The sequence below is a fragment of the Sander vitreus genome, chromosome 15, assembly GCF_031162955.1.
Source record: "Sander vitreus isolate 19-12246 chromosome 15, sanVit1, whole genome shotgun sequence".
Classification (NCBI taxonomy): domain Eukaryota; kingdom Metazoa; phylum Chordata; class Actinopteri; order Perciformes; family Percidae; genus Sander; species Sander vitreus.
This window is the reverse complement of record NC_135869.1, coordinates 19,131,741-19,608,961: the sequence shown is the minus strand read 5'-3', so window position 1 is coordinate 19,608,961 and position 477,221 is coordinate 19,131,741. Positions and strand designations below refer to the sequence as shown.

Below are 477,221 nucleotides of genomic sequence, written 5' to 3'. Positions count from 1 at the left end.
AACCCCTTTTTAGCCACAACCAATAGCTTATTCAGATGGTTCAGCTGCCACCGTGTTTCTTTTACCCTCATAGCAATTTGTCTAATTAAAAGGGTATTCCCTTTAGACTTGCTGACACAAACCCCCCTTCATTTACAACCACACCTCAGTGTGGGACACAGATGTTTGTATAAAAAAGTCATAAATGCAGCATGTGAAAATGTATTCAAACATACATCTTTGCTTTCAGTGGAGATGAAGAGGATGTTCAAGACCATGGATCAATTCCAGCACTTCCACACACATACACACACACACACACACACACACACACACACACACACACACACACACACACACACACAAGGTCAAAGCGGAAGAGAAGTCTTACCTTGAGATTTTAAAGGCATTCAATCGCTTTCAACACAACCTGCACTCAAGGCGCTAACATGCCTAAAAAAACAGCGACAGAGAGATACATTTGTTTAATGGGTAACGCACAACTGTTACCATCTACTTTCAGACCAGCCTCAGTTGTTTCACTGTGAATTAACAAGATGTTATGTATAAATAACATCTTATTCTAATGTTGTGAAATGGTGTCTTGCATGAAACTGCCACAACTTCACATTTGAGTGGAATATAAGGGTGGACGAGTGGTAGATGATAAACGGAAAAAAAAACAGGTCCATACACACCTGTATAAGAAGTCACATTACAGCTCCTTAAGAAAACAGTTCACGAGGACACTGGGCACAAACTTCCTTTAAATTATCTGATAAGCAATGTTATACAGGCCTTCAGTGATCTATCCCTGGAATAAAGAGGAGATTTGGTGTGATTAGGTGACACAGAGATGAAAGTCTAGGTGATCGATGCCTTGTGTGGCTATGATGCTGTGGCCTGCTACTGGAAGGGGGCCAAGAAGAGAGGAGAGGATTGGGTAGCTCTGTACAGTTTACAGCAGGCTATATAGATAATGAGCCACAGTTGCCCCACAGATGCATCAGCTGCCTACCTAGACCTACATGAGTCCACACAGCTGTGGCAGACAACATGATCCAAACACTGGGAGGATTTTAAATCTAAAACAGCCACAAAAATGTGCTTTAACAGGGAAGTACAGTGGGTCATACTGTAGCATCCTGACAGCTTTGTTCCATGTGGTTGCTCTTCGTGCTTTTCTGTTATTAACACTAATAAACCAAAATATTTAAAGCTACGGCTTCTGTGGCTCCATCCGCCCCTTTGTCCTCTTCACATCATGGCTTTAGCTCGCTGGTTTATGTCTTGAACTGTAATACACCCATGGACCTAACAGCTGATACGCAAATCAAATCGACAAAAAAAAAAAAAAAGCAAACGCACCTTAAATCGTATCGTAGTTATCGCATCTTCATGTGCAGGCCATTGGTTTTGGTTCGCTCTGCATCCAGGCTTCGAATCTGCGTAATGCGATGAGGGTTACGCGTGCAGCCCGGAGCCTGTGGAGGGAAGGAGCACGGCGGGCTGCCGACGGGCTGACTGGCCTGTGCACCCAGCGAGAGTCCAAGAGCAGACCTGACAGACTGTCAGTGACCAAACCTGATCCCCGGCGCGGCTTTTTACGCCACAAATGCACGAGCGCTGGGCGTGAATTGTTTTGGTGAATGGGTGATGGTCAATGCCACACCCCCCTCCCCTCTTCACCATTTAACTGATATTTACACCCAAAGAAGCATCCCATCGTCGGCACTCTGGTGATACATATTTTATTGTGTTGCAGCAGGAGAGTGTGAATTGCGTCATGGCGTTGCAGCATGCCTATAAGACGCGGATTCCCCTCCGCAAATGAAACAGCACTAACAACCTTGTCTCCCTTTAATAAAGGCCACTAGACAAGTGAAGGTCAAAACAAAACCAATACAATTATCCTTTGCTAGATGGTGCCATTTTAACAAATGAATAACACTATACAGTAAGACTGCAGACACCCCTGGATCAGATCCACCAGGTGTACAGTATTACTGGTGGCTAGTAGATACATCTGATTATATTTGCTTGAACAGGCTGCCACCTACAGGGCTGAGGTGATTCCGTCAGGGGAAGCTGTCCATGTTGAGTGCTGCATCCCCACTGAGAGCGCAGAGGCGTCAGTCTGCACAGCCACCTGACACCACCTGTAAGAAATGATTTGATCCAGATTGATCTACAAATGTTGATCGATGCATCTGAGAAGATTCTCAGCAGCAACATGAGAGCAGAACCATCTGAGTGGTGAAGGGGTCCATCTAGTGGACACTGATGCATGCTTCAGCCCCAGCTATGCCTACAGTAAAACTGATATGTTTATCTGCTGACCATAAATCAAGAAAATATCCCCCCTTTTCTTCTTTTTTCGTTCTCTTTATTCCCTCTTCACATAAAGCACCTTGCGTGTGGACCTTAACATGCTATAAATAAAGCTTGCCTCACTTTCCTCAATTCAAAAGGTTTCCTATCAGCACCCGAAAATACAGATGAGTAGTAATTAATATGTTTATAGAAGACAGTATGTTTTCTTATTACATTTAACTGATCATTTGTTTTCAGCATGTGATAGTGGTGCAGACACTTGATGTGTTGGCTTTGTGAGTCATATTTGATGAGTTGGCATTTAAATATATCCTTTTTTGTCACTATTTATTTTGCACTCTCTACCTTTATTATTAAATAACATTGTATGACAACCACAATGTGTATATTATCACTAAAAATGTACATTTTTCCTTGAATCGTCATCAGTTTCTTGTTACAGCAAATGTGGTTAACATATGAGTCTTTTATTTGAGCAGTATTACACCTGCTTACATTAATACAAGCCAGGTATAACTTGAAAGGTTTGAAGGAATGTAAATAAAAAATAATTTCCATTCATAAACGTTGTGTCCTGTCCCGCATTAAAGCCAGCTGTTGAGTTTATGGTTTGTCAAAACAGTTTCACCTAATTTATAGCAGTTATCTGACTGCAAAGTGTGCATGCAAACCATATCTGCTGCATAGCAAAGCACCTGAATACTTGCAGGACTCTGCTCATAGTGGGGGTTGGCATTGGTAACTGGGATGTGGATTAGCAGCACCACCTTCAGGCCATAGGGAGCACATAGTTCAACTAAGCCCACTTTTTATCCTCTCCTTACACCTTGTAAAAAGGCAATGATCACATCTCAATTTAGCTTGTTACAAAAATTACAACAATTACAGAAATGATTGATTATTGAAGAAATGTATTACATGTCAAAGGTAATCCCTGACCTTGGAAACTGCAGCTGATTTTATTTTTTTCAATTTAATGACAACTGGGCAAAGTCCATCTGTTGATGAAGACCATGTCATATGATCAAACACAGAAGCTACTACATGAACCTTGCAAGGAGATTGTTTTTGCAACTGCTGTCTCCAGGGTCAAGAATGCACCTTGATCCTATACAAACCAACACAGATGAGAAGACTTTGAAGTGCTCAGAAAAAAATGAAAATTGACCGTTTATAATTCCATGACAACCGGGCAAATCCCAACCCGTTGAAGATCATGTATGTGGTTGAAAGCCCCAGAACACAAATGGACCTTCTGACTTTTGTTTGTTGTTTTGTTTCTGTAATGTTATACCTTTCTTCTATAAGAGAGGGATGTCTTGATATAACAAGTCATACCAAAATGAAGATAAGAGGATAATGAGGCTGTCTACACCTTTATATATCATAACTGTCTCAGTGTCTTTGTCACTGACGTGCAGTCAAGGTGTAAAAAAAGGGACAGAAATAAAGAAACTAGGCCAATTGTCACTTATATAACAGGGGATTTGCCTTTTGTAAGGTTTCAGTAGATCCCTGTACCTCTCAAAAGTTATTTAACAGTATGATTCACATTAAAGCACTCAGGACCCCTGCTGCTAAACTCAAAGGCCAGACAGCCCATCTCCACTCTGAAGCTTTATGAAGTTCATAAAACCCACTCCTCAGTAGATCACTGCAGATGGTGGGTCAGGCTAATAGCTGAAAAAGTAGTACAGACCGCCACTTCACTTGGACTCCTTTGAACTGAACGGGATGCAGATTGAACAGGGGGGCAACCATATGCATGTTTCTGTGTGTATTTGAAAAGACTCAATCTCTCTCTATGTGTGTGTTTGTGTGTGCATATGTGTTTATGTGTGTGTCCCCGTCCTTATCCTGTCACAGCAGGGGAGAGACATGAAAGCCTTTCTACAGTGTTTGGTAATTGCAAAGACCTCCGTTCTGCCTAAACAGCATAAAAGACGACAACCTCATCAGGACACGGTCAAATCCAGACATTAACGTATACTGTACAGATGTGCACACACCTTTAGGGCAGTTGAACAATCAATAGTCTTTACTGTGTAAAAGTACACAGAAGTGTGTGTGTTTCTTTTCCACACAGGCCTTTCTTTGTTGTGTACAACCTTTTGATCTAAATGTAAAAAGGGGGCTTAGGTAGGCCAATGTGTTCGAGAGGGGAGGTTATGCTAAAAGGGTTAGAGGGGGGTGAGTTGCCACCTTTTCATGTTACCTCTCCTCGGTTCAGCTTTCTAACGAATGTCAACGCTGATAACAAAGCCTAATTTGCATATCATAATCCTCATCTCTCGAACTTCTGATCAGGTGTACTTGGAAGCATGGCTGTGTTCTTTCAAAAAGCGAAACAGATAGAGCGCAAGAGAGGGAAAAACTCAGTTCACTTTGAAAGCTGTTTGAAGTTCTCTGCCAGAGTTCAAATAACATTAAAACATGTGCATGACATTGAGTGGCTGATTTGTATTAAAAAGAAGAAAGGCAAAGGGATGGAGGAATGAAAGGAGGTCAGAGAGGGGAGACTGGGGGAACTTTCTGGAGCTAGGAAGGCCAAAATCCTTTGGATATCATGTCACTACACATACAGATAAGCGGGGCCCTTTTGTATTCAATCTTTGAACTTAGACATTATGTGCTGAGTACTCTGATCCCAACAAAATTATATCATTCTTTCCTCAAATTTAGTTTTCATGTTGTCATCAAAAAATATTTTTATGACTATTACTGAACAGCAAGGAATAGCAATAAATGTCTTGATTTTCATCATCACAAAAGCAACTTCTATCCTTTGTATCCCATTCAGGCTTCACACTAACAAACAGCTTAGCAAAACTTCTCCATGGCAGAGCAAAAGACAGAGGCGTGGATTTGTGGCAATGCTTGCTGCAGAGGTCAAGGTGTGTGTCTGAGTGTGTGTGTGTGTGTGTGTGTGAGTGTTATTAGCAACTCTGCATGTCATAGCAACAGATCCAAAGGTCACAGACCACCCCAACTGTGTGTTCACACACTTCATCATCTACCACCACACTGATCAATAGCGGCTGGGCTGTTCATCGGGGCACAGAGGGTTTGGATGGCTACCAATACACTATGTTTCTGCCTTCTTTCTGTCAGATACTCCTTCTTGGCTTGAACACACTGTTCTCAGCAGCCTATGGTTTCTGAATCCCAGTTGTGAAGACCAGACGTCCTTTCCCATGAGTGAAGAGGGCCTCCAGCAGAGCTGCTTCAGCTCCTCCACATTCTCATAGTCCTCCATTTGGCCAGAGTTGTAAAGCTGGGCCCTGGGAGTCGCCCGCCTCCACTCTGATCCACTCAGCCCAGCTCTGCAGCAGAGGCTATCCTGCCAGCTCCTTTATCCCAGCTACCGCACACCCAGGGCGGGCAAAGCCAGACTGACAGTCCCCCGCTGCCTCCGGAGCCTCCGTCTCATTTCCCCCTGTAGCCGCCCACCACCCCTCTCAGCTTTTCAATCTTCGAAGCAATTAGAAGGAGATCCCTTTCTTTTGTCGTCTATCCGTGGAAAGAAGAAAAGCGAGAGAATGAGAAAAAAAGAAGAAGGAGGGCCAAGTTGTTGGTGGTGGTGGAGCTCAGGCCTAGCTAGGAGCCACTTGTGAAGCCCTGGGTATTAGGACTCACATGGTTTGTTTGGAAAGGCTTCTCCAGGGGCCAAAGTGGGATTACGTTGCAGATTGTAAGTTCCCATGGAAGGGGCCTATACCAGCGAGGGCTTTAGTGGGTGGGTTTCAGGTTGGGGGCCATAGAAGAGGTCTTTATGAGTTTGGGGTCTGTCTGAATGGAAAGGGCCAACTCCCAGCATGCTAGCCCTCCATATTAGATGGACACAGAGAGGCTATTGAAGTTACCCAGACATCCCCCTTTATTTCTTTCCTTTTCTCTCCCTCTCTCTCTACTCTTGAAGGCTTAGCTGTTTGCCAGTCAAGAAAAGAGTAAAAGACTGTTCTGGAGGCTGAAATAAATCTTGTGTACATTTTTATGATGAAAATACCATCTGTGGTTTTGAGCAAACATCATATGATATGACTGTTAAATGCTTCAGTTAAGTTTCAACGACAGTGTCTGACATTGAAGCCATCTCAGCAGAACATTCACAACAACATCTCAGCAGAAATAATCTAATAGGACCCTATAAGAGAAGGAAACAAGAACAGACGTATGAAGAGAGAGAGAGGATGAGAAGGACCCGAGGGACTCTGGTGAGGCCTTTCAAGTTGCATCATAATGCTATTTTTCTAATGTGTGATCAGATGCTGGAGAGCATCATTTAAAATTGTCAAGGACATAGCAGAACTCCAGCAGAGTCATAACATTATACATTTTGTTTGAAAAAAAACGTGATTCCTCAGCTTGAGTGCTCAAGCTCCGTGTTTAGTAAAAAGAAAATGAAGACTGGATTTTTCATTTCTATGTTAAAGGATGTATCCAACTTAAAATGCACAAGCATGTCTGGGCCCATATTCTGATTTGGTGGTTTATTTTTGTTGATATTTCAAGATATAACAAAGTCAATGTCAACATAATGTCGCCACCAACAGAAGTATTTAACCAATATGTAATTCAGTCTGAGGATGTGTTTTGAGTCAGTGTGGAAACTCCCGATACTCTCTCCTCGCTAATGTTATTGCTCTTATTTCTTAAAACAACGCTATGCCTGGCACATCAGCTCTTCAAAATCAACATTTAAAAAATCAACATGTTTTTGTGAACTCACCAGGATGCATAGCATACATCCCCCAAAAATCTCTCAATTTATCCACTCTCATTTAACTTAAGGGGAAAAAATAGCATGTCTTCTGTGAAAGATAACTCTACCTTCTAGTGTTTTCTAGTGTTTAGCTTTTGGTACTACACATTAGTCATGTTTCCATCTAATTGGCAGCGCAAATTTTAAGCGAACTTTTAAAATGTTCCCAAAACAGAAAAAAATAGAAAATGCAAATTAGAAGCGTTTCCATCAACTGGTTTAGAGTGAATAAACTAGACTACGCAAAGCGTAGTTTCGTCACAAGTTGACGTTACGCACGGTTGTAGATTGCAAACCGGCTTGCTAAATCAAAGAGTTTAGAAGCTAAGTTATTTGGCTTAATGGAGAGAGGTAGCATTGTACAAGTTGGCCACCTGTGCAGAATACAGGGTTGTGGCAGAGACATTTGGTGTCAGCGAGACAACCATTCACTGCTGTGTATACATGGTGTGCAGGGCCATACGATTCAAGCTGTTGAACCAATATGTCAATTTACGCGACGTGGCTGAGGCACAGGCTAAAGCGCACCGCTACTCCACAACGCACCTTGGGCCACAATTGTACAGAGCACTGGATGGGACCCACATCCCGATCCTTCCCCCATCCGATGGATACCGGGACTATAGTCATGTGAGTTACACGTTCGCTCAAGTCACATTTTAGTCGGCAAAGCTGTTTCCATCTCCCATTTTGTGCATTAACTCTTTTTCAAAAAAGGCAAAAACCACCTTAAGTGAGCATAAACACTTTTTTGCTAATTTTTCCATTTCCATCCACATTTTCTAATGCATTACTTCAAAATGCGCATAAAAATACGTTGATGGAAACATCACTATTGTTGCTTGGAAACAATAGTCCCCTGGAAACAATTTGATATGTGATGTGCAATTGAGTACAGAAAAAAGAATGAATAATGGGTCAAATCTAAGGCCACAGGCTACAGTTTGCTAATCAAAAAGCTGAAAGATCAAAACATACTAGATGGTGATCTGACACAATGATATTCATAACCTGATTTTGCTCATGATCTACTGCACCACATATTGAGCCTTTAGCTTCTTCAGTGTAATCATAATCATAGAGCAAAAGAAAAAAAACTTTTGAAGTTATGATGAGGACAATTCACTTAATCTGACTTAATGCTTTTAGATTTTGTAAGAGATGCTCTTGTTCAGGCTAAGTATGTGTGTGTGTGTGTGTGTGTGTGTGTGTGTGTGTGTGTGTGTGTGTGTGTGTGTGTGTGTGTGTGTGTGTGTGTGCGTGTGTGTGCACCAAGAAACCCACCACTAGAACTTGGACTGGACGAATTGAAGCAGCAACTTATGAATCAGCATCATCGCTCTCCAGCTGTCTCCCACCCCTAACCCTCCTCTCCCTCCTGCCCTTCAATCTCTCCTGTCACCTATAGATCACCCTTCAACCCCCCTCCAGTACTCCATCAGTCTCTGTATGCAGACCAAACAGCCCCTCGCTCCCCTTCTACTCTCCCCCAACCCCCTTCAGCCATCTCCCTTTGAGGTGTGCCGCCGCAATGCATAAATACATAAATCTGGTGTCAGTGTATGCATTAGTGTGTGTGTGGTGGGGGATGTCGACATATAGACGATGGGCCGGCAACCCCACAGGCAGACCCCTTTCATGTGGCATCAGATCACAGACGCTCAGTGTTTACACACCAGACCCATCCAGACCCCCCCTCTCTGCCCCACCCGTGTCCCCCAGAACCTGTCACCCTGGCAGGGAAAGCTCGGGTACAAAGGCTGGGAGTCAACCTGGAGGTGGTGGTGCCAGACTGGCTCTCTGATCTGACCGACTGCCACAGACCTGATGGGAGATACAGCCAGAGGTTGGAGGTCAAAGAAGCCATAAAAAAGCCAGCTGACCTCCTCTAGTTTGGCTCCATCTCAGCTGTCCTCCCCCAAACAGACACTTGATTTAATGTTGTATAATTACAGGGATTGTAATGTAAAGTCATTGAACTTAACACAGGTACTGAGCTCAATCTGACAGAAGTCACGCCATCGAAAAGGCATCATTATTCATGCGCCAGCGTGGGATTTTAATGGGTGAGAGTCAACTTTCACAAAACACTTTTATATCATTACCATCTTGAGATTACACATTTCTCAGAAACTAGTGGTAATGGATGGTTAACGGAAGGATATGAGCGCAATGATGATTTTGGTTATAGTTTTAAAGATGTATCTCTCAATCAGTGCACAAAATCTCCCATCACGACAGCATGAAGATAACATCTCCACACATTCCATAAAACAGCTGAATTCAGCTTAAATTTGTGCCGTAACAACCATGAATCATTTTCTTCCCTCCTGAAACAAAAAAAAGGTAAGAGGAAAGGAGGTGAAAGGAAAAGAGCAGAAAACAACAAAGCTAAAGGAAGCATCCTGTGTTAAATTGGGTGTGACTACGAACGATTCGGAGACCCTGAAAAGGATGGGAAAATACAACCACACACACGCAACACACACACACACACACACACACACACACACACACACACACACACACACACAACAAAAACAAATTAACATCTAAAATGCTCCGGTTCGTTTCAACTGTTCACTTCAAACCGTCATCAGGCCTCTAATGGGGGCCAAGTTCAAAGCTCCACTAGACTCCCGCTGCTTTGCTGAGATGGAGGAACAACGCATTCGGCTCCCTCTCCCTCCCTGTGTTTGTTTATCCTTTGCTTTGCTCTCTCTTCCCTTCCTGCTCCCATCTCTCTTTCATTGCTTCCCTCCTTTATTTTTCATCCCGCCTCTCCTTGAGAAGACCCCTCACTTTATTTAGCCTACGCTTCAACTTTTATCTCTTTTTCTTTGCCTGCTTCTTGCTTCTCTTATTTTATTTTCAATATTTGATTCTAAGGTACATTCGGTTCTCTGCAGCCCTTTTGTTCGGCCGTTTTTGTGTCTCAATCCCGCTTTCATCACATATGCCAGTCTTTCAAATTTGACAGACATTGATCAGTACGCAGGAGCAGGGATGCTGTTCTAGTGCAAGTTTGTTCAGAAACCCTGGATCCAAACAGAGCCTTGAACAGCACACTCTCAAAAGACAACCACTGGTCTGAGCTAGACAGTTGCTCAGCACTGCCCTGCAGATATCTGCCAGGATCAAAAACCCTTGCCGTCTCTTTCTCTCCCTCTCCCCCCTTTTTTCTGTCGAAGATGGCACTTCCACAAATGTTTAACTCCAGCTATCTACTCATTAAGAGGTCTTCAAAGCCTTCCATTGATGTAAAAGCACCCATTTGAATTTGTAATCACCCTTTGCTGTACGAATGCTGCGCTCAGCGTAATTTCCCCCGGATTTTCTGATAGCCGGCTCAAAGAACTAACAACTCGTTTTCTCCTCCCTGAGTAGCGGGAGAGAGAAAGAAAAAGACTTTATCAAACTTTTGGAAGCAGAGAGGTGTGTATTTGTGAAGGCCTTGGGTTTGTTTATATATGCTGACAAAGAAAGTAAGAATATATAGAAATTCACTCTGCTGAAAACGCTCACAAGAAGATAAGAGCGGCGAGAAAACCCCATTAGAGCAGGATAAGGTTTGTTTGAAGATTAAAGTTCTGTCGTCATCATATAACAGGCTTTTTTTCTTGAAAGGCCTAGAAATTGGTTTGTCTATAGTGAGTGCCTTTAACTGATATTGCTTTTAATGGTAGGTATTTTTTTTAACATTCCACCGCACAAACTTAAAGGTGTCTGAGGCTGTGAGAAAACACACTTTGCCCACATGATACATTTTAAAAGAATGTCAGGCAATACATTCTGTAGCGACCTGCATGCATATTTAGCTCAAACACCCTGTGTGTTGAGGATGATGGAGAGCCAAACTCTGTCACGCCATCATGGCACCAAGAAGAAGAAAATACTGAAAATAAAAGGCAGAAAAAGAAGAAGAAATCCATCAGATCCTTGAGGCAGAAGAACATACCTTTACTTTTCCTCACAGGAAGGAAGTGTTTGAAATCTAATACATAAACATTATTCCCCCGGCTCGCCAGTTTTCCCTTCACCTGCGGAAAAAACAGGCTCTTCTTCTGAGCCACTTTGGGGAACTTTTCCACAACACAGTCCTCCTTCAGTAGGTTCAATATGAGGGCTGTCTGGGATTTAGCTCCTGCCATGTTTCATCAAACACGTCTTGTCTTCAGCCTTCGCAGGCCTGTCTGTCAGTCAAACAGCTCCTCATAAATAACACTATCCTCAGGTTTCTGCTGCTGTCTACTGAAATGTTGATATTGAATGAGCAAGTTATAATTTGCTGTTGAATTCTAAAGACAACTGCTAATGCTAATACAATACCACTTACATATATTACTGCTGATACTCACGCAATGCTAATACAAAACTAACATTAAAGGAAAAATATGGTTAATTACTGAAATACATTGTTTTCTTCTTTTCAGTTAGGGTAACATTGTAATCATCAAGTAAGTGCTAAGGTCTCAGGACAACAACCACGAGCAGTTAGGGTTAACTAAGCTAGTAGGATTTGGGAGAGAAAAAAGGGGAACTGTAATAATAGGAAGGATATAGTACGGATTGAAAATTATATTAAGCTTTGATTGTAGTAAGTTTATTCTAACTCATAATAATGCTAATAACTGTGTACACACATATATTAATGCTAATGTTAACAATAATTGGAATTCTAGTTTTGATTCTAATTTTAATACTTAAACACCAGTACTTAAAATAATGCTTAAAATATGCCTAATACAAATACAAATATGAACATTATCTAATGCTAACACCAGTGTAAATACTGATGTTCTGTTGGTTAATCTGTAAGAGATGGACAAAAACTAAAGAGAGAGAGAGAGTGTGTGTGTGTGTGTGTGTGTGTGTGTGTGTGTGTGTGTGTGTGTGTGTGTGTGTGTGTGTGTGTGTGTGTGTGTGTTTGTGTGAACTGATGGCAGATATGTCAGCAGGACAATTGACTCCAACCTAATTCCTTCCTGATGGCCTTTTCTTCAGGCGCAGATGGAGACTAGGGGCTCTTGACCTTTGACCCGCACCACTAAATCACATCAGTCAATGGCTGTAAGGGCCACAGGGCCCCAGGACTTCACCAGGCAGATGGGCAGCTGCCCACACATAACACACACACACATTTGTGCACTACTCTTACACATACACTGACACAACCAGACAAGTATACAGCCATGTTTTCACATCATATGACACACATAAAGACACACGCACACAGGTCAATACACCTTTCTTACAGTCTTGCTTTCATATACTTGCAGGGACACACAGATCAACGTGTACACACACACACACACACACACACACACACACACACACACACACACACACACACACAAAATATTCTTTTATATCGGTGTCTAAAGTGTTCTCTGTCATCTGTGTCCTTTAAGTCAGCCACATCACCATCACAAACTTTCTCAAGCTCTCTCCTACACTTTGTTTTAAACTCTTCTCTTCTCTGTGATGTGGGATCTCTGTTTCTGCTGAATAAAACACAGACTAGGAGAAAGAGAGAATGAAGTGTCGCCAGCTATGGGGGAAAAAAAAAACTAAGAAAGAGAGAGGTAGACAGCCAAAAAAAAGACAGAACAAGAAAAAGAAAGTCAAGACCATGCAGTTAAATCTGTTTCTACCTTTTCTTTGCCTCAACACAGCCCACCCTGCTGGTCTTTGTCACAAAATTATTTCTTAACCGAAGAGGGCATGTCATTTACAGTGAGTTTTGGTTATAAGCATGTTTTCTGCAGTAAATATGCCAATCTTATGTATGATAATCAGTACAAATTTCATTGTCTCAGGAGTTTCATACCTGCTGTCACAGAGTATCTTGAGGAGCCTTACCCAGTGACAAAGATACATACCTAAAGATATACCTTTGAAACTCAACTTTGAACAACTTTTTTGCATGAGAAGCAGGCGAGCAGAGTTGAAATGTGGGCTGGGTTCCAGCACACCAACGTGATGCTTGCCCACGCTGCGTTCCTACGGAGGACCTCCTCACTTTGTTGTCCTCACAGCAGGCACGTGCATTCCTGGCATAGCTGTCCAAAGTTTCAAGAGCAGCTTACTATCTCTCCGTCTGCCGGTCTCTGTCTCTCTCTGCTCAGACCTCCATTGCATTGTTGCCTAGAGACGAAAGCGAGCAAGAATGGGGACAACGGAGAGAGAGGAAGAGGGGGGCCTTACCAGAGAAGGATGAAAGAGGAGAGAGATCAGAGGGGAGGACAGGCCGGCAGGGGAGTGATGAAGTTTGTTTGGGATACTTTGGATTTTTACAGCCATTGTGTGGTGCCAATATCCTCTCCTTACTCCCCGGCTCCCAGCTAAATCAAAAGGGGTTTCTGCAGGAGCTAGTTTAAATTTTTTTCAACACAAGAAAAGAAAATGCTGAATTTTAGATAACTTTCACTTTCTGGTATGCCAACGTGTATGCTACGGAGTACGTTGACATTATTCTGATCAGTAAGATGTGGAGCTAAGATATTAGATCATAAACATATGGGTGATGAGCATGGAGGTTGTGAACACATTTCTTGTAAATCACATAAAGTATTCTAAACTCAAGCATCATTTTATAATATTTTTTTGAGGAGCATTCAGCCATATCTCTTGGCCTTTATGGCATCGGTGACCATGCGACATTTGCTGTCTGTGAATAGCGTTGGCGGGGAAGGTGTCAGAATCACTTAATGGGAGTCAGTGGACAGCCGCAGGAGGATCAAGGAGGCCTTTCACATCCAACGTCTTTTTAGAAGACCCATCACTTTGCATTCAGCCATTACGACAAAACATCATAAATCTCCACAGACATTTTCTTTTGCTGTGCTATGTTGTGTTACAAGGCATTCTGGGATTTGTTGGAATTAGGAGAAACATAATGACGGTTGAAAAAGAACAAAAACGTAAAGTTAAGTATACAAAATATCACCTGGAAGGCAATGGACAGTTCAACAACACATATGGACATCATTCATCATACAATAAGGCTTAATCCTTAGGATAACATCAGACAACCAAGCATTCCAGTGAAAGAAAGGTTACTAAGAAATATACTATATGGCCAGATGTTTTGCTGTTAGCATATTTTTTACTCCGAGGCAGCGAGTCATGATGTAAAACATACGCTCTACTGGCACGCAGCAGTGGAAGGGAGTTGTTGTGAAAGCCTGTCATTTTGAAAACTAATCCATAACAAACTTCTAAAACGTATGTTCCATGGTTACAAAATACACACACACACACACACACACACACACACACACACACACACACACGTTTACCACTTCTCCATCTGAACCCACGTGTGTACTGTATGTGTGTGTGTGTGAGGGAGAGAGACACAGATTTTCCTTTTGGAATCTCAACATTCCTATTTCCTTCTTGCCTCTCTTTGTGCAGCCATCCTGGCTTATTTATCTTTCCCTCCTATCCCAAACAAGGGAACGCTCCCCATGGCTCTGATCTCACCTGCCACCCTGATGTGTGCACACACCGACCCCTGTGAACCCTCATGCTCTCTGTTTCTGTCTCTCTCTTCCTCATTAAACCTCCTGAACCCTCTTCTGCATCTTTGTTTTCCCTCTATTTTTGTGCTTTGATTTGCTTTGGGGCAGTAAGGAGGTTTGGTTAAATGCCCTGTTCCCTCCATGACGTCATCAGCTGTTGTTCTCTGTCACAGCGCCTGAGGTTTGCCTTTGAAGCCAAAGGCTGCTCGTGAAGACGCATCTGATGGCTTTTGCCCTCTCTTTCATTCACTCGCTTTCATCCCTCTGTGCAGCAACAGACATCAAGAGAGATTCTTAACAAGCATGTTATTTAGACAGTGATGTCATGGCCATGGGGATGTTGTGTTATGTCTGAGACTGAGCGGGAGAAAACACAGGATTTAGAGTGTTAAACCTGGCTTTAACATCCAATATATAATGACAGCAGATGGTTATATCACAGACTGCTCAGTTCAGATATGCTACTCTTTGGATAATTTCCTTTGTTTGGCTGATGAGATCATTGTTAAAACCGCTGATAAAAGCAAAACATCATGGGCTGCTCTGACTAGAGTAACTCTCAGAAGCACTGTGGTCTTTGCATGGCAGCCGCCCATGTCCAGATCACAGTCCTTGATAGAGGGCCGGCTGGATCAGCAGTGTGCCCACCCTGAATAAGGCCTCTATTGTTGGCTGCAGGTGTGTGTGCATATCAGTGGTACTTGGCAGAGGGGAAGGGAGCAAAGCGAGGAAGGTAAGTGAACACCTTGAGTCAGCATGTGCAGGTGGGGGGTCAGGAGGGCCGCGATCGTTGGCTGGAGAAAACCTTCAGAAAACAACTGGAGATGGGAAAATGGAAGCATATTGCTGATGTGTAAAGAGGGTAAAAATTTAATGAGCATGGCGGTTATCGGAAGCAAGTGGAGCATTAGTGAAGTGTTACCCAAGAACCAGAGAAAAGGGTGTGTAGATTTGGCCATTGTTTCAATCAGGTATTATAACAAGCCTGGGAGATCTGGGAACATGGTGACATTGTGAAAAGAAATGCAACTTGATTGTTTAGATGATCAAACAGGTCATATACAGAGCAACAGTTAAGAAGGATTATCTAAAATACTTCTTTCAATTGAGGTAAAACCGAAAGTAAGCCACAATGTTGGCAATAATCTGTCAGCAAAACAGTATGTGCACAATGACAAGTATGACGATGATGATGATGATGATGATGATGATACTGAACCAGATTGCAGACTGCTTGACCCTTTAAACCCTTTACAGGCATAGGTCTGTTGTAAGATAACAATCTGCAAGAGTAGTACCTGAAAACAGGAAATAAAAAGGGACTGAGCAGTCATATTTTGAAAGATACTTGCTGTTAAGCAGAATGTGATTGTAATGTGCCCAAAGGTTGCAGGAACAAATACGATTAAAAAATAAAGAAGAAAGGATAAGTAAGATGATATGTTTGCAGAGAAAATAGGGCCAGATAGCTCTGTGTAAGTTATGCCAAAATGTGTTGACAAGTGTTCTGCTGAAACTTGGTATGGGCTGGCCTAAAGGAGGAGGTGGTGGTGATGGTGGTTGGGAGAGGGAGACTAATTTGAGAAGATGAGAGGTGACAGTCATCCTATCTGGCCAAACAGGTCTGGCACTGCTGCAGACACACACACACACACACACACACACACACACACACACACACACACACACACACACACACACACAAACACACACACACACACACACACACACACACACACACACACACACACACACACGGGTAATTAAAGTGTTGGGTGACAGAGTGTCGCTTCCTTTGGCATCTCAAAGTTGGAGCTGCCATCGGACACTCTCTGGTTTTGCTTGTCTTTTCAATTCTATGTTTTCCAGGCACAGTGTCTGGTTTGCTGGTTTGGCTGTCGGGCTGGTTGACTGACAGCCGGACTAAATGTTTGTCTGGCTGCCTGACTGTTCAGCCAACGGAGTGACAAGCTGGCTGGCTCTTCTTTCTGTCTATCTGGCTGCCTATTTTTCTGCATCCACTGCTATGCGGTTCCCGTTTGCTTGTCTGAGCATCTGTCTGGATGATTGCTGTGATTACTGTTATTCACATATATCCATCTCACCTCAATCAATAATTTAGAAAGCTATGGGCAGAATGTATGCTTCCTTAAAGGCTTAAGAATTTGTAGATTTTTTAATGGTGGAGGTTGTGCCAAGCCCCAACCTGAGCCAAGCCCTCGAGCCAGTATATTCTCACATTTCAGGCACCAGTAATGGGCAAAGGTGAGACAAGAGGTAGATTCACTACAAAGAGTTGTGTGTGTGTGCGTGTGTGTGTGTGTGTGTGTGTGTGTGTGTGTGTGTGTGTGTGTGTGTGCGTGTGTGTGTGTGTGTGTGTGTGTGTGTGTGTGTGTGTGTGTGTGTGTGTGTGTGTGTGTGTTCGGTTTGTAATCCAGCACTGCCAGATAGCTCCAGGGAGAAGGACATTCTCTGTTGTTGTTTCCCCTTTCCTGCATTCCTGCCTCCCCTTGACGTGTGGCACCAGAAAAGGTGAAGGAGGAGGAGGAGGAGGCTGAGGGAGGAAGAGATGTAACAGGTTGTTTCATGCCAAATTGATCGCCTCTGCGCTCCCTCCCAGAAATGAATCACATTCATTCGAGCAGGCACCTACTCTCATCAAGACTGAAAAAACACACCGGCGTGTGCACACAGACTTGGTCGGCGCTGTCTCCTTTGAGCCACCTTCCAACCACACTGCTCCGCTGTCAGGACTCAGAGCAAACAAGAGTCTGCCCTGCTCTGAAGTAAGAGCAACACTCTATTTTTGAGTACAGTGGATGATGATGAGGCCACACACAAGCTTTGTGCCAAGCGCTCAGGGCTGGGGAAGCCAAGAATATACAAAATAAAAGCAGAGCGTGACAGCAGGAAAAGAAGGTATGCTCAGGTATTGTTTGGAGTCGAGCCTACTGTGAGTGCAGTAGATTCAGAAGTTTGTTACAAAGAGCAAAGTAACTCCTGAGGGAAGCTCTACATCAGCCTGCCTGCACTGAATTATAATATCAGCCTCTTAAAGTATGTAAATACACTACATAAGCTGCAAATACTATTCAAATTGTGTGCTGTGTAAAACTGTGCAGATACTATGTAACCGATGTGAGTAGATACTGTAGGTGAAATAATATCAGCAATCTTGTTCACAATATCTCATCATTTATAAGGGCCGTATTCGGGATTAAAAAATACTGAGGTCATTCATCCAAATTGTTAAGGCTCAGAATTGCTCATGCTCACCCCGCTGTCCTCATATTTATCAACATGAATCCCAAGAAGGAAACATTTTTCTTTTTCTTTTTTTCATTTTTCTTTTTCTTCCTCGGTCCTCGGCTCAAGGGGAAGTTGTTCTGGCCTTCCTTTGTGAAGGCCGTCTAGAACCTCTTATTTCTGCCCCGAGGAGCGAGGATCGAGGAGGGATCACCAAAGAGCTAATAAGCGAGATACAGGAGAGCAGCCTTCCCGGAAGCCGTGCAGCTGAAAGCCGTTGCTAACTCCACCCATACAGCTGATGAATTCATGTGACGCTTCAGAAGAAAAGGACGTCTCATCCTTCTAAAAACACATTTCCTCGTGTCCCTCTCCCCACATGATTTCCTGGCGTCTCTCCTGTGCTTCCTCGGTGGGACGGACAAAGACGCGAGGAAGGGAGGCAAGTGGAGGAGCCGGGGATGCAATTTAAGAGAAGTGAGAAGGATCCGTATACTGCTGCACTAATCAGGGAAATGGGGAGGAGGTGAGTAAGTGCGTGGAGATGGTCAGGTGATAGGAAAGGCGGGTAAGGGCAGGGCAGGAGGTTGGTGAGTGACTGGATCTGCAATGACAGGGAGAGTAGTATGTTGCATAGAAAACAGAGCTACTGCAACTTAATGAAACACACAAATAGACAAAACACAAGCAAATTAAGGAAGCATCTTCATTAATTTGACAACACATGTGCATCATTTAGCAAAAGCGCTGCAAATACACAATACAACCAAATACATAAACGCGCTGCAAATACAGAAACGATGCAAAAAGAAGAGCACACAATCCCCGAAAACAAATGCAACAAAAAAAACGCTGCATCCAGCTTACACAACGGAGGTTCTCCAGGCCTCTAGGGGGAGCGCTAAGTGGCTTGATTTTCGACCCCACTGAGAGAGAGAGAGAGAGACGGGGCACGTTCAATCTCAGAACCCTAACCCTAACCCTGAAATGGTGTGCAACTGCTTTGATATCATACAGTAGACTGTAAATATGAAGTCTATGTTTGAGATATGTTTTCTCTCGTTTGGTGGGTGTGTCTCTAGTTTATTGGCTCAGGTCACAGGTGATACTCAATCAGCAGAGAGGTGTCTGTAAACTCATGGTAATAAAAAGGCAGAGCGCTCTCTCTCAGTGGGGTCGAAAATCAAGCTGTTCCACTTAGCGCTCCCCCTAGAGGCCTGGAGAACCTCCGTTGTGTAAGCTGGATGCAGCGTTTTTTTTGTTGCATTTATTTTCGGGGATTGTGTGCTGTTCTTTTTGCATTGTTTCTGTATTTGCAGCGCGTTTGTATATTTGGTTGCGTTGTGTGTATTTGCAGTGCGTTTGCTAAATGCTGCGTATGTGTTATTATGTATGTGTTATGTGTTAAATTTATGAAGATGTTTTCTTAATTTGCTTGGGATTTGTCTATTTGTGTGTGTTTCATTAAGTTGCAGTGTGTTTGCCCCTGTCGGCCACCGTACAGAGCAGGTAACTGAATGAATCTGGCTTAAGTCCTGACACAAATTCCCCTAAGAATGGTCTGACTAGACTTTTTTTTGTTTTTCTCTCATGCCTCCACGGTGAGCGAAGAATCCAAAAATTGAGAATAATCGAGTAATAGCGGGCTGTATGGATTTATCAATAATTTTCTCAGTTTTTGGATTCTCCGTTCACCACGGATGCATGAGAAAAATATTTTTTTCTTTAAGAATTCAAGGTAACACAGGGTGAGTAATTAATACAAATGATCATTTTGAGGGTGAAGTATTGCATCAAAGTTTGCAGTTTTGCATTATTCTCTTCAATCAAGAATTAAAGTGTGATGCTTTGCTGAAAGCTAGATGATTGTGGGGGTGAGCATTGGTGGGGAGCCATCTCTTTGTGTTATTGTTCTGAATCAGACGAGACCTGTGCATGTGTCCCAAACACACACACACACACACACACACACACACACACACACACACACACACACACACACACACACACACACACACACACACATCATCACAGCTCTTGCCCAGCCATCGAGGTTTTAGGCAAGCTCTGTTAACATGATGTCACACTTTAAAACAACCCCCATCTCAATCCTCTGCTCTCCTCCACCCCCCCCCATCTTATTCTCTCTTTCCATCCTTCTTGCTCTTTTAAGCATCATTGCTTTGCTGTCAGGAGAGAAATGTGATCAGAAGCTCGCAAGAAGTGATGATGGCAAAGACCTCTCACTCACTCACACACACACTCTCGCACACACACACACACACACACACACACACACACACACACACACACACGCACACACAATTACAGTAATTAAGTCACACACATTAGACAGCTTGAGAGAGCCACAGCTTGATGCCTATCTGAAGCCACTCGAGAAGCTGGAGGATGTAATATGTGTACTTTTATGTTTGTTCATGTATGTGTGTGTGCAGTACGCTCTTGTGCATCTCCTCCGTTAGCTAATTAATGCAGAGCGTGTTGCAGGGGGTCATCAGACCTGTGTGACGCGTCCTCGACATGATTGATTGTGACTGTCAGGGCTCTCAGCTGGGTGTCTCCCTGCATCGGGCCCCGAATAAAGGATTACACAAGCCCTTGGTAACCTTGGCTGGCTTTGTGTGCCTGGGTCCTGCATCAAAGACCCGGCGGGAGACATTAGCATTTTTAATGAGCGGGCCGGGCCCCGTGCTGGCGCAGGAGGCCTGATCACTTTCATCAGAACGACAGAGCGGAGATGGGAGGGTGGCACAAATGGAGGCCAGTGCAAGAAACTACATACATGCAGGCAGCCAGACACATGGCCACATACAAATATAATACATGTCACAACACACATACACACACGCACACACACACACACACACACACACACACACACACACACACACACACACACACACACACACACAGTACTCTCTTTAAAAATTGTGCACCAGCAGCGGCATCTTTCTTTCTCATCTTCAATGCACAATTTTCGTCTTTTTTCCCTTTCTGAAAGAGATGAACAAAGACATAAAGCTTCACATCTCTGTATGACTCAGTCCTCTCTCCCTCCTCTCTTTCTTGGAACCATGCTAATAAAGCCCCTTCCAGCTGACGTAAAAGCAGAATGAAGCCCATTTAGTTTTAAGAAATGATCCATGTTCAATTAAACCTCTGAGTGGCCTTCAGAAAAGTTCTAAAAAAGAAAAAGACAGAGGGTGAGATAGCCTGCTCTGCACGCGCTTGATTCTTTAACCCACTTTTTTTTTTAAGTGGGGGAGCCGTCTAAAACAAACACATGCCTCTCCATTCTTTGGGCACAAATAAAACTAGAAGGAGGAAAGCATCATGAAAAAAGTGAGAAAACTCGGCCGTGAAGAAAAAAAATATCACAAAGAAAAGAAGGGCTGTATCAACTTGAATGGAGGATATATAAAAACTGAGCAGCACACACAAAACAACCCTACAACTATATTTTTGTTAATTTTCTCCTGACAGCAGCACAAGAACCTGTAGGAAATGATGAATAAATGCATGCCTCCTACCTTCTCTCTGGCTGAATATTGAGAAAGTAGCAACAGGGGCAAACATATGCCATTTGCGCCGTGTGACAAGCACATTAAATCTTCATCACAGGAAAAAGCCTCTTTATTGGCAGCTGTAGTTTTAACACGATGCCAGGAAGAGCCAGAGGACAAAACAATGGAGGAAAATAAGAGAAGTAAAAAGAGAATCATCAACAAAAGCCACAAAACTAATAATAACTGCAGAAGCTACAAGGAAACAGGAAGTAGAATATGAATAAGAGGAATAGTAGATCAAATTCAAATCCAGTTAGGTAACATCATCAGTCTATCAGTCTTTGATGTTTCCTTTTTGCGCTCTGCAGTGTGCTATCATCTCAGACTCCTTGCCAGCACATGACAGCTTGGAATAAACCCTAAACTGCAGAAACAGTTGCTCCAATGCCTGAGATGCAAATTCGCCACAATAGCAAAGATAGCGGCTAAATCTCTGCCCATGAATAGCCTGGCGAGAGACTTCCAAGCCTTAATATCCCTTTAGAAGTCTATTATCTCTGCTTGGCAACTTGCATCTCAACACAACCCACAATCCCAAACACACAGAACTTTAAAGTAAATTACAATCCTTGCATCTGGCACTTTTAAATAAGTAAACCTTATCTACAGCTCAACCCAGTAAAACAAAGAAGCCTGTTTATGTCTTTATGAGTTTTTTTTCTTCTTTTTTTGTGTGTATTTTCTGCACATATACACACCTCCCCCAGGCTTTCCTTTGAGGATGACGTTTAGATATATGGACATCGTTTGATGTGACTCATCAAAGCAGAGATCGGGGTGTGACAGGAGCGTCTCCTGATGTTTCCCTCACTCTCCCGCTGTCAGCCGAGCGGACACACAGCCAGGAGCCGGGAGGTGACCACTGGAAACTTTTTATTTGATCAACTGATAGGCACATACAGGTCTTCTCTCTCAGCTCAGTTCAAAACAGAAATCAAGGATACGGACGTGGCGGGATGCATATGCAGAGAAAGGTTCCCTGATGGGCTCCACTCTGTGAATGGAACATAAAGGTGCAAAGGACATGAAGGTGTGTCAAAGCTGTGTGTATGTAGTGGTCTTTTCACAACATCTGCACTGGTCTGCGCTCTCTCCTGAGAGAAGATAGAGAGAGATGAAATGAGAACAAACAAGTGCAGGAGAAGAGAGGCAGCTCTCAGCAGTATCCTGCCTTTTGGACTTAAAAGAGCAGGAAAGAGACTGCTCGGCATTTCTCACCTGCTAGCTCTAACAGATAAGGAGAGACGCACCAAAAGGAACGTAAGGGACAGAAAGAGAGAGAAAAATAAACTGACAAGTCTGTGCAAGATGATAACAGTTCTAAAAAAAAAAAATCCAGACCCATTAATCTGTCAAGAATCCATCATGGTAATTACCAGCAATGTTTGTGTTCAATCAGTGTGAGGAATCAAAGATGTTGTTTAGAGATTTTTTACATTTTTGAACATTTTAACAAGACTCCTTTACAGAACAATCAGGTGTTCTTGCATTTCAAGCAGCGCCAATGGTATGAAACGGTACACACTTCCTGTCTCCTACAGGGGGGTGGCCTCGTCTGAACATGTAGTGAACGTTGTGTGGATGGATGAAAAGTTATATATATATATTTTTTTTTAAGATTCTTTTTTGTGCATTTTTAGGCCTTTGTTTGACAGGACAGCTGAAGACATGAACGAGGAGAGAAAGGGGGGAATGACATGCAGCAAAGGGTCACAGGTTGGAATTGAACCCGGCCCGCTGTGTTGAGGAGTAAACCTCTATATATGGGCGTCTGCTCTACCAACTGAGCTATCCGGGCACAGTGAAAAGTTATATTTGAATAAAAAAAAAAAAATTAAGATTTTTTTTTGGGGGGCTGTTTTCCCTTTATTTCAGAGTGACAGTGGATAGACAGGAAAGGTGGGAGAGAAATGGGGGATCACACACAGTAAAGGGCCGCAGGTCAGATTCGAACCCGGGCCGCTGCAAAGGGCTTAGCCTACATGGGGCGCACACTCTTACTCTTACTTCTTAATATGTTCTAGTTTATTTAGTTTTTTTAGGGCGTTCATGAACATTAGCTGACGATAGCTTCTCTGTGTTGCCAGATCTTGTGAGAGTTTGATCCTGAGACAGAAACAGGTCTCAAACAAAGTTAATTTTCTCTTGATGTGTCCGTCTGAAAAATGCCATTTTAGTGTCATTCTGGAGATATGTGGCTTGTGAAAAATGGGTCCAATATATACTTTGGTGACTATGGGCAGAGCGCAATGGAGAGCATCTTCATGTACGCCTCTAGCACACGGCGCGACTGGTAGATTATCAAGCATTGACTTGAATGGCTGCGACTGCATAACGCAGCGCAGACGTGCCCAGTGGAAAATAGGTAAGAGTCTACAGCCATACTAGCATCTGTGTGACACTGTAGGCACAGAGGTGATTGGCGTTAAATGCTAACACCAGCATGTTTACATGCTCACAGTAGTTGTGTTTCCATTCAATTGTCAAGCAAATTTTAAACAAACTTTTGAAATGTTGCAAAAATAAATGCGAATAAGGCGTGCTTCCATCAAATGGTTTGGAGCGAAAAAACTAGGCTATGCAAAGCGTAGTTTTATCAGACGCTTTATGCAACAAGAACAATCTTACCTACCATCTATAAGAAAAATGAAGAGAGGTCTTAATTGTTTTTTCATACCAGCTAGTATTGGCCATGTTTCATGTTGTCTGGAGACGAAGACAAATTAATGCAATAATTCTAATGCATGCAGCAAGACGCTGACAGCAGAAGCAGTTAAATGTTCGCTACATCAGAACCTATTCAGCAAACGTGTTTCCATATCCCATTTAGCGCATCAACTCTTTTTTCCACAAAAGGCAAATACCACCTCAAGCGAACATAAAAACTGTTTTGCACAATTGAGGATTTTTTATAGAATTTTCCAGACAGCTTTTCTAACGCAAAACTTCAAAATGTGCTTAAAAAATGTTCATGGAAACACAGCTACTGACAATGCTAACATGCTGATCTAAAAAGGTATAGTGTTATCAAGGTGTACCATCTTAGCTTAGCCTCTTAACATGCTAACATTCGCTAATTACAGCTGAACACAAAATACAGCTGAGGCTAAGGGGAATAAGGGGAACCAAGCTGCTGGATGAATAGAAAGCTTGACCTGCTAGTGGTGATAGATGAAAAGTCAAGGGATAACTACATTTGGTGGAATGCATGCTCTGGGGAGCATGAATGTCTGTACAAAATGGCATGGCAATCCATCCAATAGTTCAGTCTGGACCAAAGTGGTGGACTAACATTACCATCCGTAGAGGCATGCTACTGGCATGGTCAAAAAAGCTAATAGGGTTAAATGAATATACACTACCTTACTTCAATCCATTTTGGAAATTGTTTACTACATGCCAAACATTAGATGAACTGTCTTTCTCCGAAGGGAAACATTGAGCTAAGTGACATCATGTTCAGACCACTTGTCTGTTTTGCCACATCAATCCCTGCTTTAATAAACAGTGACGCATGCCTTCGCCCGCTGCTATGCAGTTAATGTGGCTGGTGTGATGGTTTGTAATGGCAGCAGCGATAGGGTGCAAGGGCAACTTTAGCTAGTTGAGCTAAAGTGGTGAAATGACTGCAGAGTCTACAGCTGCAGTTCAAAGCCTATCAGCATTTGAATCTTAACAAGAAGGAAAAAAAGCCCCTGTGCATAGGGAGAGAGGGCAAAGCCTGGCTTAGATCTTCAACCTTTGTGTGCACACACTCGCGCAAAGTCACGGCTCAGGCAAACACATACACTGACATCAAAACACAAACATTAAAGGGCACACAGACAATCACATCAAGGCACACAGCAAGAGCCACAAGAGTGCTGACAAACAAATGTACAAAAAGCAGACAAGCTCATACGCACACATCAAGAAATCACCAAATACACACACACACACACACACACACACACACATGTGGCATTAATCCTGTGTCCCTGGCTGGCCAGCTGTGGGAGGTCACACAGACATGATAGTTCTGCTATCAGGCCAGCATTAAGGCCTGCCGCTTTAAACACAGCCTTTTGAAGTCACACCAAAGTCAGACACTAGGATCTCTCATCTCCCATCTCCCTTTTAACACTGCAGTGCCGACATTTCATTCTGCCCTCCTTTTCATGCTCCCGGCTTTGAATTTTGCCTTTTAAAAGGACTAATTTTAACTTCTTCAAGGCTGGAAAAACTGGCAAAGGCGTGTCGTTAAGACTCTTCCGCCTGACGTGCTTCTTTTTCAGCCAAGTAACGAGCATTCAAAGGTAGCCAGGGTCCACCAAAGTAAAACCGTGCCTCTGATGTTCAGTGTCAGCAGGCTGATAAATGGAGCATTGCGCCTTTGACAGGTTTTGCACATCAACTTTTATCTTGAGGGGATCAGGTTTCAATTATTGTGAAAATGATCATGATACTAAAGCCCATGAGAAATTATTCTCACACGTCTAACAAATGTGAAACTGTGTATTACTTTAATGAAGGATTCCTTTTCTTCACCATTTGCTCCATCATTCATCTTTATCATACAATCATCACAAACTTGTAAAACATAAAAACTTGCACAAACCTTGTTGGTGAAGATGAAGATGGCCATCAGCTAAGACCTGTGGCTACGATCCCGACTAAATAGACAAGTAAGACCATCTCTGCGTTCATCTCTATCTCTACATCAGAGGGGGCACTGAGGCAAGCATGGAGGAAATTGAACACAGACTGTGACTTCTCCACTGGGCATCCTGCTAGCCGTCGGACGGTGAGCTGGGTGGCCTCTGTGGCTGCGTCGGTCTCGGTTTCCAGCACAATGTTTGGCTCTGTGGTGTCCTTTCGGCAAGACTTGGCTGGATCCTGGAGTGCCCGTGTCATTCAACAAGGTAGCTCTTTTTCTGTGTGCCGATCTGACAGCCACATTCTGCTTTATCATGAATCATGCACAAGTTGAAGGAGCTGATGGGATAGCATTTCACTGGAATTGTACCTCATATGATTTCATGTGACAAATAACTAATTGATTGGTTGACATAAAGGTCATGGTATGATGTTTGAACAAAAGAGTAATGCTGTTAGTGATGCGACAGCCAGGCCCTCCTCCACAGCGCTGCGGATGACGGTCTGGCTACTCCAAACTTCCAAATTCCAGGACGGGAGAAAAAAATGCTCTGGTTTATTGGCATTTCTTTAAACCAATCACAATTGTCTTGGCCGGTGCTAAGCGCCGGACGGAGCCGCGGTGCTGCTGCAAAATAGCCTCGGGAAGGAAGTTGTTTTGGTGGAACATGTGTACGCTCAAAAGTTGTTTTAGTCGTGCAACAGAAAACTCAGATTGTACAGATAGTCTAGCTAGCTGGATTTACCATGCAGAGATCTGAGGAGCAGTTAACCATAGTCCTCAGAAATCGACCGGAGTTTAAAATTCCAACACAAAGAAAGCGGAAGGTAACGGACATCCGGCCAAAAAGAGTGACATCCAGTGGAATTACCGGCAGCACCGGAGCAATTCCGGAAGTGGAAAGTCGTGGATATAGACAAGTGATGAGTGACCTGGCGACCTAGTTTGTGTCGCCACTAGCGATCTGACTCTTGAACAACCCCCCATGTGTATGAGGGGAGAGTTAGATACATTCCACAAGCTTTTTTAGTCTGATAAATAAACAATCCTGTAACATGCCACAATCCTATAAACACAAGCAAAATTGTAATCAGTTGAACATCCTTGTCTAATTCGAAAGCCCACTTTGGTAAAAGGTGCCGTGTTTCATTAACACCTAAAATAAATGATGACAGACTGAGTTGAGGCGCTGAAAAGTGGTCATCACAGACCATGGTGAGAACCCCCTACCGTTTGCTTTTGGTTTGGAACATCTAACTTGTTTTGGTGTGTAGCTGACCCAGTCTAATTTTTCTGTTTACTCCACTCAGTGTTTCGCAGTTGAACAGATCAAACGCGCTGCTAAGCTGTGGGTTTGTTTACTCCGGCTCTGACCCACGCCCAGCCAGGGACGCGCAAGCACTGCAGCTCTTTTTCCACATTTAGCATTTTTTGCTTTTCATCTGGATCACAGCCTTCTCCTCCCTCCCCTTCCTCATTCCAACTTCTGATGACTCCCCCTGCCCTCTTTGCCCCTGAAAAGTTTTGGTCAGCAGACACCCAAGGTTTTTGTATGTCTCATCTAAATTTAATCCATCGATTAACCCTTGTGCTTCTTCTCTCCTGCACCTGTGAAGCCTTCATCCATGGTCACACTCCACATGACTTCTTTCATCACATTTATAACGTTCTTTTTTTTTTACTTACACCCTCTCCTTGATTTCCCCTTGCTTTCTCACACGTCCCCTGTTATCCTTTCTAATTCTCTCCTTTGAAACAATTCTCCTCCCTTTGTGCGCTCTCCCAGTCACGCACAAGTATACGCACTCCTATGCAAGCAAATGCACTCACATGCATGCTCACACGTATGCTGATGCAGGCTGTGTGTGATGTGAAGCCAGGTCCGTTCCTTTCCCAGGCAGACCAGCAGGAGTGGACCCCAGCTCATACACATATCCACCTCCCTTCCCAGCTCTTTCCTTCTCCTTCCTCCCTTTCTTATTTCTTTCCAACAAGGTAAATGCTGAGGACGGAGAGATGACATCATTCAGGGGGCGCCCAGGAGGATGTAGAACTGTAAGAACCAGCAGTGATGATTGTGTAAGGCCATGTGGTAATCAAGTAATGATTTTGACCACGGCCTTCACTGTCCTCCCTCATTAAAGCTTACCAGCATGGGTCTTTTCCAGCTGTAGTCTAATGCTAGGATACAGGATTAAGGTTGGTTCCCATGGTTTCTACAGCTTAAGAGACAGAGAGGTTGTTTTTTTTTTCATTTGATTATCGGGGAATTTGGAGAATTTTAACTCCCTGTACACCTTTCTGGTCTTACCCAGGGTTTTATATCAAGAATACTGATGTTAAAATGTGTGAGCTAGACTCATGTTGGCTATCTAAGTAGGATATTATACCTTGTGACTCATGTTCCAGTGTTTTATTTATGTTTTTCACTACTTGTTTCTTTTGATCTTTTGTTGTTGTTCATATTTCATTGCTTATTCATTCCAAAAATAGTTAAATGTTAAAGTTCATTCTTGACCTTAAAATATTAGTTTGACAATAGAAACCTTATCTAAAGGTGGTCATAACAGGTGGAGGTCATGTAGGCTATGGGGTGGGGGATGACAACTGAGCAAACTATACTCCATCCATAAAGACAGACCTTAAGGTTGGACGGAGTATGGGCTTATCTGCTAATGTAAGCTACCGACCGTTACCTTGAAACCATCCAGCAAATAGACAGTACCATAGGGTGATTTAACGTCACCGCTCATTTTACACACAGTTTAACAACAAAACAAAACGCAGAGTGAACATTACTAGCTACATTTTTCATGTTGGTTTTGAGTGGTATGCACCCCCACTAACCTGGAAAACGGTTTTAAATCAGTAACGTTAATACAGCGTGTTGGAGGAATACATACAGTCTCCTGCAGCGGCGAGTCAGAGGCAGAGGGACCGTCACAGCAGCGTGGCTAACGTTAGCTTCTTGTCTCATCTGGGGTCTGATAAACAGTAAATTCATCAACTTCAGTGTCCACAATGCTATTTTCCAATAAACTGTAGCTGTTATATTTCACGGGCGTGAGTACAGATTTCATGTCGCGGCTTTCGTCACTGTTAATCACTTATTGAGTGAAGTAGTACTCGCCCTGTTGTCTATTTGGATGCCATGACTTCGCGAGTGATGACGTCCTGTCACTGTTCCAGTTGCTCTGCTCACCCTAGGGGGAGAGAGAGCGGATGACAGTTCGCTTGAGTTCAGTAGAGCAGACGGCGCTACGACTTTATGACTTTTCATGCGCGGTGTACATAGCGGAAACCCTGTTGTGCGTCTGCCCTATTTCTGATACCGTGGCGCTGGAAATTTTACGTGGGGTGCTCAGTGGGTGCTCGGTATTCTCCGTGGGTGCTCGAGCCCACGGAGTTCTTTAAAGTTGTTGTTGTTTAAAGTGTAGCCTAGTCTTGCATTGCCAGACTTTCCTCCACAGCGCTTTACAGGAGGGTTCTGTTTGGCTAGTCCACACAGTATTCTTTCGCAGGATGCGATATTACAAATCCCACTATGGCCACGCCAAGACCCGCCCTTCAATAGCATTTATTGGCCAGGCGTCCATGCTTACACAAGGTAATGTAACCCCATTTGTACAGGTCCTATCCCCTGACCAATCAGCTATCCTAACCTTAACCACTCAAGGTAAGAAATGGACCAACAGATCCTGTTGCTCTGGACGGAGACCAGTGAAGTATATTAGAAGCACTTTTCCAGTGATGGCTGAGCGTTACAGCGCAGCCTCCAACTGAGCTTGAAGACATGACGTGAGCAACCAGTCTGAAAGTTATAAATCTTCTGGTAGCTGTGCCAAGAGAAATCTCAATCATTCCGAATCTTGCAGAGACAGAGAGTGTAGGTATATGTAAGGAGATAACATAGGCAGGGGCTAATTATTGCTAACTTAAATGCTAGTTAACATTAGTAATTAAACTTAAACAGCTAATGTAAGTCGAAACTGCCTGCGAGCTTCTCCTGTACAATACGGCTATGCAACAGTAAGTCGCGTGGTTATGACACAATCGTTAGCCTATTTTTACAAAAACGTCTGCTACGGGGCCATAACGTGAGATACAAGTTAATGGAGCCTTTTATACATTGTCGTGTTTCTTTAGAAATAAACAATGGACAAATAGAGTCTTTAAACGCTTCAGATGTAAAGTTATTTGCTGTCAAAGGTAGGTAAAATACCTAACCCCAACCAATCGAGCTGCTTCGTAGGGCGGGTCTTGGCGTGGCCATAGTGGGATTCGTAATTTCGCTTCCGGGATGGGAGAGAAACGTGCTCAGGTTTATTGGCATTTCTTTAAACCAATTACAATCTTCTTGGGCGGTGCAGTTAACCATAGTCCTCATAAATCCACCGGAGTTTAAAATTACAACACAAAGAAAGTGGAAGGCAACGGACATCCGGTGGAATTTCTGGCTGCACCGGAGCAATCCCTGAAGTGGAAGGTCGTGGATATAGACTAGACTATTTAAAGTGTGACGCATAGCCATGAGATAAAAATTACAGATACTTTGCTTAAGTAAAATTACTAATAGTAGGCTACACTACAAGACCAAGGTCAAGTAAAAGTCTTGCATTGAAAATGTTATTAAGTAAAAGTATGTAAGTATCATCAGGAAAATGTACTTAAAGTATTAAGTAAAAGTATTCAATGCAAAACTAGTTACTAAAGCTGTCAGATTAATGTAGTGGAGTAAAAATGTTTCTCTCTGAAATGTAGTGGAGTAGAAGTAGCAAGTGGCATGAAAAGAAAAGACTTAAAGTAAAGTACAAGTACCATAAATGTATACTTAAGTACAGTACTTGAGTAAATGTGCTAAGTTACATTCCACCACTGGGGTTAAGTTTGTAAAAATGTAAATCATACTTTGTGTGAATTATGTGCAGCCAAATTCCTTAAATGAAAAAATATAGCTGAGAATAGAATATAGTCAATGTGGATATCATAGTAACCTATAGCGATAACTGGTAATGCTTTATTTTGCGGGCCTGTAATTTCCTGATCATTTCCCAAGATGTTTCCTGTAAAGAAGTATAGTAATTATAGGGAAAATAGGAATTTCCTTGAAAGAACTTATCCAGTTAAACCAAAGTAAATTTGCATTAATCTTTCAATCTTTTCAAGTGTTGGAAGTTTTAGTGTCCATGTAACTGAATTGTATTCTTGCCTAGACACATTTAATTGCACTAAAAGGCTCCAGTTTACACTAGCTACTCATCAGAATTAATGAATTAGAAGTGACTAAATTTGCCCTATATTTAGTACCAAATGACATAGTTCTTTCTGGTCAACTTCCAAATTAGAGTAGAAGTCAAGAGACTATGAACCTGCAAAATAAAGCATTTATGAGATCATCTCAATAAAATTGTAATTGTTATGGGTAATTTTGCCACAGATTATATCACATAAAATCATTTCCCTTGCGTTGTGGCCTTATAGTGTTTTTGGGGTTGTGTGCACATGTAAAACAGCCCAGAGGCCATGGAGTTATGTGGGTGTTGCTTGTATTTAGAATGAAGGGGGGGCTGTGGTTTGGTGTTCACGTAGTTCACAGTCTAACTTTACTACATACTGTAGTGAATTCACAGAGTCCAGAGGCATCATGCTACTATGCTCCCACACAGTTACAACCAACAAGTAACCTGATCTTGGACGTTGGAGATATACTGTAGACTAATACAAAGGAAATATGATAGATTTGTAATACAAGAATGTGTCCTGCAATTCTGTGCATACTTTAGTGAAGAAAACAGCTTGCCTTAATAACAAAGTGTGAGGCTGATTTGTTGTGATCCTGCTGTGTTTATCCTTTTCTGGTTCACATCGTGGGGGCATGAGAGCATCCATATTGTTTAATAATCAGTGGTATGTTTAGATTGTAGATGCAGGTTGGAGCAAAGAGAAGCCAGACCCATCATCTCTGCATGCAGTGCCCCAAACAAGAACCACATGTCCGAGTCCTGGTTCTTTAACTTTTTCTCTCTCTTTCTCTCTCATACCCTACTTCCCTCTCTCTGCCCCATCCCCATGCTAACAGACTCTCCCCAACCCCTCACTCTGGGAAACAACGTGGAAGCTCAAAGATTCAAAAACACATGCGGTTAGCCATAAAACTTCACATGCACTCTGTGTACCCTAACCCCCCTCCAACCCCACACTCCCATCCCCTCCAACCAATCAGCCAACCGACACACACATTGACCTACAAGGAGAAGAAAAGTCATACAGAAGAGGAGACGTGGAAACAATGGGACGAGAGGAAGCAACATCAGGCAACAATCTGAGCTGTCTGTGGTGGGGAGCAAAAACAAAGAAGTTTGGGGGGTTGGTGGTGGGACAATGGCGACAGTCAGAAAGAAGGTGACTGCAGGCTACCATTCCTGCACGGGCCCAGAACAATGCCTATCCTGTGGCTTGGTGCGGCTGCACTGTGCACTAGGTGAAATTTAAGACAAACATAAACACCAAAGGAGGACAATGGTGCTCACTCTTTTTACAAAAGATGCTTTTCCTACAGCTGCAGGGAGGATGCACACAGAATCCCCCGGCGCGGCCTAACCAGCTATCATACCTCAAGCTATACTCAGCTATCATACCTCAAGTCCTCAGCGCCCATTTAGCAGCACAGCATCCGATACCGCCGCGCTACACTGGTGGCAGATTGGGTTTCTGGCCCTCAACGTCAAAACCCCTGTCTTCTACATTTCCCAAAGCATTTGTGAGATACATAATCTCTTAAGATTCTTACCATGTGATTAGGAAGGGAAATATAATGCCTTTTCTTTCTGTCAGCCCTTTTGGGGGAAAAAAACTACTTTGGAAGATTTGTTTCAGACTTCAAATGATTTGGTCACATATGTTGGTCATTAAATTACCAGGCGCTTGTCTCCTAAAAACAGGAGCAATGCAATGTATTGTTCCAAGCTTATAGACATATGATATCTTCTCTAATGGTATTCTGTATTACCCCACTCTCCTATAATTTAAGTGATGCCTATATTCCACTATTTCAGTAATACTGCATTTGTCTGTAAGCTACAATAATAACCCTGTTAATTTCTTTTTGATGGATAAGTTCCACTTCTTCTTGGCCAAGCAGCTGTCATCTACACATGTCAGCAGATTGGCATTGGTTGATACTGAGTCTTGCATTGGTTAGAAGAGGGTATCAGGCAGCATAAAGTCACATGATTGGTCCTATGGATTGGTCACATGGTAGGGGGATCAGCTACCACAGTGGCGCCTGGCCAGGTTCCAGACGAGGCCCCCTGGTTGACCACAGTCCCATGGCTGTCTGGGTCGATGCCTGTGTGGAACAACTTGCATGGCTGATCCAGGTTCCAAATGAAGGGGTTCAAGACTCAAAATTGGGGGTCTCACTCTCTTGTATCCGTCTATGGTGGAATGATTGGAGTGTATTTCAATGAGGTTGAGGTTCGCGGTGACAGACAGTGAGCAGTTTTTTTCCCATGGCCTCCATGCTCAGCTGTGCTCTGGTTTGATGTCTCTACACTAACCTACATTGTGTTTTCATCTATATTTTCTTTTTTTGTGATCAAATCCTTCATATTTCAGACTATTTCCTCCTACTGATAAAGGCATCTCTACTGCTTTGTAACGGATTCTCTTTGAAGGGGGTCAAGGCCACGTCTGTTGTACTACAACAACCCATTTTGGAAAGTGTCTAGCAGAGTAATGACTGCATATGGACGTCAAAGCCTTGCCTCCACCAATCAAAGCGCATCTGTGTGATCTTAGTTTGACTTCCTGTTAAGGTTCCTGTGCGCCGTTGTTCACAGTCAGAGCCTTTGATCTCGCCTCATGTGGGCGGGACAGGTAGCAGACGTTGGATATCATCGGGGGAAACAATAGCAGGCAGAGATGTGGACATGAGGGTGGGGTGAGGGTGAGGTGGCAGGTTGGCACAAAGTCGTGCCAATTCACTAGCTGACTTATTAAAGTGGTAAACATTCAGTGTCCCAGATGGCTGATGGATGTAACATTAAATTAAAAAACATTGTGTCATTATGGGGATGTCGGGGTGTTTACTTAGACCTAAAAATCTGACTGAAAAGACTGAAACCCAACTCAATTTACTTGCTTTTTCCAGAGTTTTCAAGTTTGCTCATTTGGCATTAAATTGACTAATTTCTCGTTACATTAAGGCTGAATTACCAATGAGCAATGTGTGAAACTGCCCTGTGGCCCCAGACCTCCAGCAGCCCCAAAAGCCCCAGGTTTACTGGGTGTAAGTTGGTAAGTTCATTATATCAACTGGGGCCTGCATACATACAAATTATGTTTATATATATATATATTACATATGGTGCATTTTCCTAAATAATCTTGTGTTTTGTAAAATTACCACAAACTAAGTGACAAACAGAAAACCTAGAGCATCATAGTATTGTTCCAGTATAGTATGGTTTTCCATACACATGCTGACTTGGCTTGGCCTGGCTCAGCGCATCAGCCCAGCAGCCCGCTTGGAGGCAGGTCGGGCGAGTTTTGGACCTATTCCCAGAAGCTCCATCTCGGGCACGGCTAGTGACGAAAACTAGTAATGGAAACGCAAATCAGCACGGCATGGTTTGGCTTGGCATGGCCAAAAGAGCCAATGGAAAAAACCCATATGAGTACTGGTTCGTTTCAAGGTCTCTGTGAATAATAGAGATGTACTTGATGGGAACTTGGAAACAACAGGAGCCTAGTCTATATCACGGCATTTCTTTTCCGGGATTGTTCAGGTGACATTCCACCTTCCGCTTTCTTTGTGTTGGCATTTTAAACTCTGGTCAATTTATGAGGACTATGGTTAACTGCTCCTCAGATCTCTGCATGGTAAATCAAGACAGCTAGCTAGACTATCTGTCCAATCTGAGTTTTCTGTTGCATGACTAAAACATCCTTTGAACGTATACATGTTCCACCAAAACAAGTTCCTTCCCGAGGCTATTTTGCAGCGGCACCATTGCTCCGTCCGGTGCTTAGCACCACCCAAGACGATTGTGATTGGTTTAAAGAAATGCCAATAAACCAGAGCACGTTTTTCTCCCATCCCGGAATGCTGTATGGACTAGCCAGACCCTCCTCCACAGCGCTGTGGAGGAGGGTCTGGCTAGTCTGGCAATGCAAGACTAACAGGAGCCTAACAGCAATTATTTTGCCCAGGGCCTCCAAACAGCTTAATCTGGCCATGCATCCTGTGATTTAGTATTTAACTTTAGCCATTTGATAAGAGGTGGCCCTGAAAACTGAGCAAACTTCATACGCTGATTAAGACTGTGAGATGCGATTAAATACTCTGGGAAAAGCTGTAAGGGGATCTTGAGTTAAGGTTATTTTGTCAGACTAATATTGCGTATCATCTTTTACTTTTTTGCCAAAGAAAAGCAGAGATGTGGGCGGTAAATCAGATGCACAGAACCATTACATTACATTACATTTCATTTAGTTGACGCATTCAACCATGAAGGTGCAAACTCAGAACAGCAAGAATCACTTTGAAGAAGTACACTAGCTTTAAATAAGCCAAACTACAAAGTGCCACATGTAAGTGCAACTTTGTTTTGTTTTTTATAACCATCATCTTCTTAGCCAAGGTGCAGTCGGAAGAGAACCAGCTAAATAATGTTCTGTAAACCTATGGCTTAAGATTGCAGTCATACAAATAATACACATACACAAATAAACAGTTTTCAGCGACCCTCAAATGCCCCCAAATCTTAATACCCACCTATGTGTTTGAATAGCAGTCTAGAGTCTACCTAGCCCAGTGCACTGTTCAAAGAGATGACCCCATCTAAAATAGCCCTCTATACAAAGATGGCTTCACAAGGCCTTCTGACAGTGGAGCGCCACTGAGTGAGACCCTCTTAGTTCTAAAGAGTCCAAAGGATGGCCTTCAAGTGTATGCACTGACCTTTGCTGATGAAAGGGCTGAAAATGGTATTTTAACAATATCATGATGCCCTTTTAATATGAATGGCAGCATAAGTAACACTCTTAGCCAATGAAACTAAAAAGGAAAGAGGGTGGCAAAGGAGTGTGGTGTGCAAAATGTGTGTGAAGCTATAAGCTATTACATGTTAAAATGAATTAAGGTATCATGTAAGGTAGCCTGGTGTACACTGTGATATAGAGCTTGCTTTACATCTTACACAACTGCAGGTCTCAGCTGACAAAAAGCTTGACAAAAGCTGGATAGAATTAATTTTATGATCTGTTTGATATTAAAGTATAATGCTACTTTTCTTCTATTGCCAACAAATCCAATGAAAACACCAAAACAAAAAGTAACTGATTGCTGTCTGTGTATATATCTATATGTCCCAATAACCTACATTGTTGTCATAAAACTGTTCTAAAAACACATCTATGTGCCATGCCATTGCTACTTGTGTATTAATCCACATAAAAAAATAGTCCCCAACAAATGACTTATAAAGATTTACATCTCCAGTAGGAACCAATGGCCTTTTGTGTGAGAGGCACAGACAGGGTAAATAAGCAAGATAGTATTGAGAGTGAGATGAACTAACACATTTATTTTAATGAGATTTGCCGACAATAAGAAAAAATTTGAAAAACACCTGCCTTTAAAGGGTAGATGTTAAAATTTTCAGACTATAAATGATCAATGATCTAAGAACATCAACCAAATGACTCCCATGTTTTGTTACTTTTTTGTCTCTAGTTTCATTAATGAGATAATGCCACATAAATGTAGATTTTCATTAAACCTACAACTCAATTCATAGGAGTCTTGTACTGATAGTGTGACCTTGCATGTATGTTGTTGGTACGTTTTTTATCATTCCTCCTGTTCATACTGGCCATTAAAAGCCCCCTTCCCAATGCACTTCCAATGTAAGTGATGGGAGACAAAATCCAGTCCTGATTTTGTGCAATATATATTCCACTTTTTTCCTGAAGCCAATAGGAGGCTTCAGCAGTTTAAGTTAGATAAATCAAGTGGGTATCATCCAAAGTTTAGTATAAAATTCCCTCTTTGGGTTTCCTTTTTGAGCTGCAAAAAGTGGAATTTTGTACTAAAATGTCTGTAACTTTGGAAGATACCCACTTGATTTTTCATTTTATTTTTATTCATTATTATATTACATTTTTGCATAAAAAAAGACTGTAGATTTTGTCCATCACTTGCATTACAGATGCACTAGGAAGGGTTATTTGGCCAGTATGAACAGAAGGATTACAGCAAGCAAAACCTGTTAAAATGTTCATATAGGCAACTGATTGTTTTAAGACAAAATGTGAACCTGTCCTTTAAAGGCAGAATCTAATCTTAAAACATGTTACTCCTCAGACTCCCTGATGATCTATAGCTGTAACTTACATTCATGTTTGTTTTCAACCACCCTGTGAGTTATCATCTATTTTCTGGGACCCTGAATGAGTCTGAGCAAAAGACTACATTACACTCATACACAGTTCATGCAGGGCCACAGGAGGCCGAACACTTAACCATACAAACAGCTGGGTAAAATGTACTTATGGCACGCATTTACCAGAAGTCTCATTAACACATACTTAGATACTCTTCCCCTACACTGAAACACACAGAGGCTCTGGTGGCCAAATTAATGCTGCATGTTTTACATTTCCAACAGGGAGTAAATTAAGCGCTGATAATGGATGCAAATCTGGCAGAGATTTCTCACCGGATCCAATGAGCTGCACCCTCAGCAGCGAGGTGTGTGTGGTGAAGTTTGTCACACACACACACACACACACACACACACACACACACACACACACACACACATCTTCACCTTACCCCCCATCCCAACACACACAAAACCATAGGAAGCCAATTGCTAATTTGAAAAATAGAACATTTTAATAAAGGCTACATCTCTTCATAATTACAATAATTAAAGTACCGAGGCATCTTTTATAACTGAGCTCTATAGAACGCATAATTTACAGTTTACAAGTGGAGCCAAGGAAGCCATGAAAAATATTATAAAACATAAACATGATGAAACGGATACTAAAAGGCATAAAAATATATTTTCAACATAAGGCCCCTTGTAAAAACCAAGGGAGTAATAGGACCCTGAAAATTGGGTAAAACACGGCAAGAATCCATGTAGGCACAGCTACTGTACTCAATTAACACACTATGGAAATAGCGTATATCACCACCGTTATCATCTGCAGCTCATAGTGCAGGTTTCAAATACACAGAGTAACCCTACTCAAAAGCAACTCAGTCACACAATCACATAGGTAAGCACGTTGGGGAGCACATTATAGAGCTTTTTGTTGGTAAATATTAATATTGGTGTAAACACATTTTGGGGACTCTAGGACCTGTTCAGGGCAGTTTCCTCATAGTAAATACATAGGCTATTTGTGCGATGCCTGCGCCACTGAAACAAAGGCACTAAGACGCGACAGATCAAGGCTAGCTGGGCAGAGTCCAAGAGTTGGGAATTAAACGTTAATAGCATTTTTTGTTCCTTTTTTCATAGTACACTCAGAGCAGATGGGGACACAGCCACAAATAGCACTGCAGTAGTAAATATATTATCAAGCTTTTAAGTGATACAGAGCCATTCTCAAAGCTTCAGCAGTAAGCTCTACAGCCGAAAGATCAGAGATGATGTCCCACTAAATCTCCAGGAACCAAAGTGGATTTTTTGAAGAGGTATTTTTGAAGTTTACAGTTCAATACGAGGGGCAGAAAATGCATAAAACCCATTTCCTTTGCTTGAGAAGGGGGGTGGGGGGCTTCACGGATGTGGAAAATTGGAGAAGTTACTCCAACTCCAAGCAGCTTGTCCATGGAGGAATAATAGGGTTAGGGCAGGGATATTTCCAATAAATAGCAATATAAATCTTTACACAGCAATACGAGCATCACAATACAATGCAATGTACATGTATATCTGCATATACATATTAGCGGTGTGCTAGCAAGTGCCCATGGGCAGATGCAAGCACAGGCAGGGTCAGGTAGGCTGTCAGTCTTTTGAACCCACCGGCCCGCTTCTTTGAGGAGTGGTCATTCACCTAGAGTCTCTAGAGTTTTCTCTTCTGCAAACACAAAGATGTTTCAGTCCAGCAACAAACAGTCTTTCACTTTCTTCACTTCAAGGCGGGCTGTCCATACGATAGTCCGGTAATAGCGATAACTTGTCCTCCTTCCTTTTTCCTGTCCATCGTTCATCCAGTCCATCTGCCCAAACCTCGTTGACATTCCTTCAACAACATTTCCAGTCATGCAGTCTTAGCTTAAAAGACATACTTTGTGTGTGTGTGTGTGTGTGTGTGTGTGTGTGTGCGAGTGAGTGAGTGAGTGAGCATATGCAGGGAGTACATCCATGGAGGTGTGAAACGTCTGTATAATCCACAACATGGGAAGGTCTCACTCCATCCTCTCCACCTTGCCCAGGATCTTGCCCTCATAGGTGGGCAGTAAGGAGCCGTCGTCTGACACCTCCTCAAACACCGCACCACACTCAAACTCATCACTGGCCTTCTTGAAGTAGTACCTGCAACAGAGAGAGACGAGAGGGAGTTAACACCCAAAAACTTTATCATACACAACAAGCATGATTCAAGACACACAAACACCCCCCGCCCTAAAAGTTAAAACAGCTTGTTGCCACCCCTTTTGACCTTTTTTAACATGAAGCCTCATTTCCGCCATCCATGAAAAGCCACTCGGTACACAATCAACCAAGCCTGCTGAGCTACAGACTGACTTCTCAGGGTGGGGTGGAACCTGCTGCTGAAAAGTCAAAAATAAGAGGCTCGCTCTCTTCATCCCTCCCTCCATTCCTTCTCTTTTTTACTTCTCCCTTTCCTTTTTCTCCATCGTGATGCCGTGAGCTTTGCCCTGGCTAACAGGGGCCAATTAGGCCAACGTGCAAATGAAGGGGTCCTTTGACAAAGGCTGAAATTTTGGGTGCCTGCAAGTCTGCCTGTCATTACCCCCCCCCCCACACACACATACACACGCACACACACTCCTACACACCCACATGTTAGAGGACACACATGCACGGGCTTTCACTCGCTCCTCATCCCTGTTTCATTATTACAGGGACAAAGAAAAGAACGGAGACAGGAGGAGGAGAAAGAGCTAGCTGTACGCTGTGTCCTTCATTACCCCCGTTGATAGCATGAGCTCTCGCTGAGCTATAGGAAGGGCAGCAGACTGACAACTTTCTGTGTGTGTGTGTGTGTGTGTGTGTGTGTGTGTGTGTGTGTGTGTGTGTGTGTGTGTAAGAAAAAACTAAAATCTAAGGAGGGGCTTCTTGTCAGCCATGACTTCACTGGGCCATTAATGATGTACACACCCCCCCATCCTCATTTTAGAGGAAGAGAAACCAGCAGGGGTGGGTTGGTTGGGGGGAAGGGGGGGGGGGGTGTCTCAGAATTCACTCATTAACTATGTAATGGAAAAATGCCTCGATTTGCTCCTTGTGTGGGGTGACTGGAATGTGGATATGTTTGTGAGCATTTTGTTTTTAATGAGACGGAAGGCTGACAAAGTGGAAACATGCAATACTAAAACAAGAGCTATAGTCTTAAAAAAAAAAAAAAAAACATAATCGCAAAGGTCTGAGTACACGTGCGCCAATCAGCACGAGGGTGGTCGCTAATAAAAAGCAGCTACATTTGAAATACAGGAAGGCTTCAACTAAACGGAATACAAGAGGTCTCTCTAAGGGAAATAAAAACGAGTAAATAAGACAAAGTAGATAAATAAGAGGACGTGAATTAGAGCACAAGACACGCCTGATAAGTGTATCCTCCTATCCTTTCTGAAGGAGGTAGGGGAAAAAGTGGAGTCGTGCTACTCTTAAATAAAATCTTCAAAGAGCAATGATCTTTTTTTGCTGAGAGAGAGACAGAGAGAGCCTGAATTTCCACTGGAACATGTTTTATGTGGCTAGATCTGTTTTTTTCCCCCCCCTTCTCTCTCGGTTTGCACTGACATCTGGCACCAATATCGTCTGGCAGGGCCCTGCAGTACTGTTCTTTGTTGAACCGCTGCCATGATGAAATGACCCAACTCCACACATTCTCTGGCTGCTATTAAAGCGCCGTGCAGCTCTCTCCAAAAAATGTGGATGGTATGACACAGGAACTGAGACAGCGAGCCAGAGAGAAAAGAAGAGAGGTGGTGGGGGTGGGAAGTGCTTGTCACATTTGTTGATCCAAAAATGCTGCACACATCTGGACAGGAAGAAGTTTCTTTTGCTTTTTGTCCTCAAGAAATGGTTTGATACTTGTAATTATTAACACAATACTCAAGCCATGCTTATCCTGGAGACCACGGCAGCCTAAACAATAAATGTTTGATCGTTTTCCCCTAATGCCAACTGGAAAGGAGCAATCAAAGTAAAAAATCTCTCTCAGCAAACACACATCGAAGCTGTGCGGCCTCAGTCAGGGCCCTGAAGTACAGCAAACAAGCAAATCTGGCATTTAACAATCTGCCTTTCAAAAATATCCATAAAATGATTACAACATGTGTAAAACATTGTGCACGTTCAACGCAAGAACATTCACATGCACACACACCAGGGCAGAAAAAACGAGGCGCTGATAGCATCAGTGAAGAATTTGCACGCTGGCCATTTGTGTGAGTCTTTGTTGGTTGAAATGAAAGGGGCCGGGGCTTCAAAGCCATGTGTATTAAGTGTGCCTTAGCATGGAAATCAATACCAGATGGGACCCAAATCGCTGTAGTTCAAACTCTTCCACTAACCCCCGCACCACCCTCCCTCCCTCCCTCCCTCTTATCCTTTCCTTTTCAACACACATGCACGCACGCACGCACGCACCTAATAAACGTGGAGAAAATATATCAGGTCTTAAGGTCACACAGGCACTGACCACAATTCAAAAGGTATAAATGTACCACTCAACAGTGTAGCATGTAGCCTTTCAGCTAGCTAACATTAGCCTTTCTTGCTTCAGTTTGTGACTATCTTTAGCCTGGTTAGAGTGACAAGGTCTTAAATGTCACTAAGGTTATGATGAGATGACACTAAAGATCATGGATTGCAAATTCAGCCGTAAAGCTCCCATACCACTGAAGATATCTGAAATCACTCCTCAGAGGAGCTGAACACTGTCTGCAAGAGGGTTTGTGTTTATACTCCCAAAGGCAACAGTTTGTTCTCAATGATTGTTTTACATCAAGGCCAATGAATGGACAGTGTTTTATTGCCGGGAATCACAATGAAGAAGAACCGGTGGCAAAAGTTCATTTTACATCTCTCTCGTAAAACTTTAACCGGTACCTGTGTACTCCAATTTCCATCTACACACCTGTAGTTGCCCTTCTTGCGGAGCTGCTCCTTAAAGTGGCCCAGGGTGAGACTGTGGCTCTTCATGTTCCTGCGGTAGGGGATCTCCTCACCGCAGAAGAAATATGTCACCACTGTCTCGCCTCCGAAACCCTTTTTACACTCCTTCATCCTGAAAGTAGACAAAAAGTGAGAGAGTTAGAATGAGTCACACTCATGATGCTTAACAAGATAATGCTCAAAAGAGAAATGAGAAACGAAGCGAGGCTTCTGGAGAACTTTAACAGCAATCGACTACAATACCAGAGCAGAACTACAGTAACAGCACCCTGACTGAAGAATAACACTAGTGAGTGAGTGACCTAGTGCCATCAATAAGTGTGTAGTTATGTGTTGAGTGTGCACGGAGAAGGGGCACAGTATTATCAATTCCCCTTCAGCTATGTCCAAGGCTTAGTAGGCCCACTTCAGAGGAGCTCACTTTGCAAAGCTCTGCTCGCCCCAGCCAACGGCCAGCTCACTGAAGGACAGCCAATAAAAATGATACATATATATGAAAGGGATGTCTCAGTCAGGTGGTGCAGTGACTACACACAAATATACAATATTCATGCAAACAGAGGCAGAGCCAGGCATCTGTGTACAAAGCTTAAAACAAGCCTTGCAAAGGGGGTTCTCTTTTGAGTGACTGTATGTGGATGAGTGTACGTGTGGGATGTGTATGTTTGCACATGACTACTCGTCTGTCTCCCTACATGTGCGGTGAGCAGTGCGGGTGACAAGCAGGAAGAGTTAAAAGGGTAGAAGTACACTGCAAGGTGGAGGTTATGGCTGAGAGGAGGAGGAAGAGGAGCAGAGAAGAGGAGAGGAGAGGGAGGGCAGGACGCTAGAGGCATCGTACTCTTCTGATTGGAGACCGGGGCTGGTGGTGAGGAGGCCAGCAGGGCTGGGATTGGCTAGAGACAGAGGGACGGACCCTTCACCCTGGACAGGCACTAGGTGGCTCTTCTCTTGCTGGAGACTGGACACTGAATGCCTGGGAAGAGATATGGCATAAACTTTATTACTTGGATCAAAAATACTCACTGATGTTTCCTGCAGTGAAAATCCAAGACATCAATATATATATTCCAACAACTGCTCTCTAGTTTCTTGGTACCTTTGCTTGGTGGTCTTGGTGGAGACCTCCTCCAGTCTGCGGCAGGCCTCCTCCAGCTGGGCCAAAGTATTAGGAGGGGGCAGGGGAGGCATGGCTGGGTCCTGGATGAATGGTTGGGCTGGCTGGTGGCTACGTAGGTGGCCACAGCTTCCACCACCACCCCACGTGTGCGTCTGCGTAGAGGAGCCTCCAAAGGATTTCTTGGTGCTCTGGTTACTGCAAGGAAGAATAGAAATAAGACTACATGCATTAACAACGTGCAATGGTGAGACATACATTATGATATTTTAGACCATTTAAAAACCAAAGCACTCCAAGTTATAGCAACTGCTTACCTGTGAGACTTGTGCCTGCCTTGCCGTTTACTTTCCAGGATCCACTGCAGCACATTCTGGGCAGGATCTGCCGTGTCACTGGGCAGCTGTAAGTCCTCCATACACCTTTCTGCTACTCCATCCTCAGCCCCTGAACGACACATGCGCCTGGACAGAGAGCTGGAACGCCTGGGAGGAAGAGAGAGAGACAGAGAATTAGTATTGTTCATTTTTTATACAATGAACACAAGAAAAACATAAATTAACAAGACATGAATATCAAAGAGGTGCTTGGAACTGACCCCACACTGCTGTCTGCTGAGACGGACCCACACATCTCCCTGCCCAGGCTGCGGCTGCGCTGGTAAGGCTGGCAAGGTTGGCACTCAGCACTGCTGGAGCACAGGCCATGCACCCTGAGGGCTGCCTCCCTTTCAATCTGCTCCTTAGTCTTAGGACTGGCATGGTGGTGGATGTAGTGGTGGTGGATGTGTTTTGTGCTCTGCCTGCTTACGAAGGTCCTGTTAGTTCCCAAGGCCAGAGTGATAGCCCCTTGGTCAGGACTAGAGACAGAAGAACTGGAGGGCCCTGTCCTAACCAGGGCCTTGATTCCAAAGCCTGCCCGCATGATGGGCCTGTGCTCTGGGGAGCTGGAGCGAGGTGAGTGGCGGATGACAGCAGGGGACTGGCAGCCGGGGGTCTTCAGGACGCGAGACAGGTGTTTGTCCAGAATTGCCTGGGGGTCCTCGTCAGAGGAGCCAGGGAGGAGGGTCAAGGAGTGGGGAGAGAGCTGGGGAGCACTTCCTATGATCTCTGTGTCTTCTTTTTCCTCCTCCTGGTAACAAGGCATACAAAATCATCAACTGAGGAATATATATATATATATAAAAAGAAAGGAAAACACCTTACAGTTGACTCCTCAAGTAAAAAAAAACAAAAAAAAAAACAATCTTATACAAACCTCCTGAATCTGCTGCAGCTTCTCCTCCAGAGAGTTGAGGGTGTCCTGCTTTCTCTTCAGGCTCTCCAGACGGGAGATGAGCTGAGCTGCAAACTGTGACGGCTCCATTGGAACCATCTCCTTGGGTGGACGGCAAGTACGCTTTAGGGACAAGGAGATACGTTAGCCATTGTATCATGTTTCAACATGTGTCAACATTCATGACCAAACCCTCCCCAACTTCTACAAAGATATTCATACTCCTTTCCCCTCATCGGTCTACATTTATGCATCGTTCTCCACTAGGGCCTGCTCCACCATTGGTGGTACTGATCAGGGCACTCTCATAGGCACCCAGGGCTACGGGGTTGTTTCAAGGGGTGGCAAGCCTGGTGTATGGTCATGCTGGGCTAGGCCTCGGCTGGTTCCCTCTGTCATCATCAGCAGGCCTCTTTAAAGTCAGCTCACTTCAAAGGCTTCCTCGTCAAATATCAAACACTCAGTGGGGGAAGAATAGGGTGGTGGAGGGAGGGATGGAGGGATAGATAGATGGGAAGCAGTGGCTTTACATCTAGGAATAAAAGCCACATATCGACAGGGGGTGGAAGAGAACTCCAGGGAGGAAAGGATGAGGGATTAAAAAAAAACGGGAGAAGTTGAGATGCAGAGATGTGTGCTCGCAGGGGGAGAGAAAGAGAAAATGAAGAGAGGGACGGATTGAAGGAAAGAGATAAAGGTGCCAAAAAGGATGGGAGATCAGAAAGGTTGAGGTAATGTATCCCCCCTCCTTTGTCACACACTGGGCACATTTGAGTTACAGTATAGTGACAGAATGAGAATGTGTGGGTGTGTGTGCGCGCGCACACACACATCTTAAATTATTTGCATTTTTGCACAGGGGCTTTCTTGATTTTTCTTCCTCTTTTTGTTTCTCCCATCCCTTTGTTGTAGGGATGAAGGGGAGAAAAGAGCGAGAGAAAGAGACACTGTCTGATGGAGCCTGGGGCTGGTGCACCATGGGAATGGAAGCCATCGCCAAAAATCTGACGGAAAACCAAAACAAGAATAAAAGCGAAAATAAAGCGAAAAGGGGGACAGTTAGAGAAGAGTGACGTGAACCAATCTGTGGATTTTTTCCTCATCCAAGCAACACTTGCTGCATGTCTCATAATGTTGAGAAAAAGAAGGGGGGTTACATCAAGTTTATTTCAACAAGCTGCTTCTGTTACTACGACTTCTGCGAGATGTTTCCTGTTCTTCTGTCAAACTGAAGTTAGCCTTTCTTAAGCCTTAAGCTACAAACTCCCCTCTGACCCACTGAGAGCTCACATGACACGCTCAAACTCTTCCCTAAGATCCCTCACTTTTAGGGGGGGGGGTCCTGGTTGAATGTGTGTATGTGTAGTGGGGTGGGGGTGCTGTGGAGAAAAAAAAAGGGGGGCCAGCTCTGTTGGAAGTTGTCACTTCCCTGTGCGTTTGCCCCATTCATCCTTGGATCAAAGCGCTGTGTGTGCGTGCATGTGTGTGTGAATGTGTCTGAGTATCTTTGTGTTTTTGTTGGAGCCAGGCTGATTTCAGAGCCCTCGGGATAAAGCGGCAGAGATCTTCCTCATTTCTCCCTATTCTCCATATTTACAGCATCGGTAGGGAAGAAAAACCCTGGTGTGTTCCGAGCGCTGCGGCAATAAACAGCTTAGAGACCCCCCTCTGCTCCTGCAGACTTCAAGGAACCCTAATGGGGGTGTAGGTGACACCAAAGGTAGCGAGGGGGGGCTCGTGTTTGTATGTGAATGTGCGCTTATGTCAGAGTGTGTGTGTGTGGGAGGCTGGGTCTTTGACGTTACTCTTCAGATCTTTGCTGGTGTTGTTCAATTGAGAATGCCGAATACAGTTTGTGCGGTACTATTCATAGAACCAAGAGAGACCCGGAACAGAGGGTGGTATGGAAATTACACTGTGGGACCCAGGTTCAAAAAGACTTTGGAGCATGTGTATGTGTGGTTATGTGTGCATGTCTGTGTGTGTGTACTTACAGGGAAAGCAGGCAGAGAGACTTGGCTGTTCATCCTCATGTTGCGCTGCATCTCCCTCTGTATCTGTTTCTTTGAGCCCAGTTTATACGGAGGGATGCCATCTCTGAGGGTGTACAGACAGATCACAAAGGTCATTTCCCCAATAAGATACATGCATACGACATACATTAAGACCAAACAGCCATTCAGGAAGAAGCTCATTAGCTAACAGGGAATACATCTAATCAATTCATTATGCCATCCATTTTGTTTTTCATCTTTTAGACTAGAAGAAAAAAAAAGTACTCAGAGGTAAATCATATCAGCATTTCCGGTCTTGTTTGTGTATCGGAGCAAACTGGGTTACATGGTTGTGAGTGAGGTGGTAGGAGTTTTTGCTTGCCCTAGAAATGACACTAATTTTCATCTCTGGCTTCAGCACAGAACTGGGAATCCTGCAGGCTATTTCCTTTCAACACTACACACACTTACAACAACAAAAAAACCTCTGCAGTCACAGTGCACTCTGCTCTACAGGCCAGAAGTAGTGTCAGCATTAGCATTCCCCTACTGACTTTTCTGTTGAGCTGAGGACACAGTTAGCATTAGCAACTCATTATATTTATTCAAAGAGTTACTGCAGGACAGGACCCAAGGGTGTAACTAACCTGGTTAAATCTATCTGAGGGACTGAATGGCTGACTGGCTAAAAAATTAAATCAAAACAACAAAAGCTCAAGCTTCAAACCGAAGCACTTGACAGTGTAAAACAGTGTCTTTTCTCCATGCTAAAACAGCAGTTTCCTGGTGACCTAGCCTAACCGAGGAGCACTTTTCCACGTTTGCTTTGAAATGCCACAGTCATGCGCATAAGCAACCACCCCCCACCCCTCCTCCCAATCTTCATTTGGCAAGCGCAGCCAGCCTCTGATCTCCGCACATCAAAAGGCTGGTTTGTAAGATAAGGTAATGTTTGAAGTCTGCGCAGCTGCATTCCCCAGCGTCCAAGCAAATCCATAAATAAGATATAAGCAAAAATCCCCCCTCCACCACTCTCTTTCTCTTCCCACCCAACCGCCTCCTCCCCGTTGCCTTTTCCCTTTTTTTTCTATTCTTTTCTTTATCTGTAAATGAGATTCAAATGTTTATGGGTCCTTTTAACTGACCTAAAGAGCGGCAGATATTCTGATCAAGGCCAGAGTGGGCAGGAATTTAGGTGTGTGGGGGTTGTGTCCCTGTGGCCAGGGCTTTATAACTGCACTGGGCAAAGTACAGCAGAATAGGACTATATGGGCCTCGGCCTCTTTGAAGCACGGCTGTCTAGAGATATGCCAGAGCAGAAGACCCTGTTATAAAAAAGAAAAGAAAAAGTTTTTCTTTATAGCTGCCATATTTATGTGTAGCCCAGGCCACTGGTTGCACTGAACATCAGTGTCTCAGTCTGTAAGTGTCTTTAGCTTGGTCATGGTTAACCTTGCTGCTTCACTGACATCATCCATATACTGTAGGCCTTGACGCAGCCCATGTGAGATGAGGTAAAGAAGAACTTGCACCAAGATTGTTCTGCTTTCCGCCCAAAACCCAGCTGACCTGAGCGCTCTTGGCCTTGAGCTGTGCACCATGCAATGACTTCATAGTACCCCGTCACTTGAGAGACACGTGATTACGCCAAGTAATCCGTATGAAGAACGAGGCCTGAGGCACGTACACAGATAAGCACAAACCACATGTGGACAGAGGCATAACACGCAATATTTGTATGCTGAAACGACTAGCCAATTCCATGATTAGTCAACCCATAGGTGGTTAATCAACAACAGTTTTGAAAATTGACTAATCATTTACGACATTTAGCAAGGAAAAGTGCCAAACATTTGCTCATTTTCGGGTTGTTGAAAAAGGAAGTTTTTGCTGCTTTTCTACATTTCGTTGTACATTTTATATTTTTATGTTTTGGATTGTTGGTCAGACAAAACATTTTAGCATGGAATCTCACAACTTGTGACATTTTATAGACTGAATTATTAAAGGAGTTAATTGAATACAGTAATAACTAGATACAGAAACGTACCACTAGTTGCTACACTACTTTGTGAAACTCTTACCAACAGTGTCAACTGATGCACTAAATGTAAAGCCTCTATACTCATGCCCATGTATCAACTCACAAAGTCTCTCTTCGTTTACAGAATAATGTTAAAATATATAAACGAAAACAGTGTCGTTTTTTTTTTAAATGCAAGGATGGAACCTAACTCATGCCTTATCCTGGCTGCTCCAGGGTATCTTTAAGTGTTTTCAAGGGGCCATAATTCTCACACACACACACACACACACACACACACACACACACACACACAGACAGACAGACAGACACACAGACAGACAGACAGAGTTAATAGTCACTTACACACTGCTGTCAGTCATAGACATGGCATCATCGGTCAAGGCGTCACTGGACACCTCGCTGTCATTGGTGCTGCTGACGGGGGCAAAAGAGCCCACATGACAGGGGTTGAGTGAGTCTCCTCTCTTGTATGATCTGGAGAGGTTACAACAACAGAAATCAGATTAATCCTAATACAACACTATGAAACAGTATCCAACAGGTGGGTGACATTCCATTTGTATTTCACTTATGTTAAGGATCAAGAGAGGTTGTATCTTCTGAGGTTTTAATGACATTAAGAGGAAGTAGTGATTCATGTGTTCAATAGTTGCTACCAATAACAACTAATGCATGGATGTGACCGGCTACTCTGGCGGCTGGCAGTCTCCAGCCTTCAAATACAAGTTCATCTCCACTGGGAAAGCTGTGGTTTTCTCTTCACGCAGCATTTATGCCCACAATTTCTCTCTTTCCATTTCTCTCATTCACACTCACTCTTTCCTCAGCATTCATCTCCCGCTGTGCATGCATTCTTGCCATGGTACAGGAGGAGAAAAGGGGGGGAGTGACCAAAAGAGGGGGGAAAAAGTATAAAAAGTATAGAGCGGAAGCATGAGAGTGTGTCAGAGAAGGAAAGAAAGGGGAGAGGGAAAAAAAAAGGGGGCTCTTCATGTGGGAGAGACCCAGCAGGACTAAAGCTGTAGGCCCCCCAGCTCCAGGCTGACCTTCAGAGGGGCTTGCAAAGAGTCAGGTATTTAACACAGCTGGCCTTGCATTCTTCCCTCCCTGCCTCTCTCTCTCTCACCCCTCATTTATCCTTTCTCCTCCCTCCCTTTCTTTCATGAGGTGCACTCCCCCTCCCACTACCCCTTACTCTCTCTCTGTGTCCTTCCTTTCCGCTCTCTTTCCCCTCACTTTCGCTCCAAAAGCATGCCTTGTAGTCCCCATCCCTGAGTTTTCAAAAGGTAAAAAAGTGGAGAAGGCAGGGGCAAAGCAGCAAAAGAGGAAATCAGAGGAGAATTGACGCAAACGAGAAAAGAGGGAAGGAGAGATTGAGAGGGTTTGGGTGGTGGGGAGGTGGATGTTGATTCTGTACTGTAGCTGCTGCCGTTCAGGGTTTGTTTTTAATAAGTCAGATGAGAAGAGGTGAGGAGAGGGAAGCCGAAAAGGGAGAAATAGGTTCCACGTTTTGAATCTGTAAGGTGACAATGGGGCTTCATGTCAAAAGAGGACTATTCTTTCACTTTAAGCAACAAGCATCCCACTGTAGGAAAGTCCCCTCCACTCCTATCATCACACACAAGCTGTCAATCCATGTGGCCCAAAGCAGGTAGCTGTCAGTTTACTTAGCCTACATGTCATACTCATAAAAAGGTAAGATCTGAGCAACTTCTATTCATCTATCAGAAGATGTCTCCATGTTGGGACTTCTATTTAAAACAACATTAATTCTATAGGTCCATAAAAGTCCTCAAGAAGAGCATATTGGGATGCTTTTTTTTTATGTGAACTTTGATTTTACTCTTTTACTAAAAAAAGGGCAGGCAGAGCTCGAAAGGACATAAGCATCAAAATGAAGCTACAAAAAAACATCCATTTCAAAGTGCCGTCTAAATATCTGCTATAGATTTATTTCTCTACCAAAGGCGTGAGGGCAGTGTGGTACAGAAGGAGGCATAGCATAACAATGTCATCATCTATTATTTGGTGGCTGGGGCTAGAGCCAGCCACGCTCTGTGAACTTTTCCCGTGGAAGATGATCCCTCATTCTGCTGAACTATTTCAAAGCCCCGGAAATCCAGGCGAGCGCCATCAGAGGGCTGCTGCTGCTGCTGGAGATGGTGAGAGGGGCCACAGAGCCAGGGAGTGAAAGACAGACTGAGTTTTCTACACATTTAAAAAGGAAACCCTGAAGTAATTGAGGGGAAAACATGTGTTGCACTTTTACGCATGATAATAAGGTGTCTAGTTGCTTGTAATGGGAATTTAACTAATGTGCAGCATGGCTTCTTAGCTAAACAGTTTAAAAAGCTGTTGCAACCATACCTGTATCCTCGTTCCATCACCTCCACCGCCCTCATGGACACGGTGGTCCTCTGCGCCTTCGCCGACAATCCAACCAGCGCTTTGGCTTTGAAATCACAATTCCACTCCTCCTCTTCATTGAGCGTGGGCAGGTATCCACATACAACTTTCAGGTCACCCAATCCGTTCGCGCTGACGTGATTCGGGTTTTCTCCCCCAGTCCTCACGTACTCGAGGTAAATGTCAGAGGTCAGAAACATCTGGTACGCGTTCTCCTCCATGTTGGTTTGGATCTCCGTCTGCGCCTGGTCGAACATCGCAGAGTCTATGTGTTGCTTCTTGACATTATCCCGTATGAAGGTTTTAGTCGCTGGCTTGAGCTGTTTGGCGACAATGCTGTTGTTTTCGATGTAGCGCTTGTAAATTGCTTTGGCGACTCTCTGCGTTTTGGTATCCTTGAGGTCCATTTGCCTGAAGCCATTGCAGGCAAACCAAAAGTCTAAAGTATCGACACATTTCTCTCGCTCCAGGAATGTCCTAAAAAGAAGAGCACCGTCCTGGTCCCCGAGGAGAGAGTGCAAAGACTTTGTCCACCGGGAAAGCGGTGAGTCCGGGGAGGCACTCCCCTCTGGCTCCCCAAGACCATCTTCGTTCCTCCTCGCCGAGGATCCCGGAGAGCCGAGCAAAACCGATTTGGGGGGTTCCAGGGGTTTCATCATTGCGAGTTTGCCGGGGTAGCAGGGCGCCTCGCCCTCCTCCCCCGGCACCGGGGGTCGAGGAGCATCTTCTCGGAAACTACTGGCGATATGGTCCATAAGCGCCCGGCTCATGGCTCTGAAGGCAGCAGGAGAGAGCCTGTGTGTTGTTCGCCTCCTCTGAGCTTCTACTGTAATCTCCTCACTCTCTTATGTCAGCGGGGGAGCTTCTCTCTGGCTGCCCGTCTTCTCTCTGAAACACAAAGTATTGATCTAATCAAAACCAGATCCGCGTCAACTTCAAAAGGGAGAGAGACGCAGTAAGAGTCTTTTCAGACCCTCACTGACTTCTATAGAAAAATACAGCCTAGTTCACAGAAGAAAAAAAATGTGAGAAAACGCTGCAGCAGCAGCATTACATAAACAGCATTTCTTCATATCTCAAACTGGAATGTGATTTCTACCGATGCGCTATAGGTTAAATTTACAAGAATTTAACAGTGATGTACAGTCGAGCAGAAACCACCTGAGCGATGCCTTAACTGAATCTACATTATCTTCCCTTTTCACCAAAAGTAGCCTAGTAATCACACGTAGCCTGTGTCAAGCGGGGCTAATAAACTGATCACCATTAATAATTAGCCTAGTCATTATCCTTCCATCGGACACGGCTTTATTAAAGCGTCCAGATCCATCACACCTGATGTCAGGGGTTGTAGTCTGACTGCCTGACTGCTTGCTGCAGAATGTAAGTACATGTCTTTCTACCATCCCTGCCACTTTCTCATTTCTGGGGCAGTCATTTCTACGTCTTAACATCTCATCACAGCCGACTAAATCACGTCAAATTGAGCCTCCCCGCGAGTACCTGTAGGACATTGATGTGGGACGAACTCGGAGAGATCGAAAAACGTGACCAAAATAGTTAATGGAGTTTACTGGCTGCAGCTGGCTTCTGTGTTTGGTGTACTACATACTGCAGCTTTAACATGCTCAAATGTTTCAAACGTCGAGCGATCTCTTGTTCCATTATCGCAGAGATTTATGAGAAGTTTGTCACAGATGATCGCTTTTTACACCGCAAAGCATCACTGTTACGGTGTATCAGCGGCTGATGTGCAACATTGATTGCATATGTCACTTGTATCACTGACAAACGGTTACATTGCTCAAGTGTTTAACTTGTCAGAGACAGTAGAGAAGCAGCTCCGGACACTGACTCTAAATCTTCCTATGCTAAATCTTTCAGGCTACTTTTCGAAAAAAAATAAGCAACCCTTCAAAATTACATTCAAAGCGACTGCGTACATTACAACCCCACTCGCTGTCACGTAGTCTTTCAAAGGTTCTTAAATGTTGCATTTAAGGCTAAAGTAACCAAGTACACCAAAGTCTCAGATCTTGTGGGGGAGGAATTCCACAAAAGAAACGAGCTAGTCTACTACTAAATGTTCTACTTTAAACTTTAATATGGATCTAACAATATCGAAACGAACATTAAATGAATGATGCATAAACGATCCGACGCGTTTTATTGGGGGTCTTTTTAACGTAAGAAAAGCGGTTAATTTCCCCCTGAACATTACTTCAAAGGCGAGTCAATAGCACATCAAAGGGAACTCCAATGGGGGCCAGTTTGAGGAGGCACATACTCTTGTAACTTACCATCGATCCACTAGTTCTCTCCTTAAATTAAACTCCAGTTGTTGTTGTTGTTGTTTTATCCACAAAAAAGTGCGTATAATCCACAGTACTCGTCTCCGCAACGCGTCCACATACAGTCCGTTCAGGTTTGAGTCGGTTTACGGAGGAAAAAAAAGGCACCCGAAAGAGAAAAAAATACCGCTTTTCTCCCTCCTCCTTCTCTCTTCCCTATGGTTTCAGGCTGCCATGCTGCACGGTAGGTCTCTCCTGTAGGCGACTCCAACACCAACTGAGCCGACAGGCTGGAGCAGCGCACTTCAAAGTAAGGAACCTACTGCCGGGTCCCGACAGCTGCATAAAAAACAATTGCAGCTTGATGCCTTCGAAAAAAAAAAGAAAAAAAAAAGTGTCGGAGCTGCCCAGATACGTTGCTATCACTCTGGGTGAAACATATTTTAAGAGTTGGTCGGTTTATTTTCCTGCCCCGCGAGCTTTTTGCCACGTTTTACCAAACTTTTCCCACATCACCCTAGTTGAAGCTACATAGTAAGGACCTTATCAAAGACAAGCAATCTTGAGCCAACTCCCCGAGGCTTTGGAGCGTAAGAAGTAACTGATCTGCCGCCCCAATAGCATTATCGCTACAATCCTTCTGTTGCTACATAAACCTTAAAGACGCAGAGATCCTTTCTTTTCAAGACCCGCATAGTTTTTGAGATTTACCTATTGGAGACCTGGGGATGCCCAATGCGCGCATCGAATGGCACGTTCACATCCTCACATACATTTTTGGTTACATTACAAGAAGACAATTAGTCCAAGAGAATAATGAAACTATGATGTTTAATCCCCTTAAGACTCTATTTGGAATGCATAGAGACACAGATGTGTCCCTCCTGCATGACTCAAAGACTTGCTGAAGAAAACTTCAGCAGGACTCAGAGGTCTTCTACATTACGCTTAACCCCAGGCATTTAAAATAAGAGACTTCAATTATCCACATATGCCATTCACATACAACATGTTGCAATAGGAAATCAAATCATAATGCTGTGCATCACTCCACAGCTCCTACCAGTGGCAATAAGGGCACATGGTGCTGTGCATGCATGACCACCAGATTAAAACATCTATTCACCGAGGATAAGTTCCCTGAAGGATGTTATCATATCATAACATTTAAGCATCAGAAGAATTACTCCCCTCTGCAGCTCTGACAGTACAGCTTTCTGCTTTGTGCATACCACTTAACTGCAGCAGATAACACAAAAAGGAGTGAAAAGTCCATAAACAGATCAGACATTCAATATACATCCTTTCACTGGTCTGACTGAGAGGAGCTGTTAAGATACAGGCAGTAGTGGACATTTTGGACAATACATTTTCTTTATCCGTCCTGGACTAGCTACAGACAGTGATGTTACTAGTGTTTATAGAACAGAGTCAATTGTGTTTTGGATAGGGCTAGTGTTCAAATGAGCCACCACAGGAGACCCTTTGTACAGATGGCTTTATTCTTGAAAGGGACAGTAGGTGTCTGTTTCCCTTGTTATCTCAGTGGACATTCAAAAAGTACAGTACAAAGACGGCAAGCACTTTGATCAGCCTGTTTGCTAAAGGTGCTGTGAAACCTTCTCCCTTGATGCCTGGCTTCCTATCAAGGTTAATAAAACAGGAAATTGCTCTTGAAGAGGCCATGATGACTAAGGTATTAATCGTCACTCAAAGGCCACTTTATCGCCTTCAAATTCTGCAAGCTCACATCCTGGACAAAAACATCCCCAATATGTCTGCATTAAACGTACTGTCCCAGCAAAACTTAAACAGCAGTAATCGCAAACCAGGAGTAACTGTACCCCTGGGGTTACTTCTGCTGTTGCTTGCAGGTATGTGGAGCAATTGTGTAGTAGCACGACTATTTGAAATAAAATGGAAATTACAAATTACATTTTTAAAAATCCACTTATTGAGTTAGTTGTAACACCTGAACGCCACGTGTTGAGAGTGCGTGAAAACAAATTAGCAAGCAAGCAGTTAAGTTGAAACAGAAAAGTGATGATAAATGGTTGAGATAGATAAAAATGGTAAAACATATAAAATAAATGTCGGTGTGGAGTACATCTGACAAATAAAAAGGTTGGGGCCTACTGATGTAGGCTACAGTATATCTGACATCTGAGACCATGTCAGATGTGAGACATTAATGACTCTGAGTTAAAACAAAGTCCAAACAAACATCATTGCTTATCTCATAAAAGCTCATCTACACAGTCTGGGTCTTTCTGTAGGTGTACAAGTCATCTGGCTAATATACAGACCATGACAATGTCAGCCTTTGTTAACTCTGGAGGGCTGAGGCTGACCTCTGACAGTAAACACACCAGGGTGGAAACCATCACCATGGCGATGGTGTGGACCCCCTGCTAGTACCAGGGGCCAGTTGAGCCCTCATGTCCTGCCTTGTCAACCCCCTCTATGGTTCATGGGAGGTCCCCATAGGTCGGGGTCTTCCCTGCTGCCCCTCAGGAGCTGACCCCAGGTCTGTGACTGGCCTGAGACCAGGGGTGTCCTTGGCTCCTGGCCCTATAAAAAGACCCTTGAAAGAGGGTTTCAGGGGGAGAGGTTACGAGGTGCAACGGTCTCTCTGTTTGGGAAGATATTATTACAGAGACAGGTCAAATTCAGCCTGACTACAAAGAGCCCTATAAATAGAGACGGAAGGGCACGCATAAATCACTTGTGGGTCCAATCAATTCTTGAATCTTGACTGCTTCTTCTTCTTTTTTTTGCATGTGCACAAAATACACAAAGCATCTTAATTGTCTATGGTATCTCAAGTCAGATTGAATGGAAAACGCTTCCTATATAAGAGAAGTTTTTACGACTGTGTAATATGGTCTCCTGAGGAGCCTTGGCCTGTTGTAACTACTACTGGCCACCTCAGTTGCAGTCATAAACACTCACAGTGTGTGTGTGTGTGTGTGTGTGTGTGTGTGTGTGTGTGTGTGTGTGCGTGCGTGCGTATGTGTGTATCTACCGGTGCCGTCCTCTCTGTGCTGCAGCTCTGTGATCAGTAACTGCTCTCAATTACAGTATTGTGTGCTGTTCCATTCGGCTTGGGGTTAAACTCTTTGCAGACCCCTTTGAAGTACTCATCCCTTTATCTCAAGCCAGAGCCAAGAATTTGGGGGAGGACAATGGAAAATGAAACCAAGAGGGAAGCTTATGGCAATTATCAACCAGGGCCATGAGGAGGAAGTCAGCTCACACAGACACAGAGAGAGGGAGAGAGAGCAGATAAAGAGAGCAGGAGACAGCCGTTGTAGGACAGGGGGTTACTGTTTCAAGTTTATTTGGTGTGTACACACCCCGGGCAACAACCGACTGCCGAGAGAGGAAATGGAGGCTACCTCTTTAAAGTAGGTGACAACAGGGGGACAATGGCCTCTGAAGGGAGCAAGGAGCTGATGAGAGGAGCGGTGGTGGTGGTGGTGGTGGTGGGGGGTCAAAACACAACATAATCGAGGACCAAAGAGTGGCAGAAGAGGATGGAGGAGAATGGAGGGAGAAGTGCTGTTGTCAGCAGAATCAAATGGCACGCAGAGAGCTGGGGAAGATACAATTAAAGTGTGGAGTCAAGACAGGCTTTGAAGTTGGACATGGTGCATAATACCCTTAAAAGTTAAGGAAGGGCAACAATTTGCCAGCTTGTTATGGGGCTGTTTTGAAAGAGGAAGAGGAGAAAAAAAAAAAAGAGTGCGGGTGGTAAGGGGGGGTTGTTTTTTGAAAGGGTTCAGTTTAAGGGGAATAAAGTTGGATTTCAAGCGCCAATTGGCCCCAGAAGGATCTTTTTTTGTTTGTTGCAAAACAGAGAATGTAAAGTGCGAGTGGGAGTCGGCGCCTACCTTTGCATTTCGATGATTGGGATGAGTGTGTGAAGGATGGAAGAAGGGAAAGAGAGATGTGTCTGAGAGTGGAACAGGGAGCGAGACAGGTGAAAGAGAAAAGACTATGAAGAAAGAATGAGACATGAAATAGGTAGGGAACTGGTAGCGAAGGAAGGCAGAAAAGAAATAAAAGAGAGGCAAGAAGAGAGAGGGGGGCTGTTGAAGGTTATTTATTGGTTTTTTTTCCCTCGTTTTAATCCCATTTTGCGCATGACTTTTAAGTCTACCAATGTATAGAAACAATGTCGGATGCACTGTCTAATCCCGTTTGGGCCATGAAGCTCACTCCACACTGACAGTAATGACTTTCATTTCCTCTGCTGCTCGCACTGAAGCACCATGCAGACACTTCACAGGCTGGACGCCACTGTTCTGCCATGCTTGACAGGACAGCGATCCGTCTCCGAATCAGTCTTTAACCTAACCCTGTGGGCTCCTTCACTCATCCTTAATCCATCACTTTAACCCCGTCTTCCTCTTTCCTGACTCCGGAGCGCAGAGGGTTCCCAGACTGGTAAGGTGATTAACTTGCTCGTCCATTCAACAAATGCCAGATTTTTATCTCTTTCCCCCTTTTCCTGTTCCTCCATGACACATCAACAGGGTGAGCACCATGGCAACAGCTATATGCTCTGAAGAGGGCAGACAGCTCAAACACTGTCTCGCTTGACAACAAGATCCAATAGTGTTCAATATCACATTTAAACACACACTATGTCCACACACATGCAGATCAATATGACATGTTTCTTGTCAGATGTGTGGCATTAAACGCTGAATTCCCAAATCAAGAGAAGAATATGAATTTTCTTGTGTGTGCAATTTGAGCACTTTTTAAAGTGTTTGTTTATGCCAGCAGGTAAAGATTCTCCAAAATGCATCATGTGACAATCAGATCCTTGAAATTACATAGCAGCCATACTGTACATCAGCATTTACACCACATTTTTCAGGGCAGTATCTACCTTGGGGGTTCAATAACCTCAGGAGAAATCTACATTCTGTGATCAAACAGATGAGTTTCAGAGTCAACTGTTTTAAGGCAAAACATTGATCAAACAAATAGCACACTCTCTAGCACACCTGCATATGTGTCTATGTAGAGAAGGCTTGCAAACAGCATTTAGATCATAATGTTGAGAAAGTAAACGTGCAAAGAAAAAACTGAAAAGTGAAATTTATGAATGAATTGTGAAATTCTGTAATTTTTTAAAAGTTCTTTGGTGCATTTAAACTGAATGGAAAGTATGTAAAGTCAATTAAAAGACACAACTGGGCACAAATGAATGCAAATTCACTCTGGGTAGCACAAATGAAAGAAAAATGTGCACCCATCCCAAATGACTGCACTTCATAAACGTACAGAGACAAAAGGAAAAGTGCAAAAGACTGCAAAACAGTCCAGCTGTTAGGTTTGTGTCATAATACATTATTCCCTTCCACAGTAATAGATCTTTCAATTATGCACTTTGGAGAATATGTTTTAAAAGTTAATGGAACGTTAAAAGAAGGTCAAAAAGAATAATAAAAACATGCATTTTCAACTTTTTCTGCATTAGTGTGTCTACTTAACTATTACCAGTTCAGGTGCAAGAATGTGTAAAGAATAATAAAAGAGGCTGAGAGAGATAAATGTAAAGAGCGAGACAGAGATACCAGATTTTCAGACAGAGGTATAGGGCAAGCGATACAGACAAACCTCCCACACGGTCTTTAGTGCATGGTCTTCTGTCCCTTTGCTCAACCCACACTATCAGCCCAGATGGCAAATTCATGCCACAATCCAACAAACACGACCTGCTGTGCCTTCTTCACTAAAGCTGCATAGCCTCTAACCCACTTGTTCTTAATTCACACAGCTGCATATCATTTTCACAGCTCTTGTTGCACTTGAGTGACAGGGCCCATGGAAAAAAGGAAAAATCACTGCCATAACTGCCGTATCAACAAAGAGAGAGTGATACAAGCTACGAGAGAGACAAAGGCAGAAAACATGGTGGAAGACATCAGTGTGTGTGAGAAGTGTTGGCGATAAACAGGTTTATTTATGCAAGCAGCATACAGCAGCAAAACACAGGCCTCCTAGGCTCTGACTCAGAATACAGAGCTATAAAAAGCTCCAGTGACACGCACACGCAAACACACACGCACAATGACTTTGTCAATCACACGCTGATGTACAGTCAATCCCAGAGGCCTGTCATAGCGCTCAGAATAAAGCGTGCACACACATATTGTCATGTGTAGATCTAGTAAAAGGCAGAGAAGACCTCTCAGATATATTGGAATAAAATATTTCAAAACAAAAACTGATTTATGGTTCCTCTGTACCACATTTGCCATTGCTCTACATTTCTGATTCAGTGCCATGAGGCAGTTTTTTTATTTATTTATTTTTAATCTTGAATGCATTTTGAGAGTGTGCAATGATTTTTAAATGGGCCTTTGTGCACTCATGTCATGAAAACTATTCTTTAGACAATGCAACATTTAAACCTCCAGCTGAAGCAAACACATGAAAACCATCTAAATTATAGTACTGAAGTGAGAATATGGTGGAAACCTTAGTGGCCTGACCACCCTTTACTGTTGTCCCACAAAAGTCCACCGTCTGATGTGGAGATAACTGAGAGGAAGCGAGGGCTTTGATCCTTAATGGGGCCATGTCGGCTGCTTGGTAATGACAATCATTGCTTGTATTTACACAAGCACAATTATGGAGGTTATTTTGGTGGTAGACAATCAATTAGAGTGAAACTATGTCACAGTAATAACACAGATTGAAGGAAAGGTTATAGCTGGAGCCTGTTTCGGTGTAAAGGGCTGAGTACACATTAGCCTTTAAATCTACAGTATCAGCAGCTCCATTTAAAGTTATTAATAAAGACTCAGTATGCTTTAAATGAAGTGTTTGTTGGATCACCTTACAGCATCTGAAACATTCTTTCCGACAGTAGAATTGGTTGGGGAAGCGTCCGAAAATATCGGTAAAGGGCGAAGTATGAGTAAAACAAACTTGTTCATATGATGTGTCGTCTGAGGGCTCAAGTGTTCACATCTGTTTGAAATGGTCATACTTGAAGGTGTAGGACAAAAAGCCTGGCGTCATCAAGAGAGCGGTGAGACGTGATGATTTGTACAAATGCGGATAAGAGCACACATTTCAAGCTGCCTCTCCTTGAAGGCGTTCTAGGTGTTGCACTCGTATGACATTTGATAGCAGTAGTTGTGTAAATAGAAGTCAAATCCTGCCTACTTTCTCACCTCCACACACCTGGAAAATTGCTGCGCAAGGTACGCATAATTGTTGGAGGATGTAGGTCCCCCTAACCCTTGTAAGGGGACCATAGTATGCTTCAAACCTTCAAAAACATCAGGAATTTGTTTAACGAAGACCAGTGGTTCACCGTTGGCCCTACTTGGACCGATGGTCGCCTTGGTGTGTCAGGCTTAGTGTGGCCATTCAGTAAAGGATTAAACACTTTTGCCTTCAGACACAATCAGTTTTGGTCATTCTAGTTTGTCTGAAGTATACTGAGGCCATTACTCACACATGGATGTAACCACACATACAGTGCATGTAAAATGTCACACATACTTCCTTACATGTACACAAATGACCATGCATTATGATGCTGTGTTGCAATAGTTCTGAATCCTCTGTGCACTACTTCCAGAAACAACATACTGTACAAAGGCTTTGTGCTGAAAGACTAAATTCCTGTTTCTCAGATGTCGGTCTGACAGTCCTCTCTCCTTTCGTCTCTCTTTTTTTGTTTCTTCTCTCTCTTTGCCTGGGCAGTAGAATCAGCACATCAAATAAATACAGAGATGGGTATAGGGTTTCGCTTGGAGACAGCAGAACAGGTCACGGACAATGGGAACACTTGGAAGTGCGCGAACTGCGGGTGTAAAAAGAAAGCATTTCCAATGCAAATAAGTTTAGAGGCCTCTTTGAAATCAAATCTGATTTTGGAATTTAATAACACCTCCAAATTGTTTTCCAGGGAAAAACTGGATTCTTTTGAAATGATCAGTATTCAAAGCCATGCATTCCTCACCTACCAGAGAGACAAAAAAAAACAATGGATGGAGGCTCATTATGAAGCCCATCCTTGGTCCACTAAATGTCATTATCATCATAAAACCTCCACACTATTGAGACATAGGAGAAGACTTGGAGACATGGTGGCCATATCCTGGACTCCACCGTCTGAGTAATTCAGCTGGGGTTTGAGTGGAGCCGTTGGTAAAACACAAAGTGGTGGCGGAGGCAGAAACATTGGGCCCAAGGACTGTAGCGGTTGGCCTGAGTTTCAAACAATTGACTCGCAGCGCTCTTTATCTGAACCAACCACAAACCCCCAACTACTCTTTACAGTTCAAACAGGGGCTTTGAGCAGAAAGCCAATGCATAATAGTGATGGGGGAGATGGGAATTCAAGGTCTATGACTTCAGTGTTAAGTTACAGAGCTAATCTTGGTTAACATGCATGTTGTGGTCATATAAAAACAAGGGCAACAGCAGGACTTCCCCAATTGAGGGACTAATTATGAGGTATCTGAAGAAGATTAAAAAACATGCTCAGAATAAAAAAAAATATCATGACAACAGAAAATGATGCAATTGTTTTTTTAATTAAAAATGATGGATTTTGGTATCAAATGCCTACAATATCCATAACAATAAAAAAAATATAAACTTGAACAACGTAATCAGAATTATATATATATATATATATATACACTCCCCAATAAGATGAAGCAAAACTTAAATCTGACAATGAATAAATAGTTCATATGTAATAAAACTATGAGAGACAACAGCACATCAAAAGATGATTGGTCCAGTTGCATGACAGGTGTGTAAAATACTTGTAACAGTCACTAATGCTCACATCTGATTGGACGTCTTAATCCTTCATATCCCGGCATGGGGTCAGGCTGTGGTTCTCCCATAGTTACCTGTGCAGAAAGAGTTGGGTTATTCCAGCGTTAAACCAATAAACCAACATATTACATGAATATTAAAGAACACCATCATGAAATTTAAACTACCTCTCTGATTGACTGTTTCTTTGAGACTCTCAACATCTCAGTCACTTTAATTTGTGAGGCAGAGAGAGCACAATGAAATAACTGGTAATTTACTGTGATGTGAATGGCAGTCCTGAGAGATGTTTGCAGAGATGTGAGCGGCAGCGTCGTTTGACGAGGCCTCTTATCCTTGCATATATAAGATGATTTTCATAAAGACATAAATGGCTCTTACAGTATGATGGATGGAAGGCAAATCAAAGCCCTCAGGACTGGAAGCTGTCATAGTCAAAGACAAGACTTCTAATGTAACTGCACCATTAATAGTGTGTTACAAAGTGTACTGCAAATGAGTGATTCTGGGTGTTCGTACTTTACTATACTCACAACCTGAAACACTGGTATAAAAATAAAGGCACATACTATACATGCATTGTACTGTTCAAAAGTATAAACTTGAACTATGTACAGGCACGTAAGCACACACCATTCCAAACAATCATGCTAACCTCCTGCTGCGACAGGCATCCAGGTCTTCCTGTAGCAAAGAGGCTCTCTTCTGAAGGAAGTTAACCTGCAGCACAGACACACAATGCAATATTTGGCAACAGAGTTATCTTAAACAAAAATGTACTCTGATTAGTTGTTTAATCAGAATGAGGGAAGTAGGAAACCAGTGCATCAGAATACAGACACTTGAGGTGTAGAAGGTATAATGGCTTTGGGTCAATTGTGCTTTTGGGTGGAGGGGGTTAGCTAAGTGGAAGAAAGGCTTGGTTGTTGAGTCCAGGGGTCAGGACAGCAAGGGTTGGGGGTCAGAAGATTAGGGCAGCGGGGTTAAGGCACATGGGGACAGAGGTAAGATTATAAGCCAGGTTAGTTGAGGTTAGGACGTTATGAGAGGAGGCTGCGCCATTCTTTTGTTTGGCTACAAAGTGTGAGTATATTTATGTAGTGTCTTTGGCTGAAGTGAAAATAAACCCCATCTACATTTACATGGCATCTAGAGCCTGGCAGAATAATCATTGCTCCGAAAGAATCCGTATTGTTCTGGGACTACCAAACTGGAGCCGAGGGTACATTCCTTTCTGTGGGGGAGACCTCAGGAAAGTTCTAGCATTTCATTTGGCACTTCACAGTGGTGAAGTATATGCAAAACCCCAACAAAATGTGGTAAGATGCCTCCAGAGACTTGGAAACTCTCCCCACCTTTTTTGTACCCCCATGTAAAAATAATGCACTTTAACGTGCAAAGCCCAAGACGTTGTCAATGACAGGAGAGACCACTCTGGTCATGAATTACATCTTATAAACATATCCGATCACAGAGCTGTGGTCTGCACACTGAAATGGGATCTTGGTAGACCTTTTTAAACAAAGCAGGGGTTTATGATGAGCCACTTTTTTTTTTTACAAAAAGTTGTACTGTGTGGTTGTATCATCATTACAGAAATCCCTCTTTTGTTTACAATGTAAAAGCTGAGAAAGTGAAAGCCCTTTGATATTCAGTGTCAAAATGGGCCCAATGATATTAGTACGAGACACAGCTCAGAGACATGCAATGAAATTAAATCTAATGAGAGACAAGGAGAGATTAAGGGTTATAAAGAGGATTGGTACTCCAACATGCATATTCATACAGGATGTGTGGGTTATGTTTCTGACAGTTTCAATTTATTAATAGTAAGGGAAAGTGAAAGACAAAAGGATAGAAATCAACTTTAAAAAAGAATGAAGATACAGAACCTTACTTTGACAATCTGTCCAATATACAGTATGTTGTGTTTAAAAGGGTATGGATTAATGAAAGAGAAAAAAAAACATTCTTGAAACTAAAGCCAACAGATTATATATATATATATATATATGTCAGCATAGTTGTTCCGGGCCCTGCCTGTCTCTAATCTGTATCTGGCAAACAGTCAGTTCTCACCTGAGCTTTCAGAGAGGTGATGGTGTCCTCCAGTTCCTGTCTGAGCTCTGCTGGCATCAAACCTTTGATCTTCTCCTCGTACTCCTGACGCACCACAGTCACCTGAGAGGACAGAGGCAGGGCAGTCAAACAGTGTCGGTTAACTTAGAACACTCGAAAAAATAAATCCATATTACACATTCGTTATTCAATCATCAAATACAAAATACAAATGCATTATCCATGCACATACACAAACACTGTATTTATTTACAATTTGTTGGTATATTTGGATTAAAAAAAACATTGACACAATCAAAAAAGACAAAATCAAGTAAATGATTTATACTCATTTATATAGACACTTTCGGACACAGCGCCCAAGTGAACAGCTCCCTTGGAGGATGCGCACACGCGCACACGCACGCACGCACGCACGCACGCACGCACGCACACACACACACACACACACACACACACACACACACAGTGGGTATCCCCTCTTTATTCATGGCTCAGAGTATTCCCTCGCTCTTCACAGCTCCTTCACATCTCCACAGGGGGTCCGCAGACTGGCATGACTCGCTCTGCACAACACCCCCTACTGGCTGCTGATGACTACAGCCAGAGCTGACACAATGCATTTATGGGCCTTGCACAGCTGGGTTTGGAAGAGGACACGGCAGTGGTGGAGGGCAGAACACATCAAACGGAGCAGCAGCTCAACAGCTAGCTCACTAGCTCCACTGGGGAGGACTGGAGGAAGTCTGTCTGGGGCTAAATTACACTCCACTAAACCAGAGTCTGATTATAGAAGTTGAAAAGGGTTTGGTTAGTTCAACTCCCCCCTTTATACACACACACACACACACACACACACACACACACACACACACACACACACACACACACACACACACACACACACACACACACACACACACCACTTTTACAGTACTATAAAAGCATTTACAGCATTTTGAAAAAAGTTGCAGAATGAATTAATCCAAAGCTTGATAATAAGTTTAGCAGAGCTGGAGGAATCAACGGGGGCTGTGAAAAGCAACATTTTTCACCCACATATTTCAAGGTGTAACCAGGGGAGTCTGAGCATTTCAACTGTCCATAATGTCTTCGACAGAGCCAAAGTCCAGCTAACATTAAGAATATCCCAACGCTCCCCACCTCTCCACTCATCAGTCCAGTCTTTCATGTGAAGAGAGCGTGAATGAGGTGAGGGGGAGGGGGAAAAGATTGGTTTTCTTAAAATAATTTTCCTGTTGTGGATTTAACTGATTGTTCTGGCTTTGGCTAATTAATCTTCCTGGGCACAATGAAAGGGATTGGGAAGCACTTCAAAGCAACCCCCAGTATAAATGATCCCAACATGAAGCAGCTCACTTTGTCTCGGCACAGTGTGCAGTAGATTAGACTGCCACAACTTTGCCAATTTTTTCAAGCTCCTTCTGCCCTATTCATTTTGAAGTTTACAAAAATATGTCTTTTTCTCTGTGTGTATGAGAATGAAGTCAAGAATAATTTGAGAGTGACCTTTTTAAACAAGTGGCAAAAAGAAAACAGGTTTTCAGAAGCTTTAATTTGGATGTCCGGGAGTTTAAAAAAAATGCAAATTTTTCAAAAAAGTCTATCTATCTATAGCAGCTTCTGTAGTCATAACAAAATGGCAAGCCAAGACAAAACACACTCAACTACCTCAGACCAAAGCAATAAACAATGGTTGAATAAACACATCCCTTACCAACCACTCTGAATATAAGTCTAGATTCTTCAAAAGCCACGCTCCTTAATTTTGCATTCTTGGTTCATGTATGGTGCTGTCACCACAGCAATGAGAGATCCCAGCAATGAGAGATCTGCTCTGCCTAAATTACAAGCTCCTTTGTGGCAATGCTGTCTCCATTTTCCTTCCCATACATTAGAATGGACACGGCAGCAACAGCGTATTCACCGGGACTCACAGGGAGCAACGGGGCTGACTCTATATTGTATGTACAGTCACAAGGGTGATCAAACCAGCCATGAATGTTTGCTTTTGTAACAATGACAGCAAGAAGTCCAAACTAACTAATGTATTATGTGATACATTAAGGTTGTGTATCTGGCATCTGTCCTATGACTTCGTGGTCAACTGCACCTAATGGCTGCTGTGACAGACAGAAAAGCATTCTAAAATATCCCTTAACATTATTTAAAGTTGTATTGTTCTTATCATAAAATAAGCATTGCTTAACCCGAAAGCGTATGATACAGAGTTCTGCTCTTGCTGCACAGTAGCAGACCAAAGCATTTGTAATCACATTTTATTTCACACTTTCCACAGCACGTCTAACTAAAGCTTAGCCATAGTTTACTATGCAATGTGTGTGGGTGGAGGCAGCAGTCTTTTTATAACGGCATCTCTGTTGTGGAAACATGTGCTTGGCTAACGGATACAGAAAAAGCCGACAAGGATAAGGTAAAGAACCGATTCAAATTTGTGACTTCACTGTGTCTCTTAAAATTCAAAACAGGAGCATCTTTCAAACTCCCCAAAGATGCCTGACTAGTTCCTTCAGCTTTGCATCCTCTTGCCTCTTTCAAGGTCCCTCCGCTCACTTTTTCTTAACGCAAACACACATTTTTCTCTTCTTTCAACATCTTTTTACAGCAAAGGCATGTTTGTTTTTCTGACAGGTGGCGGGAGGCAAGTGACGGAAAAGAAAAGCCTCCTCACCATTAGGACAGATGTCGGATGCCTTTGAACAATACTGTTGATCAAACCCTTCCATGAGGTTTTGGTCATTGACAGACTCCAGATGAGAGTGAGCGGGAAAAGGAAAGAGAGGAAGGGAAACACGGGGAAAAAAAGTGTGCCACTGTTTCCCAAAGCAATGAAAAAGGACTGACTTTCAGGAGAAAAATCAGGTTTCATCTCTACAGCTCTTTTAAAAATCTGATTTTGTTTGTTCCTGATGAAGCATGATTCTCTAGTTTTGAAGACTGCGAAGAGCGGCAGTCGTTTTCCCCTCCCAGTCATCTTAAAATGACAACATTTCATCTATATATAGTCTTTAGATTGCGGTTTTGACTTTCTCTTGCGTTTGGTACTGTCACATGGCGTGGTTTCTGACAGCTGCCAGCAGAAAGAAACAAGCCCTCAACACTTTCAACGTTCAAATAAAGTTTGTCACATCATTGGGAAGCTTGATGTATGCTAATGACGTTGGGGTGTGTGTGTGTGTGTGTGTGTGTGTGTGTGTGTGTGTGTGTGTGTGTGTGTGTGCAGGCTTGCGTGGGACAGGCTGAGAGGGTGAGTAGCTGCTGAAAAGACATTTTTGATATACCCTCTTGTTCCAAAGTGACAAAAACCTTGTCAGGAACAAGGGGGTACATCAAAAATGATGCCACTCACAAAGTTTGCACCTCGACATCCACTGAGTTGGCACTCAGAGAGTTCACCATTTGAATTTAAAAACGCTTTGCTGCAAGAGGGAAAAAAGAAACAGCTTCACAAAAGTAAAAAATAAAAAATAAAAAGAAGGCAGGAGGAGATTAGAAGTGGCTACATATCTTATTGAAGTTGTTAGAACCATGGGATGGATTGGTAGCTGGCTGCTAATGTAATGTGCCTCAACAAAAACAGCACACAGGAAAACAAACAGAACTTAAGTTCAACTCCTCTGCATTTTTATGTCTGTATCAATACTGAACACTGAACTACAGAAATGATTTAATTATTTTACCAAGCTTCCATGTTGCAGGAGAACACATCTCTGAAACTTGAACAATTCACCGTGCCCATTGCTACTGTCTCATTATGTATTTATACAAAGAGCTGTAGTGATACTGATCCGCCATTTTAGAGTGGGGGAGCCAGCGAGGGCCCTGCGAGTGTGAGGCAAGTAACATCTGTGTGAAGTCTGGGCAGAAAGGCTGTTTTTGCATGTGAGGGAATCGGATTACAAAGACAAGTCTTGGCAGATAAACTAGGGCAATATCAGCGTGAGGAGAGCCAGAGTGGAGGTTTATTATCATACACAAAGAAACAATGAACCGGTGTGCACACAACAATGCAGATGCACATATGATGTAAACTAATGCAAACAGTCACACACAATCCAAATGAAAACTATACGGTTGAAAAGCTATTTACCTACTGACATGCAACATGCTCGCTCCAACACACATACACTTGACCTGAGGTGAGAGCAGGTTAGGAGGCACGCACGCACACACACACAAACAGACACAGACACAGACACAGACACACACACACACACACACACACACACGTTTAGCTCTGTGCAAAGACACTGTAAACCTACTAGTCTCAGCCAAGGAACGGTGACAATGGGAGAAAATAAGGGTGCAGTGACAGGAGAGGAACAATGTTGGGGACTCAAACAACTGAAAAGGTACAACAACATCGACAGGAGGACTGATCATTGAAGGCTAAAAAACATTGGGTAGATATGGCTCACTTCCTGGAACAAACTGTGACTTCCTGTGACCAAACTGATGTGCGGGGAAAGCTACTGGATCTATTAATTGATCACAAATAAATAATGTGAATAGTTGCGTATTAATCTTATTAAAAACCTCTTACTATAACCATCCTTCCAAATCCTGCCTCAACTGTTGTATCTGTTGAGGAATCGCTTTTAGCTCCGAGTTGGTTGATACACGGAGATTCCTTTATTGTTATCTGACTATGGCACACTTCCTGTTTGTGTTTTTGCTGCCACCTTTGTCACAGCTAAACAATCTGCGATGAACAAGTGACATGTGTTTGTGGCATTGTGCTATTAGGAACCGCCATAGTAGTACGTAAGTATGTAAAATTGGTACCAAATGCTGAGTTTGGCATATTGCCAGATTTAAATCAATCTAAAATCTGTTTTTAACTAGTGTCAGCATCAAAACATTTCAGTCATACAAGACTAAGCTCTATAGCCCACAAGCAATAAGTGGGTTTTGAGTGATTTCATGTGCTAAAAAAACATAAATAATAAAATGAAATTACATTAATAAAATGACCACAATATTCTTGTTTTTAAGCAAAACGTAATGACACTTTGCACAGTTGAATAGTGTGAAAATCTGAATATGTGTTACTCTTCAAAGCAGTGGGCCAACATTTGATTGAGCCAACATCATCTACTGGAAGTATACTTTGCCTCAATGCCCTGGAGTGTTAAACACCTTTCTACAAACACAGACAGACACTGAGTATCCTGAAAAATACTGACTTCTCTCTTGCTTATTGTCACTTGCTTAATAACTATAAGCGGTTATAATATGTAAACAATATGCCATAGTGGCTGCTAGGGAACTTGACCATGTGTTTGACATGCGCATGCATGCGCGCAAGCACACACATGCGCACACACACACACACACACACACACACACACACACACACACACACACACACACACACACACACACACACACAGAAAGAAATACCAGAGAGGTTCATTTCTTTAAACACTCTTTGCATTTGCAGCACACCTAAGCTCTGCTGTGAATTGTTTTATCTGTGGTAAAACTTTTGACCAATACAACAATTGATTGTGTCTTCAGTGATGGATCACACAGTAAATAACACTAACCAAACACATAAATGCAAAGCTGAAGAAGAGTAACCCAAACCCTTGTCCAGACGAAATGATCTGACAATACAGCAGGCTACAGGTTCAGGGGTCAGCTCCTCCAAGTTATAGAAAAAACAATGTGCAGTGCCTCTGGGACTGGCTCAGTGACCAACAGCTCTTAAAAACCACTGACCCCTTCCTGCAGATTTATGACGGCCAGACACTGAGGTGTGTGACGAGTGTGTGAAGTGTGTACAAGGGTCAGTGGGTGGATCAGAGGGGACACAAGAGGATGAATGCCTTTGGTGTACATACCAGGGTACAAAGAAGAGCCTCCTGTGTGAGTGTAGTCATTAGGGCTTTCTTCTCTGTGTGTGTCAAGGTCAAAACAGAGCCTTGATTACAGAGCATTCTGGAGAGCAATGGGGAGTGTGTGTGCACACAGAGGCTTCCCTCTGAACACAGGCGGTGGTGGCATTCCTGGCCCTAGGCGCTGGCTCTTGAAGCCAAATCTCAAGGAATTTGGGAAATGTGTGAGGGGGCATATCTGTGGCTCTGAACAGGAGAATGAGAGGGAATCCATTTGTCTGTCTTTTGTGGACCCCTGGAGGGTCTAGTAAGGATGGCAACTTATGGGTGAGGGGCTAGGGACAGCAGGTGATGGGGGGACCAGAGATGGGTGTTGAAGGGCTCAATAAAGGGATTCAATTCCAAAGAAGGATCTCATGATTATTAAGAAGTCAAATAGAGGTTTTGCGCTGGCAGGAAGCAAAGAGAAGTGTGACTAAAAGGCAGAGGGCAGCGAGAGTGATGCAACAGTAATGGTGAGGAGCAAATGAGTTTGAGTAAGAGAGACGGCCTGCCGCTCTTGTGAATGCCTGACAAGCATGAAAAACAGATAATGAGAGATTGAGGGAAAAAGAGGGACTGTGTTACCTTCTCTTCAGTCTCAAGCTCTTTGCTAAGCAGCTTCTTCTCTGAGCAATGTAGCTGCCTCTGTAGACTTTCCACCTTTGCCTGTAGAGCCTGGGGGAAGGGAGAGACAGTCAGTGTTGTTGGCTGACTGACGAAAAAAAGAAAATCAACTCCTGATCTGTGTGATGTAATGTGTAACTGACGCAAAGTGATATACACTAATTTACAGATACATTTGAGCTGGAAAGAGACACCTGAATGAGAGGCTGCGACTGAGAAAACAAGACCGATCCAGACCGAGAGAGCCAATGAGATAATATTCAGGACAGAGGGACAGTGAGGAAAGATGCAGCCTGTGATTAGTCTTTGCATGTTAAAAGGCTAACAATAAAGTCATGACAGTAATTACTGGCAAGCTGGCCTCATTAAGCCCATACTCATTTCTAGACAAGGGCATGCAGAAAGAGAGACTTGCTCACTCAGGGAATTAGCAAACTTCCAAGGCTTTTGTAAAGTTACATTCCTTTAGGGATCATTATTTCTTTGGCAGTAATAAGATATATACTGTATCATTTAGTGGATAAGAACCTCTCTCACATGTAATCCAAATACCTGAGTTGATCAAATTTCCCCATAGGGTGCCAATAAAGAATTTAATCTATTTTGCTTTCTAAGATTCAGGCATGAAAGAAAGAAAGAAAATGCACTGTATGTGTGTGTATGACATTTTCCCCTTTCTGCCTGTAAGTGATAGCAATGGAAAGAAAGGCGCAGTTCCTGCATCCAACGCAGAACCAGATGTTTTTAGCGCACATGTGGTCACTTCGTCTTTGATTAGTCTGCATGAAAAGCAGAGAGAGTGACATGTGCACAAATGCATGCATGCACAAACACACACACCTGAACATAAAAGCACACACACACACACACACACACACACACACACACACACACACACACACACACCAACAAGTGCATGGGGGCACTGGCTAGCATCAATATCCTCAGTGTTTCTCCCCAGTGGAGTTGAGTGAGCGAGCCAGGTGTTGCCTTGTCGGTTCTCAGAGCTGATGGAAACACAGTCCAGGTGATAGGCATGACCAGCCTGATCTACAACCCACTACACTGACATAAATCACACACAGACTGTTAGGCTTCAGGGCCTGGTTGAACTTCTGGTTAACTCTCTGAGAACTACTGACAGAAAAGGAAGTTGAAACCTTTTTTGTCAGATTGTTAGATACAGTAGATCTCACAGTCGCTGGAATTAATGGAAAATTCACCTTATATTTTCATTTATTGACATTTAATAATTTTCTTTTAATAAGATTGTGCTACAGTGTGAACCCGCACCTGAACTGCACTGATGTAGTCAAATCAGCTTTATAATGTACCTCCTTCTTTTGCAGTGGCTAATTTAAGCCTTGGACGGATAGATTCCTAGATCAACACACTTTACTAGATTATTATGATTCAGGAGCATATTCAGGTCAGTATTAGCACTACAGCATGAAAGGCAGCTGGTTTTACAGCGCCTTGATCCTATTAATCAGGGTATTTCTTAGCCACTCACTATTCCATCACAGCCCACATCTCAATCCATTGCAACGCCTTGCCTTCGATTTCATCATTTAATTTTGTTTATTGGTGAATCAAAAGGCTTGACGACACTAGAAAAGCCTTTTTTAGTGGAGTTGACACAATTCATAAAATTTTTCTGATAGGGACCAAGGCATGGGAGTGTGAGGTTTCTTCATTTTTCTTTTTCTTCATCTGAATTGAAATTTTAAGGATATAGAGTGTCAGAATGTGTGATGTGATTTTGGGCAATGTAAATACAATTGATTGAGAATTGTATGTCTTACCTAGTAGGTATTTGCATGCACATACAGAGTTTCAATTCCTACCATCCTTCCTCCAACACTTCCCCACTGTGACCCAAACCTCAACCACATCAATCTTTTAAAGACAGCAGTACGGCTGACAAAGAAGACCCTGACAAACCAACCCCACCCCTCCCCTTTCAGATTCTATGCACTGTGACACAGCATTTCTGGACCAGGTCTTCTGGGAAGTTAGGCTGACTTTGTGGGCCTCACTGGTGACGTGTTTGTCTATTTCATGTGGGTTCTGTATCTGATGACTCTGAGGGCAGAGGTTCAACACTTGTCACTTCATTAATAGAATCATATGGGATGATTCTGCTGATGAATAAAAGCGTTGTGAGTCAGAAAGAGCCTTCAGAAATATTTAGTCTTCATCGTTGTCAGACATAATGGTCTTATTAGACTGTATTGAGGATTGTGTTTAGGCATAGAGCAAAACTAACTCTTGAAGCCACAAATATTAATTCAAAATAAACTACTACTGAAAAGAGAATAACAAAGCAATGAAGTGGATACTGTAGACACCTGTGAACACATGCACAGCCCACATGATGCAGTTTGAATACCATTGTCTGACTTAGACTTTAATCCAGTGCAAGCTCTATAGTATTTAGTGTGTGCAAGTGCGTGAATGAGTGTCTCCAGATGCTCAGGGCGATATGTTTTTTATCAGCCATGTAGACTGGGATCATTGTGAACAGGCCGGAAAGAAGGGGAAATCAGATTTCCTTAGGGAGAGATGGAGGTGGTAAGGAGGTGGGGAGAAGGTACATAAAAGAGAATAAAAGTAAACAAAATGCAAAGCAAAAAGCCTAGGAAGATAAGACAGGATATCAGGAGGATAAGAAGAGAAATCTCAGAAAGGTGAGAATGAGAGACAGCAAGATACTGAGGAAGAGGGGAGCAGCATGAAGTAGAAAAACACGTGGCCAGAGTGAGGAGATGGGGCAGCGGTGTACCTCTGCTGCACAGTCCCACAGTTGGGAGTTTGAAGGCCTCTCTCACCTCTCCATCAGCAATGTGCCTCTGCCTTTCATTCCAAACTTTGGCTCAAAGGATTAGCGAGGCACACGCGCACGCAGCACCAACAAACGCACCGCTCACAGCGATCCATGCAGGTACAGGCATGCATTAATATTAACAGCAAAAGTTCTAAAAATGTGGGTGCTACACTCAGTCAAATGAGTGTGCAATTCCAGTGTGGTACGCACACAAACATACACACACAGGCGCACAGATACACCAATGCCTGAGTCATCTTTCCTGGGTGGTCCTCCTGCGCAGATAAGGCAAGCATGTTTCCCTAGGGTGAAGTAAAAGCAACAGAGGGCAGGAAAAAAAAAAAAGCAAAGAAGAAAGAAGGGAGGTATTAGTGGGAGGAGGAAAAAAGGCCAGGGGCCTCTTTAAACTTGGTGTTTTGTTAGGAGCAGAGCTGCTCTTCATGTGCGGCGGGGCCTTCTATTTGCAGCGTGCTGTCAGAAGTTTCTCCCAAAGTCTGGATTAAAGAGATCCTCTAATGACACTGAGGCTGGAGGACTTCAGACAGCAGCGAAAACCTCACACTGAACCGCCTCCAGCCAAGGACACACACACACACACACACACACACACACACACACACACACACACAGACAAGCAAAAGGGTAAGAACAAACACATACACAAGGGGCACATAGACATAAGCAAAGACAGTATGTGGACTGCGCCCACACACGCAAACCAGTTTTAGGAGAACAAGGCACGTAGGTATGTATGTCTACTGATCTAATAGTAAATAATAAAGGAGGCGCTAACCTCAAGGAGAGGTGGATGGCCAGAGAGATGAGCACAGACTCTCTTTTATCTGCACTTTTATCAAAGGATTGTGGGAAAGGTAAAGCAGTGAGTGTAAGAGAGACGCTGTAGCAGGAGAGAGGTCTTCCTCCTGAGGTGTTAGAGAAGTGAAACTTTTGCTTAGCTGTCTGTCTTTCTGTGTGTGTGTAGGAATATAAAGATGTGGTTTAGCAAGTGGACCAGGAAAGCCCCTCTAAAACATATCACTGGTATTGGTATAAATGAACTTGCTTTCAGTGCTTTGATGCTTTTTCAGCACTTTTCCCAGAGTTGATTTTGAACTGAAGTGGGAAGATACTGTGACGACGGCAGCAGCAAACTCTCCTGAACAGCAAATAGAACAGTTATCTCGTCTATTGCAATATGTCAGCACAGTTATGGAGGCGCCTTTCCTAGTACTGATGAAAATAGTAAGACAATTGCCGTGGTAATGAAGACATGTTGCAACTGAGCTATGCCCACAGGGGAAACACAATGCTCTCCATCTTTTCGTCTCGGTCTCTTTCAGCTGCTGTGAGCTACAGTAGAAAGAGAATAAGAAACAACACTGAAATATGCACTATATGCCCTTTGTGTGTATTTGTGTGTGTGTGTGGGCCCAAATACATATATTCTGTCAATCAAATAGTATATCATTTAATGGATGTAAAGTGAAGCAAAAGTTTTTACAATTGCAGACTGAAAACTCTAAAAAAATAAAATAAAACACAGATTCTGGTTGTCAGTGATGTCACACAAGTTGCTACAAATATTAGCAGGCAACTATATGTCTCTATATATATATTGAACTGAGAGTATTTTACTAAATTAGCTGAAGACCCATTGCCTGCTGTCTGCATTATAGTGTAATTTACACCCCAAAAATCAAAAATGATATTAAGATATTTAAACATGTGAATGTGAAAGAGTCACTTGGAGGGCTGAAGCCAACTCTGCAGCTCTATGCAGTTTCTAGCCGCCCTTACATAAACTGAGTTTCACTGCTCTCATTAAGTCCCAATATTAAACTGTTGGGTGAGTGGGTGACAAATACTGTAAGTCATAGCAACTTGATAAGACAATAGTTTGCCAGGCTTGTGTTTCTTTGAAATTGTGTTGAATTGAATTGTATTTCTGCCCCCTGGTGACCACACAGCTTTAACTACGAATTCGGTGGCTGATGTTTGGGTTAATCACGGTCGGCAATCGCCTTAACTGGCCGACCCGATGAAGGTATAATGTGCGGGTTATTCAGTCTCAAACAACTAGTCTGATACTGGTTATGACACAGACTTTTGTAAAAAAAATAATGTACCTCATCTGTCAGAACTCCACAGTCTGGATGTGAGACTGCTGTGTGGAGTTTGCGCACTACATTTTTAACATATAAACGGTTCTACAGGATCTGCTAGACAGATTTCTTGACATAATAGCTTAAATAGTGAAATCCCTTGCATACATTAGAGTGTTATACACAAGTTTATAAGTGAGGTGCCACCGCAGTAATGGCAGCTTGTCTACTTCCGTTTACATCCCAATTTGTCAGCACGTGGGATTCTTCAAACGGGGAAGCACAAGACATTAGGCCGTCATGGTTTCTTTGTACTTAGCATTAGGCCTGTGGTTTAATGAGTAATTTCCGTTTGTTGTCTGAGAATGGACTATGGTCTCTATGAGCTGTTCCATTTCCCACGTTCCCTAGTTGCATCCTGGAATGTTATCTCTCTCCTACTTCCACCTCCTCTGATATGTGGATCAAACACTGCCGGGAATCTGCCCACAGCCGGAAAAGTCATCAATCAGCCAACACCAGGCACACATGTAGAGTTGTACACACACACACACACACACACACACACACACACACACACACACACACACACACACACACAGGCAGATGGGTGCTTACATAGATACATAAAACGAGTCACAGAGTGAGTGAGTGAGTGAGTGAGTGAGTGAGTGAGTGAGTGAGAGAGCCTTCACATAATAGATTTACAGATCCAAGATGAGACATTTCTAGTGCCAATATAAAAGGAAAAAGCAGGGCTGAACTGGAAGTTGGAGTGCAGCCTTACTGACAGCACTAGTCTCTTCACTCCTTTTAGGATTTAAGAGCACAATGGCCACATAAGCCCCTTACGGACTATACCCAGGATTCTACAAAAGTAGTTATCATAGCTATATCAAGCTATAACTGAGCAACACACTGGCTTTGTGAATTATAGTACACTAGGCTAAAAACAATATGAAATTATCAACTTATTAAGGCTAATATGTTGGTAAATAATTGTCTACTTACAAATTTTGACAAAAACGGAGTAACATGGACATGCCACTGGAAACCTCTTTCTCATCACCTCATCACCTTTTAACCTAAGTTTAGTCAGCTAACAGCTGAGTTATGTAAATCTCCTTGCCTTGCTAATGTTTGATGTTTTCACCAGTTACTATTTTTGCTTTGTCTCTCTGCCATTTCACACACTGGATAGTTAGTGTGCAGTAACTGGGAGCAGTCACCCCTAACTTTATACACAGAGGTGCCGTTTTGGTTTATTGGACAAGGATAAGGTTAAAACAGTCTGCACAGACTGAGGTGTTGATTCTCAGTGACACTGGTTGTACTACCCGTCCATATTAATGGGAGTCATTAGATTTAATGTTAGTATTGGAAACATTTCTTAACACTTTTAAGTAAAAATGAACTGTGAAAGTAGTATTCATGCCCACACACAGAAAAAGAAAGCGGCAGAAACACAGATGGCTCAAACTTCAGTGCACAAATGTTCAAGTTCAAGGTTGACACGAAGAACATGGAGATGCGTTGAAGGACGTGGACAGACACACACACACACACACACACACACACACACACACACACACGAAGAGAAAAAGCTCTTTGCCTCAGAGGGTATCCAGCACACCTGTTCTTGATCCACTGCTGCCATTCCTTCCCACAGGCAAAGTCATCCTTTCAACCCTCTCAGAAACTAATGCATATATAACTACAGACAAACTGCAGCTGCTACAACTACACACACACACACACACACACACACACGCTTTGCCACTTGTTACTGGCATGCATGCATAAAAACAAAAGCACCTGGATCACATGGATTCCATCTAAATTTGACAATGAAATGTAAACCCCACACTGTCAAATGTACAAAGAACAGTGCACCTCATATATTCACTCTCATCCTCAAACAGAGTGAGACAATGGTCACTGTTGCATTATGTAATGTGTCTGCTGTCACTTCACCCAGAGGACACTAACAGGACCTTCCCTTTGACTTGCACTTGAAGTTACTGCTGGATGGGCCTGGATCAAAAGTGTGTATTCCTGTGTGTGTGAAAACACTGGGCATATGTGGGTGTACGTTAGAAAATGCAACACTATTGAAAGATGTAGAGACAGGGGCACTAATTCAAAGATATGTTTGTGTGCGAGTTTGAGGGACAGAAAGATACAGATAAAGACTTAGTGAGGAGACAATGGGAGAGAGATGGTATATGTAGGCCCATGTATAAGAATGAGACATGAACACTAAGTTATGTGTGTGTGTGTGTGTGTGTGTGTGTGTGTGCGTGTGTGCGTGCGTGCGTGCGTGCGTGCGTGCGTGCGTGCACGTGTGCGAATGCATGGTAGCATTCGGCAGGCAGAAAGACAGGAAGCACTGCTGTGGGGAGCAGGAACAGCGGTGCTGATCAAAGCCCATGCGGGTGACACTATGGGCGGAGTGCCATTGTTTATTCACCAGCCATCTCTTCCTTTTGGCAGGGCGAGGTGAGCATGTGTGCTTGTGTATGTGTGTGTGGAGACAGAGAGTTTGAGACAGAAAGAGTTCGCAGATACAGAGTTGGAAATATAGGGTGTGCGAGAGAGAGAAGAGACAAGGCCTCTGTGTGTGTGTGTGTGTGTGTCTTTGTACCTTTCTCTTGGCAGGCTAATGTGGGCTTGAGTTCTGTCAGATTTGGCAGCTGCACATTTCAGGCACACACTCATACATACACTCTCACACACAGGCAGTGCACACGGCCACAGAAGCACACATCATGTATTCAAGTAATCCCAATAACCTTACTATTAAACTTCACATTCACCTCAACCCCCTGCGTCTCATAAAGAAAAAAAAAACATCTACAATATGAGACACTTTATACCACACGTAGGGAAACAGATGACATCAGGAAGTGAATAATCCTCTGACCCAAACGCTGGCTATGTACCAATGCACTACACTGGCTTCCTCTATATTGGTTCCCATTCCCCTTAACTGATATGAATAGACTGGACAGATGAAAGCAAATACAACGCTTTCATCTTGTTTTCACCTTCCACAGTCCTTTGACACTGGCCTGGTTCCGGTGCATTAAAACTTCCCACTCCTGCCTTGCCCACTGTTATGAGATAATTGGTAACCTAAATACAACTAATACAACTCCATATGAGAGATCACTCATAGGAAACAAAGGCAGGAAGTAAGGTGAAACATTGGAAGGGCAAACTTCATAACATTAGCTTCTCTTTATTTATTATCCACTGTGTGACACAGCAACTTAAATGGATGGATGAATGGATGTGTTTGTTTAATCCACACAAGCATTTTGTTGAATCTCACAACCATTCACAGTTTACAGTACAAAAAGCCCATTCACATAGAAAAAAGTTACACATAGTTATTATAAGAAAATCTCTAACTGAGCTTTAAGTTCACATCAGAGGGCCAAAACAGCAAAGCTACTTGGTGCCCAACAGTGTGTCTTCTCATTAATCTGGACAGGGGCATCGCACTAAACAGCCTGCGCACTTCACATCTGCAACAGTTATAGTCTATTTCCTATTCAAACTGAGAAGGGCCAGCAATGCAAGACACACACACAAGCGCTCATACCTATATGTGCACACACACCACACACAAATGCTATCTAAACGTCACTTATACAAAAAACCCACATAATAAGCATACTTAACTGTACTACCGTTGTTCTAAAAAATGGGGTTTACGAGATACAAAGGTCTCTGCAGTTAACACCCACATTTAAGAAGTCACAAGTGCAGTAGAGCCACAGATGGAGCTAGAAACAGCAGAACGGGGCTGGCGAGGAAAAAAAAGGGACATCTGATCCGGTGCAGCATGCATTCAGAACAAATGTTTTGGGATTATCCCAATTCAAATGCGCGGCTAACTTTGATGTTATTTTCTTCCCCTCCCATTGTCTGAAGCCCCTCGCTCTCTTCATAATCCGAGCCCTTTGAAGTGAGCAGCATGGAAACAATGTCAGCAGGCGACACACTCCCTCGATGGCCCACTGACAGCTCTCCACCATTTCTTTGTTTTCTCTCTCTCCCCCTTTCTTCCCTTGTCCTTCTGTTTGCTGTCTCAATCCTCAAACTTCCTCCATCCTTTTGTTGGTTCTCCCTCGCTCTCTTTCCCTACATTGTGTACCATCTCATCCATCTCCTCTCCCTCTTCTTTCAAGTTTTCACCAAATATTTATTAATTTTCTGTCTCTTTATTTCCTGTTTGACCAATCTTACCTTCCTCTCCCTCATTGATTCTCTTCTTCCCTTAATGTCTGGCTTTAATAAGCAATTCAACTATTAATTGGAGTCCCATTAGCGGGTGGTTAATACAGGGGGGATCATAATAATGAGGACACAGATAATGGAAACAGAAAGCCTTTGTCTGCTCTCAACACAGATGCCATGGCCTGTGTCTTGTAAGACAGCCTACAACTGAGGAGATGGTGTGTGTGTGTGTGTGTGTGTTTGTTGTGTCACGGTAGTTAGATTAAAAGCAACAGAGACACAATGTGAGCAGGTGTGGTCAGAGTCATCCACCATAACAAAGACAAACATTTCATGGAAATGATGGTAAATGAAGATTAATTATTGTGTATGTAACTTCATCATAGAATGTTTATGTAGTTGTTGTCCTCCATTTAGACTGCAAGCAAAGATTGTGAATAGGTAACGACTCCCTTCAGTGAAACAGGAATACAAAAATGATTCAATAAATTGTTCATATTGGGCGTACTTAAACATAAAAAAGTCAGCAGCTCATCTTCTACAGTTCTTTGTGTGTGTGTAGTTCCACTGAAAATGATTGTCTGAAGCTTTTTTGATTATCTGAACACAGGATGACAGTGAATGTGTTTATAAATGAGTGAGACAAGGGTTCTGAAAAGATCTGCCTGGGTTAAGACTGACTGGTTTGGACCACAGAACCAGCACCAGCCTTTACTATCAATTGCATATGGAATGCATTTGATATTTTAGGCATTCTAGGTGTGCAGCAGCCGGCAGGGCTGGGGAAAGCCATTTTAGAGTAAACTGGCCGCTTTAGGAGAAAACTCTGAGCAAGGGGGGCCTGGGCCATAGGGCCTAGAAGGAGAGGAGAGCTAAAAGGAGGCTCACAGATCTGCCGCCTTACTATATGAGGCAGCTGCAAACCACAAACAGACAAGGTTGTGTTTGGCAAAATGTCCTGATCCCAGACACAACAACTCTTTATTTAGTGAGCCACACCCAATCAACTACCACTGTGTCCCTGTCTGGTTGCTAGGGCAAGAGGAAGAATAAAAGATCCTGAGAGTCCAAAAGAGAAATCGGCACAGAGGAGGATGAAGAGCAGGTAAAAGATCGGAAGAAATTAACAAAATATTGTTTTATCTACATTAAACAATGTGTTGCACTGTATGTAAGACAGTCACAGGCATGACAACTGTGTTCTATAGCTTACTTCAGTTTCTCTGAGCTACCTATGGCATGTTTACTGTTTACTTATATAGTAGCTCCTTTCGCACAGCTTGTTCCAGGCGGGAATGATGCGCCTTTAAGAAGACGAAATGGGGGGACAGAGTTGTTAAGCCAGCAGGGGAGTTAGTCGCAGAGCCCACACAAAGACGTCTGTTTGGAAGGTGAAGCTGGCATAGCGGGAATACATACAGTATGATGCACAAGTCGACCACAGGCAGATAAAAAAGTGACAAAGCAGCATTCCGAGTAGCCGAAGATATTAATAACTTACAGAAACATTGCAAGCAATAGTCCACCTTCCCTTCCACTTGCTCTCTCCCTCTCTCAAACACATACAAACGCGAGAGCTGCAGCCGTTTTATAATGCATAAAGTTGGCAGTTTTTGGGTCCGGTCGGGTTCGGGAGGTTGATTACCGGTGTATATTGGCTCACACACACTAGACACAGACGCTGTTGTTACACGTCATGCCTCTTTTGCCCCCGGAAGTCCGGCATGCTATGTGAAATCACACACACATTATGCCGCCTTTGCTTGGTTCTGTGTGAATAAACAAAGCCTGCATAACTGCAGACCTTCTTTGCGGCACTATTGCGGAATCGTTAAAGGGGCTAGTAGTGTCTCAATTACTAAGCAGTGGCACATCAAAGTCAAACGGACAATGAGACATTTTTCCTATTTTCCCATTCCTAATCTCTTAATTGTATCAACTAATATTGTTCTACATGTGAAGTTTAATTAGAACAGCTTTAAAGAAATGAAGTGAGAAATAGTGTGAATGCTTAAAAAAGGAGTTTAACTGTGAAAGAGAATGACAGTAATGATATAGAGAGGCTCTGACTAAAGAAGTGGGGTACAGCAGACAGATTTACAAGGTTCAGCCAGACACAGAGCACACAAGCCACTTAAAGACACTATGGAGTTTGCAGCTAGCCATATAAATGACAGAGCCCATACATACAAACCGTGACCGTGCTTTAACAAAAAAAAAAAGCGACCCTTGTCTACTCCATAAAAGTCAAATCCAGACAAGGCTTTTTTAAAGATGTAGTTTACAGACCCCCCCCGTTCTCTAAGTCTAAAGGTTTGCCTTTGCAGATGAACACTACTAAGACCGCTGACAGAGGAAAGGAAGTATATAAGACTGCTAGGGCATTAAGGAGATAGGAAGATAAGAGATAAACTGATAAAAAGGCAGACACCTTGAAGACAGACCAAAGCTGGTGAAGATGCTGCCAGCCGTCCAGTTTTTTTATCCCTTCAATTATAGTTGATAGTGTATTTACATGTTCTGAAGTAAAAAGAGTTAAGTAAAAAGAAAAGTAAGCAATACATAGGTTACGTACCAAACAACTCATGCAAACTCAGGTTTTTGTGGGAGTTGGGTTACAATGCCCCAGTCAATAATTTCTAGCTGGTGTGCTCAGATTTACACTCTGAGCCCCTTAAAGTGCTTTATGATAGTATGATACATGATGAACAAGAAGTTTTACAGGAGCAAACAGGCAAAGAGGCAGGGCATTGGCTCTCTGCTCTTCTTTTTTTAAATAACTCTCTGATCAGATGTTAAAATATAAGTCAAAACTATTCTTCAACATTTTACCCAATATGGAAAAAGTTTATACTCACACATTCCACCTTATTGTGACTGATTTTGTGCTTTTCCCAACTTGTAAAAAGTCTTTCATTGTTCCCAAAATTGTGACATGCTGTCTGATTCATTACTGTAAATCAGCATAGATTGTGATCAGGGTCCAAAATTTACGTTGTTGTCCACCAGCCAAATGGCTAGTGAATGTTAAAATTTTACAAGCCACTCAATCGATTACCACTGTTTTTTGACTACTGAGTGAAGCAAATCTACCAGCCACTAACACATATTTTACCAGCATTTAGTTAGTAAATGGTGCTAATTTTGGACCCTGATTGTGATCAATAAATCATTGTCAACCACTGAGCTGAATCAGACAGAGAAGCACCAATTCTCTTTTTAACCCTAAAATTGCAATAAATTCTTTTAATGTCCTTGGGGGGTGGACATTGGGGGGGCTTTATTTCAGGTAAAGTGACCCGGCTCTAATATGCTGCCGCAAACTCCGGTAATGCAGTAATATTGCTCTGCCCCTCACACCTACTGATAGTCATTTTGTGTCTCATTTCATCAATGTTTATAGATGCAATTATTAAGTGTGATTAAGTCGTCTAAGTGCACGACACTGACCTTGTTGGCCCTATCAGCGTGGTGAGTTATTGTCCTTCTCTCCTCATCCCATCGAATGTTGGACTCCTCCAACTGCTTGGCCATTGCCTGCTGCAGACGAACAGCCTCTTCCTTTGAGTCACAGACAGATGTCTGTAGCTCCGCAATTAGCTATAGGTGAGAAGAGGAGAGACAGGGGAAAAAAATTATTCTTAATTTGACAGAAAATCAGCAGATGGACAACTGATCACACAGTGACCCACTGGTCAGTGAGTATATAAAAAGACATGTTGACATACTGGGGAATGGACCCATCTGCTCTTGGGAAAGTTTTTTCCAGTGCATAGGTGCATAAGTTATATGTACTTTTGACAGTGACACAGTAAAAAAATTTCAAAGTGCAGAGAAAACCTGTTGCAAAATGCAAAACATGTTCACTCAACAAAATGCTGATTTGCTTCATTTCACTCATCTGACAAAATGACTTGTATCAGATAGAAAATGTGCTTCACGTTCGTCATGGATTTGGATGGCAGTAACAATCACCTTGAAACACTGCTTTTTCCCAGAGTCTCATGTTTTGTGTCTTTTTTGAGACGAGACAGAAGACACAGTGAAAGCAGGGAGAAGAGAAGAGGGAAGTAAAAAAAATAAAAAATAGACAGGATGGAAAAAACAACTTCCTTTTTGAAGAGCGGAGTGACTTTGTGTTGGTGAACTTGCAGTGCACACCAAGATGAAAAGGAACTGCCTTGGCTTTGAAATCCTCCAGTCAAAATTAACATTCTATTTAAGCTACTGTCAGGGAAAGGCAGAGGAAAGATGAGAGAGAGTAAAACGAGAGAGGGAGAGGAACGGAACGAAAGAGAAAAAGAGAGACAGAGGCTGTGGTGGGGAGCAGTGCTGCTGCTAGCTTTGGGCTAGACAGATAATTGTTTACCGTGTTCAAACTGTTGGAATCTGCACACTGTGTGGGAGTATGGGAGTTAGAGTGGTGCGGGTCAACCACAGATAGAGAGAGAGAGAAAGAGAGAGATAGAGAGAGTGAGAGAGAGAGAGCGAGAGAGAGAGCGAGAGAGAGAGAGAGAGAGATTAGGCTTATTTTGTCAGCAGGAAAGCCACATGAAAGCAACAAATGACACATTATTATGGGAACATCATTTCTGGGCGTAATCATTATTTTACAATATGGATTCCCTGCAGCTGCTGGTCTTTAGCTCCCAGGCGGTGGTGGCACTCTAAACTAGTGAACTCAGCTGTCTGTCTTGTTATTCCTGTATATATATATGTATATATATATATATATATATATATATATATATATACACATACGTATGTATATATACACATACACACACACACAGTATATATACAATACAGCACCTTTTTTTCCTGTCTGATAGACAGCCAGGCCTTCTGTAATTGGTCTGGTGAGACTTGTCTATTTCCCCAGCCTGCTAGCAAGCTCTGTTCATGGCTAAAGGCAGGATTACCTCTCCATGAGCCTGAGGTAAAAAAATAAAAAATGAGCAGGTCTTGTGTTAATTCACTTGTTTGCGAAAATAAAATGCTTGTGAGTGTGAAAACCTGGTGGCGGATGTTGAAATAGTGTAGCCTGGTTCCAGACCTCCTAATTGCTGCACACACCTATGATCTGTTAAGCAACTGAAATAGTGAGGTGAGAACAAAATAGAAAGTGCAAGAAAAATGTTTAGTCTTCAGAAATGAACAGCTATTTACTGCATTGGCATGCACAAATGAGCTGAAATAATAAGTCAATGAATCAATTAGTTAATCGACAGAATATCGACTATTAATTTAAAACTATTTTTAGACCAGCTCCACTATGTTCACCAGCTAGTTTGTTAAAGCGTAACTCTCGCCAAAATGCAACCTAGGGTCTTTTTGTGAATATACCCGAGTCAAACTTTCATTTAAAAGCATAATTAGGACGGAAACGCCACTTTTAAGATTCACTGTATTCTTGTTTTCGGTCAAATGGCCTTTTGAATGGGAGTGCTAGGGGCACTACTATGATCGCATCAAAATCACTATTTTTAAAACACTAAGAAGGCTCGACACAACAGTCTACACATGAACTCGAGCATTGAGAACATTGTTTGCGTACACAGAGTTTATTAAAGAGAAGTTTTGAACAACTTACTTTAGCTGTTGTTGTTTACGCTCTCCGATCTCCGAATGTGAATGAACGGACTCCATAGGAGGAAATGTCATTCATATATGAGGCTCCTTTTTTAACTACAAGGTCAATAATGTTTTTCACTAACAACAAAACAACAAATTATCCGTGCATTTATATGGAACTAAGCTTTAGGAGCTTTCCTTCTTTACTCTCCCTCCCTGTTACGTTGCAATCGGAGATCGACACTTTTTGAATGGCAAGATGGCGGCGAGCGGAAAAACCAACAGCTAAAGTGAGTTGTTCAAAACCGTTTTTTTTTTAGTAAACTCTGTGTACACAAACAATGTTCTCAATGCTCGAGTTCATGTGTAGAGACCCTGGTGATACTTCGAGCAAAGTTTCATGTTGTGTCGAGCCTTCTTAGTGTTTTAAAAATAGTGATTTTGATGCGATCATAGTAGTGCCCCTAGCACTCCCATTCAAAAGGCCATTTGACCGAAAACGAGAATACAGTGAATCTTAAAAGTGGCGTTTCCGTCCTAAATATGCTTTTAAACGAAAGTTTGACTCGGGTATATTCACATAAAGACCCTAGGTTGCCTTTTGGCGAGAGTTACAACTTAACTTGGACTGCTATTTTGAGTTGGGCAGGTGGCTTACAGAGCTTTTTCACTGAAAACAACTCTAAGGAGAGTAGCGAGAGTGAAAGAAGAACAGTAAATTTGTGGGCGTAAAACCAGAACAAAGCGCTGATGAACAGTAAAATGCTGTGTAGAGCGGAGGAAAGCTGTACAGTCGGGTGATGATTCTCTGTGGGTTCATCCCTACATTTGAATAAATATTGCAACACGTCCTATTTGGTTAATACATGCGGTACATTAAATGAGGTACATTTGCATATGGAGTGAACTTCAACCTCTTTCTTCCAGAACATGGTACTTCTCATGTACTGTGCCTCCCATGGCAAACTCCCTCCACCACCTACCTACACCCACAGTGGGACGGTCAGGGATAAAGTAATGATCTCCCGCCAGTACCACAGCTACCACCCACTGTAGCCAGATCATTAAGTGAGGGAAGGGAGCATAGCCCTGTTCAGTTCACAGGTCACCCAGGAGGACCACTCACAGCTAGATGCTTAACACACAGGATTGGAGAGACACTAATTAGGATAGTCTGTGTAAATGTGTGTGCGCGTGCGTGTGCAAATGAGAAAGGCAGAGAAAGACAGACAAAAGCAGAGACTTAACGTGCAAGAGAGGGATGTGTGTGTGTGTGTGTGTGTGTGCATGCACGTAATACCCTTATGTGCTGCGTCTCCAGTCCCCTCAGGATAATGTATGTTTTTAATTGGGTTATTGGCCATGCAGTTGAGCTCAAGAGCGATGCCCCCTGTCAGACACTGAGGGGTTAACAACTTGGGTTAGCCTTTGAGGTTCAAAGGCCTCTTGTTTACATTTGACTGAGTTGCCCCAAGGGGTAGGCAACACCAACCACCCGTCCCAACTTTACCTTTTAAAACAAAGCCGCCCAAGCCCATGACAAATACCCTGCATTAATCAAGCATATTAATGTTTGCACAAAAACCCACACCTTCAGCATAACCCTGTGTATAACTACACACTTCAACAAAGGTGTTGACTTCTGCGCACCAAGACTTTTCTTTATTGTCAGAGAGAGAGAGTGCTGTTTGTTGATCCTGTGCCAGTTTTGTGTTCCCAAAACAGAGGATTAATCATTTGTTGCTTTGTCTGCGGTGGCGTACCACAACGCCAAAGCAGGCAAACATGGCTGAACTTTCGCACAGCATCCGACTTCTTTTGAAGTCGAGCATTGTGTAACCTAATAAGCTACCGTTTTCTCACAACATCTGCTTGTCAACCCCGCTTTCAACTCTGTGCCTTTGCCAGCCAACCCAAAATGGGGGGATTTAAAGAGGAGAAGAAAGAAAGAAAAAACATCTCCCCCCCTCCCCTTTGAATCTCCTCTTTGTGTAACGAGGTGCAATTACGGCCAAATGATTGTGATATTTTACCCTGCTACATAATCAAGAAGAAAACTCTTTTCTTTTGTAATGTAAACACTACTTAGGGTGTTTTTGATCTTTTAAACTGGTGAGGTAAAAGCTGCCTGAACTTTCTGAGACATTTTGCAGAATGACAGAGTGTGTCCTGGGAAGTTATATTCCTGGTTGGAGAGAAGAATTACCTCAGTTTTAAATGGGGCTCAGTCTGAGGAGACAAGCAGTAATGTTAAACATATGGGCCTCGGTTGGAAGTGTGGACAGACGATGCCATGACATGAGGAAGAGAAACAGGTATGGAGCAAAGAGCTATTAAAGGCACGGGAGAGAGAATGGAGAGGAAGAGGATACTGGTGCAAGTAAACAGACAGGGGGCAAATAATTGTGTGAAATATAAGTAGGGACTTTAACTGATCTTTTAATCTTGATTTATACTTCTGCTTCTTGCAGAGGCTACATCATGGGTTCAAGTCCCCATACAGACCAAAGTATGGTGGTGGACTGGTAGCTGGAGAGGTGCCAGTTCACCTCCTGGGCACTGCCAAGGTGCTCTTGAGCAAGGTGCCAAACCCACAACTGCACGGGGCACATGTCCATCCACAGCTGGATCCACCATATTGATTAGTGCAGCTTTAAGGGCAAACATTTGTATTATCAAAACATCCATAACCTGTCCTGCATTCACACAATTCTGTCTGAGCTGCGAAGGAAAGCTTTTACCTCTAACACCTCTGGACACAGAGATGAAATACAGAACAGTAACGGTAAAGAGAAAAGCCAGACAGCAGAGCTTTAAATATTTGTTATGTAATACAAACAATGTTTTAGGTGTACATTTATTTGCTGAACTCTGCACAAACCTCATGGCAGATATGGGATGTGTGTGTGATGTGCACAAGTGTGTCTGGGCAAATCAACTGAAGGGTAAAGGGCAGGGTGGCTTGCTGTGTGTTTAAGAGAGTGTGTGTGTGTGTGTGTGTGTGTGTGTGTGTGTGTGTGTGTGTCTGTATTTTCATATGTGCTTCCTCATCTCTTCCATCAGTTTGTCCAATCTTTCAAGGGGTTCAGTGGAAAAAGAGGAATATAAAATGAAAGAGGGGAAAAAAAGAAGGGTAAAAGAAAAAACTGAATACCTGGGCAGACTTGGCGAGCTTCTGACTGTACTCCTTCTCAATCTGCTTCAACCTGCTGTTGGTCTGCAATAAAAAGGGAGAGGAGAGTGTGAGAAAGAGATATGCAGACAGAGACCGAGAGAGAGACACAAAGATAGAGAGTTTTGAAATTGAATCTTCTGTTAGGAAATGCATGCACACACTACCCTCCCAACCGCGCGCGCACAGACACGCACAGACACAGACACAGACACACACACATATTGACCTCTGCCTCTTGGCAGTGTGCCCCCGCTGTGCAGGCCTGTGGCCCCTTGGCACAGCGCCAGTCCCAGTGCTCATGTGTGCCAGCAGGTAGTGACGGGCATGGCGCACAGTGGGCACCACGGGCACCACTCCCCTTTGATCACCTGCCAACAAATCATCACTTAACAAGAAGGGGGGAGGGGGGGGGGAAGCGGGGAATTAAAACGTTGCTGCCAATTAGCTATAGGGAGAAAAAAAGAGATGATCGGGAGAGGCTGGGAGACACAAAACGGGGGAGACAGAATAGGAGTGAATGGAGATTGTTGCTGTTAGGAGTTTATTGAGCGGCGCTCGTCTCTTTGTTTACGGTCGTTTCTCTATGGGAAGCTAGCCAGCTGGAAACAAAGACTGCAAGTGTCTAATACAAGCTCTGCCTCCATTTAGCTAGCTGTGTTGTGATGCCATAGTTTCAATATGAGGCTAAACAGTGAAGTGAGATAATTAGGTGTGAAGTGTTGGAATTCAATAGGGATGTAGATAGCTGCCTGTACGCACAGTGACAAGGTCTATACAAGTACTGCAGAGAGAAGGCTTGAACTATTGGGGGATATAGGTCATTATTTGAAAGGCAGGCAAGTCTTTTAAGGGTATGCTGATCAACTTAAAACTCCCTGCTCTATATTCCCCAGTGAGCATCCCGCAATGCCATTGATGAGTCAGTGGTAAGCAACAAAGTATAACGCACCTATATTTAAGCGTGTTTAATTCTTGAAAGCTTCCTGATTACGAAGGAAATATAAAAACACCTACGAAAACACAAGCCAACAATGCAGTAACCCTGATTTACACACACACACACACACACACACACACACACACACACACACTTATTCAAACACACCCGCTTGACTCTCTTGTCCTGACAGCCACTGACAGACGGACAACTCACTAACAAACACTGTTTCATTGAACGCACCCCTCGCAGCCATCAACACCTGAGCTGCATTTGGACTCTGCACCCCTTCCAAACACTTCCTGACAAACACCGCCACCCTGCTCTGAGCGGACACACCTGTCACCACGGAAACACAGAGCCATCACCAAGGATACCGGCCTGTCTTCCTGTGCCAGGGATCTGAGTGGCAGCCCGCTCATCCCTAGGGGCCCTATAGCAGCTGATGAGAGAGGGGGAGACAAAGAAGGGTGTAGAAAAGGCAAGAGAAAGAACTGTGTGTGGGAGAGGGGGTGCAAATGGAGTCCTTCAATTTCTTTCTTTACAGCCAACACATTTGTTGTCTCCCTTTAATGGTGCCAGACTGCTCCATCTTGGCTACAGTTTAGATGACACTGTGGTAGTTACTGTATTATTAGATTTAGTTTTACCGTAACTCTCAAGCAACCTACATTTGCTAGAAAAACATCATCACAAAGAACAAAAAACATGATTTTCTTGAAAATAATAGGAAAGGATGAGACTTAAATGTGTCTCAGTAGTGAAAAAAGTTATATATCAGGATCAACTTTGTAATTGACTGTGATGTAATGAGGTGTGTGTGTGTGTGACTCTGTACTGTATATGACACATGTGAGTGTATTCATGGAAACATATGGCCATATTGACATGCAAACGGGCTCAGATGTTTCATAAAAACATAAAGAGATTGCTACTAGCCTATTCATTTTTTCCCTGAAGTCACTCAGGGGAATTTAGCAGGAAGCATTGTACAACATCATACAGCTCAACCATCTAAACGTACATTAAAAATGGCTGGAAATAGATGAAGATCTGGATAGTACAGTAAGTCTGTGACAAATACAAAGGAAAAATCAGAGCTAAATTAAAAGCCCAGCCATGTGTGTGTGTGTGTAAGCAGTTTCAAAGAGAGTACCTGTGCCCTGCCAAAGGCATTTTTGTGCTGAAGGCACTTTGAGGCTGTATCAGGCTCTTCAATCGCCTCTTAATCCTAGCTGTGTGGAGTGCGGCTGCTTTGAAGTGTGTGTGTGTGTGTGTGTGTGTGTGTGTGTGCACGTGTGTGTTAAAGAGACTAGAAGTGGATCTGAAGGCAAGGCATGCACCGCTTACCAGAACTTAATTAATAATCTGCAGTGGGAACCAGGCCAAACACGCACACATACATACATACATAGACACATACTGACACGTGCACACTAAAAAAGGACTGGTGGGAGTTTAGGAAAACGGGTGACAACTTTTTCACACACACACACACACACACACACACACACTTATTCAAACACAGACAATGGACAAACAGGACACGTGAAGGCCAAACACACATCCAGAGTTTAATCTTTTGGAAGTGACATTTGCTCAAGGTTTGCAGTCCCATTGTTTGGAATGGAGGAATAAACCACAGTAAACAGTTCTCAATAGAGTAATCCTGCCAACATATCATAACTTCTGTGTGTGTGTGTGTGTGTGTTAACGTTTTCAGTATTTTCAGAATCTGTTCAATGCAGTCTATAGTCCTGGACAAAATATTGCCTCCATATGACATTTTTCTTCGATATGTTTCCAATCATCTCACATTGCTTAAGAGCAATTATGGTTTTCAGCATCGTTCTAAAGCTGAACTCTGACAGAAGATATAAAACTGATGCAAGGGTGATGTCACACCACACATAAAAAGGACAACAGATTGACAGGTGATTGGGTAAAAGGGCAGGAATGTTTTTAAAGTGACGAGTCACAAAACATCCTCTTTTTTATGCCTGTTGCTAGTTTCACCCTGCACACAACATGATGTAATATTGCACAGTAGGGAACTGATTTGTGGGATACATTTCTCAACAAAAAAACATGATTTCAAAGAGATGCTCTCCCTTTTAGTGGCAGCAGTATTTGTAAGCATTCAAAACGATCCTCTGTTCACTATATGTCTCTCATAACAATTTGAGTTCAATCTGCCAGCGAGGGAGAGCCTGGAGATGTTATTTGCTCGTTTGTCTGTAATCATTGGTGTCTTGCTGTGCATGTGTGTGTGAGAGTGAAAGTTGGTGCTGTAATGACAAGATACTTTATTTCCATTTCACAGTTTACCATCACTGCCTGTCAGTAGTGATTCTCTTAATCCCTGCTGCTCACTTTCAGAGCTGCATCACACGCAGTACAGAAATAATGCATCACAGGCTCACACAGGCAGGCAACCACAGATGAACATACATTAAAACACACAGACACACAACATACCCAATGTTCAGTGATTACACACTCAACCAGCCAGTTCTTGGTATCTGAAAACCAATTAAATCCATTACCATCAGTGTGAGCGTATTTAACATCTAACACACATCATAAGGTCAGGAAAACAAGTTAGTTTGAGGCTGTGAATGCTTAATGGCTGGAGTCGCTTGCAGAATCACAGAATGCTTCAACATAAGCAGGTGAACTGATTTTAAAACCACAGAAAAAGTATATCATTCATGCTTTCTGTGTACAGATGTGTGTAAACTATGTTATAGGCAAAGGTAATGATGACTGTTAAGTAATGACAGCAACAATTTTGCGAAAGCGGTGTTACGTTTATTTTCAATTGGTCATTGAACTTTGTTGGAACTGTGTTGAAATTATGTCTTTCTGCCAAGGTAGACCTCACAACTATCTATTTATGTCTCCATCCCTACTTTGATCAATAAGTCTGCCTGGTGTTCAGATGTAGGATGTTGCCGAGTTGAATTAGGAACTTAACCCCCCCCCCCCCAAAAAAAACAGAGCCCAATATCATGGTGTCCCACTTAAAACTCCACTTCAAACCAAAGTGTAATCTATAGCGTGCAACAAGATGGGAGCTGCCTGACGCCATGTTTTAATACGATTGAGAAAGTGTGTCGCTTCCCTCCCTCCTCTTGGATCACTTCAAAAAGTGAGCAAGGGAGCTGTGTGATGTTTTTTTGGGACGGCAAAGCCTTTACTTTGACTCTTTCATCTGCTGGGTGACTCTCTCGCTCTCTATTCGCCGTCGGGCCCGATGGTGCACTGAGGAAACGAGGAGCTCAGATAGGTCCGGGCATGCGTACACGCACACAAACACACAACATATGTTCCTACACCAACGCTTTAATGTGTTTGTGAAGCAGCTGTGATGTAAACATATACCAACAGCAGACACATAGATCCAATAATCTAAATGCCCTACACTAAACATCCTAAAATGTACCACTTTCTCCCCTTAAATGAGTTCCATGGCTTTGCCTCCCCCATCTATTTGTCTCCCATTTATTCTTTAGTTAGTGTACTGTGAATGTACTTTGATCATCCCTCAGCCTATGTTTTCTCCTCCTTGTCTAATCCATGACCGACTAAATAATGTGATTTGGTGTATCTTCAAATGGCAGAGAACCAACTTAATAAGTCAGCAGTGACAGTGGGCAAGAGAGAATAACAAGCCGTCAATATGACAACAACAACAATGACAACAACCTCGTACCACCATCTTCTGGCTGAGAGAGAGAACGGTACACTCGCCGAGGCTGAAAGTACAAAGGATCAAAGCTAGTGTAAATGGACTGATATGGATGTTTTATGAAATGTTAATGGGTGTACTAGAAAGATTGTGTTAATCCCTGGTTTAACTTCCTGCATTCTGAGTTTAAACTTAAGACTTCTCTGTAGTTTTACGAGGGCATACAGATTCCAATCTAGTTTGTTGACACTGTTGTCATCACTGCTTGTGGACATTCTCCTTGTGTCAATGAAAACGAATAAAAAACAAACACATAGGTAGAGATGAAGAATGACAAAGTCATTACTGGTGTAAACCTATTAAGAACATAGATCCACACAAACTGATGCAAAGAAGCACAGAGCAAACAAGACTGGCACCGTGTTCAGTGAAAATTTGGGAAATCAGCTGTGTGCACGTTTTGCACTAAAACATCTTGGGTGGTCTGTTCACAAATGCACAGCTCTAAATATGGATGTGAATGCAACACGAACACATTGAAGACACATTAAGATCCAATCAGTCAAACCACATGTAATGATGGTCAGGGGAACATGTGTCCACACATGGAAAACCGTGTGAAAGCAGATGCTTCTCCAGCCACATGAAAAGATCGCCTAGTCAGCTTTGTGCATAGCACAACAAACAAAAGTTATATACAGACGATTTTCCTTTGCCAAACAACTTAAATGAGGGTTTGAAGTCTGTGCCTGAGCTGAGGTACCACACTGCCTGAGCTGAGGTACCAAACTGCCACTGCAATCCTTTCTCCAGCTGTATAACTGATCACAAACAAGTTTTTCTTCTTTTTTCTTTAAAGTGCTCATATTGTGCTTTTTGGCTTTTCCCCTTTCCTTTAACGTGTTATATATATTTTTGTGCACATTATAGGTTTACAAAGTGAAAAAGCCCAAAGTCCACCCCAAAGGGACTTACCATCTTCCAGAGAAAACACTGTTCACAAACTGATCCAAACAGCTCTATTGTAGTCCAGCCTTTACTTCCGTGACAAACGTGCGTCACTTTGTAACACACGTTATAATGCTCGCCTAGCTGCTAGCGTGGCACTCCCTCATACTCTGCAACTGACTAGCTAGCAGTACTTACTGCGCATGTGCGACTCCCAACAAATATGGTACAGAAGTGAGATGCCTCACTCTGCAGCTAAAACAGAGAGCTCAACACACAGGGTGAAAGGAGGAGCTGCAGCAATGTGCAGTACAACAAATATATGGTGTTTTCTGAAAATTAAACCACATAAACCTATTCTGGTACAACCTCTAAATACAATTATGAACCTGAAAATGAGCATAATATGAGCACTTTAAGCGACGGTCACAGTTTTTCCACAGATGAAATTAAATGAATGAGTTGGTAGACAAAATCTGAAAAAGAAAGTTCTAGTTCCAGCTCAAGCTAGGGGACTTAATATCGCATACATTGTGTAAGCCAACCTAACCTATAGAGGAAGAACCCCTCAAGTTTGTGGATGTGCATAGACTGCTTCCTTGATCCCAAAAACAAAAATCCTGTGGGAAAAAGAGACTAATTGCTAAACAGAGGTTTTCATACCTCAGCTTTCTGATGTTCAACCTGTGTTCATGTGTGTGCATGCGTACCAGAGAAAGAGTGAGTACTGTCACGCCTTTTATGCCAAGGGAGTCACATGGGACATACCCAGAGGGACACTGGTGCTGTGACACAGGGAGTAGGGATTGGCTAATGTATGCCCAAAAGCTGCTTTTTCATTGGCTGATGTTTGCCTCCAGGTGGTTTTGTCACACTTGGTTAGTGTTTGATGAAATGTCCTGTCCCTTTGATCTGAAGTGAAAGTAGGCATGCATGCATTTACACACACACACACACACACACACACACACACACACACACACACACACACACACACACGCACACACACACACACACACACTCATTTTCTACTACTTGCCAGAGGGATCATCAGAAAGTGTCCTCTGTCACTGAGTGTATTTTTTGAATACACACTTTTTATGCACATGTATGGTGACATACCAATTTATATAGCGCTTTTCCAGTCTTAACGACTACTCAAAGCGCTTTTACATATTACAGGTACCATTCACACACATTCATACACTGCGGCCGAGGCTGCCATACAAGGTGTCACCTGCTCATCAGAGAGCAATTTGGGGTTCAGTGTCTTGCCAAAGGACACTTCGACATGGGACTGCAGCGGGGATCTAACTACCAACCTGCCAATTGGTAGGCAACCGCTCTATCACCTGAGCCAGTGAGTACAGTGTACACCCTCTCTCTTACACTCACTCACACACCTGGTTCCACACAAACCTATCAGTCAAAATGTGTCTAATCTCTAGCAGTTCAAAAAGCCATGCTCTCCAGACTAAGAGAAAATATTAGTTCAAGGTTCCAGACGTTTCCTATCAATCCTGATCTTTTGTCTCACAGTATCTCAGATCTCTAGTATTGACAAGCAAGGAGTACGATAAAGCTGTGTGAGGTGAAGAGGTCCAACACAAAGACCTTTTCAACACTAACCAAACTTTAAGCTCATAAAAGTACTGCATATCAAGCACTAATTGCAAATATGACCTGTGTTTTATATGCTAGGGATCATACAGAAAAGTGTGTGTGCATGTGTGGTAAGAAACCATATTCCTACACTTCCTTAAAGCCCAGCCCTGGTTTCTGGTAACTCTTTATAGAGAGATGGATGATGGAGGTGTGGAGGAGAATAAGAACGTTAGATAAGGAGGTGGTGTGTGTGAGAGGCAGGATTCGTGCTAACTGTAGCCCAGAGATGAGGCTTCTATCAGGCAGAGGCAGCTTCACAGGCCCCTCAGTGGAGAACAGAGATTGGGAGGTCTGGGGTTGTGTGCTTTCAGTCTCACTCACTCACTCACATTTACACAAACACACGCACACACACCCACACGCACACACACACACTTACAAAGATAAACTTCAATAGCAAACAGACTAAAACCCCCCACACCTTCTACTCAGCCTACCTCCATCACTTTTCCTTCTCTCCTCCTTTCTTTTTGGTGCAGCTCAAATGTATGGAACTATCTGACCGTCTGTTTCTCATTATTTCATTCCAACAGCTGACTGTCTACTCCCAAAACATCCCCCTGTATCCCTCTCTGTCTCTCCCTTAAACGAATGTGTCTTTGATGGGAATCCATTTTTCCAATTTCTCTGGCCCTTTTTTGCAGGATCTAGGAGATGTGTTCAAGGAGGAAAAGCTGGTTTGCCCAGGCTCTGCTTCCAAGAGGATGGTGGACTGCAGAGGACAGCATTTCTGCCTGCATCAAAAGAATGAGAAATGTTTAGCTTACAAAACAGGGCGAATGAGTCAATATGGATCTGAGAGCTGGCTGACTTCAATCCTGTGTATAAAAAAAAAAAAAAAGAGGGTGCAACAAAGTAGTGAAACTTTTCCCTGCCCACTCTGAAGTCAAACTTGGAGACAGATTAGAAAGTAGAAAAAAAAGGGGAAAAGTAAGATGTTCAACCTTTGGTGAGTTTTCTTTTTAGAAGCATGCACTTTCAGCTGACTAAAAAGGATGGAGAAATCATTAATCTCTTTCATAAAAAGTGAAACTAGCACATTGCTTATAGTGTTATCAGTCTAAGTTAAACATTTAGCATCACTGCCTTGAATCCACTCCAGATTCCCCAACAACCGTGGGTCATTTTTTCCAAGTATACAAAAAGTGTGAAGAGAGAGAGAGGAATTAAAGTGAGCCAAAAAGATAAAATAGCTTTTAGCTGCAAAACAGTCATCACATATCCAAAAAGGAAAAAAAGGGGACTGATAGAAAATAGCCTGATTTCTTCAAATGAGGATTACACTGTAATAAGCACACTCTTTTCCTCGGCTCTCTCTCCCTTCAGTACCCCTGGTTCTGTGTGCCATATGGAGCCAAAACGGCCGGGTGGGTGCTTTGGAGGTCCCTGCATTCCGGGCTAATGCTGCGCAGCTGGCGTGGGATGGTGTCTAATGAAAAATGCTCTCTTTGATGGGACCTGCCGAGGGATTAGGTTCTGATCAACACTACCTTAGGTCAGCTTCCTGCTAGACCAGCACAAGATTATGGGTGATTTCCCAGCTGTGGGTCCAGTTTCTGTAGTGGCGAGGGAAGAGAATATGAGACAGAAAGCAAGGAAGAAAGAGAGAGGGAACCTCAGAAGTTCTAATTGAAGTACTTCCTGGCTCACTAAGATAGCAAAAAGCAACGCTGGATAATAGCTCTACTGAAATGCTCTGGTTTCCACTCTGTGACTGACCCTTAAGTCCAATGCCCTAACTAGTGTGTTCATGTCAAAACAGTATATCCCATGATGGTAAGAGGGTCAACCAAAACACTTAATTTCTACAAATACACAAGTACATGTGTAGATGCTGACAGCACTGTTACCTTACTCAGCTTTCATGGATGTAGTAAAATGTCATACTAGTAACGAGCTGGCTTTTATGTGGTGGCTCTGTGAGTCGGTGGGTGCATCTGGACAGAGGAGACGCACACCCTGGGGAGAGGACATATGGACAGGTTTAACCCCAACTTGGATGTGCGAACATTTAGATGTACTGATCTGTACAACTGCACCCACATTACAGCAGCAGACCTTTGCTACAGTGATGAACCTGAGCAAGCCTTCCTCCCCTGGGGGCCTGCTGTGGCTCAGCAGTTAGAGCGGGTCATGCCGGTTCGATCCCTGGCCCCTTCCTGTCTACATGTCTGACAAGACACTGAACTTGCCTTGCATGGTAGCTTGCTGCCATTGTCGTGAGAGACTGAAAGAGGGAATTGTAAAAAGCTTTGGATAAAAGTGCTATACAACTAGTCCCAGACACACACACACACACACACACACACACACACACACACAGTCAACACTGATGAAAAATAATATCTTGATAAAGACAACATTGTTCACATGTCCTCTAACAAACATCTATGGGGGAAGGACACATTCACAGAGGCAGACATACAGAGAGACAGTGGGAGATACGTAGAAAACATACAAAACATAGTTTGCCTGAACAAGAATATTACTAAAACATCTTCTAGATCTACTAGAAGCAACCACAGGCTGAAAGTCCACCACGACTCTAGCAACAGCTTCTACTGTATGCATGGGTTAACACAGCCAATCTCCCTCTGCCCATCTTTTCCTCCCTAATTCAGTGTTTAGTGGGTCTTTCAGACATGAGTGTTCTCCACTTTTCTTAGTTTCTGCTAGTGAACGAATAAGGGTGTCACTTTTTATGCAACCTTTTTTAAACAGAAATTCATCCACACAGACAATAGCGAGTGATGTAACGTGATTTATGCAGACAGCATCCTCTTTGGAAACTGGCCATTTCCCATCTTTTCCCTCCTACCCTTCACCCACCTTCTCTTGAGCAGCATCCTTCTCCCGCTGGTGGCTTCCCTCAAGGTCACCACGGATACGATCCATGTCAGAGCGGAGCCGCTCCAGGGATGCCTCTTTGTCCAGGAATGCCCTTTGTGTTTCCTCCTCCCGGAGTAATGCCATCTCAGCCAACTGTTGCTTGTGCTGTGCATGGGCTCCCTGGATTTCCTCACGTAGACTCGACAACTGGGCTTCCAAATCTGAAATAGTCTAGAAAGAGATGGAAACGTGTATTTAGTATTTAAACGACGTACAGTGGATTTAGGTAAGTGATGTTAACTAATGTCCTGCAGATACCACATGGCTCTGAGATGCTCTTAGGTCAAGAGTTCATATTCCAGATGATAGAATAGATAGAAAAAGTGAGAGGCAATTGTCTTTATTGGTACACAGAAATGGGTTTCTGTTACACTTTGATGTATTGTATGATGAAAGCTACTTTGATCATTTTAGCTTAAGTGAACTGTACTACTTAATATCTGTTTTTGTTTACTGTGTATTCCTCCAGATGGATTTATGTCTAAATATGTTTATTTAATGTACCAATGAAGAGAACGTATCAGAACATCCACCTATATGCCTCTCTGCACTCATGCATTTCTGGCACTGACAAATGGCTTATCAATGGGTCTGGCTCGATCATGGGCGGAGATGTTTTCTGACGAATATGTGAGCGACAAAGAGAAGCAGAAATATATTCTGTGTCCTGCAGGGTGAAAATATGGAAACAACACATTTGTCAACTCCAAAACATCAACAATGTACAAAGTATAATGGTGCCACAATGAGAGATGTTGAGAGTAAAGAGATGCTGCAGAAAGATTGAGACAGAGTATCCAAGTATGAATGAGTACCTGTACAGTTTAACTAAGTGTAGGAAAGTTTTACAAACATACTTAAATGTTTCTATTTTCCTCTGTGTGTTTATGTAGGGGCTGCTGCGATGGCATGAGCCCTCTCTCTTGACCTTTCTCTTTTTGGAACTGCTCAGCCTGGACTTTACCCAGTAGAGCCCTTTAAAAGTGCTGCCAGTGAGCGTCAACATTACATAGTAGGAATGCTAATAAGCCCAACCCCATAGCTTCTGAAACACAAAAAATAAGACTGGTCTGAGACATGCAATGAACCTACATCTCAAAAGTTTGGGAAATGCCCAAAGGAAAAAGATAAGCTTACGTTTTAGACAAAAATGCATCACTTAGCCATCATTGTTACATTTGGATAATACAAGTTTACTGTCCTCAAATAGCCAATTTGTAGTACATACCCAAACATATTACATTTATCAGCATATGATCATTTCCTCCAATTTACAACAAACAATGAGCAAAAAAAATCATTGTAGCGAAGTGTAAGTTACTCTAAAATGCATTGCAGTTTCACACTTCCTTACCTATATTGCACGTATTTCCCAGCTATTGCACATCCTCATTACTCTTCTTGGTTTACTTGGTTTATTGTTTACTTACTTTGGTTCACTTTGCCCTGCCGCCTGCCCCCCCCCTCAAAAGCCTGGGCATCCCAGGACAACGCCATGCTAAGGCAATCAGACAGAAAGTGTCTGAAGTCTTTTTTAGCGGGCACTGGGGAGAATCAAAGCGACTTCAAAGGAGTGTCACAAAAACAGGCAGATGCTGTGGCTCTGTGTTATACTCCCTCCAACACTGGCACATACAGACTGATCCACTTGTGCACACACACATACACAAACAGCCACACATGGCATAGCTGTCATAGACATACAATGGCATGAAGCACATTCACGGAGTATGAGGTAAAAAAAACAAAAACGCACGCAATCCTCTATCTCTATGTCCAACTCCTCCTGTCTCTCAACATTACCCGTCTCACTGCTCAGCTTGGGCCTTCAAGGGCAAGCAGCTATTAGATCTGAGCCCTAGAGTCTTTAATGTATAATTCTCTCTTTAACAAATGTGGATGATTTGCCTTCCAAAAAAAATCTTTTAATAAGTTAAGAGTATAATCTCCCAGAACAGAGGCATTGGCAATGACACTTTAGAAACTTAAGAGGCCAAAAGAGCATGTCTCCTTTGGAAGTGTGTGAGCAAAGTCACAGCCATGTTAGCATGTGGATGTGGAGCTTTGGGATGAAGTAGCTCTTGGTGACAATAGGTGTGTCAAAATTTTGGGTCAAATCATGTCATCTAAGAAGACAAAAGACTGGGAGAACAACAGAACTCTGGTTAACAAACGACACATATTAAAGTGCTCATATTATGCTTTTTGGCTTTTCCCCCTTTCCTTTATTGTGTTATATATCTGTTTGTGCATGTTATAGGTTTACAAAGTGAAAAAGCCTAAAACCCACCCCAAAGGGACTTACCATCTTCCAGAGAAAACACTGTTCACAAACTGATCCAAACAGCTCTATTGTAGTCCAGCCTTTACTTCCGTGACAAACGTGCGTCACTTTGTAACACACGTTATAATGCTCGCCTAGCTGCTAGCGTGGCACTCCCTCATACTCTGCAACTGACTAGCTAGCAGTACTTACTGCACATGTGCGACTCCCAACAAAGATGGTACATAAGTGAGATGCCTCACTCTGCAGCTAAAACAGAGAGCTCAACACACAGGGTGAAAAGAGGAGCTGCAGCAATGTGCAGTACAACAAAAATATGGTGTTTTCTGAAAATTAAACCACATAAACCTATTCTGGTACAACCTCTAAATACAATTATGAACCTGAAAATGAGCATAATATGAGCACTTTAATCAAGAGAAAATGACACAAAGTCATGTGTAGATGAGAAGCCATGAGACTTCATCAGCTACTGTACTGTAGGTCTATATATCTAAAAAATGGTCTCCAGAAGAAGCTAATCTGCCACAACAACACAATTGCTCTTTAATGTGATTTGTTGCACAGACATAATGGCATGACATTTTAACCCATTTACTACTCTCCCTGCAAACTTTATTATGACAATTGTTTAAGCAGCATCATCATTTTATGGACTGAACAGCCAGGATGTGCTGGTAATAAAGCTGGAGTTGTTCTAACTGTGTTTGATTACAACCATAACAAAGCTGCCACTCCTGTCACTGCTTCATAATATGCCAGCCTCCCTTGTAGGAAGAATACCAATTATGTTTTTGGTGAAGAGTGTCCATGTTTTATATATATATTAAAAAAAAAGGTCTTCGTTTTGCAGTTGCTTCTGACAAAACCGATAAAACAAAACAAAAATAAATAGGAAAAAATGGGTTAACAGTTCAGTACATCTTTAACATTAATTTTAATAGGTTCATTATTCTTCTGGTATGCTAATTTGGGAAATGCTTGTGGTTTACGGTCAGATATTAAAGATGTAAAAACACAAGAGGAAAGTCATATGTTTTCCCATCAAAAAAAGTATTAAATGCAGGTGACATAACTATAAACAGGCAAAACCTTTCTCACAGCGGATACTATGACTTGGCAAACATAGGTGTAACTAATAACATTTATAATAGCTGTATTCCATCTAGGCATGCCAGTGCCAGTGCCCTGGTATTGTGCATGTTGGCTTACTGACATGTCTTAAAGGCACGCCTAAACGGAGCAGACCCATAATTAATCTTATTACGGTAGGTACACCTGTGCTTTTCCTGCTATGACAAACTCAAATGATTGCTGTGAGTAATAAAGTTAGCATTACCATGACAGGTGGAAAACCTTTAGCTTAAACTCTGTTGACCTGAGCTATAAACCTAACTTAAGTCTAGACTTGTTCTACTCTGAGAAGTTTTCATTTTAGGTTCACAAAACATTTTTCTTACCTTTCATTTTCATTTTAGGTTCACAAAACATTTCCTTACCTTAAACTTTATCTGGCCCTCACACTGACCCTAATTTGACAATTTAACAGAAACAAATGCTGTCATGGAAGTAAAACTGTGTGCTGGAACAGGGGAATATGTAGTCATGCTGTAAGCTCATCTTAAAGCACAGTATGTATATATGTCAAGTGATCAATGTTTTAATATTGTGTCAGCAATATAACGGACAAATAATTACCTATAAAATAACCACGTTAAACATAAACATTCCACGTCAAACATAAATAATGTATTAATGTTCAAAATCAGATTTAATGCATGTATCATTGAGTGATATTTGACTGAACTAGAAACTGAGGTAACAAAGAAAAAAAGGTAAGAATGTGGTAATGAATGTTTTACTGTTGTTGAAATCCCAGATGTGATGCATGTAGCCATATTAAAATGGCTTCATGGCTTTAAAGAGAGCATGCTGTAACACTCAACACATCACAACGAGCATCAGTAGTCACTGATGACTTTGCCAATGACAGATCCTTCTGAAAGAAAATAATCAGCTGGGTTCTAACATAAATACTTAGATGTACAGTACATGGGAAGATGTGATGAAATCATTCAAAGAATCACAAACACAGTGACAAGCCCGCTCAGTGGGATCTGCTACTGGAAATCACTGAATAACAAGACAAGATCCACTTGACAATACCAGATCTCAGGGGCCGAGCATTTGGTAAGTGACAATACACAAGGGCTGAGACAATCAATGTGCACGCTGGTCTAGCTGTCTGCCTTCTTCTCTTCATCGGACATGCTCTAAGCTTTGACTCAGTCTGTCATCACCCTCTTCATTTGACGCATCTTAATCACATACTTGGGATTGAAATGCTTTGAAAAATTGACAGCATCATTATTTAGTCCATCATGGCCCAGAAGAAAGACCTCACAAGACTCTCGCTCTCTCCTATTTTGTTTGAAGTCCAGATGGCGTGTAAGTTTCCTTTAGAAAAGACTACATTAGTTGTAGATAAAATAATACCTATAAAATGAGTTTTGAAGAGGAGCTGTTGGGAAAAATGTGAATGATGAGTTTTGCGTAGAACAAACAATTCTGTTGTTTGGCTTCAAATGAATTTATAATGCTTGTCCTAGTTTGTAAAGCCAAACTTTTACTAATATTCTACAATTGAAAGCCTCACAAACACAAAATTGAATATATTTAGAACAAAAGCAACAGTGAAATATGTCAAATAAAATTTTATAATACAATCTTTACATGCTCCAAAAATGAGGGATGTGCGTGATTAGTCGTTGCTATCCTCGCTAGTTGACACCAGAAATACTAGTTGGTTAAACTTAACAACAAATTCATATTTAATTAAATGTGCACATTTAAGTTACATATTGACATCGTTTGCACAGAAATGTTTTTACTGCTTTTCTGTCTTTGTTTTTATGTAATGCACCTTTGAGTAAAAGTGCCTCAAGTTAAAGCGCTGTACAAAATAAATGTATGATTATTATTATAAAGTTTAAACGTCTGTTTAAACGTCAGGGAAATTAATTGTTAGGAACATCCCTACCAAAAATGCTTAATTTTGTAGAGAATATAAAATAAGTCCTACAAAAGTTTTAAGGTAAGTTTTTGAGTCAATTTTGAGTGGAACATTTCTTGTTTAGTATGACTTCAGTGTGATATATAGTTTTCCTGTACTATGTTAAAGGTCCCATGGCATGACAATTTCACTTTATGAGGTTTTTTAACATTAATATGCGTTCCCCCAGCCTGCCTATGGTCCCCCCCCAGTGGCTAGAAATTGCAATAGGTGTAAACCGAGCCCTGGGTATCCTGCTCTGCCTTTGAGAAAATGAAAGCTCAGATGGGCCGATCTGGAATCTTCTCTTTATGATAAGGGAAAAGGTTACCTCCCCTTTCTCTGCTTTGCCTGCCCAGAGAATTTGGCCCGCCCATGAGAAAGAGAGAGACATCATGGCTTGCAAACGAGCGAAGCATGGCAGTTGTTCCCACACCCCCACCCTCCACCTTGCCCCCCCCCCTCTCTCCTCCTCAATAGCATTTAAAGCTACAGACACAACTAAGAAAAGCTCATTGTGGGACTGGCTCTAGTGGCTGTAATTCTGCACCAAGGCTGAATTTCGGGAAAGAGACTTCAGATACAGTATTAGGGGACCACTAAGGCCTATAGAAAAGCATCCAAAAAGCAGCATGTCATAGGACCTTTAAACATATTTTAACACAAGAGAGGCATAAAGAAAAAAGGCCACTACATCAGGATTTGGGGTGTGTTCGGGCGTGTTAGAGGGTGTCCTGCTGATGGATCTCAAAACAGTCTACAAAACTCCTTGGTCCACTGTGGGGCATTGATCAGCTGACCGAACAACACAGAACTGGCTGCGGGCAAACACGTTTCACCAGCAAGACGTTTCATCACCCTGGACAGACAACCAAATGAAATCTTCATTTCATACTTTGGTATTAAAAAAAATAAATTGTATTCTTTTAAAAGAACATTCAGGTCCACAAGGCTGGGAATTGTGTGTTAATCCCCAGAGTCAGTGGGATGCCAACCACACACCAGGCCTTGAATCCAGCGGCTTAATTCTGATTCTTTCATCAGGGATATCATGACAAATAGAAGCCCCAAGTACACAATAGATGGGTCATATAGTCTTCATAATATGTTGCGGCTACACGGCGGGTGAAGCCAGAGTTTCATCTGGTGGGATGAGGACAACGTGTCCCAGTGTGAGTTTTTTTGTTTAAGTTTTTTTTAGCTCTTTCCTCCAATTGCTGCCTCGACTCATTGGCTCCCCTTCTGAAACGCAAGTCAAGAGTCAGGAATGCTATTTATTAGTGTCCCGCCACATCAAGGGGATGAGTGGGTATTACTCATCCTATGAGTGTGTGACTGACATTTGCTGTTCACTTAGCCAACTTCCGAGCTGCAACTGTCCTTGCACTGATTCCAGGAAGACTGAGAGAAAGTGTGAGAGTAAAAAATAATGAGGCCTGGGTTTAATCGCTACAGCAGGCATTTGAGTTGCCTGTTACTGACATGTCACTTGATGATGATATATTGTCCATCTGACCCATGTGGTGGGAGTGTGTTGTTTGAAAAGTCCTAGCCTCCCAGAAGCACAAGAGAAATGAAAGAAGAAAAGAAAAGAAGCTGTATTATTAGTAGTACTCTATGTTTTCTGTATTGCATCAACAAAATGTTCTTTTTCGAAATTCAATTCATATTTTCACAGCTCTCACAGCCCTGTGTTATGCGTTTAGAAAGGGTGCCAGTGAGGGCCACGTTGCTATCGGTGTGACAGTACCGTACCGAGAGTTCCTAAGGGGTAAACAACTTTAGTAATGCAACAGTGTTTAATAATAAGTGGATTTGCTCAATGTAAAAAGAAGCTCATCTTTAATACATGTCTGCTGCTGGTGTGTCAGCTTCTTCATTCGTCATTTTAACAGTACATCCATGGAACAGGGCTCACACAGTAAGTCAAACCAGCTCACATCCCCACCACTTTCAGAAACCTCCCAATGCTGTCCTCCATCTTTCTAAGGCCTGAGTGAAAATCTTGATTTCTGCCGCTTTAACATCTGACATTCCGAAGGCGTCTGATCCCTACTCAAAATGCTGCACGAGCAAACAGGAACTGAGAATATGAGATGAGCACTGGGGAAGTTTGTTTGTTTTCTGTCACCTCCTAAGATTTGACAAACTACATGTCATTTTGACACGAGTAAATCACCATGTTATCAGCAGAAGTGTCCTGTTGTGACGGCATCTCCAGAAAACCAAATAACACACTAGCTGGTGCCATCGGTGCAGTGAAAGACATTTTCCAAAAATATTAGACAAGGGAACATTAGAGTGGGAATGAAAAGGAAAATCACGACTTTTCCCTTATGTTACACAGTTTCTAGCCTTTTAAAGAAATGGTAGACGCCAACCAGTATAGTAGTATACTGGGGGTATAGGATGGCTTCTATTGGTTTATTAAATAATTGCCTTATTGTGTAACAGAGGTTACAAATGAAGGAATATTTTTGACATTTAAGCTAGCAACAGGGGGCAATTTTGTTCACACCTAAAATGTAACATTAACAAAAAATGAAACACAGAAGACAAATTAGTTACAATTTAACAACTTGGGGAGTCTCTTAAGTCGTCAAATATTGTTGCATTTTACAAGAAAAATAGGCTTTTACCTTTGATACAGTGTTGGTAAACACCTTTTCAAAGAAAAAAATCCAATTGTTGTTATTAGTGGTAAATGTAATAATCTCTTAAATTCCCCTTTGCCATAAATTATTGTACCTAAACCTAAAATAGTTTTTTCTCCGCCAGTCATTTTGTGTGGGCACTTTTTGTCCACAAATACAACATATGTCTTGCTGGATCCCCGTCTCCAGCTAACGGCCAATAAAAAAAATTCTCTGCATGCTGACAATGTCCATTTCATGAGGAAGCCTGAAGAGTCAAACACATCCCCAGTTGGGGGCTGGTTTGTCAAATGGCTTCCCACAGAGCTTCAAGCTAGCTCAGGCTGGAGAGAGGCGAAGACAGAGCGAGGGGTATGATGATGAAGACCTGCTGGTTTGGCTAAATGGTAACAGAACAGACTCAGTGTCAGAGATGTCCATTAATATAGACCCACATGTCATACACTCATAGTGGCCGTCAATGCTGAAATAAGAGAATAGCCAGCGTTTTCCGGAGGGAGATGGCTACCTGCGGTGAGAGGAGAATGCCATGCAGAGATGCACTACGGTGGGAGTACAGGGCGCTTGATGTTGGTCCACAACCATACAGCGGAAAATAAAAAAAGAAATTCGACCCAGGGTTTTGGAATAAAATCTTGGCGCTCAACAAAACAGATTTCTTCTCCTTCATCTAGCTACCTGTGGTTTCTGGATTTCACGTCTTTACACTTCTATCAAGAAACCCTGCTGCGATAAAAAATAATAAAAACTTTAAAACAGCGTTAGAAGTTGCGACTGTGTAATTTTTTTGTTTTGTTTGTTCCTTCTTTTTTTAAACTTTTTCTTACGCATAACATTTTTTTCAAATAGCAATATCTAAATGTTTCCGTACACTCACACCAGATACACGGCAATCTATAAAATGATTCACACCAAATATCAATATCTGTCTTGCTTCAAGTCAAAAACAAAAAAACAAGTGTCTTGACCCGCTGTGCTTTTGAAACCCCAGGAAGACGTCAATGGGCAAAATACAAAATGGTTGTCCACGGGAGAGCGGTGGGTCAGCATGTGTATATGTGTGTGCAAACGTGGATCAGTGGAGACCCCCTACCTGGGCATCGCGCTTCCTCCACTCCTGGGTGTGCTGTTGATGCTGTTGCAGGGTTGCCCTGGCCTGCCTCTCCAGGCTGCTCACCTCCCACTGGCGCTCCTGGACCAGGCTGTCCTTTTCCGCGCTGTGCTGCTGCTGTTGCCGCGTCCTCTCTTGCTCGTGCTGCATGCGCTGCTCAGCCATCTGATTGGACAAGCAGGCAAAGAGAGACTTCATCAGCCAACACACACTCAGAGCAATCCTGTCGTCATGACAACTTGTCCATCCACCGATCCATTCATCCTTTCTTCGTCCTATTCCTTAAACCCCTTCCCTCCACCTAGAACACCCATGTGCCCTACCAATATGGCGAAATTGGTAGTAAGGTGGGAAAAAAGCGGAAAAAGTTTCTCCGCTACCTCACATTGTCAGAGGATGACATGATGTGATGTGTTTACATCTGGCTTGCTCTCCCGCCCTCCCACCTCTACTGCCAATTGTACATAGCGGCCCTTAATGTCCCCTGCTCTCTTCAAATCTGTCCCCCTCGCCCTATTCTTCCACCGGCATATAAAAGAGCAGCTAGTTTGGGCTATGCATGCAAGTTGGTAGGGGTTAGCCATCTGGCTGCAGTAACTACCCAATGCCCCATGCTATGCGCCTGACAGCATGCGAAAATCGGCTTAGGCGATGACTATGATGATCATTATAATCGCAACTCAGGAAAAAAAAACTTAAGAGGGAGACGAGGACAGCAGAAACCTTGAGGAGAACCGCCAAGATGCTAAAAGATTCTTGATACTGCTTTTACCTGTAATTATATTCTCAGGATTAATTTAACCAATTTCAAATCCATTCATGACATTAATCAATCAATCAATATCAGTTTCCATGTTTTCACAATTAATGGGATTATGCTCAAGCAGCAATTAACCAGGCTGCTATCATTGGAGTTCATGCTGCTAATAAAGGATATATGAAGTCAGAGTATAGCAAGGAAGTCAAGGAGCTGTATGAACCAAACAACATGAAGGCTTGCTTATTCTATAAACATACAGTAGACTTTAGTCTCACTGGAGTTACAACCAGCGACCCGCAATAAAGTAGAGGAAAATAAAACACTTCTAATGGGACACAAAAACCCAATTTTTCAGGGCTTAATCATCCTGGCAGCTGAAGCAAGTCTGTATCCCAGCATGACTGTGAGCAGAGTCACCTGCTGAGAGGTGAGCATTGGCAGCAGAGCTCCCAGCCCAAGCCCCCAAGCCTTTCCCAGGCTCTGTTCCCTTCCCACTCCCCCATGGCGGGGGGACGAGTGACCCCCACACCATCCCGCCGTGCAGCCCCAGCCGGAGCCTTGAAAGGACAGCAGGGGCCTGGGGCCCATTCGCATCCCTGCTTTGAAGCTAATCCCCTGCACATTGTGCTTGACGGCACCCTACCTGGCCTGCCAGAGAAGCGGAGATCCACGGCCTCTATGCCCGGTGCCTTCTCTATCCCCGGCCCTATCTTCGGACGTTGCGTGCTATTCAGAGCAGGTGATGAATGAGGGGCTATCTACAGGAAGCCGGATCCCATCCCCAGCACTGAGAGGAAGTCTACAATGGACACTTTATTTTGGCAGCCAAGAATTTACCCCTCAGGTTTGGAGAGAGCTTTGCTAAATGCCCTCTAAAACGGGGAGTGGGAAGAATTATAGCTGGATACAAATATAATTTATCTGTGTGGCACACACACACACAAACCATTTTTCTAGTTCATCATAAAATACCACAAAGCTCCATTAGACAAACACTATGCAGAATGTGGGCAGCATCTTCCACATGCTGCCACTGATGATGCTGATGTTGGTCTACGGTGCATTCCATACACAGACAAATTTGCACCGCCTTCATTTTCCATAATAGATAGACACAAATGAGATCCACAGCCACAATACGTTGTCCCACAGGGATAGTCAGATGCATACAGCAGCACAAGTTACAGCTGACAGACTGATAAGAAAGCAATTGCTTCAAGAACTCCCCAGCAGGACATACTGCAACAGAAATTGGGGAAGGACGTCGTGGTTTACTGTTCGCTCCTGTTTAGAGTCTTGGGCCATGGGGGGTTTTGGAGGAAAGAGGGTATCTGAGGTGAAACGAAGATGAAGAAATGGGCAAGATAGATCCATTGTGAGAAAAACAGCTACAGAAAAAGACGGAGAGGAGACCCAGCAAGGAGCCTGGTTGTGACATCACGTAGCGCCAGCGTGCAGCGGAGGATGCTGGGTGCTGCGGTTCTTAAAGGGACCGGCTTGGTGTTTACAAGAGAAGACTGAGTCGGTTATGGCACAGCTTGGTGCCACAGATACAGAGTGAGTTGGGTGTTACTGCACAGCACGACTCCTGTCAGCCTGGCCTGACATGGCTCTGTGTGTGTATGTGCAGGACAGTGATGTAATGGGCTTCTTTCAGCCCCGCCGGAGGGGGGGGGGGTGTAGAGGAGAGTTGAACAGAAGCCCTATCTGGTCTCAGCAGGGGAGGCTGGGGTGGGTGTGGGAGGGGAGGGAGAGAGTGAAGAAAGACAAACCCCTTATTCCTCACTGTAGCTTTTGATTTGAAGATAGCCAGTGAGGGGCCGTGGTAAAGTACGTCCACAAGCGTGCATGTCTACAAACTGGACTCTTTTATTATCTGTTGTCCCAGTCTACATCTGAAGAATGAAGCTGTTTCGGTTTCCCTTAACTCTCAAGGCCAAGTCTCTAAACCAGCCATCTGACCTCACTACATCACTCCAATGTCAAGAGGCAGAGCTCTGTCAAGACAATGACGTTCAGCTGCCAGGAGGGTCGGCTGGAAAACAACTCCTTCATACATAGTTCCCTTTTTAAAGTCGCATTGAAGTTGCCCTTGAGGGAATGTTCTTTTGTGTGCATCTGAATGGACAAACTTGACCCCTGCAATCTTGTGACACCAATCTCTCTGGAGTGGAGGCACAATTCACACACGCATGCAGGCGTGGCTGATTGGGTACACACAAAGTACTCGTGGTCATGCTTGTGTGTGCGCAAAAACACAGTATGCAGAATGTACACACAACATAAAACGATTGTGCTCACAGTAACTCATGAATAATCACACCTCTTCAAGTGCATACAAAAACATTTCCTTTCTTTCTTTCTTTCTATCTCTACCCTTCTAACTGTGTAGCTAATGTCATCAGCACTCACATCAACATCATCCCAAAGACAGGCCCTTCATCTTTATAGGTTTTTATCTTCAAGACAAAAGCCTGCCTGATGTGCTGCTAACCCTATGTAGCTGGCTTCAACTGTCAACTGCACCCCCACTCTCAGTAGCAGCAGATGATAATCGTCACTTCAATATTTTCTGCAACACTTTGATTACTTACCTGTTTTTTTCCATGAGATGGAATTTATGATTTGTCAGAACAATATACTGTTGTTGGCACTCAAGACACCGATAAATTCTCAGTTACTGGATCAATTATAGAGGAATGAAAATGTCTTTTGGATATACAATCTGTTTAACGGTTTATGCGGCATTGTCTGCTTTCTATGACAGCAATAACTAAAAACATGCATTTTCCACTTTCCACAGTTAAACGTTTTTGGTGGATACATCATAAACCCAATTTAATCTTTTGAAAGTGTGACCCCCCCCCATAAGCATCATTATAATTACAAACACAAGTGTCCAGTCACGGAGCAAATCAATAACGGACAACCATTTCTCCACACCTTGGAAATAACACTGGCCTTCTATCCTTCATTTCTAACTGTCTACAGCAAATTACATGTGGTGTGAACTCCATCTGGCCTGGAAATGAGTGTTAGCATGCTTATTAAGGGACAGGTTGAGTGCTAGTTTGATGGCTGGAAATCAATCATGTTGTGGATACAGATGGAATATAGAGACGCTACACCAGTTTGTGCTGCACCCTCTTAATTCTTCTTTATTTAAAGGAAGATATCGGGATATATGAATGTACCGCTGCATGATGATGATGAGTAAAATAACATTCCTGATTATTCTGCCTGATGTTGTACTCGTGATTACACCGAGTTGGGAAGCCATTTAAAGGCATTCGTATCTTATATACAATTGTAATATGAATGTGGGAATTCACTAGTACACAAAAAACATTTGTTTGAGCAAATACTCCACTATAGTTGCACACAGGTTACACAAAGAAAGAAACACAAAAAGGTAACTGAAGATAACACTCTCTAAACACTGCCTAAAGTGGTAAGATTAGATTTTAGATTAAGGTACACATCCTTTATGGCTAAAATATTCAGTCACATTGCCAAAGATTAAAATCACCACTAGCAGGCTGGTGAGATTAAAGTGAAATGTAAGCAATAGAAATATAGATTATGCTTCCTGTTGCCTCCAATGACACTTGCTGCCTCCGATAATATCCATTTCTGTGATTTAATTGAATCCAATGCTCTACAAGATATGTCCTCCTATCAGCAAGCTGGATTTCAATGAGTCGTGAAAATGGTTTCTAGACTCCTAATCGAAGAAGAGTGACAGAGATGCGAAGATAAAGGGACCAAGCGCCTGCTATGCAGATTGCATTAGTTTTCAAGTGGCAACGTTTAAGATATGTAATGCGCCGCAATCCAAACTTAATCTAAAGTGTCTCCCTTATCATGAGAAATTAATCAGGTGGAACAGATGGGGAGCAATAACAAGACTATTGCAAATGGATGTCAGTCCACTTGGCTGGCTCCAGTTGCCCAAGTGTTCACCGATAATAGAGAAAAGATAACAATGTGGTGATGATGAGAGAAGCAAGAGGAGAATTCTTTCCCCTGGCTTCATCATGAGCAGAGAAGCAAGGCAACCGTTCATACATGCAGATACAGGTATAGACAAACACACTGTAGACAGATGGACAGAAAATAACAGACTCTTACAGACCTGCTGCTCATATTTCTGTCTGAGTGCATCAAGTTGCTGGGAGAACTCTTTGGCCTGGTTCTCCCTGAGAGACTTGGAGCGGATCAGGTCCTCTTCGACCTTCTGCATCTGGAGCCATGAGAAGAAGAAAAAACGCAAAAGACTGAAGATAATTCAACATTTAAATACATAAATTATAAAATGTGTGTGTAAAACATTTAGGCTGGGTCCACGATCTGGAATACATTTATGTTGCTGAAAAGCATACATAATATGCGACTCAAAATCTCATATTTCAGAAGATTGGACATACATCTTTGTTCAACATTCTGCTATATTGCAGCATAAGTACAATAAACCTAACGCATGCGGAACTTGCAAGATACCACCATGCATCTGCAGCAGAGTGATGCCACTGTTACATCTTTCTTTTAATTTGAAATTAATGAATTGCCATTGGGAAAAATATGTTCATCCCTTTATGTGTGATCTTATTGTAATGATATTGTAATAACAGCACATCAATATATTAACCTATTCATCAAAGTATGATGTTATAATTAACATTAAATATGTACTACCAGTAGTTCACATCAAAATTCACATATTCAGGCACCCAGATAGCTCAGTTGGTGGAGCGGGCGCCCATATATAGAGGTTTACTCCTCGACGTGGCGGGCCAGGGTTCGACTCCGACCTGCGGCCCTTTGCTGCATGTCATTCCCCCTCTCTCTCCCCTTTCATGTCTTCAGCTGTCCTATCACAATAAAGGCCTAAAATGTCCAAAAAAGAATCTTTAAAAAAAATTCACATATTCACAGTTGCAAGAAAAAAGACGCAGTGAGAAAGTCACAAGCTTCTGCCTCTTTGAGGACTTTAAACAATAAGGGATATAATATCTATGCTATTCATCTTAACTTCCTTGCAGCCAACCACTTTCATATTTACTGTTAAGGTGACGACAACCAAATCAATTGTAAATGTAATTTACTGAAACTCCTCTGAATCAGGGCTATGCTGTGTGTAACGCTCAGGAAATGCTAAATGTGTTTTGATTAATCCATTTAAAATGCTGAAGCCTCCTTTGAACTATGCACGCAACAGAGATTTGATTCCGCGTGGTGCTTCTTTTTTTCCCCCATCCAAAATAGGGCAGACTCTTTCCTTTAAGTGCAGCCTAAAAGTGGGATGCTGATTTTAAAATGAGAGAAAGACAGATACAGGAAGAGAGCGATACAGATAATCCATTAAGATACAACACCGTCTGCAGACAGAGAGAGGGAGAAGATGATGAGAGGAAAGATGGAAGGATGAAAAGAGAGAGTAAAACACTTCTACGACATTAAAGCCTTTGCAGGAGAGCGTGATGGAGCGATGCATAAGTGGGGTGGGGAGAGAGAGAGAGAGAGGATGACAGGGATGCAGAAGAGACTGCTCCTCTCTTAGCTTTGATGTGGGCTGGGGATAAAGTCAGATTGGAGATTGGGATGCCATGGGAAAAGAGGGCTCGAGCATGAGATGGAAGGATGAGAACAGGAAAAAGGAGTAAGAAGAAGAAGAAGAGGGAAAATACGGCAAAACAGACATTTTCCAAGCAACGAGAGAAGAAGATATCACTTCTCACAATAGTAATAAAAAAACACATGGAGTCTTGTATTCAAGAAGCAGGAACAACCAAGAAAGCAAACCAAAGTTCTCTGTCTGTCACGTTTTAGTTAGTGTGCTTTTTTCCTAAAGGGTCTTGAATATGTTTTTTCACTTGAAAGGCAAAAGATATCTGAGGTTTAGGTTTCTGCCTTCTTTAGGTTTCGTATGCAAGCAGCACAAACATTTTAAATTCACTCTGGGGAAAAGTTTGCTCTATGTGCCCACAAACATGACAAAGTATAGACTTGACTCCCACCCAACTCTCTCGTTTTCTTACACTACACCATACCAATATGCCGAAAAACAAGACTTGCTAAAAACTTGCTAATCTCCCGAACATGTCGCCCTTCATTCAGGACCACACTCAGTGCTGCCTCGTCAATACAGCGCACACACCAGCCAGGCAGTTCAGTTAGCACAGCGGGATGTAAATGCAACTCTATATGAGTATGATAAACTGTAAACAGCAGCGACAAAACTGATGGCAGTGACTGGGTCCGTGTCTATATCTGTAGCAGGCTATTGGATTGAGAAATTATCCCCGGGGCAACAGTAGGCCTCATCAACACACACACACACACACACACACACAGCAAGAAAGCTTAACAAAAACGCCTATAGCCAAACTGTCTTGTAAGACAGCATCTGAAGTTTACAGCGGAGTGTGTATTGATTGGAGAACTCTCCCAATAAGCAGCAGCCCACGCGGTGTGAAGTGCTGTTGTGAGGCTGGCCTGTTGTACTAATTAGTCTGGCTGCTTAATAGGAGTGACCCCATTCTTCATCGAAACCCCACCATCCCACATCACGGCCACTGAGAGGAAGTGAGGTCAACGTGCGATAGCAGAGTAATAAATGCAGCTGCTTAATGAGTAGGATAATAAATCATGTTGTTCATTTGGGATGACGAAATGAGTGAAAATGATAATGTTCTTTTTTTTGTCTTTCAGTATAGAAACAGTTGAAGGGGAAGTGAAGGGGAGGAATTTAAGCGCAGCCAGCATTGCATCTGTGGTCAGGCTGTGTCTCTGCAAATACAAAATGTGTGTGTGTGCATTGTCTTGGTTACCGCCTGTGAAACAGCAAACATGAGAGAGTAGGAACACAACAGGAAAATGTACAAATGTGCATGAATATTAGAGACTGAACTTGAAGTACAGCATGTATACATATAATAGAATGTGTAGTACAGGTGTGGATACTGCTTTGTGTGAGCTAATATACGGCGCCTTGTTTGCCTTGAATGTGTGTATCAGACCTGGAGTTTCATTTCAGCATAGGTCTTCTCAGAGCTCAGCTCCACCTGTTTCTTGAACTGCTCCAGTGCCGTATCTGCCTGCTGGATCTGCTGCCTTTGGCTCTCCCTGGCTCTGTCCAGCTGGCTCTCCATCTCCCTTTAAACCAAACCAAACACATATACACACAGAAATGAATATCTGTAGAAATGCTTTGTCAAGAAAGCAAGTGACCTTTATTATTTTTATAGAACTTTCAAAACAGTAGTTAAAAAGTGCTTTCGAGAAGGAAGAAAAGAGAGACAACAGAACGATGGATGAAGAAAAGCATTTTCCTTTTTTTACCCTTTTATTAGAAAGAGCAGAGTGAAGAGTGATGGGAAAGTCACTTTAGAATACAATTCTTCAGTATCTATCACCTTAAATGTGTGTGTGTGTGTGTGTGTGTGTGTGTGTGTGTGTGTGTGTGTGTGTGTGTGTGTGTGTGTGTGTGTGTGTGTGTGTGTGTGTCTTCCATGCCGGTACGCTGCTGCTATTGCTGGCAAATGTCAGGTCACAGAGCTGCGGGCTGAATGGATTGACAGGCATACTGAGAGGGACAGCCTCATACTGAGAGCTGTCAGCGCCCAGCCAAGCGGCCCAGCCACGACATCATATACAGCAATACCAAGCAGCTGTCAAGTCAAACCCACGAAGGGTGTGTGGGGACAGGAGTGTGTTTTCGGGGTGGATGGAAAAAGGGTGAAAGAACGACCGAAGTGAAGGGAGCGTATGAGGGTGTTATTATTGTAAACCACCTGAGAATTTACAGGTTGAAATATACAGTTAGACAGCGAGCACATACTAATGTCCTGAACCTAATTTCACCAATAGAGGTTTACAAAATGTGTACGTCAAAAAATAGTATCCATAAAACTAAGATTTGAGGTCCAACTACCTAATTTACTAAGATGATTTTTAGCTGACTAAAAAGTACAAATAAATGTCTGGCTCTATAATGCCCTTTTATATTCATAACTGATGAGCAAACTCTGTAGTCACGCACAATGACACACATGATTTGTGTTTGACTTGGACCCAGACCTGACTATGAGCAATCATGTCAACATGTGTTCACATCCCACATATTTTATCAGCTCCAAGTGTTTGTCATATAATATTCATATTGGATTTTGGCAGACTCCTAAATCCATTAAACGACCTTCCTTAAAGAGAACGTGTGGTCAAAATCCCATCAAAAATCTGTATAATACTGTAGTTAAAAGTTTACTGTAAATCATTTTGTATTTTTTTAAATAAATAATATATGCCTGAACGACATAGAACATTATCTAAGACATTTAACAAATACATATATACTCATCTACTTTTTTTATTTTTTATTATCCTGTACCCGTACATATAGTCTGGATAGAACTATGTACAATAAATATTTGTATGTTCCCCCACAGACTAGCATCCAACCAAAATCTAATCAAATACAATGAATGTCTTTTCATAAATAATGAAAGACTATTATTTTTTTTTTAAATCCTCGCTGGGAGCTACATTGAGGATAACTTTTTGAAACTGGAGTGGTTTGATAAGAAAAATGCATGTTTTAGATTGCTATAAATCACAAAATCATTAAGAAATCCTGTAAAATAACTTAAATAAACTTGTAGCACTCCGGTCCCTGACATATTCATGTCTGGTATATGGTAATAATTTTACAGGTGAACCTTATTGAAACTTTAGCACAAAGTGAAGACTTTTTTCTTGACAGCAAAGAAGACACAACTTCTATGCAGCTTCTAGTTTACTACAGCAGCTACTGAAAGTTTCCAAGACCCTTCTTCTGATTAATGCACAGAGATGACAATGTTAGGGAGAGAACATAACTAGCTTTTTACAGTGTGTGGTGTGTACAGTACTATGCCCATGTGTGGCTGTGCGCTTGTCTCCTGCTCCCTTGTAAATTAACGCTCATTGTGTGTATAATTATTCTCCGTGGACGGACAGGCAGGAGGAAGAATTAATTTTTGGCCAGTGGGTGGGACATTAAACCAATTATAAGAACAAATATGACGAAAGTACAACAGGCACATAACGGGTGGTGGGGGAGGACTGTTCTTCACACATTTATCTGTATTTCACATAGCAGCACTGTCAAGTGTGTGCATTAAAATTCATTCAAGGATATGGTCCATTAACACAACTGTGTCGCACCTAAACTATATCTAGAGAAAACTATAGTCTTTGCCTGAACACACACATTTACAAAGTTAGCCTTTTGTTAAGTGATTTATCCCTTACCATAATCAAAGCAACAACTTTATAAAGATAAAATTGAACAAAAAAAAACAGAGAAAGACAGAGGAGATTAAAAACAGCAAAACAAGAAAAAAGGCAAAGAACAGAAGCACAGGATTGAAAAAGGAATGTGCAAGCTTTCTCTCCTCTTTATAGTGTTCTGTCTCTTTGTAATTTTGGTCTCTCTCATGTCGGACATCAAACGACAAAGAAATTGTTTTTTTTTTCTCTCCCAATTTTGTGTACTCTGTAATTATTAATCAGTCTCGTTGCATGACTGCCTTCCGGGCGCAGACAGACACAAAAGGAAATGTGGAGAGACTAAGATGGAAAAAGAAAGAGAGGAAAAAGAGAGGAAGATGGAAAAGAGGATGTCACAGAAATAGTTTTTTTGAAACTTCCAAGGCTGAGCAGAACTGAATTGGGTGTGTGTCTAGCTCGAGAGACGACGGAGATTGTGTGTGTGTGTGCGCGCACATGCGTACATATGTGCCTTTGTTCATGAGCCACAGTCACAAACTCTGTGTGTGACTGACAACTCTACTCAAGGAATGCACTATGACTAAGTTGGAATTGGCTGCTGGACCTATATCTCTGAGGATACACCGGAAAAGTCAGTGCAGCTAACTTCAAGTATGTGACACATTGAAACATATTATGCTCTATAGCTGGAGAGAGCAGGTGAGGTGTGTGTGTGTGTGTGTTTCCCTGTGTGTGTGGTCACTAGAGCGGTAGACAGTGTGTCACCATCAATAACAGAGCAATGAGGGTGAGATGAGAGGACAGAGAAAAAGAGTCAGGGAGGCCTGGCAGGGAGAAACAGAGGGTAAGGAAGGAGAGGGGTGCCAGCGCCAGGGCGGCCCGTCAGCTTTAAATGGATCTCTGGTCAGAAAAGTGGAAGGAGAGGAGGCTCAAATTAAAGATGTGCCTTCTCTAAAGAGGAAGTCCTCTCATCCCTCAATCCTAACGGCTGTTTAAAGGGGAGGACGACAGGGAGGAGAGGAGAGAGGAGTGTTTGTGCTAGAAAGGGTGAAAGAGCTTCCGCCATCCAGCCGCCTGGCAGACAGGAGGGGTGCAGAGGGTGCCGGTGTTTTCCGGGCTGCCCTAACCACACAACGCCACGTGACGCCTGTGTGAGTGTGCACCACGTGCTGGATATACAGAGACAAGGAACTTACTGTATGTAAACATTTACATACATGTACACGTAATACAAGAGTACACATTAAAGTCAATGCAAACAGACGCAAGTCTAATTGCTTATGCAAATATTCTTTTCATGTAAGCAGAGTATTTAAGAATTGTATGGACTGTGATGTGGGTGGAGCCGCTCATGGAAAAGACTGACAAACAGACTAGAATGCACGCTTGCATGCGGATGCCTCTGGTCTCTAGTATAAAAAGACAGAGGGAGAGTGTGTGTGTACACGTGGTGTGTGTGCAAGTGCATGTGAGCGCCCGCGCATCTGCGTCTGTGAGCTCATCCAAACGGAATGATAACGAATCCACAGACGCATCAAAGGGGCCTGAAAAAAAAGAAATGAGGGAGCACATAAAAAGAGAGAAAATGCAAAACAAAAAAATAAAACCAACTTGGTTTTCATCCCAAGAGAAAGAGAAAGGGAGAGAGAAAAAAGAAAATATTAAAGACGGAGGGAGGATATAGTAGAAAACACAGAATCATTGAGCTTGAAGGCTTTAAAACTGCCTACAAATGTGGCCCGTTTATAAACAGGATTTCATATCAAGATTTGAAATAAAATGGCCACATAGGTTAAAAAAAGAAAGAGGCATCGTTATTATTACCCATCTCCCAGAGTTGTATCAGTGCACACCAGTCACCTGGCTGCTTGCAAGGAACAGTTGCCGCACTAGTATTGCTACCAGCCTTTCTTAAAATAAGTCAGCATTACACAATTGATAAATCTCTTAAAAATACATTCCTGTGCTTTGTGCTACATTTTCAGTATTTATACCAGTCCCATAGATTTAGAGCTCAAACGATTATCAATTAGTTGATCAACAGAAAATTAATCGGCAACTATTTTGATAATCAAATAATTGCTTAAGCCATGTTTTAAGTATGCCACAAATTCACTGGCTACAGCTTCTGTTTCGGTTCCAAATGTGAATATTTTCTGATTTTCTTAGTCTTCTGTGACAGTAAACAAAATATTTTCCAGGAGTTTTGAACTGTTTGTCGGTCAAAAAAGACAAAAGGAAAGACATATGAAGACGTCACCTTGAACTCTGGGCAGCCGAAATAGACTTTTTTTCACCGTTTTCTGACATTTTTGGGATCAAATTATCAATCGATTAATCAAGACAATAATTGGTGGATTAATAATGAAATTAATCATTAGCTACAGCTCAACATAGATTCATTTCAAAGAAAAGGTCAAGAATAGTGTTAGCCGCAGATCACTGGACGTGGCAGAAGGGAAGTGGCTTAGTGCCGTGCTGAAGTGTTGGAGGACATGACAGATGACATTTCAACTCATCTATAAACAGTCTCATATGACGCTCATGCTCTTTCTACACTGGGGAAGAAAGCAGTGACTTTCCCTCATGCTGTTCAGTGTGGGCGTCGGTTCTATTTCTAGAATGCACGCGTTTTCGGCGCGGCTCGAGCTGAGCCTGAGACGTGCGTGTCACGCAGGCAGTGTGTAAGCTCTAACCTGTTAACATGGGAGCCGGAATATAAACGGACACGCCACGCAGCTGACACGCTCACGCGATGCAGCCAGTGTGTAGCCGGCCTAAGGAGAGAGAGGGATGAAGAGGGATCTGGTGCAGCCCAGGCTGACAGAACCACTATGTGGGCGGATAAACATGTCGGTAGGACAGAAGAAAAAGACATAATACACATCTGTCTCGTACTTCAAAACTGCTCTGGATTTTAGTTTGTTTCAAGTTATTTAATATTTCTACACAACTCATTCTTTACGAAAAGAGAAGATCTTACTCATGACATGGTTTGGAAACAGGGATTTTCTTCTCTTCGCTGTGCATTCAGATGCTATTTGGCTTCATTAATTATGCAGCCTACAGCATAATATGCTAAATCAACTAGGCACGAGTCCCTAAAGTAAACATACTGTATTTGCATATGTCAAATATTATGCAATGGAAAATGAAGTTGGAGGCTTTTTAACGAAAGAATGAAAGCCCTAAAGAAAACCTATCATGATTGAGTTGTTTCAGCACAGAAATTAACTGTAATAATTCATAGTGTCAGTGCATATTTGTAAGTAGCTTTATGTAAAAATGTGATAATCACGTAGGCATTTAACATCATTACACCATAATATGGAAGTGTCACAATATCAATCAGGCGCACATATTTAGTGATACGAGACACTATGATTAACAGATATGACAAATTATAGCTGAATAACTAAATTCCAGGATAACTATTATGTCATTTTCCTGAGTAGAAACTTATTATCTGCCCATTTAATTCAATATTCACAGAGACTAAACACTGCCTAGACTTGCTCCATTAGACAATCCTGCAGTGATAGCAGATGGTAAGCTTAGCCCTACTCCCCTATTCACTTGGAGCCCTAATACTTAAACAAACAGCTTTTATAGTTGATTATTTGACTTTCTTGATTTTTATGGGGTTTTCATTTACCTATACTTATTAATTCAATTATTATTAAAACAAGCAAGAGTATCTGAAGATGTAACTGTCCTTTACCTCTGACAACCTTGGCTATGGGAGTTAAAGAGCTCGTTCTAATTTCCCTTTTGTCAGGTCTGTGGTATCGAACTGGCGCTTAACCCATCCCTATCCTCCGCTTTCAATGCAGTTGCCATGGGAGTAAATATTGAGCCCCGGTGAAGCTTTTTAATATTCAGGATCCATACCTCCACCTGCTCCTGCACCTCAACACTAACTGGGGTTGCAGGCTGCACAGCCTCTGCTCAGCTACCTCTGGTCCCTCTCCGGACCACCACCACCCCTGCTTCCCTTCATCCCTCCTGTCATGGGAGACGAATGCTGAGAAAGATAAGACCACTTCAAAGCCACACAAAGATGTAGGGTATGCATGTGCATACACACAAACACAAAATAACATTAAAGACCATACTGGATGCATCCTACACCTTTAAGAGTACTAGGGCACTTTATCATGCAAGCATGTGGGCATGCATGCACAAACACTAGGAAAGAAATAATGACACACAGACCTAACAGACAGGCACACTCACATAATACCCCACTAAAGTAAAATGTTTCCTTGTCTCAAGAGCTGAACTACTTATTAAATCAAACAGTAGCCTGATGGTGGGCTGTATGAACACACAAAACACATGAAATTTAAACAATAGCAGAAAAGCAAGAAACTATAATTAGGGATGAACAGGATTATGACTGAAGGAATGAGTTGGTGTAAATTCTACACACCATGACACATCCCAGCCTTGACAGCATGAGTGCGAGCACAGGTTTGGACAGCCAGTGTGTAGCCTCTCATGAAGGCAAGCACGCTTTCCCTGCAGCTGCCTAACGCAGACGCTGCCTCTGCCACTCCAAACTGTAAACGATCAAACTGAGCAGAAGTTGCTGCTGAGACACAGTCAAGAGTTGCTACAACCCTGCACCACACCTTAGCAGGCACATGGTTTTGATGAAGCCAGTTGGGTGCCAAGCGGCAGGAAGGAGGGCTGGAATGGTACGAGGGAGAGCATAGAAAAAAAAAATATGATAACGGCTTCATGGGGAAAGAAATACCATAATCTAGATATAAACCAGCTGTTTTCTTTTCTACTTTAAACATTCAGGTGATTTTCTGATGTTTTTAAATTGTGATTTGGAGGTCACTGTTGCAAAAGCAGGCAAGCTGTTCCCCAGATGAGCTTCCTCTCCCTCTTTATTCCCCCTCTGTGGTGCATCTCTCCATCTCTATGCTAATGCCCTGTAATGATCTGAGGCACGTTGGGATGAAAGAAAAGGAGAGAAACTTGTTCTCTGCACAGCTTTGTAATGCTTTTTCTGTTGTTGTTGCTATAGTAACACAGACCTGAACCTCAAATTGACGCAGCAATGCTTATTTGCATGGCAGGACAGGGTGATTTTTCTTTTCATAATGGAAAGAAAGAGTGGGTGTAAGCCATGGAAAGAAAGGGGTGTGGATAACAGCTATATATGCTGCATACGAACAAACATAAACATAACTGACAACACATTTATCATCAGCTGTAGAAGAAATCAAATATTAAAATAAAAATAGTTATTAATATATCTATGCTGATATACTTTTATCAGTAGATTGTGTGGATCAACAAACACATACCAGTAATAACAAAGAGCACATACAGTACCACACATTATCTGGCACACGGAGGGTATATTGAGCAGTTGTACTTGTTTAATTTCATCATCCATCCTCCCATCTTCTCTCTCACACACACACACACACACACACACACACACACACACACACACACACACACACACACACACACACACACACACACACAGCATGCGGTCTTGCTCTGACTTTGAAGTTCTCCTGGATCGCCTTTAAAGGCCATCCGTGTTGCCACGACAGCAGGCAGGTAGACTCAGACTGCTTTTGTGTGTGTGTGTGTGTGTGTGTGTGTGTGTGTGTGTGTGTGTGTGTGTGTGTGTGTTTAGCCTGAGTACTTAATTAGCTAAAAGCCTGATGGGCCACTTTCCTATTCTCAGTGTTTAACACTAAACGAGGGAATGACTGGCTCGTTACTGATACTAACAACAAGGATAATTTATGCACAAACAGATCTGTCTGCTGTGTTTAAGCTTGTCCTCTGTTGCCGGGCTGACAATGACAAGCGCAAACAATAGGCAGGCACAACCATCAATGTCCCTTTGCGATCTTTACGCTGAATACTAAACTGCAAAATTTGTTTTCATGTTGTTTTGCACTGACATAAACACAAAGGAACAGTAATAATAACCATGTCCTACAGCTTAATACAATTTCTTATTCACTAAAATGAGTTATCCTTGGCCACTTAAAAAGTGTTTGGCTAAGACACAAAGTGCTTTGGGTTATTGATTAGGACCAAAGGAAAAAAAGCAAATACAGACAAGCTCAACCTATTATTGCCTCTGGTTGCTATTATATATTGTGCCAAACAGTTGAAAACCTATCAAGAGAGCTGATGGCACTGTGACTGGCCTTGGCTGTGTGTATGGCTGGAGCTGGAGCTGAGGTTGTTGAATGGGCGTTGTGTTTAATTGTGTAGAACACATTCCAGTTTCCCCTGGGAAACTGTAATCTGCTTGTGACCAAGAAATGTGGTCCTGCATTAGATTAAGTACCCAGTGGAATGTAATGCCTGGCTGACTGGTTGGTTGGTTGCTTGGAGTCTGTGGAAGTCTGGGGGCTGTCAGCAGAGTGTGTGTAGTTCTGAAGGGAAGGGAGTGATAGAGCTAGAGGGTGAGAGTAGGAAGCCGAGGTGGAGGTAAAGACTGATGGGGAAACTGAAGTAGGTCTCCACTTTTAGGGCAGTTAATAGGGGTGGGACGATATGCTTTTGTCCCGATTCAATTCTTTTTGCGATAATGGGTGCCGATCGATTTGTATTGCGATTTTCATTTGTTGTGATTCTAGAAGTATTGCGATTTGATAGTATTGAGTATTGCGATTTTCTTTTCCTTCTTTAACAAAAACAAAAGTTCAATAATACGCTTCTAGAGACAGTTACATCATGAGACATTTCTAAAAACTAACTGTTTTCTAAGAAGAATGCACATCACATGTCAGTCAGTCAGTCAGTCAGTATTTGTAAAGAAGTACATAACATGTATTTTCTGCATTGCTTTGGGTCTGTTTTGCTAGAAACGGATATGATGTAGGCGCAATCAGCGTTAAAAAAAAAAATTGATTCTAGGGAAAAGAATTGATTTAAAAAATCGTCGCAAAAAAATCATGACACATACAATTTGCGATCCCCCCCACACCCCTAGCAGTTAATGTTAATAACTATCGAAAAAATATATAATGCTGAATTATTATTATCTGAAGCATTACTTTGACACACTAATAATTTTAATTCCCGTATAATAGTTCTGTAATATTCCAAAAGGGGCTTAAACGGTATCTGGTACCATTTTTCACGGTAGAAATATGCTCCAATATGTTCACCAGCTAGTGGCTAACTGTGTCTGTTTGTTGTTTGGTGCTGGAAAGGTAGTGTACAGTAGATTCATCAGAGCTTTTTCACTCAAAACAGATGATTGGATTGATGAGCACAATGAGAGTAAAGTTGTGGGCTGCACAACCAAAACAAAGTGCTGAAAGGCACTAAAAGGCTCTGTAGGGCTGAGGGGAACTGCAGAGTTGGGCAATAATTGTCTCAATGTTTATCAATAACAGTGAACCCTCCACATCACACATACGAAAATATTGATTAGTGCAGCTTTAACTAGGGTTGGGTACCGAAACCCGGTGCTTATACGGCACCGGTGCCTTAACAACCGGTATCTACCGGACCGAATAGTAACGCGGATTTCGGTGCCTCATTTCAGTGCTACTGAAATGCCAGGGCTGCCCTCTGATGCTCTGAAACGGACATTAGAGGCAACAAAAGCATTGCTGCATGTGACGCTATTTAACATAATACGCTTGGCAGCAGGTAACGTTAGCCTACCGTTAGCTAACAGCTGGATTAAACACGGTTAAAATGTTGACAGCTAACGTTAAACGGTGTGACTGTATTTCACTGTAGAGGATTCCAACACTGAGACATAACAGTCCGCAGCTGCCGTTGTCGGAAAAACAACACAGACGGTGCGTTCACTTGAAACCACCTCGCCAGCCTCATGGTGCATTCAAAGTTATTGTAAAATACCCTTTTTCCATCTAGTGGTTGTTTTTATCGTTTACCAGCAATTTACTGGTGAAATAAGTTATTGTTATTACATTTTTAATAAATCATTTAATTTTGACCATATGGCCTTAGCAATAAACAAGCCGTTCTTAAATGTCGCCGACTGTCGTTTTGTGCTACTTTTTTCTTTTTTAAATATATACATATTTAAATATATATATATTTTTTAAATCTTTCTAATGGCGTTTTTCCATTACATGGTACCTGCTCGACTCGCCTCAACTCTACTCTACTCGCCTCACTGTGCGTCCGTTTTCCATTGCAGATTTTAGTACTGCCTCAGCGTGGCTGGTCGCCCCAGTAAACTGCCGTGACCTAACGCGACACACACACACAGAACGTGGAAGGTGTGTTGTTGATGCCACAGCCAGAAGACACATTTTGTTTCAAATGAAGCTGGAGGCAGCAAAAATAAACACAGCTGGCTAAACTATTTAAAAATGGCGGGTTTGTTCAGGACACCCCCCTCTGTCGCTTTCACGTCACCTTTTGGTATCGGCTCAGCTCGCTTGGAACCTCGACTGAGGTGGTACTAAAAAAAGTACCTGTTAGCAGGTACCAGGGACTTTTTTTCGTAATGGAAAACCGAAAAAGGTGAGTAGAGTCGAGGAGAGTCGAGCAGGTACCACGTAATGGAAAAGCGCCATAAAAGTATCGGTTCAGGCACCGTTTAGGCACCGGCACCGTTTTAAAAGTATCGTTTTAGCACCGGTATTGGAAAAAACCCAAATGATACCCAACCCTAACTTTTACACCTTTTGCATACTATAATTAAAAAAAAATATTTCTACAGTACGTCATGATTTTTCTATCTTATTAAATCTGTATTAAACTGACTCTTTTTTTCTTTATTATGTTACTTTTTTAGTAACATGGTATTTTATTTATCAGTTTATTCGTGTAGAGACAGTTTGATTTATACTGCAGGATTAAGTTTGCTAGTTTTCTTCAAGACAACATAAATTCTTACCACATGTAAAGCTTCTCATCACAGTTACCAGGCTCTCAACTCCACCGGTACTACTACGGTAGTTATAAAAAAAGATCAAAGAGAGTGTGCAAGGGTTGGCTTGTTAAAGCCAAACTCCACCTTAAATCAGAATTGTTCTTATGATCAAAGACTAAAGTCAGTAGACATAAACAACTCTCTAATAAAGGTTGAAGCCACAAAGTCAAGGCTCAAATGTGTGATACTAATAATTGCAAAATAAATGCTCCACTAGCATTATGTATGTTGAAAATGTCATGACCAAAGAGGGGCAATTTCAGTACAAACAGTAATAAAGCACAACATTTGTCCATAAACCTGTCAAATAATCCCGGGCACTATTGCTGTTTTGACGATATTCTTCCTAACTTCTATTCTTTGCACACACATACACACATAAACACACACCTTGCCCTAAATTCTATTATATCTGTACGATTCAGCCCGCAATCTACATCAACGGCACACACATGCACACCCAGACAGGCTGACATGCTGAAGGTGTGCCTAAGACCATTATGTCAAAAGGGAAGGAGGACCACACACAGACACACTAATACACAGATGATTTTAGAGCTCGCTAATGTCATTATTGTGTAAATACTAACATAATGGATAAAATGTACAGTCAAGTGTATACGAGCAAAGCCATTTGTATTCAGACTTGGGCTACATGAACCCTAATGTTGAGTGGAGTATTCCATTTTTTACTGGTTGCTGCATCTGTCCCATCACTAACACTGGATAAATGTTTAACCATAGAAAATATAGCAATTTTGGATACTAACTCTCTTATCAGTACAAAATTAAAATGTTTTGCTGTTCCGTTTTAACACTGACATTGTACAATTTCAAAAACTTTAACTGTGATACTCAAATGTATTACTAAAACTAATAACACTTTTAGTTTGGCCTTTGTCACTGTACCTGAGTGCATCTTCCAGTTTGGCTATCTTCCTCTTAGCCTCTGTTCTGTCTTTCTCTGCTTCACTTTGGATTGCCAAAACCTGTGGGAGTGAGAGAGAGTAAAAGAGAGAGAGAGAAAGAGAGTGAGAGACAGAGGTGTAGGTGAGTGCAAAAGCAGACAGCATCAAACATCACTCAACAAAACTCTCCTGCCTTTGACCTTGTACATCTGGTCTTGTCTCTTCTCTCTATCACCCATCACCATCAAAAGTACCATCTGAGCCTATCTGCCTGCATTAAGGGCCTCTCACTCTGGATCTGTGGCAGCCATATGGGCCCTTATGTCCAGATACCTTACCCTGGCCTCCTTCACATCTCTCATTTACCACTCCTGAGGAGTGGAAAAAATAACTTTCCATTTTTTTTTATTGTTTACATCTCCTGTCACCATCCAGAAGATAGAAGGTGGAAAAAAGATACAGGATTACAAAGACAAAGGTACAAAGGTAAAAAAAAGCATAATGTATTTGAGGAAAACCCAAATAATGACTTTCTTTCAGAGAAGCTTAATTTAAATTCCCCCTGACCCTGAATAAAGTGCACAGAGGCTGGCTAAGTTCTTGCAGGTGTATCAGCCAGAGGGGCCCGTCACTGGGTATGCCAGCCTACCATGAGCACACACATTATAACTGTGGCACTTTGAGGATGACCCAGGTGCAGCAGGTCTTTAAAATCTGACTCTCACCTTAGAAGTCTGGCTTGGATCAGTCTGGTCCAGCTCAGATCATTAACAATGGTCTCTTCACTCTATGGTTTACAGCTGCTCTATGGCTTTGAAGAGGGTCTCTCAAAAGTAAAGGCAATTAAGTGCCGGCCAGCGTACACTGACAGTGCATACCTCAGACAGTAAAAATGTCCCTTGTCCTGTTTTGCAGAGTGACTGGGCAACTTTATTCAGATTTTCTTATAACTCCCATTCTCAACCTTCTTTGCTTTATAACTCTGATGCTAAATTATACATTTCCCATCCTCCTCTTTCTTCTCTGCCCAGTCCTTCATCTTCCTGTTAATCATGGCTCTGATTTTACGAGACTAGACATAAAATCTAAAAGTAAGGAGAACCAAAAAGGAACATGTGACTCCAGGCTTTGATCTCCACTTGACCGTAATAACTTTGTCCAGGGCTGTTTTAATGCAACGACAGAAGCTATGGAGCTCAGTGGATCGGTTTACTGAAGTACACACTACCTTTTTCTCACAGTTGATCTGCACTTCATCTTTTTCCTGGTGAAACTTCATCTCTTGATCCTGAAAGGAAGCAGAGTTGAAATGATACTGGCGATCCTGTGACAAACCACACAAAGACAAGCCCATTCTAATCTAAAGCATTGTCCTAGCTGGTGACAGTGACAGGGACAAATAGAAAAGATAGATGGCATTTTTGCTTAGGCGTGTGCACTGCGCATATACACATTAAAATATGCACACACCCTTGCCACCACAAAAATCATACCCTGACTTGTTGGTGTCTCCGATGTTCACTGTCCAGGAGCTGCTGTTTGAGTAGAGCTTCAGTTTTCTCTAAGTCCTCTATTACCTCAGAGGACTGGAAGAGAGAAGCAGAGAGGAAATTGGTATAAAAGAAATGCAGTTAAATTTGGTACAATTTTGTATTTTTCATCAATTAACTGTAAATCTAGCAGGCTGAGAGGGAGAGTCACGTGGAGGTGTTCTGGTAATGTGGACCTTAGCAGCAGACAGAGCATGCTCCTGATGTAAGTGGCTCATATCAGTCTCATGTTTGGCTTCGAGCCTCTGCACCGTCTGCTCATGCTGCTCCTTCTGCTGCTCCTTCTCCTTCTGCAGAATCATATTTCTGTGGCAGAGCATGACAGGGTGGTTAACACATACACTGACCTACTCCTATTCCAATTAAATAATTACATGAGTCACTTTACCTCCCTGTTGCTATAATTTTGTCTTAGCACATTCAAGTATTTCTCAGGCACCTTACACGCATCTTAATAACATATTATTTTATCACGTTAAGACCTAAAGCAGATACTTTATGAAGACTTGGCACATAGTTTAACCCCCCCCCCCTTTATCAGTCCCTATTTTACAGACCGTCTGTTGGCCTCCTGCAGTTCGGCGCCGATGGATGCAATTTGAATCTCCAACTGGGCTTTCTCCTGTGTCACCTTCTGGCGCAGCGCGTTGCCCTTCTCCACCTCCAGCGACTGCCGTTTTACCCGTAGCTCCAGCTCACGCACCGTTTCCTCCTGAACCCCAAGCATACACAGAAACCACTGAACCAAACAGTTTGAACCACTAAGGGCACTAGCCTGAGAAAATGTCATTGGTCAGAGGACCACATGCATCCATAGTGAAATCAAACACAGAAATGTGGTTGCTAATATGGAAGAATGTGGCTAACAATGTAGCTGACCATCTCTCTGATTCTTTAAAATGCACATTTATAAATTATTTTGTAAACTATTTGAAGTTAAAGACTTGTAATGTATAGATAGTTACTGCTTACTAAGTTATATTTAGTACTTATTATCAGGTCTAAAGCTAAGGTTGGACTTAAAATAGACTGATTTGCACTGGTATTCTCCACAGATCTGAGTCATCAAAACCAAAAACATCTTCTCTATACAAACTGTAACAAAGGTCAAACCACCAAAAACCCTTTCAATGCTACACAGTGTCTTTGGAAAGTTAGTAAAGCTAACTCCAAGATAATGTTTCACCTTGTTGCCCAAATACTGACAGCTGGAGCAACACAGGTACAACAAGGTAATTTCCCCTTTTGGTAACCCTGCCACTCTTATTTAAACATGTCAAATGTCAATGTGCCTATATATTCATCATATTAATAAACTCCAACTGTAACAGGATTATTTGAGCCTCAGTTTCTGGCCACATGTGGTGCTGTGGAGCAATGTTTTGATTAGTGGGTCCCTGTTTTGTTTGTATCTCGTGCCCTTTCTTACTTTGAAAATACACCGACAGCGAGGCGCATACCAGAGTGACCTTCAGTGCAATGTGAGACAGTTTTAATGTACAATGAAACTACAATGTTTAGCTTTCACTTGTGTTACAGAAATGTGTACAATCTAACTAATCTCTAACTGTGTTATGGCTGAAACTAGATCGTTCCACTGTACCAACACTGTTGCGTTATTTCATTGGCAAATGTCAAATGCTCAATCAGGATTCAGATTTTCAATAAAGACAATGATCAAAGGCCAGCTGATGCATACAGCTTCTTCTGGCACAGATTTGATGAAAAGAAATGTCCCCTCTCTGCATACTGTCCTACAGCATGTGCATGTGTGTCTTTGTGTGTCTGTGTGTGCTTATGACAGCATGGAATGCAGTGTGGGTAGGCTGATAAAGGCGATGACGGGGCGCAGATTAAAGATGGAGCGTGCTAGTCAATCTAGACGATGACAGAGGCTGGCGATGACAGGAGGTGGAATGAGGGGAGAGGAGGGAGCGGTGTGTTTGAAAAGAGTACGAGAGTAGCGCCCGGCGAGGCTGGTAAGAGAGATTTTTGTCTTTGCGTTAGTAGCGTAGGGCTCTTAGAAAAAGGAACAAGGGGTCTGTGTTGTGCTGGGACGCGTGCTGACACTTAGTATGAAGAGGTGCTTCTTCTCATCTCCTGCCAAAGAGCTGAGGCTGGACTGGGCACAGCTGGACACACTCAGAGGGAGCAAATTATGTCCCCTAATTAGGTGTTTTAGAAGGAGAATTACAAGGTGTGAAGAGCAGACCACATAAGGTACATTATGAGCTCTGCTCCCCTTCAGAGATTTAGAAGTGATAAAGTCTTTGAAGATGAAAAAAACAAACATGTGATTTATAACATAAAAAGTTATACAGAGTGATTGATGACGTTTTACAGTTTTTTTTTTTGTTTTTTTTTTAAATCAGAGCTGAGGCCAGCAACTGTAAAACAGCCTGCATCACTCATCTCCCGGGACTTGTCAGACTGTGTGTATGCATGGACGTTGCGTTTTAAACTCTAGTGTGTGCAACACGTGGAGGAGAGAGTCTGACAGAAGACAGAAGATTGGGACACAGAGCATAGCGTGGACTTGTGGGACAGATGTCAAACAAATACTCCTGCAAGTTTGTTTACTCCTGTTTTAATATATAAATATTACTGGGGATGCAGAGATATGGCTGTCTAAGGCTGATAGCACTTTAAGACACTTTAAAGTTCAATTATGTTACACAAACTCCTAGCAACAGAAGATGACAAAATACTAGCTCAACAATCATCAAACTATCAACAGTAGAAAGAAAGGCATATTTCTGCTAGTTCATCTCTAACCACAAGACCATATTCATCATATCTCCATTATCAGTCATTTAGATATGGATATGAATGGACTACAGTCAAGAGTTTGAATGGTGCAATACCTAGGCAGATACTGGCTTGTCTTTCTTTTCAAACACCCACTTAGTCACTCTATCTGCTCTGCCCTGTGTATAGATAACATCCAAAAATAACATCTGACATATCTATAAGCCCCTTGTGAAATCTTTGATCTGCTGTTGGATAGAAATCCAACCAGGTAGCATTGGGCAGATGAACATTCATCATTTCACTGTTATTAAACAGGATCCAGTACGCTGTTTTAGAATGAACACAAATCATCAATCTGAGTGAAATTTTCACATTGTGTCCTAAGAATTAACTTTTTATTAGCAGCTACTTGTCCCCCTGAGAAGAGGAGTAGTGGCCTGACACAAATGGGTATATAGTATTAAGTGTACAAACCACATGCACAAAGCTACTGGGTCAAAGTCGTGGAGGACTGAATATTCTACAAGCACACAATGTCTCAGGTCTTCTAACTTCTTGTTATACTCGTATAACTATCAGCAACAAGTCAACAGAGCAAGACAGACCTTTTCACTATAAAAGAACACAAGACAACATTGACTCTAAATATTTAAGCTTAGAGACACCAACCATGAAACTAGGGAGCTGTAATAATTTACCTGAGATAAAGTCCACTTTGAACTTCCTACACAAGGTGTGTGTGTGTGTGTGTGTGTGTGTGTGTGTGTGTGTGTGTCTGTGTGTGTGTGTGTGTGTGTGTGTGTGTGTGTGTGTGTGTGTGTGTGTGTGTGTAGGTCGGCCCAAACTCACAGCAGGAGAGCAGCTAATTTACAACCACAGAGGGCTCTTTTCATTCTCTCTGGCCTTAATTATTAAAAGAGGGGCCTTAGCACCAGCCCTGCACTGTCCGGTGTTTGATGCCTCCTAAATGTGGGCCTGCTGATAGATTAAGGCCAGAAGAAATATGCGTGTATGTGTGATATGTATGAAAGACCACGAACGCTGATACTGATAACAATACTATTTATGAAGCACTGTATTCAATTGGCCTCGAGTGTTGATGAGCCCCATTAATGTAATGTGCACAATCCTGCTTAAAACCAAAGTCTTTTCATATGACATCAAATAAAGTGTAGCTTTGGGAGGTGTGTGTGTATGCATTGTGTGCACGCACAACCATTGCCATGCGGGAGTTTTAATACACAAGTGGATCAAAGACCTTTATATAGATGAAGTCGGCAAGATGTGAGAGTCATTCCCTCATCCCTTCATTTCAGCCATGGAGTGGCGTGGGTCTCGTTTTTTAATAATTAAAGATACAACCAATGTATACACTTTCCTATCGTAAGCTAAACAATGCAAGAGTTTTATGCAAAAGGCAAAAATGTCTATCATGTCATCCAGAATCCTGTTTGTTCCAGTAAATGTCTGGTGTTGTGTGTCAGAATGTGTCAGAACACTTGAATTCCCTGCCTCTGGTAAAGAGGATGCTTGGTCTAAAGCTGCTCATTCCTTTTGGTATAGTCTATATCCACGACCTTCCACTTCAGGGATTTCAGGGATTTCGCCATATGTCCTTCTTTTCGTCCGTCTGTTACCTTATGCTTTCTTTGTGTTGCAATTTTAAACTCTGGTGGATTTATGAGGACTATGGTTAACTGCTCCTCAGATCTCTGCAGGGTAAATCCTGACAGCTAGCTAGACTATCTGTACAATCTGAGATTTATTTTGCACGACTAAAACAACTTTTCAACGAACACATGTTCCACCAAAACAAGTTCCTTCCCGAGGCTATTTTGCAGCGGCACCACGGTTCCGTGTGGCCCATGACGATTGTGATTGGTTAAAGACAAGCCAATGAACCAGAGCACGTTTCTCTCCCATCACGGATTGCTGTGTGGACTCGCCAGACCGTCCTCTGAAGCGCTGTGGAGGAAGGTCTGGCAATACGAAACTACTATTTCGGTATAAAGTCATGATCCCAGATGGATGGAAAAAAACACAAGAGTACTAACCCAAGTTAAATCATGTTACATAAGGTCTAGGTAAAACTGTTATTTGATACGATTTGGAGTCAACCACAAAGTTGTCTTGTACAGATACGCTGGCTGTCAATGATACCTGCTGACAAAACTAAAGTTTCCTTCAGCCTGTTCCTGTACTCACAGTTGCCTGTGACCGAGCATTATACTCAGCCTCCATCTTAGCCAGCCTTTGGTTGGTGTCCTCCAGCAGCTCCTGGATGTTCTCAGTGTGTTTCTTCTGCAACTCAAACTTCTCCTGCTCCATCTCTGTCACAGCAGCATGCAGCTGGAAGTACACAGAACAATTACATGAATCAGCCACAGATCTTTGTCCCTGTATTTCCAGGACTACTTGCTTTAATTCTTTGATCATTTCTTCTTTCATTAAATCTATTTCTTTAGGCATGTAATATCTTGCTTAGTTAAGGGGAATAAACATAATTTATATGACTAAGTAGTTTAGTTTATATGACTAAAAAATTGTGAGAGAGGAGTGGAAATTTCATTAGGATCTTATTGAGCTCCAACAGATCGGTTATCTCGAGCTATCAGGAGTGAAAACACAATTTACCCAGGGCAGAGAGCATTCATTTTTCAGCACTTAAAAAAAAAAAAAAAAAAAACACACTAACTTAAGCACAGCATGAAAGAATAAAGATTTTTTTTCTAACAGTGCAAGAGAGCCTGTCTGCTTCCAGCAAAGTCTGCTAGTCTCATGCTATCAAACAGTCTTCCTCTGGCTCAGGGCTGCTTACAGGGGTTGGGCTGCAGAATATCCAAACCCTTCAACTTGTCCTCATACCTTCTTCTCCCACTCGTTTTTCAGGGAGTCGGTGCTCTGATCCGACATCTTCTTCAGCTCAGCAATCTGCTTCTCTTTGCTCTCGCAGATGACCTGGGATTCCCTCAGCACACTTTGAACTGTGGAAGAGCACATACACAAACACACAAAGAGCTGTCAGGCCCTGCCTCAGGGTATGTGCACAGATGGACACACACACACACACACACACAGATGCGTTGTCAGTATATCAATGTCAATAAAGATATTGCTTCTATCAAATGGCCAGTAGTGCTTCTCTTTGCCAAGTTTATATGTTTCTCATCAAATCCTTTCAGAGACAGACGAAAGAACGGAGAGGCGAGGAGTGAGATGGGAACAGGGAAGAGGAAATTAAGCATGAAGAAAAAGGCACACATAGTGCAATTCAAATGTACATTGAGCAGCACAGCTGGAGAACGTCACCCTACACCAGCGCAGTCTCTTGTAGAATTGTATCTTTTCGGGCCTTTTACACCGAGTGTTCAGAGACACTAGTATAAACATCCTTCCAGTTAACCCTGCAATCCTGTGACCTTTCACCTTTCCTCTCCAGCTTACGGGTCATCTCTTCCGATTCCTTCTGCTTGGCCCGATAAATGCTCTTCATTTCCTCAATCTCGCCATTCTTTCGGTCCAGAATCTAAGAAAGGGAGAGGGAGGTTGTTTTTTTTTAACACATGCCAGAGAATATTCAGCTTTTTTACAGCTGAGAAAATGGCTAACTTGCTTACATTATGAAGGTTCTTGTTAAAGTGCCTTGTCTGTCTGAAGCGTTTTACTTTCACCAGTAGCTATTAAAGCTATAAACCGAAAGCTATAAATAGACACATTTTCCATGCAAAGTTTTGAATTTTTACTCAAGATCCTCAGTCGCATTTAAATTTAAAAGGTACCAATCGTGAACCAAATATAAACAGAAGGGAACACAACCACCAAAAACAGCATTGGAACCTGCAATCACTCTTAAAGGTGTCTGACCACTAGTTGTCTGGAGAAATGTTTTTACGTGTGTGTCCCTGCTTTGTTGGTTCAAGTGCACACACACACAAGGATGCATATTCACGCTAGTGAATTCCTGGAAATGGTTTCACATTTTGACATTGATCTACAGGTAGGTGTAACACACCAAGAAACACAGTGATGCGCCAACAAGACAGGGAAGAAGTAGTAAGTAAACATAAATGTAAACAATGCAGGATTCACAGCCTCAAGGATATACAAAATGTGTTTAGGTAAAAAAAATTGTGTAAACTGAAACTTTTGTTTGTTTACAAGGAAACCCACAGGGCACCTTAAAATTGAGTAGCAGGTCTATTCAAAAAGGCACTAATAGTACAACTAACTACAGACGCTTTCCGACCGGAGGGATTTTTGCAGTTCCTAGAACATAAAATTCCTAGAACCCTTTTTTTCTCGTGTTCCGACTGGACCAATTTGGGGATTTTTAAGTCCCTCTGGCCGCAGTTCCTGTAACTCTTTCAGCTCCTACTTCAGGGCAGGGTCTTTTTTCCCTTTTCAGCATATGAACCTAGGTGAACGAGGGTCGGGTTTCCGGTACAGACAGACCAACAACGGGACAATTTTAACAATTTTCGCTATCTTATTCATCACTAATTTCACTTCTCACAACGTTTTAGGCGAGAAATTAACTGTTTAGATTTCAAATACAGGCAGTTTTGCGAAAATTGATGCCAAATTGACAATTTGCTTCAAAGTTTTCGTAGTTGAGAAGCTCCATGAAGTGAAGCGACAGCCAGCAGCCGCCTGCCCCGGCCGCTAGCTCGTTGCTCGGCCAGTCATGCTCAGAGACCCCGCTGTAAGCTGGAGGTCTCTCAGACCGGTCTCGCCGGTTTGCCGTTGACGGTTCGTTTGTTTAAATATCACAACACACGTTCATCATAAGATTAACGGGAACCTGTGGTTAACTGTCTTTTCGGAGTTAAACTCCACAAGTGTGTCCCGCGGCTTGCCGGCCATCACACACAGTCACACACGTCAACAGCGCAGCAGGCAGAGGCGGGGGAGAGAGAGATACCCGTTTCTATTCGGGAGACTTGTTTAAATTATGACAAATATGCTATATACATTAGATTTAGTATTTAGTTCATAGTTTTCTTGGTGTATTTGTTTTCTGATTTTAACGCTATAAAGACCGTTGCTGTGCTTGCATCACTCCCTTACCCCTCCTACCAGTGAATCCCTATGTCCACTTCGCAGTGCGAATGCAATTGGAAAAAACGGTTTTGGGGGAGAGTAGTTAGTAGATCTATTTAGAAGTGAATTTTTCCTATAACTACGTTCCTGTAACTACTTGGTTGGAAAGCGGCTAATAACTACATATATAATAATCAATGTTTTCAAGGATTATTTACGTCAGTGATGTTTGTAAACACTGCAACAAAACAGCCTTTTATTCTCAATCATGATCATTTGACTTAGATTTAAAATGTTATTAAAAGGAAGATGGAACATTGTGTATACATAATTCACTGTATGACCTGACAGGACCTCATCTTCCACATGCCTATCTAATCCTAGGAGGGCTACAGGCTAACTGAGTAAAATGCCATCTGAGTGAACCACCTGTGCTGAGGTGTGATGAAGTAACTGCATCTGCTTGCTGCTGCCATCTGTGAGCAATTAGTTAAATAAGGCCATGGAGAGCTGAAGCTCCAGTATAAAAAGGACAGTCTAGTACTCTCCATATTGAGAAAGAAGGTGTATATATTGTGTCTACTGCCTGGTGTGGTAGAAGGTACATTTTCTAACAGGTTGTAAACAAATTCCAAGGGTGGTTTTCTGCCCAGTTACTTGTACTCTATAAGCATGACGAATCCGCAGTCACCTTACCAAATTCTACTCTCACAATGAAATCAAATAGTTTACTTAAAATGTACAATGAAACAATTAACAAGACAGAACAAGACAGACTAGTCCAACAATAAATGATGCTCTGATTTTCTGTCTGAAATGGCAGAAAGTAAGAGTGGTTATTTTTCCGTCAAGAACCGTCCCAAAGCCCATAAGACTTTATCTTTCTAGCATTTTGTTCTATCCAAGTGCACTTAGTCGCCAAGCCTGTCATCCTCGCTGTGTGAATGGGACAGGGGAGATGAAAGGAGGATGGGGTGGATGGGGCAAAGTTCAACCAACATTTAGGGATACCCAATGTTTTCCATTTTGCCACCCCAGAGAGATTGTTGTCTTTTTTAGGGGTCCACTGAGCAAGGCGGTGACACAGTGTTAGGTCTAGAGAGAGTGCACTAGAAGGTGGGAAATGACAGCTTTTAGTAAGCCCATTTTAGGCTTTTATACGACATCCTAATGTAGGGGGAATCTAGCCTGGCTGTCCATGACTTTAACCAATATCACCAGTGAATGGTGTGAACATACCTACAAAATCTGAAGTTAGAACCTGAGTATCCTCCCTGTATGTACAGAGAAACTAATTCCACAACAAAAACAGTAATGTAATTAAATCCAAATGGTATTCAAAGAAAATACAGTATATTATTCACCATCTATTGTCTTCTGGTGTACACTGTGGTCTAGTGTTAAAGCTTTAGTGCCTAACTGTTTTATATTAATAAACGTCCACGTTACATTTAAGCCACTGCCAAAAGAGTTAATACAAAGCTAATTAAGACTATCAGCTTCACAAAACTCTCTCTGTATTTCTCAATATGGCTATGTTTAGAAACTGGTGTCATCCAGCGACTTTCGCGCGCAGAAAATCGAGTGAAGAGTTCATCATTTTTTTTTATCCTCCGTGTCCTCCTTGGCTACTAGCAACTGCGTGGAGGAGGGGTGGAGGTGGTGCGAGATCACGGAAGGCTTGAACTACGCACTACAGCTTTAATCTCAGATAATTTGCATGTTTAGAATGACAACATAAAGATGTGCTTTTTCACCTGAAGTTATTAGGCTACATATTTTAGAACTGTACACAGTACTGATCCACAACCATTAGCATATGACACTCGTGCCTGTTCCCTCATTGACCTCTCCACAATGACCAGTAGCCTTTCGGCAGACCATACATTATTCATAAGGAGACTAATTAAAACTAAACCTAGCTTGCCCACCTTCCATCAGGCTCGTCAGAGTGCACCCCTGAATTACTCCCCTTTGAAGCCATTAGAGGGAATACTGGGTAAAATTCTGAGGAAATTAAATCGGACATAACTCGCAATCAGTATGAAATTAAAGAGCGGGAGAGAGAGCTAGCTGTCATCCTGTCTCTTGTCAACCATAAAGAAGCAACGGGCAGCTTAAAGTGGAGGAAAACTGAAGTGTTGTTCTTTCTTTTATTAAAAGCTTCTGTGGCACCAAAGGAAAGTCATACCAAGGACATGACAGATCCCAGGTGCTTGATCTGCAGCCTAACTGATGGGCACTAAGTGTGAAATAAACCAGCTTTACCGTGATTTTCACCAGCTGACAAAGAGCTTTGAAAAGCTGATTATTTGTGGTATGGGGTGATGAGAAGAGGAGCGACTTGTTCCTTTCCTTTTCATTAGCCACCAAATGGAATCAAGAGTCAATTATCGGCATCGTAACGCAAGTTAACAGACATGCCTGTCCAGTGTCCCCAGGAGAAATTATTAACTTGTTTGAAACTCTTTTTATGTATTCATAATATAAGTGGAACTATGAGGATTCTACATACAATTTCTTATAAATTGGATATTCTACCAGAACTGGCTCAGTTTGGGTTTTATACACTTGAAACTTGAATTATTTCATGCCAATGGTAAACAAAGAAAAGCAGTAGAAAAGCATCCCAGAATGGGATTCAGCCATGGTCAGACTACGCCCTTCCCTTGCAGACTCTGACTGGGCAGCTTACTCCAGAAGAAAAGTGTTTGTAAAGACACAGTCAAACTATAACCAATGTAATGTTGGGTCATGCACTAAAGACTACAGCATATAACACTATAGGAGCTTGGTTGTGCTTCATACAGCATCTGTGGTAGACTAATTGAATCCATATAAGACTAGGTCTGCTGGTTTACTCTGGATTTACAAGCATTCATGATTGTAAGAGATACAATTTATTTTGATGTGACGCTAAATAGTTTTGTTTTATGCTCGAAAACTGCAACCATTAGAAATCCTCAAATTAGTGACATCAATATGCCTTTTCTCATACGCTACAAAGTGAAGCCAGAAATGACAGTATATTGTGCTGGTGAAATTCTGGTGCTGGCAGAGTGTTTACAACCTTTCAGTTTTGATTCTTACTTTCTCAACATCTGCATCGTGTCTCTGCTGCATCTTCAGTTTCTCCTCCTGGTGCTTCGACTCCAGAACTTTGATCTTCATATCAATCTGAAAACACATAGAAGACCAAAGGTCATAAATGTAAAACAATGGATTTCTGGAGAACTTTTAACTCTCTAGTAAATTGGTTTGTATGTCTATATATGAAATAAAGTTGGTAATCAAAAAGATATCTGCTTGAGGGCTGAAATATAAGTTATTACTACCAGGCAGCACAACTAACATGTTTTGTTCTCTGGAGTAAAACACTGAGATCTGTGTCCTAACCTTTTTTTAGACATGCTTTAAGGTGGAAAAAAACAGACAGAGTGACAGGATAACAGAGATCAATCTGAATGAAAGAAGATAGTGTGTCCCGTCTTGCACACAAAGGCAGCTGATGATGAAATAAACCATATTAACATTTAAAACAATGTATCCGTGTGCAGAGCTTCAAAAAACAGTGTGAAGCGGAGATGTACTCAACTGTGTGCGTTTCTGTGTGTGTACGTTTGCAATAAAATCTCTAGTAAGCACAACCAAGTGAAAGCCTGTGTGTTTGTGTGTTTCTGTACTTTTGCATACACACAGCAGTCAGAGTTCAGCGTGGTCATGTGCATGTTGGAACACATCTCCTAAAGCTATACGACTTCACAGTCTGCATCAAATAAAACCCATCATTTGTCAGATTAGTCATTCGTTATTAATGGAAAATAATTATCACAACTGGCATGAAATTATTTTTTTCCATGTAAACTAAAAAAATGTATCCTCACAGATTTGAATGGCAGTCCTTATTTTCTGGCCTTTGGGTGGTGCTAAAGAGACTGTAGCATAGCATATCAATAATCTTTAACATAACATAACACACATCCATTTTAAAACCCCTTCAAAAGTCACTATTTTAGTATCTTTCTCAATTTACGTATATATATTTACCTGCTGTATTTTGCAATCCGATTTTTTTAATTTTCTTTTTTTTAATTTATTTTTTATTGTTATCATTTGGTCTTTTGTAAATCACATTTGCTTATTAAAATAATGTGTTTTCCTCAGCATTTTCTAACAACTCTTTCTAGTTCATTTACTACAAATTACACACACGATGTCTCTGCAGACATACACACAACACATGACAACCTTTGACAGAAAGATGACTCGCCATTCACTTTGATGTCACTACTCGAGCTTAGTCACTGTCTGTTCTGGTTTGTTAATCAACCCTGGAGCAGGGTGACAATGTTCTTCCTTTGAAAATGTGTGGTTGTGTGTGTGAACATCCCGAGGCTAGCTCTTGTTTGTTCTAGACATCAAAACAATTAAGAATATTCCCACGACACTGCTTGGCACAGTCAAACCACATTAGACCTTCTCTTTGTGGCTGTGATGATGGCCGGAATATGATTCAATTACAGTATGGTTAAGTGTATAAATTAGGGCTGGGCGATATGGAGAAAATCAAATATCACAATATTTTTGACCAAATACCTCGATATCGATACCACAACAATATTGTAGTGGTGGCTATTGGTGCTTTCCCAAAATATTTACACAGAGAGATTTTTGATAAATAATCATCAGTAAAGTGGATATAATGACTAAGTGGGTAAAGGCAAATAATATAACAGTTACAACAGTCTGGTAAATTCAGAAAATGACATAACTTTACTGTAATGCAGCCTTTAAAACCAGGAAAAGACAACACTTATGCCATATTACGATATCCAAAATCTAAGACGATATATATAATATCGATATATTGCCCAGCTCTAGTATACATATTGATACAATACAATACAGACATCAACAGAACACTGGATGTTATAGAACAAATACGTATCCATGGGTCGGGGCTAAAATGGTGGAATCTATAAATCCCAAAGATTAGATTTTGTTCCAGATGTCAGCACTTTACTTTGTATGATCATTCTGAGCAAAATAAAAGCCCAGCTAAGACGCATCAAATTGCCTTCTTAATGCCTCTCCTTATTATTGCATGTATACACTGTATCCTTGACAATGCTCTGTTAAGCGTTCTCTCTTTGTACTGTCTTTTGTCGTGATTTACCACCATTTCTTGTGCAATTTAGGGGACCACAGGAGACCTGTCAGAGTAGAAAGGGAAAAGCAAAAGAAAGTGGGAGAAAGAGAGATGGCAGTGATTGAAAAGCAGAGGAGAAAGTGGAGACCTGATTCTGCCGGCGCCCCCCCAAAAAAACTAAAAAAACACATGTGGGGGTGTCACTTTCTCATCTTCTCTTCAAATGCTCTTTGGAGAAAGTTTGTCAAACCAGATCAGGGGCGTTTGAAACTTGTTTATAAAGTCGTCAGTGAAGGAAGGAGGAGGAGGAATGTCGTACACCTAAGGCGTCTGTGATGCTTTCAATCACCCCGACTGGGTGGTACAGCTTTTTTTCCCCCTCTTCTCTTCTTCAGAGATGTAGCGAGCGCTGTAAGATGCCATGTTTTTTTGACACTTCACTCTTGAAAGGATGAGAGGGTAGGAGGTAAATAAAGGGGTGGTGGTGGTGGTATATAAGAGAGGGAATTCGAGGAGAAGACGGAAACAGTTGCTTTTTCTGCTCTCAAATCCGGCGCGGGGGTCAAGGCCTTTTTCCTCAGAGGGACGTGTTCACAAATCGTCTGCTAACTGTTTGGGCTACACAAAGCAAGGTTGCGTTTGTGCATCTCCTTCTTCTTGCTTGAGATGTACAATGTCCTCGTGCGTCTTTCATCCTCAGTAAACACAGATGCTCAAGGATAGTCGGTATGCAGCGTTCTGCTATCTACTGAGGAGCAGCTACTGTAGATGTCACTTCCACAATAAGTTAAGTCTGTCCAGATAGGAAACAAACAAAAACTTTGGCTACAATTGAATCTCTGACATGTGAAAACCTCATAGTTTTAGAGAAGGGTAGTTCCAAACACAGAGTAAGTAAACAGATTATTATTATTGTTAGTAACTTTATCGTTATGGAACCATGTTGGTCCCTCATGTCTCTCAGCCCGAAGCAGTCTGGTCCCATTCAAACTACTAAGCTTGCACTTCTTTGTTGTCAGATAAGAAAGGCTATGGCCCTCTAAATCACAGGCTGTGAGCTCAAACTCCATCCCAGAGAATCCTTAGATTAGAGAGACTGCATCATTTTGGCAACAGAGAGCAATGGGATCTGGTCCCCAGTCAGGGGCTTGTGACTATGAGAGTGTGACTGCTTGACACAAATACACTCATCTAACGCACTGTGCCTACTCCCAACAATTCCTCAGGTCAGGTACCAAGGGGTTAGTTTAAAGACAGCATGCACACTCACACATGCAAACTTTAAAAGAAAGATGGGGTGCTGCAATCAGAATCTTCTTCTGTAAGCCACTACTACTAGCCTACTTCATCGGTCACCATTTAATTGAATTTCCAAACAAAGACCCAGCCCTCATAATGCTGAGCACTTCTAGGGTGAGCTGAAGGATTAGCAGGACTCTGTTGCTTTTGCCAGACATTTTCCACAACTCACCCATAAGCAAACACACTGTATAAGCTAAGTGACTCAAAGCAATGACTGACGTTTCTCAGCTTTGACTCATTGTTCCATAGGAAAAGAGCAGTCAGCACCCGTATCAATGCAGTCGGTAGCTTAGCTGGAGGAGGAGTTTGGAGAGAAAGCTGAGATGTTCGTTAAGCTGCCGCCAGCTTAATGACATGTGGCGTGTATAACGCTTTAAACCTGGGTAAATTTTCAACTAGGCTTTCGGGAAGTTATGTCACTGTGATTTAATAGACTGGGCCTGGACAGAATGGCAGGGTTGAACAAGGCTTTAATGGTTCTGCAGGAAAGCTTAGGTGGTTATTTAGGATGATACGGTTATTGTGGGATTGGTGACTCGAGTGACTCTAGAAAAACACTGTGTGCGGGTGTGTGCGTTTGTGGTCACAGCTGTATCCTTTGTGGTTCCGAGTTCCTTAAATCCACCGAACACTCTTTAAACTGCTAATGGTGGCGCAAGACACATGATCAGTAGGGGCATCTTAAATAATAAAAAACGAAAAGAAAAAGGGGCTTGACAAAAGCATGTCATAAACCCTAGGAAAAAGTCAAGGGATTACCAGAAACAGTAAGATACATCGTCTGGGAACCACGTCTGTACCAATTTATTTTGCCAATCCGTCCAGTTGATATTGAGATATTTTGCAGGATTAAGTGAAAACTTGGATGACGTTAGAGTAAAAAAGTCAATATGATTCATCCTCTGTGAACAATGAATTTCTGTACACAATTTCATGGCAATCAGTCAAGTAGTTGCTGAGATAATGGCCATCAGTAGCACCATGCCACTAACACGGCTAAAAAGCACAACAGTCTGTTGGCAGTGACTTCTATAAGCCTTGGAGGAATAGAAGGTAAGGCCACGACACACACTATCTTTTAATAGTCTCTCTTTGAATGCATGGACACATTTTTCATACATTCTTTTATTTCCTCATGTTTTCCCTACAGTTTATTTTCATTCTATTAAAAAAAGTTACCTTTATATGATAGAAAACAACAGAAACGTAATAGATTGGCTACAGTATGCAAACAACACAAACCTAAGCACCGTGGGGAAAAAACCCTAGCTCTGCACCATTTCCTCCCATTCCCAATGTGTCCCTCCCAGTGTTTCTCTGTGACTTTCCTGAACTGGTTCCCATATTGAGAGCATTCTGGCCTCAGTGGAAATGACAGGCCTGTTCAGTTTCCTACAGCCTCTCTTATAAAACTTTATGCTCTTAGGCCACCTACAAACTGAATCTGAATTGTATTATTTCCACTATACTTACTACTTGCATACAAGAGGGGGACAAAATATTCTTAATTCTCAAATATAAAAAATACCATTAACTACAGCCACAAAAATGACCATACAACAACATACAAGTCTCTGACCCTCTAATAAACTGAACATTATAAGCGTCACACAATTTATTGCAGTGCTTTTGAATTGGATTGAATTACTGTAGTTTATGGTGTGACTGATGAACTGCTTTCTCTGTGTATATCAAAGTAAAGTTGGTGTGGAGGATTAATATGGTCTTCTGAGATGTGACACATTTATATTCCCACCACACACAGAGCTGAATGTAGTCAGTCAGCCAGTCTGAGGAAGGATCAAAAAGCATTGGACTATGCTTTAATGTCTTTGTATTGGTGATTGGTGTTGCTACATTCAATATCAACCCATGGTAGATCAACTGACTGGGCGGATGTGTATGGGGAAGTGTGTGCATCCATGCATGTGAATTACAAACAGATTTTTTTTTGTTATGACAGGTCAATAACAAAGACCATTGTTGTCCATCACGTCTCATATCCTTATTGTTTCTATCCACCCTTTCTCCCTCCATTCTCTGCCCTCTCCTGGGAAGCCCATCTAACTGAGTGGAGCGCTTTCCCCAACCAGACATGAAAAGCCACGGCTATTACAGCCAAGTCATGCTTAGTTTTATATTTAACAGTGCGGGTAAAGGCCGATGGTGGGGAGGGGCAGAGGGGACTTCAAAGCATGCCTTCAGAATGGGATTTTCAGCTTAAATCCACATAAGGAAAAAACTGTCATCCCTGGGAGCCAGCATTATTTTTGTCTTCTAAGAGGAAAGCTCGCCAGGGCTATTTCAACAATACAAACTATGCACGAAGATGTATGTACATGGCTATAGGGGCCATAAAGCAGTCAGGGGAGCTTTAACTTCTGTAAGTGTTCAACACTTGCTTCTATACAAATGCCGTGAGCATACTGAATAGTGAGCACTGTAGCAAGGGTTTAGGCTTACTGGAATGGACATAAAGGGCAGTATCTAAAATATCACGTACTGCCTTTTGATATCCAAAGAGAAGCATTGAAATAATTCTGATATTTATCACAACTTTCAGGTACTGCTGGACTATACTAAGGGCTCTTACTGTGGTGTATACCTCCTTGCTCTGTAGAAGGTGTGGGCCCTGATCATCGGCCAAGGTGTTGTTCCTCCCAAAGCTTGACTTGAAAATCTACAGAGATAAAGAGGAGCGAGATTAGGTGATGAGGTGACTGAGGAGTTCAAAGAGATAACGTTTGTCTATAGAACGATACAAAAAAAACACAAGAGACCCATTGACAACTTACCGGAGACAAGGGAATGGGGTTCTCTCGCAAATACCTGGGGTTTTCAATCTGAAAGAGTAAATAGAAAAACTTTAACCTCTCTTTTCTTTCTTCTTCTCCTAACAAAGCCTTACCACTACACCAATCTAACCGCCACCCTCAGTTTGTCATAAACAATGTGGGGAACACATCAAAAGCTCTGTGCTGTGGCTGGAGTCTCTTCCGTCAACTCTTGTCTGTTTAGAAAGACAGAATGCGTCGGGCTACTTCAAGGCATTGTGTGTGTGGCCGGCTCTGTTTCCGCTCTCAGTCCCTCTTTGCTGTCCTAACACAGCCCTTTTGTCAACACTCAGGACCACTAATCTGTAAGCTATCCCTGGTCCGTTTACCATCACATGGAGACATATGTGTATACATCCTTGCCAAACACTGACAGGGCATGTCCTTTGATTATAATATGAAACACAAGAGATGGAAGAAAGAGTGAGCTGCTAAACTACTTGAACGCACAAGGGTCACAGTCCAAATGACTCTGCAGCATTACAACAATACAGCTCACTAACTGTGATACGAACTGCAAAAAACCCATTGTGTTGACAACCTGCTATTTGCCTTCCCACTATTTGACGTTGGTTTATGACCTCATTATTTTCCTGTGAACTCACACCATCATACCATTTCATAGTGTTTTTCTCTCATGCACTTAGGCTGTCTATAGAGGCTGCTACAGTAACTAATGGCAAGTTCACGGCCTTTTAAAGCAGTGGAGCTGACTTTGGAGATGACAGCAATGACGCCCAGTAAACAGTTCTGTTGCTAATCTCTTCAACATGGGGATGAAGGAGGAGAACAAGAAGGAAGAAGAGGAGGGTAGTGTGGATCTCCGATTGGTAAAATAAATAAAAAAAGGATTTAATGCACAACCCCGACGGAGCCAATCCAGAATGAATGGAAGATGAGAGAACAGAACCTGAAAGAGCCTCAAAGCTTGGGACTAAAATAGTTAGAGCTACTATTGTACAAGTCACAATCTGTTGCTTCAGGGTGAGCCAGTGACGGGGGAAACAGATGAAAGCAGCTTTGCCTTTTGACTTGATGAGTTGTGATGCAGGTAAAACAGGTCAGACATTTTGTTAGCTGACGTACTGTAAGCTCTCAACAAAAGGAGACATCCAGCTTGACTACAATCACATTTACTGTAAACTGTAATACATGCACACACAGAGAGACACATGCACGAGATTACCCAATATAGTCTCCATAGAGCAGCATCAATGGTGCGTGCCATGATGTGTGATGAACTGCTACTTATATTTGGCACTGGCTTAAAAAATAATCCATATTTACCAAATGATGAATCAATCAATGTCCTTCTAAACTAGAGCCTGGGCTGAAAAGAAGAAAGGATGGGATTTCTTTTTATACCCACAGACAGCCAGTCATCAGATTTGATTGAGCATGGCCCACAGGGCAAGGAAGACGTGTAGACTAAATGCTGTGGTGTAATGCTGGCACAGTGTGATACTAAACTTGGATTTGGTGCACACGTATGTCTGTACACACTCTTATTCTGCGTGCCCACACACATGCTCCAGTGTGCTCATGTTTGTCCAGCCTCACAGCTGGCACAGCGTCCTGTGTCATTGGAAGCTGACATGGATGGATGGACCGACGCAGAAGAGGAACAACACTCCACATCACAAGGCCTTGCTCTCCAGCCAAACAAACACACGGTGATTGATGGCTTCCTAGTTTCGGACTAGCGTTGAGCAAGCTGTCAGCACACCCATTTAACCACAGACAACAGGACCGCCAAGTGGTAGGAATTACCATGGAATTCTATGTAACAAAATTGGCCAAGTTTTTATGCAATTTTCTCTTGTTTGCATGCCTTTTTTCCTTTTCACCACGGGTCAGTGTATGCTGCACTTAAGTCAGTGCCTGTAACACCCAACTCCTATTAGATAACAACTCTAACAAGCAAACAAGCCACAGACTAACTGAAGATGAAACAGATGGTGGTTCAGCTGACTCAGGTTTTGTGTTTCTTAAAGAAACTCTTATCCGAGTCTGAAGCAATCTGCTGTCTACTGTCCAATATAGCCATCATGCTGACTCCACAGACTTTATTACATTAGAGGTGAAATGAACAAACGGATATGGACTGCTTCAGAACATCTAAAGCAAGGCTAAAGATGTTCTAGCTAGATAGATAGATGACGCTCGGATGTGCTGAAATTTCGTAGGAGCTGGGCGCTTTGAAGCAGTGCATCTATAAAACTTCTGTAAAGAAGAAGAAGACATACTTTATTAATCCCCGAGGGGAAATTCAATTTGAAGGGGGTTTCTCTGTGTGTGTGTGTGTGTGTGTGTGTGTGTGTGTGTATAGGAACATCTGTTGATTTGAAAGATGCAGGCTTGGGGGAGCGTTGCCAAGCAATGCCTCTTATCAGCGTCTCAACACAGACAAGTGCAGAGCAGGGCAGTGCACGGCCCGTCTGCTGATAGATACCTCAGATTACCCTAGTATTGAAAGAGAGAGGAAGAGTAACATGGAAAGATGTGGAGAAAGGTAGATGGACACACAGACAGAGGGAGAGAGTGAAAGAAAAGATTGTAGAACAGAGAGAAACAGATAGAGAAAGAGAAGAAAAAAAACGAAAAAGAGGCGCTGTTCTGTAGAAAACATCACTGTGTGAGTAATGTGGGAGAGAGGACTGAGGCGACGAGAGAAAATAAAAAGAGAGACTCTAGGTCATGCAGGTGAGGAGATAGGAAATAAATAAGGGAATAAAAGACATGAGGGCAGAGTGCTTATCAAACCCTGGCCTGGTGCACTCCAGACAGAGCAGATAAGAGAGGCATACACATCTTCAAATGCTCAGTTTACACAACTCTTCTCCCACTCCTCATCCCACCCTCACGTCCTACAATAGCAATGAGCTGCCTAAGGAAGTGGTTTCAAGAGGACATAGGTGAAAGGGCTTTTACAACCTTTTGTTTAAGCAGTGTGTAGGCAATACGCCTCTTCAACATTGCGTGGAAGTCTGGGACGGTGCCTAAGGAGTGGCAGACCGGGGTGGTGGTTCCCCTTTTTAAAAAGGGGGACCAGAGGGTGTGTGCCAATTACAGGGGTATCACACTTCTCAGCCTCCCCGGTAAAGTCTACTCCAAGGTGCTGGAAAGGAGGGTTCGGTCGATAGTCGAATCTCAGGTTGAAGAGGAACAATGCGGATTCCGTCCTGGTCGTGGAACAACGGACCAGATCTTTACTCTCACAAGGATCCTGGAGGGAGCCTGGGAGTATGCCCAACCAGTCTACATGTGTTTTGTGGATCTGGAGAAGGCGTATGACCGGGTGCCCCGGGAGATACTGTGGGAGGTGCTGCGGGAGTACGAGGTGAGGGGGTCCCTTCTCAGGGCCATCCAATCTCTGTACGACCAAAGCGAGAGCTGTGTCCGGGTTCTCGGCAGTAAGTCGGACTCATTTCAGGTGAGAGTTGGCCTCCGCCAGGGCTGCGCTGTCACCAATCCTGTTTGTAGTATTTATGGACAGGATATCGAGGCGTAGTCGGGGTGGAGAGGGGTTGCAGTTCGGTGGGCTGGGGATCTCATCGCTGCTTTTTGCAGATGATGTGGTCCTGATGGCATCATCGGCCTGTGACCTTCAGCACTCACTGGATCGGTTCGCAGCCGAGTGTGAAGCGGCTGGGATGAGGATCAGCACCTCTAAATCGGAGGCCATGGTTCTCAGCAGGAAACCGATGGAGTGCCTTCTCCAGGTAGGGAATGAGTCCTTACCCCAAGTGAAGGAGTTCAAGTACCTTGGGGTCTTGTTCGCGAGTGAGGGGACAATGGAGCGGGAGATTGGTCGGAGAATCGGCACAGCAGGTGCGGTATTACATTCAATTTATCGCACCGTTGTGATCGAAAGAGAGCTGAGCCAGAAGGCAAAGCTCTCAATCTACCGGTCAGTTTTTGTTCCTACCCTCACCTATGGTCATGAAGGCTGGGTCATGACCGAAAGAACAAGATCCAGGGTACAAGCGGCAGAAATGGGTTTCCTCAGGAGGGTAGCTGGCGTCTCCCTTAGAGATAGGGTGAGAAGCTCAGTTATCCGTGAGGAGCTCGGAGTAGAGCCGCTGCTCCTTTGCGTCGAAAGGAGCCAGTTGAGGTGGTTCGGACATCTGGTAAGGATGCCCCCTGGGCGCCTCCCTAGGGAGGTGTTCCAGGCACGTCCAGCTGGGAGGAGGCCTCGGGGGAGACCCAGGACTAGGTGGAGGGATTATATCTCTAACCTGGCCTGGGAACGCCTCGGGATCCCCCAGTCGGAGCTGGTTAATGTGGCCCGGGAAAGGGAAGTTTGGGGTCCCCTGCTGGAGCTGCTACCCCCGCGACCCGACCCCGGATAAGCGGATGAAGATGGATGGATGGATAGGCAATACGGCTCAGCATCATTGCCCTGTTGATTTAGGTGTACTCGTGAGCTTCAGATTCACTGCCACTGTGAATAAGCTGCAGCATAATGACAGTTGCATGTAACCATGAAGCTCAAGGCATGCCCCTGGACTCACCCCCAGGTTCCAGCTGTTGAGACGAGCCTCCAGGTCACTGTCATCTGGAGACATATCTGCCTTCAGCCCCACATCCACCTGAGGAGAAAAGAGGGTGAGTGTAAGAGTGTGTAAACGGCAAAAACAGGAGGAACAACATGGAAATTGTTATAAATTAGAGGAGGGAATTGAAATGATTTGATTGGCAGTTTGGCCTGAGGAAGCAAACATCAGACAGTGATGGAGGTTATAATTTTGACACAATATAATTCCTCTCTTGGCAACAACAAAAGGGTTCTTTAAAAGCTTACAGATAGACAGTACAGCGATGTGTTCTCCTCCCACATGAACAGCTTTCTACTCCCTCGTTATCTCCAGCTCTCCACCCTTTGCTCCCTCACTCTCCGCCCTCTAACATACAGCACTCCAGATGTTTGGCAGTTCCATTTCTCGTCATGCAGAAAATTCCACAAGAGGGGCATAGGCAGCTAAACTGCCTGTCATCCTTGTTTTCCCCAGCCTTTTGTTACAACAGGCCTCCGGATTTGTTTTATACAGTATAATTTGAATGCTTCCAGGGCTCTGTTGATACAAGATCAGTTTACTCAAGTAGAGGTTGGGCAGCAAGGTTGAAATGGTGGAAATATCTAATAAAGTTAAGAGAGTGATAGGAAAAGGAGAGATTTTGCTGAATTTGATTAGGATCTGGTGGAGTGTGGACCTTGGGTGTACCTCAGCGGAACTGCACAGACAGAGAAATTGCTGAATGAATAGCTCAGGATTAAATGTCCCTTCTGATTAAAAAGGCATTAAGGTCCCAGAGCCTCACCTTCAAACAAAGTAAACATTTAATTTCAATATCTAGGAATGCTGAGTATGCGGGTCACAGTCTCTGTATCGCATCAGAAATTCAACACATTGTGTTAAACACTGATAATGATATGAATGGCCTCAAATGGTTTTGGCCACAGATGTACTCGCAGTTGTGCCAATGAACTGTACATTGGCTTTCACCATGAACGTGTACAGTAGATTCATGATGGTTTGATGACACATTAAAGGCCCTGAAAATATATTTCACGAACAGCTTCTTACTATGAGAGCGGTCCTACATTTTCTGCCAAAGTTAGAACAGATTTTATTAATTTAAATGCAGATTTCTGTTTGTGCTGTGCTCTTCTCGATCGGTTTGAAGAGTTGTGATCATTTTGGGTGAGGCAATGAATTGTTCTGAGTTGTGTTGATGAGGACGTACAACTTTCCCCTAGATAATTCAACCCAAATACACTCAGTTGCCAGTTTGTTAGGTACACCCAGCTAAAACTAGTGCAGTACGAAGCCCCGGACTGGCGGACGCTCCGGAAGATTTGTTTCGTGGTGTTAACACTGTGTCAGTGACGGTTGTGTGTTCGCTGCCCTCTCCTGTGTACAATTGTTTGTTTCACTGTGGCTCGGCGCTTTCGCTGTGCTGTGTGACGTTAATGTCCTTAAACTGATAACGTGCGACTCCTTTACTAACGGGAGCGTGTTCGCTCTGTGTTCATGTTTACGGTAGCTGTATTACTTACCAGTGTAATGCATTTACCTACACGTCATCTTGTGTCAGTGTCAGTGTGTCAGACGGCAGGGTGCTCCCTTTTCTCTCCTGTCTATGATTGTTTGTTCACTGTGGCTAAGCACTTTCGCTGTGCTAAGTGACGTTGATACTTTATCTGATAGTCGTGTAACTTCAGTTACTACCGTGAGCGTGTTTGCTCTGTGTTTTTAATTACTGTCACTATAACCACTGTCATGTACCGTGCCCCGGTAACTGAGACGTGGTGCGTTTTAACACGCTGCGTTGCTTTATTCTGGTTTTACCACTCAAACCGTTAACAACAAAAGCCAGAGGGGTACGGTGGCTGGGTATGGACATTACGTGTATGCCACATTTCTGGATAGCACTCCTAGAGCCTCACCAATACATTACCACCACTAGTTTATCATATTGTGTCGGTGAAGGGAGTGTCCTCGCTTCCTTCTCCTTTATACAATTGTTTATTTCACTGCGGCTGGGTGCTTTCGCTTGACAGCCCTGCTGTGTGACGTTTATACCTTAAATGATAATGTGTAACTCCATTGCTAACGTGAGCATGTTCTGCGTTGTTTACGGTAGCTGTCTTAAAGTACCAGTGTAACATATTCACCTACACGTCGTATTGTGTCAGTGACCAGTGTGCTCGCTGCCCTCTCCTGTATACAATTGCTTGTTTCACTGTGGCTGAGCGCTTTCGCTGCATGTGCTGGGTGACATTAATGGCCTTATCTGATTACAGTGTAACATCAATTACTAACCTGAGTGCGTTCGCTCAGTGTTATTTATTTCTGTAACTGTAACCACCAGTTTAATACATTGTGTCAGTGAAGGGAGTGTCCTTGCTTCCCTCTCCTGTATACGACAGGATATATTGTTTTTGTTTCAATACGGGTGGGCGCTTTCGCGGTGCTGAGTGACATTGATGTCCTTTTCTGATAAACGTGTAACATCAATTACTAACGTGAGCGTGTTCGCTCTGTGTTAATAATTACTGTAACTGTAATTCTCCAGTTTAACGTATTGTGTCGGTGAAGGGAGTGTCCTCGCTCCCCTCTCGCTGTACCGTTGTTCGTCAGCCTCTGTGACGAGAGTGCTCTCGCTCAGGCTACCTTTGTGGGTCGCTGTCAAGAGCGGATATTGACAGCTATGGTGCCAGTGAATCAAGTGTCTTCGCTTCCCTTTCACGGCATACTGTTTATGGTTTTACTCTGCTATTTAAAGCTACAGGTCATGTACGGCACTATACGTGTTTTTGGTTTTGTCATCGCAGTGCTCTCACTCTGACTGCCTTTGACCATCATTCGGGCTGGATCGCATGCCAGCTATTGGGCCGACTTTTGCTTCCCTCATAGTTTCCCCTAACGAGACTCTGAGGTGCCCTGAGGTGCCCTCGACTTCTGTGTGAGGTGTGCAATACTGCGGCACGTATGGGCCGTTTTGGTAACTCCCTCTCTCACCTCATGCTTGCCCTCTCGGCTGCTTTACAGGTGCTTGAGTGGACTGTCCAGGCTGGTCAGACCAGGCGGCAGTTCACTGGTCTTCGCGGGGACATGCCACCTACTGGCTGGCCAAGGGGATCTTCATCTGCTCGCTTGCTCTCTCCGCAACCTCGGGCCATGGAGCCTACTCATCCCCCTCCCCAAGGCCTTCAGAGGCCAGGAATTGTAGCCTTGGGGCCGCTGTTGGACGTTTCTCCCAGCAGCGGCTCTCCTGCTGGGCAGCCTGTGCTTTGGATCCTTGGGTTGTTTCCACCTTAGCCCAAGGGTACAAGCCGGCCCCAAACCTTCAGCCGGGAGTTGTCCTCCCCCTGTCCAAGGGTGCGATTGAACCGGTAAATCTACTCGATTTATTTTCTGGTCCAGTGGAAATGTGTTGTGCTTCCCCCTGTTCTGGATCTCAGGGGACTCAACAACATTTTGAAAGTGTTGCCGTTCCACATGTTGAGCACAGCAGATGTTCTTCGTGCTATTGCCAAGAAGGACTGGTTCACGTCCATCCATTTGACGGATGCTTATTTTCCTGTTCCTATTGTGCCTCACCAAATGCAGTGTCTTCATTCTGCCTTCCTGGGCAGTCATTGTAAGCTCAGGGTCCTCCCGTTTGGACTCTCCCTCTCTCCACGGGTATTCACCAGGTGTGTTGCGGCAGCCCTCTCACCCCTGCAGTAGCAGGGCGTGAAGGTCCTGCTGTATCTGGACGACTGGTTGATTTGTGCACCGTCCAGGCTTCGGGCGGCCCAGGACACGTCTCGCCTTCTTTCGCACGCGGCCCTACTGGGTCTCACGGTGAACCTCAAAAGAGTTCTCTGAATCCTTTTCAGCGCATAACCTTCATCGGTATGGCTCTGAACAGTATCACAATGAAGGCCTGTCCATCGCTTCAGCCTGTCAGAGACACTATCCTGACTGCCAGAGCACTGTCTACCCGTCTGCTGTACGGGAACAGGTGATAATGTTTTTCTGGGTGGTGTACGGCTCGTACTTATACCCAGTGCATTGTTCTGTGGCTGCCATCCTTGAATTCCTGCAGACCCTCCTGGACGGTGGACGGTCTCCTTTTACCCTAAGAGTCTATGGAGCTGCCATTTTGTCGCAGCATGTTGCGGTTGACAATAACGCTGTGGGGAGCCACAGGTTGTATCCCGCTTCTTAAATGGGGCTCTGTGGTTGCGTCCCTCGAGCGCGCCAAGGGCTCCTGCAGGGGTCCTTCCTTGGTGCTGGATGCCCTATGCTCGCCTCCCTTTGAACCTTGGCACAGGCAGAGCTGGGGTAATTGTCAGCCTAGGAAGCGTTTCTCCTTGCCATTACTTCTGTGGAACGTAATGGCGAGCTACATGCCTTGTTCATGAGTGATTCCTGTTTGAGGTGGTACTTGGATGGCTCTGGTGTCACTTTGTGACTTAATACGGCATTCCTCCCTAATGTGCTAACACGCTCACGCCTCAATCAGCCCATCCACCTGGCAAGCTTTGACCCACCTTCCGGAGAAGGTGGGGACGAGTCAAGTCCGTTATGCCCAGTGCGGGCCCTTAAGGTTTGTGTGGACACTACCGCCTGAATCTGTCAGTCTGAGCAACTTTTCGTCTGTTAAGGTGGTCGTATGACAGGCTGTTCTCTCTCAAAGCAGCGCCTGTCCCACTGGATTGTGGAGGCCATTGCCTCTGCAAACAGAGCAAGTGGTCAAACCCTACCATCTGGAATGTAATGCCACTCTACCAGGAGTGTCTCCACGTCGTGGGCGACTGGAGAGGTGTGCCCTTGGGGGCAATATGTGCCGCAGCCTCATGGCGTCGCCGAGCATGTTCTCACATTATTGCAGGGTGAATGACGCCACCCCCCATCCATTGGGCATGGTTCTCCTGCCGAGGTCCTCTGCTGCATCCCCTTGATGTGGGTTCCTCGTTGACGTGGCGGTCAGTAAGGATGAAATAGAACGAAAGTTACGAATGTAACTACGGTTCTATGAATCCTGGATGACCCGGCAGAGTTCTTGGTCACTCGGAATCTTGCGACCCCACGAGAATATTTGGAAGGAATGAGCTTGGGGATGACACCGGAACTTAATATCTTGGCTAGGGTCACCCCGAGGTCACAGGTGACAGGTCACAGGCGCGATACGGAATATATTCAGTGTGAAACACTGCCTCTAGCGGTCAGCCAGGATTCATAGAACCGTTGTTACATTCGTAACTTTCGTTGTATTGGCACCAGAGGGGTTTGCTGTTTTCAGTGTGTCATCAAAGCTATCTATAAATCTGAAAACCCAACTTCAGAGGAGTCCAGAGGAGTGGTTGACAGTCTAAAATATGATGATGGACTAACCCTCCTGGCATCATGTCTGGGTGACTGTTTGAGTGGACTGGAGGACACAGGTCGTGATGGGGTCTTTTCATCATACAGCTTTATCCTGGAAGAGAAGAGCGAGGAACAAAAAGGAAAGTGTGAGAGGTTACCCTACAGTGCAGTATGCGTGTGTTTGTGCACGTCTCTGGAGTCTGCTTTTGTCCCTCTGTTTGCATATGAATGTGCTTGCGTAGGCAGCATACCTCGCTATTTACACAGATCAACATCTGGCATTGGTTGCATGGTTTGTGGTCTGCATTTCATCCCATCTGAACAATAAACGTCTCTGCTATACATGACTTTGTTTCCATGGACAGCCCACAGGGCACCAGTCAATGGCTTTTACAATCCTTTTATAATCATACACCTCAATCATTGTCTCTCATCGTGTCCATCATGGTTAATCCAAAGAGCTTAACAGGGAAACTGCTTATATTTATTGGCAAACAAACGCACACACTTCTCATTCTGACTACGCTCTCTCTGTCGCACACACATTCATAACACACGCATTACTGAGCTCACTATCTCGTTAAGCACAGGCACATGAGGCACTAATGGCCCACTAATGCTAATTGAATGAAGATGTGAAAGGAGATGGGAAGATGTAGGACAACAATGAAGAAGAAAAAAAGCGCTGTCATCTAATAGAGACATCAAATTGTGTTCTAGAGGGCACTGTTTCACACTCACAACTTGAAGCCCACGGGCGCTCTTTTTCTCCTATGTAATTCTTTTTAGCATTCCTGGTGTTCAGAATTTTGAACCTCATTTGTCACAGGCAGTGTTATCTTATAGAGGAAAGCACCTGAGAGGTTTCTGGAAAGACTGCTGAATATAGAACAGGAAGGAAGCAGAGTCCCCTTTGTAATTTGTATCTTATACCTCAAATCCCCTAACTTAGTACATGCATTCAACACCAATGCAATATTAATACTTCTTACATCTCTGTTTGTTGACTGAGTAAATGTTAACATATTTAATATGATTTTACTATGACAAACAAATTGATTGATTGATTACAGTTTATACTGGTATTTTACCTAGTAGCTATTTTACAGCACTAACTAAAGAGTGGATGGCCTGTTAAGTTAGTGCTATGTTACTGAAATGTCTGGTTCTTTATGGAATAATCTATTGCTTTATTTAACCATATGGACAGTGATGTGAATATGTTGTATTTGTTTGCCTGGTATAATATTTTGATAAATGACAATCGTGTTATGATGTTGTACATATGTATTTTGTTCTCAGGACACTTGTAAAAGAGAATTTGATCTAAATGATTAAAAAAAGCCTGGCTTAACTAAACTAAGCCTTATCTTTGCCACATAATAAAGTATTTACTGTAAGTGACCATGTCAATGTGATTTTGCTAAACAGGAATCTGGTAGATAAGATACTGGAGATATACTGTAGACTGGATAGTTATGAGGACATAAATTATGATTACAGGTCAGATCCTAAATACTTTCTCTTCAAAAGCACCAGTTTTAGAGGCTCAGGGGATCACCTAAGCAAAGTTATTGAACCTAGTTTGTTGGTTGGTTTTTCATGATTAACTTATTTAAGAGTATGCAGTGGCCTGAAGAATTACAATATCCACTCTAAAAGCTGCAGATAGTTTGAGCTGTGCATATTCATATGTAATAATTACATTGTGCTACTGTACATTTGATGTCATGATGCTCATTTACACACCAGGAAGTCTGACAAGGACATGCCATGTAAATAATGTGTTATAAATGCATAAATTAACCTGAGCACCATCAAAGTGCTGATTCACATCAGTTGCAATGGGAGGTCAGGAATAACTGAGGTATACAAACAGTACCTATGAGGATCAGATGTCCTTAAATAAATAAAGTTAAAAAAGAAAACTATCACAGAAAAATACAAATACAATACTTTTGCAATAATACTGTCATTAGGCATTATTATAATATTGTGTTACTATTTCAGAATTAATTATGATCAATATATATAAAAAAAAACCTACAGACTTCAGCTTTCATGTACTTACTCACTCCTTCTCTCTCACATACTGGTTTGTCTGTGCATGTGTATGTGCACACACACTCAAACACACGCACCTGCATGCTCATGCACAAACACATGCAGCCATGAAACTTGGATAAGGGGGCCAAGCTTTGCAATCTTGGGCCTCTAAGTCAACAGGTGGATGAGGATAATTGAATCAGATGTGTCTGGAGTCTGAGGCCCAGAGATCAAAGCAGTGGCAAGTCAGGCCAGAGCCACACACACACACACACACACACACACACACACACACACACACACACACACACACACACACACACACACACACACACACACACACACACACACACACACAGACACACAGACACACAGACACAGACACAGAAGAAAATGAGAACACCATGTAGAGCCTCAGAAGCTGTAGCTTGGCTGATTAAAGCAGCCTGACATCTATACCCCAGCCTGACCTCCAGGTGCAGAGCCAGTGGGCCCAGGTCTCAGCCTCGGGCACACTCAGGAAGGCAGTCTGACCTTGGGACACAAACATCCCTCTGCCCCTGCACTCCCTCCGACATAACCCAAAACCACCTGGAGGCAAGATCAGTGGATACACTATGGCCTGTGAGAGAGAAACGTGAGGCATTTATACCAGCGTCAATGGCTGACTTCTGCAACTGCAAGAACAGTGTTATTGTTGCACTTACCCAGAAAAAAAGGGGAAAGGGGGTTTAAAGGTTTTCATATGTGGATGAAAATCACACACATGGAAGACAGAAGTCAGAGGACAAGACAAGAGGAAAAGAGGGAGATACAAATTAGAAAGAAATGCCTAAAAGAGATGCTGGTAAACAGTATCAGTAAACCTGACACCAGCGATGCAGATTATCAAATTAGCATTTCAAAACCAGCCCACACTGACCATTTTATACCCTATGTCTTTATCATGATTTGCCTCCTTTGAACACAAGGTGACATAAGAAGATAGACAGACAGACAGACAGACAGACAGCATTCCTTTGCCTGAATTAGTGCTATATACAAAGCAGTGGCTCTATCTTGTGGCTAAATTAGGAATAGCACAGCAATAGTGGAATGCATGGTGGAATTAGCAGAGGGCGTTTTGGACTTAAGAGGTTAGATGACGTATCTCTTAAACACATGCATTACAGCACATCCACTTCTGTGTGAAACAGAAGTAACAGCTCTCAAAACATCAGAAAACCATCCCACCTTCGCCTTTAGATCTTGAAACTTGAATTGGACTGTTTCACAAGCTAAAAGATGCCCTGCCCATCACCTGACTAATGGTGAGTGAGACAGAGATCAAACGTTGCCACATCACAGGGAATCAGACGAGTTTCTCCATTTAATCTTATCTAAATGAGAGAGACACATAAAAGGACTCTTGGCCGGGCTAATTTTCTCCATCAGAAAGTTAGCCTGTGATCTGAGCGTCTTTCATGGTCTTATCCCAATCAGACACTATGGTACTTAGCAGTCTGCTCCCCACAAAACCCTCTCTATCCACACCTTCTATAGCAGCGGGGAGAAAGGGCTACTGAACAGAGCCACACTGTTTCAAATCACTTGTAATGTAAGCTATAGCATCTACTGTATAATGCAAACAGACGCAGCCTTTTAGTCATACAAACAGGTCAAAAAATACCTCACTACTGGACATAAGGTCATATAAAATAAAGTCTATAAGGCAAATAAAAAAAATAAAAATTAATCAATTCAAACATATTTATGAAAACATGAATTCTACTCTCAAGGAGTAAGTGATTTAAGTATGCTGGCATTTTAAATGTACTTCATTTTGTCGTTTTCCAGTGTGTTAAGGTACAAACTCAGAACAGAATTAAAATATGTCCTGCTAGTGGTACACGGGCAAGGTAATGCAAGTTAAAGTGTGACAAATATTTAAAGACTAGACCTAATGATGACTTTCTAAGAATCAAATATTCTACAACCCCCCTGCCCAAGAGTAAAATCTGAATTACATATGGCAGCAGTGGGCCTGTACCCATTCTTACAGAGTGCCCTGGTGGATATTAAGCTCTCTTTACTACACTTAGAGTGCTTTTTATTATGCTAATGAGCTTATCAAGCCACTGGGCTCTGATTTTCCTTTCCTTGTTACAGTAATTAGAATGAAAAACCCTGAGCCATTACTAACATCACTTTGTCAAGCGCCTGAACTGCCTGTAGTCAGAGGAAATATCCCTGAGCAAACTAGGATGATTTAGGGAGGCATGCTGAAACGTCTGTATGTATGTGTATGCATGTGCATGTGTACCTGAGTGGCACATGAGCTTTTAGTCACGCAATTTTAATCAAGCAGCCCATTCATAGATCCAAAAATACATATATTTAGGTATTAGGCATTTAGCTCATACAAGAATATAAATCAAACTATTAAAGAAACAAGCTAATGAGCTACCAAGCCTTATTCTCTGCTTTCCTCTCTCCTCTACAGGGGTTAGACCTCAGGTTGGGAAAGTGTAAAGAGAAGAATAATAGAAGATGGATAGAAAATACAAGAGGTACCTCATCCTCTCATGCTGTTTTGAAGTGCATCTCTTTGAAAAGTCAGAACGGACAGCTCAAGCAGACTGATGCAAGAACTTGGCAATGTCTTTGGCTTTTCAGATAGTGCTGCTAAGCAAATGCTATGGGCGATCAGTCCCGAAAGCTGTGTGTATCCAGCTTCATAGACAAGTTCAGTGTTGTCTTGTCTTTTCAATAAATCTATTTGTGCAGTAACATAGAAGACCATACTAGAATGCCCATTTTTTCCTTTGTCTGTAAAATATGATGCATATTTGCATATATGAGCCAAAACCTCATTATACAGTAACAAGCAACTGCGAACTCTTCAATAATTAAATGAGAATATGTTATTTCAAAAGAGAAAAGGGTCCAAGGCCCTCTTCTTGTGAAAAAATGAAAAAGCTTTTATTTAAATGACTTATCGGTATAAAATGGCCTTCTTCAGCTTCAGATTTGTTTTGAACTTCCGAGCACTCCAGACTTTTTTTTCTTCTTGAGAGTATGTTATGCTTCCACTTAGGAAAGTTATAATGCCCATATACTGATAACTGACAGATAATATAGTATCCCTTGGACCAATTCACAGTCGTCACCCTGCTTCTCACTGTTAAATGGGACTCTAGTCTGCAGTGTAGTTCCATCCATAACTAAGGATTGCACTGAATTATATAGAATAATCTCCAGATAAAAGTTTCTGTCTGTCTATATATATATATATATATATATATATATATGGCCGATCTAGTTGACTTTTAAACATATGTATCATGTTCTATTCATGGTAGCAACACCAGTTCACCAAAAAACTATTTTAAGTTGTCCATATCTCACAACTCCAATTCTGAATGTTCAAAGCAATGGACTGTGGCCAGGATGGAGAAAATGAAGCTCCATTACGTTAGGCATACGACACGAAAAGCTGACCAATGTAAAAGTGAAACAAATAACATGAAAACAGTATGAAAAATAATATGGCCATGTATAATAATGTAGTGCCAGATTGGTGATTTCCAATCAGCACACTGATGTACACATCCAGCCATCATGTCTTAACATCTGGCTCCTGGTCAGTTTTTTGTTCATACAAAAAATGCATTACCATGCACCAGTGCACATTAATTATCAAATCTATAAAGATGATATCATTAACATGTTACCATGTTTATGTATGTAGGTTTGAAAAAAAGCCAGATATTTAATTTGCCATCGATACGTTTTATTTAGGTAGTTTTTTAAAGATACTTAGGACTATATATCACTGAGGTAATGTATAGTGGAATAGTACCTGTGATGAGCTGCGATAGGTGTGGAAGGGACTCTGTCCTTAAGCAGACTGGCAGTCAAACTGTCACCAGTATAGCCACCTAGCTCTCCTGTCACCCAGTCAGGCAGACCTGCATTGCTGTGCTCCACAGATTGAGCAGTCAGTGGCTCATCAAAGTAGATTGACTAAAAATAAAAATTCAAAGAAAAGATATGAAGATTGGGTTAATTAGGTAATCAGTATTGCCTCTAAAAAATGTCTCTTCATTTAAACTTGACTATAACAGCATTTTCGAAGTTCATTACACTACGAATAAAGGTGGTAAGCTATTTTCTACTAAATGGCAATAGTTATGATTCCATGAAGCCGTCATTCTTACCATGTAGGTAGGGAGTGTCTTGAGACTGCCAGGCTCCGGTTTGCTGTTGAAAGGCCTCTCCAGGACCCCTCTTTTGAGCATGTGAAGGAGCAAACGGGCGTGCATGTTGCGGTTCTTGCGACCTATCAGACCTGAACCACATGTGGCCGGGTCACACAGCTTCTTTATCCATATGGCACATCGCTGGCGTTCTGAGGTCCATGGAAGAGAGAAGAAGAGAGGAAATTATATTATAGGTAATTAAATAAATGTATGTAGTATCTTGTCAGTTAATTTCTGGGAGTTGTCTTTGATCAATATTTTTGCACATCTGGCACTAAACCTTAAACACTTCCTTATTTCCCTTTCTTAAATACGTATATTGTACATATTTGCTATTTTGTTAGTTTCTTTTTATATATTTTTGTAATATATCTATTCTGTATTAATGTTCTTGACTGTAACAGTACTTTGCTTTGTTTATTCCCTTTTTAATATGTATGCACCAAATACACCAAGGCAAATTCCTTGCAAGTGAAAATTTACTTTGGTAATAAAATTGATTCTGATTCTAATTCTGATGAAATGAATTTGCTTAGAATAGTGTAAGAAAAGAAGAGCCAGCAATTAAGTTTGCTACATCAATGTTTAAACTAGGCTATGTTTAGTGAAGATTCAGATTTAGAAAACTTTGTCTGTCATGACAGAAAACGGTCTTAGACATGGCCTCAACAGACAGTGCAAAGACAAACAGTAAACGGTAAACATACAATAGCTTTTAAAATTACATTATGTGTGTGCAAAGTGGCATAGTGTTCATCTAGGTGCGGGCTTTTCTTGGCTAGAGGGACTTTAGCAGCTGCCTGATGGTAGTAACTGGAATTATGTATGCAGGGGGTGAGTGGGATCTTTTGTTATGTGATTGACTTTCCTTTCAACTGCTTGGGTGTGAAGTACTGATAATGGAGTTTGGGTTTGGCCAGTTATTTTACTTATTTCCAATGATTAATGATCCAGGAAAGCTTAGCTTTATTCTTAACAGAGATGAAATTGAACCAGGATGAGATGTTGAAAGTGAGTATTGATTCAATGAGTGATTTGTACACAGCTGTTAAATGTCCTTCCTCACATCAAAGACTATGAGTTTCCTCAGCAGGAACAGGCGTTGTTGTGCCTTCTTGTACAGTGAGTCAATGTGTTAGGAGAAAGACAGAAGGCTGTCAATCTCCGTGCCCAGGTACATTCTTCCGGTTCCTGGGAACTATAATCTCCCAGGACCTCAAGTGGGAGCTGAACATCAGCTCCCTCGTCAAGAAAGCACAACAGAGGATGTACTTCCTGCGGCAGCTGAAGAAATTCAACCTGCCGAAGACAATGATGGTGCACTTCTACACAGCCATTATTGAGTCCATCCTCACATCCTCCATCACCATCTGGTACCCTGCTAGTACTGCCAAGGACAAGGGCAGACTGCAGCGTGTCATTCCGTCAGCTGAGAAGGTGATTGGCTGCAATCTGCCGCCGCTCCAGGAACTTTACGCCACCAGGACTCTGAAGCGTGCTGGAAAGATTGTGGCTGACCCCTCCAACCCCGGGAACAAACTCTTTGAGCCACTCCCCTCTGGCAGGAGGCTGAGGTCCATCAGGACCAAAACCTCACGTCACAAGGACAGTTTTTCCCCATCCGCCACTAGCCTTATTAACAAGGACCGGAAACCACCCTGACTCTCTCCACACCCCACCTCTGGCCCTACATGCCACTGTACTTAATCTGCTCTTTTTATCTTAATACTTACTCTCTTATTTTTAATACATTCTGTGTGTGTGTGTGTGTGTGTATATATATATATATATATATATACACAAACAATATAAGTATAAATATATATGTGTGTGTGTGTATATATATATATATATATATATATATATATATACACACACACACACACATATATATATATATTTATACTTATATTGTTTGTTCTGTTTAACCTGTTTGTTTAATTTATTTTAGAGAATGTGTGACATACAACACAAAAACAAATTCCTTGTATGTGTAAAAAACGTACTTGGCAATAAAACTTTTCTGATTCTGATAAAGGCTTCCACCTGCTCCACTGCCTGCCCATTCACCCGCAGGGGTTCAAAGAGAGAGGGTGGCGGTCAAAAGTGTGTCTCCCCCCAAAGTACATCCCTTCAGTCTTGGAGATATTGAGCTCCAAGGAGCTCTCTTCCATCCAGGACATGAGGTTGTTTACCTGCTGGTGGTATGCAGCTATAGGGAGTCCTTGTTCTTGATGTAGGCAACCATAGCCATGTTGTCCGCATATTTAAAAAGTATGGTGTAAATGGTAAATAAAATGGGGGATAACACGCAGCCTTGGGCGAGTCCAGTGTTAAAAATCATGTTTTTGGATTTAAAACCATTGACTACTACATGCTGAGGCTGGTACTTTAGAAAGTCCTTTATCCATTCATCATGCTTTTAAATGTCTTATGTATACCTGTACGTTGTCCTTGAGTGCCGAGAAAGGCACCTTTAAATAAAATGTATTATTATTATTATTATTATTATTATTTCATCAGTGTTGGGTTGACCTGTAATCCTAAACGGCTGTTGCAGAGGGTGTATGAATCGCCTTTATAAAAAGCAGAGGAAATAAAATCCGTTTTCGTGTGAGGAGTCCAGGTTTGCGCTAACTGTGTCCAGAAAGGTGAGACACACAGTAAGCGAAGAGAGATGAAATGTATATCTCACCTGTCTTGTTGGGGTGTTTAAGCACATATGGCTTCATGTCCAGTAGAAAATGGTCAAACTCAGTGTCCAGACTATCCCATGAGTCATCGTGCTTGCTCATGGTGTCCAAGGACTGGAGGTGAATAAATGGATATAACTGTTAATAAGAAGTGAGTTACTAGCGTCGCCTGTGTTAGCTAGCTACAAGGAGTGCTTGCTTGTAGCTGACCTGACAGTGTAGATCTAGCTAGCTAGCTAGTTATAAGCATAGACAGTGAAAGAAAATGTACAAGGAACAGGTAAGGTAACATCGTGTCACGTAGCTAATGTTATCATAACATAACATGACATGACAACCACCGAATAACTAACGTTACAGTGTTCACAAACATTAGCTAACTAACGTTAGTTAACTTGTTAAATTGGGGGACTGAGAGCAATTGTACGTTAGAAACATTAGCAGACGAGCTAAAGCAGACCTGTAAAACGCTCGCTTGGTGTTATTTTTTTTTTTAACAGACTTCCAGAACAGACAAACGAAACGCCAAAAATGTCACATTAATCATGAAAGTGTAACGTTAAAATTAAAACTAAAAGGAGACTTACTTTAGGCACTGGTTTGGCCGCTAAAACTGTTCAAACGCAAGCGTCCTCACTCACGCCACATCCGGTTTCCGTGGAGACGCAGCGTCTCCCCGTTGCCATAGAAACAGCACATACGTTTTTATGTTTTTGTTTTTTTAACCCATGTATATCTATTTTGGAGCTATATTTTGTTTGCCGTTAAAAATGTTAAGTTAACGTTATATCTTTGTTTCTCAGTTTGTTTTAAGGCAATGTATTTAATTAGACTTTAGCATACACTATGTTTTAACTCACACTAGTAACATCATTTAGCTTTTTAATTCACCATGTTTAAACTAAAAATGGAATCAAAATCAGCCCGAGCAACATATTCTGTAACGTTAGACAAATAAGGTTGAATATTTGAGATAGTTGCCTCTCCGTTGTCTCGCTGATAACTGGCATGATTTTACCCTAACCCTATGGCTATGCGAGACTAAAATACCTACAATGTTAATCCACACGATGGCGCACAAGACTTAGTTTGTGGGATGGTCAGCAACGGATAGGGGGATATGGCGCCTTGGTTCATTCATTAAGGAAAACACACACACACACACACACACACACACACACACACACCTATATGTACCCTCTATAGCCTATATTTGTGCATACATTACAAAGGAGCCTAATTTAGTAGACCTACACACAAAGAACATTAGCGGATGTGCTTTCATGTAGATACCCTCACATGTATAAACTCTTTCGTGTTAATTGTGCGCTGAAAATGAAGTGAAATATTCTACAGCACGTGAAGGCAGACTTCACCGACGTCACTTTGAACGAAAAAGAAGCGCTCAGCTTTAGTCCAGGCAGAGGGGAGGCGTGCAGTACAGTGCAGTCTGTCAGAAGCTCCTTCAGCAGCAGTACAGCGCCTCTTGTCAAGAGCTGTGACGAGCCAAGGACCTCACAGAATTCGGTCGGGACAACACGAAGTTGTGGCTGTATAGTTTTGTTCGCCCCCCATTATGGCTGACCATCTTCTACATTATAATGACTCAGCTGGGGTTGGGAACCGATTCGCCCGCAAAGGTGCTTTGCGGCAGAGAAATGTGCATGAAGTGAAAAACCACAAATTTACTGCAAGATTTTTCAAGCAGCCGACGTTCTGCAGCCATTGTACAGATTTCATATGGTAAGCACCCGTAATGCACACCTGTCTACAGCCTTTAACTTCGTGATGGCAGATTTCGTTTGTGAAACTGCAACTTTTAGTGTTCTACTGCAGTATGTTTCTATTTACATTATAGCCTAAATGTGATTGCTGATACTTCCCTTTGAGTATCGTTTCCATTTAACAAGCACGTTTTGTGCGCGCAAGACTCATTTCAACCGAGACAGATGTTTAAGCTTCAAGACTTAATAGGCTAACCATTTTCTATAGATGCTTACTGCTGTGGCATAAATCGTGTAACACTTGTTTTTTGTTGCAGGGGATTTGGGAAACAAGGATTTCAATGCCAAGGTAACCCACGTTCATGTTTATATTTGTGCATTTATCAGCGATAGCGTAAAGGCATAAAGATACCAGTGCAGTCAGACATCTAACCCAAGCTCAGCTACACATTCCCTGCAAGATTAAAGCTATGCTTCAAACTTAAAGTGCTTGTTCCTTTAGTTTTTTTTTAAAAGTCACTGGCTAAACACCAAGTTGAGCATTTATTATTTAGGTGTTCCATGAGCAAATACTGTATGGAGGTAGCATATCTAGTCATATGGAAGAATAAAACAGCCTACACGACAATTCATTTTAAGTTTTATTTTTCTTCGCGGGCACATCATTCTGCAAGCAAGAAAGTAGAGTTTAATATTTACTGGACATGCATTGCTCATTACTTTGAAAAAAAAAATTAAAACATTCACCTGCAATTTAGGACACAATGTTGGTATCCATTTGACCCTGGAAGACAAATCTGATTAGGCATGGTTTCAAACAAGCATTTAGAGAAGCAAGTTTGAAGGTGTGGACATACCTTTGAGGGTTATACACCTTTTGGGGCAGCTGGTTGACCCTGGACACCCTTTGAGCTTACAGGCATTGGATTGGGAACTGCTGGCATGTACCTGGCTTTCTGGTAGCCATTACTGGACTTCCTATAGCTTGAAGGCGGTAGGATCGGTTGACTCGCTCTCCAGTTAACCACAGCGTTTTGAGTGCCGACAACTGGTTTTTGTGGAAGCCAAAAACCCTTCAAGCCCATTTGGGCACCTACATTAGTTGGGTTCCTGGGGAATGAGGGTCCCCCTAGTGAGGCAGAATTTCCAGTTGAAAACCCCTTGCTCATGTAATTAGCTTGGCTATACCCTCCTGCAGTATTGGAAGGCCCAGTATACTCCGATGGATATTGAAAGACTTCTTCATATACAAGACGAGGAATGTTACTCACACCGCCTCTACTGGAGCCAGAGTTAAAGTTTGGGGAACCAAAACCAGAGTCGTCAACCTCACCATAATCACTGCCATCCGGCTGAGGCTTCCAAGAGTCAAAGCTGGGAAACTTTGTGGCCTGAGAGGCAGACAGGGTGGGCTCATAGTTGGCAGTTTGACTGACATAAAGAGAAGAGCCACCAGCTGTAGAGGGACGCATACGGTTTGTAGACGCAGGGCCTGGCCAAGGGATGGCTAGATTACTCGCCTGGTTGGGGCTTAAAGGGAACAAGAGTGATTTAAGGTTTTCAAACCCGAAGTTGCTGGACCCACCATTAACTAGTTTGTCTGCTGCAGAAGCACTTGGTCTGTTGGGCAGGTTTTGGCGAGATGGAACCAAACCTGGCCATTGTGCAACTGAAAGTTTGTTGTAGCTTGTGTAAACAGGGCCAGTCGGTTGGTCATCTGAAGCCTGCCCAGTCTCCACTTTATCTTCTCTAGCATCACCCATGTTACGCAAGTCAGCTTTATATGGATAACCATAGCCTGTAAAATGGACAATTGGGTGAACAATAAAGATATTCCTGAGGCCTAATGCAGTAGTTAGGAAGAAAATCATTACCTTTCATAGACGGTAATCCAGCACTGTCATCAAACAGCAAAAAAGAAATGCAGGACACCCTGCAAAGGAGGCCAGTAAAGAACAAACATTTGATTAAAATGTGCACTGCTAAAGCTAATTGAAGCAAATAAAAGGTAAAAATATTTTCAATATCAATAAGAAATACCAAAAAAGTTGTTCAACAGCCATGGCTATTTACTGAAAAGCAGCACCCTATACTTCTCAGACGCTATGGTTTGAGACAAGCAGCTCACTGTGCCTAACTAGACCTGAGAGTAACTTCTTTCCTTACTAAGAAAGCTCTGTCTCCTATATATCCAGTTCTTACTTAACGATGCTCATTAGCAACAGCTGCTCACAGAGTAATTAGTGGCCAAATCGTTAACAGGTGTGGCAGCTGGACAACAATCATACTAAAATGTTTTCTGATTATGCTTATTTAAAGAACTCTAAACTTTCTTCCTTTGATTTGACAAGTTAAAAGGCTGTAGTAGATTTCCACTTAATGCTTTTACATAGAGTCAAGTTGCCACACGTGTCCTGAAATCAACACCCTGTTGCCACAATCTTTGCTAGTATAACATTTCCCCCAAGACATCTGATACTGTCGCAGCCAAAGGTGGGAATGGCAAAGCTAAGGGTGAGGAGTGAGGGAAACAAGATGAAGTTATAATGGGGATAACTAAGGTCACATAAGGGTTTGATTACCAGTAAGGCACTTGTACACAAAATGGAAACAAAACATGTAAAATAATAAAATATTGGATGGAGAAAATTAAGATAATGGAAATGACCTTCATTATGTATCATGCCTAATCAAAGTTAGATATGTTATATTATGAATGTTCTCTCCCATTTGCATTATGTACACATAAATAAATGCATAGAAACTTTATTTCCACACACTTTGTATGTGACAAGATTGCTGCAGTTAAGCTTAAAGTATAAACTACCAGACATTAAAGGCTTGGTCATCCGTATTAGGAGGGCCCAGACTGTAGAGCTGCTGTGCATTTAGAAGGTGATAATGTCAACATTATCCTGTGTATAAGTTTGCACCAAACTTACTGGCATGTTTGTTGTTTTCATGCCACTAGTATCATTCTGTAGGGTCATGTAACAGAGTGATGCTGCAGTGAGAAGATATGTGGCTTTAATTAACTCTCTGCCAGTACAGTCTCTACCCCATGGACACATATGTCTTTTACATGGGAATATGACTGGATATGTTGTGTTGTGTTGTGCTCATGCTAACAGTATGTAATGCATATCTGTGTGTTTTTACAAATGTATAAAAGTGATTACATTGCCTAGAGATTACAATTCATGTTCTTTTTTTTTTTCTAAATGGCGATACATATATTTTCAATTTCTCATGTGTACAGAGGCTGAACTGTCTGAAAGGGGAGCTTGACCATGAATGCATCATGGAAGTGGGCTGACATATGCATGTTCTTGGATTAAGACAGGATCTTGGATGTTTTTCTTGTAGAGTGCGCATACGGAATGCATTCCTTTTTTGAGAACCATATCGTGGGATAGTCCCGGAGGCCTTGATGTACAGGTTTCTCTTTTCTTTAGGGATGGATGCATAATGGCTTTTTTAATTTATTACTAAAGGATCTCTGTGTGGGTGGAGAACAGAGCCCCTGCTGCTCCCATGTTGGTGGCTGGTGTACCTTTTTATTGTTAAAGGTAATGTGATGAGTGGTTCTCTGTGGTTGGGGATGTAGGACACAGTTTACAGAATTACAGATGAATGAATCACTTAAAAACCAAGATCGTACATAGTGTCTTTTTGTTCAGCAGCCTTACATTTTCTTGGAATTGGTGTACATTCACCTTAACCTACTTTACTTTGAGTCACCAAGATGTGACTCACCACGATATAATAAAAAAAAACCTACAGTACGTTGGTTAGTTTATTTAATATACATTTTAGAGAGGGCGTGGTTCTCTCATTGGCTGTGACGTGGTCGACTGTGGAGAATCTGCAACAGTGATAAATCCTGTCATATGGACATGCTGAGTTATGTCCTATATACCCAATATAATTACCCATTGGACGCCACTACCTCTCCCTTTTCGCCCTCGCGCTGTGCATCTTTTCTTTTCTTTTCTTTTTTATTCCCACTTACTTCCATTGTATGTTGGTTGTGATTTTTATGCATGACTCATACATGTATTGTGTCAAATAAAGAAAAAAGAAAAATGTAAAATCTGGACTTAGGTATTAACTATCCCAGTGAGATAAATCTATTTATCATACTGTATATTTAATTTTAGATATTATAGTGTTTAACGCCATATACTGTATAAACCCCATTCACCACCATTTCTTGTGAAGAATTTAGGGCTGTCAAACGATTAAAATTTTTTAATCGCGATTAATCGCTGAAGTTCTATAGTTAATCGCGATTAATCGCATGTTTTATCACAATTACAATTCTATTATTTTGCATTTCAGAACAGTTTTTAAGTACATAATAACAATGGAAAGCCATTCTTACCAGTGTATCTTGATTGGGAATCAAATGAATGCAAAGAAATTGACTTTATGACTATTATTTATTTACTGTAAACAAATGTGTGAATCTGTCATTATTGCACAATTCCTACAAGTACCTAACCTAACTGAGATGTAACACTAACACTTTGCTTATACAGTACAAACAAAATGGTCCAAAAACCAGATGCCACAGCAGGACATTTAACCTTTACATTTTTAACAAGGATTGAGAATAATTGACTGAGATGTAACACTAACAACCACCGTTAAGGCAAACAAGTGCAAAGTCCAGCCAGAGTCAATATAGTGTTTAGTAACTCCTAAATAATTGTGATTACTCACTGACGTCCAGTGATCACCGGTTAATGAGACAGTGTTTGCACTTGGCAGCAGTTCCAGTTTAGCTGCTTTCTCCGTGTCATACAGGCTGTGTATGGTGAAACTACTGTCTCCCTCGATGGCAGTGTATAAGACGGGTCAGAACATGCCAACCGTAGCACTTCTTTAAGACCCGAGTCCTCTACAATGCTGACAGGTCTGCAGTTAGTTGCCACCCATTTTGCAAGAGCTGTAGTATTTTTTTTTGGATTTGGTTTCATCCACAGGTCGGCAAGTATCACTCTCCAAAATACTGCTTTGCCTGAGCCTGCTAGCATCAAACTGCGTCACGTTAATATGCTTAGCTCGTAGGTGGTAGCTCAAGCTTGACGTGCTTTGGTGATATTTTAATTCGGCTTTACACAATGTGCATATGGCTTTCGACTTGTCTACTGAGCCGTCCGGGAGTCTTTTTAAAAGAAAAGCGCCATTCAGAAGTGTGTTGCTGCTGTCTTTCTCCATGCCGGCAGCCTGCCTGCATTCTGCAGCAGAAGATGTGTTATGAAGAAGTACGGCAGCGCCAAAGGGTCAAAATAGTAGCCGTTAGGCACAACGCAAAGCCGAGTGAAGTGTAAAATAAATTAATCGCATGCCGGCATGCGATAAATGCGATTAAAAAAAAATGTAATCGCATTGCGTCGGCCCTTAATCGCGATTAATGCGTTAACGCTGACAGCCCTAGAAGAATTCAAATTTCAAGAAGATTGGCATGAATTTTTTAACATTTGATTTAAATTTAGGTAAGGATGTGTTCCCTGCTACTGCAGACTGGACTCAAACATAAAATTATTAATAATGTATCGAGAACATCATTTGACACATGAACATAGGCTGAATCATATCAAAATAGAATAGAATAGAATAATACAGAAAAATCATGTTATAATTAATTACATTTCAGTTCAGTTATTATTAATTATGAACAATTCCTACCCAAATGTCACAGAACCTGTGTGAGTGTGTTTCAGCGTTGGATCACTTGCCGCCATGTTGGATGCCCCCTCCCTTTGAGATTGAGTGTCTGTGGAAATTACTGTGCCATCTGGAGAGTTGAGAAGCCATCGCTGGGAGGAGAGCCCTACGTCTGGACACAAGAAAAGCAAGAGGTGGAAGGAGAGGCGGTTGGAAGTAGAAGATGAAAAATAAGTTGTAATAATGTGGAGAGCGTGGAAAGAAGCTGAGGAGTAGGCAAAGGTGAACGCATTCGTAAAAGACTAAGATTTGCAGTTGCATGGGTGGAAGTGTGAGGGTGCAAGAGATGATAAATTCAAAGAGGTCTTTTACACATTCTGGCTTCTTGTTGCAGAGTGGCCACCAAGAGCAGATGAAAGAGAGCAGAGTGAAAACAGTGATGGGTATTATGTAAAGGTGATGACAAAATAGCTTGTAAACTGTGGCCAAGTTGCATGTGAGTAGTAATAGCAAAGATTGTCGGGTGTGTTGAAGTTATTGGATCAGATTGACTTAAACCTGTAACAACAGATTTTTTTCTGGCCACTTGGGGACAGCAGAAACAAGTTGTGAGCATAGTATTGGCATATCTTTAAGTTGATATGGTGAACTTGTTGGCAAACATCCAGCAGTTACACAGCAACATTGTCATTCATGTGGAGTTGTGTTTGAGTCCATCTGGCCAGGCTGTTCTCATTATCCATTTAAAACATATAGCTACAAAAAGTAATGCACTGTAATTCGTATGTATTCCACGTATTTATTAGTTATTAGTAGTCTTGCTTTGCCAGACCCTCCTCCACAGCGCTGCGAAGGAGGGTCTGGCTAGTCCACACAGCATTCCGGGATGGGAGAAAAACAAGCTCTGGTTTATTGGCATTTCTTTAAACCAATCACAATCACCATGGGTGGTGCTAAGCTCCGCACGGAGCCGCTGCAAAATAACCTCGGGAAGGAACTTGTTTTGGTGAAACGTGTACGTTTGAAAAGTTGTTTTAGTCGTGCAAGAGAAAACTCAGATTGTACAGATAGTCTAGCTAGCTGTCTCAATTTACCATGATGAGATCTGAGGAGAAGTTAACCATATTCCTCATAAGTCAACCGGAGTTTGAAATTCCAACAGAAAGGAAACGGACATTGGCGAAAAGACATGCATCCGCAATTTCCTGCAGCAACAGGAGCAAGTGGAAGGTCGTGGATATAGACTATTATTACAGTAACCCCCGATTGACTGCAGGGCAGCAACAGCTAGTGGCCGTTGTACTTATGACCGGAGCACCTAATATTACACTGCAAAAATCAGCATAGAGAGGAGGTCAGGGTGGTGGATTTGTCCTAAAACACAGTTCTTTCAAGCCGTGGAGCAGAGTTTGTGTTCCGCAACAAGTTAAGTGGAAATCACAAGACTTTCACCATTTTTGGTCTCTACCAAATCCTGAGGGAATGATCCAATATGTTCACCAGCTAGTTGATAACTGTGTCTGTCTGTTGTTTGTTGGGGGTATTAGAGCTTTTTCACAGAAAACAGCTGAGAGAGTATACCAAAACAGTAAAGTTGTGGCTGGACAGCTAAACAATGTTTTATAGGGAAAGAGATGGGTTTTGATATGAAAAACAATCAGGTATAAAGAGATAACCAGTATTTTGCTCGAGGACATTTCAGAAGAAAAGATGTTTGCTCACTATGCTGTTGGCATAAATCATCTCCATGTTGTTCGTGTTTCTTCTTAAGTCCGCTCTTTGCTTCCATGGTGACATCTCTATAACTGTAATACGCCTAATTTGTTGTTGTGTTTGAAATATATTTGCATAACACATGCAGCCAATATGCCTACACTCATTTCCAACTCTGTGACTATTTGCTTCTCCTCAAGTGATGATGATGAGATCTTTATCATGCGCACAGATGAGGGAGTTGGGTGTAGGCTGCTCCAACACTCTCTGGGACATGTGTTACCCCCGTGTCGACATCATGTATGTGTCAGTTAGCATGACGAGGGCTGACACATGCCTCCAAATAGACCCTCGCTAGCCCTAATAGCAGCGTAGGTGTAGAGCCAATCACTTCCTCCGCGAATAGAGCAGTGGACCTCATTAACCAATCAAGGAGCAGAAGTGTGGGGGTGTTAGAATATGAGAGCGAGAGCTGTGCAAGTCCTGAAGGGGAGCCCCAAACAATAAACATCTTACACAATGGTGGGCTGAGACGCAGCGCTGCTTCTCTCAAGTGACGGGATGTGAAGGGTCCTCCTGCTCCACTCTGCTTTATGTGTTAAGATGGCCTAGATATGTGTCATTAAATCTTACAAAACAGATCTAAGCCTTGTTGCTTTATTATGGATTGTTTTATTATTATTATTATTAATCTCCTGCTCAACGTTGTGCGTGTCTCTCTGCGGCACTTGACTATTTCACCTGCCACATTTGTAGGAAATAGAGAATCCATTCATTTAAAAGCCTAGCTCATTTCTTTATTTAATCACGTAAAAAGTAGCAAAGTTTGTGTATTATAAGCTTTACTCTCTCCGCATTGAAACAATCATCAGTGCGAAGAAAAATATATACTTGAAATAGAAGTAACTCTGATATGATTGACACTCAATCTCAAACCTTGAACTATCTGAACAGTAGTTCAAATGATAATCCAAAAGCAAATTAGATTTTACTGCCAGCATAATGATGAGTACCCGGAACAAGAAAGTCAAATGCTTAAGCATTCCATATGCTCAACAGATAAACCCTGTAATGTATTTTGAATTAGACGCCGTATACAGTAAGAGCAATACATCTGAGAGTTTTCACATCAAAACTAGTTGGCGACTGAAATATCTTAAATCATTTTCAACTAACCTGATTGGCATTAAAGTCCTGCAGCAGTCTTTTCCATTTCACTTCAAACTTTATTTCTCCTGAAAGTTATCAAGTCAAGCTCAGCATTGAGTCTAAGAAGTATCTGCTCGGGACTCATTAGAATGTGGAGAAAATCACTGAAACAGACTTTAATATATTGACGATTTTAAACCCTCTCCCAGCTGAACAGCATTAATTACACCAAGAGTGGAAGCTTAGCTGGCCCGGGTAATTATGTGTAATTCTGCTTCTGCTTGTCTCTGCTCCACTTTCAAATGCCCTCTTTTTACTATTGAGTGTTGCCCCCTCCTCTTCACTGTCTCCCTTCCCTCTATCTCCACTTCTCACTCAACACTAGTGTAGCAACAAAGTGTGCCATTTCCATTTAGTTATCATATTAGCAGCTCTTCTGATGTGTGTTTTATGTTATCAGATCATATTCACTCTTGGATTACAGCCCCTTTAGTCTTGTTCTGTGCATCATGCCCCCACGGCTAGTACTGTATTTGTAATTTCAGTTAGTTGAGTACCGACTAAAATTACAAATATACAAACCACACACATGATTTCCAGTATATATAGCATAGGTTTCAGCAGTGGGAGCGGGTGGGCGCCGTGAGCACTGAGCGAGCAGGTACGAGTAGTGAGTTGTCATCTATGGAAAAAGATGGATAAAGCAAAAAAGCTATCGGGGGCTAAAAATAGAAAAAGAGAGAGGGAAAAGGAGATGGCATGTCAATAAGTGGATGGTGAAAGGCAACAGGTAGGATTTAAAGTGTGACGTCTGTGCTTGGAGGCTTGCAAATATTCATGTTAACAGACTAGCTAGCGTTTGCTAACACTGGGAATGTAGCAGCCAAATGGGGGTTTACGGCTAGCTTAGAATATGCAAAACCGAGGTTGCTGAGCTGAAAACTGGTAAATATAAGGTAGCATGTACAACAAATGACAAGAATCTGGAAAACATAACTAATGCAATAACTCACCTTACCATGGAATCATACATATATTTGCCACCAAACTTGGAGGCTTGCAAATATTCATGTTAACAGACTGTTCTCAGACAAGCTAGTGTTTGCTAACACTAGCAGCTAAAGTGGGGTTTGCAAAACAATGTTGCTGATAGCTACATTTAGATATTGGTTAAACCCTATGGTACCAATCCCATGCATGACATATATCAATTTTATTAAGGTAAAATAACAACTGGTAAATATAAGGTAGCATGTACAATAAATGACAAGAAGCTGGAAAACATAACTTATGCAATAACTCTGATTTACCATGGAATCATGAATAGATTTTGTTTCACCATTAGCTGTTCATGTTAGCTTTGCTGTCAGACATACAGGCTATAGTTACATCTGTTGGGTGACATGTGACATGGCTGTAATTACAGGGTCCCATCTCTCTCTCTCTCGTTAAAGGTCTGTGCTAAGTGGCTCTGCATATTTGTACTTTTTAAAATACAAAATGTGAATGTAATTTGAACAGCAGCACAACCTTACTGGGTAGTTGCGCCCCTGTGTAAATGACTGTTGTCTAGGTTTGTTTTTATGCCCAGAGGCAATTCAAAGTGCTTCTCACAAAATATACAAAAAGGAATAGAAAAAAATAAAAAAGTGTATAAAAGGTACAAAAACAACAAGAGGTTACATCGTTTTAGTGCAAATTACCAGCAGCAATGAAGGTAGAGTTAACCAGACAGTAGAGGCAAACATAAACTCGTTTAGCCTATTTTTAAAAATGGCCAGAGTTGGGGCAGATCTAAGATCTTCTGGAAGTTTATTGCAATGGTGTGGAGCATAATAACTAGAGATACTGCCTAAAACGCTGGTATCGGTATCGGGAAGTACTGGAGTTTATGCACCGATCCGATACCATGTAATAAAGCCCTAAAGAAAAAATACGTTAAAGTAGTTTATTTATGTTCTTTTTCCGTTATAACTGACTGTCAAACTGCATAATAAAAGAACGTTCTGTGGCATTCATGTTTCACAAAGAGTTTAACCTGAGCCAGATCGACAACAAAGATAGAAATAATATCACATCCATACAGGGATAGTAGTATACAGTTCTTAAAACATAATAAAATATATGACACACTGGTATCGGATTGGTACTCGGTATCGGCCGATACGCAAGTTCAGGTATCGGAATCGGTATCGGGAAGCAAAAAATGGTATCGGACCATCTCTAATAATAACTGAAAGCAGCTTTACCATGTTTTGTTTTGGTCCTAGGAACCGTAAGCAAACTGATCCCTGATGACATAAGAGGTCTAGAGGGTTCATAGTGTGGAAGCAAGTCAGAGATGTATAGTATTTTGGCCCTAGACCATTGATTGATTAGTAAACAAGTAGCAGTATTTGATTAACTGGTAGCAGAGATACACAACAATGACAAAATAATGTAAATGCATTGAATGGTTATTGCATTAAAACATGCGGACCATAGATAGTATAAAAAACAGGGTTGTATTTCCTGAAAATCTTAAGAATTATAACTTCAAATGCTCAATGAAATATTTGCTGGTATATGCTGTTCAAAACATTTATGTTATTTTTAGTACTGAGTTTGGTACTTCTTAATTCATTCTGCTATTTTTGGGGACCACTTTGGTATTTTAATTTCATCTTGGTCGTCATTTTGCTGTTAAAAGGTGATTTAAATGTGCCGTCTATAGTGTGTATAACAGAGGAAAATGAATCAGCAAATACTTTCGTGTTAATATTGCCTTAAAATGTGTTCACTATTATTTTGATTTAGACCGAGTTATTTTTATTATTATGCATTGTTTAAAGTCCCTGTCTGACTGTTGGGCCTCCCAGCTCCCGTAGGGAATACACTTTACAGCCAAGACAATGAAATACAATATTTTACCATACAATATTTCTTGCTAATGTCTGTATGTGCAGTGACCAGTTCCCAGAAATCCACCCAGGAGCCTCTCACACACCAAACCAGCCATGTGTCATGTCTTACAAAATCATTTTGATTAACAGCATAAGTTCTCTATATCTTTTTCCTCATATTCAATAGCTACTGTAAACTCTTGCCAGCAAGGGTTGTGCCAAGGTTACTATAGTGACAGTGCGTGGCACTCTCTGCCAAATTTCTGCCAACTACCCCGGGCGAGCACTGAAAAAATATTAAAACAACACTGGAGCTTGGCATCACCTCCTTATCCTCCATTTATACGTATAAAATGGGCCTCAGTAGCTGTGACGATGCATTTATGAGCCTGTCTGGGTGAAACGTTTGTGATCGTAGGTGATATGAAGATATGAATGAAGTTATGAAAACCCAAACCAGCAGCACTTTGTGATCGTACCCCAAAGCACAAAAACAGGGAGGAGACCATTTCATAGCCAATTCGCAACAGACTCTGCCCTCATTCTCAGTGCAGCAGTGACCGCCACGAGTGCAATATTTTCATTTTAACAGACTGTCTAAGCAGATCATGTCACAATGTTTTTGCTTGCATAACACAATGTCATCTGGTGACATTAAAAAGGGGTCTTCGGCAGCATTACTTAGCTGAGAGTGGGTAGGTAATTGTCAGGGAGCTGCCTGTGTGTTTTTGCTGAGACACAATGCTGTGTAATAAGATGACACATGCTGTTCTCTCATAATCTCTGTTTTAACAAAGGCAAAAGAGCAGTTGGAGAGGGCTCAGAGGGACTTAAGGAGAGGGAACGATGAAGAAACTGTGTATGCTGTTCTCAAAAAAACGTATGTGTGTAGATTTGTTTGTGCTGTATGCAAAAACAACAATAGAGAGCGACAGGAGCAGTCACAGCACTGTGATTTAATCTGTGTGGTTTCCAAAAATGAAACCGAGAGGAGAGACGGAAGAGATCTATGACGAGATGCAACAACTGGCTGGCTGAGTGATGCCGATAACTTCCTACCACACTGTTAAGGAATGACTTCCCAGTGTCAGTATGTTGTTGCATTGTTTATTTTTTGGATAGATTGGTTTGACCTCTTGCATATCGGCCTTTGCATTCGTCTTGGATTATTTGACCCATTTACAGACATGACACAGTGTGAGCTCATAGTGGGCTGGAAGATGGCAGCATGTTGGATTTATCCATAATAGATGGTGCACCAATGATTTATATAAAAGACACTATCAGAACAGAACAGAAGACCTATATTTTAGCGTCAGACATTGAACCCTGTTATTGGACGTTACCTCTTATCCACCTAAATCATCTGTTGCCATGACAACGTATAAAATGTTTATTAATACTTGGTTCCTGTCTCAAACTATCAAGGTGAAGGGCTCAATAACGTAAGTGTGTATTTGTGTGTGCAACACTCCGCTATCTGTTCTGGATGGAAAGACTCTCCCCGGGGGATTTAGAGCCGGGCTGCTCACCTCTACACTACGTGTCTCACCACTCCAGCTGTGCTTAATGAATTCCTGCCGTGATTACACCCACAGCTATTTTGGGAATGCTTTAGGTCGCCTTGACCCACATAAGGTGAGCACAATGTGCACTCAGGAGGATTTCGAGCTCACTGGGTGTGTGTCTTATAGCGTGTGTGTGAGAGTGGCGTGTCCTCAGGTATGATGCTTGGGGGTCCAAGGACAAAAAAGCAAACACTAAGATGGGAGTCTGGTTTTCATTTGGTGCTTCTCTCCAAGATCTCATATGCACACAATGTGTGTATTACGTTTGTTACATTCCCTACACTAAATAGGTGGTAAGCCTAAAATTTTTTGAATTTCAATAAGCAAACCTTTGCAGTAATCAGTAGTAGCATCATTGCACTCGTCGTCTTTTAGGGTTGCAATGACCGATTATTTTCATTGTGGATTAATCATTTTGCCTATACTGTAACATGTCAAAAAGATAATAAATGTCAGAAGATATTCAGTTTATTATCAGATATGTCAAAGAAATCTGCACGTGAGTAGAACAAGTTAATATGTGGCATTTGTGCTTTAAAAAACAAACAAACAAACTGCTGTCTGTTTTAGTATTCTCATTTCCTGTTATGGTTGTTTTAGGTCAGTCTTGATAAATGTGTCAGGCCAATACTTCAACTGTAGCCTATTGTAAAGACTAAAGTCATGAGGTGCAGATAAAAGGTAACTAAAAAGACACATAATAGAGGAAAAACAGGAAGTATGTGGCTGAGATGGACACATGGGACTTTTCCACCCTCACATTCGTGCTATTATTGTGCAAGGACAAAGATGTAGGGAGACAGGGAGAGTGAGGGAGAGGCAGAGGGTTAGAAAATATGTGTGCCTGTGCCGGTTTTATTAAAGCGTGTGTTCTTTCTTCCTGCTCCTGTGGTGCGGTGTGTGCGTGTGTTGTGCAGTTTGAGGGTCACCCAGTAAGAGACTGCAGCGCAGCTCCTAGTCATCCTCACACCTCGTTCCCTTTTTACCTGACTGTCCATCTGTCAACGTATTTTCCACCAGAAACAGATTCCCTGCTGTAAACAAATTAAAATATGCAAATTTGTACTTTAGGTTACAGTAGACACTAAACAGATTGTGTTTGGAAGTGTAGTATGCTGAAGTTTCAGTGCTCTTAGCCAAGCTGTGAAAAAGATATACAAGTTGTAAAACCTTTATTGTATGTTTTTTTATGCTGATTCTTAATCTTTGTTACAGATCTCACATTAATCTGTTTGGAAGATATACACATCTACAAACAAAATGTATTTTTGAGCTGTGTTGTCCATTTGAACCAATGAGCTAGTTTAATGTCTTCATCTTTAGACCTAATTAAAATACATTTAAATATGCGACATAAAGGTAGCTTTCCAGGAGAGTCGGAGCCTACAGAGATGTCAGTTAGGCTACTGCTACTCTGCTAAGCTAGGCTAGTTTCCTGTTGGAATAGTTTATCTGTTTTTTTTTTTCTCTATTATGATCTAATATTTAGCTACTGTCTTATTTTTGAGTCAGAAAAACAAGTATCAAAATTTATTTTCCAATTCCAGGAAACAGGAAAAAGTGGGTAATTAGCTTTAGCTAAGGCTAGCTCACCACCTAGCTTGCTCCAGCTTTCTGTCCTCAAAAATGACACATTTCTAAGGTGTAAAATCTTGTACGTTTGTAGACTTGAATTAGATATAATTGGGTTGACCACATCTAGTTTTTATATTTATGGGAAGTAAGCATGTTTTTAAAAAATAATTTTTTTTATTACATTACAACGCAACAGATTGTGTGTTAATGTCATGGAAAACTGCCAGCTGATGATGTAGGCTACTGTGATAATAACTATGACTCTCTGCTGTTAATATTTCCAGAAAAGACTCTAAGCAGGCATTAGAGGGAATTAAACACACCTATATTAAAGTACTCTCTCACACAATAACCATAGTTATGTGTGATATCAGATGCCTGTATTTCTGACAGGCTGTTAATGTACTAGAAGCTGCTTAAAAGGTGAACTGCTGGTTAGTATCAACTCTCTTTCACACATTGTTACAAGCTCATATTGAAGCAGGTTGCAGACTCAGCTACTTTTCTGAAAACATCAATGCACATACAAACTTCTCCTTTTATAGCCCGTTTCTCTTGAATTCATCCATACACATTAACCGGTGCTCCATCTGCAATGTTCTCACCTTGCTCTCTCTTGTGGGGGAAGAGATGAGGGAGGACAGGAGACAGGACACTGTCAAGTCCGAGGCTCTAATTGAAGGTGTCACAGTTGTTTTTCCTCCTGGTCTTTCCCAGCCTCTTTGCTCCGCTCAGAGCAAATATAGCAACAGGCACCACAAGGGAAAATCTTTTGGGGCTTTGATACCATGTTTTTTTTGGCATCTCGTATGCTAGAATGGAAGGAATTTTATCTTTTGATCTGCGTTTATGATCTCCGGGCTCCCATGGATAAAATTATAAGGGAGAGTATATTCTGTGCTGTCTGTTGTTTGTGTGTCAGAGTTGGCAACTTCCCTTTTTTTAACTCCTATGTCTTTCATGAAAAAGCATCTGTGGGTAAAATACTACTTGATTATACTAACTATATTAACAGTATATTAACAGTCTATCAAATAGGTGCAGGGCTTAGAAACTAAATGAATTAAACCATTATGTTTTTGTGATTAACAATTTTTTATTTTATTTTTATTTTTTAACAACATACATACAACTCGCAACATGAACACATCATCTTCCCCCCGGGCGAATGAGGGACATCCGGCGGAATATCCAGTGGCACCTGAACAATCCCGGAAGTGAAACATCGTCGATATAGACTAACAAAATAGTAACAAATAGACAATAAACCATAAACCAAATAAACATATGTATAAATGACAACACCATAAGCCCATCATACATGTCTCTCCCCAGCACACGCTTCTTAGGATCACCCCAGAAAGCTCAGGTACTTTCCCCATGTTCTAGTATAGACATCCAGAATGAAACCATTAATAAAACTGTTATTCTGCCCTTAAGAAGGGTTTGAGTGGGTTGCATCATTTCTCACCAACTGTTTTGTTGTAATATTTGAAAGCCTGCACTGTAGCAATAGATCCTGAGGATTTTAATTAATTTATGAAAACAGAACTATTGACAACAAAGCATAAACGTATAGAAATAACTTTATCCAAGGCTCATTTTGACTATCTAAGCGGTTCATCCTTATTACACATTTCTTTTCAGTGACTTTAACATATTTTATTATTCTACATCCCTCTATCCATACTATCTACGACTAGGAAATATAAACATGATGAATTTGCTTCAGTAAATAATTAAGGGACTGCCTGACACATCTCTCTGCTAGTTCAGTATTCAAGCCAGAGGGAGGAAATGCTAATGCTGCAGTAAGAGAGCTCAGTTGTTATGTGTCCTTACAGATCATGAGGACTGTTGCTGGCATGCCTCCTTAAAGGGTGAAAGAGAAGGTGAAGCTCAGTTTACTGCTTGTTGACCTTTGATCAGTCCCCTTTTACCTCCATTTTACCTATTGATCATGCAATGTTTTCCACATGAACATATGGTCTAGCTGATGTATGTGGACATGGAATTCATGTGAGTAGTAACATATTCTGAAGCTGGTGCAGAATGACCAACATAGGAATAGTAAGCCATACATCAACCACAGCCCTCATGGCAACACACAGCAGGATTGCTCACACCTACTCACACACTGTACACACACACAGCTATGTACCGAACACACTACAGCCTGTTTCCATCTAGCACATTATCACTGCGACACCCTTACAGGCTCTGTAATGCAAACTGAATGTCAGACAGACACGGTAGCCTTGAACAGTCAGTTCAGACTGTGTCAACAGCTCTTTTATCCCGGCCGGCTGCACTGACAGAGCCGATTTCACACAACAGTGTGGCAGGGGAAGCTGTTGAGTGAAAAATTAGGCCCCCGTCTGTGAGAGCAGCTCTTTACGTGGAGCCAGAGAGGGGTGGTAAGAAACACAGTGGCAGAGAGAGGAGGAGAGCAGTGGGCGTAATTGTATCTGAAAGTGAGGTTAACCACATACGTATTCGATGGGCCAGCTAGTTCACCCCACTGTTGAGAGCAGTAAAAATGAAGAGAAGGGTGCGGGGCTCAAAACTACTCTCTTAGCTCTTTTGTCTCTTTTTCCACCACTCCAGTCCAGACTAAAAAATCTCATCAACTATGTAACTATATAACTTGAGGAAAAACTATCAGAAACGTGCAGATAAAATTCAGAGCTTATATTAAATGTGGACATTTACCATCGAATCATGCATTTAACCTGGGCAAAAGGGATACAGCTCACAGGACTTTTTGGTCATTCTTTTCATAGGAGAAGATGGCTGTATAGTTTTAAATCAGGTTTAAATGGCAACCTCATGCATTTCTAGTTTCACTGACAGATAGTTCTGTCTGCACAGTAAAATGTCATGAGTTATTTAGTGCACAGAAGAGCAGAGCGCTGACCAGATATATCTCCTTCTGATCCGTCAGAGCTTTTCTTCTTTTTGTTGTTCAGAAACACATCATTAATCAGTCCGTTAAAGGTTAAACCTCCAATAACTGATTGTTTGGCCACTTGCAAACAAGTTGTGAACATAATATCAACGTGTCATCACTTTTGAAGATGATATGGCGAAATTGTTGCTTATTTACGCATCCAGCAGTTACGGAGCAACATTATCATTCATTTTGTGTTGTATGTAAATCCAATACTATCTCTTTTTTAGTTCTGTTTTTGGTTTCTGCCAACTCCTGAGGGAAATATCTTTCTCTTTAGCTGCTAAATGCTCCACTATCTTCACCAGCTATCCGCTAACTGTGTCTGTTTGCTAAACAGATGGTGGGTTTTTAGAGCTTTTTTGCTGAAAACAGCTGCCTACTGCGGATGAAAACAAGGCTATGCGAGCTGTGAGTGAACAAAACAGTAAAAGTGCAGTCGGACAGGTAAACATTGAGCTGAAACTCACTGTAAAGCTCCGTAAAGCCGAGTAGAGCTGCAGATTCAGGTGATGATTCTCTGCAGGCTCATCACTACGAGCAACCCCTTTCACATTGTCATTTGATTGGTATTATTAAAATATCAATTATAGCAGCATTAAAGTTATGTGATTGTCAAGTGTGTGTTTGTATATGTCATTGTTGCTAGTGTCGAAAAGCAGTCATGAAGGTCTTTACTCCCAACAACTGTGGTTTGAACAGTTGAGCAACCTGCTAACCAGCTAGCTGAACCTGTTATCCTTAAAGCCCTTTCACTAGCAGTCAGTTAATTAATAATAAAAAAGATTAAGTAATCTTGGGGTGGTGTGGGAGGTAGCAGGTGCTAATTAAAACCATTTTGCAGAAAGCACAGAATGCCATTTTGCCACAGCTGCTGCCTTTCGTTTTTTTCTCTGTCTTATTCAGCTCCAAATGGTACAAGCCATGAACTCGACAGGCTGACTAATCGCTCCACACAGGCTTGGATGCAGGCGTGTGGATTTACTAGGCCAATTAGTCAAGCACAGAGATGCCTAGTGATGAGAAGAGTCATGCTCCCTTTCTCAGCTGAGTGCCATTAATCAGCAATAAAGGGGCTGAAGCAACACTACATTTTACTGACTGCTTTACTACCTACAATGGCCAGGTTTTCTGACTCAATCCTCTTGACCTCAATACACCATGACAGTGTTTCTCTTGGGCTCTGCAGTTTTTGTGCTACAAAAATACACTTCTGGATGGCTTAAGAGAGGGACAGAGAATAAGAGGTTGTGTGTGTGTGTGTGTGTGTGTGTGTGTGTGTGTGTGTGTGTGTGTGTGTGTGTGTGTGTGAGAGAGTGTGTGTTTTCAAGTCTGCATATTTGAGGAGGCTGTCTACATGTGTAAGTGTCCATCTGTGAGTTCTCTCCTGTACATTTGCATCTGGATGAGGCCATGTGTTTGCGTGTAGATGTGTGTATATGTACAGTATGTGCAACGACGGGAAGCCTCCAACTATATTGTGATGTACTGTCTTCTGACTCAATGAGATAATACAAACTCCAACTTAGTTAATCAAAATCTGCTTTTGTTTTCGTTTGTTTTTCCTTTCCTTCCTTTGCTTTCCTTTCACCCCTTTTCACCCACTCCTGTTTTGCATATAGTTTTTAATTGTATTACTTCTATTTTATTTAATCCAGTTTTATACAATCTTCGAATCCTAATAGAAAATCAACTGTGTCTTCTGTCTCTAACTCTGAGCTACCTGTGTGCGTATCAACTTATTTATTGTTGTTTTTCATGATTTACTAAGCAGTGGTTCATGCCCGCAAAAGACTACGATGATTCATCTTCATTTATTTAATTTGTGTTTGCTTATCTGACTCCAGGTGGATGTGTAAGTCTTCCTACACAGGAGTGCAATATGATTCATACTACAACTTAACTTCACTATGATTCATGCTGCTCAACTAAAGCACCGCTGGAAACATTTGTCGGGTTGTTATTAAAGCTGTTGTATATGTAAGTGTGTGGGCCTTTTTGCTACTTGCAAAACATATTTTATTAGATTATCCAGATCTAATGCGGTAGTTTCTGATCAGCAGAGGATCTTTGATATTATTGTAAACAGCTACCAGTTGTAATATTAATGTTGAAGTCTTGTATATATTTCTGTGCACATACTAGAGATGGTCCGATACCATTTTTTGCTTCCCGATACCGATTCCGATACCTGAACTTACGTATCGGCCGATACCGAGTACCGATCCGATACCAGTGTGTCATATAGTTTATTATGTTTTAAGAACTGTATACTACTATCCCTGTATGGATGTGATACTATTTCTATCTTTGTTGTCGGTCTGGCTCAGGTTAAACTCTTTGTGAAACATGAATGCCACAGAACGTTCTTTTAATATGCAGTTTGACAGTCAGTTATAACGGAAAAAGAACATAAATACACTACTTTAACGTATTTTTTCTTTAGGGCTTTATTACGTGGTATCGGATCGGTGCATAAACTCCAGTACTTCCCGATACCACCGTTTTAGGCAGTATCGGAGCCAATACCAATATCGGTATCGGAACATCTCTAGCACATACACACAAATACACCAACAATTGAACATTAAACTGTGAAGTGACCCTCTTTCATGTTGTCAAACAAAGCCTTCTGAAATGTTGCTTTTGTGAAGGGTGTTCTTGGTTCAAGTTAGCCACGTCTATATAAAGTTAGCTCACGTTAGCCATCATAAGCTACTGGTCATACCAGGCCAAGCAAGGCAGTAGCAGCAACATTCCTGAGTGTACTGAATTGAAAAAGGGTGTTTTAAAAAAAGTATATATATATATATTTATTGCAAGATCAACATTAGGTACATACTGCACTGATTCATACACACAACTTTATTTTTCCATTTTCTTATTCAACAATACAGCAGTAATGACGAACATACAATTGTAATTATTCGGCAGATTCTAACTACATCAGGTGCTTATTGTTTCATTACAGCAGAGTGAATTATGAGCATCAATGCTCAGGTTTCTGAAACTCATAAGCATATAGTTTCTCAGGAAATGAACTCAAGAAATTGATGCAGCATTGTAGAAGTAAAAATTGTCTCTGCTCGTTGCTTTAATGTGAGGAGAGTAAGAGAAACCGTACAAAGCTAAAAAAATTGCATGAGCAAACATCAGGGTCGGCATATTAGAAAGTGTATCAAACTGTTTAGCTGCCATATTGTATCAGTTTTATATCTGCAGCTGCAGCAGGATGTCCGTCTGTAGTGGAGAATAGACCCCAGTTGTTTTTTTTATATACAATTGTATGTTTACTCACTGAATAGTGTTGAGTTGAGGTTGCCTTGGGCTATACTGTGTTAACAAAAGCACATTTTTCTATTACAAAGGTTTTTTTCTACCACAGAAGTGAATTTTGATTAAGGTCACTGTTGATATGGAACAATTCTTTTTGGTCTCTGTCTTTGAACAAGAATGTGAAAGACGGGTAACAGAGAAAAGATGAAAAACGAGACCTGTGCGAGAATTTATGGAAAGTGACTAAAATGAGGAAGAAAAAAAAAAAAAAGCAGTGTGGTATTTATGTTTCAAAGTGTCCTGAGACTAATTTAGCCTTAACCTCAACATATTAGTCTAGGACATGCAGTGCCGCAGGAGTGGAAGATGCCCTGATGTTGATGTGTGGTATCAGCTTGTCCCCAGGCACCAGCCTCAGACTTGGCTGTGACCTTTGCCTTTTGCCTGTGTGTGTGTGTGTGTGTGTGTGTGTGTGTGTGTGTGTGTGTGTGTGTGTGTGTGTGTGTGTGTGTGTGAGTGTGTGTGAGTGAGTGTGTGAGTGAGTGAGTGAGTGAGTGTGTGAGTGTGTGAGTGTGTGAGTGAGTGTGTGAGTGAGTGAGTGAGTGAAGCCGAGGAGACAAGAGAACCAGACGAAGTGACGAACTGTCTGTCTTGTCTGACAGAAATAAAGCATAGGTAGTGAATGAATGTTTGTTTGTTTATGCATGTATGTATGTGTGTAAAAATGAGCCTGCGTATGTGCATATGTCTCTGTGTGCGCTCAAAAGCATAAACAAGTATTCGTATGTGTATGCTTCAACATGTGTATATATGTGTGTCGACGGCTGAGTCATATTTAATTCATGAGGCAGTATCACTATTTCCCCTGTGTAACTCAGAGATGTCTGGCAGCCGAACACTCCTACCTGTAGTTTAAATTAATTGATCCAGTCCCCCTGTGGCCATTTCTTAATACAAACACTATTAGTGCTGCAAAGACTGTGTGTATTTGTGTGAGTATGAACTACGTGCGTGCCTCTGGTTGTGTGTCTGTGTGCATCATATCTGATAATTCATGTGTTCATTTATGTCTAACTGGCATGCATATATCTCTGCATACAGAAAATTATTCCAGGGGTGTTGGGCATCTAATGGCATGGAAAATAATGACTTATTATTCTATATAAACATGACTAACAGTCTGCAGACAGGGTAGTGACCCTGCAAGGCTTTACTTAGGCACAAGGGTACTTTGAGCTAAATGCTAACATCAGCATGCTAACATGCTCACAATGACATGCTGATGTTTAGCAAGTATACATTTACCATGTTCACCATCTTAGTTTAGTGTGTTAGAATGCTAACATTTGCTTAAAAGCACTAAACACATGGTATAGCTGAGGCTGTTAAGAATGTTTTTAGCTTTGCAGGTATTTGGTCATAAATACAATACAAAAAATGATTGGACAACATTAAATGTTGACCTAATAATGGCACTGGATGGAAGGTCAGGGGATCAAAGTTATGATAGTTCATTCTCCGGGGAACATGAAGGTCTGTGCCATAATTTCACAGTAATACATCCAACAGAGATATGTCAATAAAAAATGTAAACCTGATGGTGGCACTAGAGGAAAAGTCAGAGGATCATGGACATCATCAAGTCAGGATTCATCCTCTGGGAACCATGAATGTCTGTACAAAATGTTGCATGGTTAAAAATGAGATCCTAATGCTCACAGAAATTTATTGTTGCTGGCTTGAAGATAGGGTAAAACAATGCAGTGTGGCTGTTTAGTGTTTGTACTAAATGACGAGAAAGTGAGAAAAAGAAATCACAACATGCAAAAAAAAATAAGCATGCACACTGGGGACATCGTCTCCACTGTCTGGGACAGCTGTAACACGTTATCCAGACATGCATAATCAAACACAGATCTCATAAGACACAGAGCCAAGGTGATAGCTGCCATCTCCTGCCAACCTGCAGGGCTGTGTGGGAGGAGACTGAGGACAACATAGGCGTTGTGATGCAATCTGACAAGGCCAAATTCTCCTTGAACTCCACTGAAAGTGCTCCCATCTTCTCTCAACCAATCAGATGTTATGCGGTCCCCATTTTCTCCCTCTGTAACTGTTCAGGGAGTTTGTGACGATTGTTTTGTTTTGCTTTGTTAAAAACGGAGCAGCATCCCAACTGTGCTGAATCTCCCCCGAGGTTTTCTACTCTGTTCTCTGCAATTCCCCGCTCCCATGCAGAAATTGCATAATTCTTTATAAATGCACATATGTAAACAATCAAACACATGCATATTCATACAGGCCAGACACAAACAGAGTTCTGGGGAAGTTTTGCTAAATTCTGTGTGCCCTGAAGAAAGTTTATTATCTGTTCATGTCTGCTCTATTCTGTCTCCCATTCCCATCTCTTCCTGTCTTTTCTTGTGATGTAGTCCATCAGCGTTTTTTGTGTACAGTTTCATTGTTGCTTTCAAGGTCATGTGGTCACTGTTTGTGTCCCTACTTTATGTCTTTGTCCTCTGTGTGCCATGGATAATTGAATGTGTGTGCTGAAATTGAGTTTCCAGGCCTTTGTTGTAGCTGCAGCTCTGTTCAGTTCCTCCCTCTTCAGGCAAACACTGCCTGCCGGTATATATAACACATATTTCATCTCCCAAGGGTGGTGGGAAAAGGACAGAGACTTATATTGTGATATACTGAGGCAATTTACTCTGCTACAGCGTCTTTAACTGTGAACCAATCTGCCATTACTTGGACATGGTTTTTTACTGCATAAGGAATTTGAAGGTGACCCACCTTGTCTCAAATTCTATGACGTATTTCTCAGAAAAAGACAGAGAAGTATTAATAGTCTATTGTAGTGTTCTCAGTTCTGAAACAGAAAATGTACCCATAGAGTATACTCATTCAGGAACATTCTTCTGGGTGCTCCCAGCGTCATCTATAAAATCTTTACAAATGCATTGTCTATGAAGCAGTTGCGGACTATATATTTGATGCCATAACAAAATTGAGTTTTAGCACTCTTATGGAGTTGGGAGAGAGTTGTTCATGTTTACTAATATGTTTGGACTATCTTAGACCAAAGGAATAACATGTATGTATTGAAAATGGGTGTAATTACCCTTTAGCGAAATGCAGGACAAAATACAGAAAAATATAAATATAAAGTGAAATATCCTGCACAAAATATAACCTATTTCTGTATCCTCTCTGGTTATCCTAACTGTCATCAAGTCACTCCAACTGTGGTCCCTGGCCATTGATCTCAAGCTGGTGGTTAAGGGTTATGTGACCTGTGGCCCTGGAAAATCGCACAACTGTCACTCACTGCAATGGCAGAAGTTCAGAGGTTGCACTATTGAAGTCAGAGACGTCTGGAAGATATGTATATATATATATATATATATATATATATATATATATATATATATATATATATATATATATATATATATATATATAAAACAATGTATTAAGTAATGTTTATACTTCTATAGTGATGTTGACATAGAGTGTGTGGAAAGACACATTTTTATTCACAGTATGGACATAAACAAAGGGAGAATAGAGATGAAATTTGACATAGAGTGTGTGGAAAGACACATTTTTTTATTCACAGTATGGACATAAACAAAGGGAGAATAGAGATGAAATTTGCTCTTCTTATTTGCTTTTTTGCTGCTTTAACAGATTCAATCATGAGAGCAGAAGGCTAGTGGAAGTGACCAGGGTGGTAAACACCATACGGATATAGTTTCTCTTTGAACTGAAAATTTAAAATTTGATGAGAACTTGACACAGGCCAGAGTACTGCTCTCTGCTGTACTTAGGATACAGTACTTCTATAGGCCCATTGTACCATTCTCTCTCATTCAGCACTTACAGAGGAAAAGCTTTTTACTCATCATTCACTGTACGCGCACATTCACGTTTCCCTGAGATATGTCTTTGTGTATCAGTGTATTTATAGTGTCCATTGGCCAGGTGTAGAGCGGTGTAAAGAAAATGTCTTCCCTCACTTCTCCACCACAGTGGGGTTCAGTACACACTGTTCCAGCCCTGGCCAGAATCAAGCCTAAAAATAGCCAAGAGAGGAAAATACACCTCCCTCACCCTCTCCATGCCTCTCCGCTCCTGTCCTCCGCTGCCATTTTTCTTGCCTGAAATGACAAACAATTTAGAGAAAGACCACAGAGCTGTAATAAGGAGGGAAACACAACATGTTACATATTGTCTGTGTTTATTTAAAGTGTATGGCAAGAAGAGGGGCACAATTAATAATTTGTGTATAATTTCCAGATGGTGACTTCAACACAACAATATTTTGGTGCTAAAATGTTGCAGATGCAAGAGTATAATAGTTGTTTGAGCAGATAAAAACATTCTTTTAACATCCATGTGTCTACAGTCATAGGAACCCTAACCCCGGTGGATTTGTTCCGTCCCCCTCCGCCTATTCATCTGTCCACTCGCACCCTTCCCTCTTTTCCTCCTGTGGATCTTGGATCAAAGCCTCAGCTCCCTTTGTGTTCGGATACACTCTGGGGGCCCGGATCAATTGAATGTCTGGAAGGTATTGAGTTAGTCCGGCACTGCAGGTGTTCTGCCCTGTCCCTTATCTCCAACGCAAGCTTTTCATCTTGGCAACAGCACAGCATAATTCTATTAACAGTGGCTTGGTAGATTACCAATTATACCAGATTACTTTAGCACTTTTCCTCTTTCCCACACACACATTTACGCACAAGAAAGCATTTGTATTGTTTAAGCTTCTTTGTAATTCTGAAGCCCCTTATCTTTGTGCTTATGAAATTAGACTGGTGAAACAAAGCCCATAGTAATTCATCATTATATCCCTGACGATACAGTATGTCACTGTGTCACCTCTGCTCCTGTTGCTTCACACAGCTCTCCCTGAGAGGACTTAAAACCATCTGGAGACACTTCTTACTACTGAGTTTCCCTGTGAGATCCCTGTGCCTAAGATTTATTATAGTAGCATTAAAGTCACACAAAAATCATTGTTAATGTAAGTCCTCCCACAGGTTTCTTTGTATGTGTTTCTCCCTCTTTTTGTCTCTCATCTTGGGAGAAGATGAAGAATTGTTTTGTTGATTCAACACATAGCGAGCAGGTGTAAATAAATGTAAGGTGTCTTCACAGCTTTTCTCCTGATTGGTTGGTTGTATGTAACATCCTGTGAGCCCCCAGAGTGCCTCTGTTATTCAGCCACAGCAGCATATTGGCTCCTGTTTTCTTAAAACAGCTTTTAGATTAATGTTTCGGTGTGTGTGTGTGTGTGTGTGTGTGTGTGTGTGTGTGTGTGTGTGTGTGTGTGTGTGTGTGTGTGTGTGTGTGTGTGTTTGCATGCGCCTGAGAGTTGACGCCAGGGATTATAGTCACAGAGAAACACTGTCTCTGTCTTGTATAAGTCTGGGTAACACACACACACACACACACACAGTCTAAAGCTAGATTTATTTCTTCCATTATACACAGCTTAACCACCCTTCTTCACCTCTGTACTGAGATCAGTGTCAAGTCTGTCTGCTCAGCTCCACACTGCAGCACCAGCACTCAAGCTGGTCTGAGATCAGGCCTAAACACAGGCGGCAATGGACAAGTGGGTGTGTGGCTGCTGAGGGTATATGGAGTGTTGATGGATGGAGGGAGAGGAAGAAGTAAGGACGTCATTACGCCCGTGATTCACATATTGTAAATAGGCTGTAGGGAGGAAAAGAGAAACCTGATGGTTGCACTCAGAGTTAATCCTGCTGAGTAAAAGTGTGTCACAGAATTGAAGCAGAGAAGATGAAAATACACACAACAGATTTCATGTGTTTTGCATGTAAGAAAATGTTGTTTTTTTTATTCCATTGACAGCAGAGTGGGCAGGATGTGGGCTAGGACGATTGAAAGTTTGACTGTGGGGCGAGTTAGAGGTGGATGTGGGAAGTGGGAATGAATACTCTTGAGGTCTACACCAAAACAATTGCTGATATACTCTGCAGTGACAGATAGAAAAACAGATTTTTTGAAAACACTTCAGGCAATAAAGAGGGATTTCAACACTGGTTTTGTTCCCTCGGTCTGTTTTTTGCATCTTTTCTGAGTCTTAAGAGGCCTTTAAATGTTACGTTATTGTGCTGGCTGAGGTTGGGGTTCGATAGCATGTTTAACTTTCAAAAAAAACTACAATATTACTACTAAAGTAATGAAATATGAATGACTAAAATTCAAAGATTCATTTCAAATCTGTAATCACAGCTGTTGAGGAACAAACTGTTTTGATTTTCAACATAGACTATTAATGTTCAACATAATTCACGTTTAGATATGTATCCGACACATTGAAATAAAACTGTAGCCTATTGATTTTTACACCTCATATTTTAAAACTGATATGATTCATGTATTAGGCTAATGATTAAGTATCTGGGAGATCCTGACTTCTGAAACTGATGTGACTTGGATCAGCTGATTGTTTTACTGGAGAAGAATCATTGCTCTCCTTGTCTTTGTGAACTACAAAAACAGTCTGCTAGAGGTAACAGAGAGGCCTCTTTACCTAACAAATCATTTTTGATGGGGTGTGTAGCATTGTTGCAATAACTTGTATTTATTGTTTTACTTTGTGTTGAAATTTAATTTAACTCCCACATTTTATTACCAAACAACTTGATCCAAGAAGACTAAGAGTTTATAGTAATGCAACGGCTCTGAGCGGCCTGACCGTTTATCGGTGTTTTAAGCCCCCAACATCTCCTTCCAGGCAGGATTAGGCAATGGTTATGGTTATGGTTAGGGTTAAGGTTAGGGTTAGGGTTAGGTGCCATGAAGTCAACGGTCACAGCGCTGCCTGGAAGGAGACGTTGGGGGCTTAAAACGAGCGGCCTGACCTTAGGCACAGCGGTGTTTAAAGCTAAATGCTAATGCTGACAATAACAATGCTAGCATGCTAATGATTAGCAGGTGTAATGTTGACCAGGTGTACCATTTTAGTTTAGCATGTTAGCATGCCAACATTTCCTATTTAGTACTAAACAAAAAGTACAGCTGCTGGGAATGTCTTTAGTTTTGCAGGTATTTATTTATAAATCAAAGTATCAGACAAGTTCAAAGTTTCCCATGGTGGCGTTAGATGACAGTCAATAACTCACCAAAGTCATTAGGATTAATGAATGTCTGTATACAACTGAATGGCAATCCATGTAATAGTTGAGATTTTTCAGTCTGGCCACATCAACAGCATGGCTGAGAATTCTCCACTGACTGGGTCCTAGAAAATTCCGCCACCTGGCTTTACACCTGTGTATACTGCAGCCTGCTTCTGTTTTTGCGTGTGCAGTGCATTATGAAAATGACAAATGGCACAGATGACAACTTTAGAGCATGGATAAATCACCATGGGCTACTTTTTTGCTGAGCTTTTATCCCCCTCCTTTCCCCCTCTGCCTTGTTTTTGTCTTTATTACTGAGAGAGATGTATTCAAATGCTGCCACTGGCTCAGCACTACACCAGTGTCGAGGGAATATTCACCTCTCACATACATATACAGGGAGAAATGCTGTAGTGAGTATTAGCATTAGATTAGAATTGTGATGATGGAAACAATCATTATGCTGAAAATACTGATGATACTGATGATACAATGCTCACATTCATGATCTATCTATCCTCACAGCCATGGACAGTCGAAACCCCTGCTGTTTCTTGGACTTCTCAGGAAACAAATTTCACTTGTTCAACCGATGGCCGTCAGATTGTCTGGCAACTGTGACGTTGTTGGCAGAGTAAGAGACAAAAACCACACAATTACAATGGTGGGAAAGCACAAAAGTGCACATGAACAAGCAGGCAGCTTGACAATGAGCGAAGCAGACAGATTGTGTGAGAATGAAAAAAGAAAGAAAGAATGAGGAATTTCAAACAATGGCATGGAAGAAAATACAGTTGGGTACACAGAGTGAGAGTCAGCCTGTCGCAGATGTCCACGCTTTCACTTTCCCCCCCAGATCTGCACCGGCGTCCAAATGTAAACTGTCATGTCAGCCATGTCACGTTGAGTGACACTTTTGGTAGAGGCGGTTCCAAGTGTGGTGGGAGACGATGATGCAATTGGCATCAACCCAACCGATTGTAAAGAGCCGACGGCTGCAGAATGCACTAGATCATATAGTGACATTTTTCGTGTGTGAGTGTAGGACTGCACATGCATATGAGTTTGTTTGTCTGCATTTGTTTGTGTGTTCGTATAAAAGAGGCTTGTCAAACTCACTTCAAGGTTGATTGATGATAATTTACATGCACATTCTCTCGCTTACTGTGTTTCACTTTCTGTTTCACCCTCTATTTCTCAACAATTTGTCACAAAACACCAGACAGAATAAAGATACCATACTTTGCCGTGATTGCTTGGTACGGTAACCTGAACATCAGGGACAAAATCCACCTCAGCCATATTGTAAAGGCGGCTGGCAAGGTGATAGGTTTCCCACAGTCCCCCTTCGCAAGGCTCGGTCTATATTAGACTACACAAACCACCCCATTCACTCTGAGTTTGTAATACTCCCCTCAGGTCGCAGATTTAGAGTACCTCGGTTCAAGACCAATAGGAGTAAAAACTCCTTTGTCCCATGTGCAATAACTCAGCTTAATTTGCACATGTAATGTAGTACTTTTTTGTTTTGTTTTTAGAGATTGTTCCAGTGGTTATAAATTTTGTTGCGTGTATTACATACAGGAAACCTTTGTTGTACTCATGTCTTGTATTGTTGCTTCTATTTGTATGTTGCTTGAATGTGTTTCTTTTTTATCTTTTATTCCTGACTGCATATCAAGTTTCCCATTTGGGATAATAAAGTGACTGAAAGTGACTGAACTTTGTGTGTTTATATTTTGCTACCGTAAGAGGCAGATTTGGTGGTTAAATGCACTTTATGTGTGCAATGTTGTATCATAAATTGTTACTGTAATACTGTCTTCCCTCTTTTCTATCAGTGTGCTGTTTTGTGGTCCACAAACGGTGCCATGAGTTCGTCACTTTCTCCTGTCCTGGAGCCGACAAGGGTCCTGACACAGACGTAAGTTCAGCTTTTTCATATGTTACGAGGCAGTACAGCATGCAATCTATAGTAGAAAAAAGAGAGTATTGCAATATATCATATATCATAGTGATTTTTTTGTACCAGCCTGTATAAGTTAACCCTCTTTCTGCAGTATATATCACAATCACGAGCACTTCTCTGTTGCTGCATCAGCGCCTGTTTGCTTCCACACATCAGGTGTGATAACATTGTCCCTCATTAGCTTCCTCTCTTTCTCTCTAAAGCTTATCTGATGCTGTCGGAGCAGGGTGGTGGTGTTTTATCAGTGTTGGAGTCTGACCTGTGTGGTCCCTCGATATGCAGTATCTCTTTGGAGTGCATGTGTGGTCCTGCTGTAGCTGTAGCCTTAGTCACCTCTTCCCTGCAGGCAGCAAGGGGATCTGTCCTTGGTTAGATAACAGTGGAGGTCAAGCACAGCCGCAGCATGCACTGATGTCTGTGTACTTACATGCAACAAGCCAATAACACAATTGCCCATATAGTTTGTGCATACATACAGATGATAAGCCCCTTTCAGAGGTGGAACGTAACTAAGTACATTTACTCAAGTACTGTACTTATGTACAATTTTGAGGTTTACATTTGATGTTACTTTATACTCAATTACATTTATTTGACAGCTTTAGTCACTAGTTACTTTGCAGATTTAGATTATTCATACAAAATATACTGTAAGTTAATTAATAAATGGCGCAGAGATGTTCACAAGTCATTTTTTGGAAGTCCAAGTTGAGTCTCAAGTCTTTGAGCTCAAGTCCAAGTCAAGTCTCAAGTCTTTTGCCACGAGTCCAAGTCAAGTCTCAAGTCTCTGGCCATCTGATCTGTCCCTAACACTGTATTGTTAAATCTTATGAATGTCCTATAGCTACCATCCATACAGTACAGTATCAAAATCAGTTGTAGGATAACTTTATGGGGTCTACTGCAATGCAATCTGAAGAAACACAAATTAAGAACTCTGTTTCAATTTCATAACTGTATTTTTCAACATTTTGGTATCTGCACCACAGAATACATGTTTGTCTGTGTTACTAACTGGCTGTAAAGCCCAACCTCATCATGCATTACATTTTTCAGTGTTCAAAGTTTGAGGGAAACATCTGTATTGAAAGTCAATACACCAACCATGGTACAAACATGTGAGAACTGATACTTTCTGTGTTGCTATTTAACAACAACCTGGTGAAATATTAACCTAAGTCTGTCTTAAGTCCTAAAGATACAATTTGCCTGTTCCCAGCATTAGCACAACATTTTTCGATGGTTAGCTTGTTACCTGTGACGATATATGCTAAATTTAACGTCTCTTTCACATTAGCAGTGACTGACCTATCTGGGTGCGTTTTGAGATGCCTGATGAAGTCCGACGTTGTTGATCCAGCATCATTTATCTTGGTGCCACACACTTTGCATGTAGCTGTTCGCTTACTGCCACTGTTTACAAAGTTATTGAAAGCAAAACTAATGACAAAAGGCACAACTCCGGGAGGATTTGGTGTCGCCATCGTCAATGCATTTATGTGAGTGCGCGCACATACGCATAGCGCATTCGTTACGTTGCACTTTATGACAAAGGGCAGGGGACATGCAGCTCGTCATACGTTTCCCCAACGTATATGCGCCAATCAAAGAAAATAGAAATACATGAATGAATTTAGATTTAATAAGCAATAATTGCATGAAAACAGGTTGTTGACGAGTCTCGAAGCTCGAGTCCAAGTCAAGTCTAAGGTCAGCTGTTTGTGCGACTTAAGTGCGACTCGAGTCCCCATCTCTGAAATGGCAATATACTAATGTAGGGAAAGCTACCTAGCAGTATGTAAAGCTAATTAAAATTAGCTCCACCTTTACCGATAAAACATTAAAGTAATTTACATATTACATAATTAATCACTCCAGGAGTATAATATATATACAGTATATATATATATATATATTATTCTGAAATGAGCCATTCTGCTAATTGAGTAGTTTTACTTTTGGTACTTGAAGTATATTTTGATGCTTACACTTCTGTACTACTACTTAAGTAAACCTTTGAATGCAGGACTTTTACTTATAAGAGTATTTTTTATAATGTAGTATCGCTACTGAATACTTCCTCCACCACTGGCCCCCATACGGTCTGCTCAGCGGTACTTTTTTCATCTCTACCGTACGACTGCAAACACAAACTCACAATTAGACGTTGGTGTTTTCGCGCTTTAGCTTCACCAGACTGAAAGACCTGCTAATGAATGTTCCCTTTGCTAATCCAATTAAGACGCACACCCACCCCAATATCCTCTCATGTTAAAATGTTATTCACAATGACAATACTCTGTTTGTTCAGCACCTCCGCGCTGCGATTTTCAGCTTCTCCTCATTAAATAATATCAGAATTCATTTGAGTGTTTTTAAAAGGAAAGCCGATGCAGTTCAGTGAAGCTGTGCATCCGAGGCAACCAAGAGTGCACGTTTGCTTTTCACCTTGTGTTTAATCAACTTCTGTCAAAGCAGTCGCTCTGTAACGGCTTCTCTTCATCTTACTTTCTTTTTTAAGACGCATTAGTCTTGTCTCTCACCCTCCAAGACACATTGGAGGTTCATTTTCACTCCTGAGCTACCTTCTTGTTATTCAACCATGCATCTCCTCAGCTCTATCTTCCTGCCTGTTTCTGTTTCTGTCTGTCTTCCTCTCTTTTATCTCTCTCTCTCTCACACACACACACACACACACACACACACACACACACACACACCACGCACACATGCACGCACACACACACACACACACACACACACACACACACACACACACACACACACACACACACACCTGACCTGCATTTAAGTGGCCATTGTGCATTTTGGTCTGCCTGTTTTTGTGCCCATTATCTACCGACTGGCTTTGGCACAGAGTGAATAGAGGGCCCTTTGGGGATGGACCTCTTTGAATTCCAAATGATGATACGGGACTCACTCATACACAAACTAAGCACTTCTTTTCCTTTAATCTTGTTTGTTTGCTATTTAGCAGGATTACAGAAAAACTACTGAAACTTAGTGGAAGGGTGTAGCATGAGCAAAGATAGAACCCATTCAATTTTGGAGCAGATCTGAGTCACGGGGCAGATACACTGCGAGGCATTTGTGCTGCATTCATGTGGTGTCAGAATAATCTGAAAATGAGTTCTCTGCTGGGAAAATGAACACTGTATTTACATGGTGAGATAGGGCATACCTTGGCAGAGGTAGGCACTCTCCAATTGCCCCTCTAGTTGAATCTGTTGATTCAATCAGCGAATGACATAACTCACCAACACCTATCCATCCATCCCTCTCACCATCACTCCATCTACACTCCTCCATCATTGCCCCTCAGCTTCTGAATCAGTGTGGTGTCATGACTCTCATGAATCTGGCTTGGGGCTCGGACACGGACACACACAAACATTTTTCATTTTCTCTCTTACTTACTCACACACACACACACACACACACACACACACACACACACACACACACACACACACACACACACACACACACACACACACACACACACACACACACACTCTGTCCCTTTGCACCGTTGGGACATGAGTGACCCTTTGGTTGGCCTTGTTAAGTGAATGGCGTCATCTGTCCGGCAGATGCTTTGATCCACTCGTAGAAGAGACATGTTTGCATTAGCATTTGAGTGAAAAGTGCTCTCTCTCTTCTCTTTCTGTTTTCCATTCAGCACATTGTGAGGCGTAGGTGGTAAATAGTGCTGTATTATCAGTCAAGGATCACTCTAGAACCAGTGAATGAAAGTGACTCATCCATAGAGAAACAATATGGGTTTCACAACAAGATTACATATGCATAACACGGCTAGATATTTGACCAGCAATCCCTTTTAAAATATTTTTCTTTCTTTCCTTTTTTTGTGATATTCCTTTTTTTCAGTGACAGATTTGGTCGGTGTGACTGGAGAGATTATGCTATACATGGGTATACTATTGCTGTTATACTCTCCTTGGCAGATCCTCTTTGCAACCATCTGTCTTTTGCCCTGTTCATTAACAACACGGCTGCAAAGCTTTTGCATGTGTTTGCATTTTTCATCCGGCTCCATATGTTTGATTTATCACGTGTCTTCACCTTACTGGATATTCTGTCCAGTTGATTTTGGTATTGGATTTGGAAATTGGTGTGCTGTGGATATTTGTTTCTTCTTTTTCATATTTGTATATGTTTCAGTTCTGGCAAAAATAATCATCTGAACCAAGGCTGACTTAACCCAACGCACAATATCGAAGTCTCTTCAGTTTTACATGTACCATTCAGCCCATCTACGCCTGTCAAAGCAACCAACCCCTCCTATGTGAAGTGAAAAAACAGCAACCCACAAGCTTTGGAAAAGGTTAGATTATTAACCCCATGATAATCGATTAATTAAAACAAATGATCACAATTCTTTAGTCACCATTTCTTAAAGACCAATGTGACATATTAAAGTTGCCGTTTTGTCGACGAACAACTCAAAAACACATTTTTGCATGAACAATTACTTAAAGCTATAGTGCGTAGTTTCTGCCGCCCCCATGAGGAATTCTAAGTAATGACAACAACACTGTCGGCGCGTCCACATGATACAAGCCTTCGGTGACCGCCCCCACCCCTCCCTCACGCAGTCGGTAGTAGCTCAAGGAGGACACAGAGGATTAAAAAAACATGATGGACTCTTCAGAAGAAGAAATTATCTTCACTCGAGTTTCTGCACGGGAAAGTCGCTGGACACCACAATCTTCTGAACATAGCCATACTGAGAAATACAGACGGAGTTGTGTGGAGCTGATAGTCTTAATTAGCTTTGTAGCAACTCATTTGGCAATGGTTTGAATGTAACGGGCGTTCATTAATATCAGAAATGTATGCACTAAAGCTTTAATTGATTGTTAAAACAATATATAAATTTTCTGTAAGTCGACTTATCGATAAATTGACTAATTGTTTCCGCTCTAGTAAAAAGTGGATTTCGAAAAGACGTATGTAAACTTAAAGTGACTTATCTTCTTAAGGTAGTTTGCTACTGTATGCAGTCAGAAGGGCAGTAACACATCCAGCTTCCCAATCTAATGTGTGTAGTTCCATTTCCCATTAATTCTGCCTGGACATAATTTACCTGAGCACCACACTGTGTGACTCGTACAAACCCCTCATCAACTAAGTATCTACATAAACTACTACAGCGACCCTCCACCCTCTATCCCTCATTACCGCAGTAATCAGCGCACAGGCCTGTTGACACTCTGCTGATACCTACACTGTTGACTTCTATGGCATCATTAACCACTGGCTCCTGTGAAAACAAGGACATCACTGAGAAAAGGAGATGGGAGAGGAAAGTGAGCAGTGGTTTGCTGGAAAGAAGATTATTGAGAAGCTGCATTGTTTATCCCTCAGCTAAGAAAACAAAGCTTTTTTATTTAGAAAAGACATTTTCTTACACATACACAAATCTATGTAGCCCCTACAGTAGGTGTCAATTACTAAAACATGACTTTGAAATGTAATCCACTCTGAAATTTGAAATCATCCTCTCACAATACTGAATTTAATCCACACAAATAAAGAATATACTGTACATTGATATTTTGCTCCTATTGTTAACATTAGGTTGTCTTACAAATATCCTTCATGCTTCATCCTTCCTTATTGTCGAAAAAACATATTAAGGTTAGTCAGATAACAATTTTACGATGTTTTTCACTTCATAAAAACTCAGCTTCATGGGGCATTTCGCAAACTTGTATTTCCATCGAGAAAGGAAGGCATCCTTTAGAAATAAACTGCCTGCAAAAAAACAGCTCAACTGTTTCCAGTTCAGTAGTTAACTCTCAGCGTATCCAAATGAGGTCATCTGTAATTCAGCTGCAGTTTGTCAGTGAGATTACCAGAGGCTCAGTTCAGGTCTGAGAAACTGCATCTGTCCCATGTTCAGAAAATGACATTAGGAGGAGAGCCCAGCCATTCTCCCAAAACTGATTAAAGGTGCTTGTGGATGAGCTTTAACTGTGTCCGTTTGTGTCAGGATAGGGGTGTCTGTGTGTGAGAGCGCGCGCGAGAGTGACTTTAACTAGCCAGCTGTGCATATGGCTGCGTGGTGCTGAAAGGAAAATGACACGTTCTCTGAGCAGGAGAATTCTATAATCTAATAATGCGATTCTGTAATAAATACAACTTTTCAGAAGGTTATACTGTATGAGAGGCACTGATTTAGGTTAATGTAATATTTGTCTCCATATATTAGAGACATAATTACTTATTTATCAATGCTACACTGTAATACGGGGACACACGGCCAATCGAAGATCTCCTTTGGTAGCCGTAGGGCATGACATTCGTGGAGACCTACCCAAAACCTTTGTAGATTAGCAAAAACATTTATATGCGTCTTTGCAAAAGTAGCCTATAATTAGGCTACTGCTTTACCTTACACACCTATGATGACACAGGTTGTTTGTTTTCTAGATGTGGTATTTACTCTGAAAAGATGTGAAGAATTCTGACTAAGTTCTTGGACACTGAATATTAAATTTGCCTGATGCATGGTACCGGTTGTCACAAAGTAGACATCTAGGTCCTTTACAGACAGAGACACACGCACAGAGACAGGCACAGAGACAGGCACAGAGACGCAGACAGAGACGCACATGCACAGAGACAGGCACAGAGACACACACGCACAGAGACAGGCACAGAGACGCAGACAAAAATGCACATGCACGCAGACAGAGAGAGAGAGAGACACACACACACACACACACACACACACACACACACACACACACACACACACACACACACACACACACACACACACACACACACACCACTCCCCTGAATAGGAGATGTGCCTCAGGTGCATAGTGAGGTGTCCTCAGTGTCTGTGCCAGGCAAGCAAAGAAAACAACAACCCAAAACTAAAAAAAGGAACAACACTAGCTGCCTGGCTACACTTAGTGACACCTGTCATCTGCCTTCTGTCAACCTTTGTAGAAAGAGAGAGTGAGCGAGAGAGAGCCGGAGCATCAAAAAGATTTGAGTTGCTGCATCTTTCTGCATCACATTGACAGGTGGTGTACTTAAACATGGAAAATCCCTTGTTCCTTCCTTCTCAGGGTGCTGCTGTTGGCAGCTATGACAACTGAATGCTTCTTTGTTTTTTTTATACCTTCAAAGGTTGCAGCCTCTGTTCTGATGCAGTTACTGGGCATCAGTGCAGTTCGGGGGACATTTGTCCTCTTATTTCTCTTATTTGGTCATCTACAATTTGTCTTTGCTCGACTAAAAAACTTCACTCTCAAACTCAGTTCCTGTGCTCAGATATCAGTCCAGGTTAGCAAAGTGCCCTGTTAGAATTAGCCTGGCCTGGTAGCATACATTTCAGCTGCTCCGTCTCGCACCATTAAGCCTGCTATGCAGTCTCGAGCCATTACCCTCCCTCCAGCAACGGCTGGGAGAGCTAGCTAACACGTCTGCTCCAGCGGCTTACGCAATGTCAAATCTCTCCACATGTTAATGCAGAAGTGTACAGAGAGCTGATTACAGTTTAGAGTCAAGCCTCACTCTGCGCATCAACACGCGCTGCAGAGTGAAGCCACAAGAGCAGGCAGGGGTGATGAATTAACTTGATGATAACTCCGTACAATATGTAAATCAGAGAGGTCATCTGTTTGTCACTATCCCAGAGGAACAGATTGGTCTTTAGATTACAGACGTTATGATTATGTAAGGCCACTACACTGAGGGGCTGTGAACATGAGGTTGCTCTTCGGTCACAAATCACAATCTGTCTGTCTGTTAAGTAGTAAGCAACATTACTTTAGGCTAAGCAGATGTCCCACACTGACAGCCTCTGGTCATTTCACACAGATTGCTCTCAATGAGCATTTTTTTTTAACTTACATTACTACCATTGGTTTGACTGCTGCTCAAAAGTCAGAGGATGCTGTTTATACTGTCAGGCTCAGAGCAGATTTAGTTTTACTTTCTAAACAGTGTTTACTGTGGGGATGGCGCTTAGGTTTTCTAGCAACTTATTGTACTGCAGTGGCAAGCTCTTAGCAAAGAAATCAGTTCACGACGAAATGAAGTTTGATGAAGATTGTACATCATTTTGTACATTGCTTCGGATAAAAATGTCCGCCAAATGAATACATGTAAATGCAATGGATTAGCACCTTATTAGTGATAATATTAAGTCTTGTTTTTGTGTCAAGGATAGTTTAGCTAATACACTAATGCACTTAGAGACTTACCTGCTATAGAGCATGCCAAACTTCCAGAAGTTCATAAAGTTCATGTTTGTTCATAATTTCTTCATCATTACCCCTGATATCTAAATATTTAACAGAACATTAATTCATATTTTATTCTAAATTACTCTTAAACCCCAAAAGACAGTATAGGTAATTGCGACTGTAGTTATTGCGGCAGTTGCAAAAATGGTCAAAAACTGTAATTTAATGAAATTCACGAAAACGTTGGTGCGTTTCAAAAATGATTACCTTAGCATGACTGTGATCGAAGAAAGATAGACACAAAAATAATTCAAATTTACAGGATTATTTGCTCCATCTGGTTCAAAATCTAGAGATTTAGATTAAAAGGAAAATGCTATTTTTAGTTATACAGTATTGGTTAGCCTATACAGTACTTTAGTTTTTGTGAACTCGGTAATATTCATGCAATGTTCATAAGATATGAAGTGCATAAAAAAAACATACTTTAATCATCAGAAATCAATTAGCCTGAAAGTATCAGATGGTTCAACAGCTGGAAAATATGAGTAATTATATAAGCTGCTGATTTAATCACAGATATCAAATTGCAATCTGCAGTTATTGGTCCCATGCCTGGTTACATAAGCCAGTGTGTTGATGAATGTTAGGTCTTGTTGGGGACACTGTGGTTTCCGACTGCTGTCTCTAGGCAGAAGACAGGAATGGGGAATCTGAGAATACGAGTGGAGTGGAGTGCATGCTAGGTTTTTTATCATCACACTGTCTGGTTTTGTCTGAGAACAGCATGTAAAAAGGAGTATACTCAGACAAATTGCACATACCTTATTAAACAGGAAGCATGTTAAACTCATCTCCTACAGTAAATTGTTATTACTGTTATCCCTGCCATGTTTACACCTCTTCCTATGCTTAAGTGAGTGCACGGAGATATAATACACCTGGTGTCAGACGGTCTCTTTTTGTTGCTATTGATAGGGTGTGCAAATGAAAACATCACACGTTGCCTAAAAGCAGCACGTCTAAATGCTGAAGTGTGACAAACACTGTTTGTATGACTGTCCCCAGGCTGCGCCGCACAGAGAAGGAAACACTGTCGGCTCTCACTCGCACGCTTCTCCTCGACTCGTGTGAAAAATGGCCACCCATTACAAAAACACGCACAGTCGGGCATGGGTACTGTAGCGCAGCCACCTGCTGACGCCTGCAAATGCCTGCCTCTGTTACAGCACAGTGGGGCACATTTTAAAAGGTTTGAGCCAGTGGGCCAATAAACCAGCAATGTGCCTTTACTCAGCTACAATACTCACCTTTAATTAGAATTCCTTGAAGGACTTCCACCAATAATAATTTTCACTATAGATAAATCTGTTGATAACTTTTTTTTCTAAATAATCAATTAATTGTTACGTCTATTAAAGCGTGCCCATCATCAATTACCCAAAGTCTACAAATTGTCTGTTTTGTCAGAGAGATTAACAATCCAAAACCTAAAGATATCCCATTTACAGTGATATATTTATGCTTCATAAAAGACTTCAACTATCATGAATTATCAAAGTTGTTAATTAATCACGTTATGCATGTTGTTATGGCTGTTGCCTACGTCGTACTAACAAAGCTTTAGCATGTTGCAGACACATATGTACATACTGAGCTCAGAGATACACACAATGCGTTTTTGGTGAACACTGAATGCAAACCGAAACGTTGTTAGTCTTCAAACAAACAAAACTCTACAGGGAATGTTTAGCTTGACAGCTGAATTATAGAATTGTACCAGGGAATTTGTCTGTCGGCCAGTGGAACTCGTACTTGTACTTTGCTTTGAGATTAGTTTGATTACATGGTAAAGCTGCACTTTGTTTTCCCTGTACCAACATACCTCAGTTCAACTGCATAAAACAACACCGACTGTCTCCTCTACCCTCCTCTGTATACTTTCCTGAAGAAAACATGTTTAGTACTGTAGTGTGATTATGTAAGACCATTGCGTGTGTGTTCATATCTACTGTATATTGCTCCCCAGCATGCGTGATGACCTTCCTTTTGCTTATTAACAGTGCAGCTCATTAGAATCCACTCCCAGACTGACAAAGACAGAAACCTTTTGCCTAAATAAACCCCAAAGACCTGCAGGAACAGGGGGAAATGAGTGCAAAGCAATTAAGAAGATAGAGAAGATTTACAAGAGAGTTTCAGTCGAGTCGGACGTTTCCAGTGTTAATAAAGTTAAGAAATTGTGAAAAATAATGAGCGCAGCAAAAGATACATAATATCAGTGGACATTGCAATGATTAAAGCCGCAGGCTCATTTCAGCCCACACAGCCGGTATGTTACACACGGGATGCTTGGTTTTAAATCTTGTTTATGTTAAAGAGCTGATGGAGAAAGTTCTTCAGCACAGTTGGCCCTCTTATTAGCCTTACACTGCAAACCCAGATTTAGTTGTAGGCTATTTAAATATTTTAGCGGTCACTACTTATTCTTTCATGTTTTGTTAAAAACCATATTCATTACTAAATCACATTAGTTGTTTGTAATAATCAGCTTAAGTATGCCGTGAACAGATCATATTAAGCAGCGATAATCGACATTGATACTATTTAGCTCCCTAAATATACAATGTTAGCAACTGGACAATATTACAGAGGGTAACTATCACACTTTCAGAGTACGCTGTCATTTGACAAGATGTCTTTTGATTTATTCATTGATGGATTTATTTACATTTGAAACAAGAGTTAATTATTTTGATTGAGTAATCACCTTTTGCAGGTCACATAGAGTGATGTCCTGAATGTACCATGGGGTGTGAAGATTGTACTTAGAGTTTTGACAATTATAAGTTTGTTTCAGGAAATGTGCCAAAGCAACTGAGAAAAACTGTAATACAACTTGACCTGTTAGGTTTCACCTTTTGTAAAAACTTAAATGGTTTAAGGCAACGGGTTTCCACGCAAATTTCTAGTAAAGTCAACTAATTCGGGAAAACAGTGTCGAGATTTTCCAACCTAGTGTGACCAATAACTTTGTTAAGGATGGTAATTAAGGCCCGATCATCTTAAGGATAAACATTGATACTATCTCAGCACAGATAGAACCATTCACCTTGTTTATCAAGATCCCCAGCGTGTCAATTATGTCCAACTTTCCTGTGACATGTTATTAATGGGAGTAGATCATGTGTGGATGAGAATTAATTTTCTCCTTTTAATAAGGGGCAGTCAAAGTGTGGTGAAATGTACTGACATATTCTGAGGAAGTCTGTCTACAAAAGAAAAGGCTTGCAGAAAAAGGTAGAAATGTAAGGGTGGGTAAAGACAACGATAACGATGGTGAAGACTTGGCAAAGAGAAATTGAGGCATCAAGCCAGAAGCAGTATGGGAATAAGAGTGTGGGCGCTGAGCTCCTATCAAAGCTTTATTAAATTAGGAGGAATTTAGTGAATCTTCTTCTGAGGGAAAAGAACAGAGAGCTGCCGCACCTGAGCTCCTGAGGTCCTGGTCTTTAAAAGAAGCACAAAAAGTAGGAAGAGGAGTAGATAATGAGGATGGGTGGTCAGAGGAGAAGGAACATTTGAGGAGGTAATGTGATGTAAAAATTAACACATGGAGGTCAAGCAGAGATGGGAAAATGGGAGAATAGAAGCGGGGAACATTCTCCTCGCATGGACCCAGAGTAGAGCAAGGAAGGAAGCCTGAGAGCTAGAGGGCTTTCTGCCTGCAGGGAAAATGGACGAGAAAAGGGGAGATGTTTAAGTTGCACCGTTGTTGCCAGTGTTGGTGTGTCCTCCAAGTCCTGCATGTGTGTTCACCTCCTGCTGCACCGTTTGGTGTGTGCTCCTGTCTCCTTGCTTTTTTAGGAGTATTATTTGGTCCTCTCTTTCTTCTCTTCTTCTCTGGTGCAGAATCAGATAGCGAAGAGACTTTATTGTTGCCGGACATGTATTCATAGCTTCAATCATTTGTGTTTAATAGTATTCTGACACTAAAACTGAGACATTTCAATAGAGGAGTAAGATTCACTATAGTCAGTATATTTAACAAAAAAATAGTTTAGAACATTCCTAGTGTGTGAAACTGGGCAGTATGACCAAAAGATCATGTGATGCCTCAGGATCCCCCTGGAGCAACTGGAAGAGGTAGCTGTGGAGGGCTACCTGCTTTCACCATGACCTGGTACTGGACATTTGCAAAATGGATGGATACATTTCTGGTTCATCGTTCAGCTCTATTAGAATATATTTAGTACAAAAAGAATGCTGGCTTTCAAATAAATACAGTAAAGACAAAACTACTGTACATTATCAATAATTGTGAACACTTTGTTACATTTCTTTTCAAGTCCTTTCAAGTTTAGTCAGAATCTTGTTTGTGTTTTGAGGTGGATCTCTGTCAGGTACATTCACTTTCACAACAGAAAGCTGCCCCAGAAACGTCAATCTGAACCAGTGTGTGTGTGTGACTGCAGTGTTACTGAAGAGAGGAGCTGCTCAGAGACGTGGACTCTCGAGGAGTTTAGCCTCCCTGACGTGTTTACGTCTCCTGGGCCGACACGCTGTGTTATTGTGACTCACTGTGCTCCTCACACTAACCTAGTTTGATCTCTTTTAAATTGAACTTCCTTTCTTCCTTTGTTTGAGCTTGTTTCTTTGGATTGCGCTTTTTTGAAACTTTGTAAATGGCTGGTACCAATTGGAGCGTTTACATTGTTAATCAATAATTTATACGCCCGGGAACCTAGCCAGTCTGCGCTCCTTCCGCCAGATAAACGAGTCCACTTACCTGAATGAAAGGTATTGAATTGCGCGATTTTTATCCAACTCAGATCAACAGAATCTTTTGTCGTCTGAGATGCTGTCTTTAATCATGCACACACAGGCACTCAACTCTCGATGTGATTGCTGAATGAATGAAGGGTTGTTTATTGCAGACAGACTAATGATGATGCAAGTTCCTGCTCCCCACAGAGGTGAAGTGCAGAAGATGAATAGTCATACAACTTGCACTCTCAGCAGGTGAAAGACTCGGAGTGGCCCGTTGGGAAGTGTGAGGAAGTGCACCACAGAGCCTAACCTGATTAAAGGACTTAATGACTGTGTGTAAACAACACATCACTGCTGAGTGTAATTTTATAAAGCTCAAATTGGGGTTTGTCGTCAACGATTAATGTACATAACAATGCCTCTAAGTGCATGGAGATTATGGATAACGAAGGTGGATTCAGTATTATCATGTGTTCAATTCTTACTTGAATGCCACTGCAGTGGCTGTTTCTCGTTGGCATTTAACAAATCCCAAATTGATATCAGGGTTCATTTTGTTGCCTGACTCACTAATAAATGAGATTAAATTTGGATTTAGGTTTGATTTACTGATAATGAAAACAGACTGTGCTGCACCAAGGCTCGAATGAATAGGTCAACTATCTGTAATTCTGAAATGATGTAATCTTTACATCATTTCTCCCTCCTTCTTTCTTTTCCTTCCCTTTTCCCTCATTTGAAACATTTTATTCAAGTTCATCACTTCTTTCCTGCAACTAAAGCAGGTTGCTTTCATGGTCGTCACATAATATGCAACAGCAAAGACTGACCAGGGACCCGGACTTGCTTTTCTGTCATAAAAGCAGTTCTCAATAATAGACACACACACACACACACACACACACACACACACACACACACACACACATATATATATATATATATATATATTCTGTCTGTCCAGCACAAGAAAGAAAATCTGATATAAGTTAAACTTATCACGTATCAATATTTTTATATTAATACTTGATATGTATCTTGATTAATACTTTGATATTAATTAATATTAATACTTTGATGTTAAAAGAGTTGCTCATAGTGATGAACCTGCGGAGAATTATCACCGAACTCCGCAGTTTCAATTTTAGCGGCTTTAAGCTTATTGTTTTGTTTTTCTGCCCTACGACTTTGTTGTTTTGGTTGACTCTCACTGCTCTCATCAGGGTTGTTTTCAGCAAAAAACCTCCAATTACGTCACTGTACGCTACCTGCCCAGCCACACCAAACAGTAGACACAGTTAGCAACTAGCTAGTAAACATCATGGAGCATTTAACCACTAAAGAGCTAGATATTTCCCTCAGGAGTTAGTGGAGACCAAAAATAGAGCTACAGTACAGTAAAATGACTAACATTTGGCAGATGGCCAGAAACACATGTCCAAATAATGACAATGTAGCTCCGTATCTGTGATGAATAAGAAAACCGATTTCTAACAAGTTCACCATATCAACTTTATATCAATCAGTTTTATTTGTCACATAATACGGTCATTTTATGTGAATGTGTTTGCAGCTGTTTCCCACAAGTGACTATGAAAATCAGTTATTGCAAGTGTCAATTTAACAATTAATTGATTGATTGGTCAATTAAAAAAAATTGGGATTTGCTCCTTTTGTTTGTCATATATATGTTATATAAACTGGATTTGCATTTTGTTGGTCAGACGAAACAAGACAATGTCAACTTGAGTTCTAGGAAATTCTGAGAGGCATTTTTTACAAATTTGTGGCACGTAACAGACCAAATGATTAACTGATCTATCGAAAACACAGATCAATTGATAATGAAAATAATTGTTAGTTGCAGCCTTATATGAGCATAGTAACTATCACAGTGTCACACATGCTGCCAAATGGCTTTTTTGACAGTTGTTCAGACACTTTTCAGAAGTGATATTGTTGTATGCAATTAAAAGAGAAGACGAAAAACAACTACAACATGTTGCTTGCTGGTGATCTCATAACTAGATTTACAATAAGAGATCAAAATAGTGTTATTTAGCACTTCAAGGTAATCAAGTAATGCAATTGAATTGATCAGATGAGAGTTTTATGAATAATTTATAGACCTACAGTACAGTGTACCGTGTGTGTGTGTGTGTGTGTGTGTGTGTGAGAGACTCTGCACCTACCCCTGCACTTGTGTATGTGTGTGTAACCGCAGACAGGCTGGTAAACAGTGCATGTTTGTGGGCAGACGGCAGCCAGGGAGCTGACCTATTCCTCAGACTGGAGGCGGAGGCAGCTCGTGATTAATGTCACCTCCAGGGAGGGACCACAGGAGAGAAGGGGAGGGAGGGGAGGGGAGGGAGGAAGACATGTAGCAGGTTTGCTCCATTTCAGTCCAGAAAAAACATCCCCCTTTCCCCTTGTGAGTGTTGATATTCAAAAATGGCAAAGAGGTGTCACGTAGCAGCTTCTGCTCCTGTGAAAGTGAGTCACAACCTGTTGACTTGTTTACTGTAATAAGGCTTTTGCTCGTTGATGCATCATTCACCTTGACCCTTCGCAGCATGCCCACACTTGCTTCTACTACTAAATAGGTGCAGGAAGGTCTTACAGCATGTGACATTTGGCTCAAACTGCAAAGATACTAGATAGACAGCAGATGGGTTTCTTCTTCTTTCTCTGTATGTGTTTAAACACATATGTGAAGCTTGTTTACATGCAATATTTACAACTAACACTAGCCAATTAACCAACTCATTTTGAAATCAAATACCACAGTTTACCCTTGTGAAAAGAAGTCTTTCTCCCTTTTCACTAGCCTCTGTTCCCAAAATTAACAATGTCGTGTGTCTGCTTAATCCTTAATGTCAGTGTAATGTTACAGTTTAATTGTTTGTTGATTGTTTATTTCATACTTTATCATTTGACATAGGCGTGTTTAGTGGGTTTATGGGTTCATAGTATTTTTTGCTATGGTTCTGCCTGTGATGTGGGTGGTGGTAGGGATGCACCGATCCAACTTTTTTAGTCCCGATACCGATACTGATGCCTGGGCTTTGTGTATCTGTCGATATCCGATACCGATCCGATACCGTTGTTGAATTAATAATAAACTGTATACCTTACTTCCACCATGTGGAAGAGACTAAAGGCACCAGACTTAACTAACTAAACATTACTTTTCTAACTAAGACAAAATAACGTGTAATGTATTGAATTCTTATTTATTTGTTATTTAAAAAAACAATTGTGCATTCAAATCGAAAATAAAATGTAATCAAACTTCTTAAAATAAATTTAAATAAATAAAATGTAGCAGTAGAAACAATATAATGAATACTCTTCCAGCATGTGACACGCGTGCTGCTGACGAATGACGTAAGATGTGGTGCAACAAAAATAAACTGGATCCGCCCGTGGATCTGTTAATCCCCGATCCAGCTATTTTGTCAATATCGGGGCCGATATCCGGTCTTAATATTGGATCGGTGCACCCCTAGGTGGTGGTAGATCAGCTGTTCACCCGCTTAATCAAGGAGAGTACATACAGGTGTGCCTGATTAGGTCCTTTCAGCAGGAAGGGGCTGGGCACTCCTAAAGTGTAGAACAATAGGTAAGGTAGTTCTGCAGCAGCCCAGTCTCATGGCAGTTCGTGAAATGGTTACGTTATTGAATCTATTGATTCGTGAACAGGACACGATTATGTAGTTTTTTTTCGTGTGGTGATCACAAATTTTAATTTAATGTATTTAAATGGGAAGCATATTTCGTGATCACAGCATGACAATGGTAGGGAGTAGTATGAAAAGCAGAAAATCTCCGCAGGGAGGGTGGTCGGGGTGGTGGATGGGTCAAACAATACAGGACTTTCACCCCGGAGACCGGTGATCACGTCCCGCGTGTTGCGGTTCTATTCCGCGTTATTCTTTTCCTTACCTCAAACGTCCTGTTGTTGTGGCTGGCGTGTGCCGTTTCATGTCCCCGTTGTTGCGTGCCACAGAGACCGTGGATCGTGTCCCTGCGCCCGGGGATCGCGTCCTGCGTGTGGCGGTCCGTTCCGTTGTTGTCGCCGGCGTGTGGCGTTTCATTTCCCCGTTGTGGCGTCCCCCAGAGCAGCCCAATGTCATGGCAGTTCGTGAAATGGTAACATTCGAAAATCGTGACCTGTACACGAAATAAACGAGAAAATCGTGACCTGTACACAAATCAATAAATCAAAATAACTTGACCATTTCACGAACTGGCGTGAGACCAGGTTGTCTGCAGTGAATGACATTTTTATAATATTTTGGGTGCCTTTTGTTCTGGGTGCACAAATATTTATAAATAGTAATGACAGCAATAACTGTTCTATCTAAATGTAATGGTATTTTCTGATACAGAGTGTTAAGTTTGCTCTTTTAGGGGGTTAGGGTTGGTAGGGTCCAATTTGGTGAGGCTGAGAGGTTAAAAGGGCCTTCAGAAGAAGGAGCAAATAGAAAGGACTGGGCAGCTTGCTGTGAGGTTGCAGGTTTATCTGTTAGTTATTTTGCATTTTTTGTTGTATAGCCAGGGTTTCAGTTTTGTGCCCTTTTGTCTGAGTTTGATTTGTTGTTTTGTAATAAACACACCACTTTTTGCATGTATCCAGGATCCTGTCCAGCCTTTTCAAAACGCCCCGCCACCTCATCGGCCTTGGCATAAGTTGGAGGTTTGACGACCCTCAAGATAAAACCTGTTTCATGCTGCATCCAATAAGTCAAAACATTTCAACTCAACGTCCACTTACTCCCTTGTTTAGGAGCTTTTGACCATATAACATCCACACTTTTAGAACTTATCATGCATGTTGACTGAAAAGTTGACATTTAAGTCTTGACTCTCTCTTGAATCTCAACTCAAGGTCCACTTACATGCTTGTTGTGCAGCTTTTAACTTAATAAGAATTTTGAACATCTACAGTTCCATAGCAACCACGCACACTCAATCTGCTGATGAGGAACATGCAATACGGTCAAAATAATCACAGTTCACATTACATGTGGTCATTTGATATGTTTACTGCATGTAATTGGCTGTAATTTGATATGCTCATTTTTAAATGTTGGTAAGAGCTGTTTTAAGGTTCGGAAAGAAAACATGGTCATCATGGTCAAACGTAACCAATATTGACTGTTGGTAGGAAAGAGGATGCAATGTATTGCCCATCTTAACCTCCAACCCAGGCATTTTCCTGTGCTATACCCACTTCACAGTACTTCTGCCTTTGCTCAATAGAGATAAAAGATCGTAATTCTTACAGCCCCAAAAAAATCTTTGCCTAGCAAATGTAAGCACAGGTGAACGAATGACCAATGCTTTTGCAATGTTTCCTGTGAGGATAGTCTCACTGTATCATCAACAAATAGAAAAGCAAAGTTATTCAGCTAAATCTACAGCCAAAAAAGGGCAACAAATTTTCTCCATGAGGCGCCAGGGGTGAGATGCCATGCTGAGGTCTCTGTCTGCCTCTGTCTCTCTAACAAAGCCAGTTAGTGCTGCTCCACTGGGGATGTCACCTCACAGGTCTTTCCTCCTCTCCTGTCTTCCTTCCTTACCCCTCCTCCCTCCTGTCCTTACTGCCTGGCTCATCAAGCACTTACATAATGCTCTATTTGAGAAAACAAATGTCTCAAGGCCTATGGCTGAGTCCCCTGGGTGGCTTTAGGTATTTGTGTGTGTGTGTGTGTGTGTGTGTGTGTGTGTGTGTGTGTGTGTGTGTGTGTGTGTGTGTGTGTGTGTGTGTGCGCTTAAGGTCCTCTCATATGACTCAAGACTGTCTCCCCTGAGAACAGCCACAATCTGCGTCCCACTTTATAGTCTCAGCACAGCTGCCAAATGCAAAATTACTGACTTGCACCATTTTAGAGAAAGAAAAAACTGAGACGACCGCATTTACATGACCTGTGCTGTCCTACTGTGCTCTTTTTTATTTCCTTGACAGAAATTAGGGACTCTATGGCATCGACAAAACGTGAGAACAAATTCTTCAAGAAGATGAACCATGTTCAGGCACATCTCTCTTTCTCTTTCGGTCTCCTAATTAATTTAGAGTTCTTCCTTTGAGAGAAATATCAACTTAGTTCAGACAGCCACTGGTTAGGATTCATTTATATACAGTTCAGACTGAGAGATTGCAGAGACTTGAAATTTGCTTTGGTCTAATAATCCATTCAATGAAACTCTTTGTTGCTTTTATTTTTTGCCATGCAGCACATACCACTTTTATTATACTGAGGTAGGCTTCTCTTTATCTTTCTTAGAAAAGGCTTCACAGCTATGCTAGCAGCTCTGTGAGACTGTAAATAGTAACAGCGGTGCTTTGAGCTTTAATGCTATTATGCTGATGGTAGTCTGCTGTATAATGTTTTTCATGTTTACCATCTTCAACCTCATCAGCATGTTAACATTGGCTTATTAGCCTTAAACACAAAGTACAGCTGAGGCTGATGGGAATGTTGTATGTTTTGCAGGTATTTGGTCATAAATCAAAGTATTGGACATTTGGACAAAATTTAACCTGATGATGATGCTACATGATGGGGACATCGATGCCTGTGCTAAAGTTCCTCCCAATCTATCCAGTAGTTACAGTATTTCATAGATATTTACTCAAACACACAAATGTCAACCTCATGGTGGCGCTAGAGGAAAAGTCAGAGGATCACCAAAACTGTTAAGATACATTGTCTGGGAAAACATAAACACAGTGTGATTTTGTTTTCATTTATTTATTTTCAATTAGAAATTTAAAATAGATTTATTCATTTTCCCTCTCTGTCAATCATTTTTCCTCCTTGTTCTGTCCGGTGTGAACGTGCTGATGCATATGGAGCTAAATCAGGGCCAAATGTTTTGTTAATTTGAAAAAAATATATATAGTTGAAAAACTAAAGCTTGAAATTGAAAATTTAAGTTTTGGTCTGAAACTTGAAAATTTAAGTTTTGGTCTGAAACTTGAAAAATAAAACCATGTATTCAAACTAAAAATAAGTTTGAATGAAATTTAGATTAAATTCTGGAATTATTTTGAATAAATTATTAATTTTCATTTTTCACTTTTATATTTATTTTCAGTTCCACATTTCATGTTTTCAGATTCAAAACTTGTTTTTTTTACGGCTTCAAATTTTTTTTTTCAGTTTCAGATCTGTTTTTCTGATTCTGACCCTGATTCTGACCCTGATTTTGCGTAGGGGGCGTGGCTTCGACTCAGAGGGGTTATTTCACAGTATTGACTCAGCAGTCAGCATGGCGTCCGCTCCGCCAAGGCAACCCTGGTGCCAGCGCACAGGTAAGACATGTGAAAGATATTAGCATTTTTGAATAGATACTTTGGGACATTATCCCCGCAATGGCATTTTTTTGTCATTAACCCATAAAGGGAAAATAGGTCTGGACAAAGCTGGAAATGAAGCATCGCTAGCACTAAAGTTAGTATTAACTAATGTTAGCTTCACACTAGCTGGTGTTTTTACACTAATTTCAGTGTCCAGCTCAAGTTTTTTGACTTTAACGTGTAGTGTCTTTGTTAACCTCTGTTTGTCAGAATGACCGTAACTCGACAGTGGCTGCGATGCTTCATTTCCAGCTTTGTCCAGCTGTCCACCTATTTTCCCTTTATGGGTTAATGACAAAAAAATGCCACTGCTGGGATAATGTCCCAAAGTATCTATTCAAAAATGCTAATATCTTTCACATGTCTTACCTGTGCGCTGGCACCATGGTTGCCTTGGCGGAGCGGACGCCATGCTGACTGCCAAGTGAATACTGTGGTGCATACATTCAAAGTCATACGTGGAAGTGGGAGAAGTCATTGTTCCTGCTGAACTGCACAATCTGGCACAGTTTATTGCTCTTATAGTGTAATTGGTACCACGTGTTGTCCAAAACAGTTTTTTAAATGGAACTTTGTTACTGGCATCAGTTTGTTTAGTAAAAATCACATGTATATGGTGGATAGAAAGCATTCAGTCATAGTTCTCGCAGTAACACAATTTCCTGAAGGCAACATGACTGAGGAGAGTCTTCTGCCTTCTTTGTTAGGCTGTCACTCATAATTCCACACCCCTCTGAGTTGAAGCCACGCCCTCTATGCAAAATCAGGGCCAAAAGTCTGAAACTGAAAAAAACTGATCTGAAACTGAAAAACAGATCTGAAACTGAAAAAAAATTGGTACACTTATTTTTAGTTTGAATACATGGTTTTATTTTTCAAGTTTTAGACCAAAACTTAAATTTTCAATTTCAAGCTTTAGTTTTTCAACTATATATTTTTTTTTTCAAATTAACAAAACATTTGGCCCTGATTTAGCTCCATAGATGCAGGCCTATGTCGCAGCTAGTCGTGCTCCAATCTCCAGCAGCAGCAACAGGAGGGACCTCCCCTCCTAACCGTTACTGGGAGTGACTCATTCTCACTCACTTTTTGATCACACCGAGCAGTTAGGGATGCTCCACAAGCACACACACACACACACACACACACACACACACACACACACACACACACACACACTCCCTACTGTCTAATTTAGCTCTCTTTTTTTTGTCCTTTGCTTTGCCTTTTTTCCCTCAGTTCATAGCTCTCATTTCTTACACCCTTTCCTCTCATGTGGTTTCTTTCTTTTCTGCTCATTTTCCTTCCCTGTTCCTCTCACATCCCTCACATCGCCCTCCTGCCTCTATCTCTGTAAGCACAGAAGCCCTGTGGCCTCATTAAGCTGTCACTGATCCCTCATGCCGTGGCCGAGCCCGTCGGATCATTAGTCAGCCCTGCTTGAGACGCCCAGCCTGACAAGAATAGATCAGCCCAAAACCCCCAGACCTCTAATATTCTCTAAATGTCTTGAACACAATCAAGTCAGCGCAGGCGCCTTATCAAATTATCGATCATTTCAGCCACAGCATATTAAAACTGATGTGTGAAATATTCATGCATTCACACAGGGGCTGTGTAATTGGACGTTTGTCTCACGAGTGGGTGGATTATGTGTCATGTGTAAGGATAAGTATTTCTATACTACATTCTTATGCCCTCGTCATTTTCTATCATCTAAATGTCACCACAGGTTATCCCCTCATGCATCGCATTGGAGGGTTGTGCAGCCAAACGAGACTGTGAGTGCATATCGTTAATGGGAAGATCTATACTGGATTTTAGACCATTATAATAAACATTAAGCTGTTGGAGATAAAAGGGCAGAGCAGAGCTGCATTATAATGGCAAATTGATAATATTCTCATACTGCAGGCTATATTGTGATTATGATTTGTAATGTCATTGCAAGAACTGATGTTTAGTTAAAGTAAGTACAGCTTAGAAACAGGTGTTCTCTTGAGGAAATTACATATTTGTGCCACTGTAAATTTATCTGTGAAAAACACACATCATCATTTATCATTTATCATTATTGATAAATCTGACAATTATTTTCTCAATTAATCAATTCACTTTTTGGTCTATAAAACATCAGAAGCTAGTGAAAAATGCCCACAAATAGTAGAAATTTGAATGCAGGACTTTTACTCGTGGTATTTTACTTAAGGAAAAGGTCTGAAAGTTTTCTTCTAACACTGATCATTTCTATAGTGAATTTGTGGAGTGAAAGTCATTTTGTGGCACACAACTTATTTTGTGCAGTGATTGTGTTTGTGAGAAAGCTGCAGGACCTCAAATGTGTAGTCCTTATTTCTTATAGGCAAATAATAAATAATCATCATATTAATTACTTTGATTTAGAGCGCTCAGGAAAACGTAGCATCCAAATGACAGACAATCATTATCGTTAACTAATAATGTCTTCACATTGAGCTTCACCAGAAGAATTTACAATAGGCCACTAATTACTTCACTTTGGTTTTCCTTACAAGTATGCACTTATAGTATAACTGATTATGAGCGGTCACATGTAACAGACACACTTTGCAGGAGGATTAAAAGTGCAGTTAAAGCTTATATGTTTAATTCTAGTGAATTGCACAGCCACAGGTCAGAGGTCGACCTTATCTAAGACCCACACATCTCATATCATCAGTGATATGTCCCTCAGTCTAATCATAAGAGTGTAGTACGTATGGATAAGCCATACGAGGATGTTCCCATATCACTGACAACTTGTGGATTACCAGCCCACTGACAGGCCAGCTGTTGATCTTTTGGGCTCATCCTTTTGCTGCATAACCCTTCAATGATCTGAAAGCTTTCAGTCAACAAATACTGTCAGGCCCTTCAGTTGGACGGAGGAAGTGAATTTGTAAACAAGGCCGGTGGCAGGAGGAAAGCTGCATATTCAGCACAAAAAAACACAGACGAAGAGCAGCTGCGTTGCTTATGTAATTGCAGAGACGTAAATAGTGCGGTCACACGTTTTCATCCACACACACACAATCAAGTGGCACATTGGTAATCATCTGCTGTTTGGACGCTGGACAAAAGCATCAGGGGCCAAAGTGGTCTCTCTGCCAGCTACAGGGCATCTGACATAATCCACGCACGCACACACACACACAAACACACACACTGAATGTCAGAGAGTTTAGGACACATAACATCACACACAGAGGCATGTAGCAGAAGGACAGAGGACACCAGATGATCCGTTCGCATATTTAGATGACGCACACACCTTTAACTGAAATTTTAATTCTCCTCACTTTATTTGTAAGGAAATATAAATTATAATGAAATTACTATTATGCACATGTTTACATTTTGGGACAATTTGTTTTGGGCATTTAATATTATTGTAGCTAGCCTCTGAGGGTTTCCCATGGCAGTAGGGAACATTTGCGGGCAAGCATTGCTAGGAGATGTGGTGGGCTGCTAGCTGGATGCGTAATAGCCCTGTGTAGCCTAATAATGCCCCCCCTCTTTTTTTTAAGCTCACATAGCATTGGTTATGAACTGTTAACAATTTAATGTCTCTTTACAACATTCAACATTTGGTAGGACCCATCGTCCTGTCACGTTTGGTATCCCACTCAAAAAGTGGAAGCTAGCAAGCTAGGCTAACTTTCTCTCCCAAAGTTTCTTTGGGGAGCGTATCCATTCTCCCAGGGTTCTTTAGCCGCTTTCCAACCAAGTAGTTACAGGAACGTAGTTATAGGAAAAGTCCACTTCTAAACAGATCTACTAACTACTCTCCCCCAAAACCGTTTTTTCCAATTGCATTCGCACTGCGAAGTGGACATAGGGATTCACTGGTAGGAGGGGTAAGGGAGTGATGCAAGCACAGCAACGGTCTTTATAGCGTTAAAATCAGAAAACAAATACACCAAAAAAAGTATGAACTAAATACTAAATCTAATGTATATAGCATATTTGTCATAAGTAGTCATAGTTTGTCATAGTTCCCCAGCTCAATATCCTCTTAATATGGCACATTAAAGAGATCTTTCGAAGGGCTTTATGTTCTCAGCAATGTTTTCCCATGTGTTCGATGTTTGTTTCCTTGGGTCAATTTGTTGAAGTCATCCACATACAGCTAAAAGCCTACTGATGTTATACTAAACCCACACCCTCAAATTTGCAGGCAAGACAGTATTCTTGACTTTAGATATCTCCACAGTGGCTGAACACTTTATTCTTTTGCAATTTAAACTTACCAATCTCCTACAATGTTAGTTATATCAAGAACATAGGACCCTGGGAACATAGGGTGGAGCTGTTACTTGGAGCATTGTCACTGATTCCCACTACATGTTTCTTTTCATTCCTGTTCTGTCAAAACCCACTGAGGTCATCGGCAGCTCACACACTCAGTGTTGTGCTCTTCCCACATTACAGAGAGTCAAAGTGAAACAGAAGTAAAAAACAAAAAGGCTCATTCAAAATCCCACTGAAGAACTACTTAAATAATTAAATCTTTAATTTCTTATTTACTACTCTTCTGTACAAACACATCACTGGAACATATTGTTGGTATTTAACAGTAATAATATATGACGTATGTTTTGTTTTTAATTAAAGTGAGTAGCCTATATCCTTACTGCTGTACTTAAGATGATAATGATCACACAAAATGAATCAAACAACATCCCATACACACAAACACATTATTGTGACAGATGGCTGCTGAGGATTACCATGTGTGTAGTTACGTCCCATGCTGCCATTGGCTTAAGTTATCTATCTGTCTTACTGTATTTACTCCATTGGCTGGATGTGGATCCTGCAATTTCCTGGGTTTGTTTTATTGTTGATGTCACACTTCCTATAAGCACTCGTGTAAAGCTGTGCTCATCAACACAGAAGATGGAGGATTCATCAAAGAGATGATGATTATCGAATCCTGTGGGTGCTGATCGTAATTTGAAGGATGTGTAAAGTATCAGGAGCTTAATGATGCTTTCAGTGCAGAAGGGGTTTAGTGCTTTTCAAGTGTATGTTTAGTTTGGTCGAGCAGAGTGTACAGTATGTTGCTCTGAGTTCTGCTCAAAATCAACAGGTCATTTGACTTTGAGTGACAGAAATAATATTATTATTGTTTTAGTTTCCTGATGCCTACAGAATATGGAAAACAGTACTGTGTGTTGTGTTACGGTTTGTCTTCAGTGTTTATATCGTGCATTGGTTATATATAAACTCAGCAAAAAAACTAAACATCCCTTTTTCAGGACACTGTATTTTAAAGATGCTTTTGTAAAAATCAAAATAACTTTAGAGATCTTCATTGTAAAGGGTTTAAACAATGTTTTCCATGCTTGTTCAATGAACCATAAACAATTAATGAACATGCACCTGCTGAACGGTCGAAAAGACAATAACAGCTTAAGGGCGGTAGGCAATTAAGGTCACAGTTAAAAGAAAATTAGGAAAGTAAAGAGACCTTTCTACTGACTCTGAAAAATACCAAAAGAAAGACGCCCAGGGTCCCTGCTAATCTGCGTGAACGTGCCTTAGGCATGGTGCAAGGAGGAATGAGGACAGCAGATGTGGCCAAGGCAATACATTGCTATGTCCCTACTGTGAGACGCCTAAGACAGCACTACAAGGAGACAGGAAGCACAGCTGATCGTCCTCGCAGTGGCAGACCACGTGTAACATCACCTGCATAGGATCGGTACATCCTGATATCACACCTGCAGGACAGGTACAGGATGGCAAAAAAGAAAAGAAAACGCAAGAACTGGCCAGTCTGGTGCAGTACATGAGGAGGAGATGCACTGCAGTACTTAATGCAGCTGGTGGCCACACCAGATACTGAGGGCTACTTTTGATTTGGACCCCCCCTTTGTTCAGGGACACATTATTCCATTTCTGTTAATCAAGTGTCTGTGAAAATTGTTCAGTTTATGTCTTAATTGTTAAATCTTTTAATGTTCATGCAAATCGTTGCATGTGTTATGTTAAGTTTGCTGAAAATATAAAAGCAGTTGAAAGAGTCCGGACGTTTCTTTTTTTGCTGAGTATAGTTTTCATGTGTGTGTGTGAGAGAGAGCTGGCCACCTGGGGCCTGTCCTCCTTGGTTTCCGTGGCAATGTCGCAGTGATTTACGTGCAGGTATGTTAACAGCCAGTTGTCCGATTCTCTTGCAAGTCAAAGCTTTAGTAAACACACCAGGGAACTGGGGATAAAATGGGAACAGCTGCAAAGCACTGTGGGGAAGGCAGGTGATAGATGACCTGAAAAGTTTTGTTGTTTTCCCTTTTTTCTTAAACTTTTATGGCAGTGGTAATAGTTTGCTTCGTAAAACTGCCTCATGTGAAAATCAGATTGTGTAAGTACTAGAGATGCACCGATTACAACTTTCTAGGCCGATTCCAATTTCCGATTTTCTTTGAGTTAGGCCAGCCGATACCGATTTTAGCCGATTCCGATTTCATTTTTTCTAACCACTTTACAGCACACACAAATATACATTTTTTTTTCTTTAATAGAAAATGTTACATTTTGCATAGGACATAGAACATTTTTTAAATAGATAATCGATCGCTATAAAATACAACTATATAAATGACTCCTGGTGTGGGAAATTAACACACATATAAAATGCAATGTTATGTTAGAACCATTTTCTTCTTTTCACATCCAATATCAACTAAACAAATGTGATATATTTAGCAAACTAAACTTCTGTATGTATGAAAACAGGGAAAACAGGTAATGGCAATAAAATTATATATAAATAACAAAAAAAAAAAAAATATATAGCCTTAATGCAGTAGGCTATAGATATTTCTCAAAACACACACACAGGCCTGTTTGAACGTCAACAGTAACGTTACCTGAAAACAGCGTGTAGGCCTAGTTCCTTTTTTAGCAAGTTTGCTTTATGTGTCATTGTGCATAAATATGAACAATGCCGTTGCTGTCAACGGGCTTATCTGCTAACGTTAGCTACCAGCGGTTAACTCGGAACAATCCAGCAAATAGACGGTACCCTAGAGTGCCGTTACCTGAAACAGATGATTTAACGTCACCGCTCATTTTACAGTTTAACAGTTGTTGTTTTTTACAGCGTCTCAGGTCAGTGTGCCCAACGCCATTTTCGATTAACTGTCGCTGTCATATTTCACGGGACCCACGTGAGTGCGATTTTCATGTTCCAGTTTTTCAGCCTCAGAGGGGAGAGAGAGAGCGGTTGACTATTCGAGCCGTGTATAATTACGACTGTATGACATTTCATAAACAGCTGATGGAGCGGCAGTGCGCCGCTGCTACATGCATACAGCGGAAACCCTGCATGTGCGCGTGTGGTGTTGCTGTTGCGCGATGTAAATCATGCGGCGCCCGAGTGCATTTGACCAGCATAAAATCGGCATATGTCAGACTGACCGGCAGGTCACCGGTCATGGCCAACTCCGGTCACCGGTCGGTCAATCGGTGCATCTCTAGTAAGTACAGTAAAACAACATGTAATTATTCACTGTTGAACTTAGATGGAAGTGTCGGCAGCAAACAGGAAAAGGGAGAACGAACGCTTTATGGATATTCTTAGCCAGTAATTACTCCCTGTATGTCAGCTTCTTAACTCATTACTTTTTAGCTCTACAGGCTCATTGAACTTCGTCTTGTTTTTTTTCCCCTTTTCTGCACAATGTGGTGTTTTTATATTTAGTTAATTAGTTGCTAATTTAACATGTTTGTAGTCCCTGATAACAGAGAAAGCAGGAGTGACACTGATCCTTTGCAGGATTGCTGAGACCTACAGACACCTTTGTTACATACGTATCTCTTCTGTAATTGGTTCAGAAGAGATACGTAATTTTAAATCGTTTTACTCCTATTCATCCAGGACAGTTTTACTGAGAGCAATATTCTATTCCCCAGTACAACCACTTCAGTCGTGAACAAAGGAGGAAGTTAGCTGATGTTATTGTGGAGCCACAAAGTCTGCAAAGGGAGGAGGTCGGGGTAGATGGATGGGTCAACAAAACGTTGGACTTTAACACATTTCAGCTGTTTCCTACCTAGGGCCAAAAATTGTTTTATTTTAATCATGACCACGGACGTTCCCTGACCTTAAAGGTGCCATAGGTAGGATTGCGAAGATCCAGGACTTAGCCAAAAAATGTGAACATCAACAACTTCTCAGTCCCTCCCCCCCTTTCTGCTAAAGCCCCAAACTGTCTCCTAAGCCCCTCCCCCCACAAGGGAAAATGAATGTGTGTGCATGAGCAGTGATTGACACGCAGTTAGACACACCCCAGCCATGATTGGTGCATCTGAACAGGGAGCTGTGGATTTTTGCAAATCGCACTACAGGCTGTAGGTGGTGCCAGAGGAGCCGGATTATTTTTTTTAAATGACCTACTTCATGTAGTTCTACTGGAACATAGGGTCAGTTTCAGCAAATATGACAGAAAGTTAGTTTTATAAGGCTTACCTACTGCACCTTTAACCATGTGGTTATTATTTTAACCATGACGACTAAGCAAAAAAAACAAAGTGGTAATTTTTACCCAAACCATTGTCTTTTCTTTAAACTAAACAAATTGGTTTTGTCCCTACAGCTAATTAAAACCTAACGATACAAGTGTAAGATCAGAAAACGGTTGTGTTTTTAAATACGATGGAATGCGATGTCTTCCTGATGATTGTGGCATCAGATCCAAAAACACTTATGTGGAGGGCATGACCCACTGGTGTTTTTTAGATAAACTAAAGCACTAAGTTTTCCTTTAATGGGTTAAGAACATCCCCCCACCTGTTAAGCTAGATAAACCACTAAAACCCCTCATTACCACAAAGCTGAAAAGTATTTTTCTTAGCTGAGGAAAATACATTGTTTTCATAGGACAGACATGATTTAAAATATGTAATGCTATCTGTAAATGTACAGCAAATATACAGCAAATATACAAAAGTAAATTCACAGTTCAGTATAATTTAATGCACTCAATGTTCAACTATTCATTCATAAACAACCACAAAGAGAAGCTCAGAGTCATAAACATGCTTAATAATGCAGCTTTAACATTCTCCATATATAATTAACAAATAAATACAATTACACTTTGTGATTTACAAATTACTGGTCAAAACTGCCACCTACTCAGTTTGTCTGAAGCTTAATGTTCAGCTCCCAGGTCTGATGCAAGAGGACACACTTTATATGCCCTTCTGTATGGGTAAAAGCAGTATAGTAGAATGTGTTGCATGCAGTACAGTATGTAGCCGTTTGTGTTGGCCTGGTATAAGCACAGTGGAAAGCCTATTTCCTACTCTAAGTGGGATTCTCAGCTACCTCTCGACAAAGTTAACTATCCTCTGAACAGCTCAGCCTCTCTCGCACCCATTTAGCTCAGTTATCACAGAGTAGAGATAGAGCTATCGCCATTCGTGTCTCCTAATGAAGCCTGACAACTGCAGCTACAGAGACCTCCAGCCAGATGGCGGAGCACCCAGAAAGTGATGACACTTTCACAGGTTGAAAGCCCTGCTTGGCCTCTGTGTGAATACAGCAACAAAGGCTTAGCTGCAGCACGTGTAAGCCAGAGGCCCACACACATTTACACACAAATATGCATATAAAAGCAGGTCTCATATCCTAGTCAGTCTAATTAAATGCTGTGTTTGATGATGAAAGTTGGGTTGTGATGAAAGGCTGTGTGGTGTTCAGTGAATGCATCTAAACACAGGATCTCTCCTCTGCTATTAATTAGAGAATGACAGGAAAGGATTAACGGCCAGACACCTGTGTCTACTCTATGTGTGTATGTCTGTGGTGGAAAGTAACTTAATACCTTAGTAACTAAATACAAAGTATTGCACTCAAGTAAAATGTTGAGGGACTCATACTTTACTTGAGATTTTATGTTTTCAGCTACTTTATACTTTAACTCCACTACAATTCAGAGGGAAATATTGTACCCCTACATATGTACTGCTATAGTTAGTAGTCATCTAGTCTATATCCTTCGCATTCCACTTCCGGGATTGCTCCAGTGCTGCAGGAAATTCTGCTTGATGGATGTATTTTCTGTTTCCTTCCGCTTTCTTTGTGTTGAAATTTTAAATTCTTTGGATTTATGAGGACTATTACTCTCCCCCAAAATCTTTTTTTCCGTTTGCATTCCCACTGGCCAAGTAGCCATAGGGACTGGTAGGAGGGGTAAGGGAGTGACGCAAGCACGGCAACGGTCTTTATAGCATCGTCACTAGACCTTAGCGCCACATACAACAACAAAGCAGCATGGAGGCCAACATGGCCAGCAGTGCCTGCACCTCCGCATCAGTCCACTTTTCCGAGTTCCGCATTCCGTCCATTCTCGTAGTAATTCACGTAATGGTTTGCTCAACACAGACGGGGCTTTATTATACTCGGAACAGACCCCGCCTCTGCCTGCTGCGCTGTGGACGTGTGTGTGTGTGTGTGTGTGTGTGTGTGTGTGTGTGTGTGTGTGTGTGTGTGTGTGTGTGTGTGTGTGTGTGTGTGACGGCCGGCGAGCAGCAGGACACGCTTGTGGAGTTTAACTCCGAAAAGACAGTTAACCACAGGTTCACGTTAATCTTATGATGGACATGTGTTGTGATATTTAAACAAATGAACCGTCAACGGCGAAATAAAAGCCTCTTATTTACGAGAGCGGTCTGAGAGACCTCCAGCTTACAGCAAGGTGTCTGAGCAAGACTGGCTGAGCGACGAGCTAGAGGCCGGGGCAGGCGCTTGCTGGCTGTCGCCTCACTTCATGGAGGTTCTCAACTCTGAAAACTTTGAAGCAAATTGTCAATTCGGCATCAATTTTCGCAAGACTGCCTATGTTCGAAATCGAAACTGCTCATTTACAAAAAATGAACACAAATTTGTACAGCAGAACTTCTTGCCGCTCCTCTAATCATCCTCCCTCAGATTTATCCTGTGACCCATTTTAGGGGGGTTGGACTAATGTAACTGTATATAAAATATTCAAAACTAGCTCCACCTCAACCAGCTACAACATTAAAATGCTATCTATTTCGTTAGTGTCCTTTAACATTATTTTGTTGGAACTTGCTCTGACACGAGCTTGAGATTGACTCCTGCAATGGCGCCTGTGTTTGGCTTTGCCGCTGCCCTCTCGGCCCTCTCTGTCTCTCGGTCTCAGATACTTATTGTAATATGCCTTTTAATGCCACTATTCTTGTCCACAAATGTATCAGCAGCGCTGGTTTATGATCGACAAATGCTGTTGCTTATTAGAGCTGAAATGTCCAGTTGTATGGGAATCGGTGATCCACCCCCACTACCACCCTGTGTCCGCCTGTGCTTACCGGGCCACGACCTCACGCTCCACCGTGACTGGAGAAGGAAGCCTGCGCACCCACCCAAGAAGCGTGGTAAACGGAGGAGGCGAGGGACTAGAGCGGCCCTCCAGGTTAAACATCGGCGCATATGGAAATATTCCCATGCTGGCAACTGGATGGACTGTCTGCTCTTGGATCATAACCTTACATCTCTCTACCAACCAGGCGTTGCCTGGTCACGGAGCCTCGCCAGATCGTCCTACCTGCGGGCAGTGTTTCCGGATGCGCCCGGTGGATGGCTGAACAGGGATCCACCTCCCCTACACCTTGGCTGGGATCGTCGTGGCTTGCCTACGCTCAACATTATCGAGTGCACATCCTCTTCTACCTCTGAAGATTCAGTTTATAAAAAGAAGCAATATTTCTATTGACATGGCTCAATGCCTACATCTATGTTTCCAATAGCCTACAATGTTATGTTTACGACGGAAGACAAGTGGAGAAAAATATTTAACCAATAAAGGAAACACCTGCTTTTCATTTTATGACATTAAACCTTACCGTGTTCGCCAATATTACCACACACTGTATTCCAACCTCATTTATCTAGCAATCACGTAACACACGGAGCTTGTTCTGAACTGGTTTGAAACAACTTGCAACGGTGCACTCTTAAGACGAGTGTTGAAAACAACGTTCACCTTTCACCTTACACCAATTTCAAAACTGATCTTCTGATATCTGGGTGTATAGGTGACATAATATAGCCTATAGGCTACAACGAAAACAATTCAAAGGTTGGGCTCAAACTATTTTCTAATTTCTTAAACAGAACTTTGTATTGTAGGGGTTTCAAATACTTAGTTATCTTCCGTCGTAAACATAACGTTGTAGGCTATTGGAAACGTAGATGTAGGCATTGAGCCATGTCAATAGAAATATTGCTTCTTTTTATAAATCCAAGGAACTTGTTATTGTAGCCTAGCTGTTTGAGAGCCTCGAGATCACGTTTCCAGCCCAGGGTAACCAGTTGTTTTAGACCCATTTTTTCAGAATCCGTGTGCTGCCTGCTATAATTTATGACAAATCCTTGTACACAGATAGCGCAGAGGTGTAGCAGAAGATTGGAGTGCATGATATAGTTATGTTTTTAAGCCTAAATTAAGGTAACCTGTTGTTTCGGAGTACTCAGATAAACAGTGAGTCATGGCCTACTGAGAAAAAAGGAAAAAGAAAGTCATGTCCTGGAGCCTGACGTGGTTAACGTGATAGTGTAGTGGACAGCGAAGAGGACTCATATATTTTTATTTTTGCTGAGAAAGGTTTGAATCCAGCGCGACAAGGATCATCCTAATTACTTTTAAAACATATTTTTCCCGCCATACAATGTTATAGTAATGTAGGGCTCAGATATTCAGTTCAGTTCAGTGTAGTTTTTATTTGAGTTGCGACATGCAAAGGCCAGTAAAATGTTTATGAATATGTAGCGAATCTGTTGACGTGGGTAGGTTGATAGGTTTACACGGCATCTGGACAGGCTCGGAAACCAGTAGGTGGAAAAACCAGAAGGCACATAACACCGGAAACGTTTGACATGTCGGCGCATTATTACTCAAACAACTGCTGTTGCAATTTATCTCCCAGTTTGGCTGTGATTTTAAAACTATGGGTAAGGATGTTGAACTCTTAATGCAATCTTTTAATGACCTCTGCTCTTCTGTGTTGGACGAAGTGGCTCCTTTAAAGTTAAAATCTAAGCCCATCTGTAACGCCTCGCCTTGGATGACGGACGATGTGCGTTGTCTAAGGAGGAGGTGCCATAGGACTGAACACTTGTGGAAATCCACTGGGCTTGAAGTACACCGTCTGTATCTTAAGGAGCTTATGCAGGATTTTAATAATTTAGTTAAGAATTCCAGGTCGGCCTATTTTTCTAATTTAATCTCTTCTTCCAAGAGAAACCCCAAGGTTTTATTTGATACTATAAATAATATTGTCTCTCCTCCTGCCACTGTGACAACAATATGCTCACAAGATGACAGTAATAGGCTGCTGTCATTTTTTATTGATAAGGTAGAGTCTATTAGATCAAATATTCAGCCTGGGCCACACCTTCATGTAGACTGCCTTTCTTCACCTAGGCCTATTACCATTGAATCTTTTCAACCAATCAGCCTCCAGGAGTTGCTAAACTTGACCAAGAAAATGAAAATGTCCTTTTGTCAACTGGATATAATACCACCCTCATTATTTTCAAAAGCACTTCCTGCCATTGGCCCTAGTATAGTGGCTATTGTCAACTCCTCATTGGCCACAGGCTGTGTCCCGTCCTATTTTAAACATGCCACTATCCAACCTATATTAAAGAAGCCTAATTTGGACCCAACAGTGTAAAAAACTATCGCCCCATTTCAAAGCTGCCATTGTTGTCCAAAATTATCGAAAAGGCTGTGGCTAATCAACTTACAGCTGTTTTAGAGAATTTGGAGATATATGACAAATTTCAGTCAGGCTATAGGAAGAGACAGCCCTGGTGAGAGTCCATAATGACCTTCAGATGGCCTCAGACGTAGGTCTATGCTCACTGTTAGTACTTTTAGACCTCAGTTCTGCCTTCGATACAGTCGACCACCATATCATGATTAAGAGATTACATGAATGGGTGGGCATATCAGGTGTGGCCTTGGACTGGTTTGCATCCTATCTCTCAGATAGAACTTTTGATGTCTCTATTGGGGATTGCCATTCTGCATCATTGCCCCTGTCTTGTGGTGTTCCACAGGGTTCAGTGTTGGGCCCTATATTATTCATTTTATATATGTTGCCTCTAGGTCAGATTATTTGCAATTTTAACATTTCTTATCATTTTTATGCAGATGACATACAGCTCCATTTTACTTTTAGATAAAATGAGACATCCAAACTTACTAGGCTCCTAGATTGCATAGACGCCATAAACAACTTGCTGGCTGAAAGCTTTTTGCAGCTGAACCCAGATAAGACTGAGGTTTTAATCATAGCGCCAGACAGTGCTATTCCTCTGATCAAGCAGAACATTGGGCCTTTGTCATCTGCGGTCCAGCCCAGTCTAAGGAACCTTGGGGTGACATTTGACAAATCCTTATTTTTTGAAACTCACATTAAATCATTGACCAAATCCAGTTTTTTTCACTTACGCAATATTAGCAAATTAAGAGCTGTGGTCTCTCAGTTAGAACTGGAGATGCTCATCCATGCCTTCATTTCCTCCCGTATTGACTATTGCAATTCACTTTTCTCTTCACTCAATAAATCTGTCCTTCACCGCCTGCAATCCATTCAAAACGCTGATGCTAGCTTCTTACTAGATCAAACAGGCGCACCCATACCACCCCTTTACTCTACTCCCTTCACTGGCTTCCTGTAACCTACAGGATCCAATTCAAAATTCTCATCATAACCTATAGGGCTCTACATGGTCAGGCCCCTGTTTTAAGGGACAAGTGAAGACTCACCTGTTCAGGCTAGCTTTTTGGTAGCCTATGTCTTTCATTTATTTGATAATTGTTTCTGTTGTATTTGTATTTTATTCTATTGACTATTTTTACCATGTTTTTATTGTCTATGCACATTGTAAAGCACTTTGTGACCGTGTCTGTGAAAAGCGCTGTATAAATAAAATGTACTTACTTACTTACTTACTATTTTGAATAATCTTTGTCATATAATAATATACACTGACAGGGGACATTTTTCTGTTTTCAGTTCTTTTACTATTGATAATTTAAGTACATTTTGCAGATAATACTTTTAAATGCAGGACGTTTACTTGTAATGGAGTATTTTTATACTTTTTATTACACTTACAGTAAAGGGGACATATCATGAAAAATGCACCTTTTCATAAATGTTTTTTGGGGTATCTGGAGTGCCTACCAACCCACAAACTGTGAAATAAGACAACCCAGTCGGAAAACATGGGATTGAACAAGCCATTCAGGTTTGGCTCCATTTTTTTCTCGCAAGCCAATCAGAGCAGACTAGAGTTTTCGGGAGGGGGGTGAATACAGGTATATTCAGACCGACAGTTCAGAAGAAAAAAATTATGTTTTTTGAACAGTAAAGCATGTAAACATGTTTTAGTAGAAACATTTAGTAGTAAAGGATCTGAGCATCTCTTCCACCAATGGTGTGCGTCCTCCCTCTATGACAAGATAGGATAGCTTGATTGTAGCTGTTGCATAATACTGTGTATTTCAAGCCATATCTCAGCTAACACACAGCTGGTACACACACTATCATCACCATAATCGATTCCACATCTCATCATCAGAAATCTTTGTATCCCTTAATCCAGTGAGCTCGCTTGGAGATTGCTGACATTGCTCTCTGTACCATTTCTCACTAATGAGCTCATACATATCCTGTGTGTCTGCATGTGTCTCTGCATGTGTGTGCATATTTGCAATTTGCATGTATGTGAGTGGCATGTTTGATATCCTAATGCCTTTTGATGTTTAATTCACTAACAAGACTAGAAAGGCGTACAATCAGAGGAGGCACACAACAAATGGCACATATACAAGTCATGCATTAACTGCCAAGAGAACACACACACACACACACACACACACACACACACACACACACACACACACAAACACACATACAGCATCACGACATGTAACATCTGGGAGCTTAAAAACAGGAAATTCTTTTTCTTCTCTTTTTTACAGTCTGAATGTGTTTTATAATACAGCTAATACTTGTTTAATTCCTCCTTTAACATCAGTTGCCCGTTTGTATTTGCTGCCTGATTTACAGGCTATAAATCTGTCTTGTAGGCTCCTTAATGAGGTTACAGTGGAAAAGTCTGAACACGATGGCCCATTACAGTAAACACTGACAGGCTGATGCAGATGGAGAGAGAGAGAGAGAGAGAGAGAGAGAGAGAGAGAGAGAGAGAGAGAGAGAGAGAGAGATGTCACCCCACTAATTAAATCAGTAATGGATAGTCGGGTGAATGGATCTCATTTTACAGCAACAATTGCGAAGACAGAGACAAACCTAAAGACAACACTCACACTGTAAAAATGTTAGCTGAGAGATAAAAGAGATAACAATGAGCAGGTCAATGTGCTTTTTTTAATTGTTCCACTTTTTACAATCTTTTTCTGTTATCTTTTTCTTTCCAAGTCTTGACCTTACATTCATTTAACCTGTTTCTGTTTTTTGCTGTTGATGTATCTCATGTCAGTTCATCCGCCCTCAGTCCTCTGTCTTCTTTTCTTTTCTACTGAGTCACAGCTTCATTATTGTTTTTATCAGTGTCAGAAGACAGATTAGTTCCTACAAGTGACACGATTGATTACGTGAAGCGAATCTCTCCACTCTGGGACTTGGATGGCTGTCAGGGTCTGTGTGTGAGTATGTGTGTTTGAGAGAGAGAGTGTGAGCGTGTGTGTGCGTGCGTGCGAGAAAGAGAGAGAGAGAGAGAGATTGTAGACAAGTAGACGGGTTATGGTTTGGCAATGATTTGTCCATTTGACATTAGAAGACTTGAGCTGTTATATATTATGCTTAGCATTACAACCATGGATGTAGCATCTGTGACGTCACCCATTGGTTTGTGGACTTATGCTTTAAAGCCTTGAGTCTGGCGATACAGACGTCGCCATCTTGGTTTTTTGTAACCAGATGTCACAATTTTTGACGAGAAGGTGGAGCTGGGGAGGATGGCGCGGCCAAGCCAGTGTTGTTTATGGTTGCAATGGAGCTGTGCTAAGCTAAACGCTAAAGGGGGAAAGTTGCAGATTTTCAACCCTTCTGAAGAGAGTCATCCAATGGAGATTTACCGGCAGGTAAACGCAGACTTACGGGTACTTTGACCATTCAGACTTTCTCTTGAGGTACCAGCTAACCGTAGCAGTAGCTAGCTTGCTTGGTTAGCATAACGCTAAACAAGACATTTTTAGGCGACCAAATGTTCCAATTAACTTTGATGAAGTGAAAAGTTTAAGACAAAAACATGAACAACACCCAAAAACAAGTTCACAGCTATTTTAAAGCACACAGTGCCATGGATACACATTTATCCTAGTGGCATCTCACGGTATTAAAGCAAAAAAGCATTTTCACCATAGACCACCTTTATAAAAGAGACTTTGGACACACCTCCAACTGCAATCAAGTATTACTCTTTGTATCATGAATTTTGAATCCATGAAGGTTTTTATATTTGTAAAACCTTTTAAAAATCAGTTTTAGAGTGTGTGATGTCATCCCACTAATGCACTGGGCTGCACAATGTGGAAGCAAACCTGGAGCTAGAAAACATTTTCTGCTTAAGCGCTCAATGATTAATATCATGCAAGTGAGTCAGGTATTCAGTTCCTGTAATACTTCCATTGGTTAGTCACACAGTTTTAAGCCAGTGTGCGTGAAGTGAAGTGAACTTGCTACTTTCCTAAAAGCAAAACCAATCAGTTCATTCATTTGCATTTACTTAAGTTTCTAAAGATATGGAATAAATAACCAGAGATGTTTTCTTTCTATCAGCAAAGCATCACATCCACAACCACAGAAGCCAGCAGGTTTGGCAGGTGAAGCTGTCTGTCCTCCCTCTGTGTAATTGACAGAGTTTATTCAGCGAGGCACACTGTGGCTGGTTGACAGCTTTGATGCCACCCACCTGCACACACCTCCTCCCCTCCACTCTTTGCTTACTCTCCGCTGACTTTTAATCTATCACTGAATTTAATTATCACCATAGCAACTGTACAGTTGTTCACTTTGTTTCCCCCAAGCCCCTGATCTCTCTCACACACACATGACTTCATGCATGCATTCATTCATGTAGTACTTCATAAACTATCAGTAATGTATCATGATCAATAGTATCTCATTCATGACTTAATGCAGGAACAATACGTTAATTAATGCATCAATTAAAGATGCAGTAGGTAAGACTTATAAAACTAACTTTCTGTCATATTTGCTGAAACTGACCCTATGTTCCAGTAGAACTACATAAAGCAGTTAATTTAAAAAAAAAAAAACCTGGCTCCTCTGGCACTACCTGCAGCATGTAGATGTGATTTGCAAAAATCCACCGCTCCCTGTTCAGATGCACCAATCAGGGCTAGGGGGGGTGTCTAACTGCGTGTCAATCACTGCTCATGCACACACATTCATTTTACCTTGTGGGGGGAGGGGCCTAGGAGACCATTTGGCCTCTAGCAGAAAGGGGGGAGGGACTGAGAAGTTGTTGATGTTCAAATTCTTTAACTAAGTCCTGGATCTTCACAATCCTACCTTAAAGTATTTCAATCATCATGATTTCTGATTTATAAAGGATGTTCATGTCTTCTTTAGAGGTAAATCAGTAGTTAAAGTAACAGGCTAAAGAAACGGAATTGTAGTGTTGTAATCATGATTAACTATACATTACTTTTCATTACTTCATCAGTTTGTGGCCCTTCAAATAAAGTGCTGACCTGGTCCATCTTTAACATTGATAAATAAGATATGAATAATGGTGGCATATGCCCCAATCTTTGTGACCCCTCAAATAAAATAAAAATGTCACATTTCTTGTTTTCAGATTCTTAGAAGTAAGTACAAAGTAAAATTTATAAATATCCTACTTGGCTGAGCATTGTTCTCAGGCATTACTTTTAAGTGCCCTATGTTGTTGTGAATAAAGCAAATATAAAAAATGCATCTGCAGTATGCTGTATTTTTCATCATCATCATCAATTGCCTTTCATAAACAAGGTGCACACACTTAATATCATCAAGCCACATAGGGATTTCCTCTCTACTTGTTTCCCTCCCCTCCACTCTTTGCTTACTCTCCGCTGACTTTCAATCTACCACTGAATTTAATTATCATCATATCAACTGTACAGTTGTTCACTTCCCCCAAGCCCCAGATCTCTCTCTCTCACACACACACACACACACACACACACACACACACACACACACACACACACACACATTGTGGCTAATATCCAGTGTGTGTTTGTTACAGTAATGCATAAATAGTTCCACAGACAGAGCTTCATTGCATAGAATCACTAAATCAATTCAGCTGTTCAGTCTGTATGTTTTTTTATTCTAAATCCTTAGGGTGAAGATTTGGAATGTTTTGATGTGAATTAGAGACAAATTATGACTTTGTCTTTGACTTTGTCTGCTAAGGTAAAAAAAAACAATTGCTTAGTGTTACCTATAAGTGCAGGTGGTAATCGACAATTCTTTCATTCTTCAAGCAAAAGTGCTAAATATTTAAATATGTTTTGGTCCAGCTTCTTAAATATGAAACACATACATAACATAAACATACAGTTTCATTGTTTTACAAGAAAGGGGAGATGTGTGTGTGTAACTGATGGTAAAGTGGCATTTTACTTTAAGCTAATTATCCTTTCTTTTTCCTTTTCAAGTGGCCCTGGAGAAATGCAGTGTGCTGCTTAGGGACACTTCGGTAGGCAGAATACTTGACAACAACGTCTCTAAACATAATCATGTCAAATCAAACAAGGATGAAGATCACAATGTGTGTACTTATGAAGCATCATATGGGTGAATTACACTTTGTCTATGTAGCCATCAACCCAATTTGTATGAAGCCGATGGGAAGGCAGCTCTGTAGGGTCGCCTGTTAACCAATTAACCCCAGACATCAGCCTCTCCACTCTGCCCTTCACTTTTTATGGCGATAATGTCCAATTAGTTATTAGATATTGTTACCTCTGATGGCGATGCGCCTGTCAATGCCTGACTATAATTAGCAAGACCCGCGTTTGGCATATTGTCACTCTGCTCTCATCATCCACCTCTTCCCCTTTCTTCTGCTTGATGTGGCCCTTGTTACGCTCCAAGGAATTCGGCAGCAGCATCATCTCGCCTCACTGAAACCAACTTCCCTGGTTTCGCCTCAGCAGCTCTGTCTGTTAATGTCGACGGTTTGTCCGCTGGCATCTTCCCCCAGCAAAGCATGATGTCCAGTATTTAAATGGCTGAGATGATGTTTCACAGATCCGAGCTACAGTGATGACTTAGCAAGTCAGTTTTTAGATGTGCCACACTCCACTTTTAGATATTTCATATGTATTCTATTTGTCAGTGCTTCAGCTCCATGACTAACTTGTTTTGGATCTTACATGATTGACTGTCTATTAGTGATTTGTGTGTCATGTATATATGCTTCTCATAACAGGCATAGCTTCAACAACAGAAACAAACCGAAGGGAAAAGCTCTGTGGTGTTTGTGTGTGCATGTGTGTTTGCATGTGCATCTAAAAGAACTGGCAGCGATGAGTTTCCTTCAGTCTTCTCTCAGCTCCCAGGCATTTTACCCATGGATGCATTACTGAACAATGTTACCAGGCCCAGGGGCCCAAAGGGCCTGTAAGCCACCACCTCTGTCTGAAAAGACTGTTATAAATATTTGTTTCACTGTCAAAGGATCATCATGCTGCATATTGACACCATGCAACATGATTTGCATGGTGTCAAAGAACTCTTCAGATTTATTCTCAGCTGGAAGAAATCAAAAGCATCTACAACTGTGTATTCACTTGACCAAATGGTTGATTTTAATGTGGGAGCGTGGGCCACAATGAAAGCTGCCAAGAGTGCTGCCTCTTCAAGTGTTTGCACATTTAAATATTATGCATATTCTTATTCTGTTTAATACGTAATTAGAAGTAAAAGAAGCAAACAGGCTCCATTTGTTGCCTTTATATTGAGTCTCACGCATAGAGTAGAGATGTAGGGGAGCACATATGTTTTCTTTATGTCTTCTTTTGGCAGAGCCTGAAATGTCTGTGTTTAAGTGGACTTATGGTGTAAGCAAGACGTTTAATACTGAGCTTGACTAGTAACAAATACAATTTCTGACAAACTATATGGGCCCTGCGAACATAAAGACACTTTTAAATTGCAGATGATGCTGCAGGAAAGAGAAGCTTGTGCAGAGAGAAATTTAGGTTCAACTGTATTGTTATTTTGGAGTTTATACTTTGTGTTGTTTTAGTATAGTCATAATCTCTCCATGCTTTGAGAGCAAGAAGAGAGATTATTTTGGGTCAGAAGAGGTGAGACGGAGAGACAGAGAAGGGTTTTTTGTGCGTCTGAGCAATTGTTCAGTTCAGTTCAGGTTGTTAAATGCATGTGCGCTTTTCAAGGTTTTTGCACCAACACAAGGCTCTGATTTGGCCTAAAGGGTGGAATAAATGCATGATGCATGCAGAAAACGCAAACACATGCAGAAGCCCAGAGCGCTGAAGATAATGTCTTCACACCCGGCCTCTTCCTGCAATGGGTTGCACTGAGTCGAAGGCTCGGTTTGACTGTGAGTGGAAACCCTGCCATTTTAATTTCACCCATGGCTCCCAGGATAAGGGGAGCACAAACAGAGAGACAATGACACAGAGTAAAAGAAAGAAAGAAAACTGAGAGAGAGAGAGAGAGAGAGAGAGAGAGAGAGAGAGAGAGAGAGAGAGGCTCGAAAGTGAGAAACAGGGCTCGCTGTCTAGAGACTTAGAGGGGAAGGGAGTGAGGTAGAGGGCTGATAAAGAGAAAGAAATAGAGATCAGGGAGAGTCCCTAGTGTCTGTTGTTCACTCAGCAAGTCTCTTTTAAGATAACTTCAATGTTCCCACAATTGAAAAGTTGAAAAGAATGCAGTCAGGAGGCGAAACTGGTTTGCAGAAGTTGGGAGACCCAGGAGACAAGGGGCAAGACCACTACACCATCTGTTTTTTCCCCCCGATAAAAGCCTTCGGGAAAGGCCCCAGGAAATGAGCAAAAATAGGCAAGCCCACTAAAAGGAGAACATGCTAATTAGACTTTTCTGGGACCCTCACTCACGCCACTGACTAATTTCCCTGCCAATAAGACCAACTCCCTCCTCTTTCATACACTTTCCTTCTATGTCTTTTGCTCCTCCTTCTTCTTCTGCCGTCACATTCTTTGCTTGAAAAAAAGGGGGCGCTTTTTAACAATGTGTGCCTACTCACTAGTCAGTGGCCTGTATAATTACACATGCAGCCATTCTGACACATTTCAGCGTGATGGAGGCGACGCTGGTGGGGGTTTATCCACTCTCATTTGCAGGGCTTTAATTAGGGCCATGTTTGTTTTGTGGCGATTGTAGAAATTAGCTAACCTCAGCTATCACAATAGTGACTGGAGAACTTACGAATCGATTTCCGACAAATAAAACTTGAATGACATGAATACTGTATGTGCTGCAGAAACCATTTTTTTTATAATCTTATCCTGTTTCTTATTCTTGGAAACCTATCAGAGCATCAATCCCCAATTGCTCAGCTCGATTTTTACTCAGCCTCATTGCCAGACGTTCAGGCCAAGATAAACAGTTGTTCAGTTACGCTGCTTCTGGCACCATACGATCACTGTACGTTGAGTATTTGCGCCCTAATAACACTTGAAGACTGAAACGGGGAGGATGCTGGGACGGCTTCCAGGATGACAAGATGTAGAGAACTGACATCAAGCACGAAAACACGCAAACCTTACACGTTCCCACGCACTGATAATGGCGTGACATCTCCTTTCCAGCTGGATATTTCTTTCTTTCCTCCCTTCTTTTTTTCTTTCTCTTTGCATCAGTCTCGTCCACTGATGATATCATAGATACAACGTATCATACAGCTAAAACTCAACCACAGTACATAGAAATTAAAGTGAAGTGCTGTTCAGTGTAGTAATGAGGCAAGAAAGTCAGCTCTGTTTGGATGCTCTTTGCAATCATTCATTTCTGAGGGAGACATTAAGCAACAGATGTTTTAAGAAAGGTCCATCTGTTTTCCCTTAAACAAAAATGTTGAATTTTCATTCCCCTTTTTTTCCTATAACACTACAGTTGACCCTCTAAACCTCAAACTATGCCATCTGAATGATCTGAGGGCTTTGTGGCCTCCAGAAGTAAAAGGTTGTGCCTGTTTAGAAGAAACACAATGTAAAATGTGTTTAAAAAAAACAAAACATTGTGGAGTTTACCAGTGGGGAAAAAGTAAATGTAGCACTATCATGAGGACAACATTTCAGTTTGTCCCATTCTGCACTCTATACAAAACTAAAGACATCCTGATCAGCCTCAGTTGTTGTTTTTGAAAACAAAGATATGTTAAAAAAAAAAAAAGAATATCGATATCTGAGATTTTATGGTTTTTCCATCTCTCTCTTTGTTGCTCAGGACCCCCGAAGCAAGCACAAGTTCAAGATTCACACATACGGCAGTCCCACCTTCTGTGACCACTGTGGTTCGTTGCTTTACGGGCTCATTCACCAAGGGATGAAATGTGACAGTAAGTACACACCCTGTGTGTGTGTGTGTGTGTGTGTGTGTGTGTGTGTGTGTGTGTGTGTGTGTGTGTGTGTGTGTGTGAGAGAGAGAGAGAGAGAGCGTGTGTGTGTGCACCTGTGTTGAATATGCTGTGCTGGTCAGCGCTAATGAGAACAGATGGGAATAGACTGTTACTGTACTGCTCCCAGCCACATATGCAGGCCAGGCAGAATTCACTGTCCTGCCCTACTCCTCCTCTTTGCGCTCCCATTCTTTCCACCCACACTCCTCTATCAACTCTTCCCTTCTTTCTTTACATGTATGACCCCCATTCTGTACTGTATTCTCCTGATTTTAATTCTCCGTTTTGGCCCCACTTCTTCTCTTTCTTCCCTCTTTGCTTTCCCAATTCTGTTCTCTGTACTCCCACACATCCTCCCCATCCTTTTCCTTTACAGTACACCATGCTTTTTTCATTCCCCTTTACATTTTGTTCCTCCTCCTCTGTATCCCTTACTGTACCTCATCTGTCCCCTCTTGTCTCCACGCCGTCTCCATCCATCGTCCTCCCTCCCTATCGCCTCCTCTTACTCTGTCCATCCATCTGTGGGTCTCTGTTGGTGGCCTCATCGCAGATGGTAATGGGGGCACACCAAAGAAAATTGATGCAGGGAGTCCATCGCCATTACGCGAGTGGTGAGGGAGGAGGGTGTGTGTGTGTGTGTGTGTGTGTGTGTGTGTGTGTGTGTGTGTGTGTGTGTGTGTTTCCTAGAATAGGCCTATCCAACCCAGTGTGACACAGTGGAGTTAGTCCACTAGATGGTGAGCTCATCTACTCATAGTGATGATATCATTTCTGTTAATGTGGTGATTACTTATATTTAAGTGCTACACAGTACCTTTAACAAAAGCAGTGGCTTTTGATTACTGCTTTCACTCACTTAAAATAAACATTTCTGCACTCAATCATCTCCAAAGCAAATATTTTGCAGCCTTTCGTGCATGTTTGTGGGTCCAAAAAGAAAATAATCACTGAGCCCAGGAGTTACAGGCTCAGTCCCGGTACTCTAAAAAATGTTGAACTTATTGCAGTCAACACTAGATAGACATTGACTTTACTGCAGTGGAAAGCTTCCAAAAGATCCAGAACCACAGCAGCGCTTCATCAAACTGCTAAATGTGACAGTAAAAATATTTTATTCCTACTCACAAACGTTAGATGTCTCTTAAGTTGAACAGAGTAGACTTTGCCTGCAGTACAGAAACAGAGGTGAGGACATTAGAATGACTGACTCACAATTAATAATATGTTATCTGAAGCAATATGTGTAATGTTTTGGCAGCAGCTGCAAAACCTACATTTGTTTTGTTTTCGTATTCCTCAAGGATGCAAACAAGAATAAAGCTGAAATTGATTTTGTTTTTTGTAATTCAAGGCAGAGCTCCCTGCAAAATGTTGTGCTTACTCTTTGTCTGCTGTCATCGAGATATCCGTAGAAAAAAGGTTGATTTTAGTTTATTTTCCCCACTACATCACACTAACTCTTTTTGCACATTTTCTTCAGAGGCAGAGGCTTTTCCACACATAAGTGCATCATAAATTGCATTAAACTTGTTAAATTCAGCGTAATGTGCAATCTTACACTCACTTATACTAACCTGCCCTCCCTTTCAACCTCAAATGCATATAGAACAAGGAAAGAGGTACATTTCATTGTTATGTGGAGTGCCTAAAAAAAAGTCCCCTTACAGATAAACTCAACACACCTCATTCTGTCTCTTTCTAGCCTGCGACATGAACGTGCACAACCAATGTGTGGTCAACGTGCCAAGCCTGTGTGGGACGGACCACACGGAGCGTCGGGGTCGCCTCTTCCTCAAGATCGAGGTCAGCTTGGACAGGCTACACGTCACAGGTTGGTCTTATTCTTAATCAGTGCGTAGTCTTGTGTTGTACAGTACTTTATAGGCTACTCAGTCTCAAATGATGAGAGACATACAGTAAGCAAAAGGTTCCCTGATGTGACTGTGAGTGGTTGATTTTCAGACCACTGAAAGAAATCTCTCTGGTGTAGACTTGAGTTAATGAACTAATCAGAATTTTTTTTTTTATTCTGCCTCTAGCCAGATGCTAGTGCTAAGTGGTCACTCATCCACTCACTCAGGAATACTGAAAGGATGCTGAGAAACTTTTCTCTGTCAGTGCAGGCTCTTCAGACACTTCACTCTGTTTCCAATGTTTTTGTTATGGCTCCGCACCAGTGATAGCCATGGCCGAAGGCATTATGTGTGTATGTCTGTCCGTCCGTACGTCCCATCCTCGTGAATGCCATATTTCAGAAAAGCCTGGAGGGAATTGCTACTACTACAAACGTCCACTTGGACTCAAGGATGAAGTGATTAGATGTTGGTGGTCAAAGGTCAAGGTCACTGTGAGCTCACAAAACTTGCAAAACTTACAACAAAAATTATGACAACATTCCACACAAATGTCTAATAGGATCAAATGATGAAGTGATGACATTTTATATCCAAGGTCCAAGTCAACTTCACTTTGACATCATCACAATGTGTTATAAAAAAAAACACTTTTCTGGCCACTATTCAACTCGGCAACAGAAGCTGAGACATTTGGTCAGATACTGAATTAGTGACCCTAAACTTGGATGCCCACTTGAAACTGTAGTGATTGTATAGATCTACTGTGCTGTCGGGTTGAAGAGGCGTGTGAAGCATCCACGTTTTGGAGTTTGGTAATCCACTACAAGCTCATTGGTTTTGCTGATATTGAACTTCAGGTGATTATCTGCATGCATAGGGTGACCTTTAGCTCACCCAGTAAGAGCGTGCGCTCCATGTAGAGTCCTTTGCAGCGGCCCAGGTTCGAGTCCGACCTGCGGCCCTTTGCTGCGTGTCATCCCCCATCTCTCTCCCACCTTTCCTGTCTATCCACTGTCACTATCTAATAAAGGGAAAAATGCCCCAAAAAATAATCTTGAAAAATCATTGCATTATCACAATCAGGTCAAATAAAACAATGAACAACTAAATCAGTAAATAATGATTGTGTGATTCTGGAAAGTCAGCTGGAAGAACTGTAATGTGCATGCTCTACGGGCCCAATTCTTTTCAGCAAAAAGCAGTAAGCAACTTTCAATGGAAGGAATCAGGTGCCATTCCTACTGTAATGCATCAAGGTGAAATTGGACTGCTGCACCCAGGGAATTAGGCATACTGTGATTCCAGAAGGTTTTACCTGAAACGAGAAGAAATCTAACTTAATTTAAAATGAATAACTTAAATTGAAAATGAATTAAACTGTAGCTTTGTGTAGCACCTGTGTGTGTGTGTGTGTGTGTGTGTGTGTTCAACACCTCCAAATTATCCTGTCAGTCAAGAGCAGCACCTGAAGTGGAAAACTCTCCGGTGTTAAAACCCCTTTGGCAGGTAGAGAAATTGCTGCCGGGTTACTTCCTTAACCTCTCTCTTGCTGTGCCACACAAACACACACAAACATGGGGAGACAGCGGTGGTCAGGGAATATGAGTGCCAGGGCCAAAGTGTTTTTAACTCAGTGGGGATCAAACAGGAATAACCTCCGGCTGCAGCAGTGATAGAGTTGCAGACATGATTGACTTAGAAATAGTTGCTTTCATAAAAATGTTTGTTTTTTATAGTCATCCAGATGAAAAGAAATAGGGAAGGTGAGGAAACTATAGTCACAGTTGGCTTACAGCATTTGTTCGCTCTGCTTTTCAGTTTTATTATATTGCAGTCTTTTTATTTGCCCTGCTGCCACTGATGTACTGGGATCATAAAAATGGCCCTGGTATTTGTAACACCCCGGCCCTATTTTTAAACCACAACAACCCCACCCAAACATTGATAAAAAGCAACAAAAAAACATATCGTCTGAATAGAATGCAGAAATTCGCAACACACACTGAAACAACTAATTATTAACTAATGATTTGACAAAGGATTTTTTGGCTACTTGAGGGCAAGCTGTAACGTACCTCTTAAACTATTGTGGCAAACTTGTTAACTAACAGTTACAACACGCCCCTTATACCTAAATCAAAGAACAGGTCAATTTCCAATGACTCCCAAATCAACAAATACGAGCGCTCTATTAAACGACGTGATACGGCCGCACGGTGGCTATTTTAATCATGCTTAAGATGCTTAAACATGTTTTGAACACGTAGTAAACGTGAAACTGAACTAGTTAAAATTAGGCAACAAAAATACGTTTAGTAAAAACTAACTAAAATGGGGAGGTAAAACAGACTTCAATGTGTCACGGACAAAAGTAAAGTTAATTCCAAAGTACGGTTAATTCCAAAAAGCAACAGTTGGAACAGGACACAAAGTCCTGTGTTTGTTTAACCCATCCGCCACTCCCCCACCCTGCCTCCTGAAGCTAGGTTTATGGTAGCCGCGGTGTTCTTGGCGTGAGGGGCACGCTCCGTAAAATGACATCACCACGGCTGTCGTTTCTAGCGTAAAAGCACCACAAGCTGTCGCAGCGCGTGATCGTGCACCTCTGAATTTTTGTAACTGCGCGTGCTGCACTTTCAGTTCAACACGGACGGCTGGGAAGAACTGGTTTGTCTGTACAAACATCTGTGTTATTGTGTGTTAAACGAGCTGTGTTATTCTCCATGTACAGACCACAGGGAGTCAAACAGCCTTAAATATGTGTTTAGAGAGAGACACCACACTGGGAAAAGAAGAAACATTTAGCTGGAGAGTGTGGAAAAACATGAGAGATCGTTCTATCAAAACAAAAAAAAGCTTCATGTAAAGAGTGTTCTTCACAGTGTTACAGGCAGACAGTCATTTCGATTTGGAGATAAACAACAGTCACGTTAATGATTAGAGTAGATAAATGTAATGTTTCGCGGTACATCAGTGTTTTAACATGGTTGTGTTTACTACTGTTGCTAGGCAGCCTGCTTTCCTTAACTTCAGGTTTCTTCTTCTCTACTACTTCTTGCTCATTCACAGATTATTTTGTGTGTACACACTCTGGTGTTTGGAGAGTACTGCAACAAACAATGCGTTGAGCATAAATGTGTAAATCGTGCGTGCTCGTAGGGCACACGCCATCTATGGCGGCCTGCGCACGGTGTCGAACGCGAGTATACCCGCACCTTTAAGCTTAATGTGGTGCTCTTGTACTTTGTAACCTCACTTCATTTGCTCTTGCGATAATTACTAAAACCACGACTGGTCGCTGCCTAACAACAAATGTAAATATGAGTCGTTATGAGCTGCTTGCACAATCAACCTATAGGGTTGTTTTCTGGGGTGAGGATGGGTTGAACAGTTGTGTTTCTGTCCACCTGACGAATTGAAGTCCTGCTTAGCTCTGTTTTTGTCCCCACCAACTCCGGAGAAAGTATCTGTATTTTTAGCTGCTAAATGTTCCACTATGTTCACCAGCTAGTCGCCAACTTTGTCTGTTGTGTGCTATCGTACAGAGATACCAAACGACACCAGCTGCCTGCTGCTTGAAACAATGCTGACGAGACTGGTGAGACTGAAGCAAAACAGTAACTATGTAGGGCACAAAACCAAAACAATGAGCGGAATGTAATAATGATGGACCAGTTTAGACAAAGCATGGACTGTGATTGACAGAGAAAAGAAGATAAAGATCAATACTGAGAACAAGACAAGGAGGAAAAGACGGCAGAGGAAGTCAATGTTTTGCAGTGGTTTTTTCCCCCTCCTCTATAATGGCAGCGGTCTGAACAGTGAAGCCTCAGCTTGTTCTCCAGCTCCCCTCCAGCTCCCACAGAGAAGTGGCGGGCCTTTGTGGTTCACCACACCGATGCCGTGAACTTGATTAAATCTTTCCAGCCAAGAAAACAAACATATCCCCCGGTCTCTCTCGCTCTCTCTCTCCTCTTTTCCCTCTATCTCTCCTCTCCATCTCTTCGTTCAATATTGACATTCGCTGGTACCTTCTTCTAACCTGTTCCTTTGAGACATCAGCATATCTCCACCCCTCCACCCCCCCTTGTCATCTATTTCCCCTCTAGATCTGCTGAGCTCCTCAATAAGACATCAACATCTGTCCTTTCTTCTATCATCCTTTCTTTTTCTACCAGTTGAATCCATTGCTCAGTTGAGTGACTTGTCCTTTCCCTTCTGGCCCTAATATCCTTCTTCTTCTACATCCTCTGTCTGTTACGCTCTTCCTCTACCTTGTTTGCTCGTTTCTTTTTTCACTGTAAATACCTCCTTCATCCTTCTCTTACTCCTCTTCATGATCAACGTCTCTTCAAGCAAAAGCGATATGAACAACCTGTGGGCATTAGCAGAGGTTTATTCTGGAGTTTTAAAAAAGGCAAACACAAACATGCCATTGTCCCTTTTTGGCCTGCCTACACACACACACACACACACACACACACACTCATAGGGCATCTGAGGATCGGGACAAAGTGAGCACACCGCAGTTTACTCAGGGTGAAATTTCCTACCACTGACATGTTCGCCTTAGGTTTAAAGCACATTTGACTGACAACTCATAGCACCATCATAGCACCATATTACAAATAGAGGCTTACATTAAAATTTGTAATTGCAGTGTGACCAACACATCTTATAAATAGATTGTGTTACTTTATATTGCTGCTTTTGGCTGTCGACTTAGCAGATCTCATTATCCATCAGGCCGTTTAATAATTTCCTTTATAACTATATCCTAACCCTTTATCAGTAAAAGAAATATCACTGTTTTATTAAAGGTCCTGTATTGTTAAAAGTGAGATTTCCCTTTCTTTTTCAGGTCGAGGGGCTATATAAATAATGTGAAAGTATCAAAACGCTCAATTCACAGAGTCAGAGACAGAGACACACAGCCCGTATTCAGAAACGACGCCTTTTTTTATTTAACCTTTATTTATCCAGGGGAGGTTCACTGAGAGGCAGCCTCTCTTTTGCAGGAACGCCCTGATCACATTCACACAGTTGCACACATTCACACCTGGAAGCTGCCCAGCACAACCGCAGTCTGATCTGCTGGCCACTGAAGTGGTTGGGGTTAAGGGCCTTGCTCAAGGGTACCTCAGTGGTATTAATGAGGGAGGGACAAGCGCTTTCTTTCACTTTCCCACCTAGATTTTATCGGATTTTTATCCTATTGAACCGACGACTTCCCGGTCACGCTGACCAATCAGAGCATACTGGGCTTTTCAGGAGGGGGACTTAAAGAGACAGGTGCTAAAAGGGAGCGATTCAGACAGAGGGTCAATACAGGTATATTCAGACAGTATGAGAAAAATTGTTTTTTGAACATTAAAGCATGTTAGTAGAAACCCAAAATACACAAAAATGAGCATGATATGGGACCTTTAAGGGAGTGTGGGTAGAAATTTCATAATTACACTTCCTTAAAGTGCTCATATTATGCTTTTTGCCTTTTTATCTTTCCTTTATTGTGTTATATATCTTTTTTTGTGCATGTTATAGGTTTACAAAGTGAAAAGACAGCTCTGTTGTAGTCCAGCCTTTACTTCCGTGACAAACGTGCGTCACTTTGTTACACGTTATAATGCTCTCCTAGCTGCTAGCGTGGCACGCCCTCATACTCTGCTTCTTAATGGCTAGTAGTCCTTACCTAGCTACTGCGCATGTGCGACTCCCAACAAAGATGGTACAGAAGTGTGATGCCTCACTCTGCAGCTAAAACAGAGAGCTCAACACACAGGGTGAAAAGAGGAGCTGCAGCAATGTGCAGTACAACAAAAATATGGTGTTTCTTTAAAAATTAAATCATGTAAACCTATTCTGGTACAACCTCTAAATACAATTATGAACCTGAAAATGAGCATAATATGAGCACTTTAAAATGACCACAACCACCTAAGGTTAATTTTCTCCCTTCACTCTGTGTGTGTGTGTGTGTGTGTGTGTGTGTGTGTGTGTGTGTGTGTGTGTGTGTGTGTGTGTGTGTGTGTGTGTGTGTGTGTGTAATGTATGCATTCCGATCTCTCCATCCAGCTCCTGTTTGGCCGTGCAGCTTTCCTCTTCAGATTATCAGGCATTCATTGGTTGCACATGGCATTGTTATGCAACAACACATTTGAATTTCAAAGCCTTTTTCTGAAGATTACACTGTCGGTCCACTGCAGCCCCTGCACGCAACCGCCCTGGGATCCAGATCATATGTCATTTATAGCTGTGGCATATTTATATTTTATTAAAGCATTCAGTTCATCTTCTTTGTGTTCCCGAAGAATGTCAAAAAATATCATAAGGTTAACTGTGTTTGTGCAGACTTAATTTTCAGCTCAGACTTATTCTCTTCAGTTATTCTGATAGCATTAAGTACAGGGAAATAACAGCAGAAATTATCTGAGATATAGGACAATAAATAAGCATTTTAGAGAAGAAAGAAATTAAAAACTTTGTCATTCATTATCTACAAAGGTTTCAGGCTCCTAAAGTCTCATCTAAGTGCCAGTGCACATTTTTATGTTTTTGTTTTTGTAAAAGGCAGAATATTTTACTCCTGTGTGACCCGGTGCACGATGGTTACACAATGGTTACATGATGGTTGCACAATGGATGCACGATATTTGCACAAAAAACAGCAGAGTGGATGTATGCTGGTAATTTTGCGTGACATAAACAGCAGCCTTGTATCAGTGATAGTGGATTAGTGAAGTCTCTAATCAAGTTCAAAGAGACATAATATACAGTAAGTCTGCTTTTTCTGTCTATATCAGGTGTTCTACTCCAAACTAGTGATAAAGACAAAACACACACACACATACACACGCACACACATACAGACACTCATTTTATTGGTAACTACTTCATAAGGAGCGATGGGAGGGGAGGATAAAGAAGGAAAGCAGCTCTTGTATCTAAGCAACAACAGACAGCAGAGATGGTCCTTGATCACTGCTGCTGATGATGTTTTATTTTGTGTGTATGTGTGAGAGAGAGAGAGAGAGAGAGAGAGAGAGAGAGAGAGAGAGAGAGAGAGACTGCACATGCACAAATACATTTACTGTGTTTGTAACTTGCACACACACTTACAGTACCTATCCATCATCATCTGTTTTTATACATTGTATTTGTTTATTTGAGTGTGTGTGTGTGTGTGTGTGTGTGTGTGTGTGTGTGTGTGTGTGTGTGTGTGTGTGTGTGTGTGTGCGCGTGCGTGTGTATGTGTGTGTTTGCCTCATTGTGTGTAAGATATGAAGATGCTTTGGCGTCGTTTGGCGCCAGCGTTGCCATGGAAGTGGCTGCTGCCTTTAACGGTGCCATAGCTAGCGGAGGGGAGGATTTAGATGAGAACGTGGGATGCTGAGATTTACCTTCTCCTCCTTATACTTTATTGTGTGTGTGTGTGTGTGTGTGTGTGTGTGTGTGTGTGTGTGTGTGTGTGTGTGTGTGTGTGTGCGCACGTCTACGTAAGAGACAGAGAGACAGGGAGGGGAATTACCTCAGCTGAGATTGTACTGTGTGAACTATGAGGTTGAAGCAACACATTCATGAACAAGGTAAAAACTTCTGACTCTGGCTTGTTTTGTCAGATATGCAACTCAAATTGCGAGACCTACACTGCCCTCTACTGTATGACACTGGAAGAGCATGAAAACATTTAGTTATTGTAACATGCAATATAACAATATTACTACTTTATTGTCCTTCATGCTTTTTTAACTTTATGATCTAAATTCTGTGATATTTTTTTCGTGTAATGTTTGGTATTGTTTTTTGTTTTGTTTTGTGTTTGCTACTCCCTCAAACCTAAGAATAATGCCCACAATAGTAAATCCAGAATAGGGACAGCAACTAATGATCATTAACATTTTTGATAAATCATTTGGTGCATAAAAAGTTAGCAGTCAAATTAAGTCCCAAACCCAAAGATAATTCTTATCAATGAAGACTGAGAAAACCAGCAAATATTCACATTTAAAAAACTGGAAAAATAAGTTTTGGGGCATTTTTGCCTTAAAATAAATTTAAATTATTAATTGATAATCAAAAAAGTCATTTTAGCTCTAATAAATCAACACAAAGCCTTTATTTGACTTTGTTTCTATCTCATCATTATTTTTTATACGGCTTGTGAGTTTTTCATAATTCATAACTCTTCATCCTTTAGAAGCATGTTGTTTTACAAACCTTGTCACAGACCGATGCTAAACTAAATGTCAGAATAAATCAGATTACACCTCACAAACAGAACTAAATGAGTTGCAGTGACTCTGAAATTATTCATTTCCAACGTTTGCTTTGTATGCAGCCCATATTTATTCTTCAGAGTGAAAATACATTATCAAGAATCTCAGTGAATGTGTCCTTGTGTGAAAGTTCACACTGACTCCCTGAAACATTCAGATTACAGCCTTTTTTCTCCATGTTCAGTCTGATTACATATGCAGAGTGGGAGGTTGGAGCTAATTTAGAGGATTTAGTGTGATCCTGTTTCTGCTCTCCGTCTCTTATAGTTATGTTGTGTGTTAACTGTCAGAAACTTAAGATTGATTTTATCTGTTATGTGGCCTATAGTTCTCCTTTTTTCTTTCCTGTCCAGTGATTGTTTCAATAACGCTATATATGATTCTCCTAGCTGACATTTATTTGTGTGTTCACATGATGTTGCTACGTGCGGCAGGGCTGGAGTCGGCCTATTGGCCACTTACAGTAGATGTTGTCACCATGGTGAAAGTGGCATGCTCACGCCCCCCTGCCGCCCCCCCTCCCCCACTCCTGTTGCTATGTAACAGCACTCCCTTTTTGTCAATTTGTCAGTTATCACACAGGGGAAACGTCACGCCTCCCTCACATTATCCGCTCACCTATGTGAGAAAGAGAGTACGCTACAAGGAAGGAACGTGTAGTTGTATTTTCACTCTTATTTGTTTTTACAACAGAATGTGTCAGACAGACTTTTTGTGCGAGTAGTATTCTGCAGTTTTTCTTGTTTTTGTTGATTTTACATTTGCGTGCTCCCTAACACCCACCAATGTTACAATCCAGTTGGTGCTGTTTCACAAGTAAATTTTGACAGTATGTTTTGCTTCGCAGCACCTGTTGTCAGCATATGTGGTGTCTGATTTGATGAGCCATTAGCTGAGGAACTGAGGACAGAAACACATATCTATCTATCTATCTATCTATCTATCTATCTATCTATCTATCTATCTATCTATCTATCTATCTATCTATCTAAATAGATATCTGTTTACAGAATAAGTAAATAAGACTACAAATCTGGCCAGTACTTGCCAATCCTCCATGCTATACACATTCTGATGAGTAACTTACGTTATATTTTTCAGACATCCTTTTTGAGAGTATGGTTTAGAAATCAACTTGCAAAGACTCAAAATGTGTGTGACAGGGTATTACAGAAATCCACACATATGGTTCTAGAGTCTCTGAATCTGGCTTGGGGCTTGAAAACACACACACACACACACACACACACACACACACACACACACACATACACACACACAAACACACACATGGTTACATTTTCTCTCTGTCTGATTCCCTTCTATCTTCTAGTGGGTGAAGCCAGGAACCTGATTCCTATGGATCCGAATGGTTTATCAGACCCTTATGTTAAACTCAAGCTTATCCCCGACCCAAAGAACGAGACCAAACAGAAGACCAGGACCATCCGTTCCTCTCTCAACCCCTGCTGGAACGAGTCCTTCACCTTGTGAGTCATCAAGTCTGTGTTCGTCTATTGTTGTTTATGTTTATTTGTGACAAGAAGAAGACCCCTTTTTTGTTCTTGCAGTCTCTCTCGTCACATGTTGTTACTCCTTTCCTCTGCGTGTCTATATGTGTGTATTTAGTAAACTGAAAGCATCAGATAAGGACCGCCGTCTGTCCATTGAGGTGTGGGATTGGGACCGAACCACCCGGAACGACTTCATGGGCTCCATGTCGTTTGGAGTGTCCGAGCTCATCAAAGCTCCCAACTGTGGATGGTCAGTCAGTCTTTCTTAGTCCCTTTCATTTGAGAGGTCGAACGTTTAAAGTTACAGATTCTCCAAAACATCCGCTGGTGTGAGGACGTTGTCATATCCAGTAGCAAAGAAATTGGAATGACATTACATTCTGCATTTTTACAGCGTAGTAAGCTACATCATGCTTTACACGTAAAATAGTAAAGAACAGTAAACTGCATGCAAAGTCTTGTACCAGTATCACGACCAGTGTTGCTGAAACTGATGAGTGATCAGAAGTGTAAAAGCAGACCAAAGTTTGTTTGTTTTTTTAACCACATTTTTCTTTAATATTATGGTATTATATTAAATGAGTTGCTCTGATTGGTTATACAACCTTTATCTAATCAGGCATTGAGATCTCTTCTTCTACGGACATCTGAGATCCAGGATACTGAAGAACAATAATAGATGTTAGACTGTAGTAAAAGTAGCAACTAAAAACATAATTCTCAGCAGAATATGAAATAAGATAAAAAAAATTTAAAAAAAAGAATAATAAAGTACTGTGGATTGCATTATAAAAACTAAAGTAAAAGCAGTCAGTTCAGACCTGGCGTAGGGAACCGGCTGTGTGAGCAATTATTATCATATTATAAATACAGCTCACAGGAATGCCATAACAGTAAATCAATGTGGTGTCAGCCATGCTTCATACTATACTGGCCACCAACCTAACATCACTGTGAAACAGCAGCACACTGTGGGTAAAACAGACGTAAACACCGCTGACTCCATTCACTCTGACAAACAGCACCTGCCAGGGTTATTTCCTTGTCTCTCTGTCTTTGTCGGCCTGCTTTGTCTCCTTCCTGATAAACACACACTTACACTCCTTGGCCATGTTAAAATACCTGCCGCCACCTAGCCTAAACCGAGTCTGATTGACTGCTGCTTCGTGCACAGTTACAAAGATTCAGGAAATACTTGCTGTGTGTAAAAATGTAGCCCGGAAACTACTTCTGTGTGTTTGTCTGCTGTATATAACAGGTCATTAGACAAGTGGCCAGAGGATGTGTACATTAGAGATGAAGTCTCTGCTGAAGGAGAGCAGACCTGCAAACACTCAAAGGAAGGGAACCAGCTACTGATGATTGAAGTGGTGCAGAGATGTAAAGTGTTATCGCTGTCTGGGTGGACAGAGGAAGACATGCATGGATGAAGGATTCAAGGGAAAGTACAGTAGATAAAATATAGATTCACTTCTCTTTTGTTTTTGTTTTTTTCCCTCAGGTACAAGTTGCTGAACCAGGAGGAGGGAGAGTATTACAACGTTCCCATCCCTGAGATGGACGACGTCAACCTGGAGCTCAGACAGAAGTTTGAGGTAAGTTTGACTGAATTCGTTAACCTGACGCGCCAGATGTCAGATGTTTGTTACACAGAACCGTGTGAGAAGCCATCATTTGGAAACTGTTTGGGAAAGGGCAGACCCTTTCAAAAAAAATACCTGGAAGGTGATTGTATGAACCATTTGTCTATCACGTCCGTTGTTGTTTTGAACGAACAGTCCCACGCACCCAAACCACACCTGTTGCTGTCCGTAGTGCCTCACAGGACGCTGATTGGTCGAACAGCTGGTAAATAAGATGAATTTTTCACGTGATCGTGTGATATCGCAAGAATCCAGCTGCCATTCAAGGTTATGAATTCATAACACTCGATAAAAACACAAGTAGGTTTTCTTTGTAACACATGCACACATGTATATCATATACACTCACTTATCCTCTCCTGTCACCATGGTAACCCCATCCTGTTCCCCCACTTGTGCTTTTCACCCTGTGTGTCAGAGAGGGAGATCGCTTTCTTCTGGCATTGATAAAGTGAATGCTCTTGAAGGAAAATCCCCAAATGCATATACAGTACAAGCTTACAGTCGACAAAGAAGGCAAGTTCCTGATTGCTTTATGTAAGAATTGCAGGTGCAGCTACAGATAATAATTGACAATCACTCACTCAGTGGAAACAGGCAGACTACTTCTCTTTACAGTGGAACATAACTTTGAGAAGTAATACAGATGGATAAATCATGTAGAGGGTCTAAATGAAGGCCAAAAAGGGTTTATGCTGTTGTTGAAACAGCAGCTTTAATGGTTTTGCTGTATCTCTTTGCCCTCATTGGACTGAAAAAAACAGTTTTTGTTGTCTACTGTAATTCAGCCCACATAAACACCAGACAAACACTCTTGTCTGCTGTTTTGGATTAAGCTTTTTCTTGCTTTCTAATATGTCATCTTTTTTTATTCAATTTTACTTTTTTCTTATATATAATTAATATTATTCTATCTTAATCATGCTTCTTGGACCACATCAGTCCTTTTGCATGTTTTGTCCAATTTACTTAAAATCAATTATACCTTACATTACATCTGTCTACCACATCTTTGCAGAGACTTCATTATAGTGAACATCATGGTTACTTTTATCACTCTTACAAGTTGTTGATATTAGTGGAGGATGTAGTTGTGCATACTTATTTTATAAATGTGTACTCTGCTAATACCGTAATAATTTAATTCCAAGTAGGTTTTGAGACTTTTTGTTGCTGTATGGACATCAAACTTAATAACTGCCTGAAAGAAAAACATTTAAAACTCAAAAACACTATTGTTTGCTTTAAAAAATGGTTGGCAGGTTGTATAGCTGATTTGTAGTAAAGTAGAGCATAATCATGCAGTAACAATGCAGCTAACTCTCGCTCTCTAGTGGCCAGTCTATTTACTGCAGTGGGTTTTCTGTTACAGTAACACATTAAAACATCTGTGCTTTAAATAAAACTCATAACCTCTTCACGTCCATATTAAATAACATGCAGGTAGAAGGTGGCTGTTATATTAATGTAAACAAGTGCAAAGCATATGGGATTCAACTGAGCGAGGGCAGTTTTATTAAAGTCCAGCTCCGTGGGTTTTAATACTCAGTGTCTTGACTTTCCTCCGAGGCTATAGCGTCTTCACACAACTGTGCTGTTGCCGTGGAAACTGGGGCGAGATGAAACCAGATGTGACAAAAAAGGATGTACTCTGTTTTCTAGTCATGCCTTTGATCATTTTATCGTTAATAGATAAACGATAATAATAGATCAAAACAATGAATAATCAAGTCCACATTTATATTCTGTCACTCCCCAGCTCATGCTTACACCAGCTAACCTTTGACCGCACTAATAAGTGAGTTTCTTCTTTCTTCTAGGCCTGCCAGTTAAATATCCACTATCTCAAGGTAGCTCTTCTGCCTGCGCCGTCTCTATTTCTGCATCACGCTCACTTTACTGGCCGTATTAGGATTGTTTGTGGATTTCTGCTGGGCTTCCACAAATTAATCTGATTTACTAACAAAGGCTCTCAACAGCATATAGTTGAACCAGCCCAATTTGCTTGCTGTTATATACACACATTTCCCTAACTGCTCTCACACACTTATACACTAACTTTCTACTTCTCTCTGTTTCATGCTTAAAAACAAACTTTTTTTATTTTTATTTAAAGGACTACATTTTATTTAAATATTAAGGAACAATTCAATCATACATTTAGAGGTTTTTGCAGCACCTGCAGCATCTGCTGCAAAGGTTAGCATCAGCAAAGTCTGACATTTGCATTTGGCTTAACAGTGCAGACAGAAAAGCGACATAAAAGCAGATGGTGTTCCAAAAAAACAAACATAAAAGGAACAAGAAGGTTTAAATAGACATCCTGCATATAACAGCTTTAACATATGTACTCCACACAAACACCACAAAGCATTGTTGTTAGTAAATTTGTGGACCACTCAAGTCTTTGTTGTTGTCATCATTTTTATTACTATCAGTGTACTGTCATTGGCCAAGACAGCTTCACACCCACTCCTCATTGGCTGACAGTGTGGTCCACAGTTCGCCTTCTACTATTCCACCTTTGGTCAGGACTATAGAAGGCTGTAGGACATGAAGCATGGACTGACACTAATGCACTGTAATTGTATGAATGAATGCAAACACAGGCAGATTCTTGCTGTTCTTGGTGTGCATGCCAAATCTCTCCACACGGTGGCAGTGTTACATCCATTATAAGACTGTTGTGTGGCTGCATTGTATGTGTTTGAATACAACTTTGTGTGGCCACTTTGACATAAATATTCCATCTTTTGTTTGTGTTGAAACAGGTCGATGTGTTCTTTTTCGTAAATTGTTTATAATGTGAAATATTAGACATGTACAGTTTATGTAAATGTCCTGTGTTTTGAAAATGACCACGAGATGGTAAGGGTGAATATAGAACAACTGTAAACAAACTAAGCACAGGATCCCCACAGTATTTAAATGTTTCCTCCCGACAAAACTTTATGACATGATAAAAGCAACAACAGCAAAGTGATAACGTGATGGGTAGATATATAAAACTTTTCCTGTATAGTGCTGACATGCACAACAATATCTCCACTCCTAAAAATCTATATTAATCTAAATTATATTTTTAGTAACAGTTTCTTTATTTTTATATATATATATATATATATATATATATATATATATATATATATATATATATGGATGTTTTGGGGTCCCCCTAAGATTTATTTGGGAACCACCAGTTTATATCCCCATCACACATTATGACGAAAGCCAGAGCAAACTGTTGATTAATGACACAAGTATGTGAAATTAATGATTTTATATTTTTATCCCCACTACTGTAAGAGTTTGGTGGGATATGTAAATCAAAAATCTGTGCATTTAAAAAGAGTGATGTAAACCTCAGAGTCCTGCTGCTTTTCATTCCAGCTGTACTGGGACTCAATTTAAATGAATTAACTCCAATGAATTACTGTATCTGGTAGCAGAACCCTGAGTCAAAATGAGAACCACTCCGCTCATAATTTCCCAAAATGCACCAGTAGAAAGATCATGCTGAATACCTATGAGGATGTCTGACATGTCAGTGGGAAGAAATAGATCACTATATTCTCTCAACATAGAAATAGAGAAAGAGTAGAGATGCTTGATTAGATTCTGACTTGTAAATATGCAGCTTTTTGATGATGTGAGGGATGTTAGTGCATCCACCCTGGCACATTTAGGGTAATGTAATAACTGCTAAACACTTATAGAATGTATTATCATGTATCAAAATGCAATGGCAGCATGCATAATAAATATCTGGATTGAAAATGTAACAATATAGTACAATAATATGATATATCTCTTTATATGACATTTTACATTGGCATTTCTAATTAATGATGCAATAAATATATTAGCTGTTACACTTTAATGTGGCTTTATGTCAATGACAGGTTCTTGTAGTTTTAACCCATGTGGAGAGATATTTTATTATCATTTTAAAATGCTTTTGTGGTTATAACATCAGTTGTTAATGTGTTTTCAGTTGTTAATGAAACAGATTATATCTTACTGAAAGGCAGCAGAACAAAACACAATCCTACTGTGATTAATAGCTGACATGCACACTTCCTGAAAAAAATGGAGCAATGGGTGATTAAGTCCTGCTTTGTGTGGCAGTCTGTGATCTGAATCTCTGACTCCAGACCAGCTGTTAGACACCAGCATGACTTCTCCTTATCATTATTATTTACTTCATTTGTTAATGCTAAACTATCAAACTATGTAGATGAACTCTCATATCAATATTGAATATACTTTTTCACTTTGTAATGCCATTTGTACTGTTTACACCACAGAAAGCCAAGCTGGGCCACGGTAAGAAAGTGATCACGCCGTCAGACCATCGGCGGTTCAGCCTGCCTTCAGGTAATGTGGACCGGCTTAGACTGAGTGACTTCAACTTCCTGGCCCTGCTGGGGAAGGGCAGCTTTGGCAAGGTGAGAGCCGACACTAAAGGCGTAATGTAAAAGCTAATTAATCTTGTAACGCTTTAATTTTGGCAGCCAAAGAATGCCTGATAGTGGGCATTTGTTTGATGTTTCAAAATCCATAATCTCTTTGTTTCATTATGACATGTGGTGTCTTCATCAACTGCAGGTGATGCTGGCAGAGATGAAGTCAACAGAGGAGCTGTACGCCATCAAGATCCTGAAGAAAGATGTTGTGATCCAGGATGATGATGTTGAATGTACAATGGTGGAGAAGAGGGTCTTGGCCCAGAGAGACAAACCGCCTTTCCTCACACAGCTCCACTCCTGCTTCCAGACTGTGGTGTGTGAAAACTTCATCCAAAGTCGTGGTCGTTTTTATTGCGTTCTTCCTGCACTGCTGCAGAACTGCACAGTTACACAATAAAATATAATGTACTTTATATAACGGGTGCTATTGTGCTCCCTCATCACTCTTTCAACAGCTGTCTATTCAATCCCTGACGTTTTATACCGGTGTGTGTCCGTTATATGTATCTTTGCCTTTCCACTTACTGTCTATTTATTCGCACTCTTTTGCCGGTGCCCCAGCAGAGAAAATTGATACTGAGCTGAGACCACCCTTGAATACAAAGTCTCCAGTATGACGTCAACTCTGTTCATAGACAGGGTGACCCTTATCAAAGCTTCCTCATTTATAATACAGGTATATGAGCTGACCGTAGCCTTATTCCTGAAAAAATAGGTCATGTCAGGCATTTTATTATCTCCGGAGGACCACCAGGTGTTAAGATACATTATATATACGTAATATGTTTATTTCTAAGGATAATTCAATGTAATGCACTGCAGGTTTTAGTGTGCACACATTTTCTTTTCTTTGTGTAGCATCCATTTAGAGCTGCTCTTTGGGCAATAACATCCTTTTTTTAATCTAGGACCGGCTGTACTTTGTGATGGAGTACATCAACGGGGGAGACCTTATGTATCATATCCAACGTATGGGAAAATTCAAGGAACCACAGGCAGTGTAAGGACACTCTATAGTTTATCTACGGGCACCTGTTTTAACAATAACAAAGATATTCACCAGGCAGATAAAATGGTTTACACCCACCATAGCTAACAAAGCAGTACCATAATACACTGACATCTAAGTCCTAAAATTCTGATATTTTTGTGCAATAAACTGCTATTTATATTTATTTGGACATTTCATGTTTTTATTAGATAATAGTAGAAAGATGGAGAATGACATGCAACAAGGGGACGCTACAGTTCATGGTCAGACATTTATTAGTATAAGGGCAAGGGATTCTTGTGTGTTGCTTTCTTGTATTCAGTAGAATCACTTCCCTGACAAATTTCTTTTGTGAAGATGTGTATTTGTTTTGTCATTTTCGATGTTGCAGGTTTTATGCAGCAGAGATTGCTGTCGGTTTGTTTTTCTTGCACCGAAAGGGAATTATCTACAGGTGGGTGAGTTACAGAGAAACCAGTTTTATGTAATGACACACCACATTCACCTCAAATTCATTCAATGCTACGTGGAAAACAAAACACATGTTGGCTGTTTTTTTTTGCAAATACACTGGAGGAAAAGATTTGAGATAAATAGATGAGGTGAGTATGAGCAGAGATTTGAAGAGAAATATAAAGGCTGTCTGCGTGTTGAAGATCAACAGAACAGAGTGTGGCTCATTGAAGACAGAGAGCAAAAAAAGTAAAGTAAAATCTATAGTAAGTTTTTATGCAATGTGATGGAGGAAAACATGACAGACAAGCTGAAGCTGAACATGTAGGAGTTGAAGTAAGACATGATGAAGTAGTTTAGAATCGACTTGGAGAGAGAGACTGATGGACAGAGTAAAGCAGCAGACAAAGGATAAGGCTATTACGAGATAACACACAAGACAGAAAGAGAAATTACGATAGGGTAGGGAAAGTAAGTAAGTAAGACAAGATTAAAAATGGACGTGTGCATTTAGCCTTGCTGTGTGTAAACTGCACTGCTTGTATACCCTCAGGAAGGAGGCGAGTCTTAAACCCATACTAATCACCCTGATGCAAAAGAGCAAAAATAGAAAGGACAGAAAGAAATGATTGACAGAGGCTAAGGTCACCCTGTTCCTCATCGGTACGTGTTCTAAGGACTAAGGACATATCTCACCAGCCTTGTGTTTGGCATCCTTACACTGCTTTGTGACAGATATATCTGCCAGAAGTGGTGAATGAGGAAGAAAATGAAGAATTGAGACATGAAACACAAGCACAGACACACATTGAATTGTAAAAGCAGGCCAATAAATTATTGTTGGTTTCCTGATGTATGACACGTGCTGCAGACAGATAAACTGGTGGCAGTGGTGCAGAGCAACAGTCTGGATAGCTGACAGCAACACACAACAAGTATCAACGTGGTCACAAATCCTCACAACCTGTCTCTGCTGCAGGGATCTGAAGCTCGACAACGTGATGCTGGACTCTGAGGGCCACATCAAAATTGCTGACTTTGGCATGTGTAAGGAGAACATGTATGAAGGCATGAGCACACGCACCTTCTGCGGCACCCCAGACTACATCGCACCGGAGGTGAGAAGGAGATGTCTGTAATGGGGAAACTGGGCCCAGATTACAGTAAGAATCGCACTGCATCTTATTTTTAGACTTTCTTGTCCACTATATATATGGATTTGAAATTGTTTGTGCAGCTGTTGTAAGAGAGATACTCTGTAGAGTATCTCTCAGAGTATCTCTCTTTTTGAGAATAATACTACAGTGTATATATATATATATATATATATATATATATATATATATATATATATATATATATATATATATATATAGTATTATTCTCAAAAAAAGTACAACCAACAAGTTATTACTAGCATTTATTTACACAGGGGATAAGGGCAAAGATGATTCATCAGTAATAATATGTGTATATGTATTTCTATGTGTATCTCTCCCCTTCCATCTCTCTGCACTGACCTATGAGGGAGCACATTGTCTCACAGATGGGGGGGAGCACTTACTCCACTTTTCTCACAGGCAATGGAGTAAGGGCTCCCCCTAAATGGGTCTTCTTTTCTCCAGACTTCAGAGACAACTCAATAAGCATTTCTTTTCTTTTTCACTGGACAGTGAATGCTTCATAAGTACTTCATGAGCCATCTCATTTGCTCTCCCGACTTCAACTTCTGGCATTATAGCACAAAATATATGCTCGTTGGAACTGGAAAGTCATTTTCAAATCATTTTCCAGGCAAAGTGTCACCAAGAAATATCCTTTGACTGTATGCAAACCCATAGCAGTATAGGCTATCATGTATGGCTAAATTGTAACTTTGTGAACTGGATAAATTGCTGCATTTCTGTCTCTGTTAAAGGCGAGTGCAGCTGTGATTAAGCTCTTTGCCTTTGCGTCTGCATGATCATTATTATTGTGTGTGTGTGTGTGTGTGTGTGTGTCAGTGTGTATACTGTGTGTGGGAGGGAGGTGTAGAATGGCAAATTGGAGGGTAGCAGAAAGTCCCTTTGTTAAGGCAGCTCAAAATAGCTCACTGTATTTAATGGTGGTTGATTTGTGTTTTGAGTTTAGATGAGAGAAATGCTCCTTTACAGTGCTACTGTTCAGTTTATCTTATATAGCTTTACTGTTGCTCTCTTGCGTTGTAATGTAACATGTATGTGGCAGAATTACTGAATCTGTTCAGAACCACACCTCTCTGAATTCATTGATGGGGTAGTGTGCGCATATTTGATTATTTCAAGTTTTTAATCTTTTCACCTTTTGTCTCTGTCAGATTATAGCGTACCAGCCTTATGCAAAATCAGTGGACTGGTGGGCTTATGGAGTTCTTCTGTATGAGATGCTGGCGGGACAGGTAATATGCTTTTGTGGTCTACAGTGACTGTGGTCTACAGTATAAGGTTTTTTATATCATACCTAAATTAGGACTATACATTAAGTGGTGTATATCTATAAAGTTGTCCTGTAACAATGGTATTCATTAAGCAAAAACAGAACATTAATTAAGCCCAGCTTCTCAAACGAGAGGATCACAGTAAATTCATTTTTTGGACTCTTTAGACAAAACAAGCAATTTGAAAACGTTATCTTGAGCTCTAAGAAACTATGATGGTGGCCGGGTTGGGCAGTGGGTAGAGCAGGCGCACATATACTGAGAGGTTTATGCCTATACACAGAGGTCCAGGGTTTGTATCCGACCTGTGACGATTTCCTGCATGTCTTCCCCCTCTCTCCCCTTTCTCACCTAGCTAGTCCTATCAATTAAAGGCGGAAAAAAAGATAAAAAAATAATCTTAAAAAAAAGAAAAGAAACTATGATGGTCATTTTTCACTCTTTTCTGACATTTTAGATTGAACCTTAAAACAATTTAAAATATTTTAAAAATAGTTTCTTACTGAAGATGAATTACACACATAAACACTTCCAAAATAACAATTATAACAGGATTTTTAAGTGAGATTTTCATATCTGCTTTTATCGGGAGGGGGGCTTAAAGAGACAGGGGCTAAAACAAAGCGTTTCAGGCAGAGGGTCAATATAAGTATATTCAGAAATAATGTGTTTTTTTAACATTAAAGCATGTAAACATGTTCTGGTAGAAACCCGAAAAAAAAGTATGAACCTGAAAATGAGCATGATATGGGACCTTTAAGGAAGTCAATGTTATAATAGCACATTGAGCTGCAAGTGTAATACATACAGAGAACTAGATAATGTTTTGACTTTATTTGTGTAATCAAAGTGACATACAATACATATAGCACCCATGAGCATCATGGGACACTAACTTAAATATCTCAAGACAGTGATGTAACATACACCTGTGACACCCATAGCAGCTCTCACTGCTCAGCTCACCTTCACGTGCTGCTCTTGTCACCTCAGTATCTTGTCAGGTTTCAAAGAACAACTCTCAAGCTGTGACACTGTGTTTGTCTTTCTTCTCAGCCTCCATTTGATGGAGAGGATGAAGATGAGCTCTTCCAGTCCATCATGGAGCACAATGTTTCCTACCCCAAGTCCATGTCTAAAGAAGCTGTGTCCATCTGCAAGGGAGTAAGTTCTGTTTAAAGGGCCATACAGTGTTTTATAAAGCATATCACCAGCTCCCAGTTTCTCACAAGTTGTTCCCTCTGTACTGTCGAGTCACAAATTTCCATGATGTTCGAAAAATTATGCTTTATTTAGCAGGCATCTCTTCCCCTCATACCTGGGCAGCACTTTTGTGACATCATCTCAGTGAAGTGGCATCATGGTTGTCATGATTATTTAACAAGGAAATGAGTTTTCAAAGTCAATTTACACTCCAGAGAAGATTCAGTTAAGATTCAGGCACAGTCTGATTAAGTCTTTTAATAACATATCTCACCTTCATTTATTATAGTATTACACCCTATCGCTGCATGCTGCCACGAGAAATATCATTCATCATCTTAGAGCCGGTGACAAAATAAATAATCCAGATCCTTATTGTTTGCTTCACATCTCATTTGCAAAAGAAATTATTCATGGTCCAAATTAAAAGTAGCTTCTGAATCAGAAACTAAGTTATGAAAAGGCAGTGTAATTTCCTGCCACTATATTAAAGCTGGATGAGCGAAAACACTGAGTGTCAGTCTGGCTCTGCATAGGACGTTGGCATGATAGTGTAATATAACGCAGGCAAGAAGCAAAGTGAATTGCTGATAATATAAGGAAGCTTTAGAAATACACACTATCTCTCTGCGTCACTATTTTTTGCTTTTCCTCAAGCAGCTAACTGCCGTTGTGACATCTTCTAATGCCTCCTCTTCTGTTTGATACCAGCTGATGACCAAGCACCCATCAAAGCGTCTAGGCTGTGGCCTAGAGGGGGAGAGGGACATCAGGGAGCAGGCCTTCTTCCGACGCATCGACTGGGATCGCCTGGCAAACAGAGAGATTCAGCCGCCATTTAAACCTAAAGTGGTAAGTGATGCTGTGTGTGTGTGTGTGTGTGTGTGAGAGTGTGAGAGAGAGAGAGAGAGAGAGAGACACAGTCAGTCCTCCTCTATCATGGTAAATGGAATATTATATTGATATGCATCATGATATTTTGCACTTTCTAAAAAAAAATCATAGATAAAATATCAATAAAGGAATGTCTGTTCTTGGCTAATCCAGCAAATCAAATCATATTGTTGTGAAACAATCTGATCAGGATTGTTTTGTGGTTTGAATCCTATCATCTTCATCTACTGGCTTGACCCCTGTGAGTAGATTTTGAAAAAAAAGCGCTTGGACAACAAAGCGACACGAAGCAGCGCAGGCACCCGAGCAAACACTAGTAGTGCAGACCACATACGTCTTACTGTAAGGTGGATAGTGCAGAAGGTCTGAGGCGGCATGGAGCAGGGTCTGAGCACAAGAGCAGACAAACAATTAAACATCGAAACTAGGAACAAACAGACTAGAGACTGGAATCTTCTGGCCAAGTTACCACACAGGTAGATGGAACAATCTGGCGAAGATGGTAAGTTGGCTGCTGGTGAGGTGAGTAGTTGATTGGCAGCAGCTGCGCTACAAAAGTGGCAGAGCCACCTGGGATTGAGTGACCACGCCTCTTGACCTACATGCACATGCAGGGGAAGACAGACAGGCACACAACGGAAAGGGGAAAAAACACAATGGGAGAGACTGCTGCCCCATAACAGTAATCATTCCTTCTTTGTATACTGGCTGAGAAAAGATCTCGTTTTGACACAATAATGTAAGTGATGGGGAATACATTCCACCTGTTTCTGTGTAGAAATTACTTTTAAGGTTCAGCTGAAGCTGATGTGAGGCTTCAGCTGTCTGAGTTAGACAAGTTTCTATTAGTACATAATTCCCTCTTTGTGTTCCCCAGACAGTGATTCTGTCACTGTTCCCACTTGATTTGTCTTAACTCCATTGAGTCTCATATATGCTTCATTTACATTTAAATCACTTTGCAAAGAAATCTGTTCAGGGCCAGTATAGAAGGAAGGAATGATTACAGCAAACACACAAAAACTATTTCAGTGTACATACTGTATGAACATTTGAAGCAAGTTACGTGAAGTTGACATTTTGACAAATGAAAAGACAAATCGCTCTGGTTTTCCATCAATTTATGCACATTTTCTGGGGAGGTATCAAACAAGATTATTGGGACAACTAGATTGTTTGATCAAGCACCTGTTATTCATGTTAATTGAACAGGGTATGGCATTCCTTTTATGAATATAATCTGGCCACACATATCTGTAAGATCCTTTTTAATCTGTTTCCATTTTAGTTTTTCTTTTAATTTAGTGAGCTTTGATGACGAGAATAAGACGAGAAGGCAGGTCTCAAACATGATTTATTCAATATTGTTTCCATCAAATTTTAGCCTAACACTACCAACATTTCTACCTCAGCCAAGAGGTATAAATTCAAAGAAAAACAGATGGATATGTCCAGACACAGAAAGAGATGATGGAAGACGACAAAAACCAATAAACACGTATCAGAAAATTAGCATAAAACATCCAGTAGTGTGATTTATTTTTATATAATGCTCCTGTTCAGTTTTCTTGCCGTCCCTGTGATGCTAAAAACAGCAAATCACTGTGTCACTCTTGAATGCATCACTGTTAAAGGACTGAAATACATCCTCAGAGAGTCGTGAAGTGTGTATGCAGTAATGGTTGCGTATTTTATTATGTCTGCGCTCCCATCCATCTTCACCCAGTGTGATGGTTTTACACCCAGCAGAGCTTGAGGCTGGAAACCCAGCTGCAGTCACCAGACCCCCCCTCACCAACATCTAAACCTTCTCCTGTCACCACAAAACACTCTTTTTGAGCTTGTTGGATCCCGCATCCTCCATTGTCTCGCTGCCCACAGCGCCCAAAGCAACACACACGCTGCCACTGAGATTTTAAAAATAGCTCTCTAAGAGCAGAGTTCCCTTTACTTCCACACAAGGCCCACGATGAATGCAGGGTTACACAGCGGATGTATCTTTTCTCCACTCACAGAGGGAGGGGGGAGGAAAACATTGCTAAAAGTGGATCCATCAATTCAGGGTGCTTTTTGAGCTCATACGCGACATTAATTGGCCTGAAGGGACTAGCAAACAATAGACTCATCTGAGGCTTTAATGCTTCTGTGATATTACAGAGCAGCTGAAAATGCCTGACATGCTGATGCGTCGCCTGAGAAAATATGTCACAGACAGCAGGCACTGAAATCCACTGTAAACCACAGATTTGGTTTTGTTGTGCATTACTCATTCTGAAGGGTTTTTCTTGCTTTCTTGTAAAAGTGTTGTGACAGTGATGATACTGTGCATGACACGCAACAATATGCATAAATATATTCATCCGGAGACGCATGACAGCCTCAAGCGGAGCTGCACACTGATGCTGATGACCTCCACTGTGGATGTTTAGGGTTAGCTCCTAATCTAATTACAACTTCTGCCCGGCTACACATAGGGCTGTGCACCACCTTCCCTCTGGGACCGTTGGGAAGCATTCTATTAAAAGACTTGTGAGAAATGTCTTTTGATCATGGGCCCACAATTCAGTTGCTTCTTTTCTGCAGTCTTTTCCAGTTCAGAGATCAAAATAATCTGACATTCTTTTAATCTCTTTCAGTGCGGCAAAGGAGCAGAAAACTTTGACAAGTTTTTCACACGTACACAACCCGTGCTGACCCCTCCCGACCAGCTGGTCATCGCCAACATCGACCAGAGCGAGTTCGCAGGCTTCTCTTACATGAACCCTCAGTTCATCCATCCATCCCTGCACAGTGTGGTATGAGGAGAGAGCAGAAAAAAAACTCAAGCATGGACTGTCGCTGACTACAGGATCCTTACAAACTCCAACAAACGATCCCGCCGTCATAAGACTCATATCATCCTCTACAGTGTTCTGTCTAGTTATCGAAATCTGTGTACAAAAGCGACTGAGAAGAGGGGAGCAAAGTGTTAAAGAACAACTATATGGCAGTGATATGTTTGCATAATTTCCCCAAACATCTCATATATGTTCTTTATTCTCTATCTGTGTTTAACCAAACCTGCTGCCTTTTTTTCTTGCGTATGAATGTGTGACCGGTTACTTTGTTATTAGGTATTAAAGATGCAAGATGTTTTCCTTTCTCATCTTCCCCATCTTACTACGCAACAAGCTGCAATGCACGACGAGAACGGAACATGTTTTTCTGCTCTGTCCCAGCTTTATCTACTTCTGATCCGCTACACGTGTATTTTATATTTATATTAAAAAAACAAGAGGTAGTGTACTGTTACATGAGTGCCAAAGTAGAAGTGGAAAGACATCATTTCTATTGCAGTTCTTAAAATCCTTGTAATGTTTTAACACACTAAAACCCCACTAAAACAGGGGCCATTTCTTTGTGTTGTTTTGTAGGACGTGGAGATACAGTATATCTAACTCAGCATAGACAAACAGAAGCACATCATGCTTATGCTTGGTTATAAGCTGTGTACGTTATTTGAATGCAGTGTTGGTCAGTATACTATAGGGTCAGAAAACTGTGGATCAAAGAGACAGTGTTTTAAAGTATAAAGATGCTATTTCCATATGCACAAAGCAGATCTCTGTTGCATGCTTATTTTTCTGACTCTGTATGAACAGTAGACTCTAGGATGCAGTACACGTCTGGTATCATTGTAAAGTTTAATATTTACGATATAAACTATGTTAATATATAATTGTTGTATGTTTTGAAGAGTCTTATCCTGAAGAAAAAGTTTCTAATTGTTAAAGAAAAAAAACTTTGTTTTGCTTAACTCAACTTTTATGTCAAAAAAACACTCTATTGTACCCCCATTTTTATTATTTTGTAAATATGTTTCAAAGAGATGTTTCAGAAAGAGAAGTTACTTGCAGATTTTATACTACGAACTGAATGTCCTTTTACTACCATAGACAGTTTGAACATGTCTATGTTTAGATTACCCCGAAGAAGAGTATATATATAATGTTTGGCTGAATCTTTGGTAGCTTTAGGATCAGCAAACCTTCTTATATGTATTTCCACTATTTATCCATTGTTTTCTACTACTCAGTGTCATGGCGAATATGCAGCACCTACTGTGCGTGAAAAGGTTGAATGCCCTCTTGCCTTGGTCATCTCAGGGCATACTCCTTCTGTAACAAATTCAAAAATGAGCCCTAGGTGGCTGCAACATGTCTCTTCTTTCTTGTGTATATTGTGTGCATGTGTGAGGCCAGGCTTGATCTAAGCATGAGAAAGACCCCTGCATGATACAGAGATCATGGAGCATGGAGTTTCCCCAACTTGTTGCACAGAACGAGATTAACCAACGAGCATTGTGCACTTTTCTGCTCATCGTCTCCTCCCACTTGCTGCCATGTAGCCTGACATGTTTGGCTAAAAAACAAAACAAATATATGTAAAATGCTTCTGTTGGCTTGTTGTTCACTGGTGCCAGTCTTGAGTCTTTTGTTTTCAGTCAGGTGTTTTGTTGAGAGGCTACTACTTAGGCACACAATGCTACAACAGTGACGTTTCATAAAACTGCCAAATTTACTCTTAACCCCTGAATTAGTTACCTAGTGTAACATGCAGACTGATGTTGCAACTGCCACATCTGGACCAAAATTAGATTTTTAAGGTTAAGAGAAAACTGAATGTTTACATGTCTCACATTGAGAATCTTTATCGGAGGACAAGAAGAGAAAAATAACAAAACGTTGGACCCATGACAGAGATAATTACATGTCAGGCCAGTCAGGGTATGTACCACTACAGTTAGAGCCACAGGGATGTTTGTATGCATTATCTTTCACTGCCCCTACTTTTGTTAACCTGATTCTTCTTGTTCCTCTGTTCATTGTGGTATGATGGATACTGTGTATAAATAAAGTATGAAAAATATGAATCTGCTCTGTTTTCTTTTAGGAGGGGGGAGTGTTCGATTTCCAGCTTCACTGCTAATGTGTGTATTATTGGCTATATTATTCTGTTGAGGTTTTAAATCAGGCTACACTTTTACAATATTACATGTGCAATTAGTATTTGAAAGGAAGAAGGGGGCGGTGCCATGTTTTTTTGATTTGATTGATGTTTCATGTGTGAAAAAAAATTCCCATGACATATGCTCATGTGTAGTTTCAACAATTTTGTGTATGAAATATATTTTATATGTGGAAGATGATTTTCAACATGTGCTTTTTAAAATAGAATTTGGCCTAGGAGGTCAGTGATCACACACTCAAAAAATGCTACATTAGAATACACTGACCACTTATATTCTATTTTTTCTGCATACTGTAATTGAACTGTCTGTCAGAGCTGAGTCAACACATCCTCATGAAGGGGTTCCTATGATATTGTACGAAAAGTTACGCACACTAAAACGCAGCCTATACGAAAACTAGAGACCTGCGACTGGTCACGTGCCATCGTCTACAGAGCTCCGTGCTACAGAGCGGCAGTTGCTAGTTGTTTAAGCCGCTACAGAGCTTCGTGCCGCCGACTACGATACTCCGCACTGTGCTCCGTCAGGTCAGCGGTAGTTGGAAGTTCAGTTACCCGAGAATAGGTGACTGTGAGCCGGGTACAGGGCACCGCGAGCTGCCGGTTCGTGGTGCTCCAGTTACGCCAGAATAGGTGGCTGTGTGCTGGATAAAGAGCACCGCGAGCTGCCGGTGATTTTGGCGGAGATGCGGTTAACTTTAGGCAAGAAAAAGTGAGCGTTATGCAGCGAGGAAAATTAAGTTTAGGCACCAAAACGACTTGTTAAGTTTAGGAAAATATCGTGATTTCTGTTAGGTGCAAAATGCTAAAAAAAAAAAAGCAGTCAATGTGGTGCACACAGCAAAAAAATCATACAGTGCTTAACTTTTCGTACCTTTTCGAACGTATGGTTTATGAGAACAGGCTGGCTGAGTAGAGCTGTCCTTGGTCCTGAAATACTCACTCTCTCTCTCTCTCTCTCTCTCTCTCTCTCTCTCTCTCTCTCTCTCTCTCTCTCTCTCTCTCTCTCTTTGCATTCAGCCATAGAGCAGCACCAGGCGTCTGTCTGACTCAGTGTGTTGCACTGACGCACTGCTGCATCATCTCGGTCCTTAAAGCTTCTCGCGGCTTCACATTACAGTTTTCTGAAGGAATTTTTGATTACTGACCAAACATACCGTCTTTCTCTGCAGGTTTTAATCCACAACTTGAGCACAACATTTGTTCAAAGTGCAGGAAACAGCACTGAGACTGTACAGATTACAAACAGGTAGGAACACTTGTTTGTATGGTGTCGTTGCATTTTTTCAATTACTTTTTTTTAAACTCCTGCTTCTAATTAACTGGACTAACGATGTGTTTCACATATTCACAGATTAAGTATAGTGTTTTTTGTGAGTTTATTGGGGTTTTGATTGTAGTCGCAGTTGTTGCACTTCCCTGTCCTAATATGGGCTACTAACATCGATATCTTATATTTTTTAAGCCATAGTATTTTATTGGAATATCAGGCTATTGGAAACAGCCAGAATGCATGGATGCACTGTAAGTCTAGGGCTATCATGGTAATATAGGCTTGACATTGACGGGTTATCATGAAAACTAAACTCTGTATAAAATAACTGTATAGCCGAACAAATTGCATAGAGTTGTAGAAGGTTAAATTACTGTTGATAGAAAGGATGTTTCACACAAAGGACAGTTAGGTTATATTACTGACATCTGATGTTGTGATAGTAAAAAAAAGTTCTACAAGTGTGAGTATTTCTGTTCTTTTGTGTATTTACTCCATATTAAAAGTTGACTATTATTTTTCTACAGAATGGAGAAGCTTGATCATATTGGCATTGGCAAAGAGATAAGCTGGAATGTTTTGATTCAGCAAAATAACTCAAGATGTGGAGTGGATCTGATGTGGTGATTTGCATGTGACAAGGCTCAACAGTCATGACTACTGTATAGTCATGTAGTAGGCTAACTGTGTTTTTTTTTTCACCTGCAAAGTCCAATTCTCCCATCTGGTATTTTCTCATCTGTGGACTACAATAAAGCAAATTGATTTTGCAGAAATAAAACTGCTAAGAAGCGTCCTGGTGACTTAGAGGTTTGAGACTCTCTACTGTCACTATCTAGTCAAAAAGGTAAACATTGAAAGAATAATACTGCTGACAAGGACCAATAATAAGCAAGGAAGTTAATATGAAACAAATATGAGCTTTTAGGCCTCTTCAAAGTAAGAGAGGTGACCTTGCAGGTGGACGAGCAGATTTCTGGAGTGTTTCTGTGAATAATAACCTATGTGACCTCCCAAAGCAACTCACAGCGTTTCTTTTAGCATTTTATTAGCTTCAATTCTGGTTGTTTTAAAACCCAACAGAAAAAGGGGGGGGGGGTGCACACATTTAATAAGTCTTTAAGTCTAGCCATTCAAATTAGCCTTTCCCTGACAATATGTCGTCACCGTCCATAGTTCATTCATATGTGTCCTAAATGGAATTTGAATCATCACCCTGATTCATGGCTGTCTTGGATTTCAAATAATGTGAGCATTTGTATTCACAGTAGTAGGCCGGTTTAATGTCCCTCAGTCTTGAGGCTCAAACAGGTTTATTATTGATTCACTTAAGATTATTAAAATAAATCATTATTTTTGAACTATTCCTTTAAAACTTACCTTATTCTTACGAAATGTTAAATGAGACAATTTCTTATTTTACTCCACAGATTGTATTTCAAAATGTCCTTGTTCAGTCTGTTTCATATCACAATATTTGAACCATCAACCGTTTTACCCAATGATGTCACTTTTTGTCACAATCTTTCAATCAAGACAAACAAAAGTGACTGAATTTCTGCTCATTCACACCAAAGCAACAACCAATCACATATCTGACACCCCTGTTTGTCTTAATTGAGATATAAACATTGTTGGCATTATGAAAAAAAAAAGTGAAAAAAAAAAAAAAAAAAAATTGGAAAAGGGATATATTTAAATAAAAACAGCTGGAATGTAATAAAAATAAATAGAACTAACAACTCATATTAATAAGGTGAGTTTTAGGAAATTACTGGATTATTTCACCATTTCATGATTATATTACATATATTTATTTTGTCTGTATTTATTCATATTTATTTCATAATGTCTTGTGTTTTTATTTATTATTTATTTGAATTTCTACCAGTGATCCAACCTTCTTTTCCCCTTTCTCCTCCTCCAGATTGCTTCTTGGACTTTTCTTAATTTCAACCGACCCCTGCTGGAAGATTCCCCCGCTGTCACCATGAGCGCTTGCAGCAGGAAAGCCTTGACATTGCTGAGCAGTGTCTTTGCAATCAGTAGCCTGGGGCTGCTGGGAGTGGCGGTGAGCACGGACTACTGGTTGTACCTGGAGGAGGGCGTTATTATGCCTCTGAACCAGAGCATCGACATCAAGACCTCGCTGCACTCTGGCCTCTGGAGAGTCTGCTTCCTGGTCGGTGAGTAACGAGTCTGGGGGTGCGTGGTTCTCTGTGCTCGTTTAATTTGACTAAATCAGGATTGTGGCACAGATACGTGTAATGGTGTTAAGAGGGGACTGATCTTTATTCAAGTGTTGGGAATTCATAGGTGTACAGATCCAATTATTGGCAAATTTTCAAAGATGTTTTATCAATATTAATAAAGTTATGAATATGGTTATTAATAACGTTATCAAATCAACAAACAATCAAAATGGGGCACCACTCTGGAACTTCAGGGACCAATAATCAAACTGTGAAACAGTCTCATTTCAGTGGTGTTCCCTTTAAAATACCAATCTGAATGAATTTGATTCATTTATCTGGTATATTCTAAAGGAACAAAGGGAAGGGTGAATTCAAGCAACGACCTGTTAAACCAGCTGGTCATTACAATAAATACACAAATAATCACAGATAACTGCTATTTAAAATATAGTAGAATTTATTAACTTCAAAATCATCAATGGCCAATCAATAATCCTTTGATCAATTAAAAACCAATATACCCTTTTTAAACTACCTCAAAAACTAAGCAAAAACAAACCAGCATGTGATGTGAGGAGACACGTCTGTGTCTGTATGAGTGAGTGTGTGTGAGAGAGTGCGAGGAGGAGCGGGTGTCGAAATGTAGTCTAGCCCAAAGACTACAAAAATGGCTACTCCTGTGAGCTGCACAAAACTATTTAGCCTCAAGAGGGCGGTAGTGGTGCTGGGTGCAGCGCTGTGTGGCTACCGGTTAGCTTTCAGGCTAACTTCTCACCATAGACAGTAGCATCTTACAGACCAAAAGAACACACTAGCTACTTTGCTATGGGCTAGCGGTTTAGCTATTCACGCACGTGTTTGCGTGTGTGTGTGTGTGTGGTTAGTGAAAGAAGAAAGGGGAAAGAAAGAGACACACTTAGATCTTAGTTATCGATGATGACCAGCGCTCTCAGTCACTCAGGTCTGGACTAATGTGAAATTAGGGCAGACTCTGAGAATTTCGTCTGACCGAGGTGAGGTTCATTATAACCACTCTGGATGCACTAAACAGCTGATTCTCCGCGGGGATAACACGGCTCCGCCGGTCTACACAGACAGTGAACAGACGGACTGATGGAGATTATTATCTCGCGGAACAGTAACTAAACTCCTCAGCAGTGGGAGAAGCCCAAAATAGCATTTACAGTCTGAACAAGCTACATATTCAACACAACATATCAACAAATGCACCGTGATCAGAGTACATTCACAGAAATAGATTTGACTCAGCGGTCACAATCATAGATTAATAAATTAAACGCGCACCCGTAGCGCTTATCAATCGATCACATTAATGGTAAACAATGGCAACATTAGCCTCTACACATTAATAAAACACACTATTCCTCTGCCCAGAAAACCTTAAGCCTTCTACTGTGTGTTCAGTCCGTTCGTGTCTGTCCATAGCTTTCCACGGGAAAAACAGAACGCAATCCGGCCGCTCGTCAACGGGCGCAGAGAAAAGCTGGTCCCCAGGGCAGCGGGGACAAGCCAGAGTCGACTTTGAAGAAACAACGACGTGTGTTTCCAGGATCCCTTAATTAAATCCACTTTGTTTAGAAATGGAAGTTTTTAGCACAAGCGCTTGTGTGCTTCCTTCAGCAGCGTGAGCCACCAGTGGAAGACAATGGAAAAAGGTGTGTCCGAAGGTTTTATAGGCCCCGACCTCATGCTGTGTTCAGGGGCCATTGAGCGAATGGGGATCCAGAGTGCTCTGGAAGGTGTGAACTACAAGCTTGTAGTTTTTAGAGTTTTGACCACTTTGGCCACTCCTTCGTGGTCATTCGGCCATTTTGTGATCTTTTCCCGTGGGGTGACCTGTGGGAGTTTGGTGACAAGGCTGTGGTTTTTCCACCTAGGCCAAGATCTCTTTGTCTGAAAGACCGCATGGTCTTTTGTCTTTCAGAGACAGATGCTCTGAGGCCTTTTGGTTAAAATCAGGTTTAACACAACTGACACAAGGATGTTCATTTGTATTGTGCAGCGTCTAAATGTGGCAGCAGCAGTGAGAGGATCCTATCATACTGACATATCATCACTGCATCAGCCAGCTTTTGACATTCACAAGAACTTCATCAGTGTGTGTGTGTGTGTGTGTGTGTGTGTGTGTGTGTGTGTGTGTGTGTGTGTGTGTGTGTGTGAGTACATGAAGCAGAGTGAGAGAAAGTGTTTGTAGTTCTCTCTTAAAGCATTCTGTGTAAAATTAGTCCTGCAACATAATTATACATTCACACACACACACACATACACACAAAAACTTGCTCGACAATTCTTCAGAGACAGATGTCATCTTATTGTGCCGCGGATAATTCCAGCTCTGTATGTGATGATGCTGAAGTGATAATAATGACTGCGTAGTCTTTGCGAGATGGGATGTAACTCACACATGATGTGTTAAATTATAGAAAAAAACAATTAGAAATTGGTTAATTAGAAACAGTATTGCCTATATCTTCCACATGATGTACATTGACTGTGTTGGCTCACATGCTCTAGTAATACAAAATAAATTATTTGTTGTAAAAAAATGTTTTTACAGGGGGTTATGTTACCAGGCAACCAGTTGAGACTCCAGGAAATTACTGCTCCCGGCCAATACATTTTTATATTTTTGTACGAATTAAACAAAAAAGATGTGTAGTAAAGAGCCTTAGAGGTGGATTTTGTTACCTTCAGACAGAGCCAGGCTAGCTGTTTCCCCCTGTTTATAGTCCTTATGCTAAGCTAAGCTAAGCTCCAGCTGCATATTTACTGTACAGACATGAGAGCGGTATCAATGTTCTAATCTAACTCCCGGCAAGAAAACAAATGAATGTTCTTCCAAAAATATTGAACTGTTACTTTAATGTACAGTAAATATATAAATATGAATAAAACACGTTTCTTTACGTGTCTTTTGTTGACATGACAGTCTATAGTTTTGGCTCATTGGATTCTCTAGAGTCTCTAATAATGTCCCTCAGATGTCACTCTCAGTCCTGCAGCAATCCTCAGTGTGTTTCCACCTTACCTGACCTCCACACCAACCTGCACACCTGCTCCTAGTTCCCTCATCAGCTCCACAGTATAACTGCCTGCTTTTTTGGTCTTCTTGTTCCTGTTTGCCAGTTTTTGGCCTTTTGGTTTTGTTTATGAGTTCTGCATTTAACAAGGGACATTGAACAACTCTCCCCATTTCTTTCACGTCTCCTCATCCCCTCTTCTTCACCTAAACTTTGTCTCAAGGTTTTTTTTTCTTTCGTATTCAGGTGGCGAGTCTGGTCGCTGCTTCACCATCGCCTACATCATGCCCATGAATGTCCAGTTGTCGTCAGAGTCCACAGTAAACGTGCTCAGTGAGTAACTTCGGGCTTAATAACTCAAAGTGCCCCCTTGAGGTTGTTCAAATAAACAGCCGGGGGTATTTTCATGGCAAAAAACGTGTTGTTTTCCATTTAGGTTGTGCTCCGAAATCACCTGAATGTAGCCAGACAGATGGGTCTGAGTCATCTGAACCCTCATGCTGCTCCTCTCCAGAATACTTATTACCTTTCATAGATAACTCACCTCGCAAGTCCTTCTGCATGGCTCAGTGTCAAATCTTTACTGAAGGATAAATCCACCCTAGTAAATCAGAGTAATAATCTCTGAGATTTTAAAAAATCCGGCAAAAGAGCAGACGATAAGTATTGGGATTAATGGGATAAATCAACAAAACATTTCTTAATTTCACTTTGAGATACAATGAGATACTCTAACGTTCCTCTGTCTAAAAGCATCTTTCTGCCTCAGTTTTTACACTGAAATGTACAAACCCATCTGCTGGATGTTTTGGGGTTAAACAGTAGCTTTCCTCCTCTACTCAGAGATGATCCGCTCAGCCACTCCGTTCCCTCTGGTCAGCCTCTTCTTCATGTTCATCGGCTTCGTCCTCAACAACATTGGCCACGTCCGGCCTCACCGCACCATCCTGGCATTTGTCTCCGGGATCTTCTTCATCCTCTCAGGTAACACTGATCTTCTCTCCATTCTTATCTCTTATCATGTTTTTTTGTCCAATCCTTAATTTAATTTCTCTGTCTCTCAGGTCTGGCTCTGGTGGTGGGCCTGGTGCTGTACATCTCCAGTATAAATGATGAAATGCTGAATAGGACTAAGAGCAGTGAAACCTACTTTACCTACAAGTACGGCTGGTCCTTTGCCTTTTCTGCCATCTCTTTCCTGCTCACTGAGGTGAGCAACTGAACACAAAAAAGAAACGTTTTGTGTCTTTTTTGTAGCATGAAATTGAGCAGTTGAATACACATTCAGACACTATTATTAAAACATAACAATTTTTAGTTATACTGTAACTAAAAGAAAAACCTCCAAGTATAACAATAAAACAAATTAAATTCACTGCACGAGCTGCTTCTCATCATTTTTCTGTGCATCCAAAAATCTACTCATATCCTGGACTTTACTGTAGCAGAAACTTCTGACACTTAAATTAAAAGTGGTTTAAGTTTTCTCCATAGGCGGAGTTTGACATTCGAGCCAGAGGGGGCAAAAAAAAAAAAAAAAAGCACGAGCACATATGGACAAAACAAACATGCTAAATAAACATATATGTTTATTTTTAAAGCAGATTTTAAATTACATTGTAACAATTTAACAATCCGCCCTTATGAAATCCAATCACGACACGGCTGTCTTGGAACACAATAGACAGACGGTGGCGGAATGCCCCGTCACTTAAATTCAACTAAAATTTAACAGTGAACAATCAGTGTTTGACCTACAGTCTGATGAGATGCCTCTCCAAATGCAGAAACGAAGCGCAGTCACACCATAAACTGTTAAGACACGTTAAGAAAAAAGATCTGTATTTTGCCGTAATCCAATGACACGGAAAAAAAGTAATCCACAGCGATCAGTAGATCCACAAAAAGGGTCACAGTGTATCCAGCAAGGCTGATACAAGCGTCACATTCACCAGCCAGCTCCAAACAGGTGAACGTGGCCTCGCCACTTCGACGTTTAAACAAAGTGGAATAAAACATAGGCTATAAAAGTCCAAATCTACGCAAAACGCACAATCAATTAGTAAACTGACAGCAAATGTATATAGGCTACATGGCATTTAGGCAACCTTTATTGCAACGTTGGCACGGCAAGATGTCCAGACTAGGGCAACAGTAATTTTCGTTTTTTGCGTCCGGCATATGCGTCGACAATGGTCTTAGGTGAGAGGCAGAGCCCTGAAAAAATATAGAACCTTCTCGTTTTAAGGCGACGGTTCAAACTACTGCAGCACCACCCCAATAATAAATATATAACTTCATTTACACATGTCTGACAATGCCGGTGATGTTTATGGTACACATCATTGTATTTTATATAAGACAGGGTAGGATGGTCTTCTCTCCAAGAAAGATGTGATACTCACTGGTATCTTATCTATAAGGCCCTTGGTAAAATTGGTTGGAAAACTGCCATCTTACCTTACAGAACTACTTTGTCATTCAGAGGGACATTATCAGACTTGCTACTTGGACAGCCACTTGAAGGTTTTTACTCAAAAGGTTTATAGTTTAGTGTCCGTGAGAGAGTGTATTACAATAAGAATCATGAGTGTTCACTTCCCTCCAGTGGTCGCTGATAGGACCTGCAACACCACATTAACTTAATGGCTAACACGCACACACTGTTACAGTAATATCAGTATAATTGTTAATATCAACAGTTACCACTCATTATAAATGTGGTGTATAAGGTATAAAAACTTACAACACTTTAGCTGATTTCTTTCAATTGACAAAACTGAAGCAATCACAAACAACTATAGCAAGGTTTTGTGCTGTGGAGACTGGTTTATGTTGTAAATTGTTGTTCTTTTGCATGAAAGCACTTCTGAGCTCATTATCCTCTGCATATATTTTGATCCGTTGACTTAATTTGAATCTCACGTGTCCCTCTATACAATGCAGAGCGCAGGCGTGATGTCCGTCTACCTGTTCATGAAGCGCTACACAGCAGAGGAGATCTATCAGCCTCGTCACCCCGGTTTCTACCGCCCTCGTCTCAGCAACTGCTCCGACCACTCGAGCCAATTCCTCCACCCAGAGGCCTGGTCGCGTGGGCGAAGTCCCTCTGACATCTCGAGTGAAGCTTCACTCCAGATGAGCACCAGCTATCCTGCTCTGCTGAAATGCCCCGACTATGATCAGGTCTCCTCTTCACCCTGCTGAGGGGTCAGCCATCACAGCAGAGGCCGCCCAAAGCTTTCTGAAGGCTCCCTGAAGGATCACATGGGGTCCAAAGGCCTAGTGAGTTTCCTTTCAAGAAAAAGTTACTTAGATATTTAACTTTGAGTTTGATGTTTTTCAGGGAGAAAAATATGTGCAGCTTTGGCTGTGACCTGAGGACTTAAATATTTACAGCTGAGGTGCTTGTGGATTTACAGTCAGAGATGCTTATTGGGAGTTTGTTGTTGTAGCAGCACCTATGTTTGTTTTTTCTCCAGGGAGAGGCAAAGTCTGTAGGTTTTAGAAGAAAAACCCAATATGATGTTATTCTTTCTGCAAAGGTCTCAAAAAATCTGGTATACAGTAATTACCTTTGAACTTTATCTGAAAGGGGAAATAATGTTCTACTGTATGTTTTGGTTTAATTGTATCGGTGCGTTTTACCCTCCAGTGCCTCATACTGTAGCTGTTTTTTTTTTTTTTTTTTGTGAATCTCTTGGCTTCGTCATTTTGCAAGAAATGAATGCATCTTATGATTTTGTTTCTTCTGTGGCAGTATTTATGTATCATGTCACACTGAAACATTAGCAAACCTAACCCTCTCCCTAAGGCAAAGACTTGTGTGAGATGCAATGAAAAGACAATCCATCACCACTATAACAACCATCAGATAGCAGTTGACGACAGTCCTGGCAGGAAACCATAGACTGTAAATAAGGAAACTCAGGCTCAAGAAGTCCTGTCAACAAGCATCCAGAGGTTGTTGTTGGGTTTGTTTTGTACCTTAAATACACTGTTTTGTCGCTAACATCATAACAGTAAGACATGACGAAAATGTTCATTCCTGGTGTGATTTAAATAAGGAGAGACATCAAGGTACATTAAAACATCCAGACTGAACAAGCTAAGATCATACATATTTGTTTTATATAGATTTTTATATAGTATGTGCAGCTGTTGGACATTAAATGAATAAACCATGAGAGAGTTGATGTAAAGATGATGCTGCAAATTAGGTGCTGTTTTTCCAAGTGTCGGTGTTGTGGTAGCACTGCTTTACCATAAAACATGTTTGGTACAGTGTGCAGGAGTCATCTGTAAAAATGTCCTCTCACAGTGATTCTACATTTATCCACTGGAGGGCAGTGCACAGTTTGTTTTGCAGTTTCTTGGCACAATTGTCAAATAAAAATCTTGATTCCCTTAAACGTGTGACATACATTCAAATTTATGTTTTTAAAAGTACTTTTATGTCTTCTGTTGATCCAGTAAATGGATTTTACTGCTTATTTTTCATACACAAATAATGTCAGACGTGTCTATTAAAACCTCATTGTATAAATCCTCACATGCAAATGTATGTTGTCAATTGTCACATCCTTTCAAATATAAATGCTTTGTAAATTTCAGTAATCTAAACTGATTAAAGGTTACACGTCCATCCTCAAATTTACAGTATAACTTGGGAAATTTTCATGATCCCCTCAGAGGTGAAACCGAGTTTTACATACAGGTACAACAGTTCCCGAATGTGGCACAGGCAAACATCAGAGAGGGACAACAGACAGCTCATACAAGATGTGAAAGTTACTGTATGTGTAGTCTCGCTTTGCCAGACCCTCCTCCAAAGCGAGCTGGAGGAGAGTCTGGCTACTCCACATAGCATTCGGGGATGGGAGGAAAACGTGCTCTGGTTTATTGGCATTTCTTTAAATCAATCACAATCGTCTTGCTAAGTACCGGAGAAAAGCCGCAGAGCTGGCAATCACTTCGGTGGAGATTACAGTTAAGTTTAGGCAAGAAAAAGTGAATGTTACGTGGCGACGAAAGTTAAGTTTAGGCATCAAAACGACTAGTTAAAGCTGCTCTCACACATTTCTTAGGCTACAAAATTTTTTGTCACATACAGCAAACATCTCCTCGCTGCCTGTCCCCTGAACACACTGTAAAAAAACACGGTCTCTGTAGACAGCCCAGGCTCCACAAACGGCAACAAAAACATTGGATTTGGGGGTGGGGGGTTAGTGCGCAGAAGCACGGAAGGGAGGGGACGGGATGAGGAGGAGGGAGGGGCGAGCTAGCCTCAGTTTTGTTTGAAAATACTTTGAACGTCAACGAGAAGTGCCGTCACCCAACATCGCTTAGAGCACCTTTAAGTTTAGGAAATGATCGTGGTTTGTGTTAAAACACTCCCAAGGAACACGCATTTCCTGGGTGAAAGTCTGTTTTTTTTCCCGGTAAGCGAACTCCACTACATGTTAACACCCAGTCGCCCACCCATCCTCCCCGACGACCTCCCTACTTGGCCAGCCGCGTTCTTATACAGCAGCATTGAATGTGGTGCACACAGCAAAAAAGACGTGTAAATCATACGAATTACAGTACTTATCTTTTTGTAGCTTTTCGAACGTATGGTTCATGAGAACAGGCTGACACTGACAGTGAGAAATCTGAGTGGTGACTTTTTGTGGAAACTAGCTTTTAACTTTTGATGGATCTAATCATTTGGTTTTAGACAGGAAGGGTTCATTTGCAAAAGCAGATATCTCTGTTTTTTGCCTTTTGACACAAGCTAAATACACTCAGTGGTCACTTTATTAGGTACACCTGAACAATCTAATGCAATCCAATAGAACAGTCAGGCCATAACATCTATCTTTACGATGCTAAATGTTAAGTTCGGTGCTAATGTTCAGTTTTTGTTGGCATTGTCGTAAATGTGTAAACTCTATTTTAGGTTTCCTGCTGAAGTCATAGTTAAGCAAGGTTTTGAATGCAGGATTTTTACTTGTAGTGGAGTACTTTTACATTATGGTATTATCACCTTTGCTCAAGTAAAGGATCTGAATACCTCTTCCGCAACTCATTATTGACTATGACTTGAAAATGAAAAAGGAAAACCAGTAGAGGATGCTCTCTCCCTAGTCATATTCCATATCTTCTCTCCCACTCAGATTTCTCTCAGGGTCGCAACATTTTTTGATTTACCTTTCCTGTTAATTCACCTGCTATTCTACCAGGTTTAATCCCACACTGTTGCGCTGCATGATGGAGGATGACATGTTATACATTCAGAGCTCGTCACCTCGCGAAAAATATCTGTATAATTTATTAACGACAGCTCATGACTTATGCAAATAAGTAGGTCAAGACATACATCAATAATAAATACACCATACATCTGCTGTATGCTTTATGTATACTTTATATAGATACACGTAATGTACAACGTGACCGCTTTTACAGAGAATAAAAAAGTTAATGTAATTATAAGCCCACACAGGGCAGTAAAAGATAATATTCTGCCCTGACCACAAGGCTTAAATTTTATTTTACAATCACATAGAAAACTACTGCCGTTTATAGTTTTTGACATCATCATTAATGATAGTATCATCATCATCATCATCACACTGATATTACACCACTATAATCATCATCATTAACAACAAACATTTTCACTATAATCTTTATCATCATCATTAATACAACCATCTTTCTCACTTGTCATGGCTTATTTAAAGAGCATCGGTACAGTTATTGACCAGTATCATCATCATCATCATCCTCCTCCTCCTCCTCCTCCTCCTCCTTACCCTCATATGTTTACTTATGATTATGTTTAAGGCTTTTGTAAAGAAGACCCCAAACTTCAGTTGATGCAAACGTCTGCCTGTAGGCTCAAGCATGTTACACAGAGTGTGCATACTACAACAAAGAGACCAGAAAACCTATACATTATATGTACATACATAACTTAAGCATACATTGTATAACATGTACAGGTAGTATTAAACCATTTCACAAATGAAAATAAATACAAAAATGATAAGTTGGTTGGTTATACTTATATACTTTCAGAGAAGAACACAAAAGCAAGCAAGACTGTTTAGGATTACAAACCAAACGCAAACAGGATCACAACAATACATCGACCTTCACTGACCTAGGCCATAGACAAGAGAAGAAAAAAAGCTTAATCGGACTGGTACCCTATTGGGCCATTGCACAGCCATAAATAAAACCTACCCAGCAGACCATTTTTAAAGTTAAAATCCTTAAGGTTTTCATGAAATTGAAACTTTTCTGTGTATTTGGGGCATTTTTTTCATCAGTGGATCATTTTTTATTTTTAGAAGAGAGTACAAACAAGAAGGATCAGCCACCGTGAACTGTTAGCTACAGGTGACAGGCAGTCACATTACATTAGCAATTAATATTGACTAACTTCATTTTGTTTGATTGTACTGTAAAAGGATACAAAAGTTGCTGTTGTGTTGCATTTTTGACAAAGTGGCTGCTTAAGGAGTGCTTGCTGTAGTATTAAACAGCACACTTGCAGTTACCACCATTAATCACGGTTGTGTTGCCAAATTAACCAGGACTGACATCTTAAGGATAGCAACTTTACGTCCAAAAAGAAAGTTTTTATTTCAAGCTTCAAAAGCTCCTTTTCTAGTCAACTAAAATAAAAAAGTATGCACATTTCAAAATTCTCTGCTCCACACAAATAAATTAAATCAGCCCAGCTGACTCAAGACTGTAATTCTTTGTTAGGAACCTAAATGTAAGCCAGCGCTGTTTTCTGATTTTCTGTTACTCTGAGCAAGGCTTCAGCCATGGCACCTGCAGAGAAGAATCAGCACCAGAGTGAGAAGACCACATGGTCCAAGTGAGGTTATGCTGCACTGACGTACCCACCACCTCCCAAATGTGTTCATCTGTCTCCTCTTCCCACCTTTCATCCTCCAAATGTCTTAATTCACTCTTGCGTATCGTTCCCCATGTAGTCGACAATACATCTAAACTCTACTTTGAATTACAATGACCTTTCATAAAGCACAATGGAGGGAATGCTTGTATGCACACATACTGTAGATCCTGTGTGCATTGATAGCATGCACACTGCTGCATACAAACACACACACACACACACACACACACACACACACACACACACACACACGCGCACACACACATGCACACACAAACAAACATATTGGTCTATAATAACCCACATGCATGCATGTGCACCTGAAACATGGCAGTTGTGCATTAGGGAGGCCTAGAAACATGTTATGACCATGAGAGGGGGAGGTATGGGGGTGTCCATGAGATGGATGAGAAACAAACTGACTTGGTTGTTTATATGCTGCTCAATGCAAGAGTCCACATATCTGTTAGCTGGAGGTCTGCTGTCCCCTCAGTAGTGTGTGATGTCTCCCCAGCAAGTGTAGATGACTTGTAGACAGTCCAGGGGCGAAACTTTTTTTTTCATAGTCAAAGTCTTTTCTGGGGTTGAAGGACTTTTCTGTGGTGTACCAGCTTCGCAGTGTGTGTGGTTTATGTGTTCATGAACTGAAGGAGAGAAAGATGGAGGAGCTGGAGGTTGAGAAGATTGTCCCTCTTCACTTCTTGTTGGCGATGCGTCTCTTCCTGGTGGCCAGCATGTCGTAGAAGGGGTCTCTGCTAATGCTGGCCCTGGAGAAAAGGCCAATCAAAGGACAGCGATGAAATAAATAATAAGACCACATGAGAAGAGGGTCTCAAGCATCTTTGATATGGAAATGTAGGCACATTTATACAAACCCCTGCCTTAACTAGATCAAAAAAATGAAAAAATGTTTGTGCAGTGACCTAGTTTGGTTTCCATGGTTTCTGAAAAAGCCCCCCCCCCCCTCCCAAGTTTTTTCTTAGTACTCCGGTTTGCTGGAACCTCCTCCAGAACTCGTAGTAAAACACACAAGCACACTCTCCCTCCCACTATTCTGCAGGTTTATAGGTCTGAAGGAGGGCGAACAAAGGTGCTCCAGATTACTGACTTTTCTCCTGCTCCCCGTGTTTTTCTAAGAGAGATGGAAAGGCAGCCTACAATGAGAGTATGTGAGTCAGGAAGCTATTTGGGCTCTACCGAGGAGCCCAGTTTCACGGCTGCTAAATCGTGTTAGCACCAGCACTAAGCAAGAAGAGGCTCAACCCCCCACTGCGGATATCTCTGATTCCCTTTACAACGCTACGCACTGAAGAATAAGTATTAATCTGTATTATCTGTATGTGATGACTAGCCTGCTCTTTCAAACTGCTCTATTGTCATTTTGCAAAACCCAATTTCATGAAAATCTCCACTGTAAAAGTGATCAAATCCAAGAAAGGCTGCCGTGACTCATACGAAATAACGTTTCCTCCATTTCTGTCCTTAAAAATATGTAAACAACCTAATATATTTGATGGAACTGGAAATATAAAAAAAACATACAGTACAACACATAGCATAGCCCACTTTCTCCATTGACCCAGTTGGTCCCCCATCATCTGGGTCTGTGTGTTTGTGACTCAAGAGAAGCAGATCCAGCGTTGCCTCTGTGAGCATCTCTACTTTAGAAGAGGGGAAAATCATAATTTCCATAAAACGCCTTTTATCTCCCCAGACCCCGAGTCCTCTTGGACCCCCTCTGGTGAAGCACAAGCTGCAGCTTGTTAGCTGCCGTGGCTGTGAGTACGTCAGCCCAGTTTGGAGCTGCCTCTCCTGGATAGGTTTACTGGGTTTGCTGGCTCACCCTTGGGCTGCTATAAGCAGTGACTAATCCCCCATCATTTCCCCAGTGAATACTCTTTGAGAGTATGGAGGGGGGGGGGGGGGCGAGGATTGCACTACATTACAGTATACTAGTGTTCTGTTCTGCTGAGCCAACTCTCTTTGACATTGCACCATCTTCTATGCAGGCGATTACAGAGCAACATTTGGGTCACTGACAGCAAGGTTATTATTATTACTGAGAGGTACAGTATGTTTGGGCTAAACCACACTTTGGTTGTCTGTTTTACCATTTAAATCAAATATTGTAATGACATACTCTGCAAAACAATGACCCATATAAGTATCTTTCCTAGGTCTCTTTTTCGTCAGCATTTTTCTTACAGTCAAAGGGCCAGACTAGAGTGTAGTGTATGTCTGTACTAGCTAATAGTTTTGTATGATAACCTTTATTGAGTAGCAGCTTGGTCACTGTAATCAGCTCATGAAGTCAACCACCTACCTGGTGCTTTAGACATTTTGAGAAAACCGCTTTTTTGCTTCTTTTTTAAGATTATCTTTGGGGAATTTTAGGCCTTTATTATATAGGACAGCTGAAGATGTGAAAGGGGAGAGACAGGGGGAATGACATGCAGCAAAGGGCCGCCGGTCATAATTGAATCTGCGGCCGCTGCTTCAAGGACTCAACCAGGTGAGCTGTCCAGGCACCCCATGCTTTTTTGCTTCTTAACCGAGTATGAGATGAACAGATTGATACCCTCATGTCCGTACAGTAAATATGAAGATACAGCCAGCAGCAGGATAGCTTAGCTTAGCATAAGGAGTGGAAACAGATGGAAACTGCTAGCTCTGTCCAAAGGTAACAAAATCTGCTTACCAGCACCTCTAAAGCTCTCTTTTAACACGTTATATCTTTATTGTTTAATCTGTACAACAGTGAAGTATAAAAACAAGTTGGGGTTTTACAAGGGGATTTACTGTTACTACTAATGTGGAGAGTTCAGATGAATAAACCCTCTCAGCAAAAAAACTATTTCCCCAAATGTCAAACTATTGCTTTAATTGTGCTTGTGAGGAGTCTTACTTGATGGATTTAATCCACTCCTCTTTCTCTTCCGGCGTGGGCGCTGATATCCTGTACACAACGTGGTTACCCTCAACAACCCGCCCGTCTGCCTCTGTCTTGCAGGCTTTGATCACCTGGCCCTTGTGATTGGGGTTATAGAGCTCAAAACAGTTCTGGAGAACGGACAAAGAGCAGGGCATCAAGACATGTACTTACAATTTAAACATCCAATAAACACGGTAACAGAAGAGAAAAGATTCTAAGGGTCTCTAATGAGGTAACACTCACTGGTTTCCTGGGCTCCTCCACCTCCCTGATGCTGAGATTCTCCAGCGGGATGATCCCACGAGGCTCCTTGTCCTAAAGGAGAAACATGAGAGGATGGAGAAAAACAACCAAGTGAATACAAAGAGAAAGTGCAATTGACGGCAAAGTAAGAAGCAAGCAAACAACAAACGATATAAAGAGGCAAGACGAAGCAAGAGGTGCATTTAAGAATCATATAAAATGAAGACGAGGTGGGAATAAACTGACAGAAAGAAAAATGAAAGAGGAGAGTAGAGGAGTGAGGTAGGGATAAGAGGATACAATCCTATGTGATATATTTTGCTAGCATGGAAATCAACCTTGTCCCCCTCCTCTCATCCTTGCTGCTCTTTAACCGAGCAGATAATGTGTGTGGAGCAGTCAGACCAGAGGACGCGACATAATGATAGTGCCCTGAAGAATAATACCAGGGTAGAGAGAGGACAGTGCTGATGTAGCATCTAGCAGGGACATAGAGGCAATGATAAACATCTTCAACCAAGCACACATAAGCTTATTCTTACAAAAATTGACAAATAGTCAAACACACATGGACACTAGGAGTCATAAAGAAAGAAATACTGATGAATAAACACTCTTTGTTGCCAAACAGGGCCGACCCAAGCCTGTTTGGAGTAACCTTTAACAAGTGCCAATGTGCTAGAACATAAATCTTGACAACTGATGACCAATAAGCATTTGTTAAACAGCAGCCACGAGTAAAAATTACAGGATACTGATATGTTGAATTTCCGTATGTTGATCTACTCCATATTTTTCCCCCTATTCATTATAATCCCAGAATTTGTTATGGCTCCCCCAAATTCTGTAGACGTGTGAAAACACACAGAAACCAGCACATATGCTTGCAAAGAAGCACTTCACTGATCAAAACATCATCTTAGTGTGACACTCACTGTTGTGTATTCAAAGTAGTAGAGGCAGTTGTCAGTCAGGATGAACCACCTTCTCTTCCAGGTTTTCACTCGGCCCCCTGACAGGAAGAGGAAGAGGAGACAGGAAGTCACACAAAGGCCACAGTGACAGACCGGCTGTCTCCCATCAGGAAAAAAGAGCCCGGATGTGACAATCGCTAATGAAGCTGACCCACATCCAATTTTATAGATATTATAAAGTAGTATTGTATGGATATTTGTTGCTAACTCTGACTTCCAGACTTGTTATAAATCATAAAAAAGACCAAACAATGCATTTTAAATTACTGCTTCTACATGTTTGTGTTTTTCAGGTCACTGCTGTAATTCAATTTCCTGTGTAAGAAAGGCTGCTTGTCATTACCCACATGATCATGTCATGAGGCAATTAGACACACATTAATACTTAATTGACTCAATAAGCAGTACATGCCATTGAAAAGTCAATTAGTACATTTGTCTGATCTAAAGTGTACGACAGTTTATGTAGTTTTCTACTACATGTCTAAACCTTCATGTAAAGGAAGGTTTGATATTGACAGTTTATTGCATGTTATGGTATGCCTCTTTTGTTTTTAGGCTTTTTGACATGTTTTTTCTCTATGTTTTAAACTCAGTGTTCCAGATTAATGCTGCTGTGGTTGGATGTTCAAAAGTAAACCTGCAATAGAGAGAAAGTTCACTTCACTAAAATATGCAAGCAAGCCAGTTGGAAGAAAACTGAATAGTATGTGATTACAATCAACCACCACTATCTCTGCTAACTTTGAACTTTGTTAAATGATGACTCACACAACTGATAAATTATTGCTGACTTTACTTATTCATTTTTAAAAGGCAACAGGATAAAACCTCATTGGCTCTCGGGAGAGGGGAGCAAACAGCACTTGATAAGAACCCAACGTGGCACCTAAAGTACCCTTGAATGAACGCACATGTAGACATGTAAGCACAAAAACACACACACACACACACACACACACACACACACACACACACACACACACACACACACACACACACACACACACACACACACACACACACACACACACACACACACTAAACCCCAGAGCAAGTTCACCATCTCCAATGTTAACTTGTGCAAACTACGAGTGCAAACGTCCAACACATTTGAATCGGAATTCAGCCTCTGGCAGTGACTGCAGTGTTGGAAGAAAACACCACTTGCTGACACTGAGGAAGCTCTGTGGAGACACGTACGATGTGTGCATGCAGGCTATGAGAAAGATCTACGAATGCAAACCTAAGCTCACACACACTTGCACAAAACATGAATGAAGACATGCACTTGAACACAAGCACTTTATAATCATTTCCTGTGTGTGTGCTTTCACCTAATATTCCTGATTAGTTCCTCTCAATACTAACCATCCCTTACGGTCACAACGCTTCTTACTGCAGCATTTCCATCCTGTTTTTGTGGCGCCCCACATGACCCTATATGGGCCACACATAATTACAAAAGCTCTTTTGTAAAGTTTCCTTACATTTCAATAGACTCTGGCTATTGAATAAGCTTGGCCACATTTCCGCTCTGTGTAGAGAGATTTGCTAAGGCATTTATTCCTTTACATCCTCCAGGGTTTATTTTTAGAGCGTTAATTTAGAAATATAGCAAGAACTGGTGTGGGAAATGGCTCCAGGGAGGAATAGCACTAGAATATAATCACGTTAGGTCTGTGAGCCACATTGGGGCTATTTGCATTCATACTCACTAGTTTGATGAGACTAAAGAGACGTTACACAGAGGGAGAGGAATGTGTGTGTGAACATAGTAATAAAACTGATCACCAGCAGTGTGTTTGCCCTTTAACTTTTGACAAACAGTATCCAGGCTATTCAAGTTTTATGTTGTAATAAATCAACCTCTAACAACAATTAAAAGTGCTGAAAATAGGTTAATGTCTTTAATGTAGTGTGAACTGCAGAGCAAAGGAGCAAGGTCCAAATCAAAACTATGTGTAAACAGACAGGAACGAGAAAGCAAAATAAGAAAATAGAAATAAGAGCATAAATTATTACCTCATTAGGAAAGCATACAACCACATCCAATCCCATTATCCAATATTTTTTATAAGAACTGATGTGTGTGGTGAGAATGTGCACACGTTATGCATACATACACATAAAGCGAGGTGGAAATTAAACGTATGTAACCCTGTTTTGTTGATGGGTAGTGTTCGGGCTACAGTTCCTCATGGATACATCTTTTTTAATTATGGCAAAAACAGTAAAACACCCAACATCACTCTTTCTTCTAGATTCACATTAGACTCTCTACTCTGTGTTACTGTTACACTCATATCTGTCACTTTAAAACAATGGCAGGTAGGGACTAAAATGACTCTGAGGCAAGGGGACAAAAATAAGCAACTTAAAGGTTACACATAAATATTAAAAATAATACTTAAGTAAATAATAATACAATAATAACTGTTCTAGATATGTTGTAAATTCTGCAGCTGTCCTATATATATATATATATATATATTTATTAAGATATCATTTACCACAGTGTAGTGTACAGCTCAAGTACACAATATAAACTTCAGAAATCAAAGTAAACCAACATACCATGTATACAGTAACTAAGCTCCTACGAAGTTAGGGGGCAGAATCTAATAATAATAACTTTCTTGTCTACGATGAGATCATTTATACACTTACTTTCAATTAACTACTTTGATCAATGTTATTATTTTTACTTACATTGGCAACATGAGTTTATTTTTGTATGTTTTTCTCATTTGAACATTTATTGTGAACCTTTGCGATATTTGATGATGATAGAAAGATTGTTTACAGTTTAATATATTTTATCATATTGGTGCTGTAAAGAGCCACAGCCATGCACAGTTGCCATGTGTAATGACGGCTGCTCTTTTCATCGACAGGTCTACAGACTGGTGGAGCAGGTATTGATACGCAAAGAGGTGATTAATGGTGTCCCAACATCCATTTTGTGGCTTTATAAGAAAGAGCCACACATATAAACAGCTTTATAAATGTGACAAAAAGAGCGTGTTTGCATAATATCTGGCTTCATGTGACATAACTCTGCACACGCACATATGCATCTCGACTTTAAGATGAAAGTTTAATAGCATTTTTCAGCATTTGTTCCAACATATTAATCAGGTAAATGTATGAATCTCACCTTTATCTGCTACACAAAATGTTACCAGTGATGATCTGTTCCAGTTCACGGAGTCTAAAACATGATACATTACCTCATCAAGTGAGAGAGCATGAGTGATATTGACCTCACTCTGTCCTAAAAGTCTCTCTCGACTGTTAGAATAAAGCCGTAGTTGTAGTGAGGATGAGTAGGAGAGTAATCAAATCATTCAGGATGTCTTGCATGCAGGGGGGATGTGCAGAGAGAGACACACACACACACACACACACACACACACACACACACACACACACACACACACACACACACACACACACACACACACACACACACACACACACACACACACACACACACACACACACAAACCTAATTTAAGCAGCCAGCCCTCTCTGTCTGGGTTGAAGAACGTGTGCGTCAGGTCATTCCCATCATCCTCTGGGATCTTAAAGGGTTCGCTCTTGATGCTGTCATATAGATTCTGAACGGAGAAAGAAACCAAAAAGAGAGGAAGATTATGGAACAGAAATGTTCACATTAACACTTCTAGACACCCCCGTCTCCAAACACTCAACCCAGCCTTCAGATTATCGGTGCATTAAACAAGACATTGACAGATTCTATTTCGGTGTCAGAAAGTGAGAGACATTGATTCATACCTCAATGACTCAGGGAGCTGCAACAAAGTGTCTTTTTTTACTTACGTAAAGGAAGCCAAGGGCACTTTGGTAAAAAAAAGTCAGCCTACAGTGTGTGGGTAGATTAACTTCCTTTTTTGTGTTTTTCTTTGAAGTATTACACAAGATCATTAGAATCAGTACCTGAGGGGGAAGATCTAATTCTGCTGAGCTACAACATCTCAATTAGTGATGCGTGACTGGAGAAATTCCTTTAGGTTTCTTCTTCTGTGCACACTACATTGGATACATTTGTCATACCTAACAAACTAATAAAGTCATAGCTCTCACCCTGAGTAGCTCCTCTGGGAGGTCTCCCCCCTCATTGATCCCTCTGTTCATGGAGATAAAGCGCTCCACGGGGGGCTTGTCTCTGACGTTGGGATTGTGCAGGCTTGTGTTCAGCATAATGATGGCAAATGATAGGACATAGCAGGTGTCTGTGGAGGTAATTCATTATACAATGTTTGTTACGGGGAAACATAAAATATAGCACAATCCCACATCTCTCTGTGTGTGTAGAAAAACTTTTCGAAATGTATGGATTAGTGTGGACATTATTAAAATGATTGATTTTTTGTCACTAAGTATAAAGTATATAAACTAAATTATTGATATTGTAATACAAAGAGATCCTTCACTTATATTTAAATTCCAAACATTTTCTTCCTCAAATTCTATTGCGAAACTCAAACTTAGCTCTTATTAAAAGTGTATCAGTGGGCTGTACAGTGGAAGGTATTTCACTCATTTATTATAATGCTATTGAAATGACAGCACAAATGATTTGTGATCAGCAATCCATCAACAGATTTTCTCACAAAAATGTAGGACTCAGTCTAATAAAAATGAGAGTTTAATCAACAAAGAGCCCCATATTCTGGGACACACAGGCGGCTTTGGAGGGCTGCAGTCATGAACACACACACACACACACACACACACACACACACACACACACAAATCCACATCATAACTCCTGCTAGCCATCCTCCACCTCATCCATCCACACACTAACTGCCCCAGTCAACATCCCCTGCATTGTAATTTACGACCCTGAGCGCACCAGTCCTGAGAGATGACCCATAACTAAGTCTGGGTGTGTCACCATTGCACCACATTAATATTCATGACCTGAGCTGTCACCTGTGTCCTCCTCAGCACTCGCTTGATTAACACAGGAGCATAAGACGATGTGCGACAGGCTGAGATTGCACTAATGACCATTGACCGATGATCGATTTCATTATCACTGCTGAAGACACCAATAGTGAACACACTGCAATTGGTGAGGAAGCTGCTAACTACGGTGGAAAACGGCAAAGGAAACAGACTGTTGCTCCAGTCAAGTTATGATTCTCTGAAAGCAGATATCTATGTAGTCAGAAAGTGTCTCCAGCATTTTAGGAAAAATCTCCATGGTCATTGCCACATGCTAGATGTCTGCTGGGGGAAGACAGACATTTATCTGAGGCTGAGGTGGTCTGGCTGGCCCATATTATCTATGGACTGTCTAGCTGAGTCTGACTCATAAGTCTGCTGCAGTGTGTGTGTGTGTGTGTGTGTGTGTGTGTGTGTGTGTGTGTGTGTGTGTGTGTGTGTGTGTGTGTGTGTGTGTGTGTGTGTGTGTGTGTGTGGTACCTGTGGACTGGAAGACACCGGGATTGCATTGGCAGTACCTGGAGGCAAACGCCTCCATCATACGATCAATCTTCTGGGCTTCGCCAGGAAGTCTGAAGCTCCACAGAAACTGCCTACAACATCAGGAACAGAGAGAGAAAATGAATGACAGATCATAAAATATTGCAGCGGTTGTGGCCGGGTTGGCTGAGTGGTAGAGCAAGTGCACATATACTAAGAGGTTTATGCCTCGACGCAGAGGTCCAGGGTTCGAGTCCGACCTGTGACAATTTCCTGCATGTCTTCCCCCCCTTTCTCACCTAGCTGTCCTGTCAAAAATTAAAGGGGGAAAAGGTTGGATATTCAATCTAAACTACAAACCCTACTATATGTCTCAGATGTTTGTTTTTCATTAATCTTTCGTGAATGCAGCCTAATCCGGTGTTATGACCAACATTAGCACTGCATAAAAAAACACCATCATCCCATTCTTTTTTAATAATTCCAGTGCAGAGGCATTTCTTTAACACAGTGCTATATTTGGTCGTTAACTCACCTTAAGGCTTGTACGAGGTTGAGGTCTGCAAACTCATGAAGCTCCACAAATGCCTGGAGGACCTTGATGTTAAAGTCATCCCTGAAGGAGAGCAGGGTCACACATGTTTAACTATTTACACTCTTTCCAGTCAAATAGAAACAAAAGAAACTGTTAATACGGGATTCATTTCGGAAATGTACTACAGTGACAATTTCATACGTTTTGGGGGTCAACATGGAAAGTAAATGCAGCCATGTCACAGCACTAGTTTCAGACAGAAAGCCACTGTGTTTGCAGGCAGGATAGAATCCTTGTTGTTTTGACAGTCCTATCCCCATTGATTTCCCTTCGATAGGAACCACATGTCCGCTCAGTTATTTTACTGGCCCCGTCTCCCGTCGCTGCTCCGCTCCAGAAATCCAGACCACCAATTTCCTGGAGCTTTATGCCCTCGTCTGAGCACATGCAGTGCAGATCTGAAGGAGATGGGGAGAGGAAAAAGAGAGGTGGAAGAAAAACAGAGGGAAACTGGAAAGCTCACCGTTCCCCTAAGTAGTCCCCGATGACTGTTTTGTTGAGCCCCTCGCCTTTGTAGAGGAACTGTGCGATGTCCTCTGGGGTGTTCTGGAGAAGATCGTTCTCAAGAAGAAACTGGATCCCCTGTTAAAAAAAAAAAGAGTGCATTTTTACACTTCAGTTACCTGTTTTGGTCTGTTTTAATAGCCCTGATAGATGGCTTGGAGATATTTTAAAATTGTATTCAAGATGCTCAATCAAATCATGTGATATTGATTCTGAACAATCGGTTTAGGACTAGGCCTGACCTTTTTAGGGTCCATGTTGAATTTCTTCCTCCCCATGGCGATCTGTTTGTTTCTTTGCGTGGTTTTGCTGCAATAAAAAAAAAACACAGACAAATCCATCACGTTAAGGGTGTCCCCAGGCTGCATGTTGTGTTTGTTCAGTAGGTAAGTTTGGAATGGGTCCATCCAGGACGTAACATGACTTTGTTTATTTACTACTCCGTCACAGTGTGTGCACAGTGGGCTTAACCTGAAATAACTGGAAATAGGCTAAACATGTCTAACGTAGCATCACCTGTCCAGCACTTGTACATAAACAGTTTAATCTATCCTGCAGCCATTTGGATGTCACTCTTCCTGAAAACATTTTGCATGCGCTCCAAAGGGAAATCTCCACCTTTGTGTGTCTGTGCATGATCCCTATGCTTCCTGTGTGCCCAAAATAGCCCAAGCCCCTTTGCCAGCTGCACCTGAGACACACACACACACACACACACACACACACACACACACACACACACACTTCACCTCATCAACCAATCGAATGAAAGGCTCTAAATACAGACTGTTTGGCTAATGTTGAGTCAAGGGACTGTCCCGCTTCACTCCTCAAACAAAGGGGGATTAACACACACACACACACACACACACACACACACACACACACACACACACACACACCGACAGGTGTGAGACTCATGGAAGGAGCGACAACATGGCTCAATGGCTTTGAAAAGCAGAGGAGGCAAAACGAAAGAATGAACTAATCCTGAAACGATTAGTCAATGAATCAAAAAGTCAACTGACACATCAAAATAGGAGGATGGGTTCATTTTTCCAGTTTTTTTTTATCAGTGTACATTTATTTTCTTTGGGTTTTGGACTGTTTGTCAGACAAAATAAGCAATGTGAAGCCATCAAAATGGCAAATATTTGCTGGTACCAGCTTTCTAAATGTCACTATTTTCTGCTTTACCCTGTTTTATATCATTTTAAACTGAACATATTTCGGGTTGGACTGTTTGTTGGACACAACGAGAAATCTGAATATGTAATCTTGGGCTCTGGGAATTTATGATGGAAATATTTCTGACATTTTACAGACAAAACAGCTAATCATTTTTTATGGAAAATTAACAGCAGATTGATCATAAAACAATCATTACTTGCAGCCCTTAAACAATTAATGAATTAGTGAAGAAAATAAAACTCACCTCTCCCCTACACAGGTTAGCTGCTCGATCTCAGTCATTACCTCTGCAATCTCAAACTTCAGCCGCTGCAGAGAAGAAAACAGAAAAATGACTTATTTACTTATTCCATAAACTAGAACTTGAGTTTTATTTATTCTAAAAACAAAATAGACAGGGGAGGACAACACAGATCCAGCTGCAGCTCTCAATGAACAAGTAAATACTGTCAAGGTAATTTGATAGGTATATAATATTTCATAGCAAAGAGCATTCTTCTTTTAGGGTTTCCTTATAGTTGGGGATGTGTGATATAGTTAAAACTATGGGTTAAAATCAATATTACACAATCTTAATGAAATCATCCTAACAGGGCATGTCTGCCCTTATTAGTGGACAGTTGGGAGGCGACATGAAGTGCTCGATAGGATTACTTTTCTGATATATAGACAAAATCACACACAATACATATACAAACTATTGTTCAATGCCAATATGTCACTTTGTTCAGCACTACATCAGAAGAGTCTTCAGACTCAATAATGAATAAATACTTCAATAACTCATTCTATTAGTTTCCAATTTGATCATAATGCCCAGCCCTACTTACGAAAACTTTCTGCTGCTTGAGCAAGTAAAAACGTCATCGTTAGGCCGTTACTCACTTCAATATCATCCAGAAGCTCTTTTTTCCTGCGTCGTATGTTCGACAGCTCATCTCTTTCCTCCACAGACAGGTCCTCAGGTACTGAACACAGGGAGAGGGGAAAATGAAAGAGCATATGTGAGCGAGAGAGGGAGGGGCAGGTTTATAAGGATAGATTAAATTAATTCACCTTCCGACCAGCCAGTCAGAGTCACAGGGATTAAGTCGGGCATACCTGTTCAATGAGCCATCCTAAAGACATTACTCATGACCTAAATTAATACACTAACAGAGAGGAGTTCATACACTCTCAGATATGTTTGTAAAATGTGAACTCAGTACATTCATTCTTTTTTTTAAATCTATTTACCATTTAGGTCTTTGGTCTGTGCATATTTTTCCCACTGCAGAATCTATTGTTGAACTCTTGAACTCTCCTCTTTGCTGTAAGGGCATACTACCTTTCAAAACTGTGACTGGAGCAGGCTTTGGAAAAACATTAAACTGTCTTTGAGAAACTAATGTTTCTACTGGGACAGATTATCACATTGTTTGGGAATGGTTTGTCTTTGGAAAGTAGTAAGCATGATTATATCATATATATTATAGGTAAGAATTTCTTTGCTTACTCTATCATCTCACAGGTCTGGCAGAAGCAAAGACAGCTTTCTGTTCACTGGAAAAGGCCTCATGTTTTCTCAAAGACATTGGTTACTCTAATGGTCAGACATTATTTATTCAGAACAAAGGGCTGCCAGAAAAGATGGGGCGAAGGCATTTGGGACAGGCGGAAAACAAGTTGTGAACACAACGTTAAGATATTATCACCTTTTAAGATGATATGGGGAATTTAACAGTTGCATATTTACACATCCAGCAGTTACGGAGCAATTATATCACTATGTCAAGTCATGTTTCTGGCTACCTGGTGAATGTAAGTCCAATATTCACTTTCTTTTTTAGATAGACCTTAACAGTCCTGCCCACAGCCAACTCCGGAAGTAAGAATACAATTTCTCCGTTGACAATTGGAGTATAAGCCATAAAATCTTAACCGTCGATGGTAGACTTAAAACCAGCTACAACATGACTAAGCGATTATATATGCTCATATAGACGCCAAAAGTTCATGGGGCACCAACCTTGTTTTGAGATAAATGTCTTTTCTTGGCAATGTCTTGGATAAGTACTTCATTACCCACAATCCTAAGCGTAACAGCAACATCTCTGATTTGTCCAACTCGTTGTCACCATAGAAACGTTTACCGTACCCGCAATCCGTGAACGGCTAGAGCGAGCTTCTGCCATTGAAGTCTATGATAGTTTATGTACACGGTATTGTACCTTTGCCTTTTTTGCCATTTTCAAAATGTTTTTTTGCGCCAAATCAAATGTTTTATGGTCACCATTCATCTCGTAGCTGGTTGGCTAGGTTCCAGACTTAAAAGTCTTTATATAAGCAATTTTCAAAACGTCAATGAAACAACTGAATGGGGAAAAACACTTCCGGAACCAGAGCCGTTAAAAAAGTGGGCGGTCACTGTTGAGCTCTATTGTGCAGCCATATTGTTGTCTTCTGTCTTCATATGTATTGTGTTTGTTTATATCTCATGTCGTTTATATATAAATTAATTTAAAAAGTACCATTTCCCACCTTTATACAGCACCTTTACAGTATATACAGTTTTACGCATTTATAATATATAGCAGGTGTTAGAAGTACTGTAGGCTATTACACAAAAGCCACATATGAGGAAAAAGTTTCTCATGAGAATTTAAATTCCAAACCAAATTAAAACCACAGAAACATCCCTGTTGGAAAGCAGATCACTTCCACAAATAACATCCTGGGCTTGACGCGCACACACACACACACACACACACACACACACACACACACACACACACACAACTGAGCATCTGGTGAGTCCTGCCCCCTCAAATATTGGCTTTCAGATAGTCGACTTGCGTCGGGCCCTCATTTGGGGTAATTATCACTGCAGAGAGAGAGCGGCACATCACGCAACATGCGTGTTTTACAGCATGAGCACACAAACACTGTATACACAGGTGAGTACACAATATACACACCATGCATACAGAATTTACACTTCACACACATTACAGGTATTTTATTCTACACTGTGGGTCCCCAGGAGCCACCTCCTTATCTTTCATTTAACCGTGCCACGTCAACCTCCCCCCCAAGATCCCTCAGGAGGACCTCCCCCTCTCTTCTCCAACACATCAGAAAAGAGCAATGCATCTGAGAGCAGGCTGACAGGAATTAGGTCATTTTCACATGGAGCTATACCAGATTGTGCTTCTCCTACGCTGTTTCTCTCGCACACACACGCGCACACACACGCGCACACACACACACACACACACACACACACACACACACACCCTCTATCTTTCTCTTTGTCCGCCTCCACCCCAGTGCTTGAAGTGGGGGTGAGAGCACATTCAAATCCCCCAACGAATCATACCGCTAAGCAGCTTTGCAATTCAGACGCCCCCCTCTCAATGTTTCCCCTCTGACTGTAAATAATAGAAAAAGAAAGTAAAGTTATTTCCTCTCGTCTTATCTATCTACTGCATCTTTCTCTCACACCCTTTAAATCATTCCATCCCCTCAGTCTTGCTCTATAAGACAAAGTGATCATGGACTATTAGGTTATTATGTTCTGAGGGCTCGGAGCTCATGTTATCACAGACGAGCAGCCAGTCAAGAGAGCTGGGATCCAGATGGCTGTGTGATCACTTCTCTCTCCCACAATGATGCTCACACAGTATCTTCCAACTTCTACAAGATGAAACAAAAGAAGAAAGGCAGAGGAGAGAGAAAGAGAACTACTTTTTAAGAGATATATGAAACCTAAAAAGATGCTTATGGAGTATACATACCATGTCTACCAAGCATTGTACAGCTGAATGATGACTCACCCTAACTGTTCAAGATATATAAAAAAAGGTTATTTTACTGGCTTCACTGCAATAAAGAAAATTCCTTTGTGATAGAAATGTTGACTGTAAATGTCCTTAATGGCAGTAAGACAGCTGCTGCTGATTTAATGGAATCCTATATTTATTGTAAACTGTAAGACTGAAATTGTTAAGTATAGACTGCCAAGTAAATGTTTTGTAATTTTTGTCAAGTCAATAAAAGTGGGAGGGAGGTTGTTGGGGACTGTGTGGGTGGATGAATTGGATCTCTGTAAAGGATTTTGTTTTCCCTTTATTTCTTGCCTTTCTTTTTTATTTTTTTACTTTTGTATTTTTACAAAAAACTAACACATTTGTGTTCAGATAGAACAAGTGTGCAATGGAGCGGCATGAAGCAAATGTTTCAACTTGAGCAAAAATGTACGAGTATCCCGTAGATTTACGGCTCTACTTTATAAACATCCAGAGACAAGATGAAAAAGGAAATAGACTGGAGGAAACTAACAGAAAAAAACAGGTGAGAACAAACACCTGAACACCTTTATTTTGTAATTGAATGTGAAAGTGTTTTTTGACCGATACAGTTTCGACCTGAGAGAAGTTTCCGACCTTCGAGACAGTAGTTGACAAAAACAATCTCACTACGAGGTCCATTTGGTATCTGTTTTGGAGCTTTCAATCATATCACACGATATTCCTCAGCAGATGGGAGTTTGCCCATTTTTGAAAACTTTGCATCTTAACACAAATTGTCTAATAATCTTTCTGCTGGTTTTGCCGGTTTTTGGTTGTCCAAGCAACATAGGATTGTAATAATGGACCCCCAGTGAAGTCTGTGGGGTTGAAGAGGGGGAAAAAAGGAGAATAGTTTTAAAGCAAAAGGATGCTCTCAATGCCAAACAGCAAAGAAAGGGAGAAACTCAAGTGTGATGTATGAACAGATAACAGCACACCAGACATCGTCACACTCTCTGCCTCCATTAACTTCTTTCTTTGCCTTCAGTTAAACAGCCTTATAAAGCAGTAATTGTGGAGCAAAGAGACCCTGCAGGCAACCTACGTCTGTAATGTGCAAAAAGAACTCTCCTACTCTGGCTGGAATGGGACAAATTGTCTGAGGAGACTGAATTTGTTTGTTTGTTTGTCTGTATTTCGTAGCATGAGGAAAATGCAGAGTAATCTGATATAATTGTGAGGACAACTACTACTGTACAGCCGAGACTGGACATATGATGCATTATGCATGAAAGTCTAGGAATCTGTGAGTGTGTGTTTATGTGTGCGTATTCCCATAGAGAGCAGCCGTCCTGATAAAAAAAAAAAAAATCCATATTAGGTTATATATAAACACTCCATGCTTAACCCTAGGCACGGCCACATAGATTACAAATGCAACACTACTCAGCCTATTCATGTTATAATTTAGGGGGTTGCTGTTCCAGTTACAATCAATACATCATCATAATAGTTCAAACTTGCATGCTTAGCCTTCCACCCCTACCATTGCTCTTAAGGCATGCATGGGTGAGTAACTACCACTGTGCTCAACTTTTCTCCAACAGACACGTGGTCCAGAATGTTTTAAAGGAAAGGTCATTGAGGTTGTAACTTCCTCTTTCAAATCTCACAATCACGTTTAGCTCTATTCTCCTGGTCAACCATAACCAGCCGGGTCAACACCATCTCCTGGGGTTAGAAAAAAAGGTCAGGAGCCAAGTTCAGCAAGGCTCAACGTGCAGCTAAGGCAGCTAAGGTTGCTCACAGCATGTTAAAAAAAAGCAAATTATTAACTTTCTTTTTCTTTTCTTTTTTTAAATGTGCCCCGAAGCTTACAGTTTGTTTGGCTGCACTGTAAACAGATACATGAGTTACCAGTAGTAGAAAAACATAGCTTCTGATCAAGGACTGAAATCTGAATTATCAAAGTATTAAAATGCAAACATTTTCACAAAGTAGGAAAAGTTCTTCACTCTTTAGTCTTAATCCAGGTCATTGTCAATTCAGATTACAGTTGGTATATTATTAGTGGTAGAATCTCATGACTCCATTATAACTGTCTGAAACTTGCCCATGCTCTAGACAGTCATAGGGTTAATAAAAAGGAAAAAAACATCACATGCAAATTATTCATGCCACCAATAACAGAGGCTGTTCCAGCTCAATGACGTTCTTTGTTGGAGTCACTGATCACTATTTCAGTTACAAACACAACTATTAATACTTTATACTTTAGCATGGTGTCAGCAGAAGTGCTGCTCCACATGTTAGACCTGCTGCCTGATCTGTGGTTGAACCTTTAGACCTCAATCAACTGAAAACTACTCAGAGTCTTGAATAATACATTACTGCCCGGTTCCTCACTCCAGTCCACAGTCCGGACAGGAAGACCTCAGTTGATACAGTTTACTGTCTAATGCTTCTGGAGATAATGGAGAGATTGGGATCTGATTCACGTGACCGACGGACCTTTATTGGGAGATCACAAAGTCAAATGACTAAACGCCTTTGACAGTCAAGCCTTTCCAATATCCTTGGCATCAAGGTCAGTGGAGAGGATGGTTTTACATGCTGATACCCCAGTTGTATTGGGTTATGTTTGCTGAATGCTCAACTTGGAGAGTCATAATACTATGTCAACATGGGTTCCAATAATGTTTCATTCAAATAATATGCCCAATTCTCAAAAATGTTGACGGCTATAAGAAAACATGCATTAATTTGTGCAATTCTACTTTGAACGGAAAGCAAAGTAAAATACGGTCTGTTTTGCAGCTATGTTCGCTTTCATTTATATCTCAACATCCGAGATACATATATATATATATATATATATATATATATATATATATATATACATACACAACATATCCGCAACATGTAAAATATATACTACTCTTGTATGTCCAACAGCCAGATTGTTAATAGTTCGAGCATTTATTCAGGATCTGTAGCTAATTAGCCAAAATTTACAACCACCAGTAAAATATTTTAACCTTTAGGGGCCGTCAGTCAAACTAAAACTCATTTTGGTCAACTCCTTTGCTAAAAACTTCACTTAACCAAACCTGTATTGTCCTTTTGAAAGTGACAATCCCTGCCAAAGTGAAATGCTTCCTGATTTTCACTAGGCTTGATGTGTAACTATGGAAGGGATGTCTGCCGTGATTAGGGCTTCTGTGCCTGTCTTCTCGTAACAATTGCAACCCCGTGAGCATGACGAGGGCAGAAGCTGCCGTTCCCACTGCAGGCTAATTAGAGAGCACTTACATGAGTTCACAACACTAGATTATCGCGTGGTTGTTTCATATTTTTGCAACCCAGCTGAGTTAACAGTGATGTAAAAAAGCTGGGTGAGTGTGTTAGAGTCGGTGACACACTGACAAACAAAACTCCAAAGGGTTCATGTTCACATTTGCAGGTACATAAGACATCTATAGATGATACAACATAAAACTTTCACAAGAAAAATCCTTCATTTTTATTTCCTGCATAAAATACATACCACATTGCCTTTTCTCCTCTCCAGTTGCCATGATGACTGACATGCCATCAGCAGAGGTGTCTGTGTCCTTATGATGGTCAGTACTGTAAGTGTCAGTACTGTAGCTGCCTGCTGTAAGAGCTTTTAGCAGCTTGTTTCCAGCGTGTGTACTCTTGCAATTGTGGCTGGTAGGTGTGTAGTAATTGTTTTCCCCTCTCGACGTTACTCCTACTCACAGCTCTCAAGCATGCAGAGACACACACTCATACACCAAGCACGCACACGCACACATGCACGCACGCACGCACGCACTTTGACAGTTCCTGCCTCTTGACAGATGACAGTAATGGTATGAAAATAGCCCACATTCCTCCTTCTGCAACCGCCCAGCCTGGTCCAACCAGCTCTCCATACACCTCCTCTAGTCTCATTTTATCAACTTCTGCATTTTTTTTCAACTCTTACACTTTACTCTTCTGCTTCAACTATCTTTGTTTTTCTTTAGACACACACAGAGCTGAAAATCACCTGAAGATCACTTGCCCATCATTAGCCCTAAAACTACCAAAAGACCCATCTTCGCTTCACAAAGGCTTCTGGCTATTTTTTACGCTGATGATGGGGTTTCTGCTTTCATTTCACATCAGATCAGCAGCGCTGAGGGTGCAGCCACAACAGCAGAGTGCACTTGTTTAAATACAATCCACTCACCTAAAGAACAAATGCTACAACTTGTATGAGGCTGGAGTAGCAGCCACTCCAGTCCATAGTGCTTAGGTTACTGTCCCCTTTACTGAGTCACTTTTTACACTATTCTGAGGTTTCATTAGCCACTATTGCAAACATTAGATTTACAAATATGACTGTGCCCTTTTAGTATAAGTAGTGACTCAGAATTTGTCCACAAATACAGTGCATCAAACTACATATGCTGAACTGCAAGTTCGTTTTTTTAATATACTTATTTGCTGTGTGTTTCTGCTATAACCACTAAGGAACACATATCTCATCCATTATGTTTACTAGTTCTTTCTTTACATTACAACACTGGGCTAGTTTCCCATTTGCCTCATGATCCTGTTTTTGATAATATTGATTTTACAAACGCATAAAAGAATTATGATTTACGTATTTATTTTGTCAAAAAGAAAGATTACAAATACAAATATTACGGTGCAAATCCGCCATCATAATAGCAATGCGCCAAGGTACAAACATGCCTGGCTTTTAAAGGGAATGGCAGATGACACTCTGATTGGTTTGGTGCATGTTACGCCCAAAACACACCTATGAATTAATGAAAACACTAAGTACAACCCTTTTGATATATATATATATATATATATATATATATATATATATATATCACTATATATCACACTATTACACATATATATATATATATCATCACACACATATACATATATATATATATATATATATATATATATATATATATATATATACACACACAGTATGTGTTCACTAACAAGTCTTTCAGTTGAAATTGCAATCAGCAGTGTTTATAAAATTCATCAGACTGAAATCCATTCTGTTTTGAATGCGTGGTTAAGTTTTGACAGCAGTGTGTTAGCATTTGAACAAAGTGCTGTGAATCCACAGTGTTGTGCAGGTTGTGGTTAAAGCCATGGGATAAGTGTGTAGAGTTTTGAAAACTGTGTTCAAGCAATGAAAAACGAACTAGAGTTTGGTTCACATGAACTGCTGCTGTGCAGACTGTAGTTAGAGTTTTGCACATGTAGCTTAGCATGTTAGCATGCTAACATTTGCTAATTTGCTAAACACAAACTACAGCTGAAGGTGATGGGAATGTGATTATTTTTTCAGTTATTTATGTGAAACTTCTGACCTGCTGGTGGCGCTAAAGAAAAATCTAATAATCACCACAGTCACTAGTCTTCATCATCTGGGAACTATGGATAACTGAACCAAATTTCATGGCAATCTGTCCGATAGTTGTTGAGTTGAGTTTGGATCAAAGTGTTTGACAGACCGACAGCTAGCATGGCTAAAAACAAAAGAGGTTGAAAGGTTTCACCATCATCTACAGAAATAAAGACAACAACTTCCCATGTGTCTTTTCAAGAAGGACTTAAGCTGCTAAGTCTTTCAGACTTGTAAACACATGTGATGTGAAACCCACGCTGTTGTCCTTGGATGCAACACCTGTTGTATCATGTCTCATGAGAGTGCATAAAACAGCAATACCTTGTTCTTGATGATAATTGTCATGTTTGTATTTAAGTGATGTAATGTAATATGTGAACTTTTGTCACACACTGCCCCCAGAAAGGCCTAAAATGCAAAACAATTGTCTCTTTCCATTATTTGTTGGCCTAAAGAAGTTACAGAATGTTCTCCGAGTCTTCAGCAGTCACTTGTTGTCAGCTCTCATCAAGAGACATCCACAGCGCTCCCTTTATGAAAATTAGATTTCAATGAAAAATCAGAGGTTACATCAAACACAACACAGCCGTTTGATTCTTCAAAGCCTCAAACACCCTATAACACAATCCCTTTAAGTAAGACAGTCTCTTCACAGAACCCACTAGTCACAGTCACTTATTCATGAACAAGTACTGCGTTTGCCAAATTTCACTTTGAAAGAAACGCTTACCCTTGCCTTTGAATTTAAAAAACAGCTTCTGATTGGTTTATTTTTGGGCCATCATATGTGAGAATCCTCAGACAAAGTGGTTTTGGCAGCAGGATTCCTTGATCTTTAGCTTTGCCTAATTACGAGCTTGACTGCGAGTCTTTCATTACGATTGTTGATCTTACCACACACATCATTTCCTTTACAGCAAAGTACTGCCTCATTCTTACTAAATGCATATTTTTTCTTACACAGTGTCTGTCTGTCTGTCTGTCTGTCTTTCAGCCATCCATCGACTGCAGAAACTTAGACATTTTCTTATCTCATCACCTAGTCTACATCCTGCTAAGTCTTTTGCTTTTTTCCCCAAAGGAAGAGTAGAGACATATTGAAAAGAAGATGGTGATCTTGATGGCAGCCTGCCATTCAAACAATACAGGATCTGTTGGTTGACCTTATTGCTTGGTTTTGTCTCTTGATCTTGTTGTACATAATGTCCTTCAATCTCACACTCTGTCTAGACAAGAGCTTTCCTAATTGACCAATGATTCAGCCACACAATACTAAACCTGCATATGTGGGGCCAAACTAAGCCCTGAAGAATTTTCTGTCAGATCTGTTGAGATGACAGCAATGCTCCCTATTTCTTTAATAATATCAGCACTCCACACAATGTCACCTTCCCCTACCAGCATGCACGACTGATCACAAGACTCACCGCTCGCCTTGTCGTTTACAACAGTGGTTCCCAAACTATAATCCAATAATATAATATACATTATTCTAAAATGACTTTTACCTTTGATGGTTAAAGTATGTTTTGATGCTTATACTTTTGTACTTTTACTTTAGTAAAATGTTGAATGCAGGACTTTTACTTAACTACTACTTAATATATAGGGTGAGTAAACGAGGTTGTTCAGCTGTGAGGTTGTTTACTCTGTCAAGACATACAAGTCCTCCAGAAACTCTTAGCACGGCCTCAGTAAGGACCCCAAAAGTCCTGTGACTCACTCAGGAAATAACTGTAGTGTCTCACCTGCCTACAGTCTGGTATGGAGGCCCTGACACACAGAACTTGAAGTCAGAGAAATAAAGACTACAGAGGAGGCAGCAACACAGGCTGTTTATATTGGGTTTAGGCCTTAAATCTGGGAAAGAGTAGAGCAGAGCTAGACGACAGACAGAGAGAGAGGCAAGAGACGATCCAGCTGCCAAGTAGGACGCCACTTCTGCTTTTGTTATTTCAAGACAGCAGGAAGGAGAGGAGGTGGATGAGGAGGAGGAGAGAGAGTTCATGACAGCATTAAAACCTGAGCCAGGATTCCTTTATAACCAAAATATGTGGGCGGTTCAGGTCAGACCATCACTCTTTCCCAGGTTCTGTGTAAAGGGGTTTTCCAGATTATGAGCCTCTGTAGCCTTTCATCTTAAATTTCACAAGTTGAACACTGATTAGAAGTAAACATCAGCTGATTCTTGCATCATCTCTACAGAGGAGCAGACTTTGTTTTTCCTAGAGGAGTAGATGAAAGTAAGATAAAAACATCAGTGATGACCTTGTTGGCGGAGCCATTTGTGGTATTAATAGTCAAATTCATTCAACCCTGTCTCCTATAAAATAAATACTACTGTTGTGGGAAGTGTTTAGGGTGGATGATGGGGATACAAAGCACAGTAATTTGACAATAGTCATCAGGTTTCACATCCAGCATCCCAAAACACTCTGGTTAAGGTTAAGAAAAGATGATAGTTTTGCTTAAATATGTCCTGTGTCCCCTAGGTATAAGTCAATTTATAAAGGGATTAATGATGGTCATGTTCCTCTGGTCACATTTCATTATCAAGAGACAATGACAAAAATACTACAAAGCCTTTTCAAGGTTGGCTGTAATGCATGTGCTCACTGCATGACAGAGGTCAACAAAGAGATTAAATGTGTAAAGGAACCTGTGCCTGATAGCCAATGTAAATCACTCGCCCTTTGAGATACCCTCAGGCCACTGTTTGTGTGTGTGTGTGTGTGTATATATATATATATATGTGTGTGTGTGTGTGTGTGTGTGTGTGTGTGTGTGTTACATTGGTTATGATCCACTCAAGCCAGACTAGGTTATCAATCACACACAATCATCATCTTTTGAAGCACTGACATTGACGCATCATGAGTTTTGAGAGAAGAAGAGAAAGTGTGTGTGCGTGTGCGTGCGTGTGTGTTTATAGCAATAGGGGATAGGTGACAACACTTCAAGTGGTCGAGCTGTTGCCCCTGTAGAAAGACCTGGTTATCAATGCCCTTGCGGACAATTCTGGAGCCTGTCGCCCTGACCTGCTCTATCGAGGCCATTCATTTTATATTTCACAGTCCTCACTAAAGCAACAATTGCTGTCCTACCTCCGAAAACTATTTAACAATTCAAGGGTCAGGGCGAAGGAAAAGAGCCTAGAAATACTGAGTAGTAGGGAGAAGAAAATCCTGGTGACACAACAGACTATAAATCACTTGACAGTGTCAGGAATAGAAAAACAGAATGGAGGATAGCTCTTTTTCTGCACTTCTTTTCCTTTCAGTGCAGCTTTTCTGTTATGATTGAATCCTGTTAATATGTGTGCGTGTGTGTGTGTGTTTTAAGGAAGTGACAGAGAGCGGCCTGAGCCCATGACCTATAATCCACTAACTGTCATCCATATCCCTCCCCACTTGATCTCCTCTATTTATCTCAGCATGGAGAGGGCACGCAGCCCAAACTAATCCTCTGTGTGCACACCATATGAAGAGATGCACACACTCACAATCATACACACACACACACACACACACACACACACACACACACACACACACACACACACACACACACACACACACACACACACACATACCTCCACAAGTGAAACAGTGGAAGGAGAGAAGCATGAGGTATACACAGCTGGGCTGAGCCTTGCACCACTAACCTACTTTGAGAATCTGAACGCAGCAGCCGCTTCCCTATCAGTATCTCTTTGAAACGGTGTCACTGCAGCATGCCTCCATCTCTCCCATTTCTCTCACCTAAACATATACAAACCAAAAAACACACATACATGTGTATATACACACAAACACACACATACTCGTGTATATACACACTGACACGTTGCTCAAGAGCCTCATGTGTCACATGGTCATCCTGCTGTGCTCTTTGTAGCCTTTCCCGGTGACAAACAGAACACCGCTGCCTCTGAATAGCACAGAGCCAATGATGGAGAAAGGAAAGACTACGACTGCAACAACCTCAGCATTCTTTACAGCACCAACGGCACAGTCACAGCTCATCCTCTCTCCCTATTAAAGAAGAATGAATTTTGCATGATGCAGCAGTATCTTACAGCAAAAAATGGAGTGGGGTAGTTGGTGGAAACATGCCCATTTTGCAAAAAAACAAACAAAAGAAAACTAGCAAAGACTGAAGATGTGCTGTAGTAGTTTACTGTCACATTGACCCCCATGAGTAAGTCCAAGTGTTACAAATCCATTCTTACAAGCAGGAGTATTGGAGCATCCCCAGGGATTGAGACAAGAGGGCTGTGTGCGCACACACACACACACACACACACACACACACAGAGCAGAGATGTACAAGAGTAGAGTGGACTGCAGAGCTGAATACAAAGGGTCACTAGAGTAAGAGCGTTTTTTAGGCCTGAATCAGACCTTAATCACAGTAAACTACAGACTGTTGGAGAGTGTGTTGTGTTTCCAGAGTATGAAGCACTGGATGTACTGGCAGTCAGAGGGGGATACACCTTTTTCCTGCATCTTCAGCAGGTCAAATAATCTTACATAATTTTTCCAACCCTCCCTTTTCCTGTCCACTCTGCTCGGCCTTCTCTTCCCTTTCCGACAGACAAAACACACACACACACACACACACACACACACACACACACACACACACACACACTTTAATGGAAGCCATGAACTCCCACAAAGGCCCAAATGGAGCAGGACGTTCTTTGCCAGAAATTCATTTCAGCACATGACTTCAGACTCCTGGGACCTTTTTGCATGCTCTGATTTTTCTTTCCAAAGAGGAGAAAAATGGCTCGATTTGCCTCACGTCTCCCCTCCACGAGCCCCTTGATGGTCTTAATGTGACAAAGACAGATCCCAGTCTGGGACTCTGTTAAGTAGTAGACCCTTACTGCACAGAGCTGTCTGTTGGATGAAGAGGAAACTGGAGACTTTCTTTTTTTTTTTAAACGTGTGTTTTTCCTCTACTCCAAACAAGTCTTGCCATCAGCGTCATGGCCACTTATAAGAGAACTTCAAACCCTTTTTTATAAGGCAGAGAAAACAGAGTGGAGGTCCAAGAGGATTTGCACACATGCCTCATGTTCACTTTAAACTCAGCTTTTTATTCATGCAAGTTGCTCATGTCCAAATCCAGAAAGCTGACTTCCACATGGATCAGTCTGACCTAATGTCTGTTGAGTCCAACTTAAACCACTAAGGGGATGTCATGGGTAAATGTAATGTGCTATCTGATATTCAGGGAAGCCAAACTCAACAAGGGCTCTCTGTGTTCACTGACCTTTTTTCAAAGATGAAACACACACACACACACACACAGTACCGTTGAGCCACATACAGAAGCCAGAAGTATTTTTTTATCTTCCCATCAGCTTCTCATAGCAGTTACTGAGCCGTGGTGCCCTGCTAATGCATGACAGTGTGAGACCGCATGCCAGTCAAGACAGAAAACACACTATTCAACAGAGATGAGTTACACACACAAAAACAGAGGAAAAAAAATGTTTCACTGGCAAAACTAAAGTTGCATTTTAAAGAATAGTTTGACAATTTGGCGAAAGGTCACAAAATTGATCAACTAGCACACGTTATGTCTTGTTAAATCCATACAAATAAAAGTTGTGATTTTACAGCGAGTTAAGTGTCAGGTACAAGCCCGGTTGACCCAAACATTGACTCAAAATGTTGAACTATTCCTTTAAGCAGTAATACATATATTCAACCCCTAAAATGTGCCAATGAAAATTTATTAGGTTAGGTAAGCCAGGCTGTGTAGGAAGAGAATGAATTGTCAAAATGTTTTGACTCCATGATGACGCTGGATGCAAATTCTGAGGATGACCAAAGTTATCACAATTATTCCTGATTTAATGACAATCCATACAATAGTTTTTGGGACATTTCAATGAAAACCACAAATGTCAAACTCATGGCACTGACCTGTTCCCCCTCAGGTCAGGGAGATGGAGCAAACATTTACACTCACAGGTTGCAGAAGGTAGGTAAGCCATGTTTTCATACTAGCTATTTTTTTTCCATTTAACAAAATGCACTTGTTCTATGGATCTGCTACACGGGGCACGGAAATTTAACCCCCAAACTTTCCTGAATTTAACATTTCAAACATTGAAAATTATACTAAAACCTTGTCACTGCCAGTGCTATATGAATTACCCTCCACTCTAAGTCACCAGACATTTTGAGTGTAGGTAACTAGTACAGAATAGGGCCTATCCTGCACCGTCCCTCTAGTACTCCCTAACATCCTGCAGGGCCCTCAGGTCCTTCACCGTCACACAGGCTTCATACAGATCCTTACTGCCTGCCCAAGCCTACTCTGGCTTGAAGTAAACATCCACGGCCTCAGTTCTCTGTAGATATCTGCAGTACAGGTGACTTGGGTCACCCTCTTAAAACTCTCTTTAACTCTTAAAAGAGTTAAAATATGGACAGGGAAGATATTCAGTCTGAAGAGGTGTGTACTATTAAAGCATGATTTGTTCCTAAGCTCCATGAAGACTTCAGGACGCTCCTCTCTTAGCCACCTGATAGCTTGTGGGCTGTGGGAGAAAGACAGCAGCTGCAAATCTACTGAAGACAAAATCACAAATCCTGAAAGTAGCAGGAAGCTGCTGGCACTGTCCTGCAGCCGGCAGATGAATGGCTCATCTGAAAGCCCAGCTCGTTGTCTGCGTCTCTCCTCGCCTGGGTTGGGCTGCAGTGTGCCATAACCCCACAGACCACACACTAACACACACACTGAACTGCCATGATTAAATGGCTGGTTTTCACAGTGTGTAAATAGAGCAGTCTGTAGCCAAACTCGCAAGCCGTCATAAGGCGTGCTGTGAAGCCAGTGTCTAGCATAAATGCTCTGATTCATACCATATGGACATCACTCATGAAGTCTCCATTGACGATGTGCACACAGCTCACCAACTAACCAAGATTACGCTGAAGCCGAGGAGGCAGAGATACTGTAGGTGTACATTTGATGGACTGTCAAAGTCAGTCATGCAGAACCAGAATGTGTTGCAGTAAGCTATGCTGTAGCAAAGCTTTGTGAGCTCTTGTTGGCCTATTGTCCATTGAGCGACTGTTGTGGCAGAACGCATTGTATTGTTGACTGTCATGCGTGTCAGATGGATTACTGTGTGTGGACACGTTTTCTCTAAGCCTTGTGCAGTACGGCCAACTGTGGTTGCAGAAAAGTAACTGATATGAGAAAAATATAATGTTTAGGCTGTATAATACCATGTTCACCATCTTAGTTAAGTGTGTGAGCAGGATGTTACAGCATTCACTAAGTAGCACTTAAAGTACTGCTGATGTCAATAGTTTTGCAGTTCATAAACCAAAGTAATGGACACATTTTGACTTGATGATGACGCTAGATGCAAACTGAGGATCACCAAAGTTATCACAATTATTCCTGATTTCATGACAATCCATCCAATAGTTTTTGGGACATTTCAATGAAAACCACAAATGTCAAACACTTGGTGGAGCTAGAGAAAAAGTCCCCCAAAATCATTAAGATTCATCCCCTGTGGACTGTGAAAGTCTGTACAGAATATAATAGCATTCCATCCAGTAGTTGTTGAGATATTCAGTCTGGAACAAAGTGGTAAACCAACCAACATGCCAACCATAGAGCCATGATGGTAGCACGGCAAAAAAAAGGTCTCTTTTTCCAACACAGAGAAGATTTCAAAGAGGTGAAACTGAAAAAAACATAGAGAAGATGGGAAAAAAAATGAAAACTGAATCTCCATCAAAAGTATGACCTGGTTTGATGGAAGGTTATGGATGGCCAGAGACCGCTCGTTGGTCAGTAAGTTAATTATGATTAAAAAGAACTTTCATTGAGAGAAACTCCTGTAACACACTGGAGAGTTGATTCAGTAAGAATATCTCACCACCACTCTCCCTTGCTGTCTTTTGCTGGTGGCATTCCATACTTCTTTGGCCATTTTCCAACTTTGTTGGGGCGCTTCATCCCGTCCCCCTTTTACCCTCCACACACATCTCCTGTCTTGCTCAATCATTCCTCTCAGACATCTCACCATCGTTACTACTATGACTGTGTCTCACCCACAATCTTTTTGCGGTCACACGTTCTTTCCATTCTCACGCATTTCTTGCTGTCTGTTCTCTATCTTACACCTCTGTGTATCACTCTGCCCACGTCACTTCCTCTCACTTGACTTGTGGCCTGGAAAAATGTTTGTGTGTCCCTTCGTGAGGAATGACTGTCAGATATTGAACTTTGTCAACCTACCTGCCACTTGCTGAGTAGATCCATGCCTGTTCCTCGCCAGCACGATCGCTCATCTACTTTGTTCTGTAACCCCCAGTGAGTCCTTACTCGGCTGTGGGCTCAGGTGTGGTTGCGTGGGTGTTAAGTTGTTTTAATAAAAAGTAGCAATTTGTGGATGATGTTGCCAACTTTTCAACACAACACTAAACACCAAAACAAAAAAACAGGAGCTTTGCAGCCTTTCTGTCCTGCAGTATCCAAGACACTATTTATTCCAGATGAGAGAGCAGACTGTGTCGTAAATCACACACTCACAGTTAGAATTCTACGTCATGATCCATCCATCTATCTTCACTGCAAACAGTGCCATAAGAGAAAAGGAGAAATTTAATTTGTGTGAGTGTTAGCGTGCAGCCATGCATATATGAGTTTGTGTCTGTGTGTGTGTCTGTGTGTGTTTATATGCTCCTGGCTGTTGTCAGCTATCCATGGTTGGCATCACAGCACCATATGTCTGTCTGTGGGGCTGTGCTGACGTGTGCCACCACTGGAGGCCAGGCTGGCCGCACAGAGCACAATGACAGCTTTATGCCCGCATGCCATGCATCGCAATGCTCAAATAGTCACATCCTGCAGCTCTGCAAGCAGTGAGCATGTGGCACTGATTACCGCTGACTTACAGAGGTGAGACAACATGAGTAAGGGTTTCTCACCTGCAGGATTCAGTTTATGATTATAGGCTTAGCAGAGTTTGCTGAACCAGGGGCAATGCCAGAGGGAAGGTAAGGGGTGGCACAGGCCCCCCCTACCAGAGTAAGAAGATGATACGTAGTTGCAAAATGACCACAAGGAGACGGAAACCAACCACAAAGAAACTCAAAGCAACCACAAAGAGGCAGAAAACAACCACAAACAGATGCAAAACAACCACAGAGATTCAGTCTTGCTCAGTAGTCTCGCTTTGCCAGACCCTCCTCCAAAGCACGCTGGCTACTCCACATACTGTAGCATTCAGAGGAAAACGTGCTCTGGTTTAATGGCATTTCTTTAAACCAATCAGAATCATCATGGGCGGTGCTAAACTCTTCACAGATCCACTGCAAAATAGTCGTGCGAGAGAAAACTCAGATTGGACAGACAGTCTAGCTAGCTGTCTCAATTTACCATGCAGAGATCTGAGGAGCAGTCAACAATTATTATTGGTGGATTTATGAGAACTATTACAGTCCTCATAAATCCACCGAATTTAAAATTCCAACACAAAGAAAGCGGAAGGAAACAGAAAATACATGCATGAGCAATCCCGGAAGTGGAACGCGAAGGATGTAGACTACTTGCTCAGAGACCTTTTACATGTCTGTGTCCAGGGGCCTGTTGTATCACAATCTGTCCATGGCTGTAGGCTATTTGGAGTTACAAATAGCAGCTATCTATTGATAAAGGTATATATATTAGACTATTTAAAGCATTTTAAAGCAGCTGTTAAAAATTTAGGTATTATTGCCAAGAACCAGGGTTTTACACATTTTAACATGTCTCAACATATTTTACCTCAAAAGTTTTTAAACCTGCCCCTGTGCTGAACTATGCGGTATAGGCTGCAGGCTCGTGTTGCAGTGACACATCTGTGCCAAACCTTATTTTAACAGTCTATGGTGCCAACACTTTAGTCATGAGTCAATAAATGAATCCGTGTCTCATGGCTATGCTTGGTTGACAGTGAGAGGACCTGTTGGGCCAGAGTCACACCAGCCCGCAGCTGACAAAGGCTTAGATAAACACAAGTCTACTGGCCACAGCACCAATATGACACTGAAGCATGGACAGTCATCATGCTGATACATTCAGCCTGATAATAACCTTGTTGGGTCTTCTTATACATCACCCTGAAATGTGGTCAATCTTTCTACCTTCACACATCTATCACACAAGGCATGCTCTTGACACAACATGAGTGTGTGTGTGTGTGTGTGGGGGGGGGGGGGGTTCTGCTCATTTAAGAGGCAACTTCATATAAGTAATCTCCACCAGAAAATGCTGATGGGGGAAAGATGACTGTTTGAATGTGAACAGATTAGATTAATGTTGCTGCATGAGCCTGGCATAAAACTCCAAGTCTAAAATCACTCAAATTATAGGCCAAAGTCAGTATAACATTATTATTATTATTATTATTATTATTATTATTATTAGGCTAGTATTATTATTAGTATTATTATCAGCAGGCTACAGAGGCACATGTCTCCTGGATGTTAATACTGAAACAGCTAGAATTCATTGGTCTGAATTTCATTGAATGAATCATACCTTGGTTGTCCTCGTCCATGTTTTCAGTCTATAAATCAAAGATCCCCCCAAAATCGGTTGCAGAAACTTCCGTTGTGCGAAAAGAGGCTCCAATATCCAGCAAATAAGCGTCCTAATTTCCAGGACGCGTTTGGTACACAGGTTGTCTCACGAGCAGCGTATTTCTTTTAGGAAATGTAATGGCCATTTACGCCTCACTGTCGCGAGGCAGTCCCTCCGGTCCCGTCAGTCAGTGAGCGGTGTGTATCTGTAGCAGCAGCGGCGGCAGCAGCAGCGGTGTCTTTTTGCTCACAGTGTTCGAGCGTGTGTTCGTTATCCCTCCAAATACGGGTTCACTCCACTAGTATCGGGAGAGTAGTTGGCATGGCTGCGTCAAGCTAGCCAACACACAACTGGAAGTACATGTAGCTGTGTATTCAGAGTAAAAGAGTCACGCAGGGTTTATGGGTTAATCAAGTAACGTTCCTTTATTTTGAAACTGCCAACAGGAAGTGTTTGTGGTGTTCTGTGTATATTGACATGATTTGTCAATCCCATCCCAACTCCGCTACACAGTCCGTGCTCTGCGCGTCAGCATTCATCACCGATCAGCGCACGTGACTCCAGGCAACAGTGAGATTATACACAACAACAAATACCTATAGCCTAATGTTTTTATTGATTATACGACATGGTTCGATCACGCTGTGACATTTGGTTATATCCCTCAATGGTGGAATGTAACTGTAGCTACATTTACTCAAGTACTGTACTTAAGTACAAATTTGAGGTAGGCTACTTGAATCTTTTCTTTTCATGCCACTTTCTACTTCTACTCCACTATTTCAGAGGGAAATTGTACTCTTTACTCCACTTCATTAATCTGACAGCTTTAGTTTGCACACAAAACATAGCCTAATATGATGTTTTATTATAAATTAAACTACCCAACAATATATAGGCCTACAAGTCCAGCTGAAATGATCAGCCGGTTAAACACTTAGTTGATTGACAGAACTGTTTTGATCGTTTTCAGTTTCTAAAATGTGAGGATTTTTCTGAATTGAGCAGGCTACTTTTACTTGTAATACTTTAAGTGGGCCTACATTTTCCTGATGATATTTACATAATTTTATTTAAGTAACATTTTCAATGCAGGACTTTTACTTGTAACAGAGTATTTTTACAGTGTGGTATTAGTACTCTTACTTAAGTAAAGGATCCGAATACTTCTTCCACCACTGCCCTCAAGAATGAATGGCAGTTTAATTTAAAGAGGAACTATGCAGCTTTTTTAACTTAATTTACCTTAACTGAACATCTTCGGAGTCATTGGAATGGTTATATGACTTTTTTCGAGTTGAATGGTGGTCGTCTCGCTTCCCCCTAGCTCCTGTGAACGGAAAAACCACCCTTGCAACTTTGGGCCGGCGAGCCGCCGGCTTCAGCGTCAGGAAGTATCGCGTGATATCAGGTCTCGCGATGTAACTAATTGCTTTACAGCACTGCACACATACAGGAACCAGCTAGCAAGAACAAGGTAGCGATTGAGTTTTTCACACTATCGTCATGGCTGAGCCGGCTACAAAGAAGCCGAAAGCTAGGAAAGCATTGTCGGAGGAACAGAGAAAGAGGAAACGGCAGACTGACTGAAAACTAGGCTACTACAATACAAGTCAGAGTCCTGAATAAAAAATGTTAAGTAGGCTAGTTTAGGTAAGTAGGGTACGTAAGCCTACAGAAGTATTATCAGCTAAAATTACTCGAATGTATTAAAAGTTAAAGTATTCATTATGCAGAATCACTCCTTTGAGAGTGTTATATTATTAATAATACATTATATTAATTCATATTTTTGACTTCATGTTGTACATTGTCAGTGTGCAGCCATATATAGGCTCATGACGGTTATAATACTCAGTAGTTGTTAAAATGGTTAAAAAGAGGTGTTAATATTATATTAGTATTTATAAGGAGCAATAGGAAGGTTGATGGAGAATGCTGTGTGCAACAGCTACCTACCTCTAACCTGTCCAAAATGATTTAGCAAATTAATCTAAATGACACGGCTGCTCAAAAAGTTGAAAATAGTAAAATGCGAAAATATAATCAATAGATTCTGTAATCCAAAAAGCTACCAATCCAAAATATAAAAGACTGATTTCAGATCAGACTATGAGGACTTGTGGACAAGACTCTTACATAAGGGAGCGATCAGGTTAGGAAACAATGGGATGAAGCACATACACATACACACACACACACACACACACACACACACACACACACACACACACACACACACACACACACACACACACACAGAAAGAAAGAGAAATAGAGAGAGAGAGAGAGAGAGAGAGAGAGAGAGAGAGAGAGAGAGAGAGAGAGAGAGAGAGCTTGTTTCTACAACACACGTGGTTTCAATTATAGCATTCCTGCCTCCGCAAAGTAGGAGGGGGTCTCACTTCCTGTCTGCATTACTCCAGTGGTCAAGCATGAACAGATGTGTAAACGTATTCATTCATTTGTTTATTCATAGGTGTCTCTTTTGGACAAATGTTTGATTCTCAGTCCTCTGTCCTAAACAAAATGACGTTCTCCAGACATAACACAAACAGTCAAACAGTTCTCCTGATTTCTTACAGTGGTGAAGTTAAGGCTATAACAACTTTACTATGTATTTGTTTTGTTAAAGTAGAAAAAGAAGCAAATGACTTATCTCGTTTCATATTTAATCAAATTGGTTTGACTGATAATTACTACTCTGAACATTTTCAAAACTTCATCCTTTCTAATGTACATTATCAGTTCCACTTTAAGTTTGTTTCACCATCTTCCAAAAATGTAATGGTCATAGGGGATGAGCAGAAACTGAGAAGCTCAAATCAGTCATTTTCTACAAGTTCACATCAACAGGACTACACAATCTACTGAACCCCCTTGATCCAGCAGAATCCAGTCTGGCGCAGTCTGGCTGGAAACTGGAGAACTACAGCGATCCTGAAGTTACACCTGGATAAACGTGCTGCACACTGCCCTAAGGTGAGGTGTTGGTGTGAATATATCAGATATTTGGCTACATGCATCCAGACAGTGTTTGTTTTCTCTGCACTCTGGCATGAAGCTAAGGTTGTGAAGACTTGGCCATGTGTTTTAAAGGAAACTAAATTCCTGGAGATGTGCGCCACTTACTAGTGTGGAAAAAACAAAGGAAAACAGGGGGAAAGGGAGTGTTTAATAAGAGGAAATCAGGGTGAAGTCACTGCAGTTTGGGGCCCAGGAAGCGTCTTTCTCCCTTTAGTTCTGCTAGTTTTAAGGTTTTACATATGAGGTGGATTATCACATAGAGCAAGCCCTGCTTTGAATGTTTTCTGTGCTACAAGTGGAAAATAGGTCATATGTATAATGTTGCCGATAGCTTTGGGAATATGGTTAGACAAATTTGGTGTTACTCTGTTTATGTCAGTGCTGGACCGGGTCAAGCTGAGCATCCTCATTGAAGTTCCATTAAAAGCAATTTGATTTCTGAGTCTGTCTCTCTGGCACACAAACACACTCAGTACGCTCTACTCCACATAAATGTCATGCTAATGTGTTCATGAGTCATGAAAGAAACCGCTTGGTGTGGCCCAGATATCCTCAGTGATGAATTTAAAGCTTTAAAATCAACACAATATCAGTTTGGTTCAGTCATTTTAGAGTGTGTTAGACAGCTCTTTCAGATCCAAACCACAAAACAAGGGCCACAAAGTCATTACAGAGTGAAAAGGTCTGTGGCTTGAAGTGAACATGTGTGGGGTTTTCGGGGCTGTCTGTCTGTAGTGCCACAGACATACCCCCAGGGAGATGCACGTCTGGCAGATTAGGCCGACCATCATGGGAAACGTCTGTGGTACTCCTGACCGACTTCATGTGACCTGATTGAGCAGTCATACCACTTCATACGCTCCAGTCACTACGGCAATGCCCGGAGGGTAATCACCTCCTCCCTTTAGAACTGCCCAACCCATAATTATACAACACACAGACATGTGAGACGCAGCCCCGTTTCTCTACCTCCACCTCCCCCAAATCAATTCCCCCCCCCCAATGTTACTGTAAATAGACTGTAAAAAGGGATCAGTGAGGGGCACTCTTATGTTTAAAGTTGGGGAGGAAATTGTGGTTCAGAACTGTAGACGCTTAATATTTAGTCCCTTTGGTGAAGGATATTATGCCGATTCCGAGTTGAATTTGGGAGTTCCTCTTCCATCTTCCTCTTTGTGTTTATCCCCCAAATCATGGCATAGACTGTTGTAAACCAGGGATGTGACAGGGTTTCACACCTCCTTCCTGTTCTGAAAGGTGAAAGGGTTAATCTTTGGCGTGTGTGACAGAAGGTCACAGGAAGCAGAGTGCAGCAGGATTTCCGCCGTCCTTCATTTGGTTTTATATCCAGCTCTGCATCTTGACCGCCATCTGATTGAAGGGCAAAGTTGAGTTGATTTTCTGCACCCAAGGACACATATGAGTAGAGTCTTTATATGGACTCTGTCTGCTGGGCACAAAGGCAGCAGTGTATACTCGAGAACCTGTGTGTGTGTGTGTGTGTGTGTGTGTGTGTGTGTGTGTGTGTGTGTGTGTGTGTGTGTGTGTGTGTGTGTGTGTGTGTGTGTGTATATATGTGTCCTCCTAGACCTGCTGCAGTTACACAACAAGCTGTAAAGGTTATTCCTCCCAGGATTTCACTACTGAGCTTTTCCAAAGGTTTTACATCCCAAACACTCAATTATGACAAACAAAACACACAAAATGAACCCAAGCTCATCAGTAACATTTCAGTAATTATTAATAGAGAGATTGTGTAAACAGGATACAGTATAACAGAACACAGAATGGTGTGCAACATGCTGGATCAAACAATAACATGATACAAAAGTTTGATCTTCTATGGTATATAAATGAACCTGTTAAGTTAAGTGCAGCTGACAGTTTACACAGAAAAACTTAACCTATCATCATATTTAATATATTGATGCAGTTTGAAAACAAATTATGCAATTTCAAGGGTAATATTTGCTGTTTTTGTGACTGTCCAGCATAAAGCTTGTAAGTTTTTTTTTCGTATTTGCTCTAAGGCATAAGGATTATGAAACAATTATTTGTACTGATGTTTGAGGCTATACACAATATACAACTGCACTTGTCCAACACATCAATGCAGGAAGGCATATCACAGTAAAGAAAAAAGAAGAAATTATAAAAAAAGAAAAGAAAAACCAACACCTCCTAAAATAGGTGCATATTTCAATGTTTTTTTGTTTGTTTGGCCTGTTTCAGTCCCACAATATGACTACAGTAAATACACAAATCTTCCTCCTCCACATTTCCCTCTCTCAGTTCTGCTTCTTCCTCTTCTCCCCCACTCACTTTCACTCCTTTTATTCAGTTTTGAGGTCAGCTTGGAACTCATCTCAGTACCTGATCTCATTCTTTTTAGTGCTTTGCATACGCCTCTCGTCTGTCGGTTGACGCCATTCAAATCAAAGTTATAACACAGATCTATTTAAATAAACCACAAAGAGGACGTTACGCACAGTAATGCTCTCCTGTGACAAAACCTCAAACTAAGGGTGAGAGGGATCAGCATAAAATCATCATAGATAAAATCATGTGGATTAATGTTTGATTATATTTAGCATTTGTAATCCATTTTCTATGCGTGGACGTAGTGTGTTAAAGTGTGTTATTTATAAATGGCCGTGACATTGTGTCAGTCACAATAGAAATGATGTTTGTTAAGCAAATGAGTAGTTGTAATTGAACACACTAGGAGTCACTTTGCAAGTTTAATAAGCAGTTTAATAGTTTGTTTCATCTTCATTTGGATGTATTATATGCTCAGCTTTGAAATTGCAGGAGGTGCAGGAGCTGATTCCAAACTAAGACATGACATTTAGTTGCTCCAATATTGATAAAAAAAAAAAAATCAGTCCTTATTTATTGTTTGGTTGAAAAGCATGAAGCTCATGGCAGGCAAACACAGATTTCAAATGAAGTGTAACAGAGCCATGATCTAAAGCTTGTGGTGTGGAGAATTCCATTGGGATTGTTTTCAGCCTTACAGGAACAGTAGAAAAACAAAAGGGTTCATATGCAAAATAAGATATAGCCTTTTTTTACTTAATGTGATTTTTTTGTATGAAATCCAGGGAATATCAAACTGGTGAATGTCAGTCAAACTGTTGTTGATTTATTCATTTTAAGAATTTGTTTTTTTTAATCTATTTTTGCAAATGAACTCCTAAAATGAAATAGTGGATTAGTTGAGCAAATGAAACTGTGGAGGGAAATGTTTGCTTCTTTGCCATAAACTGCAGTTCAGGATTTGAGTCTGAGAGATCTTTTACTATTGATATTAGGAAGTTTATAAAGGCTATGCAGGCTTTTGGAAAGGGACTCAGCTACCAGACTCAATTTACCATCTATAATAAAAAAAATAAAAAAAAAGAGCCTTAACTGGTTTGTCATTCAGCCTGGATAAACGTAACACCACTTAAGTTTTAAATACTGAAAAACAAAATGAAAGGCTCACCAACTCTCAAGATCACACACAAATGAATTGTTTAAAGTTTATGAATAATGTGTATGGAATTAAATATACTGCATTGCAGCTTTAATTGAATCCCTGCCATTTCCATTTGCAGTATAATCACTCTTTCACACTCACTCAAATAAAACACATGTGAACTGCTGCAGATGCCATAGGCTAAAACTCTCTAATCTTTATTCCACAACCCATTTTTTCTCTGGGTACAAATGGTGGTTGGCCAAAACAGAGTACAGATAACCCGACTTATCTTCTACATCTATAGATCTCTCTCTCTCTCTCTCTCTCTCTCTCTCTCTCTCTCTTTCTGCCAGTCCCCTATGATAACCCTATTAAAATATTTTCCTTTGGCAAATCCCTGAGAAATAAATCCTATTTTTCCAGAAAGAGTGGTGTGTGTGTGTGTGTGTGTGTGTGTGTGTGTGTGTGTGTGGGGGGAGGAGGGGAGGTCACATGGAGGAATACAGTTGCCTTGGCAACCCCTGATGGTTTTACTCTGCAGCCTGGCATCAGGGTGACTGGAAAGGATAAGTTTGCTGGGGACATTTTGCGCTGGCCGAGTGTCAGCAGTTTCAAAATCTACCATGAAGTGCACATTCAAATGAGGTGCCAAATGAGTCTGTGGCTAAGATTCATTGATTACAAGTGGTCACTCTTTCTTTAAATATATAAAAATGGATCACAGAGGATTTTTTAATTTAAGTACAGTAGATCAAAGAAAGAAGAAGCAAATACAACTTGTAGTGCAAGATGAGTTCACTTTTCCTTTAAAGAAGTAGATTTATTGATGACATGTTTTGTAAAACGGTGTAAGAGTAGAACTGATATTATGAATCATGACAATTAGCCGTACAGCAGAAGAAATTCTGCTTTCACCGTCGTGGTGACAGATATAATTTTTGTTATATTACAGCTTCATTACCTGTGTAAATCTAACCTGCACCCTCTTGAAAGAGGTTGACAGCTCATAATGTCTGATGTCAACATACAGGGAGCTAATGTGACAGTATGCTTCCCCCGTGTGGACAGATCTGGTACTGCAACAGTTCATGCCATAGTAGGATGGCCAACTTGGAAGTTGGATTTGTTGAAAGGAATTTCCACCGATGTTGACGATTGGAGGAGAGCTTGTGTTACAGCTCAGACAGCAAAAATGAACTGCTTCAATATAAATGGATGATGACCAATCTGAAGCAAAAATCTGGAAACCATTTGACCATTCTTTAAGATCTGGTGATGTTGGGAATGGTCTCATATTTGAAATGTAATGATATAAAGAACTGAAGTTTTCATTATTATTAATAAATTCTCGTTTCTCTGTGTGCAGTGTGGAAATTGATGCAATTTGTCCCCTTTTACTCTATTTAGATTTAAGTTCTATATTGTTTATGTAACAGGAGATGGAACGAAGTGGATTTTGCTATTTATATGTTCAAAGACATGTAATGGAAAAAGGACAGCATGTATAAATGGTCAAGACTCATTGCTGGATTATTAGCACACCATAAGAGAAGAGCGTTTCAGTAAAACACTCTTGAAAAAAATGCCAAAATATATGTGAAACTCCTGGAACTAGCTTTCTTTTTAAATGGCAGTTTAGCAAACCTAGATTATGAATGAATGGTTATTATAATAATAATAATAATAATAGGAAATGTGGAGAATTGTGGTTTCATTAATTTATTTATTTCCAAATGTAATCATCCTTACTGTCAATTCTGTGATTTCAAACTCCCACAAGCACATTTTTCACAAAAATAAAAAATATGAAACTAAAAAAAAAAAAAAAAAACTTTGCAAGTAGGGTTTTTTCACCAACGCCACCTTTCTAGTGCAGCTGATATGCAGAATGAACAATGAGTGTAACGACATGTGTGTGCGAACACAGAGAAGACATGCACTGATTCCTTTTGAGACTGCACTTAATAATAGACTGTACATTTCCAGTAGTGGCAGCTGTGCTGTCCTCCGACAACAAACCTCTGTTGAAAGAGCAGGTACCACTTACACAGCTAACCCCAAAGAAAGAGCCACTGAGGACGAAAATCATGCTTGTTTGTGTCATGCATCATGTAGATGTACTTTTTAAATTAAAGTGAGATGTTGACACTGAGCACCTAATAAACATACATGTCAGGCAATAAAGAGTAGCTACAAAAGTACCACAGTAACAACCATCCGTTTTCTAATCCACGCCAAAATCCTTGATATCCAAAGAGAAAAGGCAGTCTCAAAATCCACCTGGATGGAGCGGCTCCTGGATCTCAGGTGGCGAGTTAAAAGGGTTAATGTGAGCCATCGTTTCCTCTTCCACTCTCACTCATCGCAGCTCACCCCAGCTCATTTTTGCTAACTTCTCTGCTGTCGTTCCCTGTAGGCAGTGGGCTTGTGTAGCCAAGGCTGACCGCAACAACCAGCCACTTTGTTGCATCATCACACAGAATTAAGTGTCCTCTTCCTCCACATCACTGTGCAGTGTCAGACAGTTCCTTTTAGAGAGCTGAAACATGGCATTGCCCACAATTTATTGATTTAAGTCCAAATACAGGCATTGAAGACTCAGTGGATTTCAATGTGGACCTGTAAAGAGATGAGGACGCTGTCAGGCAACATACAAAATGAATGAATTTGAATCAATCAGATGCATGCATATGATAATAAGTTATAACTTGTAATGGAAATTAGAGCTAGATTGATAAATCAGCCAGGCCAATGTATCGGTGTATATGTCAGGTGATAACAAACACGAAATGTCAGTACAGAAATGCCAATTTAGGTCTAAGGAAATTCAAAGACTGTTACCATTACATAGTTTGTCCAAAGGAGAGCACTGACTGAAGTGAATTTTGCAACTGTAAAATATCCTGCTCATATATCTTGGTCACAATTTTAAATTAATAAAAAAAATAAAAATAAAAAAAAAAAATTAAAATCTAAGGGAGCCAATTAGGCTACTTTTAACAGATACATTGTTATGTGGTTTAATTAAACTGCCAAATATCGATATCTGCCTCAAAAATCCAGCATCGGTCGGTCAACACCCAAATGATCATACAGTGGAATCAACACCTCTTTAAAACAACTTCAACAATAAAACTGAACATTAAAACCTTTGGTAGGATTTATTACAGCGCTGATGCATTAAACTGCATTAGTAGGCCTAAACTGTTTTTAAATGGAGTTCAAATTAATCTAACGTTAGTATCTATAGAGGACAAATCTTTATGCAAATATTGGTGGTGCCATGGCTTCAGACAATTGACGAATTGTAACGTTAAACCAAGGATGTATTAGCGTTAAACAGGCAATTTAACAAACTAACATTAGCTGGTCCGTTTAACAATGAGGAGTTAGTGTTTGAATAATTAGCTAACATTAACTTACCTGCAATCTGACATTAAACATCATTGACGCCACAAGATAGATATAAGGGAATCTGATTCGCAGTCGCCATGCGAGATCAAAAAATATCAACAAAGTCCTCGTCAAGCCTTTGGAAAACACTCCGTAAGTCCGACCAGCGGAGCCCGAAAATCGGAGTACTAAATAAGAGAGACCCGCCATACAGGCGAAGTCTACCCAGGCCGTTACTAAGGTTACTGTGTCAGTTAGTGAGGCGAACAAACGAGTAAAGTGATGACTGATGAATGGCAGTTCATATTTCTATCGCTGTGTGACACCGAGCACCACTTTTATTGTGCGTGGTTGTGTTGTTGGCAGTTCTGCTCCACCCCGACAGCTTCTCTACCGATTCCTGTTATGGTCAACGGGAGGACTTATAACGGTGAGACACACACGGAAGTAGAAAATGTACGTGTGGATATTTGCCCTGACTTCAGACTCTCAGGCACTCAGGCTCTTTTTTTTTTTTTTTTTTTATCGAAACAGTACCTACATACTAGCCTAGAAATCTAGACGCACCCTAGTGGCAGCACATTTAATTTGTAACCAGGGTCAGTCTAGCAACTCTCCGTTGGCTTGCGAGCTGGAAAAACCAAACTCTAGTCAGGCCAATCACATCGTGTATAGAGTCGGTGGGCGGTCTTATGGCTGCTGCTGCTGGGAACAGCGTTCTTCTGGAAGACTTGGAGTTAAGCTTTTCTTTGAGAAAAGAACAAAGAACGGCACTGAAATCATTCTTAAAAAAGGAAGACGTGTCCGGATACGGCAAAAGTTTAAGCTATCAACTAGCTTCGCTACCTTCTTCGTTGCTCTGCCTGGTTGTTGCGCTATCCTATTGCGTGCAGAGCGAATTTGAAAGACAACCGTTTATCCCGCCCCTCGGATTGAGCTCCGTCAATGGTGAGTTCCCAGACCCAACATCTTGATGTGGGTCTGGCTTGTCAGGCTACCTACATACACAACATATATACAAACAATCTATGATAGAAACAAACACAGCTGATCCAGAAGGTATTACAAAATAGATAAATAAACTAAAAATAAATAATAATAATAATAACAATAATAACAATATTAATAATGATGTGTATTTAACATTTTATATCTAAATGTGGTGTCATATTCAAATATTGCATATTATTGGCATAAGTGTCCATAAGTCTGGAGTCAGTCCATACAAGTTATTTTAAGTCAAACCAAATGTAATTACTGCTTGGTGCACAGACCATATACATATATATATATATATATATATATATATATATATATATATATATATATATATATATATATATATATATGGCATTGAAAGAATGTCTGAGATTGTTTTAACATGAGAAACTTGATTGTTTGTTAGGGGACGTGCACAGCCTGTAGGGCAGAGTTTAGGGAATAATTCCATCAAACTAACTCCTCAGTCTAAAAAGGGTTTGTTGAGCTGACGTCTTTCCTCAATCCGTGTCACACTCTGAATAGTCCGTCTTACTCGTTATTTTCTTTTATCTCCTGGCCAAGTTCAAAATTCCTTTTAAAAATACTACCCCCCCCCCCGCCCCCCCTCCCACACACACACATTCTGTCTGATAACATTCTCTGACTCTGAAACGGTGAATTGACAGCTATTTGTTCGGAGGACGTTATAGATCGTTAAAGTTTCTGTGGGCGTTTCATCCCAGCGCACCGGATGCACCATCTGGTGGTGGCGGTGGCTAACTTCTTTTTTTTTTTTTCTCAGGGGTGGTGGCCATAGAAATACGGGTGGTGGCCGCTGTTTTGCTTCATAGCTTCCAGATCAGCCCACGAAAGCATGGGAATGTCGCCAGGGAATTTCTGAGTAAACTTGTTAAAGTGTTAGATAAGTTACTGTAAGTTCCCCACAAGTTGTGCCACACCCCAGGAGCTCCGCTCTTACATCAAAGGCAGTTAACGAAACGCTGTTGGGACATTTCACCACCGAGCAATTCCGGACAAAGGAAAAGAGACTTGTGAGCTAACGTTAGCTGGCTCCCGGGCTAACTTAGCATTCCTCTAGCTGCGGCGCAATGCAGGCCATAAAGTGTGTCGTTGTCGGAGACGGGTAAGTTAATGTAATCGAGCTGACTATACGTTTGTAGTTTCTCCCACCAAATATTTAACCTAAATAACGAAGCTGAAAATGATGTCATCAGACTAACGTTAGCTAACCACAACGGTAAAGGCTTTTGCTTCAGATTTTTCCTAATGTGTAAAGTTAGCTAACAGGCTTAAACTTTAACTACCTGTTTATGCTACATGGGTAACGTTAGTTAACTATCATCTTTTGCTGATACGAGTTATATACCACTAATTGTATGCATGATTATTGATATGTCTAACTATTGCATTAAAAAATAGTTAGTATGCAAGTGATTGGCTAATGTTATTCTTTGACTTAGTTATCCCGGTTACAGTGTTTTCCTCACTCCTGGGTGAGTCAGACATCACAGGGCAGTTCGCATATCCCTCTTAATCAGAGTTTAAGTTTGAGTTTGGAAACATTTACTTGTCAATTTGAGGAATTTGAAGAGTTAAGCGCCTTGTTTGTGTGTTGGTGTTAGTTGCTGTGTATTGCACTGTTATGTTACACATGCGACGTGTTTCCAGCTTTTTAAGAGCTAATTGTGTAGCCTGTGTCTGCAACAGTTGAAGATTAGTAAATGATTAAAGAATGATCTTTACCTGACTGATTTTTAGGATGTAACAATATGTGGGAGGTAAACATACCCACACCTTGTTCAGGGTGTGGTGGATACCACAACAGCAGAGTCATTGATGGGCCTATGACTTATTATTATTTTCGACTTTGACTAAGGGGAAGCTTGCAGTAGAAAGGGTTCACACTAAAGGGTACAACACAAGTTTCATATTTGGCAAATGCACTGCTCTAGGGATGTTGTATGCATATCTTGAAAAAACTAATTCCAGTCTACACCATGCAAGTATGTTATCACAAAGTATGGGTTCACTTAACAATATCTGTTTTTGACTTGGAGGCTCTCGTAGAGCTGAAAGGATTGGTTGATTAATGAGTTAGCAGATTGACAGAATATTACATTAGGGAAAATTGTACAAGCAAAAATGCCAACATTCACATGCTCCAGCTTCCTTAATGTGGATATCTTGTATCTTTGGTTTTTGGATCATAGGTTGCACAAAACAAGGCTTTTTACATGCCCGTTTTATGTGGGGGCATAAAATCATAAACACAAAACGAGTCATTTTTCCTCTACTTCTCCTCCAGAGCTGTGGGTAAGACCTGCTTGCTCATCAGCTACACCACCAATGCCTTTCCTGGAGAGTACATCCCCACAGTGTGAGTATCTGAGACTGCAGTAGACCTTATTTATTTATGTTAGACTAGAGATCGATCATTTGTCTCTGCCCTTGGTTACTATACAGTCACTGCATGAATAAGGTGGCATCTTATGCTGTAGTTGCTTTTCTTTTCTTTTTTAGATGAAAATGTGGCTGCTTGTAGGTTACAATCACTGCTATGGACTGCAACTAAGTATATTAAAAAAAATATGATTCAGGGAAAATTATGTTGTGGGAAGTTACGAGCAAAACCTGCACCAAATCTGATTCTAGACCAGCTATGGACACAGTGTTGCTCTGTATCACAGTCAGTGTGGCATGAACAGGCTCAGCAGGCTGTTGATAAACAAGATTTTAGCTCAGCGGCAGCAGAGCCAAATAATAAAAACGATTTTCAGGAAAGAGCTGAAGAAGACAAAGGCCACAGAAGATCAATTAAGAGCCTCTTTTCCATTTGAACTCTTTAGTTTATCTCCTGTCATAATTTAGGTCTGTCTTAATATTTATCAGTCTGTGGGAATCCTGATGGAGTTAACTCATTCTCCCATCATTACTTCTGTCAGGTTCGACAACTACTCCGCCAATGTTATGGTGGACGGGAAGCCGGTGAACCTGGGCCTTTGGGATACAGCAGGACAAGAAGATTATGACAGACTCCGTCCACTTTCCTACCCACAGACGGTACAGTACAAAAAATGTCTGACTGGTACAGTACCAGTCAGACATTGCTGTATTATATTTTACAAACAGATTCTCTTTGATGTGTTGTGTTCGCCTTTAAGTATATTTTGATGTCGGGGGCACTCTTACATAACCCATTTTGGAACGTTTGGGAATCTAGATTGAATAAGGAAGTTGGAGGGAAAGACAAACGCCACACTTTTGTGCCACATCATGATTGCATTGTTTTCTTTTTCTTACCAGGATGTGTTTCTTATCTGCTTTTCGCTTGTGAGTCCTGCCTCATTTGAAAACGTCCGTGCCAAGGTGAGTTGATGCATTGCCACTATGTTAAAGAGTAGATAAATAGTGAAGGGGTCTTCGTGTATCAGTTTTATGACATGATATGGCATGATGAGAGGCATCGGGGGATTTTGATCAGCTGCCAGTTTTTCTCCAGGGATGACTCAGAGATTTGTAAAGAGCAGCAAAGAGACTCCCTCCTGTTTGTTTGGATGCGTCTTGCTTAATAAAAATAGTTTGTTCATTAGGAGCACAACGGGTCATCCATTCATTTCCCATACTCGATCTGGACTAGAACATGTAAACACTGGCCATATTCAACAAGGCATGTATGATAATATCCTAGGGCTGCACGATATTAGGAAAACATCTAATTGCGATTATTGTGACTCGCGATTGCGATATGATTCACGATATTGGAGGGAATTATCATTTGTAGGATACAATTCGTAGGCCGGGATGTCTCTGCACCACCACAATACTTTATTTTAGAATGGTTTGGCACATATTTTGCCTTTAACAAATATTGCGCCCCCCCCCTGCGATTTGGATATTGCACTAGTTCATATTTGGATAGAATTGTGATTAACTGTACAGCCCTATAATCTCCACACCTTTTTAACCTTTTACTTTGAGAATTTCATTGACAATTTGCTTGCATCCTCCTTCAGCTGATTGATTGTTTTAGTTTTCCAGTCCACAGTTTTCCTTTTTTGGTTCACTCTCACGTTCACTCTTTTAAGGCTGCCCCAAAGACAAAATCTGATAGTGGTTACTTTAAATGTACTCCTTGGTCATTCTAGAAATTAAATGGTCACGATAACACAGACCGGTTTGGAAAGTTATACCCCTGACATCTCAATGTTGTGGTCTTTGTGCAGTGGTACCCTGAGGTGAGACACCATTGTCCCAACACTCCCATCATTCTGGTGGGTACCAAGCTGGATCTGAGAGATGACAAGGACACCATGGAGAAGCTGAAGGAGAAGAAACTCTCTCCAATTACATATCCCCAAGGACTGGCGATGGCAAAAGAAATCGGTAAAAACTTATGTCAACTTTCTTCCTTTTTTTTTTTTTGTCAAGTTTTCTTTTCCCTGAGTCGTTTTCACACCTACAGTTTGTTTGCTCTGATCCGAATCGGTTGATGAGTTTGTAAACTTGGAGCGGTTTTCCTTTTTGGTTCGGTTTCGTGTCACACCTGGAAAAATCCAAGCGTACCAAAATTGCTTATTGGTCAGATGTGTCTGGGGCGGGAGCAAGAAATTGAATAAAGGAAGAAGGTCCTGTGTTCTGGACTAGTGCATATTTGTTCCATCTCCATGGTCAAACCGGCTCATTTCATGTAAATAATCGGACATTGTTTCGCGAGCAACCTTACTGCGTCTGCTCTGCTCACCGAGACGTCGCTCTGCTCTGCCGGTGTCGGTCTCCAACTTTAGCGGCGGCTGGATTGACCACGGTGACGGCAAGCTTGACCGCTGTCTATTTCCGTGAGAGAAACACTGCAAGCTGCTACAGTTTGCATGATCTGCCGCATCGCAGATTGCAAAGCACACCTAACTACAGGAGCCATTTAGCTCAGGCTTGCAGAGTACGCAGCTGGTTCGGGTCGGATCACGTTCTCACCACAAACGAACCGCACCAGAGTTTGATTGAAAGCGTACCAAGACCAACCTCTTGAAGGAGGTCTCGGTACGCTTGTTTGGTGCACACCCGAGTGCGATTGCCGCATTCACACCTGCCGAATAAACTGCACAAAGGGGGAAAACAAACTCTAGTCGAGTCAACCGAACTAAATGAGGCAGGTGTGAAAGCCCCCTTAAACTTTGGGGTGGCAGTAGCTCAGTCTGTAGGGGAGTTGGTTTAGGAACCGGAGGTGGTGGACTGGTAGCTGGAGAGGTGCCAGTTCACCCCGTGGGCACTGCCAAGGTGCTCTTAAGCAAGGCACCAAACCCCCAACTGCTCGGGGAGCCTGTCCATCGACTGCTGCAGCCCCCTCACTCTGACATCTCTCCATTAGTGCATGTATAGGTACTGAGCATGTGTGTGTATTTTCAGTGTTTGTAATGTGTATTCTAACAACCGAGTGAAAACATTGTAATTTCCCTTGCAGGCTTGATAAAATATAAGTTATTATTAAAACATTTAAAAGAAAACGAATATTTGATGTGTGGTGTCCTCAGGTTCCGTCAAGTACCTGGAGTGCTCTGCCCTGACTCAACGTGGCCTTAAAACTGTGTTCGACGAGGCCATCCGGGCCGTCCTCTGCCCTCCACCCGTCAAGAAGAAGGGGAAGAAGTGCTCTCTTCTCTAAGACTTCCTCCACTGGAACGGTTACAGGGGAACATGGCCGCTAGTGGTGAGGGAGTGGCTAAAGACACAGGAGAAACACACCAGTATACACACAAAAACGATGTACTTCAGATTCTTTCCTTCCATAAGTGTAGCTACAGCAGTTCTACCAACCGTTTCAATGAAAAAATTGGACATAGGGTCATATTTAGAAGGGTTTGTAAGATTATAGACCCCAGCTCTTTCCATACAACGTATACTGTATAGACATAACTATGAAATTCTCGAGGCCTTCTAAAGTGGATTGGATGTTTTGTAAAAATGGACCGTGGAATGTTTTCAATTTGTTCTTCCACTGGTTGTCCACCTCTACAGTCCTTGGTTGTTTGTTTTGAGTGGAAGAAATATTGCCAAATACATTCTGCAGACATGCTGTATTTTAACAGAAAATAAACCCTTTGTTCTATTGTCTCAAACCTTTTAAACCTTCAAAGTACAGCTGACGGCTTGCTGTCACGAATCAATGGCATTTTATTCATTTTGCCTTTGTGAGGGCGGTCACGTGTCATTGCACTGTCAACAAGGAACTTGAAGTAACCATCAAATTACTGTTTGTGCGTGATAAATGTCTTTACCAGTAAGTTTTCAGTCCTAGCAGATTCATGTTAATTAATTCTCATGGATTGAATGACACCGGAGACGTTCTGATTTCAGACTGGGAATAGATCGTCTGACACCAACTGTGCTATTAAACCCTGACACGTCTAAATTATCCAGTATTTTATGCGTTTGGCTCCAATTGGACCGGTCAAGTTTATGGTATTTTTTTCTTTCCTCTTTGCAATGTTTCCCCAAAAGTGTGTCTCAACTGTGTAGCTGCCCAGGAATGCAACGCTGAAAACTTAATTAGATATTGGATTAGAACTGTTTTGGTGGCGGGGAACAAGAGCACCTTCAATGCTCTGTGGGCATTTATCAGAAATACCTTTTGTGCAGCACATTTGATTCTTAATAGCATCACTACTGGCTAAGCAATGTCACTAAGAAGAGCATTTATGCCTGCTAATAACCGTAACAAAGCTACTGTCGGTTATGGTGTAGTATACAGTGTACTCATCTTTTTTTGTTATAATCATGTGATTTGATTGTTTTTTTGTATCTTTCTTCACAGAAGTAACACTTCACTCACTGTATTGTTAAACTAACACTATGAATATCCTTTTTCTTTATTACCTCTACAGTTAACGCTACCTTAATCTCCCTACAAGCCTAGCTTTTTGTAATTAATGCTGATAGCATGTATGTGCAACATATACTGAAAACTAAGATTAGAATTGCAACAGTTATATTTTTTGCCTATTTACAAAATGTATTTGAACTACTAGATCAGGGTTTAAGTACATGTTGCTCATCTGTATTGTATTCAGACATCAAGCTGTGCTTTAATTCAAGCCAATGTTGTGACTCTTTAGTTTTATGGATAAAAGCTATTGTCACTTTTTGAGAAAGCCAATAAAATCAAGTAAAACAGACTCTGCTCTGCCTCTTTGTTGGACAGCGCAACCCGATTTCCCTCGATGCAACACTTATTGACTGACACCTATTTAGTTGAAGCATGATGTAGAGCTAATGCCTCAGGGGCCCGCGAATCAATTTCCAAATATCAATATATTGTTTCACAGGCGTTGGGAGCAACCGTATTTTTTTTAAACTACTCGCATTATGTGCGACCTGCAAAGTTGACGGCTTTTGTTTTTTTTTTATGTCCGGTTGAAAAACGAGGAGAGAGCGAGTCTACCAGAGTTCAGTGTGTGTAGAGGGGGCAGGCTAGTGAGCGATCAGCATTTACATTGCTCGGCCGTCAGACCGTACGGCGAAAACGCAAGTCTTTCCATTTATTTTAAATGGGGGTAGCTAGTAGCCTTCTGTGGCGTGGGGAGCCGGAAAAAAACGCAGCGGCCTGCGGTAAAAAGTTGAGACCCAGTTAACCCGACGTCTGCGATGGCCATGTATGTGACGTGTCGTCACATAAAGTCCCGTGCAGTAAACGGGAAACATCACTGCCTCTATCGCTACCACAAGAAAGTTTTAAAAAGCTATGTGGATAAAAAGAAAACGAAACACAAGCACTGAACTGCCCGGGAGTTAGCGTCGTTAACAAAAGAGAGAGGAGGGAGGGAAAGCCCGTGTAAGGCAGAGGCAGTAATACAGTATATTGACAATAATACTTTGTTTACATTATTGAATGTGAATTTGTGAAGCACCATTCAATGAAAATGTGACTGAACTAAAATGACTGGAATGACTGAAATAATTGATTTATTCAGGAATGTGGATGTTTTGTTTCTGTGTGAAGTTCATTAAATGACAAAGCATTACTAAATGCATTTGAATATGATAAATATAAATGCTGGTAAAATAAACTTTGATTACAGTATATATTTAGTTTTCATTAATTTGGTAGCTATACTTGGCTAATTGAATGATAAGGGTTACAGCATCCTACTGGTGGAAGTGCACAGTCACAATCTGGCCCTCAGGTAGTGAGGATAACATTTTTGTGGCTCTCTTCATCACAAATGTTGCCCATCCCTGCCGTAGACTATATTGGAACATTTATGTTCTGTTGACACATATTACCGCTAGGCTGATTCCCCCCCCCCCCCCTCAAATAACTATATTGTTACTTATGTGATTTAAATCCTTGTAAAGGCTTGTATCTGTTAATATAAGTAAATACTTGTTACAGTGAAAGGAATGTTATCTAAGACTGGGTGGAAATCTTTTTTAATTATAACTGTGGATTTAAAGAAGACCTGATAATACAAATTAAACGAAAGACCAGAGGCACCTCCTCGTATTCAGGAAACAGGAAATCAGTAGCCATATGTATATAATGTATATTAGATTAGTTTTAGACTCTGATCGGGCCGCTTGTCAGTCAATTCTGGCAACACTGCTGACTGGATCCTAGTTCATACAGTCTGGACGGATCTCAATTTTAAGCCAAAGTTAAAACATCACAGAAAGGGAACAGCTGTAACAAAGTGCTTCCATGGTGTGCACATAAGTACAGTATGCATATACATTTTATTACAAGATGAATCAAAACCAGAGTAATGTCAACATAATTGACAATTCATAAACCCACAAGGTTTTTTTCATAATGCATTTGGCACAGAATCAAACTCTGAAATCTTAAATTAGTTTACTAACAGTCCTCATAGAAACACTTCATAATCTTCAGCCACTCATTGGCTTCGACCAAGCACCGATTTCAGTCTTGTTGCTTTGGTTCAGGGCTCAACAAATCGCAACAATATCCCTGAAGTAGTAGGTATGCTGGGAAGAAAACAAGAACTGTAGTCAGTAAATAAAGTGACACTCCTCAAGAGCCCAAGATGATTAACAATTCAAACAGAAGTTAAAAACAGATTTGAGATTTTAAGCAATCATAGCAAAGTTTTATTTTATCATTTTCTGGTTACGGAGATCAAGCTTTCTGGTTTATGAAGGTTTTGACTACCACAAACATATTTTAACACCTGAGAGCCAGCATCTAGCCTGAGGGTTGTAGCAAGTAAAAAACCCACAATTGCTGAACTGAGGATGATGAACGAGAGCAGCTACATTAAGTACCTGTCTTTTCCATTTGACAGACTAAACAGATAAACTCCGACCTACTGCAAAAACCTCAAATTAAAAATCAACATATTTCAGAATCAATAGCACGCAACGTATATACAAACAGATATTACCTCTCTACCAGCTCTGCACCAACAATGTCATGGATATGGTATTTCATGTGGAATTTCACATGTGAGGTTGTTCGCCGCTCCTCTAGCTCTGCCTTTAAGACTTCACTATATTTGGACTTCTTCACCATGCCGAGCACTGCTTTACGACCTTGGATGAGTGGTGAGATGGTAAGAAAACAAACAGTCCTCCAATTAGCAAAGCACTGTCAAAATCTTGTAAAATGAGAAATTTACATGTGACATCATTAAAGCAAAGTATTTTTCAGACTCTGTTTCTCTTAACACCCACCTTGTATAAAGTACTTAGTGAATTTGCCAGAATTGGGAATGGAAAGCCACCAGCTGCCTGCATCCCTTACAGTGAGGACACCTGACTTAACCAGCTGCCTAGAGGGTTGAGAAAATAAAAGTATGTGCTGATCTTTGAACATTTATTTTTAGACACTGTAAAGTATAACGTTCCAAACACTTGAGAAGACACGTATTGAAGCCGTTTCGGTGTCGGGTGTGAAGTTTTTCAAAAATTATTCATTTTGGAAGTAGACATAACATGAGATAGATCGGTCTTTCATACGTTATCTCAGAGTCTGTGAAGAGGAACTCCCTGAGCATCTTGTCTTTGGTGAAGCTCAGGTCTGTGCAAGGAGAGGGCAATTTTTGCAAAAACTTCTCCACCGTTGCTCGTGTCGCTCTGCCCTCCTCTCCTGCCAGCACTTTGGCCTTGTAATCTGAAGCAAAAACCAGCCCAAAAGTGTCAGCATCAAACCCGAGCTGGAACATCAGCAGTTCTCCTCGTTCCCGCAGTTTATTCTGTGGACCACAAGCAGGGCAGTGGGTTGCGTTTTCACATTTACATAGATACACATATGACCATTCTGAAACTAAAGAGCCATCTTACCAGCTCCTTGTCCACCAAAGTCTTGTCATTGTGTATGCTGTAGAGCTGGTGCTTAAGAACGATTTGAGGCAAAGTGTCATTGAAGAGCTTCCTGGGGAACAGTGTCATGAGGTATTCAAGGGTGGCTCTGATGTCAGTCGGTCCTTTAATTTGAAGCAGTAAATGTAGAGTGAATTTTACATGAGATGAGATTTCAACAAAATTGTAATTAGCTTTATAGCGGTCACGCCTACCATCTCCATCACTGACAGCGCCAAACTTCTGTGTGCCATTTCTTCTTTTCTTCACCTTGAAAGTGTCTGAAATCAGAGCCCGTTTCCTGTTCATACCTGAAGGGAAAATTGTGGTAGAGAAATCATGACTTGCAGAATAAACCCCAGACAGCCGCTTTGCTCATGCCCATGTGAGATTTTTTTTAATCTGGGATATCAGAAAAGCCTACTATAAAAGAAATCGCCTCACTTGAAAACGTATGATCAATCAACCAGTTAACTCAACTAACTGGCGTTGCTTCTCAACGCCAGTTAGTTCTACTTTTGTGAGACAATGGCCTTTCTAATCAGGAAGAAAAAGTGAGCTAGCTAACTTATATCACCGGGGCGGCAGGAACTCCCCCTTTGAAGATAAAAGCTACCAGCTTTAGGTGTTTATACTTTTTTACTGTCATTTGGAAACATTTTGGTGGAACATAACGTTACACAATTTGCCACGACCCCACCGGATTCAATCACTTGGTTTTGTCTATCTTGTTAGGCAAGCTAATACAGCTAACCTAGCTAACGCTACTTTGTGTGTAACGTTACACTGACAAATAAGCAAATATTTGACCAGTCAGTTAAAACACTTACCTAATAGTTACTTATAACAATAATATTAGTATTCACATCGCTTTGGTCCCATTCACAGCTTCAACCATGGGTGTCTGGAGAACCAACGGACAATTTAAGTCTCACGGCTCTTTGCCGGAAGTGCCGCAGGTACCACCAAGCGGTTTGGAGAAGAAACTGCATACGGAAGTAGCTTTGAGTGGTGTTATGGGTCGTTTATGGTGCTAGTAAGCTACCCAGCTAGCGAGACAAATACACTTTATGTATTCTTTCTTGCCTGTTTTGTGTTGATTAAAAAAAGATGCTGCAATATATGATAGTCGTTTTGATACAAAGTATCTAGTTTTTTTATTGTGGCTGAACGGTCATTGACAGAAACGTGACGGTAACTTAGCTGCTTTTGTTGTGTTACGTTACGCTGACTAAGGTACGTTTTTCATTTATTTACTGCTCGTTTAGTTTTAGTAGTAGTAAAGTAGTTTTATAAGGGCAAGGAATCGCACATTGCCAAAGCAAAGTACACAAAATAGCTTTTTTTTTTTTAAACCTTATTAACCTGACCTACAACAGGCATACACATAAAACACACGTCTGTTTACTCAATACATTACAGACACACTTGTACCAATACACAGCATTCAGTACAAACATCTTTACATTATGTATTTGTCTGCATTCACATACACACACACAATAGACTGTCATTTACACAGATCACGATGTGTTGTGCTTAATTGTGTGCATTTAATGTTAAATAAGATACTCTTTGTTGATCCCATGCAAAATTAGATTAATAATAGAATATATAGTATTCTTAAAGACTAGTATACTATGAGAATATATTATGTTCAGTATGAAGCATGAAAAAACAAAAATAAAAGGTACTATACACAATATACAAATATGAGTATGGGTATTGTGTTGGCAACATAAAACATGTATTGCACTTGTTTGTAGCATCATTAAAAATAGGAAAAGGGTTAGCACTGTCTTTTTAGTGACAACATAGTGATGACGAGGCAGAACATTTTTTGTGCTGTACTGCAGGAGAGCAAGACAATCAAGAAAATATGAATAATCATCAATGTCCAGTTTTTCATTGCTCTTTTCCCCAATAGGTAGCAATGGACCAGCACAGATCCCACAATCCCAACTCTAGCTACCAAAACTGCCTGTCAGCATACAAAAGAGATAGAGATGAAAGTGGAAGAAATCCCTGCAGGAGTAAACACTCCAGACCAAACCACCACCCGTATAAGTCTGGGCCAACTCCTCAGCCAAACCCACCCAGCTCTCAGGGTTTGAGCACCAGAAGGGAGCTATATGAAAGAGACTTTCCAGTGTACAAACAGCCTGTTGAAGTAGGATGTTTCTCCCTCGACTCTAAGCGTAGATTCTTCAATGACAGCAGGCAGATGAGATACTATGTGGAACCTGACAGAAATCCTAATTTTGACCTGAGGAATGGATACAAAGACCGCTTTATAAAGAGAGATGACAGTGTGAAGGAGAAGCTGGACCACATCCTACGCTGGATCTTGGCCAATAGATCAAAGCTCAGCTCAAGGGTGACCACGGCCTCACCATGGTAAGTGTTATTATTAGTTTTTACCCTTTTTTTTTTCTTATTCAGGGTAACAGATCAGATAGATACTCAATTGTGATCTATAATCTCTAGTCCAACCACCTATAACCATCATTTTCCTGTCGGACATGTATTCTTTGATCAACCTCTGCTCTTCCCAGTGCTTTAGATGTCGATATTGTGACATGGCGTGGTCATCTGACCAAGCTGCTGACCTCTCCCTATGAGACACGGGAGGGTTGGTTGCTGGCGGTCACCAGGTTCAGGGGCACGCTTTACATAAGTGAAGTGGAAACAGAAGCTGCTCGTAGAGATCGAGAGAATCGCACAGAGAGACATGAAGAGATGATGTACTGGGGATACAAGTTTGAGCAATACACATGTGCAGGTAGGCATTTATACAATAGAGTATTATTCACTTCAATGTTATTTATAGTGTCAAATCACAACAGGAGTTATATCAGGACATTTTACAGATAGAGTAGGTCTACACCACATTTAATATACAAAGACCCAACAATTACAATTATTATTATTAACTGCTGTTTACTTTGTTTTCTTTCAAACCCTGATGATCAGTCCTCATATTGATTAACTGCCTTACACCAGCTCAGATACATTTCACAAGCATCATGATAAAACATTGTTTTACATTTAGTCATCATAACTATGGAAGCCCATTTCAGCCAGGAAATGAAACCAATAGGTGAAATGTTCTTAATGACAAAATAAAAGTAACTCATGGTATTTCAAAATGATAACATACTGAATCATCGCTTTATGATCTCGGTTCTGAGATAGCAAGTCAAAATTAGAAATGTTAAGTCAAAAAAAAATTGACTTTCAAAGTTGTGAGATAGTAAGAAAGTCAGTATTTTCTATCTAGTATCTTATCACTTACTATCTCAAAATTATGACTTAGTATCTCATAGCTTTTAACCTTTTGACTTCATTTTGACCAAAGTTAAAAAGTAAAAATTGTGACTTTGTGTTCATAACATAATCTTATTACATTGAGTAGTTTTATTTATTTTTATCTTTTTTTTATTCCATACCAGTATGTCTCATTTTATTACATTTGACACACACACACCCCCAAATCATATAAAAGCACATGGGATGATAAGCACTTTAGCGGTTTAAATGATAACGCTTCACATTTGTCCATCCCTGTAGATAACTCCCACAGTGTACCTGACCCAGGCGGAGTGGTTAACACGAATGAGGCCTTCTGCACTGTGGTGCAAACTCGGCTCGCAGATCACAGACTCTTGTTCTCCGGTGAGGTGGACTGCCGGGATAAAGATCCCAACGCTCCAGCTCCTCCTGCATGCTACATCGAGCTGAAGACCTCTGCAGAGATCTGCACCCCCAAACAGCGCAGCAACTTCCACAGGTAGATGAAGAAACAGTAACGCATCACATAATTCACTTTTTCATGTCATACCGTTTGTTGGACATTTGATTTGACCCACTCTAAACTGCCATTATCTGAATTTTGGTGGTCCTCAGGTTTAAACTGCTGAAGTGGTGGGCCCAGTCTTTTCTCCCTGGAGTCCCCCGCGTTGTGGCAGGTTTTCGGGATCATGAAGGAGTGGTTGTCACTGTGGACACTTTTCCCATCTCTAAAATGTCACATCTCATCAAGGTACAGTGAAGTTGTTAGCAGTGATAAACAGCTGGTCAACAACGTAACTAATCATTGAGAAATCTATGTTTTAAGGTTTTTTTTTTTGTTTTTTTTTTCTTCAAATAAAAAGTTATTGGACATGAGTAAATAAAAGATGAACTCAATATTTGCACATTTTCTGTCTTTCTTCTGGACAGAATGAACACAACTGCTGGAAGCCAACAGTTTGTATGAACTTTTGCTGCGATTTCCTTTCTTTTGTGAAGCGTATCGCAACTGAAGACAATCCAAGGTAAGTTGCAATGATAGAGTACGTTAACCTTTTTTCATTTTAAGCAAATATATTTCATGAATCATTATTGCTTCCCCAGTGTGGTGTACCTGTTCTCTTGGGAGCCCCACAGAGATGTGACCTACTCCGTCCACAGGGACTCCCAGTATTCCTTCCTGCCACACTGGTATGTGGAGGAGATGACCAGTAGTTAAGACTCGTACCTTCAGTCCTAATTTACAACAAAGACGTGGCCAACTAGGACTGTTAATTCAGACCTCCAATGGAGGATTGTTTCCCAAAATACATTGAAATTTGACGTTCATACAGTTTCTGAATGGCTTTGTGAACTCATTTTGTGTCACTGATCGCTACCATGTAATGTCTTTTTTTTTTTAAATCTTTTATTTGTTCAGCATTTAGAACTGAACCATATTTTTTCATCTTGCATGTGATGATTTTAATTAAACCGTAATGATGCACTGACGTCAATATTGTTTCTCAGACTTTATTATAACAATAATTGAAACCACCGAAACAGTGGGATGTTAATTGAAACAAAATAAGAAAACAATGTTTTAAAAAAAAGTAAATACATGAAAATGACTTTGCATCCACAGTTAAAAAGTTCTGTTCAAGTAGGGTGTCAAAACAAAATATTTCAGCGATATTTCATCTTAAAAAAAAAGCTGTCATTGGAGAAAAACAGTTATACATGGTGTATCTATTGTCACTGCCTTTGCTGTTTTATAACGAATACGAAAACACATTTACCAGCTGTGGGCTCCTTCTTAACTATTAAATAAAGCTCATGTTGTCCTTTTGAGTAACCTGACTACTAGTGACATTTTCTTTTTTCAGAGCTTTCTGCTCTTTCACACTTTCTATCCTCAGATTTTGCCATTTACTTTTCCGGCAGTTACAATTTTCTGCCTTACCTGACATTTATTGCCTCACTCTTTGCTATTTTCTTTTTTTTTCCATCAACACTTTTGTGTGAAAGCTACATTTTAATTCCCTTACTTGAAATATACATTTATTTGATATTGTAAAATAATATATGTATATTGATGAGTAATGTTACTTAGTAACATTACTCATCATAACTCATGTGGTGTACCTGAGAACATCAGGGTGTGTGAGAAAGCAAAACAATCGAAAACATAATACTTACTCAAATCTGGTAAATAATGTCATTTCTATTTTTTTTTTTGGTCAACTGACAGGATCCTTACTACTTGCAACTAGGCTTCACCACTGGCACTGATTACAATGAAGTCAAAATAATGTTCTCTCTATAACAGATTAAACAACCAGTTTGGCAGCAACAAAATGAGTGAATGAACTTTGAAAATGGTTTTAAGCTGAAAGGCAGCAGAAACTTCACATTCACCAAATCGGAGAAAGAGTGCTGTGATTAAAAAAAAAAAAAGTACTGCAAAACCCGAAAACCAAACACTACCAACAGTATAATGAAATAAATAATGGAAGACACCTGCGTGACTAAATGTTCATACTGACCAATACAATCATGACAGTAAACAGTGCATCATGAGTTTGTGTAAATCACCAACAGTCATCACAGCATTTATATCACTTCATAGTGCAGTTTTTCAGATATCATTTAGAGGCACGTAACACCTACTGACATATTTGTACACTCTCAAACTGTGTATTGTTAAGTACTTATTCCCTAAATTCATTTTTACTTAATCTACTATAATTATTAAAATCAAAACCTTTTTTCGGAGCTGGAAATCTAAGTGCAGATTTTACACACAAGTCTATAGATAGAAATAGAAGCAATTCTCCGTTTCATTGTTAATGTATTACTGCCAATTTGTGTGTAATAATGACATCTTAAGTCAGCGCATTAAAAAAAAAAAACATTCATCTGACAGTAATATCATGAGGTTTCAATCAAACTCAGTTAAATTCACAATTAAAAGATAAGACGGAGTTTGTGAAGAATGGTCCACTGGCTTGGATCGAGGCAATACCTAAGTACATAGCTCACCTTATTGCTATCATCATTTGCAGAAAGCCCCTAATGTTAAATGGGAAAGTTCGACATTTTGGGAAATAAGCGTATTCGCTTTCTAGCAGAGATTCCGATACCATCTTCTTGTCTTACTGTCGTCAAGAAAGCGAATAAGCTCATTTCCCAAAATGTCATAGGATGTCTTTTCCTTTACGAAATACTGTGGTGCTTTTACAGACTAGCTTTAAAATCTCAGCTGGTAAGATCACTTATAACCATCTCAACAGAGATTCACTAGTGGAGAAAATCAAGGCCAGTCTGCACAAATGGAACCAGTTAAGGTTAAGAAAAAGAGGGAATTATAGGTATCGCACCCAGCTCTGGTTATGGTGTATGTTTTGGGCGAGTGTGGGAATCTGTGGCCCTAAAAAGAAGGCACCAATCCCATCTCTTATTAAAACGTTAATGCGAGTGAAACAATTCCTAGCATCAACATACAGCATCATAAGTAGGCATAGATAAAACCTACCGATGACGAGTGTACTAATGCAGTACTGTATTCAAGTAGGTGTTTGTTCACTGCTTTAGTTTCCTGTTCAGGCCCATGACTTTGAAGGTAGCAGCAGTGATCTTCTCGTACACAACAAACATGAGGGCAGCCGTCAGTACTGTCTGTAGCAGCTTGGCCTCAAGGCCTTTGTACAAACCAAGAACACCATACCTCCTGTGATAAAGGGAACAGATGTGTATTACTAACCAGCGAACTGTGTCAGTGAATGTTTTTGTGTTCGTAGCTGCACTCACTTGATTCTGTCCATTAGCAGAGAGAAAATGTTTAAGAGGCTTCCAAACACTCCGCCCTTACCATCACCTTTGTACTGGCCGAACTGATGAGAAAGCATTAAGCAGGTTAGCTTAATTCCTTGAGATATGAGATTGAAGAACTGACATTGTCATGAGAGCTTAAAGACATTCTGCACCACTAACATCTGTATGGTCTACACTATACAGTGATTACAAAGGGCTCCATTAGAGGTGCTTGTCAAGCACCTAAACGTTTATGCACAGATTTTCTATATTTTTACATAGAAAAGATGTTTTTTTTCAATTAAGTCTGAACGCTGCTTTATTCTTCTCTTGCCATTAACAAATGTTGTGACAATACAATGTAACAATAAAAATATATAGAATATCATCAGGCTTAAGGCTGTTTTATGCTTCTGTGTCAACTCCACGCTGTAGCTACGCCGTCACTCCTACGGCGTCTTGACCCTTCGGAGTTCGTGCGTCGGGGTTGAACGCGTTTCTTTGCATCGCGGTGCATTTCACCACCAGAACGCTAGGGGGTGTGTGGTTTCCGGAGGGTCAATCTCGAAAGGGCTCGGAGAGGGGTTCGCGTCAACGCAGAGGGGTCTGCGGGGGTACGCCGTCGATTTGACCAAGAAGCATAAAACAGCCTTTATCCTCCAACCTCTTGGAAAGTAAACAAAAGGCTAATATTTTATATCACGTAGTATTTACCCTCAGGATGGCCTGAACTGTCTGAAGAGGATATGTTGCGGTGGTAGCAATGGCCTTGGCGATGGCTCCAATGAGAAAGATCTCTGCTGAGGATATCTGTGGTAGGAGACACCCCGTGGTTTCACTAGAACATTTATAGAACCATTTGATTTGATTGAAGCTTTCCTACAAATATGATTTGGCTATCAAAACACAAAATGAACAGTGGTTCATTACTAGCCAAGCCGTATTTAAAATGATTTTAAAATCACAGAGTATGTCTGTCACCAGAACAACTACAACTAAAAAAGGCAGCACGTTTTGAAACGCAATTGTCTTTTACGAAACGAAACGTAGGTCTTTACCACGGAAGGTCAGTTAGCTTATATTAAAGCGGAATTATTATTTAGGATGCTTCGTACATTGATGTGGTTCAGAGTTTGATATTAGCAAACATTTTCTTGACTACAGCTGGAACAAAAAGACGAGTCAACTCAGTCGAAAAGGAGTCGAGGCTGATAGATTAGCTTTGGTAATGTAGTATTCTACACAACAATGTCAGTGTTCTCTCACCTTCTTCCCTCCCCTGCCTGCCTTCCTCTTCATGGCCTCATAAAGCATGAACTGTACAGCCGGGTTGAGGACGAGAATGAGAGAGGGCAGAGTGCCGTTCCACAGAGTTCCCACACCCTCATTGGCTATGATCTGTGAGAAAGCATCTGAGAAGGAAAGCCCGAACACAGCAGGGTTTTACAATTGGGTAGTAATGAAAAAAGCAAGTCTGAACAGTGAACACTGAATATAGAAAGCTATATCACATACCAAAGATGCCCCTGTACTGGGTCTGCTGGAGGTCTTCGTTCCTGAACTTTGCTCCCTGCAGCTTCAGTCGAGTGTTGACAACCCACATGGGAGTGGTCAGAATCACATTCACCACCCCTGTATGAACAACAGATAGTTAGCTTTCTTGAATCATTCTTAAAAGACACCACATGGAGTTTTTGACCTGTACTAGCTCTTTGGAGCAGCGCTTTAATAAGTAGCAATGATACACATGATACAATGATACCCTGCCAGTGGTTTCACATTATTCCACTGATCTACAAGTGGCATTAATGTGGAAACAAATGCAGAGAGGAAGACTTCTAAAAAAAAAAAAAAAAAAAAAGGATATAAGCTGGAGCTGTGTCATGGAGCCCATTTTCTCCACTCCCATTATGTCATTTAATTGTGTCAATATGGGTATGTTATGTATACTGAGAAGAAAGTGCACATTCCTCTCGCTCATCTGCTGTAATGTTAGTTAGCTAGATCTCTTTAAGAGAATAGCAGGCCCGGCATATGTGTATGCATGGGGAATGTGTGCAGAGCGAGTGGGGTAGGGTCCGTATCTCCACGTATCTATGTACGTACCCACAGTGTCGATTTAACGCAGAAGCATAAATTGGCCTTTGGTCAGCGTTGTGTGAAGTGGTTTGACAAGGGCTTGAATGTAACGGACGTTCATTTACATGTTAAAGTTCCTCACTTTCAACACCTTTACTACTTGATGGTTTCCATAAGGTCATAAATATTATTAGTTTTACTGTACGTGTGTTCACCTGATACGACCCCCATGAGCAGGTCTTTGCTGGGTGTGGACTTTTCTGGACCAGATGCGGCCAGCTTCTTCAGCGTATTGAAGGTGTAGAAGTAGACAAAGTTGGAGCAGCAGAGGCTGGAGATGACTGGTAACCAGCCTCTGTATAGAGCCTGACTGGGAGAAATGATGGAGAGCTAGACTTAGAAAACCAGCAAATATCACGTTAGAGAAGCTGGAACCAGAAAAAATAAACTAGAAAATACTTAAATTAACAAAATTGTAACAGATGAATTTGCTGTCAATCAACTCATTGATACATTGACTGTTTCATCCATAGTTCAGACATATTTGACTGATTATAAATGTCTGCTGCAATTACATTGCACTTATATTTCACTGAGTTGTTTAAATCAAACCAAAATGCTTGTATTTGAAAACAAAACAATCCATAACTTGGTATCATTTTAACACAGCACACAACTATACTTACAGGCCTTCTTCCTTTGCTATCTCAGCCAGGATGACAGGGGTAGAGTTAGACTTCCTCTGCTCATCCACTGAAAAAAAAACACAAACGTGGAAAAAATAAATAAATCAATGAACAGGTCCCCTGAAATAGGTATTATCAGGGCAACTCCAGGTATTATCAGGGCAACTCCACCAAGATCAGTTTACTGGACATGAGGAGGAATCTCCTCAATTGTTGCATACTGATTGATGTGGCTCTGAAGAAGCTTTATAAAGTCTGAAGTAAATAACCCAGGTGACAGAGCTGGGCAATATATCGATATTATATCAACATCGTGATATGAGACTAGATATCATCTTAGATTTTGGATATCGTAATATGGTATGAGTGTTGTCTTTTCCTGGTTTTAAAGGCTGCATTACAGTAAAGTGATGTACTTTTTCTTAACTTACCAGACTGTTGTAACCGTTCTATTTTTTGCCTTTACCTACTTAGTCATTATATCCACATTACTGACGATTATTTATCAAAAATCTCATTGTGTAAATATTTTGTGAAAGCACCAATAGACACCGCTACAATATCGTTGCTGTATTGATATCAAGGTATTTGGTCAAAAATATCATGATATTTGTTTTTCTCCCTAATCAAAAATAAGGACGTATAAAACAACATGAATAAATAAAGGTTATACAAAGACCAGTCTAAAAAGGGGAGACTTTTCAAAATGGTGTACAAAGTGTACTTAGCTTGACTCATGAGGACTTGAAGTCAGGTTATCTTGGTCTAGCGCAATACTGAATTAGTAGACTATTCCTTTACATCTTCGGCATGCAGTTATAGTAACTCAATAATTAAGTAAACCTTTACACTAAAGTTGTTTTTTTGGCTCTTATAGTAGGACAGATGTTGAGAAATGAAGATGTTGACAGATGAGAGAAACTTTGTTGTGGGTTGGCTGCTGCAAGTTTTATTGTAAATAAACAGAAATCGATAAAGACATTGTTAAAATAAAAATAAAAACTCGTTCAACTGCTATTAGGTATCCTCTGTCCAAGATGATAAGACCTCCAACTTACCCTGCAGTCTGCTTTTGGCTGTGTCCAAAGGAAAGAAGACGGTCATGGCTGTCACACTCCCCTAAAAGACAACGCATTGTAATGACAAAAACAAACAAAAAAATACTACACAAAATGACAAAAGGCTCAGTCGCTCCCCCAGTTAGACAATAGACCAGACCACCCACATACTTTACATTCATTTATGACATCTTCTTTTATTGCACTTTATCTCTGCTCACCATTGCACCTGCCACAGCATGAACCAGCGTCTCGTAAGACAGAAGGCCGACAGCCGAGCCACCGTTCTCGGACATTTCTGCAGACCCAAACACCGGGACAGTAACCGCGGAAGGACCCGAAGAGAGGTGGCTAGTGGTCGGTCTGGTTTTTCTAGCTGCGGAACTGTTTGGGGAATGACATACACTTTCACAGCTCCGACTCCATGGTGTTCACGTATACAAGGCGGTCAGAAACAAGAGAAAACGACGTAGAGAGAAAAGTGTCGAGCAATGTTTCCTCCCAGTCCCCACTCATTGGTTGAACCAGAACCCTGTGACTGTAAAAAGAACCGGGTTGGTCGACAACTTCTTCTTCTTCTTTAGTCTCTTCTTCCTGTTTCTTCGTCTTCTGTTGGCGCTTAGCAAGTAGTAAAGACGCATTACTGCCACCTACTCTAGTGGAGGGTGCAAAAATGTGTTTGTATTTTTTTGGTTGGCTTGCTTGCTGAATTTGTTTTGTTTTTAAATGCAGTGCTTTTACTTGCAGAATTTTCCTGTATGGTATTTGTAGTTTTACTTAATGAAGGATCTGTATAATACGTCTTCCACCACTGTTTTTTTTTTAATCATATCTAATTGTGAAGCAAATCTAGAAAGAATAGATAACTAAAATAACAACACAAATGAGCTAAAATAAATTAGCAATTTAAAATAAAACTAAATCATCATACATATATTTCTCTTTTTAGCATGTCTAATTGTAATGCCGCGTTTAAACAGTTCTTGGCAAAGTGTTGAAAGGTTGAAAGTTCATTTGGAAAAGTTTGGAGTCAGTTAATTTCTTTTTGAGGTTTTTTCCCCATTAATAAAACAAATAAATTAAACATACATCGACTTCACTTGAAATCAGTCAAATCTGGATGACCTGTGTCTTTAGAAAGCGTTCTACCATGTTATGTGTTTGATATTTTATTTTCATAAGCCTGGAGCAAATGCAAAATTTACCTCATGACATATGCTGCTACAAATAGGCTCAAACTAGTTATTATAAGAAATCACTAGTGGTGAAAGAAGCATTAAGATATTGTACTAAACTAAAAATAGTTATCAAAGGTGAAATGTAACCAAATACCAAGTATTATACTTACAGTAGTTTTGAGGTATTTGTACTTTGAGTATTTTCAATTCCACCATTTCACAGCAATAGTTACTAGTTACTTTGCAGACAAGAATTGTACTTTTATATTATATACAAATTATCAGCTTACAATATATGACACATAAACTACCCTGTGTATTAAAAAAGTTCAAGTTAGCTTCAACTTTATCTATTACAACATTAAAATAATTCTAACAGATGGATAAGTAAGAATAACCCAATGATATAAACATAATAATAAAAAGACTATATAATTCTGCAAAATTAGTACTTTTACTTTTGTAAACTATATTTTGTGGACAATACCTCTGTACTTTTACTTGAGTTTAATTACAAATGCAAGAAAAAATACTGTATTGTAAAATATCTTACCATCTTTTACCACTGTTAATATCACAATGTAAAAATACTCAAAATTAAATGTAAAAATACTGTAATAAGTAAAAGTCCTTCATTCAAAATTTTACTTCAGTAAAACTAGAAATAGTATAAACAAATATACTTAAAGGGATACTTTGCCGATTTTAAACTAGCTCTGTAAGCCAGACACCGCTCACACTGCCCACACTAAGATGACACAGAGCTGGATTTAAAGGGGTGATATAATGATTCTATAGGGTATTTCACACTGTTCCTTAAGGTCTCCTAATAGGGTATGTAACATTGATTGAGCTGAAAATTGCCCGAATGCTATTTTATGGGCCCTTAACTACCCTGTGAATATGGCCCTATTTGTAACAAGACCTTTTATTCCAAATATGGTATGCTCATGAATATTTAGATGAGCTGGGCGTTGATTGGTTTGAGCGAACCACATAGAAACACATTGGAGATGAGACAGCAGGTCTCATATTTCAGACACTGCAATGTTTCGTTACTAAATTCACATCTGATACTTTTTTATGCGCAAAATCAACTATATAAAGCTCAAATATGGACCGTTTTACGAAAATGTATGGCTAACTGCAAATTTGGTAAGACGTGTCGGATTTCAGGAGGTCCACACAGTCTGACGAGACAGCGGCAGCCCCGCTGTGCTCCATACCCAGGAGAAAGTCACCATTTCTGGGTTACTGGACAACCGGGGCTCGGGGCTCCGCGGAGCTGGCCGGCTGCCAGCATAACTATAGTATATTTACAGTTTGAATTTCATCACGCACCTTATATAACAGCTACCCTAAGGTCTTACAAAGCTAACACTTGTGTCCAATTTCTATTTAATGCATTTTTGTGAATAGGAGGGGTTTCGTTAGCTGCTAGTGTCCATTCAATCCTATGGGCAGCTAAAGATCGAGGCTAGCTAGCTAGCTACACTTTCGGCATAACTATAATATATTTACAGTTTGAATTTCGTCACGCCACTTATATAACAGCTACCATAAGGTCTTACAAAGCTAATGCTTATGTCCGATTTCAATTTAATGCATTTTTGTGAATATGAGGGGTTTCGTTAGGTGCTGGTGTCCCTTCAATCCCATGGGTAAAGATCGCGGCTAGCTGCAGGCCCTGGAGCTCCGTCAGGGCCTCAGCATTTGGTAGTCCAGTAACCCAGAAACGGTGACTTTGCGCGGGTATGGAGTGCCGCGGGCTTCCGGTCGTGACGGAGATCCATCTAGCTCACAGCGAGCCGGAGTCTATGAAGTAGGACACGCCGGGCGGCGAGGCAGCACCGGCCGCTGTCACGTTAGCCTGCTGAGCTCCTGCTGAACTGCTACACACAGTCGGACAAAATTTGCAATTAGCCATAAATTTTCATAAAACGGCCCATATTTGACCTCTACATAGTTGATTTCTCGCATAAAAAAGTCTCAGAAGTGAATTTAGTAATTAAATAGCGGACCTCTGGAGATCTGCGTGACCTAGCTAGATTCAGAAGACTAAGCTGACCTCAGGTCAGTGGTGTAGCCTATGCAAATGTTGGGGCGTGACAAAGACCAGGAGTTGAGGAGTTGACGTCAACTTTTAGCTTTGTTGAGATTCGCCCGTTTTCAGCAGCAGTTTTTTAAATTGAGATTTGCAGAGGAAAGGGGTGTCAATGGGATTTTGAGGTTCTATGTATGTCCTATTTACCCTCCAAACTGTCATTTTTCAACTATGACAAGATAAAATTGGTTTTGCATTCTATCACCCCTTTAAAACAGCAAAATATCTCAAAGTATGTAAAAGCACTCATCATGCAGTGTGTTATATTACATTTGGTGGATTATTACTTTAGTTTAATGTTGTAACTGGTCGATGTGAGGGTCCAATTAAGTATCATATTGTATAAGGTGATTGCCTTTTGTATGCAAAATCTGAATCTGTAAAGTAAATAGTAAGTGTAAAAATAAATGTAGTAGAGTAAAAAGAAGTATAATAAAGTACCAGAAAAGGTTTCTCATAATTGTACTTATGGTATCACACTTAATAATTAAGCTTTAAATAACTCTTGAGTATTTTTCTTGAGCATCATTGGTGAAATTGTGCAGTTGACAGTAGGGAACTGGACTTTGCTTTTGTTTTATGGCTCTGAGCTGCTGATACGTTCACGCCCAGTGATCACTTTGTTTGCTCGGGTGTGCAGTCTAGTCAGTCTGTGCATCTAACAGGAGCGTGGGGGGAAAAAAGAAAAAGAAATAACAGATTTGACATTTTCTGTTCTTTTGAAGAGATGTCTAGGTACCACAAAGCAGCGATTGATGGATACTTGGACCTCTTGAAGGAGGCCACGAGGAAGGATCTGAACACCGCAGATGAGGACGGCATGACTCCCACCTTACTGGCTGCTTTCCACGGACATGTCGATGCTCTTCAGCTCATATGCAGCAGAGAGTAAGCATGATACACTCCTCTCTATCACTTGGGCTTCACCTCACTTACAGCCTGCACAGATACTGAAACAGTATGTGGCCATAGCAAGGTTTATCTTCATGTTTATTATCTTAGAGCTCTGACGTCTATTGATGTTTTGATTTTTTACTATTGTTACACTAAGACATATAAATACAGACATTTTATTGCAAGTTCTACTATAACATGTATAATGCTCTAAAACTAAACTAAACTAAACTAAGATATACAATAGAACCATAAATAATGTTCACTGAGCAAAGGTTAACATGTTGACCAATGAACTTTATGATTGAAAAATAATGTGTTTCATGCTAATTTTTAGGACTTCATCTGGGGTTGTTTTTTTTACACGCTGGTGTTCACATGTCTACATTATCATATTATGAGCTAAAACTTCATTCCACTCTTTAGACTATTCTCTCCCATGAGCTGAGCCAAATGTTTAATCAGCCAAAGCCATCCAGTAAAACAAAAGAGCCATTTATCCATCCCCACCCCCACCTCCATCCTTCATTCAACACTACAAAAGACAGGCTCAAATCTAGAACAGCATTCTTACTGTAAAATGAAGTTCAGAAAAGATGGTTGGAGGATATTAGGGTAGTAGGGCGTAAGGCACACCTCACCTATGTGGACATACTTAACTGAAGCTTTTTCACTTTGGTCATTGGGATTTATGACACGTTATTGCAGAAATACAGCAATCAAGACTTTTATGGCTGTGACAGTAAGGCACAGCCATAAGTGGACTTTAAATCTTAATAGTTTACCAATTATCTTCAGCTGTCTTTGGTATTATTTAGTTATATGTTGTAGGTTTATTTTGTATATGAAAGACTATATGGCCATTCTTAACATACATTTAAAGGAATACTTTGACCTTTGGGGAAATGCGCTTATTTGTTCTTTTGCCAAGAGTTAGACGAGAAGATTGTCTGGTAAATAGCTGGATCCAGCTGTAACAGTTCAATATTTTGTGATTTTGTTACCTCTTGTTAGAAAGAGCCAGGCTAGCTGTTTCCCACCATGTCCAGTCTTTATACTAAGCTAAGCTAACCGGCTGCTTATTCAGCTTCAGCTTCATAGTTATCACATGAGAGTATCAATCTTCTCATCTAACTCTCTAGCAAAGTGTATTTTTCTAAATGGCAAACTATCCCTTTAACTAGCAAACTGAGCCATGACTTAACTGACAAAAACAAGCTAAAAGACAGGTTAGCTATTATTTGACTTACCTGGGAAAGTTAGCACAACATAATAATAAAGAGAGACTCACTGTATAGTGCAACAAAAAATGACCACATCAAACCACAGTGGATCTCTCCTATTCGAGTGCCATTCATTTTTGAAAGATTTTTCCCACATTTTCACTTATAGGGTTGAAGAGTAATTTTACTTTTGACTATCAGTCCTTTTCTTTGGGGATTGGTTTCTTCTTAGACTTTTTTTTTGATAAAGTTAGTATTATATATTAGTGCCATATTGTGAAATATTTGTCTATTACATATTAAGTTGACAAAAACAAGAGTACACAATGAAGAACAGAAGAGGTTGGAAAGCTTCTTGGAACTTACATTAGTGATAAAAAGGCGGTGTTCTCTGGTAGGGGGCTTGAAAAAAATCTAATAGACATCAAGGAAGAAGCCAAGGCACTCGTCTTTTACAAAAAATATACATAAAATGCCTTTAATGTATCTGGCACATTGTAGATAGAATAAGATAAAAACAACTTCAATGCGTTCCTTGATGTCTAAAAACAAGAGTACCTTTACTTTTTACTTTTTTATTCTTACTTTCCTAAACTTTGTTTTTGTTGTATTTGGGAAAATATTGATGTGAATTTCTGGGTTTTTTATTGGATTGCACTGAGGTTGTATTACATGTTTTATGTCTGCATTTTAACACCTTGGGACCATATTGGAAATTAATATTCCCATTTTATCATGTTTTCCCTTGAATTGGTGAGTTTTGTAGATTCACAAATAAATCAAATCAAATAAGAAAAATACCATAAAATTGAAATAAAATATCTTTACGATTTTCTTTCCACAAACCCTTTAAATCATTTTTTTCTTTTGTGGACAGAGGAGACCCCAACAGGAGTGACATCTGGGGAAACACACCGTTGCACCACGCAGCGGCTAACGGCCACATGCACATCCTCAGCTTTCTGGTCAACTTCGGTGCTAACCTTTTTGCACTGGACAATGAATACCACACAGCTATGGACGTTGCTGCTTCTCGTGACCGCATGGACTGTGTGCGCTTCCTAGATACTGCCGCCTCACAGCAGACCAACCAAAATCCCAAGAAGGTCGCCAATCTAAAGAAGGAGGCTGTCAAAGAAGCTGAGAAGCGCGTGAAACTCTGTGAGAAGGTGAAAAAGAAACACCAGAGCAAGATGGATAAAATGCACCGTGGCAATACTGGGTCTGTCTCAGAGGCCAGCATGGCATCAGCACTCTCAGACGGTGGTACCATGTCCAGCGTCAATGAGCAGTTCTCCAAACTTATTGCTGCTGATAAATCTGGCTCCCTTACAGCCAGGGTTAAAGGCACACTCCAGAAGAAGCTTGGCAAGAAAGATAAAGGCACACTGCAGAGATCAGGAGGGGATGGGAATGTTATTTTCCTCAAACAGGAGAGTGGAGCGTCTGAGCAGCCAGGGTTTCTCGATGTCTTCAATGAGCAGGATGAGAGCATGTTGGACGGAGAAGGAATGGCAGGCTCCGAAGGTTATTATGACGATGACGAACCAGACCAAATCAAACAGTCCATCTTCAACCGGCCCGGCCTTGGTGGTCTGATTTTTATGAAGAAGATGGGGGTGGAGTCAGAGGACATCCCCAGCGGGAACAACGAAAGTCTTGGCTACCTCGTTCAGAACGAGTTGTTCGAGGCAGAGGAAGACGTCGCTGGCTTCGAGGGGAATGGGGATGCTGATCTGCCCTGGGATCAGGAAGATCTGGGACTGGATGATGATGAAGATGAGGAAACCTCTCCTTTGGATGCATTCTTGTCTGCCATCTCCTTGCCAGAGTTTGCCCTTGCATTCAGCAGAGAGCACCTAGACCTGGAGGCACTGATGCTTTGCTCTGATGAAGACCTGAAAGGCATTCGCATCCAGCTGGGACCCAGGAAGAAGATCCTGGAAGCTGTTGCTCACAGAAAGAACGCACTGGAGACTCCTGGCATCATGAAGGACAGCTGCTTGTGATCTAAAAACATGAACAGTGATTAATTACATATGTTTGAAGCTTATTAGTCAGTACCTTTTGTAAATAGAGCCAAAAGTTTGATTTTCTGTATAAAACAAAGATGATTCAGCAAATTATTTCTCGAAATAACAATTCCTACAACCTAAAGTATCAAACTTCTTTTTATGGAGATGGAATGACATTGTGCTTTGTTTATATCCATGTTAAAAACCAATTTACAAACAGCATGACAGGACTGTTAGGACCTACAATATCAACAATGGCCTCCATAAATCTGGTTGACACAGACAAAAAATGTATAACATAACAGGGTCAGTGGCTGATTTGGATGTGCTCTTTTATGTTTTATATAATTATTTTTAATTGTTGAATAAAAAAAACATAATGTCTATAATTTAATATTATCTGGTGTGCGTGTGTGTGTGTGTGTGTGTGTGTGTGTGTTTTGTCACAGAGTTTTACCTTTTACCTCTTACCTTCCATCTGGGGACAAAATGTTGGTCACCACAAGGTATGGTACAAGTATTGTGAATAAAAGGAGCTCAACTCACTGCAAATGAAGAGTCATAAGCAAATAAAGGAAGAACTTCACCAAATTCACTGCCCATGACTTGTGCTAACTACATTTTCATCTTGTTCTTCTACAAAACCACCACCTGATGACTTGAAACAAGACAAACAACAAATGTGAACACACATTAAACATAAGGATAAAACGATAATGCATGTTGACTGAAATCACAGTCCCCCCCCTGAAATATTGTACTGCTCCCCCAGGCTAGACAGGCTAAATCCGGCCCTGCAAATGGTTACTGATATTTGCAATATCAATTTTATAGGGTGTGTCAGTGTTGTGTTTACAGCTCGTGGCCAAAAATGAATTAATGGCTGATTGGTATTCCAGCTTTAAGAAGATTTAGTTTAAATTAGGAAATCATTACCAGCAGAACTGAATCAGCTTTATCGGGTAGGCTAAGTGTGTGTAGGCCTACACATACAAGGAAGTTGATTTTAAGTTGATCTCAATGTTGTCCACACACAGTTCCAAGAAAAAATTATAAATTATAAATATTATAATTAATATAATAAAATATTCATAAATTCATTATGTGAAAACATAGGTGTAGGCTATAGGCCTACATAAATATACCAGCAACAATAACCAACAACATAATGTCATAATTATGTTGTAAGTGTAAATTGTAAACGATTGAGTAAAATATTTTACAATTATACCATGACCATAAATAACTTCAACAGAGAAAGAAATACGATTATGAATCACTTTCTGAAATGAAAAGCGCATGGATGGGCTATAATCATAGGCTATAATAGGAAAAGCGGCGCGGGAACTAAAAAGCAAAGCCGGAAGTACTCGAAGGCGAAGTCTCTTGAGTTGTGAGTGTCTTCCGGTGAGTCGCTTTAAATACTGGTCGTTGCCGTTTGCCGTTTGATGGTGGGGAGAGTGGGCTCGCATCGAAGTGGTCACGATTATGTCTATCAGGTAATAGCGTTTAATCTCACCTGTCTGTTCCTGGTATGTAACAGTAATACTTCTCAAATGACGGATTCGTTTTAGTCGAGATGTAACGGCTCGTTTGCTCTGCTAAGCCTCATTAGTGAGCTAATAGACAATCTCAGATCGTCTCTCCGCTTGTTGCTTCTCCCCCCGACTTTACAAATATCACTCATCAATCAGAGTTAACTTACTGAGGACTACTTGCCCAGCTAATATTCAAATCGTTGGTTTGTTTTTATCTAAAGTGAGAATATGTCGTCAAGGTGTCCTAACTTATCTTGTCTGTTTTGCCTCTACTAACCTCGCAGGCTTACCGAGCAAAGTGAGACATGGCTGAAATATTTGCTGTCAACGCCGGTTTGCCCTCGCCATCCACTATAAACGTCACCTTTCCGATCCAGGAGGACGCCTGCGCCGCCGCTGCTGCTGCTGCCGCCGCCCCTCCATCATCTCTGAGCAGTGAGGATTACCTATTTGTGGAGCCCAGGCACTCCAACACTGTCCTGCAGGGCCTCAACAGCCTGCGGCTCAACAACGCCTTCTGTGATGTGACTCTGTGCTGTGGAGGACAGGAGTTCCCCTGCCATCGCATTGTGCTAGCCTCCTTTAGCTCTTACTTCCAGGTAAACGCAGCTCCCCTCATAGTCATGTCAGTGACACACACACACACACACACAAGAAGTGCATCTCACTCTCCTTAAATTGCATCCTCGACTCCTCCACTTACCTCCCTTCCTCGCGTCTTAGTCCGTCCCACCGATGAAGCACAGGAGAGACGCGAGGAGAGAGAGGAAACAAGGAAATGTGTTTTTAGAGGGATGATATGTCCTTTCCTCTGAAGCGTCGCATGAATTCGTCAGCTGTATGGGTGGAGTTAGCAACCTTTTCAGCTGCACAGGCTTCCGGGAAGGCTGCTGTCATGTATCTTCGCTCATGGCTTCTTTGTGATCCCTCCTTGATGCTCGCTCTTTGCTCCTCGGGGCAGAAATGAGAGCTTTGAGAGAGCCTTCATGAAGGAGGGACATCTTCCGGTTCAGCTTAGGATCGAGGAGCTATCAAATAAGGGATGTGAGATGCACCTAAGTCCAGATGTTCATTAGCTAGACGGCTATAAATATATATTTTTTTTCTTCTCCTTTCATATTTTCAGGCAATGTTTTCCACTGACCTGATAGAGTCCAAACAGGAGCGTGTTGCCATCAATGGAGTTGAGCCTCAGATGATTGGCATGTTGGTGAGCTACGCTTACACCTCAGAGGTCTACATTTCTAAAGCAAATGTGCAGGTAAATTATCAGCTCTTATTTTTTTTTCTTCCTCACTGCTACCCTTCCTAAAGAGCATTTGTGCTGAAAACTAATAACATTTGGTCCAGGCCCTGCTGGCAGCTGCCAATCTGCTGGACGTGATGGCTGTTCGAGAGGCCTGTTGTCGTTTCATGGAGCGTCAGATGGATGAGATGAACTGTGTGGGGATTCACTGCTTTGCTGAGGCCCATTCTTGTAAGGTGCTGGAGAAACGCAGCATGGACTACATTCACGAGCACTTCAGCAGTGTTTCTCAGCAGGTGAGAGGCTGATGGAGACACGTGGCTCACCTGGTCTGGTTGCAAGACTATATAAACTGGTGGCAGTCAACCAGATATATTCACTCTATCATTACGCTGGTTTCCCTGTTTAGTTATGTAAAATAAACTCCTTGATAGCTGCAACTCATGTGTGGTCTCCCCCTCCTTTTGTCGAGCCTTGATTTTGGTTGTGACAAATTGGGGGCTCGTCCAGGATCAAATTTACCATTTTGGTACCTTTTGTGACAATGGGGATTTGTATGTACTGTAGGCATTTGGGGCTTTGGTCAAAATTGCAGACTGCGCCTACTTGTTTAGATGCAAATTTGGGGGAGTATCACGCATGAGTTTTAGGCTTTAGGAAATTGAGAGGGGCATTTTTCACTAATTGTATATATTAAATGTGTACATGATTAATGGAGAAAATGGGCACTATCAAGTTGATGCGATGCTGGCAGTGGACCTGTCAGTGTTGTGGGTTTAATGTGTGAAAGGGGCTTAACAAAGATATCTACCTGCCTGACAGCAATCAAAACGAGACCCACAGGTGATTAACTACCATGAATAGTGTCCGTCTGCCACAATTATTACATCCCACCCTACTAAGGTTCACTAAACATGTACACCATGACGGTCATGCATACTCATACACACACTTACCCTAATATATGATTTGTACATTCAATTTTCAATCATACCAACATTCAACATAACTGCTGTATTAGTTGTCTGTATGTCTACTGATGTGTATTGTTTACTCTATATGTCATCTTTTTGTTACAAACTATTTTCACAAATTAAAAAACAAACAAAACAATCATGTCCATTCACAAAGCAGGTTGAGTAGGTTGTCATTCACATTTTATTTTTTTTCACCAGGAGGAGTTCCTGTCTCTGTGTGTGGACAAACTGACAGAAATCATTGCCAGTGATTTTCTCAATGTGCCTAAAGAGGAGATGGTGTTTGAGGCCGCCATATCGTGGTTGAATAAATGTACGTCTCGCAAACAGAGCTTTGAAAAGGTCAGTTTACACAGGCTCAGGTACTACTGTTTGTATCCACATTATAATGCACACACAGTTCTCTTTTATCTTGTAAGTAGTTATCATCTAACTGTCGGTAAGAAGGCGAATAAGTGTATACATGTCAAATTATTGCTTTTAAAGGATCGGGGGGTGGGGGGGGGAATAATTTGACTGAGCCCTGTGACTTTCCAACAAGAAATAACGGGCACAGTGGCAGTTTCATCAGATTTCTCTCTTACCATTTGTTCCTCAAAGGTCCTTGAACATATCCGGCTGCCTCTCATCAGCCCCTACTACCTCCACGATGTGATCGAGTCTCTGGATGTGGTGAAGGAGAACCACGGTTGCCAGAAGCTCATCTCTGAGGCCAAGGACTACCTGCTGCTAAAGGACCGCCGTGGAGAGCTCTACTGCTCCAGATCCAGGCCACGCAGGTCCACCGGTAAACTCCGTCGCATCGCATGCTTTTTCTTTAGGACTTGAAGCTGTATTTAGTGTACAGTTTAGCTACACTTTCTAGTTTGAAATCCTTATATCAAGTGACTGAGACATATATGTTAGACTTGGAATTTTGTTCCCTTTATATATAAATAGGTACACATTCAAACAGTTTTTTTCCATTATGGATCTTTGACCACTTATACACCTGTTTTTTGCACTATACTCGGTTAGTTGGCAATACACAAACCACAAGAACACGATTAATCAGTCAATCGTCAGAACGTCAATCGGCAACTATTGTAATAACCGATTAATCAAAGGCAAAGCAAAAATGCCAAATTCACACATTTTAGCTTCTCAAATGTGAATATTTGTTGGTTTTCTTGGTCTTCTATCATATGAAGTCCCTTAACTGTGGGGTTTGGACCTGTGGTCGGACAAAACAAGACCTTTTAAGTACGTCAACTTCAGCTTTGAGAAATTGTGAGGGGCATTATTTTCGTATTTTAATGGAACGATTAATCAACAAAACGGAGTAAGCGATAATGCAAATAATATTGGTTGCAGCCCTACGCACGACTACGTTGTATCCTACAGGGGCAAATTAGTTTTAGATGAACATCAATCCAAAGGCCAACGTGCCTGGGCTTACTACTCTGTTCCTCTACTCCTGTTGCCATGGCAACAGAGACAGCTGAAGTGATAGTGACAGTCGGCGGGGAGGATGACAAGGTGGTTCTGCGCAGCGTCGAGAGCTTCGATCCTGTCACGAATCAATGGAAGAATCTGGCCTGCCTGCCCTTCGCTGTGAGCAAACACGGGCTGGTCCTGTCAGGTGAGATTCAGTGAAATTAAATTCATGACGGAGTGGATAATGATACTCCCTATGTGTCCACCCTCTGAAATGAGCAACAGCTACACTTTACGACGCGGTGCACATGACAAGTGACGTGTTTGTTTCTATCCTGTTCTCCGTCTCTGTAGACTCCACTCTGTATTTGGCAGGAGGAGAGTTTCCTGATGGCTCAGCCAGCAGAGAGATGTGGCGCTACGACCCCTGCTTTGACTCCTGGATGGAGATGGCTCCCATGAATGTAGCTCGCTCTGAGTTAGGTGAGGCAGTCTCAATAAGACAAGCCCTTCCTCTACCTCAGAGAATGTCTAATAAGGGGAGTACTTCCGGCTTCTGAACTGGTTGCAGTTCCACTCTGGTTCCATATGAGGGCGCTCACGGGTGAGTGCAGAATGAATGGTCTATGGAGCTGTACCCCTCAAAATCCACTTTTCTCAGGATATAATTTTTTTTTGTCTAGTAATTTGAATGTGGCATTCGAAAGGGGAGGCAAAGAAAATACGCACTGCTGGGTTTTTTAAAGTTGTTTTTTTGTTCTAAAAAGCCTTTTAAAATGTCAATGACGTCCTATACATATACGGCCAGAGATGCTGCTTTTACAGCAAGCTCTGAGTCACTTCCTTTTTTCTCTCGAGGCATCGACAACACAGCTGACAGGTTAGTCTCTCCCTGTCAATACAATACAACGTGCTAGAAAGAGTTTTGGGGCTTAATAGGGAGTGAACAGGCTCTCCGTAGACGGGCTCTGCTCTGACATTCTGGTGCCATCAAACGGGATCTCTGGTCGTAATCAGTCCTTCACTGACCAATCGGCATTCATTAGCAGAATACTAGCGTGTTATGGGCAACAACAACTTAACCTGTAAGAAATCGAAAGAACAGAACATAAGTACTCCAATCAAATCTGAGATTTCTCACCGACAATCGGGCGAAAGAGACAAATTTAGCCGTCTAGCTGCATAGACTCCCATTCATTTTGCACTCGCCCGCGATCACCCCCACTGGAACTCTGGTGGAACTGCAACCAAATTCGGTACAATGAGGCTTAATAGGGAGTGAACAGGCTCTCCGTAGACGGGCTCCCATCTACTGTCAAGGACCTCATATCTGCCTTTCAGTGAGTTCCAAGAAGGTCTTTAAAGGAGCATTTTATGGTTATGTTTTAGCTGCACTAAGCTTTGTTTTCCTCATATTCCTCATTTTTGGATGCTAATTTTTTACACTGTAGTAACGGGTAACGTTTTGTTAAGTTCTCAACAGTGGACAAGGGCATAGAGAAGTAAAAAGTTGTTATAATTAGTGACTTGTTTAATCGTCCTCACTCCTCTCAGGCCTGGTGATGCTGGACGGCTTTGTGTATGCAGTGGGAGGGTGGGAGGGACGCTCTCGCCTGGACTCGGTGGAGTGCTACAACCCTCACACAAACTCATGGCAGTTCACAGAATCTGTGAAGATGGCCGTCACAAGTCCTGCTGTGGTGGCCCTGGACGGACTCCTCTATGTTACTGGTAGGAAACTACACATGTGAACGCTTTTCTTGAGGTTGTGCTTTTATTCAAAATATTTGCATTTACAGTTTTTTTTTGTGTCACTCTCGTGGTAGGTGGTGCAATTCTAGAGGATGGTGACGGCACAGACCTTGCTCAAGTGTACAACCCTAAAACCTCTGTATGGACAGAGGTTGCCCCCATGCAGATCGCTCGGTCTGGTTCAGCTGCTTGCACACTCAAAGGAAAGATTTATGTTATAGGTATGTAACACACTTTAAAGCACTCAACAACACAGCAACCACTCTAATGAAATCAAGCAAGATAATGACTCGTTCGTTCTCCCAGGTGGGTGGCATGCCTCGACAGAGAACACCGATAAGGTGGAGTGTTACAATCCCAAAACCAATGAGTGGACCATGTGCGCCCCCATGAAAGAACGTCGCTACCGGCCTGGTGCTGCTGTGGTGGATGGAAAGATCTACGTCCTGGGAGGAGAAGAAGGCTGGGACAGGTGAGGGGCTAATCTGGGAAAATTCCAAAAAATAGCTTTTCAATCTAATATTCATCTAATCCCAGAAGGAACTTTTGCAGGAGTCTAAGAACCATTTCAGGAATGCACTGGCTTACCTCTGTACATCCTCGTTTGCATCCATTCAAACATCAACATTCAACAATAAATACAAAGAATTGTTTTGAAAATCAGACCATATACCTTAGTTTCATGTGTTCAGATGCTGTTGAAACGCAAAGAGGAATGCATAAAAGGGGCTTTTGGTTCCTGATTTAGTTCCTGTGGATTAAAAACACAATGACAATTTACAGTTGTTCTTGTTCTAATGCTAATCACCCATTTCATGCAGATATCACGACACTATCGAGAGGTACTGTGACGAGAAGGACATGTGGGAGATCATTGGGGAGATGACCACCAGTCGCAGCTGGCTCAGCTGTGTGTCTCTCCAGCTGAGGAAGGACCTCCACATAAGCAGCTTTGCCGGGACGCCAAATGACAACTGATCTGTCTGAGGAAATCTTATGTGGTTATTCTTTGCACCTTCATTAGGGGACGGTGCCCTACAAAGCTCAGAGCTGTGGAGGACAGCGAACTGAGAAGGGATGCCTGGATTTGGCAGAGCGCTGTTTGAGCTGTTACAGGCGGCAGAAGGTAGTCGGGTTTTTAAACGGTGACTGCTTGTGGAATAAGTCTCACTTGGGTCCTGCCTTTAGGCGTGGCGACAAAGGAAACATCGTACATGAATCTCAAGTTACTGATTGACGACTCGGTCAGCAGTCATAACTCCCCTCTGTATGATGTATGTTTAGGGTACGGTTATTGTCCGAGCGCCTCAACTCTGTGAAGGTTTTCTCAGCCAACAAAGTGTACTTTTGCATTATGTGGCATATTTAATGGAGTATGACTAGCTGTGAGAAAAAAATGGTAAACATTTCGCTCTATCAAAAGATGCTCTATGGGCCAAAGAATCTATTTGTGAATATTTTCGAAGATCACCTGTGAAAAAGTTGTCTATACGTGAGCAGTGTTTTTGTAATTAATCTTTGTAAGTTCTGAATGATTGTCTTTACCACTTGTAATATGTTGTATATTTATGTAATGTGCAAAATGCATTTTAGTGACTTTAAATGGAGTGGGTTCTAATAAAGATTTTTAATTATTTATTGAGTGCTGGGATTTTATTTTACATGTCACAAATGACCTAGGAACAATCCAAGTGACACATTTGACATAAATATTCTACATTTAATTTGTTTAAACCTAGAAAGCCTTGAATTGCAAAACTGTATATTTAAAGCGGAGCCAGCAGAAAACTGAAAACCCTTCTGCCAGGAAAAAAAATTGATGTTCAAATGGTAGTGACTGCTTTCGTCTCTCAGTTGAGATTTATTTTCTCGCAGTTTTGACTTAAAGATTTCCTACGGAGTTTCTAACCACTAGTAGTGCTATGGAGCTGTTTTTGTAATAAATGGGTCCTGTGTTTATATCATGCAAGGTACATACTTTCCTATAAATGTTTTCAGATCATTACACTGATCTACAGGTGGCGGTAGCAGCCAAGGTTGCAGTATTGTGCTAGCAAAGACGGGAAATAAGAAGTGAATGAATGTAAACAATGCAGGATTTAAAATACTTTTTTTAATCGGCTAGCAAATATTTTATGATAAAGGAAATGCATTTGTTAGAGCTCAAGGATATGCATGAGTTTTGTGGAGAAACTAAATTTAAACAACTTATTTGTTTATGCTTTAAAGTTTTTTGTTTTTTTTACTTAAAATGTCATACTTTTGACTTAGTTTCTCAAAGTTTTAATTCAGTAAATTCAATTTTTAGTTTATATTTCGGCTCAGTATTTCGTAGTTCATTATTTTATATGATTTGACAAACCAGAGTTTAGTTTATGATAACTTTGAACCTACTGCAAGAGTTTATCTTGAAATCCTGTATCATCTTTGATCGGCTGCACGGTGCAGTGCATTGTGGGTAATACCTTAGTCCGCCGCCATATCTGTCTTTCTGTACCGGCTGAAGGAGAGAGTCTAGAGTCATGAGAGGAATCCGGGCTCTGAACAATCTCCCCGTGAGTCTCGTGTTTTCTCTGTTTTATCTGAGCTGTGTAACCGACACGAACTAAACTCTGCTCGTTGTGGTTTTCGGTCTGCTTTAAAAGTGAAACCGCATTTAGTTCCAGTTAGCCTGCTGGCTAGTTAGCTTGCTAGGTGACTAGCAAATGCAGCTTAACGTAAGGCTTGCTTGCATGGTTTTAGTAAGACATTCCGGAATCATTCATATGAATTGAATGTCCGGTGTAATGCGTATGCAGCAAAACGGTCTATTGGTTCGGTTTAGTCGGGCCGCTTGTTGTCGCTTATTGTGGTTCAGCTGGATGCAACCTGAAGGTCATCTCCAAACTCGCGTATCCCAAATATTTTGATCCAGGCGAACAACACCCACAATTTGGTCATATTTAAAAACACCAAGATATTTTGCTGATACACTCCCCCAGTCTTTGTTTAAAGGACACATGTTCATGTGGTCAACGTATAAAGTTGCACGGGTCATTTCGGAACACCCTACTCTAAAGCACCCTACTCCACTTTACGACAGGCTGTCAATGTCTGACATCACATGCCATATATGAAAACGATCATGTAGTGCATACACTTCATTATTCGTTTGGTTGATTAACAAAAAACGCAGCTGAAGCTCATGTTGAGTTATTTACAACTATCCACACTGTTCGGTGAAGTCAAGGACAGTGGAAGAAGTTCCACGGAAGAGGATTCTCTCAGAGGGAAAATTGCTAAAGAAGTCCCTAGTCTTAAATTCAGTGTCCCTACATCCCACAGAAACGCTGCTATGCCGCTGCCAGGAGAAGTGAAGCTCTGACTGAACCCCTCACAGGCCGCACACCGTCCTCAGCTGCACTTCTCCCTTCCCAAAATGTCCAGGTAGGTGCTGCTCTCGTCTACACACGAATAGCTGTTGCAGGTTACAATCAAACTGAACATATACGTATATTTGTTTACAGTGTGATTGCAATTTTTTTAGTAAAACAGTTTTTTTTTTTTGCTGCTTTAGGTGTCCAAGCTTCCAAACGGTCTGGTGGTAGCATCGCTGGAGAACAATTCCCCCCTGTCCAGTGTTGGTGTGTTTGTAAAAGCTGGGTGTCGCTATGAGACGGTGGGAAACCAGGGCGTCTCTCATGTGCTTCGACTGGCAGCAAACCTGGTACTTTTTGAATGCGTCTTCTCTTAGCTGCTTACTGTAGAGCACAGTTAGCTCTCGTTTTCCTTTTGCAGTATATCATACTTCATTAAAGAGGTATCCCAGCCCACAACCTGTTAGTTTTTTAAATCATATATCACCAACATGCTGTAGGGTCTCGTTGAAACACTTTCTGTTGTTTTATAGACTACTAAGGGTGCGTCTGCCTTCAAGATCTGTCGCGGTGTGGAAGCACTGGGGGGCAGCCTGAGGTCAGTGAGGGCACTCTCTGCACATGCACACACTGACAGTTCCTGCATTTCCTGCTATAAATACATACCAGTGTAACCAATAGCCCACCACATTGAACCAACTGTGTCGTCATCTGTACCTGCAGTGTGACGTCATCAAGAGAGACCACCGTCTACACCGCAGACTGCTTGCGAGACCACCTGTAAGCGCGTCCGTCTTTATGTCGAGCCTGTTATGTTGTTGTACTCCTACGTTGACGCCTCAGTATGTGTTAACCCTACTGTATCTGTGTGTGTGCAGAGATTTATTATTTGAGTTTTTGGTCAACGTGACCGCAGCTCAGGACTTCCGGCCATGGGAGGTGGACGATCTAACGTCCAGGGTGAAGATCGACAAGGCTCTGGCTCAGCAGTGTCCTCAGATAGGTTAGTAACCAGGAACAAAATATCAGTTCCTAACCTACTTTTTCATTGTGGAAATTGTGGTGTCATGTCACACCAGAAACACACCGCACGCTGAATAGCCGCGAAGCGCCGTGAAGCGACGCAAAGCGACGCAAAGCTATTTTCATTTCGCCACGCCAGCTGTGGCCTGTGCGCTGCAGCGATCGTTTCAGCATCTCCTCCATTTCTTCTGCGAGCCGTAAGGGAATGTGCCGAGCCAGGCAGGTAATCACATACAGGAAGGCCACAGTGCAGTTGGATACTTTTCAGAATAATATAAAATTCAAAATAAAGCACCCAGTTCTATGGTGATTTTGGCTGTCTTGACTTCTAAGCTGTATTTAGAGCTAGACACACGATTAGGCACACGGAGAGAGAGAGACCGACGGACGGACAGAGTGACACAGCGCACACACTCAACCAAACACTCACTGGGAGAGAGATGGAGAGAGACGTTCTGTCGAGTGAAGAGGAGAAGGATCGCTTTGTGTCTATTTGTGGTGCTTCTGTGTGCAGTGGGTTTCCGCTGTCAGATTGAAATCTGCATTAAGTGATTTTGATCTCTTGGGCCAAAGCAAACAGCAACAGAACTTTGGCTTTTGTTATACAGTAGCGGAATTAGAGCAATATCAGACCAATCTGACAAACGTAGAGGCACTTTCTTATTTGGCTTCTTTATTTCTGAGTAAACCAAAACTGTGAGCTAAAAGCTGCAAGTAGATGCATAGTGGGCTGTTTTTTCTCAGTGGGATTGGCATATCACAGGGACTCATTTGATTCAATATTCATTATAACAATAATGCGTAAAGACACAGTAAAACATGTCCAAGTTCGAATTGTGTGTTAATTGTTAATTTCTCTTTTTTAGAGAAATATGTCTCATTAATGAAGCTAAAGGCACTCCAACTTTCGTTTCACTGTGACTTTAATGGAGATTTGAAGATGTAGTTTATGGAACATGCTTTCTGTAATTCGGAGTAATTTCTATTTTCATCCGCAGGTGTAATTGAGAAGTTGCATGAAGCAGCGTACAAAAACGCCCTGTCCAACTCTCTGTACTGCCCCGACTACATGGTTGGTCGTGTCTCCTCTACACAGGTATGGGTCTTTGTTAGCAAGACATACGAATATAGCAAACTTTTTATCCTTTGTTAGTTTGTGCGTAGCTCTGACACACTGCTCCTCCTCCTCCTCATCGTCCCCTTGTAGCTGCAGTCATTTGTTGAGGACCATTTCACCACTGGCAGAATGGCTCTCGTAGGACTGGGTGAGTTTCGCTTGTCTGCATCGTTTTGTCACAGCTGCTCTCCTTTCTCATCGGGCTTTGTTTAACAAGGCTCTATTTTTACTAATGTTTAGTCAGCACTCTGAAGTTATAGTAACCCTATTGATGATGAAAATAAAGTGTGTGTGTGTTCCTCTCAAATGTCATTTGGCCTTTGCCCAAAGAAATAGTGGTAGTAAGTCAATACAACAGGCCAGCAGTACTACTGTGGATTGTCAAACATAAGGCTGACTTTGCCTCTGTGTTCCACTTCAGTTGCATGTCAAATTAATGCTAGTTTTTCTCATTTCTGCGGTCAGGTGTACAGCACTCCGTCCTGAGGCAAATGGCAGAGGGGCTCTTGAGTGTCCGCAGCGGGGCTGGAGCACCTGTGGCTAAAGCTGTGTACCGTGGAGGTAAAACTCGTGTTTAATAGCGACATTACACCCTTTGAGATTTATCGCTGCGTTCTTGTCATGATGCTATTGTGTGTGTAGGTGAGCTGCGGGTGCAAAACAATGATGACCTGGTCCACGCACTGATTACCAGTGAGGGTGGTGTGACAGGTAGCGCAGAGGCTAATGCCTTCAGTGTGCTGCAAAGGATCCTGGGAGCTGGGCCACATGTGAAGAGGGGCTCCAACATTACCAGCAAACTGAGCCAGGGTATTGCCAAAGCTACCACACAGCCCTTTGATGTAAGTTAAAAAAGAAGGAAAAGAAGGAAATAAAAAGAGTTATATGACATTGTGTTATGTGTTGCATTAGTTATAAATGCAGAGTTTGTTTCCTAATGCCAGATGACCTATGGCTGTCTTTCAGGCCACAGCCTTCAATGCCTCATACTCTGACTCCGGCCTGTTTGGCGTCTATACCATTGCGCAAGCTGACTCTGCAGGAGAGGTAATTGCCGAATTCACTCTTTCCAAGACAAATGTTACCACATCTTAAATGTGAAAAGATGCCAGAGTCTGCATTTCACTGAACTGTTTCCTGTTGCCGTCCTCTGTGTAGGTAATCAAAGCTGCCGTTGCTCAAGTGAGAGGTGTGGCTGAGGGAAATGTATCAGAGGCTGACATCAGCAGAGCAAAGTGAGTTCACTGAGTAATGTTGGACGTAGAGGTGAAGCAGTGTTGTGTACCATAATAATATGTTGTTGACTCTGGTTTTTGTTTGACTTTTCTGCAAAGGAACCAGGTAAAATCAGAGTACCTGATGTCAATGGAGAGCTCTGAGGGACTGATGGAAGAGATCGGTGCTCAGGCTCTGACCACTGCGGCGTACCAGCTCCCTGATGCTGTTCTCCAGGCTATAGATGCTGTCACCCAGGACGATGTGGTCAAGGTAAATGTCTCTAATGTACTATATGTCAATCTTGAATCAAGTTTTAGTCACACCTTCGCTTAAGTGGTGCTTTGCAATATATTATCAGCAGCAGGCAGCTTCTCTCAGTGAAAAAGATAGGCACAGTGTGTACACAACCTGCCCAAGACCAAATGGCAGACACAAAGTTAGCAACTAGCCAGTGAACATAGTAGAGTACTGAGCAGACAAAGATACAGATATTTCCCTCAGGAGTTGGAGACCAAAAACCGAGCTAAAAGAAGAGTAAATATTGGACTTTCAGTAATCAAATTTCCAGAAACATGAGTCCAAATTAATGCTGATGTTGCTCCATGTCTGCTGAATGTGTAAATAGGCAACTGTTTGCTAACCTGTTCATGTTAACAGCTTTATGTGGTAATAATATGTCAACATTGAGCTTACAGCTTGTTCTGCTTTCTCCATGTGGCAAAAAAATCAATTAATACAGCTTTTAAATTATTTACATACCAGTCTTTTATTTAAAGCTAGAGTGCAGAACTTGATATAAATTAATGTCCGTTACATTCAAGCCCTAACGAGTTCACACAAAGCTGATTAAGCCCATCAGCGCCAGGGACTGCTCTCTGTATTTCTCAGTATACTGGAGTTGAGGTGTCTGTGGGGACGTTACCACTCTGGCACACCCGAAGGATGCCCATACAGCTTATTTGTACTCGGAACAAGTAGTTTATTAACTCCAAAAAAGAAGGAAGAAAGAAAAGAAAGAGACCACAGCGTTGCAGCGTTATTATGAATCCCACTGTTTTTCTTAACGCGTCGACAGTGTTTGTGTAATTACTCTAACAGCCAGGTGTGTGTGTGTGTGTGTGTGTGTGTGTGTGTGTGTGTGTGTGTGTGCGTGTGTGTGTGTGTGCGTGCGTGGCTATTTATGAATCAAAAAGTAAATACAGACATAATGAGGCAGAAACGTGCAATTACAGAAATGTAAATTTTGTTAATCTAAGCATGCACTTGTATGCATCAATGTATTTGTTAGATGTTATGATAGTAAATGGAGTTGTGTACTGTTTGAGTAATTTACCACATAAGGTACTGACTAAGCAGTAAATTAAAAAGTTCCCTCTGCCCTTTTATTTACAGGCTGCGAAACAATTTGTGGATGGCAAGAAGACCATGGCAGCTAGTGGACACCTGGCGAATACACCGTTTGTGGATGAAGTATGAAGATAAAGTATAAGAACAGTTACTTTTAACTTGAGCATGCTACGCCTAGCTGCTTCAAAAGGAAAGAGGACCTCAAAGCCACAGCCTCCTGCAACAGTTCATTTGATGTCATCATTTGTACTCTGTCCTGCAGTAAGTGTAAGCACCAACAGGCGGCCGGAGAATCATAATGCAATTTCCCTTTTTGTTTTTTTGTCAATTTAACTGTATATCTATGTAAATTAAAGACAGTAACAACTGCTGGTTGTCCCTTAAATTTGTATCTTGGAATGAACCCAGACTTACTGAAGGTTTTAAGTGCAGTATCAGGTGTATGAGGGTAGTCTGGTGGTTAAAAAGGCTGTTCAGGGATAAGGTATTTTTAGCAGTTAAGAGATGTTGTTCCATTCATCAACCAATAGGGGGACCCAAAAGCACAAACATGCAGAAAGTTGCCAATGTTACAGTAAAAGTCCTAAATTTAGGTTTAACAACCCTATTTTTGCTTGTACAGATTTAACAGTTGTGGAATAAATATTGATACATATAAGCATATGTATCAATACTTGTATACAAAGCATATAGCAATAGCAGCAAAATGTACATAATCAAAATAATAAAAATATTAAAGTAATGTCTTATATTTTAAAAGATTATTTTATGTTTTGTATGTAGAATATTAATCTGCAGAGTGGCTTGTTACTCTAGCTGTCAGATAAATACAGTGGAGTAAAAAGTACAAAATGTCCCTCTGAAATGTAGTTTGAGTGTAGTATAACATGGAACATTTGTCCAGAGACAGCTAATTATTTTAATTATTGATTAAGCTGTTAACTATTTTTCATTCATTGTTTAACAATATAATGCCAGATTAGGTGTGAATATGTTCACCATTTTTCAAAACCCAAGATGAAATATTTGAATGGTTTGCTTTAACTCAAGACCCATATTTTTTTCTATTTGCAGTCATACAAAACTTAAATATTAGAAGCTGGAATCAGTGATAGTTTGCTAAATTAATGTTGAACAATAAATGGCAACTATTTGTATGTCCTATCATTTCAGCTCTAATTCAACTAAACACATTTGTTGAGCAATATGCTTCATGTGAGTACTAACATGTCTCAAAATTAGATGTTGACACAAGGACCTCCAATTTTGATTCTGAATTCGATTCTGGTCAGATCAAAACTTGACAAACTTGATCTTGAAAAATGGTGCAAATCCCCGAATTTGCAATTAATCGGAGTATCAAAGTAACCAATTGACTTGCATTGAAGCTGAGACTTGTGTGGTTTTAAAAGTGCACCCTTGTAGCACTGATTCAGCTCCCACTACTACACCGACCCCCCAATTAATTGCCACAAACTCAGGATAAAATGAACCATGAACCCCGTTTTGCATAGTATCGCGAGAAGTGAACAAATGCCCCCTCCCTTCTGTACGCGAAGACACTGAGCTCTGTGTGTGCGACGCTGCGTGGGGGTGTTCGCCTGATGTCATTTGGCAGAAAGGGAGGCTGAGCTAACGGTGGGCACACGAGTGGAAAGCATAACAATAACGTTACCGCTTTACCGTCCACATCGGGACTTATAACGTCTCTTTTGGATTTAAATACCGACTCCTCACCGTGGTCCAAAGAAGAAGACGAGGTAAAGCTAACGGTCTGAAAAGTACCAGATGCTATTCCAGCGGAGAGGGAGAACTGGCTCGAATAAGCAAGAGAGGGTGATGGGTTCCCGTTTTCCTGACGGCTAACGTTAACGTTAGACCTTCGTTGGAAACACGGATACTGCGAAGTGAGGGGGACTTGCTTTGCTTCTTCTCCACCTCCGTCTATGTGACATTGTGCCTGAAATGCTAGCGCGGTCTCGGCCGTCGAGCAGCCTCTGGGCCGCAGCTCGGCACACCGATCCCGAATCTGGGAAATAGCTAGCTTGCTGCAGCTGTACCAGATGCTGCTGTTGCGGCTGCTGCTGCTAAACGGATCCGAAGGACAACACAAGCAGTTCAGGGCCCCGGCGCTGAGTGAGCTATTCTTTTACCTTACTGGACTACAACGGGCATTTGAGATGTGATGCTTTTGTGCGTCGTTTTTGAGCCTTGTGTAGCTGGAGGCTCTTGCTTGCTTGACGCGAAGGAGCTAACGTTGCTGCAAAATGCACAGCAGAACCACAGCAGCAGGCTCCTGTTGAAGGGGGCGAGGTTTGACTGATAACAGATAACAACCCACCCTGTATCTCCTAACACTCGGTTCACATTTGGACTACGACCACCACATTTTTCCACGTCATTCACCGCTTCATAAGCTGGCGATATGGATAAACTAACGATCATTTCAGGGTGCCTGTTTCTGGCAGCAGATATCTTTGCAATAGCCAGCATTGCAAACCCAGACTGGATCAACACTGGTGAATCAGCAGGTAAATGAAGCAGGCCACAGCTGCCACTGAAAACTACCATTACCGTATGTTTTGTTTTTTCACTGCCCCCCACACCACATGACCATTTCCCATCCGATAATCTCCACAACAAAGATATGCTCCATTCATCTGCAGCAACATCTTTTGTCCTCCACAGCAGTGTGTTCTGTGCATATTTATGGCATTTCTTATTGACTAAAATATCAAGAACAATAATTACAATTTCATACCTGATTGAGCAGCACCATGGACCTCTGCTGCGTCTAGGGTTAGTCTATATAAATGTCAGAAAATAGAGAAAAACAGCCATCATAATTCGAGAAAAACAGAACAGAATCAATCGTTAAAATAGTCGTTAGTTTCAGCCTTTATTTCTGTCTACCAGCTAATTGATTAAGCGGCTTATCATTTTAACACTAACCGTAATGTTTAATCCTGTATTTCTCTTGTGACTTGACATTTAAAGTGACCTCCATGTGATCAGTCTAATCAGTGATCACTTGAGGAACCGAAGCAGGTGCTCATTTGTGGTGTCCCTGCTGATTTTGGAGAGAAGCACGTGCTGTTAGTCCTCTGCTTTATTTGTGTCTACTGAAAACACATCAAAGCTATTGATAGACAGCTGCTCCTCTTTGTTCCCTCTGTAGGATGACAGCTTAGTAACTGGGTCAGGGAGGGTCCATCATCCGCCAACACACACCTAGCCTGTATTAGCTCCACAAAAAAAGCAATCCCTTCAAAAGTAATAATAGGATGCAAATGAAATGAGGGCACCATCTACAATGCATGCCATTTGATTGTATTGGAGAGTTCCCATCTAAAGTTAGTTTACTACAGCCAAAGAGTGGACGGTAACTGTACAGAAAGTAGTAGTAGGTTAGTGTTGTGGTGAGTGTGCGTGTTAGACCAGGTTTTCTATACCGCAAAACCTCACTGTTCTCACTTCCCCTCACAGCTTTCACCACCTTCTTAGGATGTTCATGTGACTTGTCACGAATGGTGTTACGAGATATAATAGACCACTGACTTACATCTCTCTCACACTTTTCTTTCTCATCATTTTGAGAATATACCAGCCGCTGTTTAGGGCAGTGGGTAAGCCTTATAAAACTAACTTTCTGTCATATTTGCTGAAACTGACCCTATGTTCCAGTAGAACTACATGAAGCAGGTCATTTAAAAAAAAAATCCAGCTCCTCTGGCACCACCTGCAGCATGTAGTGCAATTTGCAAAAATCCACCACTCCCTGTTCAGATGCACCAATGGCCGGGGGTGTGTGTCTAATCAATGCTCATGCACACGCATTCATTCTGCCTTGTGGGGGGAGGTGCTTAGGAGACTGTTTTGAGCTTTAGCAGAAAGGGGAGGGACTGAGAAGTTGTCGATGTTCAAATTTTTTGGCTAAGTCCTGGATCTTCGCAATCCTACCTACAGCACCTTTAATGCCCGACAAGGTGTCCATTATCAGGAATTAATGGACGACGGGGAGGCCAGAACCATTAATTACCTGATAATGGACAGCTCGAAGAGCATTAACCCGCTTAAACCATGGTCACTTGCAAGTATTTTTTTTGTTAAAGACCATTCATTTATATATTTTTATGCGTTTGCAATGAAAATCGAAAGTTTTTCAAACAATAAGTCTGTTTCCTTGGTAACACCTGAGGGTTTGACTAATACCTGGAACAAGCATTCCCATCCCATAAGGTTCTTATGCAATGGAAATGTTGGTCACTGCTCCAGTAAATAGGACGGACTTTAGATATGTCTTATCTAGATATTTCTTGTCCACTTAATTTAGGTTTTATTTTTATTTTATTCTAGTCGATTCTGTAGTATTCTTTCGTCTAGGAAGGCAGTTAGTTCGCTTGCAAAGTAAACTTTGAGTAAATATTCACCTTGGACAGTAGGTTACAGTTTCTGTCCATCTTGGTAAGGCATCAGTAGCAACATAGTCCTATAAAAGCCTCGTTACATTATTTAGTCAATGGAAAAATAAAAGCTGATTGTCATTATACAGCTGTACATTAACTAGAAATGCATCATAATGTGCACCTAAAGGCTCTGACACACCAACCAGACGGCCGACCTTCGGCAGAAAAGGCAGTCGGACTGACTGCCTCCCCGAATTGGTCAAAAAAGTGCCTCGGAGTGCCTGCGCGAGATGTAATGCGTCTCCATAACAGCAGGCGGCGCTAATCTGTATTGTCGCCCAAAAAAATTAAAACCGGCAGCTGATCGAAAATGGTTCACCAAAACCCTGAAACCGTGTTTCTGAAAACATTTTAAGCGAGAAATAGGCCATGCAGTTGCTGAGTCTGTCTTCATTTCAGATCGACAAAGGTCAGTTTAAAAGATTTCCGTCCGATTTTGAGAGACTCTAGTCACGCTCATCCCGCTCGTCATTTCCGGGTTAGCACTCCACCAATCAGATTGGTCATTGAGTCCAACTGCCCGCCTTACGATTCAACATGTCAAATCGGGCCAAATGAAGGCCTACGGCACAGAACACACCGAACAGACTCGAGTCACTGACCTCACCAGACTGTCCGACGGCCGATAATCAGGTTGGTGTGTCAGGGCCTTTAAATGCCAAATGTACAAGAAGTTTTTTGTGACAGAGCTTTGAGTGTTAATAAAAGATTCTGGATTAGGCTGTCTTTATGGGTTGAGTGTGCGGTCTCAACCACACACATTTGTGGTTAGTTTTTGCTGTACCACTTTAACCTAAATATCAAATAATGATTTATAACACACTATAATGTAGTTGTAAGCAGATACAAGTTTTTATAAGTATTTGTCAACAACTGTAACTCCTGTGTGCACCAATGAGTGGAGACTGGTGTATGAACCTGTAATAAAAGACAAACTTAATAGTAGAGTAGTAGTATAGTAAAACATAGTTGCAGTATCAATCTGCTTACAACTACATTATATAGTGTTATAAACGTATGTATAGTAATTATAAATGTTAAATGGGGGCGTTAAAGTGAAGTCTTTGACTTTTAAGATGGTCTAGGCATATTAAATACAAATGTATAGTTTCTATTTGGGACTCTGTTAGCCTACACTCTTTTGTTGGATTCTTATGCCTCTATTAGAGCTGATGTTGCTAAATTGGATTCATGAGAGCCACATTTCATGCACTGATTGTGTTCAAGTTATATCAGAGTTAAACTATTTATCATGAGTTGTTTGCATTGTTTTGTCTATCCCATTCAACAGACTAGTGTAGTGTTGGAAGTTATTATTTATGAAGTAAGAGCCCCTAGTGACTCCCCAGATTGTATTATCTCCAGTCAGCTGACCTTTGGTTCCCAGCTCTGTTGTTTTGTTAGGGGGGCTCAGCACTTGACAACGCTCCTATGTAGGACCTCAGTGTGTCATCTTTGTACTCAGTGTCGAGAAACAGACATGTTCTCCTTGGCAGTTAGCAGCAATAAAGCTGCCTTTGCTCATTAAGTGTGTGGCTTTTGCCTCCCTGTTTTGGTCAAGTGATTTGATCAAAGCTTTTGGAGAACAAATCAAGAATACGTAAACAAACTGTGAGACTGCACATTTGAGGAAGGAGAAGTAGCACTACTGTAACGCAACACAAAAGACAGTGTGTGTATCCATGACACTGTCCTCTCTTCAGTGTGATATCCTCAGGCAATAACAGCTGAAGTTGATTTCCTGTGCTGAGCTTCAAGACAAAGCCATTGTTGCTGTAGTGTCAGCCACAAACTGTGATTCTCGTCCGCTCCGCTGCTGACAGATACTTGTCACCAGAGTGAATGTCGTAGAGCCTAAATAACCTCTGATACACTCTGCGTGCACACACACACACACACACACACTTAAAAAAATGCTAATTCACAGTTTGGCCTTTCATCATGCCACATCCAAGATGATGTAGGTTTCCTAGACAATCTTAAACCTTGAAGGTGACCTTTTCTCACAATCAACAGTGTCAGTGATTTCCACCTGTTAATTCAGGTGGAAATCATTCTCTGTTTTAAGAATAAACTAATAACCTTTCTGTTCCAATTTAGCATTACCCTGATATAACTATTGTGTGCTGAATGAAATAAAAGACTGCTGTTGATGGAGATCACAAGGTGAAAGTTGTGATCGACAGGAAAAATGCCACACTTTGTCTTTTCAAGCAAGTGGTACTGGTGCTGCTACAGGTGGTGTCGGTGCCAGAGTTGTGATTGTGCCCAAAAAACTCAGGCATTGTAGTCAAAGACACAAGCTAGTTGTAGTTGCTAGATTATTAGTCTGGGTTTTGCAAAAACGTGGCTCATTGAAAAAAACAAAACATGTAACATCAAATAGGAAACAATATAATTGTACAAAATGCATGAAAAAGACTTAAGATTTGTCGAAATTGCAGTAAATAATCACTTGTGCACAGGAACGGCTTCTGTTATATAATTATATAACAGACTCAAGTCACTGACCTCACCAGACTGTCCGATGGCCGATAATCAGGTTGGTGTGTCAGGGCCTTTAAATGCCAAATGTACAAGAAGTATTTTGTGACAGAGCTTTGAGTGTTAATAAAAGATTCTGGATTAGGCTGTCTTTATGGGTTGAGTGTGCGGTCTCAACCACACACATTTGTGGTTAGTTTTTGCTGTACCACTTTAACCTAAATATCAAATAATGATTTATAACCCACTATAATGTAGTTGTAAACGGATACAAGTTTTTATAAGTATTTGTCAACAACTGTAACTCCTGTGTGCACCAATGAGTGGAGACTGGTGTATGAACCTGTAATAAAAGACAAACTTAATAGGAGAGTAGTAGTATAGTAAAACACAGTTGCAGTATATATCTGCTTACAACTACATTATATAGTGAATGATGAAATATTAAGGAAGAATATTAAATTGTGTTGTTTTAGTTATTCCTTTTCAAAGGACACACAGTGTCACTGATGCAAAGCAACTGAAAGCAGGCCCAGCCAATGTCATCTAGTTGCAGAGTTTTAGAGTCAGCAGTTTAGACCTGCATTTCAGTCCAACCTGTGCCTCCAGTAGGAAAGGACAAAAACCGCAGCGCTGGTTTAGAACTACAGATGTAAACATGACGATGTTTGAAAATTACAATGTTTAATTAATACTTAGGACTGTAACAGTTTGTGTATTTGTGCCGAACCATCGCGGAACGGGAGTCACGGTTTGGTGCACGCAGAATACATCGATGCAGAGTGATTTGCGGGATGTGGAAATAAAGTTCACAAGCGCGAGTTTCGTCCAGAAGCTTTCAGCCGTAAGTACAGTCAGGTGCTGGGCTTAGCACAACAAGCTGATTGGCATGTGAGTCAGTCCCACTATGACGAGTGCAAATATAACGCCAGACCTGCCTGTGGGTTCAGCAACAACCGCAACGGAGAGAGAGTTCTGTGTAAGACAAGGACGGGGTAAAGTTATTTGAATGGAAACAGATCGAACATGCTAACGCACATTTGACGGTATCACCTGGAATGCGCCAATCACCGGGACAAGGAGAAAACAATGTGGATCCTAACTCCTTATCTCGGCTGCTTTTACGCAGCCTTTAGACGCAAAAGCAGAACTGCTGTACCACTGTACCGAATTTGCATTTAAACCAGGGTATGAACCGAATGGTGACTTCTGTTTACTGTTACACCCCTAACTTGGACACAAAAAAACAAAAATAGCAGCTGTATCAATCACTGCCTGCAGGTGGCCCAAGTGTTTACTTTCATTGCCTGTAGGTGAAAGCATTCCAACTGCTATCTGCTTATTTTGCTTTTATATAGGCGCTGCAGGTTGTATATAAGATAAGATTAGCTTTGTCATTTAGTACTTATGTTGAAAGAATGCAGTACTCTGGTGGGTTTGTCTAACATGGTTTCCATGCAAGTTTTGGCTGTACACAGCAGCTGTGCTCCAGTGCCCCAACAAGGCAAGGGGGTGCTTTAAAAGCCTCCAGCAGCAGTGGCAGAAGACGCAGCTGTTTGCTGCTTTAGCTTGTCTACTTGCTTGCCCACCACAGTTCAGAGGCCTGTTTGATTCATCCCTCCAGAGCTTTTAAACAGCAGCACCCCCCTTCACTAATGATAGCATCCTCATGCTGAAGATGAGCAGACTCGGACCTCATTTCCTCTCATTTGGACCGAAACATGGTGAGGAGTATTTTGATCATAGTGTGCACAAAGTTGACGGCAGGGTAAGAGGGCCTGATGAGGGCGTGGAAGTGAGTAGGGCCTCAAAATTCAGGATTGACCCATTATTTTCTGTATGTGAGAGACAGAGGGGCCATTAAAGATTTGTTTGTAAACTAAAGAGAAGCAATTTCAAGGTGTGGTCACAACGGCTCTGTGTCCCGTTTACTTCAACTGAGTTCAAGCATTGTTTCTTGCTTCGGTGGACTTGTAGGTCAGAGGTTCACCTCAGCAGATAGACTGACACTGATTTGCTGTGTTTGGAAATGGTCATTTTACTAGAGATGTGCCATCACCTTGTCAAGAACAATATCACTACTAGACTGCAAACTGCAGCATCACTCTCCCAGACTGTTTGTGATCTTCCTGCCCAATATGTATTTATTATCCACAACTGAACAGTGACCTGACCTTTATACAGCCATATGCTCCCTTCACTCCTCACTCCTGACCTTTGCTCATCATGTCTGCCAGAGGGTGAAAATGGGCCATTGTTGCTTAGTTGTACTTTTTAATGTCTTCCCTCAGTTAAAGAAATAATGTGACATTTTGGGAAATGGGCTAATTTGTTTTCTGTTACACGAGAAGATTGGCTTTGTAGGGTTGTGTGTTTGCAAGTTAAGACAGAAGTGGAGTCTCCCATGTTAGAATTAAATATGTATCATGAACACATCGTTGCTTTTTGACCATAAGTCTGACTTTAACGAGAACTGTTTGTGTGCGTGCCTGCTTGTTGAGTTGTTTACCTGCGTCCGTGTACCATAGCGTGCTTGCCTGTTGTAAGGCAGGAATTACACAGAGAGCTAGTGAAACAGCAGGAGGCCAGAGGATCCAGGAGAAATGGTCATAAAGCGGTGCCATTAACTTTTGCTGTTTCGCAGCACAAGTCCCTGCTTTTTTTTTAACCTTGCGCACCTCCCGTACTTTGATTTGCTCGAGGTTACTTTGTAATCGACTTCAGTAATACGGTAGGCTGTTGAGTAAGCCTGTGAGCTATTCATGTGCCATTGTTGTGTTTCTGCTATGGTTTCTGCACAGCGAAAATTGAATTGCATTAGCAATAAGGCAAACGATAAGGTAAAAGTGAAGACGGAAAACATCCTTTTTCAGTTTTTCCTTGGTTGTAATGAAAGATGTACCCTAATGACAGCAATGCTGTATGTAGTCTAAAATGTAGGGTTGTATGCCTGCAACAGCAGATCTAAAGCCCTCAGTTCTGCAGCTCCATAGCTTACTTTAACATCTACAGCTCCCAAGGTGTTTTGTTAAACCACTTGCATTGTTTGTGTGGGTTGTTACTAGAACAGCAGTACTTTCAATGGGTGTTTTAAAAGGGGACAGGATTTCCTCTGGACCACCTGCAGAACGCACCACACCCCCGGAGCAACAAGAACATTTTTCTCACACAGGCTTTGCTATTCTGTTTGTATTCAAGTGCGTTAGACTCAATAGGGTTATTAGCAGCATCATGTATTCATTGTGTAAATATACAAAGGGTTATAGCAGACCGGTTATAAAATGTCTGGATTTGGGTGCCAGACAGAGCAAGTAATGCACTTGACCTTCTGAAATTCTAGCTCACATACTTATCTTATGCACGCGTCCACCCACCTGCTGAGCCACTGTTGAACTTTTATGGTGTTGCCCACACAGACTTGCCTTTTCAGTGAATGGGTTATTTTGTGGTCGTTAATGTTTCTTTTTTCAGATAATGCCTCAAGCATGTAGAGTAAATAAAGTCCCTGTATTACTCTGAGAAGACATTGTGCCATCAAAGCTTCAATTCAGAATTAGCTTAGCCACATACCGTATATGTTTAGCAGTTTTACATAGATGGACAAAGTTTATTTAAAGGTTCCCTGGGGAGTTTTTGACCTCTTTTAGCGCTATGGAGTTATCCAGATGGTGGTAATGAGCCACCATATGCAGCAAAAGCAGGAAAGAAGAAGACTGCTAGCAAAAATAAATTAAAATATTGCCTTTTGAATCTGTTTTTAAAGTGTGGGGTTTATTAATTATGACTGTGACATTTATAGCTAGTGCCATTTTAAGACTGAGCATTCAGACTGAAAACAGTGTTGCGTTAGAGAAACGCAAGGAGCTGCGTTTGTCGAGAGTGTTGCTTCAGGTACCTGTGTGACAAAGACATGCAATCCCGGAAGGTCAGTTTGATTAAAACTTCAACGATTTTAAAGGATTATCAAACCCCAGAACACGCTACAACAGTTTGTGTCTTTTGCTGTTAACTTGTAAAGACAAAAATGTGTTTAACCTCTGAGACTATTGCCAGGTGAACTGCAGAATTATCTCATTCATGTTACAACGTAATTACCCAGGAATGTATGCTTGTACGAATTTGATTGGCCAGTGCAGTGCTCGCTGCAGGATGTCGCTGCTAAAACCTAGTTTTATCTGCTTTGTGGCTTCATTGAAATGAAGAAGGGTGCTGCATTTTTCATGCAGTGCTGTTGTGTCTTTTTACACAGTATAACAACGTCCTATAATCTGTCTACAAATACAAAGTGTCAATGCAGCATGGGGTGTAGGACCGCTCATCTTCCATTCCAAAAGACCACTATACATCATCCAAGTGTACTAAAACCCCTCTAATTTTTCAAATGAACACCTCACATCCCCCACAGCCTCTTGCTTTATAGTCTGCCTTTCTTTGCCCGAGACCTTTGATCAGCAGAGGCCTGAATGATGCGATGCTGTTCTGCTTACTCAGGTAGAAATTCCCCTTGAGGACCTGCTCTAATTGAATGGCGTCCCTCCAGAGTGGCTGCACCACTGGAGCATGTTCCTGCTCGGAGTACTGGCCTTCACACTCAAGCTTTAGCAGAGCTCTGCTCATGACTCAGAGTGAGACATGAGTCCATTTGACTCCTTGTCTGATCAATGATGGATGGGTAGAGTAGAACATCAGTGTGCATACTTAGATATTCAAAGATCCTAGCCAAAGACTAGAGATGAAGGAAGGCAAAGGTTATTGCCAAGTATAGAAGGCTTTGACATATATTTACAGAGATACTGGGTCTCAAAAGCTGCTGAAAATTTGTCTCGATATCATTGTCATACTTGCGTTGGATGGATTCAGTAATTGGCATGATTGATTTTGGCCTCACTATCTTTTCTTGAGTGTGAAATAAAAAGGAGAAAAATTAAAGGAGCTTCTCTCTGCTCTCCTCTTTCACTTGTTTCTCTTTCACTTTGACGTCAGCTGAGCTGCTACACTTTTGTCTCCCCTCCTCCAAATTAGTTTTACTGTTCAGTATCTCTGCTTAGCTACTCAATCTGTGCATGCTGTTATCCTATTTTTCAGAGAATTCATGAGAGCTCAACAGTTTCTTCACAGGAGGTAGAGGAAATAAAAGGCCTAATGTGTGTTAAAATATTCAAACTGCAAAAAAGGGTTGGGACCCCCTGTCATAGATCACCTGGTAAACCCAATATTCTGTGTTTTTGTGTGCTTGTTGAATGACGAATTAAAGTGAAAACCTTAACAACCTCTGTCTGCAGGTGCCCTTACAGTCGGTCTAGTCCGACAATGTCAGACCATCCACGGAAGAGACCGGACCTGTATTCCACCTCGGCTGCCCCCAGAGTGGGTCACCACACTTTTCTTCATCATCATGGGCATCATCTCCCTCACAGTCACCTGTGGACTGCTCGTGGCATCACACTGGCGCAGAGAAGCCACCAAATACGCCCGATGGATCGCCTTTACTGGCAGTAAGTGAACCAGACAATGACATTCATGCTGAATGAAATAGTTTTGCTTTACTGGACTTCCCATCAGCACAATTCCCCCTGGAGCTGTCTCACCTTCTTCTCTGTCTCACTGCATCTGTCATGACATAACCTATAGAAAGTCACCTTTGCAACATTAGTATTCTCATGGACATAGTCTCTTTAGGGAAGGAAATAAAAGGAGAAGTGATGAGGTTGAATCGTTGTGGAAAATTGGCCCTGTTATGCCCTGCTAATTTAGATGTGTAGCTAAGTGTGTCGTCAAAAACATCCAAGGCTATATACGTGTGTGTGTGTGTGTGTGTGTGTGTGTGTGTCACATTCATGAGTTTTTTTTTTTCCTGAATGCTTAATGACTCCTCTTGCTCCCTGAAGCTAATTTATTGAGTAATGCAGCTCCTCTGATACCAGAGTGGGTGGCTTATGTGCCACAGCGTTTCTCTAGTGTTTTCTCTCCCTCTTTGCCTTGAACATCGCCCCTCTTTATTTTTTTTTAGATGCACTTCCAGCACTTGATAATAACCCATCATGCATCCCGTGCACCATGGCTAGGCTGGTTTCGTAAGGCTGTGTGGGAGGGCGGAGTTTGATTGGGCTGTTAAGGGAATAGACGGCCTAAAGCACACTTGTACAGATGGAGCAGTGGCCTGTGAAGCCACAATGCTCTGTATTATTGTTTGTAAGCAGGGTGCATTTTTCAGGACACTGGCTTTTTTGTTCTGCAGATTTGAACGAACACCCTGTGCTTTCCTCAAGTTTTTTTTCCCTGCCAGGCCAAATGCAGATCTGTTATTAGGTTTTGTAACGTTTCCTAATTCCCGATGAATCACCACTTTCTCCACAAACGTGTCTGTCTGTCCGGTAAGCACAAATCTGTGTTGGCTAAATTGGATGGTGTTGACTCATTGTTAACCATCACATTTGAAGGAAAGGAAGGCAGTTGCCATGGAAACAGTAATAATTTGTCACCCTTGTTTAGCTTCTCGCCGTAGTATACAAGAGGTATATTGTTCTTCTTTTTAATGAGTTTAATTCATGATGATTATCACTTTAAATTCCGAAATAAGGTTTGTTGGCTTGGTTTGTTGTAAGCGAAAGACAAATCATCACTTTATTCTGTTTAAGGACCACCATTAGCTGACACTGTAGCGACTGATGGTCTTCTTGGGATCCTCTTGAGCCTGGTTTAAGTGTAGGATGAAAAGGTAAAATTGGAAATTGAAATGAGCTTTTTTTTCTTTTTCCAAAACCTCTGAGCTGATGGCCGAGTAGGGGAGAAGTTAAGTGAGGAAATGGGTGGGAGCTTAAATGAGTTGAGTAAAGAAGGCGAGTTGAGTGAAAAAACCATGTTTGTACAGGTAAAGAGCCAATGTAAAGACACAAATGGACGTGGAGGGACGAAGAATAAAGTGAAGTTGGTTGTAAGGAGACGGGGGTGGTGCATTCAGGGCAACCAGGTGTTGAAGGTTGAGAGAAGGTGGGCAGTCTGTAGTTTAACTGGGTCCAGGCCTCCGGCACCTGAATGGACAGCTTTGTATGACCTGCACAGACCCGCCTCTGTGTCGCTGCACACACACACCAGCAGTGTTTCCCCAAGGTGTGGGTCATCTGTGCGAGTGGGCATAATAATAAATATGCAAGAATATGCAGTTTACTATCAAATAAGACAAAGAAAAGCAGCAAATCCTCATATTTGAGGAACTGAAACTAGAGAATGTTGAACATTTTTGCATGAAAAAGGTCAAACGATGAATCAATTATCAAAATAGTTGCAAGTTAATTTTCTGTCGATTTAACTAAATGAATGATAGACTCATTGTTACAGGTCTGTTATTTAAGTGCAGAGGTAACGTCTGTACTAGACATTCGTGCTTATAAGTCATTAGTTTATCTGCTAAGATGCTGTAGTTTCACCAGCAGCAGGCGAACAAGTGTGCCATCAGTTCAGGCACCCAAGAGAAGCAGTGGACCGTGAGGTGCACTTCAATTAACTCACTGTCAAGCTTGCAGGAATAATGCTGAGCTGTATCTTTCTGGCTCCACTTTAGCTTACCTTAGCCTGTATCCTTTTGCAATCATACTGCCCCTCATAGATAAACACATTACCCGAGCAATGAGCAGACGTAAATATTGGCGTTAGTGTGTGCTTTCTGACGCAAATTTTCCAGACATTGTTCATTTATGTTCGCTGGCAGACTGGAGACGTTTGACCTGTTAGTCAGCACAACATGCACCTTAGCACCTTAGTATTTATATATATTTAGTTTTTCAGAAAGTACAGTGACAAAAACGGTTAAAAGGGCCATATAATACTATGAAACCTGATCATCTGTCACACTCTGTTAATCTTGATTTTATGATATATTGTAAGACATACCGTTTATACCATGGTTGCCATCCCATGAATATCTCTGGTTTCATTAGGATATTGTGGATAATGTTCCAAATATATTTGCAGGTCCCGATCGATGGCAGTATAGGATTTTTATATTTGCATCAATGTTGTGTGTACAAATTGTATTACACACTTAACACTTTTCAGGTATTTCAATTGCTGGATTAGCCAAAAGCAAATATTCCAGTCTGTTTATTTTATCCATATCGCCCACTTCTCATTAGATATTGAATCTCTAGGGGGGAATTGTAGATATTGATTAATGGCCACAAAATGTCTTCTAATCCTAATATCCAGATTTCTGTATTACTCCAGACTCATCTAGCTGCATAACATGACAAAACTGTGAAAAGGCAACCTCAGTGAGCTTTTAAAGACCTGGAAAAGTCATCCCTCAGGTACTTAACATCTCTGCTAATTGGAAAGAAAGGGTAAAAGCTAAAAATGGCTTCATGTGCTGTCAAATGGATTATACACTGTTGAGGTAACCAAAATAATTTCACTCAGCCTCAGTTAACTTTAAAGAGCTGTCATATCTAGTATTGAAATACTTGTAATTCTTCTTAAAACTAAGATAGTTAAACTTTAGAGTTTATGTAGCACACACAGTACCATATAACGGGTCACATTTCCCCACCCCCACCATTCTAAGACCTCATTCCAGGAAGAAATGTTGATCCGACTGTTCTCTTTGAATGCAACAATAGAGTTATTTTTAAGTACGTGAAGCCATTCCACAAGTTCTGCTCAGCCATTGATCTGTGTTTGACAAAAGTCTCAGTTTGCTTGGCTGCTTTAACGTCACTGTGTGTTACATAAGTGTACTCAGAGCTGGACCAAAAGCTTCAGTAATATATACTAATAACATATTTAAAGGAAATGAAAAAAAGGGAGCTCTTCTAATTAGTGACAACTTTGCTATCCGATCAAAGACACCTACTTTCTGGACAGTACAATAAGTCATGACTTCACCCCTGACCTCTGCTTTGCTTTGCAGCTGTAAACATGCTGTGCAGAACATCACAACATGCTCACTGTTTATTAGAGGGGTAATTTCCCTCTGTGAAGTTTTTGTCATGCACATGCATACTTGGAACAAGCCAATTAAAAAATCTGGTTAAAGGGGAACTCCGCTGATTTTACACATCAAAGTGTGTTTTCATGTGCTGGGGAGTAGTCAGTTTTTTTTTTTTGGGGGGGGGGGGAGTTAGTGGTTGGAGTTAAAAGAAGGGAGCTTACCACACCTCTAGCCAATCTTCATCTCAGCTTGCTAGCATAGCCTGCTCCATTGATTTTAATCATCTGTCCATTGTGAATCTAACATGTAATAGGAGTGCATTGCTAAATCAGAGGACTACTCTTTTAAATTAGGTTTCTCTAATGCAGGGGTCTTCAATGTTTTTTAGGCCAAGGACCCCTTAGCTGAAAGAAAGACAGAGCAGTGACCCCCTACTACATAGCCTATATTGTATACAATTGAGTTACTTATTATACTGGGCCAGATTTATACATCATATTTTAATATCAAACATACATACATGTAGAAGCACAGTGAATCCTTAAGCTCAAATATATCTGTGAACGGCTACCATGGCAACCTTACCTTGATTAGTAAAGCCTATCATCATCATTTTTACACGAAAAGGCTGATTTGCTGAAAGCTGAAGTTGTTGTATTAATGCTAATGTATTTTTTTTTTACTTTCAAATTCAATAATTTGGCAGCCCCCCCTGCAGTGTCTCTGAGGACCCCCTACTAGGAGTGGAACAGTACATGTATTTGTATTGAACCGAAACGGTACGGGCGTCTCGGTTCGGTACATGAATTGAATACTGTTACATACGCGTTTCTTAGGGACACCTAATCTGTAGCCCCGCCTTAGCGCGGAAGCTCCCAAGCTCCGCCTACATGTCGAGTTGGTCCAGTGAGTCCACATGAAGCAAACTAGTCCCTTCCATATACAACCAAACACGGATGTACTGTAGCTGTATCCCTTCTTGCCTCGACCACAAATGGCTTTCAGGCCCATTTACTTCGCTGCTAGCTCCGCTGTTAGCGTGTGAAGCTAACGCCACAATTCGTCAACTGCTCTGTGTAACCGAAGCTGCTCTTTTAACAGCCCTGCTCTGTGCATTCACATATGAGAGCAGCGCTTGTCTCCCATATCACACTACTAGCTGATTGTCTTATTTTGTTTACAAGTTCCAGATGGAGTCTGGAGATGATGTGGGGTAGCCTACTTATTGTTTGCTGTTTACATCTTACTTTATACGCTTCAGGCTGTTGCAGCTAGTTCAGGGGAGAGACTGGATGACACTAGGTGGTACAGGCTGAGACATGCACAATAAAAAAAAATTTCCTTCTGCATTTTTGTTATGCTTTTCCCTCCATTGTACCAAACCATTATGTCTGAACCGAGGTATGAACCGAACCGTGACTTCAGTGTACTGTTCCACCCCTACCCCCTACGGGTCGCGGACCCCCTGTTGAAGACCTTTGCTCTAATCCCATACCATTCTTGACGAAATTGCATGTATAAGCACTGAGTAGTGTTCTATGAAATTTGTTTTATAAACTTCTCTAAGGGGGACAAAATACAAAAAAGATGAAAGCTGGTTGATTGCTGTTGCTGGTGAAGCTTCCTTCAGCTCTACAGATGTTCTTCTCTCTGAAAAAAATCAATTAACAAAATTGTTTCAGTCGGCCACAGTTCAAACAAAAACAACCTCGATGCACAGTAGGTTTGTAATCATGCGTCTGACGAAAGGTTTCTATCAGTAAATTAAAGCTCTTATGTAACATCTAGTGGCAGCTGTAGGAAACTACAACAACATCAGCATACAGTCATGTGAAAAAAATAGGACTCCCATGCTAAAGTTGACTAAAAAGAGGAATAAAAAAATCATCTTTTGGAAAGTGATATTAATGCCTTAATTAAAAAAATGAGGAAAAATCCAATCTTTAAGCACACCAATTTTCTTTTGTGAATGAATAATGTATAAATGAATGTTCTTCCTTAAAATACAGGGGGCATAAGTAAGTACACCCCTATGTTAAATTCCCATAGAGGCAGGCAGATTTTTATTTTTAAAGGCCAGTTATTTCATGGATCCAGGATACTATGATCCTGATGAAGTTCCCTTGGCCTTTGGAATTAAAATAGCCCCACATCATCACATCCCCTTGACCATACCTAGAGACTGGCATGGGGTACTTTCCATAAAATCATCTCTCAATGCAAATCAAACCAGCTATTAGGCTAACTGAAAAAAAACCATGCCAATCTCTAGGTATGGTGAAGGGGATGTGATGATGTGGGGCTATTTTAATTCCAAAGGCCAAGGGAACTTTATCAGGATGCATAGTATCCTGGATCCATGAAATAACTGGCTCAGTCGTTCACAAGCAAGGATGGGGCGAGGTTCACCACATTGTGAACAACTGCGTGAGCAAATAGTCTAACAGTTTAAGAACGTTTCTCAACGTACAATTGCAAGGAATTTAGGGATTTCATCATCTACAGTCCATAATACCATCAAAAGAGATAACACATAAGCGGCAAGGTCGAAAACCAGCATTCATTGCCCGTGACCTTGGATCCCTCAGGCGGCATTAAAAACCGACATCGTTATCTAAAGGATATTACCACGTGGGCTCAGGAAACCATTGTCGGTTAACACAGTTCATCATGTGCAAGTACAAGTGCAAGTTAAAACTCTACCATGCTGGGCGCTCGGGTAGCTCACCTGCACCGCACGCCCATTTATAGAGGTTCACTCCTTGACGCAGCGGCGGGTTCGACTCCGACCTGCGGCCCTTTGCTGCATTTCATTCCCCCTCTCTCTCCCCTTTCACGTCTCCAGCTGTCCAAAATAAAGGCCTAAAATGCGCAAAAAAATTATCTTAAACAAAAAAAAACTCTACCATGCAAAGCGAAAGCCATATATCAACAACACTCAGAAACACTGCCGGCTTCTCTGGGCCAGAGCTCATCTGAGATGGACTGACGCAAAGTGGAAAAGTGTGCTGTGATCTGACAAGTCTACATTTCAAATTGTTTTTGGAAATCATGGACTTCATGTCCTCCGGGCCAAAGAGGAAAAGGACCATCTAGGTTGTTATCAGGGCAAAGTTCAAAAGCCAGCATCTGTGATGGTTAGGGCTGGGCGATATGGGAAAAATCAAATATCATGATATTTTTTACCAAATACCTCTATCGATACAGCAACGGTATTGTAGTGTTGACTATTGGTGCTTTCACAAAATATTTACACAATGAGATTTTTGATAAATAATCATCGGTAGTGTGGATATAATGACTAAGTGGGGAAAAGGCAAATAATAGCAGTTACAACAGTCTGGCAAGTTCAGAAAAAGTACATCACTTTACTGTAATGCAGCCTTTAAAACCAGGAAAACACTTGTTATCTAGTCTCATATCACGATATCGATATAATATTGATATATTGCCCAGCTCTAGTGATGGTATGGGGGTGTGTTAGTGCCCATGGCATGGGTAACTTGCACATCTGTGAAGGCACCATTAATGCTGAACGGTACATACAGGTTTTGAAGCAACATATGCTGCCATCCAAGCAACTTCTTTTTCAGGGACGTCCCTGCTTATTTCAGCAAGACAATGCCAAGCCACATTCTGCACGTGTTACAACAGCGTAGCATCGTAGGAAAAGAGTGCAGGTACTAGACTGGCCTGCCTGCAGTCCATACCTGTCTCCCATTGTAAAATGTGTGCCGCATTATGAGGCGCAAAATACGACATGTTGAACAATTAAAGTCGTACATCAAGCAAGAATGGGAAAGAATTCCACCTACAAAGCTTCAAAAAGAATTGTCCTCGGTTCCCAAACGCTTTATGAGTGTTGTTTAAAGAAAAGGTGATGTAACACAGTGGTAAACATGCCCCTGTCCCAGCTTTTTTGGAACGTGTTGCAGGCATCAAATTCAAAATGTGTGAATATTTGCAAAACAACAATAAATCCGTTTTCCGTTTGAACATTAAATATCTTGTCTTGGTAGTGTATTCAGTTGAATATAGGTTGAAAGGGATTTGCAAATCATTGTATTCTGTTTTTATTTACGTGTTACCCAACGTCCCAACTTCATTGGAATTGGGGTTTGTTAATTGTGTGTATATGTGAGGTTTTGTATACAGTACATGGTGTATTTACAAGGGTCATACTTGAACACAGTGCGTATTAAGATTATTTATGGCCTTTTTTTTAGATTATTTGTTAGGAAGATGTGGACAGGAAACATCAACATTTCAACATATTAATAGGATTCTTGTACAGTTTGGGCCGACCACATATCTCATGTAAGTACACAGTAATGCTGTCTGCATTTTAAATTCCATATGCAGCAATACAGTGGGACAGAAAATAAATAACTTAAGAACTTCCCTTTTTAGTAGAAGCTCCTCACTGTCACACATATATAAGTCTATAGTCATAAGTTTAAAGTTATTTTATTGCAATCACTTGCTTGTGGTAATATGCAGCACACATAATGTTGGTTATTATCTATACAGTCATGACATCACTTCCTGTCTCGCCTCTGTTCCACTAGCTTCTGTAACTCAATGCAGTCATTCAGCATTTTTTTTGTGTTGCTGGGGTTTACTTTCCATATTTTCATACACATTTACAAGCAAGAGACTGTGGGTACTTATGCTCTCGTGACCTGGTTTCATCCATATCCATACGTTTTCACCAGAGCTTCACTTTTCGTCCTGCTGTGATTACAGACGTGTCCGAACTAACCACAGACTCGTGACAATTACCCCTAAAAGGTCTAAGGGCTTATGGAAAAAAACAGCATGCTTTTCTTGACCTACGAAGTGATCCACGCGGCATACTGTTGCATGAAATGCTCGGTTCCATGGCCATGTTTGTAGTTCTTAAAGTAGATACAAATGTGGGATTGTGAATGGAATGAGGTGTCTTACTTCTGGAATAGAAGTCTCTATACGTGACAGTTACAGTACATCTGCCAGTGCTGGTGGAAAGTTCCCGCTTAAAGGCATACTATTTAACTTTTACGTTCCCTCTTCTAGTATGCCTTTAAGCGCTGATAAAACTGATCTTGGTGTAAAATGTGGGGCTTCCCCAATTGCTGGTGTGGTGATTATAAACTGAATGTCATCCACAATGTTTTGAGCAACTGCTCTATTTGTCTCCTCTTCTAATGAAGACATTGTTGTGAAATGAGCAATGAGTCTGTCATTTCTACACTCAAAAAAAAGATGTACTGCCAGATTTTGGTTTGACTGAGCAACTCGGATGTGTTGCTTGATATTCTGTTACTGTATATTTGTCAGAATAATGTGTTATCTACCGCATGTAACATATCTTTTAATGTTAAAACATAAAGGTTAAATGCCATTTAACAGAAACATTTTGTGTCACAGTGCGTTTGAAGGGTCTGCTTTGTGTAATTGCTTTCTCAAAGCCATTTGAAAGGCACTATTGGAGATCGCTAATGAACTTGCTAAAATCTAATTCAATTTGAGCAGCCTATGCTTCCTGCTCAAGTTGAATGAGTTCATGCTTAGTTTTCTGCACCTTGTGTGGAGAACAAAGGCTAAAACGATGACTGAGGTCGGACCTTCTTTTGTGTCCCATCTTTTATTTCTTTTGTAATATGAGGTGTCTGTACAGAATCATAGGATTTTTTATGTTTAAGTGTACAGTAGGCTAACATTTTCTCTCTCACTCCTTCTTTCCAGTGATCCTGTTCTGCATGGCGGCGCTCATCTTTCCCATAGGCTTCTATATTAACGAGGTGGGAGGCCAGCCGTACAAGCTGCCCAACAACACAGTGGTCGGCTCCTCGTACGTGCTGTTTGTCCTCTCCATCTTCTTCACCATAGTGGGACTTCTGTTTGCAGGCAAAGTTTGCCTCCCAGGCTGAGGACTCGACCATGCTCGCCTCTGGACCGACACAAGAGGCTCTGAAAATGTTATGGGATTTACACAAACACACAATGACTGAAAATCAAAAACAACAAACTCTGACCAGAAGCCTGAAACAGGGAAGTCTTTGATTATGTGTCAAGGGGCCGCAGCACCGCAGAGTACCTAACGACTAAAAAATGACAACGAACAAAACACTAAAAGGGGGGACATGGGCACAAAGGGGTGAGAAAACGGACAGCCAAGGTTGTCGCAGCACCGTGCCACTGTTGATTTTAAATACGGCTGTCTCTGTTGTTGCTCTGTTGGAAAAGGGTGCTTAATCTGCTGCTGTCAAGGCAACTGCGGCCACAGTGCTGGCGCACATTTTTTGAGGACCACTTCAGCCACTCCTTGACTTGACCCCCAGCCGCCCTCAGCACACATCTGCATCGTCACGACTGCTCCTGTTGCTGTTTTTGGCTTATCTTAGCTATTTCAGTTGTGTGTTTTTCTGTTGTTGTACATTTTGTGTTCTTTTTTTGTTTTTGTTTTTTTTTCCTCCCAACCCACGCAGCCTTTTCGCTGAAGTAGCTTGAGTGTAATTGAGGTTCACTTAACCGAATCCTTGAGGGCAACTTGGGGGTTTTCTGCCAGCTTGGCTTTAGAGCAGTGTATATTTTCGCCTGTCAACTCACAAGGCCCCAGGTGTGTGGCAGGGGAGAGCAGCTGTGAGCACAGCTGTGTGGCCCAGCTCACGGGCTGCTGTAGACGAGAGGAAGGTGCAGGTGTGCCGCTCTCCAACCAGCTGCAGCTCAGGAGCAGGTAGCAACGAGGGGTGACCTCCCTGGGCAGCAGAACAGGAAGTCAAGTACTATAAAGGAGAATGCCACTCAATGTAAGACCTTGCAGTATGCCATTTAATTGCTAAGCTAAACCCATGACACTGATACACATCTTTTGCCAATAACCAGAAGACTGAATTTAGAGAATAATCATCTAAACATTAACACACAACACTCTTGTATTTGTAGTACTAATTGTGTTCAGTACAGCCACAAGCACAGTGGCCTTTTCAGAGTATTTTTCAAAGGTGTTACATCACTGTGGTGTTACATTTTCGAGGAGTTGAGAATAACCCATATATCACTTATTATAGCAGACAGTATTGACTTTTTTTTTTTGTAGAAGCCGAAGTTACATTAAGGTGTGAAAATAGCATGTGAATGCTAATAATCGCTGGTATTCTCCTTTAATGTTGGACAGGAAAGAAACGAGCCAGGGGATGTTTTTGTCTTGCTTTGTACAAAAGTGGAGGCACAGGGACTGCAGGTCAGGTCCACGCATGGGGCTGTGCCTCAGTGTGCTGCTTTTGAGGCCTGTGAATGCAATGCAAAACATACACACACACACACACACACACACACACACACACACACACACACACACAAATCTCTACTATCTCAGAAATTAGTTGGGTTTATTCATAAATTTTAAAAGTCCATTTACAGTTGAACTTAACACAGCCATCCCTCAACTAAATTGTTTTCTAGTTCCGCATATACAACTATTTGGGGAGCATACAACCTACTGACACAAAGATTTTGTGTGTGTGTGTGTGTGTGTGTGTGTGTGTGTGTGTATAATCAGTCATGGAGCGCTGTCGCGAAGTCTTATAGTTTTGCTTTGTATTTCTGTTTCCTGCTCAGCTTTTCTTCCTCTCGGTCTGATGTATACTGCTAACTCTACACTCTGCAGTCAGTGCCCTCCCTGTCTTGGTTGGTTCAGTATTGTGCCATGACCTGTTTTTGTTTAACAATGTACAGACACACAAAAGGCAGGATTTCTGTATTAGGAACAGTATAGGAGTACAGAAATAGAAGCACCACAAATGTATAAAAAAAAGAGAACTTCTTACCTCATTGTTTTTGTTTCTGCTATTATTTTCTAATGGTGGCGATGTGTGCCCTCTAATTTGTCTCTTGCCTTGATCGGATGTCTTCACATAAAGCCTATGATCATAGGAAATTATTTATCACTGAATAAAAAGAGGAAAAATGTGTGTGTGACTCTGACACAGTCTTTATTATGCTTATATAAGGGGATGTGAAGTGTGAATCTAATCAATAGCTGAGATGATGGCCAAAAGAAAGCAGATAATTTAATCATAACCTATTCATCTTAAAAGCAACATGTTACTTCTGCAGGATGTGACCCAAATGTCCTTCTACTCCTACTTCATTAAATGTGAAAAAAAAACCTATTTCAAGGGCAGCCACCCAGGATGCATCAGTGCAAGGCCTATCTCTGTTCCCAGAGTGCATCTGTTTAATGCTGTTAAGTGGCCTTGAAATCTATTTTTAGAATTGTTTAATGTGTTCCATTTAAGTCTGTCATTTTGAGGCTTTTAATTTGCACAGTAAACATTTCCTTCAGAATAACACCTTAGTTTCTATGACAACTGATCATGTGCATCACCATCATAGATTTGAGCACATGCTCTGCAGCAACGCACACTCTGAGTCTGCATTAAAGCGTTCGTGACTTTGAAAGCTGAAAACGTTTCCAGAGGACGTGCAGTAGTTGCACCCTTTATGTAGACCTTGCTCGATTGCCAAAATTATTTTATTTATTATTGAAAGACTGGTGGCAGCTACTGGCTTTGCTTTTGATTGCAACTTAACCTTCAAACTGTCAGTTTTTCAGGAATTTAAAGACTATGTTACCTTTTTAGACAAAGTTTTGACTGTTTTTAAAGTAATAGCTTAATAGAGCTTATTTGCTTACTTACTTAGATGAGAAGATCAGTACCGATGTGTTAATCATCCCCCCTTAAGTTTAGTAAGGAAGCCAATAAGCAAACTGCCGAACTATTCCTGTAAGGCTCATCAAACCTAAGCCTCCAGCTGAAGAGAAAACATGGACATCTTTGAAGTTGGAGTTCTTAGTTGTTTTTCTGCAGCATTAGCCCATCAGTTTATGGCTTCTCTTAATAAACATGTACGCCCTTCATTCCTTCACTAACAATGCACTACAACAGTTCAAACTCAGGACTCCTCAAGAGAACAGATTTATCATACTTTACACAAATGGGCACAGTGAGATCTGAAAGCGAGTGTTCAGTTCTCAGCACTACCATGAATAGGTTTTTATTCATGTGTGTCATGCATTCAGCTGGACGGGTCACTTTCATTTACTTCATTCACTGTCGGTGTGCAGCTGAAGATGAGACAGCACGACTCCTCTCAGGACTGCACCTCCATTAGCCTCTCAGTGACTTGCAGCGCGGAGTTGAGCATGAGTAGTGTTTCCATTTAGGATTTCAGAAGGTCACGGTATTTTGGCTCAGCGGATCACATCAGTCCAAACAGCACTTTGCTCTCTGAAGATAGCTGCGGGAGTTTAGCAGAACTACAGAAAAATGCACTAATGAATATTTGATCTCAACTGTCATAAAGGCTCCTTACATATGATTTTTTTTCATTAAATACTGCTGTGTGAAGTTTTACCTGTTAAGGCATCAAAATCTGGTTTATTGCCAAGTAGGTTTTTACATATAGGGGAATTGCCTTTTTTTGGTCACAATAAACATAGTAAGAAAATAAAAAATAAGTACTACAAGTTAATAATCTTAAATATAAAATAGAAACCCAAACTTTTAATGCGGCATTAAGGTATTGAATTATTAAGAGGTTACAAGCCTCTTGCCTCACAGAGTGTGTATAACGTATCACCCTGCATATGTACTGAGGGGACGAGTCACTGTACAAAGGAGGACTCACAGTTGAGACTGTTAGACTTGATTTAGTCGGGCCCCCCTGATCGGCAGCAGATGCTTAATAGTGAGTTATTGCAGGATAGATCAACACTGGCAGATCCCAGAACAGTTCTCTGCATTCCAGATGGAAGTGAGACGTGGCCCAAAATGCTCGGTTATAACTTGGTTTGCTAAGAAAGTAACGTGCACTCTGCTTTGCCATTAAAAATGAAGTAGATAATTAGCTCTAAAAACTTCCAGTGTCCCTTTCTTATTATGCCTTAAAATGAGCATTTGCAAGCCTGAGTGTTGCAGCAATACACATATAATACACTATGTTGATGGTAATAAACTGGACAGATAAGTGCTTCACTATCAGATTTCAACTAGGTTTAATTAAGAAAGTTCTCAGTTTTACAACTGACTGCAGTGCATTACGATGAATTGTTGCAATACGACTACTATTGGCTGATTTTTCCTGTGAAAATGTTACTCTCAACTGCTGGGAGCTTAATTTGTCTAATGAGACATTATCAAGCAATGATCTCTTTCTAATATTGTGGAAATGTCTGTCGTTCAACAACAGTCTGCCCTCTGGACTCTTGCTCTAGTTTGTATAAGACAATAAAAGAGATTCAAGAAGAAGCAGAAGAACTGCTCTGGAGGACTGACCCGAAAGATAAATACTAGTTGTGTGCACTTTTTTGGCATTTCCAGCCAAGGAACTTCTTTTTCTCAGCACCAATTATTTATATTAAGCAGATTTACCCAAATAAATCTTCTGATAAAAGCTGCTGTGTTGTCATTTGCTGTATCACATCTCTGCCAGCTGCTATTGGAATTGAAGACAGACAAAAATATCTTGAAATCAATACGTGATAGAAATGACTCTTTAAACACCTACGTGCAGAAATCACTCCTGTTCGGTGCTGCACACACTGATAGGTGCCTTAACATGACATTGAGTTGTGTGGGTGGAAGAAGCGGTGAGAGAATTCATATTCCTATATTTTATAAGCAAATGTGTGTATGAACCCTGTGTTCATGCTTTACAGTGGTGTCCTTCTGCCTGCTAAGACAGATTATTGTGTCAGCATGCTGCCAAGAGCACTTAGATGGAAATATGGCTGCCATCTGTTCTCGTCAGAGGCTGCTCTAGCTTTCTGTGCTCCACCTGGACCTGATGATGAAATCTATCTATCTATCTATCTATCTATCTATCTATCTATCTATCTATCTATCTATCTATACCAATTTACGAGCAACCCTTTGGAAACTCCCCTCCAGACATTTTTTATGACATAAAAATATACTGTTTGGAATTATTATTTGTCTATTGTGTTTTGTTTCCACAGAAACTTAAATGAACTGGTTACACATTCTTAAAAATGTGCCTACTTTTACTTATTTTCGCTTATTTAAAAAACTATGACTATAAGTAACTGCTGGACACAGGGTCTATCCTACTTGTGTGTTTGCACAAGAGGCTGCAAGTTTCTACATCACACTTGATTTACAAGTTACGTAGGCCTACTGGAACTGGATTCTCTCCAAACTAGTTGCTAATGCTGCTGGTACGTCTACGTTTAAACTCAAATTTAAAATGAGAACTGAGAAACTTTCCTCTTTTCAGCAGACAGCTTTCTAGTGCACATACATCATCCTGCACAGTGAGATAACAATAAGCAAAATAAATGTTCATAGTGGATGAGGGACTTTAAAAAAAGGCCCTGAAATATGTTTTCAATTACATGCAGTAATGAATTATCAAACTATAAAATACTGATTGAGTATGCTTTTTGATTCAGCGCTTACTCTCCTCTTAGATGCTGTTATTAAAAAAAAAAAAAATCACATTCTAGACATTCTTTATAGGATCAAACTCCAAACATTGTTTTTCTTGTATGTTAAGAAATGCTGATACTGTTTACTGTTTCGAATGCATTGATTTTAATTACCCAGTTTACTGGACAGCCACACCTACAGTACTGCATATCTTCTGCTGTTGAAAAGGTCTATGTAAGCAGTATACTCACTGCATTCAAAGTGATGTGAGACACGCTGGTCTGAGGGTTCTGCGATGCTTCGCTGGTGCTAACTTTAGCTGCCTTCAGTATTGATCGGTCAGTAGGTGGGAGATAGAGGCCCGGTAGAGGATGCAGATGTTTCCTCCCAGACAGATGTCTGTCTGCTGCTCGTCAGCATCCGTCACACAGCAGATCTGCTGCTGAGGCGAGAAATACAGAAACAAGACAGGGAAATTAAGTTTGAGGAGAATAATCACAACAAGACAAAATAATGCAATCTATTTGATTACAATGTGAGCAGTGCTTTCACTGTTTGGGAAAACTTGATTTTTGAATGTGTGTTTGCAGACATCAGGGTAGCGTTTCTGTCAGATTTAATTTAGTTTTTAGTAATTATGTTCACTTCTTTTAAGTTCTTATTTTAATATTATTAGTCAAGGGGGTATTTTCTGAAAAGAAATAATGATCTTTTAACATCTGTGTATGAACAAAAATACAATTATTGTCACAAGAGAGATAATATCACAATTTATAGTTTTCAAAATGTTCTGAAATGGCAACATTTTAACACCTTGTTTTCATCTTACTGTAATGTTAAAGATGCATCAATCCATATTGTCTATACTTGCAATGGATCAAATAATAATGTTTAACAATGTATAATGGGAAAGGGATCATTCGTAGTGATGAACCCACAGGCAATTATTGCCAACTCTCCTCGTCTTCGCAGCGTTTTAGTACATTTCAACTCTTGTTTTGGTTTCGTTTTTGGTTTCGTTACCTATCCGGCACCAAACTGCAAACAGACCAAGTTAACGACCAGCTGGTGACCATAGCTTCTTCCACCACCCCCCATTTCACTCCGCCTGCTTTAATTTCAAATTCCCAGTCTTGCTTTGCAGCTCCAGAGTTAAATCTGCTCCACTGTGTCTCTTTCTCTATGTTGCTTTCATTTTTGGAACAATGACATTCAAACAGCTGGACATCCTGCTCTGACACCGTGTATTTTTTTGACAATAACAGGAGTCCGCACGAATAAACACAAACACATTACCACCACACGATAAATACTGGAATGCAAAGGACATCTGCTGGCACTTAGGTGTACCCGAGTGTACGAAAAGACTGCTGCTGAATGCACACACACACACACACACACACACACACACACACATGCACGTGCAACCCCCCCCCCCACACACACACACACACACACACGTACATGTCTGCTGTCATATGAAGCTCACACAGCTGCCACAGCAGTTCTAACAGAATGCACCTGTGACTGTGTGTTTGCAGTCAAACGACATCCTGACTGTTTACAGCATAACTGAACTGTAACAGGACAGACAGAGCAAGAGAGTCATATTTACACATTGTCTAACTTATTATATAGTGCTTTATTATTGAAAATATTATATATTGGCTGTAGTGTTGAAATTAGTATTTTTTGCTGTGTTACACGTGAAGCGTCTGGAAAGGAAATGTTTCGTAAAACATTCTGTGGAATGTAAACATCTGACCAAAACTCATTACAGTAATTATCAATCGATGATCATTTGCCAGTTATTTATATTACCCAGGTTATCAGTAGGTATAATGTCAAAGGTCAAAACGTCTGCCTGTCCACATAATTCACTGATTGTAAGCTAGAAAATGATCAATAGGCTTTTCAGTGTAACAGATTAGAGTTTTTTTTCCTCCATCATTAACATACCGAATGTCACAAACCTTATAATGTTATATTTTGAGTGATTGAAAGGTTAACACAGCCCAAAAACAAATCACAAAACAATATGATACTGGACATGAGTCCGATTTTTTTCTTTTCAACTTAAGGCAAGGACTATTTTACTTCCATAACATGTCTTCTTTCAGTCAGATTTCTTTAGATAATTGTATTTATAAAGTGGTTTCCACTATAAAATGTATGGCATTTTACAATAAATGCAATACAATAGCAGTTTTCTAAAAAATAAATTAGCACTAACACCAAACTTTCTAGTTTGATATTATGAAGGTTTAAAACAAAGGGGTTTGTTCAAATATCATTCATAGCCTGATTTAAATAACATTTTAGTCCAAAAAACATGGCTGCTGAAAGTATTTTCTGACTCATTGAGTGATAAAAAAAAGAGATATCCAAAATTCCCTCTATGAAAAACCTTTGACTGTAATATGTCAACAAACTAAAGCAAGACTTTTGAACCTGGCTTTTTCCAATGTTCAGATTTCTGTTCTGGAAATGCAAATTAGCACATTTATATTAGATAATGCCTCATTTGCATGTTTAAACATAACATTTCAGAAAACTAAAAGAATAATTATCTTATTGTGAGTGATGTAACTGTGGAAGTTTCATTGAGATATATCAATCCCAAAGTGAGTTTAAGAGCACGGTAAAAACAGAAGCAAACCAAAGAAATAAAGATAAACAAATAAAGAAAAAAACAAGGATTTACGCGAAAGCTTGCTTAAAGGTGCTCTAAGCGATGTCACGCGTTTTTTAGGCTACAACATTTTTTGTCACATACAGCAAACATCTCCTCACTATCCGCTGCCTGCCTGTCCCCTGAACACACTGTAAAAAAACGCGGTCTCTGTAGACAGCCCAGGCTCCACAAATAGCAACAAAAACAAACTGCGCCAACCTGCACCAACCTGCACCACCAAACATAACAAACAGTGTTCCAGCGTTCCAGACAATAACCGACAAGAAGGATTTTGGGGTGGGGGTTAGTGCGCAGAAGCATGGAAGGGAGGGGGAGGGGACGGGATGAGGAGGAGGGAGGGGCGAGCTAGCCTCAGTTTTGTTTGACAATACTTCGAACGTCAACAAGAAGTAACGTCACCCAACATCGCTTAGAGCACCTTTAAAAAGAAAGGTTTTGAGGCCCTTCTTGAACGAGTCAGTGGTTTTTGGAGCCCTCAGGTGGTCTGGGAGGGAATTCCACAGGCGAGGAGCGGCTGAGCAAAAAGCCCGATCCCCCATGGTGCGGAGCTTGGTCCTGGGGGGTAGAAGAAAGACTTTGTTTCCAGAGCGGAGGAATAATAAGTAAGTAATGACAACAACACTGTCGACGCGTCCACATGATAAAACCCTTCGGTGACTCCGCACGGACAGTAATTAATTCCTCCACTTCTTTGTAAATAACAGAGATGTTAGGGCAAACATCTCACCATCACTTTCTCAGAACTCTGCCTGTGACTTGTCTCCTGCTCATTCTTGGTCCACTTTTAAACCAGTGACATTACATGTCAAGTTCCTCCCTACATCTCTGACTTGATACAGCTTCATCCTCCCACCCGTAGTCTGAGGTCATTAGGTCAGAGGCTATTAGTGGTTCCCCGCACTCATTTTAAAACTAGAGGGGATCGATCATTCCAAGCAGTGGCTCCTAGGCTGTGGAATGACTTGCCTCCCTCTCTACGTTGTGTGAATTCTGTCGAATCTTTTAAAAAGCAATTGAAGACTCTGCTGTTCAAACAGGCTTTTAGTTAGTCGAGGGGTTTTTATGGTTTTATTTGTTTTGTTTTCTATTTGTATTTAAATGTTCTTGTTTTTTAATTTGTCGTATTGTATTACATTTTATTGTGAAGCACTTTGCGATTTTTATCTGTGAAAGGTGCTATACACATAAACCTTACTTATTTACTCCCCCTCCCCCTCCCCCACGCAGTTGCTAGTAGCTCAAGGAGGACACGGAGGATTAAAAAAACATGATGGACTCTTCAGAAGAGGTAATTATCTTCACTCGAGTTTCTGCGCGGGAAAGCCATGGACGCCACAATCTTCTGAACACAGCCATACTGAGAAATACAGAGAGAGTTTTATGGAGCTGATAGTCTAAATTAGCTTTGTAGCGACTCATTTGGCAACGACGTAATGAACGACGTTCATTAATACATAAACATTAATATAAAACGCTTTAAGATGTGTACCCTATTCCCTGTAGTGTTTTACTGTGTGTTAACAATGTAAAGTAACAGGATATTTTTGGCTGTGATCACTGCTGTCATACAGTACCACAGCAGCAATCGGGGATCTAGCATCCCAGCAGCTTTCTACACACTGACTGATATCATGTGCCTTTTAACATGATCATATCTGCTGTCTTGTGTTTTTTTCATTCATTGATTGAATGGCAATGGATACATTTACAATACGCCCAATATTGTCTCAATATAAGTATTAGTGTGAGCACTGAACAATCAATTTTGTAAGAAAAAAAATCTTGACTCAGGGTCCCCATACTCTTTCTCTCTCTTTTCTCTTTTCTCCTTATCGGATTGAGTTCGTTATGAATGACCATACTCACCTGTTAATATTTTTGTGTTTATTTTGTTTTGTTCAATCTTTTTGTCATGAAATGTTATCAACTCCATAAAAAAATGTATAAGAAAGTTTAGAAAAATGCTTCAAACATTGTATTGGTTGTTGATTGTTGATCAGCACTAATGGATGATGTTATGATTGGTTGCTTCGATTATTTCGATTTTTAACTCTACTGGTTGGTTGAAAAAATAAAGTAATAAAGTAACACTGCTGACTCATTGAACAAAAGATACACCTATTGCTCAAGGCTAGAATCAATCAGTGTGCTCTCTAAATATTCTGTTTAGTAGTAGATTACCCAAATAGACGTAATCCTCCTCTTACTCTCCTTTATTTCCTATGAAGCAGTTCACCTTTACCCCACGAGTCCAATCAGACAAATCTCTTCTGTCAGTCATCATTCTCCAGATATTACTGCTGACACAAATCCCTTCAAATGAAAGCACCCATTATTCATCAGACAACCTTGTGGTATCCTAAAGAGCTCCTCGTGGACCTCGAGGTGTTTGGTATGTTGTTGTAACAGTAGGAGCTTAAGGAGAGGCTGCAGGTGCTGCAGTCTCACGGCTCAAAAACCAAGCCTGTGACCAGTGTTTATTTCTGCTGGGCCCCACTATTTATTTTAATGAGGGTATTAATGTCTATTTTGATATGCCTCTTGTGTTATCTTAGATGAGTCATTGGACTGTATGGGTACATGTGAGAACAGTCTGTGCCTGTGCAAGGATGGGCGAGACACGTGCACACAACGGAGAGGATTGTATGTGTGTGTGTGTGTGTGTGTGTGTGTGTGTGTGTGTGTGTGTGTGTGTGTGTGTGTGCATGTGTGATCATGTAGGCTTCTGTATCCTGTTGAGCAGAGGAGCTTGTTTCTTTATCTGACGTCAAAAAAAGATGAGAATAGACTATGTGAAAGTCTCTGGTGTTATTTATAGACATTACATAATAGGACAGTTCAAATGAAATAATGTCCATGTTCAGTGTTCAATGTTTTCTGTCTAGTTAGACAGAAATAACCTGGACAGTAGTAGGTTTGTCTGTAGCCTAACTGTGCTGTGTTTGTCCCCCAGACTCTCACAGTGTCAGGCCAGGGTTAGATAGAGGAGTCCCAGGAGGGAGAGTTCAGGGCCGAAAGAGAGGCCTGGCCTGCTGACATCGTTCTCAGTCATCGTCCTGAAAAGCCCTGAAGACTCAAAGAGCTGGAAATAACTTACAGAACTTCCACATGTTATATTTCTACATGCAGGTGTGTCCTGGCACCAAAACTATATGAACATCTCATTAAAATTAGGATTCAGGTTTGGATTCGGACGAATATTGGGCTTTTTGACGGTGTTCGGTTTCTGCTGAACCTTTTTTCCACCGAACAGAACCCTACAGTTGCACAGCGTGCGCTACGCTGGTCGACATAATGTAGGTGGACCGTTCAATGCAGTAGGCTGTGAGAAAGTGAAAGTGCCTCTCCCGGGCTGTCAGCTGTTCTCTCTGCAAATGAGTGTCCGTACATTGGGAGCTGCTGCTCGTTAGCTAACGTTAGCTTTCTAATTTCACCCACCCAACATGCCTTCATCATACACTGGTTAGCGAAAATTTGCCAAACAAAATAGTCACTCATCTGGCGATAGCGATGTGCTTTCCTACGATGTGAAAAGAGCATGTGAATTCAACATTAAGTTGTTACATTTAACTATTTTAGAGGCTGTGGACGTTGTTTACTTCATCAATGTGTTTACTGTGTTAATGGGCTGAGGGAGTAGGATTCGGTATTCTGTTTTGGATTCGGCAGAATCTTAACCAGTGGATTCGGTATTCAGCCGAACCCCAAAAATCTGGATTCGGTGCATCCCTAATTAAAATGTACTTTTATTCCGAAGTAACCATGGGTGTATTATAAGAACTGGATACCGGACTCAAAGATGGCGGCCAGTCATTTGCATGACAATTGCTCATCGAGCGCATAAGCAAAAAAATGTTTTCTAGCTTTCAGGTTTGCTGTTACATTAGTGTTTCTCTTGCTGGCCATGCCCATACATTCCCTCACGGCCTGTAGACTTGACATTGCCATGACGTCACGCAAATCAAACTAGCTTTTCTTGGCTCTGGGAACGTTTTACAAATATATAACCTTCATGGATTAAAAAAATCATAATACAAAGAGAAACAAATGACCTTGTTTGCAGTTAAAGGTGTCTTGTCAACAGTTTTACAGATGACTCTTTTATAATGGTGATCTATGGGGGAAAATGCTTTTGATTTGTATCACTTCAGTACTGTGAGTGGCCAGTGAGACGAATTGGCAGCAAGGCTGTATCCAAATCTCAAGATAAGATAGAACTTTATTTAGCCTAAGGGACATTGTTGTGCAGCAGTTGCAGTACAAAGTCGGAATAAATGCACAAGTATAAAAATATCAATAAAAGGATATCCAAAACCAAATCCCATATATAGGCTATGCAATGCCAAAAATATAAACAAGGTTAAAGGTAATATATCCATGTAGGTCTATATATACATCCATATATTAATATATCCATGGAAGAAAGATATTAGCTCTCAAATTAGCTTGAATTTCAATAGTAAAAAGTGTGTTAATGTACCTGTACAATGCTTTTGCAAAAGCCAAGATTAGGGAAGTGATACTACCCTCCATGTTTGTGCTTTAAGTACCAAGCTGCAGCCAGGCGCGATTAGCTTAGCTTAGCATAAAAACTGAGTAGCATTAAAAACAATGAACAAGCTCCTCCTCACTCTTCTTTTCTCTTTTTTCACTTCCCTCACCTTTAATAAAATTATTCTCTCTTCTTCAGCCCTCAGCAGCACTTGACACACTGTGGCTGACCGCGGACCAGTGCATGCTGGGACTGCAGCAACAGCTATCACGAATAAACCTCTGTGTCACAAACAATAAGCGCTGAATACACAAAGAAAATATTGTTGTTGTTTTTACCAGTGGATATGAATAATGAATGTGGTCCTAGTTTGAATAGAGCCCAGTGACAACTTCTTCACAGCTTCTCTTCAGACTACAGAGAAAACCCATCTCATGAGATCTTTGTTGTATTGTGTATGTATGTTATCCTGGAAATCCAGAGTTCTCGCGAGAGCACAATTTGAATTTGCTCAGAGAGTCACTCTGGCATTCAGTAATGATGCTCATTAACTATGCCCTTATAGCCGAGCTGCACCAATCACATTGGTGTATCTGATATAGGCAGGCCAGAGGTGAGCTAAACAGATGACGACAGCGCTACAACGTCAAAGTCATTAGTAAACATTGCATAATGGCTACAGATGAACACCAGTTGTTTGAAATGGCTTTGGCCGCTACAATGATTGAGTTAGACTTGGCTTTTTATCTAAAAGAGAAACAGAAGACGGCGCTCAAATCGTTCCTTTGCAAGAACGACATTTTTGCTGTTTTGCCGACCAGAAACAACAAGAGTTTAATCTACCAGTTAGCTCCGCTGGTAGCTAAGCGTATGGGGCTCTGCACGTCACCTCGTGTATTGTTGTGATTGGTCGTAGTGTTATCCAATTGTGTGCAGTGAGATTTTCAAATGGATGCTTGGTGCCACCCCTCGAGTTGAGCCGTTTTCATTATTCAGTGTTGTAGTGATGGTGTGGGCCGGCATCTCCCTCACTGGAAAAACAAGGCTTGTCATCATTGGAGGCAATTTCAATGCAGAAAGATATAGAGATGAGATTCTGCAACCAGTGGCAATCCCATATCTCCACAGTCTGGGACCGAACTCTATCCTCCAAGATGACAACGCTCGCCCCCACAGGGTGGGGTTTATCAGAGACTACCTCCAGAATGTGGGAGTGGAGAGGATGGAATGGCCTGCCAGCAGTCCTTGAACACTTGTGGGATGCCAGAGTGACCAACACAACCACGTTGGCTGACTTGCGACAAATGCTGGTTGAAGAATGGGATGCCATCCCACAGCAGTGTGTGACCAGGCTGGTGACCAGCATGAGGAGGAGGTGCCAGGCTGTTGTGGCTGTGTTTGGTTCTTCTACACCCTACTGAGGCACCTGTTTGTGAAATGAATAAATTGTTAAATTGCCAATATGTCTTGTTTCTTCAAACTTCAATCATCCAATCCAACAAACACCAACGAGTCAATGGCAGAATAAGCTGTTTGGCAATGGCAGAGAAGATTTGGCAAATTTTTCATGGGCGCAACCCACATACTCAGCACTGCTGCTCATCCCACAAATGCATGTTCCTTACAAATGGGGCACCATTTGAAAGGGAACCAAACAGGCTTTCCAACGGTATAAGATTTATTGCCAAAAAGCATTGTTACCACAGAGAAATAAACTACCTAACACAAATTTCCTTACTTTTTGTGCTAAGTTTAGTAAGGATGCCAAGTCGTTATGGAGGGAGATGAGCGCTGAGCCAGACTGACGGTCTCTGTCAGGGACGACTGAAGGACATTGCAGGCATTGTGATAACAAAGGAGGTGACTGTAGTCCTTTTCGTTCTCTCCTTGTCTTTCTCTGCAATTATAAAACATATACACATGCATTTTCCTTCCTCTTTAAGTTTTCCATATATTGTGTTTTAGCTGCAGATAAATGCAGAGTTAAATGTAGGAAGCATTTCACCTTCTATTCTCTCCCAGTCCTTTGCTTTGAGCCATCAGGTGCATCAAGACAGCTGCTCGTACTGATTGGGCTCCGGAGCGATGGATTGAAAGCTAACTGCCAAATATTGATTGCCTCCAAGCCTCTGACCCTAACAAGAGCGAGCTTGGAGTAAAAGCTGTTTGTCCGATTCTGCTACAGTATTATCTGTTCAGCCTCCTGTAGGGCTTTTGCAAAATATTGACTCAGGGTGATAAAGAGAGCAAAACATTCTGACAAAACATCACAATGAATGCCAGAAAGAAGCTGAACTAATAAACCGTACATGAAATTAAGAGATCCTTGTTGCTTTCTCACAATATATTTCACATTCTCTGTTATAGAGCTACTAGGAGCAGGTTTTGTGCCCCTTTTATTCTGACAAAACAGTCAGTCAATGGTTCACCAGCAGGAGCTTTACCCCCCCTCCCCTCATTTTTAAGCTGTCCTTGAAGCAGCAGTACCGCCATCATCTTTGTCCCAAGCTTCCAATTTCGTCCTCTAAGGAATTACGGGCTTGTCTGTCACTTTCTCAATTGCTTTCTCCTTCATCTCTTCAAGCGAGACAGGACGGAAGCAAGCTTCATTCACTGGACAAATCAGGTGAAATTCATACTGACATTTAACAGTTTTTGTCACACATCAAAAGCTAGTTTTAGTAAAGAAAAAACGTGCCACTGATTTGGGAGAAATTGAGGAAAAAAAGACTCCTGATCGGTCAGTGATTTAGATTCAAACAAATCACACAACTAAAACGTCTCTGGTTCAACTAAAGCCGGGTATTACCCTGCATGTCATTCCCCCCTCTCCTGTCACTTCCTGTTTCTCCTACTCTTCTCTCTACTCGAGGAAACACCAACCCGTCGGACAGTCTGGCGAGGTCAGTGACTCGAGTCTGTTCGGTGTGTTCCGTGCTGTCGTCCGTCGGAGGAGCTGTCGGCCTTTATTTTGGCCGACCCGACATGTTCAGTCGGAGACAGGGCAGTCGGGACTCATCCGGAAATGGCGAGCGGATGAGCCTCTCAAAATCTGACGAAAATCTTTTAAACTGACCTTTGTTGATCTGAAATGAAGATTCAGCAACTGTATGGCCTATTTCTCGCTTATAATTTAAGCCGCCATGACAGTCTGGCTGTGAATTTCCGGAGAAAAAAGACCCATATGATGCGTTCGTCCTATCAGCTGCCTCAGTGTGTTTTGAGGCATTTTTTTGGACCTCGGGGACCCGACTGATCAGTCTGACGGTCGGCCGTCTGGTTGGTGTGTAACAGCTCTAATAAAAGCAAACTGCCAAATTAATAATAGAGTTGACAAAATTAGAATCACCTCGTATGGGAGCTCAGTGAGAGCTGCAGCCACGCATTGTTTGTTTTATGACTTGGGGACCTTATATGAATTTTATATTATGTATTTATTTATTGAATTAATTATTTATTGTATGTTCAGTGTGCACAACACATAAAAAGGAGTTAAATTTAGGACATTGTTAAACAAATATACTAGAAATGTCATGTAACTTATACTGTACATGACTCTCATAGCAATAACAACACTTGAGACTTTGAACTTAAAGTAGCATTCCACCAGTTGCATGAAGTTCAGTTTACTCGTCATAAGGAGAACTACTCAGCGTATGAAAACACTTGTTTCTTTATCAAGTTTAAAAAAAACACACCCTGATGATGTCACAGTGATGTCATCAGGGTTATTTCAGCTTGGGTTTGCTTGAGACTGAAAGAAAGGTTTTAATAGAAAGCCTGCATTAAAACTGGAGGTGTGGGACTGGAAAGAAGAGGATATAAAGAAAGATACTGTTGAGTTGCATTATGGCAAACGTAGGATCCATTATTTTTGGAGCTTGACTCGTACTACAGACTAAACGTCAGGATATCTCGGATATGCTTTTTCAGTCTGCCTCTTGTGAGTCCCCTGACTTTATGGAAGTGCAATAGTAAATCGCCCTTTAACTCAAGGTCCACTAATTCTTTTTTACAGCACTTTCAATCAAGTCTTTTCATCATCAGTAGATGGAGTTTTCTCAGTTGTCGTGGAGATAGTTCAGTTGTCATCATGTCCATCTGCTGAAGATTACCATGAGATGTGATTGATATTGTCTTTTTTATTTGAACACATTCTTTGTACCTACAGAGGTCTGGTAAACGCACTTCTTTCTAACTCTTTTTCTCTTCTAACTTTTTTGTCATTTTCAAACTTGTAGTCCCCTCAGTTGATGTTGACTCAAGTGACATCACTTGAGACAATTTATCAGACTTCATCTTAGTAAGTACAACTTTTATTACAATAACTGAAGTGGTTTTAATGAATGCAACTCTAGTGTACTAAAGTAGGCTATACTTGTTGAGTACTGAGTATGCTTTCAGAGAATTTTCAGAAAGTGATTTCTGGCTGGCTGCCCATCACCCACGGTCAAGAGTTGGTCTGGTGGCTGATTGTAATTTCCTCTCCTGTGTTAAGGTTGACTGAAGGTCACTGAGGAACACTTACTTTTCTGTCCTCTCTTTTCTCCTGTTTCATTTCTGCAGTGCAGACAGCCCTTATGCTGCACTTTTTTTATTTATTAAATAAACAACCCGTTTTTGGAAAGGGTTTAATTAACAGTCAGGGTTTAATCAGTGAATCAGTGTTCCTGTATCAAACGTCCCACTACCCCCCACTACCTTTCTCTTTTGGAAAAATAATAGTCACTACTGACATTTATATTTCCTGCAAATCATAGCCCCTCTTTAGCTATCTTTCACGCCTATCCCTTGTGTCTCTTAAATGAGCAGAGTAAATGCAAATATCAGTCGGCCGGTCCACCACTTTGGTCGTGACTGAAATATGTCAACAACTATTGGATGGATTGCCATGAAATAATGTAGGATGACCGTCACCCATTCCTTCTCAGTCTGGAGCTGAAAGCTAATTCTGTCTGAATCTTAATGATTTGCAACCCTCTGACTTTTCCTCTAGCACCATCGTAAAGTTCACATTAAGTGGTTTGAGTGAAGTGTTTCAACAACTATGGATGTATAGATTGCCATAAAATGTAGGCAACACACATTCATGCCCCCTCACAATGTACTCATTCATTTTTTATTAGTAATCAGGTCAAAACTTCAGTTTGTCCAATACTTTGGTTAATGACCAAATATCTACCAAAACATGTATTATGTATTATGTGTTTAGTGCTAACTAGCCAATGTTGCTGCTAACATGGTAAGCTGAAATGGTGAACATGCTAAACATTACACCTTCTTAACATTAGCATGTTAGCATTGTCATTGTGAACATGTTAGCACGCTAGCATTAGCAATTAGCTATAGTTCAGCTTCACAGGGCCTTTTGCATGGCTGTAGACTCTTGTTTCAGTATCGCTTACTTGGATAAATAAAATTCCTCCACTGCTTTGCCTCTCATCCTCCTCTTACTGCAACTTAATTTTTCTATGTGTCCCACTTTATCACACAAGGGATTTCGGAGAGGTTATATATCAAGTAAAACTAATTGATTTAGCTTAAAATCCTCTCAGTGCATTAGCTCCTCAGGCTGCCTTTTTTCAGGAGTGTGACCTTAAAGCTTCTCCCGCTTCTTAAAATGCTTCTTACAATCCACTTCAATTGCTCATTTCAGCAAGAAATATACCTGCCAACATCAAAATACATTTTAAACACAGTTTATAACAGTTTAAACACACTTAACAAGTATGATATTATTTGATGACATAATTATGTGGCATTTTCATTGCCTGTGACAGCGTGGCACTGGGCGTTAGACCATTTATTACTGTGTAAAGTTATTTTGTCACATTTTTTTAAGCTCCCCCTCTCTCAAGAACACATTTTTAGTTTGTCTTTGGTGTCAGTCAGATGTACTGTTTTCTCTCTTTCTGGCAGGTTGCTTTTCAGCATGACACTGTGTGAAAAAGGATGGCTCCTTTACCCCAAAAAACCTTACACCCACATGGGACTGAGGCCCTGTCACCCAGTGTGAATGTAGGTATGCAAAGTGTTTTGGGGGAGAGGATGTCTGCCTTTGAGGGCTTTTCGTTGTAATTTCTCACTCAATATCTCTCCTTCACCTGCTCTCAGCTGTCAAGTATTCAACACACACTTCCTCCACTTAATTCATCACTCCTAGTATTTTCAATTTATCTGCCATGAAACACCCAGTGAAGGTTTCACTGGATTTTGGAGCATGTAATTCTGTCTCTGTGTTATTGATTTTGTACATAAACTTACATCCTTAAGAAAGTGGATTTTATCAATAGCCTATCCACTATCCAATATCCACTACATTTGTCCATATTTCTGAGAAACTACAGAACCAGAGGACAGCAGACAACCAGGAGCAACTGATCCAGCATCAGTTTTTCAACTCATTATGGTACACTGACTGTGAATTATCTGAGCTGTAATTAGAGAGAACAAAACCATGTTTGACCTTTAAGGTATTCTGCAGTGTTTGGGGCTCATGGTTTAGTCAAATGCTGTTGTCTGGCGCCTCCTGCTGCCCATTGCTCATTTCTGTGGGATTCTTATTCTTATGTCTCTTAATCTAGAGTCAAAGTCAAAGTGCACTGTGGTCTTTGGACCAGGACTGAAGATCAAGACCCTTGATTTTCTACAGTAGTATTCTTTTCTCCCAAAGGGCAGATTTGCAACATTGGACTTGATGTTGGTTTCCACTGCTGCACAGTAGGCTGTTTGTAAAATTCTGACTCACACACATTTAGCTTATTAGCAGATTTAATGCATTTACATTAGAGCTGATTCAATTAGTCCAATTAGAAAATTAATTTTGATAATGGATTAAAGGTACAGTAAGTGATGTTAATCTAATACACTTAGGCCAGCAGTTAGGTTCATTTGAGATGAGCCAGGCCTGCGCAGAATCGATCATCGGCCGCTGCCCAATGCATGCATGCCGGTTAGATTTGTGTCGACTTGCTCTTACGTGATGCACACATATCTGTCCCTGAATCTGGGGGACGGAGCTTCTGAAGGGGGGCGGTTGTATTTGTTTGGCAGTTGAGTTCAAATATCAACATTCTTTGCGCAGCATCGCTTACTGCACCTTTAAATGCTCAAATCATTTTCAAGCAATAAGGCCAAAAAACTCCCAGCTTCTTAAATGTAATTTTTTGTTGCTTTTGTCTTAACTGAACTCTTCAGGTGTGGGGCTACTGGACAAAACAAGACGTTTAGATACATCACAATGGGCTATGGGAACTAGAGATAGACATGTTTCACTATTTACTGATATTTTCTAGAACAGCCAGTCAATTTGATCAGTTAATCGAGAAAATAACAATCTGACCAATTGATAATTCAAATATTCATTAGAGGCAGCCCCGACTTTACACATAGTCCCCGACTTTACATATTTCTTAGCCTACCTTTCCTTATCTTTGATCATTGCAGGTGCTCGGTCGCCTTTCAGTCTTTACGGTGATGTTCACCTCGGGGGTAGGGTTTGGCAAGGTTGTAGAAGCTAGTTCTGCCCTTCTACCACAACACTCCTTCCCCTCACCGTTGCAGCATGTCTATTTTACCTGACGTTAGGCCTACTTGTTTAAACTTGTTTCTTTTTTATATAGGCTAGCCTTAAAAAATAAATCTTGTAGCCTGGCCTACTCTTGGGAGCAATCCTTGTCTCTACTTTTGTTGACTGCCAACTGTATTGAATCTGTGGGGTTAAGCTGGTTGTTTCACTTTAATGTGAAGTTAAAGGGAACCACATTAAAGGTACTTGGGCACTTAATAAGGGGCATGGAAGGTTGCTGCTCGTCCACCTGATGGTATAGGAGCTGGAAACACGATCCTCACTGCCACGGGGCTGCGCGCTGCGTCCTGTATCCAGACATTACGGTAGGAGGGTCCTCCTCAGGTGAAGGTACAGGGGATGAAATGGGTCGCGTCAGGAGCCACCACGAGAGGAAAGGGCAGGAATCCTATAGACTGAATTATTCCATCAGCTAACGGGCACAGGTATGGATGTGAGAGATCGAAAGGAATGTTAAGGTAAGTTAATTAATTTGAGTATTAGGAAAGTTTAAAGTGTAGCCTACTAATCAATCTAATCTAACTACTTATTCATCACTTTGAATCCAGCTAAATGTCTAATTAGCTGATTCGTTTTGGAGAAAAATACAGAAGAGGTTTTGCTTAATAGTTGGCGTGAAGTTATAGGATTTGTATATTAGCCTACTAACTCAGACCTTACAATGTAGAGTAATACACTTTTAGCTTACTGGTGAATATTGTAACATACATGCATTCATTCTTAATTTCTTCGTGAGGGTGTCATTGATAAGTTGTTGGCCCTTATGCAAAGTGTCCATCAGGTTATTAGGTTATTGTGTTTACTAGTAAAGTGCCCGTTGAAAATGGGCCTGTTTGAAATGGGCCGATTGCTTGGCCTGTGGTATAGAGCTTAGATCTTGCCCAAAAAATCAAGCCCGACCCTACCCGAGCCCGTGCACGTTGCGTCCGAGCCCGGCCCGGCCCGACACATTAACTATAATTATGAGCCCGAGCCCGATTTAAACCCGACAATTTTTTAATACGTGGGCCGTTATAACTGACGTTCTCAACTACAATTCCGAGTTGGAGGGCTCGGGCTCGGGCAGAGAATCTAAACTCTGCTCTACTCTATTGCTGCTTGTATAATTCTCCAAAACCAAATTGTACCCCAAAATGACTTACAGAAGGACCCCAAACCACTTAATATGCAACTCCACTGTATAACCTACTACTGACTTACAGTGTACTTCTATATCAGAGAAGGACATTGTAGGCCTACTACTATATTTACCTGAGAACGGGGCAGATTCAGAATGTAATCACAAAATATCACAATTAAAAAGTGGAGTAATCGGACAGTTGCCTCATGGACTTATGGCAGTGCGCTACTGGTTAATCAACCACCAGAACTTTTTAGTGTTGTCTTTTTCGTCATCAGGACATCTATGGAGCTGTGCGGTCCCAACATGAGTGAGACTGGAGGCTCTCTCTGCCAGATGAAGCAGCTTCCCTGCCACAGTGTACCCCTTTGTCGCCTGCAGGCCAGCGGGCACCACATGCGCAACTTCCCCCACCAGCCATGGCTCAACCACCCGGCCCCGGCCGTGGCCTCCAGCCCGGCCGTGGCCACCCGCTACAGGGTAAGTGGAGCCGTGGCAGCCAGCTACAGCAACCCAGAGTGTGTGGTCTCCAGACTGGGAGAGGAGGCAGCACTGGCACGACGCGCCTCCACAGGGAAGGTGGTGGTGACAGGAGGAGGGGGATACTTTGGGTTCAGGCTAGGGAGAGAACTGGCCAGTCAGGGGATGTCGGTGATCCTTGTGGACATTAACAAGCCTCTCTGTGATATCCCTGATGGAGCGATCTTCTATCAGGTATGGGACAATTGAGAGATAGTCTCTGTGAAGAAGATATTTGTTCTGCTTGTTCTGATGTTGTTGTCCTGCTATTATACCGATTAATAGTTCTCTATTTTTCCAATTTCCCTGCATTTTACGTAATAACTCTGCCCTGAATACAAAAATGGCTTTCCAGCCAATGCTCTGATAGCAGGACACCCAACACTAACAACTGGCAATGATTATTCAGCCATACAGCTGTGGAACCATTTTCTTAATTTATGGCATTTTGCCCAATAATACTGTCCCTTCACTGCTATTTCTTTTACATTTTTAGCATAGATATGTTAGGCCCTTTGCGACACTGTGACAAAGAGCTGTCAATAAATGGACCTCATATTAAAGGCCTAATATGTGCCAAATGGTTTCATTGCTGAATGTGGGACTTTAAAGAACCAGTAAGCTTATGAAATCCTCTTCTTGTGAACTACCACTCAGAATGATGCAGAATATGGCAGGAATATGAATTACATTCACCATCGCATAGTTTGTGAAAAGGAACAGAATCTGACAAAAATGTAAATACATTTTCAATGAGCAAACTAAAAACTAAATACACATTACATCTTGCTTAAAGTCCTACAGAGTAAATTTTCAAAGGACTTTAATCGCAAAAATGGTTTATAATTGTGTCTTGTCATAACATATGTATTTAATGCAAATTTGTTTTATATTATTTAGATGGAGGTCAATTATACGCCCTTGTGGGCAGATTTTTTGTTTTTTTAATCTTTCCCTGCAAATAATTTTCAATGTCAGTCTGCTCTTTTGCAGTAAAGACCGGCATCCTCCAGGATGTTTTACTTCTAGCTTTAGTTTGGGCTATATATTACAGGACTTACTTACACAAATTATACTGCTCCGCGCAGACTTAAATATTAACAGTAGTATCTCCTTGCTTCAGCCAACGTCAGTGTGTCTCTGTGGTAAGTCTGCATGCTAGCTGGAAACAGACACAGGTGAGTGATCAGCCTCAGAGCGCCAGCTGCTGACTGGGTCAGAGAGGGTGGAGACATGATTCAGGTTTCACCTGCAGGCCTCACGGCACACTTACCTTAATTACAACTGTCCTTTCATAGGATAGATATGGACTCACACATACTCTGTCACTAATCGCAGGGTTGGCAGTCCACATGTCGAAGTGTCCTTGGGCAAGACACTTAACCCCAAATTGCTCTCGATGGCCAGTACGTTGCATGGTAGCCTGCTGCCATCGTGTGTGCATGTGAATGGGTTAATTAGACTAGTGTCCTCAGAGCTGGCATTAATTAATTAAGGGTAATATTTCTTCCTTCTTTCTTACAGAGTGACATCCGGGACTATTCTTCCCTCTATAAGGTGTGTGAAGGGGTCGACTGTATATTCCACACAGCGTCTTACGGCATGTCTGGACCAGAACAGGTGACTTCCCTTCATATCGTCTTTAGCGTCTTTTCAGCACTTAATCAGTCAAACAAAGGTCAGAGAAACAGAGACTGTATGTAGGGACGGTGTTCATGGAATGGTGAAGAGCATTCATTCAACATTTATTTTCACTCAGAAAGACACATTGAGCACTATTGAATGCTTTTTACTTAATCAATGAATTAATTACTTATGTACTTATAGTAAATGAGTTCCCTAAGCCTCAAAGTCCTTTTTAAGTCATTAACCCTTCTATTAGCCTTGGGGTCAATTTGACCACATTCAAGCTAGTCAACAAAGAGACAAAGTACCTGGCACATAATGTTGAGTAATCATTTTAATTACACTAATCTTCTGGAGTTTTAAATTGCTGGGGTCAAAATGAACCCAATGATAACATATGTTGATGAAGAAGTACATTTGAGGATAACAGGAGGCTTTAATGACACTTTCCAAACTCAATATTTATTGCAGGAATCAGCAGCTGTAGCCAATCTGCAGAACAAGTTTAATAAGTACCAGTCACCATTGTGAGAAGTGAAGATGCATACAATGTTGGTCTATTTAGTAGAGGTTTATGAATAAATAAGAGCCACTGTTGTTCTCTTCTTACATATAGAAGAGCACTCCACCGATTTAGCATTGCAGTCCTTTTTAACATCCACACTTTTTTATTCCACACATTTTTCTTCCTTGTCAAATACTTGCGCCTACATTACCCACAATGCAACTTGTACGCAAACAATAGGCTCACAAAATGAGCTGTGCCTCGCCTGTAAAGTGGATGGGCGGTGATGAAAAGCTGCGGCCAAGTCGGACAGTTTCCAGCCATTTCAAGCAGCCCGCAGTCTGTACAGGAAGTTCCAGAAACACCGGTCCGATTCCAATTTATTAAATGTTATCAGACCCGTATATTAGTCTGTACGCAGCCTCCAATTGTTTTGATTATGACAGAGTAGCCTGTTAAATACTCTACTGTTGCTAATGTTAATAACAACAGACTGTAGATGATCTGTAATCTGAATGTATTTAGTCTCTATGACTATTAAATGTCACTATCAGCCACACAACATGTATTAGATCAACAGAATGAATCTTCAAATCATACAAATATCAATCTAAATCTCTTCAATTCAACAACAATAAAAAATGTATAGCAAACGTTATATTGTTGAGTCAATGCTGAGCCAATCAGCTCTTAGATCAGCTGAGAGCCAGGCATTTCCCATCATGCCCTAGGTCTTGCAGTCGGCGAAGAGCAACTGTGGCGCGTGGCTCTATGTTGCTCTATGTTGCCCTATGTTGGATCTGTTGCCCATGTGTGCATGACATCAGAGCAAGTTGGAATCAAGTCAAACACAAATCTAACCGGCATTCATTGGGCGACAATCGCGGTGATCTATTCTGCGCAGGCCTGGCTGATCTCGAACGAGCCTTTTAAAGTGACCGCCCACTTTTTTTACAGTTCCGGTTCGGAAGTGAGTTTCCCATTCATTCACTCCATTGGCGTTTCAGAAAATCCCTTTAGCCTATACTGAGTTTTAAGCCACCGGAACTATCCCATAAATGAAACGTCGTTGATATAGACTATGCTAGTAGTGGCTAATGTAGGGCTACATAAGTCTCACTTCTTTCTAACTCCACACCTCCAGATTTATTTCATTTTCAAACTTGTAGTCTTCATCCCCAACTGACGCTGACTCAAGTGACATCACTTGAGGCAGTCTATCATATTGAAAAGATGGAGCCACAAAAGGCTTTATACTACTTTTTTCACGTTGCATAGTACTTCCCAACATGATGACAAAACAATGCTGATTAGGATTTCTGTAATCATGCAATAACCCAATCTGAGGTGTACATAAGCTGCTTACAGCATAGAAAGACACAGGAGGTGAAAATAAGAGATGTATTAACCTCATCATTATTATTCTATTTGTCTGCCAGCTGAGGAAAGAGCAGGTTGAGTCAGTCAATGTTGAAGGGACCAATAATGTCATAAACGGTAAGGATTCTCGTAAAAATTATCTTATTTGTCATAATCCCACATACACTGTGATAAATACATTTGATGTGTTCTGAATATAATTTGAAATCTGTAGATACTTACAAGTCATCATAAAAGGGAACTTGACACACTGCTTTCTTTCAGTGTGTAAGGAGAGGAGCATCCCCAGGCTTGTGTACACCAGTACCATCAATGTGGTGTTTGCTGGGAAACCAATTGAGGAGGGTGATGAGGTCTCAGTGCCGTATGTGCCCCCCAACGTAGTGAGTAAAAAAACAACTAATTTATCAAACTTATTATTGCGGTGGTGGAATGTAACTAAGTACTTCTACCCAAGTACTGTACGTAAGTGCAATGAAGTACTTGTGCTTTACTTGAGTGTTTCCATTTTATAATGCATTTATATAACACTATATACTGTAATATTTACACTTTATGCTTTTTTGTCACTGGAAATATTGTACTTTTTATTCCACTACATTTACTTAATAACTTTAGTTAATTCCAAACATAATCAACAGATACATTATGAGGTAGTATTATAGATGACTGTAATCTACCTAATAATCAGTTGAAATGACATTAAAGTGAACACATTAATGCATCACTATTTATAATCCAATAATTTAATATACTATATTATATACATTATTCTATAATGGGCTAATTACATTTCATGCTAATGCATTTTGAATGCAGGACTTTTACTTGTAACGGAGTATTTTTACACTATGGTTCTTTTACTTAAATAAAAGATCTGAGTACTACTTTTATGTCAATTGAAATGTTACCCATACATTTCTATAAATGTCCTATCTACCAATGTATCACCAAAACCTAAAATGAAGAACACAACAAAAGACCACTTATAAATGTCCCACACATTTGCCAACAATAATACATTTTCAGTATGCTTCTTTCTTTCTGTTCCAGCACATCGACCACTACTCCAGAACCAAAGCGATTGCAGAGCAGATGGTCCTCTCAGCCAACGGATGCTCCTTGACAGGTGTGAAATGATCATTGTGTGCAATGACATCTTAATCACAGCATGACATGAAAAGGGTGCAATTAGAGGAAATTGCAAATGTAGCTTTTGGTTTCTGTGTAAAAATGTGAAAGAGAAAAACTGAAGTGCTGAATGGTTGCCTTGGAAACTCAGTGTGCAATCCTGTACAATACCAGTGACCCCAGTTTAAATTTAGAGCTGGACAGGACAGTGCCAGTTTGTAGTGCAGCAGTCACATGACTATTTTACAATTTTCTAATATCTATAATGGGTTTCAAGTTCCACTGCTGTTGCTTCCATTAACAGGTGTGAAGCATCCCATTTCATCCTTCAGTGTAGTCTTGCTTCGCCAGAACCTTCTTCAAAGCGCGCTGGAGGAGAGTCTGGCTACTCCACACAGTATTCCGGGATGGGAGGAAAACGTGCTCTGGTTTATTGACATTTCTTTAAACCAATCACAATCGTCTTGGGCGGTGCTAAGCACCGGAGAAAAGCCGTGGTGCCGCTGCAAAATAGGCTCGTAAGGAACTTGTTTTGGTGGAACGTGTACGTTTAAAAGTTGTTTTAGTCGTGCAACCGAAAACTCAGATTGGACAGATAGTCTAGCTAGCTGTCAGGATTTACCCTGCAGAGATCTGAGAAAAGGTTAACCATAGTCCTCATAAATTGACCAGAGTTTAAAATGCCAACACAAAGGAAGCCCAAGGCAATGGATATCCGGCCTAAATGAGTGAAATCCAGCGGATTTTCCGGCGGCAACGGAGCAGTCCCGGAAGTGGAACGTCGTCGATATAGACTACCTTCAGTGTAACGCAACATTCCATCAGTGACCATCACTTTATACATACAATTAAGCTTAGAGCTGTCTCATTACATACTGCGGGTTAAAGTTCATGTATCTCTACAGGAGGATGTGGTTTAAGTTTTTGTTTCCACTGCTGTCTTTATGAGGAGGCAATGAGAAAAAAACTTAAACCACATGTGATGATGATGAGTGCACTGATGCTAACCACTGTCAAAGTTTGCTCCTAATATAGCTTTGTCCGATATGTAGCATCATATTAAAAAAAACACATACATGAATATATTCAGTGAAAGTTGAAATCCTCTCTTGAAGGTGGAGGCCTCGGGCTTCGGACCTGCGTTCTGCGGCCCTGTGGCATCTACGGACCAGAGGAGAGGAGACACCTCCACAGAGTGATGGTGAGAGACTTAATAAAACATATTGTCATATGATAAAGATTCATTTCTTTTTGTGGTGGCACTGGAAAAAATATACATCTTGCAGTAGCTGAAGCCTCCCTGGCAGAAGGTGTTCTCCCTGAAGTGTTTACATTATTGATAGAGCTCTCCGGGTGTCCAGTTACAGTCGCCTTTTCTTCCAGTCTGTCCTCTACGAGGCAGCAGTACAGTCTGCTGGAGGGCTGGATGTGATTGGTTATGTTCTAGGTTTACTGTCCAACACGGGTTTTATACACTGTGTATTGTAGTTTGCCTTTAATCTTATCTACTAGTATGGAGTTAATTTGACATGTTTTGCCTCCAAAACTACAAATTGTATATAATTATAGTTCCAAATCATTAGCATAAAATAAGTAATGATATCTATACGGCCATTAGTTTCAATTTATTACAGTGCTGTATTAAAACTGTTTATATTTGATTTTTGCTAAATGATTTAGGTTATTCGTGTCAACTTTCTATGCATCATTTGTTGGTTTTGTTTCACCTTTTGAACTGTCTTTACCCGACATGCATGGTATCCATTTTTTCAGGACAAACTCAGCTATAAGTCTGAATAATTTTGTCAATCTGACAAAGTATAAAGCTACCAGCAACCCAAAGTACATGGGAAATAACACAAGTGCCTTTTAAAAAAATGCAGTAATCTAATCATTAAAAAATAGTATTATAGAATAGTTCTGGGTTGTAAAAACAACTATTTATGTCACACAGATAGCAATAGAAATAAAACTATGATACCGTCTATTTACATCTCGTTTTTTGTGCCATTTTTTAATCAGAGTCTATGGTTGTCTGTAAATCACAAAAAATAAATGAATGAATAATTCAGTTTCTTTCAAAAAACGTTTAATAGTCCACACAGATATAAATGAGATCATGAGTGAAAGCCCTACATTACCACTTTAAACTCGTTTTCTCAGTTTGTCAGTTATCTTACTATTCAGACAAATAGACGCAAGGTGACCCCCTGCATCTTTCCAGTCTCCTGCCAGCATGTTCCGACTGCTTGCCCCCTCTTAGTCCTGCTTCTCAATTCTCAAGCTTGCATGCCAGAGGTTTAACAATCATCTCTCTCTCTCTCTCTCTCTCTCTCTCTCTCTCTCTCTCTCTCTCTCTCTCTCTCAGGTGAATGTGGAGCGCCGGCTGTTCAGTTTCAGGTTTGGTGACCCCCGGGCCAGGATGAACTGGGTACATGTAAATAACCTGGTTCTGGCCCACACGCTGGCAGCCGAGGCTCTCACACTGCAGAGGAGTTGTGTTGCTGTGAGTCAGGGCAAACTGACAACACACATGTGATCAGACTAATAAAGCCACACAGGCCTGAAGGGTTACCATATTATTTTTGTATTTATCTATTTTTTAGATAACTTTTTGGGGCATTTTCACCCTTATTCGACAGATGACAGTGAAGCGTGTAGGGTGTAGAGATTATGATTTACAACAAAGCTTCAAACCTTACTTTATTATTGTTAATAACCTATTTCTGACTTGAATATTGTTTATATTTGAAGATGATTAGTCCATCCAGTCCTGCTACAGTCAACCTTTCTGTTCTCAGTTTAAATAACCCTGTGATTGACCCGGTTGTACATAGCCTCTGGCCAAATGTCAGCTGGGATCAGCTCTAAAAGATAATGTATACAGTAATGCCTGATTGTTTTCTGTTGTTTTGCAGAGTGGACAGGCCTATTTCATTAATGATGGAGTTTCAGTCAATCTGTTTGAGTGGTTGACACCTTTGGTGAGTTACTCTAAATAATACAGCGGGTCATATTCTATATTTTTGTTATTGTCAACTAATCTCATGAAAGAACCCAAACCAACAATAAGCAACTGCCTTATTCTTGAAACGTTCAAGGATATTTCACAGTTTAATTGAATTGCATTTTGTAAAAACTTTAGTAGAATTTGCTTCTGTCTGTTTCATGTTACCATTGCAGTTTGAAAAGCTGGGCTACTGCCGACCGTTGATAAACCTGCCTGTTTCACTTGTCTATTTAGCAGGTAGCTCGCCTCTCTTTCTCTTAAATTTGTACACCTTTGAGATATCCCTTATATTGTTTTATTTATTTTCATTTTGCAAGTTCACCCCAACTGTCTTTTGTATATTTTCTTCTATTTTCAGCCATCCTGGTTGAATATTTGCATATAGTTCTGAGACCTGTGATAGAAGTGCCTCTCCTCTTTACCAGAAGTGAGGTAATTATACTTCTTTGTGCCTCTTTTGTTTCTTTTAAAACTTTTTTTTTTCTCTCAGACTCCAGTCAACTTCCTTATATAAGCTCCTCTATCTGTCTGATCTGAATGATCTGAATGATCTGAGTGTGATGCATTTTGGATCATGAGGACAGGTCTGTAGTTTTGAAAATTACAACACATTGCTGCCTTTTGGCTAAGATCAAGTGTAAAGTCTGTACTTGTCAGTTTAATATCTGATATGTCCCACTTTTTTATTATATTTCCTCTATAGGGGGACAACATATGAAACAGATTTTTAGCATCAGGAGTTAAAAAAGGGGCTTGCTCCCTTCACTCCACACCTTGACCCGGTTTAGCGTTTTTAATGGTACTGCCAGGAACAGTGCACCCTTCACAGCAGGATAGCTCAGTAGTTAAGAACACTGGCCTTCCCGCCAGAGATTTTGGGACGAGTCTCCAGTAAGATTCTGTGGCTCCTAATGCTATACAAGCACTAACCTTGAAGTCGCTTTGGATAAAAGCGTCAGCTAAATAAAAATGTAACACTCTGGAGCAGGTTTTAAACACATGAATGCATTTGTCCCTCCCTAATTGAAAGTATGTGTCTTGTGTGTTGGAGGTTACCTGTCACGAGAAGATTCTTTTTTAAGTATGTCCCACAACAGTGAAGACAGACTTCATTAGGCCGGGTATTTTCCTATTAACCCCCCTGCTCTCCTCCCTTGTCTGACGCTATCTCTTGTGTATAAATTATGGAAAACCAAAGGGAGCCTTTAATGAATTCAAAAATTGGCAGGTAATGAAATACCAAAATTCCCATAGTCACTGGAAGCATTTTAATACTATCTGCTACATGTATATGTATCAGGATCAGGGCAGTTTGCAATAATCCTGCCTGGGGAGACCTTTATGATGCATCTTGAGGAGCCTCCTGTAAAGTCCTCATGAATGTGTGATGAGACAGAAATCTAAGCTGAGCCCGTGGGCCTGCACCTGGAGCTCATTCTGTCAGACAGCTGCTGGCCCGGGGATCGATGATTGTCCTGTGAATAAAACATAAACTGCTGTGGGTGACATCAGCACAGTGGCTGTTGCTATGGTGAGTGGGGTCGGACAGCCTCCTGGCTGGGCTCAAATGGTCCTGCCAACTCTTGCTGTAGGTTAAGCCATCGCGTGAAGGAAGATGCACATATGTTTTACTCCTGTATAAGTAACGTTCGCTGTGCTCAGCTGTTTTAAGAAATTGTTTATCCTAACAAAAGTACCACAGACAGGTTAGGGATGGAGGTATATTTTTTAATATATTTACCGTTGTATAAAAAGGCACTCTACATCACTACCACATCAGCAACATCACAAACTACATACTGTGTCATGAGTTCAGGACGGTAATGCTTGTGGCAGTGAATTACTTTTAAATACTGAATCATCTCAAGTGGGGGGAAATTAAAGGCAGTAAAAAGGCACAGCTACCAGAGGGAGATAAATATAATCAGGATGATTGTCAAGTCCGACAGGATGAGCAGGACTCAGTGTGTCCAACAATGATTAAAAAAAAAAAAGGTAGATCAAAACAATCTGGCATGAGTCACACAGAGGAGATCTTTTGTAAAAGGTGTGTGCTGATTGAAGCAGTTTTACGTCATGAGCGAAGAAGAACTGGCTTGTGTGGGAGGATGACAAGATAAGATGGGATGTAGCTTTTAGGAACCCTTTTTGTCTCACTGGTGTCTGTTTAAACTCTTCTCTCACTTCACACCTTATCCCAGAAGGGTAAGAAGATGCCGTAACCAGAGGCATCTATCAGTCACAGGCTTTCAGGCTGTAAAACCAAGTTTGCCAAATTGAGTTTAATCTGAACCATTGGTCTGACAGTATGACATTTGACTTGTCCTGGACTTCTCTGCAACAGCTTTAGGAGCTTGCAGACATGATTCCTGTCTTGATGAAACATTTGTACAAATAACACAAATGTCTTCCACTGCAGGTGAGGAGCATAGCTGTGAGCCACACCTTCAAGATCGACAAGGCCCGTCAAGAGCTGGGTTACTGTCCAAAGCCCTACAGCCTGACGGACTCTGTGGAGCAGTACCTGAAGTCCAGACAGCCTCGCTCCAGCTTGGCTCTTTTCAGCCTCTCCTGGACCTCCCAGCAGCCTCAACACCTCCTGCTGCTGCTGCTGATGGGTCTCAGCCTGCTGCTACTGATGCTATCCTGCATATTCTGTCAGAACTAAACTATACTCACTGGAAAAGTACTGGATGGACAGCTGCACAATAAGCTGTTTCAAATTTGTTTGGAATTTAAATGTTTGATGGTGTACTCTCACCACATGTGACTTATTAATGAAGCCCACCAGATGCAATAAAATATGCTTCTTGATGTTGGTATATATCTGTCTGATTTCCAAATGATGAAAACTGAATTGTGTGAATGTTATTGATTTATCTACAGATTGAAGTTATGATTTCATTAAAAAAAATCTAACTTTGTACTACAAATATTATAATTTTAAATGATTGTATTTAAAATACGTTTCCAGGTGTTGTGATAAATATTTGTGATTTGCACATCTTTAGTTTAATTTATTAGTGATTTTGTACACTTTTAGAAATAAAAGCATTATCAATGAGTAACTACAATAAGTACTATGCAGTTTCACCTGTCCTCTACTTTAATGAAAAGCATAATTTTTAGTTGAAAATCCAGATCTATGAAATTTAAAGTGTAACACAGCCCACTTTGAGTAACATGGTATTTTTGTGCACCTGCAGGCTGCAGGCTGCCACTAGAGTGTGCTCTTGCACTGCCAAAGATTTTCCCTGTGGCATGTAGTATTCTGTAGCAGCGAAATGAACCATACAGGCCTATGTGCATAGTGTGTTCACGTAACTAAGTTTTTAAGTGTATGCTGACTTATGTGCATGCTTCAGAGTCTATCAATGAAATAAAAAAAAGTAATGGCAGCGGTGGGATTCGAACCCACGCCATCGAAATGACTGGAGCCTAAATCCAGCGCCTTAGACCACTCGGCCACGCTACCTGTACGCAGCGCTATCTCAATGTACCTTTAAATACAAAATACTAATATAGTAATAATATATAATATCCTATATTATTATAATAATATGGGATATAAAATAGTGATTTGAGGCAAGCCAGTGATTTTGATTTTTGAAAACATGAGGGTGCACTGCAGAGACAGTCACTGCTTGTGAAATTGTGGTCTGGCCAGTCTATGGGTCTGGTAGAGTTCCATAAGCAGAGAGAGAGAGAGAGAGAGAGAGAGAGAGAGAGAGAGAGAGAGAGAGAGAGAGAGTAAAATGGCATCGCTCCCACCACCTCCCATAAATTTGTCAGAGCATCTTTTATGTAGCGTACCCCTCAAATGCCCTTATTGGAGAAGGATCTGTAGGTAACGTTACTCTTACAGCAAGTTTGTAATTGTTGATATGTAACTACTACTGCTAGTGCTAGTAGTTTATTTTCTGCGTCCGTTTAGGCTACTGCTAACCAAGCTAGCTACTATACTAGCTAGTTGTGTGAGGCTAATGTGTTGCTAATATAACATTTAAAGTAACTTCACTGTTTGCCAGCGTTAGTTTACTGTTGGCCTGAGTCTTTTTACTTTTGTTCTTGTGGACTCTATGTGCATGTCTATTAAATGAAATAGTGCGTTAATTACTTCCAGTGGTGACTTAATCTTTCACTGCTGAAACGTTGCTAATTGCTGCCACGAGAGACAATGTAACTAATTTGACAGCTATTTTATCCTTTTGTAAATCTAGTTTCCTACAGATTTATTTTTACATTATGTTTGGTCTAAGTCCTGTGACAGACCTTTGCTGATTGCTGTGCTAATGCTTTGTAAGATTTATGCCTGTATGCTTATATAATGGTCTTGCCAAGACCTGTCCCCTTTAGGCAAACTGGTATGCAATCCCCTTGTTTGGAGGTTTATTGGATTTGAAAGCAGGGTGGGTTATGCAAAATTTAATTATGAAAAGACACAAAGCCCCATTAATTGTTTGATGGGCCATAGAGTACACTGGGGGATGGAGGTCTTGAAAAATGAGGAGTCCTCTGGGTTCTGTGGGAAAGAAAATGCTTCACTGCTGTTATGTGTTCTTTATTTGTTTTTACAACACACTGCAGGGAGGACAGGCTAAACATCTCAAATCAGCACAAATTATGTAGTGATGCTATCTCACTTGCTACAGTGCCCACAATTCAGCTTTTACTGTAGATGCATGCACTGATGATGTCAGAGTTCGGACATGAAGAAAACTCAACAGGCTCTTGCATCAATGTTTTTAATACTAAGAAGAGTTTCACAGCTTCAAAACAGCATATTGTTAAATGCCATACTAATTTATATTGTATTTAAGTACATCAGCATTGTCCATTAAGCATCTTCTTTCACATGAGCATCACATCACATGGAAAGTGAAAGTAAATTGACAACCTCATAACTCAAACCTAAAAATTTAACTTTTTATTGACGTCTTTCCATTGTTTATAGTAACCTGAGCAACACAATTCAGTTTTATATTAAGAGCATGAAATGTCCAAGTCAAAAGAAATATTTCGACAATTTTAAGCAAAGACAAAGTATTGTCAGACAAAGTATTTACATCCACAAAATAAGCACCTCAGTGTACAATTACTTTCACTTCCAGTCAATCTCATCTGCCCAATCTGCTCAGCAAATTTAACAACAAAGAAAATAAATATAATTTAATCTTTACTAAACTTTTTTTTTTTTTAAATAAATAAAAAGTAAAATGTGACTCAGTCATAAAAAGTGCAGAGCTGTTGTGTGTCCTACTGGCATAGAGACAGTCGTCAGAAACTGTGCAGACATGAAAACAGAAAGCACAGACGAGTAACAAGTGTTCCAGTGTCCACTGATATTTCTCTGGTGACACGCCAATGACCCTCAATTGGTAAATTGCCAACCTACAAAACCAACTCACATGAGCTGTTAAGCTAATTATCATAAACTCCTGAGACTTAACTTATTGTATAGCTACATTTTTTCATCCTATTACAACAATCCGGTTTGCATAAGTCATGCATAAAAGCTATAACAACTTATATAAACACACAAACAATATTCCATGTGTGCATTTCTCTCCCAAGCACCATTTGATTAAGTGGTCAAAGAATTAACATTACATAAGCACTGATTACTGTAGGTGGACATAATGAAATGTACTGGGGATTACATTTCATGTGACAATGAAATTGATTGATTGATACTTTTTATTAGCTGAGGCTCTGATAGTATATATTATTCTAACTATAAATATCTCCCTATATAATAATTCTTTATCATCTATAGTTTTCTGGTTTATTTTTTTTACAAATTTGTTGTTCAACTTTGAAATGCATTCTTACTTCAAATCACACAGCTGCTTTATGTAACATGTATTATAACACATTTTTGATAAGAATTTAGAATTTATTTTATTTAAACAGGGACAATGCACAAGTTAACATTAACCTTGTATAAGAACAAGGAGAGATGCATTGTACCGGGTTGTATTGTGCTATTTTCCGCCCGTAGTCCCTTTTAAGGATGTAATAGTAACAGTGCTGACAAAAAAAAAAGCATAGCTGTGTTAAAATGATAGGAGATGAAAGGACTGCAGCATGTCAAATATATTGCAATTGCAACCTCTAGATATTATTGTAGCAAAGCAACCTCCAAGTTTCTCCTGTGTCACAAATCCCAGGATTACGAATAATACAATCATCTGGCAGAGCCCTGGGCATCACTGTCCTTGACTGGACTTCTGTTGTTGCCGAGGTCCTCTTTGGTCTTTTGGATGCAGGTGAAGATCTCCTTGAAGAGAGCCTTGTATTCGGGCTGCTGGCCGTCTTCAAGAACCACTGTCAGATTAGACAGAGCGGCTGAGGACCGGCGGCGGGTCCGGCTGCTCCCAAAGGGACTGGTAGATGTCTGGACAGCTTTATGGCTGGGCCCGTCTGCCTGCTGGCACCGCCGCAGCAGCTCGTCATATTTCACCTAGACAACAAACACATATTTTATGGAAGTGTATACATTTCCTTTTAACTGCTGTGTACAGTCTACATTACCAGTCAAGGAAGGCATTTTTAGAAAACAATCTGAAGATTGAAATTCTGCAACAAACCTAGTTGACAAAGAATAAATACTTTTTTTCAGAATATTTTTCTTGCATAAATTGTACCAGACGTGCTATAAATACGCCACCTGCAGTGCGCTGTACTGTGCGTCCACCTCGTTGAGCAGAGAGATGCCCCTCTGTTTCACTGCTTCCGTTCGCCTTATACACAGCTGCTCGTGACCACGCCGAATCTCGTCTGGGTCCGTCGCTCTCAAAACGCTGTCACTGTTACACCTCTGCCAGATGTATCTTCTCTGCTCCTCATCCTTTCCTACCTTCTCCTCCATCTCATCCTGCACCGGTCTTTCTTCTGAGGCAAAGAATACTGTTTCAGGCAACTGCAGCTGGTCCGGTCTTCTGACACTGGTGGGAGTGGAGCGGACAAAGAGGCTTAAGTCAAGTTTCAAGTATTTTGAGAAATTACACCTGTTAAGGTCTGTATTTGTGCTGCATATCAAATGTATCCCCAAGTGTCAGTCATAAAAACGGAGCCAAAATAATTTGACAATCTGAATTTGTAGTTCGTACTGTATATAAGTCAGGCCTACCTGTTGCCGCAGTCAGCACGCCACAGAAGCCGCAGCTGCTCCACTTCGTCCTCCAGCTCCCTCTGCCTGACTCGGCAGCCAGCCAGCATGGCCAGCTGCTGCTCCAGGTCTGTGTTCTCCCTGGATGTCAACTCAATCTCGCACTCTGCAGCCTCCCTGCGGCTCCGCTCCACAGCTATCTGGCTCTCAAGGGTCCGGACGGAGCGCTGGAGAGCCGCGTTCTCCTCCTCTGGGTCTTGGCATCTGTCTCGGTCATAGAAAGAGCACTGCGGTGACCAGAGTCCATCCACACACAGACCATTGTGGGCTAGATTCCTGAGCCAGGACAGTAAGTAAGTGTGTAACAAAATAGCACTTTCAGAATAAAACAAACACTGAGATCACAATACATGAATACTGTAGTTGCATTTAAGACTATGTTTAGATGGAAACGATCTGAAGAGAAAACGCAAAAGTGGCGTTGTGTTCTCACTTTTTATTCCTTGTTTAGAGGAGCGTTTTGGGGGAAATCTGCGTGCATATGGTGACTCAAAAGCGTGTGAAATTCGATGTAGTATGCCCACCAGGCGGCTAGATGGTAGTGTGAAGCACTGCCACAAAACACCAAGTCCACACGCCTGCGTAGAACCTTCCTTCTACTTCTCTCCCTAGTAGCGTGAAACTAAAACATGGCGAAGCAAACAACAAAAGCTGACAATTTTGTCTGGACAGACCAAGAGGTGGAGTTGCATGTTTGTCTGATGATGACTGACACAGTCGACTGTGATAAGCCACAGCACAGCACCCACGGGAGCACTACCAATATCCTGAGCCTCGCAGCCCTTCAGCCGCTGCTTCACCCTCCTCTGCCCCTGCTTCTCACTCTCTCTCTCTCTCTCTCTCTCTCTCTCTCTCTCTCTCTCTTTCTCTTTCTCTTCATCCGTAACGTTGTAGCCTACTCTGGCTCAAATGAATAGCCTACATATGGTTATCGAACTATAACAACCTTATCCACATTGTCGAAATCATTTAAATATTGAGCCATTACATTGAAAATCTTTTAGATAACAGGAGCCTATAATTTCTGTAACCTACTCCGTAACAGACTACCTGAACACCTTTTTCTCGTCTCGCGTTCACTCTCCACACCGCTGTCTTCAGACTTTTGCGTTTTTTACCCTTTAGACGGGAACGCGACGGTGGAGCGTTATTAAGATTTCCACTCTGGAGGGTGGTTTCACTTTTTTTGCGTTTTTAAGCCCCAAAAACGCCATCGCCGTCTAAAAACGAAAGGCACATCTGATAAAATATTTTGTTGTTTTCACCCGCGAGCGTTATCGTGTAAACAGGGCCTCAATGTACAAAGAGGTGTAGCCAAGAGTATAATTTTCACTTTTCAAAATCCTCTTTTTGTCCCCTTTTACTAAAACCTCTATTAATAGTGTCCAGTAGAGTGATTTGTCAAATCCTTTAATTTATGCTTTTAATGCAGTTAAGGAGAATGCTCTTTGTAAAAAAAAAAAAAACAAGGTTATTGTATTGGAGTGGTAAGCGTCAGGTCTCTGTCAAGGAAACTAAACATGATTTGTTGTCTATCCACATTGCCCTGGGTATAACGTATACATTTGTGTCAAAATTCCCATGGTAACTACTGTGACTTTACACAGTACTGTCTGGATCTACCACGCATTTTCCCTCTGAAAATAGTCCCTGTATCTCATCCTTTGGTTCTGCTGTTAGCTAATAGCACCATACAGCATGAGCATACAGAACATGTGCAATGACGCACACACATGAAATACCTGTCATGGTGTAAGTCATACAGCTCTTTGATACAGGACACACTCTGTGCTCCGAGGTTGCGGCGTTGCTCTGCCAGCTCTCTTTTGTTTCGCTCTGCCTGGGCAGTCTTTAGCTCCTCCACTTGAGTCTGCAGGTCCTCCATGTAGGTCTGAAGCCCTTCGATGGTCTCTGTTAGACTGAAGGGGAAAGAGGAGAAAGAAGAATGTGGCAGTGAGGTTCTGCACTTGATCAGATATGTGATATATAATTATGTAAAATATAATTTAAAAGCAAATTCACTGATAACTGGTAGACAGACCTCTGGATCTTCTGCTGGGCCAGGCGGCTGTCCTGAACTAGTCTCTGGTTGCCTTGCTCCAGATCTCTGGCGGCCCCATCTAGCTGCTCATACACTTTGGCGTGCTGGTCGTTCATCTGACGCAACAGGTCCACCTGCTTGGTCAGGTACTGGCGAACAAGAGAGGGAAATGACAAAGATTTAGCTTGATTTGAGTTTCCTCTTTACTGTATCTTAAATGAATGACGTGTAAAAATCAATTAGTCTGCAAAGGTCAGGTAAAACTGTTGTGTATTCACCATCATCATCGTCTCCAAAGTGAGGGGTGGCTGCTTTTGTCTGTTTGATATAATTGCATACTGAATACTTTTGGGTTTTGAACTGTTGGACGGACAAAATAAGACATTTGAAGATGTTACATTGGGCCCTGGAAAATTGTGTCAGACATTTTTGTATTTTATTTGAACTTATGATAGTAATTGTTAGTTGTAGTGCTAAACACGTGTATATAGATTTAATTTCTTGATTCAGATTCATAGGAGAAATACAAACAGAGTCTAAAGTTCCTATGACACATTATTATCAGGCACTTGATTATCACACATCAAAAGATCGAAATGCTGAGCAGTAACACCAAGCCACACAGGAGGTATTTAAAATCTTCTTTCAAACCGACCCATAGAAAAAAAAGAGGCGGGAGCAAGTTATACACCCTTTTACATTTGGTTTTATAATCCCAGGCCAATATATTTTATTACCAAACAGACAAAGGCTTCTTCAGAAGCAAAGAGCTGCCTATTGAGGGCCTTTTTAAAAGGACTCTTAACATGGTGACAGGGAAATGTGTGAGCTATATTGCATGGTGGACAAGAATGCACTCATTGTCTACATTTCTGCAATAGCCCTCTATCTTCTTTCAACTGATTTACTTTTCTCTGATAAAAACTGATGCAACCACTTGTCTAGTGCTGTATCACACACGCTTGCAAGCATGCACACACACACACACACACACACACACAAACAGCTTTAAGACTGTCTTTACTGTAGTGGGTAGGACCAGTGGCAGACACTGCATGAGGATGAGGGTAAGAGAGACGAATGAGGATTACCATATCAAGCTCAATAAATCCTCAAGCCACCGGCTCCTGTAACTGCCGTAAACAAATTAAGGCTCTTATCTTTGTTGGCCTGCAGAATGCCATGTCCTCAAATTCAAATACATCCGCACTGGCTGCATATGACTAAAAATTAAATGTCTGAGCACTGAAACATAAGGTGTAATTGATTTTATTTATAAGCTTTACCTGAAAAGCAAAATGTATGCTCTATTGTAATAAGGTAGGCTGACACAACTGCAAGAGTTTGATCTAGTATTGATTAAAGTAATATGTGAGTAACAAATATTTTGTGGAATAAGAGCAAAAGCTAAATCTTAATTAAGATCTTGGTTACTTGAACAATGTCCAAGTAAAAGTTGGAATTAGCTGGTGAAAGTGTATCTATAATGAGGTAGACGAACAAGAGGCCGCACAAAAGGCTCTCTAGGTCCGACTAGTCAGGATTAGCTTTTACTCCATCCTATTTAAAGTTGAGACAAATTCACGACACCTCCCTTACAGTGAAAGAGCTTTTCACATCTCTCAACATGGACTTCCATTGGAGGATATCCTGTATAAAAACATGCTTTGCATTGTGAAATGGATATGCCTTGCTCACACACTGACACTGCTGGGAGCCTCAAGAACTCAAGATAAGTTCCTTCCTAACATTTATCACCTCTATCTCTTGCAGCTGTTCCTGGTTAGTGGAGTACATCTGCTGCAGGGCCTGCTCCAGCTCATGGTTCCTGTCGAGGAGGGTTTTCCCAAGCTCCGCTGCCAAATGGAGATCTGTCAAAACACAGGAAAACATGTAAACACACAAGACACACGACCATTTCAATGCCCAAACACAGGCAATGGATAGAACTAACGTGTGTAAAGGGTACACACACACGCACGCACACACACACACACACACGCACACACACACACACACACACTCTTGTCTCACAAATCTGCCACTGGTGAATCACGGAGGAATCTAAGGCATGTCTTGGAATCCGTGCAACCCTTCTCCCACTAAATTCTCTTAAAAACTGGATCTTGTCCAGCAACAGTGTTGACTAGTCCTATGAAGTACAGTGAAGCGTGTGTTACGTGGAACTGTTTTAATAACAATGCAATGAAACCAAACATGTTTCACGCAAAAAACAGCGTATGCCCATTGTTTTTCATACTCAAACGTGTCACATGGCAACCAAATTTAACAATTTGTGAAGTGATTACAAAGGTCTGGTCAGTCCATACCAGACCTTTTGTAATCGCTTCACAAATTGTTAGGCTTAACTCTTTAAATTTCTGTGAGTGATTTTTATGTACGGTATGTGAGATATATGTGTGTATGTGTGTTTGTTGTGTTATGGTTGTCTAAGCTACTGTATACCTAAAATTTCCCTCGGGATGAAGAAAGTATCTATTTATCTATCAAATAACAATTTTGAGTGGAATGCTACAGGAAGTCTTTCCTTCCTACTGCCATCACTCTGTATAAAAAGCCGCCTCTGTATCCGGACTGTGGCTCTTCTGCCCAAGGAGCCTACTGTAAGATTGTTTTCCTACAGCTAGGACAGACTGCTCACTTGGTCATTTACTTGTACATTCATAATTTAAATTAAACCTAATGTTACTTCATTAGGGCTGCAACTCGCAATTCTTTTGATTACTGATTAATTTGCCCCACAGGCCAAAACCCATTTTTCTTTGATTATGCCAAACAGAAAGCATCAAACCTCACACTTATGTTAATCTTTACAATATTGTTCATTGTTCTCTTGCACTTTTTTTAAACGTGCCTATATTCATCTCTTTTTCTCATATCCCAGTATTATAACCTCTATATACCTCTACCTGTGAGTATATGTAATGTATACATACATATATATATACATTTTTTCATTTAATTCAATTTTATTATACAGTATGCAAGCACATCCAAGACCTTGTACAGTGCATAATATATTACTAATGGGAACGATAATTGTACTGTATATTCAATACATTTTAGAGTTAGGTTCTAGTTTCATCCTAGTTATTGCTTATTAATAATAGCAATATTTATTTCTTACTTCCTGTGACTTGCCTGTTGTAACTGCAATTTATCGTGTGCATTAAAGTAATAAAGTACTCCACTACTACTACTACTACTACTATTATTCGTACTATATATATATTTTGCTATATCTTAAACCCACCTCTGTGGACTTCTCAGCAGCACAAACTCAACATGCATTAAAGGCAAGTATATCAAAAATAACCAACACAGGACGTGTGACAGCCTCAGGAAACCACCCCATGACTAGTGTGATGATTTAGTCACAAGAGTAGTCTACAGACTTCAATCTCATTTCATCTGTGAGCCCATTTCTTTAGGTTAAGTTAGGACTTGTGTCATTTCGTCAGTGCAAAGAAAACACATGATCAGCCAACTAACAAGCAACCAATAGTCCCAAGTTTATTTAACTTAGCAAACTTATCACAGCGGATGGGATAATAACTCAGTTACATTATTTTGCTGTCTGTATGCAACTGTCTATGAAGTACTAACCTACAGTCTATGGTAATAACACATCAGCAGCCCACACAGTCAGACAGGGTTTTAGGGTGCGACCACAGAGCCGAGCAGCTCACCGTGTTCAAGGTCCTGCGGGTCGTACCAAGCCTCTCCATTCTTGTCAAACTCTTCCTCCAAAATCATGTCAGTTAACATCTTACAGCCGCGGGGCGAGTGTGTCAGCGGCTCCACCTGAGGGAAGCCTGACACACAGGTGTGTGTGAGCGTGTGTATGTCTAGCAGCTTGAAGTTGTCCGCCGTCCACCACAATGTGTGGAGAAATGTACATCCTCCCGGTCGGTGTGCGTGAGGCGTTAAGTCTGTTGTCTACAGCAACGTGGCAAATACACCCCAGCATCCAGCAGGTGGCAGATATAACTACGATATGAGAAAATTAGCTTTAAAAATATCTTTATTTTAACCGATTATTCAAATTAAATTGTAATACTATTCTCAATATAAGGCAATCTACCGAAACTACTGTTAAATGTGTTTAAAATGCGTTCGACGTTGCCGTAATGTCCTGCTTCCGCCAACAGACATTTTTGTCGACAAATCACGATGCAGAAAATTGGACCAAAGAACGCTTCTGACCAATTAGAGGTTTGTATGTCATTTAGAAGCCCCGCCCCGCCCCACTCCACAGGCACAGACATGAAATTGAGTTGTGTTTTTTTTAAACACAACGTCAGTAAACATTTGTCTGTTTTACGGAAAGTAAGATCATTGCATGTGGACAACATGAACATCTGACAACTGGAACCAGAACAAGCTCAGTAACATTACCGAATGCGTTTTTGCTCTGGAATATTGACCAACTTCACTATTTTTGCTATTAGCAGTCATTTTTTAGCAATGCTAAATAACAACAGCGTAACATAGTTAGCGACAACACTTCCTCGCTCCAGCTAGCTAGTTAGACAGGTAACTGCGTTAGCTGTCATGGCTGTGGAGGACAAACCTGCTTTCGGAAAAATGATCGTAGTTCGACATCTGATAAACTTTGGGCTCAATCCTGCAGCTGTGGCTTATGCCATGACTACACTGGGATCTGCCATGATAAACAACATATTTAGCTTCTACTATGTCAAACTCTTTCTCAATAAGTACAAGATATCAGAGGGAGCATTTCACCAATCACAAGTGAGTATTTTATCTTGACATATTCTGTATTCAAACGCATATGTAACGTATAATAATTAATAGTAAAACACTGCTGTAGTCAAGAGTTAAAGTGACATTTTCCAGTAGCGTCGAGATCGAAAAGTGGCTGATGGTAGGCCACAAAATAATATTTTATATATATATATATATATATATATATATATATATATATATATAAGCCTATATATATAATAATAAGGCATACATAACCTGTCAGTTAGACAAGGTAGAAACTGCAATCATTCGGCCAGTGGAAACAGGGTTGGATTTGGTTATAAATCAAGAACACAAAGAGTAGTTTTTTGGCGGACCATCACACCTCTGATCGGTTTATGCCCCTGTACCACTGGCATACTATCAGCCTTTTCAATCTCAACGTCATTGATTTTTTGGGCCACTTTCCTTTGAAAAAGGACTATAACTTGTTATTATCATTATTGATTAAGCTGTTTACTATTTTTACGGTTGATCACTAATTGTTTAGTCAATAAAATATCTAGCAATAGTGAAAGATGCTTATTACAATTTCCCAGTATGTGGGGGGATGTCTGGCCAACTGTCCAAAATCCAAAGATACTCAATTTACAATCATGTTAATTGGAGAAAAGCAGCACACCCTCACATTTGAGAAGCTGGAACAAGCTACAATAACAGTCTGTTGAGCAATACCTAAAACACTTTAATCAATAATCCTATCTCTGCAGGTGGTGTACATGGTGTGGAATGCAATCAATGACCCCCTCTTTGGCTACATGCAAGATAATTCCAGGGTGCCCTGCTGCTCTCAGCGACGTCTCTCCATCCTGTATGGTGCTCCCCTCTACTCACTGGCCTTTCTTCTAGCCTGGTTCCCATGGCAGACCTACGCCCCTGGTGACTGGTTGAGCGGCTTGCACTTGATGGTGGCGCTGTGTGCTTTTGACGGCATGCTGACTTTTGTGCTGCTGGCACAGTGTGCATTGTTTGCAGAGATTTCCAGCCACCATCAGAGCCGACTAAGACTTGTAAAGTACAGCCAGGTAAGGACTTTGTATGCCAAACACTTCTGCCATCTTTTTTCTGAATGCCCCTAAGCCAACAGGGTAACTGCCCATCATTTTCATATCCCCTCCCTTTTATTTCTCAGGTAGCTTCTCTCATTGGTTCCTCCAGTGTCCTCTTCTGTGGTGTGCTGACCAGAAACATGGAGGACTTTGCATCCTTCCAAGCCTTCACAGTGCTGATCGCTATCCTGAGCTGTGGCTGCATGCTCTACACAGGCCTCCACAGTGAGAGCCGCTTTGATAACAAAGGTCCTGATTTAGATGCAGATGATGCTGATGACCAGACCTCCCATCAATCAGCATTTTCCTTCTCCATGTTAAAATCTTTGACGTGGCAAATTATGAGCAACAGGGACTTCCAGCTTTTTGTGTTCATGAACTTCTTCCAGGTTTTTATGTTAGCTTTCTTTAATAATTTTACCATGATATTTGCTGAGCACCTGATTCCTCCAGATGTGCTTCCATCACTGGCCAAGAGCATTATGTATGGAGCGGGATTCATCTGTCCACAGGTATTGTCCCTCAGTGGCTTGTGTCCTTTTGTCCTCCCATTATCTCAAATGACCATACTGACTGTTACTTACAACATAGATCATGAATACAGTGCTTTTTGGCAGCCCACTCTCAAACTCATTCAGATGTCAGAGCTCTGTAAAAGCACCCAAATGCACCATGCAGAGAGAAAATGCTTGATGCACTAATATGTATATATTATATGCTACTTTGTGTTTATGTGTAGTTCCTGAACCCTTGTTTCCATCCCAGCTGTTAGTATTGAGCTGTCAGAGTCAGCTCCACACTTTTGGCTACTACAGGATCATCCTCTTCACCTTCTACACGGAGGCTGCAATGGCGGCTATCATGCTCACACTCGGTCCTCAGCACTACTATATCCTGGCATTTTTCCTCACCGTTAACATGTAAGAGGTTAAATGACTTGTAACTTTCTTTCACTTATTTATATTCACACTATATAACCACTCCACTTTGACTGAATTATACCTTCACTCTCTATCTTCTATGAAGGGTCATAATCCAAGCAGCCTTCAGTCTTTTTGGCTTGCCTTTGGCTGACATCATTGACACAGACCTGCAGAAGTACAAGCGCAGGTAAAACAAATATGATGTCATTCCTGACATACAAATATACAGCACTTCTCCATCGGAAAAAGAACATCAATGCCAAATATACAGATGTATCTAACGAAGTTGTGTTTTTATTAATTTATAATCAAACATATTGCTGTTATTTGACTGGTGATATAGTATTTGAGCCTGTTTTCTCCTCCCCCCACCCCTTCTACAGTTCCCCTCTTTCGTCTATGGTGTTTGGGACGAATGCACTGTTCACTAAGCCGGCTCAGTCGCTGGCACCTATGATAGTTCTCAGTATCCTCAACCAGTTTGGATATGAACAGCTGAAAGACGCAGGAAGGGATTCAAATCCAAGGTACAGTGTTTGTTGCTTTTTCTCGAATTAAAGGTCAAAACATGATGTTGGGATTTAATGTAAGATTGGTATGAAGAATTCATTGATCAGTATAATCGGCAACTATTAAAATCCAAGACACAGTAGTTTTAATTCAAAATCAAGCAATTCTTGTTTTCTGCCCTACATATGAAGTAAACACTGCAATCTGAGGGAAAATAATAATATTATAAGAGGTCCAGCTGCAGACAATTTATGTAGATAAGCATTTGGATTGAAGTAGATCTAGCAAAATGCCATAGTGATGACTTTAGCTTTAATAGCAGCAAAGTTGAATACTTACACAGAAATCCCCTAAAAGCTCAGAAAGCTTTAAGTAACAACAGTGTTCCTTTATCCCCACCAAGTTTATCATCAACTAAATACATTCACAATGTATTCACAATCACTGCTTAAGAGATGGCCTTTTAAGGTCATCAGTAATATAATTTCATGAATGCAGAGCCAATTAAATATTTGCTTTTGGAGTCAGATAGTTGCCATGCAGTATATGTTGTGTGTGGGCTGAAGACTTGAATGTGCAATCTGATAAACAATAACAACAGGCATTTGTTAGAAATGCGTAAAGAAGGTCTGACATTCACTTTGCTTAAAAACATTAAGAAACACTTCTCTTGTTTTTATTATAAACAATCTGCCTAACGTGCTCAGGTTGTTACATTTACAGTTGCATATTATTGTCATAACCGTGTGCAGCAAGCGAAATGGTGACACCTAAATCACTGCAGTTAGAAATGAATGCATGTTGTGTAACAAAAGTCCTCCTTGTTTGCAGCGCTTCGGAGAGCCTCCACAGTGTCATGTTCTATTTGGTGTGTGTGGTGCCCATGTGTGTCGCTGGTCTGCAAGCCCTTGCGTGGAGGCCGTTTTCCATGCGCAGCAGTCACACAGTTGACATAAAGTACGTTGACGGCTAACTTCAATATTTTCAGCATTCAAAGTGAGCTGGTTGATATTTCTTCAGCTGGGATTTGGGAAAATTTGTTATTGATTAAGTATGAGATTATGTTAAAAGTAATGTGTAATTGTCTTTTTCCAGTCACTGATTGTCACTGTCACTGACTGAACTGCAGATAATTCCTCAGAAGGAAGGTGAAAAATACTGCTTTGTTCTTAATGGAGGAACTGTACTTGTAAAATGAATGTAAATGGAAAAGTCGCTACAGAAATTGTTGAGTGGCATCTTGAAACAGTCAACTGGCAGTTGAAATTAGTGGGTGTCTTCCATTAAAAATAAGATCCAATAAAAATAGTGTTAGCAGCTAAATGTTAGCTCTTGAACCAAGACAGAAACATTAAATGGCTACTTACTGTAGACTGACTACCTCTTCTGTAGAAGCACATTTACACCATATGGAATCAGAAAGCGAGGTACAAAAATGTAAAGAGCATTGTATGTACCAACAACATATTCTGTTATATCCACCTGGATTGTGGATAGTAGAGAAAGACTAAAAGCACTCTAAGAACTCTGTTTACACTATATTTTGCTGTTGGGATTTCAGCTTTTTCCCAAATGTAAATCACAGGCAGCACTTACATCACAGGTCACAAATGAGAGTCCTAAAGGGCTCTTGCATGCTCATTATTACAGTCTTTGTTTTGATAAGTGAAATGTCAAAATGAACTAGAGCAATTATCTCGTATTAAAAATTGCAGGTTTGCTTATTTGGTGAAATGGGGCCCCAGGTTGGTTGACAGGCGCCTAATTGAAATCTAATTCCAATCATCATTAAAGTAAATAATAGGCTGAGCTTCATTTTACCTGAAGAAACAAGGTGAAAAATATCACAAATATTTGATTTTGATTTCACTTTTATTGTCAAAATGTTTTTCTCAAATGTGTCTTACATCTGAAGATGTACACTGTTTCACATACATAACAAAACACAACATTTAACCAAACAAAACAAATACGAATAACTGGCTGCAGTGCGGTAAATGCCATCATCTTTATTGTACACATGGGCAAAATTACCAATTGCAGTAAATCAAGGTGATGCTTTTACAGCATCTACATCTGTCAGGCCTTTTACAGACACGTTCACTGTGAATTAAAACCAGTATTTGAGTAACATTAGAGCTTCAATGTTTTCAGTCAAAACATGGCTCACACCATTTAAGCTTAAAGGGACTATACTCGATATTCAGAAAACAAATTGGTTTGGGATTGCCTACACACAGCTCTCAGACTACAAAGAACAAAGAAGGTCAGATTGAAACACACACACAGAAGGAGTGTAACTTCCTTCTCTGCTCAGGATGCCATTACTCCACTATATCTTTACATAACAAATAGTTGTTTTCCTGCTATATTAATGTTCTGAATATTGAGTACAGCCCCTTTGAGATTGGAGGCAGAAAGGGAAGAATGCACACAGACTCTGAACAAAGGATGTTTAAGTGAATAGTATGAGTCAGAAAAAAGTCATATCACAGCCTATAATGTGTAAAAAAAAATTTAAAAAAAAACCATGTAAAGATCCACTGTGACTTTATAACGTAAATTTTAATGTTAACTGGTTGGATTATTTATGTTGGTATTTGCAGTGAACAGGTATATATAGAAGTCATTGTACAGAATATGACACAGCAAAATGCCTCACAAACATCTGGTTGTTGAGATATTGCCTTACTGTAAGTTGATGATGATTTTTTTTAGAGCAAACTCTACTCCAGCACCAAAAATACAACCTTCTGCTTTGTTTACCATAAGCTTTACTGCATTATATGTAAAGGCATCTGTAATGTGTCTTTTATGTCATTACATTGTTTATAATGATCAACTTATTATGAAATTATATTTGAATGTAACATTTTCTGTTATATTTCAAGGTTTTTGATTACATTTGATTAGTTTGTACACAACTATGCCCAGAATGTTGATACAAGTTTGTGCTTTCCTTATTTGTTGAGAAAAGTGTATAATTGGATAATCTTGATATATTATTAAAATATTATCTTGAATCCTCTCAAGGGAATTGACAATGTCTTCTAACAGTCTTATTTGCTCATTTGTGTTTCCTGAATTATTTGTGCTTCTTTCTACTCTCTATTCCTGAAAGTACAATTCACAAGTTATTTTTCTATCATGCAGCTTTCTAATATGCCAAATATATGGAAGAAACGAAATTGGTGGATTAAAATGATGTGAATTGGCTACATTTCTGTATTGGATTGGATTTTCTCTTCTTTCTTTTCTGGGTCAACACTGGTGTCAAGAAATTGAATTACAATTGACATAATGTAGATAAAACTGCAAACACCTGAACAGAGTGCTGTCTGTCTATCACTGCTGAAACTGAAAAACTCGTTGTGGTTATGTCTCACTTCATGAGAGAAGGTAAGCAAGCAAATGACTAACTTGCAGTCTTTGATGATGTGCTCATCTCCTCTGTCACATAACAACATCCACCATCAGGTGTTTCATGGCTGTGGAATTTTTACATTTTGATAGATGTCATCAGTTGAGCTCTTGAACGCTGTGCTTGCAGCCTGCAACAACATTCAATTCTATGTGAAAATGATGTTAAAAATAGATACATGCTGTAACACAAGCTATGCAGAAGTTCCATGCTCACTCAATCTGTCTGTCTGACTAAATCTAACCGTAACATGCTGCAACAAGATTTACCTCTGCTTGAGAACAGTTTCTGCCCACAGTTTTTTTGCCTTTGTCCAAGTTCCGTCTGCTGTACATTTCTTGTAGCACGTCATGGAATTGTGCTTTTTTAGTTGGGTTATTCTGTTCGGAAAGTTCAGAAGAAATTTATTATGAAACAGAGATATTTGGAGATTTATATTTTTCGGTGTGTTAACAAAAGCCAGTTAGCAAATGCTTTGTCATTTGTGGTGTTGTAAGAGCCTTTTCCCGTCCAGTAATTCACAGAGGCCTTGGTTCCTGTTCCTATTTTTTGCTTCGGTTGGTTTTTCCCCATTTAGGAAACATTAAACACAAACTGAAACAGGTAAACATAAACTTATCTACAACCTTGTCAGTTTCGCACTTCTTTCTGCAGATGCTCATATTGCAACCATGCTAGAACAGAGAGGAACAGGTACATTTCACATCAATACATTTTCAGTTTTCAGTCTTGTTTTTATAAACTCTGAAAGATCTTACAATATGCATACCATTTAAAATAAATATGTCGAAGTAATTTACCTTCTTTAGAATAAGTGTCACTACTGCCAAGCTGTAGGTGGCCAAGAGGACAAATGATACCCACAGAAGAATGGGCCTTGCCATTGTTTTAATTTGTTCTAAAAAACAAAACAAAAAAGCTGTGTCCCAAATCCATCTTAATCAACACATAAACATATATGCCTCACCTTCAAAATCAGACTCTTACCCCTCACTACAAGAGTTGTTCCCAACCCTACATGCTGGGCGCCGGCTGCTGGGGGTCCACTCGATACTGCAGCACAGTAGTAGATCCCACTGTCATTAGCATCAAGTGAGTTGATGTTTAAAGATGCTCCGTCCAGGCTGTACTTGAGAGAATTACTCTTCAGGTTGAGACGAAGGTGGATGTTTTCTTTGAAAGTAAACCACTCATAATGCAGGTCTCTGGCTGAACAATGTGAACTGATGGTACAATTGACAACAGCAGTTTGTCCTGTTTTCCGCCAGATCACTTTGTTTGGCTGTAATAAGCAGCTCTCTTCTTTTTTCATGCTCTCTGGAATGGATAAACAGAGAAATTGAACGGATAGCCTTTAACATTCAGTAGCCCAAAAAGCTTCAGAAAAAACCCTGAGCTACTGTTGAACAGAAGCTACTATGGATAATTTATATTTCATAAGTGGAAAAATTAATTCCCTGAAAATCTTATTCCTTAAAGAACTAATTTATATAATGCTAACAAAGACATAACAAAGACATATTACCTGTTACTGGAAGGTAGGTGAGCAGGAGAGAAAACCAAAACAACCGATCCATGTCTGAGGCTTGACAGCTTGTGAATGATCTCGTTATTCCTCACATGAGGCTTTCTAAATGGGTGACAACACGGGAAGTGGGTATATTGCACTTCCTCAACACTTAGTTCCTTCTTATTTTCCTGTCTTTCACAGCTGAACGGTAACACTGGATTTTTACAAACATGAAAACAATGGCATTTATAATATCAAGTGCAAATAGATTTAACACTGAATACTGAAAGATTGTGTGTCATTATAAAGGGAAACCACAAGTAGCCCCATCTGCCTGTTAGTGCCTTATATGAACAACATTTTCTGTATGACGTGTACCAGGGGCGATTCTAAAGGTCGTGACACACCAACCAGATGGCCGACCCTCGGCAGAAAAGGCAGTTGGACTGATCAGTCTCCCCGAGTTGGTCAAAAAAGTGCCTCTGAACACACCAAAACGACGAGACGTAATACGTCTCCATAACAGCAGGCGGTGCTAATCTGTAGTGTCGCCCAAAAATGAAAATCGGCAGCTGATTGGACGAACGTGTCACGTGGGTCTGGTTTCAAAGACAGACTGTCATGGCGGCTTGTTCAGAATATGATCTCATATTTTACGAAAATAGATCACCGAAACGTGTTTCTGAAAACATTTTAAGCAAGAAATAGGCCATGCAGTTGCTGAATCTGTCTTCATTTCAGATCGACAAAGGTCAGTTTAAAAGATTTCCGTCCGATTTTGAGAGACTCTAGTCACGCTCATCCCGCTCCTCGTTTCCAGGTTAGTACTCTACCAATCAGATTGGTCATTTGAGTCCGACTGCTGGCAGTGCCCGCCTTCCGATTCAACATGTGAAATCAGCCAAAATGAAGGCCGACGGCCCCTCAGACGGACGACGGCACGGAACACACCGAACAGACTCGAGTCACTGACCTCGCCAGACTGTCCAACGGCCGATTATCGGCTTGGTGTGTCTCGGGCTTAAGATCAGACCTTTAGGGGGGCTCAGCCACTATTAACACTATGATGGAACCAAACCTGACACTTTATAAGTCACAGTAATAACGACCAATTTGACACAATGTTCTAACATTCAGCAATTTTTGTTGCTTACGTTTCAATTTGGGTTCTAATCTGCGCCATGAAATTACCAACTTCTTCTCTGGGGACTACCAACGTTAAACTTCAAATCCGCATTCCTGCTCTCCCTCTGACAGATTAGATAGAGCGAGATTCAGCCAAAGGCGGGAGTCTGGCACATCCACCTCCGATTGGTTTCTGTTAACCCTTTCCTTGACTGGGCTACAGGTGCATAGCATTGGCGACAGCAACACAGGATATTAAACCTGTTTCAAGTCCTTTGAACCTGTAATTGTTTGTCCTCTGTCACTAACAGACAAGTTAGCAAACTATAATTATTTTTTTTATTATTATAATTTTTAGGGGGGGCTGAGATGAAATTGAGGGGTTGTTGAGCCCCCCTAAAAAGGGTCTAAAATCGCCAATGACGTGTACCATCATCTCTGTGCATTGACAATCTAGGAATCTAGGAAAGAAGGATTACACCTTCATCATTCTAATTGGTTTGTGTAGTTTGATGACCTCACAAAATCTCAGCTATTTTAACCCAACTTCACCCTGAACTTAAGTCGGAATACATGAAAACATCTTCGGTTTACAATTATGAGATACTTGTAAATTATATTTTACTGTACTTTAAACTTCGAATCCGCTAAATTTCAGAGGAGAATAATGTGGGCTACTTTTTACTCCATCATGTTTATTTGACAGTTTTCATTCTTAGCTACTTTAGGCTATATTCATCTGTTACATACAAAAACAATGATGATTATATGGTTATGTTATAAAATATGGAGAATTGTCTCAGATTTAACCACCTAACAGTATACAATTGCTAGAATTATTAGCTCCACCTCGACGACCTCTGACCAATGTTTACATGTTAATGCATCGCTAATAACAACCCGAATAATGTATAATTATAATAATCATCTATGCCATTACACTAGGCCATTTTATACAGTGCTGATAGTTAAATACTGCTAAAGCACTGGTCCCACCCATAGGTCCCACCCAATGTCCCTCCTCATTTGCAAAGTTTTTACTCCCTTTCGTCCAGCTCATTGGATCTTCTTGTACTGTCGGTCAGATTTTGGTCCAATCCAATTGTCACTGTGTGTTTTCTCACGCCCCCTTCCACGTCGACCTGCACTCTCGCCATATTTCCAATCCTGTGAAGCCCGCAGCCCGGTTTGCTGCTAAATTGAAGAGGAGAATATTTCCCACAAGACAGGAGTAGGTGTAAAACGATTTACATCACCGTTAGCTTCCTGGCTATTGTCTGTTAATTCATTCTGCAACAATGAACGTCTTCAGACTGACAGGGGACCTTTCTCATCTGGCTGCTATCATCATCCTGCTACTCAAAATATGGAAAAGCAGGTCATGTGCAGGTGAGCCAAAGCTATATATTTCTATTACACATGTTGCAATATTGTTTTTCGAACGTCACCGATTAACTTTGCCTTTCTTTAAATTGCTAAAATCGTTTTAGCTTAGTTTCCAAGCTAGCTAACGATAGCTACATCCTAACGTTTCCCACCCATTCATTTGAGTCTAGGCTAATACCGTAAGCCGATAACAACTGGAAACGGCTGTCTGCACCTCCATCACTTCAAGTAGCAGTCTAGCGTTACTGCTATATCTAACGTTACTGAAAATATATAGTTAACGTTACCTATTTAAAGTTGGAGGCAATAACGTCCCAATGTAGCATAGCATCAGCTAACGTAACTTTGTTGGGATTGCCAATGTGAGTTAAACTTAGCTAGTTGTAACATGTTAGCTAAACTACGTTACGGATTGAAGTAGTCACTTGGGTCATTGCTGCTTAGTAGATGAATGAGCAAATAAATACAAAGTTATTCAGATTTTTTGCAGTGTATTTTTTTTCCTTCAGGTTCACCGGCTGGTTTTGCCTTCTCTACACATAACTCATCCATTCACTCCTGCTCTCTTAATTTGAAGTTTGATGCTCGATTTTTTTGGTCTGGCTTCTGACGTGGCGTTCTAGAATGCGCTGCGGTAGTAGCTAACCTGCTAAAGTGTTACTTTTTATTTTACCTTTACCATGTTTAATTCCTCTAGTATATATACTGTATATAATACATCCATGCTTATAACACGTGTTATGTATTGATGCTAAACCACACCTTGAACCACAGAGATAAGAGTAATTCCTGGTGTGCAGTCAAGAGGAAACCGATGTGGATGGATACTACTTTGGTTATGAGGAGAAGTGCTGGATTGGCAAAAGTTAATTGAGGTTACAATTAAGAGCTGATAGTGTTTCTCTATTGTTTGAGGCTAACGTGGTTAGATATCACATAGTTGTATCTCCATCAAAGTTATACAGTGAATTTAAAATGTTTATTACAGAGAGTTATGTAAAAAAATCCATTAATCCATAATCTGTAAACTTTATAGCCTAAAATCACAACTCATACATTTTTACTTTAATGGGATTTTATTTTTTATTTTTATTTACAAAAAGCGTAGTCTTACACAACAGACATACGTTCAATAGATGTTGTGTATAGTAGACAGAAATAACAATAGCACAATTGAGAGCGAGAATGACAATATTAGGTCATGTGGTGCACAGATACATTAAGAATATGATCAGAGAAAATATTGATCAACGTCAGAGTGCTGCGAAGCAATGGTAGGACCCCAAAACCTTCTCTGTACCATTAAGACCTGGAAAGAGGACAGACTATACAAACACTGCAGGGGCAAAACTCCAGGATACCATTCACATAGAGGGAAGAATAATAGAGACAGAGATGCTAAGAGAGGAGGAATCAGTTATTGCAGACAACAGATGATGTGAAAAAGGGTATAAGCAAAGATTGAGAAAACACTAGATCGGCCTCCTGGAGGACCAGGACCCGCTTATACTTTCCCGGGGGGCCTCTAGACTCCGCACCTCGTCTGGCTATCAATGGGCTGACATATACAGACAAGCAACAGTTCACTCAGACTAAAAGTCACTCCTACAGTGGCTTGCATAAGTTTACACACTTATGTTAAAGTTGACTAAATAGAGGAATAAAATACCCATCTTTTGGACATTGATCTTAATGCCTTAATTAAAAAAAAATGTGGAAAAATCCAACCTTTAAGGACACCGATTTTCTTTGTGAATGAATAATATATCGTAAATAAATAAATGTTCTTCCTTAAAATACAGGGGGCATAAGTAAGTACACCCCTATGTTAAATTCCCATAGAGGCAGGCAGATTTTTATTTTTAAAGGCCAGTTATTTCATGGATCCAGGATACTATGCATCCTGATAAAGTTCCCTTGGCCTTTGGAATTAAAATAGCCCCACATCATCACATCCCCTTCACCATACCTACAGATTGGCATGGGGTACTTTCCATAAAATCATCTCTCAATGCAAATCAAACCAGCTATTAGGCTAACTGAAATAAAACCATGCCAATCTCTAGGTATGGTGAAGGATATGTGATGATGTGGGGCTATTTTAATTCCAAAGGCCAAGGGAACTTTATCAGGATGCATAGTATCCTGGATCCATGAAATAACTGGTCTTTAAAAATAAAAATCTGCCTGCCTCTATGGGAATTTAACATAGGGGTGTGTATACGTATGCCCCCTGTAATTTAAGGAAGAACATTTATTTATTTATTTACAATACATTATTCATTCACAAAGAAAATTGCTGTCCTCAAAGGTTGGATTTTCCCTAAGTTTTTTAATTAAGGCATTAAGAACACTTTCCAAAAGATCTTTTTTTATTCCTCTTTTTAGTCAACTTTAGCATGGGTGTGTAAACCTATGCAAGCCACTGTAACCTGCATTGCTGTGGGAGGAAACGGTAGCACCTGTAGGAAACCCACACAGACTCAAAAAATATACAACTCCATACAGAAAATCTGCCAGATTCAAACCAATAACCTCACTGCTGCCCAGTGTGGATCTGTATGCATCTTAAAGGGGTAGTTAAGAGTTTTTGAAGTGGGTGTATGAGATATTTTTCCATAGTTAGTGTATACCTACAGTTGATTGCGGCCCCCTTGGTTTGGAAAAGAAGGCAATGTACTGCTGTGGACCGTGCCAAATGTATTTTAGCGGGGGGAAAAACATCTAAAAAAATCATTACATTATTATACAAGCAGTTTTCTATGCTTTCTTCAAAGCCAGCCGACTCCCTTGACAAATAGTCACTTTACCTTGCAGAACACGGGAGTTGTTGGTCTACTGCTGCCTCGATCAGTTAGTTTGTTTGCAGCAAGGGCTGTCTGACGGCAAGGTAAAACGGCAAAAATATTCTAAATATACCGTACATTTAAACTGATCAATTTATTTAAATGTTTGATGTACTGTGTGAGTTCAAGAACAAAAGTCCATGCACTTGAGTTGCTCTTGTGCCTACCAACCTCGGAGGTTATCAGTTTGTGCATTTTCACTAAGATAGCATTAGTTAATTAAGATTGACTGTATAATACCGGACACTATACATGCAATTTCGTTATGCCAATAAACTGGGTTTACACTGTGTCTTAAAGTCTTAAATTTCAAAATCGAAATGTAAGGCCTTAAAAAGTCTTAAGGTGTTTTCACACCTGAAAGTCTGAACCAAGGTCCGGACCAAGGTTCATGTTTTTGTTTCATTGTATACATTTGATCCAGAACGTTTTGGTTTCACACTGCAGTTATGCAAGCGCACTGAAGAACTATCCGTGACAAAACTACGTCCTCTCGTCATCACATATGTGCGCTGCGTCTCCTGACAGTTGTAACTGATTGGTTTATAGACGGGCTTCCCCGTCCTCTCGTATCCTCTCTCTGTCAGACTTTTTGGCTGCTCTTTTTTGTTTTGTTGCGTTGTTGAGAAGCAAGACACGGGAACTTTACTTGGGGTTTGAGGAGCTGCAGCATTAATTCACATACAAACTGAAACCTACGCTGTATATTTACTACCACTTCACAAGTAAACTGCTGATTTATTTTCTGCTCTGATAGTCGACAGCTGTCTGCTCTGAGCACATTCAGTCTCTCTCTCACATACACGTAAGCACTGAGCTATTCTTTAAGGAGCTTCCCCGGTCTTATAAAACGATGATAGCCTGCCAGAGCTTCCTCTAATTGGTCCGAAAGTCCGAACCATCCAAAAAGTGTTTTCATACTGCAAACGAACCGAACCATGGTTCAGTTTGGTCCGGCCCGAGACCACCTCCTTTTGATCGGACCAAAATTTGTTCTTTTGAACCGGACCGTGGTCCAAGGCATCTTTTCTCACCTGCAATTTTGGTTCGGACCAAATGAGGTAGGTGTGAAAACGCCCTTATACTCAACCTTACTCTGGGTCCTCCACAGGGTGACTAGAAACCAGCCCTATAATGCGAATGAGGAAATCAGAGAATTGTTTCAGATGATGTTTCCTGACTCTGACATCTGCCGTTTTTTATTTTGGTTTTTAATGTCGTGATATAGGTCTTAAATTTCATTCATAATGGTCTTAGAAAGTCTTAAATTTGACTTGGTGAAACCTGCAGAAACCCTGAATGAAACAAGTCCAAAAGGACTGATATTGCTTATTTTCCAGATAAATATTCATCATGTTTCCAGTAGATGTCACCGTTCAACAAGGAAAAGCATTTGATTCATACTCTATCCAAACTACATAAATGTTAAATGTGCTTGATACATCTGTTAAAGGTATCTCTGGAAAGAGCCAAATCCTGTTTGCTGTAGTGTTCACCACTCGCTACTTGGATCTGCTCACCTCCTTTATCTCCCTCTATAACACAAGCATGAAGGTAAGACACCAGTCACGTCCAAGCTCTGACCAGCAGCCTTTCATACAAGTCCCGTATTTCTCCCCAGTAGTTTTTTTTTTTTTTTAATGACAAGCCGTTCTGCGTTGTTTACCAGTTGATCTACATCGGCTGTGCGTACGCCACAGTCTACCTGATCTACGTGAAGTTCAGGGCAACCTACGATGGCAACCATGACAGTTTCAGAGTGGAGTTTCTGGTTGTTCCCGTCGGGGGTCTTGCTGTTCTCATCAACCACAACTTCTCTCTCATGGAGGTGGGTTCGACCTTCTGTGTTGTTGTCAAAGCGGGACATGATTCATCGGAAAAGGAGCTGAGCACTAAGAACATCGTGCTATAAACATCACATCACGTTTACTGTAGTATGAATGAGCATCTACATTTTTGTACATCCTGCACTAACCATACAGCCTTTTTTTTTTCCTTGTTAATGTTAAATAGTTATATGTATGTATGTGTTTTTTGTTTCTGTATTTATTTATTTCTTGTTTGTTTATTTTATAACATTGGTTTTATGTATGCACCATCAACCAAAGCAAATTCCTAGTAAGTGCTACTTACCTGGCAATAAATCTATTTCTGATTCTGATACTACCTATCTATCTCCAGATCCTGTGGACGTTCTCCATCTACCTGGAGTCGGTGGCAATCCTGCCTCAGCTCTTCATGATCAGCAAGACTGGCGAGGCAGAGACGATCACCACCCACTACCTGTTCTGCCTGGGCCTGTATCGGGCCCTCTATCTTCTCAACTGGATCTGGCGTTATTACTTTGAAGGCTTCTTAGACATGATCGCCATCTTTGCCGGATTGGTCCAGACTGTCCTCTACTGTGACTTCTTCTACCTTTATGTCACCAAAGGTGGGTTACCTGCTGGTATCATCCAGTGTGGCATTAGACAGATCAAAACTAATGAAATAACAGAGTAATTATCCGACAATATGTCGTATACTTATATGTATGCTGTAAGAGTTATTGGTTATCATTCCTCCAGTCCACACTGACCCTGAAGTGATCCTTTCCGAAAGTAACCTCAATGTAGGAGATACATAGTCCCTGTTCCCTGTAAAACCTCATTCTAAAGTTCAGTTGAAGCTAATATGAGGCTAAAGCAATCTTAATTTCTTGAATCAAGTGATCTTTTTAGTACAAAAAGCCCTCTTTGAAGTACTGTCCACAGTTGCTCAACAATGAAACACTGTCCCAGGAAACACACACAGTTTTTTTTTGTGCTAAAAAGACATGTCAATTTAGAAATGCACACTTAATTTGGCTAACCCAGGCTGCCGAAGCCGCATATTAGCATCGGTTGAACTTCAGAATAAATTTTTCCCATGAAACCATGACTGTGGATATTTCGCATTAGAAAGAAATTGCTTGTGAGTAAAGTCAAGACCGTTCAAGACCTTTCCTTCACTATTAATAATCTTCAATCACATCATAGTGCTTCCAAAACTGAAACTATTTACACTAGTGCACTGTTTGTCTAGAAACAATAACGATGTAGAAAATCTTGGACATCACAGTTTGTCAGTTACTTGAGCCAGTTTTTTCTATACAGTAACTTCAATACAGTAGTTTCCTTGGGGCCAACATCTAGTTGAGGAAATGTATTTTTTTTGTAGAGGGGAGACCAATCGTTTTATTCAGAAACCATAATTCCTTCGTTCGGGCCTTGGGCGTCATCAGTGACGTCATTGGTCTAAATCGATGCATGCCTCGATACGCGCTTCACTGAAAACTTCCTGGATTGCTTGACATGCTCCGAAGCCTCGGCACAGCACAACTTGCTGCCAGTTCCCCCGCACAAACTTTTCCAGGAACCTTCTTAGGAACACATTGATTTGCCTTTCCACCGCACAACGTAGAGTCTTGGGTTCAGTTTCTCTTTTGCCCAAAAAGTCTTTGGGTAGTATTTTCTAAAGGCCCAGAAAAGACAGAAAGTTTTTATGTTGTAAAGCAGAAATAAATATGCGTAAAACACTCAGCAGATTATTACTATTTCGGAGGCAGACATAATGGGAGTTTTCGGTCTCCTTTTTCACCACAACGTGTCCATCTTGCAGCCATTCAAACATGATGGTAAATTACGAAGAACAACACGTCTGTGTTATTTCTTATGTGTGAAATTGTGTCTCAAGCAAGCTGTTTATAACAAAAAATCTCTCATCGGTCTAAAAGGCCTAATCTTCATGGTTTAGTTCCTGTGTTTAATTGAAAAGGGCTTTTGGTTCACACCATTGGATCATGCGTCTGAGTACAAATTACAGAATTCCACTTTCAAACCTCCTTAAAAAATTGGAAACTCTGACACTTAAACAGTCAAAGCAAAGAGGTGTAAATAATGTACGGCAAAATGAACATATACCGGCCTAGTAATGGTTTCTGACTGTCTATCTTTCTAACTCACCCCTCAGTGTTGAAAGGCAAGAAGCTGAGCCTGCCGGCGTAAAACCTACAGAAGGAGATGGAGACTCCCAGCAGACTCAGGGTGGTGGGGAGATCACTTGATGTAATCTCGTGACCTACAGCAAAAGATGCCTGAGGCAGAGCGCCAACTATCTGGGAGGGGAACACTAGTCTTCTTGATGATTGCTGATGGACAACTGGTAAATGCCAACAAACACCAGAGCTGAACAAAAATCATACTAGGTCAACCTTTGGATTTCTGTGTTCAGCATCTTGCCTTAAACTTCTTTTCATTGCTGTTCAAATAAGAGAAAAGGCTTTTTTTTTTTTTTTCTACATGTGAGGTGTATACGCTTGTTTTTTAATTTTTTTTATAATGTCACAAATCGGGTCGACTCCGAGAAGTACCTTGTTTGACTTGGTAATGAATACACAATGTACAGTCTTGAGTGAGACTAAAGAGGTAATGTATCTGAGTGCCTGATGAGGATTATGTCCACTTTGGCACAGTTTTTCTTTTTTCACTTTTGGATTTTCTTTTTGTCTGCATATACTGTAATACATGTACCTTCTCATGGAAATATTTAAAGATGCCAACAGCAACAGTTTCACTCCAACGCACACATGCATTTTGTAAAACATTTTACCTTTCTTCTATAAATCTGACAATTTTGTAAGCAGAACCCATGAGAGGATTTTTAGTTTCACCTTAGGTTTAAGAAGTAACCCATGAAATAAATTGAATTCCAGCAATCTTTTGGACATACATGTCGGCATTTTCAAATGGTGGCTATCTCATTTATAATTAAACCTTTTCATGTGTTTATTGAATTTCTTTTCCTTCAGCTTACTGTATTGAAGAAAAAAAATACATAAATTGTTCTACAGCTTAAAATAGATTTCACACAATCTTTGAACAATGCTACATCACATTTGGGATGTAGATGGAGCACAGACTTTGTTTCTGCCAGCATTGCACCCCAATAACAAACTCATGAACACCTTCAAACAGTGACTTGTCGGTTATCTCAAGGTAGAAATCTATGAAGTCAAGAGTAAAGCAATAAGGAATGACTGAATAGGGATATTTGGCATGAGATCCTATAGCACTTTGACTAGTTGTGACATTTCACTTGTTAACTGTATAGCTGGAGTGTCAACAGTTAAACAGATTTGACATGGTGCTGATCGATTATTGAGTAGAGGTGATCAAGGTGTTCAATGGGTGCATTTTACAGGCCTCTTGTTAACTTTTGAATTTTTTTTTTTTTCAAAGTAGTCATTCCTAAAGGATTATTTCAACTTTTTGTGCATGATAACGCCTCCATTAAAGATTTTATTAGAATCACACTCTTGTGTCGCTGTTTGATTATTTATATCACGCAAGCACAGATATGAAGCAAACCTTTTTAAGTACGTTGTGTTTTTGACCATTACTAATACTATGGAGAGTAGTGGTAGAGTAGAAGTATTCAGATCCTTTACTTAAGTTAAAGTATTAATACCAAACTGTAAAGATGCCGTTTAAAGTAAAAGCCCTGCATTTATATCTTACTTAAAGGGACACTTTTGGTACTTAAAGGGTTGTGTCATCTTTGTATGGGCAGTGTTAAGATGAACAGTGTTTAGTTTCCCTCCGTAGCGCCAGTGCACAGAGAAGCAGAGCAGCGGAGGTGTGCTTCTGTGGGGGGACTCCGTGTGGGTGAGAAATTCTGAAATATGACCAGTAATACACAGATCATATGTGCTTAGTAAACTCCGTTTATTCCAACCAAAAGCGTTTGCAGTCAGGGTTCCGAAGCTCTAGAACAATCTGCCCGAGGAAATTAGGTCAGCTGAGTCAGTGGTCTCCTTTAAGTCCCTTCTTAAAACATACTTTTATCAGAGAGCCTTTCCTGATTTTATTTCTACTTGAACCTCCTTTGAACTCTTATTTCCTTTCCTTCCTTACCCACACTATACAGGTTTTTAAACTCCAAAAGTTTTTTTTAATCAGTTTTCTTTAAAGCTGTGATGATTGTATGACTTGTCTTTTATTTTGCTGCTTTGTGAAGGACTTTGTATTTTAAAAGTCCACTATAAATACAACATTTGAAGATTATAAAATAACCGTTATTTCCCCAACTCAAATCCGTAATACATGGAGATATCTCATGAAGAAAATTGTACCGTATACCATATTGATGAATAAAATTGGTGTGTGCCATACATTAGACTGCATTTTTACCAGATGAACTATCACCAAAATACATTGTTTTAAAAACCAAGGAACTTCTCCATCTCTGTTTGGACAGAAGACCAGCACAACTGTTTATCCTGATAAGGATTTATTCAAAGCTGCATTACAAACATACAACATTGTGCTCTTTTAAAGTTAACAGTGTAGAAGAAAAAGTTTTCTCAGGTCCAATTCAGTGGCTGGTTCAGATGAGTTTTATTCACTGCGAAGTGGAGAAAGAAGCTCACAAGAAGCTGTAGGATTCTCTCTGACCAGAATGAGTTTCTAGTCAGGGTTCTATACAAAGTTACAGGAAGCAACAGAATAACAAAAGCTGAGAAGACATTCACTCACAAAACTGAGTAGATTTGCAATTAAATTACAATTTAAAAATGGTCCTTTGTTAAATGTGGTGTGAACTCCCCTGGAGCCGGTTTGGGCTTTAAACAAAAGGTCTCACAGTGACCAAAGTAAAATGCTTTGTTTTAAACACTAAGCGAGACAAAAAGGAAGACAGACTTAATTACCACAGGAGACACTGTAAGGATATCAGGATAAAATGAGACTAAAATTGTTAGGTAATTCATTTTCTTCTACAACAGCAAACACACATGTAACAGTTATTTTGTAATGATTTCTTTTTTTGCCTAATAGGCATGTGCATCAGATATTTGCAGGCATACACAACATACAGTACACAGGCATTTTCAGACTAAATAGAATAGTGCATTTGGATTAACTACACTGTACAGCCATGAGGCAACATTTTTCTCTTTCTCTAATACTTGAAATCAGCCACCATTTCAAGATATGTGCATAGTGCATATAGAAAATGTTTGGATTAGACTAAAATAAGTCTTCCATATATGGCTATTAATGCAATTGAAAGGTTAGTTGTTTCATGTTTTGGCTGTTGTAGACATTTTATTCTTCTTGAATTAGCCAAATGTGGGACATTGTTTGCATTTCAGATGAAGCTAATACATTAAATCCACACTCAATACCACTCTGAAATCCCCAAGATGTGTCAAACCAAAAAAAAAAAAAAAAAAAATTCAAATAGTACATATATCAGTACTCTTAGTGCCAAGTTGTCTCAGACAATCTGCATGTCCAAAATGTGGGACAATGTTAAAAGGTCTAAATTATCTTAATTCATGTAATATAAACATCTCAGGTCAATAGCATTCAAGGCTAAATGCGCAAACCCATGGAGAGTGGATTTAGGAACGCTCCAGGCTCTGGCCAACAGCCTCAGCTAAGGGACCCCACCATCCTCAACGATCTGTCTATATTGCAGGGGTCTTCAATGTTTTTTAAGCCAAGGACCCCTTAACAGAGAGAGAGACGGAGCAGGGACCCCCCTACTACATGTTGTATATAATTAGATTGCATAATAAGCTAGGCCTACAATAACGTGTGGGCAGCCTTTAGAAATACCTTTTTAGTGCATAGAATACTAAGATATTGAAATATTTGTTGGTATGATTTTATGAATCATGTTTTAATTATAAACATACTGTACATGTGGATGAGTGAATCCTCAGGATGAACTGTATCAGTGGAGGGTTACCTTAGTGACTACATTTACCTATAGGCCAGTAAGCCTATCATCATTTTTTTTTAATATTTGCTAATAATATGTTGGATTCATGTTAAGACATTTCAAATTTTTTTTTTTTTTTTTTTTTAGCTTTCAAAAAATTACATAATTTGAAGGCCCCCCTGCAGTGACTCTGCAGACCCCCTAGGGGCCCCGGACCCCCTGTTGAAGATCTCTGCTCTATTGCTCCCCTCATCCTTTCCTGCCTCCACTGATTCAGTTTCCTTCCCTGATTTTTTGCCTGCCTTTCTCTGTTTCTTACTTCTCTTCTTTGCCATTGTGATCTGAAATACATTACATTGAATAATCAATAATATGCATAGAATTAAGTGGAAGGATTTTTATTAAATTGCTATGAATATGTATCTGAACTCAAATATTATCCGACTTTAAAAGGGAAAGGGTAATACCTTTACGTACACTTATACAACCACAAAACAGAGATGCAGCCACCCTCAATTATTGAGTATAATTTGCCCTTTACCTTAAGGATTTTAAAAGAATGCATTGGAAGACTAAAACCCTGTAAATAACCATTGCTATTGCAAAAAAATATGCTGTTCCACATTAGGCCAATCAAACTGTCCCACCTTTCGAATCCTATTTCAGTCTTTATATGTTATGTATTTCATATTACAGTCTGGTTTAAACACTGCCACTGACTTTGGTGGTCTACACACAGGGTGTTTCCTGCTGAGGATTGCTCCACCCTATTCTACAGTATGATTGGAGAGCTAAATGTATTGACTTTTAGGTCACCCACACAAGTGTCCCACATCACAACAATTCACCTATATAAAATGTCTACATATGATGACAGGCATTTTAGAAAAATATGTAATATTTAGGCCTTAGACATACAGTTACCATCAGGGAGTCTTTGTGCATAGAAAATCTATTACATACAATGCATTCGAAGGGTCATTTGAAGAATCAACCTACTACATTTCCTTCAGTTATGAAGTTTCACACTCACTCTCCTCCTCCTGGACTTTACCTTTCTGGTAGGAATAAAGGACAATAGAGAAGAAAATAAAAAATACAATGTGAAAATAATGTCAGAGATGGTTATACGTGTGTACACTGTATTCCCATTTTAGAAGAGATGTTGACAAAACTCCATTGATTTTACTGCATCACTGACGTTTTCGACCAACTGCGTTCCAAGTTTCAGATGCAGCTTTAAATATAATGTACTCTTGAAATCTAATTAATGACATCATGTTATTGATGACTATAGATTACCATCAGGTGTATTGTATATAGGCTATATCTTCAAGGCTGAGCTTACCTTGGTAAACACCAAGTGTGGTTGAAACAGTGATATCATAAAATCATATGGGTGGTCATCGTTTGTTCAAAATACACTCTGAATCCTAGGTACACACTGATTCCTCAGTACATTACCTTTGTCAGATGCGGGTAATAGCGGATGAGGATGTTGGAGATGGTGATATAAAGCGCATTAAAGATGACTGAAACCATGACAGAGAAAAGGGCGATGCCGGGTAGCAGACACAGCAGAGTCAGCCCTCCTACAAACAACAGAAACACTGACAGACACACAGAGAAATAAGTTGTTGGTTAACCCATTTGTGCAACTGAAACTTTGAATTGAGTTTTTTTATTTTTTTTTATATATATATTTAATCTTTGGGTACATTTCTATAAATGTAATTATATTTTAGGAAAAAACAGGCATCCCATGTGCCCAAAGACGAAATATATAGTATGAATATAGTAGAAAATAGCTGTATCTCAGAAACTACAAGGAGCACAATCAAGTATTTGGTATCTATAAACTCAAAACAAGTTGAATATCAAAGATGTGCACACATACGTAGTGTAAAAAATAGATTTCATATGGAAAGCTTTTAATAAAGACATATTAGCATATATTAGACAAACTATTGATAAAACTGTGATTTTTTTGTGATCTAACCACTTAAAAGTAGTACTGTTAAATACTTGGCCAAAGTATGTTCGTACCAGTACTGACTGTACCAATCAGAACAAATGTTGTGGTATTTTTGTCTTAGCCTTTGGGCACAAATGGGTTAAAGTACTGTCAGATGAGTATATTTTAGAAAATTGATTTTGACATGATTAGACATACCTTCAAAGAAAACAAAACCTACTGCCGACATAATACAGGTCACAAGAGCAAAAGAGAGGAAAAGTCCGACAGGCAGTGCAGCCAAGGCGCTGAACAGCAACACTGTGAGAGCAAAGAAAGGGTGGCTGCTCAGGTACTGCCCGAGTCTTGTGCTCTTCAGCTGTGCTACCTGTTGAAAAGAGAAAGATGGGAGGAGGTCAACGCAGTCACAAAATATTCAGTTGTGTGAGCATAAATTCAATTAACTCAAACTCAATAAAGAGCTATTGACAGATGGTGTTTTTGTGTTACCTTGGGGTCATCATGAAAACGCTTCAGAATGGTGGTCCAGCTTCCCCACAGCTGCTGAAAGTCAGTCACACTGCTGCTGCTGCTGTGCTGCATCTCCATCTCACCAGACTGAGGACATGAGGAAAACTGAGTCATCCTGACAGGCAGCTATAGTGGGTGCATTTTTTAAAAAAAATGTTTAGACACAGACTCAAGGATTCAAGTGAGCAACAGTAACTGTAACAGAATACAAGCCTTAAGTTGACTAGCTAACAGCTATTGTTACACCATTAATGACTTTAGAACTTTTCTGAAAAAAGATTTAACTAAGTTAAGTTAACAAGTACAAACCTGAACAATGTAGTAAACCTGGTTCGATTCTAAGCTCACAGCATATGAAACTGTGTCCTGTAATTGCCTCAGAGTCACTCCAACAGTAGCAACACACCCTTTTTATAAACACACCTTCTTCTTCTTTCTCCGCCTTCTTCCTCTTCTGGTAGAGAGAATCTAGTTGGTATTGTTGCTGCCATCTATTGCTCACCAAATATGTTTCAGAACAATACCGGGGGCTTTGCTTTTTTAAAGAATTGCTTCAGTGGTATTATATATCATATTTTTTTAATTATTTTGGGGGAAAAGATGCATTGACGTTCCATAAAATATCTGGTTTCACCAATAGGCAAGATCAGTATGGGAGCTTAAAACTAAACTAAGTATCATATAAATGTGAGCAATACATTTAGCCACAAACATCAGAATTAAATAAATTATACAGTATATTTGTGTATTATTTGTATGTATTATTGTGGATTAAATATAATATTAAACTAGAAAATGCATTTTCTGCAGAAAATGCTTGTGAATGCTGAAAAGCTGAATTGCTAAAGCTAAACTGGATTGCTGGCATAATTGTGTAAGAAGAAGGTGAAGTAGTGAGAATAGTTGGAAAAGTGGGAATGGTCTTAATTAGTACGAACTTCATTGATATGTTGAATAATACCAGTAATGTATTAAACAATAGGGGAATATTTTAGGTTATTTTTTAGGTTATGTCGAAACAAGTCATAGTATAGCATGTTGAAAAGTCAGAGTATAGTATCTTGGAAAGAAGTCATAAAAAAAGTCACAATATAGTATGTCAAAAAGTGATTAAAAAAAAAAGTAGCTTATCTGGTAGAGGTAGCGCCCCATGTACAGAGGCTCAGTCCTTGGTGCAGCGGCCGCCGATTCAATTCTGACCTACGGACCTTAGTATTGTATGTCGTAAAAAGTCATAGTATTGTATATCGAAAAAAAGTGATAAAAAAGTCATAGTTTAGGATGTTCAAAAAAGTCATAGTACAGTATGTCGAAAAGTGATAAAAAAAAGTTGCTTATCTGGTAGAGGGAGCGCTCCCGCAGCAGCTGCCGATTCAATTCCGACCTGCTGCCCTTTGCTGCATGTCATTCCCCCTCTTTCTCCCCTTTCACTTCTAAGCTGTCCTATCAAATAAAGGCCTGAAATGCCAAAAGAATCCTAATAATTCATAGTATTTCATGTTGAAAAAAGTAATAGTATGTCGTGTGATAAAGTGATAAAGTCATAGTATAGTATGCCGAAAATTGTCATAGTATAGTATGTCGGAAAAAGTCATACTATAGTATGACAAAAAAAAGTGATAAAAAAGTCACAATATAGTATGTCAACAAAAATAATGAAAAGTCATAGTATAATATGTAGAAAAAAGTCATAGTATAGTATGTCAAAAAAAGTAATTGTATAGTATATCGAAAAAAAGTCACAAAAACGTCATAGTATAGTATGTTGAAAAAAGTCAGTATTGTATGTCGAAAAACTCATAAAAAAGTCATAGTATAGAATGTCGAAAAAATTTATAAAAAAGTCATAGTATAGTATGTCAAAAAAGGCACAAAAGCATCATAGTGTGTCAAAAAAAAGTCATTAAAAAGTCATCGTATAGTACGTCGAAAAAAGTCATCGTATAGTACGTCGGAAAAAGTCATAGTATAGTACGTCGAAAAAAGTGATAGTATAGCATGTCAGAAAAAGTAATGAGAGAGAGTGACAGGAACACAACTTCTCTCTTCATCTATTTGTATTCCTTATTTCTGTAATGTAGGTTTGACACCAATTGCACCTCACATGATTTGAACACTCAACCTTGTGTCTTCCAATCATTCTCTTATCACTGTAAGCTGTCTGACCTGTTAACGTTTTTGTCATTTGCCTCTTTTATTTAGTATATTGGAACTCAAAAGCTATTGTCACATGGAGGATTTGAACAACCAACCTTTCGTCAACAAATCATTCTCTTATCCCTCTAAGCTATCTGACCCAACACACATGGTTACATTTTCATCATTTGCCTTTCACTTGATATGCTGGACCTCAAAAGCTGCTGAACCATGTTGGACCTGAACACCCAACCTTCTATCTTCCAACCATTCTCTCAACCCTCTTAGCTATCTGCTCTTTTTCAGCCATTGTTGTCTCTTTCACTAAGTATATCGGACCTCAACACTTCCTCAAACTTATAAGATTTGAACACCCTGCTGTCTTCCGATCATAATCTTATGACCCTAAATTATCTGACCTGACACAAACATTATGTTTTCATAGAAAAGGCATAGTATAGAATGTTGAAAAAAAGCACAAAAACATCATAATATAGTATTTCGGAAAAAAAGTCATAGTATACTATGATAAAAACAAGTCATAGTATAGTATGTTGGAAAAAAAGACAGTATAGTATGTTGAAAAACGTCATAGTATAGTATGTCGAAAAACGTCATTGTATAGTACGTCAAAAAAAGTCATAGTATAGTATGTCAAAAAAAGTCATAGTATAGCATGTCGGAAAAAGTAGTGCGAGAAAGTGACAGGACCACAACTTCTCTCTTCATGTTACTTATTCCTGTAGTGGAGGTCCTCACACCAATTGCACCTTACATGATTTGAACACTCAACCTTGTGTTTTCCAATCATTTTCTTATCACCGTAAGCTGTCTGACCTAACACACGTTTGTGTTTTCATCATTTGCCTCTTTCATTTAGTATATTGGAACTCAAAACTCACTGTCACATGTAGGATTTGAACAACCAACCTTCTATCTTTGAATCATTCTCTTATCCCTCTAAGCTATCCTACCTGACCCATGTGCTTACATTGGTATACTGGATCTCTACTGAGAGATGTTGGACTTGAACACCCAAGCTTTCCTCTTCCAATCATTCTCATTATTCCTCTAAGCTATCTAAACTGGCACAAAACTTATATTTTAGGCATATTTGTCTATTTCACTAAGTATATCAGACCTCAAAACTTCCTCCAACATGTAAGATTTAAACACACAACCTTCTGGCTTCCAATCATTCTCTTATCACTCTAAGCTACCTGTCCTGACTACAGACCTCACGATTTTGGCAAAAGTGATAAAAAAGTCATAGTGTTAAATGTCAAAAAAAGTCATTTTATAGTGTGTCGAAAAAAGTATAAAAAAAAGTCATAGGATAGTATGTTGAAAAAAGTGATAAAAAAGTGATAGTATAGTAAGTCGAAGAAAGTGATAAAACATTATAATAAAGTATGTCAAAGAAAGTCATAATATAGTATGTCAAAAAAAGACAAAGTATTGTATGTTGAAAAAAGTGATAAAACAGTCATAGTATACTATGATAAAAACAAGTCATAGCATAGTATGTCGGAAACAAGTCATAGTGTAGTTTGTCGAAAAAAGTAAAAAAAATCATAGTATAGTTTGTTGATAAAAGTGATTAAAAAAAAAGTGATAGTATAGAATGTCGAAAAAAAGCGATCAAAAGTCATAGTATAGTATGTCGAAAAAAGTCACAAAAAATTCATAGTATAGTACGTCAAAAAAAGTCACAGCATAGTATGTTGAAAAAAGTCATAGTATGTCATAGTCATAGTGATTTCTCCAGTACATTCATCACCACCCAGCCACTGCTACTAGGTGAGAAGCTAGTCTCCTGGATCACTGACTACCTGACAGACAGACCACAGTTTGTCCGTCTGGACCGTGTTCTGTCTGATGTGGTGGTGAGTGGTACGGGGGCTCCCGCTGTCTCCCTTTCTGTTCACCTTATACACCACAGACTTGCAGTACAACTCAGAGTCATGTCACCTACAGAAGTTTTCTGATGACTCTGCAGTTGTTGGGTGTATAAGGGATGGACAGGAGGGAGAGTACAGAGCGCTGGTGGACAACTTTGTGGAGTGGTCTGGTAAGAATTACCTGCTGCTGAACGTGGATAAGACCAGAGAGATGGTGATTGACTTCAGGAGGAAGGGAACGGCTCTGCAGCCCCTTTGCATTCTGGCTGGAGATGTGGACATGGTTGAGGAGTACAGATACCTGGGTGTCAACATCGACAACAGGCTGAACTGGAAAATGAACAGCACTGCAGTCTACAAGAGTCTATTCCTTGTCTTGTCCTCCAGTCTATTTCCTGAGAAAGCTGAGATCCTTCAACGTGTGCAGCAGAATGTTGGAGATGTTCTATCAGTCTGTTGTGGCCAGCACTCTGTTGCTATAGTATAGTATGTCGGAGAGAGAGTGACAGAAACACAATTTCTCTCTTCATCTATTTGTATTCCTTGAATGTAGATCTCTACATGACTTGAACACTTAACATGGCGTCTTCCAATTACTTTCTTATCATCGTAAGCTGTCTGAGCTGACACACATGTTTATGTTTTTGTCGTTCACCTCTTTCATTTAGTATACTGGACCTCAAAGCTTATTGTCACATGTAGGATTTGAACACGCAACCTTCTGTCTTCGCATCGTTATCTTATCCCTTTGCGCTATCTGACCTGACATACATTATCATGTTTTCGTCATTTGCCTCTTTCAGTATAATGGACGTCAAATGTTACTGAGACATGTTGGACCTGAACACCCAACCTTCTGTCTTCCAATCATTCTCTTAACCCTTTAAGCTATCTGCACTAAAAAAGCAGCTTATGTTGAAAAAATTGATAAAAGTCATAGTATAGTATGTCGAAAAAAGTAATAAAAAAGTCATACTATAGTTGTGAGGAATGAATATTTTAGTATAAAGAATCATTTCATTTGACTGAGGATTCTAGTAAAACAGCAAGAACAAAGTGAAATCTAAAAGTGTCTTTTCTACATACAAATGGTCAGGAGACATCTCACCAGGAGACCGTCTGCTTCTTACACAACAAAGGGATGTGTGAAGTATTCATTAACATGACTTGTGATTTCAGGAAGAATCGAATTGTAATATGTTTGGTTCAAAGAAGTCTCCTGTCTGAGACTCTTGACTATTTGTCTCTTTTGTGGATTCCAGTTTTGTATATAATGAAGATGTGTTTGGAGATTCGGGGCAGAACACTGATTCACTACACTGACTACTCTGTGATTTCTTAAGAGAACAAGAAAATTCTTCTATGTTGAATTTCAATGACATAGTATGTCGAAAAAAGTGATACAAAGTCATAGTATAGTATGTCAAAAAAGTCATAGTATAGTATGTCGAAAAAATTCACAAAAACGTCATACGTATGTCGAAAAAAGTCATAGTATAGTATGTTGAAAAAAGTGATAAAAGTCATAGTACAGTATGTTGAAAAAAAGTGATGAAAAAGTCATAGTATAGTGTGTCGAAAAAAGATACAAAAACATCATAGTATAGTATGTCAAAAAAAGTCATAGTATAGTTTGTCGAAAAAAGTCATAGTATAGTATGTCGTAAAGAGTCATAGTATAGTATGTCGAAAAAAGGCACAAAAACATCATAGTATAGTATGTCGAAAAAATTCACAAAAACGTCATACGTATGTCGAAAAAAGTCATAGTATAGTATGTTGAAAAAAGGCACAAAAACATCATAGTATAGTATGTTGAAAAAAGTCACAGTATAGTACTTTCAGAAAAAAATACATGCATATTTGTCATTATTATTATTATTGCAACAACATCAGGTATTGTGATAGATTTAATCTGCTTTTTGCAATATTAAAAGGCAGTTATATATGTGGATTTGATTACAAAGACACTCACAGCCAAGAGGACTTTCAATTTATTCTTGCCAGTTTCTGACTTTGTTGCCTCTTAGTTGGAGCATTGCCCATCTGCATATCTTCTCCTCCTTCTCTGGCATAACTCATTGTCATTAAAGGACCACTGTCACTAATTATGATGGATGTCATGCCCAGCCTTCTCTGCTTCTGCCTAATTGCGCCATAAACCACCAATCGTTTTTATTGGTCGAGTGATGGATTATCAAATGATTTGTCCGTGAGTATGAAATAAGAAGCCGTCCAGTGCACATAATTTAAAATACAAACATGAAGGAAATCACAACAGTATTTCTCCAGAGATCCAGAAGAGGGGGTTCCTAGTTTACTTCACAGCTGTCATACTGAAACTGCTCCTTAAAAATAATCACCCCACTTTGTTCCCTTCTGCTTTGTGCTGCTATTAAATGGCAACAGCCAGATATTTCTCTGTGAGACTGATCAGAATATTAAATGACTGAACTTCACTTCCACCGCTGATTACTTCTTCAATCAAAGATATGAGTTACCACAGCCCCCCACACATTAAGGTTAGCCCCTAGAGTTTTGAATAGCATTACATATAGAGTATGTGGGCACATAAGGGAGGGAAATGAAACTGATCTGTTTTGAGCTACACTAAAGAAAGACACCTCCGGGGCCAGTGATGACAACTTATTTAGGCCCTTTATTGCTGCTGGCCATACTAATTAATCACTCTCTTTTTTGTATTGACTACAGGGAAATGGTTTGGTGAGAGAGCAACTGTGTCTACCTCTCCAGACTGCTAAACACAATGAACTCAGTGAACCACTCACGCCTCATTTCTTGTACTCTGGAATTTACCGCAGCCTGGTTGCTGCTATGCTTATAGCCACACGTCGGCGCACTGCTTTATTTGATATCAAGGCCTCAACAGTAGACTTCAGTTTTTGGTGAAAGGCTTCATCTTCTGTCACAGCTGGAACACATCTGGCAGAGCAAACAGCATGTGACTAAAAGGTCAGTTGTACAGATCTGCTCCATACTACTTACTAATTGTATACGTAGGTACCATTTATATGATCAAAAATGATCATCATGCTTTTGGAGTGACCTCTTAAAACTAAACAATGTCTACCTGCTACAACTCATCATTGGTTGCAAGCAGTTCCCTCACGTTACGAAAATATTTTTATAGTCATGAAGAATTAAAGTTATACAGTAATTTACAAGTAAAGAAAACGTAAAAAATAATCCTGACTTTGTTTAACATAGACATGTTTTATATGTTTTTTTTATCTCTGTCATGCAGATTTTTTGTTCCCCAGTCCATTGTTTTGTAAAATATTTCATGGTGCAATAATTTGGTGTGTAGTTTAGGTATATGTACATCTTTTTTTAATTCTGTATTTATATTAAATCTTCAACTGCCTTTCGTTTACAAAGCTTGATTCTGAGAGATATGCACAAAAATTCCTATGTACCTGTACTGTCCTATATCTGTGCAAATGGCAATACAATCTTTTAAATCTTTTGTGCTTTCCTCTTCTGTTAATCATCTCGCAGCTCCTTCAATTTATTTTCTTTTCTTGTGGGCACACTACACTGCTTAGTATAGTATACTTTACCGTTTTGTACCAACCAAAGATTTTACACGTATTTTATGTTTTCCAAGCTCTTTCCTTGTGGTCTCCTCAACACCATTTCATTTTATTAATTTTTTGGCAGCTGTTCCTTTGTGCATTGTCTTGTGCAACAACAATATACAAACAAACATCATTATTTGTATGCAGTATGGATTTGGGGCGCAGCTTCTGTCCAGAAAATTAAAGACTTTTTACTGAGTGTGTTTTTACTGCTTTTCTCCTCTTAGGTACATGATAAAATAAAATGTTACGTGTATGTAATGTAATGCCACAGTGTGAACTGATCTGAACTCAATAGTATCTATCACTTGAAGTAATTAATGTCAAGCAAAACAAATAAGGTCAGCATTAGGTTGCTTTGTACCGTAAAACACGCCACAACTAGTAAAATATCTAAAGATATTACTTGTTTTAATCTGAAACAGCTCATTTGTAGTTCAACTAGTAAACCATTGCTATTAACCTCATTGCTGGCAGAGCAAACTCACATTAGAAATACATTTTGCACCATTGAACAAAATAATACGGATGAAAGAAAAAGAGAGGTTCCATGGCTCCTGAGACAAATGACTCTTGTGACAAAGCAGCCCGCTCCCAAGGGGGTAAGCCAGCCTCTACAAAGCGTACCTCCTACGGCGCCATTTTGATGCTACCTAGCACTCACCCACCGTTAGCATTCCATTGACTGCCATTCATTTTGACGTCATTTTGACAGCGAATAACTTTACATCTGAAGCGTTTAAAGACTCTATTTGTCCATTATTAATTTCTAAAGAAACACGACAATGTATAAAAGGCTCCATTACCTTGTATCTCACGTTATGGCCCCGTAGCAGACGTTTTTGTAAAAATAGGCTAACGATTGTGTCATAACCACGCAACTTTATGTCGCACAGTAGAGAAATTACCGTATAGTACAGGAGAAGCTCGCAGGCAGTTTTGACTTACATTAGCTGTTTAAGTTTAATTACTAATGTTAACTAGCATTTTAGTTAGCAATAATTAGCCTGTGCCTATGTTATCTCCTTACATATACCTACGCTCTCCGTCTCTGCAAGATTCAGAATGATTCAGATTTCTCTTGGCACAGCTACCAGAAGACTTACAACTTTCAGACAGGTTGCGCACATCACAGCTACGTCGGCAAGCTCAGTTTGCAGCTGCACGAAAACAACGGCGTCACTTTGTCCATTTATTTTACTGTCTATGCCCGCTCCTCTACTTAAGTGTAGATAAAAATGTAATTTTCTTAATGTGTCCCATATACTGCTGCAGAGATATATCTGAGTGTCTGAGAGCAAATTGACTGTACGATATGTCTACTGGCACGTGCTGAGACGCTGAACATATTGCAGCCAGGATGTGATTGATGGTCTGTCAGCAAATTCCAATTTGCATTCGCTGATTGTAAAAACGAATCACTGCGAGAAGAGGAGCATAACGTAGTTGGAAATCTCCTGTGGTTCCATTTTAACTGATGCATGTCCACCTATTGTGTGGCCTCCAAAATTATATTGTATTGCATTATTGACGTCTGTCCCTCACAGACATGTTACAGTCAACGCCTGCTGTGTTTCATGAGAAAAGTGAGAGGGACCTGGTGCTCCCCCCGTCACAATAGATACGGTCCTCTCCATTACACTAGCTGTCTCTATCCTCCTCCCTCTCTCCGAGATCCGATTTTGTTCACCTCTCTTTGAAGTTGCACAGGACTGCTCAGCCAACAACTGGCCACAGGAGAACAAAATGTCTTTAGAGTCTGCCCTGTGTCAAATAGGATAGTCCTTATTGTCAGTGGTTGTCATTTTGCCAGATGAAGGGGGGCCGCTTTCAATTCCTGTCCTCCGACTGGGGAGAGTGAGAGGCTCAAAGCGAGCTCCCTGGAGGGGGGTAAAGGGCGCTGCGGAGGACAGAGTCAGAGCCCTCATAAACCTCTCTAAGCTCACCAACAACAGCAGCTTCACTGCACATAGAGTACACACAGGAGGATATGCATTGTTAAACATAAGAGTACTGAGAGATGTTGCATGTTTAAAAGAAATGTGTGCATTAGATGAGAAGATTACTGCTTTTTGTCTGTGTGAATATGAAGCTAGAGCTAGCAGCTAACTTAGCTTAGCAGAGAGACAGAAAACAGGGAAACACTCCATTCTAACAGATTATTTTTTTAGTTACTTCCTAGAGCAGGGGTTCTCAAAGTTTTGATGTCAAGTGCCAGTCAAGCAGCAACCTCCGGGCTTGTCATTGATGACAGAACATAATTCCACAATTCCTATTTGCCATGCAGCCAGTAGCTTTCTACAATTTGTCATTCCTTACTTGAAAGACGCTTGTAAGGGGGGCACAGTTTGATGCAGTAGCCGAGTAGGCCTACTATTTAGTCTGAATTAACGTAAGTACATTTCCAGGATAAAACGTGGAAATCCTGGCTTAAATATACAGGATGCAGGCTTTGGCCGAAGTTCACACAGCGATACACTGGTAAGAGCAAATTACGTTTAATATTTATCCAGGTATTTTAAATAGCTCACGTTACTGTATTGTGTGAACAGTTCATTTCATATATTCAATATTGTATGTGGCGTTTTCTTTTGCAGGCTGCAAATGTTCCATCAAAACAAGTCCCTTTTCCGAGACCATTTTGCAGAGCAACTGTCTCTGCGTCCAGAGCTTAGCGCCACCCAAGACCATTGTGATTGGTTTAAAGAAATAAACTAACCCAGAGCGTTTTTTTTTTCCTATCCCAGAATGTATCTGTGGTGTAGCCTAAACTTACGCCACAGCGCTGTGGAGATAGGTCTGGCAATGACTAAGACTAAGTGTATTACTGTAAATGTAAGCTTTAAAGTGAAAGTATTGAAATAAACCGCAGATGATTAAAATATATTCCATGCATTTCATGTTCAGGGGCCCCACAAAATGTTTCTGAGGACTGCCATTGGCCCACGGGCCGCACTTTGAGAAACTATGCCCTAAAGTTGCCACTGGTTGCCTGGCAACTGGTCCTAGCTAAATATAGATAGGTATAAGCGGATTTTGTTACCTTGACAGAACCAGGCTAACTGTTTGCCTTTGTTTCTTAGTCTTCATGCTATGCTAAGTTAGCAGTTGCTGGCTTTACCTTCATATTTACCTTACAGACCTGAGAGTGGTGTCTACCTCCTGGCAAGAAAGTCTATTTCCTAAAATGTTAAACTATTCCTTTAAGCAATAAATGCCCCATACACCTGTCATGTTTTAGGAGTCACATGTTGCTTCTATCAGCACATTGTACATCTCTGTTGATTAAGCCCAACATCAGGCTTTTTTGGTTTATCATCCACTTCATTATGGACAGTGATTGAATTTGCAATATTAAATTAGCATGTTTCCCACATTCAATTACAATAAATCAACACAGCCGCTGCATTCTATCAGAGAACATCAATTCATCAATTGGATGCAAAATATATGAGGTGCTGGTGACTAACAAAGTAATGTGGATGTTTTCAAAAGTTGGGTCAGTGGGTTTACAGGTTGAAAAAACAGCACTTGAAAGAAAAATGGACCTGATCAGCAAAGTGTTGTTGCATTGTGTTGTTTCTACTGTACTCCTCATCAGATATGCATGTGACTTCCAGTGTTTTGATGGATTGCTGTTGCTGCCATTCGTTTTGCATTCTGATACACTGTTTGAGTTATGATTAAAGAGGGAGACGGCTAAAAGCTAAAGCAGGATTATTTACAGCTTTTGAGAGAGGATAGAATCAAAAGGAGGAGGCAGAGGAGAGATAGGTCATCATTAAAGAAAGGTGATGGTAGAATAATGCAACCTCATCTATTATTTGTTGCACCTTTGTGCGAGTCTGACCTGGATGATACCTTTTGACTAGAGGAAGAGGAGGAGAGTAAAGAAAGAGGATTAATATGGGTGGCAACAGGCCATACTTCTGTATTTTCCATCACTTCACAATGTGTCCCTGAGGAAGGCAGGGGGAGCCTCTTCTGTCCATGTGCCACACACGCTTTACTGTAATGTTAGCTGCTGGAGTCACTTATTTAATCTTCGCTTTATTATTTTGAACCAAGGGGAGGAATTCATGCAGCAGTGTATGTTTCATGCAGGAAAACAAGCTTTGGATCTAATCATAATTAATAATTAATTGTCCACATGGTAGAATCATGTGATGATCAAACTGTTGAGTGGTCTTTCACGAAACAAATCTTTTATGATGCATGTGCATAATATCTCACCCATACAATACTGCCTGCGTCAACTTCACAGGTGACCTTTTGTGTTTGTAGTTGTTTGGACTTGCAGATTGTTTGATGCTCTAACCACCCTGAATTAAGCACTACTCCAACATCAAGGTGGTGTGGTTAGCTAGATGAAAGCAGAGGGTGCTGCACAGTGGGTAATACATTAAACAGTCAGGTATTCAAAGCCACAGGAGAGGCAGATGAGGAGAAGGACTGAAAGGTGGAATAGCATGGATTCATCATCTCTCTCTATCACAGGAAAGCCATGAGTGCTTTATTAAGCGACTCTGTGATTGTCAGGAGAAGAGGTCAGCAGGTTTGCTTGTTAAACTAGCACAAAGTGGCAACAAAGCATCAGTAAAAACCTTACAAAATCTTAAATGATCAGCGATTGACATATTGTATGTAATGTTTTACTGACTAAGTTCAAATATGGTGCAATACAGCAAAGTGAAGGATTTGACTGGAATTGATGTTTAGGTCCCAACACATTGGTTAGAAATCTTTCATTCCATTCCAGTTTTCCCTTTTAGAAAGCCTAAGAAGCTTAAAGCTCTTGAAAACGCAAAGGTGCTTTAGGGGTACATTTCTTTATACCATAAAATATTCATGACTAAATAAACAACAATCAAAATAAAACATTAAAACAGCAAATTATAACTTCCGTAAAGCTACCTTTGGGAGTATTATTATTATTATTATTATTATAAAAGGGAGATTTTAATGTTTTTATTATAAAACAGGTATATTCAGTCAGACAGTAGCACAAAAAAATTGTTTTTGGAAATTAAAGCATGTAAACATGTTTTAGTAGAAACCCAAAATACAAGTATGAACCTGAAAATGAGCATGATATGGGACCTTCTAATTAAAATATTGCAAAGTCCAGATTGGTGCACCAGAGTATGTGACCTCCCCTTGTTCCAACTGAGATCAAACAGTATTATTCTCTCCTGTGAAATAACCAAAATAACTGTTAATTGAGAAACACACTATATTTTCTGTAATCTGTATACATTATGTTTACATTGAGTGACATTTTCAAACACAATTCTCAGACTCTTTGTTAAAATATAAATGTTTTGAAATGCCCATTAGAAAGTAAAAATTTGAAGCGCCATCATCCCAGAGGATAATTTTGTCACTCTGAAGGTGTAATTTCCAGTCTGTGCTGTTCCAGTCAGAAAGAGGCTCAGGTGTGTGACAAACTTGTGACTGTAATTCTGCAGATACAAATTGTTACTGATGTCTTTCGCCGTGTCAGTCAATTATTTGTGCACGGTGAGACTCGTTTAAAAATCAATTGCTGGTAATTATCTGTGCTTTTCTATGTGAAGAACTTGAACCTCATCAACTGAGTCACAGACAGAGTGCTGCCGTGTCTCCTGTGTGTTTCTGTTATATTTATTTTTTTATTTTTTTCAATCTCAAACACTTGGTCTGACTATACAAAAGATGATAGCAGTTATTGCTCAGTAAAGAAGAGGAGTTGAGTATTTTAGAGAGAGCCTGAGGCGGTCATAGACATATACCTACATCACAGACAGATACGGCGGAAGCAATAACAGTATAATGAAATCCAATAAAACAGCTCTTAAATGAATTCAACCTTTGTGAAGAAAATATCAGGAACACCAAATGTGCTGGAACACCTATGTGTTAGGATATACAATACACTCTAGTACAACAGCACCACTAATGTAAACAATCATGCTGTCAGTAGTAGTTGTTGCAGGGCCATTTTATTAGATTGCTGTTATTGTGTCCACTCCCTTGTAGATAAATCATATTTTACATTAGCAGTTTATGATTTAAACACTTAAAAAGCTCCTCATAGTGCATCCTCAAGGTTAAGTGGACCTGCATGCACAATTAAAAGCTGAGCTCAAGTGAAAAAGCACCAAGTGTTTCATCCCGAACTAAAGGTTCTTGTAATGCAGTAAAGACTGCAAGAACAAATTATTTTGCCTGGCATATTAATGATAATCATAATAATCCTAAAACTTTATTTGAATCCATAAATTATCTTAGAAACCTGCAGCCTTCTGCTCAGACTCTGAATTTTAAAAGTTCTCTGTTAAAGCTCCATTAAGCAAATCTATGGCATTACAGTGGCATCAAATCAAATGACTCACTGTAGTGTGTGAGGGCTTTTTTTTTTTAATCACACTAAGAACCAAGAACCAGCTCTAGGGGTCTTTATTGACCAGGTTCATGAGGGTAATTATCACTCAGAAAACATACTCACACAACGACTTTAATAATTTTAATTTAGAGAAGATATAATATTTTCTTTACAAAAACAAGCTCTTTTTCACAGCAGACATTTTGACTTGTCATAGAAAGAAACGCGAAGGTGTTACTAACAGTATATATGACAGTGAGACAGCATGCACAATACCAGGACCCTAAAACGGAAGAAGCTAAATGAAATTCAGCCATTATTAACATAATTGTATTATTTAAAATGTATTTATTAAAAATCTATTAACTTATTTAAGAAACTTGCAGCTTGTAGTTAGAAGACAATTTATATGTCATGCTTTTACTATATATCATATATAATATATAATATGAGAGACAGGGACACTGTGTAAAATAGAGTGACAGGATGTGATTATTTTCTCAAGTTTCTCAATTTGCGGTCACTTACTGATTGAATGTCAGTGGATACATTTAAAACACATCCTCTGTATTCTGGGAGAGCAGTACTATAGTGGGACAATAAGGTACTATGAGCTCTTCAAGATATGATGGTGCTTGACCATTTAGAGCTTTGTAGGTCAGGAAAAGGATTTTAAATTCAATCCTGGATTTTGCAGGAAGCTAATGCAGAGAAGCTAATACAGGAGGAATATGATCTCTTTTCTTAGTTCTTGTCAGAACACATGCTGCAGCATTCAGGATCAGCTGGAGAGTCTTAAGGGACTTATTTGAGCAACCTGATAGTAAGGCATTACAATAGTCTAGCCTGGAAGTAACAAATGCATGGACTAGTTTTTCAGCATCAATTTGAGACAGGATGTGCCTAATTTTGGCAATGTTACAAAGGTGAAAAAAGGCTGTTCTTGACGTTTGTTTTAAGTGGGCGATATATCCTGATCAAAAATAACTCCTAGCTTTCTGACAGTAGTGCTGGAGGCCAGGGCAATGCCATCCAGAGTAGCTATATCTTTAGATAACAAGGTTCGGAGGTGTTTAGGGCCCAGCACAATAACCTTGGTTTTGTCTGAGTTTAACATCAGAAAATTGTAGGTCATCCGTGCTTTAAATCTCTAATGCGTGCTTGAAGTTTAGCCAACTGACTGGTTTCGTCTGGCTTGATTGATAGGTATAATTGGGTGTCATCCGCATAACAGTGAAAGTTAATTGAGTGTTTTCTAATAATATTGCCTGGAGGAAGCATATACATATATATAGAAGGTGAATAGAATTGGTCCAAGCACTGAGCCTTGTGGAACGCCATACGTGCCTGGAGGATTCATCGTTAACATTAACAAATTGAGATCAATCAGATAAATAGGACTTAAACCAGCTTAGTGCGATTCCTTTAATGCCAACTAAATGTTCCAGTCTCTGTAACAGCATGGTATGGTCAATAGTGTTGAATGCAGCACTAAGATTTAGTAAGACAAGTACGGAGACAAATCATTGTCAGCAGCAGTTAGAAGGTCATTATTAATTTTCACCAGTGCCGTCTCTGTGCTATGATGCATTCTAAATCCTGACTGAAAGTCCTCAAAATAAACTATTGCTACGGTATGTAGAAAGTCACATAACTGATTAGAGACTACCTTCTCAAGGATTTTGGAGAGAAAGGGAAGATTAGATATAGGTCTATAGTTGGCTAAGACCGCAGGATCGAGGGTGGGTTTTTCAGAAGAGGTTTTATCACAGCTACTTTAAATGACTGTGGTACATAACCTGTTAATAAAGACATATTGATCATATCTAGTAATGAAGTGTTATTGACAGACATAGTATAATAAATAGCCTTGACATAGATTTAGTCTGAGTTCCAAATAAATAAATATTTGCATGTGCACACATTCCCAATCAGCAGCAGCCCAATCACAGCAGCAGCAGACAGACTCATCCATCTTTATCACTGCAGCAACACACTTATAGGACTTGGCAGTAAGCACACATACACACTGTCCTTCAATCTTTCTGTTTTCATTCTCTCATTTTCTCCCTTTCTCTCCTCGTGTGTTACATAAGCTTCACGTGATGAGATGAAATGGTTCAGGGCTGACGGAATATTTATCAGACAGACCTACTTTATATTACTGTATAGATGAAAAGTGCTGTGACCTCAACTTATATACAATGTGGTGATTTATTATAAGAAGACAGTTGCAGGTTGTCTAACTGAAACAGACACAGTGATCATTTTGTTGCAGCTGCTTTATGCAGGGAAATGTCAGTTAACAGTGAGCTGTATTTGGCAGGAGTGTTCTTGGTGTTAATTGTCTTGTCGTGAGCTCTGCATATTGAAGATTGGTAGACTGTGAAAATGAGCAAGACTGATTGGCTGACTGTGAATGTAACCAGGGGGAGTTTGGAAGCTGACACACTTGTGTTGCTTTAACTTTAACCTGAGGTAATTATAGGTGGAAAAAAATCTTTGTGTGTGTTTGTTCTCATGTACAAACACTATGCTATGTTTCTCACTTATCCTGACGTTGACAGGGACAAAGTGTCAGTTGAGTCAGCAATGCTGTCAAGACTTTAATAGGACACACACACATACACACATACACACACACACACACACACACACACACACACACACACACACACACACACACACACACACACACACACACACACACACACACTCACACTCTTTTCTTTCTGAGTTTCTGGTTATTACCTAGATTGTTACAGTTGAGCTGGTGCTGTGGATCAACAAAGTCCTGTTTGTCACTGCATTGCACAGTGTATCCCTGTCTGTAACTGATGGACGTAACCAGCACTACTGTAAGTGCTCTGCAGTGTGTTTAGGATTCTGAAAAATCAGGCCACAGTGCACATGTTGATTGTCAGTGATCATCTATCGACATTCATCTGTTAGAAAACTCACAGATGGAGGCAAATGTCCTGGTGTGAAGCTCACATCATTTAGTAAATGCCAATACAAACAGTTGGATTTAGATCAATTTTTAAAATGTCAATAAGCAGGAGAGAAAGTCTGTCCAAGATGTTAGGTCATATGAATATCTTGTTCAGCTGTGTATTCAATATAAGGGGCTTCATTCAAAACTGGAAAAATTGGTTAACACTTTTTATTTTACCTTTTAAAGTTTCCTGGAAATAACAGAAAATAGGAATTTCCTTGAAAGAAAACTTCAATTTAATCCTATGTAACTATTAATTCATTATCAACTTATTATTGGAAACGTAATTATTTATATTTGTTACATTGTATGCTTGCTTGTAGCCAAAATGTCACATTTGTGCATGATCAGCTCACCTAACTAAAGGACTCTGTAGGTTAGCAATTCACTGGAATTAATTGATTGATTTCAAGAGCACCATTTGAACACTGTAATTAGTACCAAATTACACAGTTATTTCCTGAAATGTATCAGAAATCAAATTAAATATCAGACAATTGTTCAGAAATGATGGTCCCTTACATCAAAGCATTACCAGAAATTATGATTGGCAACTGAAATCAGCAACGTGTGCTATTTGTCTATTAAAACTCAGAAAAAAGACACAGATCATCAGCAGCACTATATCTCAATCCTTAGAGATACTGCTCTTTATTTATTTAATCAAACAGATTGATATTAACCAATACTTTTATGCATACCTTCTTACAGCACAGTAATACATACTCTTTATACAGTCAATACATTCATTAGGAGGACAAAGCTGAATTGTGCAAGCCTATAAATACTCCAGTACAATCAAAAAACACAGTTCTGAAACACTGCCATGGAGAAAGGTAAAATACTCAAAAAGGTCATTGTGTAGAAAATCACAATCAGAAAAATACCACAAAAAAATGCCAGAAGCATCAGTTGTACATTCATGGATATATCGTTATAATACTGTGCTGTATGTAATTATATTCATCATGACTGGGAATAAATACAATATTTGATTTCATACATTACAGGTCCTATGGCACAAACACTTTTTAAAGCTTCTTTCTGTCTAAGACGGACATTATGTACACACACACACACACACACACACACACACACACACACACACACACACACACACACACACACACACACACACACACACAGTAGAGCTAAGCAGGTAGAGAGAG

General features: G+C 41.0%; 21 protein-coding genes, 1 long non-coding RNA gene, 1 other non-coding gene and 1 pseudogene across 37 annotated transcripts in view; 12 read left to right on the top strand and 12 right to left on the bottom strand.

Moving 5' to 3' along the window:
• tex2 (testis expressed 2) overlaps positions 1-1,928 on the bottom strand; it is a 29,007-nt gene extending 27,079 nt beyond the window's left edge. The window contains exon 1 of one of the 2 annotated variants that reach the window (XM_078268976.1): positions 1,348-1,928. The gene's annotated coding sequence lies outside the window, so the exon portion shown is untranslated. The remainder of the gene's footprint in view (positions 1-1,347) is intronic. The other variant, XM_078268977.1, reaches the window with a different exon arrangement.
• A 36,022-nt stretch (positions 1,929-37,950) lies between these two features.
• Positions 37,951-54,130, bottom strand: axin2 (axin 2 (conductin, axil)). The gene is made up of 11 exons (XM_078269692.1): positions 53,604-54,130; positions 51,265-52,191; positions 49,240-49,371; positions 46,851-46,953; positions 44,839-44,979; positions 44,180-44,712; positions 43,899-44,066; positions 43,564-43,779; positions 43,306-43,440; positions 42,427-42,576; positions 37,951-39,632 (listed from the first exon to the last, which is right to left on the bottom strand). Exons 2-11 carry the CDS (start codon positions 52,071-52,073, stop codon positions 39,506-39,508), a joined length of 2,514 nt encoding a protein of 837 aa, XP_078125818.1. The 5' UTR covers positions 52,074-52,191; positions 53,604-54,130; the 3' UTR covers positions 37,951-39,505.
• An 8,018-nt stretch (positions 54,131-62,148) lies between these two features.
• On the bottom strand, positions 62,149-166,177 carry cep112 (centrosomal protein 112). 3 transcript variants are annotated; one of them, XM_078269857.1, is made up of 27 exons: positions 166,107-166,177; positions 165,522-165,633; positions 162,785-162,975; positions 162,427-162,590; positions 156,567-156,651; positions 151,191-151,268; positions 146,638-146,685; positions 146,436-146,522; positions 140,482-140,568; positions 135,778-135,877; positions 135,217-135,335; positions 134,557-134,700; positions 130,158-130,312; positions 129,777-129,906; positions 129,544-129,636; positions 129,279-129,338; positions 128,052-128,131; positions 115,981-116,116; positions 113,097-113,204; positions 108,184-108,366; positions 99,041-99,271; positions 88,950-89,012; positions 83,672-83,821; positions 71,009-71,098; positions 64,500-64,601; positions 63,076-63,140; positions 62,149-62,494 (listed from the first exon to the last, which is right to left on the bottom strand). In XM_078269857.1, the coding sequence occupies exons 2-27, from the start codon at positions 165,619-165,621 to the stop codon at positions 62,491-62,493; spliced, it is 2,853 nt and encodes a 950-aa protein (XP_078125983.1). In that variant the 5' UTR covers positions 165,622-165,633; positions 166,107-166,177; the 3' UTR covers positions 62,149-62,490. The 3 variants fall into 3 exon arrangements, with proteins under 3 accessions (XP_078125983.1, XP_078125985.1, XP_078125986.1); XM_078269859.1 differs by having other exon boundaries at positions 146,448-146,522; XM_078269860.1 differs by lacking the exon at positions 71,009-71,098.
• Positions 166,178-166,990: 813 nt separating this feature from the next.
• On the top strand, positions 166,991-269,927 carry prkcab (protein kinase C, alpha, b). The gene is made up of 17 exons (XM_078269861.1): positions 166,991-167,262; positions 167,561-167,592; positions 197,034-197,116; positions 241,091-241,202; positions 242,968-243,096; positions 252,731-252,887; positions 253,027-253,161; positions 254,413-254,506; positions 258,862-259,002; positions 259,163-259,336; positions 259,932-260,023; positions 260,406-260,468; positions 261,447-261,585; positions 262,803-262,883; positions 263,979-264,086; positions 264,837-264,977; positions 267,656-269,927. Exons 1-17 carry the CDS (start codon positions 167,096-167,098, stop codon positions 267,818-267,820), a joined length of 2,013 nt encoding a protein of 670 aa, XP_078125987.1. The 5' UTR covers positions 166,991-167,095; the 3' UTR covers positions 267,821-269,927.
• A 3,365-nt stretch (positions 269,928-273,292) lies between these two features.
• On the top strand, positions 273,293-279,745 carry cacng5b (calcium channel, voltage-dependent, gamma subunit 5b). Its single transcript, XM_078270004.1, has 5 exons — positions 273,293-273,488; positions 276,785-276,871; positions 277,382-277,522; positions 277,603-277,748; positions 279,485-279,745. The coding sequence occupies exons 1-5, from the start codon at positions 273,293-273,295 to the stop codon at positions 279,743-279,745; spliced, it is 831 nt and encodes a 276-aa protein (XP_078126130.1).
• Positions 279,746-282,929: 3,184 nt separating this feature from the next.
• On the bottom strand, positions 282,930-316,490 carry cyth3b (cytohesin 3b). Of its 6 annotated transcripts, none has more exons than XM_078269628.1 (14): positions 316,129-316,489; positions 309,224-309,320; positions 297,241-297,323; positions 296,600-296,664; positions 295,407-295,473; positions 295,124-295,242; positions 294,601-294,681; positions 294,066-294,178; positions 292,716-292,864; positions 292,117-292,228; positions 288,567-288,643; positions 287,632-287,703; positions 287,362-287,516; positions 282,930-285,223 (listed from the first exon to the last, which is right to left on the bottom strand). In XM_078269628.1, exons 4-14 carry the CDS (start codon positions 296,635-296,637, stop codon positions 285,151-285,153), a joined length of 1,056 nt encoding a protein of 351 aa, XP_078125754.1. In that variant the 5' UTR covers positions 296,638-296,664; positions 297,241-297,323; positions 309,224-309,320; positions 316,129-316,489; the 3' UTR covers positions 282,930-285,150. The 6 variants fall into 6 exon arrangements, with proteins under 6 accessions (XP_078125754.1, XP_078125755.1, XP_078125752.1 ...); XM_078269629.1 differs by having other exon boundaries at positions 309,228-309,320; XM_078269626.1 differs by lacking the exon at positions 309,224-309,320 and having other exon boundaries at positions 316,129-316,490.
• A 7,873-nt stretch (positions 316,491-324,363) lies between these two features.
• Positions 324,364-326,467, bottom strand: smim10l3 (small integral membrane protein 10 like 3). The gene is made up of 2 exons (XM_078269173.1): positions 326,084-326,467; positions 324,364-325,279 (listed from the first exon to the last, which is right to left on the bottom strand). Exons 1-2 carry the CDS (start codon positions 326,261-326,263, stop codon positions 325,259-325,261), a joined length of 201 nt encoding a protein of 66 aa, XP_078125299.1. The 5' UTR covers positions 326,264-326,467; the 3' UTR covers positions 324,364-325,258.
• A 1,344-nt stretch (positions 326,468-327,811) lies between these two features.
• On the top strand, positions 327,812-333,058 carry rac1b (Rac family small GTPase 1b). Its single transcript, XM_078269315.1, has 6 exons — positions 327,812-328,178; positions 329,361-329,432; positions 329,998-330,115; positions 330,359-330,421; positions 331,279-331,438; positions 332,584-333,058. The coding sequence occupies exons 1-6, from the start codon at positions 328,144-328,146 to the stop codon at positions 332,712-332,714; spliced, it is 579 nt and encodes a 192-aa protein (XP_078125441.1). The 5' UTR covers positions 327,812-328,143; the 3' UTR covers positions 332,715-333,058.
• A 2,705-nt stretch (positions 333,059-335,763) lies between these two features.
• Positions 335,764-338,329, bottom strand: LOC144529943 (winged helix repair factor 1-like). The gene is made up of 7 exons (XM_078269314.1): positions 338,197-338,329; positions 337,582-337,677; positions 337,349-337,491; positions 337,025-337,260; positions 336,740-336,837; positions 336,451-336,598; positions 335,764-336,034 (listed from the first exon to the last, which is right to left on the bottom strand). The coding sequence occupies exons 2-7, from the start codon at positions 337,673-337,675 to the stop codon at positions 335,989-335,991; spliced, it is 765 nt and encodes a 254-aa protein (XP_078125440.1). The 5' UTR covers positions 337,676-337,677; positions 338,197-338,329; the 3' UTR covers positions 335,764-335,988.
• Positions 338,330-338,349: 20 nt separating this feature from the next.
• Positions 338,350-342,491, top strand: dxo (decapping exoribonuclease). The gene is made up of 7 exons (XM_078269312.1): positions 338,350-338,602; positions 339,294-339,763; positions 339,922-340,148; positions 340,937-341,156; positions 341,273-341,408; positions 341,588-341,682; positions 341,762-342,491. The coding sequence occupies exons 2-7, from the start codon at positions 339,300-339,302 to the stop codon at positions 341,874-341,876; spliced, it is 1,257 nt and encodes a 418-aa protein (XP_078125438.1). The 5' UTR covers positions 338,350-338,602; positions 339,294-339,299; the 3' UTR covers positions 341,877-342,491.
• A 503-nt stretch (positions 342,492-342,994) lies between these two features.
• On the bottom strand, positions 342,995-348,774 carry slc25a17l (solute carrier family 25 member 17-like). Its single transcript, XM_078269313.1, has 9 exons — positions 348,494-348,774; positions 348,273-348,333; positions 347,215-347,281; positions 346,744-346,898; positions 345,965-346,081; positions 345,716-345,861; positions 345,164-345,259; positions 344,447-344,529; positions 342,995-344,366 (listed from the first exon to the last, which is right to left on the bottom strand). Exons 1-9 carry the CDS (start codon positions 348,566-348,568, stop codon positions 344,219-344,221), a joined length of 948 nt encoding a protein of 315 aa, XP_078125439.1. The 5' UTR covers positions 348,569-348,774; the 3' UTR covers positions 342,995-344,218.
• Positions 348,775-352,281: 3,507 nt separating this feature from the next.
• anks4b (ankyrin repeat and sterile alpha motif domain containing 4B) lies at positions 352,282-355,680 on the top strand. Its single transcript, XM_078270407.1, has 2 exons — positions 352,282-352,442; positions 354,549-355,680. Exons 1-2 carry the CDS (start codon positions 352,282-352,284, stop codon positions 355,678-355,680), a joined length of 1,293 nt encoding a protein of 430 aa, XP_078126533.1.
• A 1,405-nt stretch (positions 355,681-357,085) lies between these two features.
• LOC144530475 (kelch-like protein 24) lies at positions 357,086-364,251 on the top strand. The gene is made up of 12 exons (XM_078270056.1): positions 357,086-357,185; positions 357,509-357,823; positions 358,351-358,485; positions 358,575-358,766; positions 359,646-359,789; positions 360,048-360,234; positions 360,922-361,068; positions 361,218-361,346; positions 362,418-362,594; positions 362,690-362,836; positions 362,922-363,087; positions 363,437-364,251. Exons 2-12 carry the CDS (start codon positions 357,530-357,532, stop codon positions 363,591-363,593), a joined length of 1,875 nt encoding a protein of 624 aa, XP_078126182.1. The 5' UTR covers positions 357,086-357,185; positions 357,509-357,529; the 3' UTR covers positions 363,594-364,251.
• An 816-nt stretch (positions 364,252-365,067) lies between these two features.
• uqcrc2a (ubiquinol-cytochrome c reductase core protein 2a) lies at positions 365,068-371,044 on the top strand. Its single transcript, XM_078270022.1, has 14 exons — positions 365,068-365,170; positions 365,940-366,041; positions 366,172-366,321; positions 366,505-366,569; positions 366,695-366,751; positions 366,850-366,974; positions 367,993-368,090; positions 368,202-368,259; positions 368,577-368,672; positions 368,754-368,953; positions 369,078-369,158; positions 369,270-369,346; positions 369,446-369,599; positions 370,722-371,044. The coding sequence occupies exons 1-14, from the start codon at positions 365,138-365,140 to the stop codon at positions 370,803-370,805; spliced, it is 1,380 nt and encodes a 459-aa protein (XP_078126148.1). The 5' UTR covers positions 365,068-365,137; the 3' UTR covers positions 370,806-371,044.
• Positions 371,045-372,259: 1,215 nt separating this feature from the next.
• mosmoa (modulator of smoothened a) lies at positions 372,260-394,507 on the top strand. The gene is made up of 3 exons (XM_078269749.1): positions 372,260-373,207; positions 382,909-383,121; positions 392,280-394,507. The coding sequence occupies exons 1-3, from the start codon at positions 373,102-373,104 to the stop codon at positions 392,462-392,464; spliced, it is 504 nt and encodes a 167-aa protein (XP_078125875.1). The 5' UTR covers positions 372,260-373,101; the 3' UTR covers positions 392,465-394,507.
• Positions 393,015-399,374, bottom strand: LOC144530259 (uncharacterized). Its single transcript, XR_013503091.1, has 3 exons — positions 399,284-399,374; positions 398,239-398,429; positions 393,015-395,856 (listed from the first exon to the last, which is right to left on the bottom strand). It is a non-coding gene; the product is annotated as an uncharacterized LOC144530259 (long non-coding RNA).
• A 13,838-nt stretch (positions 399,375-413,212) lies between these two features.
• On the top strand, positions 413,213-424,738 carry sdr42e2 (short chain dehydrogenase/reductase family 42E, member 2). The gene is made up of 12 exons (XM_078269455.1): positions 413,213-413,220; positions 414,140-414,596; positions 415,926-416,021; positions 417,972-418,029; positions 418,177-418,295; positions 418,966-419,041; positions 420,159-420,244; positions 421,412-421,549; positions 421,962-422,027; positions 422,227-422,290; positions 422,412-422,485; positions 424,473-424,738. The coding sequence occupies exons 1-12, from the start codon at positions 413,213-413,215 to the stop codon at positions 424,719-424,721; spliced, it is 1,491 nt and encodes a 496-aa protein (XP_078125581.1). The 3' UTR covers positions 424,722-424,738.
• LOC144530849 (U2 spliceosomal RNA) lies at positions 422,659-422,878 on the top strand (annotated as a pseudogene).
• Positions 424,739-425,446: 708 nt separating the features above from the next.
• trnal-uag (transfer RNA leucine (anticodon UAG)) lies at positions 425,447-425,528 on the bottom strand. The gene has a single exon. It is a non-coding gene; the product is annotated as a tRNA-Leu (tRNA).
• Positions 425,529-426,781: 1,253 nt separating this feature from the next.
• On the bottom strand, positions 426,782-435,421 carry cdr2a (cerebellar degeneration-related protein 2a). 4 transcript variants are annotated; one of them, XM_078270146.1, is made up of 7 exons: positions 434,976-435,421; positions 433,024-433,136; positions 431,266-431,414; positions 430,967-431,143; positions 429,186-429,500; positions 428,724-429,000; positions 426,782-428,516 (listed from the first exon to the last, which is right to left on the bottom strand). In XM_078270146.1, exons 1-7 carry the CDS (start codon positions 435,052-435,054, stop codon positions 428,241-428,243), a joined length of 1,386 nt encoding a protein of 461 aa, XP_078126272.1. In that variant the 5' UTR covers positions 435,055-435,421; the 3' UTR covers positions 426,782-428,240. The 4 variants fall into 4 exon arrangements, with proteins under 4 accessions (XP_078126272.1, XP_078126273.1, XP_078126274.1 ...); XM_078270147.1 differs by having other exon boundaries at positions 429,186-429,428; XM_078270148.1 differs by lacking the exon at positions 434,976-435,421 and adding an exon at positions 434,893-434,910.
• Positions 435,422-435,520: 99 nt separating this feature from the next.
• Positions 435,521-441,758, top strand: mfsd13al (major facilitator superfamily domain containing 13a-like). 2 transcript variants are annotated; one of them, XM_078270144.1, is made up of 8 exons: positions 435,521-436,041; positions 436,767-437,081; positions 437,189-437,617; positions 437,871-438,025; positions 438,132-438,215; positions 438,412-438,555; positions 439,370-439,495; positions 439,634-441,758. In XM_078270144.1, the coding sequence occupies exons 1-8, from the start codon at positions 435,841-435,843 to the stop codon at positions 439,638-439,640; spliced, it is 1,461 nt and encodes a 486-aa protein (XP_078126270.1). In that variant the 5' UTR covers positions 435,521-435,840; the 3' UTR covers positions 439,641-441,758. The 2 variants fall into 2 exon arrangements, with proteins under 2 accessions (XP_078126270.1, XP_078126269.1); XM_078270143.1 differs by having other exon boundaries at positions 439,370-441,758.
• On the bottom strand, positions 440,528-443,589 carry LOC144530546 (immunoglobulin superfamily member 6). Of its 2 annotated transcripts, XM_078270150.1 has the most exons (6): positions 443,485-443,589; positions 442,947-443,276; positions 442,760-442,857; positions 442,586-442,633; positions 442,229-442,339; positions 440,528-442,089 (listed from the first exon to the last, which is right to left on the bottom strand). In XM_078270150.1, the coding sequence occupies exons 1-6, from the start codon at positions 443,534-443,536 to the stop codon at positions 442,021-442,023; spliced, it is 708 nt and encodes a 235-aa protein (XP_078126276.1). In that variant the 5' UTR covers positions 443,537-443,589; the 3' UTR covers positions 440,528-442,020. The 2 variants fall into 2 exon arrangements, with proteins under 2 accessions (XP_078126276.1, XP_078126277.1); XM_078270151.1 differs by lacking the exons at positions 442,586-442,633; positions 442,760-442,857 and having other exon boundaries at positions 442,927-443,276.
• Positions 443,590-445,718: 2,129 nt separating this feature from the next.
• On the top strand, positions 445,719-454,158 carry LOC144529713 (ER lumen protein-retaining receptor 2-like). The gene is made up of 5 exons (XM_078268971.1): positions 445,719-445,983; positions 450,280-450,380; positions 450,496-450,654; positions 451,008-451,260; positions 452,817-454,158. The coding sequence occupies exons 1-5, from the start codon at positions 445,893-445,895 to the stop codon at positions 452,849-452,851; spliced, it is 639 nt and encodes a 212-aa protein (XP_078125097.1). The 5' UTR covers positions 445,719-445,892; the 3' UTR covers positions 452,852-454,158.
• A 1,067-nt stretch (positions 454,159-455,225) lies between these two features.
• LOC144529714 (lipid droplet assembly factor 1-like) lies at positions 455,226-459,466 on the bottom strand. Of its 2 annotated transcripts, none has more exons than XM_078268973.1 (5): positions 459,367-459,466; positions 459,037-459,183; positions 458,746-458,914; positions 458,037-458,182; positions 455,226-457,630 (listed from the first exon to the last, which is right to left on the bottom strand). In XM_078268973.1, the coding sequence occupies exons 2-5, from the start codon at positions 459,169-459,171 to the stop codon at positions 457,586-457,588; spliced, it is 495 nt and encodes a 164-aa protein (XP_078125099.1). In that variant the 5' UTR covers positions 459,172-459,183; positions 459,367-459,466; the 3' UTR covers positions 455,226-457,585. The 2 variants fall into 2 exon arrangements, with proteins under 2 accessions (XP_078125099.1, XP_078125100.1); XM_078268974.1 differs by having other exon boundaries at positions 459,037-459,144.
• Between the last annotated feature and the right edge of the window lie 17,755 nt (positions 459,467-477,221).

Bases quoted from the DNA above. Each gene is read 5' to 3' on its own strand.
- axin2 (XM_078269692.1), bottom strand. From the start codon at position 52,073: ATGAGCCGGGCGCTTATGGACCATATCGCCAGTAGTTTCCGAGAAGAT. The intron at 43,441-43,563 runs GTACCAAGAAAC...ATCTCTTCCCAG, and splicing joins ACCAAGACCACCAAGCAAAG to GCATTCAGTGTCCAGTCTCC. The intron at 39,633-42,426 runs GTGTGTAGATGG...TCTCTGTTGCAG, and splicing joins CGCAAGAAGGGCAACTACAG to GTACTACTTCAAGAAGGCCA.
- cep112 (XM_078269857.1), bottom strand. From the start codon at position 165,621: ATGAGCAAGCACGATGACTCATGGGATAGTCTGGACACTGAGTTTGAC. The intron at 140,569-146,435 runs GTAAGAGCCCTT...ATGTGTTTTCAG, and splicing joins GCAAGGAGGTATACACCACA to ATTGATATGAAGATCAAAGT. The intron at 63,141-64,499 runs GTGAGAACTGAC...TCTGTGCTGCAG, and splicing joins TCACCTCTCTGAAAGCTCAG to GTTAACTTCCTTCAGAAGAG.
- prkcab (XM_078269861.1), top strand. From the start codon at position 167,096: ATGGCTGACCATCTTCTACATTATAATGACTCAGCTGGGGTTGGGAAC. The intron at 167,593-197,033 runs GTAACCCACGTT...CTTTTCTATCAG, and splicing joins ACAAGGATTTCAATGCCAAG to TGTGCTGTTTTGTGGTCCAC. The intron at 264,087-264,836 runs GTAAGTTCTGTT...GTTTGATACCAG, and splicing joins CTGTGTCCATCTGCAAGGGA to CTGATGACCAAGCACCCATC.
- cacng5b (XM_078270004.1), top strand. From the start codon at position 273,293: ATGAGCGCTTGCAGCAGGAAAGCCTTGACATTGCTGAGCAGTGTCTTT. The intron at 273,489-276,784 runs GTGAGTAACGAG...TTTCGTATTCAG, and splicing joins GAGAGTCTGCTTCCTGGTCG to GTGGCGAGTCTGGTCGCTGC. The intron at 277,523-277,602 runs GTAACACTGATC...TCTGTCTCTCAG, and splicing joins GATCTTCTTCATCCTCTCAG to GTCTGGCTCTGGTGGTGGGC.
- cyth3b (XM_078269631.1), bottom strand. From the start codon at position 303,715: ATGTCAGTCATCATGGCAACTGGAGAGGAGAAAAGGCAATGTG. The intron at 297,324-303,672 runs GTATGTATTTTA...CCCTGTGTTCAG, and splicing joins AGAGGAGAAAAGGCAATGTG to TACCTGAGGACCTGTCTGTG. The intron at 288,644-292,116 runs GTTTGTGTGTGT...TCTTCCTGTCAG, and splicing joins GGGCTGGCTGCTTAAATTAG to GGGGCCGAGTGAAAACCTGG.
- smim10l3 (XM_078269173.1), bottom strand. From the start codon at position 326,263: ATGGCGGGTCTCTCTTATTTAGTACTCCGATTTTCGGGCTCCGCTGGT. The intron at 325,280-326,083 runs GTAAGTTAATGT...ATCTCTTTACAG, and splicing joins TGTTTAATGTCAGATTGCAG to GTCCACATTGAAATCCACTG.
- rac1b (XM_078269315.1), top strand. From the start codon at position 328,144: ATGCAGGCCATAAAGTGTGTCGTTGTCGGAGACGG. The intron at 329,433-329,997 runs GTGAGTATCTGA...TACTTCTGTCAG, and splicing joins GGAGAGTACATCCCCACAGT to GTTCGACAACTACTCCGCCA. The intron at 331,439-332,583 runs GTAAAAACTTAT...TGGTGTCCTCAG, and splicing joins GGCGATGGCAAAAGAAATCG to GTTCCGTCAAGTACCTGGAG.
- LOC144529943 (XM_078269314.1), bottom strand. From the start codon at position 337,675: ATGAACAGGAAACGGGCTCTGATTTCAGACACTTTCAAGGTGAAGAAA. The intron at 337,261-337,348 runs GTAAGATGGCTC...TGTGGTCCACAG, and splicing joins CTTTGGTGGACAAGGAGCTG to AATAAACTGCGGGAACGAGG. The intron at 336,838-337,024 runs GTATGAAAGACC...TCAACCCTCTAG, and splicing joins TTCACAGACTCTGAGATAAC to GCAGCTGGTTAAGTCAGGTG.
- dxo (XM_078269312.1), top strand. From the start codon at position 339,300: ATGGACCAGCACAGATCCCACAATCCCAACTCTAGCTACCAAAACTGC. The intron at 341,157-341,272 runs GTAGATGAAGAA...GGTGGTCCTCAG, and splicing joins CAGCGCAGCAACTTCCACAG to GTTTAAACTGCTGAAGTGGT. The intron at 341,683-341,761 runs GTAAGTTGCAAT...TTGCTTCCCCAG, and splicing joins GCAACTGAAGACAATCCAAG to TGTGGTGTACCTGTTCTCTT.
- slc25a17l (XM_078269313.1), bottom strand. From the start codon at position 348,568: ATGTCCGAGAACGGTGGCTCGGCTGTCGGCCTTCTGTCTTACGAGACG. The intron at 346,899-347,214 runs GTAAGTATAGTT...CATTTCTCCCAG, and splicing joins ATAGCAAAGGAAGAAGGCCT to TCAGGCTCTATACAGAGGCT. The intron at 345,862-345,964 runs GTATGTGATATA...TTTCCTTCTCAG, and splicing joins CCAGTACAGGGGCATCTTTG to ATGCTTTCTCACAGATCATA.
- anks4b (XM_078270407.1), top strand. From the start codon at position 352,282: ATGTCTAGGTACCACAAAGCAGCGATTGATGGATACTTGGACCTCTTG. The intron at 352,443-354,548 runs GTAAGCATGATA...TTTTGTGGACAG, and splicing joins CAGCTCATATGCAGCAGAGA to AGGAGACCCCAACAGGAGTG.
- LOC144530475 (XM_078270056.1), top strand. From the start codon at position 357,530: ATGGCTGAAATATTTGCTGTCAACGCCGGTTTGCCCTCGCCATCCACT. The intron at 362,595-362,689 runs GTAGGAAACTAC...CTCTCGTGGTAG, and splicing joins CGGACTCCTCTATGTTACTG to GTGGTGCAATTCTAGAGGAT. The intron at 363,088-363,436 runs GTGAGGGGCTAA...CATTTCATGCAG, and splicing joins GGAGAAGAAGGCTGGGACAG to ATATCACGACACTATCGAGA.
- uqcrc2a (XM_078270022.1), top strand. From the start codon at position 365,138: ATGAGAGGAATCCGGGCTCTGAACAATCTCCCC. The intron at 366,322-366,504 runs GTACTTTTTGAA...GTTGTTTTATAG, and splicing joins TTCGACTGGCAGCAAACCTG to ACTACTAAGGGTGCGTCTGC. The intron at 368,091-368,201 runs GTATGGGTCTTT...GTCCCCTTGTAG, and splicing joins GTCGTGTCTCCTCTACACAG to CTGCAGTCATTTGTTGAGGA.
- mosmoa (XM_078269749.1), top strand. From the start codon at position 373,102: ATGGATAAACTAACGATCATTTCAGGGTGCCTGTTTCTGGCAGCAGAT. The intron at 373,208-382,908 runs GTAAATGAAGCA...CTCTGTCTGCAG, and splicing joins CAACACTGGTGAATCAGCAG to GTGCCCTTACAGTCGGTCTA. The intron at 383,122-392,279 runs GTAAGTGAACCA...CCTTCTTTCCAG, and splicing joins ATGGATCGCCTTTACTGGCA to TGATCCTGTTCTGCATGGCG.
- sdr42e2 (XM_078269455.1), top strand. The intron at 416,022-417,971 runs GTGACTTCCCTT...TTTGTCTGCCAG, and splicing joins GCATGTCTGGACCAGAACAG to CTGAGGAAAGAGCAGGTTGA. The intron at 418,030-418,176 runs GTAAGGATTCTC...GCTTTCTTTCAG, and splicing joins GACCAATAATGTCATAAACG to TGTGTAAGGAGAGGAGCATC.
- cdr2a (XM_078270146.1), bottom strand. From the start codon at position 435,054: ATGTTAACTGACATGATTTTGGAGGAAGAGTTTGACAAGAATGGAGAG. The intron at 431,415-433,023 runs GTGATAAATGTT...CTTGTTCGCCAG, and splicing joins AACAGCTGCAAGAGATAGAG to TACCTGACCAAGCAGGTGGA. The intron at 431,144-431,265 runs GTCTGTCTACCA...TTTCCCCTTCAG, and splicing joins GCCCAGCAGAAGATCCAGAG to TCTAACAGAGACCATCGAAG.
- mfsd13al (XM_078270143.1), top strand. From the start codon at position 435,841: ATGGCTGTGGAGGACAAACCTGCTTTCGGAAAAATGATCGTAGTTCGA. The intron at 437,618-437,870 runs GTATTGTCCCTC...TTTCCATCCCAG, and splicing joins CGGGATTCATCTGTCCACAG to CTGTTAGTATTGAGCTGTCA. The intron at 438,556-439,369 runs GTACAGTGTTTG...CCTTGTTTGCAG, and splicing joins GGAAGGGATTCAAATCCAAG to CGCTTCGGAGAGCCTCCACA.
- LOC144530546 (XM_078270150.1), bottom strand. From the start codon at position 443,536: ATGGATCGGTTGTTTTGGTTTTCTCTCCTGCTCACCTACCTTCCAGTA. The intron at 442,634-442,759 runs GTAAATTACTTC...TCTCTGTTCTAG, and splicing joins TGACACTTATTCTAAAGAAG to CATGGTTGCAATATGAGCAT. The intron at 442,090-442,228 runs GTAAATCTTGTT...ATGTTGTTGCAG, and splicing joins GAAACTGTTCTCAAGCAGAG to GCTGCAAGCACAGCGTTCAA.
- LOC144529713 (XM_078268971.1), top strand. From the start codon at position 445,893: ATGAACGTCTTCAGACTGACAGGGGACCTTTCTCATCTGGCTGCTATC. The intron at 450,381-450,495 runs GTAAGACACCAG...GTTGTTTACCAG, and splicing joins TCTATAACACAAGCATGAAG to TTGATCTACATCGGCTGTGC. The intron at 450,655-451,007 runs GTGGGTTCGACC...ATCTATCTCCAG, and splicing joins ACAACTTCTCTCTCATGGAG to ATCCTGTGGACGTTCTCCAT.
- LOC144529714 (XM_078268973.1), bottom strand. From the start codon at position 459,171: ATGACTCAGTTTTCCTCATGTCCTCAGTCTGGTGAGATGGAGATGCAG. The intron at 458,915-459,036 runs GTAACACAAAAA...TCTTTTCAACAG, and splicing joins GTTTTCATGATGACCCCAAG to GTAGCACAGCTGAAGAGCAC. The intron at 457,631-458,036 runs GTAATGTACTGA...TATTCCTACCAG, and splicing joins ATTACCCGCATCTGACAAAG to AAAGGTAAAGTCCAGGAGGA.